A 565,940-nucleotide genomic window follows, 5' to 3' on the forward strand; every position below is an offset into this window, starting at 1 on the left:
TCAGCATTGGCCTAATTCTGCTCCTATTGACTTCCTTTAAAAGTTCTACAGTTCATGTTTTATTGTCTTTTCTAGACTACTACTCATGAAGGTATCTGAATCAGCTGATTGTCTGCCTATGGTACAGTATAAAGAAATCTACAGTTCATTAGGTTTACAACAACATGAAGGTCAATGTCTCTGTTCTGAAGCAGTCATTTGAAGATGCAACTAACACTTGGGAAATTCTGGAAACTGAACTGAGTGGAAAATTATAGTGGGAAGAGAATGGTCATCTTCTAGAAGTCTGAAATGCAGAACTTCACACTGTTGAATGCTTGTTATAATGCAAAGCCTCCTGTATCCTTTTCTATTCCACCATCCCTACGCTGCTTTGCCGTCCTCTAATTTCTTATAAGTAGAAGTAGCCATGAGCCAATATCCCAGATATAAGCAGCCCCAGACTTTGGGGAAGCTGAATTCAAATATGGCTCAGATAAATCCCATTTCAATGGCAAGGACCAAAGATGACAATAGACTTTTACTGTCAATGTATCATCTCACAATAAGATTTTAAATAGAAAGAGCTCATATCCATGGTAGTACATACTCATCACAATAGAAAGCTGGGATACAGGCATAAAGGAGAGCTGAGGACCACTGTTCCTTCTAAGCTTGCCTTCACAGGTGATTAATCAGCCCCGCCCAGCCAGAGGCTCAGGGCTCCCTGCAGGGAGCTGACTAGCTGGGTGGGGCCGATTAATCACCTGTGAAGCTGTGCTGCCCTCAGTTTAGAGGGAACACTGGACCCAACTACTACTCATGGTTTTGAAAATCTGTTCTCCTGTTTCCCTTTGATATAGCCTCTCAATTGTCAGGTAATCATATTCTGTACAGAGTTTGCTATCAAGCTATTTTCTGAATTTGTTCTTAGTTATAACTTTTATTGCTGTTGTCCACAATTTGATCCCATCTACACACTTGTAATTAGCAATTCTTCAGTTCTGTTTTAACTCCATTTTATACCTTCAGTTCATGCCATCTGTTTGAACCCATAATCCTTTAGTGAAATAGTTTAATGGAATTTATCTTCACTATGCTTGTCAGAATATCACACCCCTCAATCAGCTATTGTCTTTTCTAACACATAGAAATGTAGCTTTCCCACTTTCTACAAAACACCACAACCCAAACCCTCTATAACATGGGTTCCCAAACTGGGGGGCATGAAGAAATTCCAGGGAGGGTGTGAGGCAACTCAGTCTCCCCTCTCCTCTCCCCCTCCCCCCCGCTTCAAGTTTTGCTCCCTGGTCAGTTCCTTTTTTTTTTTTTTTTGGCTCAACAAGTTTTGCTGTTGGGGGGGAGGTGGCGTGAGGGTTTTTCAAAAATCAAAAAGGGGGTGTGATGCTGAAAAGTATGGGAACCACTGCTCTACAATATCTTTGCTGCTCATTGGGTTTTTAATTTAAAATATTTACACCATTGCCTGTGTGGTATGGAGACACCTGCATGGTCATGAAATTCCCCCTTCTCTTTCCAAAAGAAACAGACTGGAACTGGAGAAAAAAAAATCTCTGCCTGCTAGTTACCAATCTATCATCCATAAATGCTTCTGAAAACAAGAAGTGTCAGATCCAGCTGGTCAGCAACTGCAGATAGAGTGAGATGGGGACCCTACCTCTGATTTTGCTCAATCCTTTTGCTTGGTCAGCAAACAGTTTGTTTTAAATACGGAGATCTCATGTACATGGGCCAGAAGAAGATTAATTAAACAGGTGTTTTAAGCCCAGAACTGGAAAATTCACTGATAACGTTTCTCACTGATAGTTACAACCACTCTGTTGTATCCACCTGGAGAGTGTGTTTGGGTACGAGTAACATGCGGAGAGGGGAACAAAAGACTTGCTCTTCTTTGAGAAGAAGTAAGGATTAGTTTCTTTGTTTTGTATTCCACCTCAGGAACCAGACTAGGTTTCAGGTTTGCAGTGCTGTGAGACAAGAAGGAATGAGAGGAATATAAAGAAAAAGAAAAGAAAAAGCTTGTTTTCTTGTGGGTGGAGGAAAGGGGTTTGTGGAATAATGGAGCAGCGTACTCTATACCGGGGTGGGGAACCTGAGGCCCAGGGGCAGATATGGCCCCCAGCTTGCCTGGATCCGGCCCCCAAGACTCAGGGCTCCCTTTCCTGCATTGGAAAGCCTGTGCTGGTGCTCCATCCCAGCCTCCACAATACCCCTAAGGGGCTGGAGCACACAAAATCTACTAGCTTGGGTCCCGCTAGGCGCTGGTGTGTGAGGGGAATGCGGGGAGTGTCTTTCTCCTTCTCAGTAGGGGGCCACGACGGTGACGGGTTTTTTTTTGTTTTGTTTTGTTTTGTTTTGTTTTTGCTTCTCACTTATGTGCGTCCCCTGACTGATTTTTCTGTGAAACTCTAGACACTGGAGAAGTGAGCTGAAATCTTGGATCGGAGAAGGATTTGGGAACTCCGAACTGAAACAGCTGTAGTCTTTGTTCCATGTCAAGGAAGGGATGCATTGACTGGAGCAGTGTGGGTGAAGCTTCCCCAGTGCTTACTCAATGACCAGACTTTGGCTTTAAGATGTGAACCATGTTTGAGGGGGGTGACTGGAAGCTGTACATCAGGAATCTCCAAAAGATTTCTAGCGGACTCAGCACATTCTGCCAGGAGGACTTGTCCCATGCTGGAGCGGGGCTCCTACAGCCGGTTGTAGTTGTCAACATGTGCTTTTCCCCACAGGTTTGGCCATCTTGCTGGCTGATGTGGACCATGTATGGGTGGGATAACCTGTGCCTCCTATATGCACAGCAGTACTAGTCCAGAGCAGTGCATTGTGAGTATGGCTGGTGCCTGCAACACAGATGTGAAGGGTATGAGATGTCTCTTGGTGCTCTCTTATTGGTCCTCATGCACACCTACATAGGATGAGCACAGTCTGTCCCTCCCTCCTGTTTTAGGGTCTGATCTGGGAATGAGATTTTCAAGAATAGACCCTTATGCCTGAACAGAGCCCCATTGACAGTAATGGTTCTTGTCTTTCCATATGTCCTTATGGGGTCCTGCTTGTAGATACCTTTGCAAGGTTGGAGCCTTGGCCATACTTTCAACTTCTCATTTTCTGGAGAACCACATTCAGGCTCAAACACAAGAAATTAAAACAAAAGGACCTTCAACTTTAACATGCCTGGAATGGCTCCTTTAATAATAACTAATGAATTATTTAGCATCTATTGTTTATCTAGTACTTTTCATCAGTTGATCTCAAAAGGCTTTACACAGGAGGTCAGGATCATTATTTCCATTTTTACAAATGAGGAAACTGAGGTGCAGGGAGGTGTATTGACTTGCCCCAAATCACTCAGCATGCTGATGAGAGAGGAGGTGGGTGTAAAATAATCCTCCTAAGCAGTATGTGATTGAGATATTAATGGAATCTTCGCAGATGGGCTATAAACTGACTGTGTAGATCTCTGTATGTAAGTTAAAGAATTACCACATTAGTTTGATAAAGCTATTGGGGATATTAATGGAAAATTTATAGGAAAGCCAGAGGCACTCATATGAAGAGCTGGCTTCATTAGCTAGGATCTTTCCTTCCCAAATCTATTCAAGCAAGCACCTAACAGAGACATCATAAATGAACTATAGCTGTGCATCACATTGGCAAGGTAAGAGAAACTGACATGCTTTTTCCTGTTAGCTGTCAAAGAGCTGTATTTCTCTCCCTTTACTTTGAATGTTTCTTCCTATAGCCTGAAGGCATGAAAATGAAGTAGCTGGTGTTCTCCCACCTCAAAGTTGTATGAAGTGACAAACATGAACAGTGACAAATCCTCAAAAGTAGTTGGGGACTCTTGGAAATTAATAAATCCTTACATGTTAATATTTTAGCAATTTACTGACCTCACGGGGATATTAAAGAGTAATTAATTTGTATTCAACCACATATTATATTATTTATTTAGCAGATTTTCAAAGTATCCTAAGCCAGTTAGGTTTCTAAATCTCATTGACATTCAGTGGGAGTTGAACACATGATTTTTTAGTCTCTTTTGAAAATGATGAATTTTAACCCATTAACAAATTAGCATACAAGTGAGTGCCCGGGGGGGAAGAGAGGGGGGAGAGAAAGGGATATAGTTGAATGTACACTCAAGTCACTTCTTTATTGAGCTCAGCTTTGAAGATAGAGGAAGTTTTGCCCCTTTTTAGCCTGCAGATCTTTTCAACGTAAAAACTAAACCAGGCGAAGAAAATGCCACTTTGAGAAATGTAACTTTTTAAAAGGCATGTAAAACATGATCTGAGGAAGTGGGTCTGGCCCACGAAAGCTCATCATCTAATAAACCATCTTGTTAGTCTTTAAAGTGCTACATTGTCCTGCATTTTAGTTCACTGAGGTCTTCGTGCAGCATGGCTGAAGTTAACATCTTAAGGTTGTTTTTTTTTTTAAAGTAGTCAAGATTCCAGTTTCTAATAGATTTTTGTCAGCTTTCTGTCAGATTTTCGTGGCTTCACTGAGACAGACTGAGACAAAACAGAGCTTTCACAGTTTGCATAGTCTGACCTTACAAGTTAAACCTTTCCTGCAACTGCATCTCATCCTTTTCTACCCAGAAAATTCCTGAAACCTTTCTCAGGGTGTGTATCACTCAGCCACTATGTGGTGGTGATAAATTGCATTTACTGTGAACATCTGATGGTCTCACTTGTGCTATGGCCAATAATCTATATCTACCAGGTTTAATTGTAGAATTATTTTCTCAGCAACTGGTTCAGTTGATTGCCATTATAACAGTAACAACAGCAGCTGGGGGAAGGAGGGGAAGAAGAAAGCCGAAGAAATGTTCCCTCTCTCCTCCAATGTGTGTAACAAATTACAACAGCCTGAGGCACAGAATGGACAACAAACTCTTCTAGATTAGTGACACTTTCAAATCAATTTTTTTGTGAGCTATTGGGACTAGAATTGGAGAATTTATATAATTATACAGAGGAGATTTCTAGCTTCCCAGTGGGACATAAGACAATTTTATCAGGAGTCACAGAAAAGCTATTTTAAGGTAAGATTTAGAGGATTTAAAAATTTGTTGGGCCTGATTTTGATCTCACTTAAATCACTGTGGATAGAGAGTAACTTGATAGAAGTCCCATGGCTAGATTATTGGGGTCAGCAAATCCCAGCTCAGCATAGAACCAAGGAAAAGGGAGCCAGTGGTGGCTATATGCCTGTTTCCTGGGAGAGCCTCCCATCATGAACTGTGTTATGCTAATTGTTGTGTAAGCTTGTGAACCCTCTGTTCCAAGGCCACGAGGGCAGGGAAGTAGTTTGTGTTAGAGCAGTAGAAAGCATGAATGTTTACGTGGTAGTTAGGGGAGACTGGAACTGGGGTGCAGGAGCCTTGTGCCAAAATGGCCTTTGCATCCGACAGTCTGAAAGTGTGTGTGTGTCAGGAGGCCTTTATGCTTAACAGTATTTCTATAGAAGCTAAAAAAACCCCAACCCCAAACCCTCATACAAACAAGTCAAGAAAAGGTTGATTTAAACCTTAATGTGAGGCAGCCGGCTCAGTGTCTGACCTTGTGGCTCTGGTAATGATTTAACTCCCTGAACGAGACATTCGTAAACCTGTCAGGGGTGAGGTCCTTACTCCCTGTCACTGTGCAACTCCAGCCAAACACTTTAACTAAGGGGGAGGAATAGAGGGGGAAACCTTTAGCTTGCGGACATTTTCTCTGTCCTCAGGGTCCCCCACCTGGCCTCCCTTCAGCCATCTGCTCTGGCTGGCTGGTTCTATTGATCAAATTCCACTCAATAGCCCATCTCTCTGGCTAGACTGGGCAAAGCCAAGGTTTTAACCTCCCTCCTTATTAATGATTCCGGAGGGACTGCTGACTTTAAATTTATCACTACTCCTTTAAAAATAAAGGGGAATTTATCTCCTCTCTCCCTCCCTTTTCTCCTTCTGTTTCTTTCTTAGAGCACTGGTATTTCATCATTCTAACCATTGACTTCCAAACACTCCCCCATCCCTTTTCTTTTGGTTATTTGGGGTCTCCCCCACCTTCGCTTGGGGGATTGATGATTGTTCCATTAGTGCTAGTGACATATATATTTTCCTGTTATTTCCTGAGATTGTATCTTTTCCTTTTCCCCTTCCCTCCTCGTCGCTAGCCTCCTGAATGGTATGTAAATGGCAGTCTGATCGGCATCTCTCCAATTCTGCCAGCTCTCAGCCCACAATAAAGCTGATCCATAACCTCCAAAGCACCAGGAAATGTCTTTTGAAATGGCTTTCTTAAGAGATGGAATTCTGATGGTCACACATGCAAACTTTGACACACAGAACAGTAGACAGAAAACAATATTTTAAATTGTGCCACCACTGAATTAGAGTTGGGGGTCTCAGTAGTGGAAAATTATGGGGTTCAGTTTACACAACAGCCCTAAATATTAGATGCTTGTGCCAACATGGGCACCCACATGACTTGATATGGTCTCCTCAAACATTACCTGAAAAGGGAATCCAAAGAGGATGGAGCTTGGTGTTCTTAGTGGTGACAGGTGAAGGACCACGGAGCAATGGTCTCAAGTTGCAGTCGGGGAGGTCTAGTTTGAGCATTAGGAAAAACTATTTCACTAGGAAAGTGGTGAAGCACTGCAATGGGTTTCCTTAGGAGATGAGAGAATCTGGATCCTTAGAGCTCTTTAAGGCCAGGCTTGACAAAGCTCTGGCTGGGATGATTTAGTTGGGGTTGGTCCTGCTTTAAGCGGGAGTTGGACTAGATGGCCTCCCGAGACCTCGTCCAACCCTAATCTTCTATGATTCTATGAACCTAATCACCAGTAACATGGCCTGAAACAGAGAATAATGTATTGTTTTTGATGCACAGCTCCTCCATATGTCAAGTTCCTTCCAAGTTCAAAAAGCACCACGGTTATCCACAGCTTGCCAAATGATTAATCATTCAATATGGTATTCATCTCATATTATTCCTACATATAGAACTATGCCCCACCCTCTAGAAGGTGTAATTGTAAGATTTGGGTATACTGCTGAATTTTCACAAAAGGTTTTCAAACTGAACCTTGATGGCAGGCTCACAGGGACTGGAAGAAAACTCACTCCTCTAGGGATAAAGGTAGCCATCCTGCAGCAAAAAAACTTCAAGACCAGATTTCAAAGAGAAACTGCTGAGCTACAGTTCATCTGCAAGTTTGACACCATCAGCTCAGGATTAAACAAAGACTGTGAATGGTTAGCTGAGCTACAGTTCATCTGCAAGTTTGACACCATCAGCTCAGGATTAAACAAAGACTGTGAATGGTTAGCTGAGCTACAGTTCATCTGCAAGTTTGACACCATCAGCTCAGGATTAAACAAAGACTGTGAATGGTTAGCTAACTACAAAAGCAGCTTCTCCTCTCTTGGTATTCACACCTCCAGATCAGCTGCTAGAAGTGGGCCTTATCCTCCCTGATTGAATTTACCTCATTATCTCTAGCCTGATTCTGGCCTGCATATTTATACCTGCCTCTGGATATTTCCACTACATGCATCTGATGAAGTGGGTCTTTGCCCATGAAAGCTTATGCTCCAATACATCGGTTAATCTATAAGGTGCTACAGGACTCCTTGTTGCTCCTGTAGGGATAGTTGATGGTACAAGACAGAACTCCTCACCTCTAAGCTCTATTGTTCCCTTCATCCTGTAGCAAACCTTAGGACTTCTTTACTTTCAGCATTTTAAGGGGATCCCTGCAACTTATTACCAGAAAAGCTGTCAGGTTGATTCAAGAGAACTTGGCATAGGGAAGTGAGTCTTGCTAGTTTCACAGTTCTGAGAGAACGGTAAGCTCATGGTCATAGAACTTTTGTGAGCATGGGTTGAGGTTCAAGAATGTTGGTCTACATGGAACCAAAGCTGATTTTAAGTACTTTGTGATTTGAGTAAAACCATTTAGCAGAACTCTAATAACTGATTTTTTTTCCTGTTATGCTCATTGATGATGTATCCCTCTGTGATTTTTTTTAATCTCTGAAATCATGTTTGTTAGAAACTTTCAGCTGAGTGGGTATCTAGTGTTTTATTTACTCATTTACAATATAAAGCCAATGGGTTGAGTTTGCCATGGAGATGGAGCCAAACCCAAACTCTGGATAAAAAACACTCTGAAAAGGGGGGAAGTTTAGATAAATGTTTAGCTCCTGTCTGAAATCTTGTCTCTGTTGAAGTCAGTGGGAACTCTGTGAGAGGGGTTTGCTCTCTAGCCTTTGTGGCTTGCCTCCGTCTCTAATTATCAGTAATACCATGTTCATGGCACTTGTGAACCAAAACGGAGCCACAAACTCCCAGCTTGGCAGAATCAAACCTTTCCTACAGCAATGCAGTTTTGCAATGGGTAAGGGAAATACAGTGCAATTGGAGATATTGTGGTCACTTTTACAATATTAAGGGGTTTTCTTTTAACTTGGGAAATGTATTACTTCAGTTGTCCTTGCATTCTGACCATCTGCCTTGAAACACCAAAAGCCAAGTTAGCAGTATTGGCACGTGAACTTCTGTTAGTGAGCTCCTTATGGGGGATTCTCTATGAGGAAGGGCAGTCTTGGGTACCTTCCCGGTCTATCCATCTCACCTTACCACCTGCCATCGGGGCTTTTCCACTTCTCATCACCGCAACTCTCCCTCCTGATGGAGTTTCCACAGCTGGGGTATCAGAAACTGATATAAACCAGGGTCGTCTGGCCCCAAATATCTACGCATAAGAAATAGCTCTGAAAGGTGGAATTTATAAAGAAAAATGCTGGGAACGCTGTTCACCATAGTCCTGTTCCTGTGGTCATGGTGCTATATGTTCTATACAGTTCTGTATTGAATGCTGTTGTCCCTCACAAGCATGTCTAGCCAGCCAGTCCTAGGTTATGTTCAGCTATAATGCAGCCATGACATTTTTGGGGGAAGTGGATAAAAGAAGAAACCCAAGCCAGAGAGAAAACTATGGGATGGAGCACTGAATGGGCACTGTGTAGAACCAGTGCATGCTGGTGAGTGGTCTCAGCTTCCTGCTGGATGATGTGTCAGACATGTCTATAGAATGTGGCAGCTAATTGCGACTGAAAGGGAATCAGGAGGATCTCAGCTCCGGGAAGGGAGGTGTGCCCTAAAGGGACTAGCCTAGCTAGCTAGTTTCTAACCTTTTGACCCTGGAGATGCTGTTTGGGACTCTAAGATCATTCATTGGGTTGGAAAAGAATCTTTATCCTCCCCCCTTCACCCATTTTCTTCTGTTCCATCTCCACCCCCTAGCCCCTGCCCTTCACGGAGAAACCCCATTCAGTCATTCCGGGAGAGGAGAGTTCAATTAGCTCAGTCAATCGTCAGTAGAAGAAAGACACAAAGGGGCACAATGTGTGGGCCTCACCCAGGCCTGCGATGGCTTTGAAGCTGTGATTTGCTCACCCTGGGCAGAACCAAACGAATGCTAATTCACCTGCAGCTCACAGGGGGAGGCTAGGCGGGGGCTGCTGTGGGGGAGTTCTCTCAGGCTGTGGATGGTTGAACAGGCTGGCTGAATCTGACAGAGCAAATAGAAAGGATATCTTATGTGTCTCTGAACGGAGACCCCAGAATCTCATTACTTTCTTTTCCCCTCCTTCCCCCTCCCCCCCCCCCCCGCACCTCCTCCCTGCCGTCTGGCCCCAGCTTCATTTAGGGTGACTGATGAAAGATATAATCCCTTCTCCTTTTCATTCCTCTGTGCTGGTGAAAGGGAAGCAGTCTGCAGCCAAACAAGAGAGGCAGTAGAGAGAAAGCAGTGACTGATGAGGGTGTGCACTGCCACTACTCCTGCAGGCCTTGGCCATTGGTGGGTAATGTCCCATTTTAAGGCATTTCTGCCTCAAAGATCTGTCGAGAGAATGGTCCAGATTCCTTGGGCTGGCCTAGCTGAATTTAGCTTTTTCCTCCTGAATACTTCCCTGTTTCTGAGGTGTGCTGGGGATTGATCAGGATATATTAGAGGAACCTACTAGTTGCTGTAATTGTACCCAGCTGCCCATGGCCCCAAAGAGCTGTTACAGCATCTGGGAATTGGCAGGGCAATGGAATTCCTTGACCATCCTCTCTTTCTCCTGGATGTGCCTTCTGGGTTGAATCTGGGGAATACCTAGGAGTCACTGTGGCAACTGTACTACCATGAGCGGATTGACCCATGTAAGAAGAATACTCTTGGGGCTGGGTCTGTGAAATTTCTGGGAATTTTGCACTACTGGACAGTTAAAAAATAACTGAAGTGGGACTTGGACTTGGCGTGGTCTCTCTCGGGGGCATAGTTGGCCAAAGCTACTGTCCAGGCAACACATCTTCTCTACCCAGGTCAAAAAAGAAAATTTGCTTTGAAGTACTTTTTTGTTCTTATTGGGCCTTTCAAAAAAAGACTGGATTTGAAGACATCCCAGGGCTAGTTGCATCTGTCTTAGACTCATACAGGTAGCAATATTTTAATAATACTTTGGACAGCAACTTTAGTGAGGGCGTGTCAGATATTTTACCAGTAGTAAGTAACCCTAGCAACACTCCTATGGTTGGAGGGAGAGTATTACTACTCTCAGTTTTTAGATGAAGTTAAATCATACAAAGCAAAGTCACATAGCCAGGAGTTGGACCTAGAACTCCTGACTCCTAGTCCCATGTTCTCACTAGGGTCCCTCCCTATTTTCTACAGCATTTAATTATCTAATTAACAGTAGGAATTAAACTTTTTTGGAGCTTTAATGAGTAACTTCTGTGCTGAGGAAAAGTTTTAGTTACCTCACATTTAAGCATACATCTATAGATAATCCGCATGTTTTAAATTTTTTTTGGTACTTTGGCTTATTTTCAGAGATAATTGTGCTTACATAAGGGCTTTTCTTCCCTGACAGTCCAAGTTCTCCCTGCAAGGGAATATAATATTGAACCTGTCACATGACATCTGCCTTTGAGCCTGCTGATACCTTGTATTGCCAGTAGAGCCTGGGCAAGCTGCAGGATGGCTGGTCCCCTCTATAATTTGATGCTGAAGAAGGAACATAAAAAAGATGATCAGAGAAAGAAGAGCTGAAGAAAAACTTCCAAGAATAATAATGCCAGAGAGCAGATAAACCCAGCCTATGTGCATCACCTACTTTGGCTGGCTTTCTTTGCTTGTTCTGCTTTTTAAAATAGCTTTTGTGACCTAGGATTTGTTACACTCACCAGGATGTATTTTGCATATTCCGCTGGAGTTTATGGGTATAATTAGGGGCTGACTAGAGAGGGGGGAGACCTGTCTTTGTGGCTTTGCAGCATAAACAGTTGCCCTTTGTCAGAAGTGGGCTAAGAAGTTTGCAGAGGATGAAGAAAATAGGATTAATGTTAATTTCAGGCTTCTCCATATTGTTTGGGTCATGTGGCCACTGCATAGATGTGGAAGCTGGAAATGTCAAGTTTCACATCTCTGACTGGAATTCACGTGTCCATGGCTCTCTTGATGCTTTTGTTGATTGTACTGGGCAATGCTCATTCAGGAAGGTGTTTCTTTCAGTTTGCTCTGGCTGTGCTATAATGTATCCTGTAACAACCTAGCATCAGCACCACATTTAGGTTGGTTCCTGAAAGTTGCTTTTATCAGGGGCGTCATGTTTGCTCAGAGCAGAGAACAAACATGCTGCTGCATTCGGAACAAGAAGCAAGTAACCAAAATCATATTCTGCCCATCTTACATTCATTGCACTGGCTTTAAGTGTAGATTGATTTTAAATGGGTGTTTAAAGTCCGTACTGGAGAATGCCCATCTCTCTGACCTCTTTGAGCCTCATCCTGAGAGGAACTGACACCACCTACTTTTCAGGGCTCAGACTATCTCTTCTCATGTTACCAGGAGGGTCCAGGGAATGTGTAATTCATAAGCTAACACTCCTTCCCACTTTTACATACCATCTTAAAACTGTGACCTTCCCCCCAGTGAGACTCTTGTGAGCCTTTTTTATCTGCATCCACCCCACTCTGCCCTTTTCCTGTGTGTCACTGCTTGTTTTTGAGAGTAACAGTAGGACATGTCTTTATATTGAATTATTGAGCAGCACCCAAGTGCCTGGCTGTGATCCATGCTGAAAACAGAAACAGTCAAGATCTAGGCTGAAAACAGATATTTCCATGGTTGTTATGAATACATTTCTCAGTGGCAGGGAGACAGTGATCCTCCCTCTTCACAAGAAAAAGAATATCTTTTTGGAATCAAATGAAGACGAGCAGGAAGTTTATGTGAAAAAGTGCTGAGATTCTTAAATTTGGGACAGGATGGTCACATTAGTTATTAGTCTACAGCAGCCTAGAAATTTCAGTGTGAGAAGCCAATATTTTTTTCCCAATAGTATGAAAATTTTTCTTAGGAACTTTTTTTTTTAAGCGTGACCCCAGCATCTGTCTGGCCTTAATCGAGTGTCATTGCAGCCGGCGGTTCCTTGCTATGGCCTGTTTTTCTCTCTACTGGAACGTTGCCCACATTGTTTCTGTGCTACGTGGACACGGCAGATCCCCTGCCTCCCCAGACTTGGGTTTGGAGAATGCTTCCCCACCTCTTCTCCCTCCCCACACACACTCTCCAAGTTGCATGGCCTATTAGGGAGCCCCTTTGTGATGTAATTGGATTTCTCCCCTTGTTAGTTTGCAATGAAAATGTCATCTATATCGCGGAGGCACTCATTCATCTCAAATTAAATTCAGTCATCTCTTTGGTGAGCTGTGAAACTATTCACTCTGCAACAGGCAGCTGCATCTGGAGGATTCCCTGACAATACCCCACGCTTCTGTCTGAGCGTAGCTTCCCCAGTCCTGTAGGGCTGGCTTGCTCCCTACAGGGGAGTACTCTGTTTCCTGAAATCTGCAGATCCACCCCACATTTATAACCAGGTACTCGCATCCTGGACATACACACACACACTCAAAAGATTTAGAGGGATAGCTATGTTGGTATGTAACTAGGGAAAAAAATGGTCTTGCAGCACCTTAGACTAACAAAAAATGTTGATGGTATTATGAGCTTTCGTGAGCACAACACACAAAATAGAGAGGTGTCTCCATCTACACTTTCAAAAGTGGCTACTGATTCTATGTGTCCAACAAGAGGCACCTTGAACCTGCTCAAAAGAAGGATCCAAACTCAGTCCATTTTGAAAATGTCAGCCACAATACACTGATTAGTTTACAATCAGGGCAGTACATATTTAAAATTAAGGCTGTTGGTGGCTGACTACAAGATGTGATTAATAATTCAGAATTTTATTAGGCTTTTAGGGAATTTTATATCATGTAAAGATAAATTATTGTGACTTCCAGCCACATTAGTTGGAGCAAAATTACCAAAACAATCTGCAGGGATTGTTAAGGATGATTGGAAATAGCTTTTATGATACAAAGCCATGAAATTATTTCATATTTTTTCTCAGATACCTTGCTCTAACGTCACCTTCTAACCACCTTTTGTTATGTGCTCTATTTACCAGGAAACAAAGAGCCAACTATCTTTTACTAAGGACGTCCATGCACAGCTAAACTTTTTGGAATAGACAAAATATAGTAGATTAAATCTGATTTTCATGAAATTGTACATATGCATCTATCTGGGTAATGAGTAAGGAAAAATTTGCCTCTCATTTGTGACATTAATTTTATATAATTTTATTCCTCATTAACCAAATCAATAGACTGGAACTGAATTCTAAAAGCAGTATGATTGCCCTCTGGTGGTCAAATTACTAGTCATAATTTTTCATGCAATTTTTCATACCTGTTGAGTATGGGGGAAAGTTTGATTTAAATTTCAAAGCTATTTACTTTAATTCACATCCTATTACGACCAAATGCTAATCGAAGAGGCCATAGTTGCTTGTTTTCTACTATCAAATGATCACTACAATTTTAACAATTATCTTTTTCCTTAAAAAATACTCATTAATTAAACAACTATTCATATATATAACAAATATATGATATAACAAAGTTTATCATATAAACTTTAGTTACTAAGATGCATTGTAATGAAAAAGCAACACCAAACCAAAGTCTGTATTTTAGATTTAATTGATAATGGGGTAGAGGGAAACTCTGGAAGAATAAATAGGAATCTCTGTTAGTTGAAATGTATGGAGTTTTCTCTCTCTTACCCTAAGGGATAAATGGGCTCCAAACCAGTATGGCATTAGTATACAACACAGCTATCTAGCGGGATAGTTTGGACATTCTGAACCTTTTAAAATGTCCTCATTTTTCAATCACTAGGCTGATTAGCTGAGTGCTTTTTACTGGTTGGTTGGTTTGTTTTATTCTTTTGAGGTTAGTCTTGGACATGGTCATATGTAGTCTGGCTGAGATTTTATTTTTATTTCTCATAGACTCATAGACTTTAAGGTCAGAAGGGACCATTATGATCATCTAGTCTGACCCCCTGCACAGCGCAGGCCACAGAATCTCGCCCACCCCTCTTAGAATAATCCTTTCACCTATGTCTCAGATATTGAAGCCTTAAAATACTTTGAAGGCCCCAACATGCGGAGAGTCCTTCAGCTGTGATCTGTGCCCAATGCTACAGAGGAAGGCGAAAAACCTCCAGGGCCTCTGCCAATCTACCCTGGAGGAAAATTCCTTCCTGACCCCAAATATGGCGATCAGCTAAACCCTGAGCATGTGGGTAAGACTCACCAGCCAGACACCCAGAAAGTTCCCTATAATGAATGGTCAATTAGTTACCAAGATCATGTTATTTCATCCAACCATCCCCTTATCATAGAATCATAGAACTGGAAGAGACCTCAGAAGGTCGTCAAGTCCAGCCCTCCGCTCTAGGCAGGACCAATCCCATCTAAATCAACCCGGCCAGGGTTTTGTCAAGCCGAGACTTAAACACCTCTAGGGATGGAGACTCCACTACTTCCCTAGGTAACCCATTCCAATGCTTCACTACCCTCCTAGTAAAATAGTTTTTCCTAATATCCAATCTGGACCTCTCCCACCACAACTTGAGACCATTGCTCCTTGTTCTGCCATCTGTCACTACTGAGAACAGCCTCTCTCCATCCTCTTTGGAACCTCCCTTCAGGAAGTTGAAGGCTGCTATCAAGTCCCCCCTTACTCTTCGCTTCTGCAGACTAAACAGACCCAAGTCCCTCAGCCTCTCCTCGTAGGTCATATGCTCCAGACCCCTAATCATTTTGGTTGCCCTCCGCTGGACCCTCTCCAATGCGTCCACATCCTTTTTGTAGTGGGGGGCCCAGAACTGGACACAGTACTCCAGATGTGGCCTCACCAAAGCCGAATAAAGGGGAATAATGACATCTCTGGATCTGCTGGCAATGCTCCTCTTAATGCATCCTAATATGCCATTAGCCTTCTTGGCTACAAGGGCACACTGTTGACTCATATCTAGCTTCTCATCCACTGTAACCCCCAGGTCCTTTTCTGCAGAACTACTACTTAACTGGTTGGTCCCCAGCCTGTAACTATGCTTGGGATTCTTCCATCCCAAGTGCAGGACTCTACACTTGTCTTTGTTGAATCTCATGAGATTTCTAGTGGCCCAATCCTCCAATTTGTCTAAGTCACTCTGGACCCTATCTCTGCCCTTAAGCGTATCTACCTCTCCCCCTAGCTTAGTGTCATCTGCAAACTTGCTGAGGGTGCAATCTATCCCCTCATCCAGGTCATTAATAAAGATATTGAACAAAACCGGTCCTAGAACCGAACCTTGGGGTACTCCACTAGAAACCGACCGCCATCCTGACATCGAGCCATTGATCACTACCCGCTGGGCCTGGCCTTCTAGCCATCTTTCTATCCATCTTACCGTCCATTTATCCAATCCGCATTCCCTTAACTTGCTGGCAAGAATATTGTGGGAGACCGTATCAAAAGCCTTGCTAAAGTCAAGGTATAATTTCAATTCTCTTGTAATGATAGAAGCAGAGTAAGACTAATTTAAAGTGGAAAAGAAAATTATTATTTCAGTTTAGCATTAACTGGGCAGAGGACAACTGTTTCCAATACTAAAAGAAGTGTAATCCTCCTGTCCCTCCAATGTGTGTTCCAAGCATGTGTTTACTGAGGCATATACAGGTCAGATTCAGTAATGTTTTTACTGTAAACAGAGAGAAGGATTTTAACTAGAACCTGTCTATTCCTGCTACTGCTGATCCCATAGCTGAATTTATTATGTCCTTTTTTATGGCACATTGTCACTCCTGTTGCTATATATGTGCAGAGCACTGGTCATAGGACTTGGTAATGCTTTGTTGTGAGTTTGTGTACACAGAATATTGTAATGCTGTGTGAATCTATGTTGCTTTTCCCTCCCTTGTTATCTCTCTGCGAGCCAAAATTTCAAAAAATAGCTGCCCATGATCTGTTGTTTGCACATGACATTTTGAAAATTCAAGCTGATCTATCAAAAGTTTATGGGTCCTCCCAGTATCACAAAAGGCTAAACTGAACTGGCTTGAACACTGTGTGGAACAAACTGGTTAAAACTCTCTCAAAATGTTTTTCATCACTTTTACTCAGGGCTAATATGATCACATTAAGCTACTACAAAGTTGTCAGCATGCTTTATCTGGCCATTATAGACAAAACCTGAAGTATGTGTGGGGCTTGGAGCACAAACAGAGATTGCAAACTTTTATCTTTCATATACTTGCAGCTAAGAGTTAAAGCCAAACCCAAAGGGATTTCCAGAAGTCTGCAACATTGTTTGATTTTAAAAGTATGTGAAATGTTTGAGCTAAATGCCTGACAATGTTTCTTTGAGGATTTTTTTTATTTCTGAAGGAGTAAGGGAACAGATTAATGTTGTGGCCCTAAACTCCAAACTAGCTTTCCCCACTTTGCTTTTGTTTTTTGTTTGTTAGAGAAGAAGGCAGCAATCTGTTAAGAGGATGAGCCCCATCACTTGAGCTCACAATGGGGACCCCCCATCGAAGAAGGTCTATTTCTGTCTATTTCTCTGTTTTTCTGTAGTGAACAGGGTACAAGCAAAAGGAGAGGAACTTAGGACATGAATAGGATCACTCACCACCCCATCTTTCTGTCCATGTCATATGGACCCTCCCATTGCTTTCAACTAAGCTGATGCTAAAGAGCTGTAAATAGATCCAGAGTGACAAAACAGAACCCATCCTTATGCAAATAAACATGTCCCATTTAAAGTGTCCTGGTCTAGAAAATGAACTGTTACTGTGAATTCTACACAGGGTAATTTGGACTGAGGAGAAATGAAGTGCCTTTACAAAGCAAAATTTATGTCAGGGGACCTGACTCTGGTAGGACCTGGTAATGCCCTCATGGTGTTTTAAAGCATTATGTTTCTGTGGGGACAGAATTAACCACATTGCTAAACTGTGGTTAGTTAGTTAATGCCTATTATGCCCACTGGCACGTAGGGCAGCAATGAAGGTTCTCCATTTTTGTTTGTCTTTGGCCATTTTCTCCAGTGTGTCCCAGTTGTAGTTCACTCTCTTCATATCTGCCCCAGAGAGGACTTAGGAAGGCCATTGCACAAAGTTGTAGGAGATTTTGAGCCAGAAAGTTACAGCGCTGTAAAGTGCCAGTGTAGACAGCCTTGATCACAAGCCCTACCCTAACTTAAGCCTATAAGCTGGTCCTGAACCCTGATGATTTGGCCTAAAATTCAATCCCTTCCCCAGCCCATGAGTTTGTCCTAGTTTGAGGCACTCGAGCTACCCAGCAGATTGGGCTTTTGGGATGTGAGAAAGAGCTTTGTGACAGGCTGGACAGTCAAACAGACTTGGAGAGAAGTGGTGAGTGTTTCAGATTGTATAACCTGGGGCGCATTGCCCCTCATTTCCTTCCCACCTTCTCCTTGTGCCACGCCGACATTTCAGATGCATCAGGGTTAGGAGGGTTTCTAACCATCCCTTTAAAAAAAAAAGCCTCAATTTGCATTATAGGCTTTAAAGATTCAGGTCAAATCTGAATTTTTCACCCTGTGCTTTGAGCATCCCTAGTTCTAATAGCCTGGAAGCCACAACTGCCAAATGTTAGAAACTAGATTCCTGGGATACCTGTTGTGTTTGTCAGTTTCCTCAGCTGAGTTATAGATTTGATTGGGTTATAGGGTTGCTTCGAGTGGCTGCAGAGAATCCTGCTGTGAGCGACCATGCGGGCCACGGAGAGGAGTGCAGCGTAGCCTGCCAGCCGGTTCGGAGAACTGCACTTTACTGTGGTGCCTGAAGAGGGGTTTGCTCAGCTCCGGAGAGCCTCTGGCTAGGAGAGAGGCTGCCTGCTCACTCTCCTCGCTCAACTTCCTGTGATGTCAGGCTGGAGGAAGTAGCAGTGTGGGGACAAGTCTCTCGGAGTGTAGGAGTAGAGAGAGAGAGTCTCACCGAGGTGAGTAAGCGGTTTCTGACCGTCGGTAGGAAATCTGCTCAGGAAGCAGCACAGCCTCTTTTGCTCCCCCCCTCCCCTGCTTCTTGCAAAATATCAAAATTCTGTCAAGAAACATGAGGCAGACAACCAGAATTTCCAAGTTCCGTGCATACTTGGATAATACCGGGCTCCTGCTCTGGCTAATCAAAACCACGTACTTGACTCAGAGGACTCTGCTAGTGCTTTGTCATAGGAGCAGCATGTTCTTGTATCTGTGCATTTATCAGCCCTCCCGGGAATGGGAGACACTGGTTTTCAAATGCCTATGGCAACCTGGGCTACAGGCCATTCTGAGCCTGCTGTGGTAGAGGGGACACACACACCCAGCTGACTTCCTCCTAAACAGACAGAGTCCGATGCATTGTGCACTGGGGTGGGAAGGCATAGCTGCTATGTTGGATGTCATTCATCCCCAGGCACTAGATGGAAATTTCTAACCATCCCTTTAAAAAAAATAAAAGCCTCAATTTGCATTATAGGCTTTAAAGATTCAGGTCAAATCTGAATTTTTCACCCTGTGCTTTGAGCATCCCTAGTTCTAATAGCCTGGAAGCCACAACTGCCAAATGTTAGAAACTAGATTCCTGGGATACCTGTTGTGTTTGTCAGTTTCCTCAGCTGAGTTATAGATTTGATTGGTCATACCAATTTTTAATTCTTACCACCAGAAACATATACAGATTGAACCTCGCTAATCCAGCACTATCTGTGGTCCAGCATGATTTTAGCTAGCAGGATGTTCACTTATCACGGGTGTGGCCAAATTTCCCCACAGTCAAATAAAGTTCGTTTACAGGCTCTCAGTGTTCTATGCTATTATTTAGTTCTAATTTACCCCAAATGTCTTCTAAGAGCCCAGTAAGCAGTGGAAGTGTTGGTAATGCTGCTAGACAAAACTGACCTCCAGTGGTCCAGCAAATTTTCTGCTTTGGCACTCGTCAGGTTCCAAAGATGCTGGGTTAGAGAGGTTCAACCTGTATTTGTTAAATCTCAACTAAAAATATTCTTCTGTGTAGCACTCTCCTGGGTGTTTTTTCTAAGGTTCTGCTTCTTAGAGATTTGCTGTTACAAGGGTAAAAACCTTATTTTAGAACCTTGTTTAACTCATAAGACAGCTGACTTAACTGCAGTTTCTAAAACTATGTTCATATGACACTCTCAGTAATTTTTACAGTTTTTTTGAAGGTTTTTGAAATACTTTTTCATGGCTACAGAATTCCCAGAAGAAGGTATCTTTTTCATTTTCTGAAGGTGGAATTTTTACCGTGTCCGTATTACCGTTATTAATAGATAAACAAGCAATATAGACACATTTATGTCTTCCCACTCCCCAAGAGGCTAGATCATGGCATACGCTGCTACCTTTGGTATGGTGTAAAGTGCAGCTGCATCACCCCAGGGTGTGTGCGAGGAAGAATGTGGCACGGTGTTTCTGTCTTCTCTGTGTGCACCTTCCTTAGGATGGAGCAGATTGTACATACCTGTTTCACTGGCCCTGCTCTGCAGGCTAGCAAGGAAAGTGAGTTGCACCATCCATGACCCCCACCTGCTCCCACCAACCCCTTGTCTTCTGTCTTTGCTCCCAGGTAGGCAGCAGAAATGGGTGGTTCCTACACTTGCTAGAGGCCTCTTGTAGGATATCCTTGTGCAGTCATGCAAAGAGTGGGGGAGGTTTGCTGTATGTCCATCATTGCCTGCGCTCATAGTATGGCCCAAGATGTTTAACTGGTTCTCCCTGAGCCTCTCTTGCCTCCTGAATCAATGCGAAGTGGCTAATAATGCGCAGCAGGGAACTACGTATCCTTTCTCTTATGTGTTATAGGTGTAACAAGGTGGGTATACCGTGTAACCCTAAGGATGGTTCGGATTTTGGCCAATGGAGATATTGTACAGGATGATGACCCCCGAGTGAGAGCAAATGCTCAGCATCGGGAGAACATCTCCAGGCAGGTAAGGAAAGAGAAAACCGTAAGACATGTGGTGTATTTTTGTAATTGCTTAGATTTTTTTGCTGAAGTAAAGGGACGTGCATCTTGATTTCCATCTTCAATAGATGCTTCATAATTAAAATTCCCATTAAACTGTGTGCGTGTGCAGCTGCACAGCAATCTGGTAGCTGAAGCACATCTCACGGGGCTGGAAGTGTGGCTCACAGCTGGGCCCTCCTGCCGGAACCCGCAGCAGCTTCTCTTTTGTGCTATCGAAAACGTCAATCCACAGGGCAAGGTAAGGAGAGAGAGGAGCCAGGTTGCCATTTAGGTAGGGCATGGGGATGGCTGTTTATGGCCCTGGCGTGGGACACATGGAGCTGCCTATTGAGAGAGTGGTCCTGCTACTGGGAGCAGCCTCCAAGGGTTACTAGTGCAGAAATGAGCCTGTAGGAACCTGACCTGGCAGGAAGCTGTGGCATGGGGGGAGGGATAAACTCTGCTGCCACCACTGCTGGTGCAGGAGTGCTGGGTTAGTAAATGGCAACTCCTTCCCAGGCACCCCAGTGTGGGAGGCAGGAGCTCTTGGGAGGGTATGGCAGGGAGCTCCTTCCAGGCCTGAGACTCCTGGGAAGGGGTGGCTATAGAAACTTATGGTAGGAAAATTAGAAGTCATGGCTTGGGCAGTGGGTGAAGCTGCTGCTTGGGGAGGCTAGCTCCCCAGCCTGTGGCCCTGCCCATATTCCCCTCCCACTTTGCCCAGGCCCTGCCCCTTCCTACTGTCTCTCTCTTTTGTTCCCCGACTTTCTGCTTACCCCTTCCAGCCAAATCCCTAAACACAAATGTAGCAAATCACACTTGAAAACAACACTCTTCTTTCCAAAGAAGATAGAGCATGTTTCCACTGCTTGACCGATTGTGAAGACTGGCCATGCAGAAGGTGCCTATAGAAAAGCACTACATTTAGGAATAAAAACATGTCAGTCACAGGTTTTTGGATATACTCTGAAGTTGGTTAGAGATTTATTTGCAAAAACTTTGTAGTAAGAGCAAGTCAGCTGTCCTGCTGAATACTGCCTTAAATATTATGGAATACATGATGCATCCCTTCTCTGTTTTACATTTTCTTCATCAGCATTTCTAAGCTGATTTTATATTTTATATGTAGTTTTAAGCCTTTAAAAAGTAATAATTCCCGATTAATACATATGTAACACATTGAAACAAAGACACTATTTTAAGTTAATCAGAGCAGTTTAGTGTATTCATAGAAAAGTTCATTGCATTTAGAAAAAGGGAACACACAATTTATTTTGTGTGATCTCCATAACAATAGACATATTTATGAAATGTCACAATATGTGATTGTGTTAAAATATGTATATTTTATATCTGACTAAAGTGCAGGTTTTGGTGGAGGGTTCTCTTTAAACCTAGTTCATCAAATAATCAGAACTAAAGAAAGGGCAACTCATTTGTCCAGCAATCTGGAAGAAAAGGGGTATTGTCCCTTTAAGGGTTCTCAAAAGGAGAAAGAGTACAGCAGCAGGAATGGACAGAAAGGACAGGAAGACTTTGGAAGCAATTGTTTGTACAACAGTAATTAAAATCACAACATGTATTTTAGATAAGGGTGTCTTTTGAAGAGTATTTAAAAAACTATATGCCTGAAGATCGAAGCCTTTAAGGCTGAAGCTGAATATTGAGATTGTGCATCTGAAAATCTATGCAAGGATATTTTTTTAGAGATGTGATTTTTATAATCTTCAGCAACAAACTAATTAAATGTTTAAAGCAAAGTTTAAGCTAAGATCCTGTAGACATTGTACACTATTGCACGACTTCCAGAGGGGTAGCTGTGTTAGTCTGTTTCAGCAAAAACAACGAGGAATCCTGTGGCACCTTAAAGAATAACAGATTTATTTGGTTCAGAGGATAGCCATATTAGTCTGTAACTGGAAAAACTTAAACAACGAATAATCCAGCAGCACCTTAGAGACTGACAAAACATGTAGATGGTATCATGAGCTTTCATGGGCACAACACTTCTTTAGCTGAGTGATTTATTTGGGCCCATGAACACTTATGCCCAAGTACATCTATTAGTTTTTAAGGTGCCACAGGACTCGTGGTGTTTAAAGCACAACTGCCTTTTTGACAGTAAATTCAGAAACTGTCAGTATATATGTTCAGGTTACAACATGCCTGTTAAATGGCTTTGTTACCACTTAATGGCTCTTTCACAGGTTCAATGTTAAGTAAATAGGTCTGGCAAGCTGGAAGACTTTTCACTTTTAAGATAATTGATCCACTCCTGGGAAAGACTCTTACCAGGCTGCGACAGCTAGCTGGCGGTGCGTGCAGAGTCAGAATAGGGATAGGAAGAGCAGAGAGGTTGAGCACTAAGACCCAGGGAAGGCATTGCTTCCCGTTGCTTCATATCTGCTGCCCATGGCTTCTGGTTTCCAACATGTGTGTTTCTTAACTCTGAAACTGTTGAAAGTTAATGGGCTCTCAACCACTGTGATGTGTGCCCACATGTCCCATATGCATGCATAATGCTAACATGTTGCTTTAAAAATGGCTTGCACTATTCAATGCAATATAGTGTAAGAAGATTTTTTTTTAAAGTCTAAGATTGCCCAAGGACAAAAATGTAGCTCTCACTGGAGTTTGAAACTTGCTCACAACAAAGAAAATGTAGAGGGATCATTTGTTCAGAGGGCTAAGCAAGACAGAATTGGGAGAAGGGAGCACATCACATTTTACAGCAAAATACTGGAAAAACTATTGGGGTAGGCATGAGAAATGACCAGTGCTGGTGCGGACGCAGTATTTGGGTAGGAATCTGAATTCACATTAAGAGCCCAACCACCCTTGACTAAGGGAAAACATACAGGAGGGGAAAAGATGCCGCACATCATGGTGCGCTGTGACTGCTTGGCTCTATAATGTGGGCCTGGAGATGGAATGACTACGGACGCCAGGGATCTGCAGGACACAGAGACTTAAGCTCTCTAATTCCCAGATGTCAGTTCAGGGCCAGTTCCTGGGGTGGGTGATCACAGTAATTGCTTTGGGTGCCAACTTCCAGAGGGGACAGTGCTTCTGTGCTGCTCTTTGCTGTTTGTTTGGCTGCTCACAGGTCACAGAACATGTGTTCTGTCATGGCCAACAAAATGCCTGTGGCAATTCCTACATTAGTTGCCCTTCTGCCAGCCCTCTTGGAATCAGCACCTCTAAACATGGCTGTGGGGGAATTTTGTTTCCATTTGCTTGCCTACTGAAGTGGTGCTTGTAAGTCCCTTTGAGGGCAGTGGTAATGTGCTGGGGGAGCTAGTGCTGATTTGAACAGCATTGACTACAGCTTGGATTTTAGAAATCTGGTAGTAGTGGAGCATGCTCCTTGGCTCTACCTTCTCCTCCTCTTGCACACCCCTTTCTTCTTCAGTTCCATAAATCCCCAGCTACGCAGAGTGTGTAAAGGCTTCATGTTCTTAGGCAAGGAGCTGCTGTTCCTAGCTGTTTCCGCCTACCTGGGCTTCCCTGCATCTGCCTGTGAGTGTGTGTGTGTGTGTGGTGTGGCTCAAGGGATTTACGTATAGGGTGGTGAGTGAAATTATGTACTGTGAGGTGTAGCCTGAAAGATGCCAGTCCCTGTAATAGACCCAACTTGCTGTTCTTCTCTCCCCACAATTTCTGCATAAAAGCCACGCAGTTCCTAAGAAATGTTTGTGAAAGGTGGGGCAGTCAGTTGTGGTGACCTCGGGATGACATTTTACTCTGAATTAAACAAACAGGAACATTTCTGAGAGTTTGCCTGGTTCTTTCCTTCCGCTCCCACTTCTTCTGTGAGTCTGATTCAACAGGCTGAATTCCTTCTCTCTCATTATGTTTGCAGGAGTTTTTCAACGTGGTGCCTAATGCAGGCCATGCTCCACCGCAGCAGCGAGCTGCCAGGCCCGGGGGGCGCTCTCCATTTTCCGAACTGAACCAACAGCTAGTGAACATGGGATTTCCCCTCTGGAACCTCGGTAACCACGTGGTGGAGCCAGTGATGTCCATTCTGCTGCTTTTCCTCCTCATGATGGTGGGCGTGCGGGGGCTTCTGTTGGTGGGCCTTATCTACGTGGTCTCACACCTCAGTCAGCGGTGACAATGTCCTCTTACAGGCCACCACGGCTACCTGCTCGGTGACGATTTCCTTGGCAGGCGTGTGTGTGTTTGTGAGTGAGTGTGTGTGTGGGGGGGGGGTACACGTGTGCACAGGGGCATAGCTGTATATTCTGAAAGTGTCCGTATGTACCATTGCAGGGGAATTGAAGTGAGGCTTTTTTTTTTCCCACATTAAGCTGCTCTGTTTTAGGGTTGTCCAAGCGAGACCTGGCTTGCCCTGGAGCTTCCATCCCCAGCTAGAGAAGTCACGCTAGAAGTCCAGCCATAGAAAGGGTCTGGCATGTCATGTTGTGTCATCCAGCACTAACGAGATCCAGTGTCTCGCCCTGAGGGGACCTGACCTGGGAGCTTCATTTTCATCTGCAGGTGTGAAGGGCAGGAGGGGTCTCCAAGGAGCGATGAAACAAACATGATGTGAGACAATTTGAAAACGGCTTGGAGAAGGCAGGGTTTGCCATGCAAATTAGTGATTTGATCTTAGAGGTGTATTAGAAGGGAAATGTCAGTTAAAAGAAGAAGAAATATTGATGGGCTTGACTGACAGCACGTCTTAAACGCATGGGACTGGAGGGCTATAATAAGGGCCTGAAGGGGGTTGTTAAAATAAAAAGTGGAGAGACCAGAAAGGAGCTTGAAGAAGATTAAAACAGGGAAGAAGAAAAGTGTCTGTAAAACAGATGATGCCACCTATGATTTCGTCTTGCCTGGGTTGTCAGGGATATTTGTGTTTGAACAAGAACTTGCTCCCTTTCTTCTGCTGTGTGGGACTATTGTCACTGCAGGTGATATCTTTGCCCTTCTGCAATGGAAATGATTCCAGCATTCAGAACCAGGGGAAGTTGGACTTGGAAATGTGTGGCTGGAGGAACCAATTTTTAAACAATAGACATGGATAATTTGCAAAAGTGGAAATGAAACACATCTGCTAAAAGATCATATTAGAGAGGGGTTGTTTTTGGTGTGGTGTATTTTAAAGCCTTCTTCAATCCTTTGTTAAGGCTAAGAAACAGAAGAACTTTCCCCTGGATGAGCTGAGAATGAGTGGGCAATATTTCTCCTCCATCTGATAAATAGGATTGGGCCCCAACAAAAACAGCAGATCCAGACTTGGGAAGTTCACATCCCATCTGGATCCATATTTCAGGTCTATTTGTCATTATAGTGGGCCAAACCACACCCACAAATTTGCAGGGAGTATTTAAATTCTGTGAAGTTTGGATTCAGATCTAGATACAGTTTTGAATTCTGACTTGGGACCATATTGGCTTATAACAGCTTTATTCTTAGTGATTTCGCGCACACGTGTGTGTATGTATGTGTTGGAGAGGAGGAGCCTTGCTGAACACTTGTGTAGCGTGCATGGACAGAGTGGTTCTTGTTTTTGTTCAATAAGCAGAGTGAAGGAAATTGCGCATCACAAATTGACTGTAAATTTCAGCCTTCCCCTGTGGAGGGTAATAATGCCAAGAGCAACACCTCAGGTTCTCCTCTGGTTCCTGTGATAATGAGAACCTTCTGCTGAAACAACAAGGAGAAAAAACTGAAACATGACATTTTATAATAAAATTGAAGTTGTTCTGTGACTCTGGTACATAAACTTCTTTCCAAACTTCCTGTTCTCTGATTTTTTTGTTTGCTCTTGGGCCTGTGGTGAGCATGCCAGAGCTGGTGAAAGTTGGTGATAGTTTCCCAAGCAGGGCCCCTACAAATGCTAAATACTAGGAAGTCTGGGAAGACACAGCAATGGTTTTACCAGTTAACTGATTAAATGCAACCCTAGAAATGAACTGACTAGCTTAAGTGATTGGAATAGTGAGCCTGTCACGCCAATGGAGTCTAAGAATCTCACAGGCTCGCTTTATAGGGCTGGGCTGATATTTCGAAAGGCTGCTGCTTTTAAGATGAGAGTCTCAGCCCCCCGCCCTTCTAAAACTGATGCCCTCTTTAATTGCAGAGTTCTGGCATTAACTGAAATTTGTTACCTTCTGATGGTCATTTGGTGGCTTATAAAACATGATGCGATGATCTCAGCTTAGTTCCTAATGAAAAACTGTCTACATTCAGCATACATGTCAATTGCTATAAGAGTTTCATGTAGAGGGCAAGGACTGAATGGCATTCTGGGACTAAACCATGCACCCCTGTGGAGAATCCCTCCAAAGCTAACCCAAGGAGGCATATTAGCAGGTTAATGCTGGGTTGTGGGTTTTGCATGGAGAGTGGGCTAATTTGGGAAGCCAGGTTGTTATATTGTGTAGAGATGGCAGAGGCTGACTGGCTTCCAGAACCCCCTTGAACCAAAGCCAGTCTCCCTGGTGGAAAACCAACATAAGGGACTAATCCCATGGGATTTCTTCCTGTCTGCATCACCAGCTCTTCCTCCATAGGAAGGCAGAGCCTCTGAGAGGGACTCTGACAGAGATGGGACTTCAACGCTGGCGGCCTCCCATTGTGAGCTCGAGTGACGGAACTAATCCTGTTAGTAAATCGTGCCTGCTTGTTCCACAGAAGAGAAGCTTCTTGTGAAAAGAAACAATAAGGGTGAGCATAAGGGATTTGGGTGCTTCTACAACAGACGTGTTAATCACTAGACCTAATCTCCTAAACGACTGTGTTCTTGTGTCAGGTTGAATTTGAAGCCTGAATGCTCAGAGTGAGTTTGAGGGCTTGTGCAGTGGGCTCCATTCAGTCAGGAACTTAATGTATCCGAAAAACTGATGAATTAAAAAGAATTCAACCCTGTTAATACCTGCTCCAGCCTGGTTGCTCTTACTGTTTTTTTGTTACTGTTCCATAGCAGCTCCAGTCCTAAGCTCCTCACAATACTCAGCTGCTGTGTTATTCTTAATGTAAGGTCTCTTCTACCTCAATAGGCATCAAGGGTGTGTTGCTGCCAAGGGTGCTGTGCTTTATAACCTGGACGTATATCTTTCCCCAGCACCCACGAATTATGTTAAGGCATACTGTGCTAGAGGAGGTGCTGTCCATTTTAACATGGCTAGTCTCTGCACTCCAATGTCTTAGTCAAGTGCGACAAGACATTATGTAGCTGATTTTTTTGCAAACCATATGCTAACACAATTTTAAGAGATATTGGGCTTATTGCAGGTAGGTTAATGAGTGTGATAATTTTGTAAGGATTTATATGGGTAAGAGTTTGTGAAAGTAAGCTCCTAGACTTAGGTCAGAGCCTCAACATATTTAACAGAACACAAAGCCAAAATGGACATTGTACAAAATCGGTAGAGAAATATTTTAAGGATCTTCCAATGTCTTGAGGATTGATTTTTTTGATTCACCTAGGCTACGTCTAGACTACGTGGCTCCGTCGATGGAGCCATGTAGATGAGTTTACTAGACGTAGGAAAATGAAGCGGTGATTTAAATAATTGCCGCTTCATTTCCATCAAAATGGCCACCGCACTGTGCCGATCAGCTGTTTGGCGGCACAGTGGGGCAGTCTAGACGTACCGTGGTTGACAAGGGGAGCCTTTGTCGACCATTCTGGTAAACCTCATTTTATGAGGCATACTGGAGCGGTCGACAAAGGCTTCCCTTGTCGACCGTGGCACGTGCAGACTGCCCCGCTGTGCCGCCAAACAGCTGATTGGCACAGTGCGGTGGCCATTTTGATGTAAATGAAGCGGCGATTATTTAAATTGCCGATTCATTTTCCTATGTCTAGTAAACTCATCTACATGGCTCCATCGACAGAGCCATGTAGTCTAGATATGCCCCTAGAGTATTAAAAACAAAGGGGTTGTTGGTCATGTCAGTCTTAAAACATGGAAGTCACCCCTTTCAAGAGAAAGTAAGTGGATGTTGGTGAATGTGCATGTCGAGGGAGTGTGTGTGTGTGTGTGTGTGTGTGTGTGTGTGTGTGTGAAGCACACCTCTGGTACATGTCTCAGGCATATACATTCCACAGGACTATTTTCATGCATGTCTGCTATGTGCTAATTCTACATAGCTGAGTGACCTTGAAGAAGACCTTTCCTATATGTGAAGGTATGTCAGTCGTGCACGTTTTTGCTGGTGCTGGCCAGACACCTATGCCTTCACGTTGGAGCTCTCACCACCAATTTTGAATGTATTAATATGTTAATATAGTTATTGAACATGAAATTAATTAGCTGATTAGTTAACAAACTCTGTTAAGCTCTGACTATAAGTAGGCCTGAAACACTCAGGAGAGAGGTGGGAAGTCTGAAACACTCAGGAGGCTATTGAACGAGTTTTTGGAATTTGCACCCCTTTCACATAAAGGCTCCTTTTCTGCTGAATCTTTTAGCTGAGCTTTCTCTTCTGGGGTGCTCTTATGAACGCACTGCTTCAGCCATGGCCTTCAGCTTCCCTGCTACTCCGCAGAGTTTAGAGGGTTGCTATTTTTCAGGGGTTAAGGGGTGGGCTGGGAAGTGTAATGGATGTGGGTAACAGAGGGAGCACGCCAGCCCTGTGGGATGGGAGCTGGGCTTACAGAGAGCAGTGTGGGGTATTGTCAAGGAAGCCTCCAGTTGCAGCTGCCTGTTGCAGAGTGAATAGTTTCACAGCTCACCGAAGAGACGACTGAATTTAATTCGAGATGAATGGGCGCCTCCCCAATATAGATGACATTTTCATTGCAAACTAACAAAGGGAGAAATCCAATTACATCACAAAGGGGCTCCCTAATAGGCCATGCAGCTTGTGTGTGTGGTGGGGCTAGAGGCTTCTCTGCCACAACAATCCATTGCAGAGGGAAGCCATGCAAGCCATCCATCAGCCACACAAAGCCTGGAGAGAGAAACACTCACCCAACCTTTGTGTGTGCGGGACTAAAAGAGCATCATTCGAAAGTCCAAGAGACACAGAAACAGAGTGAACAGCCTTTAGCGGGGAAGGGATTTAAAGCAGCCTTTCCAACCAAACACTTTGTGCGCATGCAAGTGTGTGTTTACATTTTAGTTGTTGATTGAACAACAAGACTTTGTGAGCCCTTAAGTGTGGGATTCAGGAATCCAGGCTCTTAAACTCCCCCTCCTTTTGCTCTTAAGTTTCTTCCTTCCCTTCTCTCTCAATTGAGCGATAGGAATCTTCCTGCCAGCATCCAGGACTGAACGGAAGGCCAAGGAGCTGCATCTGTTTATACCATGATTGCATCTGGCCTTTGGTTTCTTTCTTCTTCCTTCACCCTTCCTTCATGTTTCACTTTCACTCTTCCTCCACCTTCCCCAAGAATCTTTCTCTCTCCTTTATACTAGTCTGAGTGTAATATACTGCACCCATCCCCATCATATGTACTCCTCCTCTTCTGTGCTCCATGCTTGCAGCAAAATCCGTAACCCCACACTCAGCTTTTGTCAGCAAGCTAAAAATACCTGGTGCTAGATCACTGAAATAAAAGGATAAACGCAACATAAGAGACAGATTTTGGCTATTGCACAACGACTCTAACTGCAACACTATAGCCTGTTCTTGTCCACAGATAATGAAAGATTTTACATATTCATTAACTTCCAAGATGCATGTAAAGTCCAAGGATAAAACCAGGAAATTTTGCTATGAGCTGAGGAAATATCAGTTGAAAGCGACAGAGAAGGAGAAAGATCTGGGTGTATTGGTTGACCACAGGATAACTATGAGCAACCAATGTGATGCAGCTATGAAAAAGGCTAATGCAGTCCTAGGATGCATCAGGTGCAGTATTTCCAGCAGAGACAGGGAATTGGTGAAACCCCATATGGAATACTGTGTGCAGTTCTGGTTTCCCATGTTTAAGAAAATACAAACTGGAAGAGGTACAGAGAAGGGCTACTAGGATGTAAAGAGGAATGGAAAGCCTATCTTACTAGTGGTGATTCAAGAAGCTTGGCTTCTTTAGCTATTTCTCCATACATACACCAGAGTGATAAATACCGTGCAGGGAGAGGAGTTATTTATGTTAAGCACCAAAAGAACAAACGAATGAAAACTGATCATCAACAAGTTTAGTCTCGAAAGTAGACGGTTTTTAACCACCAGAGGAGTGAAGTTCTGGGACAGCTCTTTAAGGGGAGCAATGCAGACAAAAAACCTAACTGGCTTCAAGACCAAGAAGTTTATGGTGAGATGATATTATGGGATTGTCTACAATGACAAGTGGCCTATTGGCAACTGCTAGTAGCAAATACCCCCAATGACTGGAAATGGGACAATAAATAGGAAAGAGACTGAGTCACTACAGTGAATTGTTTCCCAGGTGTCTGACTGGTGGATCTTGACACCATGCTCGTGTATAACTAATCTCCATATTTGGGAAGGAATTTCCCCCCATATCAGATTGGCAGAGACCCTATATTTCTTCACCTTCTTCTCCAGTATGGGGCACAGGACACTAGCCTGTTTAAACTAAAGTAAATACTCTGTAACTTGAAGACTTTAAATCATGATTTGAGGATTTCAGTCACCCAGCCAGTGATCACAGTGGTCCCTTTTGCCCTTAAAGGCTGAAGAGATATGAGATCCAACACACAGAGGTAGATGCAAATTTGCCCCCCATAAGAGTTAAGGACAAGAAGCAGTGTGAGAACAAAGCTTAGTGCAGCAGGTTTGGTGCAAGCCTACCCTTCTCTCAGTTCTTGCCAATGCACCTCAGGCTTTACCTGCAATGACTTCTGCTAGCCTAATCCTGAACATTTCAGGGTTGGGGGGTGGTTGCAATGATTGGACCCTGAATAAAAACAGGAATATTAAAGAATCACTGGAGATCTGTGGATTTCCCCCATAACTTTCCAAAAAATACTGGTCCTCCAGATGCATAGGGATGGTTGGATGGGGAACACCTTTGTCTGGAGCCTAGCAGAAGGAGAGTAGAAACCAGAATTGGATATGAGTGGAGAAGAGTTGGGAAAATTGGCATCCTTCTTTCTGGATTTGGGACAGATCTGAATACACAATCCAGATCCAGTGCAGATGGTACCTATAAAATCACACAGGGATTTTTTTTTGTCTGAGTCACTTTGAAAAGCAGGATTCAGTCTCCTTAGTTACTTTTGAAAATGTTAGCCACGATGTATGAGCTTGTAAATTGAGACTGTACTTGCTCACTCACAAGGCTAGAAAGAAGTGTGAAGAAAATGGAAATGAAAAAAATCAGATTCTGACTTGATTCTGGCCATGGGAGATGGCCCCTGAGGAGTCATGTGACGTTGGTAACCTGGGAGGAAAGGAGCACTCATGAGTCATTCTTTGTGGATCAAGAGTCAGGGAAAAAGAAAGAACAGTAAAGTAGTGAGGCCCAGATTCTCAAAGAGTTTTAAGCATGTAACTATCTCTTTGGAGAGATGACGAGAGAACAAGCACCACATGACTGACATGTAGTTACATTGCTGGCATACTTCTGTAAGTAAAGGGTTGCTGGCAGTGTATTTCAGAATTATGGGGTACGTTTCAAATGTTCCCAGTCTTGACATGAGCCTCTGGGAGTGGGTCCTTTCTCTGGTCCCTTCCAAAGGCTGCTCTCTCCAGAACCCAGGCCTCAGGCCTGTGGAGCCTGTTCAAGTTCAGTGTGGGCGCTGGAAGCTGACTCAGAGGCTGACACAGCTGTGCACCACCAAGGGTCGGGGCTTAAAGAAGGGTGTAGCCTGGAGGAAGACAGTAACTGGAGGAAGCTTTGTGGCAATTACCAGTGTCAACATTTCAGATTTCAATGACAGGTTCAACTGTCAGAGGAGCAGCCAGGCCAGATTTCAGTGGCATTGCCATCCAGTGCACCAGCTCATGCTGCCAACTAGAAGCATGTTACAAAGCCAAGCGCCAGACAACAGCTCTGTCCTGGATTTCAGTCTCTAGTGTGACAACCCAGCCTGCTCCGACAGCACTACACTCCGAGTCCTGGCTGGAACATGGGATAAAAGGTGTCCCATCCTGATTTAGAATGGAACAGGCCATGTTATTTAAATAAGAGATGACCCTTGAATTATGAGAGATGGCAACCCTGTGAGGATGGGCACAATATAAGAACTGCTATATACGCTAGAACAGAACTCACATGGGTTTCTGAATCACTGTCCTTTGGAGTATAATGAGCCCAGGGTAAGGGGATGGCTGACAGGAAATATTGAGTCAGAGCGCCATCTGGTGGATCGTGGAGATGTCAATACAGTACATTGTATGCAGTTTGTTGTATACGTTGAATGAAATAATTGCAAAACTGTGACTATTCTGTCCCTTTAAAATAGATTTAATATAGAGTTGCATCTCCTTCTTCTTATCCCAGCAACTGGGATCAGGTCATTGTGCGAGTATATGACACCTTCCTCTGTCTAAAGTGGCACTATGTTCTATTTCCTTATCTTTGATGCAACACATCCATCACTCCCTTGGCTTTCCTCGGTTCTCTTTCCTAGCCACCCTCTCCTGCCATGCTATCATCACCATGTCCTCTTCAGGTGTCCGAGTGACTGAAGTTGAGGTTCATGGATTTTTGTCAGCCATATCACAGAATTTAACCTTCATCCTAATACTTTTATTACAACAGCTGTCTTAGTTTAACTCCGATTACGGGACAAAGACATCTCACCTCAAATACGTATAGGCCTTGAGTCTGCACACTCTTTATTATCCAGGCTTCTGCTCCATACAGCTTTGTGGGGAGCACCACAGTGCTATGCAGTTGGCTTTTAGTGACATCTGGTTGTCATACACAGTCCTTGAAATTTTATTCCACAATTTTCCAGCATGCTTCAATATGGACTGTATCTTACATTCAGACTTGCTGTTTGCCATGACCCAGACACCAAGGTACTTGAACTGGTCAGGCTGGTTTAGTCTCACTCCATTAATCTCTGTTCACTTTCCTTGTGACACTTCTTCTGACCCATGTAGTCCTAGTCATGCTCACTTTCAACCCACCCCAGTTTAGTCAGTCATACTGCTGATTTACCATGTTATCTACTTCTTCTTTTGAGGATGCCATGTTGCTATGTCATCTGCATATAGGATTTTCTTACCTTTTCCCATTGGGGTCTTCCTGCTGACATAGTCGATCAATATGAGACACAGGCATGGATTTAGGGCAGACTGGTGCACCTTCGGTGCAGTCTGCTTTTCACGTCAAAGAGAATCCTGTCGTCTTGTTGCACATAAATGCTGTGCAGCATAGAGACCATAGCAGAATGTTCAGAATATCTTCATTTCCTTCAGAGGATAAATACATTAGACTAGGAGGTGCTGATTCTACAATCATAGAGGTCATAGAAATATCTAGTTTGTTCACAATTTATTTCTGTTTTTGTGTCTTTTTTCACCATGTGTCTTATGATCACTTTAGATGATGCACTGGGCTGGATCCTCAGATGCTGTAGACTGGCAGTGATCCATTGATTTGTGTTCATTATGAATACAAGTGACTTATCTGTGTTAATTTTTAGAGGGCTGTTGAGCATGCATTTTCCATTTACTATCAGAAGGTGGTGCTAGTCTCCCAGCTGCTGACTTCTGCTTGTTCAGTGCGGATGCAATTTCAGAGCAAGAAAGGGGACCCTCAGATTGGCCCCCATGCAACATTCATAAATAAAGCCGTGACAAATGGGGCCCTCATATGATCATAGGGCATGTCTACAGAGCAGTGTTATTTCAGAATAACAAGAGAGTCCGCATCTACACTACAAGTAGTCATTTCGATATAATGTCAAAATAATGGCGAGTTGGAGGACTTCTTACTCCGACTCCTGTAACCCTCATTGTACGAAGAGTCAGGGAAGTCAGAGGAAGAGTGCTCTCTCAGACTTCCTGCTGTGTAAACAGCACCAAAAGCTGAAATAAGTTAATTCCACTAGAGCTACAAAATTGACACAGCTCAAGTTGCGTAACTTAGTTCGGCTTTAGCCCTGCTGTGTAGATGTGCCCATACAGTCCTGCGTAGAATATGTTTCCCTTGGGATTCAAGTGTTGTTGAGGTGACCTAAGCACCTTGGAACATTCATCAACCTTCTTCTTGATGTGGTTTTGCTGCTGAAAAGTGATGGTTTATGGTGCCAGGAGGATCGGGGTCCAGTGCTAGAGACTGTAAGATGCCTCACAGCCTGTTTCACTATCACTTTAGTGATCAAAAGAAACTACAGCAAGAATAAAATTCCTCCGCTGGCTTGTTTCTGTCACAAGGGCTCCTTCCATGTTTCTGTCACAAGGGCTCCTTCCATGCCTTCCAGCTGCCTCTTGGAGTGGGACTGAAGCCAAGAGGTGTAAGGTGCTACCATCTCTCTGAGCCAGGAGCAGCAGCCTCAGCCCTTTCTTTTTCTGACTGGAGCTTGAGCAATGCCCCAGTACTAACCTGCTGGTCTCTGTGACGAGGGATGGTATATGCAAAATGTAGCACTTACAGGAGTTTCTGCAGGTTCCAGGGCTGAGTTATCACTGAAAAGTAAGATACAGGTTGAACCAGAGAGACAGACCTGAGCACACAGGTCTGAACTTCGCCAACATTTTCTCCATTCTTCGCTCTTGTCTTGAGGTCCATTCTTTTGTGTTTCTTGCGTTCTCTTCCATTTTCCTTGTTTTCTGGGATGAGGCAGCAGGAGACATGGCATAAAACATTTCCATGGTGGCTGAGTTGGAAACTAAACATAATTGACTGGTCATGAACCTCTGTCCAAACCTTAAACTGCAATAACCTGGGCCCAGAACATTTTCATGGTAGGTTTCCTCTCCCACTGACCCTTGGTTCTTTGGTGAAATCTGTCTGGAGCTGCAGCCTGTCTGGCTGGCTCTGCTTTGAAGCCAGACCTGCATTTTTGCATCTGATGTGGGGGATGGCATGACAATGAATCCCAGGGTGCCTCAGATCTAGGGCAGCCCTAGCACACTGGAGAGTTGAATAAAGCAACTGGCTTAGAGGCAGAGGGCAAGACCTGTATCCTCAATGAGCTACCAGCAAGATTTGCTAGGAAGGTGAGAAGATGATGATGATGTCAAGGGAAGTGAAGAATAGAATTAGGGAAGGTAAAAGAAACTCATTCAACTTAGAGGGAGGATGGAAATGGATGAGACTTGGAAAATAAAGGAGACAAAAGAGAAGCATCCAAACGGAGCAGCATAACTCAATTAGGGTGTGTCTACACTGCAGCTGGGAGGGTGTTTCCCAGTGTGGTAGACAGACAGGTGGTAGCTCTGCTGGAGCACTAAGAATGCCAGTATAGTAGCAGCAGTTCAGGCTAGCCACATGAACACACACCCACAGGCTACAGGTGGGGGCTCAGAGGTAGGCCTCTAGCCTGAGCCAGTGCTGTGCTCCTATTTTAAATGCATTAGCTTGAGTACAGCATGTGCATGCCCATTTATCTGCACACTGTAGGCATACCCTTAGAATGCAAACTCCTCCCTCAGCCAGGGTCAGGTCTTGCTCTCTATACCACCTAGGTATGCTGGAGAAACAGAGTAAGAAAGGAATAATTCAGTTGGATTTGGATTCCTGTAGTTTACCAGTCACCTATGAAAACAGATGATGTTTTTCTCCTCCATTATCACAGCGTTTTAGAGCTAGCATGGGAAAGGACAGGCTGAGCTCAAGCAGCACTGAGTCACCCAAATAGCCATATCAATCTGGGATGCACCCAGAGGCACTAGTCTAGGGATGGCCAACCCATTAAACGAAGAGAGCCAAAACAGTGGTGGAAAAAAAAAAAGAAGCTGCCCCTTTAAAAACCACAGGTTTGGCTTTTTGGCCATACCAGGCTCCCACCATCTTGCTGATGCCATTTTGCCATGCTGGACAGCTCCCCTGAACCAAGTGAGCCCAGAGAGCCGGAGACCGGGGGCCATTTGTAGGGGCTCATGGAGCCACGCTTTCAGGGGTGAAGAGCTGCATGCAGCTCGTGAGCTGCAGGTTGACCACCCCTGCAATAGTCAGTATCAAAGACCCATTGGACCAGACAGACGCACATGAAGACTGGGGGTGTCTGCCACGATGAGTTTACATTCTGCAAAAATGAGCTGGATGTCCATTAAAGGTCAATGGAAAGTTTCCTTGTCCCCTCCATAGTGGGAGAGAGGGAAACCATTGCTCATGGTTTGCTTTTGGATGGGACAGTGGCAATCTTGTGTCTTTTTTATGCACAAATTTATTTGCCCCATGATATGGAAAATGAAGTGTTGGGAGGAATGATGCCGGATCACTTCCAAGCTGGTCCCTGTGTCTCTTCAGACAATGCCAGAGGTTGCCAAGCCTAACCCATGTGGTTTGTGTATCCAGCTTCTAATGGCTGGTCCACAAATTATAGACATCCACTATGGCTACTGGCTAAAGTGGTTAGTCTTTTAGCAGCCACTGTAGAGCTGATGCTTTTAGTGTTTGTGGGACAAGGTTTAGTCAGTGGTAGTGACTGCCAATGGCCATTACAGCCACCAAGAATGCAAGGCTAAGCCCACATTTCTCAAGCTAATGGCTGATGCTCTCTCAGAAGTGTTGGCCAGGTGTATGACAGAGCTACAGGGCTGGAGTCGCTGTCTACATATGGCAGCATAAACCAGCTGTATTTCACCTGAAGTCAGGGGAGTCACACCTAGTAGAAATGTATTAAGCGGAGAGAAGCTGGTTCACTGTATCTTCACTGCACAAGAACAGCTATTTTGTTAATGTGCAGTAACTTGTAGAGGTTACTTCCCCCCCACCACATCCTTGCTTCACTCTTAATGATCAAACCCTTGCTTTTGTATGTGTTGGCATGACCAGACAGAGGCCATGTGATACCGCTGGCCAAGCAGGAGGCAGGCAGGATTTCTCTCTCATAGTTAATAAGTAATGCCAGGAAATGAGAAAGGAGAGCTAACCATAAAGTAGGGTCTCAGCGGGCAATTCAGTGACACAACCGGCCCTTTGTTCTTAGCGTCTCAAACCGTCAGTGCTGGTTCGAGAACGTAAACACACTGTTTCAGTTATTCACCCTCTTCCCAGCACAGCCCTGCAATAAATGAACGCCAGAGAGCTTCTCCCAAATGCCTCGTCACTCCCACATCTGCGGATACTAATTGGGATTATTATTGGAAATCTGCAGTTATGATGTGGTTTCCATGACAATGGTGCCTCTTTCAGCTTGGCTGTTCCCAGCCTGGGCAGGTTGCCGCAACCCTCACTTCACTTGTAAGTGAGTTGTAGAGTTGCCCCTGGAGCATTCCTCCTGGTATAGATGGTATTTTTCCATCAGATCCTTCTTATTAGTTGAAGTTTGGAGGTGATAAGCAGGAAAATGTTAATTTCTTCCCGTTGCCCATGTTGGTCTCTTGGAAACACCTTCTTCCAGTACATCTTATATTTGGCACAGTGACAAATCACTGGCAACTCAGAGCTTGCCCATTCACTGTGGTGTGCCCGATAGTGTATTTTCCAGTTATTTAGTCAAATATATGTCATCAGTAGTGAAGGGCAGGTACTGTGAAAGAGTGTTTGCAAATAGTCATCTAACTGAAAGCCACAAATTGCTTGCGGCACTGTACGCACACCTGCTTCCTGTCCGGGTAGATAGTAGGAGTGCTGATCACACACTTACAGTCTGGAATGTCCAGTTGAAAAGGGACCCTGTCATTTCTGGTGAACACTGCTGATGAGGCTGCCAAAGTCAGGGGACAAGGTGCAGCTAGCTTTAAGTGTAATAGAATGTGTCAGTGTGTCCACCTAGCCAACATATTTCCTCTCAACCTGCTTTAGGACAAATCTGGGACACAGTACAGGTGAAAAAACTTGAACACTTGAAAATGTGTTGGGTAGCAGGATGTCCATTAAAGCCTACATTGAAACTGACATCGCTATTCTACATTGAAACTGACACTACAGTTTCAGTCTGGAGCCTCTGGAACATGGAACAGTATAACTCCCCCTCCCGCTATACAGTTCATTGTCAGGTAGGGAAGGACTTGGCTAGTGGTTGCAGCAATTCTGGATCCCCTAATACCAGGACATTTGGGTGACAGCTTAAAAAATCAAGCTCCTGCAATTGTCTCTTTAATCTCACTCATTGTGAGCCAGAGGATCTTTCTTGGGGGGCAAATAATTGGTGAGGTGAAGGGTGTTTGAATCTCACAATCCATTTCCCACATTCCAATTGTTGCAGCTCCTGGTGTTTTCTTGGGCCTTGCAGTGAAAATGAGCAAATGGGTGAGTGTTTGTGTGGGGCAGTTGAGCGATGAAGAGACAGGTGATGGGGCAGGGGTGTTCAGTTTTCTGCCATTAGAAAGTTGGTAAACCCACTAGCAGTTAGAGCCCATACTTCAGCGCCTAAGGACAGGGCAGTGTGGCCTAGTGGCCAGATCCAGAGGCCACACCAGATGGATTGAACTAAGGTACCTTGGAAGGAGAAAGAATTGAGTAGGCTCTATCTGGATTTGATCCTGAAGTAACTGGGAATCTAGGCATTTCAAACCTCATGTTTAAGTCATTAAACTTTCCTCTATTAGGCAGAGTAATGATAAATTACAAAAGAACACAAACTGTATCTAAGAAAGAACCTGCACACAGGTCATTCAGTTAAGAGAAGCCCCTTTACCCAGAGGGCCATTAATACATAGAGCAGACACTAGCAAAGACAACAGTGCAAGCTGTGAGCAGAACCACATTCAAAAGATTCAGACACACTCTTAGAAGGAAAAATGGTCGCAGGGAAGGTAGAATCTTAGAAATCTAACTGGATAGACATGAATTAGTCTGGTTCCATGGCTTCTTGCCCTCTAAAACAATGCATGTTCTATATCAAGCATTTGTTTTGCCGAAAGATGGCCAAAATTAGGCTGAAGATTTAATGTAGGTTTTCTGATGCCCTCCTAGAACCCCAAATGGATCAGTTGGGAACTTCTAAGTTTCTCCCGGTGGCCCATCTCTTCCCCATGACACTGATGAAAAAAGTTTTTCTCTGCTCCCCTTCTCAGATGACATAATCTCCGCTGTCAAAGAAACCCTGCAAAGCCACTGAACACAGTAGTAAGACAAAGGCCAGTGTGTGATTGAGCTTTGACAATGTCCTGGACTGGCCAGGCTGTTTGCCAGCAGGCACTGCTGTCACATTATCAAACTAGGTGCCAGCTTATGGCAAGATCTCCATGACTCAAATGAACAGTAATAGATACGTAACTAAAATTTGGCTCATTTATAAGATAGCTACCGTAGAACCTCAAAAATATGAACAGAAGCGTTACAGACTGACTGGCCAACTGGACACCATGGGGAACCGGAAGTAATCAATCAGGCAGCAGCAGAGACAAAAAGACGTGCAGATACTGTGCTGTGCCTGTACTGTAAGTCAAAAGTAGACGCATCTGGGCTGCCTATCCCCATCCCCCGCCATGGTGCAGGGTAGCTACTTACAGACAGGAGGTGGCACATGTTGTTTTCCCCTCTGTCCCCCTTCTGGCTGGGAAGTGGCCCAGCTTGCAAGCTCAGAGCCTAGGAAAAAACCTTGTGGAGCTGCTACTGGGACCTAGCCCAAAGCATAAGCTGCTGGAGCCAGAGCCTAGCTCCTGCCTGCATGTTGTGCTGTGGAACAGCAGCTCAGTTTTGAAGGGCTACAGCCTGCACCATGCGCCCACTGACACTGCAGTGCCCTACGGTGCCTCACACATCACCTTTGCTAGTGGGGGGCTAGAACCAGTTACCTGTCCCCACCTCCATTCTCCAGGCCTCCCCTGTAGAGCTGTGAGTCCCTGCTCTGAGCAGTCTGCCTTGAGGAGCATAACAGCTTGCTTGAGAGTTATGGACATTTCAGAGTTACTGATAACCTCCATTCAGGGCCGGATTAAGATCTTTAGAGGCCCTAAGCACTGAAAAGATTATGGTGCCCCCCCAAATGTAATTTAAAATAAAAACAATACTATACCGTAAAATCTCATTTTTTTTTGGTGCCCCTGCTTTGCTGGTGCCCTAAGCACGTGCTTAGTCTGCCTATTGGATAATCCAGCTCTGCCTCCATTCCTCAGGTGTCTGTAACTCTGAGGTTCTACTGTATTAGAATAGTGAGACAGTGTTTTGGGTTTAGACTCCCTTGAATGTGAGTGCGTTTCTGCATGCATTAATCTTACTTGTAACATCCACGTTCCATACTGTAACACAGTGGTTCTCAACCAGGAGTACTCAGAGATCTTCCAGGGGGTACGTCAACTCATGTAGATATTTGGCTAGTTTTATAACAGACTATATAAAAAGCACTAGGAAAGTCAGTACAAACTAAAATTCCATTCAATGACTTGTTTATATTGTGGATATATTGCATGTGGAAATGTAAATACAATATTTATAATCCAACTGATTTCTATTATAATTGGTAAAATGAGAAAGGAAGCAATAGTTCAGTAACCATGTGCTGTGACACATTTGTTTTTCTATGTCTGATTTTGAAAGCAAGTAGTTTTTAAGAAAGGTGAAACTTGGGAGCGGAGGGTGTACAAGGCAAATCAGACTCCTGAAAGAGGTGCAGTCGTCTGGAAAGGTTGGGAGCCACCGCTGCAATGTAATATTTGAGTGGGTGTAGTATGAGCCTCTATAACTATGAATTGCCACACAGGCACTGGCACCAGAACGGAAAGGACAAGGGGGACATGCCCCCCATTTTTTAACATGAGAATAGTTTGGGGAGTGCTGCTTCCCTGCCCCCTAAACTGCAAGCCTTGGATAAGCACAAAATGGTGCCAGCAGGGGAATGGATCACCATTATCAACATGGCCCTTTGCTCCACCCTACTAATTGCATATTAAAAGTGGGCCACAGGTGCGGCCCCTACAACTACAGTTGTTCCAGTGCCCTCACACACAGGGGCAGGACATCAATTAGTGTGAGGAGCTTCTCCTCTGCAGAAAAGTTTATGCCCCTCTCGAATGAGGAGACCTAGTGATACCTGACAGCCTCTGTTTGGATCTCACAACCGGCAACTCTCTGCATCCAAACTGAGGCATTGTCAGTGAAAGGACTAAAGACTCTGGTGATTGTTCTGTTTCCTCCCTGTGAATGGACTCCTCCCACCAGCTGAGTTTGCTGTTGCAGTGATGTGAGCACATGGCACGAAGAGGATAAAAATCGAAAGATCTCATGTTGCTGGAACTCTTCCTAAGAAAGAGCTCTCCCAGATGCTCAGCCTGGGTTAGCTTAGCTCTGAAGGAGCAATAGAGCTTGCTGGGTACATAAGCCTATGTTACTCTTTAAAGCCTAAAACTGTGACTCATTTGTGTGTCTTTATTTGCTTGCTTTAACTTGGTAAATAATTCTCTATCTTCCTTTTCCCATTTAGCAAATCTTCAGATTGTTATAGGGCTGGATACAAGCGTTGTTCTTGGTGGGAAATCTAAGGTGCCATTGACCTGTGATAAGTAACTGGTCCTTTGGGACTAGGAGTAACCTGAATGTAGTTGTGATTCTTGGTCTTAAGGGCCATTATCACAGAGATACATTCACACACAATCCATTCCCTGAACTGGTCACTGGTCTGGTGAATCTGGGCCACAGCAATGTTGTCTGTTACTTCTTGGTACAAGGCATCCCTGCTATAAGTTGCCCCGGTATACATCCGTTCTATACTAAAGTTGTTGATGCTTGTAGGAACTGATGTTATAAATCCTCCCATTCCCCGCTTTTAAGTCACACACAAGAAAACACCTACCCCAATTTGTCAAATGGAAGTCAGCTGTGGGAAAAAACTCCCCACTTTAAGTTGTTTTGCTTTAAGTCCATGTTTTTTGGAACATATTTTGGACTTGTAGCAAGGACGGCCTGTAGAAAGTACTCTGACTGAAGCTGAATGTCGTTCTGTACTCTGACTGAAGTTGAATGTTGTGCTCTCCTCCCACCACAGATGTATCACAATCTGACTGTAGTTCCTCGATCAAGCAGCTGTGTGCTTAGCAAAGGACTTCTTGTTGGTGGCTATTGTAAATTCAGGAGACAGTTCACTCTGCTTGCAGCTTAGCAAACAAAATGGAAGGGTTAAATGCTTAATAGCTGCACAGCACCAAATTTCAAAATAAACTGCTATTCCAAAATGTCCCTTAACCCTCATGAGAGTTGCAGGGATTTTGGAATGGTGAGCCTGTTACTGTATTTCAAAATCTATTTCAAAATAATGGGCTTGCTCAAAAGATGGAATAGCTATTCCAGGATATTGAAATAGCGCCGATGTCTAGATGTACCCCTAAGTCTCAGACGGTGTAAGTGCCTTTTTCCATTTCATCCAGCCCTGTCCTTTGAGTCACTTTTAATTAAAATGTGAATTCTTTCACTAAATTTTTCTCCTTCAAAATACTAGAGTATCATAACCAAATGCCTACAATGCAATGGATGCTGCATTTTAGATTCAAAAGTTGCTAATTTTATTATCCATAGAGTACTGAGAGTCAAATAGAAAGAAATAATATTGATAGTCATTTATTGATGGTCATTTCTTAACCCATTCAAAAGATTAGGGCTTTAATTCTGATGTTACTTATACGGGCTTTAGGCTTGTATAATCCCTTTGATTTCAGTCAATCTGTTCCTAGATTATAATAGGCACTGTAACTTCATCATTCTGATCTTTGGATGCACCTTCCTTATGAAAGTCAGAAGAAGGGATGTGTCTTGTGGTATGATTGATTTTAGATCCAAGGGAAACCAGGATACGTCAGAGAGACAACCACTTTCTTATTCATTGCAAGCTTTAAGCAATTAAAATAGTTGTATAAATTTCACAAGCCTTAAAAACAATTACTATACAATAATAAAGCCTAGTTCACTTACACTTCACCCTTATACTACCTACAATACCAGGCAGGAGGGGCCCAAGGTCAGCTGCAGCAGCTAGCGCTCTAGGTGGGGCGGCGCTGTCAATGGCCGTGACGTCATCACGGGGCACCCTGTGACATCATCATCGAGTACCCAGGCCAGCAGCGCCCAGGCAAGAGGTTGTGGTCCCTTTGATTCCCACCCATCAGGACACCATGCACTGATGTAGCCAGTGTGAAGGGTCCATTTACTTCTAGTTACAATGAGCAGGACCTGTGGGTCAATCCTGCTCACTCCCTCCAAACAACTCTTCTTACTAAGCCCATTTTATAGCAAAGCGAGACTTGGTTGTTCTAATAATATTCCCCAATTGATTACGTATTGTGTAAGATATCTAAAATGCCCAATACACTTATTTGGGGTACATCCTGCTATTCAGGATGATGCAAAAATGTTCAATCCTCTTGCCCAGATTGCTTGTTGTAAGAAGTCAGTGGTGTTATATTAATTTACACCACATATTTCCAGATTGGAAAATATAAGAACAAAAGAAAACACAAAGACAGACTACTAGATCTCATGGACTGATTTGGTATAGTAATGCCTATGTTCCTGTGCATTCTGGGCCTGTATCAACACCCATCTGAACTCCCACTTGCTCATTAAATCCAGACAGATGGGTACAATGATATACAGTAATAACCTTTGGCCTTACCAAATTCTCACCTACCATATTGTAAGTCCAGATATATAAGCCATGTCCAACCCATTATATATGGAATACTGACCCCAAAACAGTCCTTCCTTAACTTCAATCAGCCACACTTTGACAGAAAAAAACATCGCTATCTCTTTTCTTATCCTGAATACTTTCCAGAAGAGATTTTAAATCCACCATATTGCTGCGGTTGTAGTGCACTACAGCACCTTTTCATATATGGTGCAGATAGTCAACAATAAGAGACTATTCCCTAATCACCTTCTTGATAATTATCCAGAAACCACACTATAAAATAGCTTTAGTTATTATATACATTTTAAACTCTATGTACACCTACTATATGAACTCTACAAAAAACAACAAATAATTCTGTACACCTGCAAGTAAATTCCAGATCAATACCAAGCCAGAATTAAATGATTATTTTGTGCCTAAAATATTCTAATACAGTTTTTACCCCCCTACATAATTAGTTAATTGCACCTTTAACTATTCTTTGTAAAGTGCATTTTTGCCTAGGAACATGCCTTTTTCTTTTTGATGAAAAGTGTTCTTTTTTTTAAAAAAAAAGCCACCCCAGTGTTTTGGTTCACATAGCATGATACAATTTCATAAGGCAAGAAGGTTTCTTGACATTATAAATTGCTGGTTGATCTTTAAACTGTGTTTTAAATAACTTAATTGGACTTGGGGGGCCTTTTCTGCTGGCATCAAGTTTACTTCTCGAAAATGACTAATCTGCAGTTCCTGGCAGCACAGGGGCTCATTGTTGCAGATAAATTAATTTCCACCATCCAGTGTTAATACTGAATGGACAATGTGGGAAACCCCTCTGTGTTTAACAATTTCATTTTTTCATCTGAAGTTCCATCAGTCATAAAGTTGAATGGAAACTGGTTTATGATCTTTGAATAACTTCTCCATGAGAGGCTCACAATAATTGTCCAGCATCGGTGAGAATGAATCTATGCCCTTTCTCGGCTATTTATTTGTACCCTGGACCTCTTAACTCCATTCATCTGAAGAATTGGGTTGTGCCCATGAAAGTTCATGATACCATCTATATTTTTTGTTAGTCTCTAAGGTGCTTCAGGACTATTAGTTGTTTTCTAAGTGTTATCTGTGAGAATGAATATCAACAAACACTACTGAAGAGAAGAGCTCCATAAGCATCTGCAGTTTGAAAGGTTGGCCCATGGACCTTGGAATGAATTGTTGGATTACTAAATGGTTCTGGTATACCTCTTGCCACATTTCATCCCTCTTGATTCTTGGTTACATCTTCGATCTCCATGATTGGCCTATAAATGAAAAGCTGGAGAGGTATCAGCAGATGAGCTAGAAGAAAAGAAAGAAAAGATTTGAGGTGGCAGTACTTAAGTCCATCTATCTTCCTGACTGTAATGTTCATTCGAAGGTTGACAGAACTGGAACTGTTAGGACCTCACTCTGAGTACACCTTGCAAGGTGCTGAGTGACTCAACTCCCTGTGACCTAGACTTTAGTAAGGCATTTACACAATCTCGCATGACCTTCTTATCAATAAACTAGGGAAATACAATTTAGATAGGACTATTATAAGGTGGGTGTATAACTGGCTGGGTGACCATTCTCAGAGAGTAATTTATGGTTCACAATCCTGCTGGAAGGACATAACAAATGCAGTTCCACAGGGGTCTATTTTGGGACCGGTTCTGTTCAATATCTTTATCAATGATTTAGATGATGGCATAGAGAATACAATTATTAAGTTTGCAGATGACACCAAGCTGGGAGGGGTTGCAAGTGCTTTGGAGGATAGGGTCATAATTCAAAATGATCTGGACAAACTAGAGAAAAGGTCTAAGGTAAATAGAATGAAGTTTAAAAAATACAATGCAAACTACTTCACTTAGTTGCACACATAGAATGAGAAGTGACTGTCTAGGAAGGAGTACTGCAGAAAGGGATCTAGGGGTCATAGTGGACCTCAGGCTAAATATGAGTCGACAGTGTGACACTGTTACAAAAAAAGCAAACATGATTCTGGGATGCATCAATAGAAGTGTTGTGAGCAGGACATAAAAAGAGGTGGAGTGGGGGCAGGGTGGGACAGAGCAGAGGTGAGGTGGGGTCTGTGATGGAGAGAGGGGGGGTTGCCTCAGGCCCTGCACCTGCAGCACAGAGGGGAGGTTACCCCAGACTCCAGCATCCCCATAGGAATGGCCCTGCTCATATGACATAACTTTTGTAAAACCATGTTCTGCTTCCAATTACTGTTTGCCTCTATGGCTAGGTCTACACTACAAAGAAAAGTCCGAAAAAGATATGCAAATTGAGGTATCTTTTTCTGCTTTTCTTTCAAAAGAGGATTTTCTGAAATTTGGTCCATCTACATGGGGATAAATTTCAGAAAAACCTTCTCTTTCGGTGCATCCCTTCTTCCTCATACAATGAGAATTACAGGAATGGTGAAAGAACGCGTCCGCTTTTTTGGAAATTGTTCCGAAAAAGAGGCCGCGGTCCTTGGAAAAGCTCTGCAGTCTAGACATAGCCTATGTCCTTAACTACTTTCTCTTTCAAAATTTGTTCCAAGATCTTGCAAACAACTGAAGTTAAACTAACAGGCTGGTAGTTTCCTGGATCACTTTAATAAAATAGGTACTATATTGGCAATCCTCTAGTCATAGGGTACAACCCTTCGCTGTGTCTAGACTGGCCACTTTTTCCGGAAAAGCACTTGCCAGCTGTCTACACTGGCCGCTTGAATTTCCGTAAAAGCACTGATGATCTCATGTAAGATTATCAGTGCTTTTGCGGAAATACTACGCTGCTCCCATTCGGGAAAAAGTCTTTTTCCGAAAAACTTTTGTGCAAAAGGGCCAGTGTAGACAGCAGAGATTTGTTTTCCACAAAAAAGTCCCGATTGCGAAAATGGCGATCGGGGCTTTTTTGCGGAAAAGCGCGTCTAGATTGGCCATGGTCGCTTTTCCGCAAAAAGTGCTTTTGCGGAAAAGCGTCCTGCCAATCTAGACACGCTTTTCCGAAAATGCTTTTAACGGAAAACTTTTCCTTTAAAAGCATTACCGGAAAATCATGCCAGTGTAGACGTAGCCCTGAGTTTACAGATTCATTAAATCCCTGCTATTGGGCTTACAATTTCATGTGCCAGTTCCTTTAACATTCTTGGATAGAGAATATCCGGGCCACACAGTTTAAATTGAGTTTGACTTCACCTTGGGTGTGATAATTCTCCTTTCATATCCTCTTTTCTATTTGCCACTCTGACTCTACCCCTCAGCTTCTCGTTACTCTTACTAAAAACTAAGGTAAAGTATTTGTTTAGGTGTTGGGCCATGTCTAGATTATCTTTAATCTCTAACCCATTCTCAGTTTATTTATATGACTATAGAACCTTTTACTATTGGTTTTAATTTCCCTTGCCAGGGCCAACTCTGCTTGGCTATGTTGTCCCAAATCCCTACAGTTTCTGGCCTACAAGATCCAAGATCCATCCCAAATTCAGACTGACAAACTGCCTTATTCTGGCAGCCAGTCTCCAAAGTTTGAATATCTTACACTTGATTGGACTAGAAATCTAAGGAGGAATCTCCCACACTGAAATTTCTACCTTGTGTCTATTTGGAGGTATTTCAGCAAGTCTCTAAAGACTAGGAGATATGTACTCTTCATCTTGAAAGAGGATGACAATTTTTATTACCATGTTTAAGATTAAAACAGGGAAAAGAAAAGAAAAACATACACTGAAAATCAAAATCTCTCTTTAAAGTTCAGAATCATAGCAACTGAGTCTAATAAAGTTCAGGTTATGAAGTGCCATGGAGTTTGAAACAATTTCCTTCAACACCAAAACAGAAATTCATTCTGAACTGGACAATGTCATATGGAAAAATAGAGAAACTTTCCATATATACATTACATGACTTCTTTTGTAAAACATGTTGGTATATGTAACAGTATCTAAAACACTGCAAAACAGACCAACTTTCATGGTATGTAAGAAAAATACAGAATACATAGAATTTACAGTAATTTTAGAAGACATTGGGGCAAATTAATTCTAGGTGCAGCTCCACTCAATTCAATGAAGTTACATCAGGGATCTGTTTCTTCCTTTGAATTTCAAAACATATTGTGAAAATTAATGTTTTGTTTTGCTTTAAATTAATTTTGTATGCACTTATATTGCAACTGTATGTCATTTATAAATTTTCCAGACAAACATTTGACAGCCTGAAGATCAAAGGATCTATATTTTGGATCCATGCCTACTCTCACTTGAGTTAATGGCAAAACTTCAGTGGGTGCAGGACCAGCCATTAGGGTAATCCAATAGAATATAATTTGCTTTAGTAGTCTGAAAATAATGGGTGAAATCCTCATTCCATTGAGGAGAGTGGGAGTTTTGTCATTGACTTCAATGGGGCCAGGATTTCACTTAGTGGGAGAGTCCTTTTATGAGACAGTCCGAGTAAAATGAATGAAAATTACAGTTGTTTAGTACCCAGCAGGATTTGAGCTTTCCTTGATTCATTGACGCATTTAACTTTAAACACATGCTTAAGTCCAAATAATTTGCGTATGCACAGTAAAGTTAAGCACATAAATAAGTTTGGCAGGATCACGGCTCAGAAGGAGTCATCCCAGCATCTGTGAGTGGCCTTGAAAGGGTTGTCAAAGGATGGGGACAAATTGCAGTTTTTTTTCTTTTGATACAAATTGTGAAGAATGCAGAGATATGGGCAAGAGGCAAAAACTAGTGTTTTGAGCTAAGATTTGAAATGAGATTGAGAATCAGCGAGGCAGAGGTTAACAGGGAGATATTACCAGCTGGAAAGAGCTGCAGAAGGGAAGAGATGTAGAGACCAGCACTAAATAAGCATAAATATATACAAGATCCAGGAGACAATATTGTGCATAGGAGTTTTCATGGAAAAAAACTCATCAGGGTAATTTTGAATTGAATCTTGGATAAAGAAGGACTCGTGGAGTAGTCTTGGAGAATGGGGTGATTGGCTGCACATTTTTGCATGTATGAAAGGACAGGAAACCTAGCAGCCAGTGAGGTCCCTGAGAGTGGAGTTCAAACAACTGAGTTGAGAGGAAATGAAATCATGATACAGATTTGAGAAGCAGAATCAAGGCAGTGGCATAAATGCACCTCTCAACCGTTGAGGCTGTCAACATGTGGCAATACCAGATGGAAAAGTATCCAAATGATAAATTACAATAATTATGTTCAATGACAGCTTTAGAAACATCAGACCTATATTCCCCCCTCCCCACTTTCTTCCAGTGGTTTGGGCAGTGGAATGAGGAGATCTTGAATTCTGTCTTGGATCTGCCAATCACCTGCTGTGTTACGTTGTGTAAGTTATGTCATGTATGTTCCTCAAGTTTCCCAATCTGTAAAACAATTTTAACCATACTGACTTTCCTTTGTAAAGATAGCTATGGATACAAGAGCTAGACAAGAGCTGCTCACTCCTTATCACCTGAATTTCCCTTTTGCTCCTTTCTCCCAGATATCCCTGTCTGCACTCTTCTCCTCACAGAATTTACTTTCTTACAGGGATCTCTGTGCCAGGACAGGATTTTCTCTTTGCTGTCACCAATCACCTCATCTTCTGTCTCCCTTTCTAATGCCCAGCAGCATTTCTCACTGCAGCTAGGAGAGCTACAAAGTATCACCTTGGGAAGAGGAGAGATGCAGCACCAAAAAGAACAGTAGTTGGCATAGGGGAAGGCATGAGAAAGCAGCAATAGGTGCCCTCCTAGCTTACAGATAAGCAAGGGACAACTGTAAACTGCACAAATATGGGACAAAGCTTATTTTGAGAGGATTCCATTTTGTTCTGTGTAGCATTTTCTGGCTAGATCAAAGCAAAGTCATACATTTGTACAGTATCACTCGCAGAAGTACAGGACAAAGTTTCATAGTGAAGTAGAATGTGAGACATTAGGTACCAAATAAGGGAAGTCTCTTAAAAATATAGCATTGGTGCATACCCTACATTGCTACCTACCATCCAGGAATCTAAATGCTTCCAGAATAATGAGGCACTTCCAAGAATCCCTATAAAATTCAGGTAAGTTGTGAGATGTGAGCACAGAAATAGGAAACTGCCGATTTTTTAAAGCTAAAAATAAAACTAGGAGGACAAGAAGAGTTCAGTGGCAAGGATGTCATCAAAGTCATGGACAGATGAGGAAAACGGGAGGTCCAAGCTAAAAGAGAGAAAACAGGGACCATATCTAAGATTGAAAAAGTCTGAGACTGAGTTCTCATTTCAGGAAAGGACCCCTCCCCTCAGCCCAACTCAGATCAGGTTTGATGTCTAGCAGCAATCCCATATTAAGAAACACAGAATGAAATGAAAATAGAAAATGAAATTGCAAAGCACAATTGAGTGGTTTGTCCATATGGTGGACAGATTAGATTAGTGGAGCAGCAAGGAGAAACTTTGCATTCATAGGGTAAGCCTACACAGCAGCGTTATTTCAGAACAACTGATGTTCTTCCAAAATAACAAACAGCAAGTCTATGCAGCTGGAACATTTTGAAATAATGGCAAGCTGGAAGACTTCTTACTCCAACTCCTGTAACTCTCATTTCACAAGGTGTAAGGGAAGTGGAAGGCAGAGTGTTCGTCCTTCGACTTCGTGCTGTGTAGACAGCACCAAAACCGAGTTAAGCTATTTCAACTTCAGCTACACAATTGATGCAGCTGAAGTTGCGGAGTTTAATTCAGCTTTTGGTGCTGCCCTTTGAGGGCTCTAGCAGAACCAAATCCCAGGAGGACTAAAAATATGTGAGAAATGGGGTGGACATTTAAAGGGTCAAGGTAAAGGATTAAATTTCATTATTAGTACCAAAGATCTATGATAGTCTAAGTCTGAAAGAACATAGATGAATATTTGCCATTCTCCTACCATCCAAGATGCCTGTGCTTACAGGGCAGACTGTAAGCAGGAAGGTTTTAAAGTGGAATTAGCTTAGCTGAGCACTATTCACTGCCTCAGCCACCACGCATGCTAAACCATTTCAATTCAGGGATTTGGCAGGGATGGAAGGAGAGAAGGAGAGGGGCGGCCAGAGGCTTTAATTGAGAAATGCAGACCGTAAACAGAGGCCATAAACCAGACAAATCCTGCAGCTGACGTCAGTGGCTGCAACACCTTTAACAATAAACCTCTTTGCTTCATCCTTTATTACATGATTGACATTCCTCTCACACAGTGGTTTCCGATATCACAGAAGCAGCCAGTCGGGAGTGCCACAGGGGTCACTTATGTTCTGTGGTGGTATTACACTGTGTATGCTGATGTCTCGCCACCAGGAAACATCATTCTACACACTTAAACAGAGCCAGCCGGGATCTCAATGGGATTTACCCATCTGAATGAATGAAGCCTCACAAAACCTCTTTGGAGAAGGCATTACAATATCCATTTTGGAGAGGAGGAAATTGAAACACAAAGAGGGTAGGGTCAAATTTTTAGAAGTGGCCTCTCAGCTTCCTTCACCCCCGAGGACAGGACAAGAAGCAATGGATTAAATTGAAGCAAAGGAGATTTAGATTAGACATTAGGCAAAACATTCTGTCAGGGAGATTAAGCACTGGAACAAACTGCCTAGGGAGATTGTGGAATCGCTATCATTTACAAAAGTTTTTTAAAAAAAACCCTCTACCCACTGATAAAGCTAAACATTAATGTCAGTAAATTACTATATTTCCCTAAATCAGATTCTTGCCTAAACTTAACTCTCAAAGACTGCAGCCCCCTTAGTAAAAAGACCCAATTTTCCATGATTTCAAGGACTCTAGCTCCTTGACTCCTCCAAGTGGTAGGCCACTCAAATATCATTTTGCTCCTCTTATATCAGCCCTAATTTCACTGTCTCTTTCAAGAACAGGAAGGTTTCCTGCTGTTTGTACATGGAAGTCATGCTTCCATCGTTTTGATTCCATGCTGCTTAATTTATCCTAGAGGCAAGTAAACAGCTACCTTCCCTTCTGCTTTTCTCCCCCATCTTTAGTCACAAACTGTAAAGCATAATAGCAGTGAGGATCCATAATTCCTCACGCAGTGTTAAGGCACACACTATACAATGATATTAACCCCCAGTGTATCACTAGCTTTCATAAAAATACCTCACTTGATTCACTTGTGTACACTATAAAATCAGTTGATTTAATTTCTTATCATTTGAAGTTCAGACCCGCTGTCTTTATATTTAGGAGACTACCTTCTCCATGTTAATCTGATGGCTTTGTTTATCTTTTATGTAAAGGTACCTTCATTGTCTCTGCCTGACAACCAGGCTGCTCAGACAAATAAATGCACACGCTTTTGCCTAAGGCAGATTGTGCTTATGCATTGTTTGCCAAACACAGTTTAAGAACATAATTCTAGTACCTGTTTATACATCTTTGTATACAACCTTTACACAACAGTATTAATAATTAGTGTCTTATTAGTTTTCCAATGATATATTACATAATACCTTTTTGGTATTATCATGACAAACTAGGGAGCTAACAGACTTGCCAGGCCCCTGGTCAAGGTATGGGAGCTGGCTCCGTGTTCCCAAAAGGGACAAGGCCTCAGGTCAAAAGGGTGGAGTTGGGGATAATACCTTCCTGTAAACCTCAAGGCCTCCCCCGACCCTCAAAGCCACCCAGAGCATGCTGTGCAGTGCTCCAGTTGCAATTTAAAGGGTCCAAGGCTCTGGTCACTACAGATCCTGCGGTAGTGGCAGTGTTGGGTGGGCCCTTTTGAATCTCTGGTCCCAGAGGCAACTGCTCCCAAAGCTCCCCACCCCATGGGTGGTCTGATGACAACCATGTGTTAAAAGTATCAGGTCATGCCTGAGAAGAGTTGCTGACATAAGTAATGAACCACTATTTGGCCTCTGTGTTACACTGTCTTATTATTTCTCTCTTTCCTAATGGTTCCTAAGGCTCTGTTAGCTTTTTTGGCTGACACAGTACATTGAGTGGATGTTTTCAGAGACCTACCTATGATAACTGCAAGATCTCTTTCTTGAGAAGTAACACTTAATTTAGACCCCCCACCATTTTGTGTGTATTTCACTGTGCATTACTTTGCCCTTACCAATATTGAATTTCATCTCCCATTTTGTGGCCCAGTAATCCATCTTTATGAGCCCCTTTTGTAACTCGTCACAGTCTGCTTTAGACTTATCTTGAGTAATTTTGTATCATCTGCAAACTTCACTATTTCACTGTCCCCCGTCCCCCCTTCCCAGATCATGTATGCATATGTTGGACAGCAGCACAGGCCCCAGTTCTGAGCCTTTGGGGACCTTGCTATTATCTCTTTCTATTGTGAAAACTGACCATTAATTCCTACCCTTTGCTTCCTGTTTTTCAATCAGTTATTGATCCATGAGAGGACTTTCCCTCTTAATCCATCGCTGCTTACTCTGCTTAAGAGTTTTGGTGTTTGGACCTTGTTAAAGGCTTTCTGAAAGTTTAAGAGTGCTCTGCCAGCTGGATCTCCCTTGTGTGTATGCTTCTTGACACCCTCAAAAATTCCAATAGATTAGTGTGGCATGATTTCCCTTCACAAAAGTTGTGTTGCCTCTCCCCCAAAATATCACACTCATCTATGTATCTGATAATTCTGTTGTTTTTACTGTAGTTTCAATCAATTGGCCTGGTAGCCTGGTAGCAAGGATCACCTCGGTAGCTTTTTTTTAAAGGTTGTTTTTACATTAGCCATCTTCCAGTCTTCTGGTACAGAGCCCGATTCAAGCAATAGGTTACATAACACAGTTAACAGTTCTGCAACTTCATATCTGGAGTTCTTTCTTGTTTTTCAATTTGTTCCCAAACCTCCTTTATTGTCACATCAATGTGGGACAATTCCTTATATTAGTCACCTAAAAATTATGGCTCAGGTGTGGGAACTTCCTTCACAACCTCTGCATTGAAGACCAATGCAAAGAATTCATTTAGCTTCTTTGCAATGGCCTTGTCTATGCACTGCTGTAGGCTGGTGACTGACAGGCGAAGCAGCAGTTCTGCAGAAAGGGACCTGGGGATTACAGTGGATGAGAAGCTAGATATGAGTCAACAGTGTGCCCTTGTAGCATATTGGGCTGCATCTGTAGGAACATTGTCAGCAGATCAAGGGAAGTGATTTTCCCCCTCTATTCAGCACTGGTGAGGCCACATCCGGAGCACTGTGTCCCGTTTTGCCTCCCCTCCCCAGAAAGGATGTGGACAAGTTGGACAGAGTACAACAGAAGGCTACACAAATTATTAGGGGGCTGGGGCAAGTGACTTATGAGGAGAAGCTGAGGGATTTGGGCTTATTTAATCTGCAGAAGAGAAGAGTGAGGGCTATTTGATAGCAGCCTTCAACTGCCCTAACGGGGGTGGTTCCCAAGATGGAAGTAGGCTGTTCTCAGTGACAGATGACAGAATGAGGAGCAATGGCCTCAAGTTGCAGTGGGGGAGGTCTAGGGTGGATATTAGAAAAACCACTAGGAGTGTGGCGAAACACCAGAATGAGTTGCCTAGGGAGGTGGCAGACTCTCCATTCTTACGGAGATTTTTTAGGCCAGGTGGTAGAGGGCTTAACCCTTCACCCTCCCACTTTCCTGGTCCTTCTCACGTGAGCAGAAAACAGCAATACCCACAGTCCAGAGATAAAAACAATTCAATGTTTATTGGGGTTAGCTTCCAGAAAGCATGAATCCAGTTTCCTTTCCTTTCTTCCCCTGTTCTCTTGTTTTTTCCCTTGCTTTGGTTTGGAATGTACCATCCTTACTGGTTTGGAATGTACCTTCTTTACTGGTTTGGCTTTGCTCTTATATAGGCCTTAACAGGCAAGCCTGAATATCTATGTCCTAACATCAGGGTTGACAAAGCCCTGGCTGGGATGATTTTTGGGGTTGGTCCTGCTTTGAGTTGGGGGTTGAAAGAGCTGACATCCTGAGGTCTCTTCCAACCCTAATTTTCTATGAATCCATGTCGTCTAATTTTGAAAGGATGCCTTTTGCCTTTAACGGCCTCTTAACCTGCTGGTTATCATGATGGTATTTTTTGGTTTTGTTTTAATTAGGGATATATATTTAGTCTGAAACTCTATTATGGTATTTTTAAATAGTTTCCAGGCAGTTAAATAGTTGCCGTTCACTGTTCTGGGTCAAGGGGAACAGTGGGAAGCAGCGGCCAGCACTTCCCTTGGCTCGCGCTATTTCTTCAGTTCCCGCCCCCTCTGTCCCCTACCCATCCATGAAGGATACAGCGAGGGGGCTCTCATGACTAAAGGCAGCTTCTGCCCCGCTGCTCTGCCCTTGGCCAGGCATGGAGCCCTGGGGGAGAAAAAAGAAAAAAAGATAAGAAAAGTAAGGATCAGGCCCACTGCGGGACTGGGACTTTCTGCCAGGTGGTTTTTGTCCAGGACTTGCTGTGCGTGACTGGCTGCACGCATGCTGCCTCCCGCCCTTGGGATGGGAACTTGATGCCCTAGGAGGCACCATTCATCCTCCTACACTGCAGGAAGTCGAAGGGAGAACACTCTTCCTTCGACTTCCCTTACTCCTCATGAAAACAGGGTTATCAGCATTGACCAGAGTGCGCCTTTCACTTTGAATCATCTGTCTTAACTAGACCACAATTTGAACCCTGGAAAATCGACAGCAGCAGCTTCAATCTTCCTCTGCAGTGTAGATGTACCCTTTGAAAAATATTTGGCTGCAGAGTTAGACCCTTGGACAGGGGTGGGTGATAGATTGCTAAAGGAGAAATTGACTGAATGGTGCAATGGATTATGTGAAGAACCTTTGAAACCTGCCCCCAGACTGATGATTTTATGGATGTATGTTTTACCCAGGCTGTTTTATAATTTGTTTTTAATTGACCCTCCTTTTTATGTTTTAGATGATTTGGATGTTATAGTGAGGAAAAGAAGATTTTACATATCGCTTAGTGGACAACTAATGGGCTGTTTTATGCTAGAGGAAGAGACCAGGGCTATGCTTTACTAAATTTAGTATTCAAATCCCAAATATGCTAGTTCAGAAGTGGAGAAAGCATATTGTTTCATGAGATGGTTGGATAGATTTATCATTTACACGTACAGGGGAAAATTTAGTTGATAAGATTATAATGTATAGTGCGGTTATCCCAAATGCGAAAAAGTGGAGGGAGGTGGCATTTGAAAGGTGGTGCATCTTAAAATGTCAGGGTATGTCTACACTTGCAGCCTATTTCGGAATAGGGCTGCAAATGTAGGCATTCAGAATTGCAGATCAAGCCCGGGATTTAAATATCCTGCGCTTGATTTGCATCTTCCCGGCCGGGCGCCATTTCTGAAATTTATAAGCCCGGAATAACTGCCTGTGTCTACACGCGGCAGTGAAACAGGTGTTCGAAATAAAGCCCTATTTCGAGCTACCTGTTAAACCTCGAACGCTTGTTTCACTGCCGCGGGCAATTATTCCTGACTTGTACATTTCAAAAAATGGCGCCCGACTGGGAAGATGCAAATCAAGCGCGGGATATTTAAATCCTGGGCTTGATTTGCAATTTCGAACGCCTACATTTGCAGCCCTATTCCAAAATAGGCTGCAAGTGTAAACATACCCTCAGGGAATAGGCATTAAGAATTTAAAAAATGATCCAATTAGTAATTCTTTTTTTATTAGTCCCAATCTGGTTAAATACTTTTCATTTATCACTGCACTACAATTAAGAGCTGATGTTTTCCCTACCAGAGACACTAGCTAGAGAGAAATGCAATACAGGCTATGTGTAGATGGTATGGGAAGGTTAGGGAAACAATCCTGACTGTATCTGGGCAATGTTTTAAAATGAAAGATGCTCAGATAAAAAGACATAATAGGATAGTAGCTGCTGCTATTGATAAAATAGGTAATTTAAGATGGAGAATGATAGCAGAAGCATATTTAAAAGATAAAGATGGCTATTTGCATAAGCCCGATATTGTTTTTATTAAAGAGGAAACTGCAGTGGTGGTGGATGTTACCATTCGATGAGAAGACAATTCTGATAATTTGGAGAAGGCCCCGAGGGAAAATGTGATCTATTACTCTGACTTGGAGGAGGTTTTTAAAGAATTTACTGGGAGTAGAAATGTCCATGTTTGTGGCCTTGTAATTGGGACTTGAGGCAAATGGAGCCAAGGTGGTGATGAATTATTAAGGTTCCTTGGAATGGAGCCTACTGAGAGAGTTGTGGGGAGGTGGTGACCTTACAGAGAAAACCTGACATCAGCCAGACAGGACAGAGGTGCAAGTCAGGGGCAACCTCAGACAGACTCGCGCCCTTCAGGCCTTGTGGGAAGTCTTCACAAACAAGTGTGCCTGGAATTGCTCTGAGACTGATCCCTTCTGGTGGTGACCTGATCCATCCTCTGGGACATCTGTTGAGTCCTCTCATCCTACCACATCTCAGCATCTCAATACTGATTGGCCAGTAGCGGGCTATTGACAGGAAGGAGAAGCTTTCCCAATTTCCCATCTCTGACCCATGGCTGTTCCTTCTTTTGCAGGCTCTGCACAAGCCTCTTGTCTGACCTCAGGCATGATATGCTGGGGAACTTGCTAGTAGAGTCCCCAGACACAGACAGGCTCCAATACATCTAGGAGGTGAGCATGGTCAGGAAGGGCTGGGGGCTGTTTAACCTTAACACTGGGGACAACTGGAAAGGAGAAACTGGAAATCCAGTTTCCACACTGTCCTCCTAGCCTGCACCCCAGTGAGCATCCTTGGTCAGAACAGTGTTATGTTGGGCCCTTCCTCCTTCAGAAACAGGAGGAGATGGATCCTCAAGTCAGGTCCCTGGCTGGCTTTGGCAGTGAGAGCCTCAAACCCCCTGCCCAGTCCAACATCCCCCTCTCCCTTCATGAGATCCAAGAGTTGATGCTCACAGAAGAGTCACAGATGCCTTCCTAGAGCACCAGATGGGCCCTAAGGGAATCAGCTTTTCTCTCCTACTGCACTGAGATTTGGGAAAGGGGTGTAGTCCCCTTACTAAAGGTGCCTCTAGGGGCAGACTGGCAATCAAAATAGGCCTGGGAAATGGGTTGAGGATGGCCCACCTTTTCATATCAAAGAATTTTTTAAAAATTTACTCTTTGACCCCATTAGCCACACCCCTGACCCCTGTTAACCATGCCCCTGACCCCCATTAGCCACACCCCCTGACTCCCATTAGCCAGGCCTCTGGAGGTAACACTCTCGGGGCAAGATGGACACATGACCAGAAGTAAAAGGTGTCATGTGACCCCTCTCTAAAGACTTTACCCACCATCCTCTTACCAACAGGGATTAGTCTGGCCCCCACCAAACCCCTCTCATGCAACTATCCTGCAATTGCATTAACCCAATGTGTGTGACATTAACTCGGGGGCGGAGAGGCTGGAGGAAGTGTTCTCTCTAAGAGTTTCCTCCCATGAGCAGAATGAATTTTGTGTTGTGCACCAGTACTGAGTTCATGGGGCTTGTTTGGATGTGCCACTGTGGCACCCAAGTTATTAATAAATATCTTATAAACCTCCACCTTTCCCCTCTGCTGCCCTGTCTCTTCCCCTTGCTCCATCAGCTCCCCTGGTGCCTGCTGCCCCCCAACCCCTCACCCTCCTCTGCTGTCCTGACTCCAGCCCTTCTAACTCCCCTCAGCCTTCCTGAGACCTGCCCCCCTCCACCAGCCCTTCTCTCCCCGCTGGGACCACTCCTCCAGTAGCCCCACTCTGAACATGTGAGCTACCCCTCCTCATCCCCTCTCCTAACACCTCCCTCTACACACTTGCCCTGCCTCTCTCCTCTGGTGCTGGTCCTTCCTCTGCAGGTGTCTGCCCTTCTGCTTCACCCCCAGAATCCCCTGGCACTTGCACCTTCCCTTAGCCCTGCACCCTCCTGGTGCCCCCCCTCCCTCACTGCCCCTGCCCCCTTGCCCTCTTTTTCCCTGATGCCCATCCCCTCACCACCCTCTGCCCCCATTCCCCTCACGCCCCTGTGCACTCACACATGACTTGCTCCATCCACACCTTCCTCATGCCCACCCCTTCTTTCAACCTTCTCCCAGCACCTCCCCCTTCCTCCCCAGATCCCAATGCCCTTACTCTCTCCTCTCCCAGCGTAACCCTGTCCCCCCCCCACTGACACCTCCCCTCCTGCCCTTTTCCTCATTGTCTCCACTTGGCCCCCTGGCATTTGTCTCTCCTCCACCCTGTCCCTTGGTGCCTTCCCCTTTCTTCTCCTGACCTGCCCCCTTCCCCTCAGCACAAGCCCCTTCCTCTCCCACCCCTTCACCCTATTTTTCCTCCTTCCCCCACCTTCTGCCTTCCAGTTTGCGGTGCTGGAGTCTGTGATTGGGCCCCAGAAGTCCCCGCAGCCCTGGCCCCAGCTGCTTCTGGGGCTCCAGACCACTTGCCGAGCCTGGAGCTGGATCACATGGTGCAACTCTGGGCCAGGCGGTTTTAAAATCCCGGACCGTGACATCATGCCACGCCGTGCCCGGGTGTCTCCCCTCTCAGCTGTTGCATGGCGTTTGAGCACACCGCACATCTGCTCCCTCGGCCCCACTACCATGCCCCGTACATGTTCGGTACCAGGAAATTTCCGGAATCCCACTGGGCCAGTCCACCACTGGGTGCCTCTGCTTATTCTGGGCACCGCATTTCAAGAAAGTTATGGAGAAATTGGAGAGGGTCCATAGAAGAGCAACAAGAATGATTAAAGGTCTAGAGAACATGACCTATGAAGGAAGGCTGAAAGAATTGGGTTTGTTTAGTTTAGAAAAGAGAAGATTGAGGGGGGACATGATAGTAGGTTTCAGGTATCTAAAAGGGTGTCATAAGGAGGAGGGAGAAAACTTGTTCATCTTGGCCTCTGAGAATAGAACAAGAAGCAATGGGCTTAAACTGCAGCAAGGAAGGTTTAGGTTGGACATTAGAAAAAAGTTCCTAACTGTCAGGGTGGTCAAACACTGGAATAAATTGCTCAGGTTGTGGAATCTCCATCTCTGGAGATATTTAAGAGCAGGTTAGATAAATGTCTATCAGGGATGGTCTAGACAGTATTTGGTCCTGCCATGAGGGCAGGAGACTGGACTCGATGACCTCTCGAGGTCCCTTCCAGTCCTAGCATTCTATGATTCTATCCTAGCATTCTATGATTCTCTGGGAAAATCCTGTGTGCTGCAGTCTACCCCCGAGACTACAATTCCCATGAGCCCTGGAGGAATCCAGGAAGGAAGGATCTTTTCTTTGGGAGAGCTGAGTCTCTCCATGTGGGGAGTCTGTGGACTCTTCCCTCTGTTTTTGGAGCAGAAAGGGAGCCAAGCTGCTGTGGAGGAGTTTGATCCAGTTCAGGAGCTGGTATGTTGCAGTTCCAGACTGGGACAGAGAGCCTTTGGAACTGGGATCTAGCAGGCTGCTTCTGATTACCCTAGAGGGGAGGCCCTTTGGCTATAGTTGAGGCTAGAAGCTATTCTGAGTCCAACACACAGAAGGAGACTGTGAGTAGCTGGACGTCTTTGGGAAAATGCTGCCTGGGACAGACCTCAGAGATACAGACTAACTCTGGGTTCAAAGAGAGGCAGAGAGGCCAACCTAGTGAACCAGAGCTGCTGCATAGCTTGGACCCACAGACACACTAACTACAGAGAATCTCCATTACAGCTGCAGTTCTTCAAGCGCCCACACAAGCAAGAGTTTGGGACTCTGAATCCAGGGGTGTGCACACTCTGGGGTGGGATAAATATTGGCAGTGCAAATGGCAGCTCTCCTCCTACCACTTTAGCTCCTCTCCCCCAGGGTATGTCTACACAGCCACCCTAGTTCGAACTCATTGCAGGAGGAGTAACGGTAGTTCGAATTAGGAGCTTTAATTCAAACTACCTAGCCCATGCCGCGTGTAGCAGGTAGTTCGAACTACGGGGCATTTAAAAATGGCGGCGCCCAGAAACATGCAAATAAAGCCCGGGATATTTAAATCCCAGGCTTCATTTGGAAGTTCAAATGACTACATTAGCCACCCTAGTTCGAACTACGGTGGCAGTGTAGACATACTCCCAGTGTCTCCAGCAGAGAGACTTAGGGGAGAAAGACTCCTGACCCTGGGGAGACTGGGAGCTGACAGTGGAATACTGATGAAGCCCCCTCTCCTTCCCTCCCATTAGAACTCAGAACAATTGCCCACACTAGGGAACTTGGTGGCTTAGCTGAAACTGTCAATCAGTGACCCAGCCAAGGACATCGTCTGGCTGTACAGGGAGGGGATTTACCAGCTCTACAAGCTGCTGCCATGCCAGAGGTAAGGAAACCCAGCCGGGAAATGGGACCCAATAGAAAAGCAGCACAGACAGAAGCCAGGCAATGGGACCCCTGAAAATGATCCACTTTCCATCTGAGATTGTCCCCCATCGGGAGCCCTGCTGAAACTCACCAAATCCTTTGAAATTGGCCCCAGATGGAGGATGAGTCTGTCTCACTCCTTCTCCCTCTTCTCCATTTAGGATCAGCTTTCTTCCCTAGGCACCAAGGATGTTCCACCCACCAGAGGGTAGGGCCAGAGATGCAACCCAATAAGAAGGGAAGAATACAGCTACCAAAACCAGACAGGGACGTCTGACAATAAGAAGCTGCTAAGGAACAGCTGTCATAGGGAAATGGAGGGGATGGAGGCAGGAGTCCTCCTACAGTGTACTACTGTGTGTGTGTCTGTGTGTGGGTCTGGCCCTGGAGGTCACTAGAGAGGAAGATGAGTAATCCCAGAATACCAATTACCATTAATCCTCCCTGATTCCTGAGACCATCAAAGTCTCTGACATGCCCTTATTCTCTTGAGACAGGAAAACATCATGGCCACAGTGGTGCATCAATTCCACTCCATCTGGTCTTATCACCAGGTGCCTGAGGCTCTGTAGGGAAGGCATCTTTTAGGATGCCTCTGATGGGGTACAGAACCCCACACTGGGGCAGGAGAGTTTTGAAAGCAGGCCTGGGTTGCTGGGATCCCATCCCTCTGCCTCTGAAGAACCTGCTGCAGCTGGAGGAGGAGCTTCAAAGGGTGTACATTCCAGCATGCTAGCTCAGAAACCAAAGGGCTAATACAGGTGCTGCCAGCCACTGCTGGTTGTCAGGCTAACAGTTGCGTGAAGGATCAAGGGGCTGGAAAGCAGATGGGCAGGGCTACTAAAGAGGAGTGAGCAGGCAAGAGAAAGGGACTCCAGTCAGCAGACTGCTAAAGCGCCATCAAGGGATGGGCCCCAGCAAGGGGCAAAGAGGCCAACAGCTCAAGCCCCTGACTGGCCTGAGAACAGAGTGGATTTCCAGATTCCTGGACATGAGAAGTTGATTGACAGCCCAACTGAGCTGAGTGAGCCAGAGCCACATCCTTCTCACTCCCCGCACTGTGTGGCCAGGGGATGCAACTTCTCACTGATGCAACACCTCACCACGCCAGACAGCTCCAAAAGGGGAGCAACAACAGAGAACAGAGACTGACCTGGGGAGATGCTGAAGAAAGGTGCAGCAGAGTTCTGGCTGCAGGAGAGATTCTGCTGGCAGCTACTGCCAAAGGCCTGAGAGCAGGGGCCAGCCTTTTCCTAAAACTGCAGACCCCTTTGCTCTAACAAGTAGAGGATCCTGGGTGTCACACATGGCCAAATGCCCAGTGAAGAGGAAGGGCCCAGGCTCCCACACTAACCACTCATTTCATGGAGGGAACCCAGACCTCTTTTCCCTGTGCTGGAGTGGAGGAGAGACATGAGACATGAGAATCCCTGAGCCAGGAACCAGAGGGGAGAGGGGCAGACCCTTTCTTTTATAGGGACGTTGGACTGTAGATTTTGTTGCACTATGTTAATCTGGAACTCAACTGGCAAACCAGCCAGAGGGCCAAGGCCTCAGATCCCCATCACTCATCCCCGCTGAACCCACATCTTCTCTTACTCCCATTGAAGTTGCTATATGGGAGGCAGCCCCATAGGATCCTAGATCTTTTCCACAAGGCATGGGAGGATCCAGGCTCAGGAACATCCAATGTGGTACAATGTGTGTTCTGTCGGCGGACGGATACAGATTAGGCAGGTTGACATTGCAAATGAGGCAGGGATTTAAATATCCTGTGCCTAATTTGCATAAAAATGGCAAGGTAACAAGGGTGGGAAAAGTGGGTGCTCATCCCGGGCGCATTAAAATTGGATAAAAAAACGCAAAGTAAAAATAAGAAGCTGCAAAAAATAAAGAGCATGGCACGTGCTAACCTAAAGAGAGGGGCACTGGTTGTCCTTCCTTTACATGACCACTCTTGGTGGTGATCTCAGAGCATTCTTGGGACACCCTCCACACAACAACTTTGCAAACTCCCCTCCCACTGCTCACAATCCTACAGTGGGTCAGGACACAGATGGTTAGAACATCATAATATTTCAGATGTAAACACGTGAAATTGTCCAATTTGGAAAGCCTCTGGCTGTGAAACTGATGACAATGCATGGTGAATTTGATAGGGCCCAGTCTATGACATATTCAGTGAACGTTGTGGGAAGTGGTTTGCGAGAAACTTTTGGTCGTGTTGGACTCAAGGTCATTGGGGAAATCCCTAAATGCAGCCTTTCTCCAACTGGAGGTCCCAACCCAAAAGGGGGTTACAAGGCTAGTGTAGAGGGGTTGTGAGTATGGTCACTAGCCACCAAAGTTTTCCCATGACCTCTTTTTTGGTCCTCAGATCTTACTCCAGGCAGATTTTGGAAATATTAAAAAATGTTTGTGATTTTTCCTGGCCTTCCAAGCTGGGTGGAAAAAGCAGTGGCCACTGTCTGGACAGTACCCCTGCCAGCAACAGCATGGAAGCAATGGTGGCATGTTATGGTATAGCCACTACTAGCAACATCACAGAAGGTTGGAATGATATGATATTGCCTCCCTTCCTTCTGCACTGCTAGGTGGGGCTGCCTGCTGAGCTGGGTGGCTTGAGAACAGTGGCTGCTACCAACAGCAGTCCAGAAGGAAATGCATGGTATGGAATTGCAATGTTTCCTTCTGCAACACTGCCTTCCAAAGTGGGTGGCCAGAAAGAGGGTGTCACTGGGCAGGTGCCTATCTCAGATGGCAGTGCTCTGCCAATAGCAATGCGAAAGAAAGGGTGACACTGTATAATATTGACACTCTTCCTTCTCCACCATTGCTGGTGGCAGCTCTACCTTTCAAGCTTGACAGATGGAAAGTCAGTGCTGTAACTCAGTAGGAGCAGACAAGGGAAGGTGGCATGCTATGCTATTGCCTCCCACTTTGTGTGCCATTGCCTTCTAAGGGGCGTTGGCTGGGAATTGGAGGCAGCTGGGCAAGCATTGGCTTAGATGGCAACCCTGCCACCAGAAGCAGTTCAGAAATAAGGTGGCATGGTCTGCTACTGCTACCCTTCCTTCTGTGCCACTGCTTGGGGCAGCATTGCTTTCCACGCTGAGCAGCTAGAGAGTGGTGGCTGCTGGCAGGACACCCAGTTAGAAGTCAATGCAGCTGCCAGCAGTAACAAAGAAAGAAGGGTGGCATGACATGTTATTTCTAGGTTTCCTTCTGCACTGCTGCTGGTGGTGGGACTTCCTTCTGAGCTAGGGGCCTCAGAGCAATGGTCTCTGGCAAGGTGTTCAGCTCGGATGGCTTTTTGAGCCACGAGGACACATTCAGGTCATGTTTTCAGCCTTTTCTCTGCAAACTTGAAACACGTTTTACATGAAAGCAGAGGGCCCGTGTACACTACGGAGCCTACGTTGACATATCTGTGCCAGAATAGCCCCCTAGCTTAGATGCAGCTGACACACACAAAAGTTTTTCTGTTGGCGTAACAACACCAACTCCTCACCACCAACCTTGCACTCCCACCCCATCATCAGCCACTGGAAACACCCCTCCCCCACACATTCACCACTGGTGGGTGGGCAACTGGCGAGCAAGGATCCATCCAGTAGCAGGACCCACCAGCACTGACGGGAGGTGAGAGACAGAAAATATGGAACAACTGGCCAAATTTTTTAAAAAAAGTAGGGACACATGCAGGAGGGCTTAAATACAGGGCTGTTTCTTTAAAAATGGGACATCTGGTCACCCCAATTTGGAGAAGTGCTCTGTTTGGGCACAGCTAAATGAATGCATAAGGTTTGAAAACGAGAAGAAAACGTTACTGGAAGCCAAATTGACTATAGCCCTGTTTTGTTAAAACATAGCTAATGATAAGAGTTGACAGGAATGAAGAAATAAAATACACTTAATGGAATTCCTGAATAACCGACCCAAGCAATGCCGGATAAATCTGGTAGTTTCTTGTATTTGGAGAATATCTACAGTGTAACTCATAACATTAGTTCTTCTCAATGTCTTAGAAAGTAAATTGATAAATGAATGAAGTGAAATCATTAAAAGCAGCAGTGACTTTTAAAATAATTTCCCCATGCTATTGTCTAGAACTGCACTGTGTTGTTCTACTATGTAGAGTAATTTAAAAAGCGTATTTAAACACTTGTTCTCCCAAAATGCTTTCTGTGACAGCTAGAAAACTTTGCAACCGCTATTGAGGAAGCCAAGAACTCTCTTGATCCCCTTTGTCTAAAGGTGTATTCAGCCTCTGACCCAGCTCCTAACGTCTATTCCATATGGATCACTCTCCTCCTCCATCCTGACTGTTTCAGAGATTAATAACCCTCCTGAGTTGTCAGCAAGCAGCTTGAAGTAGGAGTTGCCTTTCAGCACTTAAATTCCACATGTGTGGAATAATCATGTAGGCGGCAGTAGAGGGGGGGAGATGATACGTACCCACAGAATGTATTTCCTGGCTATGGCGTCGGGAGGGAGAGAGTCTGATGGAAGAGACTGCAAGGTAACCAGACTGGTTGTTTACAGAGATATTTTGCCAAAGATTTAAATGGAGCCGTGATTCTACAAATCAAGACACTTGGCCATATGTTATCTCTAGATTTACTGTATGGAATCTGGGGGCATGTCTTCACTCGCCACACTGGAGATCGATGGTCTGGCATTCAAGTTAGCAGGTCTAATTGAATGCTGAGGAAAGCTCTGGCCGGTGCCTGTACTCCTCACGGTCGCAAGGAGAAAGGGAAGCCAACAGGAGCATTTGCTCCCATCGGCCTTCCTCTGTGAGGAAGGCACCAAGCTCGGCTTAAGATAGGCCAACTCCAGATACGTATTCTACGGAACTGGAATTGTGTATCTTAAGATGACCTTCCAGGTCTAGTGTAGACCTGACCTGGGATTGAGCAAAGAAGGATCAACAATTTCTCAATTAAATCAAGTGTTCAAAGTGTTTAGTATCCAAGAGCTTCCATTTACAATGGGAGCAGGACCTGCTAGTTGCTGAGCACTGACACTTTAGACAATGTTTCTAAGCTGTCGAGACCAACACATTCCTCACTGCTTACAAAGCACATTGTACTGATGAAGGGGTCAGCCAAGCTTCCCTCAAACAAGTGATCTGCCTGTTGGCATGCCCAGGATCATCCATACTTATGTACCAATGGGATAGCAGAGATGGATCCTCCCAGAACTTACACACATCAGGATGCTGCTGCTTAGCTCTAACATTTTTTTCCCTGGAAACTCTTTTTGACGGGTTATTCCCCTTTAGCAGGATTCTGTTCCAGAGGGTTCATCTGTTTTTATGGACTACACTTCAGTTCTGTGTATTGAAAAACATATATTCTCAACAGAATGATTCTTTTATCAGCTCACTAGTTCTGTCACATTTTCCTTTGAAGTGCACAGGAAGTTTAGTTACTTAAATCATTTACCTGTTATATAACTGGAAGGACTTCACTACTTTGCCATCCTTTTGGTTTAGGGAATGGAAAACATATTTTTTAACAGATTTGTTCCATGATTCTTTTAAAGGGCATCTGCCTGTACACACAAAGAAAATCTCCAAAGTCTATTTCTGTTGCACTGTACTGTCACTGAGGGCAACCACTGAGGAATCATTGGATAAACACAAGTTTCTTCTTTGCCAAGAAGAATCATTCCCATCTCAGCCTTTTCTGGTCACTTACTACAAAGATGCACTGCTGACCTGAGATTTTTAAATCACTTTAAATACAGCAGGACATCTGGGCTATAGTTCCTTCATAGTGGGAATAGCAGATTGTCGGCAGCAGGGGTAGGATATGTGGAATCTTGGACTGAACCACAGAACAGTAGTCAGCCCTCCAGCCTCTCTATGGCTTTGCTGATAAAATGAACTGTGTTAGAAATTCCCTAGGTATTGCTACTGGTGCTATAGTAGCAGGGAGTGGCAATTTATCTTTATCTCCTGTGTTGTCTTCAGTTTAAATGTAGAAACCAGACTCTGTGGATTTTTTTAATATCGCTATAATAAAAGAGTTATCTTAATCAAATGGCTTTACAATTGAGTCTGAAATCTCCATTCTTTGTAGCTCTGACAAGCATGGATAGAATCTTTGTTTGATTTTTGACCTTTTCATTTGGCAAGATATTTATTCTTCCTCATGTTTCAAATGGCTGTGGAATGAAGGTAGCTGCCTTTAGTGCACAGAAGGAAGTTTAGCCTGGGATGGCTGAGCGTAGGGTCTGGTATTGCATGACCTTGATGTCTAGACACCCAATGGAATCCAGCCCGGACTGCTAGTGACCAAAATGTACCCTACTCTGAATGTTGCTGAGTGGCCTAAAAGAAATGAGTATGATGGTCTCAGTCAATTTTGCTGCAGACAGACATTTGTGCCATGACAGGTTGTCACCATGGTGACAGGGTCCACAGGTTGAATGGACATGGGAATTGACCATCCGTGTCACCCTCACAAGTGGCCCTGCTTTATCAGAATTGATACACTAAGTGGGGATGGGTGCAAGGCCCCTGCCTGTCCTGCCTTTGTTCTCTGCATAATTAAACCATTTCACGCTCTCTGGCTGCCAATTCAGCAATGTCCAGGAGCTTAGAAAACAAAATTCACCACAAATTAGAACCCAGTTAGAACAACATCACCTTTAGGGTTGCCGGGTGTCCAGTATTGAACTGGACAGTTTGGTATTTTCACCTCCTGTCCGGTAAAAAAATTCAGAAAATACCGGACACCTAAAATGTCCAGTATTTTCTGATTTTTTCCCAGCCAGGAGGCGAAAATCCCAGGTGCTTATCAGGTTCCACAGGGGAGCTGTCCTTCCCGGCGCAGGAAGACAAGATTGTAGGCAGCTGCCAGCAGCCTGTTAGGGACAAAAAGCCTCAAAAGCAAAGAAGTGTTTCTTAAAGGGACCACACTGGTTTTTTTTTTTTTTTTGCTTAAAAACTCTCAGGGTCTCAGAGTCCTTTTTTTTTTTTTTGGTCTCCCCCCCCCTTTTTTCCTAAACAGAATTTTTCCCCAGTATTTTTTCTTTGGGGGAGAGGGGGTTTCGGTATTTTTGTTAAACCATCTGGCAACCCTAATCACCTTGTAGGGCACCTCAGGTAGGGCCAAGCTCTCAACGTGGCACTAACAACTGCTGTCAGCACAGCCTGGGCAGTACTGTTAGTTTCCTGCTGAAGCCATTGAGGAAAGCCCAAGAGATGCTATTTTGCATTTCTTGCAGATGGTTTTTTTTAAAGCAGCTATATAATCTGGAAGAGTTTGCTCATAAGAGTATAAAAAGATAAATCAATATTGGGACCTAAGCTAGGGATGGAGGGAATTTGCTTTAAATTAAATAGTCAATAGTACCCTACTGCTATTATGAAGAGGTCTGTGTGACAATGTCAATACTTGAACCATTTCTAAACAATAATTCAACTGTTTTCTTTTCAAATGGTGACTACAGCACAGGAAAGAGTTAAGAGTTCGGGGGGGGGGGGGAGGGTGGAGGGGAGGCAATTTACAGTACACTAGAAAGGCTACATGCAGGGCAGTTAATTTTTTTTGTCAAGGTCCAAATATCTTAGTCAAGGTCCAGACTCTAGAGAAAATGTTTAAAAAAAGAAAATAAAAAAGATTTTGGAATCTGTTCAAAAGTGTCTGGTGGTCTGGATTTGGCCTGGGGTCTGTCTATAGATCCCTAGCTACAAGAACCTGAAAAGGAGGCTGAATATCAGCATAGCTAGGGAATCCTAACCATGCCTCTTTTCATCTCATCACAAGGGATTTCCTTTGCGAAGCCAGCAGCAGTCTGGGGGTGTGGGCTGTAGAGCTGATTTTGGGGCTCTTATCACTGGAGGGTCAATCTGAGACAGTGATCCCCCTTGAACTAATTTTGTGGTCTGATCCTCCCAGTATGGTGCCAAGCAGCTGCATTACACCGGAGGAGCTGGCTGTATGTGTTTATTTGGAGCAGATACATTTCTCTCACTAGCCCTTTTCTTAAGAAAATCAGCAATAATGCTTCTTGTTGTCTGAGTGTGATTCTTACACAAATGCACTTTCTCTTCTTGAGGTTTGCCTTGTCTGTGTGGATAATCCATTAACCAGACAAATGATTCCTGTTGGGCACAAAAACCATGTGGTTACAGTCAACTGTTCTCTTGTTACGTCTAGGCAGGTGGATAGGTTGTCTGGCCAAGTGCTAACTATCTCTGTTCATGTTTTCTTCTAGCACTGGACAATAATAGGTCATATAAAAAGATCCTTTGGAAGTGCAATTGCCCTGTAGTCCAAGGTTTCTACTAATAAGAGCTCTGTGTGGCTCAAAAGCATGTCTGTATCACCAACAGAAGTTAGTCCAGTAAAAGTATTACCCCAACCATTTTGTCTCTGTAATCCTTGGGAAAGACAAAGACGTAGACCAACCAAGAGACTTATGTAAGTAATGTAATTGCAGATATGCTTTTAGCACTTCCTGCTGGAAGAAATTAGGGTGCGTTGTTCTTTAGGCACAAACACCTTGTATTTAACCATTAAGGTATGTATTTTACATTACATTAACACATCAATGAAATCCTGCAGGAAGCTACAACCAACCAGTCTGATGTACCCCTGATAAATGCCCCCGGCATCCTTTAAAATGAAAACTGACCTTTGGTCTCTGCAGTCATCTCCCTTCAGTTCTTCTAATGGGGAAACCCACAACATGCCAAAATTGTGAGATGTACGTTCCAGGTCCCAGGTTCAAATCCGCCTGGTGGCAGTTACACAAGGAACACACAATGATAAGGTAACATTATCTCTAAGTTGGTTGATCAGAACCTTGATAACTTTATTAGGTTGCAATGTAATATGCCAGCTAAGAGTCTCTCCTCATGATGACCTGCATTTACGTAGAATCAGTTTGCGTTACCTGTACCCAGAATTCTCAGGGTTGTGACTTTCTTTTAGAACCACCCTCGCATTAAATCTTGGGAGTTCATGGGAACTTGTCTGCTTTGGAAAGAAGTTCTGCTTCATCAGGTTCCCTGGGGCTCCCTTTGGGCTCAATAGTATTACCTGGCAGTGGAATGGGAACATTGCCTGGAGGTCAGCCTGAGAATGCCAAGCTTGACACAGGACAGCTCTGTGCAGTGCGTCCAAGTGGACACCCCCAGAGAAATCTGTACAGCAGAAACTGTCAGAGGAGAAATTAACCTTTGAAAACACACATGCAAAATGGAGTTTCAGAATTTGGCATCTGGGATATCTGCAAATGACAATACCAGAACGCAGGAGAACAGCAGGATGGACAAACGTTTACTCCTGCATGGAAGAAGTATTCTGGTAATGAAGGCTGGGGAGAAGATGGCTGCAGAGGAGGAAATACTGTGCATTTTTTAAACTAATTATGCAGACCAACATTTCTCTGGTTTGCTTCCTCTATCTCTGTAGGGGCTGCTGCTGTGCATGTTCAGAGCCATTTTTGCATAAAAAGTCACCACTGGCAGCTCTACCAGTTCACCTCAGTCGTGACCTACAGCACCTGCTGCTTTTCTCATTTGGCACCCTGCACAAGCCCTGCTACTCAAAGAGCTGCGGCTCACTGCCTAACACGCTGAATCCCGCACAGAAGCATGTGTAGCTGACCTCTGGGTGACCCTGAGAAACAAGGAGCAGTGATTGTCCAGGAACCTGACTGCACTCACGCCTCAGTGCCCCATGATAGGGGTAGAAATGTAGCCGTGTTAGTCTGGGGTAGTTGAAGCAAAATGCAGGACAATGTAGCACTTTAAAGACTAACAAGATGGTTTATTAGATGATGAGCTGGTGCGTGAGTGCTGTTCCCACTCTGCTCCAGGTACGGCACATGCTGCATAAGGTCAAAACATATCCCCTTTGTGGGCTTGTCTTTGCTAGTATCTAATTATACCATACATCTCAGCACAGGCTTTCTTACTGAGTTCAGCTGCTCCTAGGATTTGCTGTAGAATTTGCCTGTTGTGGCCCCTGTTTTTCTCTAGCTACCAACCTCGCACATCTCTCTAGTGAACAAGATGCATTTACCACAGTACGGGTTCATCTACACTGCTCCTGGAGCTCGAAATAAGCTACACAATTTGAGCTACGCAATTTGAGCTAAGGAAATTGAGTAGCTTATTTCAAGTTCGAAATAGAGTGTTATTCTGAAACGTCCCTTACTTCTCATGGAATGAGGTTTACAGGAACATAGGAATAGCAAACCCATTATATTTTGAAATAGTGGGATTGCTGAAAAGACTCAGAATAGCTATTTCGGGATAGTTCCGGTATCCTGAAATAGCTCCGCAGTGTAGACTTAGCCTGAGTGAGCAGCCTTCGCTTAGCAGATTTATAAAAAGTAGGTTCTAAAAGTCCTTTGACCACAATGGAAGAGGCCTGCATCTCTGCGATGGGCATAGATCTTGCTACCTCATTAAGTAGAACAAAGACCTCCCCCATCGCAGAATCCAGCCTAGAGAACTACTACAGTGTTTAGTTGGAGGTATTGCTGTGATATATCCAGCCTACAATCCAGATGAATAAGTAGCTGTCCTCTACCTTGGGGTGCCTTTTACAATGGCTTGTTGTGGTCGTCTGGACTGCTCACAGTCTCCAGCATACTAGTCACTCCCAGCTATTTTTGTGGGTGTGCTGCAGCCAGCTAGCCAGCCAGCTGCATGTCAGGGTATGTTACACTACAGTTTTGTCAGAAAAACGGCCATTTTTCTGACAAAACCTGAGTTACGTCCACACTGCAATCATGTTCTTCTGAAAGTAAATCGAAAGAACAGAGGGGTTTTTCTGACATTGGTAATCCTCTTTCTGCGAGGAAGAAACCTTTTTCCGAAAGAGTTCTTTTGGAAAAAGGCGTGTGTGGATGGGGAAGTGGGAGTTCTTTAGAAAGAAGAGGAAAGAGGAAAAAGCACAGGTGCGCAGGTGGCCACTCCGTCCATAGCAATTATAGCTTAAATGTGAGATAGCGTCCGTTCAGCGTGGACACTATCTTTCGAAAAAGCAGATCACTTTTTCGATGTGGACACTCTCTTTTGGAAGACTTTTTTTCAGAGGGTCTCTTCTGAAAGAAGGTTCTTCCAAAAGAAGCCTGCAGTCTAGACATAGCTTTATATTGCAGGGGGACTCTAATACATCCTTGTTCTAGATTTCCCTCCCGAAATTTAAGTCCTGTATTGCTGTCTTTTGGGAAATACACATTCATATGAAGTCTATTTCTTTAATAGAAATAAACACGTTTTTATTACCCCAAATGGCATTTCTAAGACACTTCAATTTAAACACGCTACATTAGATAAAATAGTAAAACACATTTATTAACCACCAAGAGATAGATTTTAAGTGAACACAAGTAATGAGGCATAAATTCAGGGCTGGTGACAGACTTTGCTGTGCCCTGGGCAATGTATGTGTGTGGGGAAGATGGAGGGGGGGCCTTGGTTCTGGGGCCTGTGGAAGGGGCAGGGCTTCAGGCACTAGGGGTGGGACTAGCCTGCCCTCAGTGCCACCTAGAGAGTGCCACGCTGGACTCTGTCAGTGATTTAAAGGGCCTGGGTTTCCAGGTGCTGCTGCTCTGATAGCAGTAGCAATGGCCCGGGACCTTTTTAATCTCCAGGCCCCCCCACCCCACCAGCAGCCCTGCATAAATGTCAGAAATGGTTACAAGAAAAAAATAAAAGTAAAATGCAACTAGTGCCTGACAAACTATATTCAAACCTAAATTCAAAGTAAAGCTTCTCTCACCACACGCTCTCAACAATCTTACTCCCCCAGTTTCTTAGGCCAGGATCACTTCTTCTGTTTAATGGCTGCTTCCTTTGTCCCTTCTCATGTGGTGAATCAACGGACAGACACAGCAAGGAGAAGGACCTTTCGGTGTTTGTTCCCCTTTTTGTAGGGTTGGGCTCTTGCTTTGGAAAACATTTCCAGCTGAGATGTTGTAGACAGGGGCTATAGGAAAAGATCTTCCCCATTGCTTTCCCTCCCCTATTGGAGTGCCTTTGCTTCCCTTCCTCTTGATGACTCCATTTAATGTTTAAAGACACATTAAACAGAGCACACAGGAAAAAGACCTGCTTGCCTGCTTCTGCTGTGTTTTGAACATGTGTCCGCAACAGCCAACAGAGAAAACTTGTAACTTCATGTACAACATTGCCACAAATCTTTTATCAGGCCAAATCTGGCTAGCAAATTATGAGTTTTTAGATGATGCCACATAAGGCACCCTTTGTATGCAGATTACTAAAACAACATGTAAGGTTTGGATAGGAATAAATTCCACTACAATTGCTCTCATGGAAAGTGTTGGTTAAGCCTGAGATGAACAGTGTTTGGATTCATTTGCCCACTCCCATTTATTCTCATCTCCCGTAACGAGAGACAGAGGGGGACTAATTCTTCAGCTACCAGGTTTAAGTCAAAGTCATTTTTCCACCTGCAGATACAAGCCTTGGATAAGAGAGCCTGAATTGAGCCTGAGGTGATAGTACACAGTAGTGGTGGGTGCAGACATGGAGGTGTTGCTATTTCATTTTCAGCTGGCTAAAAGCTGACTTGCAACCTCCCAAGTTCAGTCCAGACAACAGGTCTGTGTGTCTCCCAAAATGGGAGGCTGGGGAAGGAGGAAGAGCCTACTAAGCAGGAGCAGGAACTTGGCTTCCAATGAACAGGAAAGGCAGGTGCAGTGTTGAATTCAACAGCGCAAGCGACATATGTTAAATGGCCCCAAGGAACCTTTCAAGCCTCACTTGTAAAAATCGACATCTTTCTCTCCGTATTTAATGCATCTTTGTACAGACACTAATTCCTCAAGTATCCAAGCCAGAACTGACTTTTAGTGTGTTTGTCCAGGCAGGCTGCCAGCCACCATTCCCGCAATGCTCCCAAGCTCTGACATTTGTTAACATTGCAGTAAATCACAGAGACTCTTTGGGGACATTTTTCATGACAAAACAGCCAAAGAAAAAAAGGAACCCACAACACCACAACAAATGGCTTATTTAACCCAAGGAGGAATAACTGGACTGAAAGCAGAGACAGATGGGAGACAATGGAGAGGGAAAGATGCTGCAGAAAATCTATTATCCATCAGTGTCCAATAGCTCAAACATTTAGGAAAAGGCTTTAGATTTGTATTTCTTTTTGAATGGAGATGTGACAAAAATAGAGATGGTTTGGCTATTTCATGGTAACTCGCTGAAATCTAAAGGATCTAGCAAAAAGTATCAGTTTGGGGTGATGCTTCAGTAACTGCATAATCCTGACTGGGAAAAAAACTCTTTGCATGTACCCATCTTCCATCCAGGAAGAGTTGGGGGAAAGATGTAATATGGTCCATTTAGCCGGAAGGCCTAACAGTAGCTTCAGCTTCAGATCAGGTTTCCAGAGAGAAAATGCAAGTTATGGGGGGGAGAATAGCTTGGATGTTGAACACCTTCCACACAGCCAAAGGGGAGTCTCTTGTGCACTATTGTTCAATACAAACAAAACCACAGCAGTCATAGTTCTCTTCTCTCGCTTCCTTTTAAAAACATTTCAGGTGAAATGGCCTCACTGGAATCAGTGGGAGTTTTGCCATTGGTTTCAATGGGGCCAGCTTTTCATAGTCACATTTTAGGGTGGTGAGGCAAGAGACAGGATAACGGAGACCAAGAATATGAGGGCATGAAGAAAAAAGGGACCAGTTTAGCCCGGCTGTAAGCAGATGTAAACTCTACTGGCTTCAGTGGGCTTGTTTTTGCGTACATGGTTGGATAAAGTTGTATGTTGTTCCTCATGACACCACAAGGAGCAGAGCACCAGGACATCTCAGCCAGCTGCTGAAGAGATCAAATGCAGCCAATCAGGGGTCTCCAACCTTTTTACCACAAGATCACATTTTCAATTTAAGTGCAATGTAAGATCTACCTCAAACCCAAATACCCTTGTCTGACTTCCTTCCCCCTCTTCTCTGAGGCCCCGCCCCTGCTCCACCCCTTCTCCAAGGCCTCACCCTGCTCACTCCATCCCCCTTCCTTCCTGAGTCTCATTCACTTTCACCAGGCTGGGGTAGGAGGTTGGGGTGCAGGCTCTGGTCTTGGGCAAAGGGATTCAGCGTGTGGGAGGGGACACCCTGACAGTAGGGAGGTGGGGAGGGTCCTGGAATGGCCTAGGGGATAGGGCATTTGCCTGGGGAGTGCAGGAGTGGGAGCTCAAGTCTCTCCCCACCCTCTGCCCACCTGGGGAGCAGCTGGACAGACAACACAGGCTACCCCAGGAATGGAGCTGACTACTGCATTAGGAAAGCAGGATAAATGATGCTGTGAAGGTAGGGAGGTGGTGAGGGTTCAGGAGAGGCCTAGGTTATATGACATTTCCCTGGGGAACACAGGGTTAGGGGCTTGAGTCCCATCCCTACCCCCACAGCTACCCATCCTGGGAGTGACCAGACAGCCAACAGAAGATAAAAGACCCTCAGAAGGTCGGAATGAGTTATTGGGTGCACTAGGGGCTAGATCACTTGACTAGGGAGCACAAAGTGGTAGATTCAAGTACTGCCCGCAGCAGAATAGCCAACAGGGGCTTCCCCAGGGTATGTCTACACTACAAAGTTAGTTCAAACTAACATCCGTTAGTTCAAACTAACTTTCACAGGCACTACACTAGCGCTCTGTTAGTTCGAATTTAAATCGAACTAACGGAGCGCTTAGTTCGAACTAGGTAAACCTCATTCCACGAGGATTAAGCCTAGTTCGAACTTACTAGTTCGAATTAAGGGCTGTGTAGACCCTTAATTCGAACTAGTGGGAGGCTAGCCCTTCCCAGCTTGCCCTGATGGCCACTCTGGCCAACACCAGGCAAACTCTATTGCCCCCCTCCCGGCCCCGGAGCCCTTAAAGGGCCACGGGCTGGCTACACAGTTTGTGCCAGTTGCAAGGCTGCCAGCACACCCTGCACCTGACACCCATGAGCCAGCCACCCAATGACACCCAGCCCTCCCCCTCTTCCCGGGACCAGCCTGGCGGCTCCCAGGACCCTGCCCGGGTGGTCTAGTGCGGAGATCATGGACCTCATCAAGGTTTGGGGGGAAGCCTCCAATGTCCACGATCTCCGCACTAGCCACAGGAACGCGGCAATCTATGGCCGCATGGCTGCCAGCCTGGCCGCCAGGGGCCACCAGCGCAGCCGGGAGCAGGTGCGCTGCAAAATCAAGGACCTGCGGCAGTCCTACTCCCGACCCGGAGGCCTGCCCCCACTTCCAGGCTCTGGACCCCCTGCGAGGCCACCTCCAGAGCCTGCTCGACCGCTTCCCAATTCCTCCTGCTCCCCCTGCTCCCGCTGCTCCTCCTCCTCCTCCCCCTGCCCCCCCAATCGCCCTCCTGCTCCCACTCCTGCTTCCTCCACACCCCCCGTCCCTCCTGCCCCACCCTCCACAACCATTCCCCACCAACGCCCCCGGACCCGCAGCTTTGCGAGACAGGAGAGGCAGCCGGACCCCCACCCCTGAGCTTTCCTTTCCCTTCCTCCCTTCCCTCCCCTTCCAGCTCCCTCGTCTCAGGTTTCCCCCTCTCCTCTCTCACCCTCCTTCCTCCCTCCCTCCCCCCACCCCAGTTATGTAAAATAAAAAGACGTTTTTGTTTGAAAAACAGGTGTCTTTATTTGACAGTAGGTAGGGAGGGGAAAGGGGAAGGGGGTAGGGTGGAAGAAGGCCCCAGTGGGGCATGCAGGGAGAGGTCAGTCCTCCTCCTCCACCAGAAAGCTCTCCCGCAAGGCTTCCCGGATCCGGACGGCCCCCCGCTGGGCTTCCCGGACGGCGGCGGTGCGGGGCTGACCGTAGTGGCCAGCCATGCGGTCAGCCTCAGCCATCCAGGCTGGCAGGAAAGCCTCCCCCTTTCTCTCACATAAATTGTGGAGCACACAACATGCTGCCACCACGGGAGGGATGTTGTGCTCGGCCAGGTCCAGACGGGTGAGGAGGCATCGAAAGCGGGCTTTCAGTCGCCCGAAGGCCCCCCTCCACCACGATGCGGGCCCTGGTCAGCCTGGCATTGAAGGCCTGGTGGGAGGGATTGAGGTGCCCCGTGTAGGGCTTCATCAGCCACGGCTGCAGTGGGTAGGCGGCATCCCCCACCAGGCACACGGACATGTCCACGTCCCCGACCCTGATGTGGCGGTCGGGGAAGAAGGTCCCGTCCTGCAGCCGCTGGCACACGGAGGAGTTGCGGTACACCCGGGTGTCGTGTGCTTTGCCGGACCAGCCCACATTAATGTCCGTGAACTGTCCCCGGTGGTCACACACGGCCTGCAGGATCACGGAGAAGTACCCCTTGCGGTTCACGTACCGGGACGCCTGGTGTTCCGGGGCACGGATGGGGATGTGCGTCCCGTCGATGGCCCCCCCGCAGTTGGGGAAGCCAAGGGTGCCAAATCCCCGGATGACGGCATCCGGGTCGGCGAGGCGGACCACCCTGCGGAGCAGCACCCGGTTGATGGCCTTGACCACCTGCGGAGAGAGACACAGCAAAGCGCCAATCAGTGGGGTGCCCTGGTGGCTGGGAGCATTTGTGCCCTGGCAGTGCCCCACGCCCCACTCCCGGAAGCAACCCCCCTGGTGGCGCGTAGTACGGCTGGGACAGACCGACCCCTCCGGTGCGGGGCGCTTTCGCCTTCTCCCTGCCCCCCTTTGTTCCTGGGGCGGCCCATCCCCTCCTTGCAACCCCCCTCCCCCCCGGCACAGTGGCCGAAGAGTGCCATACCTGCATGAGCACCGCTCCGACGGTGGATCTCCCCACACCGAACTGGTTCCCGACGGATCGGTAGCTGTCCGGCGTGGAGAGCTTCCAGAGGGCGATGGCCACCCGCTTCTGGAGGGGGATGGCGGGCCTCATGCGAGTGTCCCTTCTGCGCAGAGCAGGGGCGAGCCACTTGCAGAGCTCCAGGAAGGTGTCCCTCCTCATCCTGAAGTTCTGGGTCCACTGTCGGTCCTCCCAGCGCTCCAGGACGATGCGGTCCCACCAGTCGCTGCTGGTGTCCAGACGTCAGACGTGGCGGGGCACGCCGGTGCCGGGGCGCCGCCGCGGCTCCTCCACGGCCCCCAGGGCGGCCAGGCGGAGAGGCAGGGGGCTGACGTGCACCAGATGGTGCCAGGCAGCCTCGAGCCATTGCTGGCAGGCTTGCAGCAGCAAGTCCAGAAAGTGCACCAGAAGGTGCAGGGTGAGCTCTGGCTCCATGTTGCCACCTGTGGCGGCCCCCCCGAAGGGAAGCACCGACACAGACGGGCACAGAGACCAACGCTTTGCTGTCCCTCGGCGAGGTTGGCAAGCAAGCAGGAAAAGCTGAGAACCGGCTGTCCGGGGGGGTCCCTTTAAGCACGAGCCTCAGATAGCCTCAGACATCAGCCACACAAAGCAACTACTGACCTGATGCCCTGCCAGAACTGGTTTCAGCTGCCCTTAAATGCGCCCCTACGTCCAATCAGTGTGGACGTGCTAGTTCGAATTAGCAAAACGCTAATTTGAACTAGTTTTTAGTTCTAGATTCGTTAGTTCGAATTAGCTTAGTTCGAATTAACTAATTCGGACTAAGTTAGTTCGAATAAGCGCTGTAGTGTAGACGTACCCCCAGAGATGGAGCTGGTTCCTGCATTGGGAAGGTAGGATAAGGGACCGGCTGAAAGAAGGGGGATGGAGTAGGATTTCCAGTGAACTGGGAGACAGAACCTCAGCCTCTGGAGCACAAGGTAGTGGGCTCTATCTTAGGCAGGGGCTGGGCAACCAAACACAGAGGCTACATCTGGACTGGCATGATTTTCCACAAATGCTTTTAATGGAAACATTTTTCCGTTAAAAGCATTTTCAGAAAAGAGCGTCTAGATTGGCACGGATGCTTTTCCGCAAAAGCACTTTTTGCGGAAAAGCGTCCGTGCCAATCTAGACGCAGTTTTGCACCAGAAAGCCCCGATCGCCATTTTCGCCATCGGGGCTTTTTTTGCGCAAAACAATACCACGTTGTCTACACTGGCATCAGCACCCCCCCTTCTCCCTCTTACACTCTGCACAGCAAGCAGGAGGCTCCCAAGGGGCAGCTCCAAGACAGAGGACAGGAGCAACATGACAGTGGGTGGAGGGGCAATTGAAGTGCCAGCGTTTGATAGCTTCCTGGCCAGACCAGTCAGGATCATCTGTCAGAGGCTCAAGATCTACTGGTAGATCCCAATCTACTGGTTGGTGACCACTGCTGTAGCTGATGAAACAAAGATTCAAGTTCAAACTTCTTCCCTTTTGCAGACAAAGTGAAGGCTCCCTGACAGCCTTTTGGAGAGACATCCAGGGAATGGGAGCTTTACAGATTTCGCCAGGCAGAAATGTGGTCTTTTATCACTTTGGCCTCTTTTTATCCACTAGTTCTCATGAAAACACATACGGCAGTGGGGCCAAGAGCCACTGGTGGGTATCATACTGGCTTTGTACCTCAGGAGACTTGGGAACATCCCCGTGTTACAAGTGAAGTGAAGAGTGTGCAATCAAGTCCTTGCTCCCTGTGAACATTGCATCCTGGCGTGATGGCTGTGTGAGGTGATCTAGACCAGACAGTAATCATGGCAGGCACACTTCAGACCCAGCTCTTATGAGCATGAGCCTGAGAAAGAGGAGAGTCATTTCCTGAGAAGCAGAACCTACAGAGAATATGCTGTTGAGAGATGTGGTACCTCCAGAGGCCAGGGGAGGATGGGGAGTAGAATCATAGCTTCAATCCCACCTCATTTAGGAACCTATTCTCTGGGGCTAATAGCATTATTGGCAGCACCAGCCAGCCACCCCCTGTGCACCCTCAGCCCTGCAAGCCTAATTGATGGCTGGCATCAAATGCCAGCTGGTTGGGGTGTGTGTGTGGGGGGGGGGGGGGGGGGGAGGAGGATCCCTGCACCTCATATCTCCCAACTCACTTACACCCCAAGCTTTTAACTCTCAAATCAGCTTTCAAGACTTTTTGCTCATGGCTGTTTGTTTGATCACACTCTCAGAAAGATAATTCAAGTAACAAGACACCAAGGAATATTGCTCTTTGAGGAAGAGAGAGCAGCCTTGGCAGCCTTGGCTACATATTTTTGGAGGGAAGAGCTCCTACTTTTATGGCATTTCCAGCTCAACCAGAAGCAGGAAGAACCAGAAATCTCCTGAGGAAGCACTAGTTGTGCAATTCAAGGAGTCTGGTAGGTTGGCTAAGATTCAGAGAAGTATATGAAAATTTGGGAGCTTATACAAACTTTTAAAGCTTCATCCCTCTCCAGTGTTAGCTCAGACTCTGATACGTGTTTCAACGAGTCAAGGCCTACCCCCGGAGGGACGGGGAGAAGAGTGTGGGGGTGGAGCGAATAAAAGAAAGGAACTTTACAGGAGTTGACAGCTGGCCTGGGACAATATCATGGGTCCATTTGTCAGGCCACAAGCAAGAGCGGGGAGTTTCCAGTGCAACAAGATCAGCAGGTTCCACTGACCCCTTTGCTAAAAAGCCCAATTCTCTCAGTGATGAATGCAAATGTACCAAAACGATTACAGTCACCCACTCTCCAAAAGCAGGCTGGTCCCTGTGCTTAGTGCCTGCTTCTCCAGGGGCACATGTGCTCCACTGATCCATGTCCTACTGTCACTTTCTTTTTACCAACCCTCTTCTCACGGCTGGCAGGATTCCCAGTCCTCCAGTATGCATCCCATGTAGTATAACCCTGCTCCTAGACTACAGCCCATCTGACTCCCTGCCCCTCCCCCAGGCCAGTCTGTGTCACTGTCTGAGAGCAGGTATTTATTTATCCCTGCCAGCCTGCTTTCTTGTTACTTTTGCTGGCTTATTTATGGCTCTTCCTTTTCAGCTTATTGCCATCTCAGCCTGAACTGGTCCATTATGCTCTTCTCATCTAGGAAGCATTAATCTGCTGGCCCAGTATGCAGAGTGATGGAGTCCCCTCATCATCATTAATTTTTCCTCAGCTTCTGGTCTTCTTTTTGGACCCAGCTGCTGTACATGTGCTGCTGGTAGCCCCCAAACCTTACACTATACATTAAACTCATTCACAGAAGTCCATTATTTTGTTCTTGCAGGCATCAGGCAGTGTTCCAAGCTGGGTTTGCACTGTCCAGACCCCCAGACAGGGCTTGGGACAGACTTTAAGAAAAGCTCTCTAAACACTGAATGAAATGTCGTCAGGGTTTTTTGAAGCTATGGTGTAGTTCTCCTCAATGAACCTAGTTTAAGAGGACTGTGTAAAAGACTGGTAGAGAAATAATAATTATGGCTGGTTATCTTATACTTAGCTAGAGATGGACTCTATAACTTTTACTCAAGATGACTAACGTTTATCTCAGTGGTACCATTGACCTCAGTGGGATGACTTGCACGAGGATTACAAAATTAGGATCAGTATTTTTTGTGTGAAAGCGATCCCAAAGAGCTTTAATAATTCTCTCTCTCTCTGTCTCTCTCTTGCTCCTTCTCTCTCTGTCCCCGCCCTCTCCCCCTTCCCCTTCCCCCACATCCCCGTGTATGCATGCACATACATAAATAAAGACAACTCATTCAATCCTAAATGTAGCCACTGCTGTGGTGGCACATGGTAGCTGTTGAACAGTGCAAAGCAACAGTACATAATGTAAGAAAAATGAAATTCATTAAACCTCAATGAATATGTAATGTCTATATATTTAGCACAAAATGGTTATTATGCAGGCACCCAAAGGTGCACAAGGTGCTTCATGAATAGCTAAGAGGACATCATGCCTCACCTGAAGAACTAGAAGAACCTTTTGTTGTCTGACTGAACAACATCCAGACTAATGAACCTCTGGCCCTGAGTGAAGACCCTAGTTGCTGCAGGACTTCTTAATAGTTAAGCTGGGGCACGCCAGTAAGCATTTTGTGTTTATGTTTGAGATGAACTTGAGGCAGGGAATTCAGACCTACATGCTGTAGTGTGGCAGTGGATTTGGTAGACTAATTTGGGTCTCAGTGAAACCCTGTGCTTCATTGAGCTCAATGCCTAGGATTTCACACATGGGGGTAAAATGCTCCTTTGTATTTTTACCAGTGTAATTGCAGGATGGAAACTCAACAATATCTGAATTTAAGTCCTTTGAATGCTGCTTCCTGATGCAAAATGTCTCTTTTTAGCAGGTGCCTATCAGCAGGAGGCACAGAAAGGTCCCTCTTAATTAGTCACTCTATTATAATACCAGTCTATTCCGTGCAATGAGAAGACATACTTTCCCCCTCACTGAACTTTCCAGAGGATGTGCTGGATTTAGAGATTCCTCATGGCCAGAGAGCTGTACTTTCTGAATCCCAGCTTTCCTGCAGAAAGGATTGGGCTTTCTAGTGAGCTGCATCAAGCAACAAAACAACTCTTTTGGAAATCATCTGCTCTCAAAATCTCTCAAAATTTCTTTCCATCCTGCACTCCTCAGCAGCACTGTACAATGGCAGGCTGGCTGTCAGGTGGAAGAAAGTTGCCGCAGAAACTGGTAGCAGAAGAATGCCAGTGTCCTGGACTTTGGCAGGAATTAGGTCCTTCAGTAGTGACAGGATGTGCGCATTCTGGGAGAATGAATAAAGTCCCTCCCTGCCTCCTGTCAGTAGACTGAATCCAGTGAGAGGCAGTTTGTCCCCTAGGCAGGAAAGCAGCTCCTGGATTTTCCTCATGCTCACTTGAGCTTGAGTGTATCCCTGTGTTTGGTGGAGAGAGGAGGCAAAAGACAGAGAAAGACCATAAAAGCAAAAGCAGCGGCTGGTTGCACCCAGTGTGCAAAGGCCAGAGACCGACAGCCCCAGCATTTGGAAAAGCACAAGGACCTCTCCTTTCTAGCACCTCACAGACACAAGTTACCTCTAAGGAGTCACTCCTCTGCCTCCCTGTCTGTTCCCCTGCACTAGCCCACCCCTCTGGCTAGGTGTGCTGACAGTGGGGGCAACTCTCTCATTCCAAGGAGTGGTGCAATGTGCAGGCTTCCCTTCCTCTGTCTGGCACAGTGCTGGGCAGGGACCGTGCTTCCTGAAATGCAGTGTCTTCCTGAACTCCCCCCAGAGCGGTGCAGCTCCCCAGAGTAGCTTTCTTGGAAAGGCACTGCAAGCCACAGGCCCTGGAACCCAGTCACTCACCTGATGTGCATGATGATTTAAACCGCAGCCACTTTGGTAAAGACAACTACGTATTTCATGTGTCACGAGTGTTTTTAGACAGCGTAGATGTGACAAATCACTATCGGCAAAGCATTTCTGAGTTCCTTCTCCTTGCATATTTCTGTTCACCCAAGAACATTGGGAATATATTTTACTGGAAGCTGAACGGTGTCATGAGGCAACACTACCAGCAGCATCCCTTTGTGCCAGGTTGCAGTACTCAGGGAGAGGGGTGGTTGCTTCTGTTATAGAGTCTGCAGTTTCCTGGACTGGCCCTTCAGTCAGCTCACTGTTCAGTTCAGTCCAGGCCCTTTCTGGGGTAGCAGAAAAAGTACAAACAAAGCCCAAAGCCAAAGTCTTTATGCTTGGTCTGAAGCTCCCATTGGCATCCCAGCTGTCTTTGTCTCTTTAAATCCTAACCCTTGGACTTTCTCTCTTGCTGGGGAGAGGTAGGGAAACTGATGCTCTTCCTCTCCTCTTGGGTGCAGGCCCCTCCATTCCTTCCAATCCCTCACCGCTTTCTTGGGCTGCTTCTACCACTTCCCTGTTTGCCAGCATCCCTCACAGGGCTGCATACCCCACTTCCAACACAGCCAAGAGGAGCTCAGTTGATGCAGTTAAGGAAATGTATCAGCATTATACTAACCTTCACTCACAGGAGAGTCCCACTTTTGTAGTGGGACAGAAGGTGTGGCTATTGGCCAAGCACCCCAAGACAGCTGACCCCTCTGCAAACTAGAACACCAGTACATGGACCTTTCTTATATCCACCGACAAATCAGCCCAATAACCTTCAAACTTCAGCTTCTCCAGACCCTCAAAGTGCATCTTGTATTTCATGCTTCCCTCCTGAAACCCTTCTCAAACAATCCCTTCCCTAACCAAAACTCACTCCCCAGTCCTGCCACCGATTCACATTCAGGGACAAAAAGAATATCTTGTCCACCAGAGCTTAGATTCCCAGATACATCAAAGGAAGTTGTGGTACCCCATTGATGGGGAAGGAGTCAGGCCTGAGGAGTGGAAACAGTTCACCTTGTCTTACTGCCTCACCTGATTCCACCAGCTCCCTCATTGTACATTCCCTGTGGACTGGATCTTCTGGCTATTGGACCTGGGTTTAGATACAGAACTTGGGTATATGTTGACGATCATATTGAGGTACAACAACTCAGGAAAGTTGTGTTCCTTGTAAGCAATGAGGACTGAGTACCTGAACAACCAAGCACTGTCTCTACTGTAGATCAAAAATGAACATCCTGTGCTTTTACCTAAACCTCTTCATATGATTCAGCTTGCATATTCTTATTTTACATACATCGAACAATGCATAAACTAGGCAGGCTCTTAGCAGCAGGCTACAGCTAACTGGTCTACTGAGCAATTCACGTCCTTATTAAAATTTGTCAACTGCATAGAGCGTGGTGGGTGGTCCCTCTGTTACCTCCTTGAACACTGTTGTACTCAAACAGTGATTGAGGGTTAGAGTCACTGACCAGGATGAGGAAGACAGTGGGGGAAACAATGCCGGGCATGTAGACAGTGGGGGAAACAATGCATTATTTAGCATAATAAATAGGAATTGCAAAGCCCACCTCACTGGCAATACCCTAAAGTCAAGCTATGGGAAGGTTAGTGGCTAGGACTTCCTGAAGTGGGGGCAATAGCAGCTGAGGAAATACATTAAACTCTGAACATGAATCCTCATTTGGCTGAATGGAAAGACTAGATGTTCAAAGCCAATGATAAAAGAGAAAGCGTGTGTGAGGTAGGGATGTTAAGTAGCAGTTAATTAGCTAATCGAGTAGTCCATGGAATTTCCATTGTCCTCTCAATTAGTCAACTCTCTACCCCCGCTGCAGCTCTGCAGTTTAAAAGAAGTAGGAGCCGGGCATGTAGACAGCCTGGCTCTTACTACATTTAAACTGCAGAGACATAGTGGGGTTAGCTCCCAAGGGTGGCGCGATCCCGGACTGAGTAGTCCCGACTCACGCTGGCTCTGGAACTGCTGTGGCTCTGCCTTCCCTGCCTCTCCCCTTCCTCCCCCGCACCATGGTGAGGGTGTTGGGGGGAACTGTCTTTTAAGCTGGCTCCTGCTTCCCCCCCTTACTGCCTCTGATAGAGAGGCAGCAAGGGGGGTGGGAACGCGAGTAGTCAAGTAGTGACTCGACTACCTGATAAGCCTAAGCTTATTGGGTAGTTGACTACTCAAGTAGTCGCTTACCTCCCTAGTGTGAGGAGAATGAAGGGGAGGGAAGAGAAGAGGATGAAACTGTGTATAGGAGGAACGGATAGGATCAGAGTGATTTTAAAAGAAGAGACTTCCTCCTGAGATAGTTACATGAGCTGCCTCAGGGACAGTGTCACAGCTGAGGAGAGTCGGAAGCCTGAAAGAGAGAGAGAGAGTCCCCCTTCCTCAGGAATCCTGCTGCTGCCAGTGCCCATGACAGCTGCTCTGAAATCCACCTGCTACTGTTGAGGCTGGGAGCAGGGAGCTGAAGAGAGGAAAATCCTCCTCACTTCTTCACAGAGTGGCATGGAGGTGAGGGATGCTGACTTTGGCTGTCACAAGGCCCCATTTCAACTTTTTTTTCTATCCCCCAAGAAGGAACTGGGAGGGCAGTCTTTGGCAACACAGTGAAAAACAAAGGGCCAGCGAAGTCCAAGTTCTTTACAAAGATAGTGAAAAGAAAGAAACCATTTGAGTTCTGCTGGCTCCCTGCACTCCCTGGCTGATTAAGTTTGGATAAATCCCTTCAGTGTACTGGAGCCATCTTCATTTTATATGGCATTATCTTTATTGGTCCTTGCCAAGGGCTCTCAGTTCATATATGTGCTGGGCTGTAAATTTATGACTGCACATCAGCTACCTGCCTTACCTGCTACGTAAGCAGCGTCAGAGAACATCTGCTGAGCTACCTGGAACAGCAGCATTAATAGAATTAAAAATGCGGTCGGAGTCATTAGACACACTCTGTCAAGAGAGCTAAGAGCTGAGGCTGCATCACTTCAGATTATTCTCATCTTCAGGGAAAGGAGGCAGGATTGACCAAATTATTGCAATCTTGCTTCATTAGGCCATTTGGCAGTAGATCCATCTGAGAATGCCAGAAACCTACCTCCAGCTTCTCCCAGGAAACCCATCTGCTCTGGCTGCCTGCCCACGTTTGGAGGCATCGGGTGCCCTCTGGTGGTAGATGCATACCTTTTTGTAAGCCTTGCAGTGAGAAAGGATGGGTGTTGAGAAGGATTGTTTGTTAGTAGTTTTGAGACCAGTTTGTGGTTTTTTGGTCAGGAGAAGGCAAGGTAGGTTCAGAGAGATCATTAATTACCTTTACTGCTCAGCCTGCATTTCAGAGTTGAAAGGCAGCTATTCTTTCAGCTTCCCTCAGACATCAGAACATCCCTCTATTCCTATGTAAACATACTAGGGCAACCGGATACAGGGTTCTACCATGCACTCCATCTTACAATAATGTGGCTGCAGAATCTAGTGCCATCACTGCAGAATACTACTGCATCTTGTAAGTGTCTCATTGATCTCCCCAGCCCTGGTATCTATTCTCTCTCTAGTAGAAGGCATCTGACCTCCCTCCACTCGGCCTCCCCTTTTGGGGTCCGTATTTTACCTCTGCCTTTGAACAGGTGACACTGATCCTTCCTCAGAGCAAGAATCCCTCCCAGGGAGCTAAACAACCTGAATAAAAGAAGACATAAAAGAAAAGGGCTCAGGCTTCCTCAGCAGCTTCAGGTTACTCTCAGGCAATGTGGCCGCATTCAAAAATAAACCGGTGGTGATGGCAGGGTGTGTGTGTTTGGGGCGAGTGGGAGGGGGAGCTGTGTAGGAGGGTTATTAACATGCCTCAGCTTCCATGCTGTATTTTTAGGGTTGGCATTTAGACTTGGCTCAGGTACAAGTGGCTGGAAAATGTTTGGCATTTCCTCTTCCTGTCAGATGATATGGTGAGTACGTACGAGGCGCTGTACCCTAACGCACCAAACCCAGGCCATGAGGTGGCTTGCGCACAATGCAAGTGTCATCTCCTGGTCTATTTGTTCATCCCTAGCTTCCAGAAATAAAACAGTCTCTCTCATTAATTTAGGATTCATTATTCATGTAATTGCTGTTAGCAGTTAGCATTAATGGAGCCCTTTCCATCTCCCAAGTGCTTTAGAGAGATTCACTAATTAATCACTTCCCGTGCTCTGCTGGCTCCTAGTACCTGTCTGAAATGAAACAAATAATTTAAAGCATGTTCTACTGTGTCAGGAGCTTCAAATAGCACAGGCCACTTGGGGAAGCTTTAAATATATCCTGTGAGTTGTTCAATGTTTTTTTTTTTTTTTTTTTTTTGTTAGCTGTGCAATCCACGATGGGGAAATATACTATTTCATGGTAAGGAAAATAAATCGCATGTAGTAAAGTCCCCACCTCAGATGTATGCGAATGGGAGTTATATTGAATGGAAATTGGTGACCAGCTGCCACAATACGCAGAATTTATTTTAAAGCATTCATAAAAGAGCTGCCAGAATAAGGTGCTAAATTATTAGGGAATTTTGATTTAGGTTGCAGTTTCCCCTTCCCTTTGACATCCTAAAGTGTCAAACAATGTCATTTTCTGTGTCTTTTCATATCCCAGACATCTGTCTTACAATATGACTAATTTGGGTTCATGTCACCCTCTGGGCTTCAGCTGGGGATGCTGGGGGGGGGGGGGGGCCTCATTCCACTTTCTGGGAAATTGCTGAGTCTCCTATTTTACTTTTTATATACAGGCAGTCCCCGGGTTACGTACAAGATAGGGACTGTAGGTTTGTTCTTAAGTTGAATCTGTATGTAAGTCGGAACTGGCATCCAGATTCAGCCGCAGAATCTGGACACCAGTTCTGACTTACATACAGATTCAACTTAAGAACCCCAGGCGTCCCCAAGTCAGCTGCTGCTGAAACTGATCAGCAGCTGATTCCAGGAAGCCTGGGGCAGAGCAACTCTGCCTCGGGCTTCCTGTAGTCAGCCGCTGGTCAGTTTCAGCAGCGGCTAACTTGGGGACGCCTGGGGTAGAGCAGCTCGGGTGCTGCTGGGTTGGTCCAGTAGCGCGGCCGCTCCTCGGCGCTACTGGAGCAACCCAGCAGCACCCCAGCTGCTCTGCCCCAGGCGTCCTGATTCAGCCACTGCTGAAACTGATCAGCAGCGGCTGAATCGGGACTCCTGGGGCTGAGCAGCTGGGGTGCTGCCGGGTTGGTCCAGTAGCGCCAAGGAGCGGTGCTGTGGGACCAACCGGCAGCACCCCACCTGCTCTACCACAGGCCCCGGGCTTTGCTCCACATCTCCCTGGTCTGCTGGGGGGGCACTAGCTGCGTCCCCCCCCAGCAGACCAGGGAGACGCGGAGCAAAGCAGCGGAGGACCCGGGCCCGTCCCCGGGTCCTCCGCCGCTTTGCTCCCCGTCTCCCTGGTCTGCTGGCTCCCGCAACAGACCAGGGAGACGGGGAGCAGCTTTTCTCGCCCCGGAGGAGGCGGGCAGCGGGACCAGGCGTCCTGCTGCTCGAGTCCTCCGGGGCGAGAAAATCCCCGTTCGTAACTGCGGATCCGACATAAGTCGGATCCGCGTAACTCGGGGACTACCTGTATTGAAAAATATCTCAGGATCTTTTTTGGATGGTGGTCGTCTGTGAAAACTCAGAAGACACCAGCTCAGTAATTACATTTACACAAATGCAGAATGGGTGAGGATTTGGAGTGGAAGGGGTGGCTCACTGGATAGTACTTGTGATGATTTTCTTGCTAGACCTTTGAATATTTGTAAAGCTGTGAGTCTCAGAACTGTCTGGAGCTGTCATTTCTAATCACCAGAAGCTTAGTGTTTAACTTTTGGATGACGTACACTGAAATACTCCAATATCAGTGAAGTGAGCTCCATTTGTAGAGGGGAGAAATCTCAGAATCACCAGTTTGCATCTTTTTAAACAGACAGATCTAGTGTACTTTTAATGCTGGTAAAGACTCAAAGATACATTTGCAATATTTTAAACACTAGACCATAAAGAAACACAGCAAAAAAGAGAACATGCTGGAAGGGCTCAGAGCATCAGGACTTAATACATCCCAGGGTACTGAGGGAGTTGGCAAATGTAATTGAGGAGCCTTTGTCCATTATCTTTGAAAAGTCGTGGAGATCAAGAGAGATCCCGGATGATTGGAAAAAGGCAAATGTAGTACCCATCTCTAAGGAAGGGAAGAAGGACGATCCAGGGAACTATAGGCCAGTCAGTCTTACCTCGGTCCCTGGAAAAATCATGGAGGGGATTCTCAAGGAGTCCATTTTGAAGCACTTGGAAGAGAGGAAGGTGATCAGGAATAGTCAGCATGGATTCACGAAGGGCAAGTCATGCCTGACCAATCCGATTAGCTTCTTTGATGATGTAACTGGCTCTGTGGATATGGGGAAGTCAGTGGATGTGATATACCTTGACTTTAGCAAGGCTTTTGATACTGTCTCCCACATTCTTGCCAGCAAGTTAAGGGAATGTGGATTGGATAAATGGACGGCAAGGTGGCTGGAAGATCACAGGAAGGCCTCCTACGGTCTCTTCCAGCTCTATGATTCTATGAGTCTATCCATGGAGTACAAGCAGATACAAAGGTAGACCTTGGTGCATGGGGAAACTGAATGAAAGACATAGACAGGCAAGCCTCGGTGTTTGCAAATGGTAAGAATTCTCCAATGTATTGGTTTTGAGAAGTTGTTTTCATGGGATTTCATAATCAGGAACATTGCAGATCCTAGTCCAGACCTTCAGCTCATGTGCTTTGTCTGTCCCTGTGACTTCAATAAGGTAATTACAGGTTACACTAGTTAAGGATCTGGCTCATAGTGCATGTGTGCATATGTCTGGGCAGGTAGTAGGAGTTAGGCTAGGGTCTAGGAATAACAAAGCATCAACTTGGTGTGTGTGTAGCCAGGTAAGTGATAAAGTGAAAGTATTTATTTACCTTAGACACACAAGGAGGAATGAGCAACAAAGGAGGACTCCTGACTCAAATGGAGAAGGTAGGGCAATCAACTGTCTATCTAAGGTGTTTGTACACAAATGCAAGAAGCCAGGGAAACAAACAGGAAGAATTATTTTAAAGGAGCCTTATTAAAGGCTGGCTGGAAGATCGGGCCCAGTATATAAGGAGGGAGGGATAGCTCAGTGGTTTGAGCATTGGCTGGGTAAATGGAGGGTTGAGAGTTCAATCCTTGTGGAGGCAATTTGGGGCAAAATTTCTCAGGGGTGGTACTTGGTCCTGCTGTGAAGGCAAGGGACTGGACTTGGGCATTTCAAGGTCCCTTCCAGTTCTAGGAGATAAGCAATCTCCATTAATTTAATTAGAAGCCCCATCCCAGTCAAAGAACTATGATTTGATCAGAATAACAGAAACTTGGTGGGATTACTCGCATGACTAGAGCACTGTCATGGAAGGGTAAGAAGGAGTTGTTCTTGTTCAGGCAAGAAGGAGTTGCATTGTATGTTAGGGTATGTCTACACTACAGCATTATTTCAAAATAAGCTATTTTGAAATAGCTAATTTGAAATAGCTTATTTCGAAATAACGCATTTACACATAAAATGCATTTTGAAATAGCATTTTTCTATTTTGAAATAGCATGTCCTCACTGAGTGGATGTTGGATTGCATTTATGGCTGGTTGGAACCAGTTCTGCCAGGGCATCAGGTCAGGAGTAGCTTTGTGGCCAGGGTGGCCAGCAGGGCACCCTGGGAAGGGCTGGAGGCCTCCTATTTCGAAATAGAAAAGCAATTTCAAAATTGACTGAGGTTTATCAATTTCAAAATAAGCCCTCCGCTATTTCGAATTAATTTCAAAATAACAGAATGGCTGTGTAGACGCTAGGAAAGTTATTTCGAAATAATTTTGCTGTGTAGACATACCCTAAGAGAGCAGTATGATTGCTTGGAGCGCCAGTATTTAGAGGGAGAAAAGACTATTGAGAGTCTATGGGTTAAGTTTAGAGGTGGAAGCAACAGGGGTGATGTTGTGGTTGGTGTCTGCTACAGACCGCTGGATCAGGTGGATGAGGTAGATGAGACTTTCTTTGGACAATGGAGAGAAGCTTGCAGATCACAGGCCCTGGTTCTCAAGGGGAACTTTAGTCTCCCTGACATCTGTTGGGAGACCAATACAGCAGTACACAGACAATCCAGGAAGTTTTTGGAGAATGTTGGGGATAACTTCTTGGTACACGTGCTGAAGGAACTGACCAGGGGCCATGCACAACTTGACCTGCTGCTCACAAACAGGGAGGAACTAGTAGGGGAAGTAGAGGTGGGTGACAACCTGGGAAGCAGTGATCATGAGATGGTAGATTTCAGGATCCTGACCAAAGGAAGAAAGGAAAGTAGCAAAATACATACCCTGGACTTCAGAAAAGCAGACTTTGACTCCCTCAGAGAACTGATGGGCAGGATTCCCTGGGATACTTACATGAAGGGGAAAGGAGTCCAGGAGAGCTGACAGTATTTTAAAGGAGCCTTATTAAAGGCACAGGAAGAAACTATCCCGATGCGCAGCAAGAAAAGCAAATATGACAGGTGACCAGATTGGCTTACCGGGGACATCCTTGGTGAGCTTATACACAAAAAGGAAGCTTACAAGAAGCAGAAACTTGGATGGATGACTAGGGAGGAGTATAAATATATTGCTCGAGAATTCAGGAGACTTATCAGGAAGGCAAAAGTGCAATTGGAATTGCAGCTGCCAAGGGATGTGAAGGGTAACAAGAAAGGTTTCTACAAGCATGTTAGCAATAAGAGGGTGATCAGAGAGGAGATCACGAGGCATACTTGCACCGGTCGACAAAGGCTTCCTTGTCGACAGCGGGACGTCCAGACTGCCCCAATTTGCCGACAAACAGCTGATCATCAGCTGGTCGGCAGAGCGCGGCAGCTATTTAAATTTAAATGAAGCCGCGATCATTTAAATCGCGGCTTATTTTCCTCTGCCGATCAGCCTAATCTACATGGCTCCATTGATGGAGCCATGTAGTTTAGACACACCCCTAGTGACAGATGATGTGGGAAAAGCTGAAGTACTCAATGCTTTCTTTGCCTCTGTCTTCACAGACAAGATCAGCTCCCAGACATATGCACTAGGCAATGCAGTATGGGAAGGAGGTGGACAGCCTGTGGTGAGGAAAGAACAAGTTAGGAACTATTTAGAAAAGTTAAACATACACAAATCCATGGGGCTGGATTTAATGTATCTGAGGGTACTGAGGGAGTTGGCAAATGTCATTGCAGAGCCTTTGACCATTATCTTTGAAAACTCGTGGTGATCAGGAAAGATCCCGGATGCTTGGAAAAAGGCAAATGTAGTGCCCATCTTTAAAAAAGGGAAGAAGGATGAACCAGGGAACTACAGACCAGTCAGCCTTACCTCAGTCCCTGGAAAAATCATGAAGGGAATCCTCAAGGAATCTATTTTGAAGCACTTGGAAGAGGGGAAAGTGATCAGGAATAGTCAACTTGGATTCACAATGGGCAAGTCATGCCTCACCAATCTGATTAGCTTCTGTGATGAGGTAACTCGCTCTGTGGACATGGGGAAGTCAGTGGGTATGATATACCTTGACTTTAGCAAAGCTTTTGATACGGTCTCCCACAATATTCTTGCCAGCAAGTTAAGGGCATATGGATTGGATACAGGGACTGTAAGATGGATAGAAAGCTGGCTAGACTGTTGGGCCCGACAGGTAGTGATCAATGGCTTGATGTCAGGCTGGCGGTCAGTTTCTAGCAAAGTACCCCAAGGATCTGTTCTAGGATTGGTTCTGTTCAACATCTTTATTAATGACCTGGATGCGGGGATGGATTGTACCCTCAGCAAGTTTGCAGATGACACTAAGCTAGGGGAAGAGGTAGATAGGCCGGAGGGCAGGGCTAGAGTCCAGAGTGACCTGGACAGATTAGAGGATTGGGCCAAAAGAAATCTGATGAGGTTCAACATGGAGAAGTGTCGAGTCCTGCACTCGGGACGGAAGAATCCCAGCCATTGTTACAGGCTGGAGACCAACTGCCTAAGTAGCAGTTCTGTAGAAAAGGTCCTGGGGATTACAGTGGATGAGAAACTGGATATGAGTCAACAGTGTGCCCTTGTAGCCAAGAAGACTAATGGCATATTAGGTTGCATTAGGAGGCGCATTGCCATCAGATCCAGAGAAGTGATTATTCCCCTTTATTGAACTTGGTGAGGCCACATCTGGAGTATTGTGTCCAGTTCTGGGCCCCCCACTATGGAAAAGATGTGAACACATTGGAGAGGTTCCAGTGGAGGGCAACCAAAATTATTAAGGGGCTGGAGTGCATGACCTGTGAGTAGCGACTGAGGGATTTGGGCTTAGTTAGTCTGCAGAAGAGAAGAGTGAGGGGGGATTTGATAGCAGCCTTCAACTTCCTGAAGGGAGGTTCCAAAGAGGATGGAGAAAGGCTGTTCTCAGTAGTGATGGATGGCAGAACAGGGAACAATGGTCTCAAGTTACAGGGGGGAGGTCTAGGTTGGATATTAGGAAAAACTATTTCACTAAGAGGGTGGTGAAGCACTGGACTGGGTTACCTAGGGAGATGGTGGAATCTCCCTCCCTAGAGGTTTTTAAGTCTCGGCTTGATAAAGCCCTAACTGGGTTGATTTAGTTGGGATTGGTCCTGCCTTGGGCAGGGGGCTAGACTTGATGACCTCCTGAGATCTCTTCCAGCCCTATGATTCTATGAGTCTATGACTTACTGCATTGTTGACTGCAATTAGGATTTGCTATGCACTGACAATATGCTCAGAGCTGTATAAGGCACAAATATAAAGACAGTCCCTGCCCAGAGGAAAGCTATGAAATGAGTGTGGTGACCCCAGCATGATACAGTCAGGAGGTCCAGTGCAAAGCTGGCAGTTTCAGAGTGGGTCAGGCTTGAGCTTAGAGTATAGACTGAGCTCACCTCCCACTTAGAGGAATTTCTACCAGCTCAGAGCATGCTTCTATGATGCAGCTTCACTGAAATCTTCCAAGGGCATCTGAGGAGCAATCCGGGCATGAAACCACCCTTCCAGTTCTTTGGTTTGACATAGTTGCAGTAGGAAGAAAAAAATGACCTACAGTATCAACCTCCCCCAAACTCTCTCCCCCTTGCTTATCCCTTCACCTGGGAAAAAAATCTAATGCAAGAGAACCAGCTGCAGAAGTCTTTTAGTGGGAAAAGCTCATAAATCTCCATCTAGCCCCCTGACCTTTGGTTTTCCTGGGGATCCATATGGAGAGAAAGGAAGCATTTTTCCTGTGGCAGTGACATGTAGGACGGAGGTCTCCCCTTGTCAAAGCAGATGTTATAAAGATACACAAAACCTGTGCTGTCAATTTTACAATTTGTCCCAACCCTTCCACTGAAGAAAATGATATTCTAGTTAGAAAGACTGAGCTTTGATGAGAAGGTAGGGATGGATCAAGGGTCAAATAAAGGATCAGAAAGCAAAGCCAGGGGCTTCTTTTTGTGGTGAAGGAAAGATTTTACATTTCAAAAGAAAGGTTCAGGGTGTGTGTGTGTGTGAATCTGGGTATGAGGAGGCATCCAGATCAGGATGGGAGGAGGATCACCACAGACAAAACACAAGCGAGCCCAGGGTCAGTGCTACCCACCAGGCCATCTTGATTTGAGTGTTGGGATTGATTCTGAGCTGAGTTCAAGTTTGGTTTGGGCTCAAGTATGGGATAAATGTTGGCCCTCATAGAGGACTCCACTTAGTGCTCATCCTCATCTAAGCCCATAGAGGGGTAGGAGACAGATGTACACGTTTTCCAGAGTGTCTTGAGCCTTGTCTCTGCTTACTGGGAGATTGATGCTATGGAGATCAATCTCCCAGAGTTCGATTTAGTGGGTGTAGAAAAGACCACTGATAGCACCCGTCGACTTCATTTTCTGCACGGGGGACACGGTGGAAATTCAAACTAAGGAACATCAACTCCAACTAAGCTATTCACATAGCTGGAGTTGCATATCTTAGGCTATGTCTAGACTGCATTGCTATGTCAGATACCGGAAGTATCTCGAAATAGCAATGGAACCTGTCTGCTATTTCAAAAATTTTTTCGAAATAGTGGACACGCTCTTTCACCATCCTCAAAAGCCTCGTTTTACAAGGAATAAGGGATGGCTCTAAAGAGCACTTTATTTTGAAATGTGGCACCATGTAGATGCACCAAATTTTGAAATAGCCTCTTTCAAAATTAAATCAAAAAAAGAAATGCAATTTGTGTATCGCAAATTGCGTATCTTTTTTCGATTTTACAGTGCAGTCTAGACGTAGCCTTAGTTTGACTTTGTCCCCTAATGTAGATGTGGCCTCAGGCTGAAAACCTGAAAGAAATTGATTTCAGGGATCTACCACACTCCTGTGTCATTGCCCCTTTCAGCCAGGACGTGCAGGGTAGAAGAGAGAAGACAGTTAGCATTGTGAGAGCATTACCAGATAACTTATAGCAGTGTGTATCAGAGAAATGCAGGGTGCCAGGCAGGCATTTCTTCTATCAGGTTGGGATTGTTAGGTGTGCTTTGCAGGGAAAACCGTAGCAGATGAGTGAACGTGAGAGGGGCAGTGGGAATTTCATATGTGGACTCAGTTCACCTTTTAAAAATCAGAATTCAAGCACTAACAGAAATAGTTAACTCCTCACACAGTTCTCTTATGTCCCCTAACTGACAGTTCACACCTGTTGCGAAGGTGCTAAGGCCCAGTTGTCCCAGAGAGCGGGTATTTGCTCAAGGGAACGGAGTGCGTTGCTTGGTCATTTGGATGGTGACAGAAACAGCAAGTCCCTGTTCTTCCATTGAGGGGACACTTCCTATAGGTGGCACCAGAACCACTCCCTGCTCTCTAAAACTGGACAGTGACAGAGATGCTGTAGTCTGTATCTCTCTCACTTTCTCTCACAGGAGATTTCCTGTGGGTGGCACCAGCACCATGCTCTGCTTTCTAGCCTGGGCAGCAGCTGAGATTATGAGACCCAGTTTCAAAAGTTCCTGAAATGAAGCTGTTTGCGCTCCACTCTGCAGAGATCAGTGTTCTGAGATTTCCCAAAACACCAAAATCCCCTCTAACACTCAATATCGAAACTTGGAATTCTAGATGCAAAGATAAATTAAAAATTGGCACTGCAGTACCTCTCCCCTGGTAAGCCCCATGCTGCTGAAAAGTGATATTAACAGCTACCATTTGAAGCTTAATGCCGGTTTGCACATCAGAATAACCACTGCTGTTTAACAAATTGTTAATGTTCTATGCATGATTGTCGCAGCCCCCCTATTCGTGATTGTCAAACCAGCATTGAAACAGGATAAAAACTGGCTCACTCTTGCTGAGGCAAGCCTCCCAAATGGCTGATGCCAAAAAATTTTTTTCAGCAGTACGGTGCTGACTGCCAGAGACAAACAAATGCACTGTGAGTGGAGCATATTTACAGTCCTCTCACAGTAGACACAGGACTCATTCGAAGTAATTACTTTCTGCACTACATTTTTCTAGTGTACTCAACTGAACACTGTCTATGAGGTCAGGAACTTGATTACTCTGCTCAGCAAAGGGGAAAACATTAATCTCCCTATAAACTACCACTCAATAACTAACATCTGAATGGAAAAGCAGTAATCAAACAGATAGTGGAACCCACACTCGTATGTGCAATTAAATATGACACTATTTACATGTCCAAAATACACTCCGGAAAGGACTACTGAATGAGCTGAGTGAATAATACAAAAATGGAACTGAGAGTATTCACTTGAGCATTTCAAAGAATTGACATGGATTGTGTGGTTGCCCTGTGTGTTCACATTCCCCAGATCTGCACAGAGGGAGGTTTGCCAAAATGAATAGGCACAGTAAACAAGCAGTCAGCCTGACTTTTGGTCAAATTTGACTTTTGAGTTAAACAGCAAATTTCCACAATTTGAACAGTGCATGTGCAATTCGAAATTTGCTTAGCTAATGATGAGTTACTAAAGTCATCCAATCAGGGAACTGAATGAATACAATATGGCTATGTCTTCACTGTGAGTCCTCATTAGCATATTTTCTGCTGGAAGAACTCGCAGTGAAGACAAAGCCTCTGACTGTTATATCTTATTGCCAGCATTCAAATGGTGAATATTCCCAACAAACTCTTTGCAAAATGCTCTGCGGGCTAGGAATTAGTTACTAAATAAATCTGCAAATATTAACAAATACATTTGAGAATTATGCAACTTGTCCATATGTTAAGGAAGTAATTCACTAGGAATTATTGGCCAAACTTTCCTTGTTAACTCTGCCTGCATCTTGGAAACTTTCACGGGTCATGTGAAGCCTGCACTGTCTTCATTTGTCACCAACACCTTTAATTCCAGGCCAGCTATGGAGAACGGAACTTAGCCAATATGTCAGTGGCCCTGACCATCCCATCTGTAGGGATCGCCATTCTTCTGCACACATGGAAGGGTATGGCCTAACACAGCATCTGTACACAGCCCTTAGGCATGCTCAGTGGACACAGGCAAGAGAAGAGTAATTATTAGGGGAGGAAATGCTTCTCTGCATTCTTCCCTAGTCAGAATTGCAACATGTGTGCTTTTGTAAGGCCTGCTCTTTTGGAAAGCTATGCATGATACTAGCCATGTTGCTTGTGCTTTATGGCTGTCACTTATGAAGCATGTCAGTATAGTGTGCTGTCAGAGACCCTAGCTCTGAATAACATTCTTCATTACTTGACACATTTCATCAACCAGCACCTTCCATATGCTGCCATCCACTGAGTGTATTTTGCTCCTCTTTCCTACCTTCTGCCTTTGCTCACCATCATACCGTGGACAGAAGAACACAGTTCTGTTTGCTGGGTGGGGGGTGAGGTCGTGGCAGTAGCGGTAGGACAGTATTATGCCCTTGAGAAGCAGAGTTCTCCTCTAATGAGCAAGGCATATATGCCTCAGAGGGAGGCCAAACAGAAAGACACCCAGAGGCTGGCAGGTAGTCAACAGCAGGACAGAAAAAGGAGGAGGAATGAACAGTATGGACAGAGTAAGAAGGGCAGAAAGACACAAAAAGAGAAGACATGGAAAGAAAGTGAAAAGAGGAGGCACACGTGGGGAAAGATGCTTTTGTGGTGAAGTCATTCAGCTTTGAGCCAGGTGATCTGGGTTCAACTCTCTAGGCTACCACAGATTTCCAGTGTGACCTTGTACCAGTCAAAGTCTCTCTATGCCTGAGCTCCCATCTGTAAAATGGGGATAATACTTCTCACAGTGTTGGAGAGGAGCATAAACTCCCAGGAGAGGCTCAGATACCACTCCGATGAAGACCATGTAAATAGAAAAAGAGGATTGATTAAAAACAGCCTCTTGTGAACTGCTACTGTACCTCCTTCACAGTGCATTCCTGCTTGCTCATAGCCCTGAATATGGAGGAGGCTCAAATCAGATTCAATACAAAGGCCCCTCTGTATGATTTCACTCTGGAGGACTGGAGATGGTAAAGGGAAAAGAGGAGAGAAAACACCCCCAGCAAAACCTTGAATTGACATGCCTGCACTGGGGATGGGAGGAGGGGAAGCCACCATGATTTTAGGAATCCAAGACTGAGATACATTTTGAAATGTGTGCAGTGAATAGTGCATTTGAAACTTGCTCTATACACTAACTGCACTAAAAGGACTTACTGTGCCTTGGGTTTTCCCTTTTGCTTAGGAACGCAATGAGACCCAGAATGGGATTTCACTGCTGAACACAAGTGGGCAGAGCAGGGGCACTTGTATTCTGCATCAGCCTCTCAGCAGAAGAAGCTCCATTGTCACTGCCTACTGTTGCGTACACTGAGATAATAGAGCAGGAGAGAAGTCAAACACATGGTCACGGCTCATGTACTAGTGATATCAGAGGTCATTCATGAGGAAAATGATCACCCAGGCCCCCACTTTCCCATCTGTTCTAACATGAAGAGTCAAGTCAGGCAAAGGAGTGTTAGGAAAGACAGATTCGTCATGCAGGTGAAGGATGAGAGAGCAGCTCAAGGCCCATCTCAGAAGCTGGGGTCAAGGTAAACATTCCTCCCCTGGAAAAGAGAAGGGTCAGTAGACATATTTAGTTGTAAAGATTGTAATAGCCAGGAAGGTGTCTTTCTACCTCATTCTATAGGGAAGCTAAGAATGAAATGCCGCTGGGACATAGCAGTGCTACAAACCGTATATCCCTGAGTTCCATAAAGCTCAGGGTCTGTACTGTAGATATACTGGGCATGGATGCAGTACAAGAACCCAAGCAGAACAGAGACAGGAGTTGTTCCTGTGAAGCGCTGTTACTCATGAAACACAAGTTAATCTTGCTGTGTAAGTCTCCACAGTCATTTTTTCTCCTCCCAAAGGAGGAGAACCCAGGATGAATTGCCATCTTAATTATCTGAACTCCCTTGGCCACTGGAGGCTCCAACCAATATTAGAGCCCCTTTATACCAGGCACTGCATAAACCTAGAGTAAAAGGCAGTCTGTGTCCTGACAATGTCACAATCTGCCCTCACATGTAGGCACTCTTTCTGCTTCCCTTGTTATTTCACCTCAGTTAAGTGCATCCACACACCTGTGGTCCTTAATGCATCTTTATTCTAGAAAGGAGCTAGGGGAGGTGTCCAATCAGAGATACCAAACCAGAAAACATTTCCCTTCAGGACAAGGTAGTGCTCCTGAATCCAGGTGCCTGCTCATGTGTGTCTGTCAGTCACCTTCTGTTCATAGGACACATGCTTGTGTGTGACAGAGAAGTCTCATCTGCCATAGCCAGTCCTATTTTGTTCAGCATTTATCCTCCAGCAATGAACAGTACTTTGTTTGAGATGAAGAGGCAAACTTCACTGTGCACCTAACCAAATGGGCAAAGCTAAAGTTTCCGCCACGGCTCCTGCAGGAGTCCAGTCACTCCTGAAAGCATAAGATTTGGTTACCTTTCCTGAGTTAGGTAGGGTAAGCCGTTGTCCCAAAACAACCAGCTATGGAATCAGACTCAGTGACTTCCTGACACCATCACTTGACGGTCATCTCTCCAAAAACATGACAAACAGCACAGGCTATAATCGAGGCCAGGAAAGAAGAGTAGTCAGGAAAAACAGATGAGGTGGCCTAGACCTAGTTATTTTGATTTCATACTTTATTAAGTGTATCATTATTCTTCAGGGCAGGAAATGTAGAATTGGGAGTGTTCCTCTCCAAAATCTGGCTGAAGAAAAAACTTTCTTCCACCCTTTTTATTCATCCTGTCTCACCCACCACCTTCACACTGGCCTACCTAAAACACACAATTTCAAGTTTCAATAAAGATGCTCCAGATGGGACACTGTATACCTGAGCCTGGATGCTGAACAATACCCACTTTCTTTCCCGCAGAGCAGCATGGAGTAAGAGACTTGTGTTGTCTCGGCTTTCGTAGCGGGAGATTTATGAGATGTTCCACTCCAGGAGACACTGCCAAATGTTAATTGCTTCTGTTAGATGACTGCTGAGGAAGAAAGGGAAGAAAAAGAAGGAACTCTTTCAATAAAAGAGACTGTGTTTGAGGTTCATTGCCTTTAAATGAAGTATCAGTTTATATCCCTTCTGAATTACTGGTCACCTTTGGTTCTGCATTTGAATACCAGTTGCCACAGTACTACCTGCCTTTATTTTGTTCTTGCTTAAGTATAATATAGAAATGTCCAATCAGAACATTTAGCATGCAACAAAAAAAGGTAAGCTTCAAAATTAAGCCCAAAGAACTCTGCCTCTTTAAAGTGAAATATTAAGCAAAGATAATCACGTTAGCGGGGGCTAGCCACACAAGGGCTCCCATTAAACAAAGCTCAGTTATATCTAACTTGACAGTATTACTCAGCAATAATTATTCCAATTTTAATGCCTGAATTTATAGTGATTCAACAGAAGAGCTTTCCATTTCTATTCAGGACCTTAGAGTCTCCCTCTTTGTTACAAATCCACAGTTATATGTATTTGGATAAGAAATGCACCATAAACCATGTTAGAAATTGTTCCACTGTAGAAAGGTGGTTTTAATCTGCCACCTTTTGTGGACATTTCATTAGCTAACAATTTTTCCCTGTCATTCCCCAAGCCCCTTGCCTGAGGAAATGGTAAGTCAAATTCATTCCTGGTTAACTGACTTCCGTTGAGTTACAACAGCCATGAATTTGGCTGGCTATATCTGGGAATAATATCACATGGGTACTGTAAACAACACAGGTATGTCATCTGCAGGACTCATTCTGACACCTTTACTGCAAGTGTCACGTCCTGAGACGGCACTGTAATCTGGGAATGCTGTTAATGTGCAGTAGCAATTACTGGGGTTATAAAAAACTTCTCCCTTGCTGCTCCTTCACCTTTAACATCAGCTCAAAATTAGACTGTGAATGAAAGACCTAACAGCAGCATGGCTGGCTGAATAGCAACTGATCACAACAGTGTGGAGACCTCCGGGATGACATACCACATGGTGGTGGGATCATGAAATGTCCGGTCCAAAGTACCACTTCTCCAAGACATGAGGGCCTCTAGTCTCTGGAGAAAGCCACCCTTCAGACTCTAAGGCTGTGTCTAGACTACATGCCTCTGTCGGCAGAGGCATGTAGATTACGGTTGTAGGCAAAGGGAAATGAAGCCGCGATTTAAATGATCGCGGCTTCATTTACATTTACATGGCTGCCGCGCTGAGCCGACAAACAGCTGATCAGCTGTTTGTCGGCTCTCGGGCTAGTCTGGACGTTCCCCCTGTCGACATCAAAGCCCTTTATCGGCAGCCCCATTATTCCTCGTGGAATGAGGTTTACCGGGGCTGCTGACAAAGGGCTTTGATGTCGACAGGGGGAACGTCCAGACTAGCGTGCGAGCCGACAAACAGCTGATCAGCTGTTTGTCGGCTCAGCGCGGCAGCCATGTAAATGTAAATGAAGTCGCGATCATTTAAATCACGGCTTCATTTCCCTTTTCCAAAACAACAAATCTACATGGCTGCGTCGACGGAGCCATGTAGTCTAGATGTACCCTAAAAGGAGAGGTCCTTGCTGAAACTTCCCTCCTATAAGACAAATTAGTCTGATCCAAGCTGCCTTCATTAAAGAAAGTTGGAAATTTGGCAGAGTTCAAGTAACCTTGAGTGAGACAGAAACAAGTCTCTGATCTGAGTAGACCCTTCTTCCTACCTATAGTCAGCCTTTCCAGCTTTACACAATTAGGCTGTGTCTAGACTGGCCAGTTTTTCCGGAAAATCAGCTGCTTTTCCAGAAAAACTTGGCAGCTGTCTACACTGGCTGCCTGAATTTCCGCAAAAGCACTGACTTCCTACTGTAAGAAATCAGTGCTTCTTGCGGAAATACTATTCTGCTCCCGTTCAGGCAAAAGTCATTTTGCGCAAAACTTTTACGCAGAAGGGCCAGTGTAGACAGCTCAGATTTGTTTTTCGCAAAAAAGCCCCGATCGCAAAAATGGCGATCGGGGCTTTTTTGTGGAAAAGCGCATCTAGATTGGCACGGACGCTTTTTCGCAAAAAGTGCTTTTGTAGAAAAGCGTCCGTGCCAATCTAGACGCTCTTTTCTGAAAATGCTTTTAATGGAAAACTTTTCCGTTAAAAGCATTTCCGGAAAATCATGCCAGTCTAGACGTAGTCTTGATGTTTGCATCTTAAGCAAATGAGTCCCAAGAACAAAATCTGGAGAACAGGACAGGAGGCAAAATCTGAAAACATTTTGTAAAATGCAACTCTTTCTTTAGACTTGTTAAATAGTGTAACAGCTTGTAACCCTGAGCCAATGTAGAGACCCCATCTCCACTCAGAGCTGCACCATAAAATTAACTTTGCTTATGACTTTTTCCTTTAAGAGGCAGATGAGTAGTAACAAGGATTTATTTGCCAAAGTAGCCCAAAAGGATTCTCTGTCCCTGCAGTTTTGCACAATTTGTTTCAGTTTACAGACGTTGTCCCTCATCAGAGTTCAGATGGTACCTGGTTCCACTGTGCAAACAGCATGAGTAGATCTCCTACTTCTGGTTTTCCAGGACTCTACATATTAGTGGTGATATAATAAACTGCTTCCTGCCTGGCATTTTCCACCACAATGTGATATCATCATGAAAAGTACTGTCCTGTGCACTGTTTGGACTACTCCTTCTGGCCTTCTAAAGAGGGATATGGAAGAAAATTTAGCAGGGAGCAGTTAATCCCCATCAGGACAATCCAAGAACAACCAGCTGCTCAACAAGGGGGGTTTGTTCACTTGAAATAATATTGTAGGAATCAAATTCTTCATATGTATGAATAATTCTCCCCAGGCAGAGCATTCTGCTTGATTTGGCCATGACTGCATGTGACTCTTTGCAACCCAGCCCACCTTAAACTTTGGCCATGATAAAATGGAGCCTGCAATAAGGATCATCTCCAATGGGCTGTTCCCTTTCTTAAAAGACTACAGTACTTTAAGGAAGCTTTGAAAAACTGTTATAGAAATTTACATGCTCAGGTTCAAATCTACTGACCAGCCTTTTACTAAGCTGACTGAGGATGGAAAAAAATTACTACGTACAAGTACTTGCTTCCAGATCAAAGAAAAAACTCCCACTGAAAACTTAAATAAGGTGTGAAGGCATGTGGAGCTCTGCAGGGCTACTTTTAAGTGTCCTTCTGATCAATCCGTTTGACCTGTAGCTCTGTAGATAGAGAACTCGGCTAGATATATCCACTAGGCTGTGCCCTGGATGGGCATTTGATTACATATTCAAAATCACTTCCATGAAATGCAGATATTTGGAAAAAGAAGAGTCCTTACTGGAATGAGAAAGAGTTTTGGGGGGGGGGGGGGGTGATTTTCCAATGCACACAGTGTTGGTGTCACCGATAACAATGATGAATCTGCTGCTGATTTCAAAGGGAGCAGAGATACTGAGTGTTTTGGAAAATCTCACCCTAAAATGATATAATTCCCCCCTGCCACCCTAACTGGGCTTCTTTGCCCTTGAAAGGGATTTCTGATACTCTCTTGCTATTTCCCCCTCCTTGGCCCTTTCTCCTTTGAAGTTCTGACTTATACAAAGCATGGCCACGAATCCCCCTCTGCCATTAACACTCCTGAGTCAGTCATGCTCAGCACAGTAACTAGGTATTTTTGTGCCCAAGACAAAATATTAATTATGCTCCTCCTTTCCGTAGGCTAGCACATGTCATGCTCTTGACTTTTGCAGCTTATTATATTGCATCTTTGGGCCACTGAGTATGATGCGCTCGGGGCAAGTGCCCTGCTTGCTCCCCCTTCTTATGGCCCTGGTCATCCTGAGTCATTATGGAACTTCACATGTTTCTTCATTTTCACTTCATTTAAATAATCTGCTCTCACTCCGAGTCTCATCTCTTTGTGGCCCGTCTGCCGCTCAAGAACCTGTTTTCTCATGGACCTGTCCACTTCGATCTTTAAGCAGCCATAAGTGTTGCTCCTGAGTGATGCAAAGTTTTCCCTTCTCTTCCCCTGCAATCCCATTGAACAAGGGACCAGGATGAGGGGCCAAAGAGGAGCTGTCCTTTAAGAAGGTACAGTTTGCTTTTCTTAGGTATTGTAAATATGCTATTTAAATTAAACAAATCAACCCAGATCAGATAGTTTGTTCTTCTAATACAGCACAGCCTCTATAGGGACACTGGACAGACAAGGTTGATTCCATGTGTTGCTATGTATGCACAGTCTTAAAGGCATAGGAGGAAGATGGGCGCATGTGTCCCCTTAACCTACCCAGAATTTTATCCAAGAATTAGAAACCCCATATTGATGTAGAAGCTACATCTGTCCTCTTCCGATATTATAAACAGTTGACCCTCCCCCCATGAATGCATGTGGTAATATCTATCTATCTATCTAATCTATCTATCTATCTATCTATCTATCTATCTATCTATCTATCTATCTATCTATCTATCTATCTATCTATCTATCTATCTATCTATCTATCTAATCTAAAGTTTATAGGTTATGTACATATTGCAAAATGCCTGCAGCTTCTGCTCCACCCCCCACTCTCAGACTACCCAGCCCCACCCCCCAGTTATCTTGTCCCTGCCATTCTGTGAAACTTTTGCCTGTTCCAATCCCATCAGTACCTGTCACTCCAGAGAGCAGAGTCTCTCTCTCTGATCAACACTGCTCAGTTCTTGGCTTGGGGGAACATGTTTGGTCTCTGTTTCGCAGTCAGCTCTGCACCTGTTTCTCTACAACGGCACCATGGGAGTCTAAAGCATAATAAAAGGATATAAATAATGTAGTGACACACACACGTGCTAGCTTACACAATCCACTATGGACAGCAGAGTGTGCAATCTGTAATGAGAACCATCAGCTGTCCTCTTGCAAGCTTCTCCAAACCCTGTCACTGGGCCCTTTTGGTAGCATCCAGATTATTACAAGCAAGTGGGGCTTTGAGTTGTATATTGGGAGATCCTCCACAGCTCACACGAGAAAGATTTTGCAAGTCTACCTAAATATTTACATTACAAATACTGATCTTGAGTTATTCTGTTGCCATCAAATACATTTTTAGGTCATAACAAACAGGAACTCAAATTCATCCCTGATGTAACCCCTCTGGCCCAGAGTTTTTAGTTTTATTAGAAAGATCTGTGGTTCCTAGAACTCTAACTTTAAAAAAATGGTATTCGCTCTCTCTCTCTCTCTCTCTCTCTCTCTCTCTCTCTCTCTCTATAAAAGTTTTTCTGGAGGGATGACAGAGTGATGGCACTGTGGGGAAAGGAGAAGGGACCTGGGCTGGCGATGGGGGGAGAAGGGGTCCATGCTGGCAGGGGGGCAGTGAGAAGGGACTCAGGCTGGCTTGGCCACAGCCCAGCCCTCCCCATTGGCTGGGGGGAGAGCTGGGGTTGCCTAGCCCTCACGAGAGGGGCATTGGTGAGTACAGTGAGCAGGGAGCACAGCCCCCTACTATCTGTGTATATTTAAAAACGGGTGTGCAAGTCTGCCACTCAAAACCAATGAGGAGTTTATGAGATTATACAAAACGCCAGTGCACTCTCCCAAGATCATTAGGTATATTTTAGCCAATAATGGTAGAAAATCTATGTGGGATTTAAAATGAAAGCTTTACAATTACACTGATAATTTCCTCCTCTCTGCAGTGGGCATCCTCATAGAAGGTGACATCATCTGTGGCATCAGAAGTTGAAGAGGCCCAAACACAGTGAGTGTAAACTAGTGTCCTTCTGGTGGAACACTGGCTTAACTATCGGGGGGTGGGGGGGAAAGAATGTTTAAGTATTAATCATATTATTTTAATGTTAAAGAGTATGATTCTATTTCTGATCATTAAACCAGCATTAAAACTGAGTGGAGACTGTCAAATCTCAACTTGCAACAAACGGAATCTTCTTTCAATACCCGTGGAAAAATTCACATTGCTAAAATGTCACATCAAACTCTCTCTAAAGCTCTTTGTCAAACTGTCTTCAAACAGAGAAAAACAAGGTTATTCTTTTTGCTTTAATGCAGTGTGTGTATTTGTGTTCTGTGCTTGCATGCATGAAAGAGAAAGAGAGAGAAAGAGATATATATCACTTGCACAGGTATATTATCTTACTCCGTAAGTAATAGTACTTGTGGGTGGATCTGGATCTCTTACCCCATATGAACAGTTACCCATAATACTTCAGGATAATCAAGGGTTAGTGTTTTAAGTGTTTGGAATGTTTTGTGCTTGAATCTTGCCACATTCAGTGACGTTTTGTTCATTGGGACAAGTTTGAAGATTTTCTGACAGAATGTTTTCCACTGGAAAATGCCAATTTGCCAAAAATGAAACATTCTGTGATAACATTTAGATTTCAGCTCATTTTTAAAGGCATCTATATCTTTAGATATCTAAATGCCTTTAAAACCTGACCTTCACTTGCATATATCCTTGCATATATCCCATACAAAGGGGTCTGCTCTATCTGTTATTTCCCTGTATGAATGAAAAGCTATAGACAAGGAGCTGAGTATATACCATTCTGTTTAGCATCTAGTCAGTCTGACCATGCGGCTATAAAGCAGGAAATGTGCTTTATACAACTTCTCATCTAAGTGGAAAAATCAGAAGAATCTTGTTCAAATATCAGAATGGCTACAGGACCCAAACCTTGAGCTCTGCCCAGGAATTACTCCCAACAGTACTACAGCCAAGAAAGCAAACAGCTTATAGTCCTGTCTAGGCCTGCCATGAGGCTTTTATGGGAGCACAGTGAACCCAATATTTAGGACAACTGGGATGCTGTTCAGAGCCAAAAACTTTCTGAAGTTTTTGTTCTACTGAGTGTCTTTCAGGAAAAATAAAATAAAATTAATGGCCTCAAAAAGACACAACTGTATTTCATAGCTGTGCATTTATTTTTATCGTCCCAACCTTTTAAGCAATCTGTTTACATAGAGAAAAGAAAAAGTATTGCTGTATGCTGACAAATTTAAATTCTGATCTTTGACAAACTGTGGATTTATAACACACAAAAATTGTTCTAAAAGGCTCCAGAGTTTTTTGGTGTTGTAGGTCAAGGTTCTAATATACAGTGTGTTTGTGTATGTGTATACGTAGTTATACTGCTAGGCCTCTCTGCTTAATGTCTTTTACCAACTCATCGGTTAAAATATACAGTGTACTTTCAAATGCCAATCTTGCAAGTAACTTTGGGTGCACATTAGCTTGTGTGGCGTCCCATAGACTTCAGTAGGGGTGTGCCTGCATGCAGTTACTTGCAAGATCAGAGACTTAGTTTGCAGAGACCACAAATAGTTATGATCTGACAGCTGTGTGGTGACCTAATGTGAAATTAGTTGGTAAACGCAGTCCAGTTCCTGGCAGCAAGCATGTGATCATATCCCTAAAAGCCACCATCACAGCCGATATTACTTGGCACCCTTATTTGCAGTCTCAAACAGAAGGTTCAATTGTTGCCTGTGCCTAGAAACCAAACTCCCTTCCAGTCTCTAGAGATAGTGCTGCCAGGTCAGGGTTGAGGTACACTGGTCGGGGAGCATGGCAAGGAGTACATTGCTGCTGTCTGTCCATTGCCAGTTCTGTGGGTAAACAGAAGACTTCAGTCTCTCCAAGGCTACTTTCATATCTTGCATCAGCACTAAATTTATTTTAAGTAAAACCAAACAAACAAACAAAAAAGAAAAGCAACTGAGAACCTTCCCACGTATTCTGAAGGTGAGAACACCATGGAGCTAAGTGGTCTGGGGATCAGAAGGATATGGCAGGATATCCAGGAAGTCCCAAGGGAGGTAGAAACACACCATATGCTTCTGACTGAATCCTCGGGCCTCTCTGTACACTTTTGACGTGTTTAATATTTATTTGAATTTTCTGTCATCAGATTCTTTATGGTGCACAGAATTTCCTAGTCTCTGGGGCTACGTCTAGACTGCAAGCCTCTTTCAAAAGAGCATCTAGACTACAACCAGTACTTTCGAAAAAGCAAGCCGCTTTTTCAAAAGAGAGCACCCAGGCAGTCTGGATGCTCTCTTTTGAAAAAGCACAGTTTGTATTACATAGCACCTTTTTTCAAAAGAACACCTTCGAAAAAAGGCGTTATTCCTCGTAAAACCAGGTTTTCCGCAGTTGAAAAAATTGCTGCATTCTTTCGATTTACTTTCGAAAGAACATGACAGCAGTCTAAACACAAGGGAAGTTTTTTTGAAAAAAGGCTACTTTTTTCGAAAAAACCCTGTAGTCTAGACACCCCCCTGGGTGGAAGGCTCGCTTTGCTGAAAAAGTAGCTCTCATAACAGACTTGAACATTGAACTACCTCTTGGGGTAGTAAGTGGTCTGAAAAGTTATATAATAGAACCCAAATCTTAAAGGGATATTGCCTAGAATTTGAGCCAACATTTGTTTCACCTTAAAATTGTTGTAATCTAGTCTGAGATATCTTAGGATATGTCTACACTGCCACCCTAGTTTGAACTAGGGTGGCTAATGTAGGCATTCGAAGTTGCAAATGAAGCCTGGGATTTAAATATCCCAGGCTTCATTTGCATCTTGCCGGGCGCCGCCATTTTAAAATCCCCCTTAGTGCGGACTCCGTGCCCGCAGCTACACGCGGCACGGAGTAGGTAGTTCAAATTAGGCTCTCTAATTCAAACTACCGTTACTCCTCGTGGAACGGTAGTTCAGCTCTGGTTGAGGAAGCGGACAAAGAAATCTACCAAACAAAAAAGGACAAGAATGGCAAGGAACTAGCTTATTGTCACGTGTCTACTGTGTATTGTAAATAAGAGGGTGCACACAAAAATGAAACACAGGGGGCCAGGCTCTGTCACCCTTATTCGTGTGGAGTGGTATCTTGCTCTGCAATAAAGCCCAGTGGTTTCAGTGGGTATGCTCGTTGAGTAAGGTAATACCTAATTTGAGCCTATAGTTACCTTGCCTTTAATACCAGGATGTCTATCTTTCCCTGCTTTTTAGAAAGTGAACCTCAGCAGCAATACTGCCCTTCGTGGCTCGAGCCAAAGCTGGAGACCCCTGGCTTTGCTTTGTCTGTTTTCCGCCCTGTCACTTTGCTTTATTGCTTCTGCTGCGTTTTTATGCATCTCTCTTCTTTTTACAAGCAGGTCCCTGAAACTTTTCTCTGGCTGCGTCCTTCCTGCTCTCCTGATGAATCAGTTACTGAAATCCTGACTGGGCTAGCCTGCCAGATTGCTTCATGTAGTGAACTGCTGCCCCCGTTTCGTTTGCCTTGTAGGCAACGCTGCTTTTCTTCCCTTTCCACAGATGTTTCACATTACTGTAGGGCTTCAAACAGGAAGGCAGGGGGCTGTGGAATATTTTGCTACATTAAGTAATGCGGGCCAGACTTGAAACATTTGGAAAGGAGATGGATAAACAACAAAACTGGTTGTCGAAGCCCCAGTCTTATGGGTTTCATGCATCAGTCTCCCGTGATAGAGATAGATGGCAAAATTTGGCAGATTTGTCAAGAGAAAAGGATAAAGGCAGTCACTTGCCAATGTGTAAAAGCTGGCCTTTTGCTGCCTTTCCTTCCTCATCAACTCCAGTTTATCACCCCTGGGTAATTTTTCCTTAAATGATGCTTATTGCTCCTTTCCCTTGGATTGGTGACCTTAGCCTTGAAGAAGCCTGAACTCGGCACCATATTCACAGATGATGTCCACTAATCGGTTAGAATTGTTTACAACTACTTACGTAGAGTATTTTAAAAATACTTATACCCAAGAGGAGTTTTTTCATTCACTTCAGTGGACTTTGGATTGGGCCCTCAGTCGGTGTGACTTACATAAAATGGAGATAGAAAAAATATTAATTAAAGTAGCCACACTCATGGCTTTCTTGTAGTTGCTCATAAGAACAGCCATACCGGATCAGAGCAAAGGTCAATCTATCCCAGCATCCTATGCTTCAGAGAGAGTGAATAGAATATAGGAATTATTGGGTGATCTATCTCCTGCCATGCAGTCCCAGCTTCTGGTAGTTAGAGGCAGGGACATCTAAAACATGGGCTTGCATCCTTCATCATCTTGATTAATAATCGTTGATGGTCTGTTCTCCATCAATGAATGAAAATATCTAATTCTTTTTTTAATCAATTCTTTTGGCCTTTACAACATTCTCTGGCAATGAGTTTCAAAGGTTGATTGTGTGAAGAAGTACTTCCTTATGTTAGTTTTAATCCTGCTGTCTATTAATTTAATTGACCCCTGATTCTTGAATTATGTGAAAAGGTAAATAACACTTCCCTATTCACTTTTTCCACATGATTCAGTATTTTATAGATTTCTATCATATCCCTTCTTAGTCATGTCTTTGCCAAGCTGAACAGTTCCAGTCTTTTTAATCTCTCCTTGTATGGAAGCTGTTCCATACACCTACTCATTTTTTGTTGCCTTTCTCTGTAACTTTTCTAATTCTAATATATTTGTGATGATGGCATTATAAAGTGGCATTAGGACATTTTCTGTCATATTATTTATGCTTCTAGCCCACTACCAGGTCTTCTAACAGTGGCCAATACCTCTTCCTCATTCCATCTCATTTCTTCTCTCTCCCCCTTTCCTTTTTTTAACTCCCTCTACCTTTTCCTTAACTTCATATTCTCTCCCTTTCACTCAATTCCTTCCATGCCAGGCATTTCTCCCTTTTCTGTTCCCCAGGCCCTCTCTGCCCTCTTCTCTCTGGGTATGTCTACATTGCCACCCTAGTTCAAACTAGGGTGGCTAATGTAGGCATTCGAAGTTGCAAATGAAGCCCGGGATTTAAATATCCTGGGCTTCATTTGCATCTTGCCGGGCGCCGCCATTTTTAAATCCCCGTTAGTGCGGACTCCATGCCCGCGGCTACATGCGGCATGGAGTAGGTAGTTCAAATTAGGCTCTCTAATTCGAACTACCTTTACTCCTCGTGGAACGCACTAACGGGGATTTGAAAATGGCGGCACCCGGCAAGATTCAAATGAAGCCTGGGATATTTAAATCCCGGGCTTCATTTGCAACTTCAAATGCCTACATTAGCCACCCTAGTTCGAACTAGGGTGGCAGTGTAGACATACCCTCTGTTATCTTCCTCTGTCCTCCCTTGATCCCCCATTCCTCACTCTATGTCCCTGTCTCTCTGCCCTGCTTGTAATTATTGCTAGCAGCCCAATAAACACATCTAGAAGGGCATCTGCTATTGCTCTCTTTGCATCGACAACCTGCTTTTCTCCCTGTACATCGTCCTCCTCCTCCTCCCAACCATGTGACTCTTTGCAGTGTGAAGATAGGAGGAGGAGGAGAAGGCAGTCATGGAACTTCAGCAGCTCCACACCAGCTGACATCTGTTTTGTGGAAAGCTTCAAAGGACAGCAGGAAATCACTCTTGATTGCACAAACGTTTTCAGGCCCCGGACCACTGTTCATCAATACACCTCGCAGATCAGCCTCCCATGTACATAAATGGAACCTGGGTTTTCACTTTTTGAAATTTTGGGGGTACGCTGATATTTTCTGGGAGAGGAACAGAATGAATGACCACCAAGAAACACCGATATCACAGCATAGCATTTGATCCACACCTGAAATGGACAGTTGCCCCTGCCCCATCAAGCTCGTGAACTAAGGATTTCTAATACCCCAGTAGAAATCAATGGCAAAATCTGTATTGAGTTGAATGAATGATTGACACCAAAATTTGCCATTACAAACCTAGGGAGGACAATAAACAAAAATGTGGGAGGGGACCTAGGAAAACAGTGGTTACCACCACAAAGGACCACAAGATGGTACAAGTTAATTGTCTCTGGTTCTGGGACTCTCTGGTCTAGTAGGACCATGAATGTTGCTGGACCAGACAGCCCCTGAATCAGAGAGCCCCAGCTGCGGAGGCTGATAGTGGCTAGGAGTGGAGCTGGGCTGATGGGCTGGCAGCCTGTAGGGCGAATGGCCTGGGGGCTCAGAGCTTGGCTGGCAGCTTGTGGATCCAGCAGCTAGGAGTGGCTAGGCTGTGCAACCAGGAGCAGGGCTGGCAACCCCATAGGGTTGGGTGGTCAGGAGCAGAAGCAGGCAAGTGCACCAGGGGTAGCGTGCTGACTAGGGCAGTGGCCAGGAGGGGAGCCCCAGGAGAACCCATAGGCCTGACTCCTCTGGTCTGGCAAATTCCCTTGTTTGGGACTGCTCATGTCCCAAGAATGCTGGACCAGGGAGGTCCAACTTGTACGCAGCTTTCCTGCTAGTTTCACAAAATCAGGTCAACTTCCACTGTCACTCGTGGCAAAAACGGGGAAGAACTCCCCACCCTTCGATTCCATGTGAAACTTTCCTCCTCTCTCTCATTATTGATAAGAGAAGAGAGATTTCTCTTCCTGAGTGACCAGGCACTGAGAAAGGAGTCAGTGATGAGTGACTAATGTGTCTCCTTTAGCCTTCAGAGAGTACTGGAGAGAGGCGAGGGGACTGCCAGGCCATTTATTCCAGCAAATGTCCTTTTCCCCTTAACTATTTGACTTCTTCAGTGTGTCCGTTAGAGTAAAGTGCAGCAGCTCTCTTCCTTAGAGTTTCTCCAGCAGGTACTGTAAATTAAAACCTGCCACAGAAATCCTTAAGAAGCAACAACCAGTAACATGAAAGGCAAAGTCTGGAACCATTATAAATGCAATTAGATAGATAGCATCATTTTACACCACAAGAGACTCTTTTGTATTTTTGTACATGGCAAGAGAATAAACTTTCTGAATGAATCTGCAGAGTTCATGGGCCAGATGTTGTTCTTTTGCATTCATCCACATACTGACTCACATGAATAAAGAAAGATATTCATGTGCATTTGTGAGATGGGCCCCGAGGGTACATCTAGACTGCAAGTGTCTTTCGAAAGAAGCTTTTTCGGAAGAGAACTTCCAAAAAATCTTCTTTCGAAAAAGAGCGTTCACACTGCAAAAGCAGATTGAAAAAGTGATCTGCTTTTTTGAAAGAGAGCGTCCACACTCATTGGATGCTCTCTTGCATAAAGGGCCATCCAGAGCCACTTCAGCCAGTGCATTAGGTCAGCAGTTACTTCTGGGTGCTGTTGCTTAAGGCTATGTGAGACGCGTGCTTAAAGGAACCCACCTGGACAGCCGTTTCTTAGGTTCTGCTGCTTGCTTGCCTACCTCTCTGAGGGACAGCAAAGCTTTTGCAGTGCATGCTCTGGTTTCCCAGCTTTCTTGGATGCCACAGCATTTTTTTCTCTTTTTGCCAAGGAGGCCCCACACTGCCATGCTGCAGCTTCTGCAGCACTTTCAGCAGACCATCATGATGGTTTTGCCCCAGCCTGAATCCAAGCTCAGCATTGAGAACCTCTGCCTGGATGCAGGAGCAATGCCCTTGCCCCTGTACGCCATGGTTGAGAGGCGATTTTGGAGGCTGGACACCAGCTCCGACTGGGAGGACCACCTCATCATGGCGCGGTGGGATGACCAGCAGCGGCTCCAAAACGTCCACTTGTGAAAGGCCACCTTCCTGGCACTGTGTGCCTGGCTCGCCCCTGCCCTCCAAAGACTGCACACTCACCTGTGGTCTGCCATCCTCCTTGAGAAGAGGGTGGCAATAGCTGTGTGGAAGCTTGCCACCCCCAACAGCTACCGCTCGGTGGGTGTGGGGAAGTCCACCATCGGGGTCATCTTTATGGAGGTAAGGCACTCCTGGGGTACAGTACCTGCGGGTGGAGGAAGGGCTGGAAAAGGGGGACCTTCAGGAAAGTGGAGGGGCAGTGGTGGACGGAGTGGGAGCAAGACCCGTCCCCGGAGGGGGTGGGGTTTGTGCAGTCCTGCCCTCACACAGCCCTGCTGCTGGGGGGTGCCCTCAAAGGGGGTGGCTCCTGGCGTCTTTAGGGGAGAGAGAAGGGGGGTGGGCACCTCCCATGGGCTTGGGCACCCCCTCTCATTCTCTGTTTTGTGTGTTTCTATGTCTCCTTCTGCAGGTGGTGAAGGCCATCAATTCCATCCTGCTGTGCAGGATCATCCACCTGAGAGACCTGGACCCCATCGTGGCCAGATTTGGTGCCCTTGGATTCCTGAACTGTGGAGGAGTGATTGATCAGACCCAAATCCCGATAGGTGCACCACAGCACCGAGCCACCCAATATATAAACAGAAAGGGCTACTTCTCCATGGTGCTGCAGGCCCTGGTCAACCACTGGGGACAGTTTTCAGACATTTTTGTGAGGTGGTCGGGCCGGGCACAAGATGCCCGCATATTTAGGGACTCTAGCCTCTACCGCAGGCTGCAGGCTGGAACATTCTTCCCCCAGTGGGACTTTGTGGTTGGGGACGTGCAGATGCCAATTTGCATTGTGGGCAATGTGGCCTACACACTGATGCTGTGGCTCAGGAAGCCCTCCGCTGGCCACCTTGACTGGAGCAGGGAAAAATTTAATGCGCACCTGAACCGGGCTCGCATGCAGGTGGAATGCGCCTTTGGGCACCTCAAGGCCTGATTCAGGAGCCTGCTGACACACCCTCGACATGGGGGAGCACAACATCCCCGAGGTGGTCTCTTGTGTGTTGCGTGCTCCACTACCTCATGGAGAACAAAGGGGAGGCCTTCCTCCTGGGTTGGGGGACACAGGCTGGTGGTGAGGGGAGGCTGTTTGAACATCTGCAGACAGCTGTCATCCTGCAGGCCCATCATGCTGTGGTATGCATCCAGGAGGCCCTGACGGAGAGGTTCTGTGAAGAAGCCTAGTAACTCTCCCCAGAGCCTTCCCAATGGGGGCTTGTGCCTTTCCCCCCACAACCCATCCCTGCCCCCATTCCCTGGACAATTAATAAAGACACTAGTTTTGTTTTAAAAATAAACTTTGTTTTTTGTTCTTTATAATCAAAGTAACTGGGGCAGAGGGGGGCTGAGAACCTGGAGGGGGGCTCAGGGCTGGGAGTGGCTCATGGAGCACCTGTAAGTGCTGCCTTGGGTCCGGGGACCTTGACGGACTTGGGATTGGGTGCGGCCTGGGACAACAGGTGGCTGGATAGGAAGGGGGGCTGCAGAGGGCTCAGGGATGCCAGTGGGAGCAGGGGTGGGGGGAGTGGGAGCGGGGACAGGACCCGGGTATGCCATCACCTCCTGGATGGTGGCACACATATTTTCGCCCTGCCACACCAGCTGGTCCTACATGCGATTGCGCCACTTTTGGGCGAGTGTTTGGTGCATGTCTCTCAGGACAGTGATGTGCTTTCGCATGAGGTCATGGTGCTTGTGGCTCCCCTGGCTGGCTGGGCTGGTGTGGCTTGCCCCTCAGCGATGGCTGGTCTGGCTGTGGAGGACAAGAGGGAAAGGCGGTCAGTCATCCCTGCAGACACTGTCCCTGAGGGCGTGCCCTCCTCTGTGAGCAGTGAGCAACTGTTCTTGGAACAGGAGATGGTGATATCCCGAGAGCAAGGCCACCTGTGGCCTGCACATTAGGCCCCGCTTCACGGGGCCCTGAGGTGTCCAGGGGACCATCCTGCCTGCTTTCCCCTCCCATGGACAAGCAGGCCAGGGAAGTGTCCAGCCAGAGTGGGCTGTCATGGGTGGGAGAGGGGCCTGGAGCGGCATGGCTCTTTCTGGGGCTCACACACACACACACCTGCACCTGGCAATGCTTTCTGCGGGAGCGGGTAATGCCTCGTACGTGCAGGCATGGTCATGTGTGGCACTCCTTGGTCTACGTGGGGTCATGCGTGCACCCTTGTGCACATGTGCTTGAATGTGCACGGCCAGCTGCACGCTGTCCAGGCCGAGCATGTCCAGCAACGATCCCACCCCATCCCCTGTGCTCCCGTCTCCCCAACCCTGTGTGTGTGCCAATCTGACAGCACTCACCTGAGGGTCCCTCCCTGGCACCAGATGATGCCTGGGAGATGTCCAGGGCCTGGGGTACTGGCTCCAGGCTGAGGATGATGACACTGTCAGTGTCCTCCTCGTCCTGCAGCTGCTGCCCCTCCTCGTCCTCCTCCAGGAGCTCTGGCCGAGCAACCATGGGACTCGAGGCCTGAGTCCACCAGAGCAGCTGGTGACAGAGCTTGCCCACCACCCAGAATCTGGTGGAGCTCTTTGTAATAGAGGCAGGAGTGGGGTCCAGCCCCAGAGCGGGAGCTGCGCTCCCTGGTCCATGCGTAGCTTTGTGTCATCTCCTTGACCTTGCTCCTCACTTGGTCAAGGCTGTGGGGGTGGTGTCCTCTCTGGCCGAGAGCCTCAGCCATCTGGCCATAAATGTCCATGTTTCTGCGGCACGACTGAAGTTCCTGGAGGGACTCCTCACTCCAGAGCTCCAGGAGGGCCCGGATCTCAGCCCCCAACCAGGATGGCACCCGGTGTTTGGTGCCCCTGGGTAGGTACTGGGACCCCTGAGGCTGCTCCCTGGAAGGACCAGGAGGGTTTCAGGGGGCTTGTGGCTGTGCCATGGCTCCTTCTTCATGTGGCAGGGAGAGCCGCATGGTCAGGGTGCTGCTCTGAGGCCAGCTTCCTGCCACAAGGTTTGCTCCGGGTGCCTGCAGCTTTAAGAGCTGGCTGGAGACAGGAACTATAGAGCTGTGATTAGTATGGACGGAGTGTGCCCGAGGGCACCTGTGCTTTTTTTCGAAAGAGCTCTTTTGGAAAAGGCATTCTTCCTTCTAGAATGTGGTTTACCAATGTTGGAAAAACCCCTCTGTTTGTTCGATTTTCTTTTGGAAGAACGTGATTTCAGTGTGGATGTAGGTGAAGTTTTTTCGGAAAAATGAAAATTTTTCCAAAAAAACCCTGTAGTCTAGTCGCACCCCGAATCACTAATCATTATTTCTTTAACTTTCCCTATGTGATGAAAAGCTAGAGATGAAAAAACAAACTAGGAAACAGGTGACTTATCAGCCGTAGGCCATATAATAAGACTGGAAGGACAGTGGTGCCCCTGGTGACACAAGGAATGATGCCAGATGTCCACGCCTCTTCCGGGAGAAGTTCTGGGTTTGTTTGTTTGTTTGTTTGTTTGTTTGTTTTGCTGTTTGATTTGCTTACTGTGCATTTCCCTGTCAGGTGCACACTGCACTATGGAAAACTACTGTACCTCGTGCCTCTGGCTTCTACCTGCCTTGATACATGTCATCACACTGCAGATCCTGCTAGAGTTATAATTAAAGTGGCAGCCCGCAGGGATTTCACAGCTGCTCCAGTCCCATCAAGGGAGATTTGTGAAACATTTGCAGTTATAACTTATTCTCATAGCACATGTTTTCCTGGAGTCACCTAAGGCAGCAGTAAATAGAACCCTAAAGCTTTCCTTTCACTATAGAGTCCTCACATTAGGGCACAAAAAGAGATAATCTTCCATCTGGTGATAGCCAGACAGGGGTGTTGGGGAAATGCACAGAAGGAAGGAGACAGTTTACAAAGTAAAAAGAGATAAGGTACCAAGTGACAAATGATAGTGAGATCTCTCCTGGAGGGCATGATATAAATAGACAGCAAAGGGTTTCATTTTCAGTATAGCACTTGCCAAGGCTCCTTGCCTCTCTCACCAAAGCACCTCTTAATGCATCCTAAAAACCCAGGAAGCACAAAGTGGAGCACAGTGAACTAGGGAAACAGAAGATACTGGCAGTGTTTGGGATGGGCCATGGGAGCTGATATGAGAGGAGAGAAGTCTGCTTCTGGAATTAAACTGGATGAATAATGTAAGAAGCAGAGAACATAGCCAAGGAGCAATGGAGTGTACAGAGTAATCATACCTATTATCCCACGGGTGCTTCTATTCTTAGCTCACATACACATGCTTTTGTATTTCTAGCGTCCAGGGTAGGGCAAATTGACATTTTCTAGTACGCACCCGGGGGATGTAGTCCCCCCTCTTTGTATCTTATTCTAAATGATTGTACACAGTTAGGAGTGCATCATGAGATATAGCAGTACAATGTTAAATACTGCACCACTCCTATTCAGCAGATTCCCAATACTATACATGGGCCCTTTAGAACATGCTGGGTTAATTTGGTGCCTGATGATGATGAGAGTCCAGGAATGGGGTGCTGTACTATACTGTCTAGGACTGGTGTTATTTAATGGATTAATTAATGGCCTGAAAGAAGGACTAAATTCTTGAGATGGCAAAATTTGAGGAGACAGAATTATTTAGGCTAGTCACATCTAGAAAATGCTGTGAAGACCTAACAATGATAGGCAAGATGGCATCAAAGGAGGCAGACAAAATTCAGTGTAGAGAAGTCAAATTAATGCATGTTGGGAAGAACAATTTGAATACTTGTAGATCGTGACTGCCATAACTACTCAAAGAAAATTTTTCCTTATTTTGATTATAAAGCTGACTCTAGCTTGGGGCCATGTCTCCTCTCTGACAATTCATGTCTGCTGTTCCTGGGCTCCTAGCATCTGGAAGAGAGGGGTTCCATTAGAATGGATGAGTGGTGGTCTGATCTGGAAAAGCACAGATAAAACAGGACTGGCTGGCGGGTTAAAACAAGGCTGTTCTGTCCATTCCAGAAATCAGAGGGTGTTAACAAGTCTGAGGGACTTTCTTCTGCCAGGCACGGGGGTGAGAGGTCACTAGTCTCAAATCTGGCCTTGCAGGTCCCCAAGCAAGCCTCAGAACACATCCACTATACAGCAGCTTGCTGACACCAGTAAGGTATGTGGGCTGTTGGACCCTACTTCACCAGAGACACCATCCATGAAAGATCATAGTGTCTCCAATTGGCTCAAATTAGGAATAATATTCCCTACCTCTCCTCCCTAAACTATCAGACCATGTAAGGGCTGCCAGAATATATACAAAACTGCCATGCAGAAAACTGACTGGCTCTGGGTGGATCAAGTTGTTGGGATTCTGGAACACATCATCTTTGATAGCAGTGCACATTTTGGGTACATCTTCACATAGTCCGCGTCTACACTGCAAGCCATTGTTTTGACATAATGTCAAAATAATGTTGAGCTGGAGGACTTCTTACTTAACCCTCGTTTCATGAGGAGTAAGGGAAGTCGAAGGAAGTGATCTTTCTCAGACTTCCTGCTGTGTAGATCGTGCCAAAAGCCGAAATAAGCTATTTCGACTTAATCTATGAAATTTATGTAGCTCAACTTGTGTAGCTTATTTCGGCTTTAGCCCTGCTGTGTAGACGTGCCCTTTATCTCCCACTTCTTGTGGGAAGTCCTCTGGATGTGGGACATTCATTCCTGTTTCTCCTTTTTCTATCTCTCACAGTCAAATGGTCAAATAAAGAGTACAAAACAAGTTCTGGTACAGTACCTATGTTGCTGTATAAACTACCACCAAAATAATTGGACCTTGCAACTATCCCATGAAGTGTTTACATAAAATAACATGGAACATTCCCAAACAAGACACAACTCTTTTTCATCAAACTATGATGAAACAACTTTAGATTTTATACAAAACTGCTTATGGCTTCTTCCATCCCACAGCCTTAGGCTGGGTGTGGCAGATCCATAAACCCCAATGTGATCTTGAAACCAACAAGCAGGATGCCAAGAGAAGTAACAAGAAAAATGCAGACCAACAATGACAAGAAGAGCCCATTTTTTCCATGGGCCATCAACCATACACCTGCACATGGAGGGTATGTCTACACTACAAAGTTAATTTGAACTAACGGACGTTAGTTCGAATTAACTTTGATAGGCGCTACACTAGTGCTCCGCTACTTCGAACTTAATTTGAACTAGCGGAGCGCTTAGTTCGAACTAGGTAAACCTCATTGTACGAGGACTAAGCCTAGTTCGAACTTACTAGTTCGAATTAAGGAGTGTGTAGCCCCTTAATTCGAACTAATGGGAGGCTAGCCCTCCCCAGCTTTCCCTGGTGGCTACTCTGGCCAACACCAGGGAAACTCTATTGCCCCCCTTCCGACCCCGGAGCCCTTAAAGGGGCACAGGCTGGCTACGGTGCCCGTGCCAGGTGCAAGCCTGCCAGCACCCAGCCAGCAAACCCTGCACCTGGCACGGCTCGAGCCAGCCACCCGATGCCCCCCAGCCCTCCCCCTCTTCCCGGGACCAGGCTGGCGGCTCCCGGGAGCTTGGCCGGGACTGCAAGAGGCGGGCACCCGCCTGGTCTAGTGCGGACATCGTGGACCTTGTCCACGACCTCCGCACTAGGCACAGGAAAGTGGCCGTCTAGGGCAGGAGAGCTGCCAGCCTGGCCACCCAGGAGCAGGTGTGCATGAAAATCAAGGGGGTCCACTGAGACCCCTGAGCCCTGAGCTTACAATGGCTGTACTGGGTCAGACCAAAGGTCCATCTAGCCCAGTAGCCTGTCTGCTGACAGCAGCCAACCCTAGGGACCCTGGAGGGGATGGACCGAAGACAGTGACCAAGCCATTTGTCTCGTGCCATCCCTCTCCAGCCTTCCACAAACTTTGAGCAGGGACACCACTCCTACCCCCTGGCTAATACCACTCCATGGACCCAACCTCCATCACTTTATCTCACTTCTCTTTAAACTCTGTTCTAGTTCTAGCCTTCACAGCCTCATGCAGCAAGGAGTTCCACAGGTTGACTCTTTGCTTTGTGAAGAACAACTTTCTGTTACTAGTTTGAAACCTGCTACATTCCTTTCCTTTGGTGTCCTCTAGTCCTTCTATTATGGGAACTAATGAAGAACTTTTCTTTATGCACCCTTTCCACCCCACTCATGTTTTTATAGACCTCTATCCTATCCCCCCTCAGTCTCCTCTTTTCTAAGCTGAGAAGTCCCAGTCTCTTTAGCCTCTCTTCATATGGGACCTGTTCCAAACCTCTGATCATTTTAGTTGACCTCCCCTCTCCCAGCCTCTCTCTTCCCCTCTCCCACCTCCTTTTCCCAGTCTCCCTGAGTTTTGTTCAACAAAGAGAGATTCTATTTTTGACCACACCTTTTCTTTATTTTGTACATCAGGAAGGGGGGCTAGGGAAGGGTAAGTGGAAGGAGGTGAGGGAGGAATGGGGTACGAGCCCCCGATGGGGAGGCCTGGGCTGGCTCTGCGGGCTTCTGGGGGTGGAAGCTCTCCTGCAGCCCCCCAGTTGCCCCCTCTCCCCAGATGGCAGCCTGCGGCAAGTGCAGCCGGTCTGATGGCCGAGTGCTGTGATGTGCCCAGTGTGGGCACTCAGGGCACTCCAAGACAGGACTGCTTTGCAAGTGGGGCACCCCTGAGAACTGCGTGTCCGGGATGGGGGTCGGGTCCCTCTAAGCACAGCCCTCGGCTAGCCTGAGGCAGCAGCTCCGTGCTCTAAGTCCTCATCTGATGCCCTGCCGGCACTCCTTCCGGCCATCCTTAACCCCGGTTCACGGTCCACTTAATGTGGACATGCTGGTTCGAATTAGCAAAACGCTAATTCGAACTAGTTTTTTAGTCTGGATGCGTTAGTTCGAATTAGCTTAGTTCGAATTAACTAATTCGAACTAAGTTAGTTCGAATTAGCGCTGTAGTGTAGACATACCCGGACAGACCATCTCGTAAAATGGATTACCAGTTCCTGGGCCCCTATAAAATTTGCTGCCTAATCAGTCTGGTTACCTTTGAACTCCTCCTGCTCCAATCCCTCTGAATCCAGCTAGTGTTTCACATATCATTTCTAAAGCTCCTAACACAGGATGTTTCCTCATCACTCCCAGCTGCTCCCCTCTCCCCGTGACACATGTTCAAGGTCACAATAGATATGTCATGCATGAGATCCTTGATGCCAGAATGAGATGCGGTAAGCTCTGGTATTTGAGTCAGACTATAACCCTCCAAAAGAATGCTCCTGACAGCCCACAAAAAATATCTAAGGCTTAACCTGGTAACGAGCTTCCATAAGAACCAGCCCAAAAATCCAGCCCACTGACTCCCAGAGGCTGCCCTGAGAAGGGTGATGTGAGGGATCATAGGTATTTAATCCAGCTCTGTGGCTCCTCAGGTAACCCACAGACTGTAGCCACCAGCCTGCAGTTTGCTCATAACAGCATGGAAGGTGAGCTATTGGACACTACTCACCACAGGCACCACACATGAAAATTCTAATTGGAAGAGATGTCCAGCCATTCCGATTGGCTAAGACAACTGGCTATTTACATCTGAAGGAGGAACAGGAAATTGTTAAAGCAACTATGTGACTCCTTGACTGGCTGCTACATTGGACTGAGACTCACAGATTTTAAGGCCAGAAGGGACCATCATGCTCAGCTACTCTGATCTCCTGCACATTGTAGGCCACAGAACTTCACCCAGAACCTACTCTTGCAACAGACACATAACTTCTAGCTGAGTTACTGAAGTTCTGAAAGCATGATCTGAAGACTTCACACAGAGAATCCACCATTTACTCAAGTTCAAACCTTAAAGTGACCTGTGACCCAAAATAAGATGAAAAGTCTTCAGGATTTCTGCCAATTTTACCTAGGAGAAAATTCCTTCCTGACCCTAAATATGGTGGTCAGTTGAACCCTGTGCATTTCAGCAAGACCCACCACCCAGACACCTGGAAAAGAATTTGGTTCTTTTTCCATATGAAGGTGTCTGATATGGTCACAGTCTTCTCGGGCACTGGATTCACAGCTTTTTGCTTACATTTGATGGCATCAGTTATGAAAGCCAGACAGCAATGGCAGAGACAGAAATTCTATTCTTGTGCAGATTAATTATGGAAGCAATCTCAGGAATCATGCCAGCCTCTTTATCAGTCTACTCTTCTTTGTGTGAAGCTACACCATCACACGGCTTCAGTTTGCACTATGTACTGCAAAGGCTCACTCTGGTCCTACCATTCCAGCCCTTAATCCCTGTCCCCTACTTGAGATCCTAAAGCTCCTAAAATGGTCCCCAGTTAGTCTCCCCAATCACATCACTGGTAATTTATTGTTATATTTGCCATATGTTCATCTCCATTCCTTATTAATCTCTCTTCAATCTCTGCTCCTGCAGCGTGGCCAGCCCTTTAGCTTCCTCACATTCCTCAAGTCGTCCTTTGCCATTATTTTCTCTCTGACCAATCTATTCACACTCTCCCCTCTCTGTGGGATACTGATCTGTTCTGCCTCCTAGAAACGGGCAGACACTAATTTTTTTGTTTCACTACTTAGTTTTTAGCTTTTGCTCCATTGTTAGTGTTACCTTTGGCAGTAGTACACCATTCCCTTCCAATAGAGGTTTAAATTAGAGGTGTCCCAATAAGAACTGGATAATTGAAGCAGAGGGTAAACAGAGTGCATAACGTTTCTCTCCCACATCAATTGTTCTGATATTTCTCAAGTCAGCAGTGATTTAAAGTCTTGCACATTTGCTAGCTGTTTAATTGGCCTGTGAGAACTAAGTAGCCTAACTCCATTTTGTAACAAACAGCTGTATACATCCTAAAAACACTGCCGTATACAGCACCCTTAGTTGCTGCCTAAATAGACAGGCTCTAGAGAGCATGCACATGGGGAATGAACTGCCCTCTTACTTAGAGGTGGCATGGGCTAAGTGGTACAGGGACGTTTGCACTGCTACTGCCAGGGCTACAGAGAAAAAGAAAACATCACTTTCTAGAATTGTCAATCTGCCCTCTTCTACCAATGCTAATATCAGTTATGAAAATGTCACAATAGTGAAAGGCTGCAGGATGGATGCAAGCAAGCCAGTTATTCACCAGCATCACCAGCAAGTTGTTCTGACATTGCAAGAGGGAAAAAGCAAAGATATAGATGCCAAAAGCTCTAGTTTAAGAGGTATGAAGTGGAGCATGAATGGGAAACAATTCCTTTGAAAGAGTTCAACTTATGTTCAGAATCTCCATAATCTTCATAACAACTTACAGTTCCAGGGCTCAACACTTTGCCCAAGCCTTTCAGACAGATCCATATCTAATCAAGAAGTGACGTCTGGGTTTATTTCATAGGGATCACCTTTGGACTTAGTGGGAGAGAAACATCATGTTTCAATTCCCTAGCTGTGCAGACTTCTTGCCATGCAATTGTACCACATCTGTAAAGTCACCTCCAGAAAATCACAGCAACAATGGAAAAGGCAAAGCAAAAAATAAGCATTTAGGCCAAGAAAAAAAAAAGCGTGGAACATTTCTGCAGATGAGATCTGCAGACTTTTCCCACCACAAAGCCTTCTGCCCTCTTCAGCAAGCCAGTTGTAGCCTCAGACAATCCCCACTGCAATGCACAGCAGTCACATTGTGACCCATCCACACTTTGCCCCCTCCTCATCCTATAACACTTCCCTGCACATCAGAATGAGAAAGAGCTGCCTGCTGTTAATGCCCTGACAATGTCACCCGCTAGATTTGTGTTTTGTAATAGAAAAATAAACATTGATTCTATGCAGATCAAAGACGCCAAATACTCAAGAGAATTTTTAAACCTTGGAAAGTAAAAGACCGGAGTGGAGTCAGAGCAACCAGTCATGGGGAATTGTAATCATCATGCAAACTTCCCTACACTGCTCTGCCAAGGCACCTTGATCCTGATCTGCAGCACCAGCTGGTAGTCTAGTCCTGAGTGTCCTGCAAACTTCTGCTAATGAACCCCTGAATGAACTGTAGTACCCCCTGCTATTTCAGTCTTAAGAGTCTTTGCCAAAGCACCTGAATTCAATTCCCTCAATAAAGGCCTAAATTCCCTGTGGCCCATGAGTGAGTGATGGAATGACCAGTCTCCTGAGATTAGCTCATATGAGCTTTGCCTGTTAAAATTCTTTCTTGCCACTCATGTGCAAGTCCAATACAGAGAATTCCTGTGAAATACATCCGAGGGGTGATTGCTTTGTTTGTGTAGGTTCCAGAAAACTCTGCTGGGAGGATGCTGGAGGCGTCAGACACTGGGCAGAGGTGGTGGTGGTGGGGGGAAGGAGCGGGAGGGCATGCAGAGAGCACAAAGCAGGGCTGATCCACCGCCTGTCATCCACTGAAATTCCTGATATATGGAGTTTCTTTTGTGCTGAGATCAGCTGTCAGCCTGCTGCCTATTTTTAGGCATGCAGATCCCACACCCTCTACACTATCTTATAGCAATGCTAAAAGAGAGAGTATGCTAACTAATGGGGTCTGTGCGTGAGTACTCATGTGTGGTTGTATACACGTGTTCATTTGAGCACCTGTGTTAGTGCATATCTGAGCATATACATACCAGTGTGCCACAGTATGCCTGCAGATGTACATATGCGAAGGTGTTTAGGTATAATAGAATGTGCAGACATTTGTTTGTTATATGCACATGTATTTGAATGTATCCCTATGCAAGTGTGCACTTTCTTGTGTAGATAGGTACATATATTTTATACATGTATATGAATGCAGCAACCTGAAGAAAGAAGCACAGTTGCAGGAGGGAAATATTTACAGGAGGTACTTACTTGTATGTCAGTCTGTATGCACATGGTTAGAATGCCAGCTGCAGTTGCAATATGTCAGTAAATACTTCTCTTAATAGCAGGCCAATTTAGTTTTTACCATTTTTAACTCCAAACTAAAGAAAACAAAAGGAGGGGATAGATTTATTGCAGAGAACTCTAGCATCTATACGTAATGTTGAAGCTCTAAAAGACTTACTAATTAGAAGGGGATCACTTGTGGGACATGTGAGTCCAGTTTATGGGACAGATTATTGAGAGAAACAGATTTCAACCAAAAGAAATGCCTCCAAATAGCTATGGCAGCTGAACTGTCCTAGGAAAGAATCAAGACAATGACAGTCACTAGTGCAGAACAAGTATATGAACTCAAACTAAAGGAACCCAGAAGGCAGGGCAGAGACAGATTCACTGATAATGCAGGCATCATGCTCCAATGTATGTACTATGGAAAGCAGTGAGAAACGCCGAAAGACAGATGCTCAGCCTATAGGCAATTGTGCCAGAAAAGTGGGGAAAGGAATCATCCAATGTCCTAGTGTGATTTTAGTAGATCCAAAGACTCTCAATATATGCACGCTGCACAAGAAAACTAACAATTATTCTACCTCTCTCTCATACCGATTGAAGTACAACACCATTTTATCCCCAATAGGGGAGAGAGGAGGGGAAACGGTCATCATGGGTCCTGCCCAGTATTCCAACAGACTGTAAGGATGTGTTTCAGGGAGATAAACCCTCAGGGTATGGCTAGACTACATCCCGCTGGCATCAGAGGGATGTATATTAGACATACCAAAATTGCTAATGAAGCGGGGATTTAAATACCCCACGCTTCATTAGAATAAAAATGGCCACTGCTTTTTGCCAACGCAGCAATTTGAGAGCAAAATGCAGCAGTCTATACGGGGATCGGTCGACAAGGAAAGCCTTCTCCGACCGATCCCTTATGCCTCATGCAGTTCAGTGCAAATGAGAATTTGAACATAAGATATCTTCTCCTGGGTATCCACTGTGTCTCTGGCAGACCAGGCACCATCTCATGCCAAGGTCCCCATGTCTTAACTGAACACTAACAGACACTGAAATCTGTCTGGTTCATAGGTATTTGAATAAGAAAGTTTTTGGTGGGCTCTACCAAATGCTAGTTAGCTGGTCATGGTATGCCTTAATCTTTCTTGTAATAACCGTGTTATCATAACGTAATATCTGAGTGGATGTAGTGTGAGTTTATTTTTGTAACTGTATGAATCACTGTACAGAAGAGGGCAGTGAAGAGCTGCTCGTCTATATAAAGTATTATGCCCCTCTTGAAAGAGAAGACTTATTGATATATCTATGGTTGGTTCTTACAACGACAACCCCCCTACATCTGGATAGAGGAATTGTCAACAAAAAGATGAAAGACACTTGTTGTTTAGCTTTTCTCCCCATGAAGATGAGTCATGCAGATGGACTCCTCCCACCATCTGAGCTTGCAGCTGAGAGCACATGGCAGGAGAAGGATAAAAACACCAACCAAGGGGAACTAAGGATCTCTATATTGCTGGCACTATGGCGGGGGAAAGAGTTTCCTAGATGTAAGCCAGAGTTTTCCCAGCTACTTACCCTGGGTTAAAAAGGACAAATAGAGCTGCTGATTAAAGAAACCTCTATTAGTTTTTAAAACATAAGACTGTAACTCATTGTGTATCTTTCTGTCTTTACTTTCTTTACCCTTGTGAATAACACTTTAGATTCCCTTTAATTAATCGTCATATAGCTTATTATATGATTAGCCACAGCTGCTGTCCTTGGTGTAAGATCCAAGGAGCAATTGATCTGGGGGAAGTGATTTCTCATTTGGGACTAGAAGTAACCTGAATATTGCTGTGATGCTTGGTTAGGGGTCATCTAACACAGAGATATGCTCACATGGGTGGCAATCAGATTGTCTCTGACTCCATGTAAGGTTGTTAAAGTGCCTGTGGAATGGTAGTTGGTTGGTGAAATCTCATGTTTAGAGCTCAAGGCCAATTTGGGGTTTGTGTCTGGTTACTCACACTGTTGCACCCCTGTTGAGAGTGTCATACCCACAAAGCAATGAGAAGCCAGACTCAACATTAAAGATCGCCAAGAGACTGACAGCAAAAGCAAAACAGACAGGAAGATCTAGCAATGTTGGGCCATCACAACACACCCATGCAAGGGACTACGTACTACGTATGAGTGGAGCAAAGATAGACAAGAAAGAGAAGCAGTTAAAAGAATGACCAGATAGGTGGAAAGCCTGCTACAGCAAAGGAGCAAAGGACCTGAGTCCACCGTGCTCAGGTGAGCAGGTCTGCATCCAACCATCAAATAGTCACACAAAACAATAGTGAAATTCAATGATCCAAGCTGCAGATAGCTACAGATTCAGGACAATGGTGGAGATGAAACTGAAGACAACTGCGGAGTAAGGGCAGACACACTCAGACAGATGGGCCAAGGCCAGGACCTAAAAGAAGGCCTGGGATGAGTCATCAGCTGGCCTGACTTAGGAGAGTCAGAAACAAGGTATATGAGCAATACAGAGGACAAAATAGGATACCACTAACATACTGGAGGCTGCAGCAGATGGAAACAATTCCCTTCCAATAGCAATAACACAAGTAGGAGATAGGTTAGAAGACCAGAATACATGAAAAATATGGGGCATGCAACTGACTGGCAGCAAAGGCCTTATCCCTAGAGTGGATTATGTACTGATAACTGATGACTCCCAGTTACTACGCAAATGCTTGTACACAGTGCTTTTTTGTAAGAAAAAAGGTGTGGGTACTCTGGGGAAAACTCATCGAGAAAAAAAAATGTGCTGGGGGCCTAATTGCAGTCACGACTCCTTTAAGAGCCACAGTGCCATGCTGGGAGCCTGAAAAAAAAACACACCGCACATCCCGAGCACATCAAGAGCCGAACCGCCCCAGGAAAACAGGTGATGATACGCGCAGGGGAAATCCCATTCCTTTTCTGTGGGCTGGGAAAATAGGTGCTGGTACGCCATTCTGGGCATTACCACCACCAAAAAAGCACTGCTTGTACAAAGAAACAGAATGATGACAACGATTATTGTAAAGAAAGTGTAGCAACCTGCATGGAACTTGGAGGGAGAAGCAGAGGTTGCAAAAAAGAAGAGTTTGGAAGAGGCAACAGGAAGTTGGGCTGTATACAAATGGATTGACTGCTAGCTGCAGTTGCAGTGCCTCTGTGCATAGGTCTCTTAATAAAGAATCAGTTTAGTTTTACACATATGGAGTCCTCTCATGTTACTACCCAACACATGTACAGTGCATGAAACAATTATCACTTGGAAGCCATATGCCCAGAGTGTTCACCTGATAAGCAAAAGGACTATCTGATAAGCAAATGCTTATCGGATAGTCCAGCCAACTAGTCACTATCGGATAGAGGCAGCAAAAGTGGTGGTGGTGGGGGAGGAGGGGGGATACTTCAAAGTGGCAGTGCTGCACGACTCGGGCTCTTGTGCATTTCAAAGTGCATGGAGCCCGGAGTCAATGGGACTTCCTGCTGGCTCGGGCTGCATGCAGAGTTCCAACTTTGAAATGAACAAGAGCCCGCACTGGGGTTCGTGTACATTCCAAAGGAGGCACACAGAAGTGCCTATCAACTAGTTGAGTGATCCATGGAATTTCTATCAACTACTCGACTAGTAAATTAACCGATATTTAACATCCTTGATAGAAGGAGTACCCATGAGCCTGGGACTAGGGGGATCTACTCACTTGTTTTCCCTATTTAAACAGAAATGTTTTCTCAGACCTAGTTTGCCAAGTGGCTTTCCCTTTTTCCTGGGTCAAACTTTCTTTAAACTGTGTTGGCTAGGGATGGTTTTATTATGCTCCTGAAAGATAGAGTATGTACACATAGGAAAGTACTGTGCCCAGCTGGTGGAAGTTGAAGTAGGTGCTAGGTGCTGGAATGAAGAACTTGCTAGGAAATCAAAGTGGAGGGATGGGTATTTTTCCTGACACATTTTTATTAAACCTCCTGCCCCCGCTATTTAGTGAAATCTGGTCCCTTCCAAAGCCAAAAATGTGTTGGGTAAAAGTATCTCTATAAGCTCTGAGGACAGATAATCTCTGGCAATGATGTTTTGCATCCAGACAGCAGGTTACAGCATCAGAAAGAGGGACATCATACTATCTTCCTATCCAATTTGTTTCAGTTTATTAGGTGGTTTCCACTGAGCCCTTAAGAACCCACTCCCATATATTACTAGCCCGAACCCACAAAATAGATCCAAATTTACCTGCGGACAGGACCAATTCATTTCCTTAATAACAATCCTGCCTCGAGTGATCCTCAGCGCCAGCCTTATACAGTCAGTTCTAATATTTTCTGTAGTCTACACCCATGAGCTGGTCCCAACTCTACTCTACACCAGGCCCACAATTGAACCATAATCCTAGGACCCAGTGTTATCCTCAACCCTATGAATATTCTAAATATTCTAAGCCCATTAACTTCCAATAAACAATGCTTTTTTATCTTCCTGATGACACTCCATAGTGTAAGGATGTGGTCGTTTCCATATTATGTCACACTGGCTCACTATCACCCTTCACTGGAAACAGTAATATGAAGAAAAGTTATGGAGATAAATGGTTATTAAAAGCGTGGTTATTAAAATGGTTATCTCTGAGGTTTTCTCATAAAGTCATATAAATCTGTACTCAGGTTGTGTGCATTGTTCCACTGACTTAACTGGAACTACACAGTCTACACCAGCTGAAGATCTGGTCTTGTGCACAGATTTGGGGTTCTATATGAGATGCTTCAAGATTCACCTCTTTCCCCAGGCTTTTCTGGAGTTAAGGGATAGACGGGGGAAGGGTAGGGAGGACTAACTGAGGGTATGTCTACACTATCCCACTAGTTCGAACTAGCAGGGTAATGTAGGCATACCGCACTTGCAAATGAAGCCCGGGATTTGAATTTCCCGGGCTTCATTTGCATAAGCCGGCCGGCGCCATTTTTAAATGCCGGCTTGTTCGAACCCCGTGCCGCGCGACTACACGCGGCACGGGCTAGATAGTTCGAACTAGCAAGCCATTCCGAACTATCTGTACACCTCGTTTAAAAATGGCGCCGGCCGGCTTATGCAAATGAAGCCCGGGAAATTCAAATCCCGGGCTTCATTTGCAAGTGCGGTATGCCTACATTACCACCCTAGTTCGAACTAGGGTGGTAGTGTAGACATACCCTGATAGGGTGGTTACAGGAAGGAGATTTTTAGGTCATCTATTTTTTCTAATGCCATTTTGGTGTGTTTGGATTTTTGTTTGCTTTTAGCTTTTATAATATGTCTACAAAACTCATTGACTGGGTCAATGGGGAAAAAAGGCTCTGGAAGGCTAGGTTCTTCCACTTTTAAACATGTTGGGGAGAACTGCCTCATGCAAGTTAAGCCTGTTGGTTTCATTGAGGCCTCCTGTGTGAGGAAGCATTTGTCACCATGAGTAAAGGCGTAAAATCTGGCCACAAATAAAAAAAATAGAAGGAATTTAAAACATTAACAGTTATTCTAAAACCAATTTCTCAGTCTGCAAAATTCAGAGCAATGTCCAGGGTTCATGATGGTAGTGTGAAGTCTTGTGGGGTTTGTGCACTACTCCCTTACACAGAAGCTTTGCAAACTTGGCAAAAATGGTTCCATGTCATCAGTGGATGTGAGCCACACCATTGGCACTAGCTACATGCTGATTTAGCAGTTAAGAATAAGCAAATTTAGTTATGGTGAATGCTTGTTCCCAATGGCCAGAAATCATACACAAGAGAACAACTCTGCTGACAGAGCCATGGGGGCACTGTGTGATATGTTTGCTGCAGAGGTGAGCTGAGGCAGTTGTTTAAGTTACTGGTTTGAATGTGGGAAAAATTCTTTTGATCACAACATAAATGACACGATTAAGTTTTATAATAAAACAAAGCAAAATTTGAAGTGGAGGATGCAGTTTATTTATTTATTTATTAGGCACTGTGTGTATCAGTGTCTAAGCATTTCCCCGTGTTTGTTCATTTTGTTTTTAGAGCTGCTGCAGCTTACAAGAGAGGAGATACTGGCACTTTGCTCACTCCTGGAGACTGCGGTTTTCTTGTCTCTTGTCAATGCAGTTAATAGATCAATTATATATATATTTGTTGGTGAATGTTTAGTCTTATGACAGGTATTCCTGACCTAAGACAGTCTTAGCACAGTTGCTAGTTAACTCAACACAGATGCTTAAGCAGAGGGTAGTCAACTTTCCTACACACATTTCTAAGCACTTTCCAATTTGAACTTGGAATGTCTCTCACTATTCCATTCTTACCACCCCACATAGCTCTGCCTCATGCCTTCAGTGCTGACCTGCAGCTTCCTGTCATTCCAAGGTCTCTTTTGGGCAGAGTCTGCCAGTGAGATGGCATTCTGTATTAGCTTTGTGATGCTGACAAATATGAGCCCAAGCCTGCTAAACTTTCCCTTTGTGAATTAAACTGGATGTGAACAGAAGTCTCCAGAGGGGACAGGATGTTTCACTAATCCTTTGCATAACCAGGTCCTAAGAGAAACTGCTTCGTCTGGTCCCACTTGTAGTTGCAGTAGAGTCGGCATGGCAAATAGTTTACATAAAACAGGTCTTTCCCCCGTTCTCTGGTCTACCAGCAATATCTCAGACACTAGAAAAGAGGTGCTAGTGAACTCAGCCACCATATGAGGAGCTGGGAATGTAAAACTTTGGCCATTCACCTCAGAATTGGTAGGTCTTCCCCCTTGAGGGAATTGTGAGCACTGAGTTTGGTCTGACACCGCTCACAGTGATCCTGTCTCCAAACTGGCCCAAAATCTGGCAGCCACTTGCACATTATATTAGAGTCCCAGTGCTGAGCAAGTCTGAGGTGTGAACCTGTGAATTCCAGTCTACCTGCAAGAGAGGGCCAAGGTCATTAGCAGGACAGTAAGAGGGAGAGGGGATATTTGTATTTAAAAGAAAAGATTTGATTTTAAAGCATCTAGTCTGCCCTGCTTAGAAAGTGGTTCCATTATGGTATGTGCAATTTCATTACTTCAGAACCAGGGCCAGAGCATTCCTCTTGCTGAAGGTCCTTAAGGGATTGTAAAATGACACTCAGTCCCCCCAGGGTCTGATATAATGAATTCTGACCTCCAGTTCCAAAAACTGTGCTAAAATTGACTCTCAGTCACAGGCAGACTTATTTAATGGGGCCTGTACTTCAGTGAAAGGGAATGCAGTGAAAAAGGCAATGCTCATGATTGTAGAGATGGTAGGTCCTTAATCATCTGTCTAATGCAGTGGTCACCAACCAGTAGATTGGGATCTACCGGTAGATCTTGGAGCCTCTGACAGGTGATCCTGACTGGTTTGACTGGGAAGCTATCAAGTGCTAGCACTTCAGATGCCCCTCCACCCACTGTCATAATGCTCCTGCCCTCTGTCTTGGAGCTGCCCCTTAGGAGCCTCCAGCTTGTTGTGCAGAGTATGGAAATGAGAAGGGGGGGGCTGATGTCAGGGTGTCCCTCCTCCCCCCACTCCTGTACCCCATCTCCACACAGAGAGAAGGGGATGGAGGGAGCTTGGCAATGCAAATCTCTGTCACTCTCACAAACACACACTGTCCCTCATTCTCATCTCCTGACCCAACATGGACATGGGACATGGAGGGTTGTTACTTCTTTTACTGCTTGCAAAGTGGGTTATTTTTGGATTTTGACTGATCTGTACATTTAATAACTTTCATTTCTCCCTTATGTTTAAAATGTAAATCTTTAAATCTTTGAGTAATGTGTTCTAAAATGCCTAACCTGGCCTGTCATGCCTGGAGTAATTATCCCTGTGCTAATTGTGCTCCTGGAAGTGGCTGGCAGGCATGTCTCTGCAGCACCTGAGAAAGGCAGAGCAGGAGGTTCTCCATGTGCTGTTCTTGCCTGCAGACATCACTCCTGCAGCTCCCATTGATCAATAACAGAGGCCAGTAGAAGCTGTGGGGTCAGGGCCTGTAGATGAGGGGCAGCACATGCAGCTACTTTCAGGAGTGGTGCAGACCCAGGGCAGGAGTAAGCCTGCCTTAACTCTGATCCTCCATCTCCATCCCTAGGACAATTGGCCAGCCACTCCCAAGGTGGGTGTTTGAGCTCAAGCCCTTCTCTCCCCAGGCAAATGCTGTATCCATTAAGCCACTCCAGAACCCACCCCGACATACTACCTTCAGAGGGTCCTTTATCCTGTGTTACCTGTCTGATGGCTCCCTGCATGGTCAGGGGGGACTTTGGTTGCCTAAGAGGGGTGGGACTTGATTCCACCAAGCACCAACCTGTGCTCAGCAGGTGAATGCCCTAGCTCCTCAGCCACTCCCAAGCCCACCCCACCTCCCTTCAGAGGGTCCCTTATTTTGCCTTCCTAATACAGGAGCCAGCTCCATCCCACAGGCAGCCTATTTTGGCTGGTCAGATGCTTCCAGGGTGGACTGGTCTTAAGCCTCTAAACACCTGTGCTCCATCCTCTAGTCCACTGCAGAACCCAGCCCATCTCCAAACAGTCCCTTTTCCTGCCTTCCTAATATGGGAACCAGCTGGGGGAGACTGTCCATCCCCGGGGCAGCTTGTGTTGGCTGTCCTGCAGCTCCTAGGGTGGGTAGTGCTTTGGGGGCAGCAGATGGGACTCAAGCACCTAACCCTGCACTTCCCAGGCAAATATCCCATGCCCTAGACCACTCCAGAATCCACCCCACCTCCTTACCTTCAGCAGGTCCCTTTTCCTGCCTTCCTCATATGGGAGCCAGCTCCATCTCTAGGGAAGTCTGTGTTATCTGTCCAGCCACTCCCACAGTGAGTGGCAGGATTTGAACCCCCAAGCCTGTGCTCCCCAGGCAAATGCTCTAGTCCCTAGGACACTCCAGAACCCTTCAGGGCATCCTCTCCCACACCCTGAACCTCTTGGCCCAAGACCAGCCCCCCTGAACCCCAACCCCCTACTCCAGCCTGGTGAAAGTGAAAGAGATTCGGGGAGGAAGGGGGATGGAGTGAGCAGGGTGAGGCCTCAAAGAAGGGGTGAAGCAAAGGCAGGGCCTCAGAGAAGAGGGGAAAGGAAGTTGGGAAAGGGTATTTGGGTTTGAGGTAGATCTTACATTGCACTTATATTGAAAAAGAGATCTTGTGGTTAAAAAGGCTGGAGACCCCTGATCTAATGTCTTAAGCCTCCAGGGTCAGAGTCCTTTTCTGATGACACTCCTAAGGCTCACTGAATGCAGTGATTCACAAGAGTATTACCTAGTGATGCAGAAGTGTCCTCTATTGTTGAATTCTTAGGCAACTTTACCTCTCCTGGCCCACTGTTGGTAGCTAATAGGGGCTAGAACGTGGCAGGAGAAAACAGCATTCTAGCAGGGACCTGCAGCCAAAGTTGCCTGGGATGCAGAGCTTGCAGCTTTGCTCTGAAGGAACTTCACCCTAACAAACGTCCTGCGAAAGATGCTGTGGAGTGCTAGCTCCTGAATCCTGTCCAGAGTTCAGCTCAGACACTTACATGAACTCATACATTTCCCTGCACTTTCTGTTGGCCACTTCCCCCTTTATTTTCTTTTTGTAAGTGGCATTGTGTAGAATGGCTGCTGCGCTTCCATTCCAGCTGATATCATGTCTCAGAGAAAATTAGTTCTCAGTTTGAGTATAATTGCCGATTTCAATCCATTATAATTCAATGCTTTTATATCCATTAGCCATCATGGTCACAGTGAGTGCCATTACTGGCAGGAATCTGCTCACCTGGAAGTTTTGACTCCTTCAATTAGAGGTTGAAAAATTAGGCATTTTCCCATATAAATATGCAGAAGGACTCAAACAAGTGGAAGAGATCTGCACATGCCTGTAATCAGAAATTAGGGCTATCAAGCGATTAAAAAAATGTAATCACAATTAATCACATGATTAATCATGCGCACCTCCCTTTTGAAATGCCGTGGTGATGTTTCAACCGGACAGTGTTTCATGGCTCCATGCAGTGCTGTCCCTTGGAAGTGCTGTGGCCGCATTTCCAAGGGGCAGCACATAAGGAGCCTGGGATCAGCTGAGGACTCCAGCTGATCCCTGGCCCCACTGTTGCAAAACCCCTTTGAAGCGCCAGAGCAGCACTTCAAAGGGGCTTTGCAGTGTGTAGCTGGGGATCATCTGGGCACTCCAGCTGATCCCCAGCTCTGCTTGCACTGCTCCTTTGAAGTGCCATTTTGGCGCTTTAAAGGAGCAGCACATTAGGAGCCTGGGATCAGCTGGGGACTCCAGCTGATCCCCGGCTCCATGTTGCAAATCCCCTTTGAAGTGCTGTGCTAGTGCTTCAAAGGGGCTTTGCAACAGTGGAGCCAGGGATCAGCTGGAGTCCCCAGCTAATCCCTGGCTCCTAATGCACTGCCCCTTTAAATTAATCACAGGAGTTAACGCAGGTCGGTTGACAGCCCTATTAGAAATACATGCTTTCCTTATGAAAATCTTGTGATGTTGTTCAACTACATTAAAAAACACATGAAAATTGGTTTTTAAGCCACATACCTATCTCTGGCTTGTGTAATTAATCCCATAAGCTCTCTGTAAAAGGGAAGTTGTGTTAAAGTCAATGGGAGTTCTACATTCAGAGGACTTGCAAATGGCTGCAATATAAATAGCTTATAGTTAGGTGCAAGGAATACGATATCAAAGGTAAGATAGTTGGACTTTAGGTCATCAACATATTGCAATTTTGTTTGTTGACAATCATACTCCGGTACATCAGCTCTTTACTTAATGAGCAGTAGCCCCTTTGAAACAAGGTACTGCTCACGTTGACTATGGGAATCAGAATCTGACCCTCTGTTGGCTTCTTTTACTCTTAAATAGTCATGGGATAAATCTCACCCTGAAACATAACTAGCCATGTGATCTTGTAAACCCTTCAGTTTTGGTTCATGGGTTTTTAACCCATTTGTCTCCCCCATTTGGAATTAAGACAAAAACTGAAAGGGAAAGTCAGTCCAAATGTCTGAGGCTATGTCTACACTACAGGGTTTTTCTGGGATACCAGAGGTATCCCACAAAAACTCCACCGCATCCAGGGCTGGATTATCCAATAGGTAGACTAAGCATGTGCTTAGGGCGCCAGCAAAGTAGGGGCACCAAAAAAAAAAAAGAAGAGATTTTACGGTATAGTATTGTTTTTATTTTGAATTACATATGGGGGGGGCACCATAATCTTTTCAGTGCTTAGGGCCTCTAAAGGTCTTAATCCGGCCCTGACCACGTCCAAGGAACGTGTCTGCTCTTCTGCTTTTTTTTGTGGAAGAGCAGACGCGCTCTTTCGGAAGCCCTGTCTTCCTCCTTCCACAAGGAAGAAGGGCTCTTCTGAAAGAGGAGGCTTTTCCAAAATTTGGCCCAGTGTAGATGGGCCAAATTTCAGAAAAACCTCTTCTGAAAAAACTTTTGGAAAAAGGTACACAAATTGCAAAGCACAATTTGTGTACCTTTTCCCAATAGAACAGAGTAGTCTAGACATAGCCTTGAGATTTGCCTAGTTTCAGGGTGCAACAAAGCTAAGGGAAGCCTCTGAATTTATTATGGTTTCCATCCCAATCAATAATCTGAATTAAAAATTGGCTCAGGTTCACGTGAAACACAGTGCAGGTTTGTTTGAAAAATAGCCCAATTTTGTCAGAAGGCAAATCTTAAAAGGAGGCTGGGTTGTGTGTCAATGAAGGGTGTTTAGCACATGGAAACTGAGTTACAGCCAAAGATGCACAATGGTTTCTCAGCCCAGGATAACTACATAGTGCTAAACAGAGGAAAACAAACCCGCCCGAATTCCACGACAGTGATGGGATATAAAGAGTTCCAGCTAGTGCAATCAAACTTGCAAAAGTCACTTTGCATCACCACATGGGAAACAAAAAATAATATTTTAAATGGCTTTTTTTTCTAACTTAATCAACCCAAAGCAAGTTGAGAACTGGACATCAGAATGAGCCAGTGTATCCTTTGCACAGAAAGCTGGACACTAGACTATGCAGGTGTAACTCATGCGCAGGCAGAGGAAAAACTAGGATGCCTTGGAAAACCTTAAAAAGGCATTGGATTCCTAAGCTGATACATCTCCAACTGGATTTCACCTACATGAGAAAAAAGTTCGAAGCTGCCTGTTTGACTAAATCATTCTGGTAGACATCCAGATTCATTTGAAAGTCAGTCAAGGCTTGTAGTACTTTATACAGAAATAAGCTTAAATAGGACCTCTATATGCAATTTTAAAATAAGTTCTGAATGCACTTTTCCCATGCTTTATCCCCATTCCCTCTGGGAATATGAACACAGTTATTCCACTTGTATCCTATCAGGCCATGTTGCTGTAGGTGTTAAATGCTAGAAAGAATAAACGTATGTTTTGCTTATATTTATAGGGGCAAATTTTATATGCAATGACGCTGAAGTTAGTAGAGGTACCTCAGCATAATAGAAAACAGAATTTGACCCATTAGTCATAAGAAGGAGTAAATTGGGAAGGAAATAAGTCTGACAGTCATTGAACAAAATACTCCTATAACCTCTATAGAGGGATCACACAGAGAGAGCCCTTTACCTGGAGCACTTTATACAGGCGAAATAAGGGGTTTGTGACGGTGTAATACATTTATTTTACCCTAGATGCATCTTGTCATTTCTTTTGTTCTGTTTGGTATGAGATAAAGAAGAGACAGAAATATCAAAAGTCACCATCATGTAAATTACCCTCAGACTATCTACACCACTGAGGCATCCTTAGTTGCATCTCTTTCAAGGGCTAATACAAACGCTTTGCCTGGTACATGTGTCTGGGAGCACAGCTGTCCCATTTGTTCTTCACACTCCCCTCCTTCTATCATCTGTGATGCCTGCAGGAAATGATGTCTGGAAGATGAAAAAAGAAAGCTGCAGGATTTTAGAATGGAGCATGTCAGTGGATAGGTAGAAAAGCTGCAATTGGTCTTCATGAACCTCGCTCTTTCCTCACATGTACGCATTCGCCATTTTTTTTAAATGAAGCGAAATGCCTTCATTTCAGCAATTGCAGTTTAGTAATTAGACTGTGATATATGTTATTAACCAAAGTTATCTGACTCTGATATTTTCAAGGTAATGGTGAGTTAGTAAAACTGAAGAAGGCTAGGTGAAAATCCGCAGCACCAGGAATATCATAGAGATGCCAAATCTGCTGTTTTTCCTAGTAGGTTAGTGTTTTTCAGTTCTTTCTATTAGTCAGCGGGAAAACCTAACCCAGCTACTGCTGGGCTCCAGGCTTCATGCACAGGGTGGAGAAGGGGGATTTTATATGAAATCAGTTTATGTATGCTAATACCTAGCTGTAGGATTCAAATGTTTAAAAGTGATTTTGTTTTCCTGTTTTCTCTCATAATTTAGACTATTCACATTTTCTATATATTTCTACTAGCTACGTAATATACATAAAATGCTATATCTGCTATATGTGCAAATTTTTGATTAATTTGGAGCATGAACTCCAAAGATGGGCAGGGATGTGCTTCTAAACTCAACAATATCTTGATAATTATGATGCCAGCACTTTGGGCATAAAACTCAGACTTTCTTGGAAAGCAGAAACCATGATGCACTGTGATGCAGACGGCATTATATAGACCCCTCCTAGGCTACACTGCCCACCCCAGACCTGCAGGCTGTCAGACCTTTAGCATTAAATAGTGAGCTCGGCCTCCAATGGCTTTTTGTGGCCACTGTTGTGCTAATGAAGCTCCTTTGAGTTCCAGTGGAACTATTTCATGGTCTGCTTTCTGCAGTAATTTTGGTTTTATTGCCATGGGGAGAATGTTCTTGCGAGGCAATAAATGAACACAGTGGTGATAAAAGGTGTAAACTGAACTAACCTCATGTGGTCCCCAAGAAGCAGCAGTGGATGAAGGGACTTCTCCCTTAACAGCTCCCTCCACGTTGTAATAAATTGGGCTTGGGGTATAACTGTACAAAAACCAATATTTTTATGATGGCTACAGTATGCCTGAGATTACCCCCGTGGAGAGCTCCCTGGACTAGTGTTTTCTCTCCATTTCACCTCCCTCCTCTTATGCTTGGTTTCCTGATGGCTACTTCATTTCCCTATACTCATCTTATTTAAACTCCTCCTTCCCAACTGTTTTCAATTTTGGTTTGTGTCCCTCTGCCTTTCTGCCATCTTCTTTGGTGTCTTCTTTTTATGAAAGAGACATAACTGGGAGGCAATGACAATGGCTACCTATAGAATCATAGTTAGAGGACCAACGCCTGAGGGAGCACTAAAACATCCCCCTTCTCCCATCACTGACAGAAAAGTAACAATGTTGTTGTGGGAATGAGTTGCAGAGCCAACAGAACAACCCTCAAACTCTTCTCTTTTTTGATGGTGGAAACTGATGTGGTCCCATGCACTGAGGCCTAAGAATCTATAAAATCACAAATGGTGCAGAGAAAGTGAAGAAGGAAGTGTGATGAGGTGTAACAGCCCTGCACTGAACAAACAGAGTTTAGCCAGGCTGCCCAGGCTGGAGGAGCCCTGCCCCTGCAACCCTGCTGGGCACGCTCAGACTGTAGCCCTGATAGAAAAACCCGGGGAGAGGCTCAGTCTGGGCTGGCAGCCAGAGCAGAAAGACCTTGGTTTGGAGCTCCTGAGGGGTGGTGGCAGCCGCAGCCACAGCTGCTCCCCAAGCCGAGAGCGGTGGAGACCCCAGCGACGGTGGAAACACTATCCCAGCAGATTCCCACGGATATAGGGCTCCCAAAGATCCAGGGGTATGTCTACACTACAATGTTAGTTCGAACTAACGGACGTTAGTTCGAACTAACATTCATAGCCGCTACATTAGCGCTCTGCTAGTTCGAATTTGAATCGAACTAGCGGAGTGCTTAGTTCGAACTAGGAAAACCTCATTTTATGAGGATTAAGCCTAGTTCGAACTTACTAGTTCGAATTAAGGGGTGTGTAGCCCCTTAATTCGAACTAGTGGGAGGCTAGCCCTCCCCAGGTTTCCCTGGTGGCCACTCTGGCCAACACCAGGGAAACTCTATTGCCCCCCTCCCGGCCCCGGACCCCTTAAAGGGGCACGGGCTGGCTACGGTGCCCGTGCCAGGTGCAAGCCTGCCAGCACCCAGCCAGCAGACCCTGCACCTGGCACGGCACAGAGCCACCCACCCAATGTCCCCCAGCCCTCCCCCTCTTCCCGGGACCAGGCTGGCGGCTCCCAGGAGCTTGCCCTGGACCGCAAGAGGCGGGCACCTTCCCGGGCTAGTGCGGACATCGTGGACCTCGTCCACGATCTCCGCACTAGGCACAGGAAAGTGACCGGCTAGGGCAGGAGAGCTGCCAGCCTGGCCACCCAGGAGCAGGTGTGCATGAAAATCAAGGGGGTCCACTGAGACCCCCCGACTCTGAGCCCTGAGCTTACAATGGCCGTACTGGGTCAGACCAAAGGTCCATCTAGCCCAGTAGCCTGTCTGCCGACAGCGGCCAACCCTAGGGACCCTGGAGGGGATGGACCAAAGACAGTGACCAAGCCATTTGTCTCGTGCCATCCCTCTCCAGCCTTCCACAAACTTTGGGCAGGGACACCACTCCTACCCCCTGGCTAAGACTACTCCATGGACCCAGCCTCCATGACTTGATCTCACTTCCCTTTAAACTCTGTTCTAGTTGTAGCCTTCACAGCCTCCTGCAGCAAGGAGTTCCACAGGTTGACTCTTTGCTTTGTGAAGAACAACTTTCTCTTACTAGTTTGAAGCCTGATACCCATTCCTTTCCTTTGGTGTCCTCTAGTCCTTCTTTATGGGAACTCATGAAGAACTTTTCTGAATGCACCCTCTCCACCCAACTCCTGCTTTTAGAGACCTCTATCCTGTCCCCCCTCCGTCTCCTCTTTTCTAAGCAGAAAAGTCCCAGTTTCTTTAGCCTCTCTTCATATGGGACCTGTTCCCAACCCCTGATCATTTTAGTTGCCCTCCCCTGTCCCAGACTCTCTCTTCCCCTCTCCCACCTCCTTTTCCCAGTCTCCCCCAGTTTTGTTCAATAAAGACAGATTCCATTTTTGAACACAATTGTCCTTTATTTTGTACATCAAGAAAAGGGGCTAGGGAAGGGTAAGTGGAAGGAGGTGAGGGAGGAATGGGGTATGAGCCCCCGATGGGGAGGACTGGGCTGGCTCTGCGGGCTTCTGGGGGTGGAAGCTCTCCTGCAGCCCCCCAATTGCCTCCTCTCCCCAGATGGTAGCCTGCGACAAGTGTAGCCGGGCTGATGGCCGAGTGGTGTGATGTGCCCAATGTGGGTACTCCGGGCAATCCAAGCCAGGACTGCTTTGCAAGCGGGGCACCCCTGAGAACTGTCTGTCCGGGATGGGGGTCGGGACCCTTTAAGCGCAGCCCTCGGCTAGCCTGAGACAGCATCTCCACGCTCTAAGTCCTCATCTCATGCCCTGCCAGCACTGCTTCCGGCCATCCTTAAGCCCGGTTCAGGGTCCACTTAATGTGGACATGCTAGTTCGAATTAGCAAAACGCTAATTCAAACTAGTTTTTAGTTCTAGACACGTTAGTTCGAATTAGCTTAGTTTGAATTAACTAACTACTGTAATTAATTAACTAACTAACGCTGTAGTGTAGACATACCCACAGTTAGGAAGCTTTTGCCATGGAGCTCATGGAAGCACTGTGATTGCAGAGTGTCTTGCACACAAGGGGACCAGAGACCATATATTATTAAGCCCAGGCCCCTTCCCACCACCTCTCCCACCACAAGTCTGGATTTTTCACACTTTTTATCTGGTCACTCAACTTGTACTTCAGTTTCTACCATACACTCTCAGCCCCTTCCTATGCAGTCCTTATAGAATCATACGGCTGGAAGAGATCTCAGGAGGTCAAGTCCAGCCCCCTGCCCAAAGCAAGACCAATCCCACAAAACAGACTTTTGGGGTAAACTGTCCAACAGAGCCTATCATAGCTCTCTCCAACATAAACCTCCCCTGCTGCAATTTAAACCCATTGCTTCCTACCCTTAGAAAAGGGGTGGAAAGGCTCTAGCTTGCCTAACATGGGACTTGAACCCTCACATTAAGAAGCTGATGCTTTACCAACCAAACTAGCTGAGATCCTTACTGAAGCCATCTGGTTACCCGCCATTCCCAAATGATTCTAAAATCCTCTTGCTCTCCAAGCTCTGCTCTTAAACCCACAGGAATCAATGGAAAGACTCACTGACTTCATTGGGATTTGGAACAGGCAATAATTTAATTGAAAATAGCATTATAAATGGCACTTGAGGGACTAGAAGGCTAGTGGTGCTAGGGTGCCAGGCAGAGGCATGACAATAAGAAGGTGACTCACAGTTCTGGGCACCCTGTGAAACATCGTATTGAGTGCAGAGGTGAGGGGTCGTAGTACAAACCCTAATGCACTGAACTCCCTACAGCAGTGATATAAAGGAATAAAATCCCTTTTGTTCAGATGATAAGACAGAAGCAGTGTGCGTTCACTCCCATTCAAGGATAACCCTTTTTATTTAGCCATGTTAAATGCTGTGTGTCCCTCCTCTTTTGCCTGTAGCCCACTCACTATTTCCATCTGGCACTTTTCCAGCTGGCGCTGCTCTTCACTGCTATTTTCTCTTCTTTGAAGGGCTGTACTCCACCCTTTTTCAGGCTTCTGTTTTTAGAGATGGCAATATCTTCACAAAGCTGCATCCAAGCTGAGTGGCTACCAGTAGACAAGGGGGAAAGTCTCTCAGCCCTCGGAAGCGAAGATTTCTTGTTCCCAGCTATTGTAGGAAATAACGGTAGGTCATTAACTTCACTAGTAAGGGACATACAGAACAAAATACTGTACTAATTGTGATGCTGGCAAACCAGATGCCAGCTCATGCCAAGGTCTTAGGGCCTCACTGAAGACTGTCAGCTGTATAACTAGAAATCAGTTTAGCTCACCTGTGTGTTAGTTAGAACCTGTTTGGTGTTAAACTTTGTGGAATGCTTGTAGGATAGTGCATGCATAAATCCTGCTTACAGTATTAGTAGCTGATGCAATGAGATAATGCTTAAATGGTTGCTCTGTAACTCTGAAACCCCCAAAGTCACGAGAGAAACATTACCCAATATGAAATACTAGTTTACTACAAGAGGTGTTATCTCCTCCCCAACAAAAGGAAGTTTATAGACATCAGACAAGCCCTTAGGGGAACATCCGTGGACAAATGATTTTGTTGATTGCTTCCCCCAGATCTCTGAAGAGGATACATGCACAAGCCTTTGCCCCATCACAGCTTGAATGCTAGGGGAAGGGAATAAAAGTCCCTACAAGGAGAAATTGTTATCAATGAGCTGCTTAGAATTCAGAGAAGGCAAAATTTTTAAGCATAAGGAAGTGATCCTTCAGCTGCTTAGCTTGGATTAGCCCCAAGTGACATAGAAAGCTTTCATGTTATAGCATCTCCTAGTATTTTTTGGAACTTAAGACTCAATTTAATCTTGTAAATAACACATTTCTTTTTCCTAGTTAATAAGCCTTTGTTATTTAGTTAATTATAAGATTGTCCACAAGCATCATCTTTGGTGAGAGATCCAGGGTGCACTTTACCTGGAGTAGGTGATTGGTCCTTTGGAACTGGGTGTAACCTGAATATTGTTGTGATTTTTGGTGTCTATCACAAAGACAGGCTTGCCTGGGTGGCAGGATAGACCCGAGAACCCAAGGGGAGGGTCTGTGACTCCATGCTAAGGTTGTTACATAGTATTTGAGGAGTTACACTTGTTACTTGGCTGATGAAATCTAAGTATAGAATTCACAACCAGTTTGAGACTTGTGCCCAGCTTTCTGACAGTCTGCCTAGAGTTTGACACTCATGGATGGGAGCCACTCCAGCAATGTTTTCCCCAGGAATTAAAATTATAGGGGATGCTGAATTTATAGAGTATGTGTGCTGGAAAATGGCTAAACTGGAAACACAACATGTAACTAGTTGACCACAGGGAGGAGGGATGAAGGAGTGCAAGTGGTGGAGATGGTGTAGGACTATATTTTTCAAACTTATTTTCTTGCGACTCAATTGAAGAAAATTGTTGATATCCACAACCCAACATAGTTGTATCTTTTGACTAGAGTGCGGACTACAGAACAGAGCTCGGGGATTTGAAGTGTAGGAGGGGGCTGTGGATTGAGGGAGGGGGCTTGGTGAAGGAGGGGATGAGGTGTCTGGGGGTATATCTAGACTACAATGATCTATCGGAAAAAGGTACGCAAAATGCGCTCTGCATTTTCGGAAGAGACTTTTCCAAAATTTGGCCTGTCTACAATGGGCCAAATTTTGGAAAAGCCTCCTCTTTCAGAAGAGCCCTTCTTCCTCATGGGAGGAGGAAGACAGGGCTTCCAAAAGAGTACACCTGCTCTTCCACAAAAAAAAAAAGCAGAAGAGCAGACGCATTCCCTGGATGCGGTGGAGTTTTTCCGGGATACCTCTGATATCCCGGAAAAACCCCGTAGTCTAGTCATAGCGTGGGGTGGGAGTGCAGGCTCTGGGGTGGGGTTGGGTATGTTTCCCCAGGATGGAGCAGGCTCTGGCATTAGGAAGTCAGGATAAAAGATGCCCTGAAGGTAGGGAGGTGGGGTGGGTTCTGGAGTGGCCTGGGGGATAGGGCATTTTGGGGTATGGGAGGGGGGGTCCAGATTTGGAGGGAATTCAATACTGGGGCAGCGGATTGGGGGGGCAGAGTTGAGGCACAGCATACCTCCAGTGGCTCCCGGTCATCAGTGTAGTGGGGGTGCTAAGCTGAAGCAGGCTTCCTGCCTGTCCTGGTAGCACATACCACACTGCGCTTTAGAAGCAGCCAGCAGCAGGTCCAGATCCTAGGGTGTGCGCAAGTGATTCCACATTGTTCTTCCTGCATGCAACACCCCCTCTTAGTTACCATTGTCTAGTTCCTTGCCAATGGGCATGGGGACCCATTGCTCATGATGAGGGCAGTGGTTGGAGCCCTGTGCCCCCACTGCCTTCTGGGGCACAGCACAGTATACAGTGCCAGGACAAGCAGGAAACCTGGCTTAGCACTCCTCTTGGGCACCTACAGCAAGGTAATCCAGTTCCTGACATTCTGTGACCCAGTACTGGATCCCAATCCATACTTTGACAGCCAAGGTGTAGGAAAATCTCTGGACAGCTTGACAATACTATTAAATCTCTGAATTCAGTCTGTCAATAGCAGGAAAATACAAAAAATCAGGCATAGTGTATGAGTTAAGGTTGGGGCCCTGTAATTGGCAAAGTTGGGAATTTCCTGACTGTTACGGTGGTGATGGAAGAAAGAAGTCATGTCCTGAACTTTATCATCAAAATCCAGCCTAGTCTCTAGAGACAATTCAGACCCAACCATATTTTAGTCATTTTTAACATTTGTATTGCACAGCCAATACACAGGAATGAATATGCCATCAGATTCTTTCTTTCTTTCTTTCTTTCTTTCTTTCTTTCTTTCTTTCTTTCTTTCTTTCTTTCTTTCTTTCTTTCAAGCAGTTTTTAGAGTGTGTTACATATCTATATGACTCAAGTGCGACTCATCTAATCTGCTAAGCATGTCCACTTTGGGTAGGCAAATATTTCAATATGTTGCACTTCCAGGAATTTGCAAACTAGGTGAGGTAATCTTTAATCCTTTATACAAAAAACATCAAAAGCAAGATGATTTCCAGCAGTGAAATATCTATTTAGCATCCTAGCACATCTCAGTTTTTAGGTGAAGCTTCCTCTGCAGTCCCTTCAGTGAGAGAAATCCTGGCCCATTCAAGACTACAGGAGTTTTACAGTTGACTTCAATGGGCCTGGAATTTACTGTTTCATACTAGCCATCTGGTTACCAGCCTCACTGGACTGACTCAAACTCTGGTTGTTTGGAATCAATCTGAACAGGTTCAGTTCAGAAAATAATCATTGTGATGCTTACATATTTCAGGGTTAGGAATTTTTTTATAAGTGACAGACACATTCCACTGAAAATTAACCTTACATTTGAAGTATCTAGAGCCAGGTTGATGATACTCTTATTATGGTGAGTAGCACTGAGGCTTTGTCTACACTGCAGGGTTTTTGTGCAAGAAGCTTTTTGCGGAAGAGATCTTTCGCAAAAACTTCTTGCGCAAAAGCAAGTCCACACCTCAAGAGCACATCGCAAAAGCAATGTGCTTTTGCGCAAGAGAGCATTCACACTGCATGAACACTTGTGTGCAAGAAAGTTCTGATGGCCATTCACAGAATGGCCATCAGAGCACCTGTGCTTTTTCTGATAGGCTCTTTTTACGCAAGAAACCCCTGCGGAGCGTTCACACATGCCTTTTTGTGCAAGAACTCTTGTGCAAAAAGGAGTTATTCCTCGTAGAAAGAGGTATACCTACACCACAAAAAGCCCTCTGTTCTGCTGTTTTACTGTCAATTTTCTTGTGCAAAAACACACTTGAGATGTGGATGCACACTTGAGACGTGCGAAAAAGATTGTTTTTGTGCAAAGACCCTGTAGTGTAAACATAGCCTAAATGTGCTGCTGTGAGTCACTGTTGTTCCTCTGCCTCTGCAAGTGTGAGCTGTGGCTTCATTATAGATAGGTATCCAAAAACATTAAGATGTCACGGAGGGCTGTCTGCCCCAACCCTGCCCCTTCCATCTGCAGCTCCACCCTTCTGGAGACATATAACCGCCCCCACACACACATTGCCTGGGGCCTGTGGAAGTTGTCAGCCCCCTGGGCCCTATTCTGCATGGACAAGTACCGGTAATTTTGGCGCTATAAATGGTTACAATTTAAATTAATCTTTAATCTTTAAAGGGTAGGAATAAATGATAAATTTTCTTAGTGGAGAGACATAACTAGTGGGGTCCCCCAAGAGTCTGTCCTGGGATCCATTCTATTCAACTTATTTATAAATGATCTAGAAAAAGGGATAAACAATGAGGTGGCAAATTTTGCAGATAATACCAAACTGCTCAAGATAGTTAAGACCAAAGAAGACTGTGAAGAGCTTCAAAAAGATTTCACCAAACTAAGTGACTGGGCAACAAAATGGCAAATGAAATGTAAAGTTGATAAATGTAAAGTACTGCACATTGGAAAAAATAATCCCAACTATACATACAATATGATGGGTACTAATTTGGCTACATCTACTCAAGAGAAAGATCTTGGAGTCATTGTGGATCGTTTTCTGAAAACATCCACTTAGTGTACAGCTGCAGTCAATAAAGCAAATAGAATGTTAGGAGTCATTTAAAAAGGGATAGAGAATAAGACAGAAAACATCTTATTGCCTCTATATAAAACCATGGTACGCCCACATCTTGAATACTGCATACAGATGAGTTCACCTCATCTCAAAAAAGATATATTGGCATTGGAAAAGGTTCAGAAAAGGGCAACAAAAATGATTAGGGTTTTGGAATGGGTCCCGTATGAAGAGAGATTAAAAAGACTTGGACTTTTCATCTTAGAAAAGAGGAGACTAGGGGGAGATATGATAGAGGTCTATACATTCATGACTGTTATGGAAAAAGTGAATAAGGAAAAGTTATTTACTTAGTCCCACAATATAAGAACTAGTGGTCACCAAATGAAATTAATAGACAGCAGGTTTAAAACAAGAAAAGCTTCCTTTCGTTTCACTCAGTGCACAGTGGAACTCCTTGCCAGAGGATGCAGTGAAGGTAGAACTTTAACAGGGTTCAAAAAAGAGCTAGATAGATTAATGGAGGTTAGGTCCATCAATGGCTATTAGTCAGGATGGATAGGAATGGTGTCCCTAGCCTCTCTTGCTCTGGAGGTGGTGACAGGGGAGGAATCATGTGAGGATTACCTGTTGTGATCCCTCTCTCTGGGGAATCTTGTATTGGCCACTGTCAGCAGACAGGATACTGGGCTAGATGGACCTTTGGTCTGATGTTCTTATGTGAACGTTGTGAGAAATATTGTGTGGTCTCATCCCAACTCTAGTAGGGAGACTGATGAATGTCTCAGAAGTAATGGTGTCAAGGCCTGAGCCAGAGGGGTGCTGAGCAGCCACAACTCCCATTGACTAAAGAGTAGTGTCTGTACATAGGTTTGAAAAGGTCACCTCACCTCATTCACCCTCAACATGACCTGCTAACATGGGCGATTTCTATTCTATTTTTGACTTGATTTATATTTACATTAATGATTTTGGTCATCTGAGAGATGGACTAGTCAGTCTGTAGGGGCTTGTTGACAAGTGTGCAGGGCTGGGAATACTGTTTTCTCCTTATGTGTCCTAAAATAGAAGAACTGTTCACAAACTGAAATACCCAGCAGTCACAAAAGCAAGAGAGGCCCTAAAGCTGGAGTGATGGTGGGCATGTAGCAAATTGTGGGCACATTGGTCTTTGGTTCACTCACAAAGAATACCACAGAGAACACTGGCAGATTATTCATTAGCAGAAAGAGAACAGTCACCCAAAAATAAAATTATTGGCTCATAGTTTTAGCAAAGCATATGCTGAGATTCACACTGAGTTTGTGTTTTTTGGGTATGAGTCACTTAAACATCTACTGAAACAAAATACAGGACTATGTAGCACTTTAAAGACTAACAAGATGGTTTATTAGATGATGAGCTTTCGTCGGCCAGACCCATTTCCTCAGATCAAATAGTGGAAGAAAATAGTCACAACCATATATACCAAAGGATACAATTAAAAAAAATGAACACATATGAAAAGGACAAATCAAATTTCAGAACAGAAGTGGGATGCGGGGGGGGGGGGGGGAAAGGTAAATGTCTGTGGGCTAATGATATTAGAGGTACCCCAATTATCACCTCTAATATCATTAGCTCACAGGCATTTACCTTTCCCCCTCTCCCCCGAATCGCCCTTCTGTTCTGAAATTTGATTTGTCCTTTTCATATGCATTCATTTTTTTAAATTGTATCCTTTGGTATATATGGTTGTGACTATTTTCTTCCACTATTTGATCTGAGGAAGTGGGTCTGGCCCACGAAAGCTCATCATCTAATAAACCATCTTGTTAGACTTTAAAGTGCTACATAGTCCTGTATTTTGTTTCAGCTACACCAGACTAACACGGCTACATTTCTAGCACTATTAAACATCTACTGTTACTGTGCATGCTTTTTTTCCTATCTCTCTTTTCAGTATATGTGCAGAGGATTTCTTTTTCTAACCTCGAGGCTTTCTAGCCCTCCCTTCAAGATTCTTTAGTAGCCTTACAACTAACTAAAGTGAAACAATGACCAAACAACACACACAGCACTTTGCTATGGATTCTCTGTAATGGCAAACACACAAACACACGTACAATGGGGAAAGTAATAGGCTAGAAATTTCAAGTATAAGTTTCATTTAGAGACATCCAGTATGTCTAGGTTTTGGCAGGGTCAGAAATATGAAAGAAGCTTTTCCTATAATTTCTTTTTATCAAAATCATGAAGGACAGACTTACTGGATTGATACAAATTATTGGATATTTTGGGCATGAAGAAAACATTTGTTTAAGCCTGAGTTTGGGACAGTTTTGTCATCAGTTCTTATTCTTATTTTAGTTTACATATTCCCTTTTGAGAATTAGTGTATCTGAACATCCCTGCAAACATCAGCCTGAGAAAAATCATCCAGCAGCAACTGACCAAAATCTTTATACATCCTGGCACTCCAAGAAACCCCACAAAGATTAGTTCACCACATGCTGAGAAATGGGTGCAAGTCAGGATAGATGATAGAACAGCAGCTGTGCATAAAAAAAAAGTTAGGAGGACTGAACAGTAACTTAACTCCACCAGAGAGCAACCAATATCCTCCTCTGCATGAGCCATAGAAAATCCAACATACATTATATGTAATTCTAACCCCAAGAGAGACTGACTCCCCCAGCAGACTCACCCCATACTCATCTGATGAAGTGAGTCTTACCCATGGAAGCTCATGATACTATATATTTTTGTTAGTCTCTAAGGTGTCACAGGACTGCTCATAGTTTTAAAGTTACAGACTAATATGGTTACACTCTTCAAAGGAGTTGGGATTATATCAGGAAGGTTTGAAGTTTATAATTGAACTCTGATGGAAAGGGGCACCAGATGCAGATTGACCTCTCTGCCCTACATTTATTATGTCTTACAAACTTTCCAGATTTCGTCTTACAAACTTTCCACATTTCTGATACAGGATCAGTACACAGACAGCATGGAATGTGGGTGGACTCGCTTTCCCTTGGAATCCACAGACTTTTCCTTCCCCAATTAATTTAATGCTAAGAAAATCATTAATAAACTCAAAAAAGAAAATAAAGGATCAGGGGACGATGGAGTGGATTTTGCTCTATTACATCAGTATAAATCAGGAATTACTCCATTGAGTCAAAGGAAGTATCCACACACAGGTACAAAATCTGTGTGAGATTAAAATCTGGCCCCATGACTATACATCTTTGGAAGGATGACCACTCTGGAGGCCATGTTCACAAGTACAGTTGAATATGGCCACACAAACCAACCCCAAACCAAGACAAAATCCTTTACCAAAATTCAGAGGCAAATCTGCATTAATGACTTGGAAATGGAAGGATGAGGCGTTTAAGTTATTTCATGAAAATCATTTCCCTATAACTCTACTTACAAGGCATATTTTATACACAAACACGTGACTGCCCAAAAATAAATGTAGAGCAGAGAAGCATCATAGTTAAAATCAGTTCTTACAAGCTAATTCACAATAATTAGAGCTGGGCAAAAATTACAGACCATTTTCCGCAGAACATGACAGAATATAATCCGTATCTATTTTGAATCCAAGCCTGAAAGTCATATAGTGCATGTAACCTATGAATGAGCATCAGCCATAGCCATTAACCTAGAAATGATTAAATATTACATCAGGTTATGGAAGACAGGTGGTGACACTTGTTTTCATGTTTTCCTTCTACTTCAAGTGGAAGATAGGAGGTGACATTCAATGTCAGATGTGAGCAGTCAGTCTTTGCATTCAGCTGACAAAGGCAGCAATATTTATGGGCAAATGAAAGGGGACTATAAATACAATTACAAATGTTCAGAATGATCACTCAGTTGCTGGATGCACAAATCAGGACATCCCTTTCAGAGGTGCTGGGCCCTGTAGTTTCCATGATTTTCACTGCACCAGAAGAGTTGGCATCTTTGAAAATCAGACTCATGAGATCTCAAGTGGGGTACCTAAATATTGAAGCACCCAAAGTAAGAGACCATTCTGATTTTGCACATAAAGACAAATTCTTTCCTTAAATACACACATAAAACAGTCACAGATTTCAAGGGCTCTTGCATGCATGTAGTCGAGAGCAACATCTGACCACAAGCTATATGGTTACTGCCCAGAAAAGGCAGCAGGAAATTGAAAGTGGCATTTTATGCAGAAAAATCAAAGCTTTTAAAAGCGTTCCACTAACTGAATGCTTCATGGTTCTTTAAACAGCAAGATGGTTTTCAAGGGACAGAAAATATCATGTTGGTGTTTTCTTTTGAATTCATCCAGCTCCCTACAGACCATTGTACTTTCTGTTGATTAAACAGTCTGTCTGACACAAAGTCACATCATACATCTTTAAAATCATTTGTAATGCCCTGCAGGAGACACACCAGTGCTGTCAGGATCCACAGAGCTGGTTAACTTCACTTTGATTTACAGATAAATAGATGAAGTCTGTGGCTTCCACTTGTGGACTGCATGCAATCAAACGCCATGATTACATGCTGAACTCTGACTCTTTGGAATTAATTGGGACCACCTGGAAGTGTGAGAGCATCTTTGGTGTTAGAGATCTCACCAGGGCATTGTCCTCAATAACAGCATTTGCATTGCAAGTTTAGTCTTGCTGCTGTGCTGCTCTCCACAGAAATAATAACTTAAATGAACCTGAGAGGTAGGTAGACGTATAGTAAAGCTGTCTGAAAGATTTCACCCACTGAGCAGTGATGGAGAAGTGGGGTGAGGGGTTGCTGATTTTGTAGAAACGATATGCCTGTTGATTCCTCCATTTTTTTTCAGCAGGGCATGAGTTTTTAGCACAAATGATAAACCTAAGCATTCAAAATATAGCCACTGAAAAACACATAAAATGATGGTGAATTTGTGAATTTCAGCAAAATCAGGCAAAGGGTTACAGTGCATCTACCTGTGGATGGATTGGTCAGGCTTTCTGAATCTGCTCTGACTCCAGTTTTACCCTTATGTAGCACCATTAGCTTGAGTGGATTTTTTTGTACATGAGTGTGAGAGAATATTTAGGCTTAACATTGCTAATTAAGCTGTTTACAAGGTATCCTTCTCATTGTCCTCATCTATGAGAGGAGGAATACATTTAAAATGAGCTGAACTCACACTTTGAATTCATCTGCTTTTCCTTGTCTTCTTTAGATTTATGAAGGACATTCAAACTACCCAACAAGCATCTTTTCCAGTCTCTGTTACATAGCTCACTAAAGAGGTTGTCATAAGAGATATCAGCCAGAAGTTAATTTGTTCTACAATCCAAGCAACTTTTAATGTTGTCCCAATGTGTCAACAAAATGCCCGCATTTACTCATGGGGGTAACTTAAATCACACCCATTGTCCCACTGAATTTGATGAAAACAAATTAAGGAAATGATAAAGATCCATGAAATGTTCTTCCTTTTGTTGCTTTAGCAAAATCATGTCAAGCCATTGAAACCAGTCTGTGGCTCATGTTTAGAAGGTAATATACTTCACGTCTTGCACCAAAGTCTGCATTGACAAAGAGACCAAACTTTGGGAAATAGAAAGGGAAATTCATGTCCAAGGGAATATCTGCCCGATATTACTTATCTGGGAGCAGAATGGAACCCTCTTTTATGAAAGAAAAACACAAACAAATTACAAGCAAAATATTAGGGGCATAACTAATACATGGAGTGGAAAAATCTTTGTATACTAGACCGCTTTTGATTCCTTACTTCCATCTCAATCCAATGGAAAAAATGTATCCTTCAGAAGACATTTCTGAACATGTGGTAGTCATGCCCATATTTTGTTTTGTTTTCATATGTGAGACTTTTATTTGGCTGTTTTGAAAGAAAGCTCCATTAAATGTTTAAAATCCTTTTGTCAAAGCAGCTAAAGGTAGGGAATCACAGGGCAATATCAAGTTCCATTTCTGTTCCACCCAGAGTTCTTATTTGCTCAATGTATCAAGTACTGAGAATTGTTCCAGTGACAGTCTGGTGATGGCCTAAATCTCTATGATCTTTAAGCTCCTCTCTGGCACTGATATTTCTGTTATTTCATCTACTTTTTGTCTGTTTATAAAAGGCTCAACTCAAGGTTAACAACAAGGTTAACACATGTGGAAGCCCTGGGATTTTAATAGATGTCAACTACCTGAAATTCCCATTGGAACTGGCAGAAGCTTTAAAAATGGTATTATTCCCCTGAGGTAACAAAGGGCTTATGACAGAGAATGAACTCCCCCCGCCCATGTAAACAGATACTGTACTTTGGAGTGGGGGATACATTGTGGATCGGGGAGAGAGAGAAAAGGATGATGGGAAGAGAAGTGGTCACAAGTTATGGTCTGGACGATACACCATGGAAAACAGCTTTGCACTGAGCAATTTTTTTAATATGTCCCAACAAGGATATGAAAAAAATATGAACGGCTCTGTTTGCAGCCGTTACTATACTGAAGAGAAAACCTGATAGTCTGCAACAGGAAAGGAAAGGAAGATTGTGAGTATGTGAGAAGAGTATTGGGGAGAGATGCAATTTTGGACTTTGTGTTTGTTTTTATTTTCAATTGATCCCAAACCCCATGTCTGCACACTCCCTGAACTTTGGATCAAGCTCTCAAATTTATGACTCAAGTCTCCCACAGATCTTCAATTTTCTCTCTAACTCCATGGCTTCTTTTCCTTTCTCTTTGTTTTGTGCAGGTGTGTGTTTATAATCCTGGCTTCCATTGCAACAACTTTCTTAGTGACTGTGGGTGTGTATCTGGAGTGATACAATACTGAACAGCATATTTAAATCAAGTATCCTACATTCACAGTCAGGGATGTTAAGCTGAGGTCAGCCACCACGCTTATTAACACAAAATCTCCAAGTTTGGATACTTGCTTGGTCTCACACTGATATTTGGTCTGCTAATTGCAGGGATATTTTGCTTGTATCATTTCAGTCAAGAAAATTTGAGAGTCAAGAAAAGAAACATTTTCACCAACTTGAAAAGTAAAGTGAACTGAAGATTCCAGTTCTGCAGAAAGATGGACAGACACAGAAAATATTAATGAAACAATAAAGATAAATCCTTTGTTAAAGATGTCAGAAGATCAACCAGAAAATATCAGTTCAGCCTTACTTGGGCGATTGAATTGTTAAGAGGAGCAGGATTTTCAAAAATAGCAAATCTGTGTTTAATTTTTTAATATGTAAATAGAAGGGCTCTGATCTCCCATTGCCCTTCAACTTATGTAGCCATTCACCTCAGCATAATGCGAATGTGAATTGCTGCTAAATGAGAACAGTGTACATGGTGATAGGACATGTCTACACTACACAGAAGATTGACCCTGCAGAGGTCAATCTTCTAGTGTTTGATTTAGTGGCATGGGCATCTGATCTGTAAGGCAAAACAAGGCACAGACTACCCAAAGCAGCAGCCGTGCTGGCCCCTGCCCCCTTGCCTCCAACTGCTATGTGGGGTTGCTGTGGGATGTTTAGTGGGGTTCAGATTCCAGGGTGGCTGGGAAGGCACAGTAGCGGGAGCCTCCTCAGCAGCCTGCCCCTGAACCTGCATGGCACAGACACAAGGCTGCAATTACAGTCTCAAGCAGTGTCCCCTCTCTAAGCTAAGGAGCAGTGTTTCACATGTGATTAATCAGCCCCACCCAGCCAGAGGCTCAGGGATCCCTGCAGGGACCTGACTGACTGGGCGGGGCTCATTAACTCCCTGTGAGGCTGTGGTCACAAGACTCTCCATGCTATTTTGCAGCCTGCAAATCCATTTATCTCACTGGCTCCTGTAGGATTACAAGCATGGCTCTGCCACTTTCTTCTCCTGCTCAGCCCCTCACTCCATCCAGCTCCCCTTCCCTGCACCTTGGTCCAGATGCAGGGAAGAGGCTGTGGGGAAGGAATGGGGAGTGAGGGGAATGAGGGGTGGGAGAAGGAGAAGAAAAGGGGGAGGAGGGAGGCAGAGCAGGGGCCTGGCATGCAGTGTCCCCTTAGCAGCAGCTGGAACTCCCTGGTTAAGCAGGCCCATCTAACCCTCACCCTGACAAGCCCTGCTCCCCTAAACCTGGACTCATCCAACACTCTCCCCACACCCGCAGCCTACTGAGCCCCAGCAAGTTGCACCTGGATCCCCTATCCTATGAAGTCCCACTTCCTCAGCACCTAGACCCCACATCATACCCCACTTCCCCTCAACTCCTCTGCAGAGTCCCATTGCCCCTACACCAGAACCCCTCAACTAGCCCTTGTGCATCCAGATCTCCCACTAAGCCACCCACACCCAGACTTCCCCACACGTGGGTCCCCCACACTAACCCCCTCCACACTTGGATCATGCTGGGATGAGCCTGCCTAGTCACACCTGGTATGCCTGGCACATGGGGCAGGGCCAGCCCTTACACTGTGTTAGGGTCAGGTGAAGCTTCACTGTGGAGTTCCTGTACTGGGGTAAGTTGGGGTTTTCTCCCCACCTCAATGCAGCCAGTGGTCTGAGCTCCCATCTGCTAGAAATATGAAGATGGGGGAGGAGGATTCTCAATGGCCTTCCTGTCACAGACTTCCAGTGACATTGGACCCATCATTTAAGGCTTGGTCTGAAGGGGAATGATTAAAAAAACCTTAATTATCTTGTGGCTCAGTTTCTTCATCCAAAAGAAGGGACTAGTAATAATACTTGCCTGCCTCACAGGAATTTGTGCACAATCATTCGTTTTAGTTACGTGTTTTGATGTAATCAGATGGAAAGTGCTGAGAAGTGCAATTTTGCAAATGTTTTTTATCATTTCACAATCTTTCTGAATTATTCATGCAGTAGCCACCGCAACTGCCTGACAGGATAATTTCAATGTGGGACTTTATGGGATGACTCCTCCTCCCTAATTTAGTGCTGTTAATTAGGTACCTTTTCCATGTCTGGCACATGGTACAAAACATGCTCCATTTTGTTGAGAAAGAAATTGCAGAAAAAATAATTTGCTTGGGTTCAGGGATTTGTCTGGAAGGGGACAAGCATGCAGCGAGCAGGGACATAGGATGCACAGGGAAGAGAGGAGAGAGATTGTGGGAAGGGGGTGGGGCCTAAGCTAGAAATCAACTAACTCCACAAGTGGAAGCTTCACCAACTGCCCATGTTTAGTGGGTCTAGTGTACCCCCCCAAAATCAAATGCTGAGGGCAACCCCCACTGGCGTCTAATATTCCTCATTGTGTGAGGAGTAAGGGAAACCAATGGGAGTGTATGTTCCCATCAGCCTGCCACAGTGTAGACACTGCGGCGGCTCGGCTTCAGGTAAGCTGAATCCAGCTATACATATGTGTGTCGCTGGATCATGTGCTTTAAGCCAACCTGTCTGGACCTAGGCACAGAGACAGAGACTCTGACTTTCTGCTCATTACACAGAAGAGTTGTACTTTCTATATGCCATGGCTGGCTGTTCAGCACATGCAAAAGGTGCTCAGCCACACCAAAAGAAAAGACAGAAAACGAAGACCGAGAATTACTTTTTTGTATATATGCATGTGTGTAATATTAATTGAAAGCTAGCTGGAGTTCATAATGCAAAATATTTGGTAAAATTAAATGTAACCAAACTCCCAATGAATAAGTGAAAAATGAGAGTGTAAACCCTGTGCTGGTCTGCAATGTGTTGTGTACAGTCAGTGTGCCCACAGTCTTTACAGACACATAACATACAGCACACTCTGCAAGTGGCTTGTTTGCTCAAGGCGACTTGTGCCTTTCTTTAGCTTTAGCAGTGTCCAGTTCAAAATCAGACAGTGACGCTGGGTCAAAGGGGTCTTTAATGGTCAGACCCATGATGACTCCCTACAGGTTACTCATCATTTGGGCTTGGAATTAAGCAGTAATGGGCCTTAAACTGCTACTTTATTCACCCTTAGCTCCTTTCCAGAGTCCTATTTCTTCTCCTCTGTCCCATTTTACCTGTAAAGCAGAAAAATATACCCACAATTGAACCACTGCATACAGGGGAAGCAATAAAGAGCTAATTTTCCAAGCAGTAAAGGTGAACTAAAAACTTCTGTAAACTAGAAAGAGTAAAGAACCCCCAGTGAAATAGCAGAAAATATGTGTGGACTTCACTAAAGCAAAGTGATTGAAATATCACATCCTGCTTTGATAGATCTGCCAAACCTGAGATCAGGATGTTGTTTTCCCCCTGCAACAGCTAATGTCATCACTGAAACCCAGTGTTTTTGGTGTGCTTTAAGTGTTTACAGAATTGGGGTCCTGAAGATTGACAGTGACTGTTACGTTTTTCATTGTTACAGCAGGTATCTTTGAGGCATTTCTTTCCCAGGTTATGTCTACAACTCCGCGGTGCCCAGGGAACGCATCTGCTCTTCTGCTTTTTTTTGCAGAAGAGCAGATGCGCTCTTTCAGAAGACCTGTCTTCCTCCTCCCATGAGGAAGAAGGGTTCCTCTGAAAGAGGAGGCTTTTCTGAAATTTGGCCCAGTGTAGACAGGCCAAATTTCAGAAAAGCCTCTTCCAAAAAAACTATCAGAAAAAGATAGATATTTCCGATAGATCACTGTAGTGTAAACATAGCCTCGGTCTTTGCTCCAGCAGCCTTTGCTCCACCTTTGCTCTTTTACAAGTCCCTTCTGATTTCTGATACTTACGTGTGCTTTGCTGTGAACCTTGTAAAATGAGTGTGAGGAGTGGTGTGCAAGTGTAACTCATACACCTAGTGTGGTTACTCAAGCAGCACCAGTCTGTTCACTCTCTCACACAGATCCAAAAGAATGTGACTCTTGGATTAGCCTGGCTAGTTTGATTTTACAAGAAAGAACCTGAAGCACAGCTGGAAATGATAGTTTTTAGTAATATTTCTTTATTAGTAACATTGTGCGTGATGTGAACAAAAGTGATGGACACCTTCTTTACTGAATGTATTACTGCCCACCCTGTCGAAAAACACCTCAGCAAAATGTTTGACCTTACATATTCTCAAGGAAGTTGCATCATTTTTTAAACAAAATTAGCTTAAATGATGCAAACACCTGCATGAATTCTCCTTTTTCGTTTAAGAATGGTTCCAGTCAGTGGCTTAGAGTGATTCCCAACAGACTCAAGTTAAAGTGAAATACACCTGGTTTAAAGTGAAATAAGAATGTCCACATAATCCTTTTGCACCAGTTTAACTAAACGGGCTGAAAAATCACACCTTCAGTTAAACTTCTGCAACTGCAACTGCCTCATGTAGAACAGCCCTGAGGCCTTGGTCCTCTTAAGGGATGATTTCACTGCAGCTCTCTGTGAGCATAGGGACCTGGCGGTGCTCAGCCAAGGACAGCAGTCATTGGACACTGAAGATGGCACCCATACAGCGAAGTGAAATATCACCTGTGTTAAAGACCCAGTCTTGCAATGGGATGCTACAAGTGAAATGTCACTGAGCAATACACTAAAGTATCCATACTTCAGGTGTCCCTAATTTGGGAACACCCATAGTACAGACTCTGGCTGGCGGAGGCAGAAGTGGCACTGCACACTCTTCCTCCCCCCAGCTGAGGAAACAGAAGTGCAGTGACACACTCTGCCAGAGGCTTTTCCCTGCCACTCTCACAGCAGCAGAAGGCAGTGCCTGGGAGCCCAGGAGGACACGGAGTGCCAGATAAGCACCCAATCCCCATCCCTCTCACCTCTTCCCTGGCCTGGCAAAATGTTTAATCTGGCAAACCCCATTTCCCAGGGTTGCTGGATTAAAGAGGTGCAAGTGTACTATATTCACTATCCAGTGACTGCCATCCCTCAGTGAGCCACACCTCAGCTCTGCCACCTTGCCAAGAAGAACCGAGGAATAGTTTTATATTTTAAGAAGCTGCCCCAATCCCCATGGCTTGGTGAAGAGATGGGATTGTTTTAGGGAGCTTTGTTTACCCCTAAAACTCCTAGATGCCAATAGGAGAGTCAGGAACCAGTATCTATCACTACAAAATTCCCCTAATTCCTGGCCAGCCCAGTCCAGCCCAGCCCAGCAAGGACCAGGTCCAGCAGTCTGAACTTATCTGATCCTTTTTGTTTTTTAGAACCACAGTTGTCTTCATTGTCTTGGTCATACACCAAATCCCTCCCTATTTAAATCCTTATAACTTTTAGTCCCAAGCATCCTCACAAATGAAAAATAGAGCAATAGCAACTTTTCTGATTCATTCCTTGTTCAAGAGACGTGGGAACAAAGAATACACTCCCCATTTTGTTCCCTGTCCCCAACAACTTACATCTCTTTTTGTCCTCAATCAAATGCCAGGAAAAATTGCTGCCGTAAGACTAAAGTGAAAACACATGGAGGGGAAAAAATCATTTGCAACTTAATTACTGTCAACTATAGAAATTTGGATAGTGCTAGGGAGCCCTCTGAACCAAGTACTTAGCACAATAGGGACTCAGGGTATGTCTACACTTGCTCCCTATCTCGAGATAGGGATGCAAATGTAGCCGATCAAAATTGCTAATGAAAAGGGGATTTAAATATCCTGTGCTTCATCAGTATAATCTCACCTGCACGCTATTCTGATCGCCAGTTGAATCGAACCAGGAAGTGCGCTCCGGGCTGCATTAGTTCGAATCAAACCCCTTTGTTCGAACTAATGTTAATCCTCATTTTATCTATATCTATTAATAATTAGCAGAGATGGGCATTAAAGTGAACTTTGTCGAGGAACATGTAGACAAAGTACAAGCAGCCTCCTGCATGTTCAGACAAGCCCTTCCTTCCCTGGGACTCTGAAAACTTGGAGAACCGTAAGTAAATCGCCAATCCCCTCCAGGGATCACAGCCATTTCCTGCCTTCAGCAATCAACTAAGAATAAGTGCACCATCTTATCACCTTTCAGGGGTGAGACACACCAAATTACATATGCAAGGGCACTAACTGTTTTGCCAGCCAAAGTGCCGTATGTTTACAGAATACCTCCCTTAAGTGGCCAAGCAACAAACAACCATCCACAGCTCAGCAGTCCCGCACTGTAGTGCTCTCTGAAAAATGGTGCCATGGGTGTCTGCCCTGCTCATCCACTCCTTGAATCAGTCTTGCAAAGGCAGAGAAAATGACAATGGCATTTGACAGGATGACTAAACAAGTCTCAGAAGGTTCAGAGTTTGGATAGAATCCAAAATATATGAATTTTGGGAGAAAATTATGCAAACTCACAGAACTTTGAGTCCAGTTCTCCCATAACTCGCACCAATATGAACCAGGAATCATCCCACTGACGTCAATGGATTCACATGGATGTGAACGTAGTGTGTAAGGCAAATGACACAGAGTCTGCAGAACTGGGTTGAAAATCTCTCAGGGTATGTCTACACTACCACCCTAGTTCGAAGTTGGGTGGTAATGTAGGCAACCGGAGCTGCAAATGAAGCCTGGGATTTGAATTTCCCGGGCTTCATTTGAATACTGCCGGGCGCCGCCATTTTTAAATGTCCGCTAGTGCGGTCTCCGTGCCCGCGGCTACACGCGGCACGGACTAGGTAGTTTGGATTAGGCTTCCTATTCCGAACTACCTAGTCCATGCCGCGTGTAGCCGCGGGGCACGGAGTCCGCACTAGCGGACATTAAAAATGGCAGCGCCCGGCAATATGCAAATGAAGCCCGGGAAATTCAAATCCCTGGCTTCATTTGCAACTCCGGTTGCCTACATTACCATCCTAGTTCGAACTAGGGTGGTAGTGTAGACATACCCTCAGTAAGTCTTCTGAATGAGATTTCTAGTATATCTACTTGGGGCTTGACAAACAGACTGAGATCAGCCTCTTTCGTGGAATGGAGACACTTCTGATTACAACCAGAGCACAATGTGTCCCTTCTGTGTCCCGTGAGGGGAGAGGCAATGGAGGAGAGGAGTGTGAGACACGGCCATAGAGAAGGAGCCTTGAAAGCACATGTTGCAGCTTGCCTGACCAAGCAGCCACAGGAAGTATCCGCCTTCAGGGTGCCTTCCCCAGAGTGCTGCCGGGAGCTCTAAGTCCGAGGCAGGCTCTAATCAGCGTGGACACGCTATTTTGAAATAATTCTGACTAATAATTCTGACTAATAGTGGGGATATGCTATTTTGATTTTCTTATATTGGGAGTTATGTTGATTTTACTTATTTCAAAATAATATCTTAGTGTAGACATGCCCTGAGTGACCTGGTATGTGATGTTGGCAAGTCACTTAAATGCTCTCTGTCTCAGTTTCTGTGCATGGAAAATGGGGACAATGATAATTATCCTTCTTTGTAAAGCATGTTAAGATCTGTGAATGAAATGTATAATACAAGAGCCAAGTATTATTACTACTATGGCTAAATTATTTTTACTTGTCATTATTGGTGGTGATTTAGACTTGAAAATCTGGGGCAAAATCTTTAGCAGATGTACGCCAATGGAGCTGCACTGATCTAGACTAGCTGTGGATCTGGTATCTTTTTTTTTTGGCTGTCAATAGCGCATTAATTAATTTGTTTCAATACTTATCCATTGCAATATCTTCTGCTATAGACAGAATAAAGAATACAGGACATAATGATAGGTTTATAGGATCAGGTGCTTAACACTTCCCTACAATGTGTTTCCAGCATATGACAATGAGGACAAGGCCAGTAAATAAATATTTTAACACTCATTATTAATAAACAAGAGAAACTAAACTGTTGGTAGTTTGAAAACACTCTTTGTGGAAGAAAGTCTTTTTAATTTACAGTAATGTAATGAAGTGGCTGATCATTGATCTCTGTCAGCCCACACAGACTTCCCTCATCATACAGTGACTTCTGTATGATGTGCAGGTGTCAGGTGGGGATAGTGGCTACCGTATGGCCTAGGCAGATTTCTGGTGTAGCAAAACATTCCATTCTGGAGCAGCTTGGAATCATTATATGAGCAAAGAAAGTGCTTGCCTAAGGTAAAGCAAGGGAAACTGCCAGCCCTCAGGTTTTTTGTTTTTTAATTTCCTGTGTTCCAAACAAATAATACAGGGGCTATTCTAAGCTGGGTGTGCTCACTTCCTGAAGCCTTCAGCTTGGCAGTCTCAGGTGGTAGTTGGAAGGGAATGTGAATGATATCCAGTATCAGTCTGCCTCTGTGTGGGGCAGAAGACTAGTGATTTCAATTTGAACACCTCTTCATCTCCTGTCTATTTACCCACCCCAGTAGCCTGGTTTTGGAGCCCACAGTTTTAAGCTTCAAAGGACAGGTCTGTAACCAAAGTCCTGTTTGTGCATGATTTTTCCCTGCATATGTTATCTCAGACTGTGGTGGTGTCACACAAGCAGTGCAATTCAATATAAAAGTCTGACACTATAAGGTGCCATTGAAGGATAATAGTATGTCTATTTCAAATAATACAGAAATAGAGTTGGTCAACATTTTTTCATCAGACCATAGCCTTTATTAAAAAATCAACATTTGTCACCAAAAAAGAAAAAAATTGGTAACATGACATTCTTACATCATCAACTTTCTTGGATTAAAACAAACAATAAATGGACCCACTTTGAGTCCTTTTGAAGACAAACAAATTGCTATTTTGAATTTTTATTTAGAAAATTAATGTTTTCAGTTTTTCAAGCAGCTCTCCCTAGTAAGGTCTGCTGGGTCTTCTGGTTTTGTGAATGGAGATGGATTAGCATGTACTGTTTTAGTATGGGTGTGTCTTCTATATGCCAGGCCAAATTTTTAGAAAACATTCTCCCTTTTTTCTTAGGCAATTTAACTTACTCCACAGTATATTACAAGAACTTAATCCTAGAATCACAGAAATTAGAAAAAGGAAAGCCCTATTAGGTCCCTTTCCCTGGCAATGAAGGTCTACTGTCTTGCCTTTGTCCACTCTGATTTTAAATGTTAAGAGCAATGGAATATTTTAAAGGATACTATCAAGTAAAATGTACTAAGTGCAGGTGGATGTAAAATGCCACTGTTCTGTTTGGTAATTTTGCAAAGATGTAAATAACTGTACCAGGTGCAATGAAATGGAGAATCAGACCCACAATTTTTTAGACCAAACCTGACATAATACACCAGAAGACCTATCCAATATGCATATAGAATTTCTACCCTCTTCAGCAGAAAAAACCCAAACCTGCCAATAACGTGTGTGTGTGTGTGTGTGTGGGTGTGTGGGTGTGGGTGTGTGTGTGTGTGTGTGTGTGTGTGTGTGTGTGTGTGTGTGTGTGCGCGCGCGCCTATGGGGAAGAGCAAAGTGAGAGAAGCCAACTTAAGCCATGTCTGGGGTTGCCAGGTGTCCGGTATTCACCCAGACAGTCTGGTATTTTCGCCTCCTGTCCAGTAAAAAAATTCAGAGAATACTGGACACCTAAGATATCCGATATTTTCTGATTTTTTCCCCGGTCAGGAGACCAGAATGCCGGACACCTGGCAACCTTACAAACACTCAGCGCCCGGCCTCCCCACCCCGGCTCCCAACACCCCCAGCCCTCCGACCCCAGCCCCCATGCTTACCTGGTTCCGCAAGGCTTCCAGCACAAAATGGCTGCCAACCAAGGGGAAGCATTGCTTCCCCTGGGTCTTAGTGCTCAACCGCTCCCCTGTTCCTATCCCTGCACTCACTCTTCAAGGGGACACGCTGTTTCAATGCTGTTTTATTTAATTTTTTTTCTTTTGTTTTGCTCAACAATTTTGGTCCCCCCTCCCCTTTTTTTTCCTTCAACAGAATTTTTCCTGGTGTTTTTTTTGGGGGGAGGGGGTTTCGGTATTTTTGTTTCAACCATTTGGCAACCCTATACTGAGTATGCTCAGTCCATTTGAGCATGCTCAATACAAGTCAAGCAGCAAGTTGGGGCTGGAGGGCACATGACTCTGCATGCCCCCTTCCTCCCCATGTGTTGCCTCTGCCCCCCACACATTGGAAAGACATGCTGTATGCAACCAAACAACCTAGAACTTTGCAGTGTCAGGTCCTGATTCAGCACAGCCTTGACACACATATTTAAATTTAAGCATGTGCTTCAGTCAGCCTTGGAGTATGTCCTGCTCGATGATGAGGTCCTTCCATGGAAGTCAGAGAGAGTTAAAGCTGAGCACTTCTTCCATCCTGTTGTACTAGAAGCAAAAAGGGGGGGACAAAACAAATGTAATCAGTCACTTTACCAGGGAGAATTGTTTCCCAGGTTTATATAGCCTGATGTACTTCACGATAGTCTCTGGTGTTTTCTTCTGTATTACTGACAGCTTGTGGTGTACTGCACAAAGGTGGCTCATGTCCAAGCTTGTACTAATGCTTTCTCCACAAAGTAAATTTCACTCCAGTGCACATTATTAAACAGAGCACTTACACTGGAAATATGTAGAAACACATGTAAGGAAACACGGAATGAGTTTGTTATAGGATGTCGTTCCTTTTATATCAACATCATACAGCTCGGTAATGTTAATGTCAGGGAACATTTAACTTCTCCATCTGGAATCTTTATCCCGAGAGAACTGCTGTCCCCACAGGTCAAATGATGAATTTGCTTTTAGTTGTAGCTGATGAAGTAGAAGTGCTGGGATTGTATTTCCGAACATCTCTTAATCAGTGTCCTCAACACTTTATGGTTTCTCCTCTGTACAGATCACTGCACTTTCTGCAGGCAATTCATTATGCATTTCCTTTTAAGGTACAAGGAGAATGTTCCCAGGTTTATAAATGAAGCTCTTGGGCCATGAATTATACAATGGATGGGTGCGGTATATTCCTATATCCTGAAGGTTCTATCACATAGTTTGGGATTAATTTTTACGTACGTCTACAGTAGCTTGTACTGTACTTGGAAGCCTTCATAGTATCTGAGTGAACACCAGTCATCTTTTATAAATGCAACTAGGAATGATCTTTAAATTTGGCAGAACATGGCTGAAAAAGTTAAACATCTCAATCTTTGTTAAACTGCAGCTGCTACGAGGAAGCCACAGACCCACTGTTCGATTGCTGCTTCTTGTGAACTTTTCCATACTCTGTCTATGGATCATACAATGGACCTCTTCCAACCACATTTCCTTGAACGTTAATAAAAGCAAATAACTAGCAATAGGCATTCCATCTGCCCATGCAAAATGATTTCTATACTCCAGACAGGAGTTTTGTTCTCATGCAATCCCAAAATCAGCCACACACAGTCTGGAGCTGTTTAAAGATTTGCCTTTGTTCATTCACCAGCTCAATAAATAAATCAAATTCCTGCTGAAGAATCTGGCAGAAATGTGTGTGTACAATGAGCTTCTCTGGGTTCTGACCCATAAGGGATATCAGCCCCTCCAGCTTCTATTTCCCTGTCACACAGTTCATTCATCTCCTATGAAACTCTGCAGTGCCCTGCAAAACGCTGACACTATTAGAGAATCATCATCATTCAGAAATATCTATCTACAATGGGTGCTTATTCAGCCCCCTTTAGCATAGTATCTAAGCACATCACAATCTTTAATGTATTTATCCTAACAACATTCCTTGGAGACAGGGAAGTGCCATTATCTCTATTTTACAGATGAAAAAGTGAGGCATAAGGAGGCTAAGTGAAGTGCTCAGTGTCACACAGGAAGTCTGAGACAGAGCAGGGACTTGAGTGCCTCTCTTCCAAGTCCTAGGCTAGTGCCTGAACCCATGGACTATCTCTCTCTTTCTCAGAAGCATTGCTCAAATAGGAATATTTTATCATGTGAACTTTCTAGAGAATATCAGTCTCAGACAGAAAAGGAGCAGACATGGTCAATGTAAATTATTAGTGAAATAAGTGTGTTGAGAGGAACATTTCTAAACTCAGCACTGAGAAGATTAGAGAGGACATTGTGTGGGATTTTCAAAATCACACAGCATTGGCCTAACTATTCTCCTACAGAATTCAGTGAAAAAAATCCCAACAGTTTCAATCAGAATAGAGCCAGTGCTTTTGAAAATTCCACCCATAATCTTTATATTTTAAATAGAGGATAGTATAAAGCGGACTAGTCAGGCCTTCCTATTTACCGTATCTCCTAATAGAAGAAGCAGAGAGTAACTCAATTAAGTTATAATATAGCAAGCCTAAATTGGATTAAAGGAAATACACAATCAGGCTTGGAAACTCACTGCTGCTGAATATTAGAGTCTAGTCACTGTATAAGATTTGTTTTTAAAGGATAAAAATCTGGGACAGATCTTTATCTCTCTACCTCCCAGTTGCACCCCAAAATCTGGGGAATCTAGCTATTCTGAGATTCCCTAGTGTATGTGAATCCCGAGGACGGAAAGAGCTGCCATAGTCATTGCTATGCCATTTGCTCTTGTAGGCCCCTATTTATAAGGCGTGACAAGGACATGACAGAGAGAAAGGAGCATGGCCAGAGCATCCTTGAAATCCAGCAATCCCTGATTAGCACAGTAGCCCTTGGAGGGCCATACTTAGAGGATGCTCTAAACCAGGGGTTCTCAGCCTTTCTTTCTGAATCCTCTCCCACAACATGCTATAAAAACTCCATGGCTCATCTGTGCCAGAACAACTGGTTTTCTTTGTATAAAAGCTAGGGTGGTGGTAAGGGATAGTAAGCAGGGCAAATAACCAGGGCTTTATGACACAAGGAGCACTGCAAAGCTAAGTTGTTCGGGCTTTGCCTTCAGCCCCAGAGCTGGATCTCAGGGATGTGGACTACAGTCCTGTGCTGGAGATCTTCAGCTTTCTGCCCTAAGCTCTCATGAGTCTAATGGTTGGCAGACCTCCTGAAACCTGCTTGCAGATACTCATGGGGTACTGGAGTATCCCAAAATAGCTATCCCACATCTTCATAGGATGTCCCTGTAAACCTCATTCTACGAGGAGTAAGGGATGTTTCAGAATAGTACTTTATTCTGAAATTTGGTGCTGTATAGACAGTGCCAAATGACAAAATAAGCTATTTCAAAATAGCATCGGAAGAAGATACGCAATTTGCATAGCTCAAATGGCATATTTTATTTCGAGTTATGGTGAAGTGTAGATGCATCCCATGAGGCCCTACATCTCAGTTTGAGAACCACTGCTCTAAGTCATGACAGGACTCAAGAGGCCCCTGGAAATCCCTGGAACTCAGTAACCAAAATGAACACAAACTTAACTCTGTCTGTGTACAGATGGCATGAAAAGAAAAAATACAACCAAAATCTTTATTTTAACAGGTATAGATTAATAATAAAACATACTACTTCAGTATAGTTACACTCAAGTATTACTAAATACCTGAATATAACAACACTGAAGCGCATGTATGTGTGTAAGAAAAGCATCACACATAAAACAGGTATAATATATACAACTTCCAAATAGTACCACTACAGAATTGTGAAGTTTTAAAGTTTCTCCTGACCCTAAGGAATGGGAATGTCTTTTAAGCTTTGAGAAATAAAATTGGACAATGGCCAGATTTGAAGCTACAACTGATATGGACAGTATCAGGTTACACTGATTTATCAGTAATTATGGTGACAACCACCATCATGGATCTCATTTGAAAAGTCAGTGAGGAAAAAAAAGAATGCCTCTTATCAAATAGATATATGATTATGGAGCCCTTTTGTGGTGGGAGCAAGGGGGAAGGAGTGAAGACTAAGGACCAGCTCAGCAACAGATAACCCAATAACAAGTGCAAATGTTTATTAATTTGGAACATAAAAGTATTTGACACCAGAAGTCAGTTCTAAATGCGAATGGACTGTGAAGTTTTTCAAGGCTCACTCTCTAAAACACCGTGACTTGGGGGGCGGGATGTAAGTGATTACATAACAAACTGTTATAGAAATATAGTAGTCCCCAAAAATGCTGTTTGCTGGGGAATTTTGAAGACTCGCTATGGGATTCAGGCCCAAGGAATTTCATCCATATGATCCGACAGAGATGCATGCTGCTATTCCTGTACATCTTAAAAGGAACCTGCTATCAGATCCTTTGCTATTTTCTCTCATGTGGCCTCCCTGATAGGCATGATATTTCAGTCTCTGCTAACCCATGCACTCCAAATATTTAAAGACACTTGTGCATACATAGAATCACAATTTGCCTTATGTTTAGGAAGAGACATTAGGGAAGAGGCATTCCTTTCTCTACAGACATGCCTGGACAATGAATTCCCTTTCCTCCTGAGAGAGATAAACCGCAGTGCCTCAGTTGTCTCAGATGGCAAAATAGAGTAGGGCACCAATCAATCACAAATCTAAGTAAATCATTCTTAGATTCTGCCTTATCTGTGGCAGTTGGTTATTGCTAAGTCATCATAAATTTAGAGCTTCATACAGTTTCAGGCCAGATGGAACCAGTAGGTCGTCTTGCAACTGCCAATCTGGCCCTTAAATATCACCCAGTTATCCCTGTATTGAGCCCAACTATTTGTTGTATGACTAAAATGTGTCTTCTAGAAAGGCATCCAGGCCTTGTCTACACTGGCACATTTTGTTGCCAAATGCTGCCTTTTGGTGACAAAACAGTGAGAGCATTTACACTGCAACGCGATTTTTGTCAGGAAGGACACACAGTTTTGGCAACAAAAAACTTCAACACCTGCAAGAGACTTTTGACTTTTCCCCTTCCTTTATTATCGATATAGAGCCAATATGGACTCTGCTTCTTGTTTTGTCAAGAGAACTGGCTTCCGTCAGTATCCCACAAAGCCTTCTCTGATGGCTCTACTCAGTGTTTTGTGGTTTCTGTTGCCCTCCCCTTCCTAAGCTCCAAACATGCGTCCCTCCCTTTCCTAAGCTCCAGAAAGTATCTGACAGCTGAGTGAGCTGCTCTGTTTAACGGACAAAGAACAAATCATTGAAATGCTCTTGTTCTGCCCTGCTAGGAACACAGCGGCAGGAAGATTGCTGCTGAAGAGGGAGGGCTGGAGAAACTGCTGTGCTGCTTTGACATTCCTTAGCATGGAGAGCTCACAGAGCTATGAGGGAATCTCAAGAAGCACAGGGATTAGCTCTCCCTTCCCACAACACTGCACTATGGGATGCTTACCTAATTGGTTTGCTCTGTCTGTCATCAGGGTGCTAGCAATATGGCCATGAAATGTCGACAAAGGGAGGCAGAAAAACCAGTTTGACCAGTTTTCACTTTTGGCAACTTTTGCATATCAACGGCACATTTGTTGCCAAACCTTCCCAGTATAGACATAGCCTGAGTCTTGAAGACATACAGAGATTGAGAATCTATCGCTTCCCTTAGTAATTTGTTCTAATGGTTAATCATTGCCAGTGTTAAAAAATATTATTTATTTCCAATATGAATTTTTCTGGCTTTAGCTTCCCGCCATTGGTTCTTTTTTAGTCCTTTCTCTTCTAAAAGCCACATAGGACTCAGTACTTTTCATCAAAAGTATTGCCTTTGGGTTAGTTGTAGTATAATTTTTTTATTATTGCTGTTGTTATTTTAGATCTTGAACCAGAAGGAAAATGACATGGGACAGGACTACACCATAGGGTCCTTCACCCGTGGATTTATGATCTGTGTTATGAGAGAGAGATTCTATCGTACCTCTTGGGTGGTGACCCCATGAATTAATATTGTCTTACTTGTTAAATTTTCATCTCCTATATCTGGAACAAGGTGGATTACGCCTATTTGTTAACCTTGCTTGTTACCTGTTTTCTCTACAACCCGCCCTTGATCCCTGGATTTAATATGTCTTAATTTGTTAAATTTGTCTTTGCTTTTAATTTATTTCAAACATTCACTAATAAATTTTCACACCATATTTAGCTCCAAAGGTTGGTCATCATTTCCCTATCAGAAATGATGGATCAATTAATTAAATTAGTTGTTTATGGAGGATCCACATGGAGCTGATTTAGTACAAGATAATTTACTTGGAACAGTAGATAATTAATCACAAGTCATTCTATTTTGATGGGGATGCTCTTTCTCAAGGATTTATTACTTATCCTCATTGGCACTATTCCACTAAAGCAACAACTATCCTATTTTAGGTGCCTAAATAACCTCTGGATAATGAACACTAGTGTTGTTTTAGTTTAAGTAAACTAAGTTAGGTACTGCATCCTCTAGCCAGAAATATTTATCAGAAAGAAGAATCTGAAATTTAACATGCTTCAGTATTTTCCCAGGAAGCTTCTATTTCTTGATTTGCTTTTCTTTTGAAAAGTTACAGCACACATTTTGTCTTCCATCCAAATGTTAGTTCTCTCTTTTTCCGTATCATTACAGTATTTTTCACTTGCTTCATTCTAGTAATTTACCCCTTGTGATGGGCCGGCCCCGTCACTAGCGCCGGACCCAGAAGCGCCGGCAGCTCGCACCGTGAGCGGAGAGCCAGAGGAGCACCGGCTGTATTGCCGCACATGCGCAGCAAGCCGGTGTCCGCTTTTAAATGCGGCGCCGGCACACCTGGGGGGGGGACCTACCCGTGGGCAGAAGACAGCCGCCGCCGGCAGAAGACCGGGGCAGGAGACGCTGAGGAGGGGGCACGGAGGCCGCGGGAGCGGCCAATGAACTGCGCTGGGAGGTGCGCAGCAGACGGACTCAGGAGCGTCCCAACAACCTCCTGAGGCTCGGAGGAGTGAACCGAGGGCCGCTGGGGGAGAACTTGTATCTGAGCTGGCCCGACCCCAACCGCCGAGGAGCCAACAGGTGACGTGGGACCCCAGGGTGGGGAGCCCGCCGGAGGAGGGCCCACCGGACCAGGGGGACCTGGACTTGGCTGACTGCGGGGACTGGGAGTTTGGAGGGCCCCAGGGTCTAAGTAGGAGGGTTCCAGCCATAACAGGGCGACCCTGGCATAAGGGAACCCTACTACGCCCTATTGGCCGAGAGTAAAGGGGCAAGGGGTAGCGGGGAGCCCCTCCGTGGATTGAACGCGGGGGCGCCCTACCCCACAAACCTTTCGGGACTAGGGAGGGGGTGGATGTCCCCCCCCCCCTTTACACCCCTCTATTTGAAAGGGTAACTTCCCCATCTTAGTTCTCTGAGGCCATGTCTACACTACAGAGTTTTTTCGGAAAAATGGCTGTTTTTCCGAAAAAACTTCACTTATGTCCACACGTCAATCACATTCTTTCAAAAAAAATTGAAAGAACAGAGGGGTTTTTCTGACATTGGTAAACCTCTTTCTATGAGGAAGAAGCCTTTTTCCGAAAGAGCTCTTTGGGAAAAAGGTGTTTGTGGACAGAGAAGAGGGAGTTCTTTTGAAAAGAAGAGGAAAGAGGAAAAAGCACAGGTTCCTTGGTGCCTCCTCAGTCCATAGTAATTACAGCTTATATGCGAGATAACGTCCATTCACTGTGGACACGATCTTTCAAAAAAGCAGATCACTTTTTTGATGCGCTTTGACAATGTGGATGCTCTCTTTCGGAAGAAGTTTTTTCAGAAGATCTCTTCCAGAAAAGCTTCTTCCGAAAAAAGCCTGCAGTCTAGACATAGCCTGAGACTGAGAGTTATACTTCCTACACAATTTCTTATGTTCTTATGTACCTATACAGTTTCTTATGTTCTTATGTTTTATGTATATTGTCCAAAGAATCATAGGAAAGTTTTACTAGTTCACTAGTTTACTAATCATACTTTCTAGTTTACTCTAGGAAACTGCATCACCAAAATTTGCTAACTTTATAATCCCTTAATGCCAACTGAAGCTGCGAGTGCTCAGCAATTGTGTTAGTCAGGCCAAACATCTCAAACCAAGCACAAAAATACAGGCAGCCAAAATACAAAGCTATATGAGGTAGAAGCCCGAGCCCTGCCGCATGAGGCTGAGGCTGAAGCCAAAGCCCAGGCAACTTAGTGTTGTGAGGCTCCCTGCAATGTGGGGCCAATGCCTATTGCCCTACTTGCTACCCACTGATACCAGACCTGCTCCTTACTGCAATTTTTCTTTGTGTTCACAAGAGTTCTTCGCATTACGATTGCAATCATTTTTATTTTACCACTTTTGAGTCTGAAGCTGCTGACCCTGATTTTATATAGGAAAAAAAAGATCAGTTGTTCTGAAAGCCAACACATATAAGACATCACAAGGATTGTGAAAACAGAAATTATAAAAAAGGTAGTGTAGATCAGCATATTTCCACTGACTTCTGATGACAACCAGAGGAGCTGGCCTTCTGTCCCCACATCATGAATTTTTTCAGTTGAGTCTTCTTTGGCTTACACTCATGTAAATCTGGGGTAACTACCAACAAGTCAACCTAGTGTAAAACACCAGGGCCTGATTCAAAGCCTACTGAAGTCAACAGAAAGGCCATTGATTTTAATAAGCTTCTGATGAGGTCTCCAATTAGAAGTGAATTAGCCCTTTTTGCCTTTAAATTCAGTCACATTAGTGGCCCAAACTGTTTTGATCATGATCACGTGGTACAGAAACACGTGTTTGTTAGGGATGATTAGTAAAGAACTTTTGCTCTTAGTCTAATGATGCCAGCATGACTTATTGTGAAAAAAGGAAGAAAGTCTTCAGGAGGTGCTTCAAGAATATCAGAAATTATTAGTGGCCAGCACTGGAGTGCTACAAAAGATGCAAAGTGATATACTACAGTTGTCCAGTTGTGTTACTAAAAAAAACCCTTCATTCATATGGCAGCTAAAAGAAATGACAAGTTGGAAGAGAGTTCACAAATGGCTGAGTGTTTTTGAGAGAGCTGACTTTAATAAGACAGGTTAACTCCTGTGACAGGAAGATTTACATCAGAGATTGCAAAAGCAATGATAGAGAGAAGCATGTTACAATAAGAGCTGTGTATAACATGAGCCCTATAAGCAGCAGCAGCTGTTGCCTCATCCATGTCATACAGCTGTAGCTGGAATGACTTCAGTGAAACTCCTAATGCAAAGAGCAAGAAACTTCTTACAGGAAAGGCTGTGGTGCCTCCACTCAGGTCTTCCTATTAAACTGTCACTAAACTAGAAATATCAAGGGACTCTAGACATGGAAAGGAGCTCCAGATTAATAATTACACTAAGAACAATCATTGTAGACGTCTATCATTGGAAGTATTCCCTCCATGAAATGAGAGATGGAAAAGAGCTAGTGAGCTGACATCACTCTCTGACAGAGAGAGGACTATGTAGCACTTTAAAGACTAACAAGATGGTTTATTAGGTGATGAGCTTTCGTGGGCCAGACCCACTTCCTCAGATCAAATAGTGGAAGAAAATTGTCACAACCATATATACCAAAGGATACAATTAAAAAAAAGTGAACACATATGAAAAGGACAAATCAAATTTCAGAACAGAAGAGGGATGGGGGGGGGGGAGGTAAATGTCTGTGAACTAATGATATTAGAGGTGATAATTGGGGAAGCTATCTTTGTAATGGGTAAAATAATTAATGTCTTTGTTTAAACTTAGGCGTAAAGTGTCGAATTTAAGCATGAATGTCAGTTCAGAGGATTCTCTTTCAAGCCTGGTGTTAAAAGTTCTTTGAAGCAGGATGCAGGTAATCAAGTCATTGAGACAATGTCCTTTCTGGTTGAAATGGCAAGAAACTGTTTTTTCTTTGTGATCCTGTCTAATATCTGTTTTGTGGGCATTAATTCTTTGGCGGAGTATCTGAGACGTTTGTCCAATGTACATAGCAGACGGACACTTTTGGCACATGATAGCATCAATTATATTTCTGGATGAGCAGGAATATGTGTTCTTGATCTTATAACTCACTTGGGGTATGTCTACACTACCACCCTAGTTCAAACTAGGGTGGTAATGTAGGCAACCAGAGTTGCAAATGAAGCCCGGGATTTAAATTTCCCGGGCTTCATTTGCATAAAGCCGGGTGCCGCCATTTTTAAATGCCCGCTAGTGCGGACTCCGTGCTGCGCAGCTACACGCGGCACGGACTAGGTAGTTCAGACTAGGTTTCACGAAGAGTAACGGTAGTTCAGACTAGGAAGCCTAGTCCGAACTACCTAGTCCGTGCCGTGTGTAGCCGCGCAGCACGGAGTCCGCACTAGCGGACATTTAAAAATGGCAGCACCCGGCAATATGCAAATGAAGCCTGGGAAATTCAAATGCCGGGCTTCATTTGCAACTCCAGTTGCCTACATTACCACCCTAGTTCGAACTAGGGTGGTAGTGTAGACATACCCCAAGTGAATTATAAGATCAAGAACACATATTCCTGCTCATCCAGAAATATAATTGATGCTATCATGTGCCAAAAGTGTCCGTCTGCTATGTACATTGTACAAACGTCTCAGATACTGCGCCAAAGAATTAATGCCCACAAAACAGATATTAGACAGGATCACAAAGAAAAAACAGTTTCTTGCCATTTCAACCAGAAAGGACATTGTCTCAATGACTTGATTACCTGCATCCTGCTTCAAAGACCTTTTAACACCAGACTTGAAAGAGAATCCTCTGAACTGACATTCATGCTTAAATTCGACACTTTACACCTAAGTTTAAACAAAGACATTAATTATTTTACCCATTACAAAGATAGCTTCTCCAATTATCACCTCTAATATCATTAGCTCACAGACATTTACCTCCCCCCCCCATCCCTCCTCTGTTCTGAAATTTGATTTGTCCTTTTCATATGTGTTCACTTTTTTTTAATTGTATCCTTTGGTATATATGGTTGTGACAATTTTCTTCCACTATTTGATCTGAGGAAGTGGGTCTGGCCCACAAAAGCTCATCACCTAATAAACCCTCTTGTTAGTCTTTAAAGTGCTACATAGTCCTGTATTTTGTTTCAGGTACACCAGACTAACATGGCTACATTTCTATCACTATTCTACTTGACAGAGAGAGGTGAGAGAGACAGAGAGAGATGGGAAAGGGGGAAAAAAAGAAAAGGGGGCTCCAAGTTGCATGTCACAGAAAACTCAAAAAAGACGTGACACCTCACCAGGATTCCCACGACACAGGACACTTCAGCTCAGGGCATTTCCTGAGAGCTGAGAATATCAGGAGGGGGCAAAGTTCTCCTTTTCCTTTTCCTTTTCCTTCCCCTACATTTATCTGTATTTAATTATGTCTCCTCACTTTGAAGAGAATTATTGTCAAAAATAAACCCAGCATAGTTATAATATTCAAAATCTGTGTTTGTTGGTATGGACTACCAGTGAGCTGGACAATACAGAGAGAGTAGATGGATGAAAAGGGAAAAGAAGTGGCAAAAAGTCCTTGTTACTAGATTGTGTAGGAATAGGGTAATGGCCTTTTAAATATATTTGAGATCTTTAGTGGCTCTCACCATGTTCTGTGTTTCAGAGGCAGCCAGAAACCACTCAGTGCAGAAGTATTTATGTAGCTAGGTCTGGCTCTTTGTGTATGTTTAGTAAACATGCCTTTTTGGAACTCATCTGTACCCCAGTGGTTGCTTCATATGGTGGTTGTCGTGGAAAGAACAGATGACAGAAGAGTTACTTTCTGGGGGGAAGGCTCATGTACTTTTGCTTTTCTAAAATCCTCAAGGTCTAATTCTCCATTCTTGAAATCTAGTGTGACCATTTGCCTCTGTGCAGGATGGGTGCAGAATGTTACCAAATCAGAGTGGTCATGTTTTACATCGATGTCACCCCACTGTAAAAGTCCACATGAGGTAGAAAATCAGGCCCTTGCTGTCCGAAGAAATTCTAAAGCATAGCATCTCTTGATGGGGGTAATGGATAATCAATATGGGGTAATGGATAATCAATCCCTCTTCTCAGATCAGCTCCCCAGTGTAGTCAGATAGTTCTGCTTCAGATCAGCACTCTCCCTGCCAGAGAACACCACACAAATACATTTTCCCCTCTGAGTCTATGTGCAAGACACATCCTTTGCCACTGATTTCTCCACTCAATATTTGCACGTTCTGATTCTGTGATTTTAAACTTCATGGGAAATAATGGAGGAGCCTTCAAATCCTTGCCCTCGCCACCTGTGGAAAATCAGAAATTGTCCTGACAATGGATGTCTTGCCCACACCTCTCTCATGCTGCGATTCTTTCAGTTTAATTGCCCCTCTAGAAGGGTATGTCTACACTTGCCCCCTAGTTTGAAGTAGGCATGCTTTATTTGCCTCCCTAGTTCGAAATAGGGGGCAAGTGTAGACATACCCAAAGAGGCCAACGTAAGGCAAAGGAACCTCCTAGTGTAAATTCTTTACCTTCAACTGAATTATTCCAGAGATGAAATTGTCCCCATTATTAGAGCTTGCTGGGGGACTTGAATCACAAAGCCTTTGCAAAGCTTGTCCCGGAATGTGGGTAAATGATCTACTATATTTGCAGAATAAACTTAAAAAACAACAAAAGGTCTGGTAGCACTTTATAGACTAAGAAAACATGTAGATGGTATCATGAGCTTTCATGAGCACAGCCCACTTCTTCAGATGACTGGAGTTTTGAGTTTAGGATGTGTAGACCCAAAATAAATAGGGGAGAAAAGAGAGGGGGGAAGGAAAACGGGAAGGGGGTGGGAAACAAGGAGCAGAGGGAATGAAAATATCAAAGGGAAAAACAAGCAGGCAGAGGCATGTATGTCAGTCAGGGAATTAGACCACCCAAAAAAACAAAACATCAGCCTACAGGAGACAATACTTATTTTCTGCACTGCTCTGGAACTCTTTAAAGTGTTTAGGTAAAAAAATGTTTGGAGTTTCTGGCCACACTTTGAGACAAGGATATATAAGGTTAAGCACTTTGGCTACGTCTACACTGGCATGATTTTCCGGAAATGCTTGTAACGGAAAAGTTTTCTGTTAAAAGCATTTTCAGAAAAGCGCGTCTAGATTGGCAGGACGCTTTTCCGGAAAAGCACTTTTTATGGAAAAGCGTCTGTGGCCAATCTAGATGAGCTTTTCCGCAAAAAAGCCCCGATCGCCATTTTCGTGATCGGGGCTTTTTTGCGGAAAACAGAACTATGCTGTCTACACTGGCCCTTTCGGGCAAAAGTCTTTCAGAAAAAGACTTTTGCCCGAACAGGAGCAGCATAATTTTTCCAGAAAAGCACTGATGATTTTACATTAGATCGTCAGTGCTTTTCTGGAAATTGAAGCGGCCAGTGTAGACAGCTGGCAAGTTTTTCCGGAAAATCATCTGATGGTTAACCAGAGATGCTTACCAGTTACGATCAACCGGCAGCCCAGCCAGGCTGAAGCAGCTCCTGGCCTACAATGCAGTGAGCCTGGCTTGGCCAGAGAGTCCCCGGCCTGCAGTGTGGTTCGGTGGGCCTAGCCAGGCTGGAGGATGGGGAATGCACTCCAGCCCAGACAGAGCAGCCCATCCCAGGGAGGGAGCTGCTCCAGTCTCCCTACCTACCCTGTTTAAGCGATTAACTGGCTAAATGTAAAATGTAACCAGTTAACTGATTAAACGGGATTTTAAGTTCCTATTAAAGATACCAGACGTAATGACCAAAATGACCACAGAGATGGCAATCTGTGGGCATTAGCTTAAGCCTTCCAGATCTGAGAAAACAGATTCACTCTACCCACTCCTACAAGCCTGCCCTGATCTCATTTCTTTTCCACTTCTTCCCCTGTCCGATCTTCCCATGCCTGAGCTAATGTAGTTTCTCCCTCCTTGGGCTGTTTGCTTCCTTGTTTTCTGAACCTTTCTGGTCTGCCATATTGCTGAAAATGGAGAGAATGACAGCATGGGAGGAGTGAGCCCAGAGTCATAAACCAGTTTGAATCCAGCTGTCATAAAACTAGTATAGTCATCACAAAAATAATGTCATCGCTGAAAGTGCAAATAAAGTGTCTGATGGTAAAAGACTTGAGTTATTTTCCCTTGCACTCCTGGCAGGTGCAGTTGGCCTAGTGCATAGAAGCAGAAAGGAACAAGTGATCCCTCTTGACTTATAACACCTATGATGATTGGATTTTAATGCTTTGTACAGATTTAGTGGAGACAGTGAAGCTGCGAAATGACAGCTGAGTTTTGTGTCTCCAGCTTTCCTTTACAAGTGACTCCAAGGGAGACTGAAAATGACACTGAACCATTAGCTGTTAATCTCATAGGCACCATGCCTATCTTTTGCATTACCCTAGAGTATATCTGCCTTGTGCCAAATCCTGCGCTTTGTTGCCAGACAAAGAAGGAGCGTTGATAAAAGATTTCAGTGTTTGAGGTAAAGGAAGTTCTTACCAACTCTTGTTTTCAATTTCTTGATCTAACTCTATTTAGTCTTACTTTTCTGCTATGCTCTCCTACTATCTGTCTGTGGCTCATTCTCTCTTTCTCTTCCTATTAAGGTAATTAATAGTTTTTTCGTGTTTCCCAATTCACTGTTCTCTGATTCCTCTGAACTAGTTGCTGTAGAAAGCTATCATATCTCATATATTCCCTTCCCTGGCCTTCCCTGCAAGTCCCAGGGCACACAGATGTCTATGATTGCAGACAGGGATTTTCCTGCGGGTGTGAGTGGCTAAGTGTGGTAAGAGGTGGGAAAGAAAAGGACATTTATGCAGTGATGCTGGGCTGGACTTAAAGGGGGAAGGCTGGCTGTTGTGTTAAACAACTTGAGTCTTTCCCAAGGGTTCAGAAAAACTGAAGAGTTAATGATCATGAATATATTCAGAGAGGCAATAATAATATGGTGTGTGTTAGCTATATGCTTTACACACACACAGCCATACATAGGCATATGTGCATTCAAAAATGTATGTGATCATTATGGTATATTTTGGGCCATTTTCTTTGCTGCATCACACTTTTTCTGGACACAGCAGGGCTGCGTCTAGACTGACCAGTTTTTCCGGAAATGCTTTTAACGGAAAAGTTTTCCGTTAAAAGCATTTTCGGAAAAGAGCGTCTAGATTGGCACGAACGCTTTTCCGCAAAAGCACTTTTTGCGGAAAAGGGTCCGTGGCCAATCTAGACACGCTTTTCTGCAAAAAAGCCCCGACCGCCATTTTTGCGATCAGGGCTTTTTTGCGGAAAACAAATCTCAGCTGTCTACACTGGCCCTTTTGCGCAAAAGGGACTTTTGCCCGAACAGGAGCAGCATAGTATTTCCGCAAAAAGCACGGATTTCTTACAGTAGGAAGTCAGTGCTTTTGCGGAAATTCAAGCAGCCAGTGTAGACAGCTGGCAAGTTTTTCCGGAAAAGCGGCTGATTTTCTGGAAAAACTGGCCAGTCTAGACACAGCCCAGAGGAATAACAGGGAGATAGTTATGGCTCCTTGATACTCTACTTGAGTCATTTTGGGGGCTGCATGGACCTTCTGACTCTCGCAGTGAGCCCAGCCCTCACACAGACCATTGTCTAATGGGATCTCTAGAGTGTACTGTGCTCCAGTCACTGTCATCAACCACCCTTCCCCTTCTCCTTTCACAGGAGACTGCAGGAAAGGGGGGGAAATAGTCGGTTCTGACAACTCTGTATTCCTTGGGAATTCTTGCCCTTTCCGAGTGACACAATTTTTACAAAGCAGAAGCTGGGAATCTGTCCGCTGGTGTTTCCATACTTAAAACAAAAGATGGGCTTTCATACTAAATGTAAAAGAGCAGATCTTTGAGTCTAGTACAATCCCCTTGCATTGCTCCAGAGATGGCTTAATTGGCCAGTGGATGATTGCTACTGGCTGAATCACCACCAAATAGCTGGTGTTTTTAAAACTGTTTTCCAGCAGAGGAAGCTCCCTGCTCCTCTGTAAGGCTCTTACCTCTGCTTTTTATAAATGTCCCATACGTTTGACACACGGGTAATAAGCATAATCATACAATTGCCATATAGTCTGTCGGTGCTGGTGTGTGCACCTTTTTTTGCGGGGATCAGCTGATGTTCTTCACTGAATAAATATTCTATTCATTGCCTTATTTCCCCTAGAAATTCTGCCACCCAGGCTGTTCAGGAAGTAAGATAACTGTGCAGAACCAGCTGCAGTAGATGGCCATCTCTGTGACTCCCACTGCACAGAGCACAGTCCACGTGAAATCAAATCCAGACACCAGAACAAGAGAAAGAGAAGTGCCTGTCCCTGAGAAGCTCAACTCTCCCTCCCATGCCTACAGCTGTCTAGTGTTTCTGCAGGGAGCATCTCCCCAAGGACATTACAAAAATGAGATTTAAAGGCCAATGCTCCTCCACTTGTCCATCTCAAAACAAAAGATAAGGGACTGATTGAAAACACAAATGAAATTGTAAAGAAGAATATTTTGGATTCTATCTGTTTGTATCTCAGCTTTAATGCAATTTTAACCAAGTTGTTTTGCATTTTTTGTACTGAGAAAGAGATATCCAATCTCCCTGTTTCGACTCCTGTCCAGCTTTCTGAATATGCCACATCAGAACTGTGTAACACTGAGGGGCTGGTTCAGGTTGGCTCACTCTGAGTGGAGTGAGGTGCAGCGGAAACTGCCAAGTTTGCCTGGTGTTATTCTGAAACCAGGAAAAGCCACCAATTTCCACATGTTTCCTTCTGAAACCATAACTCAGCTTTCATTTGCTTAGTATTTGGCCCAGGAGTGTTGTGCACGTACAATGAGTTTGGGCTTTGTGACGTAACACACAGAATTTCTGAGGTTTTGAGCGAAAGGTTTGCTGACTTGCAGGAGCCAGCCCTTGTTGTCAGGTGTATGAAGCCCTGACTTCACCTCAGTCAAAAGAAAAGAAGTGAGTTTGGCCATGTGTGTGTGTGACGGGGCAGAGTTGCACCGCGGCGGTGGCGACGACCCGCCCCGCACTAGAACTGCACCGGTCCCCGTGCTGCACGGGGAGCATGGAAATGAAATGGCCATTTGCGCCACCTGCTCCTGGGCCGTGGCTCAGCTGAGCGGCGCAGACGCTGACTGGCAATGAGCACCACAGCTGGGGAGACCTCCGGGGCATGACACATGGGTAGGAAATAGCCCAGGGCAGGGCTTCCCTGAAGGTGGCCCACAGGCTGGTGAGTTACAGCCAGAAGCCCCACCAGTTGGACAGGACCGTAGCGGAACCTGTCCTTAGGGCCCTGGGCTGGGGCCCGTGAGAGAGGGCGGATCCGGGCCCCTCTACCATCCTACCGTTTATTTTGTGGACAGCCCCGAGCAAGGGCGGACTACATAAACTGCGGCGACAGAATAGGGTCGCCAGATTAGTGGTGGAGGCTGTTGAGACCTCGTATTGGTGGATGGCGAATAGGCCAACACAGCCGCCCAGACAGAGAGGAGGAGGAGGGATAGCCCCCCTCCTTCACAGTGTGTTATAACATGGCAAAGACAAAACTAGATGTCACCAGCTCTACATCTTGCTCTGTGTCCTTAATATCTGTCAGATCTTATTCACAGTGTGCACTGAACCCTTTTGCATTTAAAAACTCTGGGTGATTGAAAACAGCCATGATATAGCAGCAGGGAAAGCATTACTACTCTTGAACAATACATTTTTCCATTTATTTTCATAGCTTTTTTCCCAATGGACAGTGTATGCCTCAATTCTGTCATTCCACCATAGGCTGTAGCAGCTCCTACGGGAAGAACTGTTCTGTCCCACCGGCTACTTAATACTTACTATAAACAATTGCCAAATTAGGCAGTTACTAGTACCCAATACAACTGATCTGACCAGCATGGTATGCATATTTGCATGTCTGGGGAGGAAAGGAGTGGGAGAGAAGTGAGGTGAGACTGGGGTTACTGAGCAGAAAATCTGTACCATAAGAATCCTGTAATTGCATATTTACAGTGCACATCATATTCCATAACTTCAGAAGAAATGTGAACAAGCATTGGTTGATCAACCTGTGTCATAACCAGTTATAATGCATCCTGTAAAGGATAGTATTTTACCAGTAACCCCGAGGGGTACATTTTTAAAAGAGGGAGCAACCTCACTCCAGACCTGCAACCACCCCAACTTTTGTTGCCCTAAGTAACACCATGCAATTCTCTAAATATCTGTTACACCTGATCTACAACCTCCCTCATTGTTCAAGTCCCAGGCACGCCCATGCCACTATGTTGCTATATATTCATCCTCATCTGACATTCCGGCTCTGTGCTTCCTTTAATAGAAACTGCTGACCATGGCACATTGTATGGTGGTGCACAAATGAAGAAACAGACCTAACCACCACATTCATTTCCACTCTGCTCTCCAGAATTTGGTACGAATAAGTGAAAAATCTTTGAGATCATATGAGAAAAGCTTCAGGCTGCTGAGACATTTCCTTTCAAGGAGCACAACGTGCTATAATGTGCGGTGCAAAAAGTGATGAAAGGTTGGGGAAGCCCACAACTAGAGTGCAGAGAACAGGCAATAGCATTCTTTACAAACTGGAGGTGGCACAAGCGCTGCTTACTAAGAACACAATGGACAGTTGAATTACCCTGAAAAGGCTGATCCTGAGACAATTCTCTGCAGAATCACCAGGAAAGGCTTGTGGCAAACACTGGCAGAACCAATAGCTCCCTAGGCCCACAGGCCATGTCTGCTGTCATGGAGATTTCTAAGCATAGCAACAAGTGGAATGGGCCTGGACCACAAAGTACAGATTCAGAGCTAAATTCACCCCAAACCTGAGGTGTGGTTGTAATCTAGAATTGCAGTTAGGCACATTATTAAGCCAAGAGTCAACCACAATATTTCAATCTGCATCTGAGCTTCCCTCGGTTCAAGAGTGTTTTTAATTAGTCTTTCTGTATAGATCCCATCCCTACGCAAAACAAGTCTACCCTCTGTTTATGCAACATCAGTAAAAGTAATGCCATCCAGGACATTACAAGTGCCTGTAACTTACTGTGGAGTGGATAGAGATTTCAAATGCTTATTTGTCTTTTTACAATACCTGTACGAAGGACATTCTCATGATAGGTATGTGACAAAAATAAGAGCAGCAGCTTCAGGCCTTTATTTTATGGGCTGGTAAATTTGCCACTAGCAGACTCTGGGCCCTTGCTAGCACTCGTGTCCCTTGTGAACGCTGGAGCCGTTCACCGACAGATCCCTGTTCGGCTGCTCTATACATTTCCACCACTCAAATGTGCTGTTTTACTCTCTCTTCCCCCCACCCATTTTGCTCTGTCTCAGAAAACATCTGTTTCCAGATGTTGTTCTCAAGTCTAATAAATGCAACAAAAGGCTTGAGTTAATATATTTACAATGGCTCAAGATGTCGGCTGCTAGTTAATGTCAGCAATGGATCACCCGAGCTCAACAAGCCCCCTCATTTCCTGACAAGGGGGGAAAAAAAGAAAAAAAACCAGTGTGGATTTTTTTCCCACTAACGACATGGCCTTAAAAGGGGAACAGCTCCTTAGAAAGCGTCCCAGATTTATAGGATCGATACTGTGTGCAATGACTGAGACTGCTGGCTGGAGTCCCTAGCTACTGATGGGAAGGAACTGTTTGTAAAGATAAGGTCCACTTACAGCAGATGAAAGTTAACACTTCTTGGTGCTGTCACACAGCCCTTAGAGGCCAAATAAAAATTTGCCATGGACTTATTATAAGCTTGATTAAAACACCTAGCAGTATAGGGGTGTGTCTAGACTACAGGGTTTTGTCGACAAAAGTGGACTTTTGTCGACAAAACTAAACCTGCGTCTACACTACCACTGAGTTCTGTCAACATAACGTCGACAGAACTCAGCAGTTTTGTCGACGCTGGTAAACCTCATTTTATGAGGAATAACGCCTTTTGTCGACAGAGTTCTGTCGACAGAAGGCGTTATTGCATCTAAACTGTCCTTTGCGTCTACACTGCCATGTCGACAAAGCAGCTTGCTTTGTCGACAGAACTGAATGTAGTCTAGACGCTCTTTGTTGACAGAAGCTTTGTCGACAGTATCTGTCGACAAAACTTCTGTCAACAAAAGCCTGTAGTCTAGACGTACCCTATGACTAAAACAGGACAAAGATATAAGAAGGCCTGGGTTCCATTCCCAGTGTTGCCAGTGACTTCCTATGTGACCATTGACTCCTTAAACCTTAATGCAAACTCCACTGGAAATCTAAGAATGGCAGGGGATTGGCAGTTCTCTGACAATCAGGCCCATAAAAAAAAAAAAAAAGAAACTGAGTCAGTTTCCCCACCTCTGAAATAGGGAAGTCATATTTTCTTCCTACTACAGAGGGATATAATGAGGCTTAATTGGTTAAGGTTTGTGGAGCACTTTGAGATCCTCAGATGAAAGAACTAGAGAGAAGCAAAATATTAGAATCAGTTATAAATTAACATACCTAGACATGCACAGAGAACAATGAACAAACATGCAAATTAACCAAAAGAATGAGGCACGTACTAGAAACAAAACAGAGACAAGTTCACATCTCCTTTCTGCTTAGGGAACTACATATTTTAATATATTTACCACAGATTTCATTGCATATTTACAATATTGTGTTACCACCCCCAATGGACTACTTATAAACCATGAATGTCTATGGTTATTGACCCTTTTATGGAATTATATAAAATTTCCAAAGGAAAGAGTGCTATAACCTGAATGTTGGAATTTTGGAGAAAGTCCAACTAGGAAAAGTCACCTGAGTGTATTGGGTCAATGAAACCACACCACTGGTAGTGTCTGAACATCTGGTTAAATGTCCCCAACTTTGAGAGTCACAGTGAGCTCTAATAGCTGGGAAGGGTCTCTGGAGGTACCTTATTAACAGAGCAGCACCACTCACTCATCTTACATGGTTGGATGTAGTCCACAGCTAAATTAGTTAGTTTACATTGGCACAGGATTATAAGACCCTTTAATGCCACATGGATAAAAAAATTACTCTCTTTGCACATCTGCAGCCAAAACTCCTCATCCACTAAATGCTGCTGAGTTGCAGCTCCCCAGCCTGCAGCAGCTATTACAGTAAATGAACTGATCAGAAGAGGAGGAGCTGGCTTAGAGGCAGGAAAAGGCATTTATAAAGTCACTCAACCGATGCTAGTGTCTGGACTGCAGTGTCTATATCACAAATCAGATCTGAAGAGCGGGGAACTCTCTCCAGCTAGCTCTGGGATTTGAATTATATCCACACAGCATGTTTCCTTTTAAATTTTAAGGATGCATTTGGTGAATTTTAGTGCTCATACTGGTACAAGTGAGACACACTGATGGCCTTAGCAGGAGTCAGGCTTAACACAAACAGGTGCTGCACAAGTTTCTGCCAGTTTTCAGTCATGGTCCTCCAGACCCATTACTATTCTAAAGACTGGCCACTTGTGCTATTAATTCTTCCATCCCTGGGATTTTACTTACTGGTCCCCAGGTGGCTCTGTCCCTGTGCTTCCCTTGTGAACATCAGCATTGTTATTACAGTCACAGACCTCCCCACCCACCAGTTTTTTTTAATTCACCTCAGTACTGTGCTGCTGCAACATACAGAACAGAATGCTGTTCTGCTACAACCTGCAGAAAACCAAGAAGCATTCCTGTCTTTTCACCATACAACTCTTCCTTGCTTGCTGGCTATCTTCTCCTCATCACCAATTTCCCTTCCTCAGGATGTTTCAACAGCCACTTCCTTCATCTGCAGCAGTAAACGGAGGCATAAAGGGAAGTTCTGTTTGGGATACAGCCTTCTTTGTGACTGCCTAGGCCAAAACTCACCCCAAATGGTTTGGAGTGTCTACACTGAAACGGACACAGTAGATTTTAATTGGACAGAGAACAATTCTTTCAGTCAGACCAAAGCAAAGTTGTTTAATGAAGTGAACAACCTATGGAAAAAAATCTCAAAGGGGGTAGCCAGGTTAGTCTGTAACTTTAAAAACAACGAGAAGTCTTGTGGCACCTTAGAGATATTTTTGTTAACCTCTAACATGTGCATGTGGCAATGCTGACACTCCAGCTTTTGTGATTGGTACGTCAGGCTGCCCTTACCTGACACAGGGCCAAGTTCTACAGCTCACGTGAGAGCTAGTCAGTGTGGGTATGTCTAGACTACAGGGTTTTGTCGACAGAAGTTTTGTCAACAGATACTGTCGACAAAGCTTCTGTCGACAAAGAGCGTCTAGACTACATCCAGCTCTGTTGACAAAGCAAGCCGCTTTGTCGACATAACAGTGTGGACGCAAAGGACAGTGTAGATGCAATAATGCCTTCTATCGACAGAACTCTGTCGATAAAAGGCGTTATTCCTCATAGAATGAGGTTTACATACGTCGACAAAACTGCTGAGTTTTGTCGACGTTATGTCGACATAACTCAAAGGCAGTGAGGACGCAGGTATAGTTTTGTTGACAAAAGTCCACTTTTGTCGACAAAGCCCTGTAGTCTAGACACACCCTGTGAGTTATACTGGCTCAGCCCCTGAATGAGGAGCATCTATGCTGATCCACACATATGTGCAGGTTGGCTCCTTTCCTCTTCCTATATTCAAACTGACAATGAATCTTGGGCTGCTGCAAACCCCATGCATCACTGAATGAAAGTGGCTGGTACAACCAAGGTCTTTAACCTAGTTAACTTGTTTGTACAGTTTCCTGAAATGGCTGAGAACAAGCATGACAGCAAATAACCTGGCCCAAGTGTCCTTTTTCTTTACAAACAACAACAACATCAACAACAACAAAAGCATGCTGCACAGCATTGTGTAGCCAAGACAGCCCCAGAATAGGGTGAAATAAAAATTTTCAGGAAATTCAATGGAAGACCACAGAGTGCTCTCCTGAAATGTACACACTTTCTCTGTGTACCAACCTCTCAAATTATGCAGCACCAACGTATTTTTATGAGAAACTGTTGAAAGAAAATGTAGCCATCAAAGACACTTTTTTCCCATTGATCCAAAGAAACAACATTAATTTGAGTTGTTAAAAGACAAGAAACCTGTTAAAATAAATTTTTTAAAAAGTATTTCCTGACTCACAGAAGCTAAAACCTCATTTTGGAAAATAAGTGGCTGTGAAAGAGATGTGGCTATTCAAAGAATAAACAGTGTGTGTTACTGGGCCCTCAGAGTGTTTGTTTGACTGAAAGGGAACAGTTCTCTCTCTCTCTTTAACCTGATCTTGCAAGGTCTATTTCTTCAGACTCTCTGAAATGGAGATCAGGCTGGAGATGAATATGAATTTTCTCGGCCATTAATTCAATCACAGACTTCACACAAAATGTTCATTTAAAATGTGTAAATGACAGCCACTGAGGATCATGCCTTTAGAGGCCATTTCACAGCTTGTGTTTTAATAATTACATGTCACTGTAGCCTCACATTGTTTTGTTGCTGTAGGGCTGTCGTGGGTCCCTCCCCTGTGGGTCTGGGTGGAAGACCACAGCATTTGCAATGATCCCTCTGGGGCAATGATCCCTTTGCAATGATCCCTCAGGGAGCAATTAAATATATGTCCACTGGCTCTGTCTTGTGGCCAGGTCTTGCGGTGGCAGGGAACCTATAAGGCCTGGATCCTCGTGCAAGTCCAGGTGGTCACCAGTTGGTGGTCCTGGCTGATAAGGTCCTGGCAATTAGGTTATCTGCCCAACAGAGCTGGGCAGCCCACAGTTAATGATCCTAGGTGGCAATCAATCAGAGCCACAATAAGTCTATCTGCCCAGGGCTCTCAGCCAGAGTGAGGTAGCCAACAGTTACTAGCTCTGGTCCAAGGCCACGCAGAGCAAGTCAGTAGTTTGGAAGAGGGGAAGAACCAGCTCTGAGGTGGCAGCAACAGTCTAATTCACCTGGCTAACTTCAGTGGCATCAGGCCAGTACAGGCATCCTGCCCTCACATGGCAGGTGGCCACCCTCTAAGGATGAAGTGGCCAGGATAGGGGGACACAGACCCTCCCACTACACTACACCCCAGCCCAGGGCTCTATCACTGATGAATTAGTCCTCCATTGGGTCAATAGGATCCACCCGCAACACACTGGCCATTTTGCACTTAGTTCCATGGCCAAATCCTATTCGGCTTTCCTGGGCTCCTTCCTATCTTCCCAACCCTGGGTACCTGCATTCTGGGATTGTCTTTGATCTCGCTTGGGTAAAGCAACAGATCCACCAGCTCATCAGGATTCTCTGCGTTAGGAGACTCATGGTAGCACTTGGGAGATGCACCCCATCCCCATGCTCCTGCCAAAATCTTAATTGCTAAATGGGATGCTTCCTCATGCCCTCCCTGTTCCTCTTGGTGGCCCTCCCTGAACCCTGTCTCTCTGCAGACACCAGTCACCTATGTCTGGGTATATCCATTCTGACAAACCCGTCCAATTATCCAGCATGGCAACAGCCTCTGGCAGCAGGGGGCTGCCATTCAGCTCCTCTGGCAGTGGCAGCTCTCCCCCTATTAAACTAGAAGGCCTGTCTTTTATAGTTCCAGTTCCTGTTCCACCCCTCTGCTTTCTGCTGGGTGGTCACGGATGTCCTAGTTCTGGCCACCAGGGGGCCATCGCTAGTCTCTCCCCATTGCTCTGAGCAGGAGTTGCTGTGTGTGAGAGACAGACAGACATACCAAGAGACAGACTGATGGGCAGATAAAGAAACAAAGGGGACACAACATCCCTTGAGGTGAGCTATCAAATGGGATTTATTTTCCTCAATGTGCAGGACTTGGCACAGCTAGGTGCCCTTATTCAATGCTCCTAAAAGCAGAAAAAGGCCACCATTTCAGCCCCAAAGGTGATGTATACTCGTTATAGCATATATAACATGTATTTTGTGGCAAGCTATGCCTACACTCCGTGACCAGTTCCTTAGGTTCTGGGACACCCTCACTGCAGAACTGTGTTCCAGACTAACTTTTCACTTTATAAAACAAGTTACTGTTCAAGACTTCTAGTTGGGAAGATAACCTTGAATACGGGAACCAAATGTCAACAGATGGCGGTGCTGTCTTCCTATGGCAGCTGATACAATAACTCTGAGAGAGGTGAATTGCTGCTTCTAGTTGTGTAGTTTGAAATGCCAGATAAGCCTGCAAGGCATTTCTCACCTTCTCAGGTATCCTTCACCTGGCTGTGCTCACCCTTCAAGCTTTATCCAGGACTGGGGGATGCTCTTGAGCAGGCAGAGTGGCCATGCATTTAGCTCTGTGGAACTAAGCAGAGTCCCGTGGAAGAGGGACTCAACAAGAGCACTTCAGGCAACCAGTGAGTGCGGATAGCTTCTGCAAGTGTCAACATGTCCTCCACTAATGCAAAGAAAAGGAGCCATATGAAAGAGAGGGATGTATCTGATATAGTGAAAGGGCACGGTTCCACCAGGCAACTACTGTTCAATGGCTGGGGCAGATATCTGGCAATCAGCCCTGCCAATTAACCATATAAACTGTTAATTAGCATGAATATTGGCTAGCGTTAGTGTTTATTTAATCTTGTTCACTTTTTGTTCTCTCTCTCAATTGAACAACCATATCTGGTCCTACAGACCTGAGACCTTTAATCCGGGTGCTGAATTGCAGCATATGTTATCTTGAGAAGCTATTGAATTGAGTTTCCATTTCTCACAGAGAACAAGGGTCAATTTCTCTTCAAGTTTTATAGATGTAATGACTACAGCCTCTTTATTCCTGATACCCAGCTCTTCTGCCTTCTCCAGACAAAGTAATCATTCTGTAAATCTTCTCAAAACATGGAGAGGTGTATGGGGAGGGGCAACCAAGAAGCTGAAATAAATTTTTCAGGGAATGCTTAGTGAAAAGGAGAGACTTCACAGCTTGAGGTTCTTGGCATGTTTACCCATAGCCCCTTTCCAAGCTGTGATCTCAAAGCACTTTGCAACCATGGCTCAGCTGGAGTGGCCCTGTGCACTTCATAGGGGATAGATTCTAGCAGAGAGTTGATGGTGTCTCCATTAATAGGGTCCTCTTGGGGGCGGTTGCTATGGAAGTGATTCTTCTTTGCTCCCATTGTAGACTCCATGGGAACCCTGTAAGTGGGAAGGTGATCAATCAGTGTACTGCCTGCCGGGTTGCCTGGACACCCCCTTTACCAGCTAGTGCAGCCCATGTTGGTAGGTATGCTGGCTTTCTACATTTCCCTGCCTGTTCCCCGGTGCAGGAAAGTTTGTGGCCATTTTCCACTGAAACCTCCTTGCTTAGCAGAGTTGCCATCCCCAAAGACTGCTGCTACACTCTGTGCCAGCAAAATCTGATATTGGGCTTTGTTGTTAATTAAAACTCAAGGGAGTTAAAGTGACAGACTGTCCAATTCACCCATTACTGAAACGCAGCCATCTCCATGGTGGAACAGAGCACCTGTGACACCAAGCAGGCTGCTGGCACACCCAGACCACTGCCCATCACGCTGTCCACTATTGTCTCATTGTTTCCTTTCCCTTCCCTGTCTGTCCATCTCCATCCACCGTCTCTTGTCTTACACTAAACTGTAAGCTCCCACCCCGGCAAGGGGCCATCTTGTTCTGTGTTGGTACAATGGGGTGCTGCTCCTTGACTGGGGAGCCTCAGCAACATGGCATGTAATTAATAAAGAATGATGACAGGAATAGTAATAAAATGATATTACATGCTAGATAACAAAATGAATAACACTGAATCCAGTGGGAATTGCAAAGGGAACACAGGCAGGCAGAGTGTAATTGCCTCCGGAAGAATTTGGCCACTTTTTTTTTACTATAACAGAACGTGACAGAGGATCTGTAATAAATGAGTAACAAGAGCCTCGTTTTTTGTATCTAGTTGAAAAAAGAATACTTCGAGCCGCCCAGCACCCCCTAGCCCTATGCTAGGCAAGGAGAACAATACATACTGAATCATCAGCCTCACTTCCTGAAGCACCAGAGTGTTTTGGAGGAGGCATCCTGTCCAACAACTGACTTGGCCAATTAGGTTGTAGACCCAACATTAACGGAAAGCAAGGTATTCTGACTGCAGACTGAAATATGAGCATTTAAGAGACAGGCTGAGCGCCCTCAAACAGCACCCCTCCTCCATCCCAACACATTCTCCACCCCTCTATTTGAGTCGTCACTTCGGTTTGGGATCTATATTCAATTTATATGCCAGCAGAGGCTGCCAAAAGGACAGACTCCATTCAGTTCAGCTGCATGCTGAATTTTAGATCCCACATGGCTTTTGTGGACCTTGTTCAGAGTTTTGGCTATTTCCATCCTGTTCCACATCAGTGGGCTGCTTTTCTGAAACACTTGCACCAAATTAACCTATATGTCCTAGTTACTGACACAGTTTTGCCTCCACACAAAGAAAAAAGACAGTGGAAGATTCACTGCAGAACAATCTGAAAGCAGGTAAAATTCTGCTCCCAGTTCCTTCCATCCCCAAAAGTTCAAAAAGGCAAAGCTGTCCAGAAACCAGGACCCATTTGTGACAGTCTCATAAAGTCCCCTATGAAGGAAGTTTAAAAAAAACCCACCTTGGTGTGAGACAAGGAAAGAAGTGTGAGTCCTGACTCTGCTTTATAGTCTCTTTCCTGATGCTATAAATAACTTGTAGTGAGTGTCACTTCAAAGGAAAGGGGTAGCTGATGAGAGGTACTTTGGGGACTGATGGGGATGGGGGCGTCCCAAGGTCTGATCCCACCCAGAAACTTTGCATAAATAAATAAATCATCGCACAGAGAGCAGGAGAGAGGGAGAGCAGAGGAGGTTACTTTGGGAAGCAGTACAGCTTGCTCATCCGATCCCTGTAGTTCAGAGAGAGTGTGTCATGTTACAGAGAAGCCAGGATCAGCCACAGTGCAACTCCAAAGCAGTTGAGAATTACCTCTCTCTAATGGGGACTTTCATGTGCAATCTCTTAACCACTCTGCTAAGGAATTGAAACTGACAAACCTAGAGGGAGAGGAAAAGAACAGCAAAGACTGAAAGACATAAACTGATCTGATTATTTTCCCCAAAACTTCTGGAGTTGGATCCTTTCTTTTTTTTAATAACTTTTTTATCCATATAATTTTGTTATTGTTGTTGTTATAATTACCATTATTCAGTGGCATTGGGATTCCCTTGGACGCTGCTCTTCCATGAATTCTGGATTGTCCTTCCTGGAGTGGGATTGAAACTTTATTTATTCTATTTATTTATTTATTGTTTCTCAGGACAGGGAGAGAATGTTGGAGGAGAAAGGCTGGAAAGGTGCTAGCACTGGTGCCTTTGACAGGGGGTGTATTGCTCCCCCCCGGACAGGGGATGGAGAGAGATGCTGCAGGTTTCCTCTGCTACTGGGCTCTGGGCTTCCTGGGGTGTCTTTGATTTCTCTGGTGCTGAGCCTCCTGCTATACTTTAGGACATCAGACCTGCAATCCAGGGTTTCACATTTGGAAGCAGACAGATGCACTCAACTCCCTGCCTGGCTCTCTGCAGACCAAATGGAGACAGCTATTTTGGGAAGAGTTGACCAACTGTTTGATGAGGTCTGTGTGCTTTCATTTTCATATAAATATATATTTTAGTTTTTTTCTATTTTGCTTAAAGAATTGTCTAAGCAAATGATTCCACCAAGAGCTTGTTAACTCATTAAGATGTGAATCCCCTCAGATCTCTCCCCTTTAACCCTCCTTCTTTGTAGGCAGTTCATATTTTGCTTCTGTCTGGCAAAGTCTATGATTTGTCTGTGCTTTCACCGTTTTAAAATTAGAGGGTTCTGTTTCTTTTACCCAAAAAAGGGCCCCTTTCTAGCATCGGTTTTTAACTTCAGTCTGGTAACAAAGGGTTTTGGATACATTTGAGATGACAGAAAACCAGGAGAGGTAGGTATACAGGGTGCAATTTAGAAACCAGGTTTGAACATCACATTAGCACAGTTTAAAACACATAGCAAAATCCAGCTGAACTGAACATGCCTGGGAACGGCACGGTGACAGTAGCAAATAAATGCATATTGTGACAAGTAAAATGAGAAACGCAGCAGGCAGAGACAGGTAAGCAGTACGATGAGCTGATTCTTAGGTGCCTGTTTCAAAGCAGTTGAGAAGAAATACCCTTTTATTTCAATCCAAACCACTTTTACAGTAGTTTAGAAAATAAAAAGACAAATATTGCTGTAGGATACTCCTGAGCTCTTAGCTGACTCAGAGCACTTGGGGCCTGATCCAAACACTGCTGGAAGTCAATGTGAGTCCTTCTGCGGAGTCCCATGGGTGCTGGGTCAGATTCTTAGATATTACAGTGATCATTGCTGTCAAAAATTTTAGACAGACAGACAAATAGTTAGATGAGACATATTGTGCATCGTAAAGCTCAGAGATAAACCCTCCAACTCTGTGAAAGATCCTCCATTTCATCATTCTGACGTACCCTCTTCATGTCTCTAATCACAAAGTCATAGAAATATAGTGCTGGATATAAACCTAGGCTACCCCAACAGGCATTTGTTTAGCCTGTTGTTAAAATCCTCAAAAATGACAGAGGTTCCACAACCTCCCTTGGAAGCCTATTCCAGGGTTTAATTATCCTTTAAATTAGAACGTTTTTCCTCATATCTAAGCACAATCTCCCTTGCTGCAGATTAAGCCCATTACTTCTTGTCCTACCTTCAGTGGACACGCAGAATAATATATCACCATGCTCTTTATAGCAGCCCTTAATGTATATGATTGTTATCAGGTCCCTCTTCAGTCGTGTCTTATCATGCCAATTTTTAAAAAATCTTTATTCATAGGCTGGGTTTCTAAACCTTTTATCAGTTTTTAGCTTTCCTCTGGGCTTGTTCTAATAGTTCCACATTGTTCCTAAAGTGTGGCAGTGAGAACTGAACACACTACCACAAGTGAGGTCTCACCAGTGCTCAAGAGAACGTGACAGTTACTTCGCATGTCTTACCTAGAACACTTCTTTTAATACAACACATTGGTTCTTCATAATTGTTGTTGAAGGCCAATTTTTAAAAGCTTGACCAGCTTGTGGCTTTTGCCGTGGTTCTGAGAAGTGCTAGAAATTAGATGGGTGCTCACTTGTCCAAACCAGTCAAAAATGCCAAACTTTGCTGTTCACTGACTGACATGATCAGGGAGGGTGTTCTGCTATATCCAGAGAAGTCCTGCTGGGCCTTCTTTTCACCCTTCACTGTGCAAGCCACTTCTGGTTTTGCTCGGGTCATACGTTTCACAGATTCATATGAACAGACAGTATGGAAAGAACTGGTGTCAGACCCATTAGCTTATAAAAAATGGAGCTAGTTTCTGCAGCCCGCTGTGTTTCATTATTTCATTCACATGTTGCATTATTAGGAAATAAGTCAAGGAACGAAGTAATACAATTAGTCCAGTTTAATGCCATTGAGAGCAGCCTTACCATAGAACATCAGCAAAAAGTAAATGAGAGCAACACTATGACTCTACCATAATCTCATCATATGCTGAGACATCTGGTTAAAATAATGGGGGGTTCTGGATAAAATATCTCTCCACTACATGTAATGACTCTGAGTGCTTGATATCTGAGGGTGGTTCTTTGAGAGACTGATTAGACTGCAGATGAGTTCTTTAATAGCTAACACTGATATGGCACTGCTGTGAGGAAGCTTACAACTAGCTGGAATTGACTGGGTGTTGCCCTATAAGCCCATACTGCTGGAATCCTAGTAATGGATTTCTGTGGGGTAGGTCACATTGCAAAAGTCCTGCTGACCTATGTGGGACACTGTCATGAAGAGGCTCACACACTGCTCCATTTGTAGCTGACACAGGAGAATGGGGATGTGTCTACACAGCAGGGCTTAACTCGAAATAAGCTACGCAAATTAAGCTATGTCAATTGTGTAGCTTATTTCAAAATAGCTTAATTCGAAATTGGGAGCGTCTACACAGCACTTATTTTGAAACAGAGCACTTTTCCTCCAACTTCCCTTACTCCTCGTACAATGAGGGTTACAGGAGTCGGAGTAAGAAGTCCTCCAGTTTGACAGTATTTCCACATTATTTAGAAATAACTGCCTGCTGTGTAGATACAGACTATGTAATTTTGAAATAACACTAGTTATTTTGAAATAATGTTGCTGTGTAGACCCTGGTGGGAATATGAAGGAAGTCCCTATCACTGGAGACTTTGCTGGCATTGACAGGACACTGTTGCGAGGAAGCTGGCATCCTTGACGGTAGGACACTGCCACTGTTAGGACACTGCCACGTGAAAGTTTCAAAATTATAACAGAACTTAACGAAAGAAGTTAGGTTCACTAAGAGAAAATGAGTTTGATTCTCCTGTCACACCAGATTTACACTGCTGTAATTACATCTACTTGAATGGAGTTACTCCAGATTTACACCCGTGTCTGTGAGAGGGGAATCAGGACAAGTAAATGAGTTATTTTCTAAGAGTTTATTTACCTCTCTCGCTACACTGAGTCTCCAGGAAGGATGATGAAATAAGAAGGAAAGAGACAGATAAAGGAGAGTAGGAAGGGAGGTTGAGAAAGGCAATTGAAAAGGATACAGAACAAGAATGGGAAAAACAAGTGAGACACAAAAAGTGGTGGAATATGAAAGGAAAGGACTGGGAGATCACTTTAGAGGAAGGGTGAGCAAGGAAGCATATTCATCCCCTTCTCTTTCAGATTACCAGGCTTCTCATGGCCACATCCTCCTGGACAAACTATGCTCTCCCTCAATGTTTTGTCCGTAATGAGTTTTACAGCTGTCACTTTCATATAATTCAGCACAAAATGATTTTTTTGAAAATCCCCAGACTTCCAAAACCGGGAAATCCATTCTAATTGAGGAGACTGCTGGGGGAATGAGAAGGACATGGAGTGAAGCAGCTTGGCATTCTCCCTTAAATTGTATAGGGCAGAGGGTGGGGACACACCTGTATTTATGGTGTGAGGATTTTCTGAGTGTATATGTAGATGTATTTGTCTTAGATTCACATGCATGTGACTGTGCCTTCTCTCTGTGTGCATTTAAAGCAGGGGTGGGCAAAAGGGCCTCTGTGGGCCAGATCCGGCCCACCAAGCGGGTGGATCCAGCCTGCAAAGGCCCTGATGCTCCCCTGCCCCCAAGCCAAGTAGGTTCTGGAGACAGAGGAGCACCTGAAGCCTTCTCCACTCTGCCCCGCCCTGTGAGCAGCGCGTGGCGCTTGGAAGCGCCGCATGCTGCTCGCAGGGCAGGGGCAGAGCAGAGAAGGCTTCAGGCACTCCCCCACCTTCAGGCCTTAATTGGCTGGGGGCGGGGGAGCACACGAAGCCTCCTCCCGCCCTGCCAGAAGCACGTGACGCTTTGAAGCGCCGCACATTGCTCACAGGGCGGAGGTGTGTGGGGGAGAGCGGAGGAGGCTTGGCACGCTCCCCGGCCCCTAGGCCAATCAGGGTCTGGGGGCAGGGGAGCTGCGTGAAGCTTCCTTTGCCCTGCCCCGGCCCTGCAAGTAGCCCACAGCACTTCAAAGTGTCACCTGCTCCTCGTCGGGTAGAAGGAGGCTTCCCGTGCTTCTCTGCCCCCAGGCCCTGATTGGCCTGGGGGTGGGGGAGCGTGCCAAGCCTCTTCCAGGGCATGGGTGCCTAGTGGGAAGGGGGGGAAAGGGGCTCTCCCACCCCAAGACCAATCATGGTCTGGGGGTCGGGTAGCCCTGCCCCTTCCTGTTTAGGCCCACCCTTTCCAGGGTGGTCCGGGGCTACTTCAAAAATTTTTGAAGTGGTCTCTGGGCAAATATTATTGCCCACTCCTGATATAAAGTCAATGTGTGTACCAGAACTGTTACAGCATGTTTGTGTGTTTATTGTGAAGCTGCAGTTTTGGGTGGGGCATGTATGCCAGTGTGTTGCAAATGGGTATATGGTGAGGTGTTTATATGGGTGAGTATATGCTTGAACGGGGGTTGTGAGTCATTTTATGTTTGCCGGTTTGTTCAGGCTGAATTACCGCCACATACCTTTAGGGGGCAGTATTTAAGAGGGTTTCTCAGATACCTTACAGATGCTTCAGTGGCACTACACTGCTGTTCCCACAAAGGGTAAGAGGTGTGCCAGGGCAGGCAGGGAAAAAACAAAGGAGAGGGTGTAGCTGGACCATGTGGGCCTTTGGCTGTTCTTCCCTGGGGGCAGCCAGAGTGTAAGTTCTAGCTTGAACCAGGGGCATGACAGAGTGCCAATGCGGTGCTGATAGGACCGGGACCTCTGGAGCTTAGTGCATGAGCTCTACTGCCTGAGCGAAAAGCCAGCCGGCTCTCAGCTAATGCTATAGAGAAAACTCATTCTTTCTCTCTATGGGTATGTCTACACTGCATCCCTAGTTCGGACTAGGGATGCAAATGGAGACGACCGAAGTAGTTAATGAAGCAGGGATTTAAATATCCCGCGCTTCATTAACATGATCTCACCGGCGCGCTAGTTCGAATCACAGCTGATTCGAACCAGGAAGTGCACGCCGGGACGCGTTAGTTTGAACTAAAGCCCTTAGTCCGAACTAACGTTACTCCTCAGGACTTTAGTCCGAACTAACGCGTCCCGGCGCACACTTCCTGGTTCGAATCAGGTGTGATTCGAACTAGCGCGCCGGCGAGATCATGTTAATGAAGCGCGAGATATTTAAATCCCCGCTTCATTAACTACTTCAGTCATCTCCATTTGCATCCCTAGTCCAAACTAGGGATGCAGTGTAGACGTACCCTATAAGTGCTCTCAGTGCCTCTACCTGTGGGTTGCATGCACTTCCCTGAAAACAAGGGGATGAGAAGGAGGCTGGCAGCCACATCTCCCCACCCCCCCCACACACACCATTCCTGTGTGAAGTGCTGTGATGGAACAACGGAGGATTGGGGCCTATGTACATAAGTGATCTAGCAAGAAATCTCACTCACACGGAAAACATTTGTGAAGGGCCCATTCCTGCTTCCTATGCAGAGTGAGGGATCATGTGGATAAATACATCCAGTACATCATAAGGCTACACTCATCCATTTTAATAGCTTCATCCTCCCAGGAGTTTCATGCACAAGCTATTCCATGCAAGCATCTACTTCCAGTTCGGGTTGTTCCAGTGATCCCCACTCTCATGTTCTTAATAATAAATCTTGTTAAGCCGCAGCTCCTGGAATCAGGGGATTACATGAGAATCTCAGTTTTCATTTTGCTCTCCTGGTTACTTTTCTCATAATAGAGAAAAGTTTGAGAGATTCAGGAACCAGAAGGCAAATAAAAAGAAACCCAAACCTATCTTTTTTTTAAAAAATCATGTTTTATCAAACCTCCTAATTTTTTAGACCTAATTCTTTTGTTTTAGAATACTTAATGTTGGCTATGCTGCTACTTCTCTTTTTAGTTCAATAGAATTAACAGACTGGTGGTCAGTCCTTTACAGAGTCAATCTGACTAGTGCAGACTTCATTAGCTACTGTCAAAACTTCTTGCTACGGTCATCAGTAGTAAATACTGGGCTGGAGTCTTCTGTCAGCCAGAAATAGATACCATGTCTTTCCCCAAAAAAGTCTATGTTGCCTAGGACTGATATGGATGTTTCTGAAAAAACTTTGACTTCAGATTAGAATGCCTCTATATTTATGGGACATGAGAAAAAATATAATAAAAAGTGCAAATAAACTGTTCAGTTGGCATGGAAAGAGGCAAACTAAGTATTTCTCAGCGCTGGTGAACACGTGGCCTTGTCTCTTTTTGCCAGAAGCTTGGTGGGGTGGAACCCAGGTTGTTCTTGGGGCTTTCTGCTTACAATAAAGGAAGAAGTGATCAACTTCCGGAGTTGGAAATTGATTTTTTTACATAATTTAAAAATAATCATTGTCCTGACGACCACCAGGACACAGAAAGTTGACTTTACTGCCACTCTCTGCTTGTACAAAACAGTGCTGAACACAGCTCAGCCTTGTATCAAATGTCATGGAGTTTATTTGTCACCTCTTTAGAGCTACTCAAGAGATTTTAGAGTGTGTTGGAAAAGGGGAGAATGGATCAATGCTCTTTACTATCATGTTGGTATAGATTTCTAACTTTTTCAGCTTTGGGGAAGGTGCTCAGCAGGAGAAATATTGACATACTCTGCTTTTGTGTTCCAACCTGAAGATTTTCTCTAGCTTCATTTAACTGATTCAGGGAACTGAATTTCAGTATGTTTGCTATCCAATAGTCAGCTAGTGCCAAATTGTGGTGCTTTTAGTTACTATGTGCTACTTTCTCCTAGTTCTCCATCTCAGCATTGCCAACCCCCTACTTTCAAAAGTAATGAAAAGGTCCCAAATTTATTAAATTGGCTTAAAATCATGAGATTTTACAAAGCAAATTGTGATTTCTGTTCATTTGCCTTTTGTTTTTGAGTTTGTATATCTCACTACTGAAAGCTTTTCTTTGCCAGCAGGGGGCTAGAAACTAAAATGAAGGTGAGAGTCTCACATGCTCTGGTAACGCACTTCAGGAGGTGGGCTATAAGAAGGACATACGGGGACTAACCAGAGCATGAGAGCTGCAGTTCCAGAAACTCAGGACATGTTTGTAAATCGATTAGCTGTATAAATATGTTGTATTTATTAGTTTTATAAAAATCCAGGAACATGGATTTTTAAGTGACTTTAATGAAGTAACTTTAACAAATGGTATCATGATCCTAATATGAAATCTACTGTTGGAAAAACCAGACGGGATGATACAATGGTAAAAAGCCATGCTTGCCTTTAGCACCTTTACCTTTTTGACCATGCATGCAGCTGCCCAACAGATGAATTACAGATCTGATTTTGGCCAGTGTGAATGCACCTCTCAGGCATGCAATAACAGATTTCAGTCCCACTAATCAATATGGTGTTAACAGATCTACAGACATCTCAGATTGGATCCTAGAGCTAGTGGGAAAATAGATCTTATTTGTTGGGGGAAAAATCATATAAAATGAAAATATAATTTCCACTTGCCTTTTTTTCACTGATTTGTTTGAGGTGATAAAAATAAAAAAAAAAAACAGTTTTTTATTCCCCCCCGCCAAAAAAAAAATTCAACTAAACTGGAAATTTCCTCATAGGAATTTCTGCTTAATAAAAGAAACCATGTTTTGTAAATAAACAAACAAGCACATAAATGATTTTGACCCACTTGACTATGTTCCTTTATCAGCTGATGAATTACTAAAGCATATCCAGAACTGTCAAATAGTTATCCAGGACTTTTCCAGGAGTGACATTTTATGTAGATTCAGACATCTTTTGGGATTTAAAATATCAAATGGATTACATCAATATTCAGTGTTTAATTGTTGGATAGAAATCTCATAGCGGCCAAGTTATTTCTCTTATAAAAATCTGGTAACTTTGCTGCTCATGATGAGGGACAGAGAACATCAGTTGTAGCATGGGAAAATAATTTACAGATGGCCAATACATCTTAATCTAATTCACCACACTCCCTCATGGTCTGGGTTTATACTTTTTTGGGGCAGAAACTGTTTGTTATATGAGCTGAATAGTAGTTTTGTGATACAGAGAAATGAAAATGAAGATGAAAGCAGTAAAATTATTTTCATTACTTTCATGGAATTGAAATTAGGTCCCCTGAAGTCATGTGCTTTTCTGTGAATAGTCAATATTGGTCTACTATATTATGCATGGAATTGAAATCTACTAACTCCTAAATTCTAATTCAATAGCACAGAAACACAAGGCCTCTGCTGACCTATCTCAGAAGTTTGAGTGTATCTCAGAGGATCCATGCAGTCTGGGGTCCTGTCTGGCTACTTCTTCCACGAATCCAAGCCCCAAGAATTTGGAAGAAACTCCACAATGGGAACTGCACAGATATTTCCTGTGGTAGAAGAGAGGCAGGCCCTCTGTCAGCACCTATTACAAATTATTAGATTCCAAGCTCTCACAGTCATTTCTAACTATATGTTTATAATTTTGTTTTTAAACTCCGGGGGAACATATGGTGCTGTTACAGTGATCTTATAGGTGATTTTAACAGTATTGTACATTAGATACATTCCACTCTTCACACTCAGTGACGAGGCTCTGCTGAATTCTCTGTCTCCGTTTCCAGAGTTTGGTGGGTCATCACTTCCTCCACACAGAGTTCTACAGTAGCAAAATAAATAGCTGATTAAATAAATGTTTATTTCTACCAGTTATGTGTCACTGTCAATTTCTTTTGACAGCCTGACTGTCCTCTGCAACTTTGAATGACAGATCCTTTTTACATTTTTAATAGTTCTGTTCTATAAATAGTGCATCAAAGAGCTGAGTTCCAAGCAGAGCATTAATCTTCACTAGTTAGAGAATGACTTGTTACAAAACACTCCTGTCCATGCAAATCATGCACTGTGACATCATTCCTTAACTCACAAAGATAAATGATATGCAGGGCTCAATTTCCAAATGTGGGAACCCTACTGAGATGTTGAAATCTTGTGTTGGGATGTTCAGAATGGCACTTGGATAAAAAGGGGAACCTATATGCCTGTTTGACAATTTAAGATTACATATAAACTATATGACTCTTTGTGCCCCTGTTTGAAATTTACCTCAGAGTATTCAAAAGCAAGCTACAACTATGAACTTTATTTCCAGGAGGGTCTGAGCCACAACATATAGGCTTTGTCTACATTGGCTGATCTTGCGCAAAAGCAGCCGCTTTTGTGCAAAAACTTGCTGCCTGTCTACACTGGCCGCGAGTTCTTGTGCAAAAACACTGACGTTCTAATATATGGAATCAGTGTTTCTTGCGCAAGAACTATGATGTTCCTGCTCAGGAAGAAGCCCTCTTGTGCAATAACAGTTGCACAAGAGGTCAGTGTAGAAAGGCAACATGAATTTCTTGTGCAAGAAAGCCCTATGGTTAAAATGGCCATCAGAGCTTTCTTGTGCAAGAGAGCGTCTACACCGGCATGGATGCTCTTGCGCAAAAACACATCTCTTGCGCAAAAGCACATGCCAGTGTAGACACTCTCTTGTGGAAGAGTTTTTGCACAAGAACTCTTCCTCAAAAGAGTTCTTGCACAAGATCATGCCAATGTAGGCGTAGCCTTAGATTAGGATCTAGATCTCAAAATTCCTGAAGTACAAAGGCATTCAGAGCTAGGTTTTTAGTTCAGAAGGGTATACAGGCAGTCCCCGACTTACGCGGATCCGACTTACGTCGGATCCGCACTTACGAACGGAGCTTTCTCGCCCCGGAAGTCGGGGCGAGAAAGCCCCGTTCGTAAGCTGCTCCGGTGCCCCTGGTCTTCTGGAGACCGTCTGGCAAAGCCTCGGAAGCGCGGGAACCGCTGCTGCTGCCACTTGGGTGCCGGTGCCTGTGGTCTGCTGGGGACCGTCCAGAGCAAAGCCTCAGAAGCGCGGGAACCCCCGCTGCTGCCGCATGAGACCCGGTGCCTGTGGTCTGCTGGGGACGGTCCCCAGCAGAGCACAGGCACCCGGACTGAAGCCGCAGCCGCGGGGGGGTCCCGCGCCTCTGAGGCTTTGCTCTGGCAAAGCCTCAGAGGCGCGGGACCCCCCCGCGGCTGCGGCTTCAGTCAGGGTGCCTGTGGTCTGCTGGGGACCGTCCCCAGCAGACCACAGGCATCCAGACTGGAGCGGCAGCAGCGGCGGTTCCCCGCGCCTCTGAGGCTTTGCTCTGGCAAAGCCTCAGAGGCGCGGGACCCCCCGCGGCTGCGGCTTCAGTCCGGGTGCCTGTGGTCTGCTGGGGACGGTCCCCAGCAGACCACAGGCACCCTGACTGAAGCCGCAGCCGCGGGGGGTCCCGCGCCTCAGAGGCTTTGCCAGAGCAAAGCCTCAGAGGCGCGGCACCCCGCTGCTGCTGCGGCTCTGCTCCCCGTGTCCCTGGTCTGCTGGGGGGAGGGGACGCAGCTAGTGTGCTCCCCCCCCCCCAGCAGACCAGGCTTTTGTTTTGGACTCTGGGGCAGAGCAGCTGGGGCGCTGCCGATTGGTCCTGCAGCGCCCGTGGGCACTACTGGACCAACCCGGCAGCACCCCAGCTGCTCTGCCCCAGGTCCTGATTCAGCTGCTGCTGGTCAGTTTCAGCAGCGGCTGAATCAGGACGTCTGGGGCAGAGCAGATGGGGTGCTGCTGGGTTGGTCCAGTAGCACCCCAGCTGCTCTGCCCCAGGCGTCCCCAAGTCAGCTTCTGCTGAAACTGACCAGCGCTGACTACAGGAAGCCCCAGGCAGAGTTGCTCTGCCCCGGGCTTCCTGGAATCAGCTGCTGATCAGTTTCAGCAGCAGCTGACTTGGGGACGCCTGGGGTTCTTAAGTTGATTCTGTATGTAAGTCAGAACTGGCGGTCAGTTTCAGCAGTGTCTGAATCTGGACGCCAGTTCCGACTTACATACAGATTCAACTTAAGAACAAACCTACAGTCCCTATCTTGTACGTAACCCGGGGACTGCCTGTATGTGTATATAGCTTTGGGGGAACTGGGATTTCCATTTTGTGAGCACTCCTGTGATTTCTACATTTGTTTTTATTCTGAATCATGAAATAAAACTTTAGGAAAAATTCACTTTGGATCAATTGAAATGTTTCCTTCTGAGTTTGACTTTTACTAAATTATATTACATTACATTTCCTTATATGACACGTAGTTATATGACACATACAGTAACTATTTTGAGGCATTTATCAATATTGAGAGGAAAAGGCGCAGATGATATATTCTTGTCTCCCTAACCAAAATTTTCAAAAATAGGAGCCTAAAGTTAGGCTTTTGAGTCCATATTTAGGCTCCTAAATTAGTGACATGGTTTGTAAAGGTACTGAGAACCCACCAGTTCCTGTTGACTTCTCAGTACATTCAATTAGAGTTGCAGGGTGTTCAGAACTTTTAAAAATCATGTCACCTACTTGAGAGCCTAAATATGGAAATCAGATACTTATCTTTGAAAATGTTGGCCCCAGTTCTCAGATATGTGTATAACAAAAGCAGGTGAATATGATACACAATGGTTCTTAAAAGTTAGTCATGATTCCTTAGTAGGGAGTATTGCCCTAAAATTCGTACAGGTAGTTCTCCAGTTAATGGATAGTCTTCTCAGATTATCAACACGCCCACAGATCCAGTCAAGAACAAGATGCAGACAGCAATTGGGTAAGTCATAAACTATTTCTGAACAGAGACCCTGCGTGGCTAACCCAGCATCTCAGTTATGTATAACCAGCCTAAATGGATTCATTGTTTTCTCTTCAAAATCATGATGGGTGCGTTAAAATACAGTTTATGCATATATAATTAGAACTGATCAGAACATTTTCAAGAACATGAGTTTTCATTTTAGGAAAATGGTGTTTTGCAGAAACTAGCCTTTCACATAAATGTATTGATTTTAATATAAAGAGTTCTTTAAAAGAAAAAATAGAATTTCTGAGATCTGGAGTGGATTTCAATTCCCAGAGAGACGGATCAAAAATCTGACATGTTTGATCCAAAACGGGGGGTCTTTAACACAGTTCTGTTTCACAGACATTGTCAATAGTTTTCTTTTTGTTTCAATGGAATGGAAACACATTTCAAAACCTCAGAAGTTTTCATTAATTGGATTTGTCGTTGTCCAACCAGCACTATATGGAATGTTTCAAAGTTACCGTCTTTTCTAGGATCATCTCTTCGGACAAAATTACCACTAACCCAAGGAGCTAGTTCTTTGGGAGAACAGGGCCGGTCTCCATTTTTTATCTACTACTGATTCTTTATTGGGTTTTTGAATATTACAGCCTTTACATGGGACATAGTCACCTCTTTATTCAGTGTTGTGGCTTCTTACCAAAGGATTTCTCTTGAAGGTTATTATGAAGTTTTCTCTGCCTGCTTTCAATCAGGAGACATGTGGTATGAAGTTTAAGGTTGTGGACTAATTACCTGCCTTCAGTCCAGCAGAAGATATCTCCTTCTCATTGTACCTCACTGATTAGCTTCCTCCCACCTTATACTGCTGACACACTTGACATGTGGGTTATATCACTATTACTGATGCTTCCTCCTCTCCCCTTTATTTTACAGAAATTAAAGTTCAACTTGCCAAGACATCGAGAAGTTCGAGACACGCACCAAAGATGCAACTGCCCAGCAGGTAGGAATCTCAGAGGTCTTGGCACTTTAGAATATACTGTGATATTGGGTTATAATGAGACATATAATAGAATAAATCTGCATATGGAATGTACAAGTACCTATGTATACAGGATTGGTTACTTATTAATTATATAAATAATAAATCTCTACCTGCTGGAAACTCATGAGAACATTAATATATACACACCCAATATGTGCAATAAAATAGACAACCAAATGTGCTATGTGTCTGCCTGCCTCCATGGCAGTGACCTTTAAGACCCACAGAATTATATAACTAGTTGAGGCATCTTGTAAAATTACTGCCCTTGATGTACAAAAATAAGTCTATATTTTATGGCGGTGTTCAGTCATGCTTGTTTCCAGTTCCAAAAGATTGTGCAAACACTTCCTCTGATGTAGTTTTAATACAATAGGTGAAAAAAATATTCAGGAGCTGCATTTTATTCTGTCATCATGAGTCATGCAGTCTTCTTTGTCATCTTATAATAAAGTAGACTGTGTATAGAGGAAATAGAGAGGTGGGGATTGTTTTACTTTTAAAGAACAATAGCACTTGTCTGTGATGGGAATGAGCTAAAACCCAGGTCCCAACACTTACACATTTTGGAACAACTATGACAGATAGCCTATTCTGTGCCATTTTCCACAATGGCATAACAGGTTCAATTTGTGTTCATTTTAAAAGACAATGCGAATTGAACATTTTAAACGTGTCCCCCTTCAGCCACCAGTCCCGTGGTCCCGTCCCCCTTAAGATCGCCTCTCAGCGTCCCAGTCAACAGTAATGTCACTTTGCCCGAGACCTGTTAGGCACGTTACTCTCGCTGATGGGAAGAGGGGGGTCCGGGCCCGCCCTCTCTCACGGACCCCAGCCCAGGGCCCTAAGGACTCGGACGTGTTACCTGTCCGGTCCGACTGACGGGGCCGTAGCCGCAACGCACCAGTCCGCAGGCTCCCTTTGCCCGCCCTGGGCTACTTCCTCTCCCCATCCAGAGTTGGCCCACCAAATCTGAGCCTACCTCCGTGGCTTGGGGCCCATCCGTTGTCCGGTCCCGGGGGTAAGCACTCTCAACACTCTCCCCCCCACACACACCCGCTCCCGGCAGGTGTTTAAATCCCTGTGCCGTGGCTCGCCGGCGGGGCCCCGCCCGGCATGGCGCGGATGGACTTCCGGGCCGGCCTTATGCCTGCCGGGTGACGTCACCAGCCCAGTGACGTCACCGGGCTTCCCCGGTGCATCCAGCCGGCGTGCCGCCGCTACCGCTGCTGCCGCTGCTGCCGCCACCGAACAGCCGGCGCAGCCGTTTGCGGCTTGCGCGGGAGCCGCGGCTTGCCCCGTTCGGGGCTCTCCGGCTTTCCCCTGAGCGCCGCCAGACAAGCGGTCTGCCGGGGGCTCTCAGTGCGGGGCACCTCTGCCCCGTCACAAACATAAATTAGATGGACTTGTCATTCTCTCTCTTCATCTACACTGTATAGAAGAGATGAGTGAAGTAGTTCAAATCAAATAAGAATCCCCCAGCCTAAAACTCTTTCCAAAGCCCAAATAAAAACTGAGTTGAACCATTGCTGAGTTTCAGAAAAGTTCCACTTTTTCCTGCCATTATCCTACAACTTCGTGCACTGATCCACCCTCAGGTTATAGCAGGTCTTGACAGATAAGAGCTGAAATACCGCAAGCAACAATTTTCTTATGATATTTCTGGAACAGCCTAAAGCAGGGTGTCATGGACTCACAGGACAGGCCTATATTTAGCCACATATGGTCCCTGGGGGAATCCCCCTTCACTGTGACAGCCCTTCTTGTGGGCCCACACTTTCTCAGGGGGGTAAGTCCCTCTGCAACCTGGGGCCGCACCTTTTTGAACTTTCACATGCCTGACTCTCACCATGGGCCCTCCCAGAGTGTCTACCAACTCTGGATCTCTGGAGCCTCCACTTCCTGGGGTTATGTCTACACTACCACCCTAGTTCGAACTAGGGTGGTTAATATAGGCAACCGAAGTTGCAAATGAAGCCCGGGTTTTGAATTTCCCGGGCTTCATTTGCAACTTGCCGGGCGCCGCCATTTTTAAATGTCCGCTAGTTTGGACTCCGTGCCCACGGCTACACGCGGCACGGATTAGGTAGTTCAGAATAGGCTTCTTATTCCGAACTACCGTAATGGGTGGTAGTGTAGACATACCCCCAGGAAGTGGAGGGTGGTAGTGTAGACATATGCTGGGAGAATAATGCAGTCCTGCTCTCTAAACCAGAGCCACTCTAAGCAGTGCAAAACAGGAGGGTTTACTGAGCATCTGAACACAGCATAGGAACTCTCAGGGGCTGTGTCTAGACTGGCCAGTTTTTCTGGAAAATCAGCCACTTTTCCGGAAAAACTTGCCAGCTGTCTATACTGGCCACTTGAATTTCCGCAAAAGTACTGACAATCTCATGTAAGATTGTCAGTGTTCTTGCGGAAATACTATGCTGCTCCTGTTCGGGCAAAAGTCCTTTTGCACAAAACTTTTGCGCAAAAGGGCCAGTGTAGACAGCTCAGATTTGTTTTCCACAAAAAAGCCCCGATGGCGAAAATGGCGATCGGGGCTTTTTTGCAGAAAAGCACGTCTAGATTGGCATGGACGCTTTTCCGCAAAAAGTGATTTTGCGGAAAAGTGTCCGTGCCAATCTAGACGCTCTGTTCCAAAAATGCTTTTAACAGAAAACTTTTCCGTTAAAAGCATTTCCGGAAAATCATGCCAGTCTAGACGTAGCCAGGGAGTGGTAGGAAGCTTCGTGGACTAGGGAACACTGGGAACAGTGATCCGCAGCCAATAGGAGCTGCAATTGTGGGTACCTGCAGCCGTGCAGGTAAATATAGTGGTAAGAGCCCACCAGGAGCTAACCCTGGTGGACCGGATCCAGCACACGGGATGGTATTTACCGATTCCTGCTCTAGGTCTTAATTGAAGGTGGGGATGATTATTTCACACTGTGTGCTGCATCTATCCATCATTCCAAAGGCACAGATGGTATTTGCAAATTTCCCTTCAGCCAGCCTCTTGATTCAGTGGGTAAAATGTAGCCATGTTTCAGAACTGATGGCATGGTAGGTAGAGCCTTTGCTGACTCCATCCTGTGCGCACGAGGTGCTTTGATGAGGTCCACAATCCAGGCGGAAATCTTAGAAATCATTTCACCATTGAAATTTTTTTCTGATGCTTGAGATGTCTGAGGGCTAGACACAATCTGGAGTCCAAAACAATGTGACCCTTATGGGGAGCCAAAGGCATGATAAACATGGAAGGGAATCAATATATTGTGAGCACTTGGTATAAACCCCTTCTTCCCTAGCCAGTCTACTCCAAGGCCTCTAAACAAGCACACCCAATCTCCCTTGCTGAAAATAAATGTTTATCCAAAGTGACATTTGAGTCTAACCACAATTCCAAGTCCAACTCCTTGCATGGTACAGAAGGGAAAAGGAAATCAAATCCATTTGCGGAACTTCTCAGTACAGGATATAAAGGTCCTGGACAGTCAAAGGAGGGTCACTCAGACAGTGGGAGGGGTCCACAGCTCTAGGGCACAAGAGGTTTTTTGTGAACTTAAACCATTTGAAGGCAGTGAGTAAGGAAGCAGAGAGGATGTGTAAGTGTATAACTGTGTCTCAATTATCTGGGTAGTCATGATAAGAATAAAAAATAGCCCAGTCAGGAAACCAACAAAGGTTTTTAGGTCTTATATATAGAAAACAATAAGGAAAGATATGTTTCCTAAAACTGGGAAGCTGACACTTCAAATCATTTGTGCTTTGTTTGGGTGGGACTGCCTCTGAGTGGAGTGTCATTTCTGGGTCACTGTGTTTTTGAAGATTGTAGGTCACAATAGCAAGTTTCTTAGTGCTGAAAGCATGTGAATCCAGATTAACAGCACCAAGATGGGTTATTTTAGACTAGATTCTTGGATGAGATAAATCTCTTGTGAACCCTTTCATGTTCATGTAAGCTGCTGGACTTTTCTGGTGCCAGATTGCCTGAAACAGATTTAATGTATGTAGGATTGCCAGATGGTTTAAAAAAAATACCGGACAAAAATTTGATAAACATTTGTCAAGCAAAAAAGAAAAAAATAGCAGGGGAAAATGTGAGCAAAATTTTTTAAAAAGCACCAGGGAGTAACCAGGGAGACCTGGGCTGAAATGCGGTCATAACCCCTTTAATTGCCGCGTGTCCCAAGCCGAGCTGGACCCAGGAAAAGCAGAAAAAGTTCCTTAATTAGAAAATACCGGACATTTATGTGTCCAGTATTTTCTCAATTTGTTTACCAGACACAAAGTCTAAATACCAGACTGTCCGGTTCAATACCGGACACCTGGCAACCCTAATTGTATGTCCTGAGATAGATGCATGTATGGTATCCCTTGGTTTCCTCGTACTACACACTGAAAACATTAGCAATAAGAGATGAACAAACCGTGTGAACCTTGGTTTAGAGGTTTTGCAAAATTAGTCCAGGTATTTGAATGACTTTTTCCCTGTAATTTAAATCCATGTTTTTTCAAAGGGCTGTGATTTTAAAAAATGGATGGGCGGGCAAACAGTGAATGTTTCAGGTGGACTTTGAAACCCCACTCCACCTATTAACTACAATTGGTGCTTACATGAAACTAGAGTGAAAACATTTGTGCAGGTATCAGACTGGTTCGTCTGGCAGCTGAGCAACAGATTGTCTTGTGCATAGACCTGTGGTACTGATAATGACAAAGATTAATCTGAATTGTGGTAGAGTATACAGTGGTGCTTTACATTTTGTAAGCGTAGATTAAGAAAAAGTTCTTGCTACAAGGAGGTGAGGGTATAATGTTCTTTAAGGAACTACAACTCAGGGCCTAAAGGAAAAACGAAGTGTAAAGAACTGTAAAGGTTGTTGTCCCAAACACTGGTGAGGTAACACTCATGAATGGACAAACACACAACACATTATCCATGTCCCATCACACTGCTGACTCATACCAAGTCATTAGAATAACAAGAACTATCACACATTCCTGAGCATCTTAACTCCCTTCTGAAAAGTGAGGAATACCCTTACAATCAGGACTATACCTATCCTACCCCAACATGAGCTGAGCTGTGTTGTTCTCTTCCTGACTCTAAAATCCAAGAATATTTTCAACAACCTAAATTGCAAGGATTTGTGTCAGTAGTTACAGCCTATTAGCAGACACTTGTATTCATTTCTGGGGAACGAAAGTGACTGCATGGCCTGAGAAGCTTCCTTCCAGATTTCTGAGGATGATTTTGGAACATCCAAAGAACAGGCCATAGTCAGAATCCATCCCAGGCTTTGATCTGTACCCATTACTTGCTGGGCAAGACTTTGGAGCATCCATAGGACTCCGCACATGCAGAATTGAGATGTTAAATAAAGCTTCTGGTTACTAGAGGAGAACCACAACTAGAACCTGAAATCCAAACTTACTGGATTTGGATTGCCCATGTATTTAATCCCTAGGAATGAACCGGACTTTACAGTTATTGTTTTGTGTTAGATACTAAATTGTCAGGGGCTTTTTTTCCAGCAGTGTTTTGGATGTGGCTGAAATCATTTAAGAATTGTTTGAAATGTCAGAAATCTCTTAAGAAACATTAATTTCTCCACATTCCTGCCATTTGGTACCATGCTATCATGAGAATAGCTTGTTAAATTCTAGTGTCACTGAACGCCAATGTAAATCCTCCTAATCTAAGCTCAACATGATCTAGATCTGAAACCTGTCTCCTTAGACCAGGTCTTGTAGTCTGTATTGTACTTCATTCCTGAATCTCAATCTGTGGATTTAAGAAGCTGTTAGTGACGAAACCCAGTTAAGAATAATATCCCCCCCTCCAAAAAAAAAAAAAGATTGGTACAAATGGCTGGCCTGTATATCTCACAAACTTAATCTGTTTTTATCGACATATTATTATAATTTTTCTATCTTTGTCTCTTATGTTCCTATTTTCACTGTTCCTTTGGATTTATTTTACACTCTGCTGGCTCTTACTGGATATTTTCTTTGCTCATTTTCTTACAAGATTTGTCTTCAAACAGAATCTGAGTCCATAAATACTTTAGTTTATCAAACTTTGGAGCACATGAGTAGGTTCAAAATAAAGCAAAATCAGTTTTCCATCACTCTGAGTAGCAATATTTTTTATTGCAGCGGGATCTTGAGGCTTTAATTTTGATTAGGACTCCATTGTGCTAGGCAATGTACATGCATAGACTGAAAAGCTGGTCCCTGCCTCAAAGAACTTGCAGTCTATCAGTAGCTGAAAGCCTGTGCTGCTCCAAGGATGTAATATGTAAAGTCTTGTGTATTTAAAATCTGAAAAAGCCTGAGAATGTAAAAAATTGATGGCAACAGACTGGGAATCGCAGTGATGACTGAACCTGACGATGTTCTATACAAAAAGAGTAGAGCCCTGCACAGTTACGAAATTTGTATCTGCAGCCACAAAAATGAGTTGCAGATATTTACATCCACATCCTGCAGATATAAAGCAGATATCCGTGGATTTGCAGGGTTTTTAAAAAGAGCCCTCAACCATGCTTGCGGCTGTTTCCATTGCTTCACACTGACCCCAGAGATGTATGGCTTTGTCTATACTTGAAAGTGTAGCTTTCCCAGCACTCAAGGTAAACCTCCACGAGGGGAGTAGTTAACTGTGATGGGAGCAGGAGTGGCCCATCCATATAGGTGAACTAGGCGGTCGCCTAGGGTGCCAAGTTAAATGGGGCGCCAAATGGTGGTGCAATACCATTGAGGGGTTTGGAGGTGGGGGCACCGATTGCATGGTTCGCCTAGGGTGCCAGTTGCTGGCAGCTAGTCTAGGGCCACCCCTAGATGGGATCATGGCTCCCAGTGCTGTAACCAATTTATGCTGGCACTTTACAGTGCAGTAACTTGTTGTGTTTGGGGAAGGTTTTTTTCACACCCCTGAGCCAGAAAGTTGCAGTGCAGTAAGTGGCAGTGTAGACGTAGCCTAGGTTTCAGTATGATGTTTGGGTATGTCTATACAGCAAAGTTATTTTGAAATAACAGCCGTTATTTCAAAATAACTTTACCAGCATCTACACAGCCAAACCGCTTTTTCGAAATTAAATCGTAATAGCAGAGCGCTTATTTTGAAATTGGTAAACCTCATTTCACGAGGAATAGTGCCAATTTCGAAATTGCTATTTCGAAATAAGCGCTGTGAAGACACTTATTTTGAAATAGGGGGCCTCCAGGCCTTCCCAGGGTACCCTGGTGGCCACTCTGGGCACAACCAAGAAAACTCCTCTCCCTTCCCCCCCTCCCCAGAGCCCTTAAAGGGGTAGACTCTGGCCACAGTGCCTGTGCCAGCTCCAAGCCTGCCAACCCAGAGCCAGAAATTGCTGCATCTGACCCAGTGGCCTCAGCATGAGCCAGGAAGCCACTGCCAGCCAGCTTTCCACCGCTCCCCAGGACCAGTCTGCCAGCTCTCAGGAGCCTGCCTGGAGCTGGAAAAGGCAGGCGCCTGCCTGGCCCAGTGCAGAGATCAGGGACCTAATTCAGGTTTGGAGGGATGCCTCCAACATCTATGGTCTCCACACTAGATGGAGGAACGCAACCGTCTACAGGCTCCAGCCTCTGCTGCCTCTCCAGCTACTGCTCCTCCTCTCACTCCTTCTCCGCCTCCCGCTTCTTCCTCCCCACCCTCCCACACACCCAGGGACACTAAGGCCCCCGCACCCGCAGTGCTGGGAGACAGTTGGGCCAGCGATACCCCCAACCCCAGGCCCTGAGTTTCTCCTCCCCCTTCCTCCTCTTGCCTCCCGCTGCCAGCTCCCTCCTCCCAGGTTTCTCCCGCCTGTCTCCCACCCTGCCTCCTCCCTTCTCCCACCTTCTTTCCCCAGTCTCACCTAGGTTTCATTTCCCCCCACCCCAGTTTTGTTCAATAAAGAGGCTTTTTGTAATAAACATGTGTCTTTTATTGCACAGCAGGAAGGTGTGTTAGGGAGGGGTAAGTGGAAGGACGTGAGGGAGGAATGAGACACAAGCCCCCAGTGGGACACACCAGGGAGACTGTTACTGCCTGAAGAATGTGCTGCCAGGCTTGCAGCAACACGTCCAGGAGAAGCACCAGAGTGCCCAGGGATGGCTCTGGCTCTATGCTGCAGAGTTCTGTGGTGTCCTGAGTGAGGGCAACCAGAGCAAGCAGAGTAAAATAAAGCTTTGCTGTCCCTCAGGTAGGCAAGCAAGCAGGGAAACCTTAGAACCGGCTGTCCGGGGGGGGGGGTCCCTTTAAGCACAGGTCTCAGATAGCCTCAGGCAGCAGCCACATAAGATAACTCCTGACCTGACGCCCTGCCAGAACTGGTTCCGTCTGGCATTAAATGCGATTCAGCGTCCTATCAGTGTGGACACGCGATTTTGAAATAGCAAAACACTATTTTGAAATGCATTTTGTGTCTAGACGCATTATTTCGAAATAAGCTATTTTGAAATAACTTTTTTGAAATAAGATATTTTGAAATACTGCTGTAGTGTAGATATACCCTTTTGGGACTACTGTGTGTGTGGTTATGTTGTTGGAGGGGTGGCTTTGAAGAGCTGTGGCATTGGACTAAGTAATCCACCACCTCTGTAGTCTCCCAACCCTGGCAAGGTTGCATGTAAATTAGCTAGAGAATAAGGGTGGTGATTAGTTGAGTTACCCCGATATCAGAATGGTCTAGGGGAGTGTTGGCATGGCATAGACACATGCCTTTCAACATAAACTCAAAATGGCTGAGAGTCATTGAAAACTGATTAGTAGCAGACCACAAAACCTAGTGATGATTCTGGTGATATCCTGGAACAAAAAGAACTTTGAACCATGCTAGTAGCTGCTTCCATTGCTTCACACTGACTCTCCACACGCTTCAGGCTTCAGAATGACACATGCTGGCCCCTTTGAGTTCCTGGAATCTTGTTATATAGCTGACCAGAGGCAACAGGTGTAGCTACAAAACAGAGATAGTGAGGAAGGGGACACAAGGTAAGAGTGAGATAATTGTTATAAGCAGTAATCAAAAATCATGAGGAAGGAGAGTTTTGTATGCTTGTGGGGATGTTGAATTTGAAAGCACAGGTGTCGGTAACTGTGGAAAGCCCAGTACCGTGAGCTGAATTTAGGAAGAACTCTATAGTAATAGAGAGTACTCACACTTCTCACTCCAGAGAAGGGTTGCATAATCTGTGTCCGACTGCAGCAATCTGACACCACCCTGCTGTCAGTTACATGAGCCAAGTGCTGGCATGCCTGATAAAATGATTTCACCATCTGTCAAATGAACAGGCTCTTGTGAGAAATGTCTTCTGGCCCCTTTGAGTCCTGGGAATTCTCTAACGTAATTTCTTCCTAATTTCTCGTGGAAGTTTTTGCATAGCCATTGCCCCTCATGAAGACTATGCGTCTCCATCTATCAGATTTCAGACTTATGGGTAGTGGCCACCAGAGTCCTGAACTGTGGTTAATATTTGCTTCTTGCATCATACTCAGTGATGGCAAAGATGGACTGGAATTCTGCCTCTATCCAAACTTGCAGCACACCAGTCCAGTGGGGACAGTAAGATTGAGTCCACTTTCCAGGAAGGATTCAAGATAAAACCTCTGTAATGCCTTCAGGAGAGAGAGGTATCGCAGGTGACCTCCTGGGACTCTCTTCACTCTCATTCCCCTACCTATAGTGATTTCTATCCTCTAGGTCCACATCTCTTGGCAAGGCTGTAATGGAGATTCTCTTAACTTAAGGAGATAGGAAGAAATCTCATTGGATGTATCCAGGCCACAAGCTGCAATCCAGAATATGTCACCCAGTGTTGATGCATGCTAGTCCTGGCAAAAGTCAACAGGATTTCTCATTTTCCCCCATAATGAGCATTCATTCAAACAGATCACCATGAACAAAGAGATGGACACTGGTACTGCCTCAAGTAAATCAGTTTTTCAAGTCTGAATTCCATGGGGGAGGTAATTAAACAATAGATCACATAGTGGGTGATTCTGATCAGGGGTCACCTAACAAATGGGACTGGATGTTATGGGGGGGGGGGGGGAGGATGAGTCATTGCCACATTAGAGATAGTGAGAGAAAGGAGAAAAAGCAAAATGCTGTTTGCAGGAGTGGGAGGACACTGAACAATCTAGAAGGAAGTCTGGGTGCATTTAGACAGCAGCACTATTTCAGGATACTTCTGGTATCCCAAAATAGCGATTCTGCATCTTTTAAACAAGCCCATTATTTCAAAATACCTTTTGAAATAATGGGCTTGCTATTCCTACATCCCTGTAAACCTTGTTCCAGGAGGACTGAGGGACATTTTGCAATAGTGCTCTATTTGTAAACTTGGCGCTGTGTAGACAGCGCCAAATTTTGAAATAAGCTATTTCAAAATACACTCAAAATATGCTACACAATTTGCGTAGCTCAAATTGCGTCGCTTATTTCGAGCTATGGGTGCAGTGTAGAACACACCCTTCATGTGCAGGAGGGAGAGAAGAAGGAACCTAAATTCCCTGAAAGGTTTAGCCCTAAACCCAAAGAATGTTCAAGAGGGGAAAGGAAACTGAGACAGGGAAATTCATACAGGTGGCATATTGTTTTTGCTGGCTCTGTACATCTCTTGTTCTGTCTGAAGTAAAGAGTAATTGGTTGTGGAAATAGTGCAAAGCCTGTATATTGTATGCTTCAGCAATTATATATCCCTGAAGGGGTAAATTATAAACCAGAGTGTTCCCAAGCTGTCAAGCTGGGGTGAGGGGGAGAGGGGAACACTGGTCCTGGAGGCCTTGGGCAGCTGGGCCACAAGGTCCCTCTTTCATGAAGAAGTAGCAGACAAACATTCTGTACCTAGGAAGTGTGCCAGAAAGGCAAGAACCTACTGAGGCTCATTGAAATTTAAAGCACATGGATCCAGCAAAGGCGTTTTATCAGGGCTGGGGTGTCAGGACAGAATGCTTCCTGGAGCTCCTTGGTTGCTCTGCCAGTAATCAGTCCATGATGCCCCTGTAAGAGGTGCAGCAGGTAGCTGCTCCATGACAAGGGCAAGATGTGGTAGAGAATGATGAAGACAAGCTATGCTTCCACCTACCACCTTCTCCTCTCTCCCCCTTTCCTGGAAAGCTGCTATATGGGTGTGTGGGGAGAGGAAAGTAACGCAATAGAAGCCCCAGTGGTTGCCAAATTCTGGTTGGCTCTTTTGTGGGCCAAACAAAAGGAGGCAGTTCCTTGCTCCATACCCCTTGTGCACTGTGGCTGTCTAAGCCAAGGCCTCCATTTCTTTCTCCCTCTTTACTTCAGCAAAATTCCCAGTGATGTCCGTGGAATTCTGCCCCCTTATCCATGTCAGTTGAATTCTTATGCCAGCCGATGCTCCTGCGGGGGCAGCACAGCTCTTCATGCATCCCCCCAGAAGCCACAATCTAAGTGCCACAATCTAGCTCAGTGTAAGGACTTAAGCATGTGGAAACCAGAAGGGGACATGGGAGGAAGCAGCAGAAGAGGCTCTGTAAGGCTCTTTCTCATTGCCCTTGATAATGTTCTAATACGCTGATATACACCACAGCCAAAGAAAAACACACTTTGGAGGTCAGCGCCTTTCTCCACAGAACCCTATACGCCTGTCACGATGGCAGGGAAGCAGGAGGAATCTAGACCTGCTCCTTTTACACAGGATACGTGTCCAGCAGTGTCATGCCCAGTCAGTGTGGAAACCTTTCAATCCCTTCTTTTCCATCCCCTGGCCCACGTCACATGATTCAGGCCTCCCTCCCCCCCATGCATACTAGGAGTCAAGCCAGTGTCAGCAGTCCCTTGAGCTTTACTCTGTGGATTTATATTGGAGTCAGTCTTCAGCCCTCCCCTCACCTGCTAGGCCCCTTTGAAATCTTTGGAGGGTTTATTTATTGTTGTTGTTTTTAAACTCTGTCCTTTTTTGTCCTGCTGGGAGAACTCGGTGGGATCTGGCAGAGGCACAGCATTGCAGATACTAGTGCTCCTGAGCGGCCTGTGAGATTAAAGGCCTGGAAACCAGCTGAACGCTTGGATTTGGCTTGCAGGGCACCGGAGTGTAGAGAAGTTTTGAGATTCTTGGAGGCGGGGGAGATGAAAAGGAGTGGTCTGACTATTTAAATGCAAGGGCTCTGTTGAGAGGAAGTGTGATTTGTCAGTTTGTCTGGCTCGGGGCCATAGAGAAGTGCTAGCAGGGTTTGTAACTAGATATGCCATCCCCTACAGTTCCTACAGCCATACCTGCCTCACAGACACAGCTCTTTGGGCTCATCCAGGCACAGATGGAGAGAGGAGAGCTCCTGCCACAATGGCAGCGGGACTGGTTGTGTTTGTGGGACTGCAGACCTGTGCTACTAACTATACATAATACAGGCAGTCCCCGGGTTACGTACAAGATAGGGAGTGTAGGTTTGTTCTTAAGTTGAATCTGTATGTAAGTCGGAACTGGTGTCCAGATTCAGCCGCTGCTGAAACTGACCAGCAGCGGCTGAATCAGGACGCCTGGGGCAGAGCAGCTGGGGTGCTGCCGGGTTGGTCCAGTAGCGCCGAGGAGCGGCGCAGCGGGACCAACCCAGCAGCGCCCCAGCTGCTCTACCCCAGGCGTCGTGGGCAGAAAAGCATGGTCTGCTGGGAGGGAGGGGGCACTAGCTGCACCCCCCTGCCCCCCAGCAGACCAGGTAGACGGGGAGCAAAGCCGCGGAGGACGCCCGCAGCGGGACAGCCACGGCGCGCCTGGGCTGTCCCGCTGCGGGTGTCCTCCGTGGCTTTGCTCCGTGTCTCCCTGGTCTGACCAATAGACCAAGGAGACGGGGAGCAGCTTTTCTCGCCCCGGAGAACGTGGGCAGCGAGACCGCGGCTCATCTGGGCGTCCCGCCCAGACATAAGTCGGATCCGCGTAACTCGGGGACTTCCTGTATATACTAGTATAGATTTGTGATTGGCTGGGCTTCTGACCCCCTGTATTCCACAACACCCTCTGAGATCAAAGGGAATGAGATCTTTGGTCCTGAACACTTGCAGGGATAGAAGCTATAGCCTTGCAACCACAGCAATGTGCAATGCTGTACAGCAGTGGTCACCAACCAGTGGATTGGGATCTATCAGTAGATTTTGGAGCTCCTGACAGGTGATCCTGACTGGTTTGGCCAGGAAGCTATCAAGTGCTGGCACTTCAGTTGCCCCTCTACCCACTGTCATGCTGCACCTGCCCTCTGCCTTGGAGCTGCCCCTTGGGAACCACCTGCTGGCTGTGCAGAGTGTGGGAGAGAGCAGAGGGGGGGCACTGATGTCAGGGTGTCCCTCCCACCATTCCTGTATTCTGTCTCCACACAGAGGGTATGTCTAGACTACACGGTTACGTCGACATAAGTTTTATCGACAAAATCTGTCGACAAAACTTATGTCGACATATAGCGTCTAGACTACATCCAGTTCTGTTGACAAAGCAAGCCGCTTTGTCGACATAACAGTGTGGACGCAAAGGACAGTGTAGCTGCAATAATGCCTTCTATCAAGAGAACTCTGTCGATAAAAGGCGTTATTCCTTGTAGAATGAGGTTTACATACGTCGACCAAACTGCCGAGTTTTGTCGACATTATGTCGACATAACTCAAAGGCAGTGTGGACGCAGGTATAGTTTTGTCAACAAAAGTCCACTTTTGTCGACAAAACCCTGTAGTCTAGACACAGCCAGAGAGACGGGGATGGAGGGAGCTTGGCAATGCAAATCTCTGTCACTCATACACAGTGTGCGTGTCTCTGCCATTCTCACAAACACACACTGTCCTTCCCTCTCATCTCCTGACCCAACACGTGCATGGGGGTTGTTACTACTTTTACTGCTTGCAAAGTGGGTTACTTTTGGTTTTTGACTGGTCTGTGCATTTCATAACTTTCATTTCTCTCTTACACTTAAATTTAATTCTTTGAGTAGTGAGTTCTAAAATGCTGAACCTCATGGCTGGAGTCATTATCCCTATGGCAATTGTGCTCCTGGAAGTGGGGGTATGTCTACATTACCACCCTAGTTCGAGCTAGGGTGGTTAATGTAGGCAACCGGAGTTGCAAATGAAGCCCGGGATTTGAATTTCCCGGGCTTCATTTGCATCTTGCCGGGCACCGCCATTTTTAAATGTCCGCTAGTTCCATGAGGAGTAACGGTAGTTCGGAATAGGAAGCCTAATCTGAACTACCTAGTTCATGCTGCGTGTAGCCGCGGGCACGGAGTCCGAACTAGCGGACATTTAAAAATGGTGGCGCCCGGCAATATGCAAATGAAGCCCGGGAAATTCAAATCCCGGGCTTCATGTGCAACTCCGGTTGCCTACATTAACCACCCTAGTTCAAACTAGGGTGGTAGTGTAGACATACCCTGGCTGGCATGTCCCTGCAGCATCTGAGAAAGCCAGAGCAGGGGGTTTCCACATGCTGTCCTTGCTTGTGGACACCACCCTGTAACTCCAATTTATCAATAACAGCTCCACCCCTAGGGCAGTCTGTGTTGGCTGATCAGCTGCTCCAAGGGCGGGCGGAGGAATTCAAGCTCACAACCTTGTGCTCCCCAGGCAAATGCCCTATCACCTTACCCCAGCCTGGTAAAAGTGAATGAGATTCATGGAGGAAGGGGGATGGAGTGAGCAGGGTGAGGCCTTGGAGAAGGGGTGGAGCTGGGGTGGGCCTTAAAGAAGGCGGGGGAAAGGAAGTGGGGCAAGAGTATTTGCGTTTGAGGTAGATCTTACATTGCACTTAAATTGAAAAAATAATCTTGTGGTTTAAAAGGTTGGAGACCACTGCTGTACAGAGATGGGCTACAAATTTAGTTTTCAGATCTATCTGTGGTTTATTTGACAAGATTTTCAATGTTTAACTGATGATGTAATTGCATCTTGCCACCTTTCATCTGTTGTAAGATTTAACATTTGCTGGTTTTAACAAGTTTTTGGGGTTTTTTGAGGCACTTAGGCTACTGTGGCCGGTTTCATCTTGAAATCATAATAAAATATTAATTAATCAATCATACTGCACCCTTTGCAGTAGGAAAGTAGAGTAAGGGAGGACATAGTTTTCACATATCACAAGAATTTTTAAGATTTCAAAATTGTATCCTGACTAAATTAGGACAAAAAATTTAATTTTGAATTTTTGCAATTTAAAAAATTGTGGGTTGGATCAATTGAAATGTTTCACTCTGATTTTAAGTGTTCTAGTTCTGCAGGTGGTTTTTAAATATTGAAATTCAACGTTATTTCAAAGTGAAAAGTGAATCTTCAATTTAATCAAGCTTGAAACTTTTTTCATTTTTTTTCATCCCGAGAAATTTTTCAAAACCACCCCTTTCTCCAAAAAAAGCATTTTCCTATGAAAAAAAATGTTGAATCTAAAAATGCCTAATCAACTCCATCTTTTCCTCAGAGAGGGAAAATGACTTTCCAAGATCAGTTGGTGAATCATGGTAGTTTAGAACTCAGCAGTTTCTGATCAGACCAGGGCTATACCATATTGCAGAGTTATTTTGGGATACTGGAGGTATCCCAAAATAGCTATTCCACGTCATAAGAACAAGCCCGTTATATCGAAATACAATGGGCTCACTATTCTGAGGTCCTTGTAAACCTCATTTCACAAGGGTCAAGGGACGTTTCAGAATAACGCTTTATTTCAAAATTATCTCAAAATAAACTATGCAATTTGCATAGAGAAAATTGTGTAGCTTAGTTTGAGCTATAGGTACAGTGTAGACATGCCCCAGTAGACACCAGTGTCTTTTCTGTGAATTTAGCAGCATCAGAAAAGCTGACTAGCAGGAGAACCTTCTTGGTGCAACACATTTGGAAAGTAGTAGCACAGTAACAGTTTAAATATTTTCCTTACTTTACTACATAATAACTCTTCTTGTGAATTACTGTATTATTGGCTTCAATTTAAATCTGTTCTCTTATCAATTTTTTTTACATACATTTTTTGCCCTTCAGATTGTGTAGAATTTGTCATGCACTCTGAGCTGCTGGTAGAATTATAGGTTCAGGGTTGTTTGGCTTAGAAATGCCGTTGAATCATTTGTTTTGAAAATATAAACATGCAATGAATTCCAGGGACTCTGCAAACAGTAATGAGTAAATGTGAGAGAACAATTTACAACAAACTATTTATTTAGTAATTTAACCTATTTTCTATTAGTGAATTAATAGACTGCAACATAGTCAATACTCAGAATTGTTTGATAAGTAAGTAAACAAATTCAGCTGATTGCTATGTTGTGATTAGGATTCGATATTCAGAAGTCGATGTTCAAACTGCAATTGTTATTTCTCTTTTTGAGTGATTGGACAACCCTTTGTAAATATCTTCTACTGAAATCACAATATATTGAAGTCACTGGCACTCTCTTTTGCTTGACATCAGTGAGTTTTAGATTAGGCCCCCAAAAATTTTGTTTCTCTATAAAATAAATGATCTTTCTTTCATAATAAAACAAATCTCAGATCAAAACTTGCTTTCCACTGATTCTCTAAACTGGGGATGGGGAACCTTTTTTTGAATAAGGGGCCACTGACACACAGAAAAATCAGTCGGGGGCCATACAGAAGGGAGAAGAGCCCCCAAAAGAGAAGGAAAAAGACACTCCTCACATTCCCCTTGCACACCAGAGCCTGCGGGGCCCAGCCTAGTAGATTTTGCGTGCTCCAGCCCCATGGGGAAGCAGTGGGGGCACTGGAGCACCAGCATAGGCTCCCCAATTCTGGGTGTGTGTGTCCCTGAGCCTCAAGGGCTAGATGCATGCAAGCCAGGGGCCATATCTGGCTCCAGGACCTGAGGTTCCCCACCACTGCTCTAAACTTTTCCCATCTCATGAATATTTGTGGAAAGTGAGTTAACAGGCTGCAAAACAGTCAGATGGGAAAACATTTAGCAACATGTTGAGAATTTCACTTTATTTGCCCACCTCTGGTTATGAAAATATGAAGGCAAGTTCAATTCTGAACCTCCCCCTTTTAAATTACAATCAAATCAGTTAAATATTATAAGCAAGCATAGTTGAGATTTTAAAAGTTGGATCTGAACACGTCTAGGCACTCAGGATATTTGTGTCTATTTATTTAAGGTAGCTGAATATTTGTAATCTGAGTGTTTCATTGTGCATCTCCTGTTATCCATTTTAGTATTTGTGTTCTAATTAAATTGAGCTACCCTCAATTTCTTATATAAGTGGAGGCTGTAAATAGGAGGATCTGGCCACCTTTTATTATAAAACATCTAGATTATGGGTTGGATTTTCAAAAGCATTGATGTTTGGACCAAGTCTGTTTTCATTGAATTCAGTAGGAGTTTTACCACTGAATTCAGTGGAAACAAAGGTAGGCCAATGCTGTATGATTTTGAAAATCCCACTATGTATCTCATTTGACTGTTCCCTAACTCCTCTCATCACATACTGTCTAGAAATGTTCACTCCTATCTCTCATCATTTCTAATTTAATAAGGAGGAATTAGATTAAGATAGTGGTTTAGTACATGTGAAGTCATTTCAGAGAGTCTGAGCAACATGATTCGCAACATGTGGACATAATCTATTTTACTGCTACACACAGATCTGGGGAGATGTATTTCTTTGTGTCCTGGATGTGGAATTCCCCCTGACCTGCAGCAGCTGGAACTGTGGATCAAATCTCTGTGCCTGAAGTCTTGGGGCCAATTCCTCAGCTGGTAGAATTACCTACACGGATGGGAGAACCCCTCCCATTGGCATAGGCAGCATCTTCACTGAAGCGGTACAACAGCACAGCTGCACTGATGCATCTGTGTTTCTGCAGAATTTTAAGTGTAGACAAGCCTGCATTCATCTTTTAAAGGTGTTGTGCAGGTTTCCTTTGAGGACTAGGACTGAATGGTCACCTCTGGCATGATTGCTTTGTGAAAATGTTTACCCATGGGTCACAGATTTTTGTCTTGGGTTATTTTTCTGTGAACACGTATTCAAGAGCACAGTGATTTCTGGTTTCACCCACACCATCACTGAGACATGGATGTGTTGGATGAGGTACAGCACACGTTGTACTAGGCATGTGTAAGACTAGCAGAACTTGAAAGGTGTGTCGTGAAGAGCACTGATTATCATAACAAAGCAAATGGTTTAGTTCCTGTTGTTCTGGCAGGGTCTGGTGCAGCTTGGAAGTGTATCCTCGTCTGTGGGAGCTTGCTTCTGATGATGAGTTTCGTGAAGACTGGGGAGTTATCAGAGACTATGTCTACATAATGGGGCTTTATTGGGAAAAGGTACGCAAATTGCACGCTGCAATTTGTGTACCTTTTTCCGATAGTTTTTTCAGAAGAGGCTTTTCTGAAATTTGGCCTGTCTACACTGGGCCAAATTTCAGAAAAAAAACCCTCTTTTGGAAGAGCCCTTCTTCCTCATGGAAGGAGGAAGACTGGGCTTCCAAAATAGCATGTCTTATATTCTGCAAAAAAAAGTGGAAGAGCAGACACGTTCCCTGGACACGGCGGAGTCTAGACATAGCCTTAGAGACAGAAGAGGGGATGAGAAAGATTTCTTTCAGACTGTGGTCTCCATATAATATGGGTTGTAATTGTCTGATGATATGCTATATGGATTCTAGTGTGGGGTTGATAGGTGTGAAATTGATAAGCTTTTTTTCTATAATGAAACAGGTTCTTTTGTGGTATTTTGGTACTCTTTTCCAGGATGCTAGCTACTTGTCTGGTGAAGCATTGTGATTTAGTGAAGGTCGTTTTAAGTGTATTAAAGCGAATATCCCAACATTTCTCCTCAAAGCATATTTTGTGGTATCTGAGTGCATGGCAGTGGTAACAGATTTTCCGGTGCTTACTGGATTTGCGGAGGTAAGTGTGGAGATCCATGGGTTTCTTATGTATAGTTTCATGTAGGGTTCCATTATTGAAGTGAATCATGGTGTCCAGGAAGCTAATGCTAGTGCAGGACTATTCTCAAAGGGCGTGTGAGGGCTGAATAGTAGTTGTTGAAGTTGTGGCGAAAGTCTATGAGGGAGTAATTTTTTCATCTCTATCCAGAAGATGAAACTATCATTGATTTCATGGTGCATTTTTCCAGAAATGTTTATTTGAGATGGCCTGTGAAGAGGTTGGCATACTGGAGAGCCATCCTAGTACTCATGGCTGTTCTCATGATTTAGACAATGTGGTGGTTGTTAAATGTACACTTGTTTGGGAGAGGATGAAATGGATGTGTTGGGGATGGATTTCTGAGTATCATTCATTGGCTCATAAATACTTGAGGCAGGCAGCAATGCCATCATGGTGAGGTATATTGGCATATGAAAAGATGGCATCCATGGTGGTAAGACTGGGAGGTTGTGAGTGCTGTGAAGTTTCTGGAAGGAATCAGTTGTGTCTTGGAAGAAATTGGCTCTCTGTGTAGTGAGTGGCTTGAGGATGATTTCTAGGAGTCATGATGTTCTTTCATTAAGAATGTTGTGTCCAGCATCTGCCTGGGCTATTTTGTTTATGTATCTTGGGAAGCATATAGAAGATCCCTGGGGTGGGCTAATAGAGGATGAGGGCATAGAATTTTTCTTACTGTTTTCTGGGGATTGGTTTGATGATTTCCTTAATTTCCTATGTGAATTGTGGTGTGGGGTTTTCTTCGAGTTCTTTATAATAGCTGGCATGAGAGAGTTGTCAGCTGCCTTCATTGATGTGCATCACAATTGAGGACTAAAAAGGTGCAGTGTGTGCCTAGTGGTTTGATCAGTGGTGGTTATGGTTAGCTATCCTCTCGCTGGTGGAGAGATTGTGGTGGGTGTACTGTTTGTTAAAGATTTCAGCCGTGTTTTCCCTTAAGCAATCCAAGACTCTAGGTCTGGCACCTTTCTCTAGCCTGAAATTGCTCCCCACCCTTTGAGTGTACTGAGAAGTCAGGTGCCTCACTCTTCACAAGGATTGTGAACTTTTTGCTTTGAGACATTTTATTTCTGGATGGAATTTGATTCAGTTTCAGTTGCTCTGATCAGTCTCTGCGCTATCTCCTAACCTAGCCCTTGAGACCAAGAAGCCTGAGGATTTGCTGTGGCTGGTATCTAACGGGTGTCCTCAATGCACTGATCAACAGGAAGAGCAGTGACGTTGTCTTCTTCCTCCAGGATCACTTTTCAGCCCAGCTGCCAGGCCACATCCTTAACTGGGGTCTGTATGTTTGGTGTGGGGGAAGAGAGAGCGAGCGAGAGAGAGAGAGAAAATGTTACACTGCATGCTGGGTAGGACAGCTTAGAAGGCAAAGCTGGTACAGAGAGAAACATCATCTGGTAAACACATAACACTCTCCCTAACCTCCTCCTTTCCTCCCCCTGCTTAGGAACACATTCAATCCTCCCTTTGATGGATGTCCAAGAAAATACTTCTTTCACATCCTAAACTTGTTAGCACCAGTTAATCATCTTAACCTTCTTCCCCTCCAAATACACACGCCAATGAGTTTCCCATCACAGAGTGTCATTAAGGACACAGCAATGCTTTTCAGGTTTGGTTTGGTTTCAAAGTAAAGGTTGTTACAATTAATTATTAAGCTTTTACATTAACCCTCAGGTAGACACAGTAGAGATCCATTAATAATTATGAATTCACCTTCCAAATCTCACTGGATAGAAAGCAGCAGTCAGACCTACCACCATTCAACTGCAATTGTTATTTCTTTGTTTATCTTGGTACATCTCTAAATTGTCCTGAGCTGTGGATTTCTGACAGCAGCAGACATTCAATTTGAGATTTACCTGCAATTCAATCCCAGGGGGTAGAAATTGAGCTAACACAGCCTGAATCAGTATCAGACAGACATAAGACTTTCTCAGACTGTCCACTCAAATGAAAACAACCAGAATTAGGCTTGTGTGTCTGCCTGGATCTGACCTGACCCCTTGCACTGGCCCTGTATCTAGTCCAGATAAATAACCACTCTGTACACAAATCTAGCTCTGCAGCTTCTCAGCTCATGAAAGGCTGGGGAAGCTTAAATGTGGGAGGATTAACAACTGTATCAAGAATGGGATCAGAATATATGTGAATGTTCTAGATGAGAATGTAACGTGTTAGGACTTCTACCTCTCATCAGATTTCCTCTGCTCTGTACTTCTACTCTGTGATAGCTAGCTGCACACACTGTGGACTGCTTCCCTTCACATCCCACGTATCTGAGTTAATTTCTTTGTCCATTCTAAGACCTATTCTCTATGTTTAACTCACAGTCATGTCCACTGGAATTGAGAGCATGGATCAGGATCAGTATGTGGCTTTTTCGTTTCTAAGATCTTCATATCGAGGCTCTTGTATATTTCTGAAGACCTGACAATAGTCAGCTGGAAATTGAGCATTTTCTCACTATGCTCCCTCTCTATAAAAGTTTTTCCCTTAGAAACTTAACACAGCTACTCATTTAGGATCTGGCTTAACACAAATGGCTTCCACATTGCAAAAGACCACACCAATCCATGACCACCTACCATATTTTGTAGTGGTTTGGGTCCCATGTGTTTGAGGGTGGCTTTTGCAATGTGTGTGACAGTAAAATGTACAGATGCACTGTGCTACTTGCAAAATCCTGCAAAAACTTCAACAAAAACACAGAAACTTTTGCAAATGCAGGGTGGGAGAGGCTGAGTCTCTTTAGGTCTAGGTTAAAGAATCCTTTTTGTACTCTGAGCAGGGCTGCCAACAGGGAGGCAAAAGGGCCTGAATATTTAAAAGGGATCAAGGATCCCAGCTGCTGTTACAGTAGCAGTGGCAGCTGAAGCCCCCGGCCCTTCAAATTACCATCAGAGCCCCAATTGGTGTGGCCCAGGCAGTGCAGAAGGCTGGCAGAAGGATGCTGGACCCAGCCCCCCCTTCTGGAGGCCCAGAGACAGACTCCCCCGCCCCCCATACATACCTTACCCAGGAGCCCAGCAATTCTGTCACCAGTCCTAACCTCATTTCACGAGGCGTAACGGTAGTTCGAACTAGGAAGCCTAGTTCGAACTACCTAGTTCGTGCCCCGTGTAGCCGCGCTGCACGGGGTTCGAACGAGCGGGATTTTAAAAATGGAGGCTCCCCGCTTATGCAAATGAAGCCCGGGAAATTCAAATCCCGGGCTTCATTTGCAAGTGTGGTATGCCTACATTACCCCGCTAGTTCGAACTAGCGGGGTAGTGTAGACATACCCTTACAGATTAGTGTACTCAACTGGAGCCACAGCAGGGTTTTTTATTGTGCAGGTAACAGTTGCTTTTGAGTAACATTTCCTCCCCTTACCTACCATTCACTGGTGCTTGGCCTTGTGTGAGGATGAAAACTAGGTGTAAGGCTGGTGCTGCATTTCCAGAGTTTGTATCTATTTCCCCATGCCCTGAAGACCAGATAAATTAATTAAGTTAGCAATACAGTAGTTTGCTTTTCTCTTGTGGACCAGATTTTTTGGATCCTCAGCTCAATTTTTTATGTTTGGACCAACAGTTTTACATCCACAAGCACATACATAAAATCACTACATACAGTAGTAGCAATACAGTAGTTTGGTTTTCTCTTGTGGACCAGATTTTTTGGATCCTCAGCTCAATTTTTTATGTTTGGACCAACAGTTTTACATCCACAAGCACATACATAAAATCTGAAATGTGTACACACACATTTGGCTACATGCACAAAACTGACCCATCTTGACATCAAGAAATACCTGTGGCATGAAAATCAATATTTTTAACAGAAATGTATTAATCAAACTTGTGTCTTTTAAAAAATATGTATGATGCTTTCTTCTGAGCTACTTCCAAATGAGTGCTTGACAGGATGCTAAGGAATACTGTGCTATTGGAAGGACTGTCTTTTTGCTGCAGTGTATTAGAAATCCCTGACTGTCTGTGATCATTAAAGACTGCAAGAGTGAGCCTGGTAACTTAGGGTATGTCTACACTACAAAGTTAATTCGAACTAACAGACATTAGTTCAAATTAACTTTGATAGGCGCTACACTAGCGCTCCGTTAGTTCAAACTTAATTCGAACTAGCGGAGCGCTTAATTCGAACTAGGTAAAACTCATTCTATGAGGACTAACGCCTAGTTCAAATTAGCTAGTTCGAATTAAGGGCTGTGTAGCCACTTAATTCGAACTAGTGGGAGGCTAACCCTTCCCAGCTTGTTCTGTTGGCCACTCTGGCCAACACCAGGGAAACTTGTCTGCCCCCCTCCCGGCCCCGGAGCCCTTAAAGGGCCACGGGCTGGCTACACAGTTTGTGCCAGTTGCAAGGCTGCCAGCACCCAGCCAGCAGACCCTGCACCTGCCACGCCATGAGCCAGCCACCCGATGCCACCCAGCCCTCCCCCTCTTCCCGGGACGAGCCTGGCGGCTCCCAGGAGCCTGCCCGGGGCCGCAAGAGGCAGGCGCCCGCTTGGTTTAGTGCGGAGATCGTGGACCTCATCGAGGTTTGGGGGGAAGCCTCCAATGTCCACGATCTCCGCACTAGCCACAGGAACGCGGCTGTCTACGGCTGCATGGCTGACAGCCTGGCTGCCAGAGGCCACCAGCGGTCCCGGGAGCAGGTCCGCTGCAAAATAAAGGACCTGCGGCAGTCCTACTCCCGGGCCTGCCTGCCAGGGGCCGACCCGGAGGCTTGCCCCCACTTTCAGGCCCTGGAATGCATCCTGGGGGCTCACGCCGTCCATGCCCCCCGGGTGGTCATCGACCCCGGGGCAGAGGGACCGGTCCTGGACACCGAGGAGGAGGAGCCGGAGGATGCCATGAGCCAGGAGCCTGCTAGGAGCCTGCCCAGGACCCAGGACCGCCGAGGAACCCCACAGAGCACATCTACTGTATCGTCCGAGGCCGGGGAGGCCTCCACCTGTGAGTACCATCATGCACCCCTTATATGTACAGGGGTGGGTAGGAGAGGGAGCCCAGGGACCGTGCGCCTGGGCCTTGCCCACCATGGAGCAGCAGCTGAGTGTCATGCAGGGGCCTTGGCCTTGCAGAGGGGGGCTGCGGTCCCACCAGTCTCTGCTGGTGTCCAGACGCCAGATGCGGCGGGGCACTCCGGCGCCCGGGCGCCGCCGCAGCTACTCCATGGCCCCCAGGGTGGCCAGGCAGAGAGGCAGGGGGCTGATGTGCACCAGGTGGAACCAGGCAGCCTCCAGCCATTCCTGGCAGGCTTGCAGCAGCAAGTCCATAAACTGCACCAGAAAGTGCAGGGCGAGCTCTGGCTCCATGTTGCCACCTGCGGCAGCGTCCCCGAAGGGAAGCACCAACACAGACGGGCGCAGAGAAAAACGCTTTGCTGTCCTTCGGCGAGGTAGGCAAGCAAGCGGAAAAACTGAGAACCGGCTGTCCAGGGGGGTCCCTTTAAGCACGAGCCTCAGATAGCCTCAAACAGCAGCCTCACAAAGCAACTACTGACCTGATGCCCTGCCGGAACCAGTTTCAGCCGCCCTTAAATGCCCCCCTGCGTCCAATCAGTGTAGACGCACTAGTTCGAATTAGCAAAACGCTAATTGGAACTAGTTTTTAGTTCTAGATGCGTTAGTTCGAATTAGCTTAGTTCGAATTAACTAATTTGAACTAAGTTAGTTCGAATTAGCGCTGTAGTGTAGACATACCCTTATAAATTTAATAACTTTAATAACCTCAAGTTATTAAATTTCACCTCCCCAATTCATCCCTGTCGGGGATTTTTGGTTTTGAGGTTTTCGGGGAGGGGAAGGGGTTGTTTTGGCTTTTTGCATTTCCCTACTTGAAAAGATTGATATTTAGTTGTTTCAGATTCAGTATCATTGCCACATTCCACCCATGCTGGCTGCATTTCAGAGGTGGGCGAAGCAATCCCTGTAGCTCTCTTGCATCTGTAAAGTCATTTTGGATCTCTTTGGGTTTGAATGGTGTAATGTTCTTGGGGTTCATTAAATAACAAACCAGTGAATGAGAAAAGAACAAAGCTGTAATAAAACAAACTGGAGAACATCTCTGGTGATCTGCTGCACAGAGTCATGTGGCATTCCCAGCCCCCACTTCCAAAGCATATCTTCAATGCCTATGTTTACAATGCTGTCCCTTATGATGGGGCATCTCTAATGTATAATCTTCTGCAAGTTGTGCTATGTCATTGTGAACAATTGTGGTTTACTTCTCCCACACATTTGCTATGGATCTCACATGTGCTAAGTGTCTGGGGCAAATATGTTCTTTTCATATGTGTCCTTCTGGTCTCTGAATTTGGGAGGACCCCTGCTCTTTTGCGGTAGATCTTAGTATTTCCTGCACTAGTCTGATCTGGTTTTAATGCTCTTTCTAATAAGGCCACAAAGCCTGAGGGCTGCCCTCTTCTTGTATGATGTCATTGGCAAGAGGTGGTGTCACCATCATTCAGCTCAGGCAGGACAATGTAATTAAATCAGTGAATTCCCACGGGAAGGGATGGGAAGAGGAGAGGCTGATTAACAGCACATTTTGCACACGTGGTTTGAGACCATATTGGCAGAAGGGTAATATCAATAAATCGTTGCCTCGTCTCCTCCTTTAGGCTGTCTTTTTTTCCTCCTTTCAAAGCGAAAATGAAGATTGTATCAGCCAAACTGGAATATTAACTGATGGGGGTTTGTGTGAGGGCCTTGTTTATTATGGTTTGACATGGCTTCAGGCAGCATGTGTATTACAGAAGAGACCACCCAGAAATCTTCTCTGAGGCGACACAAACTTCCCCTTCCTCCAAGCATTACAGCTGTGCGGGTAAAAGGAGCAGGTAGGGAAGAGATGTGGGATGCAGGCGTAACTTGCACTCAGAAAGGTTAGGTAACATATGGGATGCATGGTGCAGTATCTTCCCCAGGGAACTGGCACTGGGGCTGTGTCCAGACTCAGGGTTTTTTTCCGAAAAAAGTAGCCTTTTTTCGAAAAAACTTCACCTGCGTCTAGACTGCAGCCGCGTTCTTTCGAAATTAAATTGAAAGAACGCGGCTTTTCTTTCGACGGTGGTAAACCTAATTCCACAAGGAAGAACGCCTTTTCCACAAGGAAGTGCTCTTTCGAAAAAAGGTGTTCTTGAAAGGTGTTCTTGAAAGGGCTTTTTAGAAAGAGAGCATCCAGACTCACTTGCTGCTTTCTTTCGAAAAAGCAGCTTGCTTTTTCGAAAGTTCCGCGTGCAGTCTAGACGCTCTCTTTCGAAAGAGGCTTGCAGTCTAGACATAGCCTGGGTGAAATGGGCTAGAGCCGTAAGTGTACTCCCTGGTTTCCTCTCTTCAGTAAAATCTGTTGGCACCTTCTGCTGGTGTGGCTATTTGGTGGGCATGGTAACAACTGCTGAGAACTGAACTCTGGCCTTGTCACCACCAGGCTCTGAGGTACACAGTGGGTATTATTTTAAGACCAGTTCTTTATTAGGGGATTCTTCTCTCAGAGAAGGAAAGCAAACCATTCCAGGCACAAAGAACAAGAGACAATAACAGGCAGAATAGGAGTAAAAACAAAACTAAAGAAACAAAGATGGGTGGTACAGAGGTCGAATGTTCCTGTAAAGCAGGAATATCACAACCCTGGCAACAACTCTAGGGCCAGATTTGGATACCCTTGCCCACCTGAGCAGTGTTTATGCTAGAAATAGTTCTACCCAAGCTAAAGGGGGCTTTTGGGTAGTAAGATGTAACCCAGCACAAATAAGGACATTAGACTTTGGCCCATAGTATTATTTTGTCATATGTTAATTCTGGACCCATCAATAAAATTGATAGATGGCTTCCACGGATTTTCATTCAGGTTTATTGTGTCCTATATTTTTAAACTTCTCACAAACTGGTACACTATCTCCTCTGTGCTATTGGAGAGCACCAAAGCTTTTCAGACTATTTCTCCGTGTGTGTATGTGTGTTGTGAGGAGAAATGCAGTGATGCATTATCGCACCTTTATGAATACATTGTACACTTACTGGGGAGAGAACCCATGTGAAAAAAAAATCCAGCGATTCCAAATAGCCACAACTGGGAATTCAGTCTTTTGGATAGATGGTTTCACTTAAAACACGTTAATTTTGACTGTCTGGGAGCATGGATGCCAAAAAAGAGAACAATAATTAAACTAGGTCTCAGGGATACATTCTGCTTTGGCTTAGCTCTGTGTGATCTCAGCAAAGTCTCAAAAAAAAGCAGTGACATCTTCCCATGAGGTGAACTCAGAGTTAATTGGATGTAACTAAGGGCAGACTCTGTTCCCCTTCTTTCCCTCTATCCTCCAAATTAATATGAACTCTGCAATTCAGTTACTTTGCAGTCAGTCCAGTCTGGGGGCTGGGTGAGAGCCTGCTCCTTCATGCTCTGCTAATAGGTGTTCTGAGAACAAACGATGGAGGAGATGTGCTGACTCCAGAGGATCCACTGCACCTGGAGTGCTCCCTGGGTTCATCTGGGTTCCTTGGTTTCCAAGCACTCACCTATTCCTAATCCCGCCCCTTTAGAACTACAGTAACCATCAGAATACGTTAATACCATAGACACAAGCAGGATACTTTGGCTGAGAATCTGATTGTTAAAACAGGCATACTGTAAAAACAATTTCATGTGTGCAAGAGAGAAGGTGAAGCCAAGAGGGAATTTTAAAAACCAGCTAAGCAGAAATACTGCAAAAACAAACAGAGAGAGAGAGAGAGAGAGAGAGAGAGAGAAAATGTGCTTGAAAGTATATGATGTTACCAGCTGCTTCATATTAGCAGACTAATATTTCACAATTTATTATCAGTTAATATGAACTTCCTTGTTCACTTAAATCTGTGTGTAGCAACCTATTGCTCAGAAACAATCTTTGTTGTTATATTGAACATAATGAAGGAGACAGTGAAGAGGTGGGTGTATGGGGTATTCCCTTTCTGACTTCCCATCCCCAATTTTCAAAGTGAATTCTGGATTCTTTTTCCATGCCCTTTGTGTCCATGTACTTAGCTTACTGCCAATCCATCAAGGTTTCTTGGTTTCTTGATGAGCTCTGATCTTAATTTTCAGACAATAGTGGGAACTGGTTCTCCATTCTGTTCAGAAGTGAAGCCAACAGTGTCAGACGCCTTAAATGAAGTGTGGTCACAGGCTCTGAGTATTAGGACTGTTCCCTTGTTAGTGTGTGTATTTAACCACAAGCTCTTTTACCACAGGAGTTTCCTCATGCTTTTTCTGCATAGAAATAAAATACCCAACAAATTTCCTCAGATCCTCTACCTCCTTCCCTTTTCCTATTTTTTTTAATGGCTAGTTAGGAATTGGATTTTATTTTCCAGGAAAAAATTTAATGACAGCAAAGAATGTTTATTTTCTGCAAAACTTTTCCACATTTTCATTTTTTAAAATTGTCATCAAAGAATTGGAAATTGAAAAGTTTTCTGCTTTTGTTCATTGAAAATGGAAACATTCAGTTTTCAAATTTCTGAAAAAAATTGGACAAAAATGGAAATTTTCAACAGAAAGTTTCCTTTTGGTCAAAAGGGCATTTTAAATAAAAAATGTTAGCTTATTATTTTTTATCGGCTCTACTTCTCCACTTTTGTCCTCACTTCCATCTGCGCTGTGACTGCATCTGCAGTTGTCATACCAAACTGTGGTACCACAACATGGCCTGCAAATAGTGTCTAACAGGTGTGGGAACATCCAGGGCTTGTAGTTGTGACAGCAGATGATGATCTGAGATGTAGTGCTGGATGTCTGGGAACTGCATTAGCATTGAGGAGATGTAGGGTGAAAGGGTGGAGAAAAATATGAAGAGTGGGAGGAAAATAAGAGCAGGGATGTAGGGGACATGGTTGTTTTACATGAAGTACTTCTATATCACTGTCTCACCCTTTTCAGTAGTTATGTTGGTGCTGGTGCATAGTTTATTGTGGTCTAGGGTAGGATGTGAATGAGCAGTTGACTAGTCGATTAACTGATAAACCTAGGTTTCCCTCAGTGTTTGTTCTTTGGTGTCACCTCCTGCCACATGAGGCATGGGAGCCAGGGGAGGCTGCCATGAAGCAGCCTCTGTCCGTGGGGGGGGGGGGGAAGGGGCAGGGTCCAAGAATGTATGCCAGAATCAGTCTTCCTCTCCTCCCATGAAAGGCTCCTGTCACATATCCTCTTCCCATATTCCTCCTATTTTAAAAAGAGCCAATGACTTACTGTCTTCTAGGTGTTTATATGGCCCTCATTACCATAATCTCTGGGCACTTCATAATCAGTAATGGGTTTTTCATCACAGTACACCTGTGAGGAAGGCAAGTACTAACTCTATGTACAAACTGGGATCTGATTAGATTAAGGGACTTGCTCCAAGTTACAGAGAAAGTTTGCTAAGCTGAGAAGTAAACCCAGGTCTTTTGAGTCCTACACCTGTGCCTTATCCATTAGACCACCCTTGCTACCAGCATTCCTAGCTTGGGTTTCAGCTAGTGAGGAAGTGATGTGCTCAGCACAGTCCTTATGTCTTTAAGGATTTTTTTTTCACTTTCTTTAACTAGAAAAACAAAAGAACAGTCTTAGAATTTATGTATGACTCCTAATAGAAATGAAATTGCACTGCCATTTAATGTTAGCTACTGCTGCTGTGACCTGCTTGCTGAGGAATGTAGGATGAGTTACTGATTCACCAGCATGTTACCTTTCAAATCTGTAATTCCCCTCCCCTTCAATCTGTGCGTTGATTAGATTCTGTTTCTGCCTTCTGCTGGCATCACCAGTTGGACCAGTTCTTCCCACACGTTCTGGGTCCACTACTGAGCCATAAGAATGTTAAAAAAGAGCACACAGGGCATGTCCAGTGCCCTCACACAGGGAGCATCACCAAGGGTAGGTCTTCGCTACAGCAGAGATTGAAGCTGCCACTGTCGATCTTCCAGGGTTTGAATTAGCAGGTCTAGTGAAGAAACAGCAATTTGAACTCAGAGGGGCTCTCTGGTCGATGCCGGTGGTCCTGCTTCTGCGAGGGGTAAGTGAAGTCGAAGGGAAAGTGTTCTTCCATCACTGTCCTGCAGTGTGGACAGCGCCAAAAGTTGAGTTAAGGTACTTCGACTTTAGCTATGCAATTAACGTATCTTAATTTGACCTTGTCCTGTAGTGTAGCTGCACCCTAGGGGTATGTCTAGACTACATGCCTCTGCTGACAGAGGCATGTAAATTAGACATACCGACATAGTCATTGAAGTGGGGATTTAAATATCCCCCGCTTCATTAGAATAAAATGGCTGCCGCGCTGTGCCGGCTCAGCTGTTTGTCGGCACAAAGCGGCAGTCAAGACGGGTATCGGTTGCCAAGGAAAGCCTTTTTCGACCGATCCCTTATGCCTCATGAATCGAGGTTTAAAGGATCAGTCGACAAAGGCTTTCCTTGTTGACCGATCCCCGTCTTGACTGCCACTTTGTGCCGACAAACAGCTGAGCCGGCACAACGCAGCGGCCATTTTTATTCTAATGAAGCGGGGGATATTTAAATCCCCGCTTCATTGACTATGTCGGTATGTCTAATTTGCATGCCTCTGTCAGCAGAGGCATGTAGTCTAGACATACCCAACGTGTCCAGCATCTTGTGCAAGACATCACTTGAAAATCTCCTGATTTATCATTTTTATTTGTGCTGTTTCTTAGATTTATTGAACAAATGTGCCCAATGCCCCAATGGTGCATGAGGCAAGGAGTAAGGAATAACCTCTGCACCAAGGGTCTTATCCCCTTATGCCATGTAAAATGTTAGTTAGCCTGCTCAACGTTCATGCTCAGAATAAGGTGCAAAAGTTTGTCTGCGTGCTGGATTATCACTTCCTTTCAGGAGTGCTCCCCCTACCCCCAGTAGAGAAGTGCACAAACATAATAGTACATTTGACACATTTAATACATTTTCCACCCCAAGTCTGGAATCTTTGCTAAAGAGCCTATGAGCTAAAAACTAATGTCTCCCCCTATCACCTTTCCAGCTATTGTAGATCTCTCTATAGAATGTTACACTGTATCATGACAGAGCACTCTCATTTTCTTGGCGAGACACTCCCTTTGTCTCTGTTGTTGTTTTCATTTGTAAAAGCCAGAGGTCTTAGAAGTAAGGTTTAATGGGAATTTTTCATGGCATCCTTTTAGTGTGTGTCTGTTGGGGGATTGCTCAGATTTACACTTATTTTTTTCCTTATGACTTTGGAGAAGTTTTCTTTTAATGTTATTGTCCCTTCCTCTCCTCCTCTGGGAACTCTTACCCATTTGTTTTGTTGTGTATGAAATCAGGGGAGTAGCTCTCTGTTTTGATTTTCCCCTAAATTTCCCCAAAAAGAAAGAAAGAAAGAAAGAAAGAAAGAAAGAAAGAAAGAAAGAAAGAAAGAAAGAAAGAAAGAAAGAAAGAAAGAAAGAAAGAAAGAAAGAAAGAAAGAAAGAAAGAAAGAAAGAAAGAAAGATCCCTTTTACATCTTCATAGGTCTCTCTTATTTCTTAGATTAACAAGGAACTTCTTGGATCTTAGTTAAAAAATACTCTTTAGCCTGACACAGCCAAGGCCTTGACAGATTTGCCTAGCTTCCTGGCTATTAAGAAAATGGATAAATCTTGAAAACTTTAATGGAGCTTAGCTAATACCATGGATCGGTTCAAAGATGCAACAGTGTGACTGAGGCAAAGAGGAAAGGATGGTGTTTCTCAGGCCTAGTTAAATGTAGAAATGGCTGTTACTTTAATTTTGTTTTTGCCTTTCACTGGGCACATGTGTAACACCTGGAGAGTCTGGTATGGGAGTTGTAGTGTTCAAGCAGAGTATTCAGTGAATGTTCACAGTTTGATCTAGGTAAAGAAAACTACAAATCCCTCTTTTCCACTTGGTCACTTCCAGGGTTTGTTACCGTATGCATAGGTCAGGCCAGGCCAGCAGTTCTTGAATAAAGGACCTGCACAGGTGCAGCAAAGACTTGCCAAAGTAACAGGACAACAAAATCCAGAGGTAGAGGTTCAAAACTGATTAATGAATTATTTATGTTTAGAATAATTAAATCAGTACTATGCTCTTCATCTTTCAAATAGTTCGGTAGAACTTGAAAGACTAACAAAACATGTAGATGTTTTGTTAATCTTTAAAGTGCTACCAGACTATTTGTTGTTTTTTAAGTTTGTCTTGTACAGACTAACTCAGCTACCCTCCGAAGCTCTTAATCTTTCAGTCAGATTTGTTAGACAGGCATCCTAAAGTGTCTTCAAGAAACTGAGGCATATGGCCAATAAATGGAGAGAAGGTAAAACGCTTCTGATGAGCAGGGAGCTAGTAGAGACAGGTCAAGGAGGAAACCTAGAAACCATAACAAGTGTAATGATTGTGAGGGACCAGACAGTACTTCTGCCCCAATAGGAAGTCCCAAGATCACATTTTTAAGCTTTTGTTGTATACAATGAGGGCCAGAAACCAACTGTTTGAAAATGAAACCTAAGATACTGATTTCATCATGTGATACCAGGAGCTAGCACCTAAGAAATAAGGGAGACCAATGAGGATGTAAAAGAGATCTATCTTCCTTCCTTCCTTCCTTCCAGACTGCAGAGCTTTTCCGGGATACCTCTGGTATCCTGGAAAAGTTCTGTGGCATCCAAGGAATGCATCCGCTTTTCTGAAAAAAATATGTCGGAAAAGTGGACACGTTTTTTCAGCATCCCTGTAAACCTAGTTTTACAAGGAAGAAGAGATGTTCCGAAAGAGGGTTTTTCTTCAAAATTTGGCCCCATCTACGCGGGCCAAATTTCAGAAAAGCCTCTTTCGGAAGTAAATCGGAACCACAAATTGCATTTCTTTTTCTGATTTATCTTTGTAGTGTAGACATAGCCAACGATGGGTTTCTAGGAGATTTCCAGCAGCCAATCTGTGCTGTCCTTTATACAGAGGATGACAAGCATATGTTACTGGTCTTTACTGGACCAGATCTATGACTAAGCTGGAGTCCCAATTCCTCCTATAATTAGAGGAGGTATTAGTCTTCTTGGGGGACAAACAACTGCTCAGTTAAAGGAAAGACCACTCCATACATTTTAATATGTGAAAGGGGTGTGAGACAGGGTTTGAGAGACAACTGAATAACTAGTGATGTGAGAGGAAAGACTCTAAAAAGACAAGGGAGACACAACTCTCATTTGCTCCTCCCTGACTAGGTGATAAGATCTTCAGTTAGAAAAATAAAATACAAAATATATTGGGAAGGAAGAAAAGAAGGCAGTGTGCAAATTAAAAAGTGAGATAAGAAAGCAACAAGAATTGGAAAAGAAAGTGACTGAAAAATGAACATGTGAAAGTAACTATGTAAAGAGTTACACATTTGTAATTAAGATAATGGAAGACAAAAAAGCAGGACTGAATTTATGTAACTTGGCACGTGAGCAAAAGTTCACTAGAACATTGTAAATTTAGATAATTGGACTTATCATCAGACTTTTTACATAATTATTAACTACAGTAGTCTCTAGCCATCCATTGCACCTGGACAACTGCCCCACAAGAGAAATATATCATAGCTTGCAGCTGTAGAGAAGTATAATTTTTTTTAGTTCAGCTGGCCATAATTTACTTGTGTGTGTTGGGCCAGTTCCCTATAGTTTTTTTTCTGATTCTGTGAAGTTGTGCAATGCACGGCTGGAGGTTAAGGAAATATCCAGATCCCCCAAAGAAACATTTCATGGATTTTCTAAGTAAATGGGCACATGCAGTTCCAGAATTTTGAATGAGCATTAGCTAAATTCCTGAAGCAGAATATGCTATGATTAGGGTTGCCAGATGGTTTAACCAAAAATACCAAACATCCTCCCCCCCCCCCCCCCCAAAAAAAACCCACCAGGGAAAAAATTCTGTTGAGGGGGGAAAAAAGGGGGGGAGACCAAAGTTGTTGAGAAAATAAATACATACATAAATAAAACAGCATGGTCCTTTCAGTGGCATGTCTAGACTGGCATGATTTTCTGGAAATGCTTTTAACGGAAAAGTTTTCCGTTAAAAGCATTTTCGGAACAGAGCGTCTAGACTGGCACAGACGCTTTTCCGCAAAAGCACTTTTTGCGGAAAAGCGTCCGTGCCAATCTAGAAGCGCTTTTCCAAAAAGGTTTTTTAAGGGAAATTTTTCCATTAAAAGCATTTCTGGAAAATCATGCCAGTCTAGACGTAGCCAGCCAGTGAGTGCAGAGTCAGAATAGGGATAGGAACAGGGTAGCAGTTGAGCACTAAGACCCAGGGAAGGCATTACTTCCCCTTGGTCTTTAGGCTTTTTGCCGGTGGCCATTTTGTTTTCTTGATCAAGCCAGAATGCAGCTTCCCTGAGGAACCAAGTAAGCAGGAGGCCTAGGGGGAGGCTGGCTCCGGGGGGGAGGCCGGGGGCTGGGCCCAGTTGCCGAGTGCATTGTAGGGTTGCCACGTGTCTGATATTTTCACCTCCTCACAGGGAAAAATAACAGAAAATCCTGGACATTTTAGGTGTCCAGTATTTTCTGAATTTTTTTACCAGACAGGAGGAGAAAATACCATACTGTCCGGGTCAATACCGGACACCTGGCAACCCTAGCTATGATAGATAAACTACAGTGTGAAGCTTAATAGATACAATCCAACACTATCTGTAGAATCTGCTCCTTGGATAGGTTTCTTGCTTGAACGACAGCTTGTTATTTTATGTTAGGGACAACATAAGAGGAAGTAAAGGATTCAGGCTGGCATTTTCATAGGCCTATGGGAGTTAGGTGCCCAAGTCCCTTTGAAATTCAATATGATTGAGTTTTAAATTCTTTTGAGCCTTCATGAGTATAAATTCTAAATCACCAACTCCTATATTTAACCATTCCTAGTTCACATGTTGGACATTCTGTAAGAACTTGAATAATATTTGTTCAGGTTGCAATTTGTTCATTAATGAAAGCAAGACATTTATGCCTGCGCTTTAAATCTTTTTGTAGTGAATCATCTACCAGTCCAGGCAGGACCAAGTTTGCCGTCAGCATATTTAGCCCCTGCCTGCTCCAAACTTAAAGCACTCCCTTCTTCTGCCACCTTGAGTTTGGGTTTTGGTTTGTTATTTCAGGTAGCCATAACTTGAAGGCACTTAAATAAACACAAGACAAGGCAGAGATTTAAACAGAGCTTTATATGCCAGCAAATATCAACATAGATTTAAGTCAATGGTCTGTAAGTACAAGGAATTACGGCATTCTGGTGTTAGACCTAACGCTGTGCCAGTCATTCAGTTAATATATACAAGGGAGATGTTTGGGGCCTTTCTTTCCTTGGCCTTCTCCCTCCCCAGAGTACAAAAAAGGAGGGTGCCACTCCTGCCCCAGACCACAGAGAGCTGGCAGCATATGGCCCCAGCCTTGGTGGGGCTGTAGCCTAGATAGCCCCAAGACACTGGAATAGCCATGCTGAATGTAGGGGCAGGAATGGAGCGTGGGCGGGGCCAGCCGGGCAGTTTGGCAAGGCACTTCCTTACTCTGCCCTTTATACCCACCACCGATGCACAACTCATTTCTAAGTCTCTCTTATTCAGTAACAAAGATAGTTCAGCAATGTCAGAAGGGAATGGAAGTATAAATGAATACAAGAGTCTTGGGAAAAGGCTGCATCTTCCATGATCAGCAAAAGAAGAAAACAATACTTATTTATTCAATGACTTTCTCCCACCCCACCACAAACACACATTCTCTTATACTAGGTGGAGTCTGAGTCTCTGCTCAGAGCTCAGCAGCGGGAGCTGGACTATGTAGGCACATGACTGCTTTGTGTTGTGAATCTCTTGTGGAAATTGCAAGAGGCTGGGATTGTATGAATGGATCAGCCCTGAAATGAACATATGGGCATCCAGTCTTATAATAACAGTGAAGCCTATTCAAGGAACCTATTGAATCAAGGAGTAAACCAAAACAACTCCACGGAACACATGCAAAAAGCAGATCAAAATGTTGCCTTACATTCCAAACTGAAATCATAGAATGCTAGAATTGGAAGGAACCTCAAGAGGTCATCAAGTCCAGTCCCTTGCCCTCACAGCAGGACAAAGCACAGTCTAGATCATCCCTGATAGATGTCTATCCAACCAACTCTTAAGTATCTCCAATGATGGAGATTCTACAACCTCCCTAGACAATTTTTTCCAGTGATTAACCACCCTGACAGGAAGCTTTTCCTAATAGCCAACCTAAACCTCCCTTGCTGCAATTTAAGCCCATTGCTTCTTGTCCTAGCACCAGAGGTTAAAGAGAACAATTTTTCTCCTTCCTCCTTGTAACACCCCTTTAGATACTTAAAATCACTATCATGTCCCCTCTCAGTCTTCACTTTTCTAAACTAAACAAGCTCAATTCTTTCTGTCTTCCCTCATAGGTCATGTTTTCTAGACCTTTAATAATTTTTGCTGCTCTTCTCTGGACCGTCTCCAATTTCTCCTCATCTTTCTTGAAATGTAGTGCCCAGAACTGGACACAATACTCCAATGGAGGCCTACTCAGTGCAGAGTAGAGTGTAAGAATGACTCCTCATGTCTTGCTAACAACACTGTTCATGCATCCCAGAATCATGTTTGCTTTTTTTGCAAGTGTCACACTGTTGACTCATATTTAGTTTGTGGTCCACTAAGACCCCTATCTAGATCCCTTTCTGCAGTACTTCTTCCTAAACAGTCACTTCCCATTCTGTATGTGTGAAAATGATTGCTCCTACTAAGAGGAGTACCTTGCATTGTACTACTCATTACACTTCATCTTATTTACCTCAGACCATTTCTCTAATTTGTTCAGATCATTTTGAATTTTGACCCTAACTGCCAAAGCACTTGCAACTCCTTGCAGCTTGGTATCATCCGCAAACTTAATAATCGTACTCTCTATGCCATCATCTAAATCACTGATGAAGATATTAAACAGAACCAGTCCCTAAACAGGGTCCTGCGGAACCCCACTTGTTATGCCATTCCAGCATGACTGTGAACTGTTATCCAGCCAGTTATGCACCCATCATATAGTAACCCCATCTAGGCTGTTTTTTCCTAATATATTGCTAAGAAGATCATGAGAGAGCATATCATCAAATGTCTTACTAAAGTGTAGATTTACCACATCCACCCTTTCTCCTTTATTCACAAGGCTTGATATCCTATCAAAGAAAGCTATCAGATTGGTTTGATATGATTTGTTCTTTACAAATCCATGCTGGCTGTTTCCTATCATCATATTATCTTCCAGATGCTTGCAGATGAATTCCTTCATTACTTGCTCCATTATCTTCCCTGGCACAGAAATTAAGCTGACTGGTCTGTTGTTTCCTGGGTTGTTCTTATTTCCCTTTTAATAGATGGGCACTATATTGAAATGTGAACTAGCCACTTCCTTTAACATAGGCCAAACCCAATTGGATCAAAAAATCCCTCAAACTCTGGAGTGTTTGAAATCCAGATATGGATCTGCATTCTGCATATTTAGCCTAGCTTTAATCTAAACTACTCCAAAGCAGCACACAAGCAGCTGCCTGCCATGTTGACTAAGGTCAGCTTTGGGCTGCTGACATTTTAATCAGCATTTCATTACTAATTGCCTTGCCACCGCTATCTTGTTATCAATTAACATAGACATGAATGTCAGGAAGTAATTGTATGTCTCTAACTTGCTAAGGCTGCTTTCTGGGTCTGTGAAATGGCTGGCTTTCCTCACAGGGATGTAGTTACACATTTAGTGCTCTCCTCTGTTTGAAGTGCTCATGAAGGCTGATCCAAAGGTGTGACTATATGTCCTATATGCTACCCATCCCAGCTATGTATTCTGAGTATGCCAAACAAGTCCCGAAAACATTTGAGAAATTTTTTAAAATGTATTCCCTTCCCCCATTTGTTGTGTGTGTGTCAAATAAGGCTAGTTTGCCTTAGTTCAACTCCTCCAGACCTCCGTGGGAGAAAAAAAGCTACAAGTGATTGCAGTTTAGACACTTTTAAGAATTTTCTTTTCTCCATACATCCGTGGGAACTCTTAAAAATTGCACTGGTTTAAAAGACTGTTTAAAAACAGTACAGGTGAACTTTCTAGTTCTAAAAAGAGGGAATATTTTGGTACCAGTAGAATGTTTCAGACCACTGGAATCCACTGTAATAATGCAAGTTTTAAGAACCGATTATCTTGGGATTTGGGGTTTTCCTGGCTAGAAAGAAGTGTGGTACTTGCATATCCTGTTATAAAATTAGGTTTTTTGTTCCCAGTGATGTGAAGCTCCTGTTTCTAGCTCTGATGCATCATAACCAGGCCTGCCAATGCTGGGGGGGAGGCACAGAAACAATTCAAAAGTGGTAGCAGTGGCAGTGGCTGGAACCCTGAGCCCTTTAAATCACTTCTGGAGCCCTGTGTGGCATGCTCCAGGCAGCTCTAAGGGCTGCCTGGGGTGGTGGGCATGGCATGGTCCAGCTTGCACTGAGGGCTGACTGACCCCAGTAATACCCCTTCCACCCGAGGCTCCGCTCCTTCCAGGAATATGGAGCTGCCCCCCACAAAGGGGCCCTGTAATTCGGTCAGTCCCATCTTCATAACATATCAGACCTTTGAGCATTCACTGGGCCAACGTTGACTATTGCCTGTCCTGATGCTGTAATTTTGCGATGAGACATTTTACTTTTTGGGAGGGCAGGAGGAGAAGCCAGAGCCATTTGTCTATTTTATTTAAAAGAGGTTGAGATGCTGTCTTTGAAAGTGCTGAGAATTTTGGAATGTTAGGAGTGGTCTCAGTGGAGACAGATTAGTGAGCACAGAGCAGGACAAGCAGCCAAAGATGCATGAGGAATTTGATATATTTTAAATATCATATGGCACTATATATGTGCATTGCACTGTAGAAAATCAGAACATTTTATGGCATGTTTTCTGCAGTTCAGCACATGGATGTCACCAACACATACAGAGAGAGAGAGAGAGAGAGAGAGAGAGAGAGAGAGCTCTTTGTTGAGAGGGGTACAAGCAAGTGGAGCAAGACACAGAAGGTAGCTTAGAAGACCATGGATAACTATAACAGGCTCATACGCAGGGTGGGGTGCGAAGGGTGAAAAAGCCCCCAAGTACCCCAATTAAGCATGCTTCGGCTGACTGTCCTGTCTCTGGAGCAGCATGGAGGGCTGCTGGCCACAGGGAAGTGCCCCTCACCACTACGCACCAAGCCACTCAGGGCTCAAACATCATTATAAAGTGATATTCAAATATAATACAAGCAAAGTATGAAATCATAGAAGGATTAGGGGTTGTAATAATGATAGGGCCCCTGCTATGAAGAGCGGGCAGCACATAAGCGTGGTGGTCCTCATCAGGGAACATTTTGCACTTTATCCTAGCCGGGTTTAATTGCTATTAATGTGGGATTGTCTGTTTGATCTCTCACCTTCACCTCTCACGCCTGCTGCTCGTGGATTTGCTCCTTTTTGCTATTTGTTTATAGGTACTGAATTTGTTTCCTGAAGCACCTTCTCTGGCTTTCACTAATAGCCCACTGTGAAAAATGTGAGATGGAAAAAATGATTGGCTTCATTTGCACCCACAGTGGTTGGAGGGTTTCATTAATGAGAGTTTTGTGCAGTCTGCTGTTGACTTTACTCCTGAAAAATCCAGGCCTACTGAGACATGGTCCATGAAGGAGTAATAGAACTTTTTTTTCTCAGCTAGTGGCTCAGTTACACCGGGACTGCACAAACCTAAAATACTGGTGAGAACACACTATAGATTTATGATCCATGACAAGTGTTATAAGATTGCCCTGATTTCTTAAAAATTCCAAGAAGTGTGCCCCATTGCATCGTATTCGGCTGTTGTGACATGGTAAAGTGGTGCATGTATTTGTCCTGCTAGACAAAGTGTTAATGGTGTCAGTTCTTACTTTGAACCTGTAGGTCATGCTCTCCTTCTCAGAAAACGTAATGAGGCACACTGGTTTCTCTGCCTATATATATTGTAGTTGTCAGTTCCTTACAACACAAAATGTTTTTCCCAGGCTCCTGTCCTCATGCTTTCAATTGATTTGGGCAAGTCTTATGCATCATGTCTAATCACACAAACTCAAACATCCCTGTCCTTCCGTCTGTCCTGAGACCACTCTCCTGTCCTGCCTGTTCTCCAAGGCTCCATCCCCAGCTCACTCCACTCCCTACTCTCACTCTCCTCTGCCAGGCTGGAGCGAGGGATTGGAGTGCAGGGTGGGGTGCAGGATCTGGGAGTGAGTTTGGGTGCAGGAAGGGGTTTGCAGCTAATAGGAACTGTGGCATCAGTGCTTAGGGCACAGGCAGAGTGCAGACACCCCTGGCTGCCTCTGCACCTTGGAGACACAGGGACATTCTGTGGCTTCCAGAAGCCATGCAAAGCCAGAACAGGTAGGGAGCAAGCCTCAGCCCTGCTGTGCCACCCCCACCAACTGGACTATTAAAATCTCCTGGATTGCTTTCAATAGCAAATGGGAGAATAAGACCGATTCCAGGACGGTTGGCAACCCCAATCATAAGTAGTGCAACTTCCTTCTTCACATTTAGATAAAAGAATGGCAGGAGAGAACTTGTCCCCAGAAAATGGCATCCAGTTAAAACCTTCAATGGGGAGAAAACAAACTTTCCAAACTTTTCTTCTTAGCAGCCCGCAGTGCATATCAGAGCGCTGACTGTGTGTGCCCCTCCTCCTCCTTCCCACCCTCAGAACCAGATATCTCTGTGACAGCCAGGCAGGTGACAATGTGGAGGCATGAGGGGGAGGCCCTCACAGTATTTCTAGTGTCCAGCAGAGAATGGCAGCCCTGGTGACAGTAACATGTTTCACTGTGGCCAGACCAATGAGCCTGCCTATGTCCCAACTTTTCAATGAATATCAAGTTAGTTACCTTTCTAAGGACTTGATCCAACAGCCTACAGAGGGCAGACTTGTTGGTGCCACTTAGCTCTGGACCTGTGCTTTGCCCTGTCTTGAAGCAGCTCTCCTCCATTGCAAGATTCCCACAGAGCAGAGAGCCATCTTCAGGGTGCACCACCTTGCTCTGTAGAGCCTGCACACATGCCAGAAGACATAAAAGGATGCTTCTCCTCAGATTCCTAAGCACAACCCACTGAGCATTAAAGAGGCGGGTGGCAGACATTTTGGGGTAGTTTACTATTCCTGCTCATTGCCAGGACTAAACCCTGATTGCACAGTGTGGAGCAACAGGCTGTGAGGTATAGAACCATATCAACAATTCACCCTGCTGCTGCTCAGTGCATTCCCTTCCACGTCCCTGCTGGGTCAGGCCCCAGGTGATTATCCAGAAATGGCCTCTGTGTCCAGCATAGGTAGAATTTGTGTAGTCCAGCAGCCTTGGGACCTGACCGGTACTGAACCAGAGAATTTGCTGGGCCACTGGAAGTTAATAGTGTCTAGCAACATTACCAACACTTCTACTGCTGACTGGGCTTATAGGAGACATTTAGGGGGTAAATTAGAGCTAAATAAGAGCACAGGACACGAAAGCCAGCATGGTGTCTGTAAACGAACTAGGGATGTAATAGTATAGTGGATTAACCAATAAGCAAAAACGTATAGGTTAATGCTATAGACTACACGCACCTCCCCCCCCCCCCCCACCACCACCACCTTTGCCAGTAAATTTTTTAGCAGGCTGGCCAGCAGCCCAGCTCAGTCCTGGCTTGCACTGGGTCTGGGACCTACCCCTGCTGCAGCTCTGCATTTAAAGTGTTTTGGGAGCCAGGAGGGCAAGCAGCTCGGCTCAGTTCAGGCTCGTGTCAGATCCAGGAGCTCAGACCCTGCCCTCCCATGGACAGGGACTGTTGCCACCCGCTACTGCTGCCTCTGTATCAGCCTGGGGTGACAGGCAGCCAGTCTGTGAGGGGAGCTGGTTTTTAAACGAGCTCCCCTCACAGACCAGCTCCCACCTGTTACCACACACTGCTGCCTCTGATGCAAAGGCAGCAGTGTGGAGTGGCAGAGGACTAGAGAGCACTGGCTGCCGGCTCCACCCCTAGGGACTACAGAATAGTCGACTAACCGATAAGAATTCATGAGGTTAATCGACTATTCAATTAACTGATATTTAACATCCCTAAAACAAGCCTTATGGGACCACGGGAAACTTGGCCACACCGGTCGGTGGACATCCAGCTAAGTAAAATCATGCTGGACCATGGATATTACCAGACCAGAGAGTGCCAGACAAGAGAGGTTTCAGCCTGTATAGTTTTCATGTGGTTTACAGAGACAAACGCTATCTTTGTTGATAGTGCAAGTTTTTGTACCTCATTGAAGATTTCTTGTAAATGAAATTTTCAACCTGTAACATGGCTCTGCTAAGACAGACACTGCCAAAAACCAAAATGTAACAAACATTATGCAACTTGAAATGATAAATGTCTATGGATCAGGGTGAGTGAGGGCTTAAGGGGGCAGAGAGGTAAAAATAGACATCGAAAAGGGCAAAACAGATTTACCTGCACAAAGTCCTGAACCTGAGCATCAGCTGTAGCAGCAGCAGCGGGAATCACCTCAGGACAGTTTGTGGGGCCATGTTAGGGAACAGCATGAGAGGCGTGGCTGCAGAAATGATTTGAGCAGATCATACAACTGTTGCTGCTTTTTCAGGTGGGAAATTAGTGACGGGGCTAAGTCTGAAGAGGTTACCATGTGTCCAAAAACCTGAGAATTGGAATGTCATATCCATTTGCTTTTTATACTCCCCATGTGTTGCAAACACTTAAAGAAAGGACTGGAAAACATCTTGCTTTGGGTATTTCTGCAGTAGATGCCTCTATACCCTCTGCCAAATGACTGTTTTGCTATAGTAAAATCGTATAGCAGATCAAAATAGATAACCCTGGATTACATGGCTCCCATAGGCACTATTATCTGTTCTTTCTCCAACGGTGGGAGAAGGCAATGTTACAAAAGACTGCTGCATCTGTGGACTCTAGCTTTCTCTTTGCTTATATATAGAGGTCCTGCATTCAGAGCCAAACCCCAGAAGGCTTCCATAAGTAAAGTTATTGCAGGCTTAGCGTATTCTTACAAGAATGCTCAGCTCACTGGTTTATTTATATGTGACCATGTTGCTGCCTTTCTGTGACTTTTAATTTTATAGAAGGAGTATACAGAGGATGGACCTCAGCTAGTCTCCTGTCTTTGATCTGTTTGTGGTGCACGTACTAATGAGCAAAGAGCCACAGGCATTACTGGATTTTTACTGTGTTGTTCAGGATATAACAGCATTGCTGAGCTTATCTCTTGGAGCAGACAAAGGCTTATATATTCTTTCAGTGGAACTGCAAGATCATTGTATGATATCCCAATGTCAAGTCTCAATTGGTCTGGAAATGCAGGAATATTTAACTATTGTTTTAAGAAGTTTTTTTGTTACAGTTGCAAAATTAAATAAATAATAAGCACATACATCAAAGATTATCCTATGGCTTTTTGATGTGGGAGGCACTAAAGTCTCTATCCCTTTGGCTGAGCTGTTAACTTAATGCAGCACAAGCAAGGTCAGGTGATTTCATCTTATTCAGAAAGGAAAGCCTGGTATTCCAGCACAAAGTTTAAAGATGTTTGGACTGATGTTCATAAGTTTAACTATGGTTTTAAAACATTGAATAGTTTGGAAATTTGTTGGTTAATTCTAGGTGAATGTTCCACTGTTTTTACTGAAACAGGGGGCTTACTGTGTAACATCTCCTTATACAATCTGGTTTCTCTATGACAGAAAGATTGTAGTATGTTGAGATCAGATAGCATCTGGATCCAGATTAGATTTAAGTTGAGGCTGCAGGTTCAAATGGATGGGGTCAAAATTTTGCAAGTTAATTTTTTGAGATGTTGGCTCAATACACTAGAAATCTAAAGAGAATAGCTGATCTTGTGAAATTTCCACTATTTGGAAACTGAATTTCGCAGAAATGTTGCTTTTGCCTTCAAGATTTCAGCTTAATCCGAACTGGAACCATTTTTCCTTCCAGTTTTGGATAAGAGCAGTGACCAAAATGACAGACATCGCTTGGGATTCATGAATGTGAATGGCACCTTCCCCACAAAAAAGCAAAAGAGTTTCTGAATGAAGTTTCTGATTTTGACTCATCTCTAGTTTATAATATCTAATATAATACAGATGCTTATAATGGAGTAAATAACTGGCTCATTGATTTAACTTCCACGTTCCCATTGAGCTAGAATCATGACATACTTGTTCATTATAGGTACTTGAGTACAGACAGGGGGAGAAATCCCATAGCTGAACCTTGATCAAAGGTCACCATAAGGTCAGCAGTCTCTTTTATTGGATTTTAACAGCTGAAGTGCCCCTTTGAGCAACAATCCTGAAAATTGATGCACTCATTCATTCACCGTGGTCTGATGATCACAGGAGAGGAATTAAATTTGACATTGCTATCATAGGTCACCAAAGTTCAAGAGTCAAATGATTTTTTAAAATTATCTTTATTTCTCCCATGAGGTAGCCCTGTTGCGTGTGAGACATGTAGTGTGGAAAAACTGAGATGATCTATGGTCCCCATTTCTAAATACTGGAGTTTACACAAGAACATTTTTTGTAGATGAATAAATACTCTACAATCATCAACAGAGTCACATCCAATACTAACGGGTGAACTTGCTGTCAGCTACTCCATCATATCAGTTAGCCTAGTTTCTGGGCACTTTCCTTGAAAATAAAAAGGCTACAGAATATGGAAAATACAGAAAATATTGACAGTTGTATTGAGTATCCCACTTTCCCCACTGAGAGGAAACCACAAAAAAATGAATCCAAATGTTTCTTTTCACAAGCAATATCCACAGAAGTTTTCAGGAAAATTTGGGAACCTGATGAAATAAACATGTCAGTTTATGCCCCAGATATTTACTAGTATTTAGTCAAAGTTTTATGTACATAGACTCTTCAGTTCTGAAAAATGGCAGCTTACAAAGATTTTTCAAAAGAAAAGAAACCAAAGGTATTAAGAGAACATCTTCCTGGAGGATAGATAAGCTTCCGGGGCACAGAGAAAAATAAAATATGGAAATTAGCATATAGTAAAAGAAAAAGGGTACCCAATGTATTTGATAACTGTAATTTCTTCACTACCCGTTCGTTGCTATTTTATTCCCTCCAACAGGAAGGTCTCTGGTGCTCGTAATAAACCCATTATTGTACAAAGTTAGGAGTATTTTGCCACCGTTTATTCTAGTGGAGTATTTAAATGTCTAGAGATTTTACAGGGCATGAGGATTGTTATAAAATATATGTCCTGATCCTCAAACTTCACTTGAATAACTTTACTCACATAAGGAAACCCACTGAATTTAGTGGGGCTGTGTACTTATGTAGAATTACGTCTTAGTGATTAGGATTGGGACTGTGGTCTGTTTCTTTCGTGTATCCATTTGTTATTTAAATTCAGTTTGGTTTCAATACTAAAGACCAGATTTCTCACTCCTTGGCTTCCAGCAGCAATAGTGCTTGGTTGGGTGGAAATCTAATATCTGTGAGCAGGCTAATTTGGGAAGAAAGAGACAAACACAGTAGTTATTGCAATGCAGCAGTTATTATAGCCTCGCTCTTTCTTTACCCACAGCCACCGCTTTTTTTTTTCTGGTTGCTGTAAGCGTCAGCTTTGTCTGCACTGACACTCTCAGCTGCTGTTCTTTAGGAAGGAGGTTAAAGGGCAATTTGAAAGTTATTTTGGTTGAGCACACTCACACCAGGAGCATTTCTGAAGAAAGAGTGGGGGTGTGGAAGGATGTGGGTGCAGCAGAGAAAACAGAAAAGGGATGTTTTTTACATCTCCAAAGTTATGGTTACACCTTTTAAGGTCACCCACCTCATTAGGTAGAGAACATTCCTCATGTCCAACCCCCACAGTTCCCTTCTTTCACTGACTTGGAGAGTGCCACATCTGTCTCTTATTAGGTGGGCTGTTTTCACCAATGGTGTCTTCTCTGTCCCAAACCACTATGTATGTACCCCACACCCTGCAAGTGTCCATTGTTAGGTAGAGAACACCCCAGGATTCCCACCTTGACTTTATTATGAAAAAGTTGTTTCCTGAAATTTCATCCCCAGAGCAAGTTGCCTCCCCACTTCTAGTCAGAGATTTGCCTGACTTTTGCTTTTGTTTGCAGCGTGTATCTCTCTGCTGCTGTGCAGTCTGCCTTCTGTCCTAAGATGTGTAGATAACCTACAACACAACTTGCTGTGTAAAGTTAAACATTTGCTAATACCAACCATACCAAAACATTTTCTTTTGAAAAAGACACTTGAACTTGTTTGCCATATGGTATTGAATGGGTAGGGTGTGTGTATCCGTGTTTGGGGCAATCACTCAGCACAGGATTTATCAACAAAGGCTGTTGAAGTACCAGGTTAAAGGCAGTAGCATGGCAGAAGCCAATTCACCTGTTTGTAAATTAAAACTGTGAATAACAAACAAGTGGCTCCTCCTTAACCAAGCATCCAACTGCAAATTATTGCCCACCATAGAGAGTAGCGGGCAGTATGGCTTGTCAGATTGGGAAATGCAAGCATAGCATGTTAGTCATTTTGGGTGTGTCTACACTGTGCCGTTATTTTGAGATAATTAGCATAAGTTTGAAATACCAATGTGAGCATCTACACAGCCATTTTGTTATTTCAAAATAACTTTGAAATAACGGATGGCTTATTCCAATATCTGTAAGCCTCATTCTACAAGGAATAATGCCTATTCTGAAATAGCTTTTTCAAAATAAAGCATGTGTAGACACTCCGCTGCTGCTATTTTGAAATAACCCCTTATCAGGGCCATTCTAAGTTATTCCTCTCCAGTGTCTCCTGAGGCTCTAAATCAAGATAGCACATCTACACTAGGGAAGCCTGCCTCAGACTAATTTTGAGGCTTCCCGGCAGTGCAGACGTGCTATTTTGAAATAAGTTAGGGTATGTCTACACTAGCCCCCTAGTTCGAACTAGGGAGGCTAATGTAGGCATTGGAAGTTGCAAATGAAGCCCCGGATTTAAATATCCTGGGCTTCATTTGCATCTTCCCGGGCGCCGCCATTTTTAAATGTCCCTTAGTCCGAACTCCGTGACCGCGGCTACACGCGGCACGGAGTAGGTAGTTCGAATTAGGATCTCTAATCCTTGGGAGTACCGGTAGTTCGAATTAGAGATCCTAATTCGAACTACCTACTCCGTGCCGCCTGTAGCCACGGTCACGGAGTTCGGACTAAGGGACATTTAAAAATGGCGGCGCCCGGGAAGATGCAAATGAAGCCCGGGAAATTTAAATCCTGGGCTTCATTTGCAACTTCGAATGCCTACATTAGCCTCCCTAATGTTCGAACTAGGGGGCTAGTGTAGACATACCCTTATTTCGGAATAACTATTCCAGAATAGCTTATTTTGAAATAGCCATGCAGTATAAACGTACCCTTTGAAGTTTGCTACATACAGCTGAAGGGACTCTGTTGTAGTTTTGCCCCTGTTAATATAGACCTAGGGTGATCTGAAGGTTTGTTGGACCAGTGTAATTACCAAAACTCAATGTGACAATAACTGGTTTGGGCCCCAGTAGTCAAGGCCTTATGTACTCTGCTCAACAAAGGCTCCTTGGTTTCTGTGGCAGCTTCATTTCGAATAACAAGTGGAAGGTTCTGTTACATTACATTGAAAAGGAATGCTACCATTGGCACAGTAGCATTAGGTGGTGTTTATCTTGAAAATTCAGTGTCATTTTGGGGTGCTATACATGTTTACACTGACAACACTTGTAAATGTCGTGAGGAATGCTGAAATTTTGAAAATTAAGTGTGGGGATTTAGAGCTCTCAGGACAAATGAGACAAGGAAGGCAATTTAAGACTGCTTTGTGCTGGGTCTCATGTCATAAAGCAGACATAAGGCAAGCTTAAATGGTTAATGGAGATCTCTATGTCTGAGCAATACCATACCCAGCTGCCAGAATGGCCCCTCAAGGCCTCAACAGCTGTGTGTAAGAGCAGACTTAAGGCTGCTTTACCTTGCACCAAGAAGTAGCTTGGTCTTCAGCTGTCCCCTGTGCCACACGATTTTCATCACTCTGGTGAAACAAAGCAGCTGTAAACCTAGAGGATCTCATCCCCGAGACCTCCCCTGACACTGGGGAGTGTTGGAGAGAAAGAGGGTGTGGCTATGCCCTGATGCCCCAGTAGTTCCTGGCTGTTGCTGAATTAGTCTCTTGTCTCTGCAGACAGCCAAGTACCTGACAGAAGAATCAGAACTTCCTCTTGTGATATGGTCCCTTCCAGATAGAATCAGGGGGAAATAAGTGTGGTTTAAAACCACTTTTAATCCCTTTCTCCAGCTCTATACTGAACTCAGATAGCTTAGAATAAAGGATTGACTGCGTAAAGTGTCACATCCTCTTAAGACATATATTCACTGTGCCAGTTTCTGAAGGGGCATTCCTTATTGTAAGACAGAAAGAGGGAAGTGCCAGTTTTCAGAGCTATATGGCCCCGTGAGCTGTAATAAAAGACGGTGGGATGAAGCAGTGTGGGGGAGGGAATGAGGGAGCTGGTCAGAGTGCATGTTGTGAAATGCTGCTGCTGTTGACAGAGGTCTGGCATGCTTCACTGCAATCTGATCACATCAGCTTCCAAGGTGTCAAGCAGCCCCTGATTTCAGTAAGAGGTGCAGATGGGGTTGCTGAATGGCAGACTAAAATATTCTATGATATCATCCAAATAGTCATGGTAACAAGTGATGACATCAAGTGTACGTCTGTCTCCATTTTACTCACAAAAATAGAAAAGAAAAAAAAACACCAGTAGGTATCTAGGCCACAAACATCTTCAAAATACCAGTGGCTGACCTGAGAAGGAAACTTGAAAGAGAGACTGGATTTTTTCTATTGCATTTTGCAATGAACATACAAATTGCTTATAGTTTGTAGCAGAAATGGGGAGCAGAAATTAGGTGCAATTTCTAGATTGAGGACAGTTGCTATTTGATGGCATTTGCTGTGTGGTTGGATTTTTTTATTATTATTATTTTCTCAAATGCAACATGTTCCCGAAGGTCAGGCTATTGCCCGGAAAGACACAAAACTCATTAAAAGGGGGGTATATGCAGTAGTGAATCAGTGGTCTTAAATTCTGTCTGCCTGACGGTTTGCCCCTGTGGTTGAAAGGGTGCAGATGGTGTAAATTGTACTTAGATGAGGCATCCCACTAGAGTTAATTGCATGAGGGAGGACAAGCAACATGAGTGAGGGCTTCAGGATCAGTTCAATAGCTAAAAGCTGGCACAAGTTTATCATGATTAGCATCAGTAGTTTTTGCTGCTACCATCTATGCTGCAGCCATAATTTTAAAATATGGTATGGATAAGCTTGAGAGTTAGTCTATAGCATGTATTTTGGCAAGCATGCATCTAAATAAAACCCAAGCATCTTTGCAATACAGGATAGGGACAGCATTCAAGCCATAGTGTAAATCTGTAGGGACAAATGCTGCCATAGATTATGAGAGCGATGCTTGAGGACATCATTGGCAGCCGAGTGCATGTAACGAAAGGAAGAATTCAGCCCATATCAGATATACACCTGGAATTTAGGGGTGTGATCTAAGAAAGTTTAATGGGCATTTAAAAGTACATTTGTAATAAACGACAGGCCTTTCTCCATCTTCTCTCATCAGGTGAGATCCTCTCTTCTTAAGGTCACCCATGTATGTCCAATATTCCATGAAAAGGACATTTCTGTAGAGTACCTTGACTTTATCTTTTGATTTTAAACTTGACGGGCTGGACAAAAAGGAAGTATTAAATCTGAAATTCCTCCTTATAAAAGAAATTAAAAGAGACTGACAAGAGAAGACTGATGGCTACGGTGATGCATATTAAACTCATAACATTGAGAATCCCCTAAACCTTCTATTAATGTGCAAGGGACTCTATACAGATGTAATTTAAATGATGAAGACTCAGAAGGCATAGGTTAAAGCAGAAAGGCAGCTATTTTGGCTTACCCTTTCTTATATCTTCTTAAAGCTCTTTCTTGTAGAAGCTAAACAAATTTAGCCTCTCTCACATGTCAGTAGTCTGGGAGTAGGTTCCAAGGAGTTTACTGAGCATAAATTAGTGTGAGTTAGGTCCTCTCACACCACCTAACGTATAACCTCTGGATTTTACCCCCAGCCTGGATTAGTGATCAGCAAAACTAAAAGTAAGGATTATTTATTTAATTATGGTAAAAGCAGATACTGATTGTCTGACCAGAAGAGAGACTGACCAAATACTCTACACTTGCTACACTGCAAAGCTATTTCAGGATACCGCAGATATCCCCAAATAGCTACCCCACATTTACACAAGCTGCTCGTTATTTTGAAATATTTTTCGAAATAACTGGTGTGCTATTTCAGCATCCCGGTAAGCCTCATTCCACGAGGGTTAAGGGTTGTCTCGAAATAGCCTGTTATTTCAAAGTTTGGCGCTGTGTAAACATGCCAAATTTCAAAATAGCTTACTTTGAAATTCAGTGGAAATAAAATATGCAATTTGCATAGCGCAAATTGCATATCTTATTTAGAGTTTAGGATGGTGTGTAGATGCACAATCAGTGGGGTTTAAATCTATCTGTAAATAATGCAGCATCCTGATTTTATTTCATCGTATTTTCCCTTAGTGGGTTTAAAAATCAGATTTCATGAAGTTGTAATTCATTGTTCACTACAGCACATAATTTCAATTACCTGAAATGAAAATGGGTGAGAGACAGGCTGAAACCGGAGAAAAGGAAGGAAAGTTGGGATCTGATTCTGATCTTGTTTTCAGTGTTGTAAATCAGGATGAATTAACTGAAAACAACAGAATTACCTGGGTGCAGAACAAGAGTAAGTAAGATCAGAATCCAGTCCACAGAAAGAACAAAAAATAGCACAATATAAGGAGTGACCATTTACATTTCATCTTCAGGATTTATTATATAGCAACACTAATCACTGTTTATTTTCCTTTTTCTTTCTTTCAGGGCCTCCTGTAAGTACCAAAGCTCCAGTGCATTTACGAAGTGGGCATCTGATGGTAAAGGGGCAAAGGGGGCTTGAGCAGTAACAATTGTCTTCCATATGTTATGTCCAATGTGATACCCAAATTTGGTTTTGAAGTCTCCCAGAATCTCTCAAACAGCAAACATCCTTTGTACTCGGTCAGAGGGCCCAGATCCTTAGTGAGATTGCTCATATGCACCCATATAGGTTTGCACAGTTCTGAAAGCTCACAGGATCAGATTAAGAAAGCTCATAAGGTAGAAACAGTGAATATGAAGGGCTAGAAAAACTCTCAACTATTTTCACATACAAAAATGAGGATAACAGTGTGTAATGTGCATGCATAAGATGCCATATACTGAATTGGATGTATTTTTTTCCAAAATGGGTGCAAATATATGTTGTGTGAATTCCTATGCAACTTATTCTCTGCCACTCAATCAGTTGCCTAGATGTGCGTAATCATCAGTTCTGAAGAAAAACTGTGTAGACAGCTTTCTTTCAAAATGTTATCCAAATGCAAAAACTCAACTCAGACAACTTAGACTTCAGAAAAATGTCCCAGTTACTGCCAGACTGTTTGTACTGTTACTTCATTATTGCTGCTAAAATACCTTGAAGGGCATCAATCAGAAAAAGCCTTGCAAAGACTGAAGGAATACCCCACAAACACTGCATTTTTTGTTATAACTTAAGCAATAAGGCTTTTACAGGTTTACAACAATTTACAGAAGACATTTTAAGAACTAGTTGCTATGGTACAGATTTGTATTCCCTTTCGGTACGTCTACACTAGCCCCCTAGTTCGACTAGGGAGGCTAATGAGGGCGACCGAAATTGCAAATAAATCCATGGAATGAGGTTTAACTGTTAATTTGAACTAAGGGGTTTATCTCGGAATCGCGCTTCTCTGCCATGTGTAGACGCGGGCAGTTATTCTAGGCTAGTTAGTTTCCAAAATGGTGACCACCCAGGAACATGCTAATGAAGTACAGGCAGTCCCGGGTTACATACAAGATAGGGACTGTAGGTTTGTTCTTAAGTTGAATTTGTGTGTAAGTCGGAACTGGTACATATTGTAGGGGAAACTCTAGCCAAACATTTCTCCAGAGCTCAGTTTTATTCTCCCAAACCTCACTTCCCTCAGTCCTTTATTCTCAAGCTGAGGTGCCTGCTGAGAAAAGCCGCTCCGCGTCTCCCTGATCTGCTGGGGGGGGCGCTAGCTTCGTGTCTCCATGGTCTGCTGGGGGGAAGCAGCTAGTATGGGGTTGCCTCACCCCATTTGTAAGTAGGGACCCGATGTAAGTCGGATCCATGTAACCCGGGGACTGCCTGTATAGGATATTTAAATCCCACGCTTCATTTGCAATTTCGGTCATCCTCATTAGCCTTCCTAGTTTGAACTAAGGGGCTAGTGTAGATGTACCCTTTGAGATATTGATCCTGAAAGCCCTCTAGTACAACACTTTCAGTGATTTCAGTAAGAGTTCTACCCAAAGGTGTGCAGGATTGGGTCCTATCATAAATCTATAAATATATTTAGGGATTAATTCTGGATGCAAAGTTCAGCAGATTTCAGTTCTGTGGTTTTGACTGAAGCCTATCCAGGGCACAATTTTGGGGATGGGTTTGGGTGCTACTGTACTCAAGCTCTGTCTACAAAGCGAGTGCACCTGTAAATTACTGCCAGATTACCCGGAATGAAATGATTAATAGTGCTAATATTGACATTATTATTGTTACACTAGAGCAGGGGTGGGCAATAATTTTTGACAGGGGAGGCACTTCAAGATTTTGGAAAGTGGTCAAGGGCCACACTTTTCCATGATATTAATGGAGATGCGGGGTCTGGGATGGAGGTTGGGTGCAGAAGGGAGCTTGGGGTAAGGGACGGGGGTGCAAGAGGGAGACTGGAATCTGGGAGGGAGTTGGGATGAAGTAGGTGGTTGTGACCTAGGGCAGGGGACTGGAGTGCAGGGGTTTGGGATGTGACCAATGGTAGGAGGGGATTGTGATCTGGGGCAGGAGATTGGGGTGCCAGATCTGGGAGAAGGTATAGGTGTAAGAAGGGGACAGAGGGTTTGGGTATGTTGAGGTGGTGGGGGAGGACCAGAGAGTTGGGGCAGGAAAGGACTGGGGTGCCAAAAGCAAGCTGTGGCCAAGAGATGTACTTGCCAGCTGCCAAACTAGCCTGCCTGCCTGCAGAGCTTAAAATGTTTGCCAGCCTGCCTGGCCATGTGCTTCATGAATAACTGAGCCCAGGAGAAGGGGCGAGATTGTTCGTAGATGCCTGTTATTCCAACAAACAGCTCCCATTGGCCGGTTTCTGCCAGAAATTGGCCAATGGGAATGTGCTAGGGGCAGGGTGGCTCCTAACCTCTCCCCCCCCCCCTCCAGTTTTAAATCAGAAAGGGAGCCCTGCAGCGGTGTTTCTGCCCAGAGTGCAAGTCTGCGGGGAGCCTTCCTGGGGCTCCCTGCTGCCTCCACGGGCCAGATCCGGTGGCTTGGCAGGTCGGATCCGGCCCATGGGTTATATTTTGTCCAGGCCTGCACTAGAGTGAAATGAATGGATCAATTCAAAGTTTTCCCAGATTTATTTCTTCAAACAACTCCATTGGTAGACAAAGGCAGAATTGCATCAGTTCACAGTCACATTTTCTTTGCAACAAGAAGGGCAAGAAACTCAATATTTTAATGAAAGCTTAAATCCTGAAAAAACAAATGGGCCACCAGAAAAGTGATGACACAGTGTGCTACTGTATACCAGCTTATTCTGACCCCTGACCTGTCTGTATAAATGCAGGAAGTGAGAAATTCTGTAGCCATTGAAATAACAAGATGAAATTAGGTGGACTGAATTTAATTAACCAAAGTGGAACTTTTTGTGGCTAACCATAACCTATTGAATGCTATGGGAATTTAAGAGCCTTTATGTGATAGTAGTTCAAAAATCACAAGCATAAACTTCACTGTTTAATAAGTAAACAAAGCACTCGATGTTTACATGCTGAAGATTTTCCCCAATGTTTTTTTCTGAATAAAACGGATGGGAACTAGTTTATAATCTGTGGACCAGATTCCCACAGTGCTGGTTTCACATGTATCAGTCCAGCTAGCAACTCAGAAATGCTGATGTACCAAAATTCTGTTTATTATACATTTCATAGAACGTAAATGTGAAGTTTCAGCTTCTGAGCTAAACAAAATAGGGCCTACTCTGACCCTGTTTGATTTAGGGCCAGCTGAGGAACTATATTTTGCAGAACCATTTCTGATACATGACAGTGGTCAACAGGATTGGCAAAGCTGCAGAAATGATGAAAACACTCCCTTGTATACTTGTTCTTGGCATATACTGTTGAATCAACAGAAGAGATTTAAAACCACAGGTGGATTAGAATGGTCCTGAATCTCATTGAATTTCCATTGAAAGAGTCTGTTATTTCTGAAACAATTTTGAGGTAGATATGGTAATCTGAAAGTCAGCAATCTGTAGAGAAAAGAAAGAAAGAAAGAAGAGAAAGAAAGAAAGAAAGAAAGAAAGAAAGAAAGAAAGAAAGAAAGAAAGAAAGAAAGAAAGAAAGAAAGAAAGAAAGAAAGAAAGAAAGAAAGAAAGAAAGAAACATGTCGTCTGGAGGCTCTCAAACTTTTTCATAGTGTGAACTGCATCTCAGTTACCTCCCCTCACAGTCTTGATCATACAGTATCTCTATGGCAATTCTAGAAACTCTGTACATGAACAATTATTATTCATCGTCGGATAGGAACAAGGAAGAGACTCAGAATCACAGGACTAGCTAACTCTCCTTGTGCTAGCAGTTCCCAGTTTTGGGAATCACTGAAAGACATATCAAATAGAAATAATGCTTTGAAGATGGGTTGGAAAAATGTAACAATAAAATCTGGCTAGTATGAAAGCTGTTCTGATGATTTAGTGGCTCTGTTTTCTCCACTGTTTATTTCCTTTTTAATCATTGCTTCTTCTCTCTACCATTCCTCTCCCCCCCCCCCCCCCCCCCCCCCCCCCGATTTTGTGCCAACTTTGCCTTTTCTGTGTTTTATTTCAGGGCCCTACAGGAAGACCAGGACTTCCGGTAAAAGCTTTCTATTACCATGTTGTTTCCCTTTTGTTCACTCTCTCTCTGGCACTAGTTTGAAAGGCAGGCCTCAAGGCTGTGTATACAGGGAGGTGGCAATGGTCTCCAGTGGTGGAACTAAATTAGATGAAGAACATGTTGTAAATGAGATATGGATCCCAATAGGATAGGAACAGCAGAACCTTGGCAGGACAGTGTTCCAAGAAACACATTCTTTATAAGACCCTTTTGTGTTTGGGAAACATGTGGCCTTTTAAGATCACCTTTCCAATATGAATCACCTTCCCTGTCTTAGAACCACATTTGTATTGCACTCTCACTGACAGGAATCTGAGCTTCTACAGGCTTTCCAGGAAAGATTGGAGGTTCTATTTCAAGCAGATACCAGGATGGGTTTTGCAGTGGTTTGGATTGTTTATTTTAACTCTGGAGGAGCTTGGAATACAGGAATACAAGAAGCATCTATTTAATCCATGCTGATACAGGAAGTGGAAGTGAGAGGGACATATAGAGGTCAGGCCAGGGTGAAGTGAAATTCAGACACCAAATGGAGCAAGCCATGCTTTTTTGTGGCTGCAGCAGAGCCAGTCACTCCGCTAGTTTCTTGAGAGATTTCTAGAGAAAGAGAAAGTGTGTTACAGTGTCAAACTGGTTTGGAGTTAGACTGAGGGCAACGTGCTTCACCTTTTGCAGGTGTTCTGGTCAGGGATGAGAACTCAAGAGTAGCTTTCCCCTTCTCCGCTTCTGTGCATAACCACACAGGGGCCAGCATTGATGACCTAGCATTTCATTGAGTATAAGGCAGGCAGCCTAGGTAATGTGCCCAGAGATGCTTCTTATTTCCAACTGTGCACAGAGAACATATAGGGTGTTATCCAGTCTTCAGCTCCCCTTTGCCTGCCTGTGGAAGCAGTAGTGCTCAATGGTCACAGCCACCCTCTTTCCTCTCAGCACCCCTGAAACAGAAAATCCAGTCTGCAACCTGACGTTCTCAGTTGGTTCTGTTAGCCCCAGAAGCTTATTTACGTGACTAGTTCCATTCTCACTAGTTTAAATTAAATCAACATGGTGTCTGCCAGCTTCTCAGGGAGTTGTAAATCCATAACTAACTCTAATCCAAATGAACATGAAGCCATGAGCAATGGTCTGTTGCTGAGATCAATCATGAATAAACCATAAGGATTTTAGAGAATAGAGTCAATGCATTTTCTCCACTGTGGCACCCTGAGCCATCTCCCAGGGAGAAATCAATAGATAGATGAAGAGTAGTTGGCTCAACCTCAAACACTGTGAAACAGAAGTATTATTAACGGAAAGAAGAATATAGCCTGTGGAAAGGCAAATACACTAATTTCACCGTCATTTGAGGGCAGCAGGCCTTGTATCGTCAAAGCAGTACAGATCCTTGAGACATGATGGACATCTCACTACTCGTGAGCGTACTAATTACCACAGTGACAAGGAATACCACAGAGGGGTCTGTTTAGTCTGCAGAAGAGAAGAGTGGGGGGGATTTGATAGCAGCCTTCAACTTCCTGAAGGAAGGTTCCAAAGAGGATGGAGAAAGGCTGTTCTCAGTAGTGACAGATGGCAGAACAAGGAGCAATGGTCTCAAGTTGTGGTAGGAGAGGTCCAGGTTGGATATTAGGAAAAACTATTTCACTAGGGCTATGTCTAGACTGCAAGCCTCTTTCGAAAGAGGCTCTTTCGAAAGATACTTTCAAAAGAGCCTCTTTCGAAAGAGAGCGTCTAGACTGCACGTTGAACTTTCGAAAAAGTGGCTTGCTTTTTCGAAAGAAATCATCCAGTGAGTCTGGATGCTCTCTTTCGAAGAAGCCCTATTTACATTGAAGAACGCCTTCTTTCGAAAGAGGAACTTTCGAAAGAAGGCGTTCTTCCTCGTGAAATGAGGTTTACCGCCATCGAAAGAAAAACCGCGTTCTTTCGATTTAATTTCGAAAGAATGTGGCTTGAGTCTGGACGCAGGGGAAGTTTTTTCGGAAAAAGGCTACTTTTCCCGAAAAAACCCCTGAGTCTGGACACAGCCTAGGAGAGTGGTGAAGCACTGGAATGGGTTACCTAGGGAAGTAGTGGAGTTTCCATCACTAGAGGTGTTTAAGTCTCTGCTTGACAAAGCCCTGGCCGGGTTGATTTAGTTGGGATTGGTCCTGCCTAGAGCAGTGGGCTGGACTTGATGACCTTCTGAGGTCTCTTCCAGCTCTATGGTCCTATGATTCTATGAATTCTTTTGTTCCACATTTGGTAGGCCAGGAGACTGTTCTCTCTCCTGTTAGGGTATGGCTACACACTGCAACACTATTTTGAAATAACTAGCGCTATTACAAAACAATTCAGTCCGCATCTACACAGCAGGCACTTATTTCAAAGTAGTGTCAAAATACTGTCAAGCTAGAGGACTTCTTACTCCAACTCCTGTAACTCTCATTGTATGAGGAGTAAGGGAAGTCAGAGAAAGAGTGCTTTATTTTGAAATAACTGCTGTGTAGATGCTCCTTATTTTGAAATAAGATACTCAATTGATGTAGCTCAATTTGCATAGCTTATTTCAAGTTAAGTCCTTCAGTGTAGACACACCCTTAGACAAGGTTTTGACCCCTGATTTCATTGCCTTCGTGTTGGATTATTCTGTTTATGCTACCTGGGGCTGAATTCAGTGGTCATCTGAAGGGCCACAATGGGTGCAGTACAGTGTCTCACCTCAAAGTAGTAAAAGCTGATGCAAAGTGCTGTGTGAAACTGCTGCCTCCCCCTTCATCTAAGATCCACATTCATGGTTTGGTTCTAATTTACAAGGCTCTTACAATCCAGGCTTAGATTACTTCAGAGTAGAGTTACTGTCAGAGATTCTCCAAGCCAGAGAGGCTCCTGTACTTGAGAGAGACTCAGATTAAGTCTTTCATGTTCAGGGAATAGAACACTCTCAGCAATAGGACCTAGGTATGAAACTCTTTGCCAGAGGAGATCAGACCAAGCCACACTCTGCCCATCACCTGATCCCAACATACGCCACCTTTGGATGAAGTCTCCTCCAGCAACGACTTCTGCAAAAAGAAAAAAAAATCCACCCACTGCCTGAGGGAAGGAGAAAGTAAAAAATCTTTTAAGACCACTCAAACCTTCTTCATAACTGTTGTTTGGTGCTTGGATACTAACACGATAGCCACTTCAGAAAAACAACAGGCTGGCAAGCAGTGGAGCTATGAATACAATGCTAGCATACAGTGCAGGACATAACTGTTATCCACGATACAGTGTATTTCCTGGCTTCACATCATAGACAAGTCTTTCTCATAAACATCTGGCATTTATTTGCTATACTACTGAGATGATTTCCCCCCTGCTAGTATTGTTTAGAAGATCCCAAATACTGTGTAGTTAAATACCAGACACGGTGGACTCATACATCATTTCATGATGAGGTACATGTCGTTTTGACATCACATATTGTATCAGTCTCACTGTGCAGACTAACACCAGACACAGCTCAGTCCTATACACTATCAGTCATTGTGTGGTCAAATACCAATCAGAGCACAGCCAGGAAGAGTTTCTCAACAGATCCAAAAATCTGAATCACGCTTTCACTACAGATCATGAGAGTTTGACCCTTGTCATCTTCATAACAAGTTGCCAAGCTCAGCTGTAGAGAAAAGCAATGTTCAAGTTAAAGAACAAGAAAACTCAGCAGTAAGCTCCCAATCAGAAGCCAAGAAATCAAAGACAATGAATTTCCTGTCCCTTATGGAAAAATTCCATTGTTTTCTGAATAAACAACGCACAGCACCTAGACACAGAGATAAAGAGATAGATCAAATAACATGTTGATGGGTGCAGTATAAAAAGCAGAAAGGGATAAAAAAGAATAGATCTTGTCTCCTTTTCCTTTGCAGTCATATACCATCTATGCACATTTAATCGAACTGCCAGTGTAAATCATGTGAAGTACAACTGTGGCCACAGAGATGTGACTTTTTGATTTATCAAAACTTACATGTGAAAGAAGTGCTCCTGGATCACAAAACAGTACTTATCTGTAACTATGGATTTGTTAAACCTCTAAATACTTTTTACCCCATTGCATTTAAATGTTGTGCATAGTGAAGTGTGTGTAGGCCATTAATCTAAAGCGGTGTTTCTGAAAGGGTACCACGAAAACACTTTCAGAAACACTTTAACTGGCTACTCTGGTTTGTTTATGTGCCATGGCTAAGGAGCCTCGTAGCTCCCATTGGCTCTGTTTCATCCTTTGCAGCCAGTGGGAGCCACAGGAAACGGTGGCCTGGCCCACGCTGCTTCCCATGGCTCCCCTTGGCTGCAAAGGATGAAACGGAGTCAATGAGAGCTGCAAGGCTCCGTGGCCACGGCTCCAGTACATGAACAAACTGGAGCAGCCAATTAAAGTGTTTCTGAAAGTGTTCCCACATTACACTTTCTGAAACACTGATCTGAAGCATTACTATGTGCCTCAGACAGGCAGCAAGGACAGGTTACGGAGCAACATTGGCAGCAAAGTGCATTCCTTGAAGGGAGAGATATCAATGGTTCACTCCCCAGATTTCAAGGCAGTTGTCTCCATTTTGCCTTTTTTTGGAACTGCTCTTTGCATCACTGGATAGCAGGGCGTGTAAGCAGGCTACAGAGCAAAGTACAGGTTGAACCTCCCTGATCTGGTGCCCTTCGGATTTGACCAATCCCAAACCAGGGAATTTGCTAGAGCAGGGGAGGTCAATACTTGCCCCTCTATTCCTGGCTTCCAGCCACCGTGGGGCTCTGCTGCTCTGTCCCCATCAGGCTTTTCTGCTCTGGCCTGCTGGGAAGCAGGAGCTCCACTCTTGGGCTCTGTTCTTCCCTAGTCCACCAACACACCTGACCCTGGCCTGCCAGTTTTTCCCTGTCAATGCTCCAGCCCTCAAGTGCCCATGTGGTTGCCAATGATGTCAGACTAGGGGCATTGACAGAATAGGCTAGTCCAGATTAGAGAGGTTCAACCTGTATTGTTGTATATTCTCATTTGATTACAGACAGTGCTAGGGGAAAAAAGAGCATTTCTGAACATTTTACCCAACATCAAAGATTATTTCCTCACCAGAATTCCCTGTCTATTAGTATAGTATATATCCCTAACTCCTACTGATCACTAATGGACACAGCTTTGAGGTTCTGGCCTATTGCCATGATTAAAGGGATAAGACAGAAGAGGGTCAAATATTTCATGTAGGTGATACAGTTAGGGTTGTTTTCCAGCCTCCTACGTTGTCTATTTTTGTGGGGTGCTGTAGAAAACAGTATTACAGGGGAAAATATATGAGAAGGTACAAAAGAAACATTGATTATTTTTTCATAGTAAAAGCTAGAAAAAAAATCAAACTGATGATCAGAAACAATACTGAAGAGATTTTACAATGTCATTTTTGCAAAATGTGCAGATAAATTCACAAATAGTTAAGTAGATCTATAACTTCACGGCATCAGCATACTGACCTCTAAGTCTTTAGAGAATTCACTTTTTGTGACCAAGAACACAGAGGGTTTTTTAAAAAATTCTATAGTCAAATTTAAATATACATTAAGACTCAAAACTAATAATATGCCAATTGCCTTGTGTCCATGTGTCTTTGCCATTCGGTTCAAGCATTGTCTCATATATTCTGAGGCATGCACATTCATGAAACCTCACTTAATGATTTTCACACCCTAAAGATGCATTAGGCAGCATTCTCAAAGGGTTAAGGGACATAGAACACAGTCATTAATATACATTATGCTAGACATGACATTTCCTGTGTTAGCTTATTATTCACATTAGTGTAACTTTCTCTTTTCTGAACTACTGGAAAATGTGGACCTGTTCATGGTCTCTGAGGGTGCAGTTACACAGCACCGTAAATCAAAATAAGATATGCAATTTGAGCTACTCAAATTACGTATCTTATTTCGATGCTATTTCAAAATGGCTCATTTTGTCATTTGGCACTGTCTACACAGCGTCAAATTTCAAAATAAAGTGCTACTCTGAAACATCCCTTCCTCCTCGTAGAATGAGGTTTACAGGGATATTGGGAATAGCGAGCCCAAAATAACGGGCTTGCTGTGAAGACGTGGGATAGCTATATCCTGAAATAACATTGCAGTGTAGACATACCCCGAGAGTTCTGTCTTAAGTGATACCAGCTTTGTAAATAAATGGCTACAATTGAAATTTCCTTGGAAAGGAAGAAAAGTGTGGTAATTTTGTACTGAAGTGAGCAGTTTCCCATAAAATGGATGATGGAAAGTGTTAACAAATTGTGATTAGACGAGTAGTTGGATCACAGATTTTTACCTTTTTTTCTTCCTCTCTGACTTGAGTGTGCTTTGTTGGTTCCTTTACCTATATAGCAAAGAGTTATACTGATTGCTAACAGACACATACACACCCACATACTTACACATAAGTCCAAGGATACATACAAACACGTGAGCATGCTTTAAATATATGTTTATGCCATGTGTCAACATATGTGCACCTACCATACCTCTCAGTCAAATAATAATTAAAGGTGCACACATGTCTACATCTGACATCTAATTTGTGTCATTTTGTAGCCTTGTTTATGGTCAGTTTCCAACTGCCGTCTGATTTTGCATTAATTGTTAGGGAGACAAAGGCGCCTTGGGAATCCCTGGAAGACCGGTGAGTTACAACCTCTTGCATCTGCCCTGACCTGACTGACACATGTTTTTCCAAAAGCTCGGTGTCTGTGGATTGTTTAGGGTGATACTTTCATTATTTCAGGAAATGGAGCTCCTTGCTCCATTTTAGGGTTTGGTTTGGGTACAACTAGAGAAGAAGCAGCAGCTTCGCTCATGAATGAAGCTGAGTGAACTGCTACTCAGATCTGCTTCCAGGTTTAGAAATTCTAGGCTGCAGATTCTATCATTTTCAGGCTCCATTCTGAAAATGGAAGCACCAATCATTGGTAAGTCTATTGGGGGATTTTATCTGAGACATTTCCATCAGAAACCAAATCCCAACAGGACTTCTGAGAAGGAGCCCTGGCTATATTCTGAGAATGCTTCTGCAGCACCATGCATTTTAGTGGTGCCAAGCAGTGGGCTGCCAGTGGTTTCTTGCTGCCTGCAATGCACTTGCCGTTGTGCCTCAGAAGATAGAGGAGAGACAAGTTCCCCCTTCAGATCTATCTGCTCAAAGTGATTGTAGTTCAAATGACATTGGCAACTTTTTTTCGGCCTATGAATGTACAATGTCTGTTTAGCACATTGGCTCCAATTTGGTCCTCCTGCCATACAGTGCATATTTAAAACAACAGTGAAACTTTGAAGAAGAGCTGGGCAGTGCATGTCAAACAGCATCACATCAGCACCGCAAACACTTTGCTTTTGGTTCTCCCTGTGCTCTCTCTTCATCGAGTTGTTCTCTTTACTCCCCATACATATTGATGTCTTTCCCAAGAGAGTAACATAACAGCCTTGGGGAGATGACATGTCATTCCACTAAGTTCACACTGAAATTCTTATGCTTTTCTCTGGCTGAGAAACCTGCTGTATGGCAACCCTACATTTCAAAGGGTATGGCTAGACTGTGGGGAGGAGGGGGGAGGGTTGAGGATACTGAAGGTATCCCGAAAAAGCTCCGCCACGTCCAGGGAATGAATTTGCTCTTCTGCTTTTTTTTGAGTAAGAGCGAACACACTCTTTCGAAAGTCCCTGTATTCCTTGTTCTACAAGGAAGAAGGGGGCTTTTGAAAGAGGGTTTTTTTCTGACATTTGGCCCAATCTAGATGGGCCAAATGTCAGAAAAGCCTCTTCCAACAAAAGAATCGGAAAAAGGTACGCAAAATACAAAGCACATTTTTCATACCTTTTTCCGACAAAAACTTGTAGTTTAGCCATACCCAGCGAGAAAAACTGTTGCCAGCTGCCTTCGCTCCTTGCCAGTTTCCAACAGTTCAGCTGGCCACAGCTAAGTTCTTCTGAGTTCCCGCTTGCATACCTTCTCCCAAACATTTTGCATCTTTAAACATCTTTCAGAGGGCTGTGTGTGGATGAGTGAGACATGTCTGGGTTTGATGCCTGCAACTTCACAGGGAGCTGTAATATAGAGTGGCTAAAGTGATCATAATAAGAGATTACACACCCTGGGCCAAATCTTCCTTTAGGGTAAATCAGTGCAAGTTCATTGAAAGTAATGGAGCTACACCAATTTACACCAGGATCTGACTCACAGTGTTTGTCATGGAAGCTGATTAGCAAGAAGGTTTTCTTTTTACATACAAATACCAGCATGTCTTATTAACAGTTAGCAATTCTTGGCATTAGACGACTCTTTTGAAGCACTTACAAATATTGGTAACATAGTCAGCCACTCACTGCTATCAGCAATGATGGAAACAATATAGAAAAAGTGTTAGTAAATTCTACAGGTAGGGTGAGCAGAACTTTGGGCGGTGTGATTTTTATAAAACTTATGAGGCAGTGTAGTTCAGATTTGAGTCCAGTTAAGCTCACAGTGTGAGAGGGCTCCATTTTACATGTTATGTGCTACGTTTTAGTGATATCTTTAGGTGACTTTTTCTCTCCAGTATCACAGAGGTCTCCCCCCAATGCCTCATTGATACTGAAGCCTGCTATGCATGAGAGGGATAGTCACTTTCAGTATCATTGTATTACCATACTCAGGATGATTCAAGCAATGCTAGTACTTGTTCATGATGCCCTTCAGGTTTGATAGTGTGTCACTCTGACAACATTATTTGGGAAGTAACTGCTGCTTTCACTAATGTGACACAACAGACTATAACACAGAGTATTACAGTCCATGGTGATAACTGCTTTAGCCACAGATGGAAGGCAGACAGAAATCTATATGGTGTCTTTCTCATTTTCTGCTTATTTATATGTGCTAGAAGAAGAGGACTGAGTAAAACGCCTCTTAGACCCTGCTAGGAGGCCAGAGTAACTGTCACAAATCAGTGAGGCAATCCCTCCTCTCTGAGAGGCGGAGGAAGCTGGCTCTGCAGAAAAACCATAGCACCCAAGGCTGTTATATTTTTCTCTCTGAAGTTAAAGACAAGCTAGTAATCAAACCTCAGACTTTTGGTGGGAACTTATATCACTAACCACAGGACTTCCAGATGAACCCTCTTTAAAGTCTACACTCTCTTTTAATTAAAGACTCGGCTTTTCTGTTCTTATTCTAAGTGAAGCCTTACTTTGTGAGTAGTTGCACTGAAATCAGTGAGACTGCACATGTAATAGGCCAATCCACAGTGTGAATAAGGGTGGGAGAAAAGGGGCCTACCATAAAAAATGCCTGTTTTAATTATAATTAACCTAGGTGGAGCAATTTAATAAATTAAACATATTTGAATATGTAAGACTTAAATTTATCTTGCACATTTAACCTACATATCTCACATAGCCAGATAGAAGAGAAAAAAAATCAATTATAGCTAATTACATCTAATCCCCCTGTTTGAGTCAGATAGAAGAGAAAGAGGAGAGAAAAAAAATCAATATTTTACTATTGTTTCAGTAATGAAGACTTTCAATTAAGTGTATTTTCCCTAACCCACCCTCCCATTCAGTGAGATACCTTCTTCCCAGCACATTCATCCATTTATCCTCCTCCGCTCCTCCTTAATGACCCTCCTGTCTCAAACACTGAACGGCTGACCAGGAACTCCAGCCACTTGGCCAGTGTGGATGGACAGTTGGCTAAATCCATCTTCAACTACTCTTCTGACCATGACGGCTAATCCCACGTGGGACTATAATCTCTGGTGGCAGCTGTGCCAGAGTTCCTTGTCAGGTCTGTTCTTGCTGCCTCACTTACTTGTGAGTTGATGTCTCTGAGCTCTGAGCCAGCCTTGCTAACTATGGCGAGCTTACCACTAACACAGCCTCAGTACCCCCACCACTTGTTAAAATCAAGAATTGATTTTCTCACACTGGGTGAAAACCCAATTTCATCTGCCACTTGTCTCAGCTGCCATTCCTCTTAGACATCACCCAGGCAGCTGATCCCAAGGGCAGTGGAAGACTGGGAAACAAAGGTCTTTGTGCTTGTGTGTGAAGCTTAAACAGAGCATGTGTCAGTGTCTGTGACCTGTTTTTTGTTGCATTGTTTTGTGTTTGGATTTAGTGTGCCATTAACACTGATCCTGTGTTTGTGTCTCTTTCTCTCCCCCCTTCACCCTTTTGCATGCGGCTGCGACTGGTGTAAATGACCCAGGGACTAAAGGGGCAACCCGGAGAGAAGGTGAGTCAGTTCTTTCTAGCTCATCATACATACCCTGCCCTCCGTCAGCTACCTCTAAAGCCACCTGAAACCCCTTCCCCTCAGATCACAACTGAAGAGCTGTGCCTTTAAAGCGTTCATTGTGTTTGCTCTGAACTGCCCCACCCATCTCCTCTCACAATGTGAACTCATCTCTTGAATTCCTGCCAGCCCGCACAGCCTCTGAGGATGTTGACATTTGTGTTTACTATAATTTACTAACATTGTAAGGGCTGCCTTCCAGGAGTGGATGGGCACACTCATTATTTCCAGCTGGGCCCTCGTGGTTTTTAACCATTAGCTTCTTCACCGCTGATAGCTGAGCCTGGTAAATCCAGGAAGTGTGCATATGAAAATTTGGTAAGATATAACAGTTATGTCCTAATGGTCCATCCAATTCCTATGTGTTCTCCTATTCACCATTCCTCCTATCACACACCGTGGCTCAACACCTCCATTCCAGCGTTAACTACATAGTGAAAAAACACTCAGGGAAACAGAAGGGAGATTACTATCCCCACCCACCCACACTTTTTTACTTCAATTATATCACCTCCATTTAAAGAAAAATGACCCTGAAGTACTTTGTTTTACTCAGGGCTCAGATAAATTATATTTATCTAAACAATTTGAAAAGTATTGAATGAGGGCTTTTTGTCCCTACAAAGATCTGGTGGTTTACAAAGCCACTAATATGATATATTGATAACATAATTGTCATGAAACACTTTGTGTCTTCAGATGCCTTTACATCATACACTCAAAAGGGAAAGATAGGGGAGAGACAGAAGTTCCTTGGATTCATTCAGGCAGCATCTAACTAATTGGAAAACTACAGTGAACAGCAAAATGCGCAGAAACTATGAAATGTCTACATGTTCACTCCATTGTTTGAGGAAACATCTGTAAAGAATGCAGTATAGGAAAACCTGTTAAGAACAGTGACATACCAGAAGAAGGGAGGGCAAGGCAAAATGAAAACTTGTTTCTGGTTCTTCTCCTTTTTCTTTGCCTTCTCTCTTTTTTTTCTTCTTCAGGACACTTCCTCTTCTACCCTCTTTGTGTTCTTCTTGTAGCCAACCAGCATTATCAAAACATCCAAGATTCCAAAGTCCCCTTGACAGATGATGTAATCATATCACATAATAACACTCTTTGCATTCCACTAGTAGTACCTCAGGAGGACGTTTAACAGAAGCTACAAAAGATTAACATTTTTAAATAAGCAAATCCAGATAACTTCCATCCAAGAGTTGACAAGATCATTGGACCATTAATATTGATTTTTCAATAAGTTTTAGAAGATGGGGTGGGATGGTTGTAGAAGACTGGAAGAAAGCTGATGGTGGGACAATATTTAACAAGAGTAAACGGGACGACCAATGTAATCATAGACCTGTCAATCACACATCAATTCTTGGGAAGATTATGGAGCAGTTGATACAAGACTTGATTAATAAGGGTAATATAATTAGTGCCAATAAGCTTCATGGAAAATAGATCCTGTCAAGCTCTCATTTTAGTGAGATAATAAGTTGTCTGATAAAGGTAGCAGCACTGACATAATATACTTGACTTCTGTAAGGCATTTGATTTGTTACCACATGACATTTTGATTAAAAAACTAGAGCAATATAAAATTAACAGAGCACTCATTAGTATGTTTCAAAATGTAACTGTAAATAGCAAATCATCACTGAATTGATGTATTGATAGTGAGGTCCCGTGGGGATTACTTCTTGGCCCAGACCTATTTAACATTTGTATTAATTAGCTGAAAGAAAACTTCAGCTCATCAGTGATAAAGTTTGCAGATAATACATAAATTGGGGAAGTGGTAAACAACTACACTTACATGGTGGGGAACTTTATGCCAGGGAACATTGCTTCTGAAAAAGATTTGGGGGTTGTGCTGAATAATCAATTTAACATGAACTCCCAATGTGATGCAGTGGCTAAAAAAGCTAATCCCAATCTTTGGATGCATATACATGTGAAGCTCAAGTAGGAGTAGAAAGGGTATTTTACCGCTTCATTTTATACTAACACAACAGCAACTGGAAGGCTGTGTCTACCCTGGCAAGTTATTCCAGAACATCAGCTGCTTTTCCGGAAAAACTTGCCAGCTGTCTACACTGGCCGCTTGAATTTCCGGAAAAGCAATGATGATCTAACGTAAAATCATCACTGCTTTTCCGGAAAAACTATGCTGCTCCCATTCAGGCAAAAGTCTTTTTCCAGAAAACTTTTCCGGAAAAGGGCCAGTGTAGACAGCACAGTAGTGTTTTCTGCAAAAAAGCCCCGATCGTGAAAATGACGATTGGGGCTTTTTTGCGGAAAAGTGCGTCTAGATTGGCCATGGACGCTTTTCCGGAAAAAGTGCTTTTCCGGAAAAGCGTCCTGCCAATTTAGATGCGCTTTTCCGAAAATGCTTTTAATGGAAAACTTTTCCGTTAAAAGCATTTCCAGAAAATCATGCCAGTGTAGACGTAGCCGAATAGTGTACCCAGTTCTGGGGTTCACATTTCAAGAAAGATGTTGATCAAATGCAGAGGGTTCAGTTGTAGAGCCATGGGGGTGATTAAAGCATTAGAAAATCTGCCTATCATGATGGACTGAAGGAGATTGACTACTAAGCTTTAAAAAAAGAGGTTATGTGATGATTTGATTGCTGTCTATACATACCCACATGAGGAACAAATATTCAATAATGAGCTCTTCAGTCTAGTTGTGAAAGCTATAACGTTCTAACGTTGAAGCCAGACAAATTAAGACTGGAAATAAGGCATACATTTTTAACAACGAGAAATTAACCATTGGAACAACTAACCAAAGGCCATGAGGGATTCCCCATCTCTAGGTAAATCAAGATTGGACATTTTTCTAAAGCATCTGCTGCAGGAAGTATTTAGGGGAAGTTCTAGGAGTTGTGTTATACAGGAGGTGAGAATAGATAATCACAATGGTCACTTCTGAGCATGGAATCTATCATCTGTACCTATCAATCATGTATTATGTCCTATAAAGCACATTGAGATAGTCTGCCAATCACATGACTTTACCATGAATCTTTGATGGTTTTTATTTTTCCAGGAAGAACTTTACTGTTTTTTTTTTTCCTTAATTCAAAATGAATTCCTTTTGTAAATAGCTACAAACAGGGATTTTCCAATCCCTGGTCTCTGGCAGATCATAGATGCCTCTAAACTGCCCAAAGTTCCCTATTTTTTATTCTTGATTTCTTCACTCAGTTTCTCTCTTATTTTCTTTATGGATTGGTAGTTACAATATTCTTCCCCAAAACACTCAGTTAACCCATTTCTTTTGCTTTTAACTGAGGAAAACTGAGGGGCCTATCCCTGCTTTTGACCACAGAAAGTATCTTGTGTTAAGGAAAAGTTTCCATAGCAGCACATCCTTCATCTGTAGTGAGTGCATTAGAAAGAAGGAAAGGTGAAGATATTTTAAAGGGGTGGGAGTAGGGAAATGACTAGATTGCATAGCATTCCAGTGATCTTTGGCTGGCAGATCTGTCCCAATAGCAGGTGCAAGCTAGAGAAACTCTATGGCAGCTTTAAATTGCACTGGAGGCCAATTCAACTACACACACCTCTTCCCAAGCCAGTGCCAGTACTAAGAGAGGTGTGTGGTTGGGACAGCAGAGGACTGAGCCAATGTTCTTTCTTGTATTTATGAGCATGTAACATGCTGCTGGTTCAGCACATCACATCCCCCTCTACAAGGTAACTCCCATAAAGGGATCAGAGCCTGTGGCTACAATCAGCTGGCAGAGTTACTCCTTGGGCTCACATGTTAGAGTCGTGTGTTTTTGGTACAGCACCTGTATCCCTCTGACATTTGTGCAATAGTGCACAAAAATTGTACAATCAAATGATTTGCATGTGCAAGGTTGTGTGCACATAAAATGGAGGCTGGATTCAGACTCCTTTGAGAATTTGACCAAAAGGTGTATCTGCACTGCTATAAAACACCTCCAGTTGGCCTGGGGCCGCTGACCCAGATTTGCAGCGCTCAAGCTGTGGGGCTATAAAATTGCAGTGGAGATATTCAGGTTCATGTTGGAGCCTGGGATCTGAGAGCCCATGAGTGGAGAAGGTCTCAGATCCTGGGCTCCTGGCTGAACCACAAATGTCGATAGTTGCATACAATAAATGATTAAACATAACATTTTGTCTCAGTTCCTAATTATTTTAGAAATCGTGTTTGACCATGACACTTATTTCTGTGCACAGTACATCAAGCGCCTTCTACAGGGAATTATGTAGTTTTCTGTGGGCCTAACCTTTCAAATTCCAATCTGGTCACTAAATCTCATTTGATCCATTCATAAAATCAAAGTTTTGAAAAAGACCTTGTGGCTTATGCAGTCTTTCTCTTTCTCCTTGCCCTGCCCAATAATATACAGTATAGTCTCCAATGTATATGCAGAGCTATGTTAACCAGCCAATATTTTAATATTTCCAGTGATGGTGCTTTCCCAACTGACCTCAAGAGACTATTCCATCCTAATAGCGATCTTATGTCTGTTACACTGTACCTTTCACTCCAAAGGCTCCCTGAGCTCTTCATAAACTTGATACAGACGTGTTTGGGGGGTATATAGTTGCCATTGAAATGCAGATACATCTGGGGTGAGATGTAAAAGATGTCTAAAAAGCACACAGCAATAGACTGAAAAAGGAAGTGAACATCACTATCCTCAATTCAATTTCACAAAGGAAATTTAAGGAAGCAGAATGTCATGATCTGAATTAGAGTTTACCCAGGATTTCAGGGATAATACCACAGCTCTTACTTAAAGTGTCACAGGATCACAAGAGCTCAGCAAGCCACTATATTGTATATTACCCAAAAGTATTTTATATTTTATGTGTCTATAATTTTCCTTGCTGAGCATCACAATGTTCCCTTATACAAATGCATAGTTTTACTCCTGGTTTATGCCTCCTTGAGTCGCTTATGCCTTCAGTCGCTAGACTAGTGCAGGAGACGCTTCAAGCTGAACAAGAGTGATCAAATAGAGGGGAGACAAATGCATACTTCCAGGGCATGGGGAATATGCAGGAATGAGATGAGGTCTCATATTCCTCTTCCAAAGGTCTCTTAGGGTGTGTCTAAACTACATCCCTTTTCTTGAAAAAGGGATGTAAATTAGACACTTCAAAATTGCAAATGAAGCCGGTATTTAAACTTCCCATACTTCATTTGCATAATGGTGGCCGTGGTTTTTTTCGGCACACAGTTTTTCAATAGAAAAACTGCTGTTTAGACAGGGATGTTTCGAAAATAAAACCCTTTTTTGAAAGATCCTGTAAACCTCATTTTTTGAAGGGTACAGGATCTTTCAAAAAAGGGTTTTATTTTTGAAAGATCCTCGTCTAAACTGCCATTTTTCTATCGAAAAGCCCCATGTCGAAAAAAACCGCGGCCTCCGTTATGCAAATGAAGCACGGGAAATTTAAATCTCAGCTTCATTTGCAATTTTGAAGTGTCGAATTTACATCCCTTTTTCGAGAAAGGGATGTAGTCTAGACACAGCCTTAGCGATACACATAAGGAAGACAGGACTCTTTAAAATGGCCTCTTCTCATAATCAAGAAAGGACACGGATGTTTCTTATCTGGGGCTTTGAGCAATCACAATTTAAATATGTATCTACAGAGAATGTGAATATTGATTATTTTGATCTCCTTTCCTTAACTGTCTTTCTTCCTCCTCCTCATTATCTCATGACTCTTTTCTACCCTCTACTGATTCATTATCCACCCTTGTTCTTGCCTTCCTCTCACTTTTTCCTCTGTCTTTTGTTTTCGCACTAATTCTTACACATCTCTCTCTCTTTCTTTGTCTTCCTCTTTCTCTTTCCTTCTTTTGCTTCCTTGCCTTCCAGTTGTTTTCCTTTTAAACCTGCCTTTTCTCACACCTTTTCTGTCTCTCTCCTTCTCTGTTTCTGCAGGGAGCCCCAGGAGAAGCAGGCATGTCCATCATCGGTCCCCGAGGCCCTCCTGTAAGTGATTTTCTCTCTATTTTTGTATGATGCAGGGTGTGGGTGAATTACCAAAAATGACTCAGGGAGAGGTACCAAGTCAGCAGCAGCATTTCCAGAGGAGCAGTAACACTATATGACGTGGTTTTCCTGTTTGGCCAGGCTTGTTTTCATACAAATATTGTTTACTATATATAATGAAATTACAGCCCCTATTGCTAGAACTAATGAGCATCTAGTTCCTAGCAAGGAAACCATGTAGGTTTTTCCAGTCATTTTTTTCTCCTGTGTTTAAAAAGGAAGAGAAATAATTCCACCTCTTAGCAGCAGGACTGCTGCCTTACTGTGAGTACGTCCTGCACTTTGGGCTGAGTGTTCTTTGCAATCCGTCTAATAGGCAGATGACATTGCTCCATCTTTACAGAACAACATGTCTAGGATTAAGGTAGGACAAATCAGGCTGCTGGAGATAACAAAAATGGGCAATTTAGGAACTTGCTTGAAAAATTGAATTTCTTATCCTCAGATCTAAAGTGTTCTGCTCAGCCAGTTCATCAATAACAAGTGTACTACTGTCAATTAACAGAGAGCTGAGGCTTCTCTCTGAAGAGTTCAGAGAACAGATGGCTTGTTTTAATAAAGACTTGTTCTAATTAGGGAGTAGAGAAGAGGCCTTAGAGAGGTATGTTGGGCTGGGGAGTATCAGGTCATGATCCTGCAAAGAGTTGTATGCAGGTGCAGAGTCCATCCACATGAAGTTCCTAGAAGAACCGGGGACTTAGTGTCCTAGAACAAGTCCAGATTTAGAACTTTCATGCATCCCAAATTCTAGGTTAACCTCAAATTGAAGCTCATACTTCTAGCTTTCCCTAGCACCGCAAATGTACAATGTTATCCAAAAAGCTGTCAGTTCTTTGCATCGCTTTAGAAACTCCAGTTTTCCAACAAAAAACAACATGGATCCTCTTTTACCACAAGATTCCTTGTCTCTTTCCTCAAAGCTGGATTGAACTTTATGTAGGGGTAACCCTCAGAAAAATGCATTTCAAAAGGGGGAATGGACTATAAAAGCGAAGGGCAAAAACACATTAGGTTCTCTCCCTCCCCCCCTCCCCCCCCGCCAGTGATCCATGCCCAATGCTGCAGAGGAAGGTAGCTTTTTTGTAACTTGAAGTCTTTAAACCATGGTTTGCAGACCAGTAGCTCAGGCAGAGGTTATGGGTCTATTACAGGAGTGGGTGGGTGAGGTTCTGTGGTCTATAATGTGCAGATCAGACTAGAGAGTCATCATGATGCCTACTGACCTTACAGTTAATAAGTCTATGAGAGAGCCCCTTACTGGTGCAGATTGTACCCCAGAACTTCACAAGCTAGTCTTGGCAAAATTCACTTCTTTCATCCCTGAAGTCTGTTGAAAAGATTATTTCAGGGAGCATTAAGGTATTACCTGAAGCCAAAGATAAATAAGCAAATGCTGGACTTTGAGGCCACTTTGGAAAGAGGTGCAATGACAAATTGTTTCCAGATTTTCTTTTAGAGGAAAGAGGAGGTTCAAGTTTTCACTTCTAGAGTTTTCTGCTGTTTCACTTCTCTTCAGGCATTCTGGCCAGAAAGCAGCATTGTGCTAATAGTGGCAGAAACAGACAATCTCTATGATTTTCCAGTCCCAGAACTATATACTTGATATGAACAATATTTGAATAAGAGAAGGAAAAAAATGTTTCTTGGAATCTTTAGTTGGTCAACTTTTGCTTTGGCCTGTTACCGTGCACACAACACTTTTGCCGAGGAATAAAAAGAAGCAGTTTACAGTGTACATTAAGGATAACCAAGGTCAGGTTGCACCATTTCCGGGTTTCCTCCTTGATTCTTTTCTTAGCACATCTTGTCTACGAGAGTGGTCCAAATGGGAATAAAATTAATGATTTATTAGAGGGATCCTCTCAGTTCTTGCCATTTTGGAAATCAGCATTGGCTGGATCTTTACATTTATAGCATATCTTCTCCCCTGATCACAAGCCAACGGATCCAGGTGGTTTTATATGCATCCTGCAAAACAAGTATGACCAAATTCAACTTAGCAACGCTTAAAAAAACAATGTGAATGAGTCAGTCATGCTAGCATTCTGAATAGCAACATTACTGTTTGGTGCAATTTGAAACATTTTATAGCCAATGCAATACTCTAGGGCTCTGCAAAAAAGATTTTGGACCCAACTCTATATTGTGTCAAGGCCCCATTATGTCTCTCCAGAGGTGAAAGGGGCTGTAAAGAGGTGACAGTGTTCTGTGTGGAATACCCCGGGTAAAGGCTCCTTCTACTGCCAAAGGGGCTCTAATCTGGCTCTTTTCCTAGTCCCCAGCACGTCAGGGTGAGCCAAAGGAGGAAAGAGACAAGGCTGGGCACTGAAGTATTGTGGCTATTCCCTGCTTCCTACAGTCTATAGGGCTTAATTCCACAGTACTGCACAGTGTCTGGTGAGCAAATCCCTTGCTACTACACAAGACTGTTAAATACAGTGGTGGATAAATTCAGAGACCACTCAGGTTCACAGTTTCAGAAGAGCCCCATCAAAATCATGAACTTTCTTTCCCTTATCCAAGACTCCCTGCGCCTCTGCTTTCCCTTTTTCTTCCTACCCTACCAGATCCTTTGCCTGACCTCCCAACTTTTCCCCTCCCATTCTGAACTTTCACCCAGCTCCCAAGTTATTTGTCTCAGCTGCTGAACAGCCCTGAACTTTCACCGATATTCCACTGTGAGGGTCAAAAGTCTGGTCATAATATATATGCAGCTCCAACATATGCTTCTTCCCCAAGTTAAAACTGCCCCAGAAGGTATTTCCCTTTCCCAACCCACCCATATCAGACCCTTGGGAAGCCCCAGAAAGCACAAGATCTGAACAGAATAGTTAGCTCAGCAGAGAGAACTAGACCTAGTGACACTGCAAAATGGATTTCAGGGGGTCAGAGAAAAAGAAGGTGTCACAGAATTGACTTCACCCTACTATTTTCACCTATATGGCTTAATTTCAGGGTCAATTTGTTTTCCTTTCCAAGATGTCCCACACATTGCTAACTAAATCTGGAGTAAGATATCCTTAAATAAATAGGACTCGCAGGAGATCTGTGCTCTCGCACTTAGTGTTTTGCAAACAAGCAGCCATGAGCCTTTCACCCTCTAATTGTCTGCATGTGGTTGAGTCTCTGACAAGTAGTCTGACAGACACGCCATTGTATGCTCTGCCAATACTTGCCGCATTTCGTTTGAATCAGATCTTGCCCTGACAGTCAAAAACTGACTACTGGAAGAAGAGAGGGGAAGGGCTTACTTACCTCACCCATTCACTTTACACTGAATTCCTTTTTATTTTGGAGAATCTCTGCTAGAAAATTTTCTTTGTGGGTAAAATTAACGGACTGGAGCCATAGCTTGGAGTTGGTGTTGATGCTGTAGACTTGGTGAGCTGTGAGGGTTTGCACATTGCACTACACATCACTTAGTATTAAACACCTCATTTTATGGCTGTGTATGTGACTATGCGAGGAATTTTCATAAAGAGAGCTTAGGCGCTGGAAAATGCTCCAGAAGGCCAGTGTGGGAGCTAGGAACGCCCATTTAATTACTTTAGAAACTTCAGACAAAGTACTCAGAGTCCAAACTGGACCATCTCCAACACTGTCCTGGCTCTGTACAAAATGAAGTTGTGATTGGAGACTTCCTCTGGCTCCCCAGTAGCCTGCTTTCTTAAAACACACCAGAGTCTTGGGTGACCATATTGAGAACTGCAGTGATATTACATAGAGAACAGGTTGGAGAAAATAACAGACCCTGAGGCCCTACTGAGCAATTTTAGGAAGACATGTTGCACTGCTCTCAAATTTCTTTAAACTGCTCTGTCTCCATTTTATTCTTCTCAGGGACAGCCTGGAACGAGAGGTTTTCCTGGATTTCCGGTAAGTGGAACTGTTAATCTATGGGGGTATGTCTACACTAGAAAGTTAGTTCGAACTAACGGATGTTAGTTCGAACTAACTTTCCTATGCGCTACACTAGCGCTCCGCTAGTTCGAATTTGAATCGAACTAGCGGAGCGCTTAGTTCGAACTAGGTAAACCTCATTTTACGAGGACTAACGCCTAGTTCGAACTAGCTAGTTCGAACTAAGGGCTGTGTAGCCCTTTAGTTCGAACTAGTGGGAGGCTAGCCCTCCCCAGGTTTCCCTGGTGGCCACTCTGGCCAACACCAGGGAAACTCTATGCCCCCCTCCCGGCCCCGGACCCCTTAAAGGGGCACGGGCTGGCTACGGTGCCCGTGCCAGGTGCAAGCCTGCCAGCACCCAGCTAGCAGACCCTGCACCTGGCACGGCACAGAGCCACCCACCCGATGCCCCCCAGCCCACCCCCTCTTGCCGGGACCAGGCTGGCGGCTCCCGGGAGCTTGCCCTGGACCGCAAGAGGCGGGCATCTTCCTGACTAGTGCGGACATCGTGGACCTTGTCCATGATCTCCGCACTAGGCACAGGAAAGTGGCCGTCTAGGGCAGGAGAGCTGCCAGCCTGGCCACCCAGGAGCAGGTGTGCATGAAAATCAAGGGGGTCCACTGAGACCCCCGACACTGAGCCCTGAGCTTACAATGGCCGTCCTGGGTCAGACCAAAGGTCCATCTAGCCCAGTAGCCTGTCTGCCCACAGCGGCCAACCCTAGGGACCCTGGAGGGGATGGACCGAAGACAATGACCAAGCCATTTGTCTCGTGCCATCCCTCTCCAGCCTTCCACAAACTTTGGGCAGGGACACCACTCCTACCCTCTGGCTAATAGGACTCCATGGACCCAACCTCCATGACTTGATCTCACTTCCCTTTAAACTCTGTTCTAGTTGTAGCCTTCACAGCCTCCTGCAGCAAGGAGTTCCACAGGTTAACTATTTGCTTTCTGAAGAACAACAACTTTCTCTTACTAGTTTCAAGCCTGCTACCCATTCCTTTCCTTTGGTGTCCTCTAGTCCTTCTTTATGGGAACTCAGGAAGAACTTTTCTGAATGCACCCTCTCCACCCAACCCCTGCTTTTACAGACCTCTATCCTGTCCCCCCTCCGTCTCCTCTTTTCTAAGCTGAACAGTCCCAGTCTCTGTAGCCTCTCTTCATCTGGGACCTGTTCCCAACCCCTGATCATGTTAGTTGCCCTCTCCTCTCCCACCCTCTCTCTTCCCCTCTCCCACCTCCTTTTCCCAGTCTCCCCCAGTTTTTTTCAATAAAGACAGAGTCAATGTTGGAAGAAACGTTATCTTTATTTTGTACATCAATAAGAAGGGGGGCTAGGGAAGGGCAAGTGGAAGGAGGTGAGGGAGGAATGGGGTACGAGCCCCCGATGGGGAGGACTGGGCTGGCTCTGCGGGCTTCTGGGGGTGGAAGCTCTCCTGCAGCCCCCCAATTACTCCCTCTCCCCAGATGGCAGCCTGCGGCAAGTGCAGCCGGGCTGATGGCCGAGTGGTGTGATGTGCCCAGTGTGGGCACTCAGGGCACTCCAAGCCAGAACTTCTTTGCAAGCGGGGCACCCCTTAGAACTGTGTGTCCGGGGTGGGGGTCGGGACCCTTTAAGCGCAGCCCTCGGCTAGCCTGAGACAGTATCTCCATGCTCTAAGTCCTCCTTTTATGCCCTGCCGGCACTGCTTCCGGCCATCATTAAGCCCTGTTCAGAGTCCACTCAATGTGGACTTACTAGTTCGAACTAGCAAAACGCTAGTTCGAACTAGTTTTTAGTTCTAGATGCGTTAGTTCGAACTAGCTTAGTTCGAATTAACTAATTCGAACTAAGTTAGTTCGAACTAGCGCTGTAGTGTAGACGTACCCTGAGGTACAAGTGTATAATATTGCTAGCTTATGTCACTAAAGCTAAGTGCCTTTTAGCATTTCCATCCCAAACCATGGACCCAATATAATATAATTGGATTTTTTTTCCTGTTTCATTACTATTTTCTTTTCTTTTTAATGATGCCATGAAAACAAAGATAAAGTGGTAAAGGAAATTAAAATTTTAAAAAACCCTAAGTTAAAATATTATGGTTCAAGCCAGGTCCATGCTGTAAAAAAACACCCCAAAACAAGCAAAATAAAGAAAATAAACCCCAGGTAAGTGAAATTCCAGCCTTAATGAACTCCAATATGAGCCCCTGAGATTCATCCGACCCTGTGCAGCATGGCTCAGCTATAGGCCTTGTTAGACTGGAAGCCCAGGCAATAGGAGGGTAGACAGCAAAAGCATGGCTGGAATTTCTTTTGCAGCGCTGTAAATTACAGATATAGCTGAGGTGAAAACCAGATTTGGAAGATGGAGAAATTCCCATTTTAGCCCATTTGCTGGCAAGTTGGTCCTATAGCACAATCCCCACCATCTATTCTGTTCCAAAACTCAGTATTTGTTGTGCCGTTTCTGTTATTCTCATAACTGAACTACCTTTATCATAACTTTTAAACACAATGAGTAGCACCTTAGGCTATGTCTACATGGCAGCATTATTTCAGAATAACTGATGTCATTCCAAAATAACAAAGAGCATGTCTACACAGCAAGCCGTTATTTCAAAATAATGGCGAGCTGGAGGACTTCTTACTCTGACTCCTGTAACCCTCATTTCATGAGGAGTAAGGAAAGTCGAAGGAATGGTGTTCTTCCTTTGACTTCCTGCTGTGTAGACAGCGCCAAAAGCTGAATTAAGCTACTTCAATTTCAGAAACACAATTGACATAGCTGAAGTTGCGTCGCTTAACTTGACTTTTGCCCTGCTGTGTAGATGTGCACTTAGAGACCAATAGAAATACACATATAGTATCATGAGCTTTCGTAGTCAAAACCCACTTCTTCAGATGAGATGACACCTTCCACCAGCCTGCTCAATTCAGCTGAGGGCTTGGTACTTTTCCTTCAAGGATTTGCTGAGTATAAACACAGTTCTGTTGGAAAATACATTGGACAGGGCAGGGGGAACTTGAGGAATCTGCAGTCTCCATGCTCAGTCAGTCCTGAACACTCTGCCCTGTCTCTCTGAAAGATGATCCATGACTTCATACTGCCTTCACTTTAGGATGAGCATGTCTCTCCACATGATGGCCAAGTGTAAGGAGAGCAAATAAAACCCAAATCAAGTTAAAAAACATGAAACCTGGACCCAGACTCTCTGGGATGTTTTAGTGGGTGACTCACATCTTTCCATTTGATCCTTTCCTTTCCTCTCCTCTCCACGAATTCTCAGTAATCCTGCCAGTGTCGTGAGGTCTCCTCATGTTTCGTACACAGCCACCCCTCCCGCCCCCACACACACACACATACACTTGAGCCCTTGCATTACAGCCAGCATCCTTCCAGCCAACGAGAACTGAAAGGTCCATTCAGAGCCCATTATGATAGATCCTTAATTCCAGAGGCCACTAGTGACAGAGGCAAGAAATTCCTCCATGGAACTGAATAATGGACACATTGGCTCTGCAGCCAATGAGAGACCTGATAAGAAATCTCTCACATAGCAGCGCTCTACTGGGTCAGTCAATTTGCTTTCTTTCTCCTGTGTTCTGCATCTCACATCTAACAAAGTTTCTTGTTTATAGTCCCAGCCACATCATTCTGTGTGATCTATCTGCTTCTTATTCAGTCTCCTCCCAGTTTTATGGGACAACTGGATAAACCACCAATGAACTAGTTTCCCATCAGCTCTCCCTTTTTTCTTTCAGGGCCCAATTGGTTTGGACGGGAAACCAGTAAGTAAAACTTTTCCTTCATGGCTTCTCTCTCCCTGTTCCTTGATCTAAAACTTCCCCTGTCCTTTAAGCCCAGCTGCTAATAGGTTAATTTGGATAGAATTATTTTGCAAAGTGTGTGCATGCCCTTAGGCATATGAAAAGTTATGGGCAGGAGAAGACCATCACCAAATTCATCTGGGTACGCTTCAGAGCATCAGTAAATCATAGAAGGTGCCCTTCCGCTACTGATGTTGATCAATTACCTTATTGGTTCACCTATGAACTAGCACTTATCCCTGAAGCCACCCTTTAAACCTGAGCAACTGACTTCCCACCTCCAGCAGTGACAGTTAGAGACAAATGGAATGAGTTTCCTAAGCTTCAGATATCTCACTGCAGCAGACTGCCCTTAATTGAACAGTATAGTTTATTCCTCCCCCACATGGCGACAGGTCAGCCAGCACAGCAAATATTCTGAAGGCCCTGGGGGTGCTCAAACCCCTTTTGTGGTGAGCTTTGTTGTAAACAGACAAATATAAATAATGCCCTGCCCCTTTAAAGGGCACACACAGATACTATAGAGTTTCTGCCAGCCAGAGTAAAGAAACAAGGCATGAGTTGTTTCAGGCAAATCCAAAAGAAAAATCTAAATTATAGCTCACTGCAACCAAGTTACAGAAAGGAAGAGAAGTCAAATTTCTCCACCCAGAGCTCCTCTTAGCACAAGACCTCATACTAAGGATCCTATATTTCACTGCCAGAAACATCCCTCAGCAGCTCATAGAACTCTAGTCGGGGGATTAATCAGTCAGAGCACTGCTACCCTTCACACCCCTGCACTGAGGACAGACAGCTGTGCTCTTTCCTCTAGTCAGAGGGAGAGCAGTAACCCCGTCCCACCAAGCTTGAGGAAAAGGTCTAAATACCTCACCACATGTCTATGTCAGTCACCAGCAAAGCTTTATTTTCTGTGCTTTACACCTGAATAACCAGGAAGGAGGATCCACTTGCTGTGAGGCTACTGGATACATCCTTATGTCTTCATAGGTACCAAGAACAGGCAAAATGAAAGGATCAGCCATAGCAAGGGGATGTGTGAATGAAGGGCTTAGACCTGATTCTATAGTGACAACACACACTCTTTTTTCCTTTTCAGGGCCATCCAGGACAGAAGGGGGAGATGGTAAAAACTACATGTGTATCTCCAGGGAGCAGTGGGTTGGTTTGAGGCTGTGTTGGTTCTCAGGGGCATTAGCTGAAGTTTGACTCAAACGAAATGAGCTACTCTGTGCATACTAACCACTCAAATTCCTACTAACATTCTAACTTCCTAGCTAATATAGTAAAACCATGATAGCAGAAGCTAGGAGGCTTATCTATAAGTTTTATGACAATGAGTAGCTGTCTAACAAGTCACTATAGCATCTCAGTAGTTATGCATAGGGATGTCATTTTAATTCTTACGCTCTATGTTCAGTTACTAATTATATTCTTTAAAAATACTTGGGGAAATGAAATGTTTCATGGTTGGACTCCTCTCAGAAGTGAATGTTTATGGAAAGTTTTTCATAATCACCCATTTAGCTGATTTGGAGTTTTCTGAAGAACAAAAACCATATTTGTCACCAGTTGGGATGATTTTTCAGAGGCCTTATTTTATTCTTGAATTCTTGGTAAATCCAAAATGACTTAATTGTAATGCTACCATCTTGGCATGTGCTTTATGGAGTCCTAAATGAGGTCTTATGCCTTTGAGTTATCTGAAGAATTTTGGTTGTGAAATCACAATGATAAAGACTTATAAAGCTAATGTACAGAGCATGTGTAGCTGAGGGTACATCTAGACTGCAGAGTTTTTCCAAGGAACACATCTGCTCTTCTGAATTTTTTTTCCAGAACAGCAGACACATTTTTTCGGCATCTCTGTAAACCTCGTTTTATGAGGAAGAAGGGATGTCCTGAAAAAGGGTTTTTTCCTGACATTTGGTCCAGTGTAGATGGGCCAAATGTTGGAATAGCCTCTTCTGAAAAAAGAAGTGGAAAAAGATACACAAATTGTGATTCACAATTTGCGTATCTTTTTCTGGAAGAACTTTGTAGACTAGACACAGCCTGAGCTAGTTTCCTTCATTTCATCAGAATTTTAACTTTTGAATTTTTTTGGCCAGCTCTAATTTTCAGAGTTTTCACATGGGTCAGAGAGTTCATTATTCACAAGGTTATTCAAATGAGTAATTTAGAAAGCCAGCAATTAGTAATTTCCCTACAGCCAGCATCCTTGCCAGGCAGGTATTTGGACATACTTTGGGTGACTTCGCTTTGACTGTTTCACTGTTTTTGCTCTTATGAAAAATCCATTTGAATATAAGTTGGTTCAGAGCTGGGGCTCTACCAGCTCTGGATTTTTAGCTCCAGGTGTTCCTGCTTCAGTCCCCAGACAGAAGTCATATAGCTACATAATTTTTCACTCTCCTGTAGGTATCCCCCCTCAGTAAAGCTATAGAACTTGTGCATCTTTGTTTCTGTAGTGTATGAAACACTAGAAAGGCAACTGAGATCTACCATAGGAATTTTTGGCTAAAGACTTTTAAAAACCACATTTTCACCAGAGTACATGCCATGTGCTATTTAATATTCCTGTCATTGAATATACAAGCATAAATGTAACTCACAACACTGTATTTTTTAAAGGGTGTTGCTGGTCCCAAGGGACAACCGGTAAGTGCTGTACTTCATACACTCTCTTGTAAATCTACCTTCTTTTGGCACTTTCCCCCTAATATGCACAGTTCTCTTTAATTCATTTTTAATTGTTTTTCTTTCTTAGGGACCTCCAGGACAAAAAGGAGAGAAGGTAATTTGGATGGGAGTTGGGTTTATAATGACATTTAAAGGGCAGGGAAATGAATGAGTGCTTCCTTTTAGTACTCCATATTCTTCAGCTATGGCTTTCAGAGCAAATTAGGTCAGTTGACAAAAACTGACAATATTTTTCTAGTTGTGGGTTCATCCTGTGGACATCTGAAAATTAAGCTGTGCTCATCAACTCCTGTCATGACCTATGCTAAAGATTATGGACTGAAAACTCATCTGGAAATGTTGTTATTAATATCGCCTGCTCTTCTATAGCTAGAGAGTCCACAGTATAAACATTTCTTCACTAAATTATGCTGCTATGACTCAGAATATAGATAGGAAGCCAATGTGACCCTAATGTTAATAACAGAAAACTGTGATTCCAAAACTTAGAAGCCAGAAGCATGTCTCCTAAATCCATATGTACAGTCTAAATAAGAGGTCTGATTTTCAAAAGCACCGAGTGAGGCTGGTTCAAATTTTTGAAAATCACCATTTATTTAGGTGCCTAAATATGAAGTTAGGACCCTGGTTTTTTGGGGGTTTTTTTTTTTTTTTTTTTTAATAATTTCCAAACTGTGAAGACCCAGCAGTTACACTGAAAATTGGATGGGCTAAATGTTGAAAACCCCTATAAAATGGTAGTTTGGGCACATTTCAAAATGGGGGAGGGTGGAGAGAGAGAGAAAAAACCTTCTGTTGTGAGATTGTTCTGAAAGAAACTCTCTCTTGCTTTCTGTGCATCTCTGACTAAAAGAAAAATGACATTGGGGAGGAAAGGGATATCAGATAATTTGCAGGATGCTCAGTGGGCCTAAATGGGCATAGCTGATCCACTGAGGTTAGCGTGGCCATGTCAATATTTACCTGCTGCAGCTCTGACCCTATATGCCTATTTTAGTTCACTACATTCACAATTTAAACTATTTTCTTTTTACTCTCCTCCTTTCACAGGGCCAGTGTGGTGATTACCCACACAGGGTAAGCAGTATTTGTTATTAACTGCAGCATGACTTCCTGCACATTAATCCTAATCTGTTTGGGTGGCTTTTATATGGGAATGTAAGAGCTTTCGTTAGTGAGGTCCTTGCGTGTGTCCCATAAGAGCTCTTTTTCTGACCGACATGTTTTCTTGGAAGGTATTATATAGAATTTTTCAGCTGGGATTTACAACTTTATTTCATTTCCTTTAAATTAGGACAGACCTCTAGATATACACCCTTATCGTCCCCTCACAAAGAACTGCCCAGCATCATGCTGTCAGGAAGTGGGGTTTGCCTCAAAGGGAAAAGGCTATAGGCTACACCCCAAAATTTTGTGGATCCCTGGGGATCTGTAGGAATACAGAGACATTTAGAGGCTTTGTGCCTCCATACCATCTCTGTACCCTTCTTAGTTCCCTCGCTGGCTGTATGACTAGGAATTCTGGAGGCCCTTGGGGGAAAGAACAATGAAGCTAGGGCCTCTGTTATCTTTTTCACCCAATTTGTTTAAGGCCAGGTCCAGGGACAATGTGCGTCTCCCATCCTGATTCTGCATTGTCCTGGCCACTTCTCCCTTCCCAGTCCCTGTGCTCTCTATCTTCTCTTCCAGCATGTGGAACGCCTTTCTCTAAAGCCCAAAGGAAGGGAGGGAACTGCAGAGTTGGCTGAGCTAAAGCTGGGCAAAACTTGCATGGGTGGCCCCCTCCACATACAGATCCAAAGGGCACAATCTAGCCCATACAGGGTTGCAGAAAAATAGGCTTCATGAGCAAACCAGTAAAAGATGGTGGGTAATACCGGCAATGTGCCTTGAAAGCCTATGTATTTATAGTTAGAACACTTAAACTCCATGTATTCACTGAGGGACGGGAAGTTTTTTGAGGGAGGAGGGGTAAAAATTCTTCACCCAGCAAATAATGCCTATGGTCTACATTTACAGTATCCAGTTCTGTCACAGTTCCCAATGAATTCCCTGTAATCTTGTAGATGCCACCTGGCTTTTTGCACACCACTGTCTGGAAGAGGGAAGGGACACTTTTATTTATTTGAATAATAATTTCATTAAGCCCAGGAAATAGCCCCACTTGTTTCCCCATCCTGCCCTGTCCGGCATGTACCCCTGTCAAGAGAGAAGGGAGTATATCATGGTGTTTAGAGGATTATAGGGATAGAATTTAACCAGGCATAAACAAAACTAAAAACAACTGTGGCTCTGAAAAGCCATTGGAAATGCACTGGAAGGACATCATATGAGAGGATTGAAACTTGTAACCACTGTACACAGGGAGACAGGCTTAAAAGCTTTCTATTTATTTTTTGAAAAGTCTCTGGACAATTAAATCGGGCTCTGGCCTCAGGCCCAGAGAGAAGTAGGGATGAGGTGGTCCAAGACTCTGGTATGAAGGCTGCATGTACATAGCAGACCTGTCAGTGGCATCTGGATGCTGGGGGGAGAAGGATGGTCGTGTGTTCCGGCCCCGATACAATAATAGAAGGTCAGCTGTGTTTATTTAGATAAGCTGTCTCACTAGATTGTTATGTTAGAAAAAAAAAAAAGCTAACAACAGCGTTCACTTAAGCAGTGTCCTGGGTTCCATTACAGCCCTTGGCTCCAGACTGCCCACATCGTTCAAGGTGAAAAGCAGGGGCTGGGACCCAACAAAATTAGGAAATGCAGAAATTGATTACCTCACTTAATACCTGTCTGAGGTCACAAGTTGTCTCAGTTTATAGTTATTGCTGGATGTTGGTCCACATTTCAGTACTACCACCACCCAATCAATAGCTGGCAGACTTCATTTAAAAAAGGTTCAGGCCTGTAACACAGGAGGTGCTGCAGGTTAGGGTTATGGTGTACAGTGTGAATCTCTGCCTTGCTTGGCTCTAACTAAGTCTAGAAGAGCACCATATCCAGTCTTTAAGAAAGCGGTGTGGAGGTATTTAAGCTGCAATCAGAGCTTCCAATGTGACAACTTCCCAAAGCCCAGTTTCCTGTGCTGAATATATCTGTGAGCCAGAAAGATCTAGGGGAAAGGGAATAGTAAATATGCACTAGCCTATGCACGGATATCCTTCTTTTCCTCATTATAAGAAAAAAAAGGAGGGAACATTAAGAAAAGTCCCTTTTTAAATAGTGTTGTGCACTTTTTTAGTTAACTTACAATTTGTCTTTCTTGGGAGACCTGGTTCATACAAGCAGCAGTGATTATCCTCAGATGCCATGGGTAAGACAATGAATTTCAAATATGATAAAAACAGGGAAAGATTTTTTTTAAGAGAGGAAATTTAAGGTCAGGGATCCTTCTTTGCTTTGGCCCTCTTAAAAGCATCAGTCTATTGTGTAACCCATGAGCAAACAGGACATATGTTCCAATGGGTAAAGAGATCACACTAGCAGGTTATATGGTTTACTGCTTAAGGACAGACTGGGTTGTCAGAGCATGGTACAAAATCACAATGGCAAGTGGAGGGTTGGAAATGGAAGCTGGTCTGAGAAGAGTCAAGCTGGTAAAGTTCTTTCTTCTCCTGATGATGTGGAATATCTAACTGATCGAGTTCTGTGTCACTGTATCTTCACTATCCCCTAGGAATACCTAAGTACAACACTTGCAGCCCTGCGCTCTAATCAGATTCTTACACTGAAGGTTTGTGGGTAATGGTTTAACAAGACCCAGTTCTGATGCAAAAGGAACCAGGATGTAAATCCAATATTGCATGCTGCATGTTGCAAAGAACTTGCCATTGGAACATTGGGAATGCAATTCTGGGGACAGGAGAAGGAGGCTTGAAATGCATTTTTCACACACTTTTCATATTCTTACTCTCTGTGTACTTGAATTCACAGCCAGGTCCCTGCCCACACATACTCAGTTTTGAAGAAGAGAAACTAAATAAGCTGCTGATGTTCAATGCCATTTTTCTCCCCACCCATTTTGAATAGCCCCTCCCACTCCCTTCCTACATGCCAGTACATTGCAGCCATACTCCCTCCAGAGAGTCAGATTACACAAATTACTGCATGGTTCCTCCCACAGATCCCCTCTTGGTGGCTCCCAGATCATTCACCTGAGTTACCACAAGTAGAAGCTAAATGCACTCTTTGCCCAAGCAGAAGATAACAGTTTTCCCAGCTCCCAGAATGCCCCACTGAACCACCAGGCTGGCCTCTTATATTACTTTGCTTTCTAATCTTCTCTTGCTAATTTCCAATAGGAAATAACCATTCATCAAACCAATGGCTGAAGATAATTCTAGAATATCTCTGTATTTTCCAGTCTCAGAGGGAAATACAAATATCTCTGTATTTTTCAGTCTCAGAGTTACAGACTATGTTAGTCTGTAACTAAAAAAACATTAAAAACTACAGGACCATTCATTGGGGGAGGGCGGGTGTTTCTGTATTTTCCAGCCATTTAGATATTGCATTGGCCATATTCCGTACAACGTACGCATGGCACTAAACACCCTAATTAATACCATGAGAGTTCTGGTCAAAATCCTCCTGCCCTACCCCAGGCCTTCCTTTCTCTATTCCTCACCCCACTCTTCACAAAAGTTTGCTTTTTGGCAGAGGAGAACCTGTTCCTGTCAAAGGTGGCCTGGTTGAGTTTCAAATGCCATTTTGCATTTCTTGATAGCTTATGAGTTCCTGTGTTAGATTAGAGAACAAGATAACCTTAAAAATTATGTGAAATCTTAAGGCAGTCAACACAGACAGCCACTTAGAGATTGACTGGACTTCAGAGCCTTGACAACATGGCTGCTTCCTCCCTCCCAGATGCCACGTATACTGATAGCATGGGTGCTGCAAGTCTTCAAATGCTCTGTTGACCATATAGCGTGACCTAAAAAGATGAAATGATCATGTTTATTTCTTCTGAGGTTCAGTGCAGACTGCACCCTAATGTGGTCTGTGAATCTGCTTTTAATTGTGGCGCTCTGCGTCAGAGTTTCTCTCCACTGGTTTACCTCAAATATGCATTTACTGTTTATATAAGGGCTGTAAGGCTGCAATATTGTGATGACATTTCATTTTGCAACAAGACTGGGTCTGAGCTTTCAGTAAAACACAAACACCCGTGTTTGGGGGAGCAGAACGTGCTGCTTAAATGCACATCATCACTGTCATGGGAGACCTGCAGGCAACACCTCTCAGCCTCAGCTACACCACTAACACAAGGTAAACCCACGGAGAGGAGTGCTGAGTGTGCACACGGAGGACTCTTTTCTCCCTTCACTCACTCTGCTGTAAATCAACAGTGCCTTCAGTGGAGTTAGGAAAACTGAGTTAGTGTGAAACTGAGGTAAACAGGAAAGTTAATTAGGCCTAATACGAATATTCCTAGAGTTTGAATTGGTGCTGTCAACACCAGTGTTCTGTGGTTTTAAGCAGCCTCTTGAGTGCACAGGAACATGTTGGGAAGTGGAAATTAGATCCAGCAGAAAGATGAACAGAAGACTCTGAGCTTTAGTATGTGGTTTTGATTTGTGAGGGTCAGCTTTGTGATGTTGAGAGGATTGCTGTCCAAAATGGGTCACAAGCCATGGTTACTTTTAAACCAGAAAACGCTAAGCACACACTCAGCATATTGTGAGGCAGAAGTTTATCTTCTGGGCTAGGTCTACACTGCAAAGAAAAGTTGGAAAAAGATACGCAAATTGCAAACTGCAATTTGCGTTTCTTTTTCCACTTTTTTTCCAAAAGAGACTTTTCTGAAATTTGGCCGGTATATACGGGGCCAAATTTCAGAAAATCCTCCTATTTTGGCACATCCCTTATTCCTCAACAATGAGGAATATAGGGATGGTGAAAGAATGCATCTGCTTTTTTGGAAACTGTTCCAAAAAAGCAGACGCGTTCCTTGGACACAGCATTGCTTTTCCGGGATGCCTCCGGTATCCCAGAAAAGTTCTGCAGTGTAGACATAGCCCTGGTGATCAGCAGACATCTAAGTTCTTTCTGGAATTGGGTCATGGTGATAGTGAGCATCTCAGGAAAGCAAAAAAAATTAAGAGTCTTGAACAAGTGAGGCAGCCCCTGGTAGAACTCTGCTTACCTTTGCAATCTGGTCCAGTTCTCTCACTGCTGTCCCTGGCAGGAAATGGGAGGTTAATGAATATATGATGAACTTTGCTTCTGCTTGGGAGGAACTTCTTCACTGTTGTGCACTGACCCTTCCAACTAGTTAAATGGTGGAATCCCACAATACCTTGAAGGAGCAGATCTAACAAAGAGGAAAAATGGCAGAATCATTAGGAAGTTTAAAGAGACATGGGGAACAATCTTGGAGTAAGAGAAAAAAGGGGATAACTGTAAGCTGTATCCTCTTTGTAATTTGTAGAGAACTGATAGCAGAATAATTTACTCACAAGATGACTGCCAGAGAAAAAAATATTTCTTTAATGAGGGGCACAGAAATAGGGAGCTGCCATTGTCAGAGAGCTCAGGTGACAAAAGGAGCTTTAAAACCAGAGAGCAAACTTCTATCTTAATAACTGAGAGAAACAACTGAGAGAACAGCAGTGTCCCCAGGAAACTCTGGGAATTGGGCAGAAGAATATTTATTTTTGTTTCAATAAAGATGATCTGAAGAGCGCAGTATAAGCTGGCATAAATCCCTTGGTAAGTTTTCTTTCTGGGCACAGGCTGAAAGCAAGAAAGAACTGATAGATTGGGTGGCTGTGAAAAACCAAGGGGGAGCAAAATTTGTACCCCTTGCCAGAAAAACCTGTGCCTCCATTCTTTCCTGTGGTTAGAGTACAATACAGCAGAGCTCAGAGGTTTGCCAGGCAGTACCCGTTGACAAGTATCCCGCCATGTGCCATTCCTAACTATTTCTCAGCTGTGGTTTATTCTCATTACCATCTTTCTTTTTCCCTATCTTTTCATTTTCTTTATTGGCTGCTCTCTGACTCTTGATGCCCTACTGACTCCTTTGCCTTGTGACCTTTGCCCTGTGACCTTTGGGTTCGGTCTTCTTCTTCAGCTGTTGCCTCTCCTCAATTCAGTGCGGCTGGCTCCACCCCCGGTCATAAAGAGACGCACTTTCCAGGTAGACACTTTTTTTTCTCCTTGCCTGCTTTAAGCCAACTCTGAATTGTAAGATTAATCTGCTTCTTTCCTTCATTTGAGAAGGGGTTTCAAAAACACTCTGGTGGAACCAGGGGTCTCTCTTTAGAGTGGAGCATATATTTTGTGAGAAAATCTGTCTAAACAGAAACAGAGCAAATCCGGATATTTTAAATAAAAAAAATGGAATATGAAACATAATTCCTGAAGGATAATGTGGTTTAAAAAAAGGCATGGATAAGCCTGACATCTACCTTAAACCAGATCTACACTGGCAGAGAAAATTGATATGAATTGCATATAGCTGGAGTCAACATACCTTGCATTGATTTTCTGGGGCAGCCCCATAGCAGGAGGTCAACAAGAGAAACTCTCCTGTTGACTTCCCTTAACAGTGACAGCAAGAAATACCGTGGTTTACATGGGCACCCTCAGCTTTCGATTTAGTGGGTCTCTTTATTAGACCCTCTAAATCAAACCCGGAAGATCGATCACCAGAGCATCGATCCTCCAGTCAGTGGAGACATGGCCTTAAGAAGCAAGTTTCTGCATGCACAACAACATCAGTAACTGATCAGAGGGTTTTTTTTAATTTTAGTAAGTACTGTAAAATTGGTGCTAGATGCCATGCTTACTAGGCAAATCCTTGTCTTAAAATATATTTATCTACCTCACATTACCAGCTGATTTTTGTCATTCCCTTGTTTAGTCACTTCAAACAGTTTTCATTGTGTATGAGATGTAGAAAGCAGGATCACTCAAGAGATGTGTAATCCCTATAGAGCTTTTCACCTGTAGGCTACTGATCCATGCCCAGGACAGTTTACTGCTTACCTAAAGTTATCTTTACCCAGGTGAAATGAACTGATGATCCCAGTCCATTTTTTACTGGACAGGTGTTTACATCATACAAACCACTAAAGCTGGCATTGGCTGCCCCCTAGTTGGTAGTCTCAAGAGAGAAAAAAAGGACTGCACAGATAGAAAGATTTTTAAAGCCAACATTTATTTCCAGGGCCAGGTAGGGAAGCTTGCACTGCTACTCTCCATTCTATACCTGTTCTGTGAGCATCATTCTCCAGGACTGTAAATCTCATAAGCATTTAAAAAAATCATGTGAATTTGAAGTACAGTAAAACTCCATTAGTCCGGCATCCAATGCTCCAGGACTCCTGATGGTCCGGCACCATCAGGAACCCGGAAGTGCTGGGGCAGCCGGACAGGCTTCCCCCATTCAGCTGCTGCTGAAACTGACCAGCAGCTGAATTGGGGAAGCCGGGAGCAGAGCAGCTAGGGTGCTGCCAGGTTGGTCTCATAGCGCTGTCCCTCGGGGCTATGGGACCAACCCGGCAGCACCCCAGCTGCTTTGCCCCAGGCGTCGGGATTCAGCCGGCAGCACTCCAGCTGCTCTGCCCCAGGCGTCCCCAAGAGCAGCTGGGGTGCTTCCAGGTTGGTCCCGCAGCCCCGAGGGGCAGTGCTACGGGACCAACCGGGCAGTACCCTAGCTGCTCTGTCCCAGGTGTCCCCAAGATTAGCTGGAGTGCTGCTGGGTTGGTGCTGTAGCGCTGCCCCTCGGCGCTGCGGGACCAACCCGGCAGCACCCCAGCTGCTCTATTGTAGGCTTCCCCGATTCAGCTGCTGCTGAAACTGACCAGCAGCGGCTGAATCAGGGACGCCTGGGGCACAGCCAGACTATCATAAGGGGGGCTATGAGGGGTCTGGGGTGGCATCCCCTCCCACCCCACTCCAGACCCCTCATAGCCCCCCCTTCTGATAGTCCGGCATATCTGATAATCTGGAACCCCCTGGGTCCTAAAGGTGCCGGATTATCGGAAGTTTACTGTATATGATTCATTTAGCAAGTGTGGTGTGACATTCACTCCTCAAGCAGCAGAAAATATAAGCCCACCCTGACAAATCCTGCTTCCCCACAGCAGAACAGTAAGTCCTATGAACCCTTGGAGCCAAATGTTTGGAATGCTAGAAAGAGCTGAAGCTGTAAAACAAATCTGACCGTTAGTAGTTGAAAATAAAAATGCTACTGCTTTACACTATGCCAACAAGAGTGCTATAACAGAGAACTTGTTGGAGGGAACAGTGAGTTAGCCATGAGCTTTGTTAGAGGGAGAATAGAACATTTAATCCACAAGAAATATCTAGGCAACTAATTGGTGTTTAACAAAACTGAAAAATAGCACCAATTAATGGCTAAAAATATTAAATGACATCTGATAAGTATGATATCTGATCTCCAACTTACCCCATCTACCGAGTTACATTCCAGTTAAATCCTATAATTATGTAGTAACTAAGCTTTATATGTCTAGGAGTCTAGCTATATGAAGCTCATGCTTACACAAAGTATACTCAGTCCACTGCAAAAAAGCAAGGACACCACAGTGACAGCGTATGGTTTTTGCAGGTCTTCTACCAAAAAAGGTTGCCTGGGTCTTGCTGAATGCTTGCCAACTGCCAGTGTGAATTTCCATCATGGCAACTGGGTTTAATGTATATACACACATTAGCACCATCAGTGCTCCTGTCATTCCAAGAAGTGGATAGTCACATCCAACAGAGTGCCCATTCCAGTTATTGATAGTCCGAGTAGTGGGAGACAGAGCAGGCAAATGGGATTCTACTTTGCTTTAGTAAAACATAGGGTTAGCAACGGAAAGAACCAACGAGAGCTTAAGCACAAAGAGGTGAACTTTATCAACTTACTATGCAACTAATAGTTTATTTTCATATTCATAAGGTTTTAAAATGTGTTTTTCTAGTTATGCCAAATCCAAAGGCTTTATAACGCAGCAGTTTAATGTATTCCCTGTCTGCCTGGCATAACTTCAGCTCCTTTTGGGATCAACAGTGAAATTAAATGAAGTCTCTTCCTTGTTTGTTTGTTTTTTATAGAATCATAGAACACTAGAACTGGAAGGGACCTCGAGAGGTCATCAAGTCCAGTCCCCTGCCCTCATGGCAGGACCAAACACCATTTAGATCATACTGATAGGTGACTGTCTAACCTGCTCTTAAATGTCTCCAGTGATGGAGATTCCACCACCTTTCTAGGCAATTTATTATAGAATCATAGATTTGTGTTTCTCACTGTTTGGATCGGTGAGTAGGCTGTGGCCAGAAAATGAGTGTCAGGGCTAGTAGTGTAAATCAGGAATGAGAGGCATTAGCAAGGAGGTCTTGGGGAAATTTGTAGTTGCCTGACTCTATCAAGGCTATTTACCTTGCGTTCTTATTTAAACCATTCACCCAAAAATGTAAAAGCTAAAATATATGTAAAGGTAGATGGCTGATAGTTCTTGAATGATATTGGCTATATAGAACACACACTCAGCTCAAGGAGTCTAATGTGTCTATATGGAAGGACCCCTGGATGTGCTAGAAACAGCATACAGAAAGCAGGGACAAGAAAGCTCTTTTTTTCCTATGCTGTAGTGGGCAGGATGAACAACTAGCTATTTTGATTGGATTGGGAAGGGTTTTCCAGAGAGGAGGTTGGGTCACTTATGGGTTTGGCTCGCAGGTGGAAAAGTCTGCCTTTACATTTAGCTGGTCACAAAATTGCTGAACATTTCAGCTCATTCTTTCTATTTATCATTGTAAATTACATGGGATTTTTTTTTCCAAATCAAAGGAACCACCAATCCCTTTAAAAGTGCTGATAGAAATGTAGCCGTGTTAGTCTGGGGTAGTTGAAGCAAAATGCAGGACAATGTAGCACTTTAAAGACTAACAAGATGGTTTATTAGATGATGAGCTTTCGTGGGCCAGACCCACTTCCTCAGATCAAATAGTGGAAGAAAGTAGTCACAACCATATATACCAAAGGATACAATTAAAAAAAATGAACAAATATGAAAAGGACAAATCACATTGCAGAACAGAAGGGGGATGCGGGGGGGTGGGAAGGGGGAGGAAGGAAGGTAAGTGTCTTTAAAAGTGCTCTTAGGCAAGTCTCAATCTGTGCTGAGTCCCATCACGGCATTGCCCCACTGAGTCAAGGTGTGAAGTCTCTGCCTCTCTGGGGGTATGTCTACACTACCCCCCAGTTCGAACTAGGGGGGGTAATATAGTCATACGGAGTTGCAAATGAAGCCCGGGATTTGAATTTCCTGGGCTTCATTTGCATAAAGCCGGCCGGCGCCATTTTTAAATGCCGGCTAGTTTGGACTGCGTGCCGCGCGGCTACACGTGGCATGGACTAGCTAGTTCGGATTAGGCTTCCTAATCCGAACTAGCTGTACGCCTCATGGAACTACTGTACGCCTCAGGGTCTAGCAGCAAGTTCCCTCCCTTGCCAATCTTGCCTTACAGACATCAGTGCTAAGCAACCCTAATCCAACTCCCCTCCCACAAAATAGCCAGTCCTCCCACACTCTCTAATGCCAAACACCTTTCTCCTTCCCAACTATAAAACACTCTAGAACCCTGCAGAGAAGCAAGTGGCCCAGTCACAAACCTTTGCATAGTCCAGTAACAAACATAGGTCACATCTCCACTTGCTATGTGAGCTCGATCTTCTGGTGTTTAATTTAGCTGGTCTAGTAAGGACCCGCTAAATCGAATGGTGAGGGTGCTCACAGTCGTTGCTGATGCTCCTTGATTTGTGAGGAGTAGGGAGGAAGCCAACAGGACCTTTTGTTCCCATCTACCTCCTGCTGTGAAGACAGTGACAAGCTCTGCTTACAATATTTTGTAGCTGAAGTTGCATACCGTAAGCCAGCCTTCTGGGTCTAGTATAGACCTGGCCATAGCAAACTAAGCCTCTTCCTCCTAATGCCAACAGTTCCTACAGCTTCCAGTGATGTGTCCCCAATCCAGCAACCTCCCAGCTGCAAACTAGAGCTAAGTGGAAAACAGAATTTCCAGTCCACAGGAAACTTTGACGTTTTGAATTTTGTCTGTTCCACATAGGAATAAAACCCCACAATTGTGAAATTTCTTGTGGCACAAAAAAGCTGTACAGTTTTGATTAGGAACCACTGAAATGTTTTGTTTTGATAATGGAGAAGGTAAAAATGTTCCATTTCAATTTTCTCATTTTGATTCATATAATTTCAACTTTTGTTTTATATACAATATTATAGATTATATATAAATAATAATATACTGCACCATATTTAATATAAAATAAACATGAACATTATCAAAATGAAGTTGAAACTTTTTTTGACATTATTAAAGCAAAATGAAATTCAGAACAATTTGTTTCACCTTTTTCCCTTAAAAATTATGGTGGAAAAAATTATGTTAATTCTGAGTAAATTATGGAAAATTGCAGTGGAATACTGTTTTGTTGAAATTTTTTTTGACCTTGTCTGCTGCTAATGTGACAGGTGCCCTCCAATGGCAGTGCCACCAGCTACCAAACTCTCCTTCCTTTAGGTTAAATTCCTATCCATTACTGTGTTAGTGTCTCCATTATTATAAAACTGCCCAACTGCCCTCCTCTGCTAGAGTTGTCAACTCTCTGAGTTTTGCCAGGAGTCTCCCAGAATTTGGCTCCTGAAACCAAACTAAGAAATCAGCTGCTAAAAGTTCAATAGCACAGGAGTGTTAAGGCAGGCTCCCTGCCTGTGCTGATCCTCTACTGCTCTCAGAAATGGCCAGAAAGTCCTTGCTTGTGGCTTCCGGTGGGGACAGGGAGCCTCTGTGTGCTGCCTTCACCTGCAGATACCACCCACACAACTCCCATTAGCTAGAAATTGTGGTCATTGGGAGCTGTGAAGGTGGTGCCTGCAGGCAGGAGCAGCATATGGAGTCCCCTGCCCCCCACGCCACATTGCACCACTGACTGAACACTGCCTGAGGTAAACACTGCCAGCTGGAATTTGCACCCCTCATACCCTCCAGGACCCTACTCCCACCCCAGCCCTGAGCTCTTTCCTGGTTCCTACAGTCTGAACCTCCTTCCACATCCCAGCTCTCTGTTCCAACCCTGACCCTCACACATATCCAAACTCCCTTGCAGAGCCTTACCTCTCACCCCCTCCTGCATCCCTGCCCCAGCTCTGAACCCCCTCCCATACCCAACTTCCTCCCAGAGCCCGCACCCCAAGGCCCCTGCCCTAGGCTCAGCACAGAGCTCCCTCCCATACTGAAAACCCATCAGGTCCTGCCCAGAACCTGCTCCCCTTTCTACACCCCAACCCCTTGCTCCATCCTTGTGTAATTGAGTGAGGATTGGGGACAGTGAGCAATGGAGGGAGGGGCTATAGAGAGCAGGGGCAAGGCCTCAGAGAAGGGGCAGGCCAGGAATGGGACCAGGTGTTTGGGTTTGTCTCGTTAGATAGTGGCCATCCTTTCCTCTGCTGGTCAGTGTTGTTCCTTACTAGTTCTAGGGGAAGTCATTATGCAAATTCAGTAAATAGTTGTGGCCATTCCTTGGGCACCCTGGACAAACCTGTTTTTATTTAATGCTTGTTCTAATCTTAGAAACCTAAGAGTTCTGAAGGCAGAAAGAGACACCACATAAATGACTTACAAGAATACATACCTATAGCATAGATGTAGTGTTGGCACTTCATGCATGGGATATGCATTCCATGCCTTTTACACACGTGGATACATGACTTCCTGTGAGTGGAACTTCAATGCATCCAACAACATCATCTGCACTGGACAACTTCAGCAGAGACAATGCTCTTTTTGCCCATGATGTAGTCTGAATCCGAAGCCCATACAATTTTGAATAAATGACTACATTTTATTTTAGGCCTTCCAAGGAGATCTCAAAGAGGAGTTTTTTTAACTTAAATCCTGCCACTGGTATTAGAGCTTTGTGAGACTGTATCTAAGGCAAGGGAGTGATAAAAAGAGAAAGCAGAGTGCTAAACAGCTTAACTTGAGTGTCAAGGTGCCCTAGGGATTTATTGTATTAGCCATTTATAGATCAGCAGTCTTAAAGGGGATCCTTTAAAATCATTACCCTCCTCACCACCTGCCAGCTATGATTCTTGATTCTCCACCCTATAACAACAGAGGCAACAGGCATGTATGAATGCTTTAGATTGTTGGGGAATCCAAGGGTATGTCTAGACTACATGGCTCTGTCGATGAAGCCTCGTAGATTAGGTTTCTAGACATAGGAAAATGAAGTGGCGATTTAAATAATTGCTGATTCATTTGCATAAAAATGGCTGCCACGCTGAATTATGCCTCGTAGAATGAGGTTTACCGGGGTGGTCAACAAGGGCTTTCCTTGTCGACCACGGAGCGTCCAGACTATCACGCTGTGCCGCCAAACAGCTGCAGAGCGCAGCAGCCATTTTGATGTAAATGAAGGGGCGATTATTTAAATCACTGCTTCATTTTCCTATGTCTTGTAAACTAATCTACATGGCTCCATTGACGGAGCCATGTAGTTTAGACATACCCCAAGAGACTGGCTGTTGAGGGGGCGTGTGATGGGCTTAGTTCAGCTAAGCACCCAAACATTTCTTTTTGTGCACATTATCCAAATCAACTGGATTTTAAGTTTCACGGGAATAGGCTCCCTCATGAGAATCCTAAATCTTCCTGTTTCTATCTGGCTTCAAATTATCATGAGAATAGTGTTTTTGTCGGTATCTCAGCATTTCTGCTTATGATTCCCGCTGCAGTTAGAAAAAGCAGACTCGTGCCAAAATTAAGGGTTAAGAGTTAAAGTGAGGAAAAAATTAGACTGAGGACTTGTGGTTCTGCCAGCAAGTGACAGAGGGACCCTGGCTTGATTTCTCTGCCTGTAAAATGGGAACGAGAGTATTGCCTGATTTCAGGAGGCACGGTAAGGTTTCAGTAACCGCTGACTGTGCAGTGCTCACAGCTTCTCACGTGGAAAATTAATCACACTTTTTTAAGTGTAGAAAAACAGTTTACTTTGCATTTGGGTTGCTCCTGGGACTATTTTAGTATCTGATCCAGTTTTCACATCTCCTTTAAGTAAGCTCTGACAATGAGCTTTAAAATGTACTTGCAAACTACAAAGAAATGGCTTCCCCCCAGAAAGACCACCAGACCAGGACCTTTGCCTGAGTTTTGGAAACCTTTGCTGCCACTAACTGTAACTTGCTTGGCTTGTCTCTTTTTCATTTGCTCTGGCTGAGCTGCCATACATCACACACCCTGGATGCTGGGCTGTGATTTCTCACTGCCTGATGGTAACCCTTATTTTAATGAACCTCAGGGTGAACAAGGACAGGCGGGGATCCAAGGGCCACCAGGGCCACCTGGTCCACCAGGGCCAACTGGACCATCTGGACCAGCAGGAAATCCAGGACAACCTGGCCCAATTGGGCCACCTGTAAGTTTAACAGAAATCAAACACCCAGCATTTATCCTTCCTGTCCCCTGACGCCATGCAATTTCCTTTGCTTTTTATAGTCTCCTCTGAGCCTAGTGTACTGATCACACGCAATTTCCCAGGGCATGGAGGGAGGAAAGCTGGTACATGGCTGAAGGAAAGAGTTCCCAAGCAGGGAGGGAGGAGTTATTCTCCCAAGCTATGCTATCTGTACACATGTGTGAGAGGGTGACACCAGTGCCATTTCCTTCTCTCCAACAGATGCCATGGGGAGGAAGTAACACTTTGGCTGTAATTAGCCTGCTCTCAGCAGAAATGGGACTAAAAAAAGCCCCTGAAATCTCTTTGATGTTCTGCTCTAGTTCTATTCCCAAGCCGAGATCAAGCAGCCGAGGAAGGTGAAAATACTGTCACTGATGTTCCTTTCCCTCTCACAACAGGGCACAGCAGGGGAGCCTGGAAAGGCAGGCAAGGATGGAAAGGTAGGTACGGTTGAGTTGCCTCGCTCCTCTTGCTTGTGCATGCAGCCTCCGTTGCATGAATGCAGTCAGCTCCCTACTGCCTGGGGATGTGGAGATGCCTGCAGGGCTGAACCAAGCATTCAGCAAAGTAGGCAGCTGCACTTAATGTCTCCATGGCTGTTTCATTCACCCAGGGTCACTTCAGCTGGCTGTGCTCTCTGAGTGCATCTGAACTCCTGGCACAGGGACAGAGTAGAGGAATCTTGGCATATTCTCCATGGTAAATGTGATCAGAAGCACTTCACATGCTGGGGCACCTGGCATTGGCCACTGCCAAAAGACAGGATGTTGGGCTAAATGGCCTTTTGGTCTAACCCAGTGTGGCCAGTCTTATGTTTTAATGTACATTGAAGTCTTCTGTGACTGTCCAGAAAACAATGTATACAGCCTGGCTAGTGACAGTGTGAGCTTTCCCCAAACTGACCCACTAACTAATAAGCCGCAAACCTCACCTGGACTCTCGTGGGGGTCAGTGTTCCCTGTAAGATGTACATTTGTGTGGCCACACAGGAGACATTCAAATACTGCCCATCTGATTAGCAGAGCACCCACACCTAGGTTTTTTGTTTCTACTGGGATACACATTCACTCATGCCTCAGTGCACATTAAAATGTATTCTGAGCATGAATGGAAAAAAATCTGCATTTGGATGGAAAAGATTAGAGGGAACATTACTGGGGGTGACAGGTGATTTAATCTGCACAGGCTTACAGTCCTTGGCGCCTCTGCCTAAGAAAGGACCAGTTACAAGGTTTTACAACTGCAGACATCTATCCACTAGGAACCAAGTGAAACCAACAAGTCATTTCATATTGGCCACAAACAGCTATCCATTAGGCATGGTCTTTGGTCTTTGCCAAGCTAAAATGGATTGGAACCAGGCCTGTTGATGGTTGGAGGGGGGGGGGGGGGAAGGGAGCAATTGCCCCAAGGCCTGATGATTCAAAAGGGCCACCAGAGCACCTCTGCAGCACACTCTAGGTGCTGTGAGGATTTTCTGCGGGGTGGGGTGATCCAGGCAGCTTTGAGGACTGGCTTCCACAACCCTCTAGGCAACCTTCCTGGCTTCCCCAACCTTCTGCCCAAGGCTTTGCCCCTTCCTGGAGCATGGGGCTGGGCCCCACCCAGTGGCCCACTGAGGCTGTCGGACCCGCTGATTGAAACTAATAAACTAAATAAAAATCACCAGGACAAGAACAGCAGATTTAGAGCTTGCGTATGCTGATGTTTATCTCTTGGTTAGTTGCTGTTTGCATGTATCTGAATGAAGGAAGCCTCTATACTCAACGAAGATGTACAGGCTACCATCTGCTATTTCCCTAGTAGCACACAAAACACACACTCAATTCCCATGTCTAACAACAAGGAGCATGGCATGCCGGGTATGCCAGACACCTGGTTATTAGGGAAATAATGATACTTTCATCCTCGTATTTTTATATCAGCTGTTTCAAATCAAGGAAGGAGAACTCTCCATGTGAATGTTATCTGCAGACAGGAGACTCAAGACTTTCACCCTGAAGTAGCCATTTGACTTCTCATAAGCAGGCAAACATCCTAATGCTACGTCTACACTGGCAGCTTCTTGTGCAAGAACTCTTTTGCGGAAGAGTTCTTCTGCAAGAACTCTTCCAGAAGAGAGCATCTACACTGACATGTGCTTTTGTGCAAGAGATGTGCTTTTGTGCAAGAGCACCCATGCCAGTGTAGATGCTCTCTTGCGCAAGAAAGCTCTGATGGCCATTTTAACCATAGGGCTTTTCTTGCACAAGAAATTCATGTTGCCTGTCTACGCTGGCCTCTTCTGGAAGAGCTCTTGCACAAGAGGGCTCATTCCTCGTGGGGAGAGGAATATCTCTTCCAGAAGAAGCCCTGTTTTACAATGCTATACTGTAAATTTACTTCTGGAAGAACACTCGTGGGCTACGTCTAGACTGGCCACATAAGACGGAATAGGCATGCAAAGCAGGCAAGTCAGAATAGGGAAATCCGCGGGGGATTTAAATATCCCCCTCAGGATTTAAATAAACATGGCCACCGCTTTTTTTCCGGCTTGGGGAAAAGCCGGAAAAGAGCGTCTAGACTGGCGCGATCCTCCGGAATAAAGTAGGAATAAGAGATCCTCCAGAAAAGGGCTTTATTCCGGAGGATCGCGCCAGTCTAGACGCTCTTTTCCGGCTTTTCCCCAAGCTGGAAAAAAAGCGGCAGCCATGTTTATTTAAATCCCGCGGGGGATATTTAAATCCCCCGCGGATTTCCCTATTCTGACTTGCCTGCTTTGCATGCCTATTCCGTCTTATGTGGCCAGTCTAGACGTAGCTGTGCAGTGTAGACAGCCGGCAAGTTTTTGCAGAAGAGCACCTGTTCTTCTGCAAGAAGCTGCCAGTGTAGACGTAGCCCCTGAAAATGCAGGTTGTAGAACGTATTTGGGATATCTGTTCCATCTTTCTTATTGGAACTGTTTACATCACAAAGGCATCTGCAACATGGATATTTTAGATATTCATATTTATATGGTATATGTAAATCCAAAAATGTGCAGATTGCATGGCTATTTCTAATTTAGCACAACTGCTGACATCCTTCCTTTCTGAAAGTCTTATTAACATATTCCTATGACTAAGAAAGTCAAAGAAAACCATGTTCAGTAAAAGTCGGGCTTTCTGCCCTTGAAGAGTACTTTCAGATGTGTACGTGCCACACAGGTAGCTTTCCTTTTTAAAGAAGAAAAGTTCACCTCTGTTTGAAATCTGATAGTAGCACATTCTTCCATGAGAAAATGATCTTTCTGTTATTCCACAGTGTATTTTAAAACACAGGTAGTTCATAAAAACCCTATCCATTCCTTAACTCCTTTGAGATCACCTGGTTGGGTAAGGAAGTGACTCCCCATTTCCTGAATTCTACCAGTTTCCAGTTTTGATGGTGTTGTTTCTCCATTGTGTACACAGACAGTGACTGTCTTTAGACAGTCTAAAAAAAATAAACCAGATCCTATTTTGGAACCATAACAAGTTGGGCAAAGTAGCTTGGTTTTCATTACTGAGATGAAACTTAGTGGCTGAATTGGGGAAGTGTAGAATTTATCTACTCCCCAATGAGAATAATTTTTGCACTGATATTCTAGAGTGATGAACTCTTTAAAATTGAAGTAAGCCGTGACTGATGTCCCAGTATGAAAAAAAAAATTACTCCCACACAATTTTCCCTCTTATCTTTTCCATCCATAATATTTTAATGTGCACCAAGGCGCATGCAAATGTGCACCATCATAAGAAACAGAAAACCTAGCTGTGAGTACTCTGTTAATCAGCTGGGCGGCATTTGAATTTCTCCTGAGTGGCCACACAAGCACACACCTTAATGGGAACACTGCTCTCACCCTAGTTCTCTAGATATTTTAAGATTTCCCTACCTGAAAATGTGTTATTTTAACTACAGGGTTTACCTGGACCCCCTGGACCAAAGGTGAGCATTTTTTTATCATCTATAAGTAAAAATGAGGATAAGAAATGTAATCCCCTTAGCATGGATGTAAGCGAACCTGGGCATGATCCTTGTCTGGGAGCAGTGGGTTGGGAGTGGGAAGAAGGCTGCTTCATGATGTTTCTGGAAAAGTCCATGACCAGGCTGAACCATCTCACTAAGGCTATGTCTAGACAGCGGGGCTATTTCAAGATATTGGAAGCATCCTGAAATAGCAATTCTGTGTCTTTAAACGTGCCCATTATTTCAAAATAACAGGCACGCTATTCCAGCATCCCTGTAAGCCTTGTTCCACGAGCGTACCACGAGGGTTAAGGGACTTGTCAGGATGGCACTGTATTTCAAAATAAGATTGAAATAAGCTACGCAATTTGCATAGCACAAATTGTGTAGCTCACTTTGAAGTAAGGGTGCTAGGTAGACACACCCGAAGGGCTCTGGCTTATTTTTTCAGTGGAAGCTTTGCCTGAGTGAGGAGGTCATAATCAGGACATACTGAGGAGAAAAAATGGCAACCTGGTCTTTGCTGCATTTCACCATAGAACATTTACCATGTTTTGTGAACCACTTTGTTAAACTTGCCAAATTTCCCATTTTTACTCTTGCCAACCTTGTGAAATGTCACCAACAGAGTTCAATTGCTTTTGCCTGCAAAAATCCCCAACTTGCTTTCCTTGACGTACTTCAGATAATGCTCTAAGATTAAGCAGTGTTAGGACAGATTAACTATGTAAATGGAAGCAAAACCAAATGGTGTGCCTTGTCATGTATGCTACAGCTTTCCTATTATGTTGTAATTCACACAGGATAAAAGTCACTCCTGGGCATTGGACTCAGAAAGGACATAAGCTGTGTTTTGAAAACTCCAGGGAGATTTAAATGTTATTAAGGCCTCATTATGGTTCTCTGCCCAGGGGTGAATTTCACCCTCAGTATCCTATTTTTCTTTCTGTATCAGCACAAAGGAAAGGACAGGGATTTTTCCTTTTCAGTCTAGCATCACTGGCTTGTCTTCATTTTGGTTGTTGCAGGGGGACCCTGGAATTCAAGGATACCCTGGGAGGAAGGTAAGAAGGGCAAGTAAACTTCTGAGATGCGCAGAACACATAGATAATCAAGTAGCTTAAAGTGTATCATGGTGAACCAGAACCTGGCGGGAACGTAGTAACAGAGAAGTGCCATCCTTGTCACACACATTCACAGCCAACTCTTCCATCATTTTCTTCAGTGAGTGACTTGCTGGCAGAGACTGGGGATGGGTCATGGAGGAAGTCTGACCTCCCCCATAGCCAGAATTCTTCTACCATTCCCTGCAGTGACTTGTGTTAGGAGAGCAGATTTTTAAATTAGTTTCTCCTCCCCAGTAGCCACTACACTTACATGCTTCCCTGCAGAGGTTTCTTCTGGGAGAGGATGAGGCAGGGAAAACTGTAAGCTCCCCTATAGATTCACTCCTTCGGGCTCCCTCCCCTCCTACCCATCTGCCCAGTCTGAATGGGAGTTGAAATGAGATATGGTATTTTCATTCCCCTGGTTAAGTATCATTCTCCAGCCTAAATGGTAGAAAGCTTGATTCAGCTGCAGGTTACCAGACAGGGCTGTGAATCTCTAGCACTGAAAGGTCTACCCAGAGGATAGCTGTCCCAGTGCAAGACACTTGCATTCCCTATGTGTTATGGGGCACAGAGGTGGCCGGAGCAGCCCTAATTATGCTGGTCACATATGGGCATAGCCAGGGAGTCAGGGGGCAAGGGGAATGTGCTCATTCAACTGATTTCCAGGCAGCCGGATTCCAGTGAAGCTCCAACAGTGCATTAAATATATTCTCTTGGCCTTCCCTGGTATCCCCTTTAGGGCGTGACTAGTTCTGCCCCAGCAGCACTGAATCTGTTTGGTGGAGGGAGGATGAAAGATGATAAAGGGGGAGAAATACTGAAATGGAGAATAAAGGAGTGAGAAAAGGGAAGTGAGTATTCCCAACTGCCGGCAGTTGTACATATTCTGTTATCTATACCATGTTTTATGAGTGCACTGTGGGTGAAATGGCAAGTCCTGAAAGCTTTTTAATTAGTTCTGCATAAACTGAGAAGTTTTTGTTATGTCAGGAAATGAAAATTATAGCCCCCCTGGACCACAGTCCGTTCCTACAGACACACACAAAATTTACTGTTGCTTCCTTCAGCAAACTGTCGGTTTTCTCATTAGCCATCCATCCTTCTCTTTGCAATGTTCAAAAGTGCTTAGGATGTCACTGAAATGGCATATTAGTGTGTATTTGTACCAGCATCTTTTCCTATGGAGGGCAGTTAATCTGGGTGATTTATTTATCAAGCAAGGGGTCTGAATTCCTTTCATGATAAGATAAGGATGATCCCAGGGTTGGGACCTATTAATGGGGAAGTACACAGGAAATACAGGATTGAATGAACACAGAAGACGAAGTCTTCCCCACTGAGACAGCATGAAAGGAAAGAGAAACTTCCATCTGCCCTTACCAAATGGGCAGACTCAGGATTTGGAGAACTCTCCCTCTGCTTTGATTTTTTTGTGCTGACGGTAGCCTTGTGATACCAGCGATGTGGTGACCATATTTTCAAATTTAAAAATCAGGATACTTTTGTGGCAACACGTTTTAGGGTCACACAATATCCAGGTGAAAGGCCAAAAACGTGGGGCTTTCTCAAGTTGTTCTGATATCATTACTGTTATCTTCTGACTCAACAGCACCACAGGTGTATTTCTCAGAATGGAGGATTTTTTCCAGTAACAGCATTCTGAATGAGTTTATTGTTGAACATCAAACCAGTGTAATTAAATCTGAGCAAAAAGAACAGCTGTGATACTGTCTACACTCATGCCGTCATTATTTTCACTCCAGACACTTAGAATACTTGCACCACTAGATTGTTCCTGGAAAACACATGAGAAATTCTACTCAGTGTAGCAATATAACATGAACAAATATTTTCTAGTTATTAAAAAGCAGCAATCCAAGATATTGCCTGATGAAATGAAAAACCAGGACTTTTCAGGCAACCCAAAAGAAGTTCCTGGGACACTAATTGTGCACTAGCATGGACACATGGATAGATAATCACTTCAGTCATGGATAAAATACATTGTATGAGGGATTGGAATATGTGCTCATAGCACCTAAACCCTGATGGGATCCGGCTTTTTATGAGAAACTTCTCTTCAGTGTTCCATCTCTCTTTGCTTACTGCTGGGCAGCATTGCTTTCAGGGCAGGGTCAGAAAGCTAGGCTGTCATATATGCTATGGGATTGTTCTCTGTCCTCCCCCCCACATCTTTGTTAGTATGTTTGTGAAATACTAAAGGCCCCTTTTCTTCCTTCTGACTGTGTGCCTCTCCATCCATTTCTTGCTTCTCTACTTAGGGTGAGGTGGGTGAGGCAGGTGAGGCTGGCCTACCAGGAGTACCTGGCCTTCCTGGATCTATTGGCTCCAAGGTAACCATTAAACTAACAATTCGTAGTTAGTCAGTACCTCCATCTGCTTAGGGCAACTTATTGCCACCCAGACATGTGCTCCTGTTACAGAAACGCAAATATACATGCGTCATGTGATACAGTCTCAGATAAATGTGGTAAGCAATGTGATATAAATGTCTAGATAGACTCAGTAGTTTCTTTGCACACAATGACATACAAGATCCAGACTTACTTTTTTAGATGGGGCCTGGACAATTGTCAGCCACTGGACTCAAGGCAAGAATGATTCCCTGATCTCTGGAACCAGGGCTCAGTCACTTGTAGCTGTTCTAATGTAATGACTTGTATGTGCATTACCTTCTGCTGGAATATAATACATTTGGCAGCAGTTATGTAAAAGAGCTACTCCTTTGGATACTGGCAGACTTTGAGTGCTGATGCCTTGGATTTTCAAAGGGGCCTCAGGCAGCAAGGTGCCCAACTCCCCTTAAAAGTTAGTTGGATGTCAGCTCCTAACTCCCTTAAATTCTTTGAAAAGCTCAGTCAATGCCTCCTATGGATACTGATGAATGTCATAGATACAGGTTACCTAAGGGTGTATAAAACAATTTCATGCACCCATTTCTCCGCTACACGTTGTCTTGCATTGGTGCAGAATGCAAGGATGACGTGAAGTCAGCACTAGAGATGCTATGATTGTTGTGCTATGTCCTTCATTCATTTCTCTGCAGGTCCAGCATGCATGTCTCATGAACTAAGCTCTTTCAATTACTTTCTATTGTCATTGCTATACTGTTTTTCTCTTTTTGTTCACTACATCTACCTGCGTTTCCTTTCTATCTCTGTTTTCCTTGCACAGGGTGAAAAGGGGGACACTGGCATAAAGGTAGGCATGGGAAACATGACTTTCTACCACACTTTAAGAGACAAGTAGCTATTCAGAAAACTGTATTGATATAGGGAGCTGGGCCTGAGAGAGATCTGTGGGATATTTAATGGAATACACATATGTGTGGTGATTAACCACAAGCAGACACTCCATGTGCTGGCTGTTTTATGCACATTCAATAAAAATTGACTATAGCCACTTAGTGGAATCTGATTCTTACTAAAGAATTTCTCTGACTATGAAGTTCACTAATGATTTGTTACATTTTTGTATTTGAAAGGGTGGGCTGTGCTTTCCTCATAAAGTCTGGTTAGCTGACACATCACATCTATTCAAACTCTGCAACTTTGAGGCTAAGGTTTGGCATCATTCTTCCAGTCTCCCTCTGTTTCTAGGCTGGACAGCTCTTTTTACAAGATAATATGGTTTTATGCCCATATGTTATCTATTTTATTACAATTTTTTGCACTTACATATTTAAAATATATTACTCAATACAGACTGTTTAAAACTTTACAATGTTAGCTGTTTTCATAAGTCATAGCATATTGTGTCATACCATAGGTTTAAAATATCATTAGAAAGGCCTGTTTTGTAATATTTTACATACATTAACTCTGACATACGTATTTAAAATATTTATTATGTGGATTATATGTTATTAATTATAAAATGAATGCACATTTTCCCTTTTGGGGATTATCATTTTAAAACACTAAAAGGTTCTTTAAACTATACTCTCGTCTGTTTGAATGTGTTTGGAGAGATCTTCTTGAGGGATCTGGGGTCTCAATTTAATAGTTACAGCAACAAATGACCTTCCTTTTAAAATCAACAAGAGACAAGGTGAATAGATCTTACAAATCATTGCTTTATGCAAATCCTACTCATATACGTCTACATGTAATCCAAGATCCTTCCACAAATCCATTCTCACACTGGTGTAATTTCATTGACTTTGATGGACTTAGTCCTGATTTTAGGCCTGTAGGAATTCTGCAATTGTTGCATTTGGAGACATAGTAAAATTGTACAATTCCCCCAGGATTATGGTTTGCACTCCATGAGAGCAGGATCAGACTCATAGTAGATGGGTTTGAAGATCTGTGAAATTACTGGGTGCTTTCTCTTTAAACTGATAGGGAGAATAAGTTGTGGACAACTCAGGGCAGTATATGGACCTAAGTGAGGAAAAGTGCTATAAGTAGAATCCAAGTCCTAACCCTGTTTTTATTTGCTTGTGTCACTGCTGTCAGGCACCTGTTCAGCGTGCGCTCTAAGTACATGGATTAATAGGCCTTTGATTCAGTTTCTGGAACCAAAACCAAAATTGCCTGGTTCCAACTCCAGACTAAAATAACCCTTAATAACAGATGACAAACCTGAGATGGCCTCTCAACCATTCTAATCCCTTTGTCAACTTTAATTGCATTGATCACTTGCCTGTCTTGTATTGTGATCCTGGGAGCTTATCACAAACTCTCCTTCCCATTTCCTTGATGTCTCTTGGCAATAGAGACAAGGAGCGGGGCCGGGAATGGTAGCTGCTAGTTCATGGAATGGACACAGGAATGTGGCAGTCTTTCCCCCAGCCATTTACATTTTACAGCAAGCCAATATGTCATTTTCTTTTGTGCCATAAAAAGGAGTTTCTTCAAACCTGTGTAATGATCTCTTTTGCTCAGTTGCTCACACACACATTCACAGATGCAAACCTCCACATTTTACATTGGAAAGCAATGAATAATTGTGACCCCGAAAATGTATCTTTGATCTTATGATCCTTATGATCCTAGGTTCCTGAAGTTTGAGCAACATCTCTCCCTCCCTTCTTCCGCTTCCCTCTTCCCCCTCCCCAAGAAAACATTTTGGAGTGGGATCATCAATACGTGTTCTTAAGGGCCACTTTCCCATCCCAAGTGCAATTTATTCCTGGTTATTAAGACACCTCCATTTGTTGCTGCCATTCTCACTTTGTTCTGGGTTCTCTTATTTCCCTGCTCAGAGGAATAAGAATAACAGCAGAGCATGAGACCCCAAACTAGACGTAAATCAGCAACCAACAGCGGCTCCTGTAAGTTCAGACAGTGCACGTGTTTGTCTTCCCTGGAGTGGCTTCTCTAGGTATTTTCTTCACAAAAGAAGATGACCTGGGAATTGGGGAGGCCCTTGATGGTTTTATTCCCTTTCAAGCCAAATTTTGCTCCCAGTTAAATGTGTGCAACCTCATTAAAGGTGACAGGATTGTGCAGAAGTAGTTGGCTCATAGTTGCCCTGGATATTATTAATTGGTCGTCTCTTTAAAAATGACCATTTAAGCTTCCTTCCTGTTGCTGGTGTAGCTGATTGCATAATGAGGATTTGTTCCTTATTCAATTTTACCTTCTCTCACTTTGCATTCCCAGAGCCTTCAATGCTTTTTGCAAAATCTGGATGTCTCACTTTGCTTCTTCCCCCTCTGGGCTCCATAGCATTGGACTAAATCTTAGCCCTATTAAAGTCAAAACAAGTTTTATCAGTGGTATTGATAAGTCCAGGATTTGGCCCTTTGCATATATATTTTTTCTGTCAAATTCTTTTTAACTTAAATGATCTATTTTAGACAGTTCCTTGTGATTATATTTTAATTGGTGGTTCATTATTACTGCCTACCTCTGCCAGAGAACTAATCAGAATGTGGCACTGTTGGTTATTAGAGATATCCTCCGTGTGTGTTATACTGGTAACATGAAAGGCCAGGGAAGGAAGGTCAGATCTGCCAAAAAAGGCAAACTGGCAAGTGCTTTCTGTGCACTTGAAGAAAGCTGCTCCATTTCTTTAAACTCTGGCTATGAAGAATGACCTGGCTTTCATGTCACATAATGCCACATTTATATGAGCCAAGTGACATTTGAGGAATTGCAAAATGGTATCATGGGCTTCCATATTTGTCACATCCCAGTGACTTCCAGATTAAGTGTGTTCAATTTTTAAAAAATGAAGTTATTTTTCTAACTTGTAGACTTGCAAACCTGGGATTTGAAAGAGAACTGGGTTATTTCTGACTTGGATGGCATTCCCAGTCATAAAGATTTTGCAGGCCAATAATGCTCTTAGCTGCATCAGTATAGCTTTATTCATCTCTAAGTAGACCCTTAGCTACACCTGCATGACCCTATTACCTTCAGGAATAACAGGGTACGTCTAGACTACATGCCTCTGGCGACAGAGGCATGTAGATTAGACTACCTGGCATAGGAAAATGAAGCAGCGATTTAAATAATTGCTGCTTCATTTAAATTTAAATGGCCGATCAGCTGTTTGTCAGCCCAGCGCAGTAGTCTGGACGCTCCGCAGTCGACATCAAAGGCATTTGTCGACCTCCCAGGTATGCCTCATCCTACGTATGCCTCATCCCAGGTATGCCTCATCCCAGGAGGCATACCTGGGAGGTCGATAAATGCCTTTGATGTCAACCGTGGAGTGTCCAGACTACCGCGCTGAGCCGACAAACAGCTGATCAGCTCAGCGTGGCAGCCATTTAAATTTAAATGAAGCGGTGATTATTTAAATGGCCGCTTCATTTTCCTATGCCGGGTAGTCTAATCTACATGCCTCTGTCGCCAGAGGCATATAGTTTAGACATACCCTGTACAGAGGACATAATCTGAAGACAGGGGGTTTGCCTAGCTAGCCTGCAGTTGGACCACAATTAACAATTTTGTTGGCATTGGGCAGGCCAGAAAAGAACTCCGTTCACTCTCCCAGAGCTGGGTTGGTTTTATGGCGCTGACAGCAGGAAAAAAAATCTTGGTTTTGCCCCATCACTTGACAGATCTGCCTGAATATGCAAAGGGAACAGATGTGCAGAATAAGAAGGAGATCATTTTCACCCTAGAGACCTTTCAGAGTAGAACTATACTATAGGCCAGATACTGTGAGATACCAAAACACCTGTGAAGATCAGTACCTTAAAGTAAAGGCCATGTCATTTCTCGCTCTATTAAAATGAAAATGAGGCCCTTGTATGGGAGGAAACTGGGCACAGGTGAATGCAATGTCAGTTCACACAGTAAAAATTTTTTTAATCCAGGAAATACAAGTGTTAAGGTTCTTGCCAGTATGTAATGTCTGCCATGTTGGACATCCTATATATGTTATAGAATATATTGTATGACAGGGCTAATCAACATGTGACCTGTGAGCCGCATGCAGCCCATGGCCCATTTGTTTGTAGCCCGTGGGTGGGAACCAAAACAAAAAAGTGGTTAATATAATGGTCTTTTATTGATACGTGTTTTAGTAGTTAATTTCTTGGGCTGTTATTGCTCATTAAAAGTACAATCATATGAGTGGAAATTGGGTAAATATTGCATTTTATTAATATCAGCAGAACTGACTTAAATGGGGCCTGTGTGTTGTGTAGTCTTGCCTTAATTTTTGTATTCATGCCCGTCAGTGTGAAAGAAGCGTTTTGCATATATATTTGCATGAATATGCAGCCACCCTTAAGTTGTGGCCCACAGTATTATTGTGGCCCCTGGGGCTTCCAAAGTTGAGTAGCCCTGTTGTATGACATAAAGAATGTAGGGAGGCAGTATTGCTCAGTAGACAGAACATGGGCTTTTGCATTAAGAGGCCCGTTCTCTGTTCCAGCACTACCACTTATCTGCTTTGTGACCTTTGGCACCTCACCTCTCTGCTGTAGTTTCTCCATCCCAAAATGGGGGTAATGAAACTTAACTTCCTTTATGAAGTACTTTGAGCTCTATGGATAAAAAGCACCACATAAGAGCTAACTGTTATTACTAGATGTCTTATTTAGCCAAAAAAAACAGGAATAGAAAATATTTCTGTGAGAAAGGTGGCCATATTAGTGTTGCTGTAGAAATTTAAACTTTTACATTTCCTGACTAATTCTAATTTAACTGTGCATCCTTATTATTGCATCAGTAAAGTTTCTTGTTTTAATGCATATTACCATTCCTATGTATCGCACTTTAGAGGTTTAGTAGTTATTTCCACTGTGATCTCTCTGTTTCAGAAGAGTGGGTGTGGAGGGTCTAGTGTATAACAGAGTATTTTATTCACACTGAACACCCACTGCTTTGTACTTTTCTGGAACTTGGCCCCATATCACACTAGTTTCTTGTGGTGGCTTAATTAAATAACAAGTGTTGAATCTGGAAACTAAAACAGCAGATGACCAGTTAGGAAATGAAAAGATGATGGTAAAAAAATTATTTTTCTGCTTTTATGAATTTCCTCTTTCCTTGATTTTATAGCTGTCTTCAGTTTACCAGAGTCCCTTTGTGAGTTAATATGCAGAAGTTTGCGGTTAATATGCTCAAGAATGGACTGTGACCTACTTAAAGAGGCTCATTTAGATAGTGGGGTACAGCCAATACAGCACCAACATATTGCGGGTGTCTACTCTGCAATTAGACATTCAGGGCCAGTTCATGCCAGCTGACTCTGGCTTGCAGGGCTTTGGCTAAGGGACCAGACATTAACATTTTACAGCAACCCAGTATGTCATTTTCATTTGTGCCATAAAAGGGAGTTTCTTTAAACCTGTGCAATGATCTCTTGCTCAGGGTAGTTAAACACTGGAATAAATTGACTAGGTTGTGGAATCTCCATCACTGGAAATATTTAAGAACAAGTTAGATCGACATCTGTCAGGGATGATACCACGAGGGCAGGAGACTGGACTTGATGACCTCTCAAGGTCCCCTGCAGTTCTAGGATTCTATGACTGTTTAACTGAACTGCAGATGTTTGGGGTCCTGCTGCAGCCCCTGCTCTGGAATCCTCCCACCTCATGAGATCTGAGAGCCTGGGCTTCAGGCAGTGCCCAAACAGCTACACCATAATTAGACCACCCCTATGGGCCTGAGTCAATTGGGATGGGCCAGCCGTGGGTTTCTAATGCTGTGACATACCCATAGCTGCACACAATTCTAACACTGCTCAGCATATTGTAAACACTGGGGCCCACCCCTTTGTACTTTGAGGAAGATACTGAGAGAGTTAAATAAGAGCTTCACAGGCTGTTTGTGAATGTGGTCAGCTCATTAAACACCAGCAATAGGCAGCTTCCTAATCTGGGATTTCCAACCCACTACTGATTTGAAGGAGGTTTCAGATTTCACCATTAGAAACATCAAAGCTCAAAACTTGGAGCCCAAAGATGGGTGAGACCAGCAGGAGAAGGCATTGCTAGTGTGTAGCACTAAAACACATTATTGGTCCTTAGACTAAGGTCTTGTACTGCCCTCTGCTGGGGTGTTAAGAGAAGTCTGGTGTCAGTGACACATTTCAAATCAAGGCTACAGCTGAAGAAACAATAACTATTCCAAGTTTAGCTTTGAAACAAATCTGCCTCCCCTCCATTTTGCTCAGCATGCCGTTCCAAAAGCTTATGTCGGGAGAGATGGTTTTTTCCTGCGTTAACTGTTAGTGGTATATGAAAATGGCACTGCTTTAATTAAGCATCAATTTCCTGAGCATTCTGCTCTCTGTGGACACTTTGCTACATCACTTGTGACTCATAGATAAGGCATGAATCCTGTATGGGAGAGTGCAAACTCACTTCTTATCCATATCCAGTGGGTACTACTATCCATATCCAGTTAGTGTGTTGTGTATCACAAACAATATCAGTTATATAGTCAATATTAACACTATATAGACTGTCTTGATGTCTGGGATGTGTAAGTATGGGTTGAATTTCACAATTCCCACCCAGACTATGAAGAGGCAGTATGAGCTAGTGTATAGGGCACTGAAGTATGACTGAAAAGACAAGGTTCTCCCCATAACCAGCTGTGTGATTTTAGGCAAGATACTTTACCTCTCTGTGCAAGTTTTCTCTCCCATACTGTGTCTTTCTTACCTTTTTAGGCTGAGACCTCTTCAAAGTTGGGGAGAGCAGCCTGTCTTTTGTTGTTGGATCTCACTCTTGCCTCAGGCAGGTGGAGGTTAATTGCCTGAAACAGCTGTGTTGCAGATTAGGATGCTGGCGCTCACCAAGTAGTGAAAATGCTAACATGTATGTGGGAGCATGAGTGTCAGGCTGAGGCCCAGAGTTTTGAAAGTGTTTAAGCATTGCTCCACTCAGTACTGCAAGGCCTAAATGACTTGGGAACCTATTTCTCATTTTCAGAAGTGAATAATAGGCTTTCAAGGGCCATATTTTTAAATGTAAACTGGTGCCTTGTTCTCTCAGAAATCAATGGGAGTTGGGTGCCTAAAGGCGGCTCTTACAAGCCTAAGTCTTACTGAAAGTCATTGACAGTTAGTCTCCTAAGTGCCTAAGTCATTTCTGAAAAAGAGACCCAGGCTATGTCTATACTAGAGACTTTCAGATACTGATACAGCTGCAGCACTGTGAGATTGTTTGTGTGGCCACTCTGTGCCAATTGGAGAGAGCTCTGCCATCAACATAACCCCCTCCCCTCTCATGAGCTGCGATAGCTGTGTCAGAGAGGGAAGCCACCTGCTGACATCGCACTATGCACACTATTGCTCATGCCGGCGGCACTTACGTCACTCGGGAGTGTTTTGCCAATGTAAGTGGGAGTGTAGACATGGCATTTGGCTCCTAAGTCATGTACATCGTGCAGCACTCAGGGTATATCTACACTGCCCATGTTAGAGCACTACCATGGCAGTGCTGCCATCACAGTGCTGTGACATGGGCAGTGTAGGCACTCTGTCTCTGGGGGTATGTCTAAACTACATGGCTCCGTCGACGGAGCCATGTAGATTTGTTGTTCTGGCAAAGGCAAATGAAGTCGCGATTTAAATGATCGTGGCTTCATTTACATTTACATGGCTGCCGCGCTGAGCCGATAAACAGCTGATCAGCTGTTTGTCCGCTCAGCGCGCTAGTCTGGACGCTCCCCTGCCGACATCAAAGCCCTTTGTCGGCAGCCCCGGTAAACCTCGTGGGATGAGGTTTACCGGGTCTGCCGACAAAGGGCTTTGATGTCGACAGGGGAGCGTCCAGACTAGCGCGCTGAGCGGACAAACAGCTGATCAGCTGTTTATCGGCTCAGCGCGGCAGCCATGTAAATGTAAATGAAGCCGCGATCATTTAAATCGCGGCTTCATTTGCCTTTGCCTATGTATCTAATCTACATGCCTCTGATGACAGAGGCATGTAATCTAGACACAGCCTGGGGGACAGCTCTCCCAGTGGTAAAAAACCCCTCCTCAAAAGAAGGGGGTAGCTCTTCCGGCAATAAAGCACTGACTATACTGGCACTTTTCAGTGCTAAAACTTTTGTTGTTGGGGGTGTTTTTTCACTCCCCCGAATGGCTAAAGTTTTGAGGATAAAAGTGGCACTGTAGACACAGCCTGGGGACTTGTCTTCACATATAGAGTGTGTCTAGACTACAGGTTTTTTTTTAAAAAGTGGCCTTTTTTGAAAAAATGTCCCCTGCATCTAGACTGCTGCCAGGTTCTTTCAAAATTAAATCGAAAGAACGCGGTGGTTTTTTCAACCACAGTAACTCTCATTTTAAGAGGTAGAACGCCTTTTTTTGAAATTGCTCTTTAAAAAAAGGCATTCTTGAATGCAAACAGGGCTTTTTCGAAAGATAGCATCCAGACTGCCTGCCAGCTTGCTTTTTCGAAAGAAGTGGTTGCAGTCTAAATGCTCTCTTTCGAAAGAGGCTTGTAGTTTAGACGTACCCATAGTGGTGCAGCTGTGCCATTGTAGTGTTGTAGTAAAGACACTGCTTTGGTAAGGGAGAGCATCTCCTATTGGCATAATTAATTTACCTCCCCAAGAGGCTGTAGCTGTGACAATCAATGAAGCTCTCCCACTGACACAGCGCTGTCTATACCAGGAGTCAGGCTGGTATAACTACGTCACTCAGTGGGGTGCATTTTTCACACCCCCGAGCAACGCAGTCGTGCCAATAGAAGTCTCTAGTGCATACCTGGCCTGAGCAGAGTAACATGTAGATACCATTCAAAATCTCGGCCTGACAATCGTGAACTACTTGTTATCCTGGAGAATCCACCTCAGATAGAGCTGACCTGCCGATTCTGTCTAGTTAGCACTGAGATATAGAGCTTGTCTGTATGAACATTTAGTTAATGGCAAGCAGGGCTATGAATATGTCCTGCACTATGCCACACACTAAGGCTATGTCTACACTACCAGGTTATTTCAAAGTAAGTTATTTCTAAATAATAACTCCCGAAATAACAATTTAAAAAAGCATTATTCCTTTTCACAAGCAGGAATTATTTTTTTGAAGCAACAAGCCCATTATTTCGAAATAGCAGGTTTGGTAGTGTGGATGCTTGCCCTATTATTTTGAAATAAGGGGATTTATTTTGAAATAACTCCCCACTATAGACATGCCCTAATTGTCCCTGTGGAGCATGTGGAACCACAATAAGGGTACGTCTAGACCACAGGCTTTTGTCGACAGAAGTTTTGTCGACATATACTGTCGACAAAGCTTCTGTCAACAAAGAGCGTCTAGACTACATCCAGTTCTGTCGAGAAAGCAGCTTGCTTTGTCGACATGACAGTGTATATGTAAAGAACAGTGTAGATGCAATAACACTTTCTGTTGACAGAACTCTGTCGACAAAAGGTGTTATTCCTCATAGAATGAGGTTTACAGCCATCGACAAAACTGCTGAGTTCTATTGACGTTATGTCAACAGAACTCAGCGGCAGTGTAGACGCAGGTATAGTTTTGTCGACAAAAATCCACTTTTGTCGACAAAACCCTGCAGTCTAGACACACCCTAAGAGTTTGTTAATGTGCTTTGATCTTGTCCCATTTAAAAAATTGTATCAGCAAAGTCCACAAAGGCAATTAGTCTGTGGCAGACTACGGGTGCATCTACACAGCAGGGCTTAACTTGAAATAAGCTACGCAAATTGAGCTATGTCAATTGTGTATCTTATTTCAAAATAGCTTATTTTGAAATTGGGACTGTCTATACAGCATTTATTTTGAAATAGAGCACTCTTCTTCTGACTTCCCTTACTCCTCATACAATGAAGGGTTACAGGAGTCAGAGTATGAAGTCCTCCAGTTTGACAGTATTTTGACATTATTTTGAAATAACTGCCTACTGCGTAGTTATTTTGAAATAACGCTAGTTATTTTGAAATAATATTGCTGTGTAGACGTACCCTAAGGCTTTGTCTACATTAATAAGACCAAAGCAGGTAGTGAAGAGCTTCAAAAAGATCTTCTCACAAAACTAAGTGATTGGGCAACAAAATGGCAAATGAATTTTAATGTTGATAAATGTAAAGTAATGAACATTGGAAAAAATAATCCCAAATGTACATACAATCTGATGGGGACTACTGTAGCTATAACTACTCAAGAGAGAGAGCTTGGAGTCATTGGCTGCATCTAGACTGGCATGATTTTGCGCAAATACTTCTAATGTAAAAAATTTTCCGTTAAAAGTATTTGCGCAAGTGAGTATCTATACTGGCACGTGCCTTTGTGCAAAAGATTTGCTTTTGTGCAAAAGCATCCATGCCAATGTAGACGCTCTCTTGTGCAAGAATAGCTCCGATGGCCATTTTAGCCATCGGGCTTTCTTGCACAATAAATTAACTTGGCTGTCTACACTGGCCCTTCTTACGCAAGAATACTTGTGCAAGAGGGCTTATCCCTGAGCGGGAGCGTCGGAGTATTTATGCAAGAACCACTGATTTTGTACAGTACAAAGTCAGTGTTCTTGCACAAATACTCGCAGCCAGTGTAGACAGGCGGCAAGATTTTGTGCAAAAGCGGCCACTTTTGCACAAAATCTTGCCAATCTAGATGTGGCCATTGAGGATAGTTCTCTGAAAACATCCACTCAATGTGCAGTGGTAGTCAAAAAAGCAAATAGAATGTTAGAAATCATTAAAAAAAGGATAGAGAATAAGACAGAGAACATCTTATTGCCTCTATATAAAACCATGGCATGCCCACATCTTGAATACTGTGTACAGATGTGGTTGCCTCATTTCAAAAAAGATATATTGGCATTGGAAAAGGTGCAGAAAGGGGCAACAAAAATGATTAGGGGTTTGGAACAGGTCCCATATGAAGAGAGATTAAAAAGACTCAGATTTTTCATCTTAGAAAAGAGGAAACTAAGTGGGGATATGATAGAGGTCTATAAAATCATGACTGGTGTGGAAAAAGTGAATAAAGAAAAGTTATTTACTTGTTCCCATATCATAAGGACTAGGAGTCACCAAATGCAATTAATAGATAGCAGGTTTAAAACAAACAAAAGGAAATTTTTCTTCACACAGTGTTCCTAGGCAATTTATTCCAGTGTTTAACCATCCTGGCAATTAGGAAGTTTTTCCTAATGTCCAACCTAAACCTTCGTTGCTGCAGTTTAAGGCCATTGCTTCTTATCCTATCTTCAGAGGCCAAGGAGAACAAACTTTCTCTCTCCTCTTGTGACACCCTTTTAGATACCTGAAAACTGCTATCTGTCCCCTCTCAGTCTTCTCTTCTCCAAACTAAACAAGCCCAGTTCTTTCAGTCTTCCTTTATAGGTCATATTCTCTAGACCTTTAATCATTCTTGTTGCTCTTCTCTAGACCTTCTCCAATTTCTCCACATCTTTCTTAAAATGTGGTGCCCAGAACTGGACACGATACTCCAACTGAGGCCTAATCAGCGCAAAGTAGAGTAGAAGAATGACTTCTCGTGTCTTGCTCACAACACTCCTGCTAATGCATCCCAGAATCATGTTTGCTTTTTTGCAACAGCATCACACTGTTGACTCTCAGGGTATGTCTACACTAGCCCCCTAGTTCGATCTAGGGAGGCTAATGAGGGTGACTGAAATTGCAAATGAAGTGCGGGATTTAAATATCCCGCGCTTCATTAGCATGTTCCCAGCCGGTTGCCATTTTAGAAATTGACTAGCCCAAAGTAACTGCCTGTGTCTACATGTGGCAGTGAAACGGGATTCCGAATTAAAGCCCTAAATCGAATTAGCTGGTAAATTGCAGGAGGAATAACAGCTAATTCGAGTTAGAGCTTTAATTCAGAATCCCGTTTCACTGACGCGTGTAACCACGGGCAGTTACTTTGGGCTAGTCAATTTCTAAAATGGCAACCGGCCGGGAACATGCTAATGAAGCGTGGGATATTTAAATCCCACGCTTCATTTGCAATTTTGGTCGCCCTCATTAGCTTCCCTAGATTGAACTAGGGTGCTAGTGTAGACATACCCATATTTAGCATCTGGTCCACTATGACCCCTAGATCCCTTTCTGCAGTACTCCTTCCTAGACAGTCACTTCCCATTCTGTGTGTGTGAGACTGATTGTTCCTTCCTAAATGGAGTACTTTGCATTTGTCCCTATTAAACTTCATCCTATTTACTTCAGACCATTATAGCTGTTAATATCAGGACTTCATCAGGGTTCAAGAAAGGACTAGATAAATTCATGGAGGTTAGGTCCATCAATGGCTATTAGCCAAGATGGATAGGAATGATGCCCCTAGCCTCTGTCAGAGGCTGGAAATGGATGACAGGAGAGGGATTACTTGAAGATTCCTTGTTCTGTTCACTCTCTCTGGGGCATCTGGCGTTGACCACTATAGGAAGACAGGATACTGGGCTAGATGGACCTTTGGTCTGATCCAGTATGGCCGTTCTTATGTTCTTATGTACACAGCCATGTTGCTAACAGTTGGGCAGTGTAGCTGCTGTTTGTCAGTTTTTTTGCTGACAAAATACTTCCACCCCCAACAAGTGCCATCTGCATCGTTAGCTGACAATGTGCTGTTCACACTGGCAATTTGCATCCCTTTTTCCAATAAAACATTGTAGTCTAGATGTAGCCTGAATGGCAAAAGTTTTGTCATTCAAATGCCAGTGTATACTTAATCTTGTGAATGGTAGACTGACATCCCAGCTTGCTGCAAACTAAATGTTCACAGTAGATAAGCCTGTACTTTTAAAAACAGATTTACAACCTCAGCAACTCCTGAAGAAGTCCCTTGACTGCTTTGCCTGCATGGGTATCATGTAATGTAACCCCAACCTCTCAGCAATTAATTTGACAGAGTTACATAAATAAATTATGGACATGGTAGGCCACAAAGAGGCATTTACAAAAGGTAGTGTGCCAGTTGGACAGAATAAACTAAGGATCTAGGAAAAATCAAAAGACAGGAGCATACTCTCTTCCTTTATTTTAGGGTTTTTAGTACAGGATTGACAACAACAACATGAAGAGAAAAAATTCACACTTGGAGAATGTTGAAAGAAGCAGCCATCAACACATTTTGATCTGACATGGCTCAAGTCTATTGACCTTCAAAGTATGGGCACGGAGTTTTTGCCTGCCTCAGCTTTTGCCTGAGCTAGTGATTACAGGCTTTAAAAATCTTTCTCCTGGGGTAAATCTACGTAATTATAGGGATACCGATCCATGTATTTTGTATTCTGCATTCTGAATTTTCTGCCCAGAGATAACTGTGATGTGTACACAGTGACAGTTGTACAGTGGAAATAAATAAATGGTTTCCATACCCATGGGATGCTTAGGAGTTAGTACTGGGTGTTGGAAAGCTCTTTAAGGCAGCAGATGTAAGGGTTAAGCATAAAGCTCTCATTGTTCTGTTTTCATTTGTATCACTGATGTAACAAAATAATTTGGCTCACATTGTTCTACCACAGCAAGGAGAGAAACATTCTGAGACAGAACATGGCAATGTAGTGGTTCTATCCAGGTGCTAGGAGGTACCCAAGAGGAGAAGCTATGACTAAGAGAAATCACCTTGTAGTAAATAGAAGCAGGAGTGGAGGGGGGGGGGATCAGAGGTCTTGTCTCCCTGACAAGAACTTATTGACATCTTGTGCAAAAATAATATCCACTTGTGCTTTCACGATCACCAACACAGGCCTTCCTGAAGACTCATCTGATGCTTGTCCTCTCAACTTTGTTTCTTATTCCATTTCCAGGGGGAGAGGGGCATGCCAGGGCTGCCAGGAAAACATGGAGCTAAGGTATCCTGCAAGGAATGGTGTGAGATTTGTCCACCTGCATTTACCCATACCTCTCAACTGTCCCTGGCTTTCAGGGATGGCCCCAATTTGGGTTCTACAATGATTCTCCTCACTTTCTCTATCATTTTCTTTCTGCTTCTAAAATGCAAAGCATAGGGCCTAATTTATCAAAGGGATGACAGGGGAGAAAAGTTTTACTGAAGAAATGACATGTCTATTCCCAACGCTACGTCTCATTTTGGGGTGTGATCCTGCAAGATGCTGAATGTCCCTTATTCCATTGAGATCAGCACCTGCCAGGATCAAACCTGTCATACTTAATTCTAGTGAGAATTACCACTAATTAGTATTTGTAGGTAATCAGCAATTTATAAATTTTGGACATGTGTCTAGTGAGCCTGACTTACACTGCCAACTCCAGTTTTAGTATGCGTTATTTCATGGAAATCCATGGAATTTACACCAGTATAAAAAGGGATGGTGCAGTGGTGAATCAGAGCCAGTGTGTGCATGGGTTACAGATTTTAAATTAATATTGGAAAAATCACTGGACTTACTCATTACAATTTTAAAGTAGAAAAATAAGGAACAGGGGATAGCATGAGTTCAGTAAAATCTAATTCCCAAAACATGATCTGTACATAATCCCTTTCATGACTCGGGCCCATATTTACTAAAAACTACTCACTTCTGATACATTTCTGAATGCTTTCCCCCCTTTTATTACATAAAATCCCTGATTTCCATCTTCTGTCCTTGTGTTTTTTAGCTTTGTCCCTGATTTCTGTTTCAGAAAGTTGAGAGGTATGATTCTGCCCCTCCCCTGCTTCACACTTTGCCTTGTTTGAATTTTTACAAGCTCTTTCCAATGATGAACTCGTTCTCTTCCTTCTTTTTGCCTCATGTGCTACATTAAGTTCCCTATACCTTCCTGTTACCCACCTTCTAACCCTGCTTCATCTCATTCTCCCCCCAGCTCCTTTCCTACACTGTCATTACTCCTCATGTTTGCTTTCCTAACTGGATATTTGCAGAACGATCTAACTAGTACTAACACTTAGACTGCAAAAATATCGAGTCTGAGCAAGGGAGTGATGCTGAAGTTTTGCTTTTGCACCATTGCCACGGAAGGAAATATAATCGTACCCACAGGAGCACCTGCCCTGAGAGCCAATAAACAACCATCTCAGTTTCCACTGGGGATTAGAGTCCCATAATTTGCTGGTGGTGTATTGCTGTGTTGTGCAGAATGACGCAAGACTCTGCGTGCTTGAGAGTCTTTTTGCCAGTGATAGCTGGCTTCAAAGATTTCCTCTGCAAATCTGATACTCAAGTTTATGTCATCTGTGGTAAAACAGAATGATGCTGATTAACAAGACCAAGAACATTTTCTCTTTCTGTGGTGATTGGACATTTTTCAGGGACTCATTTTTACTAAGATTCTGGATTCAAACATTTAACGAGATATTTGATCCTCATATTACTGTATCTCCATCAGTTTCACAGTGATCCACACTGCTCCTATGAAGTCATGGGGTCAACTTCACTAGACCCTGGTCTATATGAGGGCCTTATTCCAAAATAACCCCTCCAAGTTTGAATTTATAAGTGGTGCATCCACACTACCAAGCCTGTTCTTTTGAAATAACGGGCCACGAAATTCAAACTCTATGCCTGCTTTTCATGAGGATTAACGCTAATTCCAAAATGGTAATTTTGAAATAACAATGTGGACGTTTCAGTGCTGCTAATTCAAATTTATTGGCCTCCGGGAGGCCTCCCACAGCTCCCCAGAGTGCTTCCTGGGGCTCTAAGTAGGAGGTAGCACATCCACATTAACAGAGCTTGCCTCGGATTAATTTTGATGCTTCCCCATAGTGAGGATGTGCTAGTTCAAAGTTATTACAGCAGGAGTTTTTAAGTCAAAATTAATCATTTTCAAAATAGTTTTCTAGTGTAAACATGGCCTAGATGTAGCACACCTAAATCTGGGAGAAAGGATAAACTTTTTCTTCTGTGATCTTTGCAACAAAACTATTCTTTGGTGGCACAGCCTCCTTTTATTCTGGATAATATGGGCACTACCAGAGGGAAGGTAATTTTAATGACTCTCCCATTTTGGGGAACCAGGATGGAAAAGTGTGGTAACTACTATGTTAAAATGTCTTCTGAGCTTTGGAAAAGGAAAGGCATAGATTATTTGAATTTCTGACTTGGCTGGTTTCTTTAAAAAGGAATATATATTTATATAATAAAACTCCAATAGTCCAGCATCCAATTGTATGGCACTCCCGATAGTCCGGCATCAAAATGGCAAGAGCCTAGTGAGTGAGCTTTGGCAAAAAACGAGTCACAACGCAGCAGTGACAGCAGCTGAACCGAGCGAAACCGGACGGGACCAAGTCAGTCTGCCACTGGCATTGTGTGACGCTGGATAGTGTTTGTGCTACAATAAAAAGGGTTAAAACACTTTATATATAGTATATACTGCATATATATATAACCAATTTATAGTACCTCCTGATAGTCCTGAATATCCGATAATCCGGCACCACCTAGGTCCCAAAGGTTCGGATTATCGGAAGTCTACTGTATTTACTTTTCAAACCAAGTGTTCTCATCTTTCCTCTTTCTCTCTGCCAGGGGGTTCCTGGAATGGCTGCTGCAGGAATAAAGGTCAGTTTTACATTAAATTACAGCTTCTTAGGATAGATCATGGATAATAATTGGGACAAGGGCCATGAGAGGAAATAAAACTTCCAGCCTTAGACTGATGGCCATTAGCTCATGGTAGGAAACCCACGGATTAAAAGAAAATGGAGGCATACATTCATTCTGCTGCCAATTTGGAAAGGCAATTGATTGACTGATGGGAAAGAAGAAAGCTCAAACTAAAACAGATACAGAAAATGGCCATCCCTTTCCTCAGAGAAAGGCTAGGGCCTGTCTGTGTTGTAGCCAAATGCTGACTCCAGTAGGAAAATGACTGATCCTTTCCTGGATTGGTCAGCTAAACTATACTTGTTCCAGCCCTGAGACTATAAGAAAACTCAATTCTCTTAGTCACTCAGTTCACTTTCTGTGAGACAACAGCCCTCTTTTGATTTCAGCTCCTCTCAAACTCCATTCTTAACTGTCCTTGAATCTCTCTATTTTCATAGCTTCTGTTTATTTCCTAAACTCAAAATTATTATTATATCCTATCTTTTCAACCAGTATCTCCATTTCTCCACTACCTTGCAATCAGATAGATTTCTTCATTAGCATATGCTCAGTGCTCAGGTTCCAGGTGATGAATGACCTTATAAAAAGATAGGGATAGGCAGATTAGCTGGCTCTCAACAACCCAGATGAGTTCCAAAACCCACTGACTGTAACCAAGCAACAATGGAATGCCAATCCTTGGGCCTGTGAAAATCTTTGCGGATGACGAGCACTGCCCTCAGCTGCTGGCGAAGGCTCTCTCTCCCATGCCTGTTGACTGGTATAACTATGCCACCACCAAAATTCCATGACTGGCCAAGGCCCAGCACAGTAGGACACTGGTTGAGACTGACCCCTCTGGATGATACACTGATGCAAACAATTAGTAATGACAAACATCAGCTGCAGAGTCTCCTCAAGCCAGCAACAACTGTAAAAGTATCAGCTCGGGAACATAACTCACCACAAGAATCTCTGAAATTGTGAGAGGCCTTGTGGGACTATTCCACACTTCTTGCTAGGACCCCGTTGGACACAACCTTTAAACAAGCAGGTCTGGGAAACCATTTCTTAGGAAACAACTCAAAATGGTCACTTACCACCCTTTTATTATTGGTACTTTCAGCCTATGGGCTGTATTGTGTGTCTTCAAAATTAGGATAGAAACAACAATATCCATACACAAGAATAACCAAGAGAAAAGAAAAACCAAGTATGTCATGCACTTTTAAATTTGACTTCATGCCCCTATTTCCACAAATCTAAATTCAAATCGAAATCAAACTAACACACGGTTTTGGCTCCATGCCTTTTTAAATGACAACCCCTAGCTTTTTTTTTTAATTGAGAAGTGGGTTGGCCACCCTCTCTCTCCTCTTTCTTTTATGTACTTTTCCATCTTTCTTCATGCAGGGCAAGTGAGGGAATTCAGAAGAAAATAATTGCCCTTCAAGGAATAGTTATTGCAAATTTGCATTTCCTGTATTTTGTTTATAAAGGGTTTCCTGGTGTCATCTGTAGAATGCCATCTCTGGTTCAGAAAAGCTGAGTTACATTTCTCCATAACAGAAGAGAGGCATGTTTGTGAGAGATTTCCCTATTGTAATTAGACTTTTATCCCCTTCCTTCCCTTGCCACTCAGTCCTCCTGTCTGAGGGGGATATTTCCCTTCTAGTCTCTGTCTTTTCCTCCTTCGCCCTTAAGCTATGTGACAACATGCCATTCTCTCCCTGTTCCCCTTGCCTGCCTCTTCCCCCCAGCACTTGTGCCTCCTTCCAGAGACTTGCCTTTTTTTGAGTCGTGGGCCACTGTCCCACAGAAAAATTAGGGACCACACATAAGTGGGGAGAAATCCCCTCCCCCTCCAAAAAACCAAATCCTCATTGACGTAGCCTGTGACTGAGAAGGAGAAAGACACTCAGCACAGTTCCTTCACGCACCAGAGCCTGGGGGGCTCAGACTAGTAGATTTTGTGTGCTCCAGCCCTACAGGTTGGTGGCAGGAGGGCTGGAGCACCAGCGCAGGCTTTCCAATGCTAGGGGGGAGTTCTGAGCCTTGTGAGTCAGATCCAGGCAAGCTGGGTGCTGCATCTGGCCCCTGGGCCTTATGTTCCCCATCCCTGCTGTAGGGAATCTGATCACTGTACAGATGCTGTATAAGTTGGTTCACATTTCTTACCCCTCCTAATCAGTATGTGCAAAATAATAAAAAAATGGTACAAAAATACCCCTGAGTTTCTATAACGAGGCAACAAATTCAGACACTGAGCAACTGACTCCTCTTGCTTTAGCTGTGACCATGTTTGCAGTGTTATGTTGCAGCGTGAAAACCACCAGCCCTAGAACAGATGTATTCTCTGTCTCTTTTCTTACCACAAAGGGAGAACCTGGCGTTGCAGGGATGATGGGCCCCCCAGGTTTGCCAGGGAAAAGGGGACAGAGGGTAGGACATTGTGTGTTTGGGTGCGGTTTCTTAACACTGCTGTACTGGCATGTGCCTCCCTATAGCCATGGCTAACCTGGGCCTGCTTTGCACTACCATTCCATGCGTGTAGTGGAATGCTCTTACCCTGTTGTGGATGCTCTCATCTCATTGAGGAAGTGTGCTTTGCCTGTACCTGCTGGCAAGGAACAGGAAAACCAACACAAAGGGGGGATAAGTGCATTCTGGGAAGGGAATGAAGTACTGAGCATTAACATTCTCCTGAGAAAGGTTTTGTACCTTCTGATTGTTACAGTGGAATCAACATGTCTCAAGGAACATGTAGGCACCTCAGAATGTTCTCTGTATGTCCCTCTCTGTCTGGAAGTGTGTCCCTGATGTAGAAAGGGACCAACAAAGTGCTCTTTCATTTTTCAGTGTGGGTGCTCTATGCGGCATGCTCAGTTTTTAAAAATTATTGACTCCTGTTGTCTGCTGTTTAGGGTCTCAGTGAACTCTTCACCACAGGAGAAAGTGTGTCAGCACCCATAAGAGCAGCTTCCCTTTACTGGGATATTTTACTTTGACTCAGTGGATTAATAAGAATAGTGATATGGTTGGTGATTGTAAGAGTTTGACAGCCTAGAGATGGCCAATAGTTCCTTAGGAAACAAGACCCAACATAATGGGCCTTCTCGCTTTTCCAGGGAGAAAATCGTTAGATTCTCATTGCAAGGTACATGTCTAACAAGGATGAAAGGATATAGAGCACTTTCACTGAGCTGAAGGTCAGAGAACCTTATAAAACAGGTCCAGTAATTCCTCATTTAACACGTGCCCGCTTAACACGTTTTCGCGATAGCGCGATTTTTTTTTTTTTTTTTAGAGAATGTTTTTTGAATTACACGACCGTCCCCAGAATAACATGATTTCCCCAGCCAGCCCTTTGCTGGAGGCTGCGCAGGGCTTCCCCCGCCTCCCTGCAAAGCAACAGAGGGTTTGCCGCTCGCCGTGCCATTCCCAGCTGACTCCCCTCGCCGGACGCCTTGCCCCCTCTCCTCCATCCCCGCTTGCAGGCCGGCAGCTGGGTTTTCCCAGCCAGCCCGTTGCCGGCAGCTGCATGGGGCTTCCCCCACCTCCCTGCAAAACAGCAGAGTCTTTGCTGCTCGCCATGCTGTTCCCCAGCGACCCACCCTCGCCGGATGCAGTGCGGGTCCCAGCAGACCTGTCACAGGGGCATACTCCCAACCCAATCCCCCTCCCTTCTCCTCCCCTTCCCTTCCCCAGAGCCAAACACCTCCCCTCCTTGCTGTAAATCCAGTCCCCTTTCTCCTCCAACCTTATGTCCCTGTCCCAACAGACACCACCACTTGAAATGCAACCCCCACCTTTTTCATTATTTTCAATGGGAAAATTGACCCCGCATAACACGTTTTCATTTAACACGATCATTTTCTGAAACATATCTATAGTGTTAAATGAGGAATTACTGTAATTGTGCTCTCTTAAGCTATATCTATACTGCAAGGCTTTTCCGCAAGAGGAAATGCAAATGGAATGCTCATTTGCATATGTCGCGCTTGTATTTGCATTTCCTCTTAGGATTTCTTTTGTGCACGAGGTTTTTGCACAAAAAAGAGCTGTGTAGACAGCCCTTTTGCGCAAGAGCCATTCTTTCTCATTTTTTCAGGAAGAATGGCTCTTGCGCAAAAACCTCTTGTGCAAAAATGGCTCCTAATGAATTATGCAAATGAAGCATGGCAATATGCTAATCTGCACTTCATTTGCATAGGCTTTTGCGGAAGAGGGAACCTGTGTAGACGTAGCCATAATGTGGACATGCTACCTCAACTTAGAGCCCCAGGAAGTCCTAGGGAGTAATTACTTTTAATGACTCTGTGGAGTATTTATTTTGAAATAGCAGCATTGGAGCTATTTTGAAATAAGTGTTATTCCTCATGGAAAGCAGGAGTTATTATTTCAAAATAACCAGCTCATTATTAAAAAATAATGGGCTTGATGGTGTGGATACACCCTTTGTTATTTCAAAATAAGGGGTGTTATTTTGAAATAACTCCCTAGTGTAGACCAGAGCTTAGGTAGAATGCAAAGCTCTTTAGAACACGGGTTTGTAATTAATTAATTTTAATTAATTTCTGCAGTGCCACACAATGCACACCCCTTCTCAGAGCACTTATGCAGGCACCTTGCATGTTGTATGTCAGTCCTTGAACTTTGTTGAAATTCATGTACTTGTCTTTCTAAGAGATTAAAATCTTTTAGCCATGCATGCAATGAAAAATAAATTATTTCTCTCTAATTATTTTTCTTTTGAGTCTGTTGTTGTAATAGAGCTATAGTTATGGGCTAAGGCCATGCAGAAATACTTTAGAATGTTCTATAGACCACACTTCTGAGTTAACCCACCTGAAAAGAGTTTTAATGTACCTGTAGGCTATTGAGAAATACAGCCAAGTAACTGCTCATGTGTGACAAATTAAAGAGTTGAAATAAATCTAAAACCAAATATTATCCAGTGCTATTGGGGAAGAGGGATGGGAAAATGGGAACTAATAATAGGGGAAATACTCATAGTAACAATTATAGTAATGATCATCACCTATAAAAATTACTAACTTTGGAGAATTAACAATTACAGGAAAGAAAATCTCTTTTCTCTAGTGGTGTTAGCGTACTAGAGACAGTCACTTTGAGACTAAAATGTCTATGCATTACAACAACCAAAACCCTGTCAGCTGTTTAAAAAGAACCTGTTGTATAGTTCATTGTATATGGAAATGCTGGTGATAGGGGTTTGGTTTACAGATGGCGCCCTGTGGCTAGACAAGAAAGAATCTTAATCAGAACTCATAAGGCTGTAAATGAGCCAGTAGGGGCACAAAAATTCGAAAGGATGTGCCTCCTAACGGAGACTTCAGGCACACAAGATCTGACTGAAAGTTAAACAAAATCACTTTACAAAAATGGCCACAGGGTGGCATATGTCGGTCCTTTATTCATTTCCTCATGGAATTTATCCATAGTCTGACTGTACCTCTCACAACTCATTTCAGTCAGACTACTCCTCTTGCTGGGCTCTCAGCTGCTTAGGGGTCACATCAAGGGTGGCCTATCTGACCTTGTAATTTTCCCTGTTCCTGTTTTCACTTCTCTCCATTACCACTGAGCACTTGAGAGCTGGGTGGCTACAGGGGGATGATGCACTAAATGTTTAGAACCTGGTGACTGAGAAAAGGATTTGTTATTATCAATGTAGTAGAAGATGAACAAACAGAAAATATCTAAGGGTCCTACAAAGGGTATGTGAGCATATCTGAGAGGCTCTTACAGTACAGTGAGTGATTCCTTTGGAGGAATGCTGTCACCGGGATGCCCTTCAAGCGTGTCAGCTGTGATCAGAGGAGTTACATGGCTTACAGCAGGAGCAGGAATGTTTTTCAGGACTGGTGGGAATAGAGTTATTTCAGTACATGCCCCTCAGAAAAGCATTATTGCATTATCAAGCAGTGCTGTGCAATGCTATTCAGTCATGAAGTTCTTGAAGTTTTATACATGATTTGACCTGATATTTGGCTTGCTCAGAGGGCCCAGTTTTATATTCCCTGCACCTCATTACACTCAGACTCCTGGCAAAGTCATGGATCAGGCCCTAAGGTGACTTCAGTCATTATCCTTAATTGGGCAATTCCTCAGTGGGTGTGAATGTCTTAGTTCCATGTACTTATATGAGCTCTGACAATTGACACCAGCCACGGAGTTACCCCAATAGCATCTTGTGTGAAAAAGTCTCTTTTGATTCCACATGGCCATTTGTATCTTGCATTCACTTTCAAACATTCATTTACTACATGAAAAGGATGAATAACAACCCAGGTGGTCTATAGAAGGAGCATGTGTGCAGGTGGCAAAGGACTAACAATACCTTGCACTGCCCATCTGCAATGAGTTTTGGCTGTTAGAACAAAGTGGAAAATACATAATCAAAGTGCAGGTTTTAAAGTTCAAAATGACCTTTAACTTGGTAGGGTATCATTTTACAGTGGTCTTTTAATGCTAAGAGTCTCAGGGAAAGGAGCAGACAGTGGCACATACCTACTTTCTAAAACACAAGGTGAAAAGATATCACAGATAAGAGACAATGATGAAAAATCAGTTGAGCAAATCCTGAAGGCAGGGAAAAGAGACATGTACTGCTTTGAAAGTCTTGGCTGCCTCTTAAAATTATGTCCTAGAGGTAAAAGATGAGTTTTAGGAATGTTTGTTGTGTTGTAGCAAATGAACTCTATGGATTCAGTAGCACTTTCACTGATCCCACAAGCAATGAAAGCCCTGAAAGACAGTCCCTGACCATCTCTGCCTTTCATCAACAGGGGGAGAAGGGAAGAGCTGGTGATCCCGGACTTCCTGGAATCCTAGGACAGAAGGTTTGTAATGTTCTCTGACTTTTCATCCCATTTTTCATCCCATTTCCCTTCCAAAAATGAAGAAGTTTACACTCACATGTATACAACTACATAAACTATATGCACTCTTACACCAACACACATATATGCACACACACATACACTTGAATTCCATCGCCACCTGTATTCGACCGTAGAAGTGGGAGTGGGGCAAGCTTTGCAGATAATACAAACAAGATTCCACAACCAGTTCCATTAAGAAGGGGGAATTAATACATTTATGGTACCTCCCTTTTCAGTCCCTACAAATGGACAGTCTCAAGACTAGCTGGATCCCATTTGTCTTAGATTAATAGCCTTATTTTCATTTTGTTATATATCTTTTTTAAAAGATACATCACTGCCTAGAAGGAAAATTTGATTTACTAAAGACCAAACAAAACACTGGGATCCAACTAGAAATAAAATGTTTGGGGTCAAACATATTGCTGGCCTAAGTGGGTGCAGCTCCATTGATAGCACTGGTGACACAGGTGCCCCAGGATAATGGCAAAGGGACTAACAGGTGAATACAAAGTCTTTCATCTTTAGGATACTGGGTCACAAATCCTATTCAGATCAGTGATGACTAAAATGCTCCTTTTCATCCAGTGGCTATTTGATGCTGTAGATAAAACGAGAAAGCTGCCTCTGTGCAGCTTCCAGTGAATGTCTCACTCACACGTGCGTGCGCGCACGTACACACACACACACACACACACACACACACACACACACACACACACACACACACACACATCCAAATGCCAATTGGCACTAACTCTTATCCTTTATGGATGATTCAGCAGACAGCCAATGGACTGAATGGGTCAATCTAGTGCACTATTGGAATGGTCGCTTTAGAAAAGGACTGAGACACAGTGGCAGAGCAATGTGGGGAAGCTAGTACTGGTACTGCCAAGGCTGTATCTGTTTTGTGAGCACAGAAAGGAATTCAGTCTCCAAAGCTGTCCAATGAGTTGATGGAGAGAGGCCCAAAAAGGGAAGGGGCTGAAAGGACTGGTGGACTGGAGCTGGGGAAAGAGTATGGAATGGATGGATGTTGTGTGTGATGGTGGGGAGGTGGGGAGAGGGGGAGTTTAAGTCATGTGACATGCATCACTGGCTGAGGAAGAGAATTTTTGAGAGATCCCCTTGTTTAACTATTACCAACATACTGTTGACTGGGGGTATCTCTGCACTTGGAGCTGGGGGTTCGATTCCCAGCTTGAGGAGGTACTCACACAGCTCTCATTAATCTAGGATGCTAAATATAGAGTGTTGCCATGGCAGCACAAGTGCTGGGATGAGCTAGCCACCCTGAGTGTGTGCCTCTCAGATAATAGGTATGTAGGTTAACCCCTCCCACCATAGGTAGCACTCAGGAGGTGCATCACCCACAGTGCCCCTGCCACAATCTTAATTGCTAAATGGGATCCTCCTCATGCCTCCTCCCTGTTCCTCTAGGAGGCCTTTATTGTACCCCATCACTATGCAGGCACCAGGCACCTATGCCTCCCACTGCTGGTGCTGCCATGGCTACCTTCTACATGGATGGGAGCCTGTGTGAGTATATCTCCTCACATAGGCAGTCAGGCATGAACTGCATGGGCAGAACTGTGTACAGGCCCAGAAGTCTAGTAACAGGAGGGGTCCCAGCTCCAGAGAGAGATGCCTGGAGAGAACCCCACTCTAGCCAGTTTTATCAGTCTCCAGTATTCAACTTTAAAATTCACCAGTAAACAACTAAATACAATGCAGCCAGGTTCTTCAGGATCAGCCAGCAGCCAGACCTTGTCCTGCTTCTCCCATACAACCCCAAAACCACAACCGATTGGTGAAGTTGCCGGATGAGAAATGGACTTAATTGACAGTGGATTATTTCTCCTTGCCACCAGGGAGAGAAGGGAGATGCTGGCAATGCACTAGGGGGAGGTAAAGGAGAACTCGGGCCCCCGGGACTACCTGGGCCTCCAGGACCAAAGGTGCGTCTCTTTCCTGCAGTAGATTCTGTGTTTCCTTTTTGCAGAGCATATACTAGGGTATTTAGGAAGGGATTGAAGTTTACATTCATCTGCACCTGGTTTTAATTATGTACTGAGGGGAAGGGTTCATAAGCTAGCCAGCTCCTGCAGAGTTCTGTAGTTTGTTATTTAAATTCTGAAGGTCAGAAAACTTATGAACTGCATTTCCTGGGGGGGAAATCCTACTTGTGTTCAAAAGATTTATTGTAGGGAAACAGCATACAATCCCTCAGATTCACTGCCAGTGTCTGGTGCCATAGATGCCAGCTGAGACGGCATTAACATTATGTATCAGGACTGGGGACCTCCTCTCTTGTTATGTTCCTACCTAGAAACCAGCATTCCTCAAACCACACCTCATAGCAGAGGATATTTAGCATTTCTAGGACTAGTTCTCTTCACAGCACAGTTAAGAGATGACCCATTGGTCCCAGTTCATACCACCCATTCACTTTGTTGCACCTTACAAACTCAACAAGACCTTAGCCCGTGGGAAATGTAGAAATGGGACTCAGCCCAGTACTCTGAAAATCTTGTAAGATTTGAGCTTGTGGATTGCGCCCTGTCTGAAATGCGGCAGGTCTAACAGCTGACCTCCAGCACATCCATTGTTGGAATTGCTTCTTTCTGCACATTTATATTAATCTGTTGCTTTTCTCTTTTTTCTTAGGGGGAAGCTGGTGACATTGGCCAGAGCGGCAATGCAGGACCGCCCGGGGAAAAGGTACAGAGGAAGAGGGCACAACAGGGGGCTTATGGTTTAGCAGAGGATTTCAGGCCAGGGAGTTCAGTTACAGACAGTAGAGCAACAGGAAAATTGTTTCACAATACAATTTCCCCTCAAACAATACCTGATGGCTCCAGTCAGTCATTAAAAGAAACAAAAATTTTCTCTAGTACATATAACATTTTCTGCAGAGTCTGCACATCCAAAGCAATCAGAGCAGTATTAATCAACAAGCCTTGGTCGGGAGTGCAACAGTATTTGCAGAAAGAAGGCAAACAAGCAGCAGAGGAAAGCCCAAGCATGCAGGGAGACTCTGAGGATTGATCAACCAGCCCACAGCTCGCAATTGCAGTTACGTAGTACAGGAGCTATGGCATCATGCTGGCTGTCCAGAGTTGCAGATTGGTGGGATGGTGGGAAGGGACTAAGGAAACAAGCTGAGAATAAGAAGTGTGGAGCTAGACAAGGAGAAAGCTCTGGGAAAAGAAAGGGTTGCTCTGGGAAAAGAAAGAGTCAGACTGACTCTGCAGTATGTCAGGGAGACTCCCATTTGTACCAAACTCCCAACTCCTGCTTGAATAGTGTTATCACCCTCATAAAACGACATCACCAAGAATCTTGTGCATTAGCCACACGTGCACATCACTTTCCGTGTGAGTCAGCAAGAGAGGCTGATGCACATGTGCACCTGGCACACAAGATTCTGGGTAATATACCTGACCTCTGCTCTGCTTCTGCCAGTGGAAGGCTGAAAAGGATGTGTGTCTGATGGTGATGCAGAGCTGAAGCAGTGCAAAGTGGTGGCTGGACAATATATCAGAGAGGAGTTCATGCCCCATTTCCCCCAGGCCTTCCCTGCAGCAGGGTGTAGGTGAATAAGGGATTTAGAGAGGAGAACTTTCCTACTCATCTTCAGTACTCAGCTTAGCAGGGGTTGTACATCAGGTGGGGGGATCATACCCTATTCTCCCAGGCTTTTGGGTACAAGAGGCGGGCTAAGACACCCTCCTCTTTCAGGACTTGTCATAGCAGAGAAGTGGGGGGTTGCACAGGTCTGTTTTTTCTTTGAGTGCTTTCTCATGTCCATTCTGATTAGGAGTGTGCGCACCACCTGCACGAATTCCAGAGCTTTTTTCCCTTAGCAGTATCCATAGGGCCAGCAGGGAGCCCCTGGAGTGGCGCCGGTATACCCCTGCTGGCCTCTCCACCCCCTCAGTTCCTTTTTTCTGCCAGTGATGGTAGTTGGAGTGTGGGCTTAGGGCTGTTAGCCTACCCATAGCAGTGGTATCTCTCTCTTTCATTGTAATACAGTTAGATTTAGTGTAAATACTGTTAAGTAGCCATTAAGTAGTGTAAATAGTTAGCTCTGAAGAGCTCAGCGGGACTCTTCCGGACAGGGGAGGGGATTCCAGGGCCCCAGGGCTTCAAACCCTGTGGTTCCTGCTCGAAGCCTATGCCCTGTGGAGACCCACACTCCTCCTGCTTACAGTGCCTCGGGGAGGCCCACCGAGCGGAAAGCTGCTCCATCTGCAGGGGGTTTAAGCCCAGAACTAAGAGAGAAAGAGACTCTTGTTTAAAACTTTTGTTAATGGAGGTAGCACTACAGCCTCAGAGTGAGGAACGGCCCCAGTCCATCTGCAGCGCACCGTCAGAGACAGCCGCAACACTGGACAAGCGCCAGACAGCTACCCCTAAGGCGCCCAGGCACAGATCGCAGTCGCCGGCACTGAGGAGCTCCAAAGGCTCAAGGGGCCGTTTGACAGAGAGGCATGGTCACAAAGTGCGCCCTAAGGAGGGGCACTTGACCTCTAAAGTGCCGAGAAGGAGGAGCAGCCGGAGTAAGACCTGGGGCCTGGAGCAGGAATTGAGCATGGGGGATGTGCAGCGCCCATCTACCCCAGAAACCTTCGATGTAGTGAGGGAGCTCATTGAACTGATAACAACAGAACTGGAGGGCCGGGTGCCGCAAGTGCGGGCTGCACCTCCCCATGGCACGGGGACCCCCCTTCCGGCACCTTCAGTGGGGCAGTGGAACCCTCAGGGGCCGGCGCACACTTTGCAGCAGCCATTCCAAGCACTGGTGCAGGCACTGGCGTCACCACCGGCACCGGTAACAGTGCAGACAATGGCACCAACGACGGGGCAGACACCAGCACCGTGGCAGCCAGCACAGGCACCAGCAGCACCAGTATTCTCCTACCCCGGGACTCTCACAGCACCGGGTCTAAGGGCACTGGAACCAACGGTGCAGCCAAAGGCAGCCCAGGCGGCACCAGGGGCGGTACACCAATATACCGCATATGTGTTGGCACCATTCACAAGGCCACAGGAGGGGCCGGCGCCGGTACTGAGTCATCCACTGGCAGTGCTGGCACTGAAATAGACGGTGTCTTACGCAGCACTGACGATAACGCCTATCCCGGCACCGATCGCGGCACCGGGCCAGTTCCAGATGGCCTCCCCCGGCGCAGCACCCTCCAGTACCGCTGATACCCACGGTACAGCAGGGATATCTCCCAGCGTACCAGCTGCCAGTGGACTCTAGATAAGCCCAGCAGATGCTTCCTCCGGCACAGTGCCCAGTGCATAGGGGCAAACCATCGGCCATGGCTGTGCACTGAAAAGAACAAAGCTCAATGGCCCCACCTTGGTTGGTGTCGGACAATTCGTCAGAGTCTGAGGCTGAATCGGTGAGGTCTGTTAGGTCATCCTACAGCTCTCAGAGTCAGCACCGGTCACAGTCAAGCATTAGGTCAGAGTCTACTGAGGCAGCTGATCAGCAGCAGTGGCAGACGCAGTGGCAGTGCCAACCACAGTGGCGGTTCTGGACGCTGCGGGCATACCACCAGGCGCAGAGCCCACCCCCAATGATGTCAGTGCCAGGGTCATCTCGGAGGAGTAGTGTCCCTTCTGCCACACCGCTGAGAGCCCCTCCATCAGAGGCGATGACTTCGGCCAGGCCACCAGTGGTTGGTCAAGTACAAGGTGACCCAGTCACACCGATGGGCTCAGTGCAAGTGGACCCTCTACCCCTCAAGGTTACAGGGGCACCAACAGGAGGAGAAGACCTAGAACCACCCAGAGAGTCTTCCTCCTCATCGCCTGATGAGGCGCTGGTGGATCTAGCACCCCAACTCCCCTCCATGGACACCGGGGCTCACCAGGCCCTGTTAAGGAGACTGGCCTCCAACCTGGTGGTGCAGATGGAGGAGGCACAAAAGGACCTGGACCCCATGGTGGATATTCTATCGGTGTCGGGCCCGAGTCGAGTTGCACTGCCACTGAATAAGACGGTGGATAGGCTGTCCAAGATGCTGTGACAGATGCCGGCGTCAATACCACCGATGCAGAAGAGGGTGGAGAGACGATACTTTGTACCCTAAGCGGGGCATGAACATCTTTTCACCCACCCTGTCCCGGGATCCATAGTGGTGCAGGAGGCAGGGCAAAAAGAGCGACAAGGCCTCCCGGGTCCAACACCAAAGGCCAAGGACCCGAAAAAGCTGGACCTCCTGGGCAGAAAGACCTATGCTATGCCATGGGAGGCCTGCAGCTCCATATTGCGAATCAGCAGGCAATGCTAGGGTGCTACGCCTTTAACACCTGGGCGTCGGTTCAGAAGTTCGGGGAGCGCCAAGAATTTGGGGCACTCACAGAGGAAGGGAAGGCTGTGGCGAGCACAACCCTGCAAGCGGCCCTGGATGCAGCGGACTCTGCGGCTCGGACCTTGGCCACAGCGATGGTTATGAGGCGTAGTGCGTGGTTACAGGTGTCCGGCATTCCAACGGAGGTGCAAGCCACCATACAAGACCTCCCATTTGAAGGGCCGGGCCTGTTCTCTGAGCAGACCGACTCGAGACTCTATGGCTTGAAGGACTCAAAGGCAACTTTGAGATCCCTAGGAATTCATACCCCGGAACCCCTGAGACGGCCCTTCAACCATAGGCCATACCAGTGGCCTTTCCAACGGGGGTTTGGGCCAGACAGAGGGTGATGCAGGGGTTGTAATAGTGTGTCAAAGTTAGACAGGACTCTCAGATTTGTCAGACCTCTCTGTTTATTCAGCAAAGCTGCTCAACTAAATTAACCCAGAAAATGTGAGTACCATACAAGGTTCAAACCCCTTGATTTATACAGTCAAAAGAAAGTCAAGTTAACAGGATTAAAAGGAGGGGCAAAACTTCACATGATTAGTGTGAGACTTAGTCAAGTATCTTCATTTCAACATCAAGCACACAGCAATCTCCGGTCCATATCTCCCTGGTTATTTTAATTGCTTTCTGCTTAACACTTAATGTTCCTTTTCTTGTTAACTCAGGCCCACCTGGCTAGCACATTGATCTGCATACCTACAAACAACATTAACATACTTTTCTTCTTCCTGTTCAGAGACAAACAATATTCCTTCAACTTATTCAATTATTACAGCACAATTCATCTTTCTCTTACATTATAATTCTTTCTACTTTCACAAGTGGCAGCCCTGATCAGTTCAGGGGCAGGTGCAGAGGCCCCAGGGTGGATTCAGAGAGAGGGTCAACCCCATTGCTTACTCAACAACCAAGTTGTCCTTTTGAGGGTACGCTCAAGAGTGGAGTACCAGTAGACCCTCCCATCCCCCCTTTTGGTTGCTGCCTGTCCCTGTACTATCAGGCTTGGTCTCAAATTCCATCGGACCGCTGGGTGCTCGACCTGGTGGCGCAGGGATACGCCCTACCCTTCCTCTCTTCACCCCCCTCCCACCCCACCTCCCTGTCTCACAAGACACTTCTAAGGCAGGAGGCCTCCAGCCTCCTGTCGCTGGGAGCCATAGAACAGGTTCCTCCAGGGTTCAGGGGAAGGGGATTCTACTCCTGTTATTTTCTCATCCCCAAGGCGAAGGGAGACCTGCGTATACGTATACGGTATTCTTTAAAGATAAGGTGAGGATGCGTCCTCACCCAGGGTTCCTACCCAAGGTGGTGTCACACTTTCACCTTTCCCAGGACATTTATGTAGCAGTACTTTACCCCAAACCGCACTCCACACCCAGGGAACAGGCCCTGCACTGTTTGGATGTTGGGAGGGCACTGGCCTTTTACATAGAGAGGACTCGGGAGTTCCGTAAGCCACCTCAGGCAAATTTTTCATTCTTTCTGCCACAGAAATAAACAACTATCTCAGCTCAGCGTTTGTCCTCGTGGATTACTTCTTGCATCCGGGAGTGCTACGATGGTGTGGGCAAGCATCCACCACTGCTGACGGTCCATTCTATGAGGGCCCAGGTGACCTCAGCGGCATTTCTAGCGCGTGTGCCGATCCTGGAGATTTGTAAGGCAGCCATATGGTCATCAGTACACACATTCGCGGAACATTACTCTGTCACGCAGTTGGCCAGGGAGGATGCCGCGGTTGGGGCGGCAGTTCTGAGGTCTGCTAAAGTATAATCAGGAGTCACCTTCCAACCCCGCTCCAACAGAACGGCTAGGGAGTCACCTAATCAGAATGGACATGAGCAAGCACTCGAAGAAGAAGAGGTTACTTACCTCGTAACTGTTGTTCTTCGAGATTTGTTGCTCATGTCCATTCTACATCCTACCCACCTCCCCTTGTCGGAAGTAGGCTCCCTGCTGACCCTATGGATACTGCTAAGGGAAAAAAAGCTCCGGAATCTGTGCACGTAGCATGCACACACCTAATAAGAATGGACATGAGCAACACATCTCAAAGAACAACAGTTACGAAGTAAGTAACCTCTTCTTTTTCTGCAAAAACCCTGCCAAGAGTCAGTGTTTTATCTCTGCTTTCCTAGATGTAAGTGTGGGCCTGTCTCCCCAAAGGCTGCCTATGGGTGAGCTCATTATTGTCTGGCCAGAGCAGTTCTGTAATTCTTTTTGCCCCACTGTGTGTATTCTAGCATACAAGGTTCTGGGTGGGCAGGAGTACAAGAGTACAGGGGATGGCAGTGGGGGTGTTGGTGGCGCTGAAGCAGGGGCAATGAGGCAAGCGGGATATGGTGAGAGGGAGGGAGAATGCAGTGTAGGTATTTCCTGGGACAGGGGTGGGATGCTCCCTGAAATTAGTTTGAAAATGTCGATCAGTGTCCTAGTGAGACAGGGAGGGCTGAAAATCAGGAATTCTGTGATCTGGGAGGAACAGGGAGGGGCTCTAGTGGGTCAGAGTAGAGGGGACCTTGATGGGGCTAGTGGAGGTAGAGGGATGCTCCTTGAAATCAATTTGAACATGTTGATCAGTGCTACTGCGGTACAGTGGAAGTGCTTCTTTCAAAAATGTTGTATCAAGAACTGGGTCTAAAGGGTTAGGAAAATAGGAGAAGAGGACAATGTTTTAAGGCCTGCAGGTTCTCCCTTGGCTGAACAATATTTTTAAACAAACAGCTTATGAATAAAGAATATACTAGATAGTGTTGTGGAATGGTGATAGTGGGGCATAAACTAGGTTCAAAACTATGTTTTTTCTAGATTCTTCTAGTATGCTGAAATAGCAACTACTTCTTTAAAAAGTATCAGCGGGGTAGCCGTGTTAGTCTGTAACTTTAAAAACAACAAGTAGTCCTGGACTTCTCATTGCTTCTTAAAAGTCGTTCCAGGTTCTACACTGCAAGTAGAAACTGCCGCTGTAATTACAACAATAAGTGATTTTAGCTGAACACCCTGAAATAAGAAAAAGAAATGTGGGTTACATGTATACAAATTCAGTTTCTAGAGAGAGCATGGTCTCCTCCATTGGAAAGCAATAGTTTCCATATTTGGTTCTTTGTTTGCTTTACTTTGTAATATAAAGATGCAGCACTTGGGACTGCATTTAATGGTCAATGCTAAAATGTGAGCTTTCCTGTCTCATTTGAAGTCCAAACAAGATGTCAGCTTATCAGGCACTTATATGCAGTGTCTGCATCAGTGTTTCTTAAACTGTGTTCCATAGCACACTGGTGTGCCGCTAGGCAGTCGGAGGTGTGCCACGGAGAACAACAGAATTCAAAATGGCTGCCCTTAAAGGGGCAGGCAACTTTTTTTTTTTTGCTCAATAACTTCCCCCAACCCTTTTTTTCTCAATAACTTCCCTCCCAACCCTTCCCCCCACACAAACACCTTTTTTTTCTGCTTAACAAAAAATCCTTGGTGTTCCTCATAAAAAAAAATTATTCTATGGTGTTCCTCAAAGAGGAGACATAGGGAACAGAGATTTGGCTCTGTCATTTTTGAGTGCACTGGCTAGCACAGTGGGCCAGCATGAGGTGTGGGAGTAGTAATTTGCTACTGGTATAGGTCTGTAGCAAATTATAATTCCCCACTGGGTCCAGGAGGATACATCTACACAGCAGCGTTATTTCGAAATAACATAGCCAGCGTCTACACTACAAGCAGTTATTTCGACCTAATGTCAAAATAATGTTGAGCTGGAGGACTTCTTACTCCGATCCTGTAACCCTTGTTTTATGAAGAATAAAGGAAGTTGGAGGAAGAGTGCTGTTTCTTGGATTTCCTGCTGGGTAGACAATGCCACAAGACGAATTAAGCTCTTTAGACTTGAGCTATGCAATTGGCGTAGCTGAAGTTGTGGAGCGTATTCTGACTTTAGCCCTGCTGTGTAGATGTACCCAGAGAGAACAGGGAAGAATAAATCCTTCTGCAGGGTGATTCTGGGGTGACACAGCTACCCACTGGCCCTTACACAGAGTTGATGTTTTGCACAATCTAACCCTAAATCAGTTCATAGTCGCAGCAAAATACTCCAAGCCTTGATAATGCAATGTCTGTATCATTACAGGGAGAACCTGGAGCACCCGGAGAACAAGGGCCTGTTGGTCCCAGAGTAGGTGCTACCCTAATAAAGGGGCTTTATTCATGAAAATTTAAGAAAATTTTAAGAGAAGATGATAACTTGCCCTATTTCAGTGGTTCTTAAAGTGTGGTCCGCAGACCACTAGAGGTCCGTGACAGTCTTGAGGGTGGGCCACAGGCTCGGGGCTCCCAACCCCCCAAAGTTGGAAGCCTGCACTGGCTCTCCAACCCTCCCCCGAGAGGTTGGAGTGCCAGCGCTGGCTTCCCACCGAGGGAGAAGGGGGGCAAAGTGAGCCTCACAGCCTAGATATCGGTTGCAGGGGAAGAAAGAGGCTCCACACACTCTAACCCCTTCCCCCGCCTGGGGGAACAGCAGCGCAGAAAACTGCTCACCTGGAGGCTTTCCCTGCTGCTCCCATTGGCCAGAATCAATGCCAGTGGGAGCAGTGAGGGGCACGGAGCCAGGTAAGCACCTCCCATCCCCCTCATGCTCAGACCCTGCACTCCCATTCCCCTCATGCACCCCTATTCCCCCACCCAGATCCCCTCTCTCAGCTAGACCCCCATCTCCAGCCTGTTTCTGCATCCAACCTCTCAGCCAGACCCTCACCTCCAGCCCGCACCTGCACCCTACCTCCCACACAGACACCCCCCCCTCACCCTAGCCTGCTCCTGCACCCAACTTCCTGGCCAGATCCCCCTACCTTCAGCCTGCTCCTGTGCCCAAACTCCAGCCAGACCTTTCCACCTCTATTTGTACCCAGTCTGTCACCATAGGTATGTCTACACTACCCCGCTAGTTCGAACTAGCGGGGTAATGTAGGCATACCGCAATTGCAAATGAAGCCTGGGATTTGAATTTCCCGGGCTTCATTTGCATAAGCGGGGCACCGCCATTTTTAAATCCCCGCTCGTTCGAATCCCGTGCCGCGCGGCTACACGTGGCACGAACTAGGTAGTTCAAACTAGGCTTCCTAGTTTGAACTACCGTTACTCCTCATTCCACGAGGAGTAACGGTAGTTCGAACTAGGAAGCCTAGTTCGAACTACCTAGTTCGTGCCACGTGTAGCCGCACGGCACGGGGTTCGAACAAGCGGGGATTTAAAAATGGTGGCGCCCCGCTTATGCAAATGAAGCCCGGGAAATTCAAATCCCGGGCTTCATTTGCAATTGCGGTATGCCTACATTACCCCGCTAGTTTGAACTAGCGGGGTAGTGTAGACATACCCCATGAATGGTTGGTTGGTGGTCCCCTGAAAGGTCTGTTTGAGAACAACTGCCCTATTTAAATGGCTTCCAGACTATTTTCCAAGTGTTTCACCAAACCCCTTCACCACAATTCATGGGTTTATAGCTTGTTTGTATTGCCATAGTTGGGTAAGGTTACTGTAGCTTACTGGTGAATCCGACCCATACAATCTAAGAGCAACAAGTTTAGCAACACTCATAATACTACATGTTGGAGTCTTCCTGCCATAAGCACTTCCCTGCAGTTGCATTTATCAATTGTTCCTTGAAAGCTGTAACTTAGAAGAATTAACACAACTCCATTCTGTGTGGGAGTACCAAGTTCTGACTGGAGATCTGGGTCCTTTTACAGGGTCCCAAAGGTGAGCCAGGAAAGAATGAACTGGTGGATTATGACGGTAACCTCAATGAAGCTCTGCGGGTGAGAACTTAGCAGTCTTATCTAGTATAGTAATAAAGCGGGGGGGGGGGGGGGGGGAGCACAAATACTGTATTCAGCAATGATTTAATTCCCAAATGGGAACTTTATTTATTTATATTAATTTTTAGGACATATAAACCTTAGTGCTCATGATGCATTCTTATTCTTCACTCTGCATTTTGGGGGGTTTTGAACAAATAACTGGGTCTTCATAACAGCTAAAGTGGGAAGTGATATAGACTGGTCATCTGTTAATTCCATAACACTAGAATTTCTGGCCTTAGAGATTATGTGCTGACACTTAAAAGCAGCATTGACAGTTAAGAAGGACCAAGATAAGGAAAGTCCAGGTTAAGAAATGGCTAAATTGTGCTGTTTCCAAGGCCCATGAAAGTCTTCTCTCTTAAGCATGTCCTTTCCTAATACCAGGGATGTATGATAGCCCAGCACTGTTTCTGCTGGGAGATAGCCATCAATATTAATCCCACTTAAGAGGGCAATTTAAAATGAGATGAAGAATTAGGTCCATCATCAGACTGTGATCTTTAATGTAATACATAGCAAACAGATGATGATGTGCACATCATTACAACTGTATATCAGCAAATGCTTTCAAAAGTGGCTTTTTTATTTTGAGTGCTCCCATTTTTGAATGCCCATCTTTATGACAACATGCATGTCTTAAGCTGCATACCCCCAAATTGAGGCACTTTTGAAAATGTTGGCCATAGATTTTTTTATCAATAAATCATTTCTATACATTGCAAAATGTGTGATACTTAGTCACTTAATTAAATTTCACCTGCACTGGGGAACTCAGATAGGAAATTTTTCTTATTATCTATGTTTTCTACTTGGGTACCAGATAGAAGTAGAATATATTTATTATCAAGAGCAAATAATTATTTAAATTCACTTCATTATTGAAAGCAGATAATCAGAAATGCCATTTTCATAGGGTTTTTTTATTTTCATTCATCAAGTAAAGAAATAATACGTGGTCATACTTGACTTTGAATTGCTACTGTTGGTTATTCAGTAGCCCTCTATTAGCTATTCATTTTCCAAATTAATATATTTCAGGATTGCCAGTGCAAAAATGTAAAGAAAATATAATTCTGACTTCCCTCCAATTTAAAAAAAATACTATTTTGAACATTTTTCTTATTTAGGGGCCTCCTGGACTCCCAGGAGTAGCTGGGCCTCCAGGGCCACCGGGACAGAAGGTAACACTCTCCTTTTGTCATTCTTGAAAAAAATAACTAGACATGCATGAGAATCAAAGGCTGGAACTCTGATGCTATTATGATCCTTGTCCACCTACCCCACCCATTGTGCAGTCCTTCTTCTCCTTGCAGTCTGTACATGATTGGGTATCATTTCTTCGCCTTCTCCCTATCTCACTTCCTGGAATCCTTTCCTCCCACAATGACCAGGCATGGTCCTGGCTCAGGGAAGAAAAATGCTTTCTTACTCCCACTCTCCTTCAGACACCTACATATTGGACTTAATCTCAATGCATGGTCATAGAGTAGTTCAGACCATGAACTGTCAATCAGCATGAACAACTAAGGTTATTCAACCTTAAAAGTCTGACAGTTTTGAGCCCTGTCTCTTAAGCATTTACACCCTTTCAGCCCCCCAGAGTCACTGCTGTTGACTGTTTCCATAGCACAAGCCCCAGCTTCCAGTTTCCCAGCCCCATGAAAAAGAAGCAGAATAATATTATTTTAAAATATGACCTGTGATGATTATGCTCTTTAGGGTGAAATTGGTTTGCCGGGTCCTCCTGGACTTGATGGAGAGAAGGTAAGATGAGAGATGCTCTGTGTATGTGTATGGGAGAGTTATGACTCTTCTGTGTTGCTGGATTTGAAAATATAATGGCCAATAATAACTGAAGCTAGTCAAAAATGGGAATTTTTTATGACCATTTTTCTAACCATTTTTCTTTTCCACTGAAATTCAAAATTTTACCACAAGTTTTCATCAACCTGTTAAAAATCTGCAATACAGGCAGTCCCCGAGTTACGCGGATCAGACTTATGTCGGATCCGTACTTACGAACGGGCCTTTTCTCGCCCAGGAGGATGCGGGCGGCGGGACCACCCAGACGCACCGCGTTTCCGCTGCCCACATCCTCCAGAGCGAGAAAAGCTGCTCCGCGTCTCCCTGGTCTGCTGGGGGGGGGAGGGAGTCCCCAGCAGACCAGGGAGACGCGTAGCAAAGCCGCGGAGGACGTGGGCAGCGGGACCGCCCAGATGCGCCGCGGTCCCGCCGCCCGGGTCCTCCGCGGCTTTGCTCCGCATCTTGCTGGTCTGCTGCCCCCCCCCCTCCCCCAGCAGACCAGCGAGACGTGGAGCAAAGTCGCGGGACCGCGGTGCGTCTGGGCAGTCCCGCTGCCCGTGTCCTCCGCAGCTTTGCTCCGCGTCTCCCTAGTCTGCTGGGGACTCCCCCCCCCAGCAGACCAGGGAGACGCGGAGCAGCTTTTCTCACTCCGGAGGACGTGGGCGGCGGGACCGCAGCGCGTCTGGGCGGTCCCACTGCCCGGGTCCTCCGCGGCTTTGCTCTGTTTCTCCCTGGTCTGCTGCCCCCTCCCCCCCCCCAGCAGACAATGGAGACGCGGAGCAAAGCCGTGGAGGACCCGGGCGGCGGCACCGCGGTGCGTCTCAGTCCCACCACCCACGTCTCCATTGTCTGCTGGGGAGGGGGCGCAGCTAGTGTGCCCCCCCCCCAGCAGACCAGGCTTTTCTCGGGGACGCCTGTGGTAGAGCAGCTGGGGCGCTGCCGGTTGGTCCTGTAGCACCGCTCCTTGGCGCTACTGGACCAACCCGGCAGCACCCCAGCTGCTCTACCCTAGGTGTCCCCAAGTCAGCTGCTGCTGAAACTGATCAGGGGCTGATTCCAGTAAGCCCGGGGCAGAGCAACTCTGCCTCGGGCTTCCTGTAGTCAGCCGCTGGTCAGTTTCAGCAGCGGCTGACTTGGGGACGCCTGTGGTAGAGCAGGTGGGGCGCTGCCAGTTAGTCCCACAGCGCCGCTCCTCGGCGCTACTGGACCAACCCGGCAGCGCCCCAGCTGCTCTATCCCAGGCGTCCAGATTCAGCTGCTGTTGAAACTGATCAGAGGCAGAGCAACTCTGCCTCGGGCTTCCTGTAGTCAGCCGCTGGTCAGTTTCAGCAGCGGCTGAATCTTGACGCCAGTTCCGACTTAAGTACAAATTCAACTTAAGTACAAACCTACAGTCCCTATCTTGTATGTAACCCGGGGACTGCCTGTATTCCTGAGCAGCACTGTGGTTGCTCAAGGACAGGATTCATCTGCATAAGCATTTTTGAAAAAAGATCATCCATGGTTTTGGGAGGATAAAGAGATGGCAAATTGAATTTGGAAAATTTCGACCTGTTCTAAATAAGCATACATGAACCAGTCAGCCACATCCTTTTTCACATTTTATTTTGTATTCATGAAAGATGTGCACTCTAATACATCTCTCAATTATGTCACATTTACAGCAATGTAAGAACAATGGTGTTACACTAGTTTACATGAAAGCAGAATTGGACACATTAAGGTTTGATCCAGCTAGCTTCTGCTTATTCCGACCCTGAACCAGCAAAACACTTAACAATTTGCTTAACCCATAGGGTCTGATTCAGAAAAGTGCTTATGCACATGCTTAACTTTAAGCTTATGAATAGCACCACTGAAACCAATGAGACTGCTTATGTACTTAAAGTTGAATACATGCTTAAGAACTTTGCTGAACTTGGGCATTAGGACCCAGTCCAGTGTCCACTAATGTTAATTGGAATCTTTCTATTGACCTTAAAGGGCATTGGATCAGACCCCTTAGGGTACATCTACACAGCAGCGTTATTTCAGACAGTGTTATTTCAGAATAACATCAACATAGTCCATGTCTACACTACAAGCAATTATTTCAACATAATGTCAAAATAATAGCGAGCTGGAGGACTTCTTATTCCGACTCCTGTAACCCACTGGCTGTGTCTAGACTGGCCAGTTTTTCCGGAAAATCAGCTGCTTTTCCGGAAAAACTTGCCAGCTGTCTACACTGGCTGCTTGAATTTCCGCAAAAGCACTGACTTCCTACTGTAAGAAATACTACGGAAATACTATTCTGCTCCTGTTCAGGCAAAAGTCCCTTTTGCGCAAAGCTTTTGCGCAAAAGGGCCAGTGTAGACAGCTCGGATTTGTTTTCCGCAAAAAAGCGTCTAGATAGGCACAGACGCTTTTCCGCAAAAAGTGCTTTTGCGGAAAAGCGTCCGTGCCAATCTAGACGCTCTAGTCCGAAAATGCTTTTAATGGAAAACTTTTCCGTTAAAAGCATTTCCGGAAAATCATGCCAATCTAGACGCAGCCTCACTGTATGAGGAATAAGAGAAGTCGGAGGAAGAGTGCTCTTTCTCGGACTTCCTGCTGTGTAGACAGCACCAAAAGCCAAAATAAGCTATTTTGACTTAAGCTATACAATTGATGTTGCTCAAGTTGTGTAGCTTATTTTGGCATTAGCCCAGCTGTGTAGACACACCCTTACTGCTTTGCTGCACTGCGGATGCAGTAACTATATAGTCTCCCTTCTTTTCAGTTTCACGCACATAACTGTGGATCTATTTGCTCTGGCTCTGCCATAAACTTGACACCCAAATCTTCCTCCATTCATCCATGGAGAAAAATTGCACAGAGCAGAGCTTTGTGATGTAGAGTCTCCATGAACAAATTCTATGAACTGCATGAAAAAATGCCAGATAGGAAAACTACAGCAGGTCCAGTGCTTTTCTAATGAGCCTTAGGGAAAGGTGGTGCATTCGCACATGTATTTCTTTTTTACAGGTGACATTTCACATATATTTTTCCAATGGTTGGTTAGGTGTTTATACTAAAAACCAACAACAAAAATCATTTTTCACTTTGCAAAAATGAAAATTAAAAAAGAAAAATGTCAGGAATATGACAGCAAAATTCATCAGATGGTTGTAGGATGGCCATGCAATACCCAACATTAAAACAAAACCAGCAGATTTGAAGATATTGATAGGGGAGCTGACATGATTGCTGGGCTCCTGGGCAATGTGTGTGTGGGGGGGGTCTGGCTCCTGGAACAGGTTGGGCCTCAGCCGAAAAGGGGGAGCTGGAGCAACTAGCCCTCAGCACTGCCGGATCGACACATTGCCTCCTTGCTCCTGCCAGCCTTATGGTGATGATTCTAAAGGTCGTGAGGCTCTGGCCACCACCGCTAACTGGGAGCCTTGGACCTTTTAGAATCGCTGGGCCACAGGGCAATTGCCTCCCCCACATCAGCAGACCTGATATAATTTTGGGCCTTCATTCACTAATTCATAAATTTTTCATCTTTCACCCCAAAACTGTTGATGAAGGAAAACTGCAAATTTCACATTACTTGTCCAAGGACAAGAGACGAGTATTGTCTAATGACGTCTACTGATATGCTAGGCACTATCTAAGGCTGTGTCTAGACTACATGGCTCCGACGATGGAGCCATGTAGATTAGGATTATAGGCAAAGGCAAATGAAGCCGCGATTTAAATGATCACGGCTTCATTTACATTTACATGGCTGCCGTGCTGAGCCGACAAACAGCTGATCAGCTGTTTATCCGCTCAGCGCGCTAGTCTGGACGCTCCCCTGCCGACATCAAAGCCCTTTGTCGGCAGCCCCGTTATTCCTCGTGGGATGAGGTTTACTGGGGCTGCCGACAAAGGGCTTTGATGTCGGCAGGGGAGCGTCCAGACTAGCGCGCTGAGCGGACAAACAGCTGATCAGCTGTTTGTCGGCTCAGCGCAGCAGCCATGTAAATGTAAATGAAGCCGTGATCATTTAAATCGCGGCTTCATTTGCCTTTGCCAAAACAACAAATCTACATGGCTCCGTCGACGGAGCCATGTAGTTTAGACGTACCCTAAATGTTAACCCCATGCAGTATCCTGTAATAAAGAGAGACAGACTAAACTTCATTTACAGTGAGCCTCCCTCCCTGAATTACATTTGATTACACTCACTGGAAGGCTACGTTACGCTGCCTGAACTGAGTGTAAAGGAGCTTTATTGGAAATGCGAGTCAGGCCCAGAGATTCCAGTGCACTGAGCCCCATATTTTGATTTCTCTCCGTAACTGCAGAAGTATTGTTTATAAAATGCATAAATATCTTTTTAGGGGCCACGAGGTAAATCAGGAGAGATGGGGCCTCCTGGTCCCCAAGGGCCTCCAGGAAAGGAAGGGCCTGCAGGAGTGAAGGGAGAGACTGGACTTACTGGGACCCCAGGAGCAAAGGGGGGAAAGGGAGAGACAGGAGAAGCTGGCTCTCCGGTGAGTAAGTGCAAAGAGTGGTGTTTGCTAATGGTCATGGCGGAGAGGGACATGAACCAAAAGCCTGGGTGCAAACACTCCTAGATTTTGAGGGCTTTGACTGTGATCTTTAGGGACAGGGACCTTCCTTAGTCTATGATGCATGAACATGTAGAAGTAATCACATCAGTCTGTCAGTGTTGCAATCTCTGGCTGCTCTCTGAGAGACGCATCCAATTCGTTTCTCTAAGTAAAGTAATAGTGGATTAATAATGCTTTACAGAATAAAAGAGACTGTGTCTCCTACGTATTTCCACATGGTTATTAATAATTGATTATTATTGTCAGTCTCATAAGAATTAGTTATTAGGATGAGATCTTGGCACTAATTCAGGAAACCATTTAAGCATGAGCATAACTTTAAACGTGGGTATTCCCATTGACTTCACATGGAGCAATGAAGCACTTCACAATGGTAAAACCAGGCAGCAAAACATTTATATAAGTGCGTGTTTTCACGCACAAGTAACCCACTGATTTCAAGTGGTGTGAAATGGAGAACATTAACATCATGCACGCCACTCAGGGAACTAAATAAGCTTTTCACACTGCAGTTTAATGTTACGTCTGGCTTTTATTTGCATGGTTTAGTATTGCAAAAAACAAAAGTCTTTCTTGATCTCTAGGGTCTTGATGGCCCAACTGGGGAGAAAGGAGAAAGAGGTGACCAAGGGCTACCAGGACCTTCAGGATTACCGGGTCCAATTGGACTTCCAGGATTTACAGTAAGAGTGCAAAAGAAAGAATGAATTTTCAAATTAAATTAAGCAGAGGACAAAGCAAGTACCAAAACTCTGACGGTAACATGTTCAAAAGTGCTTACATGGCGTAGGAGCCTTAGATCCAATTTCAAAAGTGACTTAAAGATCTAGGATCTTTACTCCTAAATTACTATTTATTCTTTCACATAACACAAGAACTAGGGATAACAGAGAGCAGTTAGTAGACAGAATTTTAAAACAAACAAAAGGAAGCATTTCTTATCACAACTCTCAATCAACCTGTGGAACTCTTTGCCAGAGGATGGTGTGGAGGCCAAGACTACATCAGTATTCAAAAAAGAACTAAATAAATTCACGGAGGTTAGGTTCATCAATGGCTGTTAGCCAGAATGGGCAGAGCTGGTGTCCATAGCCTCTATTTGCCAGAAGCATTTGATGATTTACCTGCTCTGTTAATTTCCTCTGGGGCACCTGGCATTGGGCACTGTCAGAAGACAGGATACTGGGTGAGGTGGGCCTTTGGTCTGATCCAGTATGGCCATTCTTATGCTTTGCACTTTTGAAAAATGTACCCTGAATGCTGATGAAATAATAGCAGATCCTAACTATACTCTCCATACCCCAATACCCCATACCCTAGAACCCAATACCTGAACCTTCACATGCCATATAATATTGATGCATATGTTCAGGGGAGCAGAAAGGGATGAAAATGAACCATGTTTGTAAATAAGTGCTACGTTCTCTTTCCTTCTTGAAGGGATTATTATTTCTAAATATTTGGCTGTTTCAGAGATGGCTGTTGGTGGAGCTAGACTCTCACTGGTGCTTCTGGTTATAGTTATATTGTCGTGTTTACAGGGAGAGAAAGGAGAACCTGGAGAAGTTGGGGGAAAAGGAGACCGAGGGGACTCAGTAAGTGTCTCTCTTCATGTTTTCTATACTATTAGAAAATGTACAGGTGAATCTTGTCACCCGAGCTTATTGAAACTCTCCAGTTCCCACACCAGCCACCTTATCTCTGACAAAACAGATCATCATATCTTTTGTGGGCTTCTTGAAATGGCAAATTTCATTTTCCATAACTTTCAGAGGGGTAGCTGAGTTAGTCTGTAACTGGAAAAACTTAAAAAACAACAAATAGTCTAGCAGCACCTTAAAGATTAACAAAACTTATAGATGGTATCATGAGTTTTTGTGGGTACAGCCCACTTCTTCAGATGAACGGCCACCCACACTTCCCAAATACCTAGTTTTCTATAGACTGTGCTTTGTACTTTCACAGATGCATTTATTATGACAATGACATTTTTTACCTTGGTTTTTAGGTATCTGGGCCACCTGGACCCCAAGGCCCGCCAGGTGCTGCAGTAAGTTCTGATTGATTACTTTGGGGAAGGAGGCTTGAGGAGAGATTTGAATGAAGTTAGTGTAATTGCTGTGCAGATTTTTGATGGGGCTTTTCTCACATATGAGAAGTGGTGTGGGAGACAGAGATATCTCAGAGTGAAACTCACAGATAGGCAGCAAAGGTTGGAAGTACTGGCAGAGTAAAGAGAGGAACTGACATAGCAGAAGGTTGTTAATTTAGCTAGGCAGGGTAAGACCATATTGTGATGGGCCTTACAGGTGAAGGAAAGCAGCTTGTTTTTCATGCGAAGGTGAATAGGGAGCCGTAGAGACATGTGATCAGAGTGATGAACCAGGAAAATGATCTTAGCAACATGCCCCGATGCCAGATTGTTCTAGGATACACTCTCTTCATTATCAAACCAGAAGGGTCCTAGAAGTATGTCCTAATATGACAAAAACATTATATATGTATGCATGTATATAACTGACAATGTGACATCAGGTTAAGCATATATGTGCTCAGTATGACAGAAGAGAAAAGTTGTATGCAATGTTGTTTTAACCATATTGACCCCATTATTAGACAAGGTGAATGAGATAATATTTTGTATTAGAACCTCATCCACCTTGTCAGAGAAGAAAGGTATAACACTGCACATTTATCCAGGATATGGGGTTTAAAATCATAACAACACATTACCGTTTCTTATCCTAACTGTAGGGTCTTCAAGGCCTTCCAGGACCGAAGGTAAGGCTATAAGCCCTTACTTATCGATATTTTACTTGAGTTGGCTGGAGAATGATGATTCCATGTCACGACAAATTTTGAGGTTACAGAATTGGAATGAAGATAAAACATTTAGACATTTTTGCAAAAGAGAATTGTGTCAGGCCCATTTAAGGATTGAAAAGGTCAAGTTTTCAATTCAGGTCTTTCACTGTGACTTGAGAGTTCACCCTGTATCTCAGAAACCTTCCTGATGAAAATATCGCCAAAGGAGATACATTTCTGCAGTATATTTTGGCTTTGCCAAAAACGCGTTTCAACTAAAAACATTTTATCAAAAATGTTCTGCCCAGCTCTACATTTTAGCTTTGATCCAGCGAGGTGGTTTAAAAGATCTCTTGGTGTTGGTTGTAAGATGTTGATCTAAACATGGAACTACCATACCGCTCCTGAGTAGCCTGGGTGTTTGGCTACCTGAGCTTACCTCAGTCCTAACATATTCATGGTGCCAACCAGAATGGCACCTTTAAGGAAGGCAGTACTTTTGGGACAGATACCAGTTGGCTTTGGGAACTGGTACACTCTGTAAAAACCAGATATATTAATTCCTATTTTGCCTGCGTTTTGGTACACATACAAATACAGAAACGTCATTTGCTGGCTAAACCACTAAGGTGTGAAAAACCTTTGCAAGACTCAGACCTGGTAGTTTGTGTATATACCAAAAAGATCAGATCAAACAATTCCTGAAGTTTTGGTTACAGGAGAAAGGGGAAGACCACACATGAACTTTTTTGAATTGCCTTAAACCTATTGGTCATATAGGCCTGGTCGCAAAAGATGCAAGTTGAGAAAAATTTAAGCTCCCAGGTTCCTTAGAGCATCTTCAGTCCTGTGGCTATGACAAGTTTGTAGTGGCCTGGAAGAGAACTGGATACCCTTTGGAAGCACGTTAGATGTGAAGTACATACACTAAGCCAAATAGATTTGTTTGTGGGACAATGGTCAATTAGATCCATTTTCACCAAAAAAAATGCTTTTTCATATCACAATTAAAGGAAAGGTGGCAAATATGAGTTTTATATACATTCTAGAGTTGTGAGAGAACTGGAATTTTCAATTCTATGGGAGTTTTGCAACTTGAAATTTCTTCCACTCTAGAATGGAATGCAAATAACAATTTCAAAATTCCCTGTGTATTGAAATTCAAGCCAAAAATGTTTCTAGGTGATCAAAACATTTTGTTACATCATTGAAACATTTCACTCTGATTATAACATTGTTTATTTTATATTTGATAGTATGAAATTTTAAAATGAACAGTCATTTAGAAGCAGAAAGTCAAAATGTTCCTTTCCAAAAACTTCAAGATGGAGCATCTCTTTATTTTAATTTTCATTTCAAGATCAAGCTTCATCAAAGGCAACACATTTCCATGGAACACATCACTTTTCACAAATCAACATTTTGCAAAAGAAATATTTTCTGCCCAAAACTTTCTGACCAGCTCTGTTATATACACTTCATTTCCACCTAGTCATCATAGATCTACTTTCTCACTAGGGCATTTATACACTACATGGCTATTCCAAAATAAGCTATTCTGGAATAGTTATTCCAAAATAGCTTATTTCAAAATAGCACGTCTGCACTGCAGGGAAGCCTCAAAATTAGTCGGAGCCAGGCTTCCCTAATGTAGACATGCTGTCTCAAGTTAGAGCCCCAAGAGGCACTGAGAAGGAATAACTTAGAAAGGCCCTGGTGAGGGGCTATTTTGAAATAGCAGAAATGGAGCATCTACAGATGTCTTATTTCAAAATAACTATTTGGAATAGGCGTTATTCCTCATAGAATGAGGTTTACAGATTTCAGACTAAGCCAAAATTACTTTGAATAACGAAATGGCTGAGTAAATGCTCTCATTGTTATTTCAAAATAACACTAGTTATCTCAAAATAATGGTGAAGTGTCGACGCACCCTAATTTCTGAACACCAGAGAGAGGGTAATATATGAACTCTGTTCTCTGTGAGTTCTGTTAGGAGATACTGGCCATGATTCTTTTCTTTCCTGTGCTGAGGTAAATCAGGACTAACCCTACTGAAGTCATTTGAGCTACAATGTTGTTCTCCAGTATGAAAAGAGAACCTGGTCCACAGTATCTAAAATGTCTTTGGTCTCTACTACACTATCTTTGGTACTGCCTTGCCTTTGGAATGGAGAAATGCTTGTTTTAATAGTGATGCCATGATGGGTTTATTTTCTGATCCATTCTTCCTTCAGGGGGAAGCGGGGCTTGATGGAATGAAAGGAGAGAAAGGTGTCCAGGGTGAGAAAGGAGACCGAGGTCCACTGGGATTGCCCGTAAGTCTCTGGGAAGAAAGGAGAACTTGGGAAGCTGTACATAGACCAGTCTTAGAAAGATCCCAAAAAAGAAAGACAGCTAAAGATTTGATTATCTAAAATCAAATTTAGGGACAAAAAGCTGGCCTATGAGCAGCAGTGCCTATTGGCTTTTTAGTGATGGACAAACCTTAACTGTTTTGGGCAGATGGTTGGGATCAGTATCTGAAACTGGAGAAGAGTATCCCTTAGATCCGTAAAACTGAACTAGGAATCTCAGCAGAACAGGTTCCCTCAAGTTCCTTCTGCTTTCCTGGATAAAAATACTATATGAACATCTTTTCTTATGGACTTATGGCTCATCTCATTTTGGTCCTGCCCTTGCAATGCTAAGATGTGCAAAAATGAAAAGAGAATAATTTACTGAGTTACTTGTAACCTGAAAAAAAGGTTTTGTTCAAACTTTGGAGTACTTTTTAGATTATCCAACCAAGTTAACTTATCCATGTAATTTTTGTAATTAAACCTGATGCCTTCCCAGAAGCAGTAAATGTCCAATTAAGTTTAATTCTTTTCTTGTATATGTAGTAAGGATATGCCATTTCAATTTATTCATGGTTTAAACAGGTACTACTTTGCTGCTCAGTTATATATTATCAAGAAAGCACCTATGAATTTCAGTAGAGTTAAGCATCAGTGTGGATGCTTTATACCAAAACCAAAGTGCTTTGTGAAGGAAAGGCACAGAGTTTTACCCATTCAGAAAACAAACAGCACTGTAAAAGTAAAAGCACCAAAGTACACTTATGCTGAACCTCACTCTGCCTGGAAACATACACTGCAAAGAGCTTGTTGTGCACAGCTGTGTGATTTGTTGTTATTGGTCTTTGTGTTATCACCTAGGTCCCTTGTCCCGACAGTTTTGGATGAAAAACTGCATGTCTTTGTTTATAACAATGGTGCCAAGATATTTCAAGCAGTGACATGCTAAGTGACTTCAAAAATGAGGATGTGACACATGAAATTTGGTTGGGAAACACGTTACATTTCTTTTCAGCCCTTTTCATCTACAGTTCCTTGTAATATTATGCAAGTGGCACTAATCAAGAAACAAACTTGCTCTCAGGGGTTCATAATAAAGGTGAAAGCAGAAACTCTTCCAATATCACATTCACCCTCAAAACGATAACTGGGTAGTAGATGTAGAAGGAAAGTTTTGTTTAGCATTTGTAACCAAAGGCTCTCTTTTGGTCTGCATGACAACAGAAATGTGGCCGAAAAGGTTACTGAGAAAACCTGAGCAGAAGACACAGGAACATATTGTCTACCCAAAGCAGAGGGAATTAACCCAGCAGGTCTTAGCTGTGTTTATTGAAGGCCTGTGGCTGATTCTCCAAATGAAATGGTCCTTCTCAGAGAATATAGCCCTATTGTGATCTCATGGTTTTTGGTTTGATCCCCCATTCAACATTTCTGAAGTCACTTGGCTGTTAAAGACCTAGCTCCACTCTTTTTCTAGATTTTAAACCTGATGTCTTCTCAACTCCACTTTTAATGTTTAATACTTAACGTTACGAAATGTTTAATGCTTGGTGGTTTAACAAAAGTCAGCCACATTAAACACAATTATTGAGTTAGGGCAGCCATTGACAGTTGTTAACAAAATATTTAGTGAGATGTAGATGGATTTTTTTTTGTCATCTTCAGTGGAAATGAACTACTTAGTCAGGACATATAAATACTCTCTTGCTAAGATATAAAGGATCTGATCCTGCATGTTTTCAGAATGTAGATCCCTGTATGTGGTTAAAATATTCTTCACAGAGATACATTGTAGATAATGTGTTAGAAATAAATGTTTAAAGCAGTACAATCCCACTGAGCTTAACTAAGGGCAAAACATTGGACCAGAAGTTGGCATATCGACTTTAAACCATTTTGGCCCGGACCCACAGAGGGATCCAGAGAGAGAGAGACTATCAGGTGTCTAAGGATCACCTGAGAGATGGGACACTGAGGCCCTAGGCCGCCTATTCTAATAACCCCTTAATTATTTATTCACAGAGGAACAGGTTCAACAAGAGAGACTGCGGGAGCCCCACATTAAAGTATCTCTTAGTTCAGTGACTGATTGGCACACTCTCCCAAGGATGGGAGACCACTGGTCAAATCCTTTCTCCCCCTTAGGCAGAAGGAGAAATTGAACTTGGATCTCCCACAGCCCAGGGGGCTCTGGCTACCGGGCTAAATATTATAAAGTCATCACCACCACTAATAGTAATCATAGTAATCATTCTGAAGAGGATCCAATTTGGTAGGCAGTCGCTGAGCACCTTGAGTATACTTCAGTGTAAGACTCAGGAAGACATAGAAAGCAATAATTCAAATTAAGGATCAACAGTGACCCTCCCCTAGTTGAAGTTGAATCAAGATTCCCAATGTAAGTCTGATTTTCAACCACTCCTAACAGCTGCCTTAGCCCTTATCAGATGGCTAGACTATGCAGCTTCTCTCTGTGTGAAGCAAGGGCAGTTTTGAAAATGTAAATGTGGACATCTCTACCCAACAGACATGTCCAGCTGGGAGCTCCCTGAGGAGTGGATGGCTCTTCAGATCCTATCAACATATGGCTGGATTCCAGGCACTGCGATTCCACTCTAGTACCTGTCACAGATAATCCAATGCTGTGCTGGCCAGCCTGGCACTGTCATTGAAAGAGTCATAGGCTCCACTGTCACAATGCCCTTCTCCTGGCCAGAGCAGCTTCTCTTGTGAGTGGCCACCGAGCTGTACTTTGATACAGTGTCAGAGGGAATGTTGCATTTTCAAAGGTAGCTTTGAAGGCAGTAGCCAGTATGACATGCATTCAGTGTCTCTGTGTTTTCACTGGTTTCCTTGTAAGTGGCATCACCTGTCCTTGAGATCTGAGTTTTTGTTTTTGTTTATTAGGAGCATATGTTTGTCTCAAGTCACTGCTTCACTCACGTCTTCCCTCCCCCTTTCCTTTTTCTCCCCTCACCTCCCATTCCTTCCTTGCCTTTTTTGTTAACCCTCTCCCATCTGTTCAGGGTGCTTCAGGTTTAGACGGCAGGCCTGGACCACCGGTGAGTTCCATTTCTCCATTACCCTACACACCTCTTCCCTGAAACTGTGATGTGTCTTGTCCATCCCGCCGTGCCCTCATTTACATTATGAGTAACTTTATTTTCCCTGAAGATGGATAGGATGCCAAAATGCTAAATTAAGATATTGTCACTGAGAGGTGAAAGACTGCTTTCTTGTCACTCTCAGTATTGTAGGTTCATTTGGGACCAGGGTTTTAGATTTAATCACATCAACATTATTTTTACTTTTTTATTTTATTATTACTACCAGGATTATATTAAATGAAGTCTCTGCATGAAACCATTATGAAATGTACTTCTGTCCTCATATTGTGAACTGTCTGCGTCTTGTCTTTCTCTGTGGTAGCCTTGTTTACAGCCTTGTGCAACAGCATCTCCTCAGACTTGTCTTCGACATAGTAACACCTTGTGCTTTTTTATATGGCCAAAAGGCTTTGTTGTGTACTGTTTTCACACACACCATTTAGGACTGCATTGCAATGGGTTGCCTGTGCAGCTCTTAGTATAACTTTAAATGCACCTCTCCACAAGGAGGAGATGCATGTGAGAAACCGTCTACAAACAGCATTAGCTATTCCTTTGTGAACCCCCACTCACCACACAATTTCCTGAGCTGCAGCAACTTCATAAATGCTTTTTCCAAGTCTTAAAAATAATTGGTGGAATTTTTAACTTTAATTCTATTCATCTGGGATGCAGAGATGTCTAATGGCTGAGCATCAGGCTGAGATCCAGGACTGCAAGGTTCTATCCCTCATGCCATCATTAATTCACTTTGAGACCTGGGGCAAGTCAGATAATTTCTCTGTGCTTAAGTTTCTTAAGTTTTAAAGTGGGGGGGGGAGGAATTATGATGTGAACCCAATTTTAAAAAGCACTTTTGATCCTTGATGAAAATTGTGCAAGGGCAAAGAATTAATATTTCTTCACAGGATATTATACCACCTCCAAATATAGGCAGGTCTAACTTTTTCAGAGGTACTTTGATTTCTCCTTTTTCAGTGGCACAGGAATTGATTTAATTGTCCCATAACTCCCACCAAACAGAAACTGAATGGCAACTTCTAATTTGCATATTTGTTTCCAGAAGTTGTATTTTTAATTTTGCAAATCTTCTAGATATTCCCTTTGGATCTTTAGGGACACAAAGCCTTAAATTATCTTAAAATGCAGAAAATATTTAAGTAGTTAACATTTCCATGGTCCACTCATGCTCCCTTGCATGAATTCAGGGAGTGATTTTTGTATCTTGTTTACACTGAAGTGGCATAAGTGTCATGATGAATTAAAGAATCATAGAGCTGGAAGAGACCTCAGGAGGTCATCAAGTCCAGCCCCCTGCCCAAAGCAGGACCAACCCCTATTAAATCAAATCAGCCAGGGCATTGTCAAGCTGAGACTTAAAAACCTCTAGGGATGGAGATTTCACCACCTCCCTAGGTAACCCATTCCAGTGCTTCACCGCCCTTCTAGTGAAATAGTTTTTCCTAATATCCAACCTAGACCTCCCCCACTGTAACTTGAGACCATTGCTCCTTGTTCTGCCATCCATCACTACTGAGAACAGCCTCTCTCTGTCCTCTTTGGAACCTCCCTTCAGGAAGTTGAAGGCTGCTATCAAATCCCCCCTCACTCTTCTCTTCTGCAGACTAAACAAACCCAAATCCCTCAGCCTCTCCGCCTAGGTCATGTGCTCCATCCCCTTAATCATTTTGGTCACCCTCCGCTGGACCCTCTCCAATGTGTCCACATCCTTTCTAGGGTGGGGGGCCCAGAATTGGACACAATACTCCAGATGTGGCCTCACCAGAGCTGAATAAAGGGGAATAATCACTTTTCTAGATATGCTGGCAATGCTCCTCCTAATGCAACCTAATATGCCATTAGTCTTCTTGGCTACAAGGGCACACTGTTGACTCATATCCAGCTTTGTATCCATTGTAATTCCCAGGTCCTTTTCTGCAGAACTGCTACTTAGCCATTCGGTCCCCAGCCTGTAACAATGCTTGGGATTCTTCCGTCCCAAGGCAGGACTCTACACTTGTCCTTGTTGAACCTCATCAGATTTCTTTTGGCCCAATCCTCTAATCTGTCTAGGTCACCCTAGACCCTATCCCTGGCCTCCAGCGTATCTATCTCTCCCCCTAGCTTAATGTTATCCGCAAATTTGCTGAGGGGACAATCCATCCCCTCATCCAGGTCATTAATAAAGATGTTGAACAAAACCAGCCCTAGAATCGATCTTTGGGGCACTCCTCTAGAAACCGATCGCCAACCTGACATCAAGTCCTTAATCACTACCTGTTGGACCCAACAGTCTAGCCATCTTTCTGACCATCTTACAGTCCATTAATCCAATCCATATTTCCTTAACTTGCTATCAAGAATATTGTGGGAGACCATATCAAAATCTTTGCTAAAGTCGAGGTATATCACATCCACTGACTTTCCCATATCCACAGAACCAGTTACCTCATCATAGAATCCTATCAGATTGGTCAGGCATGACTTGCCCTTCATGAATCCATGTTGACTATTCCTGATCAATTTCCCCTCTTCCAAGTGCTTCAAAATGGATTCCTTGAGGATCCCCTCCATGATTTTTATGGGGCCTGAGGTAAAGCTGACTGGTCTGTAGTTCCCTGGGTTGTCCTTCTTCCCTTTTTTAAAGATGGGCACTACATTTGCCTTTTTCCAATCATCTGGGATCTCTCCTGATTTCCACAAGTTTTCAAAGATAATGGCCAAAGGCTCTGCAATGACATTTGCCAACTCCCTCAGTACCGTCGGATGCATTAAATCCTTTTGTCAGGATCCTGAAATCTACCCTCTCATGATCACTGCGTCCCAGGTTGTCACCCACCTCTACTTCCCCTACTAGTTCCTCCCTGTTTGAGAGCAGCAGGTCAAGCTGTGCATAGCCCCTGGTCGGTTCCTTCAGCACTTGTACCAAGAAGTTATCCCCAACATTCTTAACAGATTCTGTAAATTCTTATAGGTACAAATAGTCCTCCATACTCACAAGAGTCAGTGGGAGTTTTGTGAGTAAGGATTGCAGGATTCAACCTCTCAAGATTAAAGCTCCATTTTCTTTTCCTTCAGTCAAAAGACTAAGCTACTGTAAAAGGTCCAAAAATTTTCCTGTTCAATGGCTCAATGAGAGGTAATTTTCACTTTTAGCAGTTCATGGAAGAATTACCAATTGGAACTTGTGTGGTTACCTAGTTTTTCACTAGTTCAACAGGATATGATCTGATTTTACATAGAATTAAAATGGAAAATGCATAAATACGTTCTGTTTAGGCAGGTACTTTCAAATCTCCTAATCCTTGATTTAGATTAAAAATTGACAGCCTGGATTTTGTGGCTCAGAACACACACATGATCTATGGTTGCCAATCCTCCAGAATTGTCCAGGGAATATGGATTAATCTTTAATTAAAGATTATGGCATGTGGTGAAACCTCCAGGAATGTGTCCAATCAGAATTGGCAACACTAATATATTCTGTGGTTTAGGGGAAGGCTGAATCCAGATTCACATGAGTGTAAATTATAAGAATTTTCAGAGGAAAATCTGAATTAGTTATCTCATCTTCAAGAATGATAACACTTTTCATGTCCAAAAGGGCTATTGGCTATTTTCTGCAGTATTAATGCAAAAGATAAGAATTGATTGTGTTGAGTAATTAACATACCAATGTCCAAGCAAGTCAGTGTGGCTAAACATTTTTGTATGAAAAGGGGAGCTTGCTCCTGGGCCAAAGGCTGAGCACAGAGACTGGATTTTCCCTTTACCATGACTTACAGCTTGGTAGAGTGATCGAAACGGTGAAAGGGTGGGCAGAGGATTTAGGATTGAATGGGTACTCTCTCATGTTTGCCTCTGTGTATGCGTGCATCTGCATTAGTCCATGCGGCATGGTGACCTTTCAAACTGCATGATGATCTGCCTACCAAAAAATAATGCAAATTCTATTTCATTTTTGCTCAACTGAACTCATTTGAAAAAAAGCTTTAAATATGCCTTTATTCTGCTACAGTTTTCAGTTTTGCTGGGGATGCAAACTCACGGGGAAAATTTCAGTCACCTAGATAATAAAGGGGTGTCTGCCAAAGTTATTTAGCCATCCCCTCAAAATAAAAGCTTTGTAAAATTATTCTGGGCTGATCTAGTATGGCAATTTCAATGATCCTATAATTGCATGGGAGAGTTGTTGAGAGAATCTGTCCTCATCAACCCTGAAAGCTGTAGTAATTCAAATGACTTCTTACATAATAGGAATCTCCTTCTCAGCTCTGCTTTTTCCTCAAGGACCATGCTGTCTTGTAGCTGTAAAGAAGCCTGGTTATGAAGAAAATGGTTTGTGTGTTTTTCTCTCTCAAATTGCAGGGTACTCCAGGACCAATTGGAGTTCCAGGACCAGCAGGACCAAAAGGGGAAAGGGTAAGTTAGCATTTTGTATTTTGGCTCCCCTTGTATAGCAACTATAGACCCCGAAACAGGTGTCCTCTGCATTATTTTCAGAAGCGTTCATTTATTCCTCTGTGCACAGCCTCTCAGTGGGTATGTCTATGCTTCAAGCTTGAAGTATGAATTCCATAATGGGGAGACAGACCCTTGCTGACTCTGATTGAGCTAGCCCCTAAAAATAAAGTGTAGATACTGTGGCAAACATGGCGGGGGGGGGGGGGGGGGTTAGCCACTCTAAGCACTTACCCTTCAAGGTGCTATATGCATACTAGCACCTTCTGCTCTCATGCCACCACAGCTACACTCATGTGAGTTGAACCTCCAGATCAAAGTGTAGAACTTTCCCATAGGCTATGTCTAGACTGTAAGCCTCTTTCGAAAGAGGCTTTTTCGAAAGATACTTTCGAAAAAGCCTCTTTCGAAAGAGAGAGTCTAGACTGCACGTGGAACTTTCGAAAAAGCAAGCCGCTTTTTCGAAAGAAAGCAGCAAGTGAGTCTGGATGCTCTCTTTCTAAAAAGCCCTGTTTGCTTTCAAGAACGCCTTTTTTCGAAAGAGCACTTTCGAAAAAAGGTGTTCTTCCTCGTGGAATTAGGTTTACCGCCGTCGAAAGAAAAGCCGCGTTCTTTCGATTTAATTTCGAAAGAACGCAACTGCAGTCTAGACGCAGGTGAAGTTTTTTCAGAAAAAGGCTACTTTTTTCGAAAAAACCCCTGAGTCTGGACACAGACAGAGTGTACAAAACAACACCTCTCTTTTGTCTCTGTTTTAGGGCAGTAAAGGAGATCCTGGAACTTCAGGACCAATGGGGACAGCAGGGCTTCCTGTAAGTACTGGGATCTCTACATTGTCTACTATCCATGAAGCTTTCACCTTCCAGCACTAGCACATGCTGCTGTAACAGGATAAAATGTTCTCTCTCTGCCATATTAACACCACTGTGAAGCTGAGGAATTTGTAAAAATGATGCTAAATTGAAACCCCGATTTTAATTTTCAAAGCAAAAGACTTTTCTCACAGTTTCAATGCCCTCTTAGTGATATTATTTAATTCAACTTAAAATTAAATATTTTAGAATAAATAATAGAAAAATAATTAGTCTATCCACCAAAAAATAAGTGAAGAGAATAAAATATGTAGACCCTGAAATTACTGGGATAAAAAGTAAACCATGCTAATTATTCACACATTATAGTAAGATGCAGTTATTGAACAAATCCATTCCGAGTGATTACTTTTCTGAACTAAATACCTGCCTTCCAAATGCTGACAAGGCAGAATTGAGGCCCAGTTTTATAACCATAATCACACAAGCAGACCTTCAATGGGACTGCTTCTATGAGCAAGGTTTTATTCACATATATAATGGGTGTAGGAGTGGAGCTGTAGCTTTAGAATAGATAATCCCAAACTATCTTTATTTTAAAGTAGAAATGAAGAGGCTAGTTTATTTGCTGAGTTTTTGTCTGAAGAATTGTTTTGACTGAGTAAATAAAGGGACCTGTTTTGCTGACATTGATTTAAAATAGTTTATATATATAGTTCTTCTTACTGATGTATTTTAGGGTTTACAAGGCCCACCTGGTGACAAAGGAAACCGGGTAAGTCATGAACCAAGCTTCCTGTATTTGATTACTAATGTCTTTATGTAGAGGTGGAATGATTAATTACTGAAGTACCTGAAAAAACTCAGGTAAATTCCTACCTGATAAGCCCTTATAAAGCAATTTATAGATGTATAATTTACGATGCCATGGCTGTAGTTTTTACAATGCACCATAACCAAAGACATCATCATTCAAACACTAAAGCATGCCAGTCGTATTTTCAGAAGTGCTCAGTGGTGCTTTCTTCCTGTTCTCACTAAATAAGGCCAATAATAAGTGCTTTTGAAAATCCTACTTTAACATGCTGAATGAGGGATGCAAACTAGACAATTCCCCCTAATGTTAATAATGGTGGTATAGCTAAATCTTGTCACATGCTACTCAAATTCCCTTTAAATGCTGAAAAAGAATGTCAGCCACTTTACTGCAGCAAACTGGTTCCAAAGTTTTCCAGAATTACATCTTTTTTTCAACCAAACAAAAATTGGAAAAAGATTAATTAAATACGACTATATTAAAGAGCCTTATCATGCAGTCGTAGACTCCTTATTCAGGCGTTAACATGCATTGATATAAGAACTGCAGAGCCAGCAACAGATTATGCTAACTGCTGACAATTTTTTTTACATCTTTTACTTGTGTTATAAAGAAATAAACTGTACCAAACTGTATATATTTATAAAAAAAATTATATTAGGCATATTAGTGATCTAAATCCTTTGATAACAACAATAAAGAGATAAGTAGTTGAGAATAGTTTATACACTTCGTATATCTAAATTCTCATTATAAGGCTCTGATAGCATATGCAAGCATTTTGGAAAGAGATTAAATTTGTGATAGAAAAAGTGCCAAAGCAGTAAGTGTATGAGATGGATATATTTGCTGATTACATTTGGCAAGTCCTGTCTCTCCTTCCTTATCATCTGGAGTTCTCCTCTGATTCTATGTTAAACAGATTAACAAACTTGAAAAAGTGCCCTGCTCAGCAGGTTGTTAAACAAGGAAAGACTATTCTTTCTTTCTTTCTTTCTTTCTTTCTTTTTTTAATTCATGGGAACTCCAAGGTGCTGCTATATTTTAATCATTCCACTTCTGGTTTTGCTCTTTAACCTACATTTAATTTTATTAAGGTTTTTTTCTGAATAAGATATAAGTTTAACAGGATCTTTAGACTTTTTCAGTTGGCTTTAAATCTGGAAATCGTATTTAGAAGATGGGACTTTTGTTGGCCGCAATAAGAATCAGTTTGGGCTAACGTGGCTTCATTATTCTCCCTCAAATAAAAAATAACTAAAGAGTGGGACAAACAGCAACTTTCACAGATGAGAGGGGAGTGTCACAGTCCCCTTGAAAGGAATATTTGGCTAAAATGCAACAAATGCTTTAAACAAAAATGTTTGAGAAAATTAAGTTTGTGAATGGGCATATAATGTAACTTTTCAGGTCTGATCCAGCAAATACATATTTATTTGTTACTAACAATTTAATTAAGGGCTCCTCCTCAGCCCACAGTCCATCTAACAAATTATTAAGTGGGTAGGATGACCAGATGTCCCAATTTTATAGAGATAGTCCTGATATTTGGGGCTTTCCCTTGTACAGGCACCTACCTCCATTCTTATTTTTCACACTACTGTCCGGTCAGTCTATAAGTGGGCCACTTATTAGAGCAACTCTAAGGAGTTAATGTTATTTAAAAAATTTAAGCATCCTATGGCAAACTGCTTTGTCCGATATCCCGTTTTAATTGACATTGCTACAGATATCTCACAAGCTCCATTTCACAGAAATCTGGAGGGTTCTATGTGCTCAAATTCATTGTCAGGCAACCAAATAGTGTCTCTTTTTGGCCAAATTGTTTAGCCACCAGGAGTTTGTTCTCCTTTCCCATAGCCTAGGGTTGATCATTGTCTATGGGACTTTCATGTCCATTTATGGAAGATATGTCACAGTAATCACATGACATGGACTTCTTCAAGCATGATTTTATTTTGATCCTCTGAGATTGACTCTCTCTGACAGGAGATCTGGAACAGAAAGCTTTAGAACATAAGAACAGCCATACTGGATTGGATCAAAGGTCCATCTAGTCCAGTATCCTGTCTTCTGACAGTGGCCAATGCCAGGTGCCCCAGAGGGAATGAACAGAACAGGTAATCATCAAGTGATCCCTTCCCTGTTGTCCATTCCCAGCTTCTGACAGAGACTAGAGACACCATTCCTGCCCATCCTGACTAACAGTCATTGACAGACCTCTCCTCCGTGAATTTATCTAGGTCTTTTTTGAATCCTATTAAAGTCTTGGCCTTTACAACATCCTCTGGCAAGGAGTTCCACAGGTTGCCTCTGTGTTATGTGAAGAAATACTTCCTTTTATTTCTTTTTAAAATGCTACCTATTAATTTCATTTGGTGACCCCTAGTACTTGTGTAATGGGAACAAATAAATAACTTTTCTTTATTTACTTTCTCCATACCAACCATGATTTTAAAGACCTCTGTCTTATCCCCCTTAGTCTTCTCTTTTCTAAGATGAAAAGTCCCAGTCTAATTAGTCTCTCCTCATATGGCAGTTATTCCAAACCCCTAATCATTTTTGTTGCCTTTTTCATGCCAAGCTATCTTTTTTGAGATGAGGTGTCCTCATCTGCACATAGTATTCAAGATGTGGGCGTATCATGGATTTGAATAGATGCAATAAGATATTATCTGTCTTATTCTCTATCCCTTTTTTAAATGACTCCTAACATTCTGTTTGCTTTTTAAAATGCTGCTGCACATTGAGTGGGTGTTTTCAGAGAACTAGCCACAGTGACTCCACGATCTCTCTCTTGAGTGGTAACAGCTAATTTAATCACATTAATTTTATAAATATATTAGGGATTATGTTTTCCAATATGCATCACTTTGCATTTCTCAGCATTAAAATTCATCTGCCATTTTGTTGCCCCATCACCTAGGTTTTTGAGATCCTTTAACAAGGGAATGCAAACACCTGCCTTATGCTTGATAACTAACTTATTTTCTAGCAAGAAAATATGCTATTTAAAAATGGTTTTAATAGTAGATACTAGTAACAGAGATGGACTGTTAATAAGATTTACACACACACATTGTGATTAACACAATGAAAGTAGGTCTTGAAGTGCCCACCCCTTTCCCTGCAGTAATTTGGCAAAAATCCTCTTCACAGGCCTCCCAGTTGCAAAAGACAGCTGTGCCTTTTTATGCTATGGATCTTTTCTGTTGAGCAGAGCCCTTTGTTCTTATGTCACTGTAGGATGTGTAATAATAGCCTTCAAGATCCAGTGCAGTCATGAAAGTAGCGTGCGATATAACAACTGAAATGTTGCTGGAACATGACAGCCGTGTGAATAACCCAACTGAAAAAGTATGAATGCTGAATTTGTGCATTAAAGCTGAACTCTTCACATTTTATAACATCTGGTTTTTTCTTCTCCTGTCTGTGTGTACGTGTGTATTCCTTGCTTCTACAGGTCCACCTTTGTCCCCTTTATCCCTTCCTCCTCTTCTGCCTTTTTTCCTGGGTCCTTCCTCCTCCCTCCACTACAACCCATTCCACGTTTTCTCCTGGATTATCCTCTTTGTTCCAGTGTTTGATCCCGGGTGATTTCTCCTCATTACTTCTCCTATCCCATCCATTTCTTTTGTCAGCTTTTAGCTCAGTTGGTCTAAAACCTTTTATTTTCCTTTTTAAATATATATATATATTTATACCTGTGCTGCCTGATTTTATTGCACCTTCTAATCATTACCATCTAAACACTAAATAAAATTCCCTCTTCAGCCATCCCAACTCTATCGTATCCTCAGCAGCTTTAAAAAGTTCCTCATATCTGCAGCTGTTCCATTTAAAAATATAAAAGATATATATTTTCTTATAAATATCAAGGATTATCCTAATGTTGACCTGCACTTAGAATTTCCATTTAATTCAGAGTGAGTTGAGAGTGAAATTTCCCCTGTGCAGAGGATCAGCAGGAGATCTGTTCACTATTTTAAGATCCACTTAGCCCTTTTTCATCACAGGCTTTGTACTGGATTTCTGCATAAGGGTGAGTTTCAGTCTCTGGATTTGATTCTTTTGTCACTTGCTCCAATCTAAATCAGGAGTGAGTAACACTAGTATAAAACTGATTTAAGTCAGAGAAAACTCAGATCTTCTCTGCACAAAACACTGGCAGTATCAGGCTAATTCATTTGCTAGAATTAAACCTGTGGCAGATACAATACCTATCTTAGTCGAGAAAGAGAGACATCATATCTTTTAAAAGTGCAACGCTTAAACAAAGTAATGGAAAATGCATACATAAAACATACAGAATTTTAAAAATCATTTGAGAGAATGCATTTAAAATAATTTGTTATATTATTATAAACAAAAATTCTTTTGGGGGAAGGATAAGGAGAAGTGAAAAGGAAAAGAGATGTAAAATTAATGAATTGGTAATCAGGTCCAAGTCTGTGACAGCAACATAACAGGTAATCCAGACTTGCAATCAAGCAGCCAGTCTTTTGTTCCTTTGTCAGTGAAGCTCATAAGACTCAAAGAAGTGACACTCTTGCCCTCCTAAGCAATGCTGAGGACCACTCGGTTCAAACTTCTCCTCCCAGCCAGTCTGTAGAGTGGCACTGGTAGGTGTCATTCTCCTGGCAGTAGAACACGTGCCCAGTGAAATCCCATCTACAAAGTTCAGGGGGCTGCCCATTCATTTAATGTAACGATGGGAGACAGAATCCTTATCAGGGTGGGATTTCAACAATTAGTAAAGTGCAATACATGTAAATAAAATATACCAATAAATCCATAAAAAGCTTTCCTGTAAGAGCAACTTAACTGAAGGAATCTCCTTTTTAAAAATATTTTTCTAGTCGTGTTTATTTCTTTTTTAACTATCTCTGACATTTATTTGAAATGGATGATCCTAAAGCTTTTGTGTATTTTTTTTCTTGGACTAAACTATTATTTACAGGGGGAGAGGGGCAAGAAAGGCTCTAGAGGGCCTAAAGGGGATAAGGGAGACCAAGGAGCGCCTGGATTAGATGCACCCTGTCCATTGGTATGTTCTGTTTTATAAAATGTTTTATTTTAAGATTTGCCAATGAGGAAGAAAGAAGGAAAACAAAGGAAATGACTGCTATAAAAATCGCATTGCTTAATAAAGGGCCTGTGCTGCTCCCACTGGAGTCTATGGCACAGCTGTTGTCTTCAGTGTGATGCAGAAACAAAGAGCAATTGGGCTATAGAGTAACTTTAGTTCTGGCCCTTTCTTTTCCAGAGCTCAAAAAGGAATGAGCGAAATGAGAGGAGAGGGTGAACAAAGGAGTTTTACTATGAAAGTAGAGCTCTGGAACTCTCCCACTTATGGATTGTTCTTTGGCAATGTTTAATACCATCGTATTTATGCAGTAATAATATCTAAAATGCCTTCTTTTTGCCTCTGAATGATGTCCGACTGATATGTTTATAACGGAGTCTCTACTTGATAATGACACAGGGCACTCAGGTTTGGATACCCAGTGGGAAAACAAATTGGTGTGAAATCTAATAGGAGAGTTAGAAAATGATCAAAAAGGCTATGACGTTATCTCACTTCATTGGAAGCCTCTACATTTAAAAAGTAGCAACATTTAGCCAAATGGAAAACATAATGCTATAGGGATTGAATATGTATAATACACAAGGAAGCTCTATATGTCTAAAATATTATCATTATTCTTTTTAGTTCATCCCCAGGTCTATTATTTGATCAAGCTGAAGAGTCACTTGCATACTACAATGATAAGTGCAGTGTATGTGCCCAGATAGGGCCTACAGAGAAGTTATTCTCTTTTGTTTCAAAGTGAGGACAGCAACCGAAGACAATTTCTAAAAAGCAGAGATCTTCTTCCCACTCCCCTTCTTCACCAGTAGAATCCTCCCAGATTTACCAAAATTAGAAAATCACCTTCTGATTCACAGAATATAGGGCCAACAAGACAACCTTTCCTACCAATTATGCACTAGAGATTCAAACGCTGATTATTTCATGTACTGGGTATGTAACTTGAGTGCTCTTTGATTATACCAGTGTGGGACTGGGCCTCTCCTCCCATCACATGGAGGGGATGGCATTGACTGGAATAATTATAGTGGTTGATTTCATGAACAGGGACTCCGAGGTTTTAAAGGCGAGAAGGGTGAGCCGGGGTTACCTGGGCTGGACGGGCTGGATGCCCCTTGCCCATTGGTATGGTGTTACCTTCCCTTTCCTGCATGCTTCTGTTTGCTTTTTATTCTTGATTTTTATTTTCTGATACCCCCAAATAGTGGCATGAACTGTAATCCTACAGCAATGGTGCCATCCTTACCAATCTCCATCCTGCCTCCCCTCACACAACTTGCTTCACAATATGACCCATAACATCCTTTGCAGTGAATCACGGTTGCTACTGCCATACGTTTGTGGTACAGGGACAAATGAAGCAGTAGTCTGGATGTTCTACTACATTACAAAGCTTTGTTCATAACTACTTCTTCTCTTCCTTTAAGTTTTCCTTCAGAATCCCTGCTGAACCAGTGTTTCAAAAGCTGACCCTCAGAGGAAATGCTTACATTTCCCACTAATTCTGCTAGCCAAGTGTAAATACTTAAAAGTAAAGTCTGACACTCTTCCAATCCCCTTATGCATCTTACACATTTTTAAAAAAATCCCCACCAGAATGCAAATATAACTTTCAAACAATCCCTGAGAAATGTACTGGTACAGTATTTCGAATCATCAACTTTCCAACAATTCATGTCTAATGGCAAGAGTGTCCTAAAAAGACAAGCACTCCACCCTTATGTCATGCTTTAACTAAAAGACCTCATCCAAGTCATTTTTCAGTTGCTCATGAGCTCCATAAACATATAGAGGGAATTTATGGATTTTATAGCGCATAAAGAATGTAAACAAATTTGGCTGTAATGGAAGAATCTTTCAGAATTGAGGGATCTTCATGGAAAGCCCCGTGCCAATAGCTTCTTCTGTCTTGTGATAAGGCAGTGCCTGCTCAAATTCCTCTTCTGGCCTCAGCTCTGGCACCCAGACCAATGTTTTTCCTTTCTGTTTTTCTTTAGCATCTCAGAGAAACTTACACTTGACTCCAAGACTGCCTAGTAAATTACTTGACCTCCTTCTTACTTGGTTATTAAAAGGATATTTTAATGCCCCTTCCTAAATACTGTACTGTATTTCCTAACCCAAATATGACAAAGTTGCTCTCACCATCACACTAAAAAGCATCATATTATTCATTTACTCAAAGACTCTCAGTTCAAATGCAGTATCTGTTTCTTTGGGTCTGTCTGCATTGAAACTGGCAGCTGTGGTTCTCAGCAAGGGTAATAAGCTTATGAGAGCATGGATTGAGATAGCATGTTGAAAATAGCAGTGTGGACACTCAGGAGCCAGCTCAGGCTAGCCACCTAAGTCTAAGCCACCTGGGTTTGAATATGGGTGGCTAGCCCAAGCTACTGCCTGGGCCATAATGTCCACAATACTATTTTTATCCTGCTATCTCAAGGGTGGGCAATAGGATAGCAGTGGTTTGCTAGGGTTAGCCTCTGGAGGGCCACTGCTGCTCTGCAGATATGGGAGCTTGCAGTTCCCATTGGCTGCAGATCGCCGTTTCCTGCCAATGGAAGCTCCGGGAAGTGGAAAGATGGGGACACCACTTCTTGAAGCTCCAACTGGCGGGGAACTATGATCAATGGCCAACGGGAGCTGCACGCACTTGTATCTGTGGAGGTGCATGCAAACACAGCAGTGGCAACCCGCCAGGGGCTAACCCTGGCAAATCAGATCCGGCCTGAGGGCCATTATTTGTCCACGGCTGTGCTAGCTTATGCAGAACTACTGAAAGCTTGAAAGGTCAAAAGTTTACTAAAGTGGATTCAAACGTATGATCATCCTAGTTTCTGTTGTACAAGCCCAACTGTGATGCTGGGTGTGGATTTGAGCTGTTAATCTCTGTTGCCTTGGCTTTACTGGTGTTACTTGGCGCTCGTTAGGCCAAAGCTAGCTCCACTACACAGGCTTCCGTCACACCTTTGATTGCAGGAGGTAGAAATACCCTTAGAATGTGTCAAGTCCTACTCTGTTACAAATACACACCCACATTTCCAAGAGGTCTGATCACAACCGACTCATGTGACTTCTTTGGGCCCTAGACAAACCAATGGAAAATTAGGGCAATAAAAGGAACTTTAGTGAGAAACAGTTGCTGCATCTGAACTGAGTTTTTCCTGAGTAAATAAATACAGTGGTTGGCATTAAGAGCTTTACAATTTTGCTTGCAAGTAGCTAACATTACTATCATTCCCAGCATTCCCTGCATTTTACACTTCAATTTTCTTTGGATAATGAATAATTGAATACATCTGTAATAACAGCTAAAAGGCCAAACTATAAAGATTTTAATGGCATTTTCTATCTGGCAATACTGGGTAAATAAACAAATAAACAAAGGCAAATTTACAAATATGCAATAACATATGATCCCAGAAGCTAAAAATGCAAAAAGAACTGTACAGTCAGCTGCAAGTCACCTCTGTACTGAACATTCCTAAATTGTACAAAGCGTTCAAGTCTGAGAGTATCTCTAAACACAAGGATTCTTCCACTATCTTTGGAAGACTAGTCTGTCTTCCCTGGCACTAATCCTTCCAACTGAAAATTGTGCTGCAGGGCAGCAGCATAATGCATGTCTATTTCATGACCATTTTTGTTATGGAGACACACCAGAAAATCTGGTGAAATGAAAGTGACACAATAGACAGTATTTTGGCATCAAAAGTAGTTTGAGACATTGCATGTGCATGTTTGTTGACCCAAAATTGTTAACATTTACCTCTGCCTGGCATTCTGCTGACACAACTTATTTCAATGCAGGATCTGTACAAATGCATGGAGTCTGTGACCTAATGCAAATCTGAAATATGGGAATCTAATTACTTGTTATTAATAAGCATGTCCCATTTCCCTCCCTCTGCAAACTAGCCTGCAACAAACACTTCCTTGTGACTCTGTTCTTCCTTCGATCCCTAAACCATAACTCTCCAGCTTCCTGTTCCTCTACACACCTAACTTTCCATTTCCTCCTGCAATGCATTACACAATTCATTCACCTCACCACCAGCGTACCAATGGGAACACCACTTCTTCCCTACTAAAGGATCCAAAATCATTTATTGTCACAGTTCTGCAGTCTGTGGGAAAGAGCATTGCTGGGAGGCTGCTTTAAGAGAAAAGAACTATGTAATGTCACCCAGTGATATTTTTTTCCATCAAACTCGCTCATCAGTGTACTTCAGTTAACTAGTTTCTCTCTCGTTATAACACTATGCATTTTCTTCTCTTTGGTTTTTCTTTTGTTTTTTAACGTGAGATGTTAAGCTGTGGAGATGTCTCCTGCAAAAGTTAAGGAGCTAAGAATAAACTAATTTGATTGAAGAAAATGGGTTCAAATCATCCTTTGTATAATTTCACTGACTGTGGTAGAGTTACCTCAGAGGTGTATCTGACCCAATAGCTTGAATGAGAAGAGCAGTTGTAGGCATCGTCTAGAAGGATTTGATTGAACTTTCTCACTATCAATAGCTTTGAACTTGTTAGGTTAGGTTTTTCACCTGTTTATTATTTCAATCCCAGTAGTTCCTCCCCACCATCTTCAATTATCTGTCTCACAAGGCTGGTTAGTGCTGATCTGAGTAGAATTAAATTCTAACATTTCACAAAAACTCACCTTCCAGTTGCCAATGTAATGGTCACACTGTTGGTTTCCTTTTAACCTGCAAATTTTTACAGGATACAAAACTTTTTTGAATAAAAACATTCTAAACTTATATAGGGATTTTTGATCCTGCAGTCCTTTAGGCCTTGTCAACACTTACTAGGAGATTGGCAATGTGGGGATTGATCTCTCAAGGATCGATTTAGCGGGTCTTTTTTAGAAAACCCACTAAATTGACTTTTGATCATGCTCCTGTTGACTCTGGTACTCCATCGGATCAGGAAGAGTAAGGGAAGTCGATGGGAGAGTTTCTGCAGTCAACCCCCCACAGTGGAGATGATGTGGTAACTCGATCTAAGATACTTTAACTCCAGCTAAGGAGTTTCATACCTTAGTTCAATGTTGCCCCTTAGTGTAAACCTGCCCTTAGTTCAGGATCCCACTGGAATTCTGCAACAAGAAAGGCTTGAAGGTTTGGGTCCTGTGAGAACACAGACCTAATCCCATCCATTTTGTTGAGACAAAAGGCCTATTTACCCAGCAATTCAGGATGGCACAAAGGGATCGTAAAGCTGAAGATTCCTTCACTGTATAGGAAGCAGACTGCTCCAGCCACACTCTTCTTGCCCAGACATGTTCCTACACTGGGAAGTGGAGGAACAGAGATGAGGATTTAATATGTTCTCAGAGCCTCCATCTGGATTACATTGATTCTAAACTTCATCACTACACTAAGGGCTCATCCAGCAGCACCCAGGGAAAAAACAAAACTTTGCATCCATCCTTGTTTCAAACCAGCACTGAGACAAGGCCTCAGATCACCCTTCACTCCCCACAAAAAGCACAGGACAAATATTTTTTAAATGGGCCTATGGAGCAAATATTAACATCTATCCTGTTGCTGTGGTTAAAAAAAACAGTTATATTATGGTGGTGCCCAAATATCTCATCACACTATGCCCAAGCACTGATAAAAAGGCAGTCCTCGCTGTGAACATCTCGCAATCAGGACTCCTTAAAACTGTTTACAATGCCAAATCATATCCCAAACTGGTGTTCTAACATATTTGTGATTGCTACACCTTTTTTATTTTGTGTTCTATATGCTGCATAGGATTTGCCATAGTGCTCCTATTGGGATCTCATTTCTTGCTTAGGTTTGCCAGGTGTCCGGTGTTGACCCGGACAGTCTGGTATTGTTGCCTCCTGTCTAGTAAAAATATTCAGAAAAATACCAGATACCTAAAATGTCTGGTATTTTCTGATTTTTTTCCCTTCCAGGAGGCGAAAATACCGGACACCTGGCAACCCTACAGACACACTCAGCAACTTGGCCCAGCCCCTGGATCCACTCCTAGGTCCCCCGCACTCCTCTGCTTACCTGGTTCCGCAGGGGAGCTGTCTTGTGGCTGGAGCAGAAAAACAAGATGCCACTGGCAAAAAAGCCTCTTTCTCCTCCCCCCCCCCAACAGAATTTTTTTCCTGGGCTACGTCTACACTGGCCCCTTTTCCGGAAGGGGCATGTAAATTTCACCAGTCGTCGTAGGGAAATCCGCGGGGGATTTAAATATCCCCCGCGGCATTTAAATAAAAATGTCCGCCGCTTTTTTCCGGCTTTTAAAAAAGCCAGAAAAGAGCGTCTACACTGGCCCCGATCCTCTGGAAAAAGTGCCCTTTGAAGTAGGAATAAGACCCTCCGGAGTGTAGACGCTCTTTTCCAGCTTTTTTAAAAGCCGGAAAAAAGCGGCGGACATTTTTATTTAAATGCCGCGGGGGATATTTAAATCCCCCGCGGATTTCCCTATGACGACTGGTGAAATTTACATGCCCCTTCCGGAAAAGGGGCCAGTGTAGACGAGCCCCTGGTGTTTTTTTGGGGGGGCAGTGTGTTCAGTATTTTTGGTTAAACCATCTGGCAACCCTACTTGCCACTGAAGAATATGTAAAAAAGAATTAAAGTAAATCTCATGCAATGCAGAGATTTCTGATGTCTCAGCAAATCTGACACAAGGAATTTCTTGACATTTAGAAATAAAGACCGTACAACCATGACATAAGAAAATGTAACTTCCATAATTTTGACAAGACAAAGTCCCTCACTCAATACTAACGCCAGCCCAGATAAATGAAATGAATATATTTTCTAGCCATTCCTACAAGTCCGAATGCTAGTGTAGTGTTTGGGATCCACTTTGTTGTATGTTGTCAGGAATAGCACATCATCTCTGAATTATGACATGGAGTCATAAATGACAATACAATCAGCCAGTTCATGTCTCACACTCCAACATCCTGATACATTTTACTTCTGAATAGGAACATTTATGTTTCCCTCTTCAGGAAAGCAGGGCCAAACACATTTTTCAGAGCAGAACTAGAGCATAATACCCATCAGCAGGAAGCCTCTGTGTGCACAACACAGAGACAAATTTCCCTCGAGTCTCTGGTTTCAGATTGAACCCTGACCATATCTTTCATCCAGAAAAATGGGTCACACAAAACAGAGGGACGGAAATTATATATATTAAGACATTCATCCCAGCCCTACTCTGATTTTAAATGTTTGTTGCAGCCATACTAGTTAACCCTTTCCTTCCTTCCACGTGGCCGTTTCCTGTATCCTTAACTGTCTGTTTCTTTCTGGGTTGTAGGGGGAAGATGGCTTACCAGTTCAAGGCTGCTGGAATAAGGTAAAAGAATGCTGGAACTTCTATGACTGTGATGAATTAAAGATGCTGATGCATTTTGCAGATGCTTCTCTGTGAGTTTTAACAATGACAAAGGTGTGTAAAGCACGCAGTGTATTTTCAGCGCCAGGGCTCCTGACAAGCAAGGACCAAAACTGTCCATGTGATTTATCCAATGCTACACAAATAAAAAGAGTTAAAAATGATGGAATTGTATTAGTAGCTCTGGATATTCCAGGCTTGAAAATATCTCATAAATTGCACAGAATCAGAACTCAATAGATGTGTTATATCCTTATGTATCAATATATTATTAGTAAATCATACATTTTATCCATCAATCTCAAAGGACTTCACAAAGATGGGTAAGCACTGTTATCCCCATTGTGGAGAAACTGAAACTGAGGCACATAAGAAACCAAAAATGTCAAAGTGGAGTGCTTACTCTTCAGCACCTGAATCAGTTTTTAGGCACCAAATAGAAGTAATTGATCTGATTTTCAGAGGTTCAAAACACTGCAGATCTGATAGACTTAAACTGAGTTAATCTGGCATTAACTGGTATGAATGAGATAAGATTAAGGAAGGTGTGGGCAATAATTTTAGAGTGGGGGGTAGCCCACTTAAGAAATTTTTTAATTGGCCCTGGGCTGTCCGGAAGGGGCGGGGCCAGGACACTTTCGTGCTTCCCCGCCCACAGTTGCTGATTGGCCTGAGGGTGGGGGAGCACGTGAAGTCTTTGTCTATGCCCCCCCAAAAAGAAACACTAGCTGTTCAGAAAAGCTGATGGTTCCCTCTAGGCACCCACACTCTGGCGGCAGGAGGAGACTTTGCGCTCTCACCCCCAGACCTCAGGTCAATCAGGACCTGGGGGCGGAGGAAGCGTGGTAAGTCTCTTGCTCCCTGCTCCTACCCTGCAAGGAGCATGTGGCCATTAGAGTCAACTCTGGCAGTTTACTCTAAGCATCATATGCCCCTGGCAGGGGGAGACTTTGCACGCTCCCCCATCCTTAGGCCCTGATTAGCCTGCAGGCGGGGAGGTGGCAGGGCATCCACGGGCTGGAGCAATCCGTGTGATGGGCCGCATCTGGCCCACGGAGGCCCTTTTGCCCACACCTGGATTAAGGGCTGCCTTTGAAACAGAAATAGCTCATGTGTGTGTGGGCTTTTGTTTCTATGTTGATTCCAATCTGACCAAGCCAACACATTAAGTTAACAAAAGACAAGATAAGTAAACTAAAGCTCCAAATATCCTTCTGACTCTGTGTGGATTGTAATTAGCATGTTTTACAATTTAGGATGTTTTTAAAGCTCTGAAGGGAACATTACAACTGGGATTTTCAGAGAGACTAAAGGAGTCGGGCATAAAACTCCCATTGACTTTCAGCAGGAATTGGTTACCTAACTCCTTTAGTTCCCTTTGGCAATCCCAATCTAAAGATAATGCAAGTTTTAGTGCTGTGGTCAACTCTAATGCTATTTATAATATTGACCAGGATTCAGTGTTTCAGGTTTTAGTCATGGCTGTATAAAGTGTAACATGATCCAGTGGCTGGACGTTGAAATTAGACACATTCAGACTGAAAAAAAGCACCCTTTTTAGCTTATTTAGGCCTTAACCTCTTTGTGCCTCAGGGTGTTCATCTTCCAGGAGGATGTATTATCCACCTCACAGAGCACTGTGAAGATAGAGTAATTGTTTGTAAAGTGCTATGAGATCTCTGGGTGAAGGATGTTGTACTATGACAAATCCTGGCCCAACTGTATTCAGGAAGGAGAGCAGTCAGGAATCCTGTCGTCTGCCTGAGCTTTGCAGTCATGACAGTTTGTACTAATTCTGAAAGGACACATTACCTGAGGCAAGTCAGAGCCCTTACAAGGCTGCCAAACCTACCATCCCAGAGGTACTCAGAAACTGAAATGGAAATATCAGATGGAAATATAGGAGCCCATTGGCCTGAAGGTTGCAATCAATGATATATGCACAGACATGCACTTACACAAACCTTATAACAACATGTACAGCAGAGAAACCTGTTCAAGTCCCTTCTTTTCTCTTCATTCTGTGCAGTTCAACTGCTTAGGAGTTTGGCCATTTTAGGCCTATGAATCCATCAGGACCTCTCTTCAGGTTCTGGCTCATTATTTAGTATTACCTATTACTTGCATTAGTGCAGAAAGCAGCTTCACAAGCAGCTATTTCAGTAGATATGGTGGGGCTGCTACGGGGGTAGAGTCATACAACATTGCACTCCCACCTTCCTACCCAGACAAACAAAAATGATTGTTCCTGAGGTTCTCAGTTTCCTCTGCTGTAGTGTATCCTGGAGCATGCTCACATAACAATGTCTGCCCCAGTTGTGTTTCCTTCCATTACAAAATCCTTCCTGCTGTTTGAATTGTGGAACTAACACAGGTTTGTTTTCTTTTGCAGTGATGGTTCTAACAATGGACTGGCCTGTGTGTGTTTTGTACATAGAATATTTATTTTTATACAAGGTTCTTTTGTGAAATGCCAAGAAGTTATACATTTTCAAATTATCAAAAGCTGCATATATTTTGTACAGAAAATACTAAATTTCTCTTTTGCTGTTTGTCAATCCTTTATATAATTCTGTGTCTTTATTATGCTTATATTGTTGTGGAATACAGCTGTCATATTTGCATGATATTTGTGCACACTTGATAAATATTGGAACTTAATAAATTATTGCATTCAGGTGCCAAAAGGAACTGCCCTATATAGATCTGAAGGTCATTTTTCTTTGCCAAACCAGGAGAATTCAAGAATATTTAGAGTGTTATGGATTTTATTATTAAAATGAAATATGACAATGTTATCTTTTTGTGAATAAATACGGTGTTGCTGTGGAAAGCCTGGGGCAGCCAGCAATACTAATAAAATGAGGGACTTCTATCTTCTATTTATTACATGAATGTAGTGCTTAAGAGCTTTCTTACTTTAATTTGCCATAACCTAGTGCAACCAAACCACCACTAGAGGACACTAATGGTGCTATTTTAACAAATGTACCCATTCATCAGGGAAGATGTTTAAGCAGCAAAACATGTACACACGTACAGAATCTGTCTTAAACTCTTGTAACTAGTTAAGACAGTATGTCTCACATTACCAGTTAGCCACACAAAGAACCAACATTTGCAATTGTGACACCAGGTCAGCAAGCCACTCAAGCACCTATCTAATTTTAAATACCAATAATCCCAGTAAAGCCAATAGGACTACACACATACTTAACATTAACTTGATACTTGAATACTTTGAAGAACAGCAACCTATATTAACATATACATATGAATACACAGTCAGTGTCAATCATAGGATTACATGTACATTTGCAGAAAAAAATAATCATAATTTGCATATGCAGATCTTATATATTCTTCTTCTTTTAGCTACATTAATATCTCAATTCCCACATGCCCACTCAGATAAAACTGTGTTAACAGGTTAAAGAAATATATGTTACAGATGAAGTAAAAGAACACAATGGGTGCTACATTATTGTTGCAACTGGCTTCTATATAGAAAGACCACTTGAAAGAGATTGTTAACTCATTCATCTCAATTTGAGGTAATGTATGCACAAGCCAAACTGTGATTCTAGTAACACAGAAATTTCATTCATGCTTGTGCATTTCATATTGCACACAACAGACAAAATTCAATCATGACATACATGACATGCAATTTCCACTGAAATAAATCCATTATGCCTTGGTTGAATTTTGCTTACGGTGCGTATTATGTATTAGTAAGAAAGGGATAATGGGTAATTCCTAAAACTTGTGCATCTTTTGTAGCCCATGTTTGAAAGGTGAAATGCTAGGAATAAAGATTGCAATCTGGAATTCTCAGGGGATAGAAGGGAAGCTAAGAGTGTCAAGAACTCACAGCAGATATGCACAAAGTGTACTCCATCAACAAAACTAAACAGAAGCACTAAAATCAAGCTGCTTAATGCAATACTGCAGGTCTCTTTGCAATTTTGCTATATATATTCCCTACCCTCTAAGTACCTGTAGTATTGTATGTCTCTGTCTTACATAAAAAGAAGCACATATCTAAGCAGTGTAAGGAGAGTGAACCCCTGGTTTGACAAACTGCAAGTTAAAAATGCCTCAATATACAGTTATGTATCGTATCCAGAGGACTCCCATTTGGTTCACTTAACTAAGACTCCTCCAGCTCCTTTGTTGCCATATGGAATTACAATACAGAACTAACCTGTGTCAAGAGCACTTTGTCTGAAACGGTGTTGCGTGAGAACTAACCACAGTATAAGCAATATTTTTTCATAAAAAACATTGATATGAAAACCAGCTTCCTGTTACAAGGTTGTGGGGCTGTGGAATGTAGCTGGCATAGACAGCTGTTATCCAAACACTAACTGATACTATGCAATTCCAGTTTTATAACTGGATCAGACACAAAAAAGTCAGTCAGAAAAAAAGTCAAAATAAAACTCTGTCTTAGTAACAACGTCTAACTGAAACAAAAGACAGGACTATGCAGCACTTTAAAGATTATTCTGTTTCTTGTATAAGATACTAATCAGGTGGTTCCTTAATTTCTTGGATAGTGTGTAGCAGAGTCTCTCACTGTAGTCAGTACAGTATGATGATCTTAACAGGTTGTTCACTTTCAGTCCTTTGGGTACGATGTCCATCTTTTTGCACTTGGATAGAAAGATGATGTCTGTCTGGATCTGTGCAAGTTTTTTCATATGGTTGACGGATTTCCATTCCAAACGGCTAAATGTAGTGCCTTGCATGTAGAATAGTAATAGAGATGTAACCGTATTAGTCTGATCTTTCTGCATAGTCCTATCTTTTGTTTCAGCAAGACCAGATTAACACGGCTACATCTATTCTAACCTCTAACTGAGTCTCTGTAGGGTTATTACAGTGTGAAAGGGGTATAATGGTACCAAGAAGCAACCAAGATGAACTAGTCTCATCTTTTCTAAAAATGATGGCTGTATTTAAAAAGCAGGCATTGACAAACTCCTAAAAGAATTCACGACTGTCAGCTTTTTGTCCACGTCCGCCCCTTCCTGTTTTTTAAATGTGTTCTTCTTGTTGCATTGCATGGATTTGTCACTGTAAGAATTTGTCTAAAGGAAAACAGAACTTACAACTGAAATATTGTTTTACATGACAACTGAAAGTTAGTGCATGCTCTCAGAGGAATATGCTATTAGTTTGTTATTTCTCAGACTCTTTTCAGCTGATAAATTTATATGGACAGAAGCCATTGACATCGGGGACTTTGAAAGGGACTGAGCTCTTGAAAGCAACTGAATCATAATAGTAAAAAGAGAGAGGCTTGGGGAACACCAGACAAAATGGGCCTGATGGTCCTGTCAATTACTCCTTTATTGTAATGAGGAAACTCCAGTGGCATCAAAGTTGTTGCTGCTTTATGAAAGGAGAGCCAAAGGCCAGTCATAGCTAGAACACACTTCCTTTTAGACAGCAACCTGCAAGTTTACACAGCCAGCAAGTATCAGCTTATGCTGCTTCTCTCCCCACTTCTTCATTCACTTTTACTTTGAACAATTCCATTCAAGCTTTGCTTGCCCTGTTTGCTAAATAATTTCAAAGATCTCACTGGGCTGTGAATTGCTGAGTCTGGATATCAGACCTTACACCTTTCAGGGATTTAACATTCCCTCTGTGATTTCCTAAAAAAGTCACTGCACACTTTAAAAATGTCACAGAAGTTTTTGTGTTACAGTTGGACCCACACCATCTTCAGTGGCAGTGTAAAATGTCAAAGAGATGAGCACATTCAGGTCCTTTGCATTGAAGAGATCTCCCCAAATAATTATCTTCCAGTAACAGCAATTAGTCTCTCCCAAAACATTTTTAAAAATTGTGCTTCCTAGTAATGCCTCTAGCCCTACGCACAGAGCGATTTGGGGTTTCTGGTTGTTGTTTTTTTTGGGGGGGGGTTTCACTTTCACTGATCTGTAGCACCATTAGCCTTCCTCCTTCCCTTCCCACTTGGAAATTAATGTTGTATGATCCTCCGTATCAGAAATTCCTTCTGGTTCAGTCCCCTACTCCCTCGTATAGTTCCGTTTTCCTTCTTCCCCACAATGTTCCCCCTGCAAAACATAAATACCCTTTAAAAGCTTAAGTTCAGGCACAAGCATTTTAAATAAAAAAGCATGTACTTTTCAAGACTGACTGTAGGTCTCTATTTTAAACACTGCTGCAACACAGATGTACCTAGCAGCTCATCTCCACAGCACTTTAGTGAAGGTGCTCTACACTGAAGGGAAAATTCTCCCACCAAAAGTGCTGTCTACACTGGTGCTTACATTGGTATAACTATGTCACTCAGGAGTAGGGATTTTTCACACCCCGAGCAATGTATTTATACCAAAATAATTCCGTAGTGTAGACCAGGCCAGGTTTTGCTCTGAGTACATTTTACCAACTTTAAAAATTAGTTTTATTTTTATCTTTACCTGAAAAATAGCAAATCCAGACATAGGATTTAGTAGACTTTAATTTAAAAGAAAAGTTAGCTTTTAAATACTACATATTTATTTTGAGAGAGTTTGGCACATAACTCACTTAGGTTATTTGAGAAACCATAACACCTTTGAAAATCTGTCCCTGAGAGTATGACAGAGTAATAACAGCAGAGAAGCTACAGAAAAAGTACAAGAAAGTTAGTAGGTAGACATAAATCTGAGACTGTGAGAAGTGAATGTTCTTTTCAAGAGGTGGGGGCAATGATACCTAGGTAGTAGGCAGTTCACAAAGTTAAAAAGGAGAAAGGGGGTGTGTGAATTTGCTCTTTTGGTTACCTTAGAAAAATTGTGGTTCATCAACAAAAAATTAAGAATTCTATTGCGACTTCACATGATAAAGCTATGCTGGTGATGAGGAGAAGATTCAAGGAGCCACATTGCACTATTGGAAGTTCCTGAACACACTTTCAGTTTCTATGCCTGCTTCCTCTTGGATGGCTAGTCTCTGATGGACGGGCACAGGGCATGGCCTTACTCCTTTCAGAGTACTTCACATTGCTGGCAGCACTAACACTCCTGCTGCCTTTGCATTCAGGAATTGCAGAGACTGGGATTGTGGTCCACCCCCCTGTGCTCTCTTACCCTCCTTGTGCACCAAGTCAGGGCTAGCTACAATCTAGTCCTGCTTTATTAGTGCTGCATGAGCTATTAGATACATGAAATTTCCACAATCTTAATCTACAATTTTGGTTGAACAGCTAGTCTCACAATATTTCAGATGCTTACAGTTTTGGACTGGAATTTGATCCACTCTGAAATTTGAAGTCTTGGATTCAAAGTTCAGATTTTGGACCATTTTTACTAAATCCAGAGCAATAAAAAGCCATGCTAGTGTTAGGTATTACCTTTGATAGGCCATTTTTATATTAAATCCTTTGTCTACTACTTCAAGGGTCAAACTCCTTGGTTGATAGCCAAAAAGTGAGACAAGCTTGGGGGATGACTGCAACAATGAAAGGAGAAGAATATCCTGTCTGAAGATTTGCAGAAGATGTTTGCAAATTAGCGTCCAGGAGTTTGAAGGAATGCTTCAGTCACGCACACCAGAATATTATCCTTGACCAACATGCGTGGTGTGGCTACTGGAGATGGGCATGCCAACAGTTTTTTGCTTTGCTGTTATTGTTGGGTTTTTTGTCCTCTCCTTCAAGAGACCAACAACAGAACTAGAAAAAAACCCCACCATTTTTCTTTTCTTTTTGTCATTTTACCAAATTCTATTTTCGTCATCAGACTCTTCGCATGAAGAAATAGTGCTTGTTTTCCAAAACCAATATGTAAAGTAAGTGTAAAGTATATGTAGAAAATAATTCTATGAGACTCTTTCAGTACAAGGACATTTTCTCTCTTGAACAACCATCTCTTTAAAAAAAATCTTGTATATTCATTTTGGAGAGCAGCTCCAAGAGGACATCTTAAAAGCATTGCTACCTTTCCTGCTTATAAGATGATAAACTTCCATCTATTACCTTTGATGATTCCATCTTTAATCCTTTCATAGCCTTTATTCTCCCCACAAGCTATACATTAATGAACCTTCTGCTCACACACAAACAAAAGTTATATCAAATTTGTACAGTCACATTATATCCTGGCATAATGGAGAAAAATTCTGATATTTGATGAAAGTCTGTTTTCATTAAGCACATGCTTTGGACACTGGAGTTCTATTCACTTTCAGTCTTTCATTTTGCAAATTGTATTAATTGGCACTACACAGAACAACAAAATCGTATTTATTATGTCTTTAGATTTCCAGAAATGTTTCTGATGTCCTGATTTAGTGCTTATGAACACTCTTCTATGGGTACTTTTCAACAGTATTCTAAGATTGAAAGAAAGGATTACAGTGCAATTTCTAACCATTACCAGATCTTAAGGGAGTTTACTATATTTATTTAAGGGAAGAAAAGTATAAGTAAGAAGTTAAATATCACAGAGTACATTTCCCCCTTCATCTGAAAGTCCCAGTGTAAAACAGCAAAACCTCAGATGCCTCATAAAGGGTACTAACAAACATGGCATCTCTTGTTTTATTTCTGTTATTCAGAGTGAAAGAAACTCTAATCATATATATATACTTTTATAGAGTATCTCTGCTATAGTGTTCTTGCAATAAAACAACACAGCTACAATTTTTAAAATAAGTACAAATATTGAGTGCACTAATGCCCCAATTCAGTAAAACATTAGGAATGAGTAGTCCAATTAAAGTCAATGGGATTACTTGTATGAGTAAAGTTAAATATGCTTAAATGCTTTGGTGAATGCATTATTCTTTTAATCTATAGAAATCTAGTTGATTTGGATAATGTTCATGTTGTAGTTCAACTGGGAGGGCTTATCCAAAGGGATACATGTTTTAATCAGAACAAAACTCAGAAATAAGATATTTTTATATGTATACATATCATACAATCTCTTCAGCTGGCACTACCGTACCTACTTGGGGGTTTGTTTGGAATTCTTTTCAGTGATTTATTAACTACTTTTCAGCAACTTTTCTTATCTATCTCAATGAACAAGCTTGTGATTGACTGCTAAGATCTGAAGTTGAGAGAAGAGGTGGACTGTAGTTCACCAGGAAAGTCAATGATCCCATTAGACAGGTTTAGGAACCATGACTAGTGTTAAAAAGCCCACTTCTGAGTTACATAACCAATGATCTAATGGCATTATTTTTACAAACTAGGCAGTACAGCATTTTGGAGCTGAGACTCAACTTATTAAATGATCCAGGATATTTTGAAAGCAACGTTCCAGTGCTTTTTCAACAATGGGAATATAGAACAGTTATTTGTAATTTGAAGGGTAGAAGACATCACGTTGGTGCTAATTTTAACTGCTGTATATCAGGGTCCCTTCATAAAGGGATGTACCAAGTATGGAAATATGAGTACAAGCCCTGTAATACCGGTAACTAATGAGAAGTCAAACCTGTCTAAGTTTGACCTTCTAGGAGAAATGGCATGGGATACTGGTATGCCCACAGGTAAGGCACACTTGTGATTATCCAGATTTGCCTCTGGGCACACCCAATACCTTAAATTCATCTTGATGAAGAGCCTTTATCAGGCAGCAAAAGCTTTAACCAGAAGACAGGTCAAACTGACAATGAGACCGCACATCATCTCTACCATGTCTCATCCTTTCAGAGAACATTTACTTCTAGAATATTCAAGGATGAACTATCTCCTTTTAAAGAATATGTGCTGCAAAATTTCCTTAAGAGTATATCAGCCACACAGATAATGCAGTAAATGTATTAGCAAAGGGGAGAAACATCTCCAGGTTAATGAAGGGGTTAATTTATTTTGTGTGTAGTTTTTACTTTTCGGGGTGTGACAACCTGACCAGAACTGCAGGCGGTGTGCCTTTTGTTTTTTAATGAATTAAGTTAATATCACTTTTTTTCTGTTATTAATGTAATACATTTGCTTTTTTTAAATTTCATTGTTTTCTTTTAGGAGTACTTTATGTGGGATTTTGGTATATGATTATAAATACTCCCCACCCCAGAGTTCCTAAGGACATTTTTGCCCTGTTTTTCTCCCAGTTCATTAGCAAGCTGGTGCTTTTCACTGACATGTTATTTTTCATTTCAAATAAATATATCCACACAGGCCACCCATGGGGACCAGGTACCAGTGACCTCTCATAGAAATGGTCTCTCTAAAACACTGTATTTACATTTGCAAAAATAAAAACAAGGATATATTAGGGACCAGATGACAAAAAGTGGTCTCCTCTAATATCAGGTGGTCTATTTTAAAGAAAGTGGTCTTGAAAGTTTTGCTGTGTTATTTTTGCTAATGATTTATGTAAACTGGGAATCTCTGAAATGCTGATTTAAAAAAACAAATTTTCAGTTATGACTTGAAAACTGTATGATGGTGGTTACTTACTAAAATATCCTGTTTTCTCCCTGTCTCCAATATAGCAAAGCACTTACATTCATGCTTCACTTTAAACATGTGAGTAGATTAAAGTCAAGCACATGGTTATATGCTTTGCTGGATCAGGGACTTTGTCTTTTTTCTATTTCTTTGTTCTCTGAATAGTTTTTCTATATTGTACCTTCCTGTTTCCTTCTGGTTTTGTCTCATGGTTTTCTTCCTTTGCTTCTTCCCTTTCATCTTTCATACCATCTTTTCTTGCAACATTTTTGTTAATTGTTTTATTTTGCCCACTCTTATTACTTTATCCTTTCTGCTACATTGTTTTCCAACCTTTACCTCTCTATAATCAGATATTTTGATCTGATAAAAATATCAAACCAAATCATCAATAAAGATGGTACACTTTTTTATAGCTTTTTTATTTAGTGTCTAAAATACTAGAAAATAAAGACCAGTTTAGTTTTACAGCTAGTTTAGGATTTTTGTTGTTGTTGTCACAATTAAATAATTGTATGTATAAATTTGGTTCTTTGTGAAATATACTTGCTTAGAATCATTTAAAATATCATTTGAAAAATACTGTCACTACAGAACATTTTATTTTGTGTCACTTTGTGATTTCAAGAGGTCAAATGTTAATGGTACATGTGATGGCTTGGTGGTGAAACTTCTAGGGTTTTGTAATAATTATTTTTATTTTTGCATGGCTCTGTGTATAAATACCATGTACCTGGACTGGGGCATGCTGGGGAGGGTGGAATTCTACTTTGCGTTAATTCCATTGTTTTCTCACAGCAATTGCTTCAGTAAATCCTCCCCGCCACTCTCCTGCAAGTACCCATGTATTCCCTGCTGTTGCACATAATGGACAGAGCAATAACTGAGCAGTACATCTTTCTCATGTGATGAGACTTTCAAAACAAGTACATTTTTATTTAAAAGCCATAACCCTTACTACTACTGCTAGTTTATCTCTTGCCTACCTATCTTCCTCCTGCCTTAGCCCCATCCCAGCCCATACGTAGGCCAAGGCTTGTGCAAGAGTCTTCACAAGACAGTTTGCCAGGCTTTTAGAACTCTCTCTGGACCATTTTATCCCATACAAAGGTGCTGGATGGGGAGAGGGTGAGAATTTCACCCATTGTGTCTCAGTCACTTTTGTGTCCATGTGGAGTACATCCCTGCATGAAAATCCTAAGAAAATTTTGAGCTTAATGCTTGAGCGTTCTGGCCCCACTCCAGCAAAGAACTAAGTACATGCTTAAAGACAAACTTTCAGCCCCGGAGTGCTCAAAATTTTACGTGTTATATGGGACTTAATCTTGTATTACAGACTTACAGATTCTGTCCGTCATTCTTCTTATTTGTGGAGCCAAATGGGATTTACACTGATGTTATTTCATTTTGTCTCACCATCCACTTTTAATTTTAATTGCCATATTTAGACAAATCTTTGTCTTATGCACAAAGAAATCATGAAGACATCTCTGGGCATGTCTACAGTAGGAAATTATTTTGAAGTAACTAAATTTGAAATAATAACTCCCGAAGTAACAAAATTGAAATAGCATGTCCCCTCTATGGGAAATCCTCAAAATTACTCCAAGGCAAGCTCTGTTATTGTGGACAAGCTACCTCTACTTAGAGCCCCTGGGAGCACTGGGGAGTAATTACTTTGAATTACTCTGTGGAATGGTTATTTTGAAATAGCAGCAGTGGAGCATCCACACTAATATTATTTCAAAATAACTATTTTGAAATAAGTGTTATTCTCTGAAGAAAGCAGGAATAAAGATTTTGAAATAAACCGCCCTTTATTTTGAAATATTGAGTTTGGTAGTGTGGACGCGCCACTTATTATTTCAAAATAAGGGGGTTATTTCAAAATACTTCCTTAATATAGACCAGGGCTCTGTGATGGAGCATGAGAACCAGTGGCCCAACCCAGCAAAATTCTCCTTTACTTTAATAGTGCAGGATAACCCTATAGATTGGCAACTGGTAGAACAGATTCTGCACAAGAGTGTAAGGAGGGGTATTTTGACCATCGAAAATCGGAAAGAATCAAATGATGTGGAATCTTTAATGTCCAAGTAGAGCTGACAAGGCCTTTAAGGGCTCATCCATCTGTAAAGACATACTTTAATCTTTACAGTCCCAGAAGCAATTGAAAAAAATATCATAATTGTATTTTTCAGTACTATAAATTATATTCACATCATTCGTATTGCTACAGTTTATTATTTCTACATCTTTTCAGCTCCAAATTAATCTAATTTGGGTATCCTGCAGTTAAAACTCAGCGATTGCCTTTTCAACCTACTAATACCAGTCAAATATTAATTATGAAATTAGTCTGTGCGGGAGAACTATTTGCTGAAGCACTTTGTTGTTATATATCTGATTTTCTTGACTCTTATAAGAAGTTTCACCTTTTTTAAATGGAATGTACAATATTTAAATGTACCTGTATTAAAATGCTGAATTATGGATATGATGTGATGGGGCATTGTTTCTACACATTTCTTGTAGACATCAATTGATTTCTAAGACATTATATACTTTTTACATTGGTATGCTGAAATTTTCAGCTTGTATGTTAGATGTTCAATATGATTACTTGGCATACACTGGCATTGTAAGTGCTGTAATATACTTTTTATTAATAATCTTTATTATAATTATGATTATTTAGAGAGGATTTTTACTCCTTTTGAATTAGTTCAGATAGCTAGAAATGTCTAAGCTTTACTACAGGTTCTTTACTTAAATACTAGCTAGTGGGAGGAGAGCAACATTTGTTTTTTCTATCTCTTTTACCACCTTATTATGTGCTTTTTTCAGCCAAATCAAGCCTGTTTTTCTTCTTGATGATGTAAGAGCATTGATTTGTGTTTTGCTTTTGATCTCAATAATTCAGAGCATTATTCAGAATTATTATTATGTCAGTCAGAACATTTTAAGAGGGCTTTCTAGTCTAGAACAGATGACATTATGAAGGACTAAACACTGAACTATATCTCTAAGAGTTTGCAATGGCCATGGAATTTGAAAAATTGTATTTTTTTTAAATCTTCCAGTATATTTTAGTGTTGATATGTCCAATAAGGCTTTGTTTTGCTTTTTAAATAAATAGATACATTTCTTACTTATTTGGATTTAACAAATTCAGTAACCTAGAGGAAAAGAACCTCAAGTCACAGTTCAGTGCCCTATCTAATTGACAATGTATTGAAATATTAGAGACTAAAGGGTTAAATATTCAGCATGTCAGCAGGTATAGAGATTTAGTCAAAGGACTTCCATCCAATAAGTGAGAATAATACTTACTTCATTGTAAGATGCAATGAGATCTATAAATGAAAAGCACTACATAAGAGCTAGATGTTATCATTATAAATGGCTTTGCCATTTCACTTAATTTTAAGAATAAAGATGCGAATTTCCTGGACAAAGGAGATTTTTTTTAAAAAAAATGTTGGTGCAAAGTATTAAAACAGGACTTATAATGAATTGTTGATCACTTCCTTAAATATGAAGCATGGCCCTGACTTCATAACCAGAGAAGTCCAATTAATTCCCATGGATCATGCTGAAACTTTACTCCACACCATGAGAGCAGCAGTGCGGATTTCGTTTTCAATTAGTGCACTGTATCTGTGTTCCTGTATTATTTGTATTTGTTACAATATGTTGTAAATACTTTCCTTTTTCCTTTTGTAAAATAAATGTTTATTTATATTTTCTCCTGTCATTTGTAAATGGCAGATGATCTAACTAATAAATCATAAAACCATTTACATGACTTGTTTCAATTTTGGGATGAATTTTTCTTTTTAATTATTTATTAAATTATCTCAGAGGGGTAACTGTGTTAGTTTAAAATTTTAAAAACAATGAGTAGCCCTGTGACATCTTAGAGACTAAACAAAAATATATAGGATCATGAGCTTTCATGGATAGAAGTGGGTTTTACCCATGAAAATTCATGAGTCTATATATTTTTGTTAGTCTCAAAGGCCAGGTCTACACTAGAGGGGAAAATTGACTTAAGATTCACAACTTCAGCTATGTTAATTATATAGCTGGAGCTGACGTATTTTAAATCGTGTTTTCATACCATCCACACTGCAGGACATTGACAGGAACAAATGCTCCAATCGGCTTCCCTTACTCCTCGTGAGGTGCAGGTCTATAGGCACCGATGGGGGGCCCTCTAAGTTCAAATTAGTGTGTCTTCACTAGACCCACTAATTTGAACTCTGCAGAAGCGTCGATCTTCCCCATAGTGTAGACATGGCCTAAGGTACCACAGGACTAGTCGTTATTAAATTATGCAATTGTTATGTGTTGTTTAAAGGACTGTCAAGTAGAATAGGTCCCAAATTTCACTGGCATACTTTACAAATGTTATGAAATTATGGAAAATTATCTCTATATTGTAAACAATAACTTCAGTTTTTTTAAATAAATTATCACTCCATGATATGTTTTAAAATGAACCATTTTGCAAGAAACAAATGAATCACAATTGTCTACTGCTGTCTAATCAGCAGAAATTCAGGTAATTAACATGTGCCCAAGTTATGCTTATATCATTGGTAAAGCTTTTGCAGAAATAGAAAGTAAACAAACCTAAACTCTAAATCATGGGGTGTTCCTATCCTGCTCAAAAATAAAAGCAGCACACACTGTCCAGAGTCAAAACTCATCTCTTCCTGAACACTGGCTTTAATAAAGAGATATTAAAATAAACTTTTGTTCAAGGCTTTTTGGATTATTTAGATTATTTATATTAAATTAATACCTAAAGACTCTGCCTGACATCAGGACTTAATTTGGTTACATATTTATACAAACACATAGCAAGAGACAATATCTGCCCTGAACAGTTTACAATCTAGATTGATCAGACAAAGAATGGCAGGGGAGATGTAGTGACCTGACAAGATCACAAAACAAGCCAGTGACCTAGTCAGGAAAAGAACCTTGACTTTCAGTGCAGTGCTCTATATACTAGACAATTTTGTCTTCCTTTGGGTATTCCTAGGATTCTTCCCCTTTCATCTATCTGCTCAAGATCCTACATTCTGTTCACTGTTCTATTCAGGATGAAGTTTAACAAGCCTCCCCTAGCCCTGTGAAGCAACAGGACTTGATTAGTATCTCAACAGAGTTCCAATACATGGATGTTTCCACAGAAGATCTAGTCCACCTAAAGACCAGCTACTTACCCTACAAAAGTGACAAGGAGTCTGGTGGCACCTTATAGTCTAACAGATGTACTGGAGCATACGCTTTTGTGGGCAAAGACCCAAAGATACATCTGACGAAAGCGTATGCTCCAATACATCTGTTAGTCTATAAGGTGCCACAGGACTCCTTGTCGCTTTTGCAGATCCAGACTAACACGGCTACCCCTCTGATGCTTACACTACAGTAACTGGTTCTTTGAGATGTGTTATCCACATGAATTCTACCCTTGGTGCACAGGTTCCCTGTGCGTGAAAGATCAGATTATTTTCACACTTGTGCCCTAGCTGTCCTCCTGTCCCCCATTTCTGGGGGTATAAAGGGCAAAGTGGGCCCAACTGTCCCTCAGTTCCTTCATCAATACAGAACTCCAGCAGGGTAGAACATGGTAGTAACAGAGAAGGAGGGTGGAGCATGGAATCCATGTGGACAACACATCTCAAAGAACCACAACTACTTCAGGGTAAGTGACCATTCCCTCTTCTTCACGTGATTGTCCATGTGAGCTTCACTCTAGCCTGTAGTTCCTTATTTGCTTGGAAGAAGGCATAAGGCATTCTGTGTGACAGGTTGGGTCCCAGAGATCCCCCTGAGACTGTCACCTGATGAGCTGACCATACTACTGAGCCTAACTATCTGCCTCTAGGGTGCTCCTCCACCCTGTTCTGCTGAGCCAGAACCTCTGGTCTTCCCCAGCAAAGGCACAGAGTTGGGTAACAGGCTCCAGCAGAGCAACACAGACACTAAGAGCAGCTCAACTCTGGGAAGGCTCAGTCACAGGGGGATGTCTACGCTGCAGAGTTTTTCCAGAAAAGTGGTTGTTTTCCCGGAAAAGCTACACTTATGTCCACACTGCTATTGTGTTCTTTTAACAGAAAATCCAAAGAACAGAGGGGTTTTTCCAACAGCGGTAAACCTCTTTCTATGAGGAAGAAGCCTTTTTCCGAAAAAGCTTTTTTGGAAAAAGGCATATGTGGACGCAGAAGAGAGTGTATTTTTGAAAGAAGAGACCTCCAAGAAAAAGCACAGGTGCCCTGGTGGCCACTCCGGCCGGAGTAATCACAATTGAAATGCGAGATAGCGTCCAATCAATGTGGAGGCTAGCTTTTGAAAAAGCAGATTGCCTTTTCATTGCACTTTTGCTGTGTAGATGCTCTCTTTCAAAAAAAGATTTCTGGAAGATCTCTTCCAGAAAATCTTCTTTTGAAAGAAGCCTGCAGTTTAGACATAGCCAGGGACTTGACACAACACCCAGGAGCACAGACCCAATGGGATCAAAACCCCAGATATATCTGTCTTACTCTGCATAAAAATTTTATACAGAGCAAGCTCATCTATTGTTTTCACCTTTTATGGAAAGAGAGAGATGAACTGCTGTTGCCCCTCACCTCACATAACAATTATTAAACTGAGTCATAGTTGAATGACTTATGATGTGACTAGATGATTTTAACTTGTCTAACTCATACAGTTGGAGACCTGCTTAGATAACCTCTGTGAGGATATGACTTGCCCCTTATCTCTGTCAGCAAAGGTCACAAATAGCCTGGGCATGTTCTTGAATACGTGTTTCCTGTTGATGTAACGTTAACACAAACCCTTACTACAATAAGGCTACGTCTAGACTAGCATGATTTTCCAGAAATGCTTTTAACAGAAAAGTTTTCCGTTAAAAGCATTTTCGGAAAAGAGCGTCTAGATTGGCAGGACACTTTTCCACAAAAGCACTTTTTGCGGAAAAGCGTCCGTGGCCAATCTAGACGCGCTTTTCTGCAAAAAAGCCCCGATTGCCATTTTCGTGATCGGGGCTTTTTTGCGGAAAACAAATCTCTGCTGTCTACATTGGCCCTTTTGCGCAAAAGTCTTTCGGAAAAAGACTTTTGCCTGAACGGGAGCAGCATAGTATTTCTGCAAAAAGCACTGATTTCTTACAGTAAGAAGTCAGTGCTTTTGCGGAAATTCAAGCGGCCAGTGTAGACACAGTTGCACACAGTATTCAAGATGTGGGCTTACCATGTATTTATAAGAAGCAATAAGATATTCTCTGTCTAAATAAATAAACTCAATAAAAAGAGATTATCCTATTAGATTCTATTATTTGACCATAAACACTTAAACTTAAGTTTGACAATTTGAGTATTAGATTTTGACTTTAAAATCTAACTGGCATCTCAGCAGATTCATAAAAATTGACCTACTTTCATGCTTAAACCAGGGAGAAAGCTGGTGCTGAGTTGCCCAAGTAGGAAACCTCTTCAGTGTAACCTTTTAAGTCAATCTGGCTGAAGATTTCCATTCAGAACAGAATATCTGAATCTCAAGTGAATGCTTTGCTTGGTGTACATCATCCAGGCAGTTGCATGTAACAAAGCGTGGCCTAGGCGTTGAATCTCACTATTTTTCTGTGAGACTATGTCAGGCAGGGCCAGTAGGGTTATGGGGGGGCTGAGCGATCCATCTGATTGGAATACCGAAACCATCTGGCCCATGCTAGGGCTATCATAATTACCAGTCCTACATTTTATCTTAGTTTCCTCAGTATCAAGGGAATTGATGGAAAGACATACATCAGTCCCAGTGTTCAGGAAAGAAGGAAGACATCTGTCAGGGACCAAAATATCCAGCACCTCTTATTCTAGTCTATGACAGGTCTAATTATGGGAATTCCTACTTGCAATAAGGACTGAGTTTTTGACAGACCATTTTATGATTGTCTGAAAACTGCCTACTACTGAGTTGTTCTCAATTTTGTCAACCAAAAGTAAGAGGAGTCTCTCTAGGTACCAGCTGAAACTGGAGCCAGAAACTGGCCCTGACCATTTCTATTGAAATTGCACCAATGTGGTGGTGCCCTACACAACTGCATATGCTGCGTATGCCTAAGGATGGTCCTGGAAATAGTACATAGTACCAAATGGAATTAGTTAAAGTATTTACATGTACTATGGTATCTTGAAAGAGCAGAAATACAAAGGGATACTACCCAGAAGTAGTATCTAGAGTCTATTATCTGCAATAATGCTTCTATCAAGAACTTTCTACAGGCATAAGAAATTATATATACAGTATCCAGTATCCCACAAAATCACATATAAAGGAATGTTTCTGCATACTGAAAAAAGCAGTCACTGTCTAGCAGGAAAGAAAATAGATGGTCTGGTATTCAGAAGCACCCTGCTGTTCACACCTATCCTGTCTTTCATTACCTTTCTTACTGAGCAGCAGTCATAGCATCTGCTTTGAACAGAAATATGTTTCCAACAGTTCTTAAGCAAATTCTTAATTGTGCCACTTTGCTCTAGCTAACTCTATTATCCTTCTTATGCATCTTGCCATGAATAATGGAAGCCATTGTTCCAATAGTAATCACAAAGATGAACAGAAAATGGTCCATAAGGCATTATGTATCATCCATGAATAGATTAGAAATGATCCCATATAGGTATACAAATAAATTAACTGTAAGTGATTTTTTCACCCCCTGTGGCGCCTTTACACTGGATAAAAGGGCTGAAGCTGCATAAAAGGGCTCTAAAACTTCCTAATCCAGCCAAGAGAAAATTACTCCAGTACAATAACTGACAACAGCCACAGGCTGCCTTCCAAAGGCCTCCTTGCATACACTGTGTACTGAGATGTGGCTGAAAGTGGCAGGCATGTTGAGGGAGGGGTTAGTGCTGGCTACAGGTTGGACCTCCGTGGTCCAGCACGCTCAGGAGCTAACCAATCCAGGATATTGCTGAATCAGAGGAGGTCATTTCTAGTCCCCCTGCCACCACCACCCCAGTCCTGGGCTGGCCCGCTGGCCTCTTGGCTGGCTCTCCACCTACTGCCAGCCCCACTGCCCTGCCGACCCCACTGGGCAGCTGCACATCAGGGATCCTGTCCCCACTGGGACAGCTATGCAACGTGGCTTCAGGCCCCATGAGACACCCGTGCTGCATGGCTCCTGGCCCCACACGGCAGCTTCCAGCTCTGCCAGGCAGTCACACACTGGATCTCCCAGCCCCGCTGGTCAGCCCTGCTCATGCACACTGGATGGCCCCACTTGGCAGCTCTCTGCGGGCAGCCTGCTGCCCTGCGGGCCGTGCAGGGCTTCCTGCTACTGGCCCTCCACCGGGACTCTCTGATCTTGCAACATCTATGCCGGACCATACATGTTACTGGATCAGAGAGTCGTAGTTTAGAGTTTCAAGCTGTACAAATATAGACAACTCAAGGCTGCCCTATAACACCACAGGCTTGAGCAACCCACATTTGTGAGGAGGCAAAAGTTGCTTAAACCCATCTTAGTTAGCACCTACACTCTCCTGGGCTGTGAGTTGTGTGTGAGATGACTCTTTGGTATGTCTATACTGAACCGGAAGTGCATCTCAGAGAGACACACATTAGCTCTGCTTCAACCAGTGCACTAAACATAGTGTAGCTCAGGGAAGCATAGGGAGTGACTCGGGCTAGTGGCCTGCGCATGTACATAGTGGGTGAGAGAAGGTTTTTACTCAGGCACCTCGCATGAGCCACTGCGAGTGCTACTCCCAGCTACTCTGCTATTTTTAGTGTGCTAGTATAAGCACAGCTAACACATCTATCTACTAGGGATGCCAACATGTAGATGACTATATAATTTACTGATAAACCTGAGGGTATCGGGAGGGGTCAACAAATTATGGAAAATCCTACTCGCCAGACAAAAAAGGGACTCGCCACCCTCCCCCACAAAGTGTTTTTTAATGGCATAAATTCCTAATAAGAATAAGAACAGTAATTACTACTAAGTTATTAATAAATATCACCCAAGTTATTAATAAATATGTTATAAACCTCTACCTTTTCTCTCTGCTGCCATGTCTCCTCCCCTTGCTCCATCAGCTCCCCTGGTGCCTGCTGCCCCCAACCTCTTACCCTCTGCTGTCCTGACTCCTGCCCTTCTCACTGCCCTCAGCCTTCCTGAGACCTACCCCTCTGCCAGCCCTTCTCTCCGCCTTGCGCCCACTCCTCCAGTAGCCCCACTCTGATCATGTGAGCTACCCCTCCTCATCCCCTCTTCTAACACCTCCCTCTACACACCTTCCCTGCCTCTCTACTCTGGTGCTGGTCCATCCTCTGCAGGTGTCTGCCCTTCTGCTTCACCCCCAGAATCCCTTGTCATCTGCACCCTCCTGGTGTCTCCCCCTTCCCTCACTGCCCCTACCCCCTTTGCTCTCTTTTTCCCTAATACCCACGCCCTCACCACCCTCTGCCCCCGTTCCCCTCATGCCCCTGTGCCCTCACAGATGCCTTGCTCCATCCCCGCTTTCCTCATGCCCACTCCTTCTTTCAAGCCTTCTCCCAGCACCTTCCCCTTCCCCTCTAGCCCACAGTGCCCTTACCCTCTCCTCTCCCAGCATCACCCTGTCCCCCCTTCCACTGACACCTCCCCTCCTGCCCTTTTCCTCATTGTCTGCACTTGGCTCCCTGGCATTTGTCTCTTCTGCACCCCTGTCCCTTGGTGCCTTCCCCTTTCTTCTTCTTATTCTTCTCCTGACCTCCTCCCCTCAGCACAAGCCCCTTCCCCATATTTTTCCCCTCCTCTCCCCACAGCCCAGCCCAGCCCCTTCCCCTTCGCAGAGGCCAGCTCTAGGTTTTTTGCTGCCCCAAGCAAAATATTCCCCGCCCCCTCTGTTGTTGTCTTTTACACGTTTGCATTTTGCAATGGGTTTTTTGTTTGTTTCTTTTCTTTTTTGCCCCAGCATTTTAGCCCTATAAATAACAAATAGCATTTTCATTTGTTTTTTTCCATAAAGGGAAAGGCGCTTCAAGTGAACTCCCCCTTTCACTGGCTGCTGGGTCACAGCAGCCTTTTCCCTGCCCTGTCCAGCCCCTCCCTATGGGCAAGCACCCTTCACTCCCAACCCACAGGGGGAGCAAGGTGCAGGGACAGCACAGAGCCAGAGGGGTGCAGGGAACAGTGGGGGAGTTCGGAGATGGCACGGGGAACGGGAGGCACAGAACCAGAGGGATGCAGGGATCGGGGGTAGCAGGGTGCGGTGGAGGCACGGGGAATGGGACGTGGAAAACGGGAGGGACAGAGAGATCGGGGTCTAGGGGCAGTGCAGGGAACAGGCAGCACCGCAGCCAGTTCCCAGGGACACGCAGCCAGAGCCGAGCTGCTGCGGCCCTTTAAAATCAACAGGGCCAAGTCACACCATCTTCACCTCCTACTCCCCACACTGCAGCCTCTTCCCTTGCAGACCAGCTCCCACCTGCCATTCAGCAGTCCTGGCTCTGATAGAGTGTGGGGTGGCAGGGCACTCCCCAGGATTGGGGCCTGGAGCATACTGACTGCCAGCCTCACCCCTGGAATAGTTGTGTAACTGCTAAAATGTCATGCAGTTACATGAATATTCATACAGTTACACGCTATCCAACATCCCAACTATCTACCTGAGCTGAGAAGCATACACACAGCTAAATGTACCCTGAGAGGTGCAGCACAGTCTTCTCTTTATCTTGAAATGTTATGGGGAACACTTTAGATTTTGTGATAGGTTAGTTTAATCTGCCCTCAATTGAAACTTGATAAAGAGCAGAATTAACGTCAAGAATGAATTGTATAAACCCATTATCTTCAAAAGCAAACTGAGACCTTGTAAACATTGTGGAGAAGTGAAAGAGTGACAATGATATATAGTTATACTGATGTAGATGCATCACTGCAAACCCCTCACATAAACACATTGTGCCTTCATAAACCATGACTTGCAGATGTGCTGCTGATTCAAGTGTTGGCAAGGTCTCAAAGGACTTCACATTGATATTTCCAATCAACACCCAAGCCTGCAAAAGTGTGGTCATAATTAGACAAAGTACAGATACTCGGGGAGGTGGCGTGGGGGAGAGCATGAAAAAGGTAAAAAGATGCAGATGGATTGGGAAACAACTCTTATGATATACCTTCAAGGAACATTTTCAGGTATGGAATTTTTACAGTGAATGACTTTAATAAAAGCATGTAAAACAGATTACTGTGACCCTCTTCCAAAAATGCTTGGGGATGCTTAGGAATATCAAAGAAGCATGGAAGTATAATCAAGCCATAAGTAGAGTCAGAGGGGAGAGGGATAATACAAACTGAAAGGTGTGTCTCTTATATGCTTAGTGCTAAAAGTATCAGGGAAGACCAGGATTAAAATTCAAACTGATAATAGAAAGAGGTTATTCACCTTTAGCTGTAACGGATGTTCTTTGAGATGAGCATCCCTGTGGGAGCTCCACGGCAGGTGTCAGTGTGTCCCAGTGCTGGAGACTGGAATTTTCAAAACAGTGCCCAGGAGCACCGCACATGTACAGCAGCAGGGCACATGAGAGCCACGTGGTGCAACCGCACATGTGCAGCCACCGTCCCCTCAGTTCCTTCTCTACCCAGAAACCTGTGGAAAACGGCCTCCGAAGTAGAGGGGAGGAAAGAAGGGTAGCGGAGCACCCACAGGGATACTCATCTCGAAGAATGTCAGTTACTGCTAAAGATAAATAACCTCCTCTTCTTCTGAGAGACATCCCTGTGGGTGCTCCACAGCAGGTGACTACAAAGCAGTATGTTTTAAGAAGGCAGGGACTTCGGCTCTGGCAGGTAAGCTGTCGACACCATTGCCTTGGCTACCCTCATTCAAGAGAAAGGTGCTTTACAAAAGACATAGTGCTTTACAAAAGTTTAGTCAGAAGCCCATGTGGCTATACCACATATGTCCTCGAGGAGGACCTTGTGGAGGTAAGTTAGATGTTGCCACAGCTCTGGTGAAGTGGGCTCGGATGGAGGTAGGTGGAATGAGCTGATTGTGACGGTAGCATAAGGATATGCATCAGAAATCTAGTCTTTGGGAGGATATCTATTGTCCTTTTTTGTATTCTGCAATGGATATGAAAAAACTGGGTGAAGCCCCTAAAGGGCCTCATTCTGTGAACGTAAAATGAAAGATCCCTGCGGACATCTAGCATATGCATCCTTGCTTCAAAAATATTAGTATGAGGTTTAGGGAAAAATATAGGTAAATGAATAGTCTGGTTATTGTGGAAGGAAGAGCATACCTTGGGGAGGAATTTGGAGTGGGTATGTAGCATGACTTTGTCTTTAAAAAGGATCTGCCATCAGGGCTGCCATTTCTCTCACCTGATTGGCAGATTTAATTGCAATCAGAAATGCAGCCTTCATAAAAAGCTAAAGAAGGGTACAGGTGGCCAGAGGCTCAAATGGATGATTGGTTAGTGCATTGAGGCTGAGATGAAGGTCCCACGGCTCCATTGCTGGAATTACAACAGGGTATAATGAATGTAGGCCCTTCACAAAGCATTTTGTCACTGGATGGGCAAAAATTGTACAATCCTCTGTTTTTTAATGGAATGTGGTTATAGTAGCTAGGTGCACCCTAATGGAGCTGATGGAAAGGTTGAACTGCTTTAGGTACAAGAGGTAGGCAAGGATGATACATAATGGGGCAGTCTCAGGAGAGATGTTACGTGGAATGACCCAATGTGCAAAATGTGTCCACTCGTTGGAATATGTTTTCCTAGTCAAGGCAGTGCAACTGTGTAGAAGTACGTTGCGTATTTGTTCAGAGCACTGTAACTCTATGCCTGAGAACCATCCTTGTACCAAGCCTTCAGGCAGAGTCTGAGGAAACAATACTGTTGGGTCTGTACGCCTGGCTGAAATAACAGCCCAGAGTTGCGTGGCAGAGAGATCGGCAGAAACAGTATCATTCTGCTAAGAAAAGGGAACCAAGGTTGTTTGGGCCAGCATGGAGCTATTAGAATGACTCTGGCCTTGTCCCTTCTAATCCTAAGTATCATGCAAAAAAGGAGTGAAATGAGAGGGAAGGCGTAGAAGATGCAATGGTTCCATTTTATGGTGAGAGCCTCTACAAGGGAGCCTTTGTCTATGTCCACTGTGGGTATATCTAGACTGCATCCCTCTGTCGGCAGAGGGATGCAGATTAGGCAGGTCAACATTGCAAATGAGGCAGGGATTTAAATATCCCATGCCTAATTTGCATAAAAATGGCCACCACATTTTGTCGAGTCAGCATTTTGTCAGCAAAAAGCGACAGTCTATAGGGGGATATGCCGAGAAAGAAAGCCTTTTTTGACAGAACCTGTAAACCGCCTTGCAAGTGGCATAAGGGATCTTTCGAAAAAGGCTTTCTTTCTCGACAGATCCCCTTCTAGACTGCCGCTTTTTGCTGACAAAGTGCTGAGTCGCCAAAACGCGGCAGCCATTTTTATGCAAATTAGGCACGGGATATTTAAATCCCTACCTCATTTGCAATGTTGACCTGCCTAATCTGCATCCCTATGGCTATGTCTACACTCGTGGCTTCTTGCGCAAGAACATCTTGTGCAAGAAGTCTTACACAAGAAAATGTCCACACTGCCACGTGCAAGCTGTGCTTTTGCACAAGAGCACCCATGGCTGCGTGGATGCTCTCTTGCACAAGCAAGCTCTGGTGGCCATTTTAGCCATAGGGCTTTCTTGCGGAAGAAATCCTTGCCGAGTGTCCACATTGCCCACTTGTGCAAGAGCTCTTGCGCAAGAGGGCTTACACCTGTTAAAAAAGAGCATAGCTCTTGCGCAAGAAGACCTCTCTTACCACGCCGTAATGTAAATTTCCTTGCACAAGAGCGGGCGGGCAGTGTGGATGCTCTGCAGATTCTTGCACAAGAACAGCCGTTCTTGCGCAAGAAGCTGCGAGTGTAGACATAGCCTATGTGTCTTTATCAACCCTGTCTGTCTAACCTGCTTTAAGCCCATTGCTTCTTATCCTATTACCAGAGGCCAAGGAGAAAAATTTCCCCCCCCTCCTCTCTGTGACACCCTTTTAGATACAGGCAGTCCCCGGGTTACGTACAAGATAGGGACTGTAGGTTTGTTCTTAATTTGAATTTGTATGTAAGTCGTAACTGGTACATATTGTAGGGGAAACTCTAGCCAAACATTTCTCCAGAGCTCAGTTTTATTCTCCCACACCTCACTTCCCTCAGTCCTTTATTCTCAAGCTGAGGTGTCTGCTGAGAAAAGCTGCTCCGTGTCTCCCTGGTCTGCTGGGCGGGGCTCTAGCTTTGCATTGCCCTGGTCTGCTGGGGAGAAGCAGCTGGTGCGGGGTTGCCTCACCCCGTTTGTAAGTAGGGATCCAATGTAAGTCAGATCCATGTAACCCGGGGACTGCCTGTACTTGAAAACCGCTATCATGTTCCCTCTGTCATCTCTTTTCCAAACTAAACAAGCCCAATTCTTTCAGCCTTGCCTCATAGCTCATATCTTCTAGATCTTTAATAATTTGTGTTGCTCTCTTCTACTTTTCCACATATTTCTTGAAATATGGTGCCCAGAACTGGACACAATAATCCAATTGAGGCCTAATCAGTGCAGAGAAGAACAGAAGAATGACTTCTTGTGTCTTGCTCACAACACTCCTGTTAATGCATCCCAGAATCATGTTTGCTTTTTCTGCAACTGTGTCATACTGTTGACTCATATGTAGCTTGTGGTCCACTATGACCCCCTAGTGATATTATATGATTCATCCAGTTTTTATTGATTTATGGATTGATTATAATGAATTAGTGAGGTAAGAATGAATGAGAATAAGTGTGGATATGGTATGATTGTGGAAGCAGAAAAAAGAGACCGAAGACAAAGAGGCAAAACATCAGAAGACCCGATTGCTCAAATTGACAAACAACATGAGGAACATGTGATTAAGAACACAAGAAAAGCACAACTAAGGAGAGTGACTGTTTGTGTGATACCCAGGGGAAAGGCGTATACAGTCGTTTGAGTGAATCATCGACACAGTTACTAATTAGAAGTGTATAAGGGTCCCTCTCTACGGGGCACCAGTGGAGATGAATCAACAGATGCCAAGGCAGTGCATACACCATCAGCTATCCAGCCTCTTCCAGCTACTATCAGGGTTGGCTACCTGATAAGTACGTGTGAGTATGCTTGAAAAGGGTAATAGAATATATTGCAATTACATATAAGCGATCTTAACATCTTTGTCTGTTGATATATACATATAGGCTGTGTCTACACTGGCAAGTTATTCCAGAAAATCAGCCGCTTTTCCGGAAAAACTTGCCAGCCATCTACACTGGCCACTTGAATTTCCGGAAAAGCACTGACGATCTAATGTAAAATCATCAGTGCTTTACCGGAAAAACTATGCTGCTCCCGTTCGGGCAAAAGTCTTTTTCCAGAAAACTGTTCCAGAAAAGGGCCAGTGTAGACAGCAGTGTTTTCCGCAAAAAAGCCCCGATCGCGAAAATGACGATCGGAGCTTTTTTCCGGAAAAGCGCGTCTAGATTGGCCATGGACGCTTTTCCAGAAAAGCGTCCTGCCCATCTAGACACGCTTTTCCGAAAATGCTTTTAACAGAAAACTTTTCCGTTAAAAGCATTTCCGGAAAATCATGCCAGTGTAGACGTAGCCATATAGAATAAAACTAATATAAGGATACTACTCTTGTTGTGCCCTCAATCCTTTGGCTCTCCTCTAGAAGATCCCCCAAGTAGTATAATCACCCACGCCCAAAGGGACAGACTTGTAACACTATCCCCTTCTGCAGTACTCCTTCCTAGACAGTCACTTCCCCTTCTGTATGTGTGAAATGGATTGTTCCTTTCTAAGTGGAGTACTTTGCATTTGTCCTTATTAAACTTCATCCTATTTACCTCAAACCATTTCTCCAGATCATTTTGAATTATGACCCCTATCCTCCAAAGCAGTTGCAACCCCTCCCAGTTTGGTATCATCTGCAAATATAATAAGAGTACCCTCTATGCCATCATCTAAATTGTTGATGAAGTTATTGAACAGAACCAGTCCCAAAACAGACCCCTCCAGAACAGCAATTGACGTAGCTGAAGTTGTGTAGCTTAATTCAGATTTATCCATGATATGTAGACGTACCCATAGAGTTTTGTTCACAGTGAAATATACAAAAACCAGCAAGGCACACAGTATGGCATAGATGTACCACCCCATTCCAGTTTCCCTTTATAATATCTATTGTTGCCATAAATATAGAAAAAAAACAAACTTCAGGTGAGATCTCCAAAGTAGTCTGATTGTTACCCTGACTGTATTTGAGTATTCTTTTTTGGTGAGCTATATTTTATTTGCCTTTTTTATTCTTTACCTTATAAGGTCAAGCATGAAGTTCACCTATCATTTTGGCTGAGAAAGGCAACAAAACTCCCTCAGGAGACCAATAACAGTAAGCTTGGAACATCTGAGAAGTGTCACTCAAGTCACGTAGGATGCTCCCTCCCACATAAAGAAGAAAGGTCCAGATCCTCAATGATATTTAAGCCATTTCAATGGGAGACAGGCATCCACAATACCTTTGAGGATCTGGGCCTAATCACCAAGCTCACATCCCAATTTGCATTTCTTGCAGAACAGTGTAGCGAGTTATCATAAATCCACTGCGATGGTCAAAATTGTAGTTAGACCTTCAACTATTATTTGAAAGCCTATAAATAACTATATTTGATTTAAAATGAAAAATGCATTATAATAAAGAAGAAAAATTAATAGTATTAATAAGCTTCTGAAGTTATGAAACAGTCGTAATTCTTTAGGAGTAAGTTTGTATCCACCAGTAAATATTCCATATATGAACACTGTGACTCCAACAGTTTAAGGAGCAGCCAATCAGCAATTCATAAATCACCCTTTAATAAATGTTATTTATTTTTATAAAGAAACAAATCTGTTTTGCACTAGGAACTCAACTGGCAGATGGTCTTTGTAGAAACAAACAGGGACAGACATCATTTGTGTGAATAAGAGAAATTTATCCTATTATCCAAAATTTAGCAATCTCTTAAGATAAAAATTTATGAACCGAAATACCATCTTTCACTAAAATAGAATTAACTGAGAAGAAACATTTGTTTGGGTGGAGAGCCAAATGTTGTGGTTTTGTCTGTCTCTCTTCCTTGTACTATAGCGGATGTGTCATGAAAACCCTGGATGCTTGATAACACTTTGCATAATAGCTGACGTGAAGATGTCTGCCAAGACTCCAGGATCATTGCCTAGAGCAATTCATTACCAAATAATACTAATAAGCCATCAAATGTCATTTTTCACTATTGCTGACATATGGCATGCAGTTTGCTTTCAACTCAGTGAAAACACATTGTTTATCCACTAAAATATTTTCTAGTCAATCTATTCTGTTATACCACACTCTTCACCTTAGTAATTTGAGTGCTTCTTGGTAGTTTAAACACTAAAAATGCATGAATTTTCAATTAAGATTCCCACACCTAGGGCAACACCAAGAATACCAGGAACACACTATAAAGCTCTGCAATTTCATACCTTTATTCCTATACTGTGGTAGGGTTTGCATTATCCCTTCTCTAGAAGGACAAGAGCCAGGCTTCCCAGAAAAGTTGCCAGTTCTTCTCTAAAGACATTAGCAAATATTATATACTACAGAGGAGCTTGGAAACTTCTTCTAGATGTGTAACATTCATAAATGCCTAATGCAAACTAATCTCTGCTATCCACAACTCACAAAAAGGAGATAACCTTTTAGGTGCAATTGTGTCCCCTACTGAAGTTAATAGCAGTCTTATTTATTTCAATAGGACCATAATTTCACCATTACTTATGTGATGCTTTATACGTTCACACTGTTGTACAAACATTAATTAAAAATTAATGTCAATTTAATAAAGTCAATAAAATGTGTCCTGTGTCCTTTTCTCATGGAGTTTGTGGCAGAACAAGCAGTTTCTTGAGTTGAAAGAAGCATTGTTTTCCACAACCCTTTAACTCAAAAATACAGGTTGAATCTCTCTAGTCTGGCACTCTCTGGTGGTCCACTATGGCTATGTCTACACTGCAGGCTTCTTGCACAAGAGTTCTTGTGATTTTGTGCAAGAGCGTCCATGGCAGCGTGGACGCGCTCTTTGCAAGAAAGCTCTGATGGCCATTTTAGCCATAGGGGTTTCTTGCACAAGAAGTTTATTTACAGCTACCAGTCCTAGCTTTGTGTTCTGTGCTGTTATTTTGCTCTAATTTACCCTAAATGTCCTCTAAGAGCCCAGTAAACAGTGGAAGTATCGGTAGTGCTTCTAGAGACAATATTGACCTCCTATGGGTTCAGCAAATTATCTGGTTCAGCACGAGTCAGGTTCTGAAGATGCTGCACTAGGAGAAGTTAACCTGTAGTTTGTTCACCTATCCCTAAACTTCATCCTTTGGGCCCCATTTGGAGGGGACAAAGGGGATAAGAGCATAGCAGAAAAAGTTTTGAATTAAGAGAGTATGAAAAACAGGAGTTACAATAAGAACGTGCCTTTAAACATGATATATGAAGATACTACCATGACTCAATATTCATGAAAACACAAACACTAATATTGTAACTGCAATCCAGCATGCTTTTTAAAATATAATCCATCCGAATGGCATTTTAGTGATAAGATACACTGTATCTATAGTTTGTATATAATTCAAAATAGAAAAAAAGTCTAAAAATATATATATATATAAATAAGGTGGAGAAAATTATTTGATACAAATATAATGATTCAGCCTAATGCTAGAAGTTTTTGGTGCTATATAAGAGACCTAGATTTATTTTTTCTGTTCCAGTCTCTCTCTTTTTTTGCATTGTTACCACATAGTACCTGCCAGGTGTTAACCTGATGTTGTTACATTTTGTTTCAAAATAGTATTTTATAAGCCTGCTTGTTTAGTTAGAAAAGGTGTGTATTATATTACAGTTACAAACAACACTGGACTTGTGAAACTAATTTGTACATGCAAAGAAACAGGATGTAAAAAAAAGATTAAGGAATGTTCTTTTTGAATATGGGGTTTACAATTTATACTCAGCATGAGAAAAAGATACACAACCTTGTGACGATGAAATAATAAATTCTAACTAATCAATAGGTAACACTGCTTTCCCTGCATCCAAAGCAGTAACAAACCAGCAAGAAATAATAATTATGAGGCCACCCCACCTCAAGTAAATACTTAAGTTACACAGTGATCTGTCTACAGATCTCAAACCATTTTTAAAAAGTAGGTAAGTATTACTATCTCCATGGAGTAAAACTGGTGAAGTGACTTGCCTATGGTCACTCAGCAGGTTAGTGCCAAAGCAGGGAATCCCATGTTATGTTTGTGATCACCATGTTGCCAGCTCTTGTGTCTGCATCACAAGTTTCACAATATTTGATTATTCAAACCCTCAGCTCCTCAACTAATGACTGAAGAGCTCAGCTCCACTGTGGGGAAAGACAAGTTCCTAGCTTTTGTGGTTATGGAAACAAGCTCAAAAATCCTAAAACCTAAACATTTCCAACACCATTTGACAACCCCCTCCAAGATGTTATTTTTAAAAGCTCATGATTTTAAAACCAATTTTGTGTATCTGAACATTTGGTGTTGATCATACTGCATACCGACCTCATTCAATGCCCAAAATACTACATGGGCTAGCAGATCAGCTCCCTCACATTTCGGGATGAATGGCTCTCTTAATACCAATTGGGGTATCAAATCTAGCCCTGGATCCGGGTGCTAAGAACCAGCTCTGGCTATTATTTAATGGCCCACCAAACATGTTGTCATTTAAAGGGCTCCTAAACATCACAATGGCGCAAGCCCCCTCCTCTCCCAACTGGTAGGCCAAACTGCTCCTGCATTCAGGAAAGCCGGCTTGTAAGTATGCGCTGACCCACTGCCATCCCGCAGCCAAGGCCGGGGAGCCCTTTGATCATCAGCGGGTCGGTTGGTTTCGGAAGACTAGAGCCACCAGGCCCGGCCAGGGTGAGGCAGCGCGCTGTGTGCGGGCGGCAGGGGCTGTTGCAGGCAAGCTGCAGTGACTCCTCCTAGAGGCGGTATGTGGAGAAGAAGGAGCCCCCCCTCCAGAGCTGCCGCCGCCATTGAAACATACAATACAAGAGAAAGCTAGCGGCAGGCGAGAGCTGCCCAGGGGACTCTGCGGCAGCAGGAGCCTCCCGAGGCGGGGAAGGCGGCGGCGACCTGCGGGCAGGTGAGGAGAGCGGCCGGGCGGCCTCGGAGCATTGCGAGGGCGGGGGAGATGCGCACGGGAGCCAGGCGAACGAGCCGGCGCTGTGCGCGGAGGCAAGGCAGGGGCACCAGCCCTCTAGCCAGGGAAGGAAGGGCTCCTCCGAGGAATGGGGGCCGGCACGAGGCGGGCGCTGGCCGGAGGGAAAGGCCTGGCAGGGGGCACGGAAGGCTGAGGCGGGCCCCGGCTGTGGGAGGCCTGGGATGAGTGTGGTGGCCGGACCCAAGGGACGCGGAGCCGATGCCCTGCAGGCTGCGCTGTGCGGTGCCCCGAGCGATTCCCAGCGGCGCGGTCCAGAGGGGGAGTGATCTCCCTGTGCGACTCCCCGGGGGAGTGGGGCGAAGCGAGGGCACTCCCCCTACGCTTCCCTTTCCGGGACGCCCTTTCGGTCGGAGCCCGGTTAATGGCAGCCTCCATGGAGCTAAGCCCACAGTCCCTGCTGGAGCCGCGCTGTGAGGGGCGGAGCTGGCAGCCGAGTGGCGCCGGAGACTCCAGCTTTGGAGGTTTGCGCGGGAAGATTCCTTCCTTCCAGCTGGTGGGCGCGCGCCTTTTACAGCCCCTTGTCCTCGGGCGCGCGCGCAAGCGAGCCGCTCCTACAGCCCCAAGCCGTGCGGAGCGCGCCAGATACCTAGGGGCCCCTCACGTCCTAGTCGGCGCGCGCCTTTCCCCACCCACGTCAGAAGTCTCCTTCGCATGTCCGCGGCTCTGCCCCTCCGACCAATCACTTCACGCCTCAATCCCTAGTTCTCCTGCGGTGCGTGTTCACCGGCGCTTTAATCTTCGGGCTTGGCCAATGAGCGCGCGCACCGAGTGTGTTGGGTGGGGAGGCGAGGGGGGCGGATCTCTTGTCTGGCGCGTAAAGCAGACAGCGAGCCGCGCGCGAGGCGAAGGGCCTTGGCAGTTTGCGTTTGAAAAAAAAGGCGGGTGGATTTGACAAAGGGCTGCTGTTGGGCTGGAAGCTCGGCCCCTTAAAGAGACACGCGGCGCTTATTGCGGAGGCTGCCGCGGGGGAAACGATTTCAGCCCCGGCACTTGTGTGGGGAGGCAGCAGAGCCGGCTGCTCTCGTTCCCGGAGCCGGAGCGCCGCCTTCCGCCCCGGTTCCTGAATCGTTGGGTCCCCGCCTGCGCTGAGCGCGGACCCTGCCCTGCGGGGGCTGAGCGTAGGGGGCAGCTAAACGGAACATGTGCAGAGACTGGCACGTTCGGCGCCCGCCCGCTCTTTCCACCAAGCCTGCGTGTGCTGCACGTGACCCGTAGTGCAGACTCAGTTTCCCTTTGTGGAAAGGCTGAGGTGCCTGGCGGCGGCTCTCTTGTGTTTGCACTAGCGTGTGTCACGTGCCATCGGGCATGCTTGTGCTGCAAACTGCTGCCAGCCTCCTAAAACTGCACCTGTGGAAAGGGCGGCCACATTGCTGGCTGGCGATCATCTATCTGGGATCAACCACATTCCTCAGTCCTATTTCTCTTGTACAACACGTTTGCCTGCCACCAACTTGAGACCTCTCCAACGTTCAGTGACCTCAGCTGTGCTAAAGCTCCTACTCTGTATTTTCTAATGACTACTGGCATGTTTGGCCAGTGGCCTGCTTATAGGGCTACTGTCAACATGAAATCCAGAGACAAGGTGGATGAGATTTTATCTTCTATTGGACCCAACTTCTGCTCAAAAAAAATCTCCCGCTTGACTGACATAAGTTTCACCAACAAAAGGTTGGTGTGGAAAGTGCTGTATGAGCAGGAGAGGTGTGGAGGTAGCTAAGACTGCTTAGTGGGGCTGGTTTAATTATGCTGACAGAAGAGGTCTCAAAGGCTACACTACAAGGTTTTTGTGCAAAAATGGCTGGTTTTGCGCAAAAACCCACGGAGCATCCACACCTCAACTGCATTTTTGCACGAGAAAATCTACAGTCAATCGACAGAGCAAAGAGCTTTTTGTGGTGTAGATATACCTCTCTACGATGCATAATTCCTTTTTGTGCTATAGCTCTTGCGCAAAAAGGCACGTGTGGACAGTCCGCAGGGGTTTCTTGCGCAAAAAGAGCCTATCCAAAAAAGCACAGGCCATTCTATGAATGGCCATCAAAGCTTTCTTGCACAAGAGCATCCATGTAGTGTAGACGCTCTCTTGTGCAAAAGCACATTGCTCGCACAAAAGTGGACATGCTTTTGTGCAAGAAGTTTTTGCACAAGAACTCTTATGCAAAAACCCTGCAGTGTAGATGTAGCCAAAGAACAGCTGGAGAGACCTTACAGCGGCATACCTCTACCAGTACTACACCCTTGGAAGTTTGCAAGGTTCCTCGTATAGACACAGCCAGAAACAAATTTTTGAATTTACAGAGAGCTCTTCAGATCTGTGAAATATACAGCATATATTTCAAGGGACCATTCAAGGTGAACTGACCAGTTCAAGGTGATGTCCCTTGAAATATGTAGTAACTACTTACCCTAAACAATCTGTTCAGGTCTCTTATTTAACACTGAATATATTTCTCAGACCTGGAAAAGAGCTCTGACTAAGCTCAGCAGCATCAGTTTTAGCAACAGAAATTGATCCAATAAAAGCTATTACCTCACCCACCTTCCCTCTCTAATATCCAGGGACCAACACAGCTAAAACATAGCATGCGACTTGAAATCCACTTTGTTTTTGAAATTGAGTTAGAAATAATTGCAGTTACTGTTCCTGCCTGTGTGTACCACTGTTGATTTGTTGTGGATTTATAAGCTTGAGCGTTTACAAGTTTCTGTCACTGTTACTGCTGTGTGAAAAGCACCACACATACACAATAAAGGAAAATAACTGAGTAGGATAAAAACAAACAATATATTGCCAAGCACACAAATTAACCAAAATGGAAACAATATTTTGAATCACTTTTAGATAATGGTAATCTTGATTTAAGTTGTCCTAGCTTTCCAAGTCAATGTCTACATGGAATAACGTTTTTCCATACTGATACCTATAAAAAGCAACATATCTTCCCTTTCTGTTACATTTTTGCAGGTTTTTTTGTCTGTTGTAGAATCCACTATAAAATCTCCCTCCTATTCAAGGTACACTCTGAACTTTTCCCCTTTTTCACTCTACTCCTTCCTATCCTCCAGTCAAATTTCTATGCTATTCCAGATCTCTTTTTGTTCTACTTCATCATTTTTAGAGTTGGCAGTACAGTGTACAAAGGAACCTAGGTACAGTATTGCAATGCACACTGTTGTGTTCATTGTCGCCATGCTTGACTTTTAGGCACATAGGTTTCTTATACAGTGAATGGAGAGAAAGGCGACGAAGAATAATACACAAAAGCTATCAGAGTAACTAAGCTAGCTAATGTGAGATGTTGAGGAGAAGGATGTGTCCTAAGCACCTCACATATCATGGAGATGAGCACCTGATTCTGTGCTTCAGGGAGGCACCTAAGTCATTTGCTGTGAGAATGAGTAAGACTAAGGCAGGGCTACTCAACATGTGACCCATGAGCCACATGGGTCTTGTAGCCCGTTTGTTTGCGGCCCGCGGTGTGGTTTGGGTTTACGCGGGGCTCAGCACACAGCCTGCGGGTGGGATCCTTTGAACATGGTCTCCACTGGAAACATACTCCACAACAGCGAGGCATCTCCCAGGTGGGATGAGCACTGAAAGACACAAGTGGACAGGCTGGCTTGAACTGATGGGTACAGGGTGTCGGCATTTCTAGCCCCCAGGGAGGAGGTGCTGGGAGTGCCAGGGCATTGTGGGAAATGCTTTGTATTCATGCCTTTCAGTGTGAAAAGCTATTTGCATATATATTGTTGTGTGTGTGCAACCACACTTAAGTTGCAGCCCTCGGCATGTGCTGTGAGTATCATTGTGGCCCCTGGGGCTTCCCAAGTTGAGTAGTCCTGCTGTAAGGCATCTTCCTCATGCCATAGAAAATGGCCAGAGGAGATGATGGTCACTGTTGCCACCATTAGGAATGTAAAATCTCATTTAATCAATTAACCGGATAAAGTGGCCTTTCACCTGTAGCGGATGAGGCTGCCTTCCTGCTGTGTGGAGGGGCCACTCAAGTGAGTGCTGTAACCACTGAAATAAAAGTACTAAGGGGCTGCGCCCTCTGATCACTACATTTGTCTACCCCCTCTCTCTGGCTGCTTTCATTTCACTGAGAGAGCCTGTTGATGCTGATGACGTGATGACATTATTCTGTTGCCTGGCAGGAACATTCTGTCATCCAGTAGGAAAAACTTTATATATAGAGAGAGAGGTAATGGGGGTGGCAGTAGCCACTACCAGCACATTTTAAATGGGACCAAATCTTCTGAGCATACCTACTGAACTGGGCCCTCCATGTAAGTTAGGTGGATGAACCCATCTTCCTAAATTCAGGGATTGGTCTGGGGATTAGGTGGAAAATAAATGTCCAGAGGACCAGAGTGAGGTAGTCTGCATGCTCAGAGGCAGAAACTTAGGTGTCAAAGGAATTTTTATCCTGAAAAATACACATAGGCTACGTCTAGACTGGCATGATTTTCCGGAAATGCTTTTAACGGAAAAGTTTTCCGTTAAAAGCACTTTCGGAAAAGCACATCTAGATTGGCACGGACGCTTTTCCGGAAAAGAGTCCGTGGCTAATCTAGACACGCTTTTGCGCAAAAAAGCCACGATTGCCATTTTCGCGATCGGGGCTTTTTTGCGCAAAACAAATCTCAGCTGTCTACACTGGCCCTTTTGCGCAAAAGTTTTGCGCAAAAGGGACTTTTTCCCGAACAGGAGCAGCATAGTATTTCCGCAAAAAGCACTGATTTCTTACAGTAGGAAGTCAGTGCTTTTGCGGAAATTCAAGCGGCCAGTGTAGACAGCTGGCAAGTTTTTCCAGAAAAGCGGCTGATTTTCCGGAAAAACTGGCCAGTCTAGACACAGCCATACTGTGCTAGTTTAGGAACCTACAGGTTTTAGTACTTATTTTGTAGATTGCAGTGGAGACTACGGTTATGTCTACATTACACACCTTCCAGCAATACCACTGCCAGGTCTTCTTTGTAGTCAATTTATGCCAACAGGAGAGACTTTTCCTATTGGCATAATTAAACCACTCACAATGAGTGGTGATAGCTATGTGAGCAGGAAAGCGTTTCCTGGCAATGTAGAACTGCCACACTGGCACTTTTGTTGATGAAACTTATGTCAGTTGGAGGATGTTTTTAACATCCTGACCAACAGAAGTTTTTACTGACAAAAGTAATAGTGTAGACATAGCCCCTAAGTCGGGGTGGGCAATAATTTTTGATTGGAGACCACTTCACAAATTCTAAAGTGACTCTGGGCCACCCTGCAAGGGGCAGGTCAAGGACACTTTCCATGGTCCCCTGCCCACAGACCCTGATTGGCCTGCGGGTGGGGAGCATGTGAAGTCTTTGCCCTCCCCCTGGCGCCTAGAGGGAACTGCTAGTTGTTTTAAACAGCAGGTGGTTCCCACACAGTGGCAGAACAACCGCTGGCTGGATCAACCTGCTTGACAGGCTGGATCTGGCCTGCAGAGGCTTGCTTGCCCACCCTTGCCCTAAGTCATAGATGTAGGAACCTAAGTTCCTTTCCTGACTGGTGCCTACATCTTCTTTTGATGCTGTAATCACTGTATGAAACAATATTTCTACACTCAGTTTGACTTATTTTGTTTTCATATCCATCTCTAAATATATGTAATACGACAATACATTCTTAGAGGGAACTTTTGGTTATGATGTTGGTGCTGTAGTGCATCAATAGCGTATGTAGAGAGAGGAATGCAATAGAAAAATGTATCTTTGGAATAAAGTGGGTAAAAGTCCTATAAACTCAGTTAATGCTGGCAAAACAGCTTGAGTAACAGCAACTCAGAAAGGCTTCCTTAAATTAACATACTCTGATTGGGACAGGATGATATAAAGGGAAGATCTACTTTCGTAACTGAAGCTTTGCTGCCACACATATAAATGCACACAAATGCTAATATGATTGATTTGTTTTAGTGATCATGCTGTTAAGGGATAACATTACAGCTGGTCCCCGAGTTGCGAATGGTCGAGTTATGCCACGGTACTGTGGCAGTGTATGAATGCTTTCTGAATACAGGTATATTGTTTATCACAGTAGTGTATCCATCATCATGATATCCCTAATGCAATGCATCCTTTGCTGTCAGTGTTAAATTCACTCTGTAGTCTCACTAGTGACATTTTAGTGCAAATATTTATCAGATAATTAGATTTGAAATCAAATAGTAATTTTATTAGATCCCATACTATACCACTTTATTAAAAATTGGAAATTATTTAGGAACTCATAATGAGGTCATGTGTACCTTTAATTATTAATGTGTCTGTCTACCAGCCTATTAGATTATTCTCCCTTAGGCTATGTCTAGACTGCAGGCTTCTTTCAAAAGAAGCTTTTCTGGAAGGGATCTTCCGGAAAAACTTCTTTAGAAAGAGAGCATCTACACAGCAAAAGCACAACAAAAAAGCAATGTGCTTTTTTGAAAGATAACGTCTACATTCGTTGGATGCTACTTCACAGTTAAGTTCTGATTGCTGTGGATGGAGTGTCTACCGGGGCACTTGTGCTTTTTCCTAGAGGCCTCTTCTTTCGGAAAAAAACCCTCTTCCCCATCCACACATGCCTTTTTCCGAAAAAGCTCTTTCGGAAAAAGGCTTCTTCCTCGTAGAAAGAAGTTTACCACTGTCGGAAAACCCCGTGTTCTTTTGACTTTCTGAACGCAAATTCAGTGTGGACATAAGTGTAGTTTTTCCAGAAAAATGTCTGTTTTTCTGGGAAAACTCTGAAGTGTAGACTTACCCGTTGCTTTAGTTATTTCAGATGGTGTTAGACTGCCTCCTTTGGTGGCTTGACCAAGACCAAGTTTGCTCTGGCGTACTCTTCATGGCCCCACAGCCCTCACTAAACCTTGCGATGGACGCATCAGACTTCAGATGGGGAGCTCATCTAGGAGACCTCAAAACTCAAGGTCTGTGGTCTCCAGACGACATGACTGCACATGAATATCAGGGAGCTCAGAGTGGTCTGGATGGCATGCCACAGATTCAGATTTCACCTGTCAGGTCATTGTGTCCTGGTTCAAACAGACAATACAACAACAATGTTTTATATCAACAAACCGAGTCATGCACGTTCCTCTACCCTCTGTCACGAAGCTGTTAGTTTGGGAACTTCTGTGTAGACCAGTCAATACACTTACAGGCTGAGTATCTTCCAGGGGTGCAAAACAGCTTGGTAGACAGCCTCCGTTGCTCCTTTCAATCCTATGAGTGATCCCTTCATCTGGACATTCCCCAGTCAATCTTCCAGAGGAGGGGTACCCCCAGATAGAGCTCTTTGCGACACAACACAATCAGAAGTGTTGCGTCTTCTGTTCGTTCTAGAGCCACAGTCCAATCTCTTGTAGGAACACATTCCTCCTCCTCCGTTGGGGGAGTCAGCTATTATATGCTTTCCCTCCCATTCCTCTGGTTCACAAGGTACTCCTAAAAATCATACAGGCCTGGGCCAAAGTCATCCTCATAGCCCTGGCCTGGGTCCATCAGCATTGGTACCGCACCCTGTTGCATATGTCAGTGGAGCCTCCAATTCTACTGATTTCAGGGCAGGGGACTGAACTTAATGACCTCTCAAGGTCCCTTCCAGTTCTAGTATTCTGTGATTCTACCCTCTTATTCCAGACCTTCTGTCTCTGGACTAAGGCCATCTCCTACACCCAAATCTTGAGTTTCTCCACTTCACAGCCTGGAACCTGTATGGCTGAATCCTATGGAGCTCTTTTGCTCAGAGCAAATGAGACAAGTCCTTTTGAGTAGTAGGAAGCTCTCTACAAGAGCCACCTATATTGATAAGTGGAAAAGATTCTCCATTTGGTCTGTTCAACATGATTTGTTCACCATCCATGCATCAGGAACACCAAGCAATAATTTATTTTATGAGGAACACCAAGGATTTTTTGTTGAGCAAAAGAAAAATGTCGGGGGGAAAACAGGTCGGGGGGAAATTATTGAGCAAAAAAAAGGTCGCCATTCTGAATTCTGTTGTTTTCCGCGGCACACCTCCAACTTTCTCGTGGCACATCGGTGTGCCACTGTACACAGTTTAAAGAAACACCGTGTCAGGGATTGCAAAAGCTGTTGAGGCAACACATTTAGCTCCTGCAATAAGTGAACAACAAATGTCACATCTTTGGATGTATGAAGGGCTTTGGCTTTCTAAAGAACTAAGCAGTTCAGGATATATACCCAGCTTTTTGTAATGGTAGTGGACAGAGTGAAGGGCCAATGTGTTCTGGCCCAATATATTTCTTCATGGATTGTGTCATAGAATCATAGAACACTAGAAGTGAAAGGGACTGAGAGGTCATCAAGTCCAGTTCCCTGCTCTCACGGCAGGACCCAGTACCGTCTAGACCTGTGGTCACCAACCAGTAGATCGCGATCTACCGGTAGATCTCAGGGGTTCTAAGAGTAGCTCTTGAGCCCTCTCTGAACTGCGCACCTGCGCAGTACATTTACATTAGATTTCCTCATGTAATGTAGGCAGAGCTTCAAGGAAGGGGCAGGGCAGTAGATCTTCGCCTGTTCTGAGACTTAAAAAGTGATCTTGGGTGTAAAAAGGTTGGAGACCACTGGTAGACCATCCCTGATAGATATCTAACCTGCTCTTAAATATCTCCAGAGATGGAGATTCCACAACCTCCCTAGGCAACGTATTCCAGTGTTTAACTGCTCTGACGGTAAGGGAAAACCTGCATGTAATGCCTGCGGAGGAAGGCTGCCACCACCTCTGTGCACTTTGTGAAAACCTGGGGTGCTGAGAATAGGCCAAAAGGGAGAACTGTGAACTAATAGTGTTGGTTGCCTATCATGAATTTTAGTGGGGGGAACTGGATGTGAGACAGCTGATTCCCAGCTTGCACTCAGACCCCACTGCTGCTTCCCCTGCTCCCCTCCCTTCCACCCTGGATGGTGCTGGGGGTAACCAGCTTTTAAGCCAGCTCCCCCCCGCATCAGCTGCTGCCCCCTTCCCCTGCTCACTGCCTCTCTCTGATAGAGGCAGCAAGGAGTGAGGGGAATGACTAGTTGAGTGACTACTCATATGCTCATATACTACGCATCTGCTTATCGGGTAGTCGACTAGTTGCTTATATCCCTAGTCTGGAGGCAGTGATGGACTGGATAAGGTTGAATAAGCTGAAGCTGAATCCAGATGATACTGAGGTCATGTGGATCAGGATGCCATCTGTCCAGGAATGTGGTGTATTACCTGTTCTGGACAGGGTCATACTTCCCCTGAAAGAACAGGTAGACAGCTTGGGAGTTCTCCTGGAACCATTCCTGACATTTGAGAACCAGATTTCCTTGGAGGCCAGGAGTGCTTTTGTGCAGCTTCGGCTGATCCACCAGCTACGACCTTTCCTAAATAAGAATGACCTGGCTACAGTGATTCATGCTCTTGTCACATCCCGATTGGACTACTGCAATGTGCTGTACGTGGGACTGCCTTTGAAGAGTCTTTGGAAACTTCAACTGGTCCACAGTATGCGGATGCTCGAGTTTTAACACTCGTTATACAGAGCACATTATGCACTGGTTTCCCGTATCTTTCTGGGCACAATTCAAGGTCCTAGTTATGATCTATAAATCCTTAAGCAGCTTGGGACCGGGGTATTTGAAGGACCATCTCCTCCCATATGAACCTGCCCAGGAATTGAGGTCAGCTGGGGAGTCTCTGCTCCGTGTTCCTCCACTTATAAAGATAAGGTTAACATCTACACGGACAAGGGCCTTCTCAGTCTTTGCCCCCAGGCTATAGAATTCTCTCCTCTGAACATTCACCTGGTGCCAACGCTGACAATGTTTTGGTGCCAGGCTAAAGCCACCTTTTTTATCCATGCTTTTATTGGTGTTTGAGTTTGTGTGTGTGTATGTGTGTCCCTCCTCTCGAGGTGTCTTAGCAGGTTTTATGCCCTCCTTTTGGATCTTGCATTGTGTGAGAGAGAGAAGAGTTTTTAAAATTTTGTAAGCCACCTTGAATATTTTAAATAGAGAGGTGGCGTAAAAATATTTTTAAATAAATAAATTGAGGTAGATCATCTGGTGGCCAGTTAAGAGCAACCAGACTCCATGGCAATAAGAAGAGCAAGTTGAGGCACACTGCGGATCAGAAGGCTTTGAAAATCAGTTGTATGAATGACCAGAAAATGATGAGACAGTTAGGTATGTTGTTCATTACCAAGCTGTCCCCTGTTGTACATGTACTACCCTATAAACAACTCTTCCCTGCCCCCCCCCCCACCCGCCACAATTGGCACAGTTACTAAATATCCAATTATTTTGAAATCATGTACTTTTATTTAGGCTAAGAAACAGTGAATATAGGCACCACTAAATAGTAAAGGAAACTCAGGTGTAATAAGGGTGTGATACTACAGTGCGGGGGGAGCTCAAATGGCTTATTAGAATCAGGACTTTGTAGTCTGGCTGCCTTTCCTGCACCTTTGCTAGATGTCTCATTGGGTCTGTTTGCTCCCCATAAGCCTCAACATCTCATCCTGCATATTACACTCATGTTCCCTGTGGGGATGTGAACGACTAGTCAACTATCCAATAAGCAAATGCTTATTGGATAGTAAAACACACTAGTCGACTAGTTGCTTCTTGCCCCCTTGCTGCCTCTATCAGAAAGAGGCATAAAGGGTGGGGGGAAGAGGATGGGGTGCTTCAAAGCCCAGGGTGTGTCGCTTTGAAATGCCGCATGCAGCCTGGGGCCAGTTGATTCCGGGCTGCATGCAGTGTTTCAAAGCGGCAGGGTCACATGGAGCCTGAAGTCAGTTGGGACTTCCACTGACCCCAGGCTCCATGCAGCACTGCTGCTTTGAAATGCTGTGGAGAGCATGGAGTCAGCAGGGGACTGCTTGAGTCCCCCTCTGGCCCCGTGCTCCCCATAGCACTTTCACCTTTGAAGTGTAGCAACAGCCTTAAGGCTGTTGCTACACTTAAACGTCGAAGGTGCCCTTATTGACTACCGGTAATCGAATAGTCAATGCAAATTGCATTGACTGTTCAATTACCCAATTAATCTACATTTAACATCCCTAGTTCTTTGTATACTTTCCTGGCTTCCTGCTCACTGCATACCACCTCTAACAGCATTCACTGCTATGCATTGAGTTGTGCCCTATCAATGCAAGAAGACTGCATGAGTTCATTAAACATCTTGTCATGTATACGTTTTTTTCACCTTTTAAACTGTGATGGCCTCACAGCTAGAATGAGGGCAGGTTTCACAGACAAGCTTGCAGCTGCATGCGGAAAAAGGAACAAGAATAGACTTTACGGAAGATACATTATTAAAAATAGAAGGTTAATTCTTTTACAGTGAATGAAGCACTTCACAGCAGAAAGCACATATGTTAGTACAAGGTCACATTTTACTTTTCATATTGAGTGCTTACCACTAAGTAACAGATATGGCAGCGCTCTGGACAGCAGAATCTGGTTTGCAGGCAGACATGATAGGCAAAAGGTTAGAAGGGTCTTATGCTGTAGCTTTGAAAATGTGGGAAAGGGAGATTTCAAATTATAGCATTCCTTTCCCACAGCAACCTGGGTGCTGCTTGACTGTTTGCCATGTGTTTGCATTTGCAAAGGAGGGGCTGCGGGTTTGGAGTGGAGGGGCACAGAATGTGAAGTCAGCATGTGACCTCCTGCACAACATGGTTGGAAACTACAGCCCTCCCTTCCCACAGCAACCTGGATGTTGCTTTACTATTTACTATGTGTTTGCATTTGCAAAGGAAACTCAGCAGATTTGAGTGGAGAGGCAAAGAATGTGTACAGTCAGCATGGGACCACGCTTCTCCCACACAGAATAGCTGTTCTCTGGGATCATTCTTTCAAGCCAATCAAAAACAGGACAGCACTTGTAGTTATAATTTGTTGGAGATCGGCAAACCGAAGCAAATTACCTCAGAATTATCACTTACAAAACTTACCCCATTTCACCCACGTAACCATGAGTGATATCAGCCTCCTGGCGCTAAGAAAGTAGGAAAGGGGGTGCTTACTGCAGGAATCTGGGCAGAGAGCATGATCTTTTGCTATCAACATTTCTTCTGCTGGTTCGGCATTCTGCCTGCACTAATTCTTCTCCCCACACAGCAATCAGATCCAGTGTCTCCTGCATGCTCCATGTTGGAGCTCATTTGCGACCGGGCATTCATAGTCAGGTTTGCTGCTGGGCTCACCATGCTGACCAAACAGGAAATGAAATTCAGAAGTTCCCAGGGCTTTTCCTGTGAATCTGGGAGTGAAGCAGAGTTGAAAGTGTTGGCCAGAGCGGTCACATTACAGCACTGCTGGACACCTTCTGGACTCCAAAACCATCAAATTGAAGAGAGCTGTGTCGACACTACCCTAAATTCAACCCAGAAAGATCAAATTTAGTACTATGCCTCTCATCTAGATAGAGTATAGCAGTCAGTTTTTAAAGCCCTTTAGATTGGCAGAAAGGGCTTAGAGGAGCAGACATACTCATAAAAACAACCTAAACCTGAAATCATAGTGGAGACCATGCCTAAAGAACGCACTCACATAAGACAGCCGCATTAAGGTTGCATAGGCAATCTAATTTCTGGTATTCTCTCATTTTTGAGCATTTTACTTTGCAACTGTAACATTCTTTTAATGTAGTTTATTTTACGTAGTTTTATTTACCGTAGCAAACAGAGCCAAATGCAACTTTTTAAAATAATGAGTGTTAGATACCTATCTCTCACCAGTGTATGCTGAAAATATCCCTCACTTTGTAAATTGATTTTCAGAGGTTTAGCAAGAATTACATCTCTCCACTCCAAATGCATCATCACCTACTATACACAATAAAGAGAAGTTTACAGATATTGTAAATAGCAGGTTTTTTTCTATATTATAATCAGTTAATGTGGATTCAGTTTTCTTGTATTTTTCAAACTGCTCTTTCTGATCCATTTCTGTCTTAATACAGTATATATCTTCAACCCTACTCCCCTACCCCACAGATTATAATGTTTTGAGTGCTCAGATTGTATGTTGTTTGATAATCCTTCTGCTTTAATATCTATATTTATTGTGGCCAGAACAATGTCTCTGTAATCTTGGACTTTTTCTTTAGGAGAAGGCACAAGCAAGTGTATATTGATACTGTTCTGTAGAATTTTCTGCTACACTCACCAATCCATCTCTTTTCCCTTGCAGCTTTTGTGTAGGTGCAAGTATATAAAAACTTTCTGTCAGCAAATTGAAAGGAACATAGCAGCAAGATGTCTGCCCGAAGTGGGAAAAAGAAAATGTCCAAAATGTCACGCTCAAGCAGGGCAGGTGTTATTTTCCCTGTGGGCAGGATGATGCGCTACTTGAGGAAAGGAACATACAAGTACCGGATAGGTGTTGGAGCACCAGTCTACATGGCAGCTGTCATAGAATACCTAGCAGGTAAATTAAGACGCTCATTTTGAGACTTGCTGATAATGTACAGAGACAAAGTGAAGCCCATGGGCTATGCAGGTGTGCAGCTCTTTGGTTGGTGTAGCTCTGAAAGTATATAAAATATATCAAAATGCATTTAATGGCTTGAGGTAGATTTTTTCACATATCGGAGCAGCAGGGGCAGCATGCTTGACTTCTATGTGGAAGGACTGTGTTACTGTTCTGTAATGATCTCTTTGCCTGATTTAAAAGTGTGATGGACTATAAAGAGAATTGCATCAGTACTTTTTTGACAAGAGAGGCCAGTGTTATGATGTAGAACTTTGAGAGAGTTGGATGTGCATATCAGAAGAGAAAAAAAGTAGAATTTGCATGTTACTCTAATAACATGTTCTAGTTAAACTACATTCTCTTTAACACCCATCTATTCTTATAAAAAAAATACCACAAACAAAAACAAAATCCCAAAACTTGTTAAAGTGGTTGCAAAATATGGTTGTGGTTCATCTTTGTTATGAAACTGTTTCTGCTTGCTTACATGGCCAGAAAACAAAACAAAAACCCAACCATTGCATTCTTCTCTCTCTCTCACACACACACACACACTTACTTTTAATGATGTTAGAGAATGTGTTTTAACCTTAGTAAATAAATACATAAGCTTTATGTTGTGCTATGAAATTGAACATAATGTGCCAAGGGCAGGGGTGGAGGAGGTGATACAGGTTGCTGTTGCTGCACTAGGTTTTTCCCTATGAAGACATTCAAGTTCATATTCTTATTAAGAACTAGAACTACTTAGCCTCAGATTCACCATAATATGAATTTGTCGACATCACAAAATAGCCCCTCAGCGTAATGTAACTGTACCTCTTAGGGGGAGAGCCCAGGCTAGAATTACAGGGATGTCACAGATGAAGACTGAAGTGTATTAAGAGAACTGTGAGGAGTCTGAGGCTTGGACTAGTTGAGTGTGCTGCAATTAACAATTACAGTTTATTTCGGGAGCTACATGGAGGCAACTTGCATGGAGCTTGCCTGCTCACATAACAGCATATGAGTCTAGCCACTCTATTTAGTCTCTTTTACACATATTTGATGCACTGTCTGTTACAACCCCTCTCCTTGCCAAAAAAAAATCATAAGGAATGTTTCCTTTTCAAATGCATAATACCGAAGGATTATTTTGAGACATTGGAGAAATAAGCAACTTTAGATTTCAGGGTTTTGATTATATTGTAACAGCCGGGAGCAAGTGCACTTACACATTTGCCATATAGTAATTCTGGAATCAGAATCTACCTTTATCTAAAACACTTTTTGAAGTTAGAAGGAAAAGTACCGTATATTCCGGCGTATAAGACGACTTTTGATGTTAAAAAACATCCCCCAAAAATCGGGGGTCGTCTTATACGCCGGGTATACAGCTTTGCAAAGCCGCGGAGGGGCTCCGGCGGCGGGGCAGCCCAGACGCGCCTGGGATGCCCCGCCGCCGGCTTCCCCCGAGGCTTTGCAAAGCCGCGGAGGGGCTCCGGCGGCGGGGCAGCCCAGGCGCGCCGGGGCTGTCCGCTGCCGGGGCGTCCTCAGAGGCTTTGCTCCCGGTGTCCCTGGTCTGCTGGGGACCGTCTCCAGCAGACCAGGGACACCGGGAGCAAAGCCGGGGAGGCGGAGGGGCGCTGGGGTATAAGACGAAACCCTATCTTTTAACTAAAAAATTAGGGGGTCGTCTTATACGCCCAGTAGCCTTATACGCCGGAAAATACGGTATTGTTTGCATGATGCAAATACAATCAAGCATTTCTGTTCACCTACAGCTCATCCAACTACAAGAAATAATAAATCCAGACAAATAAGAATGAAATGCCATGGATAGAAGAGCCAACCTCCAGAGAAACAGACTCAGAGTCTGAAATAATGGTTGTGCTTTTGTCTCTTTCATTTTCTAATATATTATCAATTCCGTTGTTTGCTCCAAAATCTTTTTAGTGTATACTTTTGAGTGAGCATACAAAATAAACCCATATTTTCACAGTCCTATTTTCTATATTAAGGGAACAGCATTTCCTTTCTCATTGTAGGTACCAAAGTACCTCTTACGGTGGTGCAGTTATGCTACATGAGGGCACGGACATGATTTAGGAAGACCTTGCAGAGCGTGCTTAGTCCGCTGTGGCATGAAGCATAGGTCTACTCTAAGGGGATACTTGCCTGGATGAGAAGGGAATTGGGAAGAGTGAGATCAAGAAGATCCACTATTACATGAATCCTTCAACCCACCCCCATTGCATAGCAGCTGCCTTGGGCCTTTTGAGGTTGATGTAGTCGTTAGGCTGCAATCAATACTGCACAATGGCTCTGCTGACTCAATGCTGCCTGGGGAGGATTTCTTCACTAACCACTTCTTAAGAGAGATCCCAAATCTCAGATGAGTTTTTTGGGCTTGGCACTTGGGGATTTTCTCCTAAAGATTTAATCCTGCCCTTATCTGTGGCAGCCATCACAAGGAAATAGGAGTATATTGCTAGCAACATACCTTGCACAAGGGGCTTCTAGCTTTGCAAGGCAGAGTGGCTTAGAGCAGTGTTTCTCAACCAGTGGTACGAGTACCCTTAGGGGTACTCAAGAGAAGTCTAGGGGGTACATCAGCACAACTGAAATTTGGAGAAAACTGAATTTTTGTTTTAAGTTTTACAGCGTTGTATTATTTTTGCCCTTTTTACACTCAAAAATTTCATCACCCGCCTGGCTACGATTAAGTTGTTTTAAACAAATGTGTTGTAATGGTAGACAAAATATTTGTGTGTCTGAAAACTGTAGGTACTAGGGGTACTTAATTTTTTTAAAGGGGTACTTTATAAAAAAAAAGGTTGAGAAACACTGGCTTAGAGTGAGCTGTGATAATGTACTACTAGATACTTGTCCTGTGAGCTAGAGCAATTGACATATTGGCTCTTTTGACAACTAGTCAATTCAAGATAGTTAAAAATACTCTCTTGAGAGCAGTTGATATACATGGGTCTATCGCATTTTAGAAAACAATTATAATCAGCTAGTCAACTAAATAGATAGATTATAATTCATTTGGTAACCAAAAATAAACAAAGGAACATTTTAAGAAGGCTGATTAGACTGAGATTAAATAAATAATAATTGAGAGATAATGCATCTATCCAACAGAGAGGAATACCATTTCAGCTTTTTGTTGAAGACATTAAACAAACATCTACTCTTTATTGATACTGGCGTTTCCAAACCTAAATTCCTGTGCATTGTGCAAGGGAGGTTTTTAGACAGCTTTATGAAGAGAGAATACTATCATTTCTACTGCTGTTACTGTGGTAATTCCCAATACTCATATATGAATCCTATCGATGTTTTCAGGATGTCTTTGGAAACTAGATACTTCTCCATGAACCTGTCACAAAATAAGTAATTCTAGATGGGGCTGATATTATTATTAAGACTGCCTGATATTTTTTAAAGCTATAAGCAAATGAAAAAAGACTTATAACAGAAAACTCACTGTTTAGGCTGAAGTTTTCCATGCTGTCGGTCTGTCTCTGGCTAATTTTTTTTTCCAGCCAAAATAATGCATCCATTTCCAAGGGGAGAGGAATGTGCCTATTTTAAAAATCATGAGACTTTTTTTTTTTACATACTCCAGTGCTTTGGAGCAGATACTTGAGATTTGGCAGAAGAAGACCTTTATGTCAGGAATGTGCCTTTTGTTGTCCCTGTGAAAATCTATCCAAATTCGGCCGAGTTGTAAGCCTTTGGGGGAAAAAAACCCCAACAGTTTGTATATGATCAGTAGAAAGGTCTTTGATTTTTAACAGCTAAAATCCTTGAAGAGTCTATCCTCACTGAGCCTGCTACTGCCCAGGGCTACTGGGGTTCAGAAGGACTTTTCCTGTAATCGCTGCTCCTGGCCAGGGTGAAGTTGTGTAGTGAAACTAAGAACAAGGAGCCTGTCTCTCCTGTACCCAGGCTTCATGGAGGAGGAAGTGATCTGCGCTGAATACAGAAGAAACAAAAGATGGACTGAGGGAAGAAGGGGGAAGAAGTACAGCAGAAATCTGTTTATCTGATCTAATTGGTACCAGGATCAGATCACATAACCTAATATTCAGATAATTAAGAGAATGGGAAAGTATCAGGCTGTAGCACCATCTAGCAGCTACACAAGAGATTGCCCACTTCTGGACCTGGGTGCGCTGGTTCTTCAGTTAATAAGGGGCGACAGGTAATAGAATGTCAGAGAAACAGAGTTCTACTGTATACTGGGACAAGCAATCTGGTGAGACTCGGATTGGAAGGGTAGGAGGAGATTAGGACTAGTTAGGATAGGAGACTAGGAGCTGGAGGGAACGAAGGCAGGCTGGGAATAGCTGGGCAAAAAGATTGGGAATGGAAGTTGGGAGGAGATTCAGACTGGTTGAGCCAGGAAATGAACTGGAAATAATGGGGAGGGGCAGTTTGGTACTAGGAGCCTTTTGGCAGGGGAGGAAAGAGCTCTGAGAGCAGACAGAAGAAGTGGAGAAACTGGAACTGGCTGAATGAGACTGGGGTGAGGAACTAGTCAGGAAAGAGAGACAGCTCTGAAATGAAGATGCAGTGTTGGTGAGGGTGAAATAAGAATGGTTGGGCAAAGGCAGTGGGAGAAGAAGCCAGGGGAGATTGGGATTGGATGAAGAGCTCAATGAGAGAGACTGGCAACCAGTGAGTGACGGGGAATGGAGGAAAAGAGACAGTGAAAGGGAACTAGGAGGGAGGAACTAAGAATGGCTGGAAAGGAGATTGGAACTATGAATCTAAGTAGTGGAGATTTGGATGACAAAGACAATAGCATGGGGCAAAGAGCCAGGGATAAGAATGAGACAGGACTATAACAGTGACAGAAGAAGTATAAGCACCTGTGCACTGGAATGGAAGCTAAAATTATAGCATCTGACCCCATTGCTCTGCTGTCTATCTACTTTGAAACCCACTGGCTAAGTGTATCTCCTCTCCCTCTAATATGCTGGTCCACATGAAAGATGACAACCTATTACTCATTAGCTCATGTGTCTATCTGAAGGACTGAAGGGTTCCAACCGTGCTGATGACCCATGTGGTGTCAGTACGATGTCACATGGAAAAATATACAGAGGTTTTTAGTTTGCTTTAACTAACAGACAAGGAAATCAGACATTGAAAAGCTGCATCAAAAGAACATTATTACATTTGCAAATTCAAGCAGTCAGAAGTTAGGAAATGCCAGAAAGAAGGTTGACTTTGCCTGTGCAGACTAAATGTTCAATAGCTCTTCTGTCTCCTTCATTGCACAGGATATAACTGCTCTGGGATGAATATCTATGCACAAGGGGGACAGATTAAGATCTCACAGGTAGTCTTAATTCTAGCATCTAATTACTGAGTGCTTGATTTTACAACTTTATTAATGTTCTTTTAATATAGGTTGTGTTTAATAGTTTATATTATTAAGTAGCCACTAATAATTGTTTACATAACTTATTACTAATCATTCCAAACAACTCTTGCAGCTTTAACATTCATATTTTTCTGCGTAAGTTTATTTTGTGCACTAAGTAGTAGCAAAAACTGGAGGACAGGGTTACAGTATTAACTGTTAAATCTCCTATTAAGGTGCTGAAAAAAAAATTATATTAGGGGTGCTGAGAAACTTTCAACAAAACAATTAACCCTGTATATGATGGAAATAATGTCAAAGGAGGAGAAGTGGCAGCATCCCTACTTGCAGCACCTGTGCTTTCTACTATTGTCCCTGGATTATAGCTAAGTAGTTTTCTATAGATTTCCAGTAAGTTTTCCATGAGAATAAAAGTACAATGTTAACCAATGAAGGACTTATACAGTTGTGACTTGGACCCCAGTTACAAAAGAAAAAAGCAAGAGAAGAAAGGGACATTGAACATTCTTAAAATATTCCAATATTATTTTAATGCTTGCTTAATGCAAAAAGATACCCAACAAGGCAACTTCCACCCCCATTAACATACTAGTAAAGATATCTGTCCAAGGTATAGTCACTATATACAAAGTTAAATCTGAGAAGTTAATGAATCACACTGATTGAATTTAAAATAATTAAAAACTTTATAGCAAATAAAGAAAAATCACATCTGCCTGTTAGGGATGTAAAATTTCGATTAATTGGCTAATCGAATAGTCGCTGCAATTTGTATCGACTATTTGATTAGTACATAACGGTGCCTCTGCCTTTGAGTCCCCAGTGGAGACTCAGCTGACCCTGGGCTTCATGCAGTGCTGCTGCCTTGAAACACTGCAAGGAGCCCAGCATCAGGCTCTACACGGCATTTCAAAGTGGCAGTGCACTTGGAGCCTGGCCCCAGGTTCCATATGGCGCTGCTGCTTCGCCACGTGCAGCCTTTCAAATTGGCAGCACTGCATAGCGCCGGAGGTCTGGCCCCGGGCTCCATGCAGTGCTGCCACTTTGAAGCACCCTGTCCTCTCCCCACCTCCCACCCCCCACTTGCTGCCTCTTTCTGATAGAGGCAGTTAGTGGGGGGAAGCAACTTGTTGACCAGTTCACATCCCTACTGCCTGTATGTTTCCTATAGATAGGTCACAAAAAAGGTAACTGATATTGTTGGTCACACCTAAAACCTTATTGTAAATCTAGTGCAGTGTTTCCCAAATGGTGTTCCGGGGAACCCTGGGGTTCCGCGAAGTGAAAATAAGGGTTCTGCGAGAAAATTCCATTACAATAACATGTTGTTATTAAAATAATAATAAATATTAAGCATTTATGAATTTTATTGAAACTAGTTTTCATTTGTGTTGATCTCATGACCTTGCTTAGCATTTGTTTATTATTATCCTTACTTATTTGTGGTCTACTTTTTCAGCTCCATATATAAGACTGTTATTAGGGGTTCCACAAAATTCTTTTGAGTTTAAAAGGGTTCTGTGGCCAAATAAAATTGGGAAACACTGATCTAGTGAAACTACTTTTCACATTAATTGTGAATGACCATCAATCCTTGGAGTTTCTGGAAGGGATTTGCAAACCAACAGTCAGAATCTCTGAAGTTACCTACTTGTATCCAAACCAAAATTCTTCCTTGTGTAAAATGAATCTTCACACTGATTGGTCATAGAATCATAGGGCTGGAAGAGACCTCAGGAAGTCATCTAGTCCAGCCCCCTGCCCAAAGCAGGACCAATCCCAACTAAATCAACCCAACCAGGGCTTTGTCAAGCTGAGGCTTAAAAACCTCGAGGGATGGAGATTGTACCACCTCCCTAGGTAACCCATTCCAGTGCTTCACCATTCTCCTAGTAAAATCGTTTTTCCTAATATCCAACCTAGACCTCCCCCACTATAACTTGAGACCATTGCTCCTTGTTCTGCCATCTGTCACTACTGAGAACAGCCTCTCTCCATCCTCTCTGGAAACTCCCTTCAGGAAGTTGAAGGCTGCTATCAAATCCCCCCCTCACTCTTCTCTTCTGCAGACTAACTAAGCCCAAATCCCTCAGCCTCTCCTTGTAGGTCATGTGCTCCAGCCCCCTAATCATTTTGGTTGCCCTCCGCTGGACCCTCTCCATTGTGTCCACATCCTTTCTAGGGTGGGGGGCCCAGAACTAGACACAGTACTCCAGATGTGGCCTCACCAGAGCTGAATAAAGGGGAATAATCACTTCTCTAGTTCTGCTGTAAGATGGATAGAAAGATTGCTAGAAGGCCAGGCCCAGCAGATAGTGATCAACAACTCAATGTCAGGTTGGCGGTCGGTTTCTAGCGCAGTGCCCCATGGTTCAGTTCTAGGACCGGTTTTGTTCAATATCTTTATTAATGACCAGGATGTGGGGATGGATTGCACCCTCAGCAAGTTTGCGGATGACACTAACCTAGGGGGTGAGGTAGATACGCTTGAGGGCAGAGCCCCTCATCCAGGTCATTAATAAAGATGTTGCATAAAGCCAGCCCTAGAACTGATCCTTGGGGCACTCCGCTACAAACCGACCGCCATCCTGACATCTAGCCTTTGATCACTACCCGTTGGGCCCAACAGTCTAGCCAGCTTTCTGTCTACCTTACAGTACATTTATCCAATCCATACTTCCTTAACTTGCTGGCAAGAATATTGTGGGAGACCATAATATTGTCAGTGCCCCTCAATCTAGATCCTTAGTGTTTCCTTTCTGTTCTGCTCTACTGGCCTTCAGCTAATTCTTTCAATACAGTTCAGTCTTTGCCAGCAGCACTATTACTTGTCTAGTCTTAAGAATCCTCACCATCAGAACTCTCTTTATTAGATTTTTGTTTTTTCTGTTGAATGCCCACACTCCTTTATTGTTGTAGGGGTGTTTGTAAATTTTGAGCTACTGACATTTATTGAAAGAACTTTTTTTTAACTTGAGATTTGAAGAAAGCAATATAGAATTATATGAACCAATTTTTAGCATCCTAGCTTTCACAGTGTCCATTTAGAGAAGTAGGAAAGGATCACAAACAACGTTTTCTAAATTTACATAAACATTGACTTGTTTTGTTTTATGTTTTCAGTTAGAAGTGGCAGATTTGCAATAAAAAGATTTTTAGTACAATTTTCCTTTACACGTCATTGTTCACGTAAAGTAGCTTTAGTGTAAATGAAAGTCAGGCAGTTTCTTTTTCTGAGAACATTTGCTACCATAAAAGCATAATTTCTAAGTAGACCAAAACTGGGGTTTCAGTTATTTGTTACTGTCTCTTTAAAGCAAAAACAAACAAACAAAAAATCACAATAACCCACATCTGGAAGCAATACCTTACAGCAGGGGTGAGAAAATACCAGCCCATGGACCTCATCTGGTCTACCAGGATTAGCCCCTGGGAATCCCCGCACTGCCATATATATCTGCACCTCTGCAGGTATAGGGGATCACAGTTCCTGTTGGCCACAGATAGCTATTTCCAGCCAATGGGAACTGCAATTGCCCATACTTGTGGATGCGCGGATAAATATAGTGTCAGTGGCCCACAAGGGGATAACCCTGGTGAACTACCCCCTTTTTATTGCCTTCCCTGCCTTCCAGGATTACGGGAGAAGTTGATCAGAAAGGTGTTGTTATACATCAGTTTCTGGGTTGGGGAACATGATGCTTGATTATTCCCTGACGAAAGCTTGCATTGTAATTTTGCTAGATTTCTAGTTTTTCTATAGCTGATTTTTGCCCCCAATGTGTTTGCAGCTGAAATATTAGAGCTAGCAGGGAATGCAGCAAGAGACAACAAAAAGGGAAGAATTGCTCCCAGACACATCCTCCTGGCAGTTGCTAATGATGAGGAACTGAACCAGGTATGCTTTCAGTATTTTAGTGTATGGTTGTCTGTACACTGTAGCTCAAGTACAGCTGCCATACTTAAAGTTTAGAAACAGTCCAGTGTGGTATTCAGTTGAGTATAATATGGTTCCCACTACAGAAAATGAAACAAGCTAATATAAGAACAAAAATTACTTTTATGCCATAGACTCTGAGAGTAATCCCTTGTTCTTTATGTCTTAAATGGCCACCAGCGTGTTCTGTCAAATGCTTTGCCAGTAATATATGACTGTGTAGTTGATTTGTGTGAGAGATTTTATTGGGCGTACCTCAGGACCTCAAGGGCCCTATAATTAGTTCCAGAATCTATCCTTGTCACTTTCAGTTTCAGCTATACTCTATTTGTAGTTTATTAATCAGATTCATAACTGATTATTTTTCCTGTTTGCCAGCTGAGAATGCCTTAATTGCTTTTTTGTCTGGAATTCTGAATCCCTACTCAGCAGTGTTTACCTTTGCTATTAAATAATTATTGTGAAGTACACTGTTATTTTTGTATAAGCATTATAGTACAATTACAACAAATAGAATAAAATGAGTTTTAAGTATTGTATACTTTACTTGATTACATTGCACTATGCACTAAGAGGACAGTTCTAGTCAAGAGTGAGGGCTTTTAAACAGATAGGTTATGCTTCTTTACATTGCCTCTCCCTGCAGTTGCTAAAAGGAGTGACCATTGCAAGTGGAGGGGTCCTGCCCAGAATTCAACCTGAACTTCTTGCCAAAAAACGAGGTGCCAAGGGCAAATCTGAAACTATTCTTTCCCCATCTCCTGAGAAGAGAGGGAGGAAATCCTTGGTGAGCAAGAAGAGTGGAAAGAAAGCAAAGGCTACCAAAGCCCGGGCACCCAAAAAGGTAAGCAGGAACTAGGTTTGGTATTCTGGAAGGTTAGGAGAGACTGGATGAATAAAGAATGATACATGGAAATAGGAGAAATTAGATAGGTGTCTTCCAATTGCTTATTGGTTTATTGGTATCTTGTTTGTGACATTTGGAAATGGGAGGTATGTAGGGTTTGATAATGAGTGAGAAGTACATGATCCAGGATTTTCTCTCAAAATAGTAGGAGTGGAGAAATAAGCTGTCAGATTTTTAATAAGCTTCCTGAATCGTGGCAGACAATGTTTAAAGGAGACTTTTCAGCTACATTCATATTTCCTTTTAGAATACCTGCACAAAAATCAAAACAGTCACTAGAACCCTGCTACAGCTTTGTGGTTAGGATGTTCTAGAACAGGTAGGCAATCAGATGGTGGCGGTTTGCCAGAGTTAGTGGTGGGAAGCAGCACAGACTGCCCGCTGCTGCTCTAACATGTAAAATACACCTCCTCAGGGAAGATGACAAAAATGCTGGTTCTAAAGGAAGGTAGGGGGAGGTGGCTCTGTACTCCCAGCAAGGACGGGATGGGGGGTAGCCAGCCCTCAGCGCCTCATGGTCTTCCCTCCACCAGCCCTTAGTGCCACTATGAGGACACTGCGCAGAGCTCTGGCAGCAATTTAAAAGCTGGGCCCCAAGGCAGAGGTCCCCTTTCTCGCCTCAGGTCTGTGGGCTTGCACCTCCTCATCCCCTACCCTTTTTTACCCTCCTTCCAAAAAAGCCAAATAACAAAGTAGCAGACCATCACCACTGTCTAGCTGACAACTGTAGTTTTCAGCCATACTATCATGACAAGATTTCTGGTTAAGATTTTCAGTGCTGAAGAGGATGCATTATATCAGCCCTTTGTAATTCTCTTAGACTAAAGTCTCTGCATATTCACATCAGTTTCCATTTTCTCTTCTTACCTTTTGGTCTCTTGCTGAAGACATGATTTCAATGCTTTTAGAAAAAAATAGTTGTAATTGCAGTTCCATCTATGAGAACAGTTAATGGGTTGAAGATTCTGATTGCTAAACTTTCCTTCATTGTAGGTCATCTGGTATCCCCACCCAAAGTTTTTTATCAGAAGCAGTAAACGTACCCATGTGTTAGAGTGCAGTGCTGCCAGAGATCCTTATTTTTAGCACTCCTTGCAGACTACTGGTCTTTGCTCACCAATCACTTCTAGGGTTTGCTTTGGCTTGGTCCTTTTGGTCAAGTCACTTAGACTACGTCTACACTGCGGAGCTATTTCGGGATACTAGAAGTATCCCGAAATAGCTATTCCATGTCTTTAAAGCAGCCTGCGCTATTCCAGTGTTCCTATAGCCCTCGAAGGTTAAGGGATGTTTCAGAATAGAGCTTTATTTCAAATTTCGAAATAAGCTATTTCGAAATTACCTTGAAATAAGCTATGCAATTTGCGTAGCTTATTTCCAGATTACAGTGCAGTGTAGATGCACCCTTAGAAGTTCAGAATCCAGTCCAGGGTAGCAAAAGGATGCAACAAAGGCCTTCCATTCACACTTCCTGGAGACTCTAGTAGCTTCCTCTACAATGGTATCAGTTCATGCATATGTAATGTTTTCTTCATAGAAAATTATTAGAGCTTCTCCCTGGAGTTCTGGTCACACGTTTATGCAGCATTGTTTTCTTGACTTGACACTTAGGCTAGGTCTACACTATCGGGGGTTTTTTTGGAAAAAGCTACACAAATTATGCTCCTCAATTTGCGTAGCTTTTTCCAATTGCTTTTCTGGGAGAGGCTTTTCCGCCATTTGGCCCCATCTAAACGGGGCCAAATGGCAAAAAAGCCTCCTCTTTTGAGGAGCCCTTATTCCTCTTAGAAAAAGGTATATAGAGCTCCCCGAAAGAGCGCATTTGCTCTTCCGCAAAAATAGCAGAAGAACAAATGCGTTCCCTGGACATGGCGAAGTTTTTCAACTCACCAGTCTAGACATACCCTTAGATCCAAGGCTTATTTTGCAATCCTTGTTTAGTTTTACTTAGCAAAGTTAGATGTCTTCAAGTCACCAGGACCTGATGAAATGCATCTTAGAATACTCAAGGAGCTGATAGAGGAGGCATCTGAGCCTTTAGGTATCATCTTTGAAAAGTCATGGAAATCAAGAGAGATTCCAGAAGACTGGAAAGGGGCAAATATAGTGCACATCTATAAAAAGTAAATAAGAACAATCCAGGAAATTACAGACCAGTCATCTTAACTTCTATGCTAGGGAAGATAATGGTGCAAATAATTAAGGAATTCATCTGCAAACATCTGGAAGATAATAAGATAATAGGTAACAGCCAACATGGATTTGTAAAGAACAAATCATGTCCAACCCATCTGATAGCTTTCTTTGATAGGATAAAAAATCTTGTGGATAAGAAAGAAGCCATAGATGTGGTATACCTAGACTTTAGTAAAGCATTTGATCTTTTTATCAATAAACTAGGGAAATACAATCTAGAAGGGGCTATTATAAGGTGGGTGCATAACTGGCTAGATAACCGTTCTCAGAGAGTAGTTATTAATAATTCACAGTTGTGCTGGAAGGGCATAAGAAGCGGGGTTCTGCAGGATTCTGTTTTAGGATCGGTTCTGTTCAATATCTTCATCAACCATTTAGGTGATGGCATAGAGAGTACAATTATTAAGTTTGCAGATGATACCAAGCTGGGAGGGGTTGCAACTACTTTGGCAGATAGGGTAAAAATTCAGTATTATCGGGACAAACTGAAGAAATGGTCTGAGGTAAACAGGATGAAGTTTAATAAGGACAAATGCAAAGTACTCCACTTACGAAGGAGCAATCCATTTCACACATACAGAATGGGAAGCAACTGCCTAGGAAGGAGTACTGCAGAAAGGACTCATAGTGGACTACAACCTAAATATGAGTCAACAGTGTAACACTGTTACAAAAAAAGTAAACAAGATTCTGGGATGCATCAATATGAATGTTGTGAACAAGACATGAGAAGTCATTCTTCTGCTCTACTCTGCACTGAGTAGACCACAGCTGGAGTATTATGTCCAGTTCTGGGTACCACATTTCAAGAAAGATGTGGAGAAATTGGAGAAGGTCCAGAGAAGAGCAACAAAAGTGATTACAAGTCTAGAAAACATGACCTAATGAGGGAAAACTGAAAGAATTGGGTTTGTTTAGTTTACAAAGGGGAGGCTGAGACTGAGAAGGGACATGATAGCAGTTTTCAAGTATCTAAAAATTGTTCTCCTTGGCCTCTGATAGGACAAGAAACAATGGTCTTATTTCAGCAAAGGAGGTTTAGGTTGTACATTAGAAAAATCTTTCTGTCCGGGTGGTTAAACAGTGGAATAAATTGCTTAGGGAGTTTGTGGAATCTCCATCACTGGAGATATTTAAGAGCAGGTTGGATTATCATCTATCAGGAATGATAGAAGATGCTTAATCCTTCCATGAGGGGAAGGGACTAGACTTGATAACCTCTTGAGGTCCTTTTCAGGTCTAGTAGTCTATGATTCTGTGAATTAGGACTGTTCAGCCCATTTCTGGGTTTGTTCTGCTTGACATACCGCCAGAGCTGGGAACATTCAGAGATCACTTCTAAAAAGAAAGTAAAATTACCTAATAATAATTGTAGGTCTCTCAGAATATTACCTCTACATAGTCACATCACTCTTACTTTGAATTCTACGTTCTCAAAACTCTGGGATTTAGCAGGAGAGGTTGGTTTCTTTACATCCTTGGATCTGAATGTTCTGAGCTGTGAGGCGCATTCATGCAGTCCCAATGGGACTTTTTGCAGTCTTTTTTCCTAGAAGACTTCTGAAGCTAGGTTGCACCAAGGGGTAAATCCCATGGGTGTGAATTCGCAGGTGTAACACTCTTGAAAAACTACAATTACTGGTGAGTAACTTTTCATTTAGGTTATCCAAGTGGTTGTGAGGTAAATAATTATGTGATATAGGTGCCATTGGAGTATGATTTATTTTCAAGGACTAGTGTTTGCTAACAGTTTGTTTTTCCAAGTAAATTAGAGCATTTAGCTGTGTTATTAGTTTGAATACTTTAATGCAGCATAAATAAAATAAAAACAAAAATCCTCACACTTCGGATATATGTACATACTACTAACCTCCACTGTGCTCTACCTTTACTTTGTTTAGTAAATAGTAGCGAACTGTTCTACTACATAACTTTTGGCTAGTAGAAAGCTATAGTATGGTCTTCAGCCTATAAAGTTGAGATGAAAAATTACTTTTAACTTTTGTAAGATTGTAATCAGACTCCTTTTTCCTGAATGTTATTGCTTCATTTGCCTTCCCTTCCCTTCCCCCAATAGAGCAAGCAGAAGGAAAATGAAAAAGACGGGGCCTCAAATTCAACATCTGAGGATGGACCTGGGGATGGATTCACAATTCTGTCTTCTAAGAGCCTTGTTCCAGGACAGAAGGTAATAGAAGTCAGAGAACAGATGTTATATAGTAAGATATGATCGCACCATGGAGCCGAACATCAGCAAAAGTATATTTCCCATCCTGCATGAACACAAGCACTCCCCCATCTTTCTGGCTCAGTTGTTTGGGATGTAAAGCTGGATCCAAACCCCATTGAAGTCAGTCAGTTTTGGATCAGTCCCTTCTAAGATTTGTCTGCAGACCGAAGGTTTACGAGATCAAGACTGGATATTCTTTCTTCCTGGTGAGAGTGAAATGATGATTTGGGTCTCCCAGTACAGCTATGGGGGTGGGGGGAAGGTGGCTGTGTTTTGTTATGGCCTGGCTATTCCGTTTCTCATTATGTTAACAAACCATGTTTAATGAGCTAAAATTATTGCTAAGTATTTGGGCTGGTCAGAATAAGATTTTGCCACATCCACTTTGTCCAGCTAAGCTGTCTAAGAAAATTCTCTCCTTTCTCTTTTTTCACATGGTGGTCAGGATTTTTTTTAAGCTATTATCATTGTATTTGGAAGATACTAAATAATTTCTTACAGACTTAACGATGGAGATAATCTTCAAGCTATTTCATTTTAAAGGATGGGATCTTTCAAAGAAAAATGTATTTCATGAAACTTCTGCAAATCCCATAGAATTTGCATGCTCTGCCTTATGAGAATCTCAGAACCATTTAAAAGCACTCAATCATTGGAGCTATAGGTATGCTTTGTCAGTCCTTCTTTGGCACTGGCTCTATTTGAGATCAACACCTTGGCTGTTGGCCTCAACCCCCTTAGGCACAGGAATCATATACAACAAGGCTTGTGCATTGGCACCAAACCGCCAGCACCTCCGCCAAGTTTCAGGGCTCCAGTGTCAGTTTGATCTACCACAAACTGGACGTGTTGGCCCCCACTCCCCCTGGTTCTTCAGCTCCTGCTAAGCCAGTGCTTTAGCATATGAAGGAGAAGCCCAATTTATAAATTGCATACCACAGCACATAAATCTGGCAGATTCTTTTGTAGCAATAGCGAAGCTAAATGGATACACCTTGAATCTTCTGTATTTGAGATTTGGTCCTGTTCCCAGTAACTACAAGATGTAACTTTGTACAGCCTCCCTGTAAAATGGGAAGGGCCGATAATTTACCCTGCTCCTAGAGTAGAGTTATTAAGCCTTGTTTAATAATAACAGTTGTGTAGTGTACAACATTGTTTACATCACTTAGTAGAATTGGTAAAATTCATTGTTTTCTGGCTACTAGCCCAGCATATGTTCCACAGATCAAAGGGCATTTGCAACAGCAGAAGAATCCATTATGTATCATCCAGAAGTTAAGGTCTGTGTTTCTGCTTCAGAATGAAGTAGAGACTCAGTGAGGTTAGGAAGCTTGCTCTCTGCAAATGAAGTACTCGCAGAATTTAACAGCAAGTCTTCAGCAAACATTACTTAACAATTTTCCGAAGATTATCATTTTGTGTGATAATCTTAATATACAGGCAGTCCCTGAGTTACGCGGATCTGACTTACGTCGGATCCGCAGTTACGAACGGGGCCCTTCCTCTCCCTGGTCTCCAGCAGACCAGGGAGAGGAAGCAAAGCGGCGGAACACACGGGCAGCGGACAGCCCAGATGCATCTGGGCTGTCAGCTGGCCACGTGCTCCGCGGCTTTGCTCTGTTCTGCTCCCCATCCCCCTGGTCTGCAGACCAGGGGGATGGGGAGCAAAGCAGAGCAAAGCCACGGAGCCCGAGGGCAGCAGGATAGCCACGGCGCGTCTGGGCTGTCCCGCTGCCCCCGTGCTCCATGGCTTTGCTCCGGACACCTGTGGTACAGCAGCTGGGGCGCTGCTGGTTGGTCCCGTAGCGCAGCTCTGGGCGCCACTGGACCAACCCAGCAGCACCCCAGCTGCTCTGCCCCAGGTGTCCCCAAGTCAGCAGCTGCTGAAACTGACCAGTGGCTGACTACAGGAAGCCCCTGCCCTGGGCTTCCTGGAATCAGCCGCTGATCAGTTTCAGCAGCAGCTGACTTGGGGATGCCTGGGGTTCTTAAGTTGAATCTGTATGTAAGTCAGAACTGGCCTCCAGATTCAGCCGCTGTTGAAACTGATCAGTTTCAGCAGCGGCTGAATCTGGACGCCAGTTCCGACTTACATACAGATTCAACTTAAGAACAAACCTACAGTCCCTATCTTGTACGTAACCTGGGGACTGCCTGTATCTGTCTTTTTTATTGATGAGCAAGAACAGAGAGAGAAATGAAACTGTAGAGTCTGTAGAGTAGATTTTTTTTGAACTCTCATTAAGGCTTTGGTTATTGGTTGTTTCCAATTTTGAGATTTATGTGTGGGTGGGGAATTAGGCTTGAGTCACACTAAGAACATGTAATAGTAAAGTTTAAAAGTTGGAATCAGACAACTTAATAATAATAAAATGAATGACTTGTGAAAGTGGGGTCCATCTGCCTTCTCCTGTAGTAATTAGGTATGAACATTTAACAATTAAAATTATTAAATTCTTTCTATATTGTCATCTTGCAGCTTTCTCTGACACAAAGTGATGTCAGCCATATTGGCTCCATGAAAGTAGAAGGCATTGTTCACCCAACAACTGCTGAAATAGACCTCAAGGAGGAAATAGGTAAGGCTCTGTTGGAAGTAGCAAAGGCAAATTTAGCATTGTACAGATATCTGGTCTGCTGGCTGACTACTGAAATTGAATACTCTCATTTCTGTCCTGAACACTAGTCTGGAACTGAGCAGGGATGGCAACTCCAGAAATTTGCCAAGACAAGGCTTGTTAAATATTTTATGTACAGTGCTGTAGTACATCTGGTGAAGATGCTCTGTGCTGATAAGAGCACTCCTGTTGGCATAAAGCCCCACCCTGTGAGAGTGGCATAAGCTACATTGGTAGTAGAAGCTTTTTTGTTGGCATAGTGCTAACTTATGATGCTTGAGGAGGTGGACCTAATTGGTCCTTTTTTACTGCCTTTCTTTCTCCTTTATTACTACCCTTTCAAAGTTTACGTCATTTTAGAATCCATGGGTACTAATGCAGTTAAATAATCAATTGTTGTTCAAATATTTTCCCTATGGGCGGTCCACTTCAGGTGGGCATGCACCTCTACAGCCCTTTATCAGAGATTTTCAGTTAACAGGGTCCATTTGGCCCATGCACCCTATGTCTTGTGCTGACACAGAGGCTATAAAGTACTTATAAACTGCTATTAGTTTCTTCTCAGCTGCCTTGGACTGAGATGGAGCATTGCTGTGTCCCCCTTACCTCAGCTTTATCTTTCTTAGAATACTTAGTGTAGTTAGTTGTTAATTTTAGTGTTATTATAGTTAGTATATAGTTATGTAGGGAGAGGATCATTTCTCCTCTCTTTCCCTCTAGAGCACTTGTTTCTTCCTGGCAGGGCTTCTCCAGCCTTCAAACACTACCTCTCCTGCTCAGAGACCATACTGGTGAGCAACAGCCCATCAAAATACTTATGTTGTTTGGGGGAATCCTACATTGCCAAGAAGTGCAACTTCTGTCTAGCCTCAAGCCCAGTGTGAGGAAGAATGGAGAGATTAAGATCAGACTGTTTATGATGAAGTGATCCATTCAGCCACCATCCGAGCCAGGTCAGGAGACTTACAGACCTCGCCATCCACCCACACATGTTCATCTATTTCTGGATAGATCCAGCACCACTTCTGTTTTGGAACTGCCTTCCCCTAACAAAGGGAGAAAGTGGTAGTGTCGGGGGAGATTTCCAAAAACAGAACCACTGGACTCTCACCTTTATTAGCCAGCTCCAAAACAGACTAGGTCACTGGAGATATCTACAGTCTCTGAAGCCTGAGCTTCTCGGCTTGGTACTCTTGTGTTGAAGGACTTCTCCTCTGGCCCAGATGGATCCATGGAGTCCTGGAGCACCAAGAACAAGTACACTGTTCTTATAAGACCTCTTTACCATCTTCAGGCGAGGAGGGCAAGCATAGACACTCAAAATGGGAACCACTAGGTTTAGCCCAGCCATTAGTACCTTTGCATTCATCCAAACTGTTGCCTGTGTATTCTACCTAGCCATTGGTACCTATGCATTTGGCACCCTTGGCATCAACTTTGGTACAACCACCAATGGTCCCATCAGCAACTGTGCTAATGAAGGGACTGTATCAGTACCAGTCTCTTACTCAATACCACAAGAGTTTAGTTATACAAGGGACCACTCAATAATGGATGAGTGAGAATCCCCATTCCTTATGGGTATCAACCATCTGTAGGTGCTGAGACCCTGATCTCCGGATTACTACATCCAATATTACAAGACTTTCCTCCTTTTTCTGTGGGTGTTTCCCCACTGAGTGAGATGGAGGATGATAAGTGAGTGTTTCAGTTGGTCTTGTCTATTTCTGTCCAAGATTCTCAGACATACCCCTTCAGGAACACTTTGTTTGGTAATTTCGAGAAGGATCATGCTTGCTATCATGGGTACATGTCACCCCACAATGGGCAGATTGGGCTGCCTATTGACTGTGATTTGCCAGACCACTAGTACTATCTCATAGGGAGGCCAGAGTTTCTCAACCCTCCTCTCCCCAAACTGTCTGCACATCTCACCCCAGGAAGAGACAATTGAAGAACAGGAGGCTGAGATGAATAAAGATGTTTACCCTTCAAAATCCTCATTTTTAGTCAAGGACTATTGAGATGGATTTCCAAATTTATTATCACTTGTTATAAGACTGCAGATGTTCATCCCCCCAGAGGGTTATAGCATATTCAACCAGACCACAAGCAACTTCTATAGCACTACAGAAAAATATACCAATATCTGAACTATGTAGAGCCACGACACAGGCTAATAATACATACATTATTTTAAAATAACATATACATAAAATAATACATACATTATTTTAAACAATAGGCCCTGATCCAGTCTGTCAGATCCGATGTAGCACTTGGTTCTGCAGTACTGACTTAATTTCTCATCTCTATTCTGAAGTTTCCTCCTCCATTTGTGCTTGAAGCACTAACAGGGACTTACTTGAGGAAGAGGTTATTCAACTTATACAGTAACTGTGGTACTTCAAGGTGTGTCCTGCCTTCTTCCCCCTCTGCTTCAGACTGTTTCTTCAGGAATGTTTGTGTGGAGAAGGAACTGAGGGTGGTTTGCCCACCCTCCCCTGTAGTTTTGCTGATCAGCACAAGGAGGCATAGATGCATGTGCATGCTGAATGGATGCTGCTAATTAAAAATCTCCAAGGGCTTGAGAGGCACATGTGCACCTGAAGGGGACCACCCATAGGAACACACATCTTGAAGAATCACAGTTACTGCACAAAGTGAATCACCTCTACATAGATCCCTTTCCATATTATAATTCTTTGTTTGCTTTTGAAAACATCTCAGAAGGAAATGAAATGTATTTATAATATTTCTTATGTTTTTCATCATAGGATCTCACATTGCTTTGTAAACATTAGAGTCTTTAGCATACTACCACTCCTGTGAGATAAGGAAGTACCATTATCTCCAGTGGCGGCTCGTCAAGACAGGCGAACTAGGCAGTCGTCTAGGGCGCCAAGATAAATGACCATTGAGGGCTTTGGAGGCAGGGGCGCCGATCACGCGTTTCATCTAGGGCGCCAGTTGCCGGCAGCTTGTTTAGCGCCACTCCTGCTTATCTCCATTTCATAAATGGGGAATCTGAGGCACAGGACAGTGAAGTTACTTGCCTGAGATCAGTTGCAGTCAGGATCCCAGGAGTAGGCTTAGGGTCAGGCAGGCATACACTCGTTCAGCAAGGATTTCATCTCCACTGATATCTCAGCTGTTTATTTTATAAATCATAGAATAATAGGACTGGAAGGGACCTCGAGAGGTCATCGAGTCCAGTCCCCCGCCCTCAAGGCAGGACCAAGCTCCGTCTACACCATCCCTGACAGATGTCTATCTAACCTGTTCTTAAATATCTCCAGAGAGGGAGATTCCACCACCTCCCTTGGCAATTTATTCCAATATTTGACCACCCTGACAGTTAGGAATTTTTTCCTAATGTCCAATCTAAACCTCCCCTGCTGCACTTTAAGCCCATTACTCCTTGTCCTGTCCTCAGTAACCAAGAGGAACAAATTTTCTCCTTCCTCCTTGTGACACCCTTTTAGATATTTGAAAACCGCTATCATGTCCCCCCTTAATCTTCTTTTTTCCAAACTAAACAAGCCCAGTTCATGAAGCCTGGCTTCATAGGTCATGTTCTCTAAACCTTTAATCATTCTTGTCACTCTTCTCTGTACCCTTTCCAATTTCTCCACATCTTTCTTGAAATGTGGCGCCCAGAACTGGACACAGAACTCCAGCTGAGGCCTAACTAGTGCAGAGTAGAGCGGCAGAATGACTTCACGAGTTTTGCTTACAACACACCTGTTGATACAACCTAGAATCATATTTGCTTTTTTTGCAACAGCATCACACTGTTGACTCATATTCAACTTGTGGTCCACTATGACCCCTAGATCCCTTTCCGCCATGCTCCTTCCTAGACAGTCGCTTTCCATCTTGTATGTATGGAACTGATTGTTCCTTCCTAAGTGGAGCACTTTGCATTTCTCTTTATTAAACCTCATCCTGTTTACCTCTGACCATTTCTCTAACTTGCTAAGATCATTTTGAATTATGTCCCTATCCTCCAAAGAAGTTGCAACCCCACCCAGTTTGGTATCATCTGCAAACTTAATAAGCGTACTCTCTATCCCAATATCTACATCATTGATGAAGATATTGAACAGTACGGGTCCCAAAACAGACGCTTGAGGAACTCCACTTGTTATCCCTTTCCAGCAGGATTTAGCACTATTAATAACAACTCTCTGACTATGGTTATCCAGCCAATTATGCACCCACCTTATCGTGGCCCTATCTAAGTTATATTTGCCTAGTTTATCAATAAGAATATCATGAGAGACCGTATCAAATGCCTTACTAAAGTCTAGGTATATGACATCCACCGCTTCTCCCTTATCCACAAGGCTCGTTATCCTATCAAAGAAAGCTATCAGATTAGTTTGGCATGACTTGTTCTTCACAAACCCATGCTGGCTATTCCCTATCACTTTATTACCTTCCAAGTGTTTGCATATGATTTCCTTAATTACCTGCTCCATTATCTTCCCTGGGACAGACGTTAAACTGACCGGTCTGTAGTTTCCTGGGTTGTTCTTATTCCCCTTTTTATAGATGGGCACAATATTTGCCCTTTTCCAGTCTTCTGGAATCTCCCCTGTCTGCCATGATTTTTCAAAAATCATAGCTAAAGGCTCAGATACCTCCTCTATCAGCTCCTTGAGTATCCTGGGATGTATTTCATCAGGACCTGGTGACTTACTGACATCTAACTTTCCTAAGTGATTTTTAACTTGTTCTTTGTGTATCCTATCTTCTAAACTTACCCTCTCTCTGCTTGTATTCACTACGTTAGGCACACCTCCAGACTTCTCGGTGAAGACCGAAACAAAGAAGTCATTGAGCATCTCTTCTCCCTCCTCACTAAGCAGTGGGCCTACCCTGTCCTTGGTCTTCCTCTTGCTTTTAATGTATTTATAAAAGGTCTTCTTGTTTCCCTTTATGCCTGTAGCTAGTTTGATCTCATTTTGTGCCTTTGCCTTTCTAATCTTGCCCCTGCATTCCCGTGTTGCTTGCCTATATTCATCCTTTGTTATTTGTCCTAGTTTCCATTTTTTATATGACTCCTTTTTTATTTTGAGATGATGCAAGATCTCCTTGTTAAGCCAAGCTAGTCTTTTGCCATATTTTCTATCTTTCCTACACAGCGGAATTGTTTGCTTTTGGGCCCTTAACAACGTCTCTTTGAAATACTTCCAACTCTCCTCAGTTATTTTTCTCTTCAGTCTTGCTTCCCATGGGACCTTACCTACAAGTTCTCTGAGCTTATCAAAATCTGCCTCCCTGAAATCCATTACCTCAATTGTGCTGGTCTCCCTTCTACCTTTCCTTAAGATCATGAACTCTATTATTTCATGATCACTGTCCCCTATACTGTCTTCCACTTTCAAGTTCTCAACTAGTTCCTCCCTATTTGTTAAAACCAAATCCAGAACAGCTTCTCCTCTGGTAGCTTTTTCAACCTTCTGAAACAGAAAGTTGTCTCCAATGCAGTCCAGAAACTTATTGGATAGCCTGTGCCCCGCTGTGTTAGTTTCCCAACATATGTCTGGATAGTTGAAGTCCCCCATCACCACCAAATCTTGGGCTTTGGATAGTTTTGTTAATTGTTTAAAAAAGGCCTCATCCACCTCTTCCACCTGGCTAGGTGGCTTGTAGTAGACTCCTAGCATGATATCACCCTCGTTTTTTACCCAGAAAAGTAATTGGATCAGTTACCACAGCTGATTCTGGAAGGCTGACAAATACATTTGTGCTAGCACAATTTTCCTGATTGCCCACTTTCTCCTCCAAGGAACTGAAGTGAAGTTGCAGAGAAGAGATATCTCTCTATCAATAAGCACTGTATCATCTTCTAAATTGCTAAACCTGACTTTTACAGTTAGCATTTTTGGGGTATTATTATGAAATTCTTGCAAGGCACATTTTGTATTTTGATTAGGATTTTTCAACATACTGTGCACATCTTTCGTATTATTGTTTCTAGTATGAAAGATCTGGTTCCCATGCTTTCATCCTTCTCAGGTTTATTTGAGGAGAAAGTATTGAAAACCCTAATATACAATTTTCTTTAAAATTATGTTGCAAAAAGATGGTATGTTAAAGAGAACTAAATTTCACATACTTCAGATAATGAAATACTAACTCATTGTACTAAAACCAGTAAAAAAAGAGCTACAGGTTGTTATCTTCAAGAACTCAAATAAAAAGCAGCCAAGGTGGACAGTCCCAAAAAAGCATATCTTATCTTCAAGATTTTAACAATAAGGTCATTCTGCTGGCATCTCATGTTATTGGGAGATGACTTAATTTAATTATCATATTAAGAAGAATGATGGTCAAATGTAACTGGCATTTAAAAAAAAAATTAGCACTTTCAAACTTTTTAAATTTCCCATTCAAATATGTCCTCTCGCTTATATCTTGAGAATTGAACAGGCTTCACATACAAACATGTATTTAAAAAAAAAACAGAACATAATTTCTTGGATTGTTTAAATACTAACTAAGCTTTTTGCTGGGCAGAATAGGAGAGACGAAACTTTTTAGTTTGTTTAACATGAAGAATATGTGGTCATTTCACATGGAATGTTTATTTCATACTTATTTAGTATACATTTTAAACATTTATTCATTTGGCTCTTGTAAAATAAATAAATGTTAATAAAAATAAGCATTAATAAAAAAGGCAATTTAGCATTGATAAATAAATCCTGGTTATTAAGAATAAATGAAGATAATACAGTACGTGTATAATTTTTATTCTTGAAATAATTTGCAATTGTATTTTCTTTTTTAAAAATATCATTTCTTTTCTTTGTTTCAAATAAAAGCCTTTTGCTTTGTTTCTTTGCAGGCAAGGCCTTGGAAAAGGCTGGAGGGAAAGAATTTTTAGAAACAGTAAAGGAACTCCGCAAATCACAAGGACCTTTGGAAGTTGCTGAAGGTAAAAGGGATACTATATTATCTTTTTGAATATACCAGCTTTTCCTCCTTCCAAATATCTTTCCTTTTTCCTGCCACTCTGATCTGTTCTTGGGTTAATCTAGGACTTTGTCTTCACTAGGAGATATTGTTATAAAATTCCCTCTCTTAACTAGTGCTGATATAGGGGACATACCTGAATGAAAAGGAGGGGTCTTAGATGCCCCCTTTTTATGGTCTGTGGCAGTAGTTAATTGCCTTTACTTAGATTAAGGGACCATTTCTGCCTATGGCAGTCCCAACATTGGGGAAATGAAAAGGTGAGCTTTATGATCTCCCACTCCTAGACTTGAATATTGTGTTTTCCTCAGCGATAGCTTAGAACTTGCTGGGGCACAGGGTTGAAACTGAAGCCCAAGCCACACCATCCCTGGCAGCCGCATTACAATGTGGTTGTGTGACCCACTCTGTGTTGACAACTCATCTTGTCAGTTTGAGCAGTTTGAGAACTGATCTTGTCTGATCTCCTTTCATAACACAGACCATAGAACTTCCCCAAAATAATTTCATGACTATAAAGATTTAGAAAAACTTCCAATCAAGGTTTAAAAATTGTCAGTGATGGAGAATCCACCAAGTGTCTCAAGTTAGACATTCAAAACTATTGAATACTTTTGACACTTTTGGCCTTAATCTCTTTGTGCCTTTATTTCCCAGATATAAAATGAGGCAATAAATCTACCTAACCCCCCAGGGAAGCTGTGAAGAGAAATTATTTTAAAAATCTGTGAAGCACTCAGATATAATTGAGACAGCACCATAGACATGCCCATCAGAAAAATTGATAATACTGTATGCAGTACAGAGTATTGAATGATGTATGTTAAATCAGGCCTGAGATCACACTCTGAAAGAGAATAAAGACAAATTATAAATAACTAGCCATTCACTGAAAGATCCTGTGGGAAAATAATTTGATTATGTAATTAACAACTGTATCTTAGTGCAGTGTTTCCCAAATACTGGGCCTCAGCGTGGCTGCCGGGAGGGGATAAGGACAGGCTGGGACGAGGGGGGCGGGGGGAGGAACCGGCCGCTGGGAAGCAGGGCAACGGGGCTGTCCGGCAGAGATTGCGGGGGGGAGGGGGAGAAGGCGACAGAAGCAGGTCTGGACGGGGCGGGGGAGGCTGGCCTGGGGAGATTGGGAGGAGGAGGACTGGAGAACCAACCTCTGGAAGCAGGGCTGGACGGGGGCAGCAGGGTTGGATGGGGGAGATCGGGAGGAGAAGCGGGGGTGGAGGGTGCGAATCGGCCGGCAGGAAGCGGGACTGAGCCGGGTACATGCAGACCCGGGCACACGAATGATACACCTCATAATAATAACACTTACCTAATTAGAAAATACCGGACATTTTATTTGTCTGGTATTTTCTCAATTTGTTTCCCGGACAGAATCCTCAAATACCGGACTGTTTGGTACAAAACTGGACACCTGGCAATCCTACGCTTCCTTGCACCCTACTCCTAGCCAGATACTGCCCCCTTCCCAATCTGATCCTGCTCCCGCCTCCTGGAGTGCCTATGCGGCACTGGGTCCCCCAAGCCCTGGCCCAGGCTGGGCGGAGGATGCAGCCGGGTGAAACACTGAAAATTTATTCATTTTTAATTATTTTTTTATATGTGTTTATATTTTTGGGCTGCAAAAAACAGTACTGAAAAAAATGGGTTTCAACTAAAGTAAAAAGTTTGGGAAACCCTGGTCTAGCCAGCTTTCTATCCATCTTACAGTCCATTTATCCAATCCATATTCCCTTAACTTGCTGGTAAGAATATTGTGGGTGACGATATCAAAAGCTTTGCTAATGCTGGCACTGAGGGTTTTGGGAGGACCAGAAACAACGTATCTGAATATTCATAATTTGCTTAATGAATATGCAAATGAATGTTACCGGTCCCCCAAAAGCTTGTGAATGGATTTACTGGTCCCCGTGTCAAAAAGTTTGGGATCCCCTGTCTTAGTGGAGGCAATTAAGGTTACAAGTGCAACCTTAGTTCTGGAACATATCCTAACTTTTAGGGGGTTAATTTTGCAGCCTTAATGTTCTTGTAACAGTTTTTGGGAGTGAATAATAATTAGTGCTATGAGTGAAGTGTTATGGGATGGAAAGCATGATGATTGTAAAATTATTGTATTAGAAACTAATCACCACCTTTTCTTTATGTATTAGCTGCCCTCAGCCAGTCCAGTGGTTTAGCAGCAAAGTTTGTGATCCATTGTCACATCCCACAGTGGGGTTCAGACAAATGTGAAGAGCAACTTGAGGAGACTATTAAAAACTGTTTAACAGCTGCAGAGGACAAGAAGTTAAAGTCTGTGGCTTTTCCCCCCCTCCCCAGTGGCAGGTATGAATCTTTATCCAAAAGCGGCTAATATATTATTGTAAGGGGCAGCTGTGGCAGGTAGGGGGTTTATCATAGAGGTTAGATTCTATTTCCATTGAAGTCAGCGGTGAAACTCCAGTTTGGCTTCAGTGGTGCAGGGGCGTGGGTGTAAAGTGTTTCTTCATACCATTTTACTCCAGAAGCATCATTTTAGCATGAAGTTATTAAAAAAACCCTTTATAATACATTATGTAGAACATAATCTAATAAAAAGGAGACTCAAATTGGGTAGTTAAAAAACAGGGCCTACAAGCTATGTTTTATGTTGTTGGTGAATACTTCTCTTTGGGTCTGATTTACAGCTGCATTACTTCAGTTTTATGCTCCCTAATGTCACAGTGGTTTTGCCCACAAAAGCTCATGATACCGTCTACATGTTTTGTTAGTCTTTAAAGTACTACTAGACTATTTGTTGTTTTTAAGTTTTTCTTGTTACAGACTGAGCTACCCCTCTGAAACTACCCAAAATAACTACCCTGCACCTTTGAAACACACCCGTTATTTTGAAATAACAGGCACACTATTTCAGCATTCCCTGTAACCCTCATTCCACGAGGGTTAAGGGATGTGTTGAAATAGCGCATTACGTCAAAATTTGGCACGGTGTAGAGGAGCCAAATTTCAAAATAAGCTATTCCAAAATACAATCGAAATAAGATACACAATTAGCGCAAATTGTGTATCTTATTTCAAGTTTAGGGTGCTGTGTAGACATACCCTTAGTGTCAATGCCAGCATAAAATTGGACATAAACAATAGTGAATCTACTTGACCATTCCAATGCCTGAGCAGTGTGATAGAAGCAGGTAAATATTGCTTTGTTATAGGTTTTCCCCAAGAGAATCTATTAAACAAAACATTACAAAATATTTTCTTTTAGATAAAAATTGTTTTGTTTTTAAAGTGTGACTCTGCTCTGAAAAAACTGTAAAAATCATTGTGGGATTGCAGGTCTGTCTCCCAATAATTTGCATATCAAATGTGCTTGGTTGACAAGTATAAAACAGTGTTTTGTTATTTTAACTACCTGCTCACTAACCTACTTTGGACTGTCAATAACAAAGCTTATGCAAGCCAAATTAAGCCTAAATTTACACTTATGTAACCCTGATGTCTGCAGCAGATACCCTTATACTTGCACAACCTGTTATGATTAAGTTTGTAGAGTTTTAAATGATTGGACTGAAGTACACAATTTCACTGGTTTCTTTCAAGAGTAGATGCTATCCTACTCTCTCACCGTGTTGACTTGTGTTAATAGGAATAAAAAAAAGGTTAAAAATAATTTTATAATTGTAACCTTTACATTTGAAAAAACATTTATAGTTTTCAAAATAGTGTAATGTCCATTGTGACCCTAGTCTTTTCTTTAGAGAGCTTGTTCATATATTGCCTATGCTTGGACCACACCCCTCAAGTACTCAGGACTGCAGTTTTTGCCCAGTAGTGTCCATTGGGCAGCATATGTAGCAACTGTCCTTGTGCTTCTGGCCTAAAGATATAAGGGGTGGAAGGGCCCAACTGCCATTTCTTTCAGTCCATGGCTGAGCCAGAGGCCCCATGTCAACCTCTCAATGTATCATTTCTTTCACAAACGCTAAATGTAATAGGTATTTATTAGCATTCATTAGGTTAGTTAGTGTTAGTTAGATAATTACCTATTGAACATTCTGAATAGGCTATCTTCTGTTGATAGTTTTTATGTTCCTTTATTGTTTTCCTGAGATCTTTTCTCTGTTAACAGACTTAGAGATGTCACATTCCTAAATCACATGCTTTTAAATATTGCCTCTCTTGTGAGACAGCATCTCCTCTCTCTCTCCTGATCTCTTTTTTTATTTGGGGTAATCCCATATCTCCACTAAATGGTTGGTATACAAACCCTTTTCTAAAAGGACTTTAAAATCTAGAGAGGCAAATCTCAAAATGATTTTTATTAGGCTGCTTCATGGGACTGGACTCTGATCTAAGCATAGTTGGACAAGTTCCATCATAATCCAGAAATGCCCCAGTGAATTATAGATTCACTAGATTCAAGGCTCCATCTTCAGATTCTGGTAGGATGATTATTAAGTCCTCAGAAGAAAAGGAGCATCGCTGCTCTGCTAAAGCGAAAGGAACATCTGCTGTGGGAACTTCTAAGAAAAAGTCTAAGTCTATATATTGCTCCCAGTCAGAAGAGGCTCCATGGCCCAATTTGAGTACTGTGGGAGCTCAGAGGGAGAATGGTGTGAGACTTTGGTATTGTGTCACAAACCGAAGTCAGCTGCCTCAGTACTAGGGCATCGGAGATTATTTGGGCACTCACCACGGCTTTCTCCAAGTGAAAAGGACCCAAAATCCCTTGATGTATTTGGTCATGAGTGATTCTCTACCATCTTACAGTTCAGACTTTTGCATTATCAAGCATTGTTGGTGGTTGTTTTTTGAACTAAAACCAATTTTTGGATTTTACCAATAAACTACGTCAGGAAAGCAGAGAGAGAAATTTAAATCTTTAATTACAAAAGGAAACAATATATAGAGCATCCTTAGAGGTGCTTCTAACTCATCTTTGCAATCCACAGAATCACTAGAAATTATGGGATGGCACCCTGGGCTCAGGGTTTTGACAGACAACTGGGGAGGGTCTTCTTTTTGAGAGCTTGAACCTTCTTAGCTTTAGGACTGCTGACATGCTCCACACATGGAAAGATTCCCAAATCACACTTAGGCTATGTCTAGACTGCAAGCCTCTTTCGAAAGAGAGCATCTAGACTGCACGTTGAACTTTCGAAAAAGCGGCTTGCTTTTTCGAAAGAAAGCATCCAGTGAGTCTGGATGCTCTCTTTCGAAGAAGCCCTATTTACATTGAAGAACGCCTTCTTTCGAAAGAGGAACTTTCGAAAGAAGGCGTTCTTCCTCGTGAAATGAGGTTTACCGCCATCGAAAGAAAAGCCGCGTTCTTTCGATTTAATTTCGAAAGAACGCGGCTTGAGTCTGGACGCAGGGGAAGTTTTTTCAGAAAAAGGCTACTTTTCCTGAAAAAAACCCTGAGTCTGGACACAGCCCTACTGTTTTAGGGTTCATACACCTGCTGCCAAGAGAAAACAAGTCCCTGAGTTCTCATTCAGTATCATTTCAGACTTCCATTTGAATTAAATTGATCTGCCTACTAGTATTCTTTCCCAAACCACATTCTAATCAAGGAGCCTCTGGGTCGCACACTTTACACGTTTGCCTCAGCATTTTGCTTTCGTGTTAGCTGACAGAATGAAAATGTTAACTGATTTCAGGCCAGTGTACAGGTTCAGGGTGCATTAACTAATTTAGGATCCCCAGGTACATAAGAGCCTGTTCTATGGTGGGCACTGCCACCATCTGCTGCTTCCATGCAAAATAGTCTCACTTTGGACATCTTTAAGGCATCTACAGGATTTAGTACATACTTTTACCAAGCATTACTCCATAGTGGAAGCATTGAGGTCTGATTCTTCCTTTGGAAGAGCTGTACTTCAATCTTTATTTAAAGTGGACTCTGAGCACCCACCTCCACACATCGGATCACTACTTGGAAGTGAACAAGAACAGAATATATATGACAAGGATTTGAAGAAGAAAAGTTTCTTACCTTTACAGGTAACTGGAGTTCAAGATATATTAGTCATATGTATGTTGCCTGACCTACCTACCTTTTCCACTGCTCTGGAGTCTTTTATTGCACTGGGATTCAGCAGTGGTGAAGGAACTGAATGACAGTTAGGCCCACACCATCCTTTGTCTTCCATATGGGAGCATAAGAATATGCAGGGCATACGTGCAGATCCCACAGACACTGCTAGCCAAGATACCAATCTAACTGCATAGGGAACATGCACACCAAGAGTGGAATATATATGGACAAACCATCTCAAATAAAAAAAAATAAGATAAATACTTTTACTTTCACTTACTATTAAATTTGAGAATGCATCCTGCTAAAGCAAAGGAACTAATCCTGAGAATTCTAGCCATACCAAGTTTCAAACATTTTTCCTATAGTTTTGTTCAAAAGAATGTTAGGGATTTTTACTGGCTTTTTTTTTTTTTTTTTTTTTTTAAGAGGATAGCGGTGATGTTGCGGTTTGTTTTTTTATAGTGAGAAAGTATTTTTTTCCACTTCCTTTTGAGTAGGGGAGAAAAGTTCTTTGAACTTCTATGCTTAAAAAAAAAAGTAGGCCTAGACCAGTGATGGAAAAAGTCAACCCTAAAAATGAACATTTCAGAAAGATGTGTGAAAACAAATTATAAAACTATTTTGCAACATTATACTCACCAGCAAAAGTTATTATAATACAGTGTTATTGAGTTCATGTTGCTATGAAAACCTAGAGTTTTATTTCTTGTGTGTTTTATTCTTGCAACTAGCATTGCATTAATTCAGGATTTGTATTTGTGTGTGTGTGTATGCACACATACATATACACACTCATTTTGCAAATGCATTTTATTCTTTTTTGTTCTTTTCAGTGTTATGAGTAGTGCTTCCATGCACTATTATAATGACTGAATTTGAGACTAACTTCCGTCTTTTCCTTTTCTTCTTCTTTACATAGAAACTGTTTCCCAAAACAGACTGCAGCCCAGGTGACTCTCAAAGCCATTTCTACCCATTTTGATGACACTAGTTCTTCCTCCTTGAAGAATATTTACTTTCTGCTTTTTGACAGTGAGAGCATCGGAATCTACGTGCAAGAAATGGCCAAGCTAGACACCAAGTAGCTATGGCAGCCAAATGAAACTTTCTTTTTCAGCATAAATTTGAGTAGCATTAAAAGAATTAGAGGTGGGTTTTATTTTTAAAATGTGGCAAAGAGGGGGAATGTTAGTAGTTTGATGTTTTGTGAGTTAATGGAGACCTTTGCTATGGAGGAGAGGGTTTAGTCTGTGATTAATTCTTGCTATACACACCCTCTACCATTTTATATCACCTTAACGAAATCTTGAGTAGTTAATTTGCCAGCTCTCTTCAAGTTTGTTTAAATGTGTCTTGCTTTTTTAGTTTAGGACTCATTTTAGATTTGTAGCTTTGAATTTTACACACAAATTCTTTGTCCCCTTTATTTTTTGAGGGTGAATGGCAAATTCTTTTTTGGGGGGTCTACATTCCATGTTGGAGAGAGAATTTTAAAGGTGTACTTGGACCTTCTATTTTGTTTTATCCCATAATAACTTCTGTAATTACTGAGAATATTTCATCTTGTTTTTTGTTTTATAAGAAAAAAAAAGAAAATGTGTCAAGTGTACTTATTATCAACCATACCCTATTGCAGACACTTTTGCCATAAAATCAAAGTCAGCACTATCCCTGAGGGGTGGAAATATTTGATATGTGAAGCTTTGGCATACAGATAGTACCAAATTTGTGGCCACAAAATACTTCCATATAAGAGACATTGAATTAGACCAGTGGTCACCAACTAATAGATCAGGATCTACCCATAGATCTTAGAGCCTGTGACAGATGATCCTGATTGGTTTGGCTGGGAAGCAAGCTATCAACTTCTGGCACTTCAGTTGCCCCTCCATCCACTGTGCTCCCCCAGGCAAACGGCCTATCCCTTAAGCCACTCCAGAACCCAGCCCACCTTCCTACCTGCCCCTTATCCTGCTTTCCTAATGCAGGAGTCAAGTCCAACCCTGGGGCAGCCTTTGTTGGCTGTTCAGCTGCTGCCTGGGTGGATGGAGATGGGTTGAGCTCATCACCCTGTGCTCCAGCAGTTGATGCCCTATCCCCAAGTACACTGGAGATCCCCCTCCACCTGTTCCCTTATCCTGTTTTACAGATGTGGGAGCCAGCTCCATCCCTGGAACAGTCTGTATTGGCTGTTGGGTTGCTGCCTGGGAGGGGGGGGGGGGTGGAGTGAGGGCCGGGAGGATTCTAGTCTACCACCCTGTGTTCCAGATGCTGATGCCCTATCCCCTAGGCCACTCCAGAACCCAGCCCACCTCCCTACCTTTGGGACATCCCTTATCTTGCTTTCCTAATGCAGGAGCCAGCTCCATCCTTAGGACAACTGGTGTTGGCTGCCAGGGCACTGCCTTAATGGGTGGGGGTAGGGCTGGTGGGGACTCCAGTCCATCTCCCTGTGCTCCAGCCACTGATGCCCTATCTATCCCCTACTCCATTCCAGAACCCACCCCCTCCCTGTCTTCAGCAGGTCCCTTATCTTGCTTTCCTAATGCAGGAGCCAGCTTCATCCCTGGGGCAACCTGTGGTGGCTGTCCAGCTGCTCCCAGGGTGGGTGGAGGAAAGGACTCAAGCCCCCAACTTTGCACTCGCCAAGCAAAATGCCCAATCCCCCCTACTCCACTCCAGAACCCTCCCCACCTTCAGGGTGTCCCCTCCCACATTCTGAACCCTTTGGCCCAAGACCAGAGCCTGCACCCCAATCCCATACCCCAGCCTGGTGAAAGTGAATGAGATTTGGGGAGGAAGGAGTGAGCAGGATGAGGCCTCAGAGAAGGGGGAGGAAGAAACCAGGCCAGGGTATTTGGGTTTAAGGTAAATCTTACATTGCACTTAAATTAAAAAAGTGATCCTGTGATTAAAAGGTTAGAGACCACTAAATTAGACCCTGTGTGGAGTTCTGCCAGGTACCGGTAATAGGGTGCAAGCCTATGCACCGCTTCAACATAGCAGCCCTGTGTTCTGAATGTGTCTCAAGGCCAGACTCAGAGTATTATTGTCTTGAAGACTTAGGCAATCCAAGGCCTTCCCTTGGGCTATACATTCTGCAAAAGCAGATCTATGTTGTGAAGAGATAGGATTTGGTGTTGGTGTGAACCAAACTAAGGAAAAATAGCAAATGAACTTGCAGAGATAAAGTGTCACATTTCATTCCAAAAAGAGGGCTGACGGACAAAAGTGAATGGACTTTTAAAAACAGCATGTTCTGCTACTTAATTTTAAATCTATTTAAATTGAATTCCTCTGATACATCGTAGCACATGAACTGAGTGTTAAAGTTTCAACAAGAAATACAGTTTGTGTTGATCTACTTCAAAAAGAGTGTGCTTTGGCATTTATGATACATGATTTGGTGCAGTATTGGTATCAGTCAAATAGCCGTGTAGCTTGTGTCATTTTCCAGCTTTGTTAATGCCAGTTGATAACAGCTGTTCCCTTGCCACTTCATCACTGTTCTTTCTATCTAGCAGGGCATAGTCTGTCCCATAGTCTTCCAGCTCTTAGAAACAAAAAGGTCCCGACTCTTGGCAATAGTCACCAGGAGATGTCCCACATAGCATCCACTAATTTGGCCAACCCCATCATTCCGGCCCATTGACAACAGGAAAGTTAGTGACCCTAGAAATGAGAAATATAGACAGCAGTCAAAAAAGTTGCAAATAAAATTAAACAGCATGATGATCAGCACCCATGTACTTCACAGTATAATGGGACCAAGTTACATGGTAAGAAATACAAGAGATTTTTTGTCTGATACTCTAGAATGCCCAGGACTATGGGATTCAGTCATAGTGTTTTCTAGGCAGCCGGTCTTAGAATCTCTTCCCCCGTGTATGCCAAGGAAGTGGGAAGCTTATCAATTTCAGCAGTTCATTTTTTCATCTCCAGGGACCTCAACCACTTCAGTTCTGTTCTCTGGGTAGTCTAGCTGTTTAATCTAGCCACTTCTGTTCCCAGATCGCACATAGACTAATTCTACATAACAAAGAAAACATTATTTCTACCTCATACAGGGAAGAAGGACTTCCAAACAGGTCCTTCAGGGCCAGGAGAAGAAACAAAATGTTTGGTACAAGGCTGTAGTATCTTGGACAAATGCTTAATTCCACAGCTGTGGAACCACTCCCTGAACTAAATTGATCAATTCACAAATCATATTCAAATGCTCCTTGCAGGCTTAGATGGGCATCAGCTGCACTCAATTCACATTTTTAACATCTTTCCACAACCATAGGGGGTAGATGCTATTTTTATTATTATGAAAGCTGAGATTCTGGAACACAGTTTGCCAACAGAGGGAAAATTTGGCCAATGTCAAGGAACCACAGAATACACAGGACTGACTGATGATGATTTTGCAGTGTTATATCCTTTAACCTTATAATTTGGAAAAAGCGTGGAAGGTGAAACAAGATAAGCTTGTTATCGCCCTCTCTTTAAAACCAGTTATCCTTCAGGCAACAGATGTTTCCATTTATAGATGACTGATTCGTATCTTTTACATGGAGTTACACCAATAAATTCAATGGAATTATTCCTGATTTAGAGTTACATAAAATCAGAGGAAAAATTAGGCACTGGTAAACATTCACACAAGAAATGCATGATAAAAGACTATTCATGATTTTGCAGGCTCAGGTCATAAGAGTTTTAAGTCATGATATTTTGTTGTTCCAATAATTTAATATCAGTTTGATAAACAAATCATTAAAATAATGGCTTCCTTTATAAACTGTAACCACCATGTCCTCCCACCAATGCAACAATAAATCAGTCAGAAGCAAAGGGGAAGAATATTTCTAAGTACTGAATAATCAAATAGTGTGCTTATTTTGTCAGTGAAATAATATTCAAATCCAAATTCTTTCATCTCTAAATACAGTTCTGTACAAGTTATAGAATTACTTTGTAAGAAATCATATAGAGATGAAGAAAGGATCTCCTCAGTTAAGACTTGTTATGCACAGTTTTACCTGGCTGGTAGGTTTTAAGCGGTTTCTGTGTCAGACTGTTAATGATGTTTGTCACCACAATATTGGCATGGAGCCCAGCATGGTATGCCATCTTTGGTTCCTTCACATCAGCACAATCGCCGATAGCATAGATGTTATCATACCCTTCCACCTGTAGGTACTGGTTGACTTTTAAAGCACCATTACTCGCCAGCTTCTCCCCTGTTTAAAAAAAAACAAAAAAAGTGCATCACCTCTGAACAACAATGCATATCCAGTGACACAGAGTACTCAGGTGAATCACTACTAAATAGTTAATGATATAGCTATTGATAGAGTAGTTGTGTAACTTATGTTTGCCACTGCAAGAGAATGACACTTGCCTTATAAGTCACTCCTATGTGATGCATAATAAATCCTATTTGATGCTTCAGCTGGTACTATCACCGGAGAGCCAACAACGTATGCAAACCAGGAAAAGCCTGGAACCAAGTCTTCAGCCTAGTGTAAAGAGGCACAGCTCAGTTGAAGTCAGTGGAGCTATGACAACTTACACAAGTCAAAAACCTGACATGAAAATGCTGACTTTTGTTTTCAGCTAGGTTCTCTAAATTGACTTTCAGGGCTAGAATGAAAGGGTGGCCTGAATAGATTTGATTGTTGAAGAATAATTACCACTCCTAGCTTTGTCAAATGGTATCTAGTCATTCTAGTGAGACTCTCAGAATTTCAGATCTGCATTATAGCACATTAATGCTAACCTATTCTCATCCCTGCTCCTATTTTCAGGCACCTATATAGTTCTGGGTGATGAGTTATACTTTGCACTGAATTTTTTTATTGAAATTTCTCAACTAAATGGTAAGCTTAGGGGAAACTTTAAATAAAACCTTTGAACTTTTCTCCTCCTGAATGACTCAATTACCCTTTTAAAGCAGTAGATAAAGAATGGGGTTCATCCTGTGAAGATAAGTGCCTTTCAGATGCTTGAAGGAATTTCTTTTGAAAGTTGTTCATTGTATGTGTACAGCATACTAGTTTCTATTTTAGCCACACAGGATACATAATTCTCCAGATACACAACTGAAACACAGTTGGAGCCAGACTATAGATCTTCCTTGAATAGGCAGCAGTTGCTCCCCTCAATCCCTGTTGCATATTCAAATACCGTAATTAAGTTCTGCCAGAAATTGTAACTGGTACAATATAAACATTTCTATTGCTATCTAAAGGAACAATGGATTGAGGGCATGCAAAATTTGAACTGCATGCTTGTTAAAAATCACACATGTAAGAAAATGTATAATCACACATGCACTGCACTAATTCTCTCATTTTAGGTCTTCCCCTTGAAAACATGGAAGGCAGACAAGTAATATTTAGTATATGACAACTGGCTTTTCATTTTAAAATGTAAAATACTTTAATTGAAACATAATACCCTTAGAATTATTCTGTTGCATAGGTTTTTAAATAATTCACCAAGTAGGATTAGCTGATCACCAGGGCGCAGATTCTGAAATGGCATAAAGTCTCATAAGTCCACTGACTTCACTAATAGCTAATGATCTGCACTCAGGCACTTTACTCAAGTGGAGAGTTCTACAAGTGTTACAGGCCTACTGCTAAGTGCACCAGCTACTAAAGTTCCTTCCTAATCCCCCCCCCCCCCCCCCCCCGTCACCTCCAACCACCATGTTTCTGCAGCACAGTATTATCAGCACATTCATCCATCAGACTTTGGCTCTGCTCCCAGCTAGGCCCCTGGCTGGGTCCCAGACCCTCCAGCCTCCCTGCTCCTGGCTTCCCTCCTCCCCCCAATCTGGCCAGGCTCCAGCTGTGGCTCTGCTCCAAGTCCCCCCAGCCAAGTTCCAGCTCTGCTCTCAGCCGCTGCCCCTGCCAGGCTCCAGCTCTGGCTCCGTTTCCAGCTCTGCTCCTCAGCCTGGCTCTGGTCCCAGCTGGGCTCCAATACCAGGCCACCAGCTCCACACCAGGCTCCAGCTTCACTCCCAGCCTCCCAGCATGGCTTCCAGGCTGCCCCCACAGCTCTCTGGTCCAGCAACATCTGTGGTCCTACTGGATCACAGATGTTGCCAGACCAGAGTCCCAGATAAGAGAGGTTCAACCTGTGCAAACCACTAGGTGTACACCCTCTTGAACAAACTTCCAAAGGGTCACTTTCTTTTTTGAAGTGTAAGCTTTAACCAGAGAGATTAATTAAATGTGCTCTAACTATTTTACTTGGTATATCAATACTACTTGCATACAATCTCTAAAATACTGAACTGGGATAAAGTTAGAACATAAGAACGGCCATACTGGGTCAGACCAAAGGATCATCTAGCCCAGTATCCTGTCTGCCAACAGTGGCCAGCACCTGGTGCCCCAGAGAGGGTGGACCGAAGACAATGATCAAGCGATTTGTCTCCTGCCATCTCTCTCCAGCCTCTGACAAACAAAGGCCAAGGACACCATTTTATCCCCTGGCTAATAGCCTTTTATGGACCTAACCTCCATGAAATTATCTAGCTTCTCTTTAAACTCTGTTATAGTCCTAGCCTTCACAGCCTCCTCTGGCAAGGAGTTCCACAGGCTGACTACACGCTGTGTGAAGAAGAACTTTTATTAGTGTTTTAAACCTGCTACCCATTAATTTCATTTGGTGTCCCCTAGTTCTTCTATTTAGGGAACTAATAAATAACTTTTCTTTATCGGCCCTCTCCACACCATTCATGATTTTATAGACCTCTATCATATCCCCCCTCAGTCTCCTCTTTTCTAAACTGAAAAGTCCCAGTCGCTTTAACCTCTCCTCATAGGGGACCCGTTCCAAACCCCTAATCATTTTAGTTGCCCTTTTCTGAACCCTTTCCAAGGCCGAAATATCTTTTTTGATATTTACGTTTAAAACATTTTATAACCTGTGCTGAACAATCTTAGCCCCACTGTGCCGGGATTTTAACTTACCAAATGCACTACTGTATGCTGATGAATTGATCTTGATTCCAGTGCAGAGAATCACCATGTCAGCAGCAACCTCCCTGCCCTTGTCTGTCTTCACTGCCATATTCTCTTGGAACTGGTTTAAAGTCAGCGTATGCATGTTCTGGACTCTCTCACCTGTCACAAGAAGCACAGAGGTCTTTTCTGATCACTAGTGCAGCAGCATCCCTGCTGCTCTTTGTCCCCGTGACTTTCATACTTTCCAGACTACTACACCCCTTTCAGGAGTCTGATTTGTCATGCATGGCCCAAGTTTCTTAAAAACTACAAAATCAGACCTAAAAATACAAACATTTTGCAGCAGAGTATTACTGAAAAATTGCTTACTTTCTCATTTATACCATATAAAAGTATTCAATTGATTGATTTATAAATATTGTACTTACCTTTCAGTGTATAGTATATAAAACAGCATAAGCAAGTCATTGTATGAATTTTTGTTTTTATTGACTTAGCAAGTGCTTTTATGCAGGGCCAGCCCAAGCCCTTTTGGCGTCCCGGGCCCAGGCGTGTGGCGCTGCCCCCGGGCACACAGCATATGCACTGGCCCGCCCCCGGGGCACGGGCCCGCCCCCAAGGTGCATGGTGCATGCGCTGCCTAGCCTGGCCTGGCCTGGCCACCGCTGCTGGTACACGCGCCGGGCCATGCAGGGCCCCGCGGCTGTGGGGGGAAGGGCGCTGGTTGCCAGCGCTGCGGGAGCCGGGCGCGCGGCACCTGATGGCAGCTGTAAGGGACACCGCGCACCCCTTATAGCTGCCATCAGGCGCCCCCCATTGGTTGGCACCCCGGGCAGCTGCCCAGCTCACCCATGCCTCAGTCCGGCCCTGCTTTTATGTATCCTACTGTAAAACTAGGCAAATATCTAGATGAGTTGATATACCCCTGCTTGAGAATCCCTGGTTGAGTAGCAGCATGAGCTACTTCCTTGGACACCAAACCCTAAGGAGTGCAAAGCGGGTCATTTTAAATAAAAATACTTTTATAAAGATTGTATAGGTAGAACACCAATTACAATATCTGTTCTATGCAAGATATACCAAAATATCTCCCAAAGTTCCATTTCAGAGAATGTTTCCTCCATTTTTTCCTTTCCTGGAGCTTATCACATTTTTCATACTGAATTCCTACTTTTCCTTTTATCTTCTGTGAAGTACCTTCACATCCAATGTCCATCCACATCTCTTGTCTCTGCAGATAATGCCGTCATTTTTCCATTATGCAGAAAGGCTTGACCCTGTCACATGCGGAGTACCTCTTGGGTGATGCTGAATGCCTTTCCTTTGCATTGAAGTCAATGAAAGCTGCCAGTGCTCAAGCACCTTTAAAAAGTCACTTTGGTTTTGAAATGTGAATTTTAGAACCTAAATTTAGAAGCTAAAGTTTGAAAAATGTTGACCGCTATATACGATTATGTTGATAGCTTGACACATTTTTAAGACCCTCTTTTCAACTGCTTATATACAGTTTTGACAAACTGTTTAGGCTGGAATTTTCCATGCCTCCATCAAACGGATTTTTCCCCCTTCCCAAAGCTTCAACTAAAATCATTCATGTAATTTCAGAAAATAAAACTGGAGGGGGGGGAGGGGAGGAAGCATTGTTTTATCACTGTTAAAAACAAAATCTTCATTCTGTTTTGTTGACACTCTAGTGCAGGCATGTCAAACTCGAAGCCTACTGAGAGCCACACAAACGAAAACTGATAGCTTTCAGGGCCACCTAGGGTTCCCAGATCGTTTGTCAAGCAAAAAAAGCATTTTAGGTGCCAGGCAAAAGGCACCAATACCAGACACCTGGCAATCCTAGGGCCACCAAAGAAAATGTACTGCGTTGGAAAGTCGTAGTTTATTATTATTATAGATTATGTTTTAGATATATTTTATAATATTACAATAACTTGATGTGTAAAATTGTTATTTGCTCATATTGAATAATTTTTAAATTAATTTTACATATTTTTAATTTATATATAAATTTAAGGTACTTTTAAATTTTGTATATGATACATAACTGGTTTTGTTGAAATAAAGACAAGTATAGACAGTGGCTAATCAAATAGAACAGGCTTCTGTGAAAATTTCAGATACTTTGTAAGTTTGAGATTTTGCATAAAGATATAATTATTCATGCAATTGCAAAAAATTGACATTTATTTATATAAAATTAATATACATTTTGTGATTTTATTTTAGAATGAATAAATAAAAAACAAAATATTAACAAAATAACTCCTCTCTCTCCCCCAGAGCCAGAAACTCCCATATTCTCGTTCTAACCCTTTCCTCCTCCACTCCCCCAGAGCCAGCCCCCCCCCAACCTAATGCCTCCTCCCTCCCCCAGAACCAGGCCACCCCAATCTAAAGGCCTCCCCCCAGAGCCAAGCACCCCCAGCTCTCCCTCCACCTAATGCCTCCCCCTTTCCACAGAGCCAGGCTCTCCCAGCACCCCCAACCTAATACCTGGGTCCCAGAGCTGACGTTGCCACCTGAGGCGCTGGGGCGGTGCGAGCAGAGCGGCCAGCTGTGAGCACCTGCTGGAGAGTCCAGCGCAGAGTGCCCGGCCGGCCATGAGCAATTGCTGCGGCACAGAGCAGCCCGGCCGGCCGTGAGCAGGCATTCGGCCATGTGCTCTGAGTGGCCAGTGGGCCACACTTCATTCTTTTATAAAAATGTTCTAGCGGGCCGCAAAAAATTTCGATCGGGCTGCATGCAGCCATCCAAACGCCAGTTTGACATGCCTGCAGTAGAGTCTTAAGCGTGTCAACTAAATTCTTTGAAGACGTATCTGCTCTGGCCATGCTCCATTTCAGGCCTGCAGAGGCTCTCCTATAATTGCTCCTTCCAGTTGTCATGGGCCCACTCCTGCTCTAGAAAGGCATTTTATGCTGGTTTACTTAATGCAGCTCCAGGAAAGCTATCAAAAGGAATGGGTATTGTACCCCATTACAGGAGCAATGCATGGATCTTAACTTACCAGCCACTAGCAGATCTGGGTGAACAGGTATTGAAGGGAACCTTGTTCTGTCTTTCTTGCCAAAAATAATCAGAGATAAAGGTTCCTTCTAGTCCTGTGGCACCTTAGAGACTAACCAAAATATATAATCACGAGCTTTCATGGGAAAAACTTCATCGGATAAACTGGAGTGGATATAACAAACCAATTATATATAAAACAACAGATCAATTGTAGGACCCATGCTAATGAAGCTAATTAAGTGGGCTGGATGTATTCCATACATATCTTTTGATATGGAAATGCAGATGTTAAAGGCAGGATAAATGGATTTTGTAATGCTCCAACCATTTAATGCCTTTGTTCAAACCCAGGGTAAAAGTGTCAAATCTGTAGATGAATTCCAGTTCTACAGACTCTCTCTGTAACTGGTTAGTAAAATTCATTTGTAGAAGAACAGCTACTTTTACATTCATAATTAAGTGACCAGGCAGTTTAAAATATTCCTGTACAGGTTTGTGTGTGTTGCTATTTCTAATGTCTGATTTGTGTCCATTTATCCTTTGGCATAGAGACTATCCGGTTTGGCCAACGTACATGGCAGAGGGGTAGATGGAGGAGTGGGGCAAGAAGCTTTGCGGATTTTTAGATACCTCAATCTGAGTTTGGGAAATACTGCATGAACTTGATTAAGAACCTACTTAACAAGAGATGCACTTGTTTCCTGAGAAGAATCTCCTTCACCTCCTGCCGGACGCTTGGTAGGAGCTCCACATCAGCCAATGCGGTTTTGGAGTGAATGAGAGTCACCTGTGAACAAATGCGAAATGACAGCTAACTGGGAAAAAACAATAAACCTGAGTCAGCTAGAAACAAATACTTTTTAAACAGGAGTGTGTCTGACTGCTGTCCCAGTAAGCAGGCAAAGAAATCAACAGACAAGCCTTAGGTAGACTGCTGGCTTTCAGCATGCACTTCTTGGCTACAAAGGCAGAGTAGGATGGACAGCTGGGGGGGGGAGATCACTGAAAAGAGACTAAGCTATTCTATTCCCAGGAGACAGTGCAAGAACGCTGGCTGCAAGGAAAGTCAGGTTGTGAGGAAGTTCATAGTTACCATAATCCAAACTGGTCTAGCAGGAGGCAATATGGAAGAACAAATCAAAATCACCAGATGAAGGAAGCAGTGTGTGGAACATTAAATTATTGTATGTTGTTTCTCATACCTCTTTCGCTGGGTATTCTGTTTTGATCTCCGCAGCCATTTCAACACCAGCAGCACCACCGCCTACTATCACAATACGTGGAGATTTCTGGAGCTTGAAAAGTCAAGAAGCCAACAAAATCAGATCTCCAGTTGCATTGTTTCAGACATAAAGTAACCTAGAGTGAGGTACTCAGACTGAAGATTCATTCTGGCACCACCAGTTGTGCACCTTCCTGATTTGTAGGAAACCCTTCTTACTATAGTTGAGTTCACACAGTCTCTGGAACAAGAGGTGTTGGACCAGCCTGTTCACAGCAGCCAGAGCTGGCTGCGGTCAGGGCCTACTCAGGTAGCAGCCCCCTGTCCGTGGCCAGCCCCGGCTGCCATGAACAGAGGCTGCTTAGTAGTAACAGCCACTGTCTGGGGGAGGGCAGTGTCCCAATCTCCCTGCTCCTGCCCCACTGCTTCTGATAGAGACAGCAGGGGTGAGGGGGGCAGATGGCACCCTGGAGATGGTGCTGGAGGGAACTGGCTTTTAAGCCTGCTCCCTCCAGCACCAGCTCCTGTTCCCCCATCCCTTGCTGCCTCTGAGGGGGCGCCACAGAAAGCATGGGGCGAGGGCTCTTGTACATTTCAAAAGCAGAAGTGTCTGCAGTGGGAACAGCGTGAGCAGGGACTGAAGCAGTCCCCGCTCGTGCTGTTTCCCTGCTGTGCCTCTGCTTCCCCTGCCCTGCCCCCATCCTGGAGATGGTGCTGGGGGAACCAGCTTAAAGCCGGTTCTCCCCAGCACTGGCTCCTGCTCCCCGCCTACACCTTGCTGCCTCTCTCTGATAGAGGCAGCAAGGTGGGGAGAGGGGGAGGGAAGTGACTAGTCAAGCTGCTTCTCCACTATCCCTTAAGCATTTGTTTATCAGATAGTTGACTAGTTGCTAACATCCGTATGTGGGCCAAAAAGTTTGAGAACCACTGCTCTATATCCCACAGTCTTCTAGCAATGTCTACTCTATTTGTGGCGGGGGTGAGCCCCAGGCCCGCAGCCCGCCTGCGAGATGGTTGTGGACCACACTTTGAGAACTGCTAGTTTACTGGATGACGAAAGACTCTGGTATAGGAAAGAGATTGTGTATTTAGTTGCAGCACTGCTGGTGAGACTAGCAGATGATGGAACCTCTTATGTCTAAACTAGGCCCTGAAACAAAATGGTAAAGTCAGTCACTAGGGGTATGTCTACACTACCCCGCTAGTTCGAACTAGCGGGGTAATGTATGCATACCGTGGAACGAGGCGTACAGATAGTTCGGAATGGCTACGTAGTTCGAATTATCTAGCCCGTGCTGCGTGTAGCCGCGCGGCACGGGGTTCGCACTAGCCGGCTTTTAAAAATGGCGGCGCCGGCTTTATGCTAATGAAGTCCGGGAAATTCAAATCCCGGGCTTCATTAGCAAGTTCGGTATGCATACATTACCCCGCTAGTTCGAACTAGCAGGGTAGTGTAGACATACCCTAAGACTGAGATCTCTCCTACTGCAATTGTTTGACCCACTGTTTAAATGATTTATTCTAAACTTAAATGAGGATTTTCTGTCTCTTTAAACCCTTAGCTCTAGCAACATGAAACAGCTTGAGTTGAAATGTTTAAGTTAAAAATGCCTACTAAATCTTTAAACAGGTGGAGTTAAACTTGGATATAGAATTATACTGTGCAATGAGAGATCATTTCAGAAGTCCAGCAGTAACAGCAGCAGTGAAATTGATATACTCCCACAAAAAGTGAGCATACCAATTATATTTTGAAAGCAAATATTTTGAAAATCATAAGTAGTCCACTCAAAAGACAATCTTATGGCCATCAAACGTGTTTACTAGCACAGTAAGTCATGGTGGGCAGCCCATAAGAATGGGGCAAAAATGAAGTTTACTAACCAGTTGATCCAGACTCTAGACATGTCTGAACAAAGTCACTGTCTTCTGAAGAGTATTTGTTCATAGTATCTCATTCTGACAATCAGGCCTTGCAGCCATACTGCAGTTCTGCCTTTGGCACATATTCCTTTTTACTCAGAGCTACAAGAATTTCATGAAAATATTCCCAGATAGGGTGTGTCTACAATCCACAGCCATGGGGCTTTCTCCTTCCTCCCCAGCCCACAGTTTCCAGGTGTTTGAAATCAAATCCTAAAGGCTGCACTCTGAAGAATTCTATCCTCTCCCCACCCCTCCCTCCTGTTGCTCTTCCTGCTTGCACACTCTGCTCCTTCTCCCTTTTTAAAGAGATCCCCTTGACACTCCAGACCTGTGAGGGGTTGTGTCACCACCCTTTCTCTACAAACCTGCTCTGCTGCCATAGCTCCCACCTGAGCTGCTCACAAACAGCTTTCTAGCCTGCAGGTAAGACTCTGACTATCTGTGTATAGCTGAAGCCTACCAGTCACTCACTAGATTCCACCCTTATTGATTCCCACTTGCAGAGTGGCCTCGACACAATTCCAGTCCTGGATTTCCCCCCAAAATGTATACTCTGCTCTGTCCATTGCTCTCCTGAACAGCCCACATACTAGATCTGTTGCCTCCCAAATTGACCAATACACAACAGTTTGCTATCATAAATGGAGTTACCCAGACAGTTCAGATTAGACAACACTGGATTAAATTTATTTAAAGAATAAAACCGGTTTAATTACAAGGAGATAGGTTTGAACACAAGCATAAGGGATCAAACTCAAATGGTTAGAAGATGAAATACTTCCTAGTTCTTACTATAGGTTGGTTCAAGGTGAAGTCCCTTGCAACATGTTTAAAAGTTTTGAGATCAGTGCAAAATATAATAAGGTCTAAAATTATTCAAATTTCATTTTTAAAGGAAAAAATTCAATCCAATTTCAGTAAAATGTACCCATTTTGCTAGCCCCGTCTCTGATCCAAGCACCACTGCGTTATAAAACCCCACTCACCTCTCAACTCCTAATCTGGATGTTGCCAGCACTCTTGTTAGTTTCATCCTCCCTCATTTGGATACTGATATGAGCTCTCACCATAATTATAATTTCTTACATCTTTCTCAAAAGGAGAAAGTCACCCACCACTTTTTCCCCTGGTAGCCTTCAATCTCACCTCCTGGACCAGGTCTTCATAAGTTCGAATGGCAGCTTCCATGTCAATGATCTGGTTCAACTTCCCAGGAAAAGGCCCATCACTGCCTGTAGCAAGAATGAGGTGAGAGTAGAAGAGCTCCTATAAGGGGAGACAGTGCGATCAGACATCACTTGAGAAGGCCAAGGTAAAAGACATCAAACTTTGGAGTTGCCTTCCAGCTGGTGCTTCAACACCTCCCTTCCTCCTGGAACTAAGCAACTGAGCTCGGAAACAGACATCTTTGGCTGAACTAAATGATTCACATAATCGCCAATCAGAAGATATTAATGGGGACTGGGTGAGTCTGATGGACTATCACAGCCTCTTTTCTAGGTGCGAGCACTATACAAAATGGGTGCCATGGCTTTAGTCCATGTTGCAACAGACAAATAGGCACATGATAAGTTATGATCAGAGCTGGTGTTCTTACTGGCCATCTCTACAGAGTCTAGAGATTGAATGGAAATGGTGGAAACACAGCTACATTCTCCAGGCAGTCCTTCACCTTCGATAAAACATATCCATTTTGCTAGTCCCATCTCTGATCCAAGCATTCTGTTATTAACTGGGTTAAAAAGCATCGGCAGGACAGTCCTGAGAAGCTCACACTGGTACTGTCCATACATTGATCCTGGGATTGAGACCTCTGGACTGTTTATTTTACATTTCTTACCAGCAATAAAGAGGAGAACAGCTTGTCTGAGAGCCTGATTGGACGTGTGTGCAGCATTCAGTCCTGCCTTAGTGCCGAATTGCTGTGCTCTGCTTCCCTATGCCCAGTTCAACCCTATGCCCAGTCACTTCGCAAGTAGGAAGCTGGCACAAGGTGTGTTTTGGGAACGAAGAACTCAGAGATCTCCCTGGGAGACACGACAATTGAAGCTGGGTAAATATTCCAGGTTCTTCTGTACTCATGGGCTTGAGCTTCGAAGTGAGTTTGCATGGGGCATGCCCTGTCCTTTTTATTTTTATGGTCACTTTGCACAGCAAGTGAGTTATTTGCACAGAGACTCACAGAGCTTGTGGCTTGACCATCTGGGCATGCGTAGGCACCAACTACACAGGTGCTCTAGAGCTGAAGCGCTTACTGGAAAAAAAAATAAAGTCCCACAGGCTGGGACTCCTGACCCTGGCTTAGTGTCCATCTGCCCAACCATGTCCCCTTCCTGCCTGTGCTACACACCACTGCCCAGGTCTCTGGCTGCAATGTCTAGAATGTGCCTCAGGGGGGAGCGTGTGGGAAAGGCGAGCACAGTGGCCAGAGACCAAGGCAGCAGCACCACATGGCACCAGTAAGAGAGGGACATGGTCAGGCATTGCAAAGCTCTAGCTTTGGTGGTGCTCCCCTGCACCCCACGGGCATGCCCTGCAGCCTCTATGCCCCGGGGAGCCTCATTTCTGGGTGCCTGCTGAGTGGTAAAGACAGCACCGCGGGCAGAGGCTGTTTCCCCCCCTGCCTCTGTAGGAGAGACTTCATAACAGCCTCCCCTATCTGCACCCTCTCCCGCTGCCTCTGATAGCGGCAGTGTGGGGGGCAGGCAGCACCACGGAGACGGTGCTGGGGGAAATCAGCTTTTAAGCTCACTCCAGTTTACTCCTGCCGCCTCTCATACAGACACAGCAAGGGTGGAGGGAGAAGCAAGTAGTCAAGTACTCCACAAGTCGATCATTGTAGGGTTGCCAGGTGTCCAGTTTTCACCCAGACAGGCTGGTAATTGTGGGCTCCGTCTGGTTAAAAAACACCGGACATGTGCAATGTCCAGTATTTCCTATTTCTCTGGGATGGAAGTCTGAGCAGGGACAATTTTCCCCTGCCACATCTGGCAGGGGCGGGGGAGTTAGGAGCGCAGCAAATGAAGGGGGGCAGGAGGGAGCACTTGCCGGGCACCACACTGAGTGGGGGGGCACCAGGCTGGGATGGGAGCGGAGCGCACGCTGCTCTGGCCCATGTGACCAGCAGAGACTGGGAACTGGCCACGTGATGCCTTCCTCTATACACTGCAAACTGAGGCAGCCGGGCCGGGCAGCAGGAGCAGCCACTTTAAAAGTCAGATTGTTCTTCCATGTCTGGCTCTGCAGGAGGGGAGGGGGACGATTTGATTGGAGTGGGGGCTCCCGACATTGGCGATGCCTGCCTCAGCTTGCACTGAGATGGGGGGGGGGGGACACTAGGGGGACCTGGATCTGAGGCAGGGGTGAGTGCATTAGGATGGGGAGACTGGGGGGCCTGGCTCAGAGGGAAACATGGGTGCATTGGTGGTTAGCACGTAGTCCTAAACTGGATGGAGTGGTGCAACTTTTGCTTAACAACTTTTGTCTCCCCCTCTTTTTTTCCCTCTGCCCGGACAGAATTTTTTCCCGATGTGGTTTTTTTTGGGGAGGGGGGAGAGGTGGGAGAAGGAGTGTTCGGTATTTTTTTGTTAAACCATCTGGCAACCCTAACTACTCGATTACATCCCCAGCTGAACCCTCTGTACATAATCACGTGCTCAGATGGTGCTGTACATTGTGACAGATTTCAGTTAAGCTTGCACAGCATTGTGCTAAAATGTGGCCATCTGTATGTTAATCCATTTGCTAGGACATTGGCTTTATCTCCATTTACAGGGAGATTCATGCTGCAGAGACTGATCTCCAGAGGGTCAATCTAGTGAATCGAGGACTCACTAAATTGATGGCTGACGGTGCTCCTGTTGACTTCAATACTCCACCAGGTCGCAAGGAGTAAGGGAAAAATCAACAGGAGAGTTTCTCCTGTCAACCCCCTTACATCAGGTGTGGCCAACCCGTGGCTCATGAGCCGCATGTGGCTCTTCTCCCCGAAAAGTGCAGCGCTCACGAAGCCGCCCCTGTGTCTGCTCCTCCCCCCGCCCCCTGAACAGCCCCCAGCTCCTCTGTGCTCACCAGGGCAGCTATTCAAAATGGTACCCAAGATGGCGGCCGTCGATAGGAGACTGATATGGCCAAAAAGCCTAAGCTTGTTTCTTAAAGGGGCAGCCTCCTTTTTTGTTTTTGCTTGACAATTCTGTTGCGGTTCTTCACATTTTTCCCACTATTGTTTCAGCTCTCTTTGTTAAGTGGGTTGGCCACCCTGCCCTACATGTAGCCGTAGTTGTGTATGTTAGTTCAACTTCGTCCCCAAGTGTAGACCTAGCCAAAGTGCGCACAACTGTAAGCATTAATCAAAATTGTAGTTTTGCTTTTACTCTTATTACAATGGATCACTGGCTCGGTTTGAATCAATGCCTTACTGTTTTTAATGTTAAATGAGAGTTGCATGTTGGTTTTGTTTTAAATCAACATGTGTTCTTGTATGGAAGGTGCATAAACTACTATGGACACAAATAAGCTGGAAAGCAACTGCAGTACTGTACTTTTTCCAGGAACCATGCCTGAGGCAAGCTCTGTATGGTCCAGAAATAAAAAAAATCTAATACTCTAAAATTTCTTCATCCTTCTTATTTGCTACCACTGCAAGATTCAGAGCCCAGACAGTTGTTTTACACCCACCAGATTCTGAGTTCCTTATCCAATTAGACAACAGATAACTACCACATGATCAATCACAAATAGTCACCACCACTTGGACTACCTCAAATTCTTCAGCTAATAGTTTGTGGTCAGTCCAAAGAAAGAAACCATGTAAAGAAACAGAGGATATCTGAACAGGACAGTGAGAAGAAATCAACCCCTCGCTCTTGTATTTGTAGAGTAAAATTATTCATCAGAAGTCATTTAGTTAACTTTGTCCCCAGTGCACTCACTTCATCATCATTCAGCAAGACTTTCTGCCTCAGTGGGTCTATTCCAACCACCTTGGCTTGTCGGAAGCTCCCCTCAAAGGTCACAGAGTAAGAGATGAAGGTTTTCTTGGCAAATCCTGCAATGAGGGGAGGTTAATGACACTTACATACTGACTAAGAAAAAAAAACGTTGGAGGACTAGAAAGTCTATTTTCTGCTGTTTCCAGACATCTTATTCAACTAGCTCTCCTTTGAGAATCTGGTTTTTTTTAAACACACAGAATAGAGACCTGTCCCACAGCACTAGTGTCTTGACACCTAGTCTCTGCCACACAGTAAGATCCAGAAAGTTTTTGCTTCAGTTGAAAAGAACTAAAAGCAGAAGGTATACAATTAATGGTGTCTCTAAACAGGGGCATTCAGGAAAAATAATCAAATTAAGAAAAGTGTGAATTTGAAGTGGAAATAAATCCCTGTGTGGATGCTATTATTAAAGGAGCTTTAATTTAGTTTAATTCACTTTGAAGGAAAATTAAATTGAAAGAAATTAAGGCCACTTTAATTCAGAGGGCTTGTTTTCATTAAGCAGTGCAGTTCAGCTAGCTTCTCCCATCGGCACAGCTAATCCTCCTCTTTGAGAGATGGTAGTTATGTTCACAGGAGAATCTCTCCCATCGATAAGAGTGCCATCTATACGGGAGGTTTGGTGGGTATAACTATGATGCTCAGGTGTGTGGGTTTTTCATCCATTTTATAATTAATGTAGATTTATAGAATAGACCTGGCCTCAATGACATGCTTGCACATAAGTTTAATGATGATCCACTTCAAGGAAAATTAATCCAAATTAATTTGACGTCCTCCTGTAGACAAGCCAGAAATCTCATTTGGAATCAAGTAAGAAGGGAGAAGTGTTTCATAAGAAAACCATAACTCAAGCCAAAAAGGCAAAGTCATCTTGACTTTAAGGATTTGTCAGCAATTTTTAGGTTATGGTCCATGGACTTCTAGTAGAGCCCTGTCTAGCAAATCACAGGATGAAACAGACAGCTGAAGAGGAGGTAGGTCCCTGAAAAGACAGTCAGTCTGTCAGTCTGTCCCTCTCTCTCTCTCCTCCTCCTACCCCTCCCTCCCGTGTGGTTTAGAAAGAAAGAGTTGGAGAATCACCATGCTATTCCTTGCAGGCCCATGGGCCACAAGAGGAGCTATTTTCCCTTAAATTGTCTCAGCAGCAGAGTAATGTATTAAAGATATTAGATGTTGGTTAGATTTTAATGTACATCTAAATTTGGTCTCATGCTATTTGACAGCATTTCTTTTATGACTTTTTACATAAAGTTCAGGAACAGCATATGTAATGGAACACAGAGGCAGGCTGAAAGGAAGGCAGGGTTTTTTTTAAGCTAGCTGATCGCTATTGAGAAGAAAGGCAGTAAGTTACAGGTCATATTTTACACTATTGCAGCATAACTTCAGCAGGGGATTCAAATGACTTAGCTACAGGAGCCCCAAGCATTCATGCGCATATACATTATACAAAAAGCTACACAAGTCAAGTATCTAAAGAAGTCAAGTCAAGTTACAAGGAGGAGGGAGAAGAATTGTTCTCCATAGCCTCTGATGATAGGACAAGAAGCAATGGGCTTAAATTACAGCAAGGGAGGTTTAGGTTGGACATTAGGAAAAACTTCCTGTCAGGGTGGTTAAACACTAGAATAAATTGCTTAGGGAGGTTGTGAGATCTCCATCACTGGAGATATTTCAGAGCCTCCTGAGGAATCTTAGCTGCAAGGCTCATGCCCCCACTGTTGGAGTAATATTTGAAGAATCAGAGAGGATAAAGATATCAATTCAGAGTACCAGTCATGTTTCAAATTCTTGTTCATGATAGAGTGATCATTAAATCTTCACAAATACCTGGCACGGTGTTCCCCATGCCTTGGGAAACTTACAGCTGGCATAACTTTACAAATTTGCTTTTGCAGATAACCATTAGTAGGAACAAGTGCATTTGTGCTGTCACTGTGCCCATGAATCAGAAGTCTGCAGCTCAGGTTTCTCAGAAATCAGTAGTGACCTCAAATTTTATCAGAATACAGAAACAGTTTGGTTTAACCGCAACTAGAGACATTTTTCTATTTTGGAATTTTACAAGAGTTTTTTTTAAACTTGTGCAGTTCATCTTTCAGAAATGACCTCCATATCTTCCAATGGAGTCAATAGATCACAAGGGACCAGAAATGGTCCACAAACTTTAGAAAAAGCAAATAACTTACCGCTCTCTACAGAGGCCCGAAGAGCACCCACATTATGATGGAATGCATCTCTCATATCCACAAGAACAAATGGAATTCCCCAGGACTTCAGTTGTCTGGCAGCTGCGATTCCCCCAAAACCTCCTCCAACGATCACAACGCACACCGAGTCATCCACTGAGAGCTTGGATCCCATCTTAGATAGCAGTGCTCCTTCTTCAGGGGAAAAAAAAAAGGTTTAAAAAAAAAAAGACTAAACAAAAAGGTTGTAACAGGAACCCCTTATCTGTGGAAAGTAAGGACTTGATTCTGCAAAGACTTAATAGTCCCATTGTAGTTATGGTGACAAATCATGTACCAAAAGCCAAGTCTTTGTAGGCTTGGGGCCTGCATAAATGGTAAGATTTAGAGATTTAGTAATGCCAAGAGCTTGTAGACCAGCTGTAATGACCATATGCCAGTCACTGGGTTAGTTCTTTATGGCATTGCTACTTGCCTTCACTCAGGGCAGCAACTCTTACATGTTTAGCACAGTACACGTAGTGTACAGCATTACATAAGGTGCTGGCAGCACTATACAATAGGCATAAACCTCTATGTAGGCGCTTAACACCACAATGGGGAGAGATCCTGCAGTCCTTAGCATACTTGCCAACTGTCCTGCTCTGGGTTTTTCAAAGCAGCCCGAGTTTAGTAGGGATGTGAATGGTTAACCAGTTAACAGGCATGCCTCAACCTTACCAGTTCTAGTTAACTGGTGGTGGTGAAAGCAGCTCTCCGCCCACTGCAGCCAGGGGCCTGCTCCAGCCTCACAGGGCCTTCCACAAGCAGGGGACACTCCAGTCCACCCAGAGCAGCCCCTGTCAATAGCAGCACAGCCCGGATGCACCGCAAGCATGGTCTATAACTGGGGGGGAGGCTGCTCCAGCCCGACACCTCCCAGCCATTGTCCCTTTAATCAGTTAACAGGTTAAACAATATGTTTAACCAGTTAACCACTTAAAATGGGATTTTACATCCCCAGAGTTTAGAGAACAAGATTGCCTCCAGACAGGGGCCATGGTGTAGAACAGTGAGCTCTCTGCACTGCCTCAGCTCTCTGTGGGAGTCTCAGCCGGTAAGAGAAGGCAGCAGAGGCAGTAGAAGTGGCCAATAGTCACCACAAGGCCTCCTCTGATGTTGCTTCATATGTTCTGCATAGTAACAGTCCCCCTTCTCTTAGGCTACACCTACACTGCATGCACATTCTTACACAAGTACATTTACAGTACAGCATCGGAAAACAGGGCTTCTTCCGGAAGAGTTATTCCTCTCCCCATGAGGAATAAGCCCCTTTGCGCAAGAGCTCTTCCACAAGAAGGCAGTGTAGGCGGGCAACATGAATTTATTGCGCAAGAAAGCCCTATGGCTAAAATGGCCATCAGAGATTCCTTGCGCAAGAGTGTGTCCACATTGCCATGGACGCTTTTGCGCAAAAGCACATCTCTTCCGCAAAAGCACATGGCAGTGGGGACACACTCTTGTGGAAGACCATTTGCACAAGAATTCTTGTGTAAAACAGTTCTTGTGTAAGAAGCCTGCAGTGCAGATGTAGCCTTCATGTTTCAGTGAGTCACAAGGAGGGAAGGGGGAGGCTGAAATAGCCTATTCCTTCCTCCCTTCACATCCCATGTCACGCCAATATCTGAGGGGGAGGAAAGCAATGTAGCAAACCAAAATTCCCCAAAATAAAAAAAAAGAGCCCAACCTCAAAGCAAGACAGAAGAGAAGTGATCTGAACCCCCAAAAATAGTGCCATAGAATTAAATGTCCTTTTCCAGGGACAAGAATAGCCTTGGTAGCATGTTAGTACCACGAGGGATTCCAGTAGTCTGTTTAAACATCCTGAAACTAGAGCATTTCTAGAGCTAATTAAAAACTAACCAGCTGATCACACTGACCCTCCTGCCATGGTGAGACCAGCAGAGTTCCTTTCAAAAAAGACAATGAGCCACATAATGCGGGTGCTCATGCTATTTATGTTTACCCATTTCCACACCCCAGTTACTGGTCATGCGTCATGGTAAGTGAGCAGTTATTTTGCATCATGAGACACAGCAAGGGAACAAGGAAATCAACCCCTAAGAAGAATCAGGTTTGTGTTTTTTTTAAATGTTTTAACAGTAGCAGATTTCTGCTCCAGGTTGTGCAGTCTCCGTTCAAATGTGGTCTTCTAAAAACAAACACTAATAAGGAGTAAAATAGAAGCCAGAATAGGTATGGTCTAAACTCTAAAGCATAGGTTCCCAAATTGGGGGGGGCATAAAGAGATTTTTGGGAGGGGGTGCAAGGTTACCCAGGCCCCCCAAACTCTCCCCCCAAAAAAGAGCCCAGTCCATCCAATAAAAAAAAGTTAGAAAATACCATGTGAAATGTCAGATCTTTTCTGTTTTTCTTAGCATGGGTGTCCGCCAGAACATGCACCTGGAGTACCTGCACCTTTAACACACACACACACACACACACCCCACCCCCACCCCCGGGAATTAAAGGGGCTGTGACTGTTTTTTGGCCCAGTCAGGGTTTTATTTATTAATTTATTTATCTCAACAAGGTTTTCTGGGAGGGGGGCGGGCATGAGGGTTTCTCAAAAATCAAAAAGGGGGCGTGATGCCCCAAAGTTTGGGAACTACTGGTCTAAAGTCTAGTTTCAGAACAGTTGGAAGCAGGCAAGTAATAAACAGGCTCTCCTGCCTCCCAGACAGCTGCCAGGAGTGCCGCAAGGAACATGCCGATGGAAACAGCAACGCCAAAAGGTTCCGCATTCTGGAGGGCACGGGAATCACGGGAATCGCTGCTGAGATACTGAATGACTCTTCCTCCAAAAGTCATCACTTTGCACCCTGGGAAGAGGCAGAGGGGGGGGATCGGGCCCCGCCTTGTCCTCAAAAAAATCTGCCTTGGGAGGGCTCCAATGTTTCTAAAGCAAACACTGGACTCGTGTGTTGACTGCACCGATATCTCCCACCTCGGGGGGTCTCCGCCCTTTTCTGGACTCCCCTCCCCAGCCTGCTATGGAAACCCCACGAGTCAGTCGCCTCTCGCTTCCCCAGAGTTGTGTAACCCGCTGCTCGACGAACACGGCGGTCAATGGGCCCCGAGCTCACGAACGCAGCGCCCGGGGTCGCAGCACCACGCGGACTTGCCTTCCCCGCTTTTCCTGCGAGCCGCGCCGCGCCGCGCCTGCCGGACACCGGGTGGGCCCCCAGAGCTCCGCGGCGGAGCCTAGCTGCACGGGAGGGCGACGGGGAACACTAGCCCCGCCTATCGGCTCTGCTAGCAGCGCAGCCGAGGAGAAAGCAGGAACAGCTGCACGCCCACGCGGCTTCCGCGGGCCACGGGACAGGTGGGGGCTGGGACCGGGACCTGGCTTCTCTCACGGTGACTCCCTTCCCCGCAGAGCCGACTCCTGCCGCCCTCTACTGGAGCCCGGCAGGGCCTCGGGACAGCTCGAGAGGCCGCAGATCTCAGTCCCTCCGGAGAGAGGCCCTAAGGGAGCCGCCCCCTTACGCCAAAAGAATCAGAATTGAATTGAGCTGTTCTGATGTGAGACTTATGGTCTCACCCAGGAATGGTTGTGGGCTGCTCAGTTAGGTGTCCTGATTTCATAGAGTTCCCAGGGATAGCTGTGTTAGTCTGTAACTTTAAAAACAACAGGTAGTTCTGTGGCACCTTAGAGACTAACACCTATATATAGTATCATTTCCTGGGCACAACCCACTGACAGTCCCAGTCTTTGGGACTTTTTCTTATAGAGGCACCTATTACCCATGTCCTGAGTTTTCACATTTACTATCCTAGTCTAAGCTAGCTGGTTACTTTCCTGGGGATGAGATAGCAAATAACAGCTGCTAAATTATGGCTGTGTAGGACCAGGCTGGTGGTTTGTCACACAGCAGTGTGGTTGGGCTATGGAGGCTGTATGCTGCTTGAGTTTAAGGGGGAAGTCACAAAACTCATAAGACAGGTGCAGCATGGCTCCTGAGGGAGGAACACTGAAGCAAAAGCACTGAGGTTCTCTCCTGTTGCCCCCGCTACATTGCTCCTGGAAGCTAAATCCACTGGCACCAATCTGAACTGATTTCACACTGTTAACTGGATGCCACTACATAGCTTATGCTCTTTCATTGCAAATAAAGGACATTTTCAATTAAATAATTCAGTGACTAATGGTAATGTACTCTCAATGTACTGCCTATTCCCATGCCCAAGTTTAGTTTTGTCCTGAGAAACCATACACCGAAACTGAAGAGTTCAGAATTTCCACAGGTTAAACTCCCTGTGTGCAGAAAGCATTTGGCCCAACCACTGGGAGGTATCCAGTGTCCTTTTGGATCATACTAATAGCACTTCTTGTAGGAAAAAGTTCAAGAAGAATATATTGGAAGATTTTAAGAACCATAATAAACATTTCAAAACACAAGCAGCTGCCTTTTTAATAGATCTTAGTGAGGAGATGGAGAGTAAACTGCTGTTTGCTGCATTGTGAGTTGTAAAACTGGTACTACCAAGCTGAATTGGGTCCCTACATTTCCTTTGACAGAGGAAGAATACCAAGGCCATTTATGTAGTTAGTAGTTGAATTTAAGTGCAGATAATTTTGGCTTCAGCAACATAAGTTCTTACAGAAGAGTAATTGTTACACAGCACATACAGTCTTGTAAATGGCATCCAGTCTATCATCAGGTATGTAGGGAGAGCTCCGGGCCTGCTTAGGGATGAAGCAGGTCCAATAGCAAGCCAACTCATGGTCTTGCCTCCACAGCTGTGTACAGATTAATTTATTTGATTGGATTGTTGGTTTTTATTTCCTTTGTTGTATTTTACTATTTGTTATGCTACTGTCCCACTTCTAGTGCTAGCTGGCTGGCAAAGCAGTTCTTTTACAATGCTAAAGGCTAGAGCAGACTAAATTCTCCAACTATAAGATTGACCTTAAAAGAAAAACTGAACTCTCTCAAACACAGTATAACCTGAGATAAGGAACATAAACAGATGCATTGCTCTTGCTTTCAGTGAATACTGAAATCTGGTGTAGTAAGTATTTTTCCAGACAATCTGGCCTTTCCTGAGTCACCTGTGGAAAGGACTAGGCATAATGGAAAGTGAATAGGCTGCCCCCATATAATGGCTAAACTTAAAAAACAACAAATAATCTAGCAGCACCTTAGAGACTAACAAAACATGTAGATGGTATCATGAGCTTTCGTGAGCACAATGAAGTGGGTTGTGCCCATGAAAGCTCATGATACCATCTACGTCTGCGTCTACACTGCACTTGCGTTCTTGCGCAAGTAAATTTACAGTAAAGCGTAGTAACAGAGGGCTTCTTGCGCAAGAGTTATTCCTCTCCCCACGAGGAATAAGTCCTCATGCGCAAGAGCTCTTTGATAGCAACCTTCAACTTCCTGAAGGGAGGTTCCAAAGAGGATGGAGAAAGGCTGTTCTCAGTAGTGACGGATGGTAGAACAAGGAGCAATGGTCTCAAGTTGTGGTGGGAGAGGTCCAGGTTGGATATAAGGAAAAACTATTTCACTAGGAGAGTGGTGAAGCAGTGGAATGGGTTACCTAGGAAGGTAGTGGAGTCTCCATCCCTAGAGGTGTTTAAGTCTCGGCTTGACAAAGCCCTGGCTGGGTTGATTTAGTTGGGATTAGTCCTGCCTAGAGCAGGGAGCTGGACTTGATGACCTTCTGAGATCTCCTCCAGCTCTATATTTCTATGATTCTATGATAAGAAGGCAGTGTGGACGGGCAGCAGGGGTTTCTTGCGCAAGAAACCCCTATGGCTAAAATGACCATCACAGCTTTCTTGCACAAGAGAGCATCCACACGGCAAAAGCACATCTCTTGCACAAAAGTAAATGGCAGTGTGGACATGCTCTTGCACAAGACCTTTTGTGCAAGAACTCTTGTGCAAAACAGTTCTTGCGCAAGAAGCCTGCAGTGTAGACGTAGCCGTATACATGTTTTGTTAGTCTCCAAGGTGCTTCTAGAGTGACTATTCATTATTTTTTGAAGTTCTTCCAGTTACAGACTAACACAGCTACGCCTCTTAATCCATGTAATGGCTGCTCAGGATACCCTGAGAGGAATCTTTACCTCACAGCTTCTGCATTTTTAAATACTTGCATGTTAAAGAGGCCAAACCATACAGCTGTGGGCTCTGTCATCTTCTCAAAAGTAGAGTCCTCATGCTATTTGAATACCTTAAAATAACCTAAAGAGGTAAGTTTGGGCGTGTGACCTTTTTTGCTTAAATATAGACAGCCAAGTAGGAGCAGCTCTGTTTCAGCAGTCCTTGTAGCTGCACTAGTTCCACTGCCTTAGTTTAACCAGGAGCATGGGGAGGGGTATATCAGCTAAGCTAATTAACTAGAATTAGCTCAATTATTGCCAGTCGAGACATTCCCTTTTCTATGTTTAAGATCAGCACCAGAACAGTGGCACAAAGGAGACCTGAAGGCTACGTCTACACTGGCAGCTTCTTGCGCAAGAACTCTTTTGCGCAAGAAAGCTCTGATGGCCATTTTAACCATAGGACTTTCTTGCGCAAGAAATTCATGTTGCCTGTCTACACTGGCCTCTTGCACAAGAACAGTTGCGCAAAAGGGCTTATTTCTGAGTGGAAGCGTCAGAGTTCTGGCGCAAGAAGCCCTGATTTCATATATTAGAACGTCAGTTTTCCTGTGCAAGAACACGCAACCAGTGTAGACAGGCAGCAAGTTTTTGCGCAAGAGCGGCCGCTTTTGCGCAAGATTGCGCCAGTGTAGACATAGCCGAAGATTTTTTTCCCCAAAAGGTAAGATTCCCTTTGCCTCAGAAAAGCCAAGACATACATCTCCCTGGAGTGCAAGAGGCTTTCTCAGAGGACCTAGAGTAGTCGCCTGGGAGTCCTCTCAACTTTTAACTGGAGCCAGATCTGGCTGCTGAAACTTTAATAGAATAACTCTCCTTCCATCTGTTCACTCAGGTCTTTGAATTAAAAGCAAACCCAAAACAAAGAGGATTAGCCTAACAATCTTTTCCCCTCAGTTAATCAGGGTTCACTTCCATGACATCTGTGGGATCTTAAGCCTGCTAATTCTCTAATCATGCATAAGACTTTGTCTACATATGCAACAGAAATTAGTATGGGTACCACTGCACCTGTGTAACAAAGCTGTGACTGTTAATATAGACAGGGCTCGGATGTTTTTTCTACCAGGTGATGAAAACCAACAGATTGTTAGATTCTTTCCTACAATAGCATCTTTATGCTGCTGATGCTATATCATTGCCAATTCTTTTGTAAGATGGATTCTGACTTTACTAGTGTAGCTGCCTCCATAGAGTCTTTCAAGAAAGACAGCATAGCTAAGATCTGAACTTCTGATAAAAGAGACAAGCCAGAAATGTTGAGGCCTTCCAGGTTTTCTTTATGCATCATAAATAAACCAAAAGGGCAAACAGTTTCTGTACTTTCCCAAACTATCTTTAATACAATGTCCCACAGTTGGGACATTCAAATCAGCATTTAGGTGGGGAAGTGCCCACCTTACATAAGTGACTATGTGAATATCCAAAAACAGCACTGTAATGCACCAGTGTGCTCCTTGTTTACCTAGAGCGCTGGGAGGAATCTCTCCCAGTGTTGATGCAGTGAACATACTTCAATGTTTCAAGTGTAGGCATAGCCTGAGTAATCCACAGTTAAAAACTAAGCATTGTAGTTAAGAGACAATTGGGAAATGCCAGTAGTAGTCCCCAAATGCTGCTGACATGGACGTTTTCTGCATTGTAATTGCCCAGCAAGAGAGAGTGCTGACTCAACATAGTTGCTAAACGGGGCAGTCTTTGTTTTCCTGTCTTGCTATACAATGGACAGCTACTTCACTTTCTGCTCATAGCAGAAGTGGGGGAAGAGACACAGGCTTCATTAGTACCTGAGTTATGTAATCAGTATTGCCAACTTCAGGCATTCAAAATTCATGGGGTGGGGGGTGTTCATTTTTAAGTTGGACTCCTATTGTTTGCTTCCTGGTTTTTGAGCCTGTAGGGAGTACTCACTTCCTACTTTCAGGCTCTTCTCCACAATCATTAGGATTAAACATGTGTTTTTAAACAAGTAAATATCCCAAGACTTGTGACAAAAAATAGGAGAGTTGGCAGCAGTATTCAATGGATTGCTAAGGATTCATGAAGATTAATACTTTAGGAAAACTACGAGGAGGAGGTGTTGCAGTAATTCATGCACCTGGGAGGGACAAGCCTTTCTGCAGAAGGTAGAGTACACAAATACATTCCTGATGCGTCTGAATCAGGCTTCGCACCTGCAAATCATGTGTACCTTGAGAAGGATATTCTAAACTCCTGGGGAAATTCTCATTTCAACCATCACCAAAGACTTTTCCAGAGACCACTGCAGGCAACAAGAAACACAAAATTCCAATGCCAGATTGATCTGAGAAAGCTATTTAGCTGGGGGCGGTATTCCAGTGGAAGGAACAAACCGTCAGAGAGCTGACTCTGGCATAGACTTCTGTTCTGAAGTTGTGAATCTCTTGTTAGTGAAGCCCGACCAGTCCCAGTGCTGTTATTTTATTGTATTATTTAGGTTGTGCCAAACATATAGGCTGCGTCTAGACTGGCAAGTTTTGCGGAAAAACTTGCCAGCTGTCTACACTGGCCACTTGAATTTCCGCAAGAACACTGACGATCTCATGTAAGATTGTCAGTGTTCTTGCAGAAATACTATGCTACTCCCATTCGGGCAAAAGTCCTTTTGTGCAAAAAATGCTTTTGCTGAAAAGCGTCTGTGCCAATCTAGATGCTCTTTTCCGAAAATGCTTTTAACAGAAAATTTTTCCATTAAAAGCATTTGCGGAAAATCATGCCAGTCTAGACACAGCCAGTAAGTACAGGGAGGCTCATGTTGTCTGGAGAGCTGTAGGAGCATGGCCACCAGGGGGCATAATTGACTAATCTACAGCAGTCTCTGCAGGCTGACCCTGGGAAGGAGAATTCAGGTCAGCGCCTGTTTTATCCACCAGATTTTGATTTTTGACTATCTGGTGTGTGGTCTTAGTAGAGGGGTTTTAAATACAAAGATGCAAAATTGGAGGCAATGCCTGAAAGCCTTTTAATTCAATTTCCCAAGCATCCTTGTTAGCCTCAGGCCCTCCCCACTAACCCTCTCCTTATCTTTTCCCCTCATTCTTCCTCGCCCTCTTAGATCACCCCACCCACACTTTGATTAAGTGCAAGGTCTTGGTTTACCATTGACACTCCTGAATCATCAAGAGCAGGCTTTATAGGAACAAGGTTGCTTTGGAAAAATTCCACTCTCCACCCACCTCTTTCCCACCACCTAACCCTTGGGGCAGCACGCTCCCATAAGGGAGGGAAATGGGTTGTGCTTTCTGTGAGCAAAGATATTTGAATGAGAGGGGTGTGCCGCCTTGGGTGTGGGAAAGAGTCCATTCCTGGTGTGAGCTCCCAGGTCTAGCAATGTGGCCACTTAGGTATGTCTACACTACGCAGCTTTTAGTGATAAGGCTGTGTCAACACAGCCCTGTCTCTAAAAGTCAGTGTGTGTGAATGCTTCCATCCCCTACGAGGCGGTTTTGCTTTGTCGGTTTAAGCTTTGTCATCAGGAGAGTACTCCTGCTGACAAAGGTGCGTTCACACTTTCACTTGCCCCAGGAAAGCTGTGGTTCGAGAGGGTCAGCGGATTAAGCACACATGAAATACAAGTTTTGTTGATCAAGTCCAGGTTTAGACAAACCCTTCATGGGTGCTCCCCTGGGCTAAGGGTCACGTGACAGGTATCCTGCCCTTGATAGCTCACTTCTCTTGGTCATCTGAAGAAGTGGGTTGTGCTCATGATACCATCTTCATGTTTTGTTAGTCTTTAAGGTGCTACTAGACTATTTGTTGTTTTTTAAGTTTTTTCTCTTAAACAGTCCATACAGTTTAGTAACTCACAGCACTTCATGCTGGAGCTAGTTTAATCTATTATATATTTGAAAGAGTTTGTCTGTCTGTTCAAGAACTCTTCCTAAGCGGTAAGAGCTAGGATCACCACACTTGGTATGCAGCTTCCTCTTATAATTTAAAGCAAGGCCAGCGTTTGGTTGTGCCAGGAAAATGGGATGTGCCTGGAATGGGATGGCTTCTCATAAAACCATACAGAAAAGAGACAGACCAATAGGCAGGTGAAAGGGGTTGGCTGCAGGGCATGTCCCCCTGTTCCCCACCCAGGACTGCCCCAGCTGCTGGTAGCAGTGCTGCCTTTTGAGTTAGATGCCTGCCCAGAGGCTGCTGTTCTGTGGCCTCCCAGTTTGGAATTCAGTGCTGCCATCATCGGTGGTATAGAAGAAAGGGAGGCAACACCATACCATGCCACCCTTCCTTCTCCACTGCTTCTGGTGATAGTGCTGCCTTTCTGGCTGCCCACTTGAAAGGTAGACCCACCACCAGGAATAGTGCAAAGAAAGGATAGCAATAAAATTCAATGACAGCCTTCCTTTTGGGCTCCTGCTGGTGGTGGCACTGCCTTCTTAGGTAGGCACCTGACCAGTGGCACCTGCTTTCTAGCCACTCAGTTTGTGGGGCAATTCTGCCACCAGCTGTGGTGCAAAAGGAAGCGTTGCAATACCATATTATGCTGCATTTCTTTCTGCACTGCTGTTGGTAGTAGCCAAAACATGTGCACGGGGTGTGCCGGGTGTGCACAGGCACACCCTAATGTTTCAAAGGGCTGCCCGTGGTGCAGGGGGCGTGAGCCCATGCACTAGGAGTGCCGCTTTGGTGCTCTGGGGAACAGGCGCTGGGTTTGCCATGCATGCGCGGCTGCGCGGTCAAAATCGGCGGGTCTTAGGACCCCGCAGAAAGAGGCAGCAGGGACACAGCAACATCACCCCACCGCCCCATCAAGCACAATGAATTTAAACCCAGGGCGGAGGATGGGGGAGGAAAGAGTAGGAGAGGTGGGAGGTACCCCGGTCAGGGGATCGGGTGCAGCCTTGGGTTGGGAGCGAATGTGCTCCTGGGTTCGCATGTAGCCTTTAGTGGCCAGGATGGCAGCTATCCTGCCACAGACAGCCACGTTCCTCTGTCTAGTGTGGAGTTCATAGACATTGGGGGCATCCCCCACAAACCTGAATAAGGTCCATGATTTCCACCTTGGACCAGGAAGGTGCCTGCCTCCTCCAAGCCCTGTCAGGCTCCTGGGAGCTGGCAGACTGCTCCTGGGGAGCGGTGGAGGGCTGGCTGCCAGTGGCTTGCTGGCTCATGTTTTGGGACCACTGGGTCAGGCAGGAGTAGTGACTGCTGTCTCTGGGCTGGCAGGCTTGGAGCTGGAATAGGCAGTGTGGCCAGGATCTACCCCTTTAAGAGCTCCAGGGAGGGGGGAGGGAGAGGAGTGTTCTTGGTTGAGGCTGAAGTAGCCACCAGGACACCCTGGGAAGGCTGGAGGTCACCTATTTCAATATAAGTGTCTACACAGCACTTATTTCGAAATAGCTATTTTGAGTTTGGCTTTATTCCTTGTGGAATGAGGTTTACCAAATTTTAAATAAGCGCTCCACTATTTTGAATTAATTTTGAAATAGCGGTTTGGTTGTGTAGACACTAGTAAAGTTATTTCAAAATAACAGCTGTTATTTCGAAATAACTTTGCTGTGTAGACAATACCCTAAGTGACTGGGCAACAAAATGGCAAATGAAATTTAATATTGATAAATGTAAAGTAATGCACATTGGAAAAAATAATCCCAACTATACATACAATATGATGGGGAGTAATTTGGCTACAACTACTCAAGAGATAGAAAAACATCCACTCAGGGTGTGTCTAGACTACATGCCTCCTTCGACGGAGGCATGTAGATTAGCCAGATCGGAAGAGGGAAATGAAGCCGCGATTAAAATAATCGCGGCTTCATTTAAATTTAAATGGCTGCCCCGATCTGCCGATCAGCTGTTTGTCGGCAGATCGGGGCAGTCTGGACGCGATGCGCCGACAAAGAAGCCTTTCTTCATCGGCACAGGTAAGCCTCGTGAAACCAGGTTTACCTGTGCCGATGAAGAAAGGCTTCTTTGTCGGCGCATCGCGTCCAGACTGCCCCGATCTGCCGACAAACAGCTGATCGGCAGATCGGGGCAGCCATTTAAATTTAAATGAAGCCGCGATTATTTTAATCGCGGCTTCATTTCCCTCTTCCGATCTGGCTAATCTACATGCCTCCGTCGAAGGAGGCATGTAGTCTAGACACACCCTCAGTGTGCAGTAGCAGTCAAAAAAGCAAATAGAAATTTAGGAGTCATTAAAAAAAGGGTTAGAGAATATGACAGAAAATTTCTTATTGCCTCTTTATAAAATGATGGCATACCTACATCTTGAATATTGTGTACAGATGTGGTCGCCTCATCTCAAAAAAGATATATTGGCATTGGAAAGGGTTCAGAAAAGGGCAACAAAAATGATTAGGGGTTTGAAACAGGTCCTTTATGAAGAGAGATTAAAAACACTTGGACTTTTCAGCTTAGAAAAGAGGAGACAAAGGGAGGGGGATATGATTGAGGTCTATAAAATCATGACTGGTGTGGAAAAAGTGAATAAAAGTTATTTACTTATTCCCACAATATAAGAACTGGGGTCACCAAATGAAATTAATAGGCAGTAGGTTTAAAACAAACAAAAGGAAGTTTTTCTTTATTCAGCACACAGTCAACCTCTGGAACTCCTTGCCATAGGATGTGGTGAAGGCTAGGACATTAACAAGGTTCAAAAAGAGCTAGATAGATTCGTGGAGGTTAGGTCCATCAAAGGCTATTCCCCAGGATGGGTAGGAATGGTGTCCCTAGCCTCTAGTCCCTATGTTTCTCGGGAGGTGGGTGACAGGGATTATCTGTTGTGATCCCTCCCTCTGGGGCATCTGATATTGGCCACTGTCAGCAGACAGGATACTGGGCTGGATGGACCTTTGGTCTGACCCAGTATGCTGTTCTTATGTTAAGTTCTGCAGTTTGGAGAACTGTGCTGAGTTCTAATGGGAGGGAAGGAGAGGGGGCTCCATCAGTATTCCACTGTCAGCTCCCACTTTCCCCTGGGCCAGGAATCTTTCTCCCCCAAGTCCCTTTGCTGGAGACACTAGGGGAGACGAGCTAAAGCTAGACCTTCAGCTCCATCTGCCCCCCTCTCAGGGATCCTGGGGGAAAGGGATATGGGCAGGGTCCTCCACTAGGACTTGCATCCCCAGCTGCTCCAGGAGGACAAGAAGGGACCCAAGGCCTGGCATGAACCGGGCTGGAGCAGGGGCTGGAACGTGGTCCCCTTAAAGTCCCAGGATCTCCACTGAACCAGGAGACGATGAATTTGACTCGTCTATCTCATTCCCTGCTCTGACTCTGTCTGCCTAAGGGGAACACTCCCAACCCACAGCCCCTGCAGCTGCAGGTCCTACAGCTTATCAGAGCCAGCCTGCCTATGCCTGGCATCAGGAAGCCAGGGTCACAGGTCATTTATGTCAAATTCAGGGAGGGGGATGGAGAATCAGAATGGGGCTCTGCTGCTCCTTATGGCATTGAATCTATTTGGAACACTCTGGACCTGATGCAGAAGGTGACAAGCTGGGGGGAAGGATGCAGATGAGGATCAATAGACCAGTGCACATGCTGTGAAAACATGCCCAGTCCCATCCCTGGAACTAAGCCTTTGTGTTCAGGGTGGAAGATCTGACTCATTGGTCATGGCGCTTGAGATGGGGATTGTCGCAATTTGTCTTTGTCTCTCTAGACTGAGACAAGGTTCAGTGTCTGAACCCATCCTTTCTGAACTCCTGATTCATGAACATCATCAGAGTGGAGACAGACCCCTTGCCCCTCACTGGCTTGAAAGCCCTTGGTCAGAGGAAGGCCGTGACTGTGAGGAGAATTTCCCTCCTGCTCCTGGATCTCAGTGCAGTAGGAGAGAAAAGCTGATTCCCTTTGGGCCCATCTGGTGCTCTAGGAAGGCATCTGTGACTCTTCAGTGAGCACCATCTCCTGGATCTCAGGCGGGGAGAGGGGGAAGTTGGGCAGGGGTAAGGGATTTGAGGCTCTCACTGCCAAAGCCAGTCAGGGCCCTGACTTGCAGTTCCATCTCCTCCACATGTCCCTGAAGGAGGAAGGGCCCAACATAGCACTGCCTGGACCAAGGATGCCCAGTGGGGTGCAAGCTAGGAAGACAAACTGGACGTTGGATTTCCAGTTTCTCCTTTCCACTTCTCCGCAGAGTTAAGGTAAAACTGTTCTCTTCCACTCCTGACCATGCTCACCTGCAAAATGTATTGGAGCTTGTCTGGGGACTCTGCCAGCACATTCCCCAGCATAACATGCCTGAAGTCAGACAAGACCTTGTGCAGAGCATGCATAAGAAGGGACTGCCATGGGTCAGAGATGGAAAATCTCAAGACTCTGAGAAGTAGGTGGCTGAGAAGTAGGTGGCTGAGAAATAGGTCACCACCAGAGGGATCAGTCTCAGAGTAATTCCATCCCCACTTCTTTGTAAAGGCCTCCTACAAAGCCATACATGGGTGAAGGGAGTCTCTGAGGTTGCCTCAGGCTTGCACCTCTGTCCTGCCTGGATGATGTCAGGGTCTCTCTGTGAGGTCACCATCTCCCCACCAATGTCCTCTAATAGATTGAGGGCCTGCAACAGGCCTTTGTGATGTCACTGCCACACCCCTCACTCCTCTGCAAGGCTGATGTCCTGCCCCTAGCCAACCCCTTGAAACACATTCACTAAGCAGAATAAAGTGCTCTCAAATCAGCTAGGGTATGTCTACACTACAGCACTAATTCGAACTAACTTAATTCGAATTAGTTAATTCGAAATAAGCTAATTCGAATTAGTGCATCTAGATCTAAAAACTAATTCGAAATAGCGTTTTGCTAATTCGAAATAGCAGGTCCACATTGAGTGGACCCTCAACTGAAGTTAAGGCTGGCCGGAAGCAGTGCCGGCAGGGCATCAGGTTAGGACTTAGAGTGTGGAGCTGCTGCCTCAGGCTAGCCGAGGGCTGTGCTTAAAGGGACCCGACCCCCACCCTGGACAGACAGTTCTCAGGGTTCCCCGCTTGCATGTCTACCTCGATGAGGGACAGCAAAGCAGTCCTGGCTTGGAGTGCCCTGAGTGCCCACACTCGGCACATCACAGCACTCGGCCATCAGCCCGGCTGCACTTGCCGCAGGCTGCCATCCGGGGGGGGGGGGCTGCAGGAGAGCTTCCACCCCGAGGAGCCCGCAGAGCCACCCTAGTCCTCCCTATTAGGGGCTCGTACCCCATTCCTCCCTCACCTCCTTCCACTTACCCCTCCCTAGCCCCCCTTCCTGATGTAAAAAATAAAGGACACCTATGTTCAAAAATAGAAACTCTCTTTATTTAACAAAACTGGGGAGGGGGAGGATTAACCTCTGGGGAGACTGGGAAAAGGAGGTGGGAGAGGGGAAGAGAGAGGGTGAAAGAGGGGAGGGGGAAACCTGGGAGGAGGGAGCTGGAAGGGGGAAGCCAGGGGAAGAAGGAGGAGGGGAAGTATAAAACTATGGTATGCCATATTTTCAGTACTGTGTACAGATGTGGTCTCCTCACCTCAAAAAAGATATTTTGGCCTTGGAAAGGGTTCAGAAAAGGGCTACTGAAATGATTAGGGGTTTGGAACAGGTCCCATATGAAGAGAGGCTAAAGAGACTGGGACTTTTCAGCTTAGAAAAGAAGCGACTGAGGGGGATATGATAGAGGTCTATAAAAGCATGAGTGGTGTGGAGAGGGTGAATAAAGAAAAGTTCTTCATTAGTTTCCAAAAGAGAAGGACTAGAGGACACCAAATGAAATGAATGGACAGCAGGTTTAAAACTAATAAGCGAAAGTTCTTCTTCACACAGCACATAGTCGACCTGTGGAACTCCTTGCCAGAGGAGGCTGTTAAGGCTAGGACTATAACAGAGTTTAAAGAGAAGTTAGATACATTCATGGAGGTTGGGTCCATGGAGTGCTATTAGCCAGGGGGTAGGAACGGTGTCCCTGGCCTCTGTTTGTGGAAAGCTGGAGATGGATGGCACAAGACAAATCGCTTGGTCATTGTCGTCGGTCCATCCCCTCCAGGGTACCTGGTGCCGGCCGCTGTCGGCAGACAGGCTACTGGGCTAGATGGTCCTTTGGTCTGACCCAGTACGGCCATTCTTATGTTCTTATGTTCTAAGCTCAGGGCTCAGTGTCGGGGGTCTCACTGGACCAACTTGATTTTCATACAAACCTCCTCCTGGGTTCACATGTGGCCTTTGGTGGCCAGGCTGGCAGCTATCCTGCCCTAGACGGCCGCATTCCTGTGCCTAGTGCGGAGGTTGTGGACATTGGAGGACTCCCCCCAAACCTCGATGAGTTCCACGATCTCTGCATTAGATCAGGCAGGCGCCCGCCTCTTGCGGCCCCGGGCAGGCTCCTGTGAGCTGTCAGCCTGGTCCTGGGAAGAGGCGGAGGGCTGGGTGGCAGCAGGTGGCTGGCTCATGCCGTGCCAGGTACAGGGTCTGCTGGCTGGGTGCTGGCAGGCTTGCAACTGGCATGAGCACTGTAGCCAGACCGTGCCCCTTTAAGGGCTCTGGGGCCAGGAGGGAGGCAGAAAAGTTTCCCTGGTTGTGCCCAGAGTGGCCACCAGGGCAAGCTGGGGAAGGCTAGCCTCCAACTAGTTCGAATTAAGTGGCTACACAGCCCTTAATTCAAACTACTTACTTTGAACTAGGCGTTAGTCCTTGTAGAATGAGGTTTACCTAGTTCGAACTAAGCGCTCCGCTAGTTCGATTTAAATTCGAACTAGCGGTTTGTATGTATAGCCACTGTTAAAGTTAGTTCAAATTAACTTTGTAGTGTAGACATACCCAGAGGCTCTTATCTTCTAAACAGGGACTACAAAATCAGTAGTGGGGAAAGGGAAAACTCTGACGAGGTTCCTCCTCATGCTCATGTACGTTAATCCTAATACTCTCTTTTCCCAAGGAGATACCTTGAGAAGGAGCCTTTCTGCTGCAGAGCTGCAGGAGCCTCTGACGTTGCCTCTGGATTACACCTCTGTTCCGCCTGGCTAATGTCAGTGTCTCTCTGTGAGATCACCACCATCCTCCAATAGGCTGAGGTCCTGTAACAGGCCTTTGTGATGTCACTGCCACACCCACCCTTGAAGTCTGGTGTCTTTTTTGCACGTTTTGATGGTTTCCCCTTGATCATTCCACTTAATGCATTTGAGTCTGGGAATCAAGCTGCTTTGCACTTCTCAATGTTGAATTTCCTCTGCCATTTTGTTGCCCAGCCACCCAGGTTTGTGAGTTTTTTTGTAGCTCTTCACAGTCTGCTTTGGAATTAATATTCTTTCATATCTTTGTGTCCTCTGCAAACTGTGCCACTTCCCTCCTTTCCTAGATTATTAATGGATATCTTTTAAGAGCACAAGTTCCAGTACCAGAGCTGTCCCAACCATAGGACGGTTTGGGGCAGCCACTCCAGGTCCCGTACTTTGGGGGGCCCCATGGTAGCTGCCCCAATTGTCCTATGGGCAAGACAGTCCCTTATATGGAGGTTATCCCGAACAGACTAGTGTGACCTGGGGGAATACCAGGCCTGGAGCCAGCAGCAGGTATTGGGCTTCCATGCACTCACTGCAGTGGAGTGACACATGAAGCAACCTGCTCCACACCATATCCCAGCTGAGTCACTCTGCTTCACTGCAGCAACGGGAAGTGGAGCAACTAGGCCCCACTTCCCTGAGGGTATGTCTACACTACAGCGCTATTTCAAATTAATTTATTTTGAATTAGTTAATTCAAAATAAGCTAATTCAAAATAACACATCTAGACACAAAAACTAATTCGAAATAGCGTTTTGCTACTTCAAAATAGCGCGTCCACACTGATTGGACGCAGGGTCGCATTTAAGGGCAGCTGAAACCGGTTCCAGCACGGCATCAGGTCAATAGTTGCTTTGTGTGGCTGCTGTCTGAGGCTATCTGAGGCTCATGCTTAAAGGGACCCCCCCGGACAGCCAGTTCTCAGCTTCCCCGCTTGCTTGCCTACCTCGCCGAGGGACAGCAAAGCGTTTTCCTCTCCACCTGATTTGGTCATTCTCCTTTGGGACACCACAGCACTCGTTCCACGAGGAGTAACGGTAGTTTGAATTAGAGATCCTAATTCGAACCACCTACTCCGTGCTGTGTGTAGCTGCGGGCACAGAGTTCGGACTAAGGGGGATTTAAAAATGGCGGCGCCCGGGAAGATGCAAATGAAGCCTGGGATATTTAAATCCCGGGCTTCATTTGCAACTCCGGTTGCCCTCATTTGCCTACCTAGCTCGAACTACCGAGCTAGTGTAGACATACCCTCACTGGGTTATGTCGCTCAGGGGAGGAGGCTTTGGGGAAGGGGTGTAATGAGTGTGGGAGAGGGTAGAGCAGGGGCAGGGTTTGGGGGCAAGGGTGCACCAGGGGTGAAGCAAAGGCACTGTGAGGTCATGGGAAGAGCCTGAGGTAGGGAGGGGGTTGTCCCATGCCCCACTCCCCCCTAGGGATGGCCCTGCCCAGTATATTTCCTTAGGAGAATCCACTCATCACCGCCTTCATTTGTGAGCTCCTGTGAGCCATTGTCCACCTGCTCTCTGTCTATTCCAGTGCTGGGGCTCTTTAAAGAGGACATGGATGACTTAAGCAGCAAGCTTAAATTGCAGCAAGGGAGGTGTAGGTTGAACATTAGGAAAAAAATCCCGACAGGGTGGTTAAACACTGGACTAAGTTGCCTAGGGAGGTTGTGGAATCTCCATCACTGGAGATATTTAAGAGCAGGTTAGACAGACATCTATCAGGGATGATCTAGACAGAGCCTGGTCCTGCTGTGAAGGCGACTCGATGGCTTCTTGCAGTCCCTTTCAGTTCTAGTGTTCTATGATATTCAGAGCAGGTAGATAGAAATTCTGGAGCAACAGAACTTGGGCTCACTAATTTTCTATATGATCAGCCATTTTCCTGTAGGTCAGCATTACAGCAAAACTTGGCTCTTAAATCTCCCCCTCGTGCAGCTGTTTTGTACCCTCCACCTTCTTTGGAACCCCACAAATCCCACAAGAAAATCGCCCATCCAAGCCGTTGTTCTGAAGGGCTCATCTCCCAGTGCCACAGGGTGATGCTTTTGCACCAGCAGGCTCCGAAATCAGACGTTATCTTGCAAACAGGCAGGCGATGGCGCGTGGACACAAACCGCAGAAGGAAAGAGGACACAATGCTGGTGTTTTCATTTGGAAATTCAGGTCCAAAGTCAACTTGGCCTCATCATCTGCTTGGGAAAGGTCCCCTTCCTGTTCTGCCATGAGGAAAGCTACTCACAAGGCCTAGACAGCCCTGAATGAGCCCTAGTCTTGTGGAATTGGGCAGGTGATCTGGTAATTTCCCACAAGCCGAGCAGCGCTGGAGGAGGGAAAACCAAGGTGCTGATCAGTGCTCCCGCTAAGATTTTCCATCCACGAGTGGAGTGAGTTTTGTCTTGTGCACCAATGTTGAGGTCACGTGCGCTTGTTTGGATGTTGTGCCACTTGAGTACCCAAGTTATTAACAAATATCTTCTAAATATTTTTAAAATGTTCTGGAAGAAAGAACACTAAAGCAAGGGATAATTAACAAGGTGCATGACTTTAAATGTTTATTTAATATTGAGCCACATAAAAAGAAAATTAATACTAAAAAATTTTCAGTAGCCGACATCCTCTGTAACTCACCAATACACTTTGCTTCTCACTTCGGGCTCCTTCCCAGAGCACACTTGCCTTTCCAGCAGGAGCTTTCCCAGCAGCATGGGTACACACGGCCTGCCCCCAGAACAGCTGGGCAGGCACCATGTGGCCCTGGCCACAACTTCAGACCTGGGGAAGGGCTGAAGCTGGGGCCAGGGCCACATGGTGGCTGTCCAACTGCTCCTGGGGTGGGGTTGTGTGGCAGGAGACTGGCCCATGTGCTGGGCTGGAGCCAGGGCCGCAGTGCTCTCTTTAGTACCATGATCACTGGCCCCTACAGCCACCACACTGACCCAACTGCTATTTTTAATGCCACAGTCCAGTCCCCACTGCCTTGACTTAGCATCCCATTGGTTTGCTTTTACACCCCCATCCAAACCTTCAGTGCCCTGCCCCTCCTAGTGAGCCCAGCCCAGACATACTGTCTGTGCCCTGCAGCAGGGGCTGGGCTGGGGGAGGGAAGGGAAGGTGCTGGCTGTGGGGTTTGCCTGGCTGGCAGGTGGTGTCATGGAGTCAGCTGGCATGGAGAGTCCCAGCTGTGCCCCTGGGGCAGAGCTGCCCAACCAGTGTGTGGGGGGCCAGCACTGACCTGCTCTTAGCACCAAACCAGTCACGCATGGCCCCAAAGCTACGGAGATTCCCTGGGGCCTGCCCCCTTCCCCCTTCCCTGGCTCCTGCCCCTTCCTTACTTTTCCCTCACACCTGGCTCCTGCCTCTATTCTTCCCCCTCCCCTGTGGCCCTTCCCACTCTTACCCCCTTTCTGCTCTCGTGGGTCCTGCCTCTGTCTCCCCTTTGCCTCCTTGGCTCATGTCCCTGCCCTCCACCCACCTCTGCCCCCTGGAAGTCTCCTTCTTGAGTCTTTGCCCTCCTGACACCTGTCCCTCCCAACACTCTCTGCACCCTGGAGCCCACCCTCCATTTCATCCCCCTTCTGCTACTTGGCGGCACCGATCTCTTCCTTTTCCCCTCTGCTGCCATGTCTCCCACCCTCCCCTCACCCCATCTGCTCCCCTGGTGCCTGCTGCTGCCTCCCACCCCTCACCCTCCTCTGCTGTCCTGGCTCTTGCCCTTTTCACTCCCCTCAGCCCTCCTGGGATCTGCCTCCATCCCCACCCTCTCTGACCCGTGCACCTGCCCTTCCCTTCCTCCCTGTGTCCACCCCTCCTCTAGTTTTCCTTCCCATCTCTGTCCTAACATCTCCTTCTACCCACCTGCCCTGCCTCTCCCTTCTGTGCTACTATGGTGCCCGTCCCTCCCCTCCACATGTTTGCCCTTCTGCTTCACCCTCACAATCCCCCTGGCACTGCCCCCCTTGCCCTCTTCCTCCCTGGTGCCCACCCCCTCATCAACCTCTGCCCCTGTTCTCCTCACACTCCTCTGTGCACTCACATGACTTGCTCCATCCCCTGCCTTCCTCATGCCCAGGGCTTGACAAATGATTCAATCTACTTGCCAGTGGTGAGTAGATTTTAAGCTGGCGGGGCTGCGCAGCGTGGTCTGCGCATGCGCAGTGTGCGCTTCCACACGGCTGGCAAGCGGGGCTCACCGCCACTTGGCAAGCCCTGCTCATGCCCACCACTCCTTTCAACCCCTCTTCTCCCTGCACCCATTCCTCCCTCTCCTCTTCCTTCCTCTTGCCCCCATTGCCCTTCCCCTCTGCCTCTCCCCTCTCCTCTCCCAGCATCCCCCTGTCCCCTCCCTTTTCCCATCCCCACTGACGCCTTCCCTTTCCCCTCATTGTCGCCTCTTGGCCCCATGGCATTTGTCTCTCCTGCACCCTGCCCCTTGGTGCCTTCCCCTTTCTTCTCGTGCCCTGGCCTCCTCCTTACCCTCAGCACAAGCCTCTTCCTCTCCTCACCATCACCTTCCCATTAGTTCTCCCCCTGTCCCTTCCCTCACCTTCTTCCTTTGACATGGTGGGCAGCTGCCCCATGTGTGGGGGCTGGAGTCAGGGTCACAGTGCTATTTTTAGTACCGTGGTCAGAGCCCCAGAAGGTGCCATGCAGCCCCTGCCCAAGCTGCTCCCGGGAACACATGGTGGGCAACTGCCCCACGTACTGGGATTGGAGACAGCGCTGCCTGCAGAGCTATTTTTAGTATTGCAATTCAGGCCCCAGAAGTACTCCACAGAAAGCCCCAGAAGCACTCCCAGCTTCTGGGGCTGGGCCCACGATACTAAAAATAGCACCATGGGTGGCCCTTGCTTCAGTCCTGGCATGTGAAGCATCCACCCACCACGTCATCCCACCCCAAGAGCATCTGAGGCTGGTGCTGTATGGTGGCTTCAGGGACCCTGACAGCAATACTAAAAATAGCACTGTGGCCCTGGCTCCAGTCTTGGCACAGGGGGAGCTGCCACATGGTGGGAGGCTGCCCCGTGTGCCGGGACTTGAGCCAGAACTTTGGTGCTATTTTTAGTACTACAGCCCAGGCTCCAGCTCTGGCAGATGCTACGCAGCCCGCCTTAGCCGCAACTCCAGCCCTGGAGACTGCCCAGCTGCTCCTGAGGTGGGGCAGTTGCCCACCATGCAGCCTGCCCTGAAGCAGATAAGCAGCCTCTGCATAGCTCTGCTAAGAAAGAGCACAGGAGTGAAAATCTTGGTGCGTTCCCACACAGGCACACACCTTAGAGGGAACCCTGGTGCTGATGATTCTAATGGCCTAGCTCTCTCATATTCAGCACAGGGAAATATGGTCACCCTATTTATCACAAAATTCTACCAATCTTCAATGCATCCTCCATATAAAGTCCAAAATCATAATTCAACAGTTCATAGGTAGCGCCAGTTCTTCTGCCACTTCCAGAACTCTTTCTGCACCAGTCTGCTCCCCCTGAAGTAGAACCCCTTTCTGACTAGAGAGCTCAGCTGTCTGACCTTACTTCCTCCTCCTGTGTCCTCTAATTCCTGAGCTTCTATCAACCACACCCTTCCCAGTGTTTTCTGCAGCTTTTAGAAATACTTACTCATTGGGTAATTAGGGCTGGCTTTGCTGCAGGCTGACAATAGCAGATTCAGCATAGAATTTCCCCTGAGGGCTAAAGGGCTTTCATGTGATCAGGAAAATATCGCTAGGAATTCCTCTTTATCTGTCTTTCCGTTTAGTATGAGCCATGATTTCTGTGAAGGGAGGCTTTTGCAGTAGTCTGTTGGGGTATGTCTACACTACAAAGTTAATTTGAACTAACAGCCGTTAGTTCAAATTAACTTTCATAGCGTCTACACATGCAAACCACTAGTTCAAACTTAATTCGAACTAGCGGAGCGCTTAATTCGAACTAGGTAAACCTCATTCTACAAGGACTAACGCCTAGTTCGAATTAAGTAGTTCGAATTAAGGGCTGTGTAGCCACTTAATTTGAACTAGTTGGAGGCTAGCCCTTCCCAGCTTGCCCTGGTGGCCACTCTGGGCACAACCAGGGAAACTCTTCTGCCCCCCTCCCGGCCCCAGAGCCCTTAAAGAGGCACGGTCTGGCTACAATGCTCATGCCAGTTGCAAGCCTGCCAGCACCCAGCCAGCAGACCCTGCACCTGGCACAGGATGAGCCAGCCACCCGCTGCCACCCAGCCCTCCGCTTCTTCCCAGGACCAGGCTGGTGGCTCACAGGAGCCTGCCCGGGGATGCAAGAGGCGGGCGCCCGCCTGGTCAAGTGCGGAGATCGTGGACCTCATCAAGGTTTGGGGGGAGTCCTCCAATGTCCACGATCTCCACACTAGCCACAGGAACGCAGCCGTCTACAGCCACATGGCTGACAGCCTGGCCACCAGAGGCCACATGAGGACCCGGGAGCAGGCCCGCTGCAAAATTAAGGAACTGCGGCAGGCCTACTCCAGGGCCTCCCAGCCAGGGGCCAACCTGGAGGCATACCCCCATTATGAGGCCCTGTGGTTGATGTACTGGGAGGCCTGGTGTTCCGGGGCACGGATGGGGATGTGCGTCCCATCGATGCCCCTCCCCCCCAGTTGGGGAAGCCGAGGGCGCCGAACCCCCGGATGACGGCGTCCGGGTCAGCGAGGTGGACCACCCTGCGGAGCAGCACCCGGTTGATGGCCTTGACCACCTGCAGAGAGACACAGCAAACTGCGAATCACTGGGGCTCCCGGGTGGCTGGGAGTGTTCGTTCCCTGGCACTGCTCCACGCCCCACTCCCGGAAGCAATCCCGGTGGGCGGCACTCCCTATAACAATTCACACTAGCTAAGAGGATATAAATTGAATAAAAAGATGTAATCCCTGCCCCACTGAGTTTTCAAATGTAATTCAATTGTATCCCTGTAATCCTATTAACTAAGGCCATGGCAGACTTCTCCAACCTGGGAACACGTATGCAAGCCAATGATTAACTCTCAAAATGGCAAAAATGTGCTTATGTATTGACAATGCTTTTTTCTTAATTTGCCTTTAAAGTCAATACAAGTGAGAAATAGATCGTTAGAACCCAGAGGACATTTCTCCAACTACATAATAAATATCTTAAAAGTAGATCAGACTTTTAACCCAAAACTAGTCAACAGTGCCCCCTTTCAGTATTTGGCAAAGGTCAACTTTTTCTGTGTCAAAACAACCTTATGAAGCTTGCACGCTGTAGGTCTGGAGCATAACCAACAAGGGAGACAGGGCCAATGTCAAAAAAATGAGCCCAAACACAACAGTTAATGTAAAAGGAGCCTTTATAGAAAAGGAATAGGAAACCCAGATTCTGAGGCAAAGCATCAAACTACAGGCAAATGGTAAGAAACTCAGAATGCAGAAAACAGTGTGGTTGGATTGGAGACTGTTTTGAGCACTGTGCAGGTGTGTTTCCATGCTTTTCAAATATTGTTGCATACCTCCTTGTTTTGAAGTTGTTTTTCCTATAGTCGGTAAACAAGACACCTTAAGTAATGGCCAGTCAGTTTCAGAGAGATTTTTGTCTTATTTCAATGGTCTGTAGTACTGAAAACATGCATTTTTGGACTTCTAGTGAGATCTTTGGGATCTAATGAAAAGTGTTCTATGAAAGCTACGTGTTACAGTAATTACTAATATCTAGCATAGTACCTACCTTTCTGAAAAGGGGGAACAAAATGGACATGGGGAATTATAGATGGGTCAGCCTAACTTCGATACTTGGAAAGATCCTGGAACAATTTTTAAACAATCGGTTTGTAAGCACCTGGAGGAGGACTGGGTGATAAGGAATAATCCCATAGATTTATCAAGAACAAATTGTGTCAAACCAATCCAATTTCCCTCTTTCATAGAGTTAGTGACCTAATTGATGAAGGAAGCAGTAGATGCAGGATTAAGGAAGGGATTTTAGGGGCTGTGGCCCAGGGCCTCAGGCTAAGGGGGGAGCCTAGAAAAAAAAGATCTTTGGGCCCCAAAAATGCCCAATAATTTTGCAGGCCCCCTTTGGCCCAGGGCGCTGGGCTCCAGCCACTAAAGCCCCTGAATTCTAGCCCTGTCTGGTGGGAGTGAGGGGGATGTAGCTCCACACGCTGCCATCATCCCTCTCTCCCCACTTGTGCCCAGCTGAAGTGCCACATGCCAGGAAGCTCCATCCACATGCTTCCCTTGCCTGCAGGCTCCACTCCCGCAGCTCCCATTGGCCAGGAATTGAGGCCAATAGGAACTGTGGAGGATGGTGACAGCAAGTAACCACAGGGCAATGCACACAGCCTCCTGCCCCCTCTCCTCCCTCGTTAGGGCCTCCTCCACCAAAAAAAGGGGAGTTGTCCCAGGTAAGTACCCTGTACCCCGACTCCCTGCTCCAGCCCTGAGCCCCTCCCACATCCTAACTCCTGCCCACATCCGGCACCCCCAGTCTCCTCCCCTGAGTCCCTTCCTGCACCATAAATCCAGCCCACACCTGGCATCCCCAACTTCTGCCCTGAGCCCCCTCCCATACTCCAAACCCTTTGGCTCCAGCCTGGAGCTCCCTCCTGCATCCCACATGTCTCATCCTCAGCTCCACCCCAGAACTCACACATCCACCACCCAACTCTCTGCCTCAACCTACAGCTCCTTCCCACACTCTGAACCCCTCATTTCTGGCCCCACAACAGTACCTACAGTCCCCCACAAAATCTAATAGCCCCAGGCACCCAGAAGAGTTAATCCGACCCCGAGTAGATGTAATATAGTTTGATATTAATAACACTTTTGACACAATTCCAGATGACAGTCTCATAAGCAAACTAGGGAAATGCAGCTTAAATGTAATTACAATAAAGGGGGTGCACAATGAGATATAAAACCATACCCAGAGTAGTTATCAGTGATTTTCTGTCAAACTGTGAGGATGTATCTTGTAGGATGCCACAGGGCTCTGTCCTGAGTCCATTACTTAAATAAATGACTGGGATAAAGGAGTGAAGAGTATATTTATAAAGTCTGCAGATGACACCTAGCTGGCCAGGGTTGCAAGCACTTTGGAGGCAGAGGCATAGCGAACGGGTGCGGGGGGGGGGGGGGGGCAATTGCCCCCAGGTGCCACGCTAGGGAGGCGCCGAGCTGGGGTGAGAGTGAGCGGCATGGGCAGCGAGTTGTATGGCCGTTCCCACCCCCCCCAACCCCAGACCGGCCCTGCCGTGCGCAGCGTTCAGTCGGATCCCCCTTGCCTGCGCATGCTGCGCAGCATTCCCAGGTGACCAGGGAGATTCCCGGGAGTGATGTGACGTCACGGCCTGGGACTTTAAAAGTGGTCGGTGCCGCGTGGTGCTGGCCTAGCTTCCGGTTCGGAGTCCGGGGACTTTTGGGGCCCAAGTGCAGACTCCGGCCCCGCAAGTGGAAGGCAGAAGGGAAGGGAAGGGGAAAACTAGGTGGGAGAGGAAGGGGCTTGTGTGGAGGGGAGAGGAGAGGAGAGGGGAGATACAAATGCCAGGGGGCCAAGTGCAGACAATGAGGAAAAGGGCAGGAGGGGAGGTGTCAGTGGGAGGGAGGACAGGATGATGCTGGGAGAGGAGAGGAGAGGAGAGGAGAGGAGAGGAGAGGAGAGGAGAGGAGAGGAGAGGAGAAGGCCATTAGGGTCTGGAGGGGGGAGGGAGAGGTGCTGGGAGAAGGCTTGAAAGGAGGGGTGGGCATGAGAAAGGTGGGGATGGAGCAAGTCATGTATGAGGGCACAGAGGGGCATGAGGCGTATGGGGGCAGAGAGTGGTGAGAGGGTGGGCATCAGAGAAAAAGAGGGCAAAGGGGGTAGGGGCAGTGAGGGAAGGGGGAGACACCAGGAGGGTGCAGGGCTAAGGGAAGGTGCAGGTGCCAGAGGATTCTGGGGGTGAAGCAGAAGGGCAGACACCTGCAGGGGAGGGACCAGCACCAAAGGAGAGAGGCAGGGCAGGTGTGTAGAGGGAGGTGTTAGAAGAGGGGATAAGGAGGGGTAGCTCAGCTGATCAGAGTGGGGCTACCGGAGGAGTGGGCACAGGAGGGAGAGATGGGCTGGTGGAGGGGGGCAGGTCGCAGGAGGGCTGAGGGCAGTGAGACGGGCAGGAGTCAGGATAGCAGAGGAGGGTGAGTAGTTGGGGGGCAGCAGGCACCAGGGGAGATGATGGAGCAAGGAGAGGAGACATGGCAGCAGAGATAAAAGGTAAAGGTTTAAAAATATTTATTAATAACTTGGTATGCTGCCCACAGCCAGTTTATTTGCGCCCCACAGTGCAGTTTGGGTTAATGTGGGGATCATCACGTGGCCAGTGAGTGGGAGCCAAAACAAAAAAGTAGTCAATGTAATGATCTCCTGTTGATATGCGTTTTTGTAGTTAAATTCTTGGACTTTCACTGCTCATGAAAAGTGCTGTCAAATGGGTAGAAATCAGGTAAATGTTGCATTTTATTAATATCAGCAGAGCTGACTTAAATGGGGTCTGTGTGTTGTGTAGTCTTGCCTTAATCTTTGTATTCATGCCTGTCAGTGTGAGAGAAACTATTTGTATATATTTGCTTGCATATGCAACCACACTTAAGTTGAGGCCCTCAGCATGTTCTGTAAGTATCAGTGTGGCCCCTGGGGCTTCCAAAGTTGAGTTGCCCTAGCTCATCCCTGATAGGTGTCTGTCTAACCTGGTCTTAAATATCTCCAGTGATGGAGATCCCGCAATCTCACTAGGCAATTTATTCCAGTGTTTAACCACCCTGACAGGCAGGAAATGTTTCCTAATGTCCAACCTAAACCTCCCTTGCTGCAATTTAAGCCCATTGCTTCTCATCCTAACCTCAGAGGCCAAGGAGAACAATTTTTCTTCCTCTTCTTGTAGATACTTGAAAGCTGCTCTCATGTCCCTTTTCAGTCTTCTCTTTTCCAAGGTAAACAAGGCCAATTTCTTCAGCCTTGCCTCATATCTCATGTTCTCTAGAACATTCATCATTTGTGTTGATCTCTGGACTTTCTCCAGTTTCTCCATGTTTTCTGAAATGTGGCACCCAGAACTGGACATGATACTCCAGCTGGGGCCTAATGTAGATGGCTCAGTCCCTGCCTAGGGGATGTGAAACTGGGCAGGTTAATTTCTAATCCTCCTGTTTATTCTTTTCCTAAGCCAGGAGGGCACAGTACTTCGGATGGGGGGCTCTGCAGGAAGGCAGCCCGCACTGCTCCCTGCCTGAAACCTTGTGCAGATGTTAAACAGCTGTCCAGTCCACCCTAGAGGTGACTGCATTTCAGCGTGCCTGAAGCAACACAGCACCAGCAATGGACAGGAGAATGGCTCCCGGGCATGGCTTGCTCATGACTGCTTCAGTCCCATTGGATGGGCCTCAGCCTCTTTTCTTCCCCTCCCCCGCTTTGCAAAGGGGCTGTAGACTCTGGGGGGAGAGGGGTGGAGGCAGGCAGAGGTGTCTCCCTGCAGCAGATGTAGACACGTCTCTGTATTAATCATTCTCTCATTGAAGTTTTTAGCTTTGTATTGAGTCCTTTTACATGGAAACTTTGTATTAAGTCTGGGTAGAATTGTCCCTAGGACAAGTGAGGCAGAGACTGTCCCTGTGGGGGAGAATAAGGTGGGAATGTATAAGGCGGAAGGTGAGCACCTCTGGGCAGTTGCAAAGGTTGGAGAGGGGATGGAAGCCAGACCAAAGATCAATGAACCCTGGGAAATGGGCCCATTGAAAGGAGACTGGACCTGTGGTTGCTTTGGGGGTCAGCAGCAAGGGCCTGCTTTGGGAAGCCCCCTCTTTGGAGGTGAATGTGGCAGCATTGAGACACCACCCAGAAGCTGGCGCCACGGACACTAACTGCAGATTCATGGGATGGCTCTCACAGATCTTGCATATGGATAAGATGATAGATCTGCAGGAGGGGGGGCAGTGGTGTAGCGAGGGGGCCGGAGGGGTCAGTTACCCCTGGGCACCACGCTAGGGAGGCTCCAATTTAATCCCATTCTGCTCCCTCCATTATCCCTTCAGCTCACGTGCTCTTACTCTGCCTGCCACCGGCAGCTGGAGTCTCTTCCCTGCCTCTCTGCTCTGAGCCGGACCCTGCTCCAAGCCTGACCCTCCTCCATCTCCACTGGAGGGTTAGTGCATGCGGGAGCCCGGCCCCAAACTGTGGGGGAAGATGCAATACAAGTTCCCCTCAGCTGTGCACCAGGTTCGGGGCCGTGCCACATGGCGGCAGGGGGTGCAAATTTTTCCTTTGCCCTGGGCGCATAGCACCCTCGCTACGTCTCTGTTTGGAGGTCAGGATTAGAATTCAAAATGGCTTTAATAAATTGGAGAATTGGTCTGAATTCAACAAGATAGAATTCAATAATGAGAAATGTGAAATAGGTTCAGGAAGAAAAAAACCAAATGTATAGCTACAAAATAGGGAATAACTGGGTAGGCAGAAGTACTTCAGAAAAGGAACTGGATTCCAAAGTGCTTCTCAGTCAACAACGTGATGCAATTGCAAAAAAGGCTAATATTCGTTTGGAGGGCATTTACAAAAGTGTTGCTTATAAGAGTGTTGCCACGTCCAGTTTTGGGTGCCATGCTTTAGGAAAGATGGGAAGAAAATGCGGAGAGTCCAGAGAATAGCAAAAATGACTGAAGGTTTAGAAAACGTGACTGAAGTGGAAAGGTGGTTGTTGTTGTTGTTTAAGGGTAAGTTTAGTTTTAAGAAGACTGAGAGGGGACCTGATAACAGTCTTCATAAATGTTAAGGGCTGTTATAATGAGGCCGGTGATCAATTGTTTTTCATGTCCACTGGAGGCTGCTGATTACGTCTTATCCTCAGGGAGAAGCAAAGGGAGATTTAGGTTACACAACAGAAAATATTTCTAAATATTGGAATAGGTTACTTAGGGACTTGTAGGGCACGTCTACACAGCAGGGTAAATGTCGAATTAAGCTATGCAACTTGAGCTATGTCAGTTGCATAGCTGAAGTCGAAATACCTTAATTTTGCTTTTGGCGCTGTCTACATGGCAGGAAGTCGAAGGAAGAACACTCGTCCTTCGACTTCCCTTACTCCTCATAAAATGAGGGTTACCATGGGTCAAAATAAGAAGTGCACCAGCTCGACATTATTTCGAAATAATGGCTTGCAATGTAGTAGACACATGTTTTGTTATTTCGGAATAACAACAGTTATTCTGAAATAACACTGGGTACGTCTACACTAGCTCATTAGTTTGAGCTAGGTAGGGTAATGAGGGCAAGCGGAGTTGCAAATTTAAATCCCGGGCTTCATTTGCAACTCCGCTTGCCCTCATTACCCTACCTAGCTCGAACTAACAAGCTAGTGTAGACGTACACACTGTTGTGTAGACATAGCTGTAGAATCCTCATTATTGGAGGGTTTTAAGAACATTTTTGACAAATACTTATCAGGGATGATGTTTGGGCTTATTTGGTCCTACCTCAGTTCAGGATGATGCTCTAGATGGTGTCTCAAGGTCCCTTCCAGCCCTATGTTTCCATGGGTACGTCTACACTGCAAGCTTCTTTCGGAATAAGCTTTTCTGGAAGATATCTTCTGGATATCTACAGGGAAGCCTCAAAATTAGTCTGTGGCAGGCTCCCCTAATGAGAACACACTATCTTGATTTAGACCCCCAGGAGGCACTGGGGAGGAATAACTTTAGAATAGCCCTGGTGAGGAGCTATTTCGACATAGCAGCAGTGGAGCATCTACACACACCCTCTCCCGAAAAAGCTTTTTCAGAAAAGGGCTTATTCCTTGTGGAATGAGGTTTACTGCCATCAGAAAAAGCCATCCGTTATTTCAACTTTCTGTCGAAATAACGCAGTTGCAGTGTTGGTGCTCGTATTGTTTTTCCAAAATAATGGTCATTATTCTGGAAAAATGGTGCAGTGTAGATGCACACTATGATTCTTTTCCTAGTGTTGAAATGAGCTACCATTTTTTATGGCATTTTTAACAATATTTAAGGGATTGGGCTGCCTCATAGCCTGCATGCCTGTAATGCTACTTCCTAAGATTGTCTAAGACTGGACTGTTAGAATCAATGCTTGGTGACATATCGACCCAATTGCAGCAAAAACACAAGGGTCTTCTTCAAATGTACATTATTTCCTGTCTTGGAGAAGGAAGGGGGAGGGGGAAGCCCACTCACCAATATAGAGTTAAGAACATAAGAACGGCCATACTGGGTCAGATGAATGGTCCATCAAGCCCAAGAAATATAAGGATGGGAATGGCAAGGGGAATAGTCTCTATTCTAAAAATATCCAGCTACACTAATTAAATAACAGTGATAACTACAAACTCTATGTACTACCCAAAACAACTACAACACTAAGCTTATACAACAAGAAAAAATCAAATCATACATACCAACTTACACAGCACACGGAACATTTCAAAGATATCGGTTCAGTTGCGAAGGCCTTGGTTACGCCTGAGAGTCGGGGGAGGTGGCTGGTTGGTTGATCAGGCCAGCAGAGCTTTGAAGTATACGGGAAGGCACACGCATGGTGGTACATGTGTTGCGAAGACCTCCTCAAGTGAACTGTGCGATGGGTATTTATCCCCAAAGGTATGTCTACACTACAAAGCTAATTCGAACTAATGGACGTTAGTTCGAATTAACTTTGATAGGCGCTACACTAGCGCTCCGCTAGTTCGAACTTAATTCAAACTAGCGGAGCGCTTAGTTCGAACTAGGTAAACCTCATTCTACGAGGACTAAGCCTAGTTCGAACTTACTAGTACAAATTAAGGGGTGTGTAGCCCCTTAATTCGAACTAGTGGGAGGCTAGTCCTCCCCAGCTTTCCCTGGTGGCCACTCTGGCCAACACCAGGGAAACTGTATTGCCCCCCTCCTGGCCCCGGACCCCTTAAAGGGGCACGGGCTGGATACGGTGCCTGTGCCAGGTGCAAGCCTGCCAGCACCCAGCACCTGGCACAGCTCGAGCCAGCCACCCGATGCCCCCCAACCCTCCCCCTCTTCCCAGGACCAGGCTGGCGGCTCCCGGGAGCTTGCCCAGGACCGCAAGAGGCGGGCACCCACCTGGTCTAGTGCGGACATCGTGGACCTCGTCCACAACCTCCGCACTAGGCACAGGAAAGTGGCCGTCTAGGGCAGGAGAGCTGCCAGCCTGGCCACCCAGGAGCAGGTTTGCATGAAAATCAAGGTGGTCCACTGAGACCCCCGACCCTGAGCCCTGAGCTTACAATGGCCGTACTGGGTCAGACCAAAAGTCCATCTAGCCCAGTAGCCTGTCTGCCGACAGCGGCCAACCCTAGGGACCCTGGAGGGGATGGACTGAAGACAGTGACCAAGCCATTTGTCTCGTGCCATCCCTCTTCCAGCCTTCCAGTTTGTGGAAGGCCATCCCTCTCCAGCCTTCCACAAACTTTAGGCAGGGACACCACTCCTACCCCCTGGCTAATACCACTCCATAGACCCAACCTCCATCACTTTATCTCACTTCTCTTTAAACTCTGTTCTAGTTCTAGCCTTCACAGCCTCCTGCAGCAAGGAGTTCCACAGGTTGACTCTTTGCTTTGTGAAGAACAACTTTCTGTTACTAGTTTGAAGCCTGCTACCCATTCCTTTCCTTTGGTGTCCTCTAAACTGAAAAGTCCCAGTCTCTTTAGCCTCTCTTCATATGGGACCTGTTCCAAACCTCTGATCATTTTAGTTGCCCTCTCCTCTCCCACCCTCTCTCTTCCCCTCTCCCACCTCCTTTTCCCAGTCTCCCCGAGTTTTGTTCAATAAAGAGAGATTCTATTTTTGACCACACGTTTTCTTTATTTTGTACATCAGGAAGGGGGGCTAGGGAAGGGTAAGTGGAAGGAGGTGAGGGAGGAATGGGGTACGAGCCCCCGATGGGGAGGACTGGACTGGCTCTGCGGGCTTCTGGGGGTGGAACCTCTCCTGCAGCCCCCCCGATTGCCCCCTCTCCCCAGATGGCAGCCTGCAGCAAGTGCAGCCGGGCTGATGGCCGAGTGCTGTGATGTGCCGAATGTGGGCACTCAGGGCACTCCAAGACAGGACTGCTTTGCAAGCGGGGCACCCCTGAGAACTGTCTGTCTGGGGTGGGGGTCGGGTCCCTTTAAGCACAGCCCTTGGCTAGCCTGAGGCAGCAGCTCCACGCTCTAAGTCCTCATCTGATGCCCTGCCGGCACTGCTTCCGGCCATCCTTAACCCTGGTTCAGGGTCCACTTAATGTGGACATTCTAGTTCGAATTAGCAAAACGCTAATTCGAACTAGTTTTTTAGTCTGGATGCACTAGTTCGAATTATCTTAGTTCGAATTAACTAATTCGAACTAAGTTAGTTCGAATTAGCGCTGTAGTGTAGACATACCCTCAATCTGCACATCGCTTTCCCGCGCTTGCATATTACCATATACGGCCCAATGGTCACCAAGCGGGAGGTCTGTGTCCCAGGGGTTGGGCCGAAACTGAGCAGGTTTCATGCGACCAGGTAAGCCCCGCAGTTCTCACGCCAAGGTGACGGGTGGGAGAGTCCGAGGCTATTTTCCCCTTTTCACATCTTCCCTTTTTCTAAAGGCAGTGGTATGCAGGAAGGGTGCGGCCGGTTTCTCGGGAGGAGTACTGCAGCCCACTATAGCAAGAGCGGCCTGGCCAAACTTTTTACCGGGGGGGGGGGGGGCAGTTTTTTTTCTAACACCCATATCCAGAGAAACAGAGGCTCCCAGGGACACCATTCCTACACATCCTGGCTAATAGCCATTGATGGACCTAACTTCCATGAATCTATCTAGCTCTTGTTTAAGCTCTGTTAAGGTTCTAGACTTCACCACATCGTCTGGTTCCAGAGGTTGACTGTGCACTGAATGAAGAAAAGTTTCCTTTTGTTTGTTTTAAACCTGCTGCCTAATAATTTCGTTTGGTGACCCCTAGTTCTTATGTTGTGAGAATAAATAAATAACTTTTCCTTATTAACTTTGATGTTCTTTGATGGGTATGTTTGACCCGTTTCTAGTCATTAGTTTGTTAATGAACTGCAGCTTCTGGTTCCTCACCACAACAGGTGAATGTGTGTCCGTCTATCTATGCATTTTGTGGCATGGAGATTCCTTTGGGGAAATGGAGCAAGGAGTGTTTGTGTTTTCTGGGGATGGAGATCAACCAAGTAGCGATTAATTTTGTTTAACTTACTGCATCATTTTTTCTTGGCCTGTTAGCTATGATCACAAATCCTGTCTGATACAACTGTCAAGAGACTATATCCTGATTATGCCTGGGACTAGACATGAAGATTTAATAGGTCTTGCCTAGCTCTGGCATCTGTGCTCATATTCTGGGGGATCAAGTCAGGTTAAAGCAGGAGAGAACATTTTAGCCTAGTTTCTGATTGTTCCCTCAGAATCCACACTGGCTATTTTTACTTTATAAATAAATCCCACTTTTAACAAAAAACCAACACACTTGCTTTATTTATTCTTTTCCCAAACAACTTGATTCTCATTTCCATTTTTTCTGTAACATAAGCCAAAAAGCCCTAGTCATAGGCTCATTTCCTCATCCCACACACCTAAACCAAAATTGTCCTGTGTGTCTTGGACAGGGTTAGGACAGGGACATCTATTTATTTAGAGGATATGTGTGTATGAGATCATACAGGGCTGCAGAAATCCTGCTGGAAAAAGAATTTTGACACAGAAAGCCCCCGAGGGTGAATCAGGCCCCCTTCAAGATATAGAACTAATCTTTGTGTCTAATATGCGGTGAAAAAAAATGAGTTGGGTTATTTGCCGAAGTGGGTCTGGGTTTATCCTTGGTGTACCACAAAACTATTCTCCCTGTTCCACTGCTATGAAAAAGGCTTTGTGCAGTACGGTGGATGTAGGGAAGAGCTCACTGTATGCTCTGTGACTGACCTAGACTGCTGAGACAGAATGGCTCTTAAGAAGTCCCTCCACTTTTCCTTCCCCTCCCCCTTCATATTGCAAAACACATGCTATAAAATCATCACACCCTCCCGACCCTCGCCTTTCAGCTCCTATTTTTTGTTCCTCTATCTACACAAAACAAGAGAACGCTTACAGCTATTCTGTGGATATTAGCTTCCCTTGTGCTGTGACTGAGCATCTGAGTTTCAATCCAATCAGTGTTACACATGTGATGAGTTTGCCAATCTCAGCTGACCCCTGCCTGGATGGCCACATGCATTAGAAACGGAATAGGACTGCCATCTTTGGTTCACATCCTGATATTAGCCTGAATCAAAGCAGATGCCTCATCCTTCCCAGCCTCTCCTTTCCTATTCCTTTTGTTAAGGAGCTGAGGCCCCTTCCTACCAACCACTGCTCAGACTTAAGGACAAAAGATAGTTTAAAAGTGGCTCATCTAGAAGTTGCAGGTAACACCCTTCATGTCTCTCATTCATACATTTGAAACTCACACAGTATTCCCCACTCCATGTGTCTAATTTTCCACACCCAAATGATACATACCACAGAGTAAGATAAACAGAGCTAGTAGATCATGACATGAAGATCGATGGGTTACCTGAAATAATTCACTCAAACCACCTTTGAGTTATGTACATTCATGTCCATGAGTCCATTTCCAAAAGAATTGGTGGGGGGGGCGCGGTCCGTCACAAAAACCACAGAATAGAATTTTCCTCCCATGTATGAAAAGGCGCATCCTTTCTGGGAATGTTCCCAGAACTTGCCGCAGCAACATACAATATCACAGAATCATAAAAACATTGAGAAATCCTCCACTCTAGCCCCTGCACTGAGGCAGGATCAAGTAAACCAAGACCACCCCTGACAGGTATTTAGCCAACCTGTTGTTCCAAACCTCCAGAGATGGGGATTCCACAGCCTCTTGTGTAAGCGTATTCCAGAGCTTAGCTACCCTTCTAGTTAGAAAGATTTTTCTAATATCTGACCTATATTCCTTTGCTACAGATGAAGCCCAGCACTTCTTATGGCCTGACACTGCATGGTATGGAAGGGAGGAAATAAATTCTGGGGCCTGCAGACTGTGAGTAGGATGTTTGCATCTCCCCACACCCACTTCATGTGGTGCTCTATCTCCCTCTAGGGGTGCTGCTCAATTCATATATAAATTGATGAGCCTGCTAGAGCATTGGCAAACAGAGCTGGGTCTTTTAATTGAGGCAGGAGAAGCTCCTGCTTTAAGAGGCAGAAGTCCATGAGCTGGGGTGTGTGGTTGGAGTGGGATCCTTTCATCATATGAAGGAGGGAGAAGCCATTCAATCAAACCTCACTCCCCTCTTCATCCACCAGTTTTTCTGGTAGTTAGCTGCCATAGAAGTTTATCATGTTCCTGTTCCAGGTGTTTGTGAGCCACCGGAGGCTAGCCCTTCCCAGCTTGCCCTGGTGGCCACTCTGGGCCAAACCAGGGAAACTCATCTGCCCCCCTCCCGGCCCCGGAGCCCTTAAAGGGGCACGGGCTGGCTACGGTGCCTGTGCCAGGTGCAAGCCTGCCAGCACCCAGCCAGCAGACCGTGCACCTGGCACGGCACGAGCCAGCCACCCGCTGCCACCCAGCCCTCCGCCTCTTCCCGGGACCAGGCTGGCGGCTCCCAGGAGCCTGCCCGGTGCCGCAAAAGGCGGGCGCCCGCCTGGTCTAGTGCGGATATCGTGGACCTCATCGAGGTTTGGAGGGAAGCCTCCAACGTCCACGACCTCCGCACTAGGCACAGGAAAGTGGCCATCTAGGGCAGGATAGCTGCCAGCCTGGCCACCCAGGAGCAGGTTTGCATGAAAATCAAGGTGGTCGAATGAGACCCCGACCCTGAGCCCTGAGCTTAGAACATAAGAACATAAGAATGGCAGTACTGGGTCAGACCAAAGGTCCATCTAGCCCAGTAGCCTGTCTGCCGACAGAGGCCAACACTAGGTACCCTGGAGGGGATGGACCGAAGACAATGACCAAAGCATTTGTCTCGTGCCATCCATCTCCAGCCTTCCACAAACAGAGGCCAGGGACACCAATTCTACCCCCTGGTGAATACCACTCCATGGACCCAACCTCCATGAATTTATCTAACTTCTCTTTAAACTCTGTTCTAGTTCTAGCCTTCACAGCCTCCTGCAGCAAGGAGTTCCACAGGCTGACTATTTGCTTTGTGAAGAAGAACTTTCTGTTATTAGTTTGAAGCCTGCTACCCATTCATTTCATGTAGTGTCCTCTAGTCCTTCTATTAGGAGAACTAATGAAAAACTTTTCTTTATTCACCCTCTTCACGCCACTCATGCTTTTATAGACCTCTATCATATCCCCCCTCAGTCTCCTCTTTTCTAAGCTGAGAAGTCCCAGTCTCTTTAGCCTCTCTTCAGGCTGTTCCAAACCCCTGATCATTTTAGTTGTCCTTTTCTGAACCCTTTCCAAGGCCAAAATATCTTTTCTGGGGTGAGGAGATCACATCTGTACACAGTACTGAAGATATGGCGTACCATAGTTTGATACTTCCCCTCCTCCTTCTTCCCCTGGCTTCCCCCTTCCAGCTCCCTCCTCCCAGGTTTCCTCCTCCCCTCTCCCACCCTGTCTCTTCCCCTCTCCCACCTCCTTTTCCCAGTCTCCCCGAGTTTTGTTCAATAAAGAGAGTTTCTATTTTTGAACACACATGTCCTTTATTTTCTACATCAAGAAGGGGGGTTAGGGTGGGATAAGTGGAAGAAGGTGAGGGAGGAATGGGGTACGAGCCCCCGATGGGGAGGACTGGGGTGGCTCTGTGGTCTCCTCGGGGTGGAAGCTCTCCTGCAGCCTCCCGATTGACACCCCCCCTCCGCCGGATGGCAGCCTGCGGCAAGTGCAGCCGGGCTGATGGCCGTGCTGTGATGTGCCGAGTGTGGGCATTCAGGGCACTCCAAGCCAGGACTGCTTTGCTGTTCCTCATCGAGTTAGACAAGCGAGCGGGGAACCCCTGAGAACTGTCTGTCTGGGGTCGGGGTGGGGGTCCCTTTAAGCACAGCCCTTGGCTAGCCTGAGGCAGCAGCTCCACGCTCTAAGTCCTAATCTGATGCCCTGCTGGCACTGCTTCCGTCCAGCCTTAACTTCGGTTCAGGGTCCACTCAATGTGGACATGCTAGTTTGAATTAGCAAAGTGCTAATTTTTTAGGTCTAGATGCACTAATTCGAATTAGCTTAGTTAGAATTAACTAATTCGAATTAAGTTCGTTCGAATTAGTGCTGTAGTGTAGACATACTCTATGTGGGTGAGAGTTCAGGACTTCTCACCTCTGGGCCAGTAGTGGTCCTTGGGGCTAAGAAGGAGAATGAGTCAGAAAGTCTCTGGTTGAAATGTGTTTACAGAATCTTCTAAACAACCCTCTTTGTTTTTCACAGCTACTTGCTGGCTGGTGTTTAATCTTCTAGATCAGCAGTTCTCTCACTTTGGCAACCCAAGAACCCCCACTTGGATAATGTTTCACAGACTCCCCAATTTTCCCCAGGGGTGCTCAACCCCCTCTCAGGCTCAAGTCCCACCTCCACTCCAGCTCTTTCCCCATTGTCCTACCCTCTCTCCACCTCTTCCCACCCCCACTCCATTCTGGTCCCTCCTCTCCCTCACCTCTTTCAGCTCCCTCCCTCAAGCATTCCATCACTGCTCCTCCCCTGCCCTCCAAGAGCTTCCTGCATGCTCCTCCCCTGCCTTCCAAGAGGTGTTCCATGGCATGTGGGACACACCGGGGTGGGGGGAGTTGATTAGTGGGCCTGGTGGCAACAGACATGAATTGAAAATCGAAAGAACAGAGCGGTTTTTCCGACATTGGTAAACCTCTTTCTATGAGGAAGAAGCCTTTTTCTGAAAGAGCTCTTTCGGAAAGAGGCGTGTGTGGACAGGGAAGAAGGAGTTCTTTTGCAAGAAGAGGAAAGAGGAAAAAGCGCAGGTGCCCTGGTAGCCATTCCGCCCATAGTAATCGCAGCTTACATGTGAGATAGCGTCCATTCAGTGTGGACACTAGCTATCAAAAAAGCAGATCTCTTTTTCAATGAGCTTTCGCAGCATCAGCACACTATTTTGGAAGAAGTTTTTTCTTAAGATCTCTCCCAGAAAAGCGTCTTCCAAAAGAAGCCTGCAGTCTAGACATAGCCTAAGCAGTAGAGAATGGTAAGGTGCATCAGTGGGTGCCTTTCCCTAAGGTGTAGAGAAGTGGGAGGAGATGGGACTGAGGTACCTGCCGCTCTCTCTTCTCTGTATGTGGAAAGTTTTCAGTAAGAACAAGTTTTACCCACCAAATGAAGGGATCTCTTCTTTTTCAGCATTTCATTACAGTGAAACTAGGGCATATAATAAAACTGTGTCCTTTAAAAAAAAAAAGTCAGCCTCACAGACAGATGGCCTTTGTCTGAAGGTGTAATTACAGGATAAATATGGGATACTGACCAAGAAACACGTCTGGCGAACACTGCAGTCTCTTTAAATAGGTACATTTGCCATTTAATTCTGCCATATTCCTGTATGCTGCCACCCCTAGTCCCCTTGGCCAAAGGTCCAATCTCTATCCCACAGGAGAAAGCAAAAGCCCAGTGAAGGTGACTGTTCTTATATAAATAAATGAACTTTAGTCAGGGTAAAGCACATTTGAAATGTTTGCTGCCTGGGAGTAGCTAAGCATTCCCAAGAGTGTGTGAGGCAGCTTATGCTCCCCTTTCAGACATTGCTTAGCATTCTCTTTATGTTTATAAACCAAAAGGAATGCAAAATAGAGCCCAGCAAGCCCATGACATGTCCCAAGTACCAATGTGCAATGGTTCTTCTCCTCCTTCCCATACTTGTTAGCAGGAAGAGGTGTTTTCTCTGTGGACTAGATGGAAAACAAAGAAATACTCCTGCCCAGATAGACCTTGACTTAGTACATGGAAGCAGAGCTGGTACTGAAGTTGGGCAGTTTTCTTTCTTGTCACATGGTGTTCGATATTCCTTACATTGTGTGCCCTCCAAGGTCACTTCCTGGGGTTGTCAAAGCAGAGTGAGTGTGGGGAATGAAAAGGCTCAAGCTATACCTCCATCTTCCTCTGGCCTCGTGCTGGCACTTGAACTGTCCTCTGCTTCAGGCAGATGCTAATACTGTAAATAAACTGCTTCTCAGAGGTGTTTATCACACTGCCCGATCCAGAAATGCACCTTGATAATATTGGGTTGGACCTGAGATGAAACTGCTCCATCCTTAATCAAGCAGGAATGAAGGGGCGGCGTGGGAAGTGGAGTCTATTTTCTAGGAAAGCTCTCTCACACAAGTTGGATGAAATCCCTCACTTGTCAAGATCAGCCTCTTTTTGCCCTTCCAGTATGGCAAACGCACACACAAATACTTATCTGTACTAATGCATAGTTTAAAAGTTAAACTTCACCACACCTTCAATGAAACCATTTTCCTTGATATTTGCCATGCATCTCAGTTTACCTTTGGCATATGTGATCACTGCTGTATTTACAGACTCCTCCACGCTGTGAATAATGCTAAATCTCGCACTAATCTCTGTGAACCATCACATCTCTCCTTTTTGAAATACCATTAATGATCCAATATAATCAAGTCAACTAGCCATTTTAATCTACTCTTAGGCGCTGACTCTATGGGTGCTCCAGTCGCACATGAGAAAAATTGGTGGGTGCTGAGCACTCACCAGCAGCTCTCCTATCAGATCCCCCCCAGTGCCTCCCACCCACCAGTGGGCCCCATAAATCAGCGCCTCCCCCTCCCTTCTTGAGCCACCTGCACATGCTACATTGTTTGGGCAATATTTCTCTCTACCTTTTGACCGAGAGTAGCATTTTAGATGGTCCATGTAGGTCACTCATCTCACATAGTGTTGGTATCTTCTAATGTTTTCCCCCATGTGGTTGCATGCCTCCTGTATGCACAAATGCTGCCTTTGGCAGAATGCATCCCACACATTAATTGACCTGTGTCTAAAGAAGCTTCTCTTGAATTCCTTTCCTGATCACGGCTTACTTAGTTTTCACCTACGCTGTTTCGGTTCTGACCCTGGTTCCCTCTCTGAGGGTAAGTCTAAACTACATGGCTCCATCAACGGAGCCATGTAGATTAGCGTACTCGAAAAAGGGAAATGAAGCAGCGATTTAAATAATCGCCTCTTCATTTACATCAAAATGGCTGCTGCGCTGTGCCGATCAGTTGTTTGGCGGCACAGTGCGGTAGTCTGGACCACGAGGCATAACAGGGCACGAGGCATAACGGGGCAGTCGACAAGGGCTTCCCTTCATTTTCCTATGTCTAGAAACCTCATCTACATGGCTCCATCGACAGAGCCATGTAGTCTAGACAAACCCACACAGTTGTTCATCATCCACCTTCCCTATACAGCCCAGAATCTCTTTGACTTAACCGTTTCAGGGACTCTGTTCCAAAAAGACAGACAAACCTGATTATTTTCTAACTTCTCATCATGGCTATAGATCCAAAGCTCCTGTCTCATTACTCTGGACGTCTGTACCTTTTCAGTTCTCCAATATCCTTTCCTTGATAAGAATCTCCAAACTGTGCACTATATGCCTATCTCCATCTGTTTTTCTTTCTGTCCATTTCCTTTTATATCTTTGTATACATTTATATTCTACATTCTTCTGTGTGCTTAGACAGTTTTGTTTGACTCGCTGTTAGCTAGCCGTTTCTCTCTGTCTGCGTATCTCCCTGCCTTGTGCTTACTTTACAGATTGTGTGTGTAAACTACAATCCTAGCTCATATTATTCATGTCAGACCTTGGTAGGAAAAAGGTCCAAACAATAAATAATATGAGAGAAAGAAATAGTCTGCTCATTTAAGGCCAGGAGGAAACAACTTGGATTTCAAAGGAAAGGAAAATGCTAACGTTCTCCAAGCTGCTTAGTCTTGTTAAGTTGTTTAATGTATTTTTATGGCTGTTGATATTTTTCCTGCAGGTGAGAGAGATCTGTGGGACTTTTTTCAGGGCCTGCTGCTGGGACCAACTTAAACAAGAATTGTCTACTTTATGGCCAACAGAGCAATGCCAGGACAACTCCTGAACAAACCCTGAGTGTTAGAAAAAGAGAGTGGGAAAAGGCAGGGCATATATGCTGGTCCAATGTCAAGTTTGAAGTAGACTTGTAAGGGGAAAACACCGTTAAACAGGTTACATTTAGGCTAGAACAAGGGTTTTTGCGAGCTCCCCTCAAGTAGCAATCCAACACCATCTCCTACAGCAACTCCTTCTGGAAAGGGAGGGCACTGGAATAATCGTGAGCATCATCACAGCCATCACTCAAACGCCAGCTGGAGCTGTTAGGACTTGTGTAGCTGCGTACAGCCTCCTAAATCATCTACAGCAGGGGTGGGCACAGGGCCTTGTGGGCTGGATCTGGCCCACGAAGTGGATTGATCCAGTCCACGGAGGTCCTGCCACTCCCCCCACCCCCAGGCCAATCAGGGCCTAGGGATGGGGGAGTGCATGGCACTTACAGTCAGCCCTGGCAGTTGACCCTAAGCATTGTGAGCCAGAGAGCAGGGAGCGAGAGACTTCGTGCTCCTCCTACCCCCAGGCCAATCAGGGTCTGGGGTTGGGGGGAAGTACACAAAGTGTCCTCCTGCCCTGCCCCTGCCCTGCAAGGTGCGAGTGGTTGCTCAGCTGGTGCACGACTCTAAGTGCAGTACTCCCTTGCAGGGCAGGGGCAGGGCGGGAGGAGACTTTGAGCGCTTCCCTTTGCACGCTTCAGGCCCTGATTGACCTGGGGGTGAAGGAGGGAGCGTGCGAAGTCTCCTCCCACCGCCAGGGACACAGGTGCCTAGAGGGAACTGCCAGCTGTTCAGAACAGCTGGCGGTTCTCTTTGAGGGTCAGGGGCAAAGATGTCACATGCTTTCCCACCCATAGTCTAATCAGGTTCTGTGGGGGGGAAGCACGGAAGTGTCCTGGCCCTACCCCATCTGTCGGAGGCCCCGCCCCTTCTGGGGTGGCCGAGAGCCACTTCAAAAATTTCTGAAGTGGCCCCTGGTTAAAAATTATTGCCCACCCCTGATCTACAGCTACGTTTCAGCCCATGCTCTTACACCTCCTCCAGGAAGGGTGATGAGAACATGGTTCTCTAGCTTCTCTGTATTGTTGAAGTCATGGCTGAAACACTCATCAGTTCTCACAACCATTCCCCCTCCCCCGCATATTTCTTTTCAGATAGCACATATGCCTGCTGCTTCCCCACCATCAATACTCTTGTACCATCCCACACAGCTCTTCGGCAATCACCACTATCCTTGATGTTTCTCCCAGAGCTTCTATATCCTTCTGGACAACTCCCCAGAACCCATCCTCTTAAAATATTCCCTACAGCTCTCCCATAGCCAGTACTCCTATACCATCATGTATAGCTCCCCCACAGTCAGCACTTCTCCATTATCCCTAACAATAAAAGCTAATGCATTATTGACATTAATAGTCTATTAGGCAAAGCTTTCTCTGTGGGTGGAACAGTGAGATAAATGATATCATGAAGATATGTCATTTGCATTCAGATGTTTAGAAAATTTATGTCCAGTATCTTAACTATCTGCTTCTATCTTATAGCCTAATTGTATCTCCTTCTAACATGTGCATCTGTTGCTGGGCCTGTAGACCCTGTCACTCTTTGGGGCAGAGCTTCGGGTCCCATGATTGCAATCAGCAGGGCTGCCTTTAGCCTCAGGGAATAGAGTCAATATGGCTTCGGTGAGTCACCACACCAAATACACTAGGTAGAGGCCTCAGCCTGTGGTCCAGGGAGAGCAGCAATCCATTTAGGGCAGTGGCTCTCAAAGTGTGGTCCATGGACTGATCATCTTGCAGGTGTTCATGGACTCAGGACTCCCCCGCACACTGCAACAGGGAGCCTACACTGGCACTCCAGTCCCATCCCCCTCAATGAGGTTGGAGCATCAGCGTCAGCTTTCCATTGTGGGCAGGGGGGGCCTCGCAGGCTGGATCCGGCTTGCAAGAGAAAGAAGCAGCTCTGTGCGCTACCACTCCCCCTCTCCACAGCTGCGGGAACAGCAGCGCAGGAAACCACTCGCCTCAAGGCTTTTCCTGCTGCTCCAATTGGCCAGAATCACAGCCAATGGGAGCAGCAGAGGGCTGTGCCTGGGAGCGGCGAGGGGCATAGAGCCAAGTAAGCACACCCATCCCCTTCATGCCCAGACCCCACCTCCCTATCTCCCTCATGCACCCCCTCTCACCAGGATCCTGCACCCTCAACCCTGCTCCTGCATCTTCTCTACCTCCCACCCACCCTCCACCCCACTCCTGCAACCTCCATCCCACCCAGATCCCCCACCCTTCTCCAAAGCAGAGAAGACTTTGTTTCAGCCAATCATTGTTATGAAGAAGCAGACACCAAGTTTAGATGCCTGAGAGAGGGAACCATTATCCAGATGCCTCACAAAGCTAAAGGGCCACCAATACCAGGTCTCTCTGCAGTTTTCCAATTCCTCTGTCTCAGTGCAGTGTGTTTCAACAGATGAACTGAGCAGGATATAAAAGATGACACTCTAGGAGGCAGAATTAACAGAATTCTGGCCTGTTACAAAAAACTGGGAATAATTCTGACCACTGTCCTGAAAAGGGACTTCAGTGGCCAGGAAATATCCCAAACTTTCAACCAGTGGAATCATAGAATCATAGAATAATAGGACTGGAAGGGACCTCGAGAGGTCATCGAGTCCAGCCCCCCACCCTCAAGGCAGGACCAAGCTCCACCTACACCATCCCTGACAGATGTCTATCTAACCTGTTCTTAAATATCTCCAGAGAGGGAGATTCCACCACCTCCCTTGGCAATTTATTCCAATATTTGACCACCCTGACAGTTAGGAATTTTTTCCTAATGTCCAATCTAAACCTCCCCTGCTGCACTTTAAGCCCATTACTCCTTGTCCTGTCCTCAGAAACCAAGAGGAACAAATTTTCGCCTTCCTCCTTGTGACACCCTTTTAGATATTTGAAAACCGCTATCATGTCCCCCCTTAATCTTCTTTTTTCCAAACTAAACAAGCCCAGTTCATGAAGCCTGGCTTCATAGGTCATGTTCTCTAGACCTTTAATCATTCTTGTCGCTCTTCTCTGTACCCTTTCCAATTTCTCCACATCTTTCTTGAAATGTGGCGCCCAGAACTGGACACAGTACTCCAGCTGAGGCCTAACTAGTGCAGAGTAGAGCGGCAGAATGACTTCACGAGTTTTGCTTACAACACACCTGTTGATACAACCTAGAATCATATTTGCTTTTTTTGCAACAGCATCACACTGTTGACTCATATTCAACTTGTGGTCCACTATGACCCCTAGATCCCTTTCCGCCATGCTCCTTCCTAGACAGTCGCTTCCCATCTTGTATGTATGGAACTGATTGTTCCTTCCTAAGTGGAGCACTTTGCATTTCTCTTTATTAAACCTCATCCTGTTTACCTCTGACCATTTCTCTAACTTGCTAAGGTCATTTTGAATTATGTCCCTATCCTCCAAAGAAGTCGCAACCCCACCCAGTTTGGTATCATCTGCAAACTTAATAAGAGTACTCTCTATCCCAATATCTACATCATTGATGAAGATATTGAATAGTACGGGTCCCAAAACAGACCCTTGAGGAACTCCACTTGTTATCCCTTTCCAGCAGGATTTAGAACCGTTAACAACAACTCTCTGACTACGGTTATCCAGCCAATTATGCACCCACCTTATCGTGGCCCTATCTAAGTTATATTTGCCTAGTTTATCAATAAGAATATCATGCGAGACCGTATCAAATGCCTTACTAAAGTCTAGGTATATGACATCCACCGCTTCTCCCTTATCCACAAGGCTCGTTATCTTATCAAAGAAAACATTCAGGCTATGTCTAGACTGCAAACCTCTTTCGAAAGAGGCTTTTTCGAAAGATACTTTTGAAAAAGCCTCTTTCGAAAAAGAGCATCTAGACTGCAAGCGGAACTTTCGAAAAAGCAAGCCGCTTTTTCAAAAGGCAGTCTGGATGCTCTCTTTTGAAAAACCCCTGTTTGCATTCAAGAACGCCTTTTTTCGAAAGAGCACTTTCGAAAAAAGGCGTTCTTCCTCGTAAAATGAGGTTTACCACCGTCGAAAGAAAAGCCACATTCTTTCGATTTAATTTCGAAAGAACGCGGCTGCAGTCTAGACACAGGTGAAGTTTTTTCGGAAAAAAGGCTACTTTTTCGGAAAAAACCCCTGAGTCTGGACACAGCCTCAGTCAGCAAGGAGCTATGCACCAAAGAGGTCATCTCTGATGATTCACTAGTAGTGCAAAGTTCCCTCTTCTGCCAGTGTTGCATTAGGTACGCTAGGTCAGATTTTCAGCCAGGGATTCAAAGGCTGAAGCCACAAAAACCTGCATTGTTCGAATCAATTTACCCCATATAGCTTGCGGCCACTCTAAGAAAACAGAGCCAAAGCATTTTTTTCACCTCTTCCACAATGTAATGGAACACAGAATACACCAGGCCTTTAAGGGAATTCAAATTCCTCCACCTTATGAAAGCAGCCCCCTGTTGCTCCTCTCCAGGTAACTGATATAAATGTAGATGTTGGATATAATCTTCAGCCTGCCAATATGTATGCTTGGATGGGTTGCAGCCATCCCAGCAAAACAAGCTACTGCTTCTTATTCATGTACATGACAATAAAGAATGTGTTACTAAATATTGTTGTTGCTCAATGTTACAGTCCAAACTTCTCTGACTTTAGTTGATGTCCTGGAAATCTAACTTATTCAGGATGAATACGTAAGAATAATTAATAAAGTTTTCTGCCTTTAGTGTGCCTTCTACAAGAGAAGATCATAATGTTTCACAAAGACTAATGGCTGAAGCAACAAAACATAAAGATTATTTTCAAGCCTCAATAAAGGCTCAGTTTGGCTTGTGTTTTGGACAGACATTAAAGTCTTTCTTAATTTTATTCCAGCTAATTATTATTTTATTCAGCTGATTCATTTCATTCCTCCCAGCACCCACATCCTACAGTGGCTGTTACTGTCTGAAAATTCAATAAAGACATGTTAAGAATTCTTCTGAGACAGCTCTGCCCTTTGATTTGAACCCAGCATTCGGAAAAATCAGAAGGTATAAGTGAAAAATGCTTTATACCCTTGGTGAAGTGTGAATAGAAACTGCCCATAAACCAAACACGGCTGGAGTTTTTGTGCACTCTGTTGGCAGTTTCCATTTTGTTGAAAAATGACAGCCTGATGATATCACCATTTTAAATCCGTTTCTCTTCGACTTTACTGCTGACTCCCAAGCATTATTTTATTGTCACTATTTAAGCAAACAGTACTGTCTTTTATTTAGGACTAGTGCTTGTAACTGTGAAGATGAGAGTAAAGCTGGATGGAACCTGGCTTGGTTTCCCTGGGCTCTTGGACTCCCTCTGAAGGATTCCAACTTACTTTTACGTTCCTACTAAAAATCACTCCTCTGGAATTGTAATGATGGCCTGTTTTGTTTTTGGTTGTTTTTTGATTATTTTGTTGTTTTAGTTTTGACACCTGTTGTGTCCCTTTCAAATGCAGAAAAACAAAAAAATCATAAGTATGCCAAATAAAGCTTCATTGTATTATCCATGAGATCAGACACATATCACCGCTGCTCTGGTTATAGGACACTGCCAGCTGGAATTCACGTTTGATGGCTCATTACACATCCACTAGCATCTCTTCTATTCAGTAGAGAATCGACCTTGGAAGCAGGGATTTCCCTACACCCCCCATGGGAGTGTATACCCCCCCTGAATTTCTCCAATGCCCTTCCCCCCCAGTTTTATGAACTATGGTGCCATACAGCCCACCTTCACCCTCAGGATCTCACTCCTCATCAGCCCTGACACGCCCCCCTTGTAAATTCGTACACCTCCCCTAATTTCAATTCCTGGGGAGGCTACTGCTTGGAAGCCTTTAGTGATTGCACCACACACTGGCAATTTACCTTTTGATTGCCCCACAGAAAACCCGCACCTTTTGTTAATCACTCTCTCATATGCAGAAGCTGCGGTTTTAACTTCATTGTTTAATAACAAAAGAACACAAGAATGGACACACTGAATCAGATCAAAGGTCCATCTAGCTCAGTATCTATATTCTGACAGTGGTCAATGCCAGATGCTTTGAAGGGAATAAACAGAACAGGACAATTGTCAAATGATTAATCTCCTGTTGTCCAGTCCCAGCATTTGACAGTCAGAGGCTTCAGATCACACAGAGCAAGGGGCTGCATTCATGATCATCTTGGCTAACCACAGATGTGATGTGTAGGGGGATATACAATGTCCCATGCCTCTTCCCCTTCCCCTCCCCCCAACTAGTTTTGCTGCTTGGCTTGTATTGAACATGCTCAGATTGACTCAGCATGCTCAGTAACACTCCTGCAATTGGCTGCTCTTAATCTGTCCCTCCACTCTTGGCAGTCATGGAGCATCTCTGGCTAATAGCTATTGGTAGACCTATTCTTTTTTTAACCATGTTATAGCTTTTGACCTTCACAACATCCCTTGGCAATGAGTTCCACAGATTGGCTGTTCACTGTGTAAAGAAGTACTTCCTTATGTTTGTTTTAACTTGCTGCCTATTACAGTTTGTACTTCCCTTAACCAGGACTCCCTGATCTTGTAACATCCGTGGCCTGGCTTCTTGCACAAAAACCGTGCAGTGTAGACAAAGCCAGAGTGTTCAGTCTTTGATACTTCTCCATAATGCAGATGTTTACAGCCAGAGAATGTAAGGGTCCTCTTGATTGGGGGTAACTGGTTTCACTGACATAGCATCATTCACTGTATTAAATTCTCAGAGTGGCTGGGTTAGATATTCATTTCCATTTGTGTCTATCTGCACATCAGAGAATCTCTATCTTTGGAGCAGAAACATGATCAAGTTTCAAACAGCAACAAGCTGTTAGAAATTCTCCCAGCGATCAGACTAGCAATTTCCCATCTGTGTTTAGTGTTGTGTAAGGGAGTTTGGGGACTTTGTGCTCTGCTTTTTCAGTGCATGTGTGACAATCTCCCCATCCTTCTCCATAATTCTTATTTTTTTGAATGACTTCCACATTCCCAGCAATAACAAAAGGAAAAACTATGTAGCACTTCCAGAATATGATCTCAGGAAGTGGGTCTGGCCTATGAAAGCTCATCACCTATTAAACCATCTTGTTAGTCTTTAAAGTGCTACATAGTTTTTCATTTTGTTTTAGCAAGATCAGACTAACACGGCTACCTTTCTATTACTATTCCTAGCAATGACGTATTAATTAATAATGAGCATATCCTGCCATCACATTCTTTGGCTTACTTTATTTTTACAAAGGGAGGGAGATGTCTGGTTCCAGGTGGTATTCACTGCTTTCTATAGTAAATTGTGAAAGGGACAATCACACATTTTAAACCAAAGCAGTACATAACTGAAAGGGGCATGTCTCAGTTTCGGGCTACAGCTTTAAAAACACGCTGTCAACTTCCACCACTTTAAAAAAAGTGACAAACCCACACTTTGCTTTTCAAAAAAGCTTCTCTGGAATTGGAGTCACTGGCACAGCTAGCAAATCTTATGGGAAATAGCGCAGGAATGAATCTGGAATAGCGTCAGCAATTGCTTCTTCCACTAGCTTCAAAGTGAGTTTCCTTTGCTTATGTTGTGGTAGGGTCCGAGGGTGCATTGTGCACTCATTTACAGCAGTGAAAAGAGAGTATAAAATGCTACCATTCATTCTGGTGGGATTTTGCCCTCATTTTGCACTGATGTAAGTGACTATGCATGTGCAAAGTAGTGAAGTATCAGACTCCCAATCTCTGGAGTTTGTGTTGCAAGGATCATAGCACAGAGCAGGACTTCACTTAAGTATTTAGTGCCCAGGGATTTTAGATACACATTGATATAAAAATAGACAAGTTAGCATTTTATTCTATGCTTGATTCATCACATGACTGAAATTAGTCTGAACACCATCAAGAAGAAGAAAAGAAAGCCAGCAATGAGACAGTAGTCACACATGGCTGAGTCCATTTCCAAATCTCTAGTAATCTGTAGTAATCCATGTTTCCTGAATTCATGAAATGCCATGGAATGCTGGAGGTATTTTAATATTGGGCCCCTGATAACGGAAGGCTCAAGTCATGCATTTTCCTCCCTAGATGCGTATGTCTGGTTTTGTGAAGTTGCCAGATTCCACAATGAACATGACTTGTGGGTTCTACAAAGATCACCTGAAGCTGAAAATCTGGCGAGCTTTAAAAAGGTCTCAGAAGTGATTCACCATTGGACTTGGCTGCACTGTCAAGAAAGGGACTTGGGTTCTTGATGGACGTTTTATTAACCCAAGAGCTGAACTCTCCAAGCTGGTTTCCCAAGGGAAATTGTATTTTATTTATTTGTCTTGCAGCATCATGCACAGACAAGAATTTCCAAGATAGTGATATTGTCTCTTGTAAACACTACATAGCTGAAAGTGTACTCTTCATCTACAGAGAAATGCTTTGTTTAGTCTTTTATATCAATGGCCTCACTTCATAGATCAGCTCAGACATCTGATCCTCCTTTTTCCTGTTCACTGTGTTCTTCAAAGTAACTGGAAAAAATATAAGGTCATTCTCTCTAATCCCCATATGACACTGAGGAGTGAGATCTTCAGAATAATCTGTTACTTTGGACAGCAAAGAAGTTAGGGTATGTCTCCACTATGAGGTTGAGTGATGTTGCAGTAATCGATCCACTGGGGATTGATTTAGCGAGTCTATTGAAGACCCATTAAATCGACCACTGATCACTCTCTTGTCGACTCCAGTTCTCCATCAGAATGAGAGGAGTAGGGGTAGTTGACGGAAGAGCTTCTTTTGTCAACTCAGTGCTGTGTGGACCCTGCAGTATGTCTAAGCTACATCAATTCGAGTTACTTTGCTAACATAACACAAACTGCATAGCTTATATTGACTAGTCCCCATAGTATAGTGAGCTTTCTGGGACAGAGGAATTCTCATGATAGATTCACACTTTTCAACTTTTCTAACTGGATGGTTCCTGTGCCCAGCTTTAAATGTAACAATTGTATGATATAACTTCCCTGGAAAAAGCCCATCTTGAGAAGCAAAGGCAATAATTCCTCTTTTTCTTGAATGGAATTTGGTCTTTTTTTGGAACAGACCAAAGTGCAGTGAAAGCTCCCAAGTATGAAGGATTTCTTCTTTAATAGGGCACAAGTGCTTTAGAACACTATTTCTCAACGTTTGATACCCAAGAGCAGCTTGCTACCTTCCCAAACTATGTAGCTTATCAAAAGTGCTATTAAATAAAGTTTGTTTAGTTGGATGATACTGTATCCTCTATTAAATTGAAGCTAGCAGCAATGCCTTTTATAACTTTGTATCTAATAATATGTTGTGAGGTCATCACTAATATTTGCATCTGCGTTTCATTTCTTTAAGCATTCCCAGGTCCCTTTCCTATTCCTGCAGGCAAAAATGAGCTTCACCTCTGTGGTTCTCAGCAAGAAAAATAAGAACTGTGTTTCCTGTGTTCACTGCTTTTGTGACAGACTCAGATGAAAGGCTGTCCATGCAACACCGATAGACAACTTCCGTGATTTATCCCATGCAGAGAAGTCCTCCATAGTCTGTAAGTCCTACATTGTGTGGTCTGGGTATAGGAGTTTAATTTTTACAGGGCTAGTTTCTTTTTTACATGTAGAAGAAAAATTTGGTCTTCGAGCCTGTCAATTGCCCAAGTGGCCCCCAAATACTTGTGGGGGTGGTGAACCCTCCCCATGGTAGTGGGGAGCACCCTGCCCCGGATTTGTTCTAGCCCTACTTTGGTAGGGGCAGTGGCCTAGCCTGAACGATCTGGCCTGCGGCCGGTGTCCAAGTAGGACGCTACCTGAGGGGCGTTCGAGCCCTTTGGCAATACCTCATGCCCTTTCCCGAGACGCTTGGTCCTTGGTCGTCGAGTTCTCCACTAAGGGTGTGTCTAGACTACAGGGTTTTGTTGACAAAAGTGGACTTTTGTCAACAAAACTATACCTGCGTCTACACTGCCACTCAGCAGTTTTGTCAACGGCTGTAAACCTCATTCTATGAGGAATAACGCCTTTTGTCAATAGAGTTCTGTCAACAGAAAGTGTTATTGCATCTACACTGTCCTTTTCATCTACACTTTCATGTCGACAAAGCAATTTGTTTTGTCGACAGAACTGGATGTACTCTAGACGCTCTTTATCGACAGCATCCGTCCAGAGCGCGGCGTTTCCCTCGGTGAGGGGGTGGGGCAAGGCCGCCCCATCACACAGCCTTTTCAAAACTGATCCAATTGTGAATTTTTAAAATGGCCTGGGAAGGTCTCCTAGGATGAAAGGATAATTCATTCTTGGTACAATTCTAGGTTTCAGTGCTGCTGCTGCCACGTCTCAGACTCAAAGCACTTCTCTCCTTATTCGTCCTGAGTGTCACATGTAGGGAAAAGCTTCTTCTCATGTTGAGATTCTGTTCTGAAAGTTTTTATGCAGAAGGGGCCGTTCAGATATATTACTCATAAGAACATTAGATGGCCATTCAGATATATTACTCATAAGAATGGTTCAGACCAAAGGTCCATCCAGCCCACTATTCTGTCCTCCAACAGTGGTTAATGTCAGGTGCCTCAGAAGGAATGAACAGGACAGGTAAACATCAAGTGATTCCTCCCCTGTCACCCATTCCCAATTTCTGACAAACAGAAGCTAGGGACACCATTCCTACCCATCCTGGCTAATAGCCATTGATGAACCTATCCTCCATGAATTTATCTAATTCTTTTTTTAACCCTGTTAAAGTCCTGGTCTTCACAACATCCTCTGGCAAGAAGTTCCACAGTTTGATTGTGTACTGTGTGAAGAAATACTTCCTTTTTTTGTTTTAAACCTGCTACCTATTAATTTCATTTGGTAACTCCTAGCTCTTGTGTTCTGGGAACAAGTAAATAACTTTTCCTTATTCATTTTCTCCATCCCAGTCACAATTTTATAAACCTCTATCATAATATCTCCCCTTAGTCTCATCTTTTCTAAGCTGAAAAGTTCCAGTCTTTTTAATGTCTTCTCATATGGCAGCCATTCCAAATTCCTAATTATTTTTGTTGCCTTTTTCTGAACTTTTTCCATTACCAATACATCTTTTTTGTGATGAAGCTATCCCATCTGCATGCAATATGTACTCCTTGATCTACATGCTGTATTTTAACAGAAAGCATGTGTCAGTATGTTTCTGGTCTTATGCAAGGGCATCATTTGCTATGCAGAGAGGGGGACAGCGGCCTCGCAACCTTGTTCCTCTCCTGAATTTTCATAGGTCTATATGTTTCACTCTGTGCACTCTGCCTTCTTTCCCTTCTCCCTCCACTTTGCAGAACATGATTAATGCTCCCTCTAATCTCTTCCATTCATGTGTGGATTTTTTTATCTGTGTGTAGAATAAATTTTCTTATGTGCACAGAGGCATGTGCAATGTGCACCACCAGGAGAAACACAAACATAGCTGTGGCCAAATGCAGCCACCAGCTTGCCTGGATCCAGCAGAGGCTCAGGGCTCTCCCCAGCATTGGGGAGCCTGCACTGGCACTCGAATCTCCCCTCCACCATCCCACCATGGGGCTGGAGCACAGAAAATCTACTAGCCTGGGTCTCCTCAGTCTGGTGTGTGAGGGGACTTTGGGGAATGTCTTTCTGCTTCAACGTCAGGGGCCATGTCAGTGAAGGTTTGGCTTTTCTCTTTTGTTTCTCACCTATGTGCGGCTCCCAACTGATTCTTCTGTGGGTCTGTGGCCCTCAGCCCAAAAAAGGTTCCTCGCCCCTGTCCTAGGAGAACAATTAATCCTGTAAGCCTAAAACTCACAAGCAACTTCAATATCTCACCAGTCCCTTCACACTGTGCTTGGACACATCAAAGGTATGCAGAGGGCACAAATCACAGAGGTCATGGAGTAAGTATAAAACAATGTGGAACGAACTCAGGGATGGGGGAGGAGAGACACAATAGAGAAAGCCAGTCCATTTTTTAAAGTGGGGGATGGTAGACATTTGCCACTGTCCACACTCCCTGCAAGTAATGTGTTGTATGGCTTGGAAATTAGTTGTCCTTGGCTGTGTCTACATTGGCCCCTATTCCGTAATAGGGATGCAAATGTAGCACTTGGGAATAGGCAAATCCGCGGGGGATTTAAATATCCCCCGCGGCATTTGCATTAACATGGCTGCCGCTTTTTTCCGGCTTGTAGATGAGGCGGAGAAAAGCGCCAGTCTGGACTCGATCCTCCGGAAAATAAGCTCTTTTCCGGAGGATCTCTTATTCCTACTTGAAAGGGCTGAATAAGCCCTACTTGAAAGTAGGAATAAGAGATCCTCCGGAAAAGAGCTTATTTTCCAGAGGATCGCGTCCAGACTGGCGCTTTTCTCCGCCTCATCTACAAGCTGGAAAAAAGCGGCAGCCATGTTAATGCAAATGCCGTGGGGGATATTTAAATCCCCCGCGGATTTGCCTATTCCAAAGTGCTACATTTGCATCCCTATTACGGAATAGGGGCCAATGTAGACACAGCCCTTAAGTTATTCTCTGGCTATTATGCAAGGCCCTGGCTGTATTTCTACAATGCTAGGAGGATGGAATGATGTAGAAAAGTTTCGCTTTACCAGGCAATTTGGTTCCTATAGGTTGGGCCTACTTAAATTCTGAGTCTGGCACCCAGTGAGAGTGGTAGTCACACTGGTGTCTCTACTGATGACAATGAGGTGGGTAGGCTTGGCTGAAATGTGGAAGCAGGACAGCCAGTGCCAAGAGCACCCTTCTAGTTCTGTTTTGGGATCAGGTTCAGAGAACTCCAGGTTTCAGGTCAGAATGGTGAAAGCAGAGGCCATCAAGAGAGGACTGTGAAAGGCCTTGTCTATACCATCCCCTCTATCAATCTAACCTATGCAACTTCAGCTATGCAAATAGTATACTTACCGCGGGGTCTTCTGTATGGTTGGCGGAGGCTGGTCTCCTGTTGGATCTGGCTACTCTTCTCATCCTACTGGAGTACCGGAGTCAATGGGAGAGTGTGCAGAAGATTGATTTATCACGTCTTAGCAGACGCAATAAATTGATCACTGGTGGATTGATCGCTGCAGCGTTGATCCCCTGTATAGTGAAGAAAAGCCCTGCACACCATGTTTTTCACATTGGCAGCGCTAGGGCATGGGGAAGGAGAGCCAGCTAAGATTAAGCAACCTCCACCCCCATCCTATAAAAAAAGTATGAAACTGAACATAACTTTTCCCTGCACCCCTTTCCATTTGTGTCCACTGTAGGTCTCTGTTATCATGCTCCTCGAAGACCTCCGCTCTTATCATGAACTCTGGGTTGACTTTCCTTGAGCCAGGTCTTAACCTATCATGAGTGGAAAGGAGGCAGACTTATCCAGGGTTTCTCATTTCATGTGCTGCTCTGACTGACAGATCAGAATACTGCCTCAGGCCCGAAAGCAGGAATTTCTGTGGGGGGTGCTTTTTTGTGAACCGCAAGGGTGCGAACGCACCTCCTCCCCGTGTCCCCAAAGTAAACGTGCTCTGGCCTGCCAGGGTAAGGATGGGGCTCATTTCCCCCACCTCCCCAGGAGCAAGGCGGGGGGGGGGGGGAGGCTGGGCCTCGCTCCTGCAGGGAGGGAATGAGCCCCAGCCTTCCCCCAGACGGCCAAAGCTTGGGGAGGGGGAAGGGAGAGGTCTCAGGCAGCACGCCACTTCTGCCTTCCCCCAGCCTGCCAGAGCATGCTTACTTAAGGGACCATGGGGGGAGAGGGCTTCACACCTTTCACACACACCCCCTGTGTATAGGCCTGTGGCATTTTATATCTCCTTTTTAGAGGTGTCAGGGTACGTCTACACTACAGCGCTAGTTCGAACTAACTTAGTTCGAATTAGTTAATTCGAACTAAGCTAATTCGAACTAGTGCATCTAGACCTAAAAACTAGTTCGAATTAGCGTTTTTCTAATTCGAACTAGCAAGTCCACATTGAGTGGACTCTGAACAGGGCTTAAGGATGGCCGGAAGCAGTGCCGGCAGGGCATCAGAGGAGGACTTAGAGCATGGAGATGCTGTCTCAGGCTAGCCGAGGGCTGCGCTTAAAGGGTCCCGACCCCCACCCCGGACACACAGTTCTAAGGGGTGCCCCGCTTGCAAAGAAGTTCTGGCTTGGAGTGCCCAGAGTACTCACACTGGGCACATCACACCACTCGGCCATCAGCCCGGCTGCACTTGCCGCAGGCTGCCATCTGGGGAGAGGGGGTAATTGGGGGGCTGCAGGAGAGCTTCCACCCCCAGAAGCCCGCAGAGCCAGCCCAGTCCTCCCCGTCGGGGGCTCGTACCCCATTCCTCCCTCACCTCCTTCCTCTTACCCTTCCCTAGCCCCCCTTCTTATTGATGTACAAAATAAAGATAACGTTTCTTCCAACATTGACTCTGTCTTTATTGAACAAAACTGGGGGGAGACTGGGAAAAGGAGGTGGGAGAGGGGAAGAGAAAGGCTGGGAGAAGGGAGGGCAACTAACATGATCAGGGGTTGGGAACAGGTCCCAGATGAAGAAAGGCTACAGAGACTGGGACTGTTCAGCTTAGAAAAGAGGAGACAGAGGGGGGACAGGATAGAGGTCTCTAAAAGCAGGGGTTGGGTGGAGAGGGTGCATTCAGAAAAGTTCTTCCTGAGTTCCCATAAAGAAGGACTAGAGGACACCAAAGGAAAGGAATGGGTAGCAGGCTTGAAACTAGTAAGAGAAAGTTGTTGTTCTTCACAAAGCAAATAGTTAACCTGCGGAACTCCTTGCTGCAGGAGGCTGTGAAGGCTACAACTAGAACAGAGTTTAAAGAGAAGTTAGATAAATTCATGGAGGTTGGGTCCATGGAGTGGTATTCGCTAGAGGGTAGAAATGGTGTCCCTGGCCTCTGTTTGTGGAAGGCTGGAGATGGATGGCATGAGACAACTGGCTTGGTCACTGTCTTCGGTCCATCCCCTCCTAGTTGGCCGCTGTCAGCAGACAGGCTACTGGGCTAGATGGACCTTTGGTCTGACCCAGGACGGCCATTGTAAGCTCAGGGCTCAGGGTCGGGGGTCTCAGTGGACCCCCTTGATTTTCATGCATACCTGCTCCTGGGTGGCCAGGCTGGCAGCTCTCCTGCCCTAGCCGGCCACTTTCCTGTGCCTAGTGCAGAGATCGTGGACAAGGTCCACGATGTCCGCACTAGCCCAGGAAGGTGCCCGCCTCTTGCGGTCCAGGGCAAGCTCCCGGGAGCCGCCAGCCTGGTCCCGGGAAGAGGGGGTGGGCTGGGGGACATCGGGTGGGTGGCTCTGTGCTGTGCCAGGTGCAGGGTCTGCTGGCTGGGTGCTGGCAGGCTTGCACCTGGCACGGGCACCGTAGCCAGCCCGTGCCCCTTTAAGGGGTCCGGGGCCGGGAGGGGGGCATAGAGTTTCCCTGGTGTTGGCCAGAGTGGCCACCAGGGAAACCTGGGGAGGGCTAGCCTCCCACTAGTTCGAATTAAGGGGCTTCACACCCCTTAATTCGAACTAGCTAGTTCGAACTAGGCTTAATCCTCATAAAATGAGGTTTACCTAGTTCGAACTAAGCGCTCCGCTAGTTCGATTCAAATCCGAACTAGCGGAGCGCTAGTGTAGCGCCTATTAAAGTTAGTTCGAACTAACTTTGTAGTGTAGACATACCCTCAGTGACTACTCAAAGTGCAGGGCACATTTGTTTCAAAATGAAAAGATCTATTCTATCCTTCTGAACTCAATCTTGTCAGTTTGAAAATTCCCTCTGATTTTATTGGGATTGTTTTAATATGAATAGAAGTTAGTCAGGCATATCAAAGGGTGTGTAGAACCCATGCTGCTTTCTAGCAACACTTTGGTCTTTTTCTGAGTTTGACAAGCACTGTCTCCACCTTTTCATACAGAATGACTGACTAGTTTTTGTACTGGTATTTAGAAATAGTAAAAGTATACTTGCTTTCAGGTATGGGTTCAGTAATAGTTAACTCTAGAAGCGCTTGTTGGGCTCTGTATAATATTTTCAGAACAACCTTATCCATCCAAAGCTCCTGATCTGAAGCCATCCTTTCTTAAATTTCACACTCTTACTAGATTTTATTGTGCATTGCTTTAAAAACTCTAGTTTTGTCTTCATGATTTATGATGTCACAGGATTCCACTGTTGGAATATTAACCACAGAATTCACAGCCAAGTAGTTTGTAAAAAATAACCTGAGAACCATCTTGCAGGAGCAATTTTTTCTTAAACCTAAAGAAATACTGGTTTGCTAAAAACTGTTGAGGCAAGCATGTGCTATAGAAGCTTCAGGGGGTAGCTGAGTTAGTCTGTAACTGGAAAAACTAAAAAAAACCCAATGAATTGTCTAGTAGCACCTTAAAGACTAACAAAACATGTAGATGGGATCATGAGCTTTCATGGGTACAGCCCACTTCAGATGACTGGAGTATTGAAAGTCCAGTTACAAAATAAATACGGGAAGGGGGGGAAATACTGAATTAGGGTGGGGCCGGCAGCCACAGCAAGCCCTGGGGCAAAGTGTGGGTGGGTTGTTCCATGCCCTCAGATGCCACAGGGCTGAGGGCAGTCAGCCCTTAGCACTCCCCAGACCATGGCGCATGTCCCCTGCCAGCGGCACATAAAGTGACACTCTGGTGGCAATTCAAAGGGGCCCAGAGCTTCAACAGTCGCTGCTGCCAAAATAGCAGTTTTAGTGGCCAGGGACTCTGGGTCTCCTTGACTTTCCGGGCCCTGAGGCAATTGCACCCTTCCCCCCAACCCTCCCTCCACCCTGCCCATTGGCAGGCCTGAGAACAGTGTTTCTCAATGACCAGTCTGTAGGCTGGTGCAAATCCTAAGATCTTCCTATCACAGTTTAGGAAGGCATCAAGCTGGTCTTTGATATCAAAAAAGCTGAGAAACCCTTCTTTAGATGCTGTTCAAAAAGTCACCTTCTTCTCCCGTTGCAGTCAACGGAAGTTTGGATATTGACTGGTGCTGGTCAAAAATGTTTTTTTAATGGAAAATTGGGGTTTTGACAAAACAAGAATTTTTGCAGAAAGCAACTTCTTTTCTCCAAGGCTATGTCTGTGCTAATCGAGTCTATGTTGGCTATGCCAAGGTAGGTATACACCATAGCTGACAGATTTTCTGGTAGTACTAGAACACCACCTGCCTGTGAGATGTTAGCTATGTCAACAGAAACACTCTTCTGATCAGCACAGTTGCATCTACATCTACACTGAGGATTTTGCCATGTCACAAGATGGCATGGGTTTATGCCAGTATGCTTTTTTCATTTGAAAATTAAAGTTTCTGAGAGGGGAAGAGAACTACTCGCTGACCAGCCAAGGTCTAGTCTACACACAGATTTAGTACAGGCTTAATTATGTCAGTCAGGGGTGTCATTTCATTTCCAAAACACCAGCACAACCCCTAGTCTAGACACAGTTATATACAATACTAAAATCCAGGATTCTCTGGTCCAGCAACATCCGTGATCTGGCATGACCATGTTCCAGGATCAAAGAGTCCTGGAACTGAAGGGGTATGGGAGCCCAGGAGCTGGCGTGAGGCTCAGCTGGGCTGCAAGGGGGGGCAAGAAGCTGGCATGTGGCTCAGCTGGGCTGGGGAGGAGCCGGAGGCTGGTGCTAGAGAGACCCTGCATCTAGTGGAGAGAGGTGCAAAACCCGGAACTGAGCAGGTAGTAGGGGCAGGGGCAGATCTCAGCTCAGCTCACGTCCTCAGCTGTAGTAGTAAATGAAGCAGGATACATGGAGCAGACCAGCGGTATTTTTGTGGGGAACAGAAATAGCCAGAAATCTTTGATCATTTTCATGATGCACCAAGAGTCCTGCTAATGGTTTTTTAAAACAGAATGGCTTTGTTCTCTCACCCAGCCCGGAGCTAACTGAAGCCTTGTTCAAAATGTGGCTTTTCAAAATGGTTTTGAGTACAGTCTCCTTTACAGTATAGGGAGCATCCTTGAGGCCACTGCTCTAGTCTGCCAGAGAGCTGGAGATCCAGACACTGGGAGGGACACAAGCCATCCTCCATGGAGATCAGCAATGGCAGGAATATGCAGCCCAGCGATCTAGGAGCGATATGGCTTCCGAAAGAGCCAAATGAATCTCTGATGTGTATAGCATCCCTAACTCCACTGCAGTTGCACCAGGGCTGGATTTTGTCTCCCCTTTGGAGGAGACAGCCCAGGGTTGCTCAGCCTGGTCAAAACACAAGGTGCAAAGGTGAAGTGTGCATTGAAGGGTCACAGGAGTCTGTATAGTGTACTGGTGCCATGCCGTGCGTTTCCCTGCATGTCAGCTCAGGGCTCTTACTCTGCCCAGCTAAGGATGAAGGCTCCTTTTGCTTGATGGCTCCAGCCTCTCCTGCTAAGCCCACCAAGGGGTGGAGACGCTCCAGGCTCTCCAACACTTCGCACATCTGCAGCACTTGTCTTGGAGGTCTGTGATGGGGCTGATGCTACCAGAAGTGCTGTACCCCGGTTCACACATCATTGGGCCTGTTCTCAACAAGGAGGAGTTTGGTTACTGCTTTTATCTCAGGATTGGGGAGGGCACGCCTCTTTTTCCCACGGCTCTTGGGTTGATATTTCCATTCTGTGCTGGGGTTCAGGCATAGATAGTGAGGGCTGCTCTACGTTCAGTGCTTTGAGTTCGACAGAGGAGGAGCACCCTCACCATGCCTTGTATGCCGGGAAGAGTTGCCTTGGAATCTGAAGGAACTGGCCTTCTAGCTTCTTGCTGTGCAGCTGAAGCATGCGGAGAAATTGGTGCCTTTGTGGCTTTGTGATTTGTTTATACACATCCTTTGCGAGGGAGCGAGGGGGGGCTTAGGCATTGTTTTGAGAAGTCATGCTGTACGTTTTGAATATTTTACCTGATTCATAGAACCCCACATATTTGATTTATAACTGGGATTTGTATCAGTTTTTGTCTCTGGGGAATGTGTTCCTCCTTTTTTCATTCGTTGTCTGTGATTCATATCCTGGATTTCCCACAAGTACTGTTCTGGGGTTAGCAGTATTTTCCTCTGAGGATCACAAGAGATTTCAAATGACATAGTTACAAAGTCTTCCCATCCCTGCGCACATCTGCTCACAACTAGCTGAACTTGACATTTCCGTTTCCCCAGCAGGAAGGTTAAAACAAAAATGGATTCATTCGGGGAGCAAGCTGTGCTTTGGAATGGCTGCTTGTCATTTCAGGGGCTGTGTGTGAGAATGCAGAAGAATCAGTGTGCAAACCAAATGAACAATGGGATCAAACTATAAAAGCCCTTAATTTGAATAATCCAAGCCTGAGGCACAAGAGATGTCTCTTTGTCCATTGTTATTGCTCTCATCAGAGTGGTACCTGAGCTTCTTTGCAATTCTAAAAGTAAATATTTCTACAGGCTCCAAGACCCAGAGCCTGAATCAATTCATTGACTTCAGGGACATTATGCTGATCAATGTCAGCAGAGGAAAGATGATCTAGTTACTAGGGTGCTGTCTGAGGGGTTGGAGAAGTGGTTTCAGTTCTTTGCTCTGTTACAGAATCACTATGTGATGTTGGATGACTCTTTTAGCCTCTCAATGTCTCCCCCCATGTGCAAAAGAAGGATAATAGCAGGGGTACTGTGAAGAGAAATACATTAATGATTGTTCAGTGCTCAAGCACTGTGATAAGGAGAACAATATAAATACCTAAAATAGCTAGAAAAAGATGTTGACTCTCACATGTACACACAAAGAGAAACCTATCTCTGTAATATCTTCCAAATCTTCCAGATTAAAGACAATGTCTTGAATTTATTAAAGTTACATATAGATACCAGATGTTTCACAACAACTGTGTTGCTCATGATTAAAAACGGGGAAAAGAAAAATGTTCAGGCATTGCAGTGTAGCCTTCTATATATTTTGGTTTTCTTTTCTCACTCAGTTCTCCCTGCAGTTCTCCAGCACTGCTTCTGTTGCTGCTGCTTAACCGTTCAATCACACTTTTCTAAAACACATTTTTGTAAATGTCTAGGTCTCACTCAAATACCAGCTAGTGACAGAATCCCAGGCTATTAAAGCTCATTCCATTTCTTCAGCGTGTATGTGGAATATTCAGAAAATATGGGTGGAGCATGTACACCAGTGGTCTACGGCCTTTTTAAGCATAAGATCACTATTTGAATTTAAGTCAATCCAGGATTTATCTCAGATCCAAATACCCTTGTCCCACCTCCTTCCCCACCTCTTCTTAGAGGCCTGGCTCCACTCTGCCCCTTCTCCAAGACTCTTCCCTGCTCACTCTGTGGAGATGGGGTAGAGGTATGAGAGGAGGGGGATACCCTGACATTAGTGGCCCCTCTTTTCTGCCTCCTCACCCTGCACAGCAAGCAGGAGGCTCCCGGGGGCAGCTCCAAGGCAGAGGGCAGAAGCAGCATGGCAGTGGGAAGGGGCGGAGGAGTGACAGCTGAAGTGCTGGTACTTGATACTCTCTTAGCCAAACCAGTCAGGATCCCCTGTTAGAGACTCCAAGATCTACCAGTAGATCTTGAACTGCTGGTTGGTGACCACTGGTGTACACATTTTGTATTTAAAAACTGCTTTTCTAGAGTTTTGAAATACCATCAAGCAGTTATCTCAAGTGCATGTCTGAGAACTGAATGGCAGGAGGACTGGAAGGAGAGTGCTAGACATGTGGTTACTTAAAGATGCCTTATAGAGAACTGAAATATAGAGAAACAACCCTTCACATTACTGGATTTTTATTTTTATTTTTTTGCAAAGGAATGCCCAGAGAATCCAGTCAGTATTAGAGCCTTATAGTGTTGGATGCTGTACAAACATTTAATAAAGTACAGTCTCTGTGCCAAGAAGCTTACAATCAAAGATCCTAATCCTGGTAAATTTTATGCCTATGTCTAATTTAAACGTGTGTACAGTCCCGCTGAAGTCCTTAAAGTAAAATACATATGCACATGTTTTCAAGATCAGGGCCTAAGTACATTTAAGAGACAAGAGGCATAGACTACAGTGGAGGGAGAAAGAGGGATGTGATGTGCATCTGTCCCACACTGGCCTATAAGGGGTTAATAGAATTCTAAAGAAGCTGTGTGAAAAGCAGCCAATGGGAAAGGGTCATATAAGAAGAAAAGACCCTGCTCCCTGGGTCAGTTGCTCCCTGGAGTTCAAGGAGGGAACACTGACTGCCTTGCAGGCAGAAGAAAGCTAGCACCCTGGACAGAGAAGTACTGGGTAGGAACAGGAGAGTAAGAGAAAGCTCCTGGGTGGCTGTTAAAACTGGCAAGCTGAGGCCCTGAGGTAAGGGTGAGGAAGGTGCTGGAGCCATGGGGAAGTGGCTTAGGGAAATATAGTGAAAGGCTAGAGGGGAAGAAGAATGTGGCTACCATCTCCATGGTTCCTGGGACCCTCCTCCCTCCCCAACTCAGCAGTGAGCAAGTGGCTGGATATTTGGACTACTCTTCTGGCAGCTTGAAGGTGCGATAGAAGTGTGTGGTGAGGCCGGAGGGCTGTGTCATGACGAGGATGCTGCAGTCCTTGGAGTAATGTGGATCCAGAAGCAGAAGCAATGATTGGCAAGACACCACTGGGAGTGGGGACGCTGACCTGCAGAGCTGATCCCCAAGATGCCCAGGAGGGTGTGCTAGCATGGCTTTTGGAGTGCCATCACAAGGGGGTGCAAAGGTGATTGCAAGAGGAACATGAGTTTGAATACATTCTTAGCTAGGTGTCCAAACTGGAGACACAAAATTTTCTAAGAATTTAGGAGTAAAAGTGATGTTAATGAATTGCTAACAGGCCACCTGCCAAGTCAGTGCCATTAAGCAGTTTACCATAGCATAGAAAAGGGGGTCCTAGGAAGGGCAGCAGCTTTGCAAATTGATTTGGATAGGGTGTTCATATAGAGCATGTATTAGAGTTTTCTCTTCTTTCATTTATCAGTATAGTGTAATCTTGAAAGCTGAACTTTTCCTGTGAGTTTCCTCAACTAAAGCTGTTGTTACAATTAGCTTCTGAGGAAATGTTCATGAAATCACAAAGATGATAATTATTTCAGGTGTGAAATAAATAGCAAGAACCAATAAGCTCTGAAGAAATTAAGGCCAAGAGGGTCAAACTTGAGTGCTTAAAACTACCTCCTAAATCCACACTTAGTTACCTAATAGGAAGTGGCTCTGTAGTTCCCAGAGTGCTAAAGGGAAGCCTTCATTGCATGCTAGGGGTAAAAGCATGTGAGGGCCTGTTCCTAGTATATCCAGGGCCAGACATCCAAAAGAGTTCAGCATGAAAATCTAGCCTTTGTTTAGGTTTCTCAATGAGAGCTGAGTCCTTCAGAAAATCTGACCCTGGTTGGAGCAGCTTTTCCATTGAATTGTTCTCTCTGCTCCTTCTTTCAGTCTTTTGATTTGTTTTGCACTCTGGTTGTTCACTGGTCTGTTTTTTCATTGGATTTCAGGTTTTTCTGCCAATTCTCTGCTCCTTTTTTCACAAGTTCTCTTAAGTGAAATGAAACCTAATAATAACTGAATGTTAATTAAATGTTCAAATCAGTAATGCTGGAGGGTCTTGATACTTGGCAAAGTAAGTATTAGATGTATTTTCAAAACAAACCACTAAGGAACTGATCCTGCAAAACCTTCTCAGGCAACTATTTCAAGGGAACTTACTTCATGAGCAAGGATCTGCAGGACTGGGCCCTAGAAGACAAAACAGCAGCCAACCAGTCAGTATCTTGTGCTTTGGCAGAAACAGCAGCCAGCCAGCACATACCTTGTGCTTTGACACCCCATTATGTGCTTAATGCCTCTTTAATGTGCTGCATTTTCATAGCTAGGACCCAGAAAACTTCCAGGACTCTGTGCTGGATCAAGGCCAATATCTCCTTGTTGGTATTCCATAGCCTGCATAGAAACACTGCAGCTGTTTCTGGCCTGCAGCTGAAACTGCAAGTTCCAGATATTCACAGTCATTCCTTCCAGGTTTCTACCAAAGTTTGCAGCCTGCTGGTAAACTTCATGGAGGTCAAAGACACTTTTCTCCATGAGCAGATGCTCTGAGCAATCTGTGCTACAGAGTAACATTGTTTGGACTTGCATTTTCTAAGCCCTAGGAGAATATCAAAACTCATTGTCACAGTCACTATAATGTCATGGGTGTATATATATTCTCACACACCATGATAAAGGAATTTGATCTCTTAGGTATCTAGATAGGTGACATATGTACCCCAGACCCCCACCTACACCCAAGCCCCACCAGAGCTCCACCCTTCAACCCTCCTGTACCCAATCTTCCTCTCAGAGCCTTAGGCAGGTGTGTTGGGGTGTGGGGAGTTAGAGTGGGCGGGGCTCTGGATATTCTGGGCATGACCAAAATTTTTACAAACCTGATGCCCTGATAGGTGATGACTGAATATAATTATTTGTGCCTATGGTGCTATATGAATGAGGCATTTAGTTCTGCTGAAAGATGCTGGCTTTTCAGCCCTGGAAATAAAACTCTTTTTTGGTTCTAGAGGAGCATGAAAATATTCCTGCACCTTTCTGTTAATATTCCCCAACTTCAACCTGAAGGATCATCTGTGTGGTTGAGGTAGTTTGACAGGATAAATTAAAAGTCAGGGGAATTAACTCTGGATAGAAACTAGGAGGCCAGCCCTGCTGTTTGCTGGTCCACAAGTTTAAAAAAAACAAACCCATTTGCTGGTCCTCCGAGGGAGAGGGAGGTGAAGGTTCAATTAATGTAGTGGCTAATTCATCACAGGAGTACATCAGATGCATACGGAGGGCATGACAGGAGCACTGGCTGCTGTAATGGTGCCTGGGGTGATAGGCAGCAAGGTACAGATTAAAGCTGTCAACCTACATTAAGGCATGAAGCCACATTTGCTTGTCCAGCTCTGGCATAGGGTTGAACTGGGCCCGGAGAAAGAAAGCCTAAAGCTGTGTTGTGCTGTGGGAGGAGTAGGGTTGCCAGATGGTTTAACCAAAAATACTGAACACCCCCACCCCCCAAAAAAACATTGGGAGAAAAATTCTTTTGAGAAAAAAAAGGGGGAGGGGGAAGACCAAAGTTGTTGAGCAAAAAGAAAAGAAAAAAAATGGACCCTGACAGCAGTTAAGCAAAAACAAAACAAAACAAAAAAACAAAAACAAAAAAAACCAATAGCATGTCCCCTTTAATCCGGGGAGGGGCTGGCAGGGGAGTGGGCTGGGCCTGGTTGCTGAGTGTGTCATAGGGTTGCCAGGTGTCCAGTATTTTCACCTCCTGGCAAGGGAAAAAAAATCAGAAAATACTGGACATTTTAGGTATCTGGTATTTTCTGAATTTTTTTACCAGACAGGAGGCGAAAATACTGGACACTTGGCAACCCTAGGAAGCAGAGGTTACATGGCAGAAGGCTGCATCGTCTGGTGAGGGCCTCCCACTCAGTTCACTTGGTTAGGCAGCCAGCCTCCAGAAGGTGTCTTCAAACCTTTTGGCCTCTTATAAGAACATAAGAACGGCCATACTGGGTCAGACCAAATGGATTGTAACAGAAACCCCAGCATAGGTCTGTGAGGTGCTGACGGTTTAAGGGCCTTCTTCATTGTCACAGGAATTTTTCTATAGCCACAGAAATGTCTGGTAGTCCACTGGTGTGCGATTCCAGAGCTGCGCTGACCATGCTCCTCCTCCATTCCAGCTCTGGTCCTTCTCTCCTGGGGACCTAGTGGAGCGCTGGCCGAAGCTCATTGCGGGGGGTTGTCACAGACACCCTGTGCTCTGTGTACGAAAGCAATGAGAGTTGGTGTCAACAGAGGCATAGCAAGGGTGTTATGCGCCTGCGGGCAAAGGAAAAATTTTGTCGTCCCCCCCCCCTCCGCCATGTGGCATGGCCCCAAACCTGGTGCACAGCTGAGGGGAACTTGTACCGCATCTTCCCACGAGCAGAATGAATTTTGTGTTGTGCACCAGTACTGAGTTCATGGGGCTTGTTTGGATGTGCCACTGTGGCACCCAAGTTATTAATAAATATTTTATAAACCTCTACCTTTCCCCTCTGCTGCCCTGTCTCCTCCCCTTGCTCCATCAGCTCCCCTGGTGCCTGCTGCCCCCCAACCCCTCACCCTCCTCTGCTGTCCTGACTCCTGCCCTTCTCACTGCCCTCAGCCCTCCTGCGACCTGCCCCCCTCCATCAGCCCTTCTCTGCCCCCTGTGCCCACTCCTCCAGTAGCCCCACTCTGCTCATGTGAGCTACCCCTCCTCATCCCCTCTTCTAACACCTCCCTCTACACACCTGCCCTGCCTCTCTCCTTTGGTGCTGGTCCCTCTCCTGCAGGTGTCTGCCCTTCTGCTTCACCTCCAGAATCCCCTGGCACCTGCACCTTCCCTTAGCCCTGCATCCTCTTGGTGCCCCCCCCTTCCCTCACTGCCCCTGCCTCCTTTGCCCTCTTTTTCTCTGATGCCCACCCTCTCACCACTCTCTGCCCCAATTCCCCTCACGCCCCTGTGCCCTCACACATGACTTGCTCCATTCCCACCTTTCTCATGCCCACCCCTTCTTTCAAGCCTTCTCCCAACACCTCCCCCTCCCCCCTCTGGACCCCAATGCCTTACCCTCTCCTCTCCCAGCATTACCCTGTACCCCCTACCACTGACGCCTCCTCTCCTGCCCTTTTCCTCATTGTCTGCACTTGGCCCCCTGGCATTTGTCTCTCCTCCAGGCTGTCCCTTGTTGCCTTCCTCTCCCACCACTTCCCCCTCCGCACAAGCCCTTTCCTCTCCCAACCCCTCCCCTGCCACACAAACTTCTTTCTCTCCTACCCTCTCCCCCTTCCTCTCTGCACATCCCCTTCCTCTCCCACCCCTTCCCTCTAGTTTTCCCTCTTCTCTGCCCTGCCCTGCCCTGCCATACCTTCTGCCTTCCACTTTGCGGGGCCGGAGTCTGCGTTTGGGCCCCAGACTCCGAACTGGGAGCTAGGCTGCACAGCACAACGCGGTGCCGAGCAGTTTTAAAGTCCCAGGCCGTGACATCACATCACGCCCGGGTGTCTCCCTGGTCACCTGGGAACGCCTCGCATGGCGGCAGCAGCAGCCGGCAGAGTGAGCCGGCAAGGGGGAGCCAACTGAATGCTGTGCACGGCGGGGACGTGCGGGGGGGCCAGCAGGTGCGGGCCAGGGCCTGCTCCAGGCAGGGCCGGGGGAGAGACCCAGCTCCAAATATTGCTGGAGCAGGGCCCCTGGCTCTGAATATTGCTGGAGTACAGGCACCACGAACCCATATAACTCACCACCTATGAGCGTCAGGTGAGCCTGCGCAGCATGTGCTCGCTCTCACCCCGGCCTGGCGCCCCCCCTAGCATGATGCCTGGGGTCAATTACCCCCCCCCGCCCGCTCTCCCTTCACTACACCTCTGAGTGTCCAACAGTATCACTGTTATGTACACAACCCAGAAACCAGAGGCTGCTGGGACCTGCTGCCTGGAGTTCTCTGCCTTTGGTCTCTGTAGCCCCAGCCGTATCCTTGTACAATGTCAGCAGCTCCACGCAGCCCATCCAGGGGAGAGGATGCCCATGAGACTTTTCATAGTGTCTTCAGTCCCCACCTGCCACTTCTGTAGTGTGAACTAGCCTGAGTGTGTAACACGCCATATGGTCACAGCCACCTCAGCTCATCAGCTGCCATGCTGGACCATATTTGTCAGGTGCCCTGATTCAGATGGGGCTAGGGTTGCCAGGTGTCCAGTATTGTACTGGACAGTCCGGTATTTGCGCTCTGTCCAGTAAAAAAAATCAGACAATACCGGACACGTGCAATGTCCGGTATTTTGTGATTTTTCTGGCTGTGCACTGGACAGAAGCCTGGTGTGGGCGGGGGGAGCAGCTGGAAGTCCCAGCTGGGAGGCGGGGCTGTGATTGCTGCTGGGAGCCCTCAATTGGTTGAGTGTAAAGAGGAGGAGGGGAAGCTCGTGTGTCATCGGGAGCGCAGGACAGGCAATGCCCTGGGATCTGCAAGTGCCTGGCTCAGTCCCGCTCCCCACCGGCCGATTTGCTCACCCCCCCTCCCTTCCCGGCCGGCTGGTTCTCCCCCACTTCCCCTCCTGATCTTCCCCAGCCAGCCCCCCTGCACTGCCCCTCAGCTCTGCTTCCCGCCAGCCGGTTCCTCTTCCTGATCTCCCGTCCAGCACTGCTGTACCCCCGCCAGCTCTGCTTCCTGCCCCCACCCTTCCTCTCGGCAAGCCCCGCGGCCCCTGACCTCTGAACTGGGCGGCTATGACAAGGGAGGACAAAGGCTTGGGGGAGCAGTGCTCAGCAGGGCCAACAATCACCACAGGCCCCAAGGCAAGGTGTGTGGGTATGTCTACACTACAAAGTTAATTCGAACTAACAGACATTAGTTCGAATGAACTTTCATAGGCGCTACACAGGCAAACCGCTAGTTCGAACTTAATTCGAACGAGCGGAGCGCTTAATTCGAACTAGGTAAACCTCATTCCACGAGGACTAACGCCTAGTTCGAATTAAGTAGTTCGAATTAAGGGCTGTGTAGCCACTTAATTCGAACTAGTGGGAGGCTAGCCCTCCCCAGCTTTCCCTGGTGGCCACTCTGGGCACCACCAGGGAAACTCGTCTGCCCCCCTCCTGACCCCGGAGCCGTTAAAGGGGCACGGTCTGGCTACGGTGCCCGTGCCAGGTGCAAGCCTGCCAGCACCCAGCCAGCAGACCCGCTGCCACCCAGTCCTCCGCCTCTTCCCGGGACCAGGCTGGCGGCTCCCGAGAGCCTGCCCAGGTCCGCAAGAGGCGGGCGCCCACCTGGTCTAGTGCGGAGATCATGGACCTCATCAACGACCTCCGCACTAGGCACAGAAAAGTGGCCATCTAGGGCAGGATAGCTGCCAGCCTGGCCACCCAGGAGCAGGTTTGCATGAAAATCAGGGTGGTCCAGTGAGACCCCCGACCCTGAGCTCTGAGCTTAGAATGGCCGTATTGGGTCAGACCAAAGGTCCATCTAGCCCAGTAGCCTATCTGCTGACAGCAGCCAACACTAGGGACCCTGTAGGGGATGGACCGAAGACAATGACCATGCCATTTGTCTTGTGCCATCCATCTCCAGCCTTCTACAAACAGAGGCCAGGGACACAATTTCTACCCCCTGGCTAATAGCACTCCATGGACCCAACCTCCATGAATTTATCTAACTTCTCTTTAAACTCTGTTCTAGTTCTAGCCTTCACAGCCTCCTGCAGCAAGGAGTTCCACAGGTTGACTATTTGCTTTGTGAAGAAGAACTTTCTGTTACTAGTTTGAAGCCTGCTACCCATTCATTTCATTTGGTGTCTTCTAGTCCTTCTATTATGGGAACTAATGAAGAACTTTTCTTTATGCACCCTCTCCACACCACTCATGCTTTTATAGACCTCTATCATATCCCCCCTCAGTCTCCTCTTTTCTAAGCTGAAAAGTCCCAGTCTCTTTAGCCTCTCTTCATATGGGACCTATTCCAAACCCCTGATCATTTTAGTTGCCCTCCCCTCTCCCACCCTCTCGCTTCCCCTCTCCCACCTCCTTTTCCCAGTCTCCCCGAGTTTTGTTCAATAAAGAGAGTTTATATTTTTGAACACACGTGTCCTTTATTTTGTACATCAGGAAGGGGGGCTAGGGAGGGGTAAGTGGAAGGAGGTGAGGGAGGAATGGGGAACGAGCCCCCAATGGGGAGGACTTGGGTGGCTCTGCGGGCTCCTCGGGGTGGAAGCTCTCCTGCAGCCCCCCGATGGACTCCCCGCCCGGATGGCAGCCTGCGGCAAGTGCAGCTGGGCTGATAGCTGAGTGCTGTGATGTGCCGAGTGTGGGCACTCAGGGCACTCCAAGCGAGGACTGCTAGGGTGGGGGTTGGGTCCCTTTAAGCACAGCCCTCGGCTAGCCTGAGACAGCAGCTCCACGCTCTAAGTCCTAATCTGATGCCCTGCCGGCACTGCTTCCGGCCAGCCTTAACTTTGGTTCAGGGTCCACTCAATGTGGACATGCTAGTTCAAATTAGCAAAATGCTAATTCGAACTAGTTTTTAGGTCTAGATGCACTAGTTCGAATTAGCTTAGTTCGAATTAACTAATTTGAATTAAGTTAGTTCGAATTAGTGCTGTAGTGTAGACATACCCTGAGAGAGGGGCCTGGCAATGTGGCTCCAGACGGGTGTGCCTGAGAGTGGAAGGGGTAGGGCTAAGGGCAGTCAGCCCTTAGCACCAAAGAGCCAAACTACATTGAAATTCAGAAGTGGTCAACAAACAGCCGTATCAGAATGTCGATTTGCATGACTGAAAATATACAACATAATATTATTGATAATTGACATAATTAATAATAGCACAAGTGAAACATTGTACTCACAGATTTTATTTAATGGGACTTCTGCTGCTGCATCTATTCACACATTTCTTTGAAATTTACATCATAACTGGTCAAATCCAGCTTCATGCGTGCATTCAGGCTGTCTTCTGTCACTCTTATGGCAGGGGGGTGGGGATGTGGAGGTGCAGGAGACTGGATTGGGATGTATGATGGGCTCAAGGCACAAGGTTGTAGTGTGGGGGGTGCAAGAGTGTTATGGCAGGGGACTGGAGATGTGGGGGTGCAGGAGACTGGGGATGTGTGGGTATGAGGGGCTCAAGACAGGCGGTTCAGGTGTATGATGGGCTCAGGGCTGGGGGGAGCAGGAGTGTTATGATGCTGCAGCCAGATGGGGGCTGGGCCCCAGTTGGGGGCTTCTTGGCCAGGCATCATTTTTAAATAAAATATTATGTCCAACACAAAAGGTTTCAACATAGAGAAGCAAAAAAGAAAAAAACCCTCCAAACCCCTCACTGATGTGACCCCCAACTAAAACACCTCACCCTCCTGGTGCTCCAGCCCCATGGTGGGGTGGAGGGGGGGGGGGATGAGGGAGGACTGAGGTTCAAGACCTCAGACAAGATTTACTCTTCTGGGGTCCAGGGGTAGTGGATTTTGTGTGCCACCCTAGGCTCAGGAGTGGGGCCAAAAATGTGGTGTTATGTGTGTGGGACCGGGCTGTCAGTGAGTGGGATAGGGATGGGGGTGCAGGATCTGGGCAGGAAGTGGGATGTAGAAGGTGGTGAGGGTGTGAGGTCTGAGTGGGAGGTAAGATGCAGGAGCTCCTCGAAGTAGGGTGTCAGGAGGGGCAGGAGCAGGGTGGGGGTAGATATCTGGGTGGGGGAGGGTGCAGGACCAAGCTGGGGTTGTGGGGTCTCGGCAGGGGAGGAGTACATGAGGAAGCTGGGGGCGTAGGGGCTGGGCATGAGGGGCTTGGGGGGGGCACTTGTTTTTGCACCGTGTGCCATTCCCAGACACTGGAGGCTTTCCCTGCTGCTCTAATGGGAGCAGTGGTGAAAGCCTCCAGGAAGCATAGCTGCATGCTGCTGTTGCCCCAGCCGGGGGAGGAGGGGAAGGGCAGTGGCAGAGTGTGGATCCATTTCTGGCTCTGGCTTCTTCCCCACAAGCTGGATCCAGTGGGGAGGCTCAGGACTTTCCCCGGCTCCTGCCCTTACAGGAAGCTGGCGCTGGTGCTCCAATCTTGCGGGGGACTGTGAGGCTGGAGCACTAGCGCGAATTCCCAGATATGGGGGGGAGCAAGGAAGGAAGGCGCTCGAGCTGTGAACCATATTTGGCTTGCGAGCCATAGGTTGCCAATCCTGTCTTAGCACCACCAGGACTGCAGCGTTTCATCCCCCCCACAGCTCCCAGGGCCACACACAGTGGTGCTCTGGTGGCAATGCAAAGGGTCCCAGAGCTCCAGGCTCCTCTGAATCTCTGGGCCCCAGGGCAGCTGTCCCCTTTCCTCCCCCTCCCTCTGCCATCAGCAGGCCTGGCTGTGCCTTCCCTTGCCTTGGCTACCCACTGCCCAATGCTCTGTAGTGTGGTAGGGGGAGGATGTACAGCAAAAGGCTCTGTGGACTGCTAGGGATGGGTTGCCATGCTTTAAAGCAGGCATCTGACCATCACAATGGGTCTCCAAAGCTTGGGGATTCTCCTGTCAGATCTGGCAGGTTTATGTTCTTCACGTTGATTTTTTGCTCGTTTTTCCATATTTTTGCAACTCTCCTTGTTGTAAATAAACATCATTCCCAGCATAATCTGCAGAACATATTGGTTGGGAAGAAAAATTGTTCTTTAAAAGCCTCAAAACTGCATCAGCTGTGATGTCTTGCCAGTTGAGAGAATCACAGTATTGCCTGTCCCCAAAGTATTCAGATCATGAATCAGGGCACCAGAAATCATCGGGCTAACATAAAAAAATGTGGGATTTTTATTTACCTTCTGTTTTTTTAAATTGTAGTGTGTGTTCTGTTCATATTTTCTAGCTTTCTAGAGTTCTCATCGAGCAGTGTTCTCCCCAGGAATTAAAATTAGGGGGGAGGGTGTTCAAATTTACAGGGGAGGGAGTGTCAGGGCCGATGAGGGGTGGGACCGTGAGGGTGAAAGTGGGCTGTATGGCACCATAGTAAAAACTGAAAAATGTTTCATGACCATTTTATTAGATTTAACTCATGTTTTAAAATCACACAAATGAAAGTTGGATACTCAAGCCTTCTATGAAGCACTACGTCTATATCCTTCTTGGTTTCTTATTACAATTTTGCACAACTCTGTTAATGAAATTCTTGAATGCAATGCATTCCTCTTCGGTTGCTTCTTGTGTGTCCGGTACTTCCATTCCTTCAGTTGATATGCTCATTAGTTCATTCACATGATCAGGCAGAAGGCAACTTCTTTCAGAATACAAAATTCTATTCAATAATGAAAAAGAACGCTCAGCTGTAGCTGTTGTGACTGGGAGTAGCAAGAGATGAATTCCTACTTTTTTCATCCCAGGAAACATAGCACAAAGATCTGGTCGAGCCACTAGTGATGATAAAAAAGATAAAAAAGAAGTTGAAGTCAAAATCTTCATTCATCGTATGATATTCCACTCTGTGTTCAAATTCTCTATTCTGTCCTGAGCACATGGCAGCCCCATTGCTGGGAGTACCTCACTCCACTCAACTGTCAGTGTTTTATAGGACAGGCATCTGTAAAAGCTATGTAGAGGTTGAGTAGAATCAAGAAGTCGCTGTTATAGATTTTTAAAAATCAAGTCTGTGTACTTTTTCAGTTGTCTTACCAAACACTTGTCCTCTTCACTTAAGGCAGTGGTCCCCAACCTTTCGAGGTTGTCGGGCGCCAGGGGGCGTGGCCGTTCACCCGCCGGGCACCAGGGGGCGGGGACACTTGCGCCCCGGGGGCGGTCCCCCCCATAGCCGCATGCCTGGGGGCGGCCCCCCCGCCCAGCGCCGTGCGCCCGGGGCCAGGCCAGCCCCGAGCACCTGGTGGGCGCATGGCGCCCGCGGGCACTGTGTTGGGGACCACGGACTTAAGGATTCAATATAAATGCCTTCATTAGTCAACTTCTGGACTGAAATCTTTGCTTCTTCCAGTATTTTTTCAATAGATAGCTCTCTGATTGATCCAAATGTAGCTTCTATTGCTGAACAAAGATCTACTACTGTTGTAGCAGATGCCTGGATGACATTGTTTAATGACCCAAGTGGTTTTAACAGTAGATTTATGAGAGAGAGAATGGCAATAGTCTTCTCTGAACATAGTAGCAAAAGTAATCCACCAGCCTCACTACTTAGATCCATCCCATCTTGGTAGATATTTTCCAAAGCCAGTAATAACAGCTGGAGTAATTTTAAGACAACAGCCAAGGATCGCTCATGAGAAAGCCAGTGGGTTTTCCCAGTTTGGACTAATTTGAACTTCAGACCCAGTGCATCTTCTATATTTTCCAAGATATTCAGTCTTTTTGGACTCTTGCTGAAAAAAGAATATAATGAAGACATTAAATGTATAGCTTTTTATATGTCTTTTGAAGATTCTGCAGCTCGTACTAGTGCTAGTTGGAGTTGATGGCCTCTGCAGTGTGTATAGGAGAGATTAGGGTTACACTTTTCTCTGAGCAAAGCTTGTACTCCACCACGTCTTCCAGAGAAGTTTGCAGCTCCATCAAATGCACAAGCAACCGTCTGTTTGGGGTCCAGTTGACAAGCATTTAACTCTAAGATGTGGGTTGTCATAGATGCAGCCGATGTGTTTTCTATAACTTGAACATCTAGAAATGCATCTACTGGCCTACCTCTGACATCAAGATAAGGTACACAATGACTTTATACTTGATGCCCATTTGCATCTGTGCATTCATCAGCCATGTGTGCAAATTTTTTGAATGTGGTAAGAGTTCTTCACTTTTTCAACTGTTGAGTCTTTCACTGTTGCACCGCATGCTTCTAGCCAGTCAGTTGAGTTTCTTGCAAAAAGATAGTGAGCATTTGCTGGTCTTGTTCGGAACTAGTGTTCAACTTCAGATTGAACAAGTGACAATGCACTTAACATTGGCCTCCAGTTTGTAGTGTGTGGTATCTCTTGCTTAAATAGAAAGTATGATGCCACAGCCATGTTTGATGACATGTTGATATATTCTTGGTTCTTGATGTGTTCTTTACCTTGGTTAGTTTTTTAGGCCTTTGAGTGGAAAAATTGTTGTATTGTTTTTTGTCTTTTTGTTTTCACTTTGACCTGCAACGTATAAAAGAGATATGAATAAATTAAATGTTTTGTTAGGATAATGCGAATTTAACATAAGGATAATTCAAAATACACAAAAACACATAACAGAAAATATCATATTGCCTCTATAAATCCAAGGTACGTGCACACCTTGAATACTGTGTGCAGATCTGGTCACCCCATCTCAAAAAAGATATATTGGCATTGGAAAAGGTACAGAGATGGGCAACTAAAATGATTAGGGGTATGAAACAGGAAGAAATATTAAAATGTCTGGGAATTTTCAGCTTAGAAAAGAGATAAGGGGGGATTATGATAGGGGGTCTATAAAATCTTGACTGGTGTGAAGAAAGTGAATAAGGAAAAGTTATTTCATCCTTCACATAACACAAGAACTAGTAGTCACCCAATGAAATTAATAGGCAGCAGGTTTTAAAAAAACAAAAGGAAGTACTTCTTCACACAACATAAAGTCAACCCGTGGAACTCTTTGCCAGGGGATGCTGTGAAGATCAAAACTATAACAGGATTAAAAAAAGAACTAGATAAATTCCTGGAGAATAGGTCCATCAGTGGCTATTAGCCAGGATGGGGAGGGATGCAGTACCATGCTCTGTGTGTGCCTAGCCTGTTGCCAGAAGCTGGGAATGGGCAACAGGGGATGGATCACTTGATTACCTGTTCTGTTCATTCCCTCTGAAGCACTTGGCCTTGACCACTGTCGGAAGACAGGATTCCGGGCTATATGGACCACTGGTCTGACCATTCTTATGTAAAAAGTAATTATAATATAAAAATGTTTAGTACAGAAACTCCCCAATAATGACCTCTCAGGATAGTAATGATGTGAGAGAACAACCTTGGCAAATAATGCATTTTAAAAATCTTGGCCTACTAGGAAACACATTTATGTAAGTGTCTATTCTTAGTCATAAATCTAGCATTCTGGAGCAAAGTCACTAAAATATAGTCCAACAAACAAATGTTAATTTAACAAGTCCCTCATTTTTCCCTCCACTCACCGGTATTGTCCTTGGTCAGTGGAGACTCAGAGTTCAGAGGTGCTTTCACATGAGTACACCTCACAGGTGGGGGGGCAAGAAGGCACCTTGCTCGTTCCTCCAGCTGCTCACTGTTCGCTCTGGCCACTGTTGTTCGTTGTGCCACTGTTCACTCCGTTGCTCTGTTGCCAATGGCCCTGCACTGTGACCTTATGCTGCCACCTGACATTGTGACCTCTGCAAGTTGGTCTCTTGAGGTTCCACCCAGCTCTCAGTGATTTCAGCTGAGCTCTCAGTGGGGGAACCTCACTGCTAGTGCACTCCGGGCTGTCTCTTATACAAAACCACTGGACCCACAGGAACACTGTCCCCACAGCAGGACTAAGCACTTAGACCTGATTATCAGTGATTTCAGCTGTAGTGGTCACTTAAAACAAAAGACTATGGAGCCTAATCAGCTCTGTCTTTAAACAGTGGAGAGGGGCAGGTCAAATAGTACTTGTGACTCAGACAGACCATCAAGCAAAACACCTGTCCCCACCCTCTCTCCTGATGCCCTTAATCAGTACAGGTTAAGTACAGTTCTGCTGCCCTTCACTCATATAATAAGAACAACAACATTTCATCTGCCCCACCCCCTGCATTCAAGTGATTTGTAACCCAACTGCAGCAACACAGCTCTATTTGTTGGTTACCTAGGTAGGTTAGGTGTGAATGTAAATACAGTCTGGTCCTGAAGACTTTCCCTCCAGCCCCCAGCTCATCACTAGCTGTCAGGGAGAGCTCATTTTGACTTTGCTTACAAATCATAATTTGAAATTATTAGGTTGGCCAACATCACCAAAATGAATGCACTGACATTGTCATAAAAAACAACAGCTGTATAAGAAAGCTAGTCTATGTTCATACTTTTCAACTCTATTATACGTTTTCAGATACACATATATTATCATACACTGTATATGCTTTTAAAGTGTGTATTAACGTTTCAGTTTCAATTCAAATTTCCAAACAATCACTAAATTGGCATGTAACTAGTTCACAAAACTGGGGAGAGGTGTTGGGGAAATTCAGGGGGGGTATACACCCCCATCGGGGGCTGGAGGGAAATCCCTGTCTTCGAGGAATTTTTAGAGTGTATTATAGTCACATGAATCCAGGTGGTGCGTTAAGAAAAACACCCAACATTGTGACACTAATGCTAAAACTGCAAAAGAGGGCAGCCCTATATTTGTATAGCAATCATCTAAAAGTCACCTGACTGCAGCCAAGACCTCTCTGGCATCTGACAGATTGAGTCACTCAGTGTATTTGGAAAATTGCCCTTGTAAAAATGTTTCAAACCCTGTTGGCAGGGGTGGCCCTAGACTAGCTGCCAGCAACTGGTGCCTTAGGCAAACCATGCAATCGGCACCACCTCCAAACCCCTCATGATATTGTGCCACCATTAGGCGCCCCATTTAACTTGGTGACCTAGGCGACTGCCGAGTTCGCCTATTTGGACGGGCCGCCCCTGCCTGTTGGTAGCATTCTATGGGGGGCCAAGTTCGCTCCTGAAAACCTCAGTGGTTGTGTACAGCATCTAAAATTGGCACATTCAGAAAATAATCTGCATTTCCCAAGGGAGGGATTCAGCCAGGCTAGTGAGGAATATGAGCAATGCAGGAGCTCTATTGTGCAGGAGAGACACAGCAGCATATGAGAGGTTAAAACTCAGGCCTGTTTCCAAGTCTTGTATTTTCATACGTTTGGTAATAGTGTTATTTTTGCCTCTCTCCTCATTGGCCTCTTCTCTTGGCTGCTTTTTATGTTAACCCTGGCTTAGAGAATTAGCAAAGCCTCTCCCACTAATGGACCTTAATATGTTTCCTTAACCCCTAGAGTCAAAGATTTCTTTTTCTCTTTCTAAGGTCCCTTGTGGCATGAAGGCTTTGCAAGCATCCCAGTGGAAACCCAACCCCCATTCTGCTGCCCGGGCTCTGTTTTTCGGGTGGCCTGCCTGTCCCCACAGCCCAGTGGTGGCGGTTTCTAGTTTTAGATCCCATGCGTCAGGACAAAGGGGTGTGTAAGGAATTCCAAGGAACTCTTTGATCAGACTGGACTTGATTAGGGGGGCACAAAACTGAACTGCCTAGGGACGAGTCTTCATGCTAGCAGGATGAGTGTGTTCAGCTGCGGCAGGGGAGCCAGCCCGGCCTTTAGAAGGAATCCTGGGCTCTTGCTTCGGGGATTGGATTCATTTGTGCACCAACTGTCCTATCTGTCTCTCAGCATGGCCTGTTCCTTTTGAACAGCAGCACAGCCATGTGGGCTTTGCCGTCCTGGCTTCCCAGGCCTATGCAGCCAGCAAATCCCCTCCCTGCTGACCCTCAGTCTCCCCGTTGTACTGACCTCTCATCAGGCTGGCCAACGGGATGCAAAGGGAGCAATTGCACTGGGGCCTGGTGGAATTAATGGGCTTGGGGCTTCCATATAGCAGCAGCAGCCCTGACCTGGTCCTATGGAATAGCACTGCAATGGCAGCGAGGCAGGTGCTGTGGCGAGGGTAGGAAGGGGGCCCAGAGCTCCCTGCTGCTTTAAGCCCCATGCTCAGAGCGGTAGCATTCTAGCTACGTGGGGGAAGGCAGGGCAGAAACCTCCCTGCCACTTTATGCCCTGCTCAAGACTGTGGAATGAGGGTGGGGGCTGGAAATCGAGCTCCCTGCAGCTTGGAACCCCAGCCTGGGTCCAATGAGCTGCAGGGCAGGGGAGAGCTAGGTTGGGAATGGAGACAGGGGAGCCAAGCTTGGGAGTAGAGCTGGGCATGGGACTGAAGGGAGCAAAGGCTGGAGGGGGGCCGAGGAACCAGGCTGGGAAGGTGGAGGGGTAGAGGCAGGGACAGCTGGGAGAAAGGAGCCAAGGGGGGCCAGAACCACTGTGGGGCAGAGCTAGGCTTGCTGGATGCTGTCACTAAAAATCCTGAACATGGCAAAAAAAAAAAAAAAAAAGCACTGTGCCTTTAAGAATTCCCATGCTCCTCACTTCCCCCCGCCCACATCAGACAGGGGAAGATTGTCTCTGCCGGCCTTCTGTCCAAGAGAAACAGAAACTACTGGACATTTTACATGTCCAGTATTTTCTGTTGTTTTTTTTACCAGACAGGGACCAAAAAAAACAGACTGTCTGGGCAAAAACTGGACACCTGGCAACCCTAGGCAGAGCTGGGCTGAGGGTGACTGGGGGGGCTGAGAGAGGAAGGAGAGTGGTAGGGGCACCTCCAGGCAGAAGGTCCTTTCATTGGGGGTGGTGCTTGGCAGGGGCGGATATAGGGCAGGGTGAACGGGGCGGCCGCCCCGGACCCCGCACTTCAGGAAGCCCCACGCAAGCCCCACGCAGCGGAATTATGCTGCCCGGGGCCCCGCAAAACGGTCATCTGCCTCTGGTGCTTGGAGTTTCTATGAGTGGGGGTGGAGGGGTGGCTTCTGGCTCCCTCTGAGGGAAGGAGATTGGGGGCCCATTGATGTGTTGTCCTGAGGCCCAGAATTTCTGGGGTGGCTGGCGGGAAGGTGTGGGTAGGGAGTTGGTGCCCTGGAATGGGTGAGAAAAGTAGCACAGCATTATATGCTCCTAAAGTTGGGCTCTAGCACAAGGGCCAGCTGGCATATAGTTCTTGCAATGCAGTCAGCTTTATAGTGCGGAGGCAAGTCTTGCCTGGATCATACCTGCTACAGAAAGTGAGGAGGATCATATTTAGCTGTCTGGAAGCTCTGCTGCATAACCTGCTTGTATAGAAGGCTCATGTCCAATTGAATGGCAATACAAGTTTTCCTTCCAGGTATTACCAGGCAATTATGCTAGTACAGCTGGAAAGTGAAGGAATATATGACAGGAGTGCACCTGTGTCCCTTACCTGTTCTGCTGATCCACACTGTCTATCTTAACTCTCTCCTAGGGAAGTTTCTAGTGTACTCATTTACTGTAACAGGAGATTTGCAGAGAAGTATGATCTAGATGGGGAGAAGGGCAGACAGAATCATTGTCGTATGTGCAATATAGCTTAGTCTAAGGAAGTGGAACAGGAAGAGAGGAGGAGCAGTGGCACAGGAAAAGACAGTCCTATTGCATATTCTACATCTCAAGTCATAATCCTCTCTGCCTCCACATCACAGGCATTTTCTCAGCAGCCACCGCTCTGGGCTGGCCTGACCTGTTTTCATGGAAAGAATTACTTGTCCTGTGCCTTGCCTGCACCATTTGGCCTGCTCATGCCAGTCTTCTGCAGCTTTTTGGCTCATACGACAAATCACTTTTGCTGCTTAGCTGTGGTGTTACCAGACAGTGGGGAGACAGCCTGTAGAGTCACTTTGTGATTTTCATATCCAAGTGTTGAATGAGGTGGTGGTGTTCACATTGCAGGATATGTGTGAAAAACAGCAGACATTTTTGGAATATATTATTTCTTCTGCCACAGCCCATAATGTGCCCACACACAAACGAACAGCCATTTATAGCAAATTCACAACTGATCACAGACGAACACATAGATGCACAGACTGGTATGGTATTCAGGGACCACACATCTGACATACATCTGCCTGCAGACATTTTCATAGGCAGACATTTTCCTACAAAGATACAAAGAGGCAGCATGCACTTGAAGACAAAGGCTGTGTCCAGACTCCATGCCTCCGTCGACGGAGGCATGTAGATTAGCCAGATCGGAAGAGGGAAATGAAGCCGCGATTAAAATAATCGCGGCTTCATTTAAATTTAAATGGCTGCCCCGATCTGCCGATCAGCTGTTTGTCGGCAGATCGGGAGAGTCTGGACGCGATGCCCCGACAAAGAAGCCTTTCTTCATCGACACAGGTAAACCTGGTTTCACGAGGCTTACCTGTGTCGATGAAGAAAGGCTTCTTTGTCGGGGCATCGCGTCCAGACTCTCCCGATCTGCCGACAAACAGCTGATCGGCAGATCGGGGCAGCCATTTAAATTTAAATGAAGCCGCGATTATTTTAATCGCGGCTTCATTTCCCTCTTCCGATCTGGCTAATCTACATGCCTCCGTCGACGGAGGCATGGAGTCTGGACACAGCCAAAGTGGCAACCCTATATCTACTTTTTCATTCAATGAGTACAGTCATACACAGCCATCCCATGCCCACATGCAAATGAGACCTGCTTCTCTTTTCTTCTCCAGCCTATGAGTGTTTGAGTAAACCTTGTCCTGCTGAGCTTTTAATACCCGCCTGTTCTCTCAATAAACTGCAGGGCTGCATTTAGCAAGTCTACTAGCTATTAAAAGATTACACCTCCAGGGGACCTGTTGACTATTTGGAACCTGTGTCCAGCTATGTTGAAATGTATACCCTTTACGATCATTTGTATACACGCTCATTAATAGATCTACATGAACGTCACAATTGTTTCCCAAAGGTTGGCACAAACACTCACTGTTGTCTCCTTGTGCTTTGCATTCTAGTGACAATGTAAAGTAGCTATTTTAGCAATATAAAGATGGGAATACATGAATTTTCCTGTTCTCAGGCAAAATCACCCTTTCTCCAAAACAGTCCATTTCTGTTGTGTTTGTTGTTGCATTTGTGAGGTGAGGACAAAGTATGCTGGAGGTAAGGGCTCTCCTTACCTTTTCTGCTGAGCCCTAGTTCATTTTGGGAAATCTGCCCATGAGCCTGGTAAACGAAATGCTAGCTCTGGCCAAGACCATTCACAGGCATTAGCTAAGAACTATCAAACTCATGGCTAGAAACCAAACTCTCTCCTTGTATGTTAGTTTTATTCAAAATAGGACTTAGTTATGTAAGAAGGTATTTAGGGTTCAGACTCCATGCAATGCTTTGTGCTGCATGTGTTAAGCTCGCTGGTCAGTCTGTATTCTGTGGTATAAGGAAATATCTACGTTTAGCTCTATAACTTTGAAAATGTTTGCGCTGAACTTGTGAACCCAGGCACATGAACACCCCCCCCACACACACACACACACACTCACACAATCAAGGAGAATCATCAAGATTAAGGAACATCACAAGGATTGATGCATGGACTCATCACTTCATGAAAAGGGGCTTGTCCACTTCCAGCCATCCCTGCAGTGCTGCATGTGTGTGTTCTCACAGGAGCATGCCCACTGATCTGAGAGAGAGAGACAGAGAGAGAGACTGGGGGGAGGGGGAGCACTGTCAACTTTTCTGGAAACTCCCAACCTGGAGCCTGGCTGACCCAGTCCCCTGGGCAGCTTCATCCTCCCCCGCCAAAAAGCAGGGGAAATCTGCCCGGGGCTTGCCCCTGGGACTAGAGTCCAGCTGCCTTGGCTTCTCCTTCCCAGCTCCCTGCTGGGAGCCAAGCAGACTTGTCTGGAGCTGTGAAATTGACAAGACAGCCAAAGCAAGGTTCGCAGCTGGGAGTTTGTGTGGAGGAGGAGCTGCCTGGAGAGAGTGTGTGGGGGGAGGGGGGAGGAGGAAGCCTGAGCTTCTCACTTCAGCTCCCAGCTAGAAGTGTGTGTATGGATGGGGGGTAGTGTGGACTTCTCATCCCACCTTCCAGCCAGGAGTAGGATCCAGCCCACTTCTCCAGGGGAGTGGTGAGCATCTGGACTCTAGCTGTCCAGCTTCTTTGTCAATTTCACAGGTCCTGCCTTACATCACCCTAACTCAGGGATGGGGGTGGGGCACTCCAAGATTTTGGTAAGTGGTCAAGGGCCACACTTTTCTGCAGAAGAGGATGCAGGATCTAGGATGGAGGTTGGGTGCAGAAGAGTGCAGGGAGTAAGGGACTGGGGTGTAGGAGATGGCGTGAGGTCTCAGAGTGTGTTTGGGTGGAGGAGGGGGTTGTGACCTGGGTCAGGGGATTAGGGTGCAGGGTCAGGAAGGGGGTGTGGGTGCAGGAGAGGATTCTGGCCTGGGGAAGAGTGTAGGAGGGGGTACAGGATCAGGGAGGGAGTTGTCACCTGGGGCAGGGGCTATGTCTACACTTGCGGCTTCTTGCACGAGTAATATGCAAATTAGGCTAAGCGTGGAATATCGCCCAGCTTCATTTGCATACCTAACGAGCCACCATTTTTTTCAGAAGAGGCTTTTGCGCAAGGAGCGTCTACACTGCCCCTTCTTGCGCAAGAGGTTTTTTCTTGCGCAATGCCATTCTTCCTGAAAAGTAATAGGTGTAACGGCATTGCGCAAGAGGGTTTTTCTTGCGCAAGAAGGGGCAGTGTAGACGCTCCTTCTTGTGCAAGAGCCTCTTCTGAAAAAAATGGTGGCTTGTTAGGTATGCAAATGAGGCTGGGCGATATTCCACACTTAGCCTCATTTGCATATTACTCGCGCAAGAAGCCGCGAGTGTAGACATAGCCAGGAGTGCAGAGGGTTTGGATGATGATCTGGGGGGGGAGTTGGGGTGCAGGAGGTGTAGAGGTGCCAGAGGCAGGCGCTGGCTGGGAGGAGTTTACCTAAGTGTCTCCTGCCAGGCAGCCCCAGCCCACTTGAAAATACACCTGGCTCTCAACTCCGGCTGCCCTAGTCACTCAGGCGAATCTCTCAGCTCTGATTGGCTGGCTGTTTCCAGCCAATAAAGCTGAGAGATAGGCTGAGGTCAGTACTTATTGGCTGGTTGTTTCTGGCCAATAGGAGCTGAGGATTGGGCTGGAGGGCGGAGAGATCTTATGACGCCTCCCTTTCCCTGCAGAGCAGAGGAACGCAGGGTCTGCATTAAACATGGCAGCTGTATGTGCTTGAGGGTCCCTGGCAGAGTGGTTGGCAGCCCGGATCCGTCCCCCCCCCTCCGGCCGTATTTTGCCCAGCCCTGACCTAACTGTATGGTGTAGGCCAGCTCATAGACTGGAAGGCTAAATAAAAGCGATAAAACCTCTCTTTGCTGTCTGAACTCCCCAAGGGCCAGAGACACTAAACAAAGGCAGAGATTCCCAAGGGTTACTTTGGGGCCACCCGGAGAGAAATTTTGAATTGACAGATTAGTACACTCATTTGTGTGTATGGACTTCTTTGCTTTAACCTGTAAATACCTGTCTCGCTTCTTTTCCCTCGATAATAAACTTTTAGTTTATTAGAGGACTGGCTACAGGTGGGAGATCTAAGATACACCTTGATTTGGAGTAAGTGAGTGGCCTCTTGGGAAAGTCAGATATTTTCATATTGAACTCACCAACTTGCTGTGAGTCCCACCCAGGATGCCAATTTATGTGTGAAGAAAAGAAACAGGGTGGAGCCCAATAGTTTGATTCTCTGGTTTGTAAAGTCCACATCAGGACAAGAAGATATTTTCTGTGTTTGTTTTAGGGTATTTCCCCTTTTTGCTGGTTGGTAACACTGTTCTCTTTGTTTCTCTGAAACCAACATTTCTCTCCATCTCTTCTGTATTGGAAAGCTCCTGTGCACACAGCTCTGCTACCAAGGTTTGCTAAATAGCTGCTGCACAGCACTCCAGAAGCCTAAGCTTGCCTGGAAATGAACACTTGCAGCTTCTAAAAGACTGAATGGGAGTTGCTCAGTACCACAGGGGCTGTGGTGGGCACCCACGAAGTTTGTTTAAATTCTTTTCAGCTGAGCTGTTTCTTCTTTCAGCCCCAGATCTTATTTTCCCGAGTGTCTTCCAATGTGTCGATTCTGAGTGCTGTTGTTGCTGCTACAGGGATAAGGAGAGCAAGTCACTGCCCCAGGGAGCATGTTACCCAGAGACTTACTGGCTGCTGCATCTGCTGCTGTTAATGGCTACACCTCTCAAACTGCCAAAAATAACAAGTGAATAAATGCCAGAGACACAGGAGATGCCTTTTCTGGATTCTGCTCCATTGTGTTTTTAATTAAATAAGTCAAGTCAACCATCTTCTAACAGGTTACAAGGTTCACATTCATTTCTGTGCAAGGAAGATTCAAACTAGAGTGCTGGGTACTCTCAGATGATGTGTCTGTCAGCGCTTCCAGTGACAAGCAGACCTCAGTGCCCCGGTAGTTTAAAAACCCTGTGTAACATCACTGCTATGGAGCTAGGATGGCCTCTAAGCTAAAACCTCCACACACGGCTAGTAAGAAAGTATCTGGACAATGCTTTGTTAGTGAATTTTTGCAAAAACTCCTAGGTGGCAGCACAGAGTTGTCCATTTCCTGATAAATAAGAGAGGGGTGCTGGATTCCCCTAGTGTGTGTTTGCGGCTGTCCAGGGAGCCCCACGCCAGGCTGTCCTTTGAAGCTAGCCTTATGCCGTGGGCAATCCTCACTCACGCCTCCTGTTCCCTTGGATTTTCTCTGCCAACGTGAAGAGACCCTGCACCTAAAATGACGAAGTCTGCTTCAAATGCTGGAGGGGGGCGCTCTGATTTTAAACCAACGAAACAGCTCTCAGGGGCTGTGTGATGTCAGCCACTGAAAAGGGACAGGCGCCTGAGATTCCTCCCTTTGAGCTGACAAGCGAAGATGGATGAGAGGAGGTGGAAGGGAAGGAAGAAAACAGCTGAAGTAATAAAGTGTGTCTCCATTTTACAGCCTTAGGCACACTGATGACAGGTGTGAGCCTTCCTCTCCCTGCCCTGCTGTGGTGACACACAGCATAGCAGTAAGTTAAAGGCTCCAATCAGACCCTGCTGTTGCCTTTCTCCATGCCCCTCCTCCCACCCTGAAATGTTAGTGAGTGAAGGGCCCTACCCCCACAAAATGTCCTTTTCAAGGCTAGCCTGATAGCAGGTTACTCTGCTGCTCTATGGCAGGCAAGCTGGGGTTCAGGGTGGCTTGGCTGACTGCAAGCAGTGCTTCCTTCTAGCACCTCGGCCTGGTCCCTGTCAGACGGAACAGAGAAGTGGCAAGAGGATGTACAGCCCTGTAGAACGCAGGAGAGAAAGAATGTGGTGCTGAAACCTGCCTTCCTGTGTCCAGTGACCAGAACATAGAGTCCTGGTTTATTTAGTCCCTTTCATTTGCCAAGGTCAGCATCTGTCTCTCTCACCCAGCCTGAAGATGTATTTATAGAGAGAGAGAGAAAAAAAAACCTTTTAAATAAACAAATAACTGGTGAATGACTCTCTTGTGCTTGGTGATAGAAATGTAGCCATGTTAGTCTGGGGTAGCTGAAGAAAAATGCAGGACAATCTAGCACTTTAAAGACTAACAAGATGGTTTATTAGATGATGAGCTTTCGTGGGCCAGACCCACTTCCTCAGATCAAATAGTGGAAGAAAGTAGTCACAACCATATATACCAAAGGATACAATTAAAAAAATGAACACATATGTGATTTGTCCTTTTCATATGTGTTCATTTTTTTAATTGTATCCTTTGGTATATATGGTTGTGACTATTTTCTTCCACTATTTGATCTGAGGAAGTGGGTCTGGCCCACGAAAGCTCATCATCTAATAAACCATCTTGTTAGTCTTTAAAGTGCTACATTGTCCTGCATTTTGCTTTCTTGTGCTTGACTGGCTGAGCAGAGATCTCACTAACTCCCTCTGTCTGACTGTCCCAGGGCTATGTACAGAGAAGGTCACCCATCCACTGTGGTGCTCATGAGTTTGCTACTGAATTCAGTCCTGCCCTGAGGGACTGCTCCTGGGATGAGACAGAATTCCAGTCTCTAGGCCAAATCCTGCCCAGATTTAAGACCTACTGAAGTCAAGTGGGATTGCAATGGTGTGAACTGTGGCAGGCTTTGGTTTTCCATATTTATTCACATACCTGCATTCATCTACCAACTAACCTCAGCTCTGCTATTGCAACCTTCCTCTGATCTCTTGGGATGAGGGGACCTGGTATCAGCTCTATCTTGGGGGAAGGGAGAAAATGGATTGAAACCTCCATATTTACTTCTCATTATGCACAGGCTGATTCCAGATGGGCTCCCCAGAGGCCAACATCCATTCTTTTATGCCAATGAGGCATGTGCCCTTTCACTCCCTCTGCATTTCTGTGCTTACCCCAGCCAGAAGATTATATCCAAAGCCTTAGTCTTGTCTGGGATTCACTGTGTGTCTCAGGTCTAGTCTACATTAGAAGGC

At 44.4% G+C, this 565,940-nt stretch overlaps 4 protein-coding genes and 3 long non-coding RNA genes across 10 annotated transcripts; 5 read left to right on the plus strand and 2 right to left on the minus strand.

Annotated features, from left to right (window-relative positions):
- Nucleotides 1-835: 835 nt before the first annotated feature.
- Nucleotides 836-26,168, plus strand: FAM241B (family with sequence similarity 241 member B). 2 transcript variants are annotated; one of them, XM_075934943.1, is made up of 3 exons: nt 836-857; nt 20,278-20,405; nt 24,285-26,168. In XM_075934943.1, exons 2-3 carry the CDS (start codon nt 20,313-20,315, stop codon nt 24,537-24,539), a joined length of 348 nt encoding a protein of 115 aa, XP_075791058.1. In that variant the 5' UTR covers nt 836-857; nt 20,278-20,312; the 3' UTR covers nt 24,540-26,168. The 2 variants fall into 2 exon arrangements, with proteins under 2 accessions (XP_075791058.1, XP_006121587.2); XM_006121525.3 differs by lacking the exon at nt 836-857 and adding an exon at nt 18,145-18,416.
- A 74,535-nt stretch (nt 26,169-100,703) lies between these two features.
- Nucleotides 100,704-122,682, minus strand: LOC142830497 (uncharacterized). The gene is made up of 4 exons (XR_012905792.1): nt 122,574-122,682; nt 105,680-105,808; nt 100,919-101,044; nt 100,704-100,834 (listed from the first exon to the last, which is right to left on the minus strand). It is a non-coding gene; the product is annotated as an uncharacterized LOC142830497 (long non-coding RNA).
- A 30,564-nt stretch (nt 122,683-153,246) lies between these two features.
- LOC142830394 (uncharacterized) lies at nt 153,247-183,844 on the plus strand. Its single transcript, XR_012905596.1, has 3 exons — nt 153,247-153,363; nt 171,884-172,282; nt 181,418-183,844. It is a non-coding gene; the product is annotated as an uncharacterized LOC142830394 (long non-coding RNA).
- Nucleotides 183,845-193,060: 9,216 nt separating this feature from the next.
- Nucleotides 193,061-260,247, plus strand: LOC142830395 (uncharacterized). Its single transcript, XR_012905597.1, has 3 exons — nt 193,061-193,833; nt 206,335-206,404; nt 257,422-260,247. It is a non-coding gene; the product is annotated as an uncharacterized LOC142830395 (long non-coding RNA).
- Nucleotides 260,248-261,446: 1,199 nt separating this feature from the next.
- On the plus strand, nt 261,447-383,705 carry COL13A1 (collagen type XIII alpha 1 chain). The gene is made up of 40 exons (XM_075934944.1): nt 261,447-261,534; nt 268,196-268,231; nt 271,793-271,819; nt 277,815-277,865; nt 281,766-281,801; nt 285,573-285,599; nt 286,738-286,764; nt 288,273-288,299; nt 288,409-288,435; nt 289,392-289,418; nt 295,408-295,473; nt 303,670-303,786; nt 304,227-304,268; nt 307,750-307,776; nt 308,826-308,861; nt 311,192-311,263; nt 312,105-312,131; nt 326,095-326,139; nt 328,783-328,815; nt 331,222-331,284; nt 335,655-335,708; nt 337,625-337,711; nt 338,421-338,474; nt 346,248-346,292; nt 347,863-347,931; nt 349,104-349,157; nt 349,696-349,740; nt 354,129-354,281; nt 354,947-355,045; nt 355,904-355,957; nt 356,371-356,412; nt 357,117-357,143; nt 359,405-359,485; nt 362,533-362,568; nt 366,982-367,035; nt 367,833-367,886; nt 368,626-368,661; nt 374,843-374,920; nt 381,098-381,136; nt 383,568-383,705. Exons 4-40 carry the CDS (start codon nt 277,836-277,838, stop codon nt 383,568-383,570), a joined length of 1,893 nt encoding a protein of 630 aa, XP_075791059.1. The 5' UTR covers nt 261,447-261,534; nt 268,196-268,231; nt 271,793-271,819; nt 277,815-277,835; the 3' UTR covers nt 383,571-383,705.
- Nucleotides 383,706-412,756: 29,051 nt separating this feature from the next.
- MACROH2A2 (macroH2A.2 histone) lies at nt 412,757-458,383 on the plus strand. Of its 2 annotated transcripts, none has more exons than XM_075934945.1 (9): nt 412,757-412,915; nt 426,209-426,445; nt 435,662-435,768; nt 436,454-436,651; nt 440,988-441,098; nt 443,623-443,722; nt 450,621-450,710; nt 452,917-453,091; nt 457,705-458,383. In XM_075934945.1, exons 2-9 carry the CDS (start codon nt 426,274-426,276, stop codon nt 457,868-457,870), a joined length of 1,119 nt encoding a protein of 372 aa, XP_075791060.1. In that variant the 5' UTR covers nt 412,757-412,915; nt 426,209-426,273; the 3' UTR covers nt 457,871-458,383. The 2 variants fall into 2 exon arrangements, with proteins under 2 accessions (XP_075791060.1, XP_075791061.1); XM_075934946.1 differs by lacking the exon at nt 412,757-412,915 and adding an exon at nt 413,305-413,454.
- Nucleotides 458,384-460,021: 1,638 nt separating this feature from the next.
- Nucleotides 460,022-481,432, minus strand: AIFM2 (AIF family member 2). Of its 2 annotated transcripts, none has more exons than XM_006121502.4 (9): nt 481,269-481,432; nt 478,105-478,299; nt 475,850-475,965; nt 472,065-472,184; nt 468,973-469,065; nt 468,449-468,557; nt 464,759-464,911; nt 461,813-462,013; nt 460,022-460,457 (listed from the first exon to the last, which is right to left on the minus strand). In XM_006121502.4, exons 2-9 carry the CDS (start codon nt 478,277-478,279, stop codon nt 460,303-460,305), a joined length of 1,122 nt encoding a protein of 373 aa, XP_006121564.1. In that variant the 5' UTR covers nt 478,280-478,299; nt 481,269-481,432; the 3' UTR covers nt 460,022-460,302. The 2 variants fall into 2 exon arrangements, with proteins under 2 accessions (XP_006121564.1, XP_006121565.1); XM_006121503.4 differs by having other exon boundaries at nt 481,234-481,371.
- Between the last annotated feature and the right edge of the window lie 84,508 nt (nt 481,433-565,940).

This window comes from Pelodiscus sinensis, chromosome 8 (genome assembly GCF_049634645.1).
Source record: "Pelodiscus sinensis isolate JC-2024 chromosome 8, ASM4963464v1, whole genome shotgun sequence".
Lineage (NCBI taxonomy): Eukaryota > Metazoa > Chordata > Testudines > Trionychidae > Pelodiscus > Pelodiscus sinensis.

What these genes read in the sequence shown, in the direction of transcription:
- COL13A1 (XM_075934944.1), top strand. Translation starts at nt 277,836, where the DNA reads ATGTCCATCATCGGTCCCCGAGGCCCTCCT. An exon ending in CAGGACAAAAAGGAGAGAAG is followed by an intron (nt 288,436 to 289,391) that starts GTAATTTGGATG and finishes CTCCTTTCACAG; the next exon opens with GGCCAGTGTGGTGATTACCC. An exon ending in AAGGCCCGCCAGGTGCTGCA is followed by an intron (nt 356,413 to 357,116) that starts GTAAGTTCTGAT and finishes TCCTAACTGTAG; the next exon opens with GGTCTTCAAGGCCTTCCAGG.
- AIFM2 (XM_006121502.4), bottom strand. Translation starts at nt 478,279, where the DNA reads ATGGGATCCAAGCTCTCAGTGGATGACTCGGTGTGCGTTGTGATCGTT. An exon ending in TCTTGCTGAATGATGATGAA is followed by an intron (nt 472,185 to 475,849) that starts GTGAGTGCACTG and finishes CTCCCCTTATAG; the next exon opens with GAGCTCTTCTACTCTCACCT. An exon ending in AGCATACAGTAGTGCATTTG is followed by an intron (nt 462,014 to 464,758) that starts GTAAGTTAAAAT and finishes TTTTTTAAACAG; the next exon opens with GGGAGAAGCTGGCGAGTAAT.
- FAM241B (XM_075934943.1), top strand. Translation starts at nt 20,313, where the DNA reads ATGGTTCGGATTTTGGCCAATGGAGATATTGTACAGGATGATGACCCC. An exon ending in GGGAGAACATCTCCAGGCAG is followed by an intron (nt 20,406 to 24,284) that starts GTAAGGAAAGAG and finishes TTATGTTTGCAG; the next exon opens with GAGTTTTTCAACGTGGTGCC.
- MACROH2A2 (XM_075934945.1), top strand. Translation starts at nt 426,274, where the DNA reads ATGTCTGCCCGAAGTGGGAAAAAGAAAATGTCCAAAATGTCACGCTCA. An exon ending in GCCTTGTTCCAGGACAGAAG is followed by an intron (nt 441,099 to 443,622) that starts GTAATAGAAGTC and finishes GTCATCTTGCAG; the next exon opens with CTTTCTCTGACACAAAGTGA. An exon ending in CCCCCCCTCCCCAGTGGCAG is followed by an intron (nt 453,092 to 457,704) that starts GTATGAATCTTT and finishes TTCTTTACATAG; the next exon opens with AAACTGTTTCCCAAAACAGA.